Source organism: Eleginops maclovinus, chromosome 5 (assembly GCF_036324505.1).
Source record: "Eleginops maclovinus isolate JMC-PN-2008 ecotype Puerto Natales chromosome 5, JC_Emac_rtc_rv5, whole genome shotgun sequence".
In the NCBI taxonomy this organism is placed as follows: domain Eukaryota; kingdom Metazoa; phylum Chordata; class Actinopteri; order Perciformes; family Eleginopidae; genus Eleginops; species Eleginops maclovinus.
The window spans coordinates 5135838-5630744 of NC_086353.1; the positions used below are offsets into that span (position 1 = coordinate 5135838).

At 41.2% G+C, this 494907-nt stretch overlaps 18 protein-coding genes across 41 annotated transcripts; 7 read left to right on the forward strand and 11 right to left on the reverse strand.

Annotated features, from left to right (window-relative positions):
- Nucleotides 1–27824: 27824 nt before the first annotated feature.
- LOC134865235 (zinc finger protein basonuclin-2-like) lies at nt 27825–40966 on the reverse strand. Its single transcript, XM_063884713.1, has 2 exons — nt 40035–40966; nt 27825–33356 (listed from the first exon to the last, which is right to left on the reverse strand). Exons 1-2 carry the CDS (start codon nt 40964–40966, stop codon nt 32537–32539), a joined length of 1752 nt encoding a protein of 583 aa, XP_063740783.1. The 3' UTR covers nt 27825–32536.
- A 50-nt stretch (nt 40967–41016) lies between these two features.
- On the reverse strand, nt 41017–188338 carry bnc2 (basonuclin zinc finger protein 2). Its single transcript, XM_063884712.1, has 5 exons — nt 187792–188338; nt 118512–118866; nt 71713–71815; nt 69914–70149; nt 41017–42419 (listed from the first exon to the last, which is right to left on the reverse strand). The coding sequence occupies exons 2-5, from the start codon at nt 118614–118616 to the stop codon at nt 41022–41024; spliced, it is 1842 nt and encodes a 613-aa protein (XP_063740782.1). The 5' UTR covers nt 118617–118866; nt 187792–188338; the 3' UTR covers nt 41017–41021.
- Nucleotides 188339–196903: 8565 nt separating this feature from the next.
- On the forward strand, nt 196904–282010 carry cntln (centlein, centrosomal protein). Of its 5 annotated transcripts, none has more exons than XM_063882996.1 (27): nt 196904–197228; nt 197446–197533; nt 200541–200629; nt 202694–202778; nt 206046–206183; nt 207063–207233; nt 208945–209078; nt 209907–210069; nt 211150–211440; nt 219091–219228; nt 223611–223730; nt 226489–226610; nt 230960–231076; nt 238395–238495; nt 242152–242249; nt 243154–243683; nt 246852–246933; nt 248578–248653; nt 248986–249254; nt 253731–253946; nt 255599–255696; nt 258412–258538; nt 258748–258885; nt 260017–260202; nt 265544–265741; nt 270129–270203; nt 281138–282010. In XM_063882996.1, exons 2-27 carry the CDS (start codon nt 197453–197455, stop codon nt 281246–281248), a joined length of 3954 nt encoding a protein of 1317 aa, XP_063739066.1. In that variant the 5' UTR covers nt 196904–197228; nt 197446–197452; the 3' UTR covers nt 281249–282010. The 5 variants fall into 5 exon arrangements, with proteins under 5 accessions (XP_063739066.1, XP_063739065.1, XP_063739069.1 ...); XM_063882995.1 differs by having other exon boundaries at nt 196904–197214; XM_063882999.1 differs by lacking the exon at nt 265544–265741 and having other exon boundaries at nt 196904–197214.
- Nucleotides 282011–290763: 8753 nt separating this feature from the next.
- On the forward strand, nt 290764–329645 carry sh3gl2a (SH3 domain containing GRB2 like 2a, endophilin A1). Of its 3 annotated transcripts, XM_063884699.1 has the most exons (13): nt 290764–291005; nt 320352–320420; nt 321158–321230; nt 322029–322172; nt 322450–322583; nt 322668–322826; nt 324126–324229; nt 324328–324443; nt 325223–325237; nt 325390–325401; nt 325835–325846; nt 326970–326981; nt 327083–329645. In XM_063884699.1, the coding sequence occupies exons 1-13, from the start codon at nt 290961–290963 to the stop codon at nt 327277–327279; spliced, it is 1092 nt and encodes a 363-aa protein (XP_063740769.1). In that variant the 5' UTR covers nt 290764–290960; the 3' UTR covers nt 327280–329645. The 3 variants fall into 3 exon arrangements, 2 of the variants coding, with proteins under 2 accessions (XP_063740769.1, XP_063740768.1); XR_010165913.1 differs by having other exon boundaries at nt 325390–326981; XM_063884698.1 differs by lacking the exons at nt 325223–325237; nt 325390–325401; nt 325835–325846; nt 326970–326981.
- A 20819-nt stretch (nt 329646–350464) lies between these two features.
- Nucleotides 350465–353896, forward strand: foxe1 (forkhead box E1). Its single transcript, XM_063884564.1, has one exon. It carries the CDS (start codon nt 350805–350807, stop codon nt 351903–351905), a length of 1101 nt encoding a protein of 366 aa, XP_063740634.1. The 5' UTR covers nt 350465–350804; the 3' UTR covers nt 351906–353896.
- Nucleotides 353897–353900: 4 nt separating this feature from the next.
- Nucleotides 353901–375099, reverse strand: spag5 (sperm associated antigen 5). Of its 2 annotated transcripts, none has more exons than XM_063884562.1 (25): nt 375056–375099; nt 364570–364628; nt 363994–364119; nt 362560–363909; nt 362249–362441; nt 361956–362078; nt 361726–361818; nt 361508–361642; nt 360987–361106; nt 360807–360899; nt 360400–360534; nt 360026–360119; nt 359772–359919; nt 359564–359614; nt 358967–359141; nt 358394–358527; nt 357309–357477; nt 356889–357030; nt 356041–356275; nt 355329–355461; nt 355137–355217; nt 354558–354707; nt 354395–354469; nt 354200–354280; nt 353901–354094 (listed from the first exon to the last, which is right to left on the reverse strand). In XM_063884562.1, the coding sequence occupies exons 5-25, from the start codon at nt 362375–362377 to the stop codon at nt 354023–354025; spliced, it is 2568 nt and encodes an 855-aa protein (XP_063740632.1). In that variant the 5' UTR covers nt 362378–362441; nt 362560–363909; nt 363994–364119; nt 364570–364628; nt 375056–375099; the 3' UTR covers nt 353901–354022. The 2 variants fall into 2 exon arrangements, with proteins under 2 accessions (XP_063740632.1, XP_063740631.1); XM_063884561.1 differs by lacking the exon at nt 375056–375099 and adding an exon at nt 364990–365104.
- On the reverse strand, nt 366943–369514 carry LOC134864235 (uncharacterized). The gene is made up of 3 exons (XM_063883058.1): nt 369211–369514; nt 368805–368979; nt 366943–368550 (listed from the first exon to the last, which is right to left on the reverse strand). The coding sequence occupies exons 1-3, from the start codon at nt 369413–369415 to the stop codon at nt 367587–367589; spliced, it is 1344 nt and encodes a 447-aa protein (XP_063739128.1). The 5' UTR covers nt 369416–369514; the 3' UTR covers nt 366943–367586.
- On the forward strand, nt 371515–373734 carry LOC134864280 (piggyBac transposable element-derived protein 4-like). The gene is made up of 2 exons (XM_063883128.1): nt 371515–373485; nt 373561–373734. Exon 1 carries the CDS (start codon nt 371551–371553, stop codon nt 373321–373323), a length of 1773 nt encoding a protein of 590 aa, XP_063739198.1. The 5' UTR covers nt 371515–371550; the 3' UTR covers nt 373324–373485; nt 373561–373734.
- A 684-nt stretch (nt 375100–375783) lies between the features above and the next one.
- On the reverse strand, nt 375784–379581 carry trmo (tRNA methyltransferase O). 2 transcript variants are annotated; one of them, XM_063884287.1, is made up of 6 exons: nt 379385–379581; nt 379018–379169; nt 378163–378337; nt 377734–377891; nt 376972–377514; nt 375784–376184 (listed from the first exon to the last, which is right to left on the reverse strand). In XM_063884287.1, exons 1-6 carry the CDS (start codon nt 379471–379473, stop codon nt 375958–375960), a joined length of 1344 nt encoding a protein of 447 aa, XP_063740357.1. In that variant the 5' UTR covers nt 379474–379581; the 3' UTR covers nt 375784–375957. The 2 variants fall into 2 exon arrangements, with proteins under 2 accessions (XP_063740357.1, XP_063740358.1); XM_063884288.1 differs by lacking the exon at nt 375784–376184 and adding an exon at nt 376232–376521.
- An 802-nt stretch (nt 379582–380383) lies between these two features.
- hemgn (hemogen) lies at nt 380384–382869 on the reverse strand. 2 transcript variants are annotated; one of them, XM_063884290.1, is made up of 4 exons: nt 382413–382869; nt 381992–382070; nt 380954–381525; nt 380384–380829 (listed from the first exon to the last, which is right to left on the reverse strand). In XM_063884290.1, the coding sequence occupies exons 1-4, from the start codon at nt 382474–382476 to the stop codon at nt 380729–380731; spliced, it is 816 nt and encodes a 271-aa protein (XP_063740360.1). In that variant the 5' UTR covers nt 382477–382869; the 3' UTR covers nt 380384–380728. The 2 variants fall into 2 exon arrangements, with proteins under 2 accessions (XP_063740360.1, XP_063740359.1); XM_063884289.1 differs by having other exon boundaries at nt 381980–382070; nt 382413–382860.
- Nucleotides 382870–384588: 1719 nt separating this feature from the next.
- anp32b (acidic (leucine-rich) nuclear phosphoprotein 32 family, member B) lies at nt 384589–391102 on the forward strand. Of its 3 annotated transcripts, none has more exons than XM_063883734.1 (7): nt 384589–384842; nt 387126–387275; nt 387367–387489; nt 388177–388369; nt 389002–389126; nt 389230–389299; nt 390405–391102. In XM_063883734.1, exons 1-7 carry the CDS (start codon nt 384789–384791, stop codon nt 390485–390487), a joined length of 798 nt encoding a protein of 265 aa, XP_063739804.1. In that variant the 5' UTR covers nt 384589–384788; the 3' UTR covers nt 390488–391102. The 3 variants fall into 3 exon arrangements, with proteins under 3 accessions (XP_063739804.1, XP_063739806.1, XP_063739807.1); XM_063883736.1 differs by having other exon boundaries at nt 390408–391102; XM_063883737.1 differs by having other exon boundaries at nt 390411–391102.
- A 3821-nt stretch (nt 391103–394923) lies between these two features.
- coro2aa (coronin 2Aa) lies at nt 394924–426624 on the reverse strand. The gene is given in 13 exon segments (XM_063884238.1): nt 394924–396288; nt 397722–397963; nt 398560–398650; nt 398771–398883; nt 400125–400221; nt 400308–400412; nt 401630–401746; nt 402284–402463; nt 403045–403194; nt 404105–404193; nt 404196–404220; nt 406467–406667; nt 426364–426624. Coding segments are annotated over 13 exon segments (1566 nt in total). The 5' UTR covers nt 426379–426624; the 3' UTR covers nt 394924–396147.
- Nucleotides 426625–429822: 3198 nt separating this feature from the next.
- Nucleotides 429823–446008, reverse strand: uso1 (USO1 vesicle transport factor). 6 transcript variants are annotated; one of them, XM_063884067.1, is made up of 27 exons: nt 445793–446008; nt 444312–444398; nt 443184–443248; nt 442960–443036; nt 442719–442730; nt 442377–442430; nt 441158–441258; nt 440956–441058; nt 440757–440812; nt 440304–440424; nt 440006–440184; nt 439756–439896; nt 439196–439284; nt 438961–439115; nt 438315–438520; nt 438141–438161; nt 435578–435688; nt 435203–435321; nt 434673–434854; nt 434451–434572; nt 434204–434342; nt 433178–433335; nt 432150–432206; nt 431867–431965; nt 431670–431774; nt 431271–431486; nt 429823–430679 (listed from the first exon to the last, which is right to left on the reverse strand). In XM_063884067.1, the coding sequence occupies exons 1-27, from the start codon at nt 445856–445858 to the stop codon at nt 430602–430604; spliced, it is 2919 nt and encodes a 972-aa protein (XP_063740137.1). In that variant the 5' UTR covers nt 445859–446008; the 3' UTR covers nt 429823–430601. The 6 variants fall into 6 exon arrangements, with proteins under 6 accessions (XP_063740137.1, XP_063740138.1, XP_063740140.1 ...); XM_063884068.1 differs by lacking the exon at nt 442719–442730; XM_063884070.1 differs by lacking the exon at nt 442377–442430.
- A 2735-nt stretch (nt 446009–448743) lies between these two features.
- LOC134864341 (uncharacterized) lies at nt 448744–449978 on the forward strand. Its single transcript, XM_063883234.1, has 3 exons — nt 448744–448839; nt 449341–449406; nt 449498–449978. The coding sequence occupies exons 1-3, from the start codon at nt 448782–448784 to the stop codon at nt 449911–449913; spliced, it is 540 nt and encodes a 179-aa protein (XP_063739304.1). The 5' UTR covers nt 448744–448781; the 3' UTR covers nt 449914–449978.
- A 711-nt stretch (nt 449979–450689) lies between these two features.
- g3bp2a (G3BP stress granule assembly factor 2a) lies at nt 450690–460171 on the reverse strand. 8 transcript variants are annotated; one of them, XM_063883228.1, is made up of 13 exons: nt 459960–460171; nt 458040–458158; nt 457881–457962; nt 457393–457566; nt 456991–457081; nt 456771–456876; nt 456458–456638; nt 456063–456164; nt 455564–455666; nt 455404–455463; nt 455111–455242; nt 454613–454731; nt 450690–453773 (listed from the first exon to the last, which is right to left on the reverse strand). In XM_063883228.1, the coding sequence occupies exons 2-13, from the start codon at nt 458132–458134 to the stop codon at nt 453492–453494; spliced, it is 1527 nt and encodes a 508-aa protein (XP_063739298.1). In that variant the 5' UTR covers nt 458135–458158; nt 459960–460171; the 3' UTR covers nt 450690–453491. The 8 variants fall into 8 exon arrangements, with proteins under 8 accessions (XP_063739298.1, XP_063739296.1, XP_063739297.1 ...); XM_063883226.1 differs by having other exon boundaries at nt 454604–454731; XM_063883227.1 differs by having other exon boundaries at nt 455111–455245.
- A 1985-nt stretch (nt 460172–462156) lies between these two features.
- On the forward strand, nt 462157–470860 carry pkd2 (polycystic kidney disease 2). Its single transcript, XM_063884764.1, is given in 16 exon segments — nt 462157–463113; nt 464092–464205; nt 464878–465011; nt 465207–465457; nt 465560–465784; nt 465891–466119; nt 466632–466802; nt 467452–467633; nt 467719–467839; nt 467926–468024; nt 468584–468705; nt 468822–468939; nt 469037–469148; nt 469151–469199; nt 469589–469736; nt 469977–470860. Coding segments are annotated over 16 exon segments (2688 nt in total). The 5' UTR covers nt 462157–462689; the 3' UTR covers nt 470166–470860.
- A 1017-nt stretch (nt 470861–471877) lies between these two features.
- Nucleotides 471878–482848, reverse strand: abcg2d (ATP binding cassette subfamily G member 2 (JR blood group)). Its single transcript, XM_063884177.1, has 15 exons — nt 482623–482848; nt 481778–481837; nt 481583–481697; nt 480721–480873; nt 480235–480392; nt 479518–479669; nt 478966–479061; nt 478323–478573; nt 476092–476174; nt 474487–474576; nt 474279–474400; nt 473969–474123; nt 473580–473669; nt 473138–473244; nt 471878–472586 (listed from the first exon to the last, which is right to left on the reverse strand). Exons 1-15 carry the CDS (start codon nt 482832–482834, stop codon nt 472439–472441), a joined length of 1992 nt encoding a protein of 663 aa, XP_063740247.1. The 5' UTR covers nt 482835–482848; the 3' UTR covers nt 471878–472438.
- Nucleotides 482849–485730: 2882 nt separating this feature from the next.
- ppm1kb (protein phosphatase, Mg2+/Mn2+ dependent 1Kb) lies at nt 485731–493376 on the reverse strand. The gene is given in 8 exon segments (XM_063883879.1): nt 485731–487961; nt 488600–488635; nt 488637–488735; nt 488856–489000; nt 489513–489678; nt 491542–491642; nt 491756–492271; nt 493240–493376. Coding segments are annotated over 7 exon segments (1143 nt in total). The 5' UTR covers nt 492220–492271; nt 493240–493376; the 3' UTR covers nt 485731–487829.
- Nucleotides 493377–494907: the final 1531 nt, after the last annotated feature.

Here is a 494907-nt window from a genome sequence, read left to right on the forward strand (position 1 = left end):
TTGACTTTGGCATGGCTTTGGAGTATTTCATTCCAAAGACAGTCCAAGTTAATGCACAACACATAAACTTTATTTTTTTGTTAATTTCATCTTGCTTCATAGGGCATATCAGTTACCTCTGCTCATTTTAGAGTAACAACATCATTTGTTTTGCAGATTGTTATGTTGGATTGGCTTTTTAACTGTATGTGCTGTAGCAGTCTCACCACCTTATCATAAAGCTGGCTGCCATTTTTATATCTTCTGAACTCCTAAGCTTTGCACCTTACCCTCTATGTGAGTTTAAGTTTCTTGTTTTTCAGTGGAGCGCCTTGCCATGCCATCTAATTCCCTCCAGTTGGGTCACATTATGAAAATGTGTTCATGATCCCTTTCCAATGCAGTGACCTCATTACCTGTAAAGACTTGTAGTAGATGTGTGAGCACATTAGAGCTGTTTAGTGGTGCAGGGGCAAGAAGGTTCAATGCCTCGTTTTGGTACCAGCTGTGGGCACTCCAGGAGTCCCGAGAACCACGCAAACAGCCCCAATGCTTCTCTGCATATAGGATCAGTCCAAGGTTCATAATGAAACACATACATGTGGGGAGTGACACGTATAATCCTACTCTAATCTTTTCAGACGTTTTAACAAGGCTGACAAGTCACATAAAATCAAAGGAACCTGACTATAAAACTGCACATAATAGTTAGCACAGCCTTGGTAAAGGAAAAAAGGAAAGAAATCACGTTGTTACTGAAAACACAACTGTCTGCCAAACTACCACTTTCTTTTGTTTTACAATAGTTTTCAAATAAAACAAGGCCGCCTTTCACAGGCGAGGGAGGGCAAGGGCTTTGTAAACCACTCTCTCCCTCCCCTTCCCTCTTTCAATAAAGGCCCTGTGCCTAGCATACCTGCAATGTTTGATTCCTTGTAATTGAAACAAGGCGAGAGAAGGTCCTTGCCAGCACATGGCCTCACCATTTAAGGTAATGTTTGCGCTGCTAAAGCGGCTAATGAATCCAAGTCTTGGGAGCTGGCACTGTGACTCCGCTCACCAGGCCCTGAAAGCGCCTCAGGATGCTGTCCCCTTCCCTTGCACACAGCTGTGAAAAGTTTAAAAAGCCCGACCCCATAACATGAAACGGTGAGGGCGAATACAACTACAATTAAAAAGGGGGAAAAAATATTACTTTGGCATCCTGAGGTCATTATCCGCAGTTTATTGCCATTTGTACAGTGCTTTTATTTTGCTTTATATGAGGGGAATTGGCCTTTAATTGCAGCGTTTGCTTGTTTTTCCTTGCAGTGTTTTTAATTTCTGAATGCTTGTATGCGTCAGGGGAAAAAGCCGGTGTACCTTCGATGACCCCATGAGTTTACCCCAAAGAATAAATCGTCCCATCTTAAACCCTCTGCTCCGGGGATTCTCTACAAAGCTCATTGTGAGTCAAGAGTAGACAATAAGTTTCTTCAAATGTTATCATCATAATTGGTTCTTATATCATTGGGACGGACTAATCGTTGGACTCTCTGACTCTAGTTAAGTGCAGCAGACAGTGTAAGTTGTAATTTCCTATATTAACATCATGAGAAAGGAGGATATGGTTCAAGGGGTCACACAAGAATATTTGAGTTGTGTGTGGTTTATTTGCATACACTATGGAGAATGTTTGGAATTCCACACATTTCTTTAACGTGATAACGTCCAATATGAGCACTGCTTCATTTTAAACACAACATATTTCCTCCAGCTTTACTGTGACAAAGGGTAACACAACACAGACCCGCTCCACACTGGCCCAAACCACAGTACAACAATTACATCTGTCCTAGGAATTAAGAACACATTGGAGACCACAAGCCATAAATACGTTACAGAGGAAAGACTACATTTCAGCTATGCTACCTTTCCTGTGTGACTCGCTCTATTGAGCCTTTTGAGAGAGGGGCTTAATCCACTAACTAGACCAGAGAGCACCCTAACTGGCCTAATCCAGCGGCTCTCTGGGGCTCTCCAGGTACTGATTGACTGATTGGTGGAGATGGATGCTATCTGGTGTAGTGCAGCTCCGTTGGGCATTTAAACAACATTAACGTTGGTGGATAGGCAGGCAGAGGGAGAGCATTATGAACTATGAATGATGGTCTCCTGACAAATCAGTATGTGTCATGACAAATGCACATTTTATGATACTCTCCAGTTGCTTCTGTCAGCTGGGATGACAAATGTGGCTACTCTTTGTTTTGTCCATGAGGAATGTGTTTGTTTGTTTGTTTGTTTGGATGTGCAGGGGGTGATGCATGAATGTTGTTCAAGGTAAATTTGGTAAATGTAATGGTGTTGATCTTTTTTAATCACAAATAATATATATTTTTGACAGTTATACATGTGTTTAAATCATACATGTATGCCTCCTCATCTCTTCTGGTTTCCAAAGGGTTGCACTATTCTATAAAGATATGTGTTAAAGCAAACTAAATGATGGTTTTAAATGATCTATCATGACCATACTATATCGAATCATGCAGTATGCAGATGATGTAGTATTTAATAGACACAATTGTTTTTAAGTCAAGCTTCTTGTCATCTAAATCTACACTGACTTTTTAAAATAAATATTTTTGGTGACTGATCAAAGATGTTCAACATTTTGTCATTATCTTTACCCGCTGAAGCTCGAGGAAAGACACTACATCAGTGTTTTTGAGCACTAAGAACCCTTTTCCCGTCGATATGTCACACAGGTACTCGCAGCATTAAACAAATCCAAGATGGGTGGGATTATATCCAAGAATTCCTCCCTCCAAGGTTTCAGCTCCTTGTAAAATATGTCTATATCCTGTGCTCGGAACTCATTAGAAGAGTGTGTACCCACCGGAGTGTGTGAGCCCTCGCAGAGCTCAAATCTGAGGAGCACCGCTGATGTAATTAGAGATCGGTTCACATAGCACATTATATTGGCCTTTCCTTTGTGCGCAAAGCAGCAAAAGCAACTTAATCTGACAATAAAATCCAAGTCATTTTTCTCCCATTTTTTTTGACTGTATTGAAACAACAATTTAGATAATAAAAAGGAACACGCACCATAATTGAGCAAAGCAATATTGGACCCCTAATTAAATTTCACCCCTCCCCTTTCATAACTAAATGATAATCATCACAAATATTCACATGCCCATTTGCTAATAGATATGTTGAAGTTATTAAAGTAATCAGCAGCAAAGGAAATCCATTCAGAATTGATTGTGGAATATGCTGATTGAGGCACGGTATTATTTGGAGGTTGGGTCCAGTGTGGGAGTGATCATTAAGAGATCCTTCAAATGAATGGGAATTATCCTTATTCTGAAGAGGGGGCTTACAGGCTTCTTACTGAAACAGACCTTAATTAAGAGCTCTGATGTTATTATCAAGCAATAGCACACAGGCTCTGCTACACGAGGACCTCTCTAACACAAGTTACAGTAATACAAGAATAGAGTCTGGGCTTTAGTGGTTTGAACAAAGGAACAATTTCACAAAAACTTGAAACCTCAAGTGCAAGCTGTCCTTCACATTCCCTGTGTACACTGAGGTTGAAATGCCTTTCATTTTATTAGCATGCAACCCTTTTTCTTTTGTCTTGATCGGAGTGGAAAATCTATGCTGATTAGCCCGGTAATATGATTATGTGCATTTGGAATTGATGTTTACTCTTAAAGCAGTCGATGCCACTTAGGTATGAAACCATGCATTCCTTCACACTAAATCGCATTAATACCTAATCATGCAGAATGAGGCAGAAATTCGAATGGTGACAAACTCAGTTTAAATAAATTACAATTTGACTTTCCAATTTGTTTTGAAACAATTTGAAACTAGGTGGATATTTTTTAAATAATGAGACCCTATGAAACCTGCATTTAAAAAATAGGGAAATATGATTTTTAGTGTATCTTTCTCTTTTATTAATAACATATTTGATTAAATGTGTTTGTCATTTAAATTCCAGCAAACCTAACCCTTGTTATTTTAGATAGTGACCTTTATATTGAAAAAAAAGCACAATTTGCAAATATGTAAAGAACATACATTTAATAATATAACCTCCTAATGATTACATGTCAGAATCAACCCATTAGAAGTCTGAAACAATCTTTTCAACACATTTAAAATCTCTGTTAAATCAGAGAGAAAACACAGTTCCTAACCGTGGAAGCAACAGCACATCTTTTGTGTCTGTGCCTCGTTTTTAGTTCTTACTGTACGAACCCTCGGAGAGCACCGGAGAAATGGATACAACATCATTTCAGACCTTTCTGCTTTGCATTACAGCACCAACAAGCACACATGCCTTTTACAAATTCACAGGAAGTCCAGACGAGTAAAATACTCAGGAACGGAGAAAAAAAAGCAAGGGTAGGCATAGAGTCCAGTATAATGAGATCTGTTATTCTGGCCCATTTTATACCCACCTAATCACACGCTCAAATAGATTCTGTGAAACCCCATCTCCCTTTGAAGACACTCCCACCACTCATGTGATCTGATTAGTATTTTACATGAGATACCAGCCCAGGCCAATTATGAGAGCTGACCACAATGTTCCAGTCATTTGATGGGGTGGAGATTCAGTGAGGTGGAATCATAATTTAGGGCAGTTAAAGACAGACCGCTGGATCAGTGACTCCCATAATGCACTGTAAAAAGGGTGGCCCAATTAGTGCCTGCCCAGGAGCGAGTTGAGTCCAACCTGGCTTTGAGTACGGCAGCAATTAGTCGCCAAATCCTATACGGGAGTTTCCTAATCTTTCATAGCCCTTCAGAACTTTGTCATGTTGTAATTTTACAAGATGACTGTTACTAATTGCACATAGAGAAATAGTGTGGAAAATGTCCTTGTCTTTTAATGTAACAGTAAATACATGGTCATGTTTACAACGTCCTTGTTGGCTATTAAAGGATCACATTATCCAAGATAAAGTGTGCCTGGATCTTTATATGTCACAGTATTTGATATCTTATCTGTGAGAGATACTTAACATCTTAAGAGTCGTTATTATGAATAGAAAAAGGAATGCAGATTATGAAGTTGAGTAGTTTTCTCTGTGGGGAGGAGAGTCAGAGATAGTGGGTCCAGAAGAGGGTGCCATAGATCAGAATCCAAGCACACTCTGCCTTTCCCTTTTCCTTCTTTTCTATAAGCTGTCTCTTAACACACACAGATCTGATCGAGTGGAGTAGCACGCTCCTAGGTAGCTGCCTATTATTTTGCAGAGTTCATAACTGTCAGCTCCTAATTCAGTACAGTAGAGCAGTGTTAATTATCATCCAGCAAGGCTGCTGGAAGGGAGGCAGGGGACCACAAAAATAAGAGCTATTCGGGAAATAAGAAAAATGTATTTTAGCTGTGAGGGAAGTAATTATGCTTTTATCCTCAACAATATTTTTTCCTTTTCTCATTCTCTCCTCTGCGTCTCTCTCTCGGTCTCTCTTTCTCCAAACCAGTGTGCGTACCCTCCCGCAGGACCTAGGTGAGGAGTTATTTCTGCATCTGGCTTGAGGTTCCACCAGGCTTTTACATAATCAAATCAATATTGCTATGATTCACCCTCTGGCAACGACTGCCTCGTGCAAGTTTCACTGGTGATGTTTGGCAGCTTACGAGATAAAAAAAGACAGAGTGAGAGGAAAAAAAAACCTTAGTTAAAAATCTCTGGGCTATTGATTTCTTGCCTTGTTGGTCCTCTCACTACCACCCTGCTTCTCAGCGCCCTGTTTTCTTTTTGCCTCCCTTTGTTGTGTCCACCGTGTTCCAGATTTTTCTGTCAGGTAAATAAGAAGTTGTCCGACAGAGAGGTGGGGCTCCAGGGCTGAGGAGGGGCCCGAGGTGTGGCGAGGTGTTTCTGTCAGAAAAGAGCGGCAAACCCACTGTGATCCAGCTTGATAGGTTGACGGGCTATAGACAGGAGCTGCACACCAAACGGATTCTTCAATAAAAGCAAATATGACAGCCAAATGTTGAGTAGAGAAGAAAAAAAAACACACCCACCAATATCTAAAAACACAAAGACAAAGCCCTTGGAAATACTACAGTGAAAGGCACCAGTGTTTCACTCGTTATCGAACTCGGGAGGCTAAAAAGAGTTGCAGAATGCTAGATATATCATTACAAAGCGCTCGAACGACATGATGAAAAGGAACAGAATCCATGTAATGCTCCCTAAAATCAGCAGCGAGCATCAGAGACATACAAATCCACAGTAGAAACAATACACAAAAAAAGTGTGATTAAGTTTTCAGTGTATCCTCACAAGCACAAAAACAGAGCTCATCAAAGCCAGCATCTGAGTGCTGAAACCCAGATAAAGTGTGTTATGGTTTAGGAGAGAGTAGCGAGCACATATCCTCCAAGATGATTCTCCTTTTTTTTTCACCCTCTTCTATCTTCATAAATCCTGCCCAAATATGACTTATTTAAAGGGTCGTTGAGAGCTTGAAGCCCCGTCAGCCTTTTCATCTTAATACACTTGTGCTGTCTGGACAAGTTCAGCGCGGCCGTTAGTTGCCGCACCAGAGCATAAATCCTTCCTCTTTGTCACTTTGATCAGCCTCCCTTCCTTTCCTCAAGTGTCCATGAGGAATGTGATAGGGTGGGGGACAGCGGGCGGAGCGGGAGCACGGGGTGAGGTGACAGGAGGCTAGAACTGGAGGGATGTGTGTGTGTGTGTGTGTGTGGGGGTGTATATAGCACATATCGCATCGCATTGATTCGGTCCATTTGGTGGACTGAACATGAACCCAATAATCAGATCTTGCTTAAGCACGCGCTTCCTCAGTAATTGACTCTCGCATATTGATTAAGATGTTGATGTGTCCCAGTCCTGCTCCTGTGCTAATGCAACTGAGAATGAGCCTGAACCCCCCCCCCCCCACCCCCCACTTGCAACACTGACACACGACACACACACGCGTACATGCATGAACAAGCTCACACACACACAAGCACACGCAGCCGGAACAAGGCTGTCATTGGGCTCAGTTTAATAGATAAAGCTGTCATGCCGATGCTGCAGCGTCTCACAGGGCCAGCAGACCAAATTAGCCAGTCAATAATTTATGTAGAATAAGCAAAGAGAAAGAAACACAGACAGAAGAAAGTGAAAAACACTGGGTGGGAGTGGCAGCGACATAGACATTATTGGTTTTGCTTTACAAAGGTCAGTCACTTAGTCCTGGTTTATTTTTTAATTCTTTCCCGCCATCCATAAGGAGCTTGTTAATATGTACACATCTTCCCGTAAATATTGGATATTTAAGAGGCAAACTTGACATATTGATTTGTTTACTGAAACTGTGCATGTGCGGCTCATGCGTTGTGGGATTTGACAACAGTCAAATGAACAGGTTCATGAGGAAAAAAGAAAAGAAGAAAATATGAATTAAAGTCAAAACCCCTTCCCCCAACTATAGCCTTAGTCCTTTTTATAATAACTTTAGGTGGTCATTATATCTCATATGTATTGTCGATTATGTCTGCTGAAGTGGTTTTATAGTATTTCCCTTTATTATAGATATTAAGTATTTGGTCAATGTTGTGCTTTAGCAGCATTGATATATTTAAGTAACTATGTAGTCCTTCTCTTAATCTAAACTCTGTGGAAATCACAACATATGTATTCTTTACATTTGCCCACATTTACTGTTTATAAAGGCCCTTATATGTGCCACCTCTGATCCTGCTTATTGTGATACAGTATGTTGTGTTAATGATTTGCACTTCAAGTGTATGCGCACTAGAGAAATTGCATCCAAAGGTTAAACTAATGCCCTAAGATATTCCACCTCTGAAACACTTACTCTGTGTAGTGTTGCATCACATAACTTCTTTCACATTTTAGCCACCACTATTGCTTCAATTAACACCCTCTTATTTTCACTGTACTTCACACACTGATAATCAACCTCGTCCATTGTCTCACCTTTCTACAAATTGTATACAATCTGATAGATGTAAATATCTGCATACTGTGATGGATAGTACCTAGTATAGTGGTTTTAGTTGTTTCATAAAACAAGTCCTCGAAATTGTGTATTTGTGTAAATTATTTCACCTTTTATTTGGAAGCATAGAACAAATAATATTTGTATTTCTCTACATAATGCAGTGATTTCTTTGCATCTCACGTTCCACAAACAATATTTGGACATAAACTTTACATCCATATGTCAGACACATTTCATTCACGTGTTCTTTCGATACACACCTTGAGATATTGCAGTACATTTATTGTTAAAGCATAAAATAAACATGGCTTACTTTCATTTCACGTAGCATTCACAGAGAATAACACATTTTTTATTTATATTAGCTGTTATGTTAATTTGTTGTCTTTTTTCAACATCAAATTTAACCGATCTTTATTTTTTATATATATACAGTTAGGCATTAACCACAGACTATTATGTACGACATTTAATATGAATGTAAAACAGTTTGACTCTTTCGCTCATACAGTAAAGCTCCTTCCTTGCAGATAAGTGAATACATTACCCTCGCTCTGACATAGTTTATACAAATATTCCATGTTGATGCTCTTTAGATTTTACATATCTCCCATATGGCTATTTTGATGAGCTCTTGAATGACAGTACTGTAGTATCTGTTTTTACATTGTGCTATTAGACAACTTGGATGATACACACACACACACACACACACACACACACACACACACACACACACACACACACACACACACACACACACACACACACACACACACACACACACACACACACACACACACACACACACACACACACACACACACACACACACACACACACACACACACACTTACCAGTACAGTTACTCAGACTTAACTATTCAACAATGCAGGGTTACAGTGGCAAACCGTGCGAGTACTCCTGTTTGATATTAACCCTTATCTTGTTGGGACTTCAAGTCCCATGACAAGAAAAAATGTTGCCAAGGAACTGGTAGAAAAGATCATTGTGTGTTTGTGTCTTTTGAAAAGCACAATGCAAGTGTGTATTTGTGTGTGTGTGTGCGTGTGTGTGTGTGTGGCCTTCAGGCCTCTCCTAGCCTGCTCCTGCCCCAATGGGAGGGCTGCCTGTAGCGAGGTGAACCATCACTCTGAACCACCCACCCCCTCCCTTCTCTCTCCCTTACTCCTCCATGTCTCCCAGGACTGGACCGACACCTCTCCGCTGGCCAGAGGGAAGACCAGCGCCTCTCCTGGGCCTCCTTCCATGTCTCCAATCAGCCTGCGCTGCCATGGCCCTAGGGCTGCTGCAATGTGATAATCTCTGCCTTTTGCGTTATGCATTGCCCGGATGAATTCATCTTGTGACCACCTGGCACTCGCTTTTAGGAAACCTAGTGTTGTTTTTGCAGCAGAGGCTGGGGCGAACGCTGTGAGGGACGGTTTTCTGACTGTCAGAAAGACCCTCTCCTCCTCCCTCCCCCTTCTCTTCATCTCTCCTCCTCCAACATCGGCAGAATGTTTTAACCTCTCAGAAGACCCTGGCGTATCTGCTGTTGTGGTGGCAGGAGTGGGATTCTTCACCTCAGCAGGACCTGTGTGGGAAAAAGCCCTGCTTGGTATTTAAAAACGGAAGGGCTTTTTGCTGTAAGACAAATTGAAACGCAGGAGGCTAGAGAGGAATGTGGCTGTCAGAGTCAACAGCTGCTAGTTTTTCGCTGTGAATAATCATGGAGGTTGACCCATGGAAGCTGAGGATTGTGTAACACATATTTCTCAAAATTAAAGGTCAATGCAAACATATGGCGAAGCTTTTGCCCCATAACTTTTGACTTTCTTCAAAGCTGCTTTTGTGACCTCAATTAAATTATGGAAATAGAAACTTGAGGCAGACAGAAGCACTGTTGTGTTTCAGTGTCGGGTTTTTATAATACAGGTTCAATCGAAGTAATGAATTAATAGATGCATTTTTCATAAACCTTCAGCAAAAATGTGCGCCCCAATGCTAAAGAGTCCAAATTTGAATACGGTCTCACATGTACTCTATGCAGTCACACTGCACTTGAAATAGCTTGTGGCTCAAAACATTAGAATTTCATATTTTTCTTCTTGGTTGCTTCTGTGTGTGCATGCGAAAGAGAAAAAGAGAGGGAGTGTGAGCAAGAGAGCAATAGAGTGTCCATGTCCCTGGCATCACACCAAATCTATAATTTACACTTTTACATAATTGGACTTTGCCTTTGCTGCTTATTGATTGTGCATCCTCGTCTCATTTTCTCCAAGTGACAGAGCAGCATGTGTAAATATTTTAATAAACCATTCGGGGGAAAAAAATGCTTCACCAAGACATGTACCATATTTGAGAAGCAGAGACACAATGAGAGACCGCCAGGTGATGGCACACACACTGCAGACCTCAGCCATATGTCAGTGCTTTTGATTTCACACTCATTTAATCATTTCTATTGAGCCAGGCCAGCACACTAAACAGACACACGCTTCACACCACTGTGACCGTGAACAGGACATTTTTTTAAACCCACAGAAATGTAATTTTTTTCACATGAGGAAAATAATCAAATGAGGGTTCGCCTTGTTTATTATGCCTCATTATGTTGTGCTGTAAGTGGATATGATAAATTGTGCTATATACCAGACGTGCCTGCCAGGAAAATCTGATAAGAGAAATATTTACCCCCTTAGAGTTCTGCCAGTAAACCACCAATGATGAATGAGCAAAGGGCAGAATGCAGCTTTAATTTGCCAGACACGCAATTTTTGGCAAAGAAAATATAATTAAATATCCCTTTTCTGTAAATGTCCAGACACATTTGAAATGGTTGATATTTGTAATTTCTTTCTCTAGAATGTTGCCTTATTTGCTTTTTTTTAAACAACCGACAACATTACGGACAAATGTCTTAAATTGTACATTTAATGGACAGTTACTTTAAATAAAATGAATGTGTGTTATGAGCATGAGGTTTAGTGGCCTCTGCAGCAAAACCTGTTTTCTTTGTTGTTAAAAACATTTGACATGCTGTCCATGAAAAGTTGCTAGAGATTTTAAATAGTGTTGAAGTCCCTAGTTTTGTAGTCTCAGCACTAAGTCATCTCAGACTCAGACAACTACGATACATCTTTGGGCCAAAGTTCCAGGATGAAATATTAATCAGAGAGAAGTAGCTTGCCAGGCTGCTGTCACTCTCCTCTCATCCACAGGACTCTGGACTTGTTAGCCAGGTAGCTACAGGCCGGGCCCCGTGGCTCAAACTGTATGAGGAGTTGCTGAGTGGGCAGGTGTCTTTGTGTGAAACTTCTCTCTTGTTTTCCTGGACTAACTGTTTGTATTGCTCTGCCTCTGATCATGAAGGGTAACCTTAATCGTGGTGGGTGAAGCCAATCTTTGTGAGCTGTCATTAAAACGGCCCCCACGGGCATGGTAGTGTGGTAGTAATCTTACACTCAGGGCTATTGAAGTCGCCATCTCTTTTTTTTCTTCTCTTTTCAACAAGCTGGCCTCCATACTCTCCCATCTTAATCCTCGTCTGATTGAACATGACAGCGCTGTAACTAAAGTTGAAAGGGGTCTGAGAATACATTCTGCTGTTGTGACTTTTCTTTGGAAGTAGCATCAGCTACTTTTCAGGAGGCTTTAGGAACCAAAATGTGCTGAAATCCTTAATGTTGAAAATCCCTTCTTCTCTCCTGCGTGTTATGCAGAAATAGACACGTATAAGTGTATCAAACAGAACAACAAAGGCCACCATATTGTGCGTGTTTTTGTTGAATTAAGAAGCTTCTATTTTCCTTGTGGTGGTGGGGAAAACAAAAGTAAAAGCTTCACACCAAACTGCGATGGACTTGGGGCAATTATTCTTAATTGGGTCCGATTGGTTCCCTTTCAGCTTGTCCGATCACTTCCCAGGTGAGAGTGACTTGGCTGGGAGTCAGGACTGGAGTGATGCCATTGCTCCTGGCACCTGGTGAACTTTCACTGAGCACTGGCTCGCATGGTTTCTCCTTAACCAACACCCAGACTCACTGTGACTACCGCCTTTAAGCTGCCTGGTTCACAGTTACAGCTGCGTACCCTTGGAAAGGACCGGGTTGAATAAGGACTAGAAATTACAGGAAAATGTAAAAGAAAAACAGTTTGATAAGAGATCTATGACATTGATCATTTACTTTGGTTAACGTATACATTTCCAATCATTGAATATGGTAAGAATGTACCCTATCTGTGTATTAGATCAGAATAGTGCTTTCCAAGTGTGCTGCTGACTTCTAGCAATCGCCCACTATATTGTGTGTTCTCATTTAGGGTCTTCCTCCTGCTCCTCGATGCTGCTGCAGACTAATAAGCTTGTCCTGTAATCACGTTAGCCGCCCTGTCGGCCCCAGCCAAGGGACCTAATTGGGACAGAGCCTTGGACAAAGTGAAAATTAATAACTTTTGTCAAGCTCCTGGCGCATTGTCTTATGAAGCAGCGCAGGTCAATTAGAAAGCGTGATACGATAAGGTCCAAGCAGCAGAGGAGAGCTGACTCAATTAGGACAGGGACTGGACTGGTGAGCCCGCAGTCAGAGAGAGATTTCATCCCTAAACTGCAGGTTAATGTGCTGCAGAAATAGACCGTTAGTTGCATTTAAATGTCTTTTGTAAGTTAAGGGGACATGGCATCATACAGATCCACTGGAAACATTTCCCCCCTCCAAATGAGATGTAATGGTTTTAAACAGCTACCTTAGTCAGTGTGTCTGCTTGGACGTGTGTGTGAGTGTGTGTTTGTAGGGAGCTTGTGGAGCTGTCACTTAGATAGACTGTTCCCATGCAAGCAGTACAAGCCCCCGAAGCTCGTATCAGTGATGCGCATCAAAGGAATTGTGTGAAAGCCTTTATAGTTATAATAGATAGGCGCACGGCAAACTGGAAAACTCTTGATGTTTTCCCATTCCCTTTTTTTATTTCTCCCTCTTGAAAATGATGAGTGGGACCAACGCCAGGAAGATTATCAGCGGCCGGGATTACTGGAATCACCAACTTCCTTTTACGTTTTACACCTCCATCTTTGAGGCTTTGTTTGTCGCTGAGCTTTATTACGTATTCCACCCCCGATAGAAACACTTCAAACTTGATCTGATCATGCATGCTGTCTCTCCCTCCTTCCTCCCCCTACATGTGCTAATGATTCAGAGTATCCCAGGACTGCCACAACACTTGTAATTTAATTATCAGCTTTACTTTGTGTCAATAGTGTCTCTGCAAAACACAACCGCCGCAGCAGCAGCCAAGAAAAAAAGGCCTGCAGATAGTTTTTTTTTTCTTCGGGAAAGGAAGAGCGTACTTATCTTTTATTCAACATATTGTCCCTGTGTTTCCTCTCATCGCACTACCTGCCTCCCTTGATGCTTCCTTTTGTTTAGATACCGATCTTAGCCTGTCCAGATTCTGCTCTGAATGTGGAACAATCTACTTCTGCATTGTCGTGTTGCAGAGATATTATGGGATAAAGATTTATTATGGATGACAGTATCTGGACCCACATCTTCATTATATGCATGACCAAACCAGTTTTACTAATTAAAAAACAGTTTCATTAAGGCAGTGTTTCTTTCATTCTTTGACACTTCTATTTGAAGGAAGTGGAGTATAATCAGTAAGCACCGAAGCAGATATTCTGTTGGATTATTTTAAAGTTCAACTCCATTACTAAAAACTCATGAGGCATTTAATCTACTAAAATCCTCCAAGCAAACACGCAAACAGAGGTGAAGTGTGAATGGCGAGGCCAAGTGGCAGCAATTTAATTTAGCCCATGATTAAGGGTTTTCATTTTAATGTGCAATTAGGAGGTGAAACCACTTTCTGCAGAATTACCTGAATTGAACTGAACTGTTCTGAATTGTTAATTGACCTGAATTCAAATTATTGCATGATATTTTATTCTGAGCAGTAAATGGTGATAAGGTGCAAATGCTTGACAAAACCACGAGTATGTTGTTCAGAAGTCACGATGCTTGAGGCTCCGCTGCTGCTCCTACTCCAGCACCATGAAACCGATCAAATAACCAGTACATGGTCAAATAATGTGATACTGTACGCATCACGCTGTAACATGAGGCCGATGTCTCATTCTGTACTTTGCGAGTGTCCCAATTCAATCTGGGGCTTCATCTGTGTGTAACCTAGTAAGCAGTCCCTCCTGCCACCACATTATTGTTCTCTCCCATCACCGTTCCTTCTCGTGGAAGTCTCAACTCCCCTCCATACAGGTAATGCAGACAAATGGGGCTTTAATGCTATTCACAGTCCCATCCTACATTCCCTCGCTTTGTCATCAGTTTGCCTCCTATTTAAACGCATTTCTCGACCTTAAGCAGCACTTTATTGTGGCGTGTTATTTTGTCCAATTAGATTAAATAGACAGTAACTAGGAATCCATTTGAACCTGATCCTTGCTCAGGCTTCTTCAGCCAACTCCATTAACTGTCATTCTTGTCCAGAAGGCCTCCTGTGCAATGGCCAAATGTGTAAGTTGATGCATCGTCAATATCCATGGCGAGAGAATTGCACAGTCTTTAAAAAGTAAAACCTTATATTTTACGTCTTTGCTCTGAGGCAGAAGATTGAATTAGCAACAGCGCAGGCCCCTGCTCTAATATGTTTAAACACTGATGAGACGCAACTCTAGACTCCCCTGAATGGGACCACGGCACTCTCACTCTCTGTGTCTCAGCATAAAGTGGTCTCATCCATGAAGTTATGAGCGTAGACACCGGTGCTAGTTTACCCACATTAGAGGCTCCTTATCAGGGCTTTTGAGACCCATCCCCATCTCAAATCTCTATCATGAAATACTCCTCTCCTATGGAGTGGTCTCCCTGGTGGAGTTTTTAGAGGGGGGCATCAGGAGCTCGGCTCTGTGAATCCCCGCGGTGAGCACTCTTTGGGCTTATTCCACGGATCTCCTCCTGCTGTCTGCTGGGACTCTCTCTTGATGCTGTGGAGCAAGAGGACACGAATGCCCTGAGCAGCCTCTCAGATTTATTGAAACTTCATGTCCTGTCCCGTTAGCTCATTTGTCAGGAGACCTAATTTACACTGGCCCTTAAGACTAATTGCAAAATTTGCGAAAAAATGCTGATGTCGTTGGAACTGAGGAAGCTTTTTTTGCCCCTCCCTCAGTGTCCCTTGCCATGCATTCGCTAATGCGTTTCATCTGTAGAGCATAAAATAGACAGTGTTTCTTTCCTGTGTGTGTGTGTATGTGTGTGTGTTTGAGGGAGAGTGCAAAGAGAGGCAGCGGCAGGGTATGTGAGAGAGAAAACGCTCCAAGATAAAACCCTGATGGGACTACTAACAAACAGGAAATCGTGACAAAAACACAAACATTATTTACTGTTTAATCCAATTCTGGGAGACCAATTCCCTCCCATCTTCCCTATCAAGTCATCAAGGCCAGAAACAAACCCCAAGACACAGGGCCACATGGCACTGTCTATTCTTGGCAACCAGCAGACACCACATGACAATTAACAGTACAATTATCCCAGCCACTGGGTAGCTCTATGTGCAGATGGCAATTGCTCCTAATGAGATGACTTCTATAAAGCAGAATATATGCATATGAAATATAGAGGGATCTGTATTAAACTGCTGTGATACACAGGTTTTTGCATTGAATTCACTTTTTCTCAAGTACTTTGCAGCTGCATCCATACAGACCCCGACTGCATGAAGTTTTATGGAAATGTCTTAATCATAGGAGGGCAGATTCCTGAGGTTTCTGCAAATGTTCCCCATAAATTCATAATGATTCAGATGGTAAAAAAATCCGAGGAGGGTCTGTTGTTAAAGACAGATCATGGTTTCACTCTGACCATTAGATTGCATTTCATTTAAACATCTTCCAACAATAATATTTATAACTTTAAGAGGGTGTGAAGTATTTTGGATGGCAGAGCTGTGGTGTGCCGGAGATTTCGATGTTCGCTGCAGATGTAGATGCACAGCACATGCTGCTTGATTTGAGGGATAATATGCAACCACATGACTCAATCAGGAGATCTCCTCCCTTCATCAAGGTTCTGACACATTCAGCATGCTTTGTGGCCTGTTTCGCATGCAAGTATTTAGAAACTGACAGATTCTTGTCATGGAGAACAAGTTTTCAGGAAATCTCCTCTGCATGTGTGCGCAATTTTGAAAGTGGTACCGTGTAACATTTTGACTTGAGGGTTTCCAGTAATTATTATTTTTTCATCTGTCATCTATTCCTTGTTTTCCTTGAATAGTCATGAATACTGTACTGGAAAACATGTTGCGTTAATACAGAAGAAACACCCCTCCCTTCTCTTCTCCTAACATGTTTTGATAAAGCTGTTTTGGCACAGTATTTCAGCAGCAACACACATGCAGAGGCAGAGAAAAAACACTGCATAGGGGGGAGTTTGAAGGGTAGAGCAATTATCTGATTACGAAAAACATTATATGTCAAAAAGAACAACAACATGTAATTGGCTCTGTGTGTTGGAGCTGCAGAAGGCCAGATGTAGAAACGTGTGCATGCTTGTCAATGTAATGGCTAACAGCTTGACCACATAGTCCATAAGGCGTGCACCAGGAGGGCTTGAGCAGCAATAAAATCCGATGCTAGCATTTGTTAGTACTAGACACTCTGATTTGATTGGTAAAATTCACACTATAATGGGCTTATAAAGGATTTCTTGGGCCCAGAACAATGAGCTGGAGGGGTAGAGCAGTGCCAGGTCATGGACACCCAGCGATTCACAACATCCCCCCCTTCTGGGCATGCTTAGTTTCCTCCATATCCACCAGTTACCCTCTGCAGCTCTGTTTAAAAGCCAGTCGGGATGTTCCAAAGGTATTTAATAGTAGTGCTGGTGGAGGTGGTAGGGGGGATTTCTGGACCTCCCACACTCAGGTTCAACCAAAGAGCCATGGCTTTCTGTTTCGCTCCACCCCATCTCTGCCTGTCTTTTTTCTCTCTCTGACCATATGTGTAAAAAAATCTCTATAACCAGAGGCACCTTTCTGCTGCACCTTGCCCATTTGCTCCCCTCTCTGGTGAAGACAACACAGAGGGATAGAAAGCCCACACATAGGGAACACATTTACCCAGGCAAAGGGCCAGAGCATTGCATTCCCATGGACCTGCTAGGGGGAAGAACTGCAGAGCACATCTTACACATAAATACTCAGAATTGGATGTGGCACATCCTCTCTATTTTTTCTTTATCTTTTTTCTCCTCCCCATTTCTCATGTCTCATCCCCTTCAGTCAAATCAGCCTTCCATGTTTTGACTGGCCGTGTTGGCCACGGTGGCCAAGACAGGAGTAAAACAAAAACAGGGATTGGCTTTGGGGTCATTTGATTTTGATTTGTATCGTATCAGGAATTCAGAGTTACACTTACGCCTGTTGTTCAAAGAAAAACAGCCAGCTTTGCCTCATTACTCAGATATTTGTGGATGGGGAGGAGAGCATGTTCACAACTCCCTCTGTGAAACCATGTGTGCTGTCTGTATTTGTTTTTCTATATTTGAATATATGTCTGTCCAACTGTCAGTGTGACTTAGAGGCTGATGGGCTTGTTTTAGTTTTAAGTATGTGAATGTGAACAGGCCTTGTTTCCTCCTGAGCCCAGTGTGTGTAGCCACTTCTCCAGTTCCCCTTTGTGATACCGATCACTGTCTTTAAAACATGTAACTGGCACTCTCCATCAGCACCTTGCATCGGCACCTTGTTTGTTGTGGCTGTCGGTCCTCTTCCTGCAAAACCAAATAGCCAATAGGACCAATAAAGTTGACCTTGTAGCTAGTGCTGTTTTGGGAAAATGTCTATTTATGTAAAAGCAATTTAGTGTATAGCGTTTATGTGATTTCAGTGTTCATTTCTTTCTCCTCCCAAGTGGTGGTGATGGTGGCAGTGGTGGGATTATGGAGTGGGTGTTTGCTCCCTTTCAACAGTCTCTCCACATGGCCTCCTGCCTCCTTTGTCTTTTTATAGCCTCCTTCTGGGAGACGCTTCACTCTCCCCGAATGCAACACAAGCCAAAACACCTCTCAGTTCCTTCGCCAGAGCCTGTTACCCAGGGAATACTGCTATTCCTCCCCTACTTTTCTACACACACCTTCTCTCATATCTCGACCCTCCCCCCTCCAGTCCCTCTCTCCTCAGTCTGGCCTGGACACAGATTTTTGTTTTTGGAGCACGAGGGTGAGATGTGAGTCATAGCGTTACACTTGAAGCGTCGGGTTTCGAGTATGACAAGCCTAACCTTATGTGTTCATGAATTATTACAGTCACCTTTCAGTCACAATCGTTTCATCACTTTGATTTTGCTGCGGAAAGAGTGCGGATCATTCTTTGCACTATGAAATCAGTCGGACAACTTTGCTGATCTAATGTGAAGGTATGCTGAGCTGTATGTGCTGTATACTGAAAAGTGATGTAGTGTTGTCAGCTCTGCATCGTCTCTGGTCTGCATTGCATCTCCAAAATCCCATTGTGACTGTAAGCATTATATAAAATGTAGGTCTAAAGGCCTTTTTCATGTTACCTTCCAGCTGTATTGCAATCGCAGTGGAGTTCATTGCTTCCCATCAATAGTACAGTACCCCACCTCACGATTCTACATTGATTTCATACTGTCCAGGCAGACTGGTTGTTTTCATTACAAAACAATAAGAGAGTCTTGCAGAGACTTGGGATTGGTAATCCATCCCAGTTAATAATTTGCAGTCTTTATTTTTTCCCCTTGCATTACAAACAGAGCTAGAACAACGAATGGTCAAAGCAACACATTGACTGATATTATCTCATTGCAGAGAAATCTGTTTGTTGGCCAATAACTATAAAATTCCAGTGAAAATATGCCAAGCATTTTATAAAGAGTGTAACATTAAAAGTGGCTTTATTTTTCATTTTTTAAATATACTTATTTGTTTGTATTTTTGTCTCAATTCTTAAAATAAGTCAAACCTTAATACATGGCTATCAGTTTCGGCCTCAAACATCTAATTGTTTTAATTGTTTGTAAAGCACTTTTAATTTCCTTGTGTTGAAAGGTGCTTTATAAATAATCTTGCCTTGCCTAATATTAGTCCAGCTGAATTAAAAAGGCTACTAACCATCTCTAAAACTTAGTGTGTTTATACTCCAACACAGACAGTTCTCACGAAGGGCCTTATTGCAACTGTATAATAATTAATAAATCATAATTCTGTGTTTAATTTGGATTGCTTTGTACTTAATTAACTTAACACTAGCTCATTTACTGAACAGCAAAATGAATGGAAACAAGCTGCCCAGTTGCTGAGTGAAAAGGCTCCAGCCCACTGGACCCTGCGCAGTATGAGCAGAAATAAAACATGGATGGAAAAGTAGAAAATTACTCAAAAAGTTTGATGTGCTTTTGGAAGTGTGTTGTAATAAAACGTGTTCTTAGTTAATGAGCCGTCACCGACCAAAACGCCTCTGTGGCGTCCGGACTGCAAGTGTTTGAGGTGTTCCTCTTTGTTTTCCACACAGGCCGTATTGACCGCATAAGCCATTACTTAGTTTTGGTATTCCATGTGTCCACAGTTTAGATAACTTATTGCCCCCTTCCTGACTGCTTTGCACACCCAGCCCATTCTTAATCGGCCCTGGTCTTTTTCCTGTGTCTGTCCCTCACCACACCCTCCCTGCACCCCTGTGTGGCATCAGACATACAGGCGTGCCACTGCCCTGACACGGTCGTTTGTCTTCTGACCGCCGTGGCATATGGAGAGGGCTGGCACTGCACAGATGTCCACTAAGTGCTGATGAAGGGAGTGAGGAATGGATGGGCTGGGGCTAAGAGGTGCTGCTGGAGCCTGGTACAGCTCTGCCCTGATGCTCTTATTAACTTTACTGTACTGAAGAGGGAGGCAATGAGGCTATTCAATAAACTATGTGTTTCCAGATATCTAGGAACTTGAGTGAGCATGTGTTTGCCTTTGCTCTCTACCGCTGTGTGTCTGTATCCATCTACCACTATCTATAAAGTGTGTGTACAGGCTAGTGGGTGCTGCCTGCTGGAGCTGGTGTACTGAGGAGAAGGAGGGTGTGGATTAAAGCCGAAGGTAGAGCAGAGAGAGCCTGAAAAGAATAATTTGCAGCTTAAGGGCAATAGCTTCAAAGTCATGAATCCTCATGGGTGAGCAAGCCAGGCTCTGAACCTGTCAATGGTAACTTACTCCTCGGATAGCACGCCAAAGACTTCAATAATGACATCACCCAGGCATGGGGGGTAGTGGGTAGGAGCCGGGGTAGGGGTAAGGTAGAGCTGAGAGACGGGCCAGCTTTCAGGGGTGCGAGTGCGGCCCTTTCGGAGTGCTTTGGAGTCCCGCTTGACGAGGGATTTGCAGCTGCCTGATACCGGCCATGTTGTTCTCTGCACCGATTGGCCACAGGAGCCACCAGGGCGGCTTATCAGATTTATTGAGGCTTAGCGGTTGACGTTCAGAGTGTGTATGTGTGATGAAGTGTGTGTGAAGGGAGAATCGGGTGAATAGGGAAAGGGTCATCCCTCTAACAATCCACTCGTCCCAGTTAATTTAGACTGCACCCTGGGGTCTGACTGTGAAGAGGCAAGACTTTGCACCACCTCTCACTGGACTCCTTCAGCCTGAGCCCTGCAAAGCACTTTTCCACCTTTCTTCTCCCTTTTGATAATTCTGTTGTGGTCATAGTCGTGAGGTGAAATTAAATTTGACAGAGCTGTAGTTGTCTGTCTCCCCATGTAGACCTACTGTATTTTATACTGCATCAAATTCTGTACTGCCTAATACCACAGTCTGTCTGCATCCAATTGGTAAGTGTACCACAAACTAATAGGATGTGGATATGTTACCTTGAGTCGTGGTGTTCTTGGAGAAGTAGTTGCGCACCGCAGTCTTGTCTCTGTCAGATTTCCCAAGCTTAGGTTTCAGACACACACTTCAAAGTCCGTCTAATGAGTGGAAAAACATTGCCGGCTCCTGCACGACATTAAAGAGTGCCATTTCTTTTTTTTGTGTGTGTGTGTGTGTGTTGTTGCTGAGTTATTTTTCACAAGCTTTCCCTTCCAAATGTTAGCAACTCATTTTCACCTCCAGCACAAACAAACAGTAAAGTATCACCCATTGTAGCCAATATCAAAGGCAGCATTTGTTAGCAATAAAATGCTGGTTTGAAATCTCTCCAACACAGATTTTTGTGCTCAAACACTTGCCAACATTTTTTATGCCATAAAAATCAAAAAGGGAAGGGATGGCTGGGAGAAAGAAAGCAGTATATAAGGCATGTAAGGGGAACTTCCAGACAAACTACACGTAACGTACTTCAGTTTTATTTAATTGCTCAATTGGAAAGGCTTTGTTCTTGCTGCTGTCATCTTTTCGTTTCTTTCCCGTTTTGATCGGCACATTGTTGTTTGGAGAACTTGGCCCCTATTAAAAGCATATCGAATTTGGGACGTGCTTTCCAGCCTCCGTAACAGATATGGAGAATCGATAAGAGCATTACAAGGCTGTGACAGAATGGCCCCCACCCCCGCTGCTCTCATGTCTAAAAGGATGGCCGTGTGACAATGGCTCTCGCTCCTGAGATCCTATCCGGGACAGATCACATTATCTGTGGCATAAACGGTCATTAACCCTTTGGTGACACTGTGCGCACGGAGCAAAGTGACTCGAGAGAACGTTTGATTAAAACTTTAAACAGTTCCAGTCGGTGCATGTTTAAACTAACATCTGGATGCACTGCGAGTGTTGTGTTTCTGTTACAAGCTATTTTGACAGCAAGTTTCTGGCCTCATCAGTATCTGTTTCTCCACGGTCTCAGTCGCCCGGGCCACATTTAGCTCCCTCAGCATCAGTACCAATTCCATTTAGGGGTAAAAATGTAAAAACTCTCCCTTGACTCATTCCCAGGTGGTGTTTGTGAGGGAAAGAGAGTAATAGTTCAGAGAAACATGAAGAGAGGAGGCGAGGATAAAAAATGAGCAGTGGGGTTTGTTCAGGTTCAAGATGCATTGTGTCTGTTGGCAGCTTGTTGGGCCAACATTGTTTGACGTTCTACCTAGTGCGTTTGTGAGCCTTTGAGGGCTTTATGGCTCGGTGTGACTCTGCCGCCAATAGGTTCCAGATGCCGCCGGTGTGGGAACCGGGGAGTGGAGCGAGAGGGGAGACAGGGAAGAACCATAACCAGGTGTGACCCATTGCAATCTGGGATGTTCTCCACGGATATTCAGACTAATACGCATGTGTGCACTCGTGTTGAAGAAAAAGCGGGATGCAATGTGTTCTCAATTTGACACCGGACAGACAGGTAGACAGACGTGTGGACACACACAAACACTTATAGTTTTATACACAATCTTTTTTTGGGAACTTCGTATTTCTTTACTCCTGCAAGTAGACTGTGCACCCTCCTTCTTGCCAAGGCACGTAGTTCATGGTTTAAGTCGCGTTGTTCAGCACATTTGCTGCTGGCAACGGTGAGGTCCAACATATGGCAGCACTCTGCGCTTCAAACCCAGCGTTGGGGCTCCGAAACAGAACCTGCCAGCTCCACAGTGGCCCACTGTAAGGGAAAATTGTCAGCAGGACCATTTAAAGTCCCAAACCACAAGTACTGATAAATGTCTGCATTTCTCTCTGTAATTACCTACAATCCAGTGTCCCTTTTCCGAGGAAAAACAACAGTTTAGAACAGAAACAAAGCTTAACTGTTTAAAAAAATGCTCCAAACACTGGCTAAATTAAGTGTCTGCTGTGTGTGATTAAGAAAGGGACTGAACAAAGATGGGGGTGGGAAGAGGTGGGGCTGAGTTCAGCCAATGTGTTTTTTATTTGAGAAAAAGGTAAAGATTACCAGAGGGGAAATTTGCATTGGCATTAAATCTATATCACTGTGGTCATGACATATAGACCTCAAATGAAAAAAAAATGGATGAAAGGGATCAAAAAAGGGACAGATGAAGTAGCTTCTCATTATCCTAACATGTCATACTGACAGAATGACTGTACGTTTTTTTATAAGTACTGTATGTGAAATGTTGTTGAGCATCAAGTCAAGCATGTCCCTAAAACATTAAATACCACCGCATTAAACAACAATATTTCACTACATGGAAAAGGCTTCTGCATCACTTCCTCATCTTTGCCTTATGTGTGTAAGCTTAGTTTATTTCTAAATGTAGAAAGGTTTCAGGGATTTTTCAATGCTTCTTACTACACACTCTGGGTCTGATTAAAATAAAATGTTTGCCTTTTTTATTTTTGTTCTCAAAATGTTAAAGCATATTAAACGTGCCATAATTAAACAGATTAGAGAAAAATGATCAACCTTTAGGTCATTAATTTCTTAAAGCTGCAGTAGGCTATTGAAGGACAAACTTGTCCTGTAAAAGGTTTTTTACAGCAAAATATTACCTGCTACTGTTCTCCAGGGCTGCTACTGTTGTCGATAATCCCTTCCTCTTCAATCCATCATCTGCAAAATAAACACAGCCCACCCCCACCTGTGTCTGGCTGAGAGGGGTGAGGGCCCGTTAACCTGCGCCCACAGGCCACCGGCTCGGGCTGCCGATTCCCCGCCTCTCTGTTTAGATTATTTCCACGGAGGCGGGTGACTCTCTTGTGTCACTGATAAGAGTGCAGTAGGGTGGTGGCAAGAGGGTCAAACCACAAGGGGAATAGAAACTCAGGAAAACAGCGAAATCTTTATCCCCTACAAAAAGTAGTTTTCCCCCAAACTTCTTCACCATGGCGCAAGGCTATTACACTGATAGAAATTCTTCTCCCTCCTCGACAGTCTGGCCCTGAGTACGCGAGGGGCCAGAGTCTTAGCCACATCTCAAGCTAATTTACAAAGATCCCGAATTATTCTCTTATCTTGGGCTTTAAAGGTTGTAAGGTTGATTAACAAGGCTCTGTCCTGTTTATCAGTTTGGGGCTTGGTGTGGAAAATAGCCTGCGATAAGTGCACAGACCATTAAACATTCTATTTCCCCTAATATTTGTCGGCAACCATCTGCTTAACTGATCTCCCTTCACTTTAATTAAAAGGGATTCCCGTCTTGTTGGGGTCATTATGTGCTGGCGGACGCCAGGAGAGGGGTTTGTGATGAGTTCAGCGTTCCCTCTGTCCCTGGGTTGCCAGAGGGCTTTTTTCATCCTCCCTTCCAGCCTCTTCTGAGTTAACCCCTTCCTGTCCTGCTGCACTTCCACCTTGTTTAGCAGCGGGTGAAGCAAACTAAAGAGTTAGTGAGTCCAACAATTTCTAAAAGGGATGCAGTGTTTGCTGGTGCAAACTTTTCTCTTCACTAGGGCAGTGTGTAGATATTCACACTATCTCCCCCAACTCCGGGGCATGAGACTCTAGCTGTAATGGTTTGATTTGCCCAACACTAGTTGGATCGATGCGGCTGTTTACAGTTTCTCCCTCTCTCATCCCTTTTGTCTTTTTTCTAATTTAGTGTTCCCAAACCATGGACAGGGGTCTGAGTCTGTCTGCTGTGCTTGCATCTTCGCCCTCCTCCCCACTCTCCATCACTGTCCATTGATGTTTTTCCCCTCTCTTTCTTTCCTCCTCTTCCCTTCTCCTTCCTTGGTTGGTCTTGGAAAAAGAGCTGCATGCCTCCACACTTCTGGACAAGACTGATGGCTCGTCAATAGCATTAGCCAGCATTGCAGGCCTCACTGGTGTAGAACCAAATCAATATGGCCCAGTAAAAAGTCTTATATGTGTATGCGGTCCATCCCGGCCAAGGCTCATGTTACCACAGATGAGTTTGTATAAGAATTCAGAAGTGACCATCTATTTTATTCCATTTAATCCCACATTTCCTCAGCAATGCACTAACATTTATAAGTGCTGCTGCTTAGGGTCAACCATCTCTTTTAGTATAATTACGTATTCCACCCTTAAAAAGTTGAATGCCTCTGTTCATTGTTACAATAAATGTGGATATTTAAATTTAGAAGCTCGAGGATAAAGTTCTGAAATATAAAATCTTTCTGCTCTTTCCCCCTAAATTTTGGTCATTTACCTTCTAATTATAGTGTGCAATTACAATCAATTTGTCCTCAATGAAAATTGATTTTTGCTTTTAGTGTAGTGCCGCTGGTGGATAGTGTATAGTTATATTTGTGTGAGTCAGAAACATTATTTTTGGACACAGATTTCACATGTGGGAAGCACAAATCCAAACTCAAGAATTTTCGTCTATAGCTTTCCTACAGACTTATTTTTGAGTTTCTAAATGACCCTCAATATTCACCAACCTGCTTTCACAGACGATTTTGAAATTGAATCACCTACTGATCTTCCTCAGCCTTGAAGGAAATTCACACTGGTGAATATTGCACAGTGTTGCAATTCTGTGGTCATTTTTCACATGGCCTTCACTGACCGATATCTGCTATTGATATGGCTTATAAGTATTTCAGAAGGTGAAGTGTTGCTTAATAAAACGCCCAACCATATAAGTGTTACATCTTTGAAAAGCCCATCCCTGCTTACCTGGCAGCTCCTGTTCTTCCTTTCTGCAGCCTTTTTGTTCCGCAGTTCCATAAAAATCACAAAGACAATGTGTGTTAAGCAGCAGACTGATCCATTATATTATATAATATTGTTTTTAATGTTTTATAAATATTTCCCGAAAGACCTGACTTGAACAGTTTATTCAAACTATTTGGAAAAGTCAAAAATGGTTGATAGATTTTTAACTAGCGGTGTCATGCCAAATAGGTTTCAGTCTTCAGATACCGCACCTAAAACAGATAGCGAGCCTTAGCCAACATCTGTAGATACTGTCTTTTGCTCTGCTTGCTCAGACAAAAACAGCAGTCATTTTGCACACTAACAGTGATTCTGTGGTTTACAGAGGTATAGGGCTGCATGCTTTGTCTGTGTCATAGTGTTAACTCTGTGACTTTACGGTATTGATTGTTATTCAGCCAGATATTGCAGGACATTTGCGTATGGTCTCTGCTGTGAACATGGTTCCTTCTGACTGCAATGTCTTGAAAAAACATCCAAGTCTGCTAAACTGCAGATTGTTCAGGACATGCCTGTGCAACCGAAACGCTTTGCAGTCACTTTTGACTTACTTTTGAATTCTTCGGAATAAACCTCGGCTAGTCGCTTACATTTCACGGCTACTTGTGGCTGACAGCCATGTCCTTTTCATGTGTCCTATACTGTACTTGACCATAAATGTGAAGGTGAATGTGAGGTAGTGATTTGTCTTCTTTCCAGGCTCTGGTCTGCACAGGTTTACACTGCTTTAATAATAGTTTAATAATAATTTCTGTGATTTAATTATAAGACAACCATATTTAACTCTGGGAAATTTGAATTCAATTTTGCTAGTTGCGTCGGAAACCTATTTCTGAAACATAACATTCAAACTCAATTGTTGACGGCTGTGGACTCCTCTATGAACTGAAGGTCAGACAGATGGACTGATGCCCTGTCAACCTCTTCAACTGTGCACCCCCACCCGAGTACCCCCCTTTCCAGTTTAGACACAACAAAGCTCTTGCTGTCTGTCTGTTTGTGGGTCTGTCTGTATTCTCCTGCAGCTTAGCCCTGCTTCTGAAAGGTCAGCCGAGGGCCAGTGTGTTTGTCAGGCCAATCGATGACCTGCCACCGTCAGAAACACACTCGGTTTTGTAGCGGGGGTGGGGGGGTGGGTTCAGCCTGGTGGCGGACAGCGCCCCTCCAACTCCCCAGTGGGAGGTCGTCACCAAGGAAGGAAGTGTGTTTGTGTGTGTGTTTAAGACGGTTGAGGATATCAGTGAAAAGTGGGGGGAGTATCTTTTACTAACCCTGCATATAATCAATACCATCCAGCGCTATTATTCTGAACTCTTGTGTGTGTACGTGTGTGTGCTGTGCAGTTATCAACAATGACAGGGGATCAAGGAACTGGTGTGTGACAAAGAGGAATGGTGTCTAATTCAAGGTCAATAAGGCCTGTGTCACTCCTTCACTTTCTCCGAGGGGAGGGGTGGGGGGCATTATGTTCCTGTTGGTTACCAGAGCAAACATGACATCCCTGCTGGAGCTCATATCAATTTGTAATTTGACCCCCAGTAACAGCAAATGATGTCAGCACGGGTCGCTTTTTCAAAATGACCCTGCATTTGTCTGTTGTCGTTGTCAGTTCCTGTCTTCAGTGTCAGGGTGTTGTTTTGTTAAGCAGTTTTTTTGTTCTGCATTTATTCATACATTTTAATTTTATTCATCATGTGGAGCGTAAACAAAAATATTGATTTGCTAGTGCTCAAAGCTTTCATAGGAGGAATAAAAACAAGCGGTTTTATTTCTGGTTTATGTGTATCGAGTGCTTTTATTTAAATTATACTAAACAGTTAAGCCAGACATTTTCTATACATTCTTCCCTGACACATAGTTCCTTTACAAGGGCATTTAATTTAATTTCAGCCTATGATCAGACAAAGGTACTGCATGTCCTTTGTCTCCCTCCTCCAGTGTGACCATCTTACTAATTTGCTAAGACCAGCAGCACCTTCTCCTCATGCCAGTACATCTTTTAATAACTCTATTAATCTAATCGTCCACTAATTGGTCAAGATAGCCTTTTCCCCAGTGATTTTTATCATGGAACAATTAAGAGCCCCGTAAAACCTGCTGAAATCACAGTGTCTTGTTAAAGTGGCTTGATTGACACATGGTCTCGGTGCGCAGCACTTTTCATTCTACATTATAGAAAAGGTTATTGTTATTATAAGCTACTTTAATACAATTAAGAATAACAGAATTTGTAGGAAATCGCTATGACAACTTGCCAGTGACTGATAAATCTTTAATATAAAAATTGTACAAGAATTCTGATACAAATTACAAGAGGTATTTGGACAAAATATGAATAAAATTCCATTTACATCCCAAAACCCTTATGCATTTTATGCAAAAACCATAGACAGTTATGATACAGAAACAAATACAAGAAAGGCAAAAAAAGAAAGAAAAGAAAGAAACAAGTCTTTTTAAAAAGAGGAGCATTTTTCTCCTCCTGCAAATGGGAAACACCTGTTTAGGTAACATACAGTATTCATGAGGCTTCCAAATCACCATTTTGACACCAAAGTGACGCAAGCTCCGTTCGTTGTTTGCAGTGCGACGATGTAGCCATGCAACGCTGCCGAGTGCCCGTGCCAGAACACAGGCTTTTTAAAGAAACAAATGCATTCGATACAGAAAAAAAAAAAAAATCTAAATTCACCAGCTCTTCAAACTCATTTATATTTAAGACTGTAAAATATAATTGGCAAATGGAAAACATCATATGAATTAATTCTTGACATTTCACAAGTTCCAGTTCAAATTAACGAGGGTATTTTCTCTAGAACATAACACATGAGACTGAAGCATCTGTACAAAGATGTGTGTATTTCTATCTGCATATACTTTGATGATGTCCTATCAAACATTTTAATCCCACTTTGTTCCTTGAGCTACATTAACTGGTCCCCTCTCATCCACTATGTGAAGTGAACAAAACGGACAGTGATTAACAGGTCAGCCGTTTGCCATGCCCTTCTCCCCGTGTGCTATGTAGAATTACAGAATAATTGATGCCTGACGCTCCTCTAATCAAATATTAAAGATTCACTCCAGTGGTTGCAGCCAACGAGGCGCTGTAAGTGACGTGTTCCTGCGGATCCACAGCCCGGTCACTAGGTAGCAGAAACCACCTGGGCCCATGTGGTTGGGGAAGTAAAAAAGGGAGACAAAGATTGGATTGGGGGGCCTTTCTCAGAGGAGAGGGGGAAATTGGTGGTCATTTCTCAGAGGAGAGGAAAGTGTAGGGGGAGAAGGGTGGAGATGTGAGGGGTGGCGATCGCTCTCCAGCAGGCAATCTAGAAGAAGCTGGCGATGACTCCCAGGGAGTCCTGGCCCCGCTGCTCTTTCCTCTCCTTCTACCCTGCCTTGTTAAGTGACTGCCGCAAGGCTACTGCAAGACCACTCTCTAAGCCCAATCCCCTCACGCCATCTCTCCAGTCTGTCTCCCTGGCGAAGCTGGACAGTGGTTTGTTTTTCAGCTCTAAATTTTGCTGGCATCCCCATCACCACGCAGGACTCAGAAGGAGCCCGTAGGAGGTGGGAGAAGGGTGTTTTTGAGGGAATATTTTGCCTTTATTGCCTGGCACACACAAGTACATAGACAGAGGTCATGCACTGTGGCTGCTGCTTGAGAAATAGACTGCAAGGAACAGTGTAGTGGAAAAAAACAAGTGTGAGAACGTGTTTTTGTCAGATCAAGACAGTGAGGTTATTTGGGCAGAGCACATTTATCTTAAGTTTACCTTTGTTGGGTTTGTATAGATCAAATTATTCTACAAAGTTAAAATCAATCTGTGAGCTTACTGACATTTTTCTAAATTAAACGGTTAACTCATTCGGTAAAATGTCTCAACTATTAGCTGTTGGAAATGTAAAATGAAATAATAATAAGCGCTTTGGATTTTCCATGCCTGACTGCTAACCCCCATCATTCTCCATAATGGAATATTAGCTTTCTCTGTAGTGGCAGCAGCTATAATGTTAATGCTCGATGGAGAGTTTAATTTCCTGTGGTGAGAACACACTCTATATTTCTCTGACCCTGTCTCCTCCATCACTAGAGGTTAACAAGTCATCTAGTTCTTGTCATCTTTCTGGCCTGTAAGTAGGAAGCATATGTGTGTATGCGCTACTCTCCTCTGTGTGCATGTGTGTGTGTGTTTTACTCTGGTTGTGTGTTAGAGAGACAGCTGTCAGCAGGGGTCCTCGAATAGCACTTTTTTTATTTCTGCCAGAGCGAGGGCCGGGGGGATTGAATGAGTGAATGAGGCAGCAAGCGCCTCAGTGAAATCCACTCCTGGGAAAAGGCAGGGGTTCCTGTACTCAATTTTCCCTTCACTTGGGATAAACAGGCAATTACCCATCCCTTTTTCCTATGCCATGGCCGTCCGGTGAACTTAAGCATACACTATTAGTGTGTGTCCCTGTAGGACCTGCTCTGTGGGGTGTGGAGGTGGTAACTGAGTGGCGGGTTGAAGAAATGGGTAAGGCGGTTTTTAAATGACTGCGCTCTGACAGACAAAGAGGGGGGGAAAAAAGAATGAGAGAGAAAGAAATTGAATTAAATTATCAGCGACCCTGAATAAGAATAAGCACACATAGAAAGTGTATAGATGAATTGAATCCAACTTAATTGAATGGGTCAAATTGAATTGTTCAGAGCACACAGTCTTTTCCCTTCTTTTTCTCTTTCTGTCAGTGTCACAGTCTTGTCAGCAACCTTGGAGTCTGGCAGTGTAACGAAGTGACAAGTGAGTTATTAGACAGAAGAAGCTGGAATGGCAGGGACGCCTCCAGGTAACGGAGAAGCAGCACATTTTTAATGATCGTTGCTGTCATCCTTTTCCTCCCTAGTCAGCCTTCCACCTCCGCAACCTTTCCATCAGCCTCAGCGCTCTGTCTCCCTCTCTTTATCTCTGAGAAGAGAGGACTGGAAACTGCATGTGTCATATAGGTGGAGTCTTAAAAAAAAAGCATGAAATATCTCACCAGAATGGGTCATGTCTATATTGTAAAAATGGCTTAAGTATGAAACAAGTGGAACTCAACACTGTTATGGATGTAAGGTGAATACTGTACAGCACACCGTATAACACTGCATATTTTCCCCTCTGTGTGTAGCACCAGTCAAGTAAGAGAAGATCTCCTTGTATAGTAACACATGGCATCGCTAATACACTGATAAACAAACTGAGGAATAGTCTCTATTTTTTGTCTTTTTACAAAAAATATTCTTTAAACCAACAAAAAAAACCTCCATGAGGATACATGACCCACCAATAAATACCCCTTCCCTCGGCTACTTTGCCCAGTCACTGGAAAAAATTTGTACCGTAAGACAGTCATGGACATGTTAAAAATGGCAACATTTTTCATAGAGTACATTTGTAGCCGACACTAAGCAATGGAAACCGATACCGAAAATATCACAGCAAAAGATTTTAAGACTCAAGTGCATCATATTAATCCAATGGGGCATGATTTAAGTACACACTCTCACACTGAAAGAGCTTTTCTGAAGCAAACACTTTTGTTTTGGTCACAGTTGAATGACTATTTTCATCTTTTTTCTTCAAATCTATGGGACAGTCATAATAGTCTTTTGTAAAAACCAACGTGAGTTCTTGCATTGATAACTTTTTTGAGTCACAATAATGTCATGCTTTATACACAGTTACACCTCTGGAGTAATTATTGTGACCATTACTGACATCCATACACACATTGAACAGAGAGGAGAGACTTTATCAGTATTTAACTTTGTGTTTGTGGATCAGCAGTTTATATTCATTCACGCTTTGATTTGACTTGAGGCAAGGTATTTCGGAGACGCTCTGAATTAGTTTTTTTTTTTAGCAATGGGGATAGATTTTGTTCAAGGAGACAAGTTGTTTCTGTTGTGAAACTGTGTTTGAGCACGTGCAAAAAGAAACTGGCATAATAACGTTAAATGTATTATTTACCTTGGCACTGTAGCCATCAATGACCCCGAACAACACCTAAACTCACCATTGCAAAAGTCCTCATTATAATAATATTACACATCCCCTTGTATAGATGCAAAGTGCAAAAACTGAATTGGTATACTAAAGCTCATAAACATAACAGACAAAATAGAAAAACAAAATAAAACAATAGAAATACAGAGAATGATATCAGTGTAGGAGCCAAAAAAAGCATGCCGGCAACCTCTGAATATCTAACAAGTAGATAAAACAAGTCACATGATATTCTTTTTTTCCTAGGACTCAGATAAAAACGTGTCGTTGAAGCTAACATAAATGAGTCAAGCTAGTAAGATGCTACCTCTTTCTTGCCTAAAGCTGGAAGTATTGTACTGGACTGTAACATAAAACCATAACGAGAGAGAAAAAAGAAGCAAACAACCATCAACACAACTCTTTTACACCAAAAGCCTCTTGGGACATTATTTACAAATGAAGCTGTCATGCTTTTGTAAGGGGGTTCATTTAAAAGCTATCATTACACAAATACAACAAGAAGATTTTCTTTTTTTTCAATACTATCATTTCTGCAGGCAAAGTCACAAATAAGAGTTTGAATAGATTCTTTGGAGACAGACAAAAAAGTAGGCTGGAGTCTCAAATGAAAGATGGAGGGGCTTATGAAAAAAACACAAGTGGAGTTTTGTTATAAAGCAAACTCCATGCGCGAGAGCGTCATCCTGTTCTTCCAAAGAAGGAAAAGTCAAAGGTCACAATAATAAACTGTATTTAGAGTCGATGAATTTTTATAGAGGGACATAGAAATGTCTTTCAATGACTTACAGAGGACGGGCAGGAGGCATACAGGCATTTAGCCTGTATTTGATGGCCCTGGGCTGGGAATAAGAGCTAATTTGAGGAGGAATAAGGATGAGGAATGAAGGGGGGAGTGGGCCGACTGACAGCGGGGTCAAGTAGCAATTCATTATTTAGTCTGTTATCGTGGAGAAGGGCATGTTTTTATGGAGGTTGGGGTTCTGAGAGTGTCGGTTACGGCTGCGCACGGAGCTGAACACCATGTTGCAACCGGGGATTTTGCACTTATGCATCTCGCGCAGGTGCACAGTCTTGTAGTGCACACGCAGGGTTCCTTTGTTGCTGTACATTTTATGGCAGATGTTGCAGAGGATCCCACCGCTGCCACTGTTGCTGCCCCCGTTGGACGAAAAGAGGAATGGTGAGGAAGGTTCCAACCCCTCACTTTGTCCTTCTCCTCTTAGTTCTCCAGTCTCGTCCAGATGCCTTCCTTCAGCCCGCCCCTCGGCATGCTGGGAGAAGTCCTCACCCTCACTGTTGCCCTCCTCCTCATCCTCTACCCCCTCCTCCTCCTCCAGGTCATCCAATAGGATGCCTTCATCGCTGCCCTCGTCTGACTCGTGTGAGGAGTGGACACTGCTGCTGGACTGAACGCTGGATGTGGTGCTCAGGTCCAACACCATGTAGTCGTCTGGCTGGCCCCGGGAGAAGCCGTTGGTGTGGTGGTTTTTAAGGTTATGGTTGAGAGTGTGGTGGGGATACTCGCTGCTCATCAGGGAACGGGCATTGTGGTGCAGGCCAGTGGGCCGAAGGCTGCCGCCTCCGATGCCCATCCCGGCATACGGGTCCATGCCCATGTGATGCCCGGCGTAGATCTTGGCCAGAAACTCGGCGCGCAGGTCCTTGGGAAGTGGCGGGAGTTGGGGGTCCAGGACAATGTCGTCCAGCTCTTTGGTCAGCAGTTTGCGGTGCAGGTTGATGTTGGAGCTGTGCCTGTGGGAAGACAGTCATAGTTGTAAATCAGATGCATCTGATAGGGAATGTAAATAACCTCTCAAACAGCCACAGTGTTGAAACACATGTATTTGCGCTTATATAACAATTTACTAATCATATCGTCAACTGATCGTGTATGAAATGTTAACACGCTACAAATATTCTAATATTTAGGGACCATTTGTAGTTAATATTACTTCCAGTCCAGGCACAGACAGTCACGCAGAAACTCATCCTGCAGCTCTCCTGAGGAAAAAGCTCAGAGAGCGAGCGAGAGCATCCTGCTAGTGTTTACCACTGTCAGCATGTCTGCACTGCACAGCCCTCAAATCCAATAGACTCTGACTCAATTAAATACTCCACCATATTGAATGGGAGTTTATCAATTGATTCGAGCTGTGGTAATGTGATAATCGAGGGGAACTGGATAGCATATTAGCACTAGGCCCTGACAGCATTATCGCATTCGTTCCCTATTGGAGGTGGCTTAATCGAGCACCTCAATGAACATGTCTTTATGTAGCCTTGGATTTAATTAAGATGGGCATTTTTTCCCATACACAAGGCGAACTGTATCACACAGTGTGCTACAGCTGATGAAAGAAACCAAGTAACAAGTGCCATGCTTTAAGCCAAGATACAATTAGTTATGATTTCAGTTAGCAAACAAAAGCCATGCTACAGGATGCAAGGTGAAAAATGAAATTGAAAGCTTTTACGCTCCAATTTCACAGCTGCCAAGACGAACTAAGAAAACAGGGACCCACTGCACACATGTCACAATAAAACTGCATAACACAGAATGGAAACGTAATTTCCGGCGTCAGGTATGACACACAGAAAACACTCAGTGCCTTTTACTGTGAGGGGTTTCCATGCAGGGAGGGCACGTGTAAAAAAACATAAAACAAAAAAAAGTAAAGAAAAGGTTTATCCTAAGCAGGACGGGCAAAAATGGAGTCACAATGGATAGTAGAGCTTACCAGCAGTGGCAGGGTTGATGCAGTCAAAAAGGGTCCCTTTCCTTTAATTATTTACTTCCCTATCCGACATTGTCCTGCAAGAGGTAAAAATACATTCATTTGAGGGACCCTTTTCTGTGAACCAGGCAACCAGGAGCCCGTCCACTCAAGCATCGTCAGCATTGAGGAGAGAGAGCGTGGCAAATCGATTGGCCGTGGCTGTCACTGCATGTGTGTGTGCTTTTGTCTGTTTGTGTGTGTACGTGTGAAAAACAGAAATTTACTACATCCATATAGCTGGACTTCGATCAAAAAGACTATATAAATCCTTTGTTCTTTTTTATCCTTTGATAGTGCAGTTGCACCCATATGGTGTTAGCTTATGGCCAAAATATGGGAGTCATGATTCAAAGTTTGTGGCGCTGTATCCCTGTCTAGTCCAACACATGTGTGGACGCTTGGCTGTGAGAGGTCAGAGTGCTTTAAAGCAGTCTGAAAGATGCTGCAATCAGTGATCAGTGTTTAAGGAAAGGCGCACAAATTCTGCGGTGATAACAAGGAGGTGTTGACGTGAAGTGGGGCCGCAGATTTGCTCAGTTAATACTGAAGCTCATGGATGCTGTTGATGATGCTCAGGTAGGCAGGTCCTTTGCAACATGTCTCCATCTCTATCACAACACCTTCTCACTGCTAATAAGCTCTAAGTTAAACCATGGCTATCTCAGTTTTAGATATTAATGTCAAACATGCTAATTATCATGCAGTAAGTAGTCTACAGTAGTCATTTTAAATACTCAGAAATGCACACCACATTGTTAGAATTGTACAGTATCCAAATGACAAATATTCACATTTACTACAATCTTTTGGACAGATATATGAAAAGAAAAGAAATGGAAGAAAAAGGCACTTTATGATATACAATTTGTAACCATTTGGAAATGATGTAATCTCAAGAGAGAGAGAGAGTGGAGTTTATGATCATTTGCATAAAGATGGTTATTAACTTCAGAGTTGGCAATGCCTCCATGCCCTAAATAATCAAAATAAGTCAGCTAAATCCACACACAGTGGGCATAATGCACTTATCCCTTCATTTATCAGATTTAGACTTTCTGCCCCATTTCCCACACCCCTCCGCCTCCATCACTCCACTTCAGTACGCTCTATCTTTCCTCCCCCAAACCCAACTCCTTAGTGCCCCCCCCTTTCCTCCATCTCTGCTTCCCTGTTGGCCAGTAATGTGGCTGGCAAACCAATTTGACAGTCTCATCTTTGCCCAAAAGATGGGGGAGGCCTCCAGAGAGCCCATTTTTGACTGTGCAGAGGAGGTTAGAGCGAGAGTGTGCCTGTCCCAGCCGGCGTTAATCATCTTTAGGTTCATCTGATGGCCCTTGCCCTTGTTTTTGTGTCAGTGTGTGTGTGTGTGTGTGTGTGTTTGTGTGTGTGTTTGTGTGTGTGTGTGTGTGTGTGTGTGTGTGTGTGTGTGTGTGTGTGTTGTGTATTGGACCTGTAATGTGTAAATGAGATGGAAGGCTGAGCGGTGTTAAACTGACATTCTTTGTCTTTCCTGTCATTTGGGTGGTGTTATGAGGTTTTAGGTGTGAGTGGGAGGACCAGAGTTGAGGAACATTTATCACTCTCTGTCACTACTGTAACTGCTTTGCTTCAGTCTGTACAACACCCTATGCTTCACACAATGGTTTGAGGACTCACAAATAAAGAGTACTTGTACATTAAATATGCATTAATAATCATGAAAAACATTTTCATGTACTAGAATTAAATTGATGACAGCATGCTTGTATGAGCATCTTTATGTATTTTTTTATATCTAAGAATAAAAAAAATCCTCTTTAAAAAAAAACACAAGGAAACTTTTTTCTCTTGTTTTAATCAGCAGATATTTTGATCTGGGGTGAGTGGCTTTTGCTAACATATTCTCTCTATGAGCAGCATGCCCTTTGTTTATAAGAGACAAACAGAGAGCTAATTGTGAAGCAGCGGAGCCGCGACCACATGCCGTGAGGGGACCGAGGGAGAGGGAGGGAGACAGAGAGAGGAAGGAGAGGGGAGGAAAGAGACTCTCCAACATAATTAACCTTCACTCTCTCCGTTTGCAGTGGCCCATGCAGGGACCATGGGCTGCGCGCTGCTGCACCACGGGAATGTGGAAGAGGGAGGACACCTACTTTCTCTGGCGAACTAAGAGCAAGGTAAAATCTTAGTAGGTCAAAAAAGGAAGCAGGATGGGCTGATAAAAACGAAATAAGTAAGGCGAGCCTTGTCAACGGTTTAAAAAATATGATTAACGAAGCCAATAATGGTGATGATTACTGGTACGCGCGTCCAGCCGTTAATCATGCTGCTTCTTCACTTCTGCCGACGCTGCTCGCTCCCTACAATAAATATGCAATCATTTACCTCCGTGCAGCAGGCGGCCTGGAGAAAACACCCCACTGTAAAACCACACATACACACACACTCCGATGTTGGCCTCTGTTTTACTCTCAAAAACACACACATTACATGCCTGCTCAAGGGCACACTAAATTATCCTTTCCCGCATTCCTGAGTACAGTATGCATGTGCACTAATGTTTGTGTGTGAAATTGTTCAGTCTTATTAATAGGGCAGGGATCCAAAGTGAACAAACACTAGTGATACTTTCCTCCGTGGCAGCACATTTACAGCGTGTCCTACTCTGACAATGTCATTGGTTGTTTTTCTTAGAAGATCAAATGACCTCCCCTCCTTTTTCTTTCTTCCTTTGATACTGGAGCTTTTGATGCCTGTGTCTGATGGTGTGTTTATGTGCCTTTGGCTTTTCACTCGGTCAATGGACTAATCAGATGTGCAGAGGTACTTGGACTTTTCTTTAGCTGGATGTCAACAGCTGTGTTTCTGGGGGTGTTATGAAGGCAGGGCTGCATATTATGATTCACTTTAGCGTACATATCATTCAGCTGCAAAGACACAAGATCTCTGGTTTACTTTCCTCATATAAAAAAAATGATGTGACTATTTCCCTAATGTTTTTTAAAACGTAACCTCAGTATTATGGATTTTGGTTTTGAACCGCAATCTAATCAGGTTAAAGAATTTAGTCAGATTTTACTTAAATTAATGAGGAATAAACATCTTAAACATGCTTTTATGCAAATATTGATGTTTATGCAATCTTAATTTGCTCTGAGAAAATTCTGTTTTGATATATAATTAATTATACTCCCCCTTTAATGCCACCATTACACTCTTACACTATGTCATTAGAGGATTATCCAGGGACCAATTTTGATGAGAGCCCAGTTTGTGTATTTACTCGTCAAAGCCCCAGGATTCCTCTCGCTATGTAATTCCGCTTCTTTCTGTTGTTGCTGCTCCCTGTTTGAACCAGCAGCAAAGTAATTTGTCCCATATGCTATGAGGAATTTATCCCTCACAGAAAATGTATGAAAACAATAGTGTGCTTAGGGCTCACCTACCCAGAGCAATACTGTACAGCCCCGGGCTCAAAGGCACATTATTCTCACAGTAGCAATTGTCCCTCCTTTCTACAAAGTTATCTCTATCAGCCATATGTTCTGCCACTTTATGAGTCGGAGTTTTATTTACATGATTGAATTATGGAGTCAAATTGTCACACACACATCAGGGGCTGACACTGGAAGAGAGCGAGCATAGAAAGAGGTGTTTTCTCTCAGCTGCATTGGAGGGTAATAATACACCTCCAACCCCTCCTTTCCCCTTCTTCTTCTCTAGCTATTATTATATTTACTACTTTTGTTGCCTCATTTATTTCAGTCTAATTTCCCTTTGCCATTGTTTGTTCCTGACTAAATTGCATAACTGACAAAAACACGTGAGCAGTGGGATTATAACGGTCTAATTAACAGTATCCACCTTGGCACTAATAACAACCTGCACAATATCTGCTGATTAACAAATGTCATTTTTCAAACTGTTAAAGTTACCTATAAATATTCTCTGGATCGCTCTTCTTGCTATTTAATAGTTCAGATAAGGCACTTAATTGTATATATCTAGCAAGTGTTTTACAGCATTAAGCACCAGTGGTGGAGTAATTACAAAGAGATAAGGTGTAAAGAAGAGCTACTCTCTGTTATCTGTTTGTACATGTGTGTGTTTGGATCTGTGTGTGTGGACGTATATGTTACACAGCAGGCCTTAGGCTTTCTCTTTCCCTAAAGCCTTGTCAAATGAGGGGAGCTAACACAATCTCCGGTGGCACCACTCAGAGGCAATGCTTTTTATAATAATACTTCCTGTAATATTGCTGCTGTCGGCACAGCTGCGTCAGGTGAGCAGCAGGGTTCACCTTCTCCAAAGCTAACTTGTCTCCCCCCCGTTCCCCTCCCTCATCCATTTAACTAGAGTCCAAGAATCACCTGCTCTATTTCCATGCTGCTAATGAACAAACAGTTGTAGGAACAGATGCCACTAACACAACAAAATAATTAAAAAACTCAGAAACCAAGTATCGAGTTTGGGTGTAGGGAGGTAGCAATGGGAGGAAGAGATGATGAGGGGCAAGAAAACACTGAGCAGAATTATAAATCTCCCTCTGGAAAGATTTGTTCCCCAATTGGAATCATGCAGTATATTCCCCTTATTTTAAAGGCAGTTGTATTAGTCACAGAAGTTAAATCCTTTTTTAAAAAAAAGTTCCGTTAAATAACAAAATGAGTAAGGTTGTTATGTAGAATGGCTGAGTTCTATTAAAAAAATAGAGTGGGAGCATGAGAGGTGTTGCGGTTGTTAGACGTGCTTTCAGAGAGAATTTAAAATCAACGTCCCTGCTTGTTGTTTACACGACTGGCAAGGAAATATGATTTTCTGTCACTTAAATATGAATACACACCCAGCTGTTATTTGGATATCTATTTCTCTGTTAACAGTAGTTTTAAAATGATATTATTAATAAAGGATTAGAAAAGGTCTGCCCATTAAACATGTGCTTGCCCAGGGCACTAGCAAGGGTTGTGTTCCTCCAGCATATGTGATGGCATCAACCTGCTGCCACTGCTGCTACAGTATGTATATTCTTCAGAGTGAGTGTGTGGGACTGATATGTGCTAACAAGCCCAGGTGAGTATGGCTAGCCTCACCTCCTAATGTGCTAATACATGCAGTGGTTTGACAAACCGCTGTCTATGTTAATATATGCGCCTTCACCTTCCTGTCACAAGGTGAGGTAGAGAGGGCAGGTAAACAACACACTGCAGCTGCAGGGTCGATGTGTACAGCCTAGTCCTTGTATATGCGTATGTATGTGTGTGTGTAGGTGTGTTTGTTTCTCATCCTGACACCCTACTCTACTGAATCTAACTTGTCAAAGAGCAGATGCCCCTGATCACATTTTTTCGTGTTAAATTAGCTAACAGATGTTAAGTGATATTCTATCTGGGTTAAAGTTGTAGGTTAATGAAGTAGTGCAGCTAAATCTTGTTTTATGAAATGGAAATGAATATCTGTCACGAAAATGCTGATGTGTATTGAACTATGTTTTATCTTGTCTTTTATAAAAAAACACTATGTAGTTACAAAATAAACCAAGTACATTCCTTGGATTTATGTAGTGCCTTAAATTAAATAATAATCGATGATGAATTGTGAATTAAGGATTTCTATTGAACCTACCTGGAACTGTCACAATTACATTGCATTCAAATTACCAAGTGCTAGCACTAACCTGTCTCGGCTCCGCCGTGAAGGGAAAGCAGCGTTGCAGCCAGCCACAGTGCACACATGCATCTCTTTGAGGTGCACATTCTTGTAGTGAAGTTTCATGCTGTAGGAACTCTTGAAGCTCTTCTTACACACATAGCAGATCTTGGGGTCAGGACTTGAGCATGGGTCTCCCTCTGGTGATTGAGAAGAAGGGAATTTGGGTGGGCTGGCACCGTAGCCCATCGAAGAGATGAAGCTCTCATGCAGAGCAGCCATGCTTGCAGCAGCAGCAGCTGCTGCCATACCTCCGTTATAGAGGCCGTACTGGCCCATGCAGAACATGTCGTATGTAGGATCATTGAGTTCTTCCTTGATCCTGATAGGGGGCTGAGGAGGTGAGGAATGACCCTTGCTTTCCATTTCCTTTCTCAATTGGGCTTCCTCGCTGCCCTCATTGTCGTGATCCTTCTCCAGACACCTTCCACCCCTGCTTTGTTTTTGCTGGTCCTCCACATCTATCAGCTCATCACGATAGAACATTTTAGAATCAGAGGTTTCAGATTCGTTCTCAAAGTCTCTTTCATGGTCTTGGTCCTCGGAGGTGAAGCTGCCCATACAACGAAGCTCGCCAGAGCCCTGAAGATCATTTCCACCCCTGCTGTCACTACCTGTACCTTCCCGGCATTCATCTTCACTCTGTCTCATCATGCCTCTCAGAGCTAGGCCGGGGCTCATCTCATCTTGGGAAGGAGATTGTTGCCCACTACCACCACTGTGGTTCCCATTACCACTACCACTGTTATTGTTGCTGTTACAGTTACCATTCATTTTGACATTGTTGTGAAGAAGGGATGAATGATGGTGGTGATTATGGTGGATGTCATCGTCATCATCATCTTTATCATCGTATTCATCCGCCACATCAATGACTTCTTTCTCAATCTTTACTGGCATGCTCGATTTACGAGGCTTCTTTTTGGGTGTTGGGTCACTGCTACTAGTGTTGAGGTCAGTGATTGGCATTGTGTGTATTAAAGCGATGGGACATTGGTCCTGCATCTGACATATGAATATTATTGTGTGAAGCTGCTGCTGCAGCAACAGCCAGGAGATGCTGTTGTTGGTCCATCAGAGTGGTACTGTTGATTGTTGAAGGTAAGATTGGGCTGGTCGGCAGCGACACTGGAGGACTGACAAGGTCCGCAGGGGAAAGTAGTGTGCGATAGAATGGGGGCACTGGCTGGACAGGCTGAACTGACTTCATGGAAGGGAAGACCAGTGGGCTCTGCAGGGGTGACTGAAGCATAGTGTCTACTGGTGGAGTAGTGAAACCCAGTGGTGGCCTCCCAGGGCTGGTAAGTGAGAAGCCACCATGTTTGGTGCTTGAGATGACAGGTGTACCAGTGGTCGAGCGGATGAGGTCCTTGTCACGGTTGTTACGCAGCATGGGCATGTGCAGCCGTGGATTGGGATTGGCACTGTGTCTGTTGCGGCTGCGTAGGGAGCTGAAGACCATATTGCATCCTTCAATGGTGCAACGGTGTTTGATCTTCAGGTGTACAGCATTATAATGTATCTTTAGTGTGCCTTTGTCATAAAAGGTCTTGCCACAAGAATTGCAACAGACACGTCCCTTGCGTGAGGTGGATCCCATGCGCCGCATGCGATGCATCTTGGAGGAAAAGGAGCCATGGGTGATGGATTTTGACTGCTCGTCCTTTATGAAGCGGTGGTGGACCTGGTGGTCATTCAAACTGTTGGTTTGCTGAGAGTGATTTTGGGACTGCTGTTGGCCATGCTGCTGCTGTTGGAGCTGTGTCTGCTGTTGTTGAGCATGATGCGTGGAAGGGGTCGGTGAGATGGGTGATGCCCTGTTACTGGGCTCTGTCTTGGGTTCAATGTTGTTAATGCCTCCAAGGGCTCCACGGCTAGGGCTCTGGCCTGAGCGGAAGGGTGAAAGGGAAACTTCTGACTCACTGGTCTCCACCTGTTCTCCTTGGTTTGGCAAACTCGGCTCCCGGAGCCGGAGCGCGGACTGCTCCATAGGCAGGCCATTAGGGGGCAAGCCGAGCATGGGAGCAGAGACTGGGTTGATGTATTGGAAGGGCAGGAGAAAGGCTAAGCTGTTAGGGATATTCTCAAAATGGTGAATGCTTGATGGGCTACTGCTTTCCAGTTGTGTAATGATCCCCGGACTGCGGGATCTGTTGTTGCTTTCAATGAACGTCCTAATACCGGAGTCTGTCTTGGAGGAGGGAACTGTAACTGCCTGACCTTCCTTCTCCTGAATGGCCATCAGCTCTACAATGGATTTGGTTTCACCAAAGCGCAGAAACTGCTGCAGGGTGATGATCTCCTCTTCTCGGGACATGATAGACCAGCGGTCCAGCACCTTGCCTGCAGCATCCTAGATGCCCCAGAAGAGACAAGAGAGAAGACAAAAATACAAACCATTATTGATTGTGCATAATCAGTGTGGTCAAAGGAGAAGATGGAGCAGGGGTTAGTTTGTAAGGGCGAGCTTTTCTGCTCATGAAATTCAGAGGCTCCTAAAGCAACCAGTATTTTGCAGAGCTTTGTCGAACATCATTTATTTTTCCTTCAAATCTACCCTGTGAATGTGATCATAAATTACACAGCAAAGACAGCAGGCAACAGTTTAATTGAGTCTAAAGCAAACAAATGAAAGGCACTGAGGTTCTGTGATTAGCAGGTCTCTGCGCCTGCTAACGTTGTGGGGATGTTAAGCTGTGAGACTGTCAAACACAGCTTTGTAAAAGATGTGAACTCTTGCTGGGACTCCCTCTGTACACAAACTGTTCCTAGGGATATTTACAAAATTGTGTGAGCAAGAAAAGAAAAGGCAAAAATAATAGTATAATTAATGCAAGCCACTAATCACACCTTTTGTTGGCATTCATTTTTCTCAGTGTGTTCTCAGTGTCTAAGGCAATGACATGCTTGAGGGAAGATGGGACTTCTACACTAACTAACAGGAAATGACTTTTGACATTCATAGAGAAAATGTTGATTGTGATAAAACTACAGAGTTTCAGTCTATGAATGATTGAGCCAGTTCTTTATCCTGTTTGTATGAACCCACACCTCTTCCTGTTCTACCTTTTATGACAGAACATTAAAAACTGATCTCTTACAGGACCTGCTGTTGTTTTATAAGATGGTATAATACAAGTGTTAGTGCGGAAGATCGAGGCAATGGGACATTGTGTAAATACTTCATACAGAGGTTCCTGTGGGATAAGGCGCAAGTGATATCAAGGGAATAACGCAAGCGATGACAATTAGTCACAGTGAAATGGTAACATATCAAATGTGCTCCTGGCTACTGGCATCTATAAAAGATAAATGGCAACCCTGGTGAGTAAAAAGCTGTAAAAACCAACATCACAAAAGCACAAAGGGCCTGTAAAGAAAAATCAGAAGATAAATGTTTAAAGAGAGGCAGCGAAAGAGAGATACTATGGGAGAGACACAGAGGAAGAAGAGCAGAAAAAACAGAGAAAATGAAAGTGTGAGTGGTTTCATATCATGCCCTCAGATATGCTGGAGAAATAGATTCTTCTGAGATGAAACATCAATAGTCACTGGGGTATTTGTTGTTAAATATACATTAAAAAACATTTTACACTTTCATTCTGTGTGTGCTCTGGAGTTTTTTTGCCTGGAGGTATGACTTTAAATTCTAGCCTGGGCACCATTATTTCATACTGCATGGCCATCTGGGCATTAGTACTTCCATTTGATTTAATTGAAACAAAAAAATGAAAGCAGCTTTTCTTAAGAAATTGTAGTTCTTAGATGTGGAGCAGTCTTTAAATATTTAATAATGACAAAAAAAGATTACTTTGTGAATGTTGCACATGTAAATACACTCAAGTAGTCTAAAATTACAGCTCTGAGAAGAAGCATGAACAATTCTGAACTAATGTAATTGTTTAATCTTAATTTGTGCCTTTTATGTAATAAGCAATACAGAGCAATAGAGCTTACTTGTGTTTGGGATTATTGGTAGGCCACATTTAAGTAAATTAAAGCCATTTAAAGAAATCTTAATATCAATTTCTTAACTACCTCACTAAATTGTAATTGAGATTGAAATCATTTTCATATTAACCAAATAAAAGGAAGTGGTTTAATGATATTTCCATTATGAATTATAAAGATTTGTGCAAACTGAGGTTTAATAATATTTTTTGTTGTTTCTTTTTCCACATCCTCAAGATTGTTTGACCAATGTCATTCTCTAAACACATGTTGTTAACTGGCCCCGTCTCAATCAATTACTATTTTAAACGGCGTTCAGACATTTATTTCATCCTCTAGTCCTACGCTGTGCCTCCACTTCCCCACTCATGAAGTCCAACTAAATCCAAAACACAGTGACACAGGCCAAACTGCATGCCATTAGTGTTAGGTAGGGCCAGCCAGCTGTCAGAACAGGTCAGAAGTTCTGCTATGCACCAGACTCTCTCCGAGGGGAGGCTATCCGAGCACTCGTTGTTCACTGGTCAATTGAGTTTTAAAGGCCAGTCAACAAAAGTTTGGGGCGGGCTCGAGCTTGGAGCACAGAGTCAACAAAAATTAAAAAATACTCCACAGATGTGAATGGACCACTTCTATAAAAGTTCAGTCCATTTAAAAACACCCGCAGTTTCTTTAACCCATGCAGTACTTAGTATATAGCACTGTATTTAGAAAGATATCACTTTCTTTGCACATTTTGCAAGTTAACAAGTATTTACAGCATGTGTTGACACACTTTTGCAGACAAACACCCTGTAGTCCTTACTACAGTAGATCTCACAACTCCGCTCCCCTGCATTAGCCTTGTGATGCTGTGAGAGAAACAAATATGCCATTAGAAGCACTTTTACAAGTAGGCACTCATCTTCCAATTAGCTTAATGTGGCCCTCTTTCCCTTATATTTTCCAGGCGTGCCCCACCTCTTCTTGTACACTCCCTTCAGTAAAATCTCATTAATCCACCCCTCCCCCGTCTCCCCCAGTGCTATGACATATTAGTCTGTCATTATGCATCGCAGAGTCCTTTAAACAATACAGCTAAACCTCTGTTTGCCAGGTTAATGACTATTAGCCAATAATTACAGCAGAGAGACGATGGAGTACCCACTTTATCTGGTAGACAGCCTGCTGCTGTTAGTTTATTTTATCTTCCTGCATCCATGTCTCTCAGAATTAATCTAGCAAGGGCTGTATTTATTCATTTCTCTGCCGCTGCTATGCATTCTTAATTCATGGTCGTCTGTAACAGTGCTGCTGGATGTTGTGAAGTGGGTGTGTAGTGGGGTATCCACCTTGCAAATTGCTGACAATGAGGATGAGCAAATGATGGCCTTGTCATGGGCCAGGGCACCACTGTCAGTTAAAACAAATCAGGCAATTATGCAATTAGAAGGTTATGTGCTAGGCTGTATTAAGAGCCGGGGTGTGCAGCGTTGTTAGGTTGCTTGGTGTGCATTAGGGATTAACAGCTTAACATGTATATGCTTTTCACTAATCATCACCTATCATACTCAATGACTGAGTGTATTTAGAAAGCAGTAGAGAGAGATGCCGTTCTTGGCACTTAAAAAAAGGAAAATGTGGGCTATAAATACATCTTACTGACCTGTGACTATACAGTAGATCAAGTGAGATATCTAACCTTAATAGAGCATGTGTGATATGATGTCTCTGATATTTACGTATTCATGGTAACTGTTGAGACACTGGTTCGACATCAACACGGGGGCACCTGAACCGTCATAAGACAATATCACTTGCAATACATAGATCAGTTCTCACAATGGCAAAGTGAACCATGGGAACCACATTGATTCACCAATCACCTTTCAGAGAATGCGATCTCCACCAAGCCTCGAGGGAATCCCCATTGATCCCCAGTCCTGCTTTCAGATCCAGTTCCTTAAAAAAACTGCTCTATCCCTGTGTTCGCCACTTCAAGGGGAGGTTAAGCACAAGTTCCTTGTGATCTGAGAAGGTCTTGAACCTTGGTGCTTCCTTTTCCATATTCTGTTTCTCTCCCCACCCCACGTTGGGCTTTATGAATAATGCAGAGCATCTAGTGGCGAGGGGTGCCATGGGGGATGGGTTCACGCAAAGCCCACTGCCTGGAGCCATCACATCAGAGGGCAACAGCTCCCAAGACACAGGCTGCTCCCCCATTGGCTCCCCAGCGGAGGGTCAGAGGTCATGTGTGAACAACTAGCTCTACTTCTTCCCCTGTGATGGACCACAGGGAAATCAGTGGCTACGTCCAGATGTGGGTGGAGGACATTTGTAAGAATCATAGAGGTTGAAATTTACACTTTGATCACAGTAAATTCCTCCTTTATGCTCTGCACATCAAAAGCATTTGTTTCTTTTAGATGTGACCTTAGAGGCTTTATGTTTACTGTGGAAACATTGACTTATATGGTATATGTATAGCAAGATGAACATTCACTGTTCATTGGCTGACGTACAAGAAGATTTTAATATATAATTAACATATCAGCCTATCATCAAAGGAAGCCATCATTTAATAAACGTAGCCTGTATTAAAAATAAAAAAACATCTTTGTTAACTTCCTGTACTCTCTCTTAAAAACTTTTGAGAGTTTATTGTAACGAATAGCAGACTAATGTCATCTTAAATATCTTCAGGTGGCCTTGATCGCTTTCTGAATGTCATCTGCTTTTAATATCTTAAAATTTGCAGTTACAATTTGGTCGTAAATGAGATACATCAGATCACAGCTAGACAGCAACCACTCCACAAACTCGTATTGACAAGGCAAAGGACTTTGTCTTGGTCAATATTATGCTCATTACTGCCAGAAAGGAGAGTTTCCTGGGCTCTGGTGTGAGTAAATGTGAAGAGGCCACAGGGTTTATTTCATCGTGCCAGACACTGATCAACCAACAGCTAGATATCCTGTCCCTCTCTACCTGATTTAACTCATGGCTCTGGTTAAAATTTCATGACTATGTGTTAGTTGTTGCTAAGGGCACAGTAATCGACTGGAGTGAGATTTATATTGCAGTTTCAGACTGTGAGGATCAGGAGGGGGATTGGGAGGGTTATGACTTTACAAAGGGTGAGTCACAATCTGGCACATCCCTGGTTCCAGGTGGGCTTTGGTAAACAGTTTCCGTTTCTTTTTCCCACTGACTTGTCTTTTTTCATTATCTCTTTCTGAAAACAAACCCGTCATTTGAAAAAAAAATGAAAGCTCTTCTAACCTCTGATTCATCCAACCCCCCTGACCTCAACCGCCATCATCACAACCCCTTTTTTGTTTTAAAGCTGTCCCTCGGCATCTTTAAAAAGTGAAGAGGACAGTCCTTTGGCCATAGCCCAGCAGAAGTGCAGATGGGGCGGCACATGGAAGCCATTTCAGGCTTCGGTTCGCTTGCAGAGCAAAGTTGGCTGTTCTCTGAGTTTGGAACCTCTGAAGGGCCGCCTCACAGCTCTCACATGTGAGCAGCGTCTGGGTCTGGCCTGATGTATTGATTCCCTGTCTCTTTTCTCAAAGCATACACAATATCGTTGGCTGGCCTCACCCAACTGTGCTAAGGAACCGTGGCCGTGGTCAATGTGTAAAACTCAGCGGACCCAGCACTGAGCTGGAGGGGATGCCTCAGAGCAGAGGGGTGGGGTGATAGCAGCAGTGAGGGAACGCCTGATGGTTCACATTAATTGAGGATGATTCGTGTGATCTGCTGGATCTGGATGCAGCAGCCAGGTCTGTCGTGGGCCTGTGAGACAGATGTGGGGGCCGCTGTGCCCCCTCCAGGGCCAATGGAGAGCAGTGAGGCGGCTGAGAAACGGTCTGCCTGTCCAGTGTGTGTCTGTGTGTTGGAAGAGATATGAAGGGGGTGTAGCTGACAACCTGCTTTTCCTTCTCTCTTATATCACATCTCCTTTGTCTCGATTACTATTCTGGCAGGACGACGGTACAGAGAGGGTGCATTAACATATGCTCACAATTTGCTCTTTGGCAACATATAGGCACATGTTTGTACTGTGTCTTAATGTATAAGTCATTTCTCTTCCTCTTTTGTGTAACACCCGCCCCTTATCACATTATAGGCTAGTAATGGGTAGCAAAACACAGTGTGGGTAAGTGACCGCGCTTTAAGAATGTGAAACTTAAAACCAGATAAAAGCATAACCATGGATTTATTGCTATACATAAGGGGGGTCTCAGCTCATAAAACATATATGTGACACATTGTTTCTGACTTTAATGTCTAAAATAATTGCAACACCAAATAAAAAAAGAAAATAAACATTTTTAGTTTACTACCTGGAACACAGCATTGATCTCCCCACAGTCAAAGTAATCCACACATCATTTTCACATCACTGTGTAAAAGGAAATAGATGTGAATGCATAATGGATTGTACCTCCCAAGTCATTTTGTTTTGGTCTGGCGGGGAACAGATAGAGGTGTCTGTAACACGCAGACACACTGCATTAGGGGAGCTTTTCAGTTTCTCCTGTGCTTTTGCTATGGAGCGTGCAGGAAGAAAGAGAATAAGCTAATGGACTCTTTACTTAATGTGATCAGAGCCATTATTGACATGCTGCCAGGAAGATGCAAGACCATTAACTCAAGCCTCTCTCTCTCTCTGGTACCTTCCCTCCACCCCGCTACTTTCCCGACAGTATTTCACTGCCAGCCTCCCTCACATATACAGAGGAAGGGCCACTAGGGGGTCTGGGTGCCCCAAAGGAGTCTGTGTCTGTCATGTTAACTAGGAATCTGTGTTACAGACTGTTTGGCAAATTGGCAAAACAATGTGTTGGTCAGGAATCGGTAATTGTAAATCATTCATTATGTGTTATGTTAGCTCAGAAATAACAGGAAGATATCAGTGACTGTTGCTCTAGGGCTCCAAGTGTTATGCAGTGTGTCTTGATGGTGCTGTTGGCTCAGCAGCCTACCATGCAAATTCAACATCTTTGGTTTTATATCAGCCTTTTTTTTCTCCGTTACAAGCCGTCACTTTCATGTTTCTTGTTACTTTAAAGCAGAACCTGCTCTTAGCATTTAAATGTATGTAGTTAAGCTAGTGACATGTTAAAAAAAAAATATTTGGTTTGTTATGTACAGAGGCATGTACAGACTCAAGAGAAAAATATAAATATAAATTGCTGTCTGCTGATTTAGTAAGAGTAAAAAGACATATAATCATTATTTGTTGTAGCTTAATTAAATATTATGCACATTTTCAGAGTGTTTTAAATAAAGGTTTTTCAAAGTGTATTTCTGAACTGTACGGGCATTTTTACTAAAAGTGAAATAGTGCCAAATTACAAACCCTGTTTTTAAACTTCCTCACTGGAATTGTAGCCTCGCATATAAGTTGGCTTATTCATCTTGGGTGGAGGGGGGGCTGCCCGCGTGGCTACAGTGTAATTTACACTACCCCAACCTGTGCCAGAATACATCTCTCCGTGTGGCCCAGGGGCTCACATCGCCAGCGGCCCGGAGGATGTTCGTGTTTATGTGTGATAGTGTGTGTGTGTGATAGTCTAGTGTGTGTGCTATAGTGTATGTGTGTGTGTCTGCGATCATGTGGGTACAACAGGAAGTGGTGCTCGAGTCTCTCGGGGTTCCAGGTCCCTGGGCCTGTCTACTGTCATAAGTTCCATAATGGTGATTACTTACTGCAAAAATAAACACCATTACCATCTGGTGCTCCCTTTTCGTACTGTAACTTATACAGCCAGAAAAGCTCTAGACCATCAAAACACACAGAATCGAGAACAATAACAGAAAGAAAATCTGCATTGTAAAATTTGAATTCCTTTATTCGAGTCTCCCTCTTCATGTTTGGGAGCATTGGCTGCATATAAGAAATCCCTTGCGTTTTGAGAATGGAATCAGTCATTTTTAAAACATAGTCGGTGAAAAAAGGAACTTTTGATCTTTATGAGGGAGCAGATAGTGAAGAACAAAAGGTTTACAGGAACGCATGGTGAGAAAGTTTGGATGATGGGGGTCATTCAAGACCGTTGAGGCCCTGCAGAGCCAGCAGATGTTTGATCCATCCACAGCACATCTGGTCCTCAACACACTCAATCCATTTCACTCCACTTCTCCTTTTTAGACTTTCATTGTTCCTCACGGTCCACTAAACCCTGCATTCCCCCTTACGGTCCACAAATATTAATTCACGATCATTTATACTGGCCACTTATTAGTAATTAACATCATTTTAGCATATAGGGATGTTTTCGCATGTGATTCGTAATTTCTTCTCTTTTTTTATGTATAACTTATCAAACATCTGTATTTTATCCCTTCTTCAAGTGGGTTATAAACAGCAAGAAACTCCTAACCCAGTGGCACTAGTCAGGGGAATGAAAGCTGTCATTCTCATTGTAGTGGGCCCTGGGAGGGTCATACGGTGCTTAACAGTTTCATTGTTTCTTTTATTGTTGGAAACACAGAGGGGTGTGTACTGCACAGGTTTCTGAATTCTAGAGTGCGACGTGACGAGAGGACTGTCAACTCCCTGTAACTCTCCATGCAACTTCCTTTAATAAATGTCAACTCTGTGACCCAGCGGCAAATCCCTGGCAGGCTGGGTGGCCGCGTCAGCAGGCCGGTGGGCCGCACAATGTCTGCGCCTGGCCTCGGTGACATGGGGGAAGTGGTGCGCACCGTTGTTCTGTTTGTTCAGAGAAGGGATGTAGGGCCACCTGGAGGCTCAGGTCCAGGATCAGCAGACATAAACATAACCTGCGTGTGTGTCTTACAGACAGATCGCATGTTTGTGTTTTGTACAATAGTGGTGATAGAAAAATGAAATGGTTTAATTGCAAATTGAATGTGTTTGTGTGGCACTAATACTACTGTACGCTTGTCCTGTGTCTTCCATGTGAAATGCAATCTTCCTGTGTTTGGGTCTGGCCTGGTCTGGTAGTGCTGTGCAGTGCAATCCTATTGATCCCTATAGCCTTGTGGTCTGCAGGGTTCCTGTCAGTAAACCCGATGAGCCGGAGCACCTTCCATCCCCCCACACCCTCTCTCTGGCCCCCGTAGCACTACAAGCTAAACAGCCATCACAGAAACTCAATACAGGCAGACCGGGCCCTCGTCATCAGCTCGCTACAGGGCCCTACAACGTCCCACGAGGCTCCGGCTAAGTCAATTTAGTGTCAGTGTAGCATCTCACCCGTAGAGCTGTTGCCAACCTAATATGTCGCACTAATATGTCTCTCCATATGAATTACAAGGCTGTGAGAGGAACCCAGATGCAATAAGTATGGATTAGCTAATGTTCAGGTTCTGTCTGAGTCTTGTTGGGAGCTAACGATAGTAATAGCCTTTAACAGGGTGTCTGGCTGTGGGTTGGAGGTGAGACGGGGGCATACAGGCTTCTGGGATTTCTAAGGAGCTCTGGGAAATAAACTTCCTACTCTGCCGCAGAAGAAAAGGGGAAGGGGTGGAAGAGATAGCATTGAACGAATGATTAGTGGAGATGGAAAATGTGCGATGGGTTAGTAATGCTATTTTCCTGACTATTGATCAACCTGGAGGGCTTGAGATGTATGGGTTAAAGGTCTTGATGCCCTTACCTTGTCTGCTGTTTGTCTGTGTGTTAACCCATTGATTTGTATTGTACTCATATAGTTGCCCTGTGTGTAGGCCAAAGCGCCTGACAGAGGAAGTGTGGGATGTTAGCAGAGCTTGGAAAGAGAAGAAAACAAAAAGGTGGGAGAAGAGGTGAGCGTGTGGTCAGACGGGGGCGTAATTAGGAACCTTGTTACTGCTAAACTCTATATATTGATCGGGGATAATTCACACGCACCATATCTTCCCCTTAGCCAATGTGCTTAGGTGCTTTAAAAATTCATGTTGCATTATAACTCTTGTAGAATGCTACCCAATGCCCATTTACACGTACCTGATTTGAATCACTTTTAAGAATCCTGTATTCCCCTGTTCTTATGCCTGAGCGAGATAGCATGGAAAACTAGTTTGATTGATAGTTAATAATTGGGAATGCTGGGAAATGTCTTTTCCAATTAATTATCCTGTCTGCATTGTTGTTTTTTAAAGGAACTTAATTTTCCTTTTTATAAAAAATGTGAAAATAAGTGCACCAGAGTTTTTGTACAATAACATTTTTGGAATGGGGTCTTGGCATGTAGTTGACATACTGTCTGATTGAAATGTATGTTTTTTTCCCCAAATGCTAGACCTTACCAAAAAGATATATTATATGCTTTAGATGTAATGGTTGCGAATTCAGTAATATTATTATTATTTTAAAATAGAAACTGCTGCCTTTTCTAACCACACAATGTGCAAAGTAAGTATTTGTAAACACTCATAGACAGACAAGAAAGCACAAATATATATTTTTCTTGTAAATGAACACACTTCTACACACACACACACACAGCAGGTATACTTGCCATTGGCAATCCCTGCAGGCAGATGTGGAGTGTGTGCCAATGGGCTGCCGAGTGAGTAGGCCAGTGTACCCCTAGCTCAGTGCTGGGCACTACGCTGAGGTAGGTGTGTGTGTGTGTGTGTGTGTGTGTGTGTGTGTGTGTGTGTGTACTGCAGGGGGAGGTCAGTGAAACAGCAGAGGGACTGTGTAATCCTCTGACATGCCTGTGGAAAAATACAAGGATCCCTCTGACAGTGGCTGAACTAAATGCTCAGAGGACCAGTTAGTGTGTCTGCAGGTTCATGCGGACTGACTGGCTACATGGAGATACAAACACACACCACACACACAAGTCATGCGCTGACACATGTCTAGACACAATTAAGATGAATTGCTTTGTTCCTAGTCAGTCTCCTCAGTGAGGTTTCTGGCTTGGTGACACTAATTCTTAGAAGGCTATGTCACTGGCAAGACTGTAATAAAGCCATGTAAGGTGCAGTCCTCTACCCAAATGGATAGCTGTATTGCTTTAGGCCCTACTCATAAAGCAACACACAGAAACACATGAACACACACACATGCTCAGGCCAGCACATTAACACAAACACAAGTTAAGTTTTGCTGTTGGAATGCATGAGGACAGGCGAAGAGTTTTGGCTCTGCCATCTCTATATTTTGCATAATTACATCTTACATTTCCTTAAGTCTGAAGGGATGTTGAATCCTAAACCGTGATGGGAACCGGGTCTGTTTGTCATTAGATTTTGGCAGAGTAACCTGCTGCCACATGTGAGAGGTAGCAGTAGAAAATATTGTGTGTGTATGTCTGTGCATTTGTGTGTAAATGTCTTCATCTCTGCAGTATGTGGCCTCTTGAGAAGGAAAAAAACAGGGCATATAAAAGGACATTAAGCATATGAATTAGCCACGGGTCTAATGTGAGCTCTGTGAAACAATAAGCAACCAAACAATAGTAGACATTTCATCTTCTTATTGTCTAATCGCCCATCTGACTGCCTGTGTATTTCCCCTCTTAACCCTTGAGATACTCGCTAATGGCCCTCACAATGGAATTATTTACTACCCATGGCAGGGGGGCAAATGGGTCAAACTGTGTGTGCGTGCCTGTGTTTGTGAGTGTGTGCACTTGTGCCCCTTGTAGTCAGAGTGAATGAAAGGGAATGATGGAGTCATTGAAGCACGCAATGACTGAGAGAAGAGGAGAAAGGAGAGGGGGACTGAAGGAGGAGGAGTGGTGCTTGCTAAAGTGAAAAATCATGCCATGGTGTAGAGGGGCCCGGTTTTGTCCACTGGGAGAAGTGACTACATTTACGCTGGCACTCAAGTGCTCTTAAATACTCTTTTTCAGCTCTCCATCTCCTCCCCTGCCTCCCTCTATCTATACCCCCACTCTCTTCGTCCCTCTCTTTCTTTATCCCCCAGTTCTCCCTAGGTCCAGTCCAGGTACAAATGGCTATTTGCTGTACAACTCCCAAAACATGTTTGCGCTTGTCCCTAACAGCATGTAAAACAAAAAAAAGCAAATGGGTTCTTTCTTCATTCACAATTTGCTCCCCAGAATACAAAATCCTCCTGAATAAAGATGTCAAAGTGCTGTTAGAAATGTCTGCGCTGGAAGATGTCGCACAGCTTCTCCGTCAATAGGCTTTAATTCGTCATGGATTTGTGAACATTCATTGTGTGAGTCTTTGTGTGTGTGTGTTTTTGTGCGTGCGTGCGTACGTGTGTGTTTGTGTGTATGAAGCGATTTAACTTGGCAATCAGTTAATCTACAACCTAAGCGTCTCATCACAAGAGATCAATCCTCATTCAAATATAAAGGAATTACATTAATTTTACAGTTTTTGGTCCTATTTAAATACCTCATTAGGAACTGTTATTTCTATATCTGCAATATAATAGTAGTACCCTGTATTGTAAGTGACTGACAAGGTGGAGAAAAAAACTGAAATGATCAATTCACAGTTTCATCTCCACTGTTCAGCCCTTATTGTGTCATGTTGAGACAAAACGCTCACTTCTTGAATTAGCGCGGCTAAATCAAGAGGTGCGTACTACGGAGATGAAGGCTGTCTGTGTAAAAGGAATCAACAGTGCTGCTAACCGTCACCTGCTGGGGTTAACCCTGCGGTTGCCAACACATTCACAATGCAGATGAAACACAAAAGCAGACGAGCCTTTCTCACACCTCCAGTTACAGAAGCCTGGCTGTCAGCTGCGCAGAAGCGTGTGTGTGTGTTTGTACAATAGTGCATGCACCATAGACATATTTCCCCCCTCTAATTAGCACAAGGGAGTCCTGGGGGCAATCAGAGACGAGGTTAATGAGAGGGGGGGGAAAGAGTGGAAGAGACGAGGTAGGGGTGCGGTAAGTAACGCGCACCATGCTGCACTGGTGCTACAATATAATACACCCGTCTTATCACGCTGTCACCCTGAAGGGGCATCATCCTCACGGCGCCCACATTGATGTTTGGGCCTGTGACACATCACATGTGTGTGTGTGCACGAAAGCGGCGGAGTGAGAGTTCCTCTCTGTGCGCCCTGATGATCCTTTCACCCATCCTTGTCTCATATTATCTCTCCCTTCACGTCTCTTTCTCTCTGGAAGGCCCAGATGTGACAGCATGTTTCCCATATCAGAGAGAATTGGTACACTGGGAGGAAAAAAAAAGTGAGCAAGACAGCGTTGCCACAGTGGTCTTGGCATCTGTCTGTTCTCAATTGGCGTGCGGCGGTGCTGCTGGGAGAAAAGCAAAGACTAGCAGATGTCATTGCCCAGGCAGCATTAGTGCCGACTCGTACAGTGAGGCAGTATCACTGAGACAATCATCCTCTCAGAGGCATTGTTTTCAGTGTATGAGGTTTTAAAAAATATAAATAAAATGGATTAGATGTTTTTAAAACATCCACTAGTTGTATTGTTCTTTTGTCCGATTGTGGCATAGATTACAGCTCCGTCTTCCACAAACTCCTGCAACACATGCTCTCCACATGGAAACACGAACTGTGGCATATTGTTTAAAAGACGGATCAATTTGTAATATTATTTTAGTTTATTTATTCAATGCTGTCTTTGTTTCTGTGCACCGGAGTTTGATTCCAAATGAACAGTTAGCATCCCTGTGGAAATACAGCATTATAGCCATTTTTTTCAAAGGGATTATTTTGTTGGACTGCAGTTTATTTAAAAGTCAAAACAAAGACAGACAACACCCGGAGCCAAAGGGTTTTACAATACCCAACAACTAGGGGATGTTTTGATGTGTGTGTTAGCTACACTGCCACCAGTGCGCCCAAGAAAACACATGTTTTTTAACTTGTTAGTTTTTTTACTCGGGTTATTAAAACATAGTATTAGATACAGGCTTCCTTTTGTCACACAGTCTTTAAAATTAAACTAAGGTTATTTAGAACTTTCTTTTTATAAATCATGCCTGATGATATCAAATGATCTGTCTTTTTTCTCAAGAGTAGAGTGGATTTAACTTCAAAATTGCAAATCCAATCATCAAATAGGTGAATCATTAAACCACAATTGATCTTTGTCTACAGCCTCTCCCTGCAGTCACAAAATGTCTTCAACTGCTAAATTGCTGTGGTAGCCAATTGTCTTTCCTCATTGTGTGCTTTCAGTATTATATTCCAGTCTCTCGGTCTTGGTACAGGCTCCCCTGTCTCTCTCTCTGTGTCTTTGTGACCTACTGTTGAGTGGAGACTGAATGGTGGCTCATGTGGCTGTCACTCCAAACATGATGTGATGGGGAAGAGGGACAGAGAAAAGAGGTTGCTGCATTATTAAAAAGAGTGCTGCCATTAGAGACATTTATACAGTAGAATGACCCGATCAAACTCTAGCACAGATACACACATGCCACTGTGCACACAGATGCACACACACACTCAGCCTCAATACTGTGGCTTAATAGCCTTTGCTATAATAAACATTTTTCCAGGAAGAAAGGAAAGGATTGTAGTTAATGTTGCTCATTTTATTTACGTATTGTTTTTTCAGGTTTTGCTGATTACATTGTTAGACTTGCTTTACAGCTCCCCCTTCATTTTATACGGTCTTATCCCTGCCAAAACAGGACTTGAGTGTCACATTAATTCAAACTAAATATTGCTTAAAGATTAAAGGCTACAGATGTACTTCATATGTTTTGTCTGTCACTATTTCATGTTACACAAGTAATTTTCTCCCACGTCTCTGCGCACAGCTACCTCCTCCCGGTTTTGTCTCTTGGCGTGTTTTTTTATCTCTCACCCGTTAACAATAATGCTCGGGGCGAGCACAGATGTATGAAGTAACAGGTACGCTAAGAGTAGAAAAGATCAGCGGAAAAAGATAGAAGATGAGAGAAAGGGAAACAGACGGGTAACGCTGCTCACAAGCATCACTTGTCAATTTACAGCCGTTGCTCCCTGAACCGCACCGTATAAATTTCCAGCGTGACATCCGTTTCTACTGCTTCCAAGCCGACTGAGGCTCCGTCCCACCAGATCTCCTCCCCAGACACATACTTGGAAACCTTAAGTACAGACATTGTGCCAGATGTAGTCTGCCTTTACTTTTTATTTATCATTTTTTTCAGGTTTTGAAATTTAAACTTTTTTTCCCCTGTATTGGAATCACTATGACGGGATGGGGATAGATGGGGTAATGTCTCTGAGGAGTGCTGCTTCACTGTATTTGATGTGGCCGCTGCCATGCACACAGAACACATATGTGAGCGCACATTACCTCACACACATGCATACAGGCACACACAGGCGTGTATGACAGTAAATCATGTGTGTGATGTGTGAGTGGGTTTAGGAAGAAGAGACTGGCCAAAGAGCACCAGGGGATCCAACAGATAAAAAGACAGAGAAGGAGAGAGGAGCTTGGCACTGCTCATCTTTGAGTGATGGCAGTTCTTCAGGGTTGAGACATGGCCTCCCTTTAATCTCTTTATCCTCAGACATGAAAATGGAAGAAAAAGCCAGAGAGGAGGGTGGCTGAATGGACCGAAGCAGAAAACTTTGCTGGGTCTTGTGCCAGATTGATTTTTACTTTAAATCGCTTTTATTTTAAGGAAGACAATAAAACTCACCTACCTGCTAACACGCACACAGTGGATGGCAAAAACAGACGTGATGAGTTGTGACTCACAACAGACCTGACTTTTGTCTTGACTGGTTTAGTGCCAGCATATGAGTTCTTCATTGCTTTTTTTGACTCGTAACAAGTCTATCTGACCCCATCTTAGAATAACACCCTTATCAAAATGGATAATGACTCGTCCTCATTTCTCAAACTCATCTGAAACAAGGTGTAGGCCTACTAGCCAAGAAAGGAATCTGCAAAGAAAACACATCCTAGGAGGAGTATGATCTGATGTGCTTGCACTAATACACAATTGCGTTATGAGTGCAACACCTGTTTCGACTTAAAAAGTAGAGGCCAGTAGCGAGATTAGCGAAACATGCCCATAAAGGGAGAAGGTGGCTCGGTCTAAGCTCTGATAACAACACACTCTGTCCTCAATTCTTTCAAAGGGCTGAAGGAGCTGATGCGGTCATAATGCTTTGGAATTCACTCCACTGCTGCTTCACTGCCAGAGAAAAGTGCCTGAAACCGACTATTTATAGCCTTCAAATCATACTGTGTTGAAAAGAGATTGATTTTGTGTACAATATGAACCTTAAAATATTAATAAATGGCAAGTTGAGTCATAGATGTCGCTCCTGGCAAACTTTTACTACAGTTTGTGCTCCTGCCTCAAGGTTTTTAAAGCCAGTAAATAGGTAATGAGATTTCACCTCACTCAACAGGCAAAACATATATTTTCTATATATAACACTATGGGAATTTCGGTGAGTAGTTACAAAGCTTTGGGACATGTTTTCTGCTCAGACCTGGGAATCTGGGAAATCAATCGAATCCGGAGAAATTCCTTTCCTGAGGGAAACTGGGTGTGCAGCGCAGTAGTACTAAGGAGACTTGATCTAGGTCTGATCCCAGGAATTTTAGCACAGTAATTAGGTTTGTCAGCTTGGCAAAATGGGAAAACGCTTTGTACCGTGTCACCTCAATGGGCTGGATTTGTGTCAGGGATCAAGATGGAGACAGCACACCCCATACCTAAGTAGGCCCGCACTGCCTAACAAAGGTGTGATTCCATGCTTAATGTGAGACACTGGCAGCTGGCAGAGTCATTGTCAAACTGTCAAGGCCCTTTGGCACATTTTTCGGCGACTTGCTGTGATTACACTGTCAGATCCCTTCTTAGCTGTGACGGCTAGTGGCAAGACGTTGACAGGAAGTCAGAGAGCAGTTCAACACCTAGCAGCGGCTAGTGCTGCAACACTGGCGAATGGTGGTGACGCACAGAACTCCAAGCTGCTGCTCCCCTTTGTAACTGGCTCTACATAAACACAAACGCACACGCACACAGCCACGCGACTGTGGTCTCGCAGTAATAGCTTTGTACCTCTTGGGGCCATGCGCTGACCGTTCCTGCTCTTATCTTTGTTTATGTGCAGGCTAGATCATCGTGTACAACTGTGTGTGAGTGCCTGAGCACAAACCCTTGCAACAAGGTTGTTTAAAGTGCACATGTGAGTCAGAGTGTGTGTGTGTGTGTGTGTGTGTGTGTGTGTGTGTGTGTGTGTGTGTGTGTGTGTGTGTGTGTGTGTGTGTGTGTGTGTGTGTGTGTGTGTGTGTGTGTGTGTGTGTGTGTGTGTGTGTGTGTGTGTGTGTGTGTGTGTGTGTGTGTGTGTGTGTGTGTGTGTGTGTGTGTGTGTGTGTGTGTGTGTGTGAGTGAGAGGGAGGTGATAAGGCTGTGCCTGGCACTAAAGCGCCAGCTGGCAATGAGCCTTAGATCCTGAAGATGAGAGCGCAAGACTCGGCTGAGTGTGAGTGTACACACATGCGCACAAACAGTGTAAACCAGAGGTTAGGTGGAGATAACACAGAGGAGTGCATGCCACTAGTACTTACTGGTGCATGTGCCTACGCCTGAATGTGTGTGTTTGCGTTTGTGTGTGCTGGCCTGCATGTATGTGTCTCTGTTCACTGAGCTCAGTCACCTGTAGCAGTGTATTGATCTTCCTTCTTCAGAAGGCCCTGTTGTCTTTGTGGATTACCGCCTTTGCCTTCCAACACACACAACTACACACACACACACACACACACAGAAACTTTCAAGGTAGAATGTAGAGGCTACAACTTAACTCTTCGTCTTCTCCAACAGAAAAGTCCCACACTAGAAAAGTCTCAGAAATGCCACTGGCAGGCTGAGCGCTGAGTGCTGGGAACTGATGTATCACCAAGTGTTAAAGCATCATTTCTGGTGACCCTATATCATATCCTGTCTGCGCCTGCGGCACTCAGCCCGCAGAGAGCCGTGTGCCAGTGACAGCACGGCTTGCTTGGTGGTCCCAGCACTCAGCCACTTACCCATTTAATAAGACAGTCTTTAAGAGGACGGAGCCAAGCATATGCATGGCGCTGCTAGAGATTTTTATTTTTTCCCCCACTTTTACAAGAGCCCTTTTTGTAGGAGGCCCAGGGGCTGGCATTCACTGTGTGTGTGTGTGTGTGTGTGTGTGTGTGTGTGTGTGTGTGTGTGTGTGTGTGTGTGTGTGTGTGTGTGTGTGTGTGTGTGTGTGTGTGTGTGTGTGTGTGTGTGTGTGTGTGTGTGTGTGTGTGTGTGTGTGTGTGTGTGTGTGTGTGTGTGTGTGTCTTAGTTTGGTATCCATTTATTACTACTATTAGTCCCCTTTTCTTTCTCTCTCCCTCTCCCTCTTCCTCACCTTAGTGAAATTCTAATAAACAATCAGGGTAGCACCATGCTGAGATGCCCTATAATGGGCTCCTAATTATCCACTCCAAACACAGAGAGCGGCTGCTTCACGCCTCGTTTTCTGCACTCATCTGCGCAAAACTGAATGAATTGATTCCATTTGCTCGCCACTTAATGCACTGATTGTTTATTGGCATGGCTGGGGATAACAAACAAACAAACAAACAAACAAAAACTGTCTAAGCCTGCAAATGCATGCATATACAAATCCCTGTTAAAACAGGCTGACCTACGACGGGATTCAACTGACTTTGAAGTTGCTTTAGATCCTTCACGGTGAGGCTTCCCCTCCTCCTCCGTCCACCTCTCCTCTCCTGTTGGAGGTGAAGTGAACCCAGACCAATTGGTAGAGGAGAGGCAGTTTCTTTAGACCAGAGAGAGAGAAGGAGGATGTGTGGAGGGCAGGGGTAGTCATCACCTTCCCCGCTCACCTGCATGACATCCTGCTTAATAAAGCTGGTCATGCACAACACGTCAAAAAGAGAGAGAAGCTGGATAGCACTACAAGAGATGTAGCTTTAAAACAAGCTACGAGATTCGATTTATATTCTGGAGTCTAAAATGGGACGCTCCTTTATTTTTCAGCAACCATCCCACATGATTTTGTATTCTGCAGTGAACGTCCACAAGTGTCTCTGCACCGCTCTTAGTTCACGGTGAGGTCAGTCAACCTTTTAACCACCACCACACACCATGGAGGTACAGTACCACCTCTGTCCATTTTGCCAAGACGCCACAGTATCACGTAGAAACACAGGAAGACAAACACAGCTGGAGCAGTTGGTGAAAAACGAGACGGTGACAGACGCGGTGTAAAAGAACAACCCCAGCAGTCGCCAGTGTGTGGTTCACCAGCATGTGTGTGTGTGTGTGTTTGTATATATGGATGTGTGTGAGGTCCTTCAGTGTGTGTCACGCTCTTTTCCCTCCACCAGTCTGCCGAGCTCATTTCCTCCACAGGCTGCCTCCCTGCTACTTTATGAGTGAGAGCTTCTTACAGCTCTCACCTCAGGACACTCTTCAGTGTCTAAATGTTTCCATTTGTGGGGGAAGTGACACACATTCGCTCACGCCGCAGGGCACCTACCCATAACTAACCATCTTGCAAACAAGCAGTGGTGAATCATGAATGTGATTGGTTAAAATTTGCACTCTCTGTGTGTGTTTGTGTATTGGTTGGTGTATGTTTGAGCCTGAACAGCGAGAGTATGTGTGAGTGTAGGGCGCAGTTTTGGCTGGTATTTAGAGTCTACTTATACTTTCAACTGCTATATTAAGCATCTGTCATAATGTGGGGAGGCTTATATCATTAATCGTCTTGAGCTGTTCATTATTTGCACCAGGTTTCCTGTGTTGCTTTTTGTTTGAAACATTCATTTATTTCCTGTCTATAAGTAGTGACCTCTGACATTAACCGCAGTCCCAAATCACCGCTTATACTACACCAGTGATTTCCACCGAACAATTCCGTGTGACAATCGATTGCAGGAGTAGGATCTCTGGTGCCGATCGATACGGTGGGGTTCTGCTACACAAACTAGCGCTCCACGAGATCAACACCTTCCCACACTATCATTAGTGTCGCTGACCTTGAAGTAAAATTCAATTTCCCCGTGCGGCAACAAACCCCCGTAGCCCCCTGAAAAGCCACTTCAGAATTCAGAAACCATTTCCGCCTTCCAGCGCAGGCGAGACAGGATATTATAACTTATGAAAAGGGATATACGGAGCGAGGGACGCTGACAGAAAGAGAGGGATAATGTTTGAGGAGGTAATTATAACATGGCCCTCTTTGAAAAGAAAAGGGGGCAGAGCCTGGCAGAGGTAAATAAAAATTCCGGCTAAGCAGGCTGGCAGTTTCCCAGTTTCAATTAGGGTGCGTTGTTGGCTATGAGAGCCTCCCACAGGGGGGCTTCAGCTGCATAAGGGAGGCAGAGAGGACCTGTTGAGGGAATTCTCCTGAGGCTTTGACACTGGGTAAAAAGAGAAAGGCAAATGTGCAGTGAGAGAACCGGAGATCCCACTACACTGATCTGCGTAGAGCATATCACATGGAGTAGGCTCAGAGGCGGGAGGAACAGGGTGTTCAGAAGGGATGAGGAGGAACAGAGCACCCCATTAACACAGGGGGAATATTCCTTTTTATTCTAATTATGACATGCCAGCGGAGGTTAAGGGGGGAGAATAAAAGCACTGGTGGCCCCTTTTCCTCACTTACATTCGAGACACCAGGAGGTGGACATAGACTGTTGGTTTTCTCAGATATAGATTGAAAGGGAATAAGGTTGTGTGTGTGGTGGGGGCCATGGGAAGAGATGCAGCCAGTGAATCAAACCAGCATCTCGGATAAAGCTGTAGGATTGGCTGCGAGGCTTTGAAGTCAGCCTTATCATGGGGATTTGAGGGGAAAATGGGTAAGAAGGTGGCGCTTATACACTGTGTGTGTGTATGTAGCGTAGTGGAGTGGAGTTTGATCAAACCCCTACTGGGATCCCATGGGGGCCCCTAGACCTGACCATGTATGTTAAACATATCATTTTCACTTCCCATGTTTGCGCTGCACAGTGTGCAAAATCCCCAATCAGATTTTATTAGAGCACCGCTTGCACACACACACACACGCTTTGCATTCCCATACGTTTTCATATAGAATATTCATGAATTTTAATTTTTTTTACCAGATATGGGGTCCCCCACTCTAAGTTTAAATAACATTTTGAAATATACATGTGGCCACCAAGCATGTAATGGATGCATTAAAGGGATTTCAAAATGTGATGTAATTACTTAAGTGTCTCTCGAGGAGAAATTGACATGTGTATTGACTCTTTATCATGGCCTGTGATGCAGCATCTGTGATCTAGGCTGCAGTATATCGACTGGTATAAAACACGTGGTATAAAAAATAAATACCTCTCTTATAAGAAATCAGGAAAAATAATATTTGTAATAATGTTTGTCTTACACTGTGTGTGTGTGTGTGTGTGTGTGTGTGTGTGTGTGTGCACGGTTTGTAAAAATGTGATACTTCAAATGTATGATGCAGGCTTTGGCACTGGTGTGACTTTGATACAACAATGTAAAGATAAACAGCACAGCGCTGTAGTTCATAACAGCTAAGACCAGTGCGCACAGTACTGAGGACAGGAAGGACAGGTGACAGAGGAGATGGCAGTAGATGTATTAGACAAGTCAAGCTTTGAGAGGATGAAGACGACCAAACAGAACCGAAAATGTAAAGAAGCGACTGATATTTTAAACTACATTTTTGTTAAAATAGCAAAAGACAGATGTGAATGCATGAACACAAAGGGATGATCATGCACTTACATACGGTTCACACATCTGTCCTGTCCCTGCAGGTCTGATATTATCTAAAAAGCTTGACAGCTATTTGACCAAAAAAAGGATCAAGTCAGCAAAACCTCCCCTCAGGCCACTGTGCATATAAAAAAAACCACAGAAAACCACTGCACCTCTGCTTATCAGAAGGAATGCACCTCAAAATACATTTCAGCTCATCTAGATTCAGAGAAATGAAAAGATAGACCCTAAAATAATAATTTGACATACTCTCTTTGGGAGTAATTTTCCTCTCAAACTTGATAACACGTGAAATGATGGTATAAATAGTCAAACTGAACTGGTTTCATACCAATATTTATCACTATTTTTTAAGTCAATGTTAAACACGCTAGCTTGTGAGGCCTTGTAGAATCCATGGTTAAATTCAGACCTCCTTCCAAATCCAATATAAGAGGAATTATTTCCCAAATTCCTGCATACAATGTAACCTGCTCATAACCTTGCTTCTCCAGCTTGAATTCATTTGAGGCTCGGGTGCAGGATTCAAAAGCGAGGGACTGAGGATTTGGCTCGGGCCGGACTTTGTGTAAGGAGCTGGCTCTGAGCTTTGCAAGCTGTGAGAAAAAGTGACAGAGAAGAGGATTTCACCTCCTGCAAACATGACAGGATTTTCAGATTGTTCACTAATGATACGACGCATGCTAGATTCATTCTTGCTGATTAAGCTGTTTTATTTTTTTAATATGAATTTGTTATCAAATGTTTTTAATGCCTTGCTGATAATACTCCGCTACCCCTCTCCTACTGATCCACTAATCTGAAAGCACATTCTTTATCTCTGGCTTACTTAGAAGGGAGCGATTGAGAATAGCAAGGGAGAAGACACCCTTAAGAGCACAAGGCAGGACAAGTGTGTGTGAGTGTCTGTGTGTGCAGTGGAGGGGAGGGAGGGAGGGAGGGGGGGGGGGGTTAGTATCACCTTGATTCAGTACACCGGCCCTCTTTGATGTGCTTGGAGCCCAGCACGGCCAGCACAGAGCCAACCGTAAGCCTTCCAGCCAAAATTGAGCCTGACCTCCCCACCAAATCATAACCATATGAACGTAAGAATTTCCACCTTAGGAGAATGCTTTCTCCCCCGTCCGTCTCCCAGGGTGAGGCATTAAGTAGTGATAACAGAAAACAGGTTCTGAGAGAAGGGGAGGTGATGGAGGGTGGAGAGGAGGACAGGAGGAAAACAGGGGTTACAAGTGTGCCGTATGGAGGAGATTGGAGAAGGGGATTGTGTCCAAAAAATGTTGTTGCACGGAGCTTGACTACCTAAAATGGAAGTTTCTCAGGCGAGGATCAAGAGATATGGTGCCCTTCACAGTTGACAGAGTGAGAGACAGAAAATGGAGAGGGGAGAAAAAAAAAGACAGAAATGTGACTAACTCAATAAATACCTTTCTAAACCACTATAGAGAAGCCGGTTGGTACCTTCACTACGGCCTCAGGACCCACCTGCAACTGGAAATGGTTTCCTGTCTTACACAAATGCTGTTGCACCCTAATCCATGTAATTACATCTCATATTCCACATGTGTAAGTACACATGTACAACATTACAGTCACACGTTTTTCTTTAATAAGAGCACAGCCCCCCTGCGGCCGTCCAAAACTACCTCCAATGTTCATGCTTGTTAGAGATATACAATATATCCAGCCAAATAAGTAGATAAGTAAACAGCATTGTGAGGAGCTTATGTTACTGCATTAATAACTTTAAACACACCCTCATGCCCAGGCATCTGCCACTGAAACAAAGCCTATTCTAGACAACGAGTTTGTGGCTGTGTGTGTGTGCCGATTGTTGCTTTCCTCCGAGTGTGTGTGCAATTAGGGTTAAGACTGTTTATGTGTGTGTGTGTGTGTGTGTGTGTGTGTGTGTGTGTGTGTGTGTGTGTGTGTGTGTGTGTGTGTGTGTGTGTGTGTGTGTGTGTGTGTGTGTGTGTGTGTGTGTGTGTGTGTGTGTGTGTGTGTGTGTGTGTGTGTGTGTGTGTGTGTGTGTGTGGTTGCATGGCGGTGGTGGGGGTTGTTAGCGGTTCCATCTGGGTCTCCTGGAAGCCGTGTGGAGTCAGGAAAACCACATCTCATAAAAGTGGAGGCAGCCCAATGTTCTACAAGGACAGAACATTACTGAGAATGTCGCTCAGGAAAACCCTGGGCTTTAGTCCATATGTCGGCTGCAAAGGCGTGTGTGTGTGTGTGTCTCTGTCTCTTTCCACTCCCTCTCTCTACTTATTTTTCACTTGGTAAGGGATAAGAAAGAGGAAGGTAAAAGAGACAGTGTTTGGAGTGTGGGAGACGGGAGGCTGAGGCAAAGAAGGGAGCCAGTACTGATAGCAATTCCATCTGTCTGTATCGAACACAGGAGCGAGCAGTGACAGGCCATGGGACGGGCGGAGGTAGGGGGAGGGGGGGGGGGGGGGGGGGGGCATCTGGTGCACATTGGCTTTGGGTTTGTCTGGAAACAACCATTGGAGAGGAGAGAGGGATGAGCACATGGGAGGGAGGGAGGGAGAAAAGGATGAAGGGCCGAGGAGAGGAGGGGGAGGTGAAAGTCATGCTAAAGTGAAGGGCTAGGAATTGTGGCAATGAATAAGTGTGTCTGTGGTTTTCACAAAATGCCTTGGATTGAACTTTCATAACTGGTGAAAGAGCAGAGGAATAAAGACGGGTAAACGGTAGAAGGAAATATCACACTCATAACTTTCTGTCATTGGTTTCAGGTGGTAACATCATAGCTGATTTAGGACACACAGGACTATTTTAAATCTGTAGATAATTGTACTTATTAATTCTCTTAAGCCTTAAAACAAAGGCTGTTTTACTTCTTTCTTAAAAATTATGTAATTTCAACAAATATATGCTACTTCTTGCTCCTGTTCCTTTTTGGTTTTGGTACGATATATGTACATATTGAATATATTTGAATTGATTTTTTATATAGTAATACTATAGCAGCTGACTGTGCTGGTGAACGAGAGAGTTAAAGCTATAAGACTGAAGGTCAGGCTTAAAAACAAATACAATCATTCATTTGAATGGTTATTGATGTCATGTATAATTCCTCTTCTTTACAATCAAAATTCCAACCACTTGATGAGCCATCTCGCTTTTAATAAAATCGATTCATTTCTGCAGTTTAAGGAGCCTATTATAAAGAAAAATTGCAGAGTGTACGCACACTTAGTCACACCTCTAAGGTGAGTTTACTCTTGTCACGCCGGTAATGGCAGAGAGGACGGAAGAGGTCATAGTGGATCTTGGATGTCGACATAAATGAATTCTTCCCTCGCTATGGTGACACATTTCTAGTTTTAAAATATTCCTGAAGAAACCAGATAAGTGGTAATAATGACGGTAGCACCCTGAATGCAGTGGGGCTAATGAGGGAGGTAAACGTGAGCATAAGCAGGGTGGGGATGAGAATACATTGATGATTCTGTGATAAATCATCAAAACTTCAGTGACAGTTCCAGACTTTTGTTGCGTCAATGTATACGTAAATTATTGCGGCCGCGTTTGCTGAGGAAAAGCAGCTAAGCGTTCCCTCATGTCATCCTTAATATCCCCGACCTTAGTCAGAAGCACTTACAGAAACCAACCTCCTCATATGTCTAAAATCTCACGGAACACGACTGAAAAGTTTGTGAGCAGTTTTGTAATAGGATAGGGAGTTATGTATTTGGATCAGAAGGGGCCAGATACATTGCATTTCCCTCACTAAATGAAAACACTAACAATACAAACGTGTCATTATGGGGGTGTGATACATGCTTTCTAACCTGTTAGCTGTTTAGCTTCCTCAATAAATAGAGAGGGAATGTTTTGGTCTAAAGACAGAATGTCAAACAGTGTCTGTGTTTTTCCTCTCTGTGATTGGTTGAAAATACAAGTGTGTGTGTTTTCCTTCTTCCTGCAACCGCATACATTCAGGTGGTCAGGCATCAGAGGAGCTGCAGCTATACTCTGTCAGCTCAATGTCCTGAGTTCTCTGGCGCATCACTGACACCCATACGCACCGACACCCAGAAAACCTAATGCACCAAACACACACACAGCTTTTCTTTACTCAATCTAAACAATGACATACTAGTCGAGAAAAATTAGGTGGTATATTAATGTAGTGGAGAAAAATGTGAGCCAAAACCGTCAAACACAATGTGAAATGTGTCATATGAAGGCTTAACTAGATTATAATTCATAAAAAGCCTGTGTTTTTGTTGTAGAATTATAAAGATTTAAAGCATATCTCATTAAAATAGAAAGGAACCTGTGGTCTTAACACTTAAAATTCTAAATCAGTACGAGCGAGCGATTGACTGCCATCACGGAAGAGTAATTCAACCCCGAATAAAGCTTCACCAGTATCAAAAAGACATAAGACAACTTATTATCTACCGTCTGCAATGCTGTTCTCATTTCATCTCTCATTTAGCACGGCGTGGTGTTGGGAACAAACCCCTGACACAAAGCGTTGCCCGGAGGCTCCGGGAAGATGATTGAATTTCATAGCTACTTACAGGCTAATAGGTCCGTACAATGACTGCTTACTGTCCTTAAGTGACTGGCTGCTTCTCGCCGGGCACGGCCCCTTTGAAGCCCTTCTGAGGAGATCTAGAGGATTTAGGCAGTAGCGTGACATGAGGCTGAGCAGTTGAGCAACGGTGCTCCCACCAGCTGACTATTAGAGCCAGCTGATACAAACACAGACGCTGCGACTATGAGAACCACAGTTACTCAATGCAAGGCATTCTCATACTGCACATTTGGAGCCTTTAGTTACTTTCCCTCAGGGAGAATATTGAAATTAAATGCTGATAATATACAATATGTTCTGTACATTTGGAGCTTGTCTGTGTTTCATATTATTATACTTTAAGAGTATGTTTGGTTTTGGACTGTTAAAAAAAAAAAGTTATTGGAAGATGAGTTATAAGAAAAGCTGGGGCCTTTTTCATTTAAATGTAATACACCAACCAATAAACCATTAATCAGTTAAGCTAACAAATACAAAACTGATTTATTGGTATTGGAAATAATATTTTGTTACAATTATGAAAAAATGACTACAATTTGTTGGAATACAGCAAACTATTTATTTCAGAATTAAAAACATAATATATTAACTATATCAAAACAATTTATTAAAGTAGGTTTTTTGAGAGTATTACACCATATTATAATAAAATAAATATAAGAAGTTCAAATTAAATGTGAAATAAAAATATTAACTGAATTATTATGAATATTGTAAATTATATTAGTATTTTAGTTTAGATTTTGAGCTCTTTATATTTTTAATACGTATTTGTTATTAATCTTTAAAATCTTAAATTCTAACTCTAAACTGCATACAGTATTTTATTTTTTTAAATGTAGTTTAAAATAACAGTTTAAGTATTTATTAAATAAGTGTTTTTAATACTTAAAAAAAAAAAAATACTGGATCTATGAGCACCATGCACGCATGAAGCAGCTTCTCCTCACCATGCTGTTCCACTTCCACTGCCATATACGCATACAGATAAGCACATGTGCACACACACTGACACTCACACACATATTTATATATATATATATATATACACACTCGCACATACACACTAACCACATGCACATGTTCTCTTGCTCTTAACTAATTCATTCAGGAACACTTCGGTTTGGGTTTCAACACCGAAACCTCGGTACCTTTGATTGAGAAACGTGTCTGACTGCAATTATATGGGGGGGGGGGAATGGAGGGAAGGATGGATGGAGAGAGGAAACGCACTACAGTGGTTTTATAGTTTGCTGGCGTGACATTTTTCTCAGTTTTTTTTTTTTTTTTATCCCTTTCCTTTTTCCAGCGGAGGGACATAGTGTTGACAGGGCAGGAAAAGGGGGCAGACTGAAGTAGAAGTAACGGCAGGAAGAGTGTAAAGAAAATGGATGTGCAATGGGACTGAAGTGGCCAAGATTGTCACTATTGTGCTTGTGATCAATAACTCTCAAAATAATTGCAACGCTGGAGAGATTTGTAGATAGATTTGGTGAAAAAGAAATAGAAGTGATCACTGTGAACATTATCCCCACTTTCAAAAATCACAGAAGATTGCAGGGAAATCTAAAGGCACAAGAAGGGACACAGTCGTGATAGCAGAGAGTAAGTACCGCTAATATGTGATCTTGACATTTAAGCTAACTCTGTATGATGCTGTACATGTGTTGGGCTCTGTAGCATGCATGTTGGTCACTGACCTGCAGTATGTAGCCCCTGACGTAGTCTCGGAGGGTCCAGCCCAGGCCGTGCAGGATGTGCAGCACCTCTTCCTGCTTCAGCACGGAGAAGAGGCGGTCGAGCAGGATCTTGAGCCTGACCGGTACGGCCTGGGTGCCGTACAGCATCAGGCTGCTGATGTCGAACACCACGTTGGACTGTACGATCTCCACCTGGGTCGGGTGGTACAGATGCTGGGTGCTGAGCTTGTCCAGAGCTGTGTGAATCACCAGGTGACAAGGGGAGGAAGAAAATAAAAATACACACAGACAGGCCCGGTTAATGACTGTTATATTTCCTTCTCATCTCAAATCTTCCTTAGGAGGCTACCGCGCGGTCAGCACTAGCTGATAAGAACATATCAATAAGATAAAAGCATTGACATTGTTGTATTTATCTCCAACTCTTTCTATTTAATCTAATCTGTTGCTCTTTAAAATGTACGCCGCCCTCACATCTCCTTTTTGTATTTGCCTTTTCTGTCTCCCACTCAAACCAACCTTCATATATCCAGCCTGTTTTGTCTCAATCTAACACTTTCAGTTTTTGCTGCACTGACATTTTTCTTGCATTACTTCTTTTATCTTGTAAATTTATACCTAGTTAGGCTTGTGCTATGGACTATCATGTTGGTGGGGGCATTGTGAAGTTCAAAGGTCATCAGCCAAAGAAGAACATGCTATTTCCTGTATTTATTTGTATTCAACAAATCCACTGAAGAAGAGAAAACATATTAAATTAGCTGCCCTGCTTTTTTTCAACGCAAACTGATACTATGTGATAAATATATACTTAATATATACTATTTTCTCTGCAGGGTCTGTTCGGCTGCACACACAGACAAAAAACTTCAGCAATAGCAGTAACCTGTATGTTGCCTGAGGGGCGAAACTCGGGGCAGAAGAGTCGTATGGTTGTGAGTACAAGTGTTTTGTCATTGCTCTCGCTTCTCTGGCTGTCTGCGCGACACCTGGACAAATCTCTTTCTTCCCCTCCATCTCAATCCTTCTCTCTTCCCTTACCTCATACCTCCCTCTCTCCCTCCCCCCTTTCCCCTGCCTGTCTGGGCGACACCTGGTTGGGTCTCTCTCTGATCCTGGGACGGCTTTTTCCTGCTGACGAGCGCTTTGCCTGACAACACAGCGCAGCCAGACACGAACATAATAAAAAATGAAGAACTACTTGTCAGAGTCCCTGCCAATGCCGACATGAAATGAAAAGTGGGGGAGAGGAGAGATGGGCGCCTGACAGTTCAGAGGGAGAGATTAAAAAACAGTCAATGGGGTCCTGTGCGATCGCTGAAGGGCCCATGGCTCGCTCTTGTGCGGACGCAAGCCAAACAGGTGTTTTCTTTTTTCTTTTTTCCTCTCCTTATTCTCTTTGTACTTTTGCACCTCTTCTCCCTTTTTCCTAAATCTGCCTGAAAAACTCATGAGGTGTGGTCTCTTGCTTCTATATTAGTCTTGTGGTTTTTGCCCCTTTTTTATATTCATCAAAATTGCAAAAACAAGACTTTGAAAGCAGCCATAATATACAGAAGCAAAATCAAAACGAAAAGTATCTTCTTTTATTGAAAATGTATGAAAACACTTGGATTTTAGTGCACTGAAAAGCTGAAACACTGTTGTATATTTCTCTACACAGTGGAGAGTACTGATATGCAGCTCTCTTCTCACAACAGCAAAAGGAGGTAGTTATATGAGCATCAGTATCTAAATTAATATGTGTTTAAACCATTTTCCGATACACTCACCAGCACCCTAAAAAGGAAATCACTCACCGTGAGCTACCCAGCCGTGTTTGCACTGGTCACATGTGCGTAGGTGAATCTTCCCCGGCTGGAAACACTCGCATGTGCAGTTCACCAGTGTGCAGCGAATGGCCTGCAGAGACACAGGAGGGAAAAAAGACACAAACACGTCAATCACTGGCTGGAGTAGAGAGGAGAGGTGATCAAGCAAGGACTGAGAAAGAGCAGTTATCATAGCAGACATAAAAAAAATGTTCAGATGTTTCAGTAAAAAGAGACGATTGGCTTGTTTCAGCCACTGCCACAAAATTAACTCAGCCACCAAATTTCCAAATAACTTTCAAATGTGTGAATCTGCCCCCCTTACTGTAATTTCCCTGAGTTCATGAAAACCATCCAAGGACTTCCTTTCCTAAAAAACCCAGAAATCAAACTTGTTTTGACTGAGGCTCCATTACTCAACACTAAAGCTGCACTTAGTCTGACCCCGGAAAGCTTTTAGTAGTAAGAGGTTAAGTCTCCAGACTTTGAAGGGGGCAACTCGGTACAGTACAAAGCGTCATCTGCCTCGGCCTTCATAAAGGGCTGTTTAAAAACCTACAAAAATCCAGGTACATTTGGCAGGGAGGTCATTTGATCCCGTAGGATGTTTCACATTTCTTAAACAATAAAGAGATGTTACAGCAGGGGAGGAAATGTATGATATACACACAAATCCTCACAGATGAAAACAGCTCTATCACTCAAATGAGTGCAGCAGCTGCAAGTCGTACGTCAATGACTTGGAGAAAAAAGATGGGGAAAAAAAAGGATTACAAACATGAATCTTGATTGGCAGCACTTCAGTTTATCAGTCATGACTTTACATTATCAAGATGAATTGATGGATAAAGATAGTTTACATTTAAATATCACTTATGCATTTCTACACCCTAAACTGCATGGATCTACAGCCTTTGGTGCAGAAAACTTGCATATGGGAGGTAAAAGAAATATAGACATTTCACTCTTAAATCACGCTTATCTTTTCTTTAAATCAAATATTGTATTTATTTAGCTTTGACATGAAGTGTAAGTGAGTTGGCTGCTGATGTTAGAATAAAAAGTTAATAGCATGGTATAATAAACAGCAATTCCACACGATAATAATAATTTATTTTACGTTGGGCACATACGCTGTTGAGTCAGTGCCGAATGCCTGAAGGGTTGTAAAGAAAAGAAAATATTTCAGGAATTTGGGAGGAAATTGGCTGTAGTGTACAAAGTGACTGCTGTGAGAAGCTGCCTATTTATTTTGACAGGAAAACCCTAATGATCTAGTACCGAGGAAACTTGTCAGGTTTTATCTCCAGAGATACATGTGGGTCTGTCAGAGACGGACGGAAACACCATTGTCCTCACACCGAAGCACTACTTATCAAAGCATGAAACTTTATGAATTTACAGTCCTCACATTGTCTTGCTGTAAATCTTATAAGGCAGCGGTGTGACAATAATGTGACACAGACATGCACATACAGGGTCGTAGGTTGGAGTCCATGTCTGGGCTCCGCGTCACTATGTCAGATCAGCACTTTAAGATAGAAAAAGATCAGCCTTTTCGTCACACAGCTGATGTCGATGCACGATCCTTGAGGACAGAAAATGTGTGCTCTTTACTTAGGTGCACCAGTATTGACTTGAGTGCTCCTTCTGTGTTTAACAGCAGGAAATAACATTACCTAGTCTGTGGATTAGACCAATATCCTGTAACTCAGGATATAAAACTAAGCTTAATCTACTAAGGGACCACAAAATCTAACACAATCCCCCCCTTGCTCGCCCTAAAGTGTCGTAAACCAGATTAGTAACCAGAGGTGTCAAAGTGAACACAGGCTTATCGGGATTAAACGCAAAATTACACCACTTCTTACCCTGTCACTTCGCTGTTTCACACTGGAAAGTCAGGAGAAGGAGATTATTTGCACCATTTTTAAGCTCTCCAGGTGCGGGCACGGCAATCCTCACCGTGTGTGAGGATTACACGCCATGTGTCAGTCGGAGTGTACATACATTATGCCCTGAGCTTACGTTCCTATCCCGAGCAACGTGCAACGAGAGAGTGCAGCGTTCCCCTCAAGGACAAGTATTCAGCGGACATGGCTGTCAATGTACATTCATTGACTGTTGATGGGGTCAACTCTGGGACCTTTCAGATACAGGATAGACCCAGAAAGCTGATTTATAATGCTGTTCTTCACTTTCACATGCAGCATTCTACTATAGGTCGTTGCAATGTTGGGACAAGGCATACACATGTCACCAGATCTTTAATTATTAACTTGAATTGTAAGAAAACTGTTGTGGTAACTCTCTCCAAGAATGTAAACTTTTAATCATGTTTTTCAGTTGATTGATAGAAAATTCTGAAGAATTATATAAATTGTGCAGTCAGTACCAATGCACAAATTTCACTGATCCCAGTTTCTTGAATGTGGATATTCACCATTGGACAGTCAACATTTTGGATTATAAAAACGTAGGAAATTTGCGAATGATAGTGTCTGTTTGCTTTTTATACACTTTATAGAGAAGATACAGTACCTTTTATTGTGCATATAGTCAACACATACATTGGTAATTGGAATAATTTGATTTGCATCTTGTGGCACACTTCTTGGCCACTTTTGTCAATGTCTTTGTCGTTACCTCGTGATCCCTTGGCAGATGTTTTTGCCACAGCAGCTTTTCCCTTTTTATAAGAAAAGATTTAGCAAACTCTATTATTCAGTACCCAAATTTAGCACAGTGTTGTCACACAAAACAACACTTTACTAATTATCTCCCCGTGCGGCAACGCTGAGAGCAGCAGACGGAAATAAACAATTGGAAATATCAAATGCACCTCTGCTGTTTACGAGCTGGGGCCTGACAGCTGACAAGATAGTTAAGGGGCGTCTAATACGGCAATTAGAGCGTGCCACTGTCTGCGGGGCTGCTGCTGTGACAAGGCGCCCTCTAATCACTGACTTATTACGCTGGCTAGCAGCACCTCTCATATCTGGCCCATTAAGCAGACAGCAGCATTAAGAAGCATTAAAGCAGCAAGCCCCCCTCAACTGAAGAGGCACTGATGGGGAAAAAAGGAAAGGGAGACGATTTACTGTGCCTGTTATTTCTCAGGATTCATTGTTCCAAATTCACGTGTGAGAAGAGTAACACGAGGTGTTTGTGATATGACGGCATCAACATTGATCCTACGCAATAGGATGAAAGATTACAGACTGATTACAGAGATTTTTAAAAAGAGGCAACTGACGGATGTGTCAAGGATGGCCGTCAAAGGCAACATCATGGAGGATGTGAAGTTGTGTGTGGCTTGTCAGAGGAAACAAGAATATTATAACTTCTTCACATCACACACCGAAGAGCTCTGCTTCTGTGGCCACTATGTATCTGTGCTGCATTTTTGGCCGACGTTTAACCTGTGTATGGCCTGGGTTGGGTCAGGGACAAGCTTGGGCCCGGATCCCAGCGCTACACTCGCACATATTTGTCACAGCAGGCGGGGGAGGAGGCTGTGTTATCTGAGGCCCGGCCAGATACACAGCATTAGTCACTGTGCTAACGTCTCGCCAGGGTTTCCTCTTTGGCTCGCAACGAAAGAGGACGACGGTGAGGAAAAGCACATGAGGGGTGTGTGTGAGCGATTGTGTGTGAGACTTTGTAGATCATTTGAGCAGCTAGGAACTGAAAGCTGCTAGCAAGTGAACAAGAAAATCCCGCAATGCTGTAGCTATTACACACAGACCACAGTCGACACTCTCACACAGCTGCCGTATTACCGCTACGGTCAACAACTTAACCTCGCTGCGTTCAGAGAGCATCGTTTTCGGCCCTTATCTGGCTCAAGAGTGTGTGTCTCACTGCTGGGTTTTGTTTAGCTGGAGACTTGATGTTTCATGGATGTTTTGCTTGGCTCGCAGTCCCTGTCCCAGCCCAATTGTATAAACACTAACAGGCAGCAATGGCCAGCATCAGACTGGGGAGGACTCTCAATTAAAAGACTGTTAGTGGGACAGATGGACTGAAGAACTGTAGGAAAGAAGAGCAGAAGAACAAGATGGATTCAGCCTGGACTCTTGTAGTCTGGTCACAAGAGGATTTTCAACAGGCTGGGAGAGACGGGAAACATGGCTTGGAATATGCAAACGAGTCCAATCCTTAACCAAGCAGCACATGTAGAGGTCAACAAAGACACAGCTTTAGCCATTACAAGGCATATGGAGTCATATTACTGATGAAGAAAACAAACTAAAATCCTGTGCAACTGTTTTACTACATTGTCATATTTTAAGGTTGACACATGCCACGGAAAACACCACTGAAACACCACCAGAACATGTCATCCTCTCTGTTTCCTCCCTTGACAGAGTACAATGGAAAGCAAACACGGACAGCTGCTGGATGCTGCTCGGGTATTGTTCCTCCTACTTTAATTGAAACCTTTACCATGTTCAACACACAGCCACAGACCACATTTCTTGTTTGGTGAGTTAAGCAAAGCCGAGATTTAAATGAAAACCGTGTGTGTGTGTGTGTGTGTGTGTGTGTGTGTGTGTGTGTGTGTGTGTGTGTGTGTGTGTGTGTGTGTGTGTGTGTGTGTGTGTGTGTGTGTGTGTGTGTGTGTGTGTGTGTGTGTGTGTGTGTGTGTGTGTGTGTGTGTGTGTGTGTGTGTGTGTGTGTGTGTGTGTGTGTGTGTGTGTGTGTACGCACGCTTCGGCTTTGCAGCAGCAGCTTCAGATTTAGATTTGTCTCTGCTTAGGGTCACTGTAAAACACTGGGAGCATCTTGTCCTCTCTTCCACCCACAAGATATTATCTCATCCATGAGTTAGCTGCTGAAATGCTGTCAATTTCCTGCCAGAAATGTGCAGCCAACGTGTGTAGGAAAAGAGGCACAGCAGCTTTGCGTGTCATAAAACGAGGCTCTGGCTCCGTCGGAGAGATCAGGACTTCACAATGTCCATATTGGAAACAGGTGACAAATAAAACACGCCGAATGAAGAAAGTCTTTGTAGTCAGACACAGCACTCCACAAAATACAGGGGAGCAAATACCTCATGCCAAGGCTAATTTTTGCTTGTTTGATTTTGTCCATTGGATTTTATTTGAAACAGAGTTTTCTTTGCCTTACAAAGTGCTACAAAATAAACAGCGATTAATCATTTGTGCATTGACATCAGCGTAAAACTGTGATACTGCGCATGGGGAAACTCTTGTTTACAGGAAAGACGGGAGGCTTTGCTCTGAAATCCCCACAGTGTAAGGCCCGTCCTCCATGTCACTTCTGGTTTTGAGCCCAGCGGCTTGCAGTCGCAGAGCCAGAGGTCCCTGTCCTTTGTGCAGCTGTGCGTCTGGGCTTTGACACGGGGCAGAGCGACCAGAGCTATGCTAATGGGAACCAAATGGGGCGTGAGTCCCCGGTGGATTACAGAAGGAGAAGAGAAGCATGTGTTTTCATGTATTCATGCAGAGACCTGGGACCCCTCTCTTTTCTCCCTTTCTTCCTTCTCCATTCTTTAAGTCAAACAAATAGAAGCAGCTATGTCTGTTGTTTGCACGCACCCTTTACTAAAGCTCTTTTTGAATTGGCAGATTTTGACATGAGTGAGTGTGTCTCACATCTGATCAAATGTATACAAGAAGTTATTACAGTGTTTGTATTTAGCGCTTATTAAAGGCACGTTAGTAACTCATTGCGATCTACTTACAGAGTAGACTAATGTTCCAAAGTGCCAAATTTGAAATTAATTTGGAAATTAAGTGAGCAAGGTAAATAAACTTTAACCAATGAATGGGGAACAATAAAGTGAACACACATTTCAGATGTTTGGCAGTGCCTCTCAGTCTCGTTGCACTTCACCTGCTGTTACTGCACAAATATTTTGTCTTGATGGAGTCATGTTATGTCCTGCTGACCCAAAGAATGAGGGGTTATACTTCAGAGCCAATGTGGCAGAAGTGACCGAAAATATAAATCTTGTTCCAATGTAATCAGGTTTCTGCTGAGAGATAAAGTCAAAGACATTCAAAATGTTTTCCCCTAACTTCTTGTGAACACATGCAAATTACGGTGCAGCCTTCAACTAATGATTACATTTCAATACAGCCGTCATTGATAAGAATCACTAATCAGGAACACACGTTCATAACTGGACAAACTAAACAACTGAACAGTGAGTGATGATTTCGGTCATCCTTCGTCGTTCCAGATGGCGTCCAGTTCCAACTCTGACCACAGGTCCAGTTCTGGCTTTTTTTTATGTTCGTCAGCTGTCAGAGGTGACTCACGCTCTGCACTCCTTCACACACACACACACACACACACACACACACACACACACACACACACACACACACACACACACACACACACACACACACACACACACACACACACACACACACACACACACACAGAAACACCCATGTTATTACTCCACAATCCCAATAAGCACAATTTCTGCATCCAACATTCCTGCGTCTTCTTTGTGGTTTGACACAGTCACAGAAAGTAAATCTCCCCCATCACAAGCACCGCCCCGAAACATTTGAAATTGGAACAATGACGAAACTCTCAGCCAGACTCACTCGCATGATAGATAGCCCTGCGTGTACTTCAGGACAGTCATGCTTGTTTATGAAGTGGACGGAAAAAGGACCCAGCTGGCTTTGATATTGTGAAACAGTGAGAGTGAGAGAGAGAATCATATCTGGACCAGAAACACAAGCCTGTGATCTGGCTATCATATGCCATGCTCTCAGTGAGCACAGCCTGTGTAGGTGGAGCGCTGTACCACACTGCTAACACTGGACTGCACTGTCAGTTCAAATACCCGAGCATCAAGGGAGCAGCAGTTCCTCCCATCTTTTGTGTAGACAGCAGGTCCAGGCACAGGCCCACAGTCCAGGCCCCTGGCCCCCTCTCAGCTCTCCTCAAAGCTTTTCCCCAGCCAGAGATCAAACCATCTGCCCAGTGACAGACTCCGGGGTCCACTGACACAAGGCCAGGTTCAAAGAAGGGTGCTAGGGGAGTCAGGGAGGGGATGCAGGGAGAGAAAGAAAGAGAACGAAGGGAAAGATGGTGAGCAAAAAAAAAGGAAGAGAAGTGAGGTAGCAAGGGAGCAGTGGGGTGAGTTTGAGGGGGGGGTATTAGGGCAAGCTGGTGTATCGGGAAGGTGGGGAAGAGCCATTGCGGCAAAGGTGGAGGAGGCAGAGGAAAGCTAATGAGTGGAGGTTGAGAAAATGCTGGGCATATGATATCAGGCTACTAAAGTTTCTCGTTTATGACGTTTAAATATGCATTTAACTGCATATGCTAAAATACGGTGTTGGTGAAACAATTTAAACCTAAAAGCTAAGTTAAAGATGCTCAACGTTTACAGTTAGTTTACGAGAGACACTGTATACACTTGTATAAATGGATTGCTTTAACCACATTTGTTTTTGAAGATGGCTGGCCCAAGAAAAATCACTTTTAAGAGAAATCAATAATCCAAATTAACACCTTATTTTGTGCAGTTGGATTTTCTGCTTTAGAAATAAAATAAAAACACTGCAAGTTGTGAAGTGTTGTTGAGAGCCACACTTCCTTATCACTGGCCATTGTTTGGCATCAAAGGAAGCAAATGAAAGAGCCTGTTGTCTTCAATGCGTAATAGATCTGCTCTGACCTTCGGCCTATCAGAGGGAGCGACTTCAGCCAGATAAGGACAACTCCCTGTCAGACCTGACACCTGCACTCGATGCCCAACTGATCCTCCCCACCGAATGCGAATATCAACGTGAAGGCCAGCGCTGTAACAACACTGACCTGACCACACGGTTCAACCAGACACATGTTTGCGAGCGGAGAAAAGAGGAAGGATAGTGAAAGGGGACAGAAGAAAAGTGGGAGGATTTGTGGAGGGGTGGGTTGGGGAGAGAAGATGACAAGCATCGTCTGCTCTTTACTCCCCTCCCCGTGTCCACCCTAACACAAACAGAAAGTATTAGTCAGAGCCCAGACATATTGCCGACCCCATTCTGCGAGGGGACATCTCCATGGCGATTATTGGTTGGCGTGGGCGACAGTACACACACTCACACACGCATGCGGTGCGGGCTTGAAAACAGCGTGACGACAGGAGACAAGCGCTGCTGAGACTCCCCCAAATTGACATTTAGTCATCACACTAGTCTACAGGGTGGGACTCTACCTCCTGAACTAGCGCCCACACACTCTCCCACATTCCCTTTCATACACACACACAGACACACACAGACTCAGTGAATTCCCCTACTCAAACTAGCTCGCAGCCAGAGAAATCTTGGAAGAGTTCCTAGATGCAATCTTGCCAATAGCTCTTTATTTTCTTTGACCATTTTTAATGTAAAAACTGCCGCACTAATTGTGTGTAAGCAATCGTCAAATTATGTCTATGTGTTTTTTCAAGTAAACCGAACACTACTGTAGACAGGTTGGCTAGTTTTCAAGACACACGACCAGGCAATAATATTTGTTTCTTTCCTCAGAGTTTTGTTCAAACAGTGTGTCAGCACCGTGGTTTACTTGTAAACACCTGAGCCTGCACACACAACAGCTGCAGAAATACAAAACTATTTATAAACTATGCTGAACCAGGGAAAAATGCTGAATGCAGATTATTTGCGACCAAGTGCGATCCACTAACATTTTAAAATATCACAAAAAAAGTGTCAGAGCAACAAGAAATCAATGCCCAGATTGTTGTTATTTACAGATTTGGGTAATCATTTACCTCAGCCAGCATAGTGAGAAGACTGCTCCTGCTTCAGTTTTGTAGTTCCCGCTTTAGATACATCACTCCAAGAAAGAAATGGCCACTTTTATTAGTATGTTCAGTCTCAAATGACACAAGAAAAGAGGACTCAAACAGAGATACAGACAGAGAGGGGAGGGGGAGGAAGAGAGAGTGTTTAACCAATGGCTTCATTACTGCAGTGACAAGTGTGTCACTCCCAAAGCCACACAATGAGAAGTGAGGAGTGTCTTTGGACAACTTTATCTCGTGTGTGTGTGTGTGTGTGTGTGTGTGTGTGTGTGTGTGTGTGTGTGTGTGTGTGTGTGTGTGTGTGTGTGTGTGTGTGTGTGTGTGTGTGTGTGTGTGTGTGTGTGTGTGTGTGTGTGTGTGTGTGTGTGTGTGTGTGTGTGTGTGTGTGTGTGTGTGTGTGTGTGTGTGTGTGTGTGTGTCAGCAAGAGAGGGAGGGAGACGGCAAACCAAAGAAAAGTCCATCTGGCTGTCTTAGTCTTTATCTGTCTTACAAAGTTCATAGATATAGGGGCTGAAGTGGCGGCTAGACGCTGTTGCAGAGTCACAGGTCACAAAGAAGACACACAGCAGCTCCAATAGGAGGTGGGAGAAAAGAAAGAAAGAAAGAAACTCTCAACTGCGTGACGAAAGCAGCGCCAAGCCGTGGTGATTGCCATTCTGCAATCGACCTGACCAAATTGCAAACTCCCTCTCAGGACCCTCTAAGTCCGCTTCATTTGGCTAAAGCCGGAGTCCTTATTTCTGCAATTATAAAGCTATTGACTAATTCGACATATGTTAGCGTGTCTTCCAGTGCGTGAGTGCTGGTGTGCCGTTGACTCATTAACTTTGACAAATTGTGACAGACTTTTTTATTGCCACCCAATCATGAGAAACAAGACTGTGGCAGAGGAGTTAATGAGTGGCATGTTTCTCTCTCTCCCCCCCCCCCCACCTCCTCACTCTCTCCAACCCTTCTACTTAGATTCCTACACCCCCAAATCCCCCTCACCCCTCCATATTTATAATTTTACCACATCCTAACAATAACACTCAGCACAAAACACGCGGGCCCGGCCTAATGAATCTCATGCCTTTACCACGGTAAAATGGCCTGTAAGTATTACCAGCTGCGACACTCTCCTTCTTTCTCTCCCTCCTTGGCAGTGGCATTGAGCTTGGGAGCGCAGGGGTGGGTGGGTGGGTGTTAGGGGATTCAGGGAGAGGGGCAGGCAGACACATCTGAGTGCAGCTGGACCAGGGAGAGAGAGGTGGGGGATGAGGGGGAGAAAGACCGCAAGCCTCGGTGTTTCCAGCTGCCTTTCTCAGGGGCTCGGTTTTCTCTCCCTCCTCTTGGTTTTTCGCAAGGCCCTTCTGGTCCCAGCTTACTTGAAAAATCACAAACACACACACACACACACACACACACACACACACACACACACACACACACACACACATCACATGCACGCACGCCCTGATCCACCTCCCCTCGATCCCTCACTTTCGGCCATCTTTGTTTGGACAGGGCTCAGGAGTTCCAGAAAAGCTCTCTCAGATGTGCTGAAGTAAGGGAAAAACAAAACAAACTGGCCCTTACACACACACACACACACACACACACACACACACACACACACACACACACACACACACACACACACACACACACACACACACACACACACACACACACACACACTCAAAATCTATGTGAATGCGCAGACACCAACAAGTACTTTGCGCTGACACATAACACTGCGTAGGAAGAAAAGTTCACACACACTCCCACACAACACACACACACACACACACACACACACAAACACACAAAAACACACACATACATGAACAATTTCATGTGTGAGAGCCAAAATACCAGCTTCAACCGGAGAACAAATTTGCAAAGACACGAAAAAAAAAGTGGCATACATTTTTCTCCATGGAGGTACGCAGTCTACTGTTGAATCCATGCATTATTTTACTGTGTGTGTGTGTGTGTGTGTGTGTGTGTGTGTGTGTGTGTGTGTGTGTGTGTGTGTGTGTGTGTGTGTGTGTGTGTGTGTGTGTGTGTGTGTGTGTGTGTGTGTGTGTGTGTGTGTGTGTGTGTGTGTGTGTGTGTGTGTGTGTGTGTGTGTGTGTGTGTGTGTGTGTCCCAATCCAGGATCACAGCACCGGGGCAGGCCTGAAGCATACCTCGACATGTGTTACCTCTTTGTAATATTGACTTTGTTATAGCTATACGAGTGGGAGAGTCGAGCCAAGAGCCCGGGCCATGCAGTAGTGGGGCCCCTGAGTTCGCTGGAAAACAAATACCCGAACGAGCCGTGAAAATAGAAAACACAGCACCACAATAGCAATGTATAAAAACAGATTCAAGTAAACTATAAAACGCCCCCCACTCCTGGCTTTGACCTTTTACATTTTCACTCTCTAAATTAGGAATATTATTTGTCTGATTTCATTTGTGCAGCGTGTTGCTTACAAAGCTGTGGGATTTGGCAATTGAGCGCGTCTTGGCCTGGCTTCTCGTCTCAGCATGTGTACTGGACCAACTGTAGAAGTCGAAAATCCTCTTTCTCTAAAGCCTCGACTCACTATAATTTCCTTTTATTACCAAAGTGGTTCTCAGCTCATGCAAACATGCTGTCAATAAGTCAAAATCTCTCTGGAACATGATATTTATTTAATAGGTACAAAAATAAATCTCTACCTTTCTAGTGAAAAATAATGAAGATTAGGTTAAAAAACCCTAAGATTTCCAACGACACAATACAACCGAGATAAAGGAAATTCACATATGCTGTTTATTCCATTGCTGTGCAGAAATAACAGATTGATTATCATTTTCCTGTTCCTGCGAGTGTGAATCCCATCTTGACTCTTTCCCCCAGTGATGACTTTGCTTATACATTTGAATAATGAAGGCAAGTCATTTGAATATTCCCTCTGTATTAAAAATGATGTTTTTACACGATGCAGCAATATTAGCCATGTTAATTGGGCTCTTTGGACTTTCCAAATAGAAAGGCTAAATTAATTACTTATGTCGACAAAATGTCAGACACGCCGATCTAATAACTACAACTGTTTCCGACAGTGTGTTTTTTTTGTCTTTGTGCATGTGTGTGTGATTGTGTGATTGTGAACACACTTGAAAATACTGAGCGCCCACTAGCCTGAGTTAGATCTAATGAACGAGATGGGAACAAAATGCTTTGACATCCTCTCCATGTTTCATGGGGGGCCCCTGAGAGCCCTTCTCCAATATTCATCCCCTCTTCTCATACTAATCAGCCACTACAGTATCGACTGTTTGTGCTTGCAAAGTCACTCGTGTGTCTGCGCTGTGCAAACACAAACACATTTGCTTTAAGACGTGCCAATCCACCCTCCATTTTGAAATTAAACTTGTAAGAGAAAGTGAAGGATTTGCAGGATGGTGTGTGTGTGTGTGTGTGTGTGTGTGTGTGTGTGTGTGTGTGTGTGTGTGTGTGTGTGTGTGTGTGTGTGTGTGTGTGTGTGTGTGTGTGTGTGTGTGTGTGTGTGTGTGTGTGTGTGTGTGTGTGTGTGTGTGTGTGTGTGTGTGTGTGTGTGTGTGTGTGTGTGTGTGTGTGTGAGAGAAAAATGTGTGATGTGTTCATTAATGTGAAACCACCACCATCATCGGGGGGCTTTGAAGTTCCACTTTTTTTTTGTTGCTTTTGGCTGTTTTTCTTGAAGAAAAACTGTATCAGCGCATTTTCCTCAAGTACGAATAAACATTAGGGTTTAAGAGGGGGGACATTACGAGTATCTGAGAATGTGAAATGATCAGAGGGTGTGTGTGTGCGTGCGTGTGCGGGTGCGCACGCAACACACGTGCGAGCGTGCAGCGACGAGAGCTAACAGCGAGGCCTGCTGATGCTATGTTTCAGACGACCCCTTGAAGTGGAAATGAGCTTCCTCGGTCTTATAACTACGGTAGTCCGTTCTCACAAAGTCAGCAAACTCTGCCACCCTTCCGAAGAAGTGCAGACAGCTCCCCTTCCTCCACCCCCCGCCCAGCCCTGTGGTCAGCATACTGATACTGGATGAATTCACCATCAAGACCTAATGGATTCAGGTCCACCTTAGTTCACCTGCTTTTGTTCTATCAGGATGAAAGAAGTTGAGCTTCAGTGCCTTCAGTTGTTTTGTCCTTTTTTTTAATGTTAATAATAGTAAATATAAGCCAGAGTCTCAATCAAATATGGCAGTACTCAAATTGATGTCTTGAAAAATATATATTTATCCAACCAACAGTGAAAAAATACCCTTCAGATCCGACAATATTTTAGAGAGTGTTTTACAGTGTTTTACAGCTTGTATTGAATTTGATAAATTAGCTACATTGTCGTGGAATAATTTTCTGACAATTGACTAATTAAAATGAACTAATTGCGGTGTTTTATTATATATAATCCAGGTCATTAAAACTTGTTTTATTATTTTATTGTTCATGATGCTTTTTGTTTCATGAACATTGGGATGTCTGATAGTATTTTTAGGTCCCGGTTAAATTTTTACATTTTTTATATATCTTTGTTTGATATCAAGATTTTTATTATTACTTTTAGTATAATGCTGTGTGTATGCATGCATCCGATGTAGAGTGCATGCAAGCACGCTGCTGTTTGAACCTGTGCGAGCACCTGAGGGTCCATCCCCAGCCGTCCTCGGAGCGGGGAGCGACAGCTGTACGGTGATGCTGTAGCGATAGGCATCATCGGCTTGCTAGAGACTAATTGGTCCACAGCGCTCCTCTGAGTGGCCTCGCTAATTAATTAGAAAGTCAGTGGAGCTGAAATTTTTAATCAGGACACCAGGCTCTCAGCGAGCAGGAAAAAAAGACACATCACCCCATCAGTCCATGTAATCCACCTGACACTGATCTCCCATGTTGTCATGTGAAATGTGTTGTGTGTTTAGGTATTCACATGATCTGGCCAGGGAATAAGAGATACATGTATTAAAAGGCTTCTTGGAGAATTTTAATCCTGAAAATTTCAGAAACTCTGCATGTCCTACTACAGTATGCATGGAAGCATATTGGGTGTGGACCCAAGAGAACGATATAAAAGTTGTCTTACCCTCTGTGTGTTTGTGTAGCACATGTACATATCGTGATGTAAATTATTCACTAACTTTTTAGTGGCAATATACAGTTAATGTACTGTAGCATAGGGGACAAAATGTAACTGCTAATAAGGGTGTAATTGTGTGTCTTTCTTTACAGATGATTGAACCGTGACAATCTCCATTTTTTTCCTTTCCCCCTTTTTTTGCTTTTTTCTAATTCCCTCTGCACTGTGAAAGCACAATATTATTCTTCCTTCCTCCCCCTATCTTTACTTAACTAATTAAAAGCAGTCACTCAACACTTTCCACCATACTGTAAAATAACTGTGGAAATCACAAGCTTGTAAAAAAAAAAAAAATCCCCTGGTTTTGTATTTCATCCAAAAAGGGAAAAGATGAATCTCAGAAACAGTTTGGGGGCACATTCTTGTCCTGAAGCTGCACAATGCACACCGCAATGATTTGTGGTAAAGAGTCAGAGTCTGGAAGGAATCAGCCAGAGACCAAAAGACAAGAGGCGTGCTAAAACGAAACCTACGCCGGTAGGCCACTTCACACACAAGACAAGGCAAACAACATGTGTTCATCATCGCACTACTGGGATGACAAACTACCCCCACCGACTACAGTTACAGAGACAGGAAAGAGTATTGACATGAAACAGGAAATTCTCCTCTTACTCATAGATAACAGCTCTTCTGTGGAAGAGTGAATCTGGAGGGTTAAAATTCCCAGAAAACGTTTTCGGGAACACACACACTTTTACCTCTCGTGGTGACATTAGCTTTGTTCGGTGTCCTGATCTTTGTGACCGTCTTGGCTTGACTCGCTGCTAATCAGCCAGACGCTCTTATCAGCCTGTTGCTTTGGCCAAAGTAAACACACGCCGCCTTTTTATTGCTTTGTTTTCACAGGTCATTAGGGGAAGGAGAGAAGACGCATAGATTAGTTTTCCAGACCAGTGGATTATTGTTGTGTTATGACTATCATCATTAAGTTTCATTAAGCCTGTGGTTGTTCTTGTTTCCAGAAAATGAAGACGTTGCAGGAAAAGGAGAGTTGGTCAGGGCAGATGACACGCCACACTCCCCTGGAAGGTGAGGTAAGTCAGAAAACACTGCAGTGTATTTGTGTGTGTGTGATGCCTGTTTGAAGTGAGTTGGTTCCACAGTTTCAAAACTGAACTGTTACCCTAATAGAAAATGAATTCAAAAAAATGTCTCCGGCCCTGTAAATCTTATTTTATGGGTGATGCTAAAACGCTAAGCTTCTGTCCTATAACCCTCATTCATTTGATGTGCATTAAAGAGAACATAATGAAGCAGCGTCAGTCTTTAGCCAGCTTGTGCTCTGGAGCTACACATATGCTCCCAAAGCAAGGAGGAACTGGCTCTGTCGCCAGACTAATTAGCATGTGTTAGCTAGTTAGTGAGAGGGCGGCCCTCTGTGATGTGAACTGAAGTGGAGTAAAATGCCGGGGCAAGGACTGTACTAATGGCCCACTTCCTCCCCACAGGGACCCTCCCTGCAGCTCCGCACGTGTTGGCATCAGTGCAGCCCCGGGCGCCCACGGGGCCGCCACTGCGCCAGGGCCAGAGGTGGGCACACAGGAAGACGCCTGGTTCGGCTGGCATCACTTTCATGCAGCACTGAGCTCTCTGGGTGTAATGCTCTGCAATGTAACAGCAGGTGACAATGACACCCACTACCACACATAGACACGGGCAAACAAAGACTGACGTGAAGGCTAACAGATTCATCAGCCTATGAAATAGTTCAGACAGCCGGGGGGCCGCGGCGCTAGCTAGCTGCCTGGCATTGGCAGATGCATTATTTACAGGAGGAGCTGGAGCATTAGCGAGCTCTTTGGCACTCGGTTAGCAGGCGTAGGTGGCAAGCACCGACAGCAAGCGGGTGTATCTCTGTCAGTGTGAGTAAACAAACCGTGGGGACATGGTGTGACAGAGCGAACGGCGTGGCACACAAGACACACACATGCAAACTCATCAGGGAGCCCAAGGAGAACGGGAGGAAAGAGGAGGGGTGGGTGGCATCCATATTTATAGGGCCTTTCTAGCATTTGTCCCCAGGCCAAATGCTGTGACTACACTCAGCTAATGTCAGAACAGCACTTAACCAGGCATTTCCAGTATGTCATGGGCAGTGGGGAATACGTGGGATAGATACAAGACCAGGGCGAAAAAAAACACAGACAAACAAGGATGGAAATGAAAAGGGATGCAGCTGTGTTGTGTGCTGAGATGATTTCAGTTTGTTTTTGAACACCATCTTTTTTTTATTATTTATTTTCCTCGCTCTCTATTCTTTAAAATATCCTGCCTCTAAAGAGGTAATTATCTATAACTACCTTAACCTTTTGCTTCCTTTTAATTTTGAGTTTTGCAGGCAGGATTTTTTTCTAACTCTTATGTGGAAGTTGCTGTGTAAGTACACTTGCATTTGCACCCAACGCTATTTTTAAATGCTGCTGAGAACACGCTAAATCCGAGGTTGAAACAAGCACAATGAAGCCCTCTCTGAGCAAAGCACAGAGATAAAAATACTAGCCATTATAACGTCAATATGTCTAACCTTGATGCTCCCTCGTTTCATCATACCTGTTGACACCAGTGTTGACGTCCTGCTGGATTTATGAGAGGTATGAGTGACATGTCGGCTCTTGGCATGTTATTACTCACAAACTCGTCTGGAATGTAAGGAATGGCCTGCTTCACTTTGGTCACCTGTCCCCAAGTTATCATGTGTCAAGCTGGGCATTCGCTTGGCATTATGCCCTTTGGCACCGAGGGAGGCTCAGGATCCCACAGGCCTCACTGGCAAGTTCCTTTACACCACAGACATAAACGGCTTGATACCCCCAAAGAGAGTTGACTAAGAGGTTAAAGTAGCTCCTTTTAGCCCAATCTGTCTTTACCTCCAGTAATCGTTTTGTGTAGAGAGATCCATGATGCATCCACTGAGAGCAGGGGCTAATTGTGGAGACATTTATTCATTTGTTTGTTGCCAGTTGTCCCACTATATTTTTTAGGGAGGGGCAATAAAGTCCAATGTTTGTGTTTTTAAATGGTCACAGCACTTGTGGTGTTGTGGTAAAAACCACAAGGATCCTTTTTCTGCTCCCAAAGGAAGCTGACAATCAACAAAGATTGAGATGTTAAGAACTGACCGAGTCACATTTAACACTTAACTGACCAGATGGCATTAAAAGAATCAAGAATATACTTTTTTTGACTGAAATGTTTATTAGTAAGGCTTCAATTTGAATGTATGTTACTATTTAATACACTCCTACAAAAGCATGAAGTTGTACTTTTAAGAAATTGTGTTTCAGGGCAAGGGGAGGTGAATATCGACAACAGACAGAGAAAGTAAAAAAAAGGGGGATGAAACAGATTCTGTGTGTGTGTGTGTGTGTGTGTGTGCAGACCAAAGGAGAGTATATGCTGTTAATCTTGATCAAAGGTTCTTTCTGTCTTTCGGTGAGTAAAGATAATACTGCCAAAGCCCTTGGATTTAACACTGAGATGATGAAAGCATGTGTAATTAGCAATTAGATTTGACCAAATTAAGGCAGAAATCTGCATCAAGGCAACTGAACAGTATTGTGGCAAAAGGTGTGCTTAGGGTGTGTTTGCCCCTTGAAGACATGTTGAAATAAGAGGATTGTGAGCAAACGCAGTTGGGAGGAAGATGAGGAAGGTTGCTGTTCTTATCTCTGAATGAAACAACTATTTGTCTAATGACACCTTTTCTACGGCTTATTTTTTAATCACACCCATTTCCCTTTTTCTGCTTTCTACATAAACACTGCGACCACTCCATCGTCAAGGCTTTAGCCACTAGGTGAACAGAGTACTGTGTTTCCCTGGCTTGGCAATTGAGGTGAGAGAGCCACTTAAACCCTCCTTGCACACATATTATTAGCATTACCATATCTGGGCCTAGCTGCAGCTGAGGGGAATAATCTGTGTCAGGAGAGTGTAAAATTAGAACCAAAACCAACACTGCTCTTTAAATCCACTTCCCAAAGTCCCCACTTCCTTACTTATAGCCGAGCTTACAATGTCAAACACTAATAAGCCAGCTAATTCAATTAGGACTCCACTTCTTTGAGGTTTCCCGAAAAAAGAGACTTTGTGAACAGCTTCCCCTCACAACTCCACACAGAACTCTTCATCATGAAGAAGTGGCCTTTATTCAGAAGCTCCAGCGTACAAGAGAGGGAACTTGCTGCAGAGCTTGTTAGCAAAACACCCTGATCTGAGGCGAGAGATGTGTGACTAAAGCTGGCTCTCTTTAAGTGTCTGTCACCCTGATCCAACCCGAGGAGAGCTCTTTGTAGGCTGTGTTTTCTCCGTCTGTCTCTCTGCGCTGCGGAGCGACTGGGGATGAGCACCGCCGTGTTGCTGCAGGTGACAGGGAGCCCTTTTTGTTGTCAAATCCTGATGGAGCTTCCACATGAAAAACACTTCACTTGAGCTGCTGCTGCCTTCCTTCTCTTCCTTCCTCTCTGTAGACGTCAAAGGCTACAACCGCAGCAGTGATACAGAGGCAGAAGGAGTCAATCTCTTACTCCTCCCCCCCCCCCCCCCCCTCTTTGTCAGGCTTTTTCTCATACTGTTTCCTCCCTTCCCTTCCCTCTCATCTCTTCTATCCTTTTCTGACCAGCCTTTTCTTTTCTCTGCTCTTCTAACCCACCCCTCCCCTCACTGGCTTATAGATCTGAGTTGGGTCTCAGGAGGAAAATACAAGTCAAGCCATTGTCATTTCAAACAGCGTGATAACCAGACACTGGGCTGCCCACTGACAGCTCAGGGGAACTGGCCCGGGCTTTGACTGTTAGCTCCTCTCTCTGTCTCTCTTGCTTCCTGCTTTTTTTTTCAGAAATCTCTCTCTCCATTTCCTTTCCTTTTCTTCCTCACCTCCTCTCTCTTCTTCTTCTTCTTCTTCTTCCTCCTCCTCCCCCCACAGGAGGCTCAGTAGCACATTGTTGTTTGTTGCTTGCCGCTGCTGTGTCTTGCATCTGCTGCTCTCTCCTCTCTGTGCCGTGGGGGGCCGGTGGGAATAGTTGTCTTAGTGTGTGTACCAAGGTCAATGCTCTCCACATGACAGTTCTCTGGCTCTCGACAAGGCGGGAAATCAATACTTTCGGACTTGTGGCGCTGCCCTCGGTGTAACAACAACACTGCCCAGCTCAGAGCGCGGCTCAGGCACCTGACACATCCCCAGCCGCACCCCCCACTCAGGCCCTCGACAGGGAGCCCCTTCCACTCTTATTCTGACCCCTTTACCACCAAGGCCCTCTGTTTTACTTTACTACACCCTTTCTCTTTATGGCCTTGCTGTATATCACAGTCTCAGTTTTTTAAATCATGCACAACATGTTTCTATAATGCCTCTGTTTGTTCTGATTGTATCTGATTTTACTGTGTGTGTGTCCTGGGGAGGGCAAAGTGTGATCCATGCAGAGATCAGAAAGTAGTTCAGAGAGGAGATGCTAAATGAGAGACATGTTAAGTACAGACTGACTGTGACAGATCTACAGATTTTGTACACGGGTGGAAGGCAGTATGGGTATTTGGCCAAACCAAAAGAAAAGACGGGTGGGTTCATCAGGCTTATTCCTGCTGCCTCTGTTTTCAAGGCAAGTATAAAATGCTTCACCACTCCAGTCTTAAAAATGTATAAGTACAGTCTTCAGGACAGGTAAAAACTGCAAAACTTTTAAAATCTGAAATTCAAGAAGAGTCCATCAATCCAGACGCAAGCCCTCTTCCTCTTTCCTCGGATCAACAGGTGTTTTGTTGACTCTCTGTGCCATACACACAATCTGTGCAACCTCTCCATTCAGTTAAGCGAATGAATGAAGTGCATCTAAAGAGTTTGTGATCGGGGGCCTATAATCTGTAACATAAAATGTGTGTATCGCTCGGTCACAACACACACAAAGCGGAGCCATGGGCGACATTTTCTAACATGGTACTAAAGCCTAACATGTCTCCTTATGCTTTTTCACTGCCAGATAGATGCCCAGAGAAGAAGAGAAAGCACTGGCAGTGAGCCCCACACCAATTGTTATGCTTCTCTCTTGGCCTGCCTCTAATGACAAGCGAGAGTGTGTGTAAGGCCAATTACAGCTCCCGTCCTTCAGCAATCAAACCCAGTAAAACTCCCGCTCTCAGCCCCTGTGGAGAGGACTCACCATCGACCGGAGCCCTCCCCCTATGTCCCTCCGAAGGGACACATACAGGCACACACTCTGCGCACTTTGTGTGTGCAACCGGACGTCCATCAACGGGTCCATCTCCCCTCATCCCCCGGCTTGCTCCCTGGATTCAGCTAGACTAAGGAAAATGCATCAAATAAAACAGCCACTTTAATGAATTAGATATTGAGCTGTTCATTAAAAAAAATCTAATTCCCTGAAGTCAGCAGTGGATACACAGTACCAGAGTGTAACCTGGGGATAGTGCGACTTGTTAAGAGGAGTCATAAAACACAGGGATCTGATGACTATACTGAAATCTGCGCCAGAAACGTCTAGTGTTCAGGAATCCGGTGGCGTGTGTTTGAGGATAAACAATGTTTTTTTTCTGCAGTCAAGACGATATTCTTCTTCTTCTACATCCCTCTCTTTTATCACGTCTTATACAAATAGATTTAGTACTTTTATCTTCTGGTGGCTAGAGTTTAAACAAATGAAGTTTATTACATCAAAAACAGAAAGGACTGTGATTGTGATCGCTACTCATGGATAAAAACAAAAGGGATGGGTGACTTCACAGCTATACGTTTAAAAAGAAAAATCCTTGGCAAGCGTGAAAGTATACATCTGTGCAGCCACATACCTGTTTTTATTGGCTTAGAGGCCAGGTAGTACTTAAACATCTTAGAATATTGCTGACTACTTGTGTTTCTACATGAACTCAAAGGACCAAGGTCACCAAACCAGAGTGCATTGCTTTCTGATAAAGAAAGATATCACATTTAAATGTATAGGTTGGTAGTCTATGAAATATCAGTCATGCTGAATTTATTGATAGAGGTGGAAACAAAAGGATGTTTCTTTATCCAGTGTTTTTTTTATCTCAAGCCTCCGTCAGCCTTTCCCCCGTCAGATGGAGAGATTTAGAGGAAGCTGTCCTCACTCTCTCCTCCTCCATCTCTGCCTCTGCCTGGATGAATGCGATCCAAATGGCCACATCTCCCCACTGTTTTTTCACAGTGACAGCCTTTCTCATGAATTAAAAGAGGAACACATTGATTTTCCCATTGCTTAAATTTGCAACTTAATCCCCCAGATATGTCTAGAATGTAGTGCTCTGTCAATAGACGTCACCGACGCTCACTGGAGGGAAAAGGATGACAAAGGACAAGACAAAGGATAGGCAGAGAGGTTGGCTTAGTGGTGTGGTTTCTGGCTGTGGCTTCCAACTGTACATTATGCCATTAAAAAAAAAATGTATGTGCGCTATTAACACCGACTCAGATGAATTACCACAAACATAACACATCATCTTACTGAGCCTCCAGGAGACTAAGAAAAAAGGCCCAACCCAGCGACCTTGCAGTTACTTTGGTAATACTCCACATCATCATGTTTATATGGCTAATAAACCAATCACCAGTGTACATCTGTAGAGTGTAACCAGCTCTCCAGCATGGCCTTTCAGCGATCGAATGTCATTATATAACAGAAAGCCAACACAATGGAAATAAGTTGTCTGGGACTGAGATGGAAAAAGCACACTTGTCCCCTCTGAATGGGGGGTTTGAGGAAGTAACGGGATATCACAACCTCTCCCCAGGAGCAAACAAGGCAGAGAGCTCATGCCCTAATTCACAATAAGCGCTGTAATGTTCTCGTCTGACTCCTAATGTAGCCTATAAATCTCTGGTACTCTGCTCTACATCAGTGTAATACTTGTTATTAATAGCATGATTTGTACATCGAGTGCAGAGCAGCCTGTAGGCCGAGCATTGCTTTTTATCTCAACATGTACAAGAACATTGAGAAATGTTAGGAATAGGGAATTCTAGGAAGGCATCTGACAGTTTTCTGAGGAATAACTGGACACTATAGAGCACAGGGTGACCCTTGCAGATTTCAAACTCCTACACATCGTCTCTGGTTGTAAACCCTATCCCATAAGCCTCTGGGGTGGTATGGCTCCTCGCCAGTAACTGTGCTGTTGTTGGCAATGGATTTCCTTTGTGGCCTCAGTACTTGTGTAGGCCATAACATGATACACACAAAGGCCATCAAGAGTACACCAGTGTGTGCAATCTGCAATACGCGCACATGTACGGTCAGCACATTGTGCATGCACATCGACACACGTAATTATGCAAAAAAAATCGCTATTCTCACCACTCATCCAGAGAAGACCCGCAGCCTCGTAGGAAACAAGGAGGGGAAAAAAGCACAATGTATCCTTGACAGGGTTCATCTGTTTCCAGTTTGGTGCAGATGCTCAGGTTTTATTGCAGCAGTCTAGTATTTCATGGCAGATTTAGCCAGTGGTTTGGTTTTCTACTCGCTGCAGCTCTAATGATGGCACATCTCTTGTAAATTGTGGCACACCAGTTTGTTGCTTGATTCCACCAACTTTTGTCGGAAAAATTTGTACACAGTTAATGCTCCTCATACTGTGGTGACAAAAAACCCCGTATTGTTTGATATATCTGCTCCTACAGTGGAGAGCATGGAGTTAATGCGCATGTAGTGATTGGACGAGATAATTGAGATGTTTGTTGTAAAAAGTGTTTGAGCAGAGCTGCTGCTGAGGCTGGAACTTGATATAAAAAGGACCACATTTAATGTTCTCCTCATGCAGTGGTGAGCTCATAATGTGTTTTCATCCCTGTGGTCCTCATGTCAACACTACCTTTAACCAACATACAAAGTTTTTAGCAAAAAAACGAAACACACGGTTAAAGAGTTGTGGTATAAACCAAACAAATCTGTTCCTAATTTGAATTGATAGAGTTTTAACTGTGAAAGTTATTGTCACTTATTTTCTTCATCTGTTTTTACAATGACTGTATATGATGACTTGTGTTGTTATTAGATTTGTAATACTGTCCCATATTACAATAAATCTGATTGATATATAAATTACTTTATTTAGTTTCTCTGATGCAAAAAAATTAATACTTAACAAAAATGGTAAAATAAAAATAAAATCCAAAACGTACTTTCTGCATCATGTCAGCTCCCACATTTCCCCCCCTCTCTGTATGTCAATGCCAGTAGCGCGCACAGGCGAGGACTCTCCGTCTTGAGACAGAAGTGTAGTGTTGAGTGTCTCTTAACTGGCTCGTTTAGTCCTGATGGCTTAAATGATTTCATCACTATTAATGACAGGGACCGTAGCTCCCCGCGACGCGTTGCCAGATGCTCGGGGACCGCTGAGCTTCCCGTGCTCATCCACTCACACCCAGCCGCCTCTCCTCATCCCTCCTTCTGTGCAGTCTAATGATTGTCCTCTACATGCCCCCTACCATCCCATTCTTCCTTTTTCCTCGGCCGCTGTGGCCTCCTATGGATAGTAAAACATGGTGTAGACACACAGTGTTGGCACTCGTGTTGTTTTGGTGCCGGGTCAGTGTGCTGCAAGGCGGCAACACTGCTAACAAGTCATCCAACCCAGCAAGTAATTGTCGTGAATATCTAGAGCAGGAATTGATAAAGCTCAAAAAAATTTCCAAGAACACACACATACACACTCTCTTTCCCTTTCTTTGGGCTATCAGGCGAGCCAACAAATCAGCTATCAGCCCAGTTCCCGAGCCACCGCGGGGGTTAGAGGTCAGATAAAGAAGGTCAGCTGGCACCGGGCCAGACTGCCCTCGGAGGTCTTTCTTCCAAATGGAATCAAAAGCCTTTTGATGGCTGCAAGCTATCGCCACACCGAGACCCTGCATTCATTAGTTTCCTCACATAATTGGTGAGTTAATTTTTGGACAAATGCATGGCCTTGCCTCGATGCTTTGATGTGATTTTCATTCATTTGGATAATGACCATAAAGGTCTATCTTTTTCTCGCTTTCCCTGTCTCCTGTCTTGTTGAACTCCTCTGTTCTAGCTGAGTAATGACATTTTAATTTTAAGTGTTAGTCTGTCCATGTGTGCATGTGCGTGCAGGGAAACTGTGGCTGTTGTGAAAGCAAAAAAGCATTTGTCTTTCCTGGAACTGTAACAAATACGCTCGGTAAGGGTTACATACGCACAAATTGCTCAATCCTAAATAAATGAGCCTCCAGAACTAAAATAAAAAAGGCCTCCTGCACAGTATAAGAATTAATTCACAAAGTGTACAGTTTGTGAACTGGAGCACATTTTGGTTAAATTAGTAATCGCTCCTTCAACATGTGTTTTCACTACGTACATTGCAGGTACAGTTTCCTCTTGCTTTTGGCCTTTGCAGATTTAATACAGTAACTGATTACTACTTTTAAGACCTGCCAAATGTCATGCACTGCTTTATGAAGGTAAATGATGTAGGTAAAATGTAATCAGTCCCTACATTTAATAAAGGAACATTAATACCAGTTTAATAGGACTTATTGTAGCAGGTTGTCGCTGTGTGGTCGCATAAGACTCTTTTGCTGCGAGGCTGGCATACCAGATAGAATGAAAATGTGTGTGTGCTGTCTTGGATACAACCAAGTGTGTTTGTGTGTGAGTCCATACATGTGTGTGTGTATGCAGTATTAATTTCCCAGAGCCTAAACCTTCATTGATTCAGTTTCTCTTGTCTTCCCAAGAAACAGGGAGAGGATTATGCTTTTAAAATGAGCTTTCTCATTGCAGATATTAGGTCATTAATTTCACAGGCTTACATATGAAAATATTGACTCTTCCCAGACACCCCACTATATCCTCTGTTCCAGCCGCAGCCTTGCATAAATAAATCTTTCAAGTATGCAACATTGATACGCCATCGATTTATTCGTTTGAGGGGCTAATAAATAAGCAAATGTATTGAATTATAGTTTAATAACTAAAATTCTTGATTGATTTGTATGGGAAGATGTGAGCCTTTAATGTGCCTTATATCAGAAAAACCCACTCTAAGAAACAATAACTGTGAAAACTCAAAACTTAGATATCTGGATTTTGAAGCGTCTTCGTACATCTGTCTTTTGAACTGTAATTTCACTTTAAGAAAAAAAACACTTTTCCTTCTGAGTTACCCTGAAATGAATGTATGACGCAGATATTCTATGAAGCCATGCTGACTTGTCAGTCCCATAAATGTATTAACCTTTTGATTCACTGCATAGTCAGAGTAGACCCTGAGGACCCATCTACACTAAAATGATCCAAGTCACACACACAGTCAGGCAAACAGTCTTAGAACAAGACATCCGATGGGAGCGGGTGGGAGATGGGTGCAGCTTTATGTCCCTTCATAGCGGACGAGGGATGGGCAGGCTTCAGGGAAACAAAAGAGCGGGAGAGAATGAGAGTGCAAAGGTTGTCACAGACTAGTCACAGCACAGGAGGAGGGGAAGGGGAGAGGTGGAGGGGAGGGGACGTTCCAAACTCTCACATCTGTTATTCGTTTGTCCCGAGCTGGGAAGAAAATAGCAGGAAGCGTTCTGGTGGTGGCGGAAGATGAAAAGACAAGAAGATTGAATAAAAAAACATGTGTCGCACATGCACTGCGGCTGATTGGAAGTGTCCCATGGATTATCCCCGGGAGGCGCTGCCAGCTTTGAAAACACACGGCAGCCAAATGCGTACACACACATTAGCAACAAGAAGAGTCCCCTCACTCATAAAGCAGCTTGGCACACACACCCTTCCTCTCTCTACACAGTGTCGGATCTACGCCTGTGGCCTTGATACACCGGTGTCTAACCAAACCTCCCAGTTTTGTCTTGGCCATCATTACAGTTACCGCTGCTTCAGCTCCCATTACACGGCCGACATGAACTCACATCTGGGTTTCTGTGCTAAAACACGCTTAACCCAAAAAGCAAAAGCTTGTATCATTTGTCAGGCTAAGTGGCATGCTTTTCCTATGTTCATTACAAACACACCAGGTGTGTTCAACAGACGCAAAAATAGAAACAGATGCAACAGTCATCGAAAACGCGACATGACAATGCCAAGTGGCAGCCATTAAAAGCTCGTCACCCGCCCACACGGTGGGACCTCCCATCGCTAACGAGCTGAATGTGGCGGGACACAGACAGGTAGAGTGATGCCTCCACAATTATGCAAAGTGCACGAGTCTGCATAAGTACGCACATGCTTGTGTGTGTGTGCACTTTTAAGAGAGTGCGTGTGTGCCGTGCCACTTAGGGCCCATCCCACAGCTCATTAACAGTAATAAGTGACTGCCGCCACTTCTTTTTTTGTCAGTGGGGATGCTAGCGAATCAATAGGGTCATTTCACATCATAACGGCTTACCAGAGCACATTATGGCACTTGTTCATGGCTGGGAATGGCTGCCATTAGTGGCATAGCCAGATTAGATAAGGGCTGGATGGGTGAAGGGTGGGAGTGGGGGGGGGGCAGATGGAGAGAGAATTAAAGAGGAGGAAGGAGGGAGGTGGATCAATATATGGATAGTTATGGAGATAACATCACAATAGGGTGTCTGGGAAAGATAGCATTTTACAGACTCCAGATTTATTTTTATTTTTTTCCTTGTGGGAATGAAGTAAAGGTGTGTGTGTGTGTGTGTGTGTGTGTGTGTGTGTGTGTGTGTGTGTGTGTGTGTGTGTGTGTGTGTGTGTGTGTGTGTGTGTGTGTGTGTGTGTGTGTGTGTGTGTGTGTGTGTGTGTGTGTGTGTGTGTGTGTGTGTGTGTGTGTGTGTGTGTGTGTGTGTGTGTGTGTGTGTGAAGAAGTAGAAGCTGTGTGTGTGCTCAAGCCTTGATGTCTATAAGTACTTGTCTATGAATGAGTCCATTGAGTGTGTGTGTGTGTGTGTGTGTACAAATTTGAGTGTGTTATGAGAGAGTATGAATTACAGCCATCTACTCGCAAATCGGCAACTCGCTCAGTGTGTGTGTGTTTGTGTGTCTGTGGGGCGTGGAGGTGTGTTAGTGCATGCTTTACTTTGGCATATGCGTGTGCAATCCTGTTTAATTACAGATCAGGCTTTGAGGCAGAGGCAAACAGTGCTATAATTACAGGAAACACCTTCTTTAATATTTTATGGAAATCTACCCTGTGTGTGTGTAAGTTGCACGTATTTATTCAGCATGAGGCAGAAGAGGAACATCAGGAGAGAGAGAGATATGTATGTGAGGAGCTTGTTCTAAAAGACCTGTGCTTCTTGTGCCCTTCCTGTCATCGCTCCTTTACTCTTCACAGTCTCTCATTTCAGATTTGTGTTTTCAAATGGTTTGCTAAACGCCCCCTTTTCCCTACTTTTGAATTGCTTGCCTCTCAAATATTTATACTCCCTTTTACAGGGCCAAGAGACAGCGGTGAAGAAAGAGGAAAGAGACTTGGAGCTATCTATTAAAGATGAGCAACATTTTAAATGCATAAAGAGGGATGATGAACACACATGCTGAGGGACGGCAAGGTGTAAGCCATGGCTTAATGCTTAATAACATTCTATGAAACATGTTTACTTTTTGATTTACTACAGGGAAAGGTCTGAAGGAGAAAAAAAAGGTCAGTTGGGAATAATAGAACAAAACAACGTTGCAGAACTACTGTTTTCTTTATGCATATCTTAAATTAGTTCTGCATTTATTTTACTACAAAACCTAAACTCGGCTGTCCTTAATATATTCCAAAATAACATATTGTGAATAAGCAGCACCGAGGGAAAACAACAGCTGGAAGCATGTATATCACGACCACGAGAACATCACAATATCATGTCATCGAGTGGATGCTAATTTATTTATTTGTGTTTTATTTATTTTCCTGAGGAGGGCCGGGCAGAGGCCAAACCGAACACATGTTCCTTCTTAGCCCGCAGTGACACAATTGCACAAACACACATTCACACACACAATGGCAATATGCTAACACTCAACACTAAGCTTGTGCCCCCTACAGTGCCTGACATGCTGGGGGAGTGGGAGCGGGCCTTGCTGGTAGCATGCTTTACTACTCTTTGATATGCACCAGTCATTAAATATGGATGGCGAGCAATCATTACAGGCATCGGAATTAATCTAATTAGCCCAGCGCACTAGGCCTCTCTGGTAGGGGGGGGTGGAGTGGGGGGGGCATTCTGCAAACAGAGCCACCCGGCCGCAAATTCAGTATAAGCAGAGAGGGCGAGGACGCTACGGGGGCCGTGGTAAAGGGGGGGATAATCCGCCTTGACTTATTAATACGCGCAAACAAGATTTAGCTCCTCAAAGCAAACAAACGAAGCAAGTGCTAAGAGGAACGCTGGGCGAAAAAAGGGAGGGAGCAACAGAGAGCGACATGGAGAGAGAGTGCAACATCGAGGGAGAGCAAGGGGAGATAAATAATTTAAGCATGCATGGACTGTATGGAGAGCTGCAGCTACCAGTGGTAAGAGTGGACTAAGGGCCAGAGAAATGTGTGCAATTCGGTCCATAGTGAACGTTTTGTACACACATTTTTTTTTTTTGTAGAGATCTTGTAGTACTTCAAGCCTCTTTAGGGAGAAGTCACAACATAGATCATAATCTGCTGACTAGTAATTTCCTCCAAACACCACCAACATACAAATGCACATTGCTCCCTAGCTTAAATATATCACTATAAGGGTCATTGTGGACAGACATGAGTCCTTTATTGACTCTATAGCCGATGGAGTGCTTAGCCCACAACACTTCTTGACCCCTGTCACGGTTAATGACTGCTGCAAGGCGGTATGGGTAATCGGCACTAAGGGGTGGATAGCAGTTCTTCTTTTTTTACCTATAGGCCAATGACAGCCAAGATGCATCCACACTACCAATAATAAACATATACTTTATATTTTTACAACCTGTGGGATCTCAAACCAATTTTTTGTTTGCTTGAGAACGTTCTTAGCCGGTATTCAGACCAAAAATAGCACAGTGTTAAAAATAAAAGCAGGGCAGGCTGTGTTGGTGTGGACATGTTGCTATGGGTACTGGTGAGAATATTAAATAGATATACAAGGAGTGTAGTTTGACTCTTCTCAATGACTTGAGTCCTATCTGCTGTTGCTAAAATTGAAGATACTTGATTGACCAAATTGCATTTGTGGGTCCGAACACAAAAAATATTTAGTTGTCTGCACTGCTGACATTGGCTTTCCGCTAACCTACGTAATTTTTATTCCGAACATTTTCCTATTGGGTAGTTTGCAAAGTAAAATCTGTCAACGTTAGTTCTCAGTCATTAGTCCCCTGGACACAAGGCAGAGGTGGCAGCGGTGGCTACGTGTTCGCTCTCGACACAGTGCCAAACTCTTCTCTCTCAGTGGGTTTGTTGGCCATTCTTTCATCCCCGTTTCTCTAATGCTAGCAGACGGTCATTACCATCTCTTTGATAGTCGGGGTCCCAGCTGTGTTCATTGGTCTAATACCCCTCAACCTCTGTTCCAGTGTGCCCCTCCCTCCTTTTTTCCTCCATCCCATCCCTGCGTTACTGCCTCACACAGTCAGACTGGAGGTGCATCTGAATAAAACCCACAGGAGAGAAGTAGGAAGGGAAGACAAGAGAAAAGAAGAGAGAGGGAGAGCTAATACCAAATCTCAGATGACCAAAACCCAACGAAAGTCTATCAAAAGCCAGCTCAGCAAACACAACAGCCATACTGATGAGGAGGGAGCAGAGCAGGGAGAGACCGGGGTGAGGACTAAAGCTTAGTTCACACATCACTTCAGGGAAAACTGTCAAAGCCGCTGCAGTAGGAGTCATTATCTTTACAATATCTTCATCCATATCTACAAAATCAAATATTCTACATCAGCCACTAGCACTGGTAATGGCTTACATGTTTTAGCTTTCAAACCTGCATTTAAGGAAAGTTGTATTTAATTAAAAAATATTTTTACCTGCTAACAAAGTGGGAGAATGGGATACAAATACACCTTTATATCCTGATCCTAAATTCATAATATGCCAGTAATAAGTCATGTATGATAGTTTTAAATTAACCTTACTAATATACATTTTTATGAATGATACAACACCTCAATGGCAGTTGTGCGCTTGTCTTCTAACCAAGATAAACAAACCATTTAGGAGACATAAAAAGACTTAAACAGGAGATAAAGACAGAGGGAGAGATGCACATCTATCTGTTTATGTATAACAGATCATATCAAAGAGCGGTAGAGTGTAGTATATTTTTCAAAATGAAATCTGTTTTTGCTGTTGTCATTATCTATAGCACAATTGAGAGAGAAATAAGAGATCTGTAAGTGAACTGTAACTGTAGGTGCCATGCGGAAAGACATAGGCAGAAAGAAAAAAAAAAGAGAGACAATTTCCCCAGCACCTCAACTCGCACGAAGGACATAATAGCACTGAGAGCAAAACGACTCAATGAAAAAGGAAAAGTGTATTTCTTGGAATCCACTTACACTCAAATTACAGTGACATTCTTGGCAGGGCTTGCAGGACAAATACATACGATGTACTGTAGCGAAAAGAACCTCTGGGACACTTATCAGGACACGAAAGACCAAACTATTAACATGCAAAAAGGGAGAAATCACAGGAAGGAATCAAATCAACCAAAGAAAAGGAAAAAAAAACATGTTTTCTTGGCAGCATTTAAATCCAACTTCTTCTATTTCTTTTTTCCTCTCCCTCCTACCCTCCGTCACCAGGTTAAGTTACAGACATGAGGCGAAGGAATGAGGGAGGCAGAGTGGTAACATACGGTACCATGAGGAGCGAGACGCCGGCTCTCCCTGACATGGCGTGCACCGAGCAAGAACCCCTCCCTGGCCTCGACACACACACTCACGGTATTTGGACAGCGCATGTCCTGTACATATACAGAACTATCTGCCAAATGCAAGCAGATGATATGATTGTGTTCTCCTAGACACACACACACACACACACACACACACACACACACACACACACACACACACACACACACACACACACACACACACACACACACACACACACACACACACAAGCAGTCCTTGCTTCACACCCCCCACCCTTGCTTCACTTCCTCCCTCCCTCTGCGGCTCACTCTGCATGTGTCCTGTCATATCTCCTTCAGCCCATAATTGTCCCAACTTATGGTGCTTCTTCCAGCAAGCCACAGTTTAGGAGAAGTGAAATCCTTCTAAGTGACTGTCACAATGCATCAGCCTCAAGCGAGGGACGCACAGCCGCTCCCCCCCCTCCCCCCTTCTCTTCCTCCCTACAGTCCCCTGGCTCTGTCCCCCGTTCACTATCCCTCACTTTAAGTGTTTTTCTTGCTGAGATGCTCCACTTGTGCTTTCACTCCGTTTCTCTCCGTCGCTCCGTCTCTTTTCTTTTTTTTCATGCAGTCACCCGGCCAACACACTCCACTTCCTCCCCCTTTCAATCTCCCTTTCTCCCTGTCCCCTCTCTGCGTTTAACCTGAAGGGAGAGCTGTATTCACAACATCACACCAGCATTACACCCTGCCAGTGAACTGTTCTCCGCTCAATCCTTGTTCTCCCGACTGCACTGCCCAGGAGAAGCAGATGTTGTGATTGCTTCTACTTTCCGTTTCCTTTGAAGGGACGGTCACTCCTTGACACACTTTCACACGAAGAAACACACACACACACACACACACACACACACACACACACACACACACACACACACACACACACTCCAAGAGAGGAACTAAAAGAGATGAGCGTGTGTTCGGTGGACAGCCAGCGTGACCTTTGTCGTGACCCTGGCATGTCACAACCCTGTGATGCATGTGTCACTTCTTCTCTGCCTCTGACCTTGTTGCTCACGTCTCAGAGCAGACACACACACCCTTGTTTCTCTTGTTGCGCCTCGCTACACACAAAAAACAACAACTGATCTTCCTGTCAACTAACTATATTTCCTACACCAAGTTCGTTTTTTACTAACTCTATGGCTGCAGCCAATATATTTCATTTATCCATTAATGATTGCCTTAATTGAAAAACTTGTCAAATGTCTTGTTTATTACAACGAATCGAAAACCAAAAGTCACACTGTGAGACTTTGTTCTTTTCTTCTTAGTAAAACACTTAATCAATCCCTCATCAATATATAGTAGTTGGCTATTTATTTTTTACTTTGTAGTTTTGCTCAAATATGCAGAGAATAGACCCCATTAAATATATAAATTAAGATTAAAATAGAACAAAACTGCCATATGTCACTCTGACAAGGGGGCCTAACTAAATCAAGCAAACACAAGAAAAGCAAAACAGCGATGCGGTATGAACTAGCGAGCCGATATTTGCTTATTTTGGGCCAAAATGATGTATGTATGCGTGCACCAGTGTGGTTGTATGTGTGTTTAGGTGCTTTTTCCTCTTAGGTGTTTTTTCTATTTGACCAGTCAGGGCCGGGATCGGTGCTTTATTGAGCATATTACTGGACCTGTGGACAGATCAGTTGCACATCAACCTTTCATCGACCAATCATGTGCAGCAAGGGGAGGGACCTGGGAGGTCTGGCAGGGACAGACACTCGGCAGGGGAGTCGGGTGGTCACTCACTCATCACTTGGATGCAGTCCGGCACTCAGTGTATACAGTGTGTGTGTGTGTGTGTGTGTGTGTGTGTGTGTGTGTGTGTGTGTGTGTGTGTGTGTGTGCGTGTGCGTGTGTGTGTGTGCGTTTGCTCGTGCGCTGGCGTGAGACAAGAGACAAGAAAAGGGGTCAGTCACTGGTCAACAGATGGTAACTGTTTGGGCTGGACCACAGCAAGCAAGAAAGAGGGGGACAGTCTCTATACTCTCCTTCCTCCCTCTTTTCCTCACTCACAAACCATGAGACTGAGGGGTGATAATGGAGCAGACACTAACAAATCTGCACCTCTTGGCGAGGGGCCTTGACTCGGACTCAGAAAGCCAGACAGTCTGTCCAACTCATAAGCCCAAGTACAACACACCGCTACACACTCAGCAGACAGAGGGACCAGGGACCCTAGTACGCTGCTCACTTTCCAGAAGCACTCCGTTTTTTTGTTAAATGACATTTACACCGGTTGAATTCACTGCGGTTAGCTTGTAGATGTATTGGCTATTGCTTCACACTACAGGAGTCGGGTGGGTTTTAAATACAGCGAGCTGAGTAGGACCTTGTCACTGTGTGTGGCCTTACAATGTGCAGGCTACTGCTGCTCTGGATATTAGTTCTCCTGTATGTCTGGCTATTAAATACCGATCCCCAGCCACACACACACTCACACCACTTCCCTTCCAGTCTCCAAGTCAGGGACATAACAGTTTTGGCTGGTAGTATTGTGTGGGCCACAAGAAGGAGAGAAAAACCAACTGTTCTTTTAGGTGAAACCTTCCAGCTGGAGATGGAAAAGTGGGGAAAGTAGGAACAGGCATTTGCCAGGACAGCCGAGGAGACCAAAAACTGCTTCAAGGATCAGTTGTGACCGAGCAGAATGTGTGTTGTCGGGTAAAAGAGTGAGTCAATCATAAAGAGAAGGGAGACAAGAACAAAATGAAGCAGAAAGAGAAGACAATCAGCCTTGGAGCGAGTAGAGGGAAGCAACAATAAGGGAGGGAAAGAGTGTGAAGAGAAGAAGTTCCAAGAGGGAAATTGTAAAATACAGAAAAAAGGAAAGAAAGTAGAGGAGCGCGAGCAGCTGGACTTCTTCTGCTAATTCAGCACTTTAACAAATCAATGCCACTTGAGGAGTACAATCCGCACCCTGAGCTCAGCGAGACGCATCAGTGAGAGGCGTGTTTCCGTGTGTGTCTGTGTCTGTGTGTGTGTGCCTGGAGGGTTGATCATGTTGGTGTGGGGTCATCCACAGTAGTCCACATTAAGGTCCAGTAATGTGTTAATTTATAACTCTATCACCCCAGACGCCTGCATTATCCATCTGTGTCACATACTAGGCCTACTATATCTATCATCCAGCGGGGGAAAAATGGCCAGTCCAGAGAGATTAAGCCACCAGTCGCACAATTTCTCCTTTTTCTCTCTCTTTCTTTTCCCTTCAGCCTTATCTATTGCATCCCTCCACACCCCTCTCGCTTTATCCTCATCTCCCCAGGTCAGGGTGATCAATTAGGGTTTGACAGACTTCTCAGTCCTGCCTGACCACGGGAGCTCCAGAGCCCTGCAGACATCACTATCTACCCAGAGACGAAGCACTTATCCTGGGCTTTAACACCCTCTCCGTCCCCTGGCCCTGGAGGCCTGTATGGGTAGCTGTTAGGATATCAGTGATCAGAGATTGAATTACACTTCACCGTAACCTTTGTGAACTCAAAACCTGTCATCGCTTACAGAAGATAGACGAAGCAGATTGTGATAATAAAGAAAACGTAAATTTGGCTGACAGAAATTGGCACCATTTAAAAGACCCTTGACGCAAATAAGTCAGTGACACATAACCCAGTCCATCATAACACGGCAGGAGCTGTGATTTTACAGGTTTCCCCCAACTCTTCTGGACAATAATGCGGATATTTCCATAAGATGTTATGTAGCAGGGAAGTATACTTTTTTCCTGTTGAAGCAATGTATTGCAGTTTTCAAAACATGGAAACAACACAGAGTATGCGTGTGTGTTTGTGTGTGTATGGGCGTGTGTGAGTGCACGTATGTCAGTTTGTGTTTGTGCGGGTGGCTCATGCTCTCTTTGTCAGTAGCAGCAGGCACTAATAACACACAGGGGGAAATGATCAATACTAACCCTCTCTATTCAATTTCACAACATCGCTACTATCACCGGACACACAAACAAACACACGGCACACATGTTGACGTAAAACACACCGGCGTGAATGTAAAACAAAGAGCCTTTGAATAACAGATGTAGCCAGAGGGCTGGCTAAAGCAGGAGGATTGGCTTTGGTGTGAATTTGAGCGATGCATTAATATTTATTTTGTTAGAAATACTCCCTTCTGTCCTAGGAGAGAGGTAGTGGACATGAGATACAGAGGCTGGAGGATGGGTGTGTGTTCCACCTTTAAAGAGTGCAACAGTCATCACGAGAGGAGAAAGGGAATCTGCCCATTAAGACTAAGTGGATGTCTATTAGATCATGGAGGTAAGGAGGTGGGCATTTACCATCAGTCCGACTCACAAACAGCCTCGTCTACCCCTGCATGCCAACGGCTAATGCAGAGCCATGGCGTTGACATCATTTAAAGTTTCTCATAAAGTTAACACAGGTTTTTTTCTGTTTAAATAAGTGGCCTGCTAAAGGAAATGTACTCATTCTCTATTTAAAAGTATTTACTGTGCGAGTGGCTGCCACGGACATCACCTCTGCGAAAATGAAGGCAATTAAAAGACTATCAAAGTCACCACCCAGTCCTATGAGATCAAACAAACCCTGTGCCCTCTCTCTGCTTCTCTCCCTGCCTGTCCCCTTTGCTCTCCCCCCTCTGCCCCTTCCTCCCCAGTGTAAAACCCCCCATTCTTATCACTGCGGTACAGTTAATCCTCACTCTCTCCTCCTCCTCCTACCATCGCGGCGTCCCTCAGGGGGTACGCGAGAGGCTAAAAGGAGGGAGCACATTTGCCACTTGCCTGCGACACATAATACGGAGCAGGCAATCAACTTTGGCTTGACATGTATTTGCTCATCTCTGGGACACACACACACACACACGCACACAAACACACGCACCCCCCCCACCACCACCAACACCACTGCTGGGAAATTGAAGGGTGAGGGTGGGGGTTGGAGGGATGGGGAGGGGGAGCCTAAATTAACACTTGACATTCAATACGGTCAGGTCCTTAATTGGCCGGGGCCTTCCTGAGAAGGCAATTTTCTATTCCCCAAACTGCCCCCGCACTGCGCCATGTGCCAGTGTCATCTGTGTATGTGTGTGTGTGTGTGTGTGTGTGTGTGTGTGTGTGTGTGTGTGTGTGTGTGTGTGTTCGTGTGTGTGTGTGTGTGTGGAAAAAAGAAATTGCTTCTGTGTGTAAGTATGTGCCAGAGAAAAAACTGAGACAATGAGTGTATGCATATATCTGCGTGTGGCTGTGTGTGTGTGTGTGTTTGAGCCGGGGCCCTGTCCTGAGAGAGGCCCTCTGGTCCCTTCCCTCTCTCTAATGAGGCTGGATGAATTAGCGCTACGTGACATGATTTGAACAGCGGTGCCCCCCCCCCCCCCTTCCTCCCTCCTCTTTGTCCTTCTCCCCTCCTCATCCCCTGCTCTTTTTTCCCCTTAAAGCAGTGACAGGCATCTGGTGGCCGAAAAAATGCCAGGAGCAACCCCGCGGCTCTCGCCTTTTGTGCGTGCTGCTGCTGCTTTATACCATGCATACACACACAAACACACCTAGAGGTTGCACACACACACACACACACACACACAATGAAACACTTTCCTCCCGTTCCGTTTCCACTCACGCACATGCAGACTCACTTGCACTTCCCTGCGGATCCAGTTACAGTTGATGTTATTACAGCTTTCAACCTGAGAGGTATTAGGCTTCCTTTAACAGATCTGACAGCATTTACAACACAGGCAAGTCGACGCCTCTAATCGCCTCTGTGACTTCAGCCTATTACCAATTGATCTCAAAGAGAGCCTCCTCCTCACCTTCTGACTGATGCACAAGCTGCCGGCTCCTCTTCCTCTTCTTTGACATAATGCGCTATCTTTCTCTGCTGCTTCATCCAGTAAACCTGACTGCTCTTTAACTGCTCTCATATCACCTTTTTACTGCGTTGAATCTCACCGCTGTTTGCTTGTGATACATGTATTATTTATGTTATTGAGTTATATTTGGTAACCCATTGATTGGGCTCAAAGGATCACCTTTGCCCCCAAGAGGCCCCGATTTAGCCACGATCAAGATGCTAAAATTATCAGCCTTATTGTTGTGCTGTAAATCTGGGTTAAAAATCCCTCGTTGCTATGCTTTACAAATCTAAACTGATCAACAAGCTGGAAAGTAATGGCCTGGATAAAGGAAACAAAAGCTCCAGATTTATTTTTTGTTTTGTATTTGGAGGAAACATATCAAATGGATTAAATGCCATGAAATATTAAATGGCAGTCAGAGTCACACACATCATGCAGCGAACAGTGCTCCAACAAAGCACTTATCGCTGAGTGCGTTTCCCGACAATGGAAGAAGCAGCTCAGGCCATTTACAGGGAAAACATCAACATAGAGGAAGCAAGTTTGTGTGTGTGGGCATGTGTCTGCATGCATGTGTGTGTAAACAACACAAAATACATATTTCAACACACGCTGGAAAAAAGCACTTTTTCCTTTACAAGAATTCTCACTTTGTCCCGCTCTGAAAGGCTAAGGTCGTCACTTCAATTGCACAATGAATGTCACAAGAGGTGGACGGCCAACAATGCGTGGTGCCGGAGGTCACGCATGGTGGCCTTCCACCACTGACTGGTTGCCACGGATACAGGGTCAGACCAATTGATGTGTACCACAGTAGGCTAATTAGATCATTTGTGACATAATTGACAATATAGATTGTTAGAAAGTGACGCTCAATATGTGATCTGCTCTTATGCAGAGGTTTAATTTAAACAGCCGTATTAACAGGTAAACTCAGTGACAACACACAATGCCTCTCCCATTTAGCCCACACACACTGTGGTATTTCATTGCACTTTGTATACACACACACAACACACACTGGCAAAAACAAAAAGCCACCCAGAGTCTCAGTTTGCCAGAAAAACACGAGCTGTGGGATGCCAAGGCAGCTGCATTTAACAGTGGCCATTAAATGTTATTAATCCAACAGCGCAAACATCTTTACAAAGTCAGCAGAGAGCGCAAACAAACGCTTACACATGTTGCTTTAACACTTTGCTCACAACAAAAAGTAGCTAATGAGTTCAGACTTTTTTCAGGGGTTAAATGACAACATAGTTAGGAAGCAATTTACACATAAAGAAGTGAAAAGGGAGACAGGATAGGAGTGTGTGAATGCAGGTATCTACGCCTGTGTGTGTGTGTGTGTGTGTGTGTGTGTGTGTGTGTGTGTGTGTGTGTGTGTGTGTGTGTGTGTGTGTGTGTGTGTGTGTGTGTGTGTGTGTGTGTGTGTGTGTGTGTGTGTGTGTGTGTGTGTGTGTGTGTGTGTGTGTGTGTGTGTGTGTGTGTGTGTGTGTGTTGGCTACAAGCCTACCACAGCCTGTACCACTAGCCTCCCTTCTCCAAAACCTCCCTAAAATCCTCCCTGGGCCTCTAGCAATCAAATCTCCACGGTGAGCTGGAGTCAGAACAAAAAAGAGCGGGGAGATAGACGCAGAGTACAACATCAGAGCGAAAAAAGACTGTGAGGAAGAAATGAAACAGAAGAATCGGGGGGGAAAAAAACCCTCTCTACTCCCCGCCCTCACACACACATAAGCCACTGAGTTCATTGTATGCATTAAGAGATGTAACATATTATTTCTCGCAGTTTCCCTCACTTCACATGTGAACTCTAGACATGAAATCACTGTTACCTGTCGGAAAACCATTTTCTTTGCACAACAGCTTTGGTAATTTGCCAGCACATCGAAAATGGCTTCAAAGACACTCACCGACACACACACTCAAAAGTACATGTCGGATTAGCCGGGGGAAAGGGATGGAGTCAACTGTGAGCCCTGAAGAAAATTACCATAATTATCCATAACCATAAATAAGCCTGATGATGATGATGATGGTTTTAACAATAATAATAGCAATTCACCCTGAGTACTTTTTCAAATAACAGTGACAGCATTAGCCACACCGCCAACCGAAAAATTAAAGGCTCGGTGCCTTGAGAGCTCTTCTTCGCTGCCACTGCTGATGGGGCAAATTGGCAGCAGAGCGAGCAGACAGGGGTCCTTAAGACGGATGTAAAAATAGTAGGCTGTCGATTTGCCCGTTGCTCTGGCTTGGCTCCAAGGAAAACAAAAAAACAGGAGTTGAGGAATAACAGGAAAAGGGAGAAGCCGAGGTGAAAGTATGCCCTAGTTCCTGTCACTTAACACAGGTCACACCTAATGTCACCTTCCTCTGGATACAGGACGGGGGGAACGGCCTCCCACAACAATGTCTCTGCCATATGCTCACGTCTTAAAATACTGCAGTAGAATATATAGGTTTCCTCTGACTCTTTTTTCACTAAAGTCAATAACGTCTGATGATCCTCTCCGCCGGTGGCGATCTCTGGGTCACCAAAGCCAACATGAGCCCCTCCCAGCTCTCAACACCCCCGTGACCCGTGGTACTGCCACATCACACTCACACACACAGACAGACACACACACACACACACACACACACACACACACACACACACACACACACACACACACACACACACACACACACACACACACACACACACACACACACACACACAGAATACACAATTATACTTCAACCCTTCCATAACTGCCTGGACCTTGGTGACAGCTGCTGCATTCCTGCCGTGTCAGTCTGTGTGTGTGTGTGTGTGTGTGTGTGTGTGTGTGTGTGTGTGTGTGTGTGTGTGTGTGTGTGTGAGTGAGAGAGAGAGTGTGTGTGTGTTGCTGCCCTGGCCCTGTGCTTATGTCCCCCTCATTAGCCACTGGCGGGGTGGTGACATCCTGAGCGACTGGCCCTTCAAACACACACTTCCTCTTCACACCGGCGACTTCTCCCCACAGCAGGAAACGACCCAAAGACAAATAACCAAGAGCCGTCTTTTGAAATAAAATGTACGGAGTGGAAAAAGTGCCTCAACAGCCATAGGAAGAAACCAATATTATATTATGAATACAAAAAAAAATGAATCAAGTAAAATGCAACCAATTAATCTGCAAATGTGCAAAAATATGAAAAGAAAACTTATACTTATCCATAAAAGGACTATGCAATTTTCCTATTTTTAATATTATACATCATTTTTCTCAGTGCAGTTAGTGTCTGATCAGCTTCCACATGCACGGCTAAGTTTTAAACCCTATATTAAACTGCTACACTTAGCACTGTATTCATTTAAAACAAATCCTACCAACACAACAGCTTAAAATACCCCATGAATCTTCTTGATGTTACATGTTAAGATTTCTATTCAGATTATCGCTACGTTATTGATTTTTTTTGTTAAAAGCACCTCGCATAATAACAGTAAATAAAGAACAACAAGCAAATAAATATTGTATTTTTCTCCGTTTACATGCACATGCCCACACATGACTAAAATAAGACTCTGAGAAAGACTCAGCTATAGTAGATTTCTCCAGTCATTCCTCTGATAACAGCAGAGCAGATGTCTTTGCATTGCTATCGTTCCTCACACACTCGCACACACAAAACGCACAGCCCGTTGCCCTGCCAGATATATGATAAAGAAAGCCTTTTGACTTCCATGATAGTGTGTCTACGTTCTGTATCCTTCCCATTATTCAGGCATTCACCATGGCGGTGAGGCGGCTGTCTCCTCAGGAAAAACAGGAAACAGCTGACATAGAACCCGTGAGTGATGCTCACATGATGCTTATTGATCGCCGGTTGCCCCGGGTCTCGCACACAGAGTCCGGGTCGCTGCTCACCCATAACACTGGTCCTGCAGGGCATTACTGCATGGCTACAGAGGTTACTCTATGACCTGGGATACACATGTTCATGGCCATCTGCGGGTCAAATTTGTTGGTAATTTGGAAAAAATCATGCATGTTTTATAAAGATATAAAATAGATTAGAAATGTTGAGTCGTATTGACGCATTTCCTGCAGGATCATACAATGAAATACTTCACAAAACCAAACAAAGAGTAAGGAATTTTGTCGGAAATATTCCACAGCGGACACTGTAGTTATGTGCCGTAAATGCAACAGCAAAATGTTAAATAAATGGCACCACGCTGAAATAAATGAATTTTATAAAGTATCTTCAGATTTGAATGAATATAAAAGGAAATGCTTGGTGAAAAAACTGATTCAAGAAACGTTTTTGAAATAAGTTAAAAGTAAAAATGTTGCGGACGTCATATCTCCCTGGTTGGTGCCTGGGTAAATATAGAAGGGACCACAGCATGAATGGGACCTTGTACATCCTCCTACTCCATCAAACTAGATGGCTTCTAATAGGACACACACTCACACAAACACACACATACAGTAAATATACAAGTAGCTGCAGCCACCTTCCCACTCAATCTCACTCTTCCATTTCTGGGCTCTCTCTTGCAGAAATAATGCTGCCTTCAGGAAACACTCACATCATCATCCTCCTTGCATATGCACAAAGACAGAGAGAGATGCCCGCAGACTGAATGCCACATTGGCCTTTTCTCAGCCCTGCTTATGTTATCTGGACCCTCTGAAAAGGCCAGTAGCGGTAGTTGCATTAAACAAAGACAGAACCAAACTTTACAGTAAAGGACAGGTGAATTTGGTTGGATATGAAGAAGTAGCTTTAAAGCTTCCCCAATTAGGCTGATTGAGAGAATCCCAGTCACTTCCTCTTTTGGTGGAAACATTGTGCTCCTTCTGACACGTCTGTCCTTGTGTGTTATTATAAGCAATAATCGTAACGCCCAAAGTGGTCCTTTGTTGCAAAGGTCCGATCTCAAGAGTCCATTTTATTCACATGGTAGCTGGAGAATAAAACAGTCTGGTTTGGCATGTGGTCGACCGACTGGTGGCTGAGATAGATATAGACGAGAAGAAGAGGGGGTGAGGTGTGGGAAAGAGGAAGGGAACCGAGGGAGAGAAGAAGTAGAAGCAGTGAGAGACAGAGACGTAGTAGAAGAAGAAGAAAAAGCAAAAGTAGTAATGGGGGAAGTGGTGCGTGTCTTTTCTGCAAATCTCCTCTTTCACCTCTGCTCTCCTCCAGTTCTCCAGCCAAGGCCAGCCAAGAGACACTTCACCTCGCACCCACACACACATGGAGCCACACTCAACACATAGAAACACACACTCAGAGGGAGAGGACACACACCTGCATAACTGCACATGCTCTCTCTCTCTCTCTCTCTCTCTCTCTCTCTCTCTCTCTCTCTCTCTCTCTCTCTCTCTCTCTCACACAACTGGCATATGAGTATTTAGCCACCCACTCAGAAAAATAAATGGCTAAATCACAGACACAAATGCCTTAACGCACGCAGGCATGTAAACTTCAGTGTCAGAGCACACACACACTCATGTACACATTCACACATGTCACCAGATACATGAACATATAGGCATCCATATGCTCTATGTGCAACGACCCATCAAAGACAGACATGGAAATAATAACAGTTGAGTTTAACGACACACACACACTCACTGACTGTGGATAATTTTACACATATGCATCAAATCACTGCTTCCCAGTCCCACACAATGGCAAGAAGCAATGCATATGCACCACATATGCAACATCCAACATGCCTGTACCCCACAGTGTAAAACACACACACACACAAGCACACACAAGCACACACACACACTACTGTAAGTGTATCAGTGTGTTAATAGGCAGATTAGCGCGTTCTGTGATCCGCACTAAGGAGGATAATATCAACCTCATTTCTTTAGTCAGACAAAACAAAGCAACGCATGTTTTTGCACTAATACGTCTGTCATCATGTCCTGAGAGCTAACTGCAGTCAGAGGTTTAACACACAAAGACAGGATTGTAAATGCTGCAATGCACGATCCAAAAAATTGTTATATGTGAAAATCAGCCATTGATTGTAATCAAAACAAAAGCTTAAATGCAAAACAAGAAATGAAAACACGGGAATATTAGAGAAAGACGGCAAAAGAAAAAGCTGAGGCCAGACTTTAGAAAAACCAGAATTAAAGCAAAAAAAATTATGATCAACAATTGAATTCTTCAATAAAAAACATGGTTTATGAACCATTTGCCACAAAAAAAAATAGTAGGAAGAAAAATAACAATAAAATCCATAAGTGTATTTTGCATAACAATAATTTAAAGCTTGTTTTGCTTAAAGTTTTTTGTATCTTTCATTTACAAATGTATGATATAAGGGAAAGGAAAATAATGCAGGCTTGTGTGTCAGGTTTTGATATCAAAATTCAAAAAAGAAATCTAGAAATGAGCAAAATGCTTTTGAATCGAAATATTTTATTTTAAGAAAATCTTTATATTATTATTATTATTATTATTATTATTATTATTATTATTATTATTATCATTATTATTATCTAAAACTCTACCTTCACTTATATTTTTGCACACTGTAAACCCTGGTATGTATATTAAAGTGTCCGTGTAAGATGGAGCACTCAGCAGACAGAAGCTGTTTGCCACTGTACCTCTTCCAGGTCTCGGCCCATAGTCGACATGTCGCACTTCAAAGGAAGCCGCGGTAACAGCACCCTTGTAAAAAGCAAAGAGGGGCTCTTTTATAGATATTTGTTAGATTAAAATCATACCCTTTTTTTTCTCTCTTTCTCTCGGTTCTCTGCTGTGAGTCTGGGTGGCAGCAGTAGATCCTCATGTGGAGGTTAAGGCACATTTTTACGAGTTGTTCCCACGTTGCTCTGACTTGAAGCGCAGAAGGAAATAATAATTAAATAAAAACGACGCGGCCTACGGCTGCTGCATTGTGCAGGAATTATCCCTGATGAACCAATTAGGCTCGTCGTATCACTTAACTCCGGGCTTTTTAACTTGCAAGGGTCGATATTCATAGCCTCGCATGTACAGCAGCGGGTCAATTAAGGCTCCAAATATTATCACTCCGTAATGCCTGGGAAATAATTCAACTCCTAATTAATGTTTGTATTTTTTCCCCCATAAAAACAATTATGAAAGTTCCCTCTTGCAGTCTTTTGTTAAACCGATTTCTGAACATTAGGAAGCTGAGAAAATAGGCAGTATTTATCGAATCCATTCCATTGATTTCATTTAAATTGCATGCTGCTCGTGTTGTTTCCTGTTGACACATTTGCGTGCATTATGAAGGTTGTGAATCTCCTGCTATGTGGTTTGGGGGGGAAATCAGGTTTCTTCAAAGATTAAAAGCCTATTAAGGCCTGTTTTGAAAGTTGTAAATTATTCGCCTGCACTCGTGCCTTAATCGCCACTGTTGTTTATTTCGTTAGTTTAGAGAAAAATGCAATAATAAAAAGCAATTGCATGTAGATTTTAGGTTATCAATGTGCAATCTAAACACCCCAAACTCAATGAAAGATAATAAAACATATTTAATACACCTTTAAATTTGATCAGTTCTCCAATTTGTAATGGCATCCCCTCTAGTCAAAATATTATGGGGAAATGTTTCATAGTCTTTAAAACATTTATGTATAATTGAAAATGCATTCATGTATGAATAGCAAAGTTATTTACAATTACAGGCGAATTATAAAATACATGAAATCGTATTGACTTCAGGAATAAACAAAAACGAAATCCATAAATATCGAGGTGTCGTTCGTTTTCAAATTGACATTTTGTTAAGTAATTTTCTTTACGCTGGAGGAGACAGGTGCTGCTTTTTTTTTTAGCTTGATAGCATTATAAAACACAGCTAAAAAAAAACAAGAAACCAAGATAAAATCTTTTGATTTATAATCTGAAAATGTAAATCTTTGCTTAACTTTTTTTTTGTTTCATCGGTCACTGATGTTTATGTATCGAGATGATCAGACACCAGCTTTGCATGAGTTTATCGATGTCAGTTTAAATGACAAAACAGAATTGATGTGAAAGTGATATTTTTAAATCCTAGCCTTTGTATGTGATTTAAAAGGATTTTCCAAATGTTCGTCCTGGTAATGCCCTGCTCGTTTGTCGTAAACGCAGTGCGCAGGGCTGTGTTGCGTCTCCATCGATCAGATGGAAATATAATTTGGCCTAACAACGATGAAATACCGCATCCCTCGTGTCACCTTGTTGATCTTTAAGGGAGAGAGTGGAGATTTTGAAACACGAGCCTATAACGCATTTCTCTCCACTAACACCCCAGGGTGCGCCAGCCTCGGCAAACACAAAGTCATTATCGCTTAGATTCCAAGAAGGCGAGTCTGTCAAGGAACAGGCTTCCTTCGGAGAATTTATGTCATGCCTACTAAACATGGGAAGATGTCTTCTAAGTGGTGCAAGGATGGATAAATAACAGCGAGTCCCACAGCTGATTATATTGAAACAACGGTGCGCATTTGTAAAAAGGATTGGGGATGCAAACGTGGGGTCCCAGCTGATGCTGAGCGCAGGGGCCCATGATCCACCTGCTTCATACGGGAGAGGAAGAGAGAAGAGGCTCTTCCAAATCACTTATCAATACTTTGGATGATCACTTCTTTAGGAAAATGTAGGAAAACAAGCTTGCAAAAAAAATGTATGATTTTGCATACAAAGTGAGGAATGCAAACGTTTTATAAGTGTACTCTTTAAGAGAGATTAGGCTGCGTGAAATGCAAGAAAAATAAGCTTTATTTCATTAAGAAACAGACACCATATCGGGGAAATGTTTCTAGAAATGTGATCGCCTATTCCATAACTCTGGGATGTTATAGTCTCAACACATCAGTTTTGCTTTCTCGATTACACCTCTGGGATTAAAAAAAAAAAAAAAAAAAAAACGTAAACTGTACCGGCTGTAAATACCGTCAAGGTGACAGAATAAGTTTCTCATCATTTCCAACACCGATCCGGGGCTGTTGCGCAAGAGCCGCTGTGGCTTGAGCGTGTAACAGCACGTGCAAGGTACGGAGGTCCCGCTATGATTAACTGCAACATAACCACCATCCTCTATCTTTACTGTCTCCCCCTCACAAACGTGCGCGCGAATGGACGCGCGCGCGCGCACACACACACACACACACACACACACACACACACACACACACACACACACACACTTATGCACAGACTCTTACTCCTCTTCCCTTTTCCTTACCCGCCACAAAACACCGCGTCTCTTAAAAATAACTCTCTAACTTCGGGGCTGATTGAAAGAATATAAAAAGCTATTAAACTACAGAGGAATTCAGTGTAACATCCATGATAACAGGCGAGGCATGTCTGGAGGAAATGTGGACTTTGCTCAGCCGGTGCAGGCTATCCGTTATCATCATTGCTTTTCCAGCCGAGCCTGTGTTCGTGCACGGCTCCTCTGCTGTTCTGTAACCGCGCAAGGGGCTTCCTGCCCCGGCCACATGAAGTCAATTAGCCGGTCCCAGAGGGGGGCCCCTTCCCGAGCCTTTATCGGCACTGGGGTTACCAAAACACTGCTATTGCTTTGCTTTTAAACTCCACACCGCTCATGGACCAATTACGGACACCTAAGCATGTATGTAACGAGTCCAGACATAGAATAATCCATCAAACGGTGAAATTAACGAATTCTCTGATATTGTGCAATTTTCGCATCAAAATGTGTGTTTTTACAAATACACAAAATATTATATTTTTTGTCGTTTTATGGGGTAAAAAAATTACTCAGGCATTGAATAACTAAAATCAAAAGGAACACACACACACAGAGGCTGCATGAATGAACACTCAGACATGGTGTGTGTAGAACAACAACATAATGATACACAACATAAAATCTGATATATTCCAAAAGTGGGAATAAAGAGGCAACAATTATATTATACTACATGTTCTTGATTTGAAATATTAAAAACCAAACATTGCCCACAACCACCCACCTACCCCTTACACACACCGTCTGACACACATACACACACTCTCTTTTTCACACTCTCAGACTAAAGAGGTAGTGGAATCAAAACAGCAAAAGTTTCAACATAAACCACAAGTAGAAATACAAAAGTGTTGTACTTGAATAATATAGACTGGGAATATTTAGAAAGAGAAAGAGGGAAGATGCAGGAGAGGATGAAGGGTGAGGCTGACGTACCTGCTGGGACATTCTGTAGAGGAGGTTGCTGTCAGTGCTCTGCTGCTGCCATGTCCCCATGAAGCCCGGCTGCTCAGCACTAGGCGGTCTGGTGCTGAACTGCATGGAGCTTTCGCCTGCTCCCTCAGCGCTGCTGCTAACGATGCTAATGCCACCCAGACCACTTGTGCTGCTGCTGCCTGCTGCTGGTGCTGCTACTGTTGCTACTGGAGGGGATGCTCGTGCAAATGCCAGTTGTGCCTTCTGGTCCGTTAGCCTTAGCTGGAGGCGGCCTGGGCGGCTCCGGGTCTGTGCTGGGCTCTTGTGGGACCGTGTCGCACTCACTGCCTCTCACATCCAACTCTGCCTCCTTGGACTTAGACAGAGAGAGGAAGAGACAGAGAGGGAGGGAGGGATGTGGGAGTGTGAAGGAGGAGAGAAGGGAAAAAAAAGTCAGTGAAGGTGGGTTCTTTCGGGGTCGTGTTGCCTTTTTTTCCGTCTCTCACTGGTCCTGCTTCTCAGGGAGGATAACAGTGAGAGGGGAGTAGATGTGTGTGTGTGTTAAGATTCTTGGCAGCTCTGGGGGCTGAGAAGTGTGTGTGGAGTTAATTCTTCAGAAGAAAGAAAGAAAGAAAAAGAGGGCAGTGAATTTCCTCGGGGGGGGCTCGTCTTGGACAGGGCAAGACCAGCGGTACACAGGAGGTGAGGAAGGATGGAGGTGAGGAGGGGGGCCGATGAGAATGAGCTAGAATGGTTAAAAATAAAAAAAGAGGGGGGTATGGGAATAAAGCGAGGAGGTGTGCATGATGCTGCTTCCCGTGGCCTCAGATTTTGCTTTAATCCATCTGTCACTAATTTTGTACTTGGACATGGACTCAACACAAACACACACATTGACATCCATTTACTTGCATCCACACATTCAGATGTCTCTCTAATATTGAAGAAATTCCCAAAAGTAAGAAAAAGTTGAACAACCCTGGAGCTGCACACTCAACACTGAACACATCCACACATAAGGATAAAAAACAAGTCTTTCATCCAGCCTAAGTAATCTATTTAATAAATATTTTTTTCTGAATATAATATAATTAAATGTAAAATGTGTCCTACATTGTTAACCAAAAACAGCAGACAAACAAATGTAAATAAAACACTTTCACACAAAATCTTTCTAAAAAATGTTTTTAAAAAAGTAAATGAAATACAAAAAAGTCCCATTGAAATTTTAAAGCAATAAAGCCAATAAAATGCATGAATGTCTCTTACCATCAATTCTTTGCCTGTCCCAGCAAAGTGAAGATGAGGTGTGGGAGTAAGCCACCAGCTATCCAGCTCTCCCTGCCTCCCGTTTCTCTCTCTCTCCCTTTCTCTCTCCCTAAGCTACTCTCTCTCTCTCTCTCTCTGAGGTTGTGTCCCTCTCTCGACGTCCGTTACCGTGCCGCCTGTCCTTGCTCTTTCCCTCTCTCCCTGCTTCTCTCTCTCTCTCTCTCTTTCTCTCTCTCTGACTCCTCTGTACTCCGCTGCAGCCGCTGAGGAACTGAGAGCCTCTCTGTATGTGTGTGCAAGAGCCAGAGCATGTAAGAGCAAGGGAGTGTGTGTGTGTGTGTGTGTGTGTGTGTGTGTGTGTGTGTGTGTGTGTGTGTGTGTGTGTTTGTGTGTCGAGGCCAGTGCAAGCTCAACTGAGTCAACTGTGCTGCTCCACTCTGAGATGCTCAATGACATCGCGCTGCACGCTTCCTCACTCGCACATACACACACCCCTCCTCTGCTAAAGGGGAGGGAGAGGTGGGGGCAAAGCGCCATCGCAGAGCAGGGGAAGGTGGGGGGGAGCGATGTCCCCCTGCCTTATTACCATTTGCGCTGCGAGCGGGCGGCACGTCTCAGAGCAACTTTCAATCCTCCTGAGGGACCATCCCACCACACACACACACACACACGGTACTAAGCTAAAGAGCCTTTTACCTTCAAGAAAAAATATCTTGAAAACAAGCATTAGTGTCTCAGATGGTTATCAAGTATTTGCTCTTTGTTGGAAGATTAGAAAAATGCCGCTTTTTATACGCCACAGAAAGGTTTTTAATCAGAGCTGAAAATGACTCTATTTGTAGGGCAGCAATAAAAAATAAACAAGCAAGAAGAAAAAAAAACAACTATCAATAGACGTGTTATATCTCTAAAAATCTGGTGCCTTTGTTTGATTTTCTCCCACTCTAATGAAAGACTAATGGAACGCAGGCAATCTGCCACCAGCATGCATACTAACACACACACTCACAGGCACACACACAAACACACACACACACACACGGCGTAAACCCCCCCGCGGAGGCTCTCAGATTTTAATTAAGAAAAAAATGAGGAAGAGGTTCCATTTTAGCCAAATTGGTCCCCACAGCAGCAAAGGTAAGGGAATAAAATGAGGGATGGAGGAGTAAAGGGAGGCAGACGTGGAGAAAAAGACACACAGGAGGATAAAACTGAAGAAAAAAAGAGGAAGCAGATCTATTCTTCCTTTGACAGAGCATAGGACACGTCTCAAACAATGAAGACATCCCCCCCACCACCTCCTCCTTTCCTTCTCCTTTCCTTCCCTTTAAACTCCCATCTCCTCTTCTGCAGCCCAGTCTTTTCACCCCACCATCATTAGAGAAATGACAGACCAGGTGCCTGAGTCCACAGCGAGAGGGAGATGTCACTGTGATCTCTCCCCCGCCAAGGAACAAAAGAGAAAGGGACAGAGAGAGAACTTCTCTCCCCGGCAACATTAAATGGCTCCTGATATACAAAGTTTCTTCAAATTTTGTGTTAAATAGCTGCAGACGGGCGCTTGGTCTCCTGTTAAAAGCCTTTTATGCGATGTACTAATGGCAGTATACTGTTAACCTCTGCTGAGATTATGACATCTGTCCTTACGAGAGATTTCTGCCTGCAGAGGGAAAGGTACAGTGTGTCTTACCACTTTGAAAATGTGCAATTGTGTCTTTTGTCTCAAGCTCAATTTACATCTTCACTCCTTTCTCTCTCCCTGCCCACCTCTTATACCTTTGCTTTGTCTCCTGTGATGTGTTTCTCTACTTCTTAGTCCCTCGCACTGTCTTTTTTTTTCTATTTTTCTCTTCATTCATCCTTTTTATAGTGGCCTGCGTTTTGTCAGAAGCAGCCTTGTTGTAAAAGGTGTACTGTGTCACCTCCTGTCCACACGCACTGCTCTTAACAACTTTATGAAAAGGTAATGCACGAGGCTTATGCAAATTATGTTAAGTGACAATTTAGCAGCCGAGGTTCCTTTTTGCTTTCCCGCTTGCGCCTCTTCTCCTCTTCTCGCCCTCTCTAACTCCCTCCCTCTCGTCTGTAAATGTGCGAGTCCATGGGTTTTTTAGAGTGGCACTCAGTTTTTCAAGTCAAGCTGGTGGCTCAGCTTCTGACCTGGCTGGTTAATGGCTGTTATTTGTGGGAGGGAGGAGTGGACTCTGCCAATATTGCTCACTCTACCTCTTTTTCTTCCCCTTCCCTTCCTCCCCCCACCCCTTGCCTCTGCTGATGGTAATGGCCGTGATGACAGAGGAAACGAGAAAGACACCCAGAAATAAAAAATCAGAGATTTAAGAGGGAAACAAGGATGAAGGAGGAAATGGAAAGATTAAAAAAAATTCAGAGGAAGCAGGAAGAGGGTAGGAAAAAGGGATGCAGGAGATTCGCAGGCTTCTTTATTAAAACTATTATTGTGCAGGACTTGAGAATTCCCCCCGGGGCAGGGGTCCATGTCGAAGCCCATATAATTAACTAGAGGCTCAGCTACGGATCAATTACCAGACAAGCAAGTGATAGCCGAATCAATGGAAGATCATCAGGCTCGTTATCAGTGTTGCAACTCATTAGAGGAAAAGTGAGGTAGAGAAAGAGGGAAAGAAAAAAGGGGGGGGGGGAGTGAGGGTGGTTGGGTGAGGCGGGAGGGCAGGTCAGGGTTGGTGTCAGAGCGTTAGCCCAAAAAGCTGGTGTGTGTGTGTGTGTGTGTGTGTGTGGTGTGTGTGTGTGTGTGTGTGTGTGTGTGTGTGTGTGTGTGTGTGTGTGTGTGTGTGTGTGTGTGTGTGTGTGTGTGTGTGTGATGCCTTGTAGTTCTGCTCAGCAGCCACTGACCGGTGACAGTCCTGTATGACAGAGTGCAGGCCGCCCTGTAGCAACAGCCACTGAGCCTTGTATGGATCAATACCAGTGTGTGTGTGAGGTTAAAGCTCTGCCATGGCATCCTTATTCCCCAGCGACACACACAATCCTACAATCCCAGCCGTCAGAGGGGTATTGTCAAGATTGAAGAGCTACAGAGCAAAGCCTACATTTCTGAATGCTGGAATATGATACTATAAATGTATAAGTGACTCCCCATCACTGATATTCTAATGGAGGATGTCATTAGTCTATGCTTGTGCAGTGAATTAAAATATCAAAAGAGAACTAATTTAATTATGAGTCATTTGATGTTATTCTTATAAACACACACGTGTCCAAAGAAATCTTTTTAATAAGGGCCAGGACAGCAAGCTTGTTTTTCAATCAAATATCATACAGTACAGTCAGGTCTGCGTGCTGTATTACCAAACAGCTTATCCTCTGCATGTATAATTATTTGAACTTTGATTTTTAACGGATATACCATTTGGAGTATGATAATGTAATATATACACTTTTTGGGAATTGATTTTTAATACACTTCAAGTTAAGAATAGGAGCTGTAATCAGAACGGATCTAAAAGAGATTCAAAAGAGCTTGAGAGAGCCTGACATGCTATAGAGCATGTCAGGTAACACTGAAGAAAAGAAATAAAAACTGTGGAAAAGTGAGACTGAATTATTCTCTTCCTCACGTTGCACTTTGTTTCTTGAGCTACAAATGTGTTTCAGAATGCACCCTTCATCACTAAGCCCACATTATTTCCCCATCAAACCTTTCAGCACTGTCTGTTTGTTTCCCAAACATTGACATCTAATGGGTCAAATAGCCCAGAAATTGGGTGCGACATCACTGTTGTTAGACCGGTCTCAAGAGAACCAATTCTCCTTTCCACACACTCTGTCCCTTCTTAAATCTAGAGAGACAAAGTGCCTTGCTTTCATTTCCTATGCAAAGTGAGACACTCAATGCAAACAACATAGAGGATGGAACTGATACAGAATACCTGAAAAAAATGTCATGATTAAAATGCTTGTCATCTGCTTTTTTTTGTTTGTATTTTTTTGGGGGGCTGGTGGGGGTCATTTTTCAGGAAATAAAATCCCAACAGAGCAAAACACAACTCAAATTGGCCATTCACACACTAAAAGGAAGGACAGAATCAGAGGGCAAATGGAAAGCAAAGTGGAACAACATAATTTGTGCAGAGATGGTGATTATGTGCCACAGAAACAAATTATTAAGGCCAGTAGAAAAGGTCGTTGAGAAGGATGCTTCTCGAACGCAGCGAGAGAACACTGGTTCACTTCGGGTTTCTGTGAGAAACATCTAGAGTTCATCGTGTGCATGTGACAAGGAATGGCGTGTCGATCAGATGGCACAGGGATAGAACTGTCACTGTTCTGCTACCACTAAAGGGCCACAAGACATCATATGACACACACGGGAACAGCCCTCCACTTGTGATAACGGCAGAGACGGAGGCAGGGAGAAAGACACAGAGAGGGCACCCAAAGGTCTGAGAGCAACGTTAGAGAGCCACATGATTGTCTGTGTCACTGATCACTGCAATCTGGCCTACACTAATAAGTGCACCTTTGTGAAAAGTCGAGGAAAAGAAATAACAGTGGAGTGTCTTCTTCTAGTCTTGAGTTATTTACGATTTTGAACTGTATTTGCGGTCACAAGGGTTAATGGCTGAGAGCACACACTGCTAATGCCGATCCCTGACCTAATGACACGTTATGTATAAAGTGCTCCATGTGTTAATTCTATTTTCCTTAGAAGGGAAGACTCCACTCAAGAGGTCAGGAGAAAGAAACAACAATTGTATTTAAGCCCACAACAGACAATGATACACATGTGTAGCCACACATACACACACATAACACACACACAAGCAGACAGACTCACTCGTATCCCATACACATCTGCACCTCTGACCCTGCAGGCACCGAGCGGACCAGACCATTGTTCTTCTCATCAAATTACAGCTGTTGGCCTCCCTTACTTTACCTTTCCTGCACTAACCCCCCCCCCCCCACACACACACACACACACACACACACATATTTTAGTTGGCTATCACACTAACACAACAGGCTCTTTGTCACCCCAAATTAAAACACTAATGTGCCTCTTTGTTAATTTTATTTTTGCTGAAGTTAAGCTTCAGAGCAAACAATGACATCAACAATATATTTTGAACTCCTTTGAGTGTCTTTTAATATTGCATATTGCCCTAAAGCATACATGGACTCCTCAAACTGATATGACCTACGACAACTTTGAGCACTACCCTGATTTTCCTACCAGATTTTGCAGCTAAACTTTGACTGAATTCAATTTGACCCAATATACATTTGCTTTCCTGATGTGATTCTGGCATGCATAGGTGTTGGAGACACTTTCACTGCACAGAGGAATGAAGGAACAGTTTATTTGTGCTTCTCTAAAATGCTGGATTTCTGTAACTGGACTCTCTGATCCCACCAGGACTTGAGTTGAACATATCGGACAAATATCAGAGAAAAGAACATTTACATGAGATTGTTTACGTTGTGTTGTAGCATCCTTGTCAGCTGCTTTCTAAGAGCTCACACAACGTTATCCTGTGGATCGACAGCAACGGTGTGGGGCACATCAGGGAAAATGTTACTTATGAGCTGATAGGTGTAGGAATATTTTATGGGAAGATGAAGACTTGCAGGAGTGTATTTCGGGGCGCTCTTAACCCATCCCTCTGCTTTTCCTCCCTCTTATTTCCTCCTTTAACTCCAACGTCATCCACGCTCACACTTGGATAATTCTCTTCTAATCATCTCTTGCTCTTCTCCTCCACCACCCTCATTTACTTCCCTCATGTCTCCCTCCCCTTCCACTCTCTCTCTTCTCACCTCATCAGACAGGCCTCCACCTCACCCCTTCACTGCCTCCATCCCCTCGCTCCTGTCCTCTCTCACTGACCCGTGCTCCCCCCCAGTCACAGGGCGTTGTGTCTCTACCTGCCAGGCTCCCTGACAGCCCCACGTCCCGCCCTCACCCCCTGAGAGGAGACCGCTTGCCCATCCGGAACGCTGCTGTGGCAACCCTGCCAGCGCCCCCATTGTACAGCCTGCCTCCACCTCCTCCACGCAGCCCAGCACTGATAGTTTGACTAAGTCGTTCTCTTTGCTAACTTCCCCATCTCTCTGTCTCTCATTATTCTGTTTTAACTCTTCGTCTGTCATGCCCCTCAGATTTCTTTCCCCCTCTTGACCTCACTAATACATCTTTACCTCTTTGAGCTTTCTGCTCCCTTTGACACTCACTGAAACACTTGCTGCTCTCGCTGACGCCCAGATAAAAGATCGTGTATTCATTGTGTTTTTACGATGACGTTCAACTGTTTGCTGGAGGAATTACGGTTGTTGTGGTGGGACGAAATACTGACGGCAACTGCAGAACCAGAACAAATACCTACAGTAGTAGATACAACTTTGGTGGAAATTAAAGTGCTATATTTGTGGAAAGTTACCTGACTGGCTGCAGAGAGTGCTGCATTGTGGGTAGTTTTCAGGTTAAATGATACTAGACTAACAAAAATATTCAAATGGTTGATGTGTCTTTTACAGTTAGTCATCCTTATTATGTTGCCAAGTTCAACTTACATAAGTTTCTGATGGCCAAACCTCTAAACTTGCTCAATATATGACACACTGCTTTTTATGTAACTTAATTTTAGTTTTCCCCTAGTGGAACATTTTTAATGTCAAACAACTTGTCATTTTCCACTTGAACAACATTTACTCACATTGTTAACGGTTATTGTAAACAGGATAGCATTAGGTTTCTTTTGTATTTGCTGTGTTTCTGTAGTTCCTAGGAGACAGGCTTCAGTTGGCTTGTGCAACTTGATGTCTTGGAAGTGAATTTATGACACTGAAAACTAGGGACTGAACCGGGACCAAATAATATATTAAGTAGCCAAGAATTACTGGTGTCATGTCCTTTAATGATGAGCTAAAAAAGAATGTCTGAAAAAGGCTAGCAGGCAAAACATTATTCTGCTCACTTTCAAGAGTGTGTTGGTTAGACAGGTTCCTCAAAAGTGGGATTTACGTTTGGTTTATGGAATTATTTCATGGTTTACTTTTACGAGAGACACAGCCTCAAGGATGAGCACTCTTTTCTCTCTAAGACAAGCCTTTTTCCCAAACCAGATGTTGGAAAATGGGGAGTCATCTTGTGGCTAGAGTCATCTTATGTTTGGTCCAATACGGCATGGGAAATTACTAATTTCTGTTAAATTTAGACAAAAATCCAACGAAGCAGGGATTTATCTGTCTAATATGTGAGTCTGGGTATGACTGTGTGCCGAGAGAGGTCAACACCAACCAGCTGTGCATCTGCTAAGTGGTGAGGTAGTTAAGTAATGAGAATCAAACGTTCATCTTTGTGAGTAACAGGGAAGTCCTAGACTGCTTTTGCTATAAAAAAAATTCAAATCAATGAGCTCACAAAAGTTTGTACCATCTGAATCCTTCCCAAAAACAAATGCTGAGCCTTGATAGAAGTAGGAACCAAAAAACATGTGGGTTACATTAGCCAGGGGAGCCTTTTATTTATGGCACACACATGACAAGGAGCATAACCGCTAACAACACGACAAACACACAAATACTTGTGACTCACCCCCGCCAAACAAAACTCCCAAATGAATGTCACACAAATCATCCTGTGGTAGTTAAACCAATTAGCAGACAGGCAACAAAGTTTTTGTTTGGGTGTTCACTTGCGAGGAACGATCATTTTAATGACAAATAGGAATGTCCAATCCCCACTCCCAGAACATCCTCTTTCTCTTAATCCTTTTCCAGCTGTGTGTATGAAAGAAGTATAGTAGGAGCAGCTTTAAAAGTGATATATCTTTCTTTCTTTTTAAACATTGTTACATGCACAAAACAACCAGTACATAACAAAGTCGTTTTAACTTTGCTTTGAGAGGTTGTAAGTGTAATGCCCATTGCGATGCCCTCCCTTCTTGAAAAGCTCTTGAATACTACCAACAGCCCAGGCAAAACCCAGCTGAGTGAATGCAAAAAGCAGGAAAAAATATGAAGAAACGATTATTATTCCACCATCAGGTTTCAATTACAAGGAAGAGAGGGGGGGTTAAGTGAACATCAAGTCATATTAAAGTATATAGGAGGCCACTGGCATTGAGGGACTTTGTTGAAAGCTCTGGTGTATTAACACACATTCTTACACGTGGCCAAGTTACATTATTTGATTATTACAACCATGGCCACAGGTTTGGCGTGTAGGCTTTGAGTTCCCGCTCTCGCCTTAGAACCACTTCCACCCAGAACAAAAACCTATTAGTCTAAAAACCGTGATGAGAGAGAGAGAAAAAAGAAATGTCTACATCTGGCATGCACTGAGGCCAGAAACCCAGCTGTGTGTGTGTTTGTGTGTGAAGCATGGGTGTTTATTCCATTGTGCGTGTCTGCATTTCTTTAATACAGAGGACACGTAAGGCAGATTTAATGACAGAACGGATGTGAGGTTTTGTGTAATGAACCTTCATCATGGACATTTAGATTCAAAAAAGTGGCTGCTGTTCATTACCTTGCTATCACTCATAAATCACCTCATGCTCCTTTAATTCTTGTCTGTTTCTGAGCATTTATGTTCACCCTGCTGTCTGCCTCCCTTTCTCCCGCAGTCAATCTTTCTCACTTTGTCCTTACACCCCACCACACCGGATTCTGTCACCTGTCTCTGCTCGTTCTATCACTCCCTGAGAGGCAGAGGGGATGGCCCACGCATTCCCAGAGGCAAGACATAAAGGGCTGTGAATGGAAGGATGGATGGCGAGGGGGACGAAACCAACGACTAAATTATTAAGTGACACTTCGCTTCACTTTGAGACACACAGACACTCGAAAGGCAAGCGGGTAAACGCATTAGAACAGTTAACCCCCTGAATGCACCCGACAACTCGACTACACGCTAATTCACGTCAAAATCATCAAACCAGGCCCGGGGCTCTTAAAATTTTTACGCTACCGCTTGAAGGGACGTCGTGGAGCCTGGGAGGCTTTCTGCGAGTGAGTGGCCTTGTCATCGCAGCCATTGCTGCCAATAAATAAGTAAGTATGGGAGTGGAGTGGCTAAGCTGCTTTGCCACAGAGTTGACAGCACCTATCCAGCTTGTGGGCCCATGTGAACATCAGCGAGGAGTTATTCTCACCTTTGTATGTGTGTGTGAGTCCTTTCCAAACATCTGACAAGCTCCAGGGGGGCATTGCTCTTGCCACCATCTCCTTAGCTAGAATGTGCCAAAGTGGGGCTTCATTCACTTAAGTTCCACCTGGCCTTGATTTCCTGAAGACCAGGCTGGAGCACACTGGGACAGCTCGGCTCTAATTTGGTACATACGGAGACAGGAGGATGGGCCATTTGGCCACCATGGACCCAGTTCTATGTTTAGGTCTAATGGGGAGAGGAGCCCAGCAACTCACTGCTTAGTTTGTCGGCTACCATCCAATTGGATACAAGACATTGGCCATTGAACAAACAAAACATTTTTTATCTCTAATTGCCAGTTCACTATAAAAATCATAAAACCAACTTGAAAAGTATCTAGTTGTGCAGGCAGTTTCATTTTTATCCTCAAGTTTTGGAGGGTTTTTTCTGTCTTTAACCAAGTATAATAGAAAAGTTGAATAGAATTTAGTCTGACACAAAAGACCGCTCTCCAAAGTTTTTCCAAGCAACTATTTATAAATTCAAAAGTAGCTCCAAAAAGCCATTGTTATTATTTATTGGAGAAGTGATGTATGAATAGAAAGCTTTAATAAATAAAACCAAAACTCTCTGCATTGCATAACACCAGAAGAATTGTCTTTCGTTTTTATTCCGTAGTGAGTGAATCTATTCTATAGTGGCCCTATTCCGCTCAAGGTTCATAATTGTATTTTTTTCGTCTACCTGTGACATGTTTATATACTTTAATGTTCAAAAAGGTTTAATTTTTCTCATACTGCCTGTGCTGCAGCAACTCTTTTCACCCTCCGTCTGAAACCAGAGCCCAGTCTGCTCTGATTGGTTAGCTGGCCGTCACTGTTGTGAATGGTCAACCGCTTAGAGGGGTTCTACCTTTTAGCCTTTCACATACAATGTGTAGGAGTGCTAGCCAATAGAAGTGTAAGTGTTACATGTTACATAGTGATGTCACTATGTTATTGAAGTAAACAAAGGAATACTATTTCAGGCAGTAAGGGAGCTTGTGTGAGAGGAACTCACATTTCAACATCTTTGAAACTATCACCAGCAGACAGCGTGAACTATCAGGTAAAGCTGACCCCAAAGCAAAATGAAATCCCACAGTGCTTCTTAAGAAAATGCGAAGAGTGTTTGTGGGTCCATAAATGTGCTCACGGTTTGGAAGTATCTGTTTCAGTGTGTGTAGGTGTTTGTGTGCCCATGTGTCTGTCTGCGGGTATGCTCATTGTAAAGCCTGCTAATTGCAGTTGAGACTCCTTTAATTAACACAAAGAAAGGTCTCCGGGGTATGTATGGGCACTGTGAGTGTGTCACGAGTTTATATCTAGCCAACCTGTGGGACACAACAGCCTAATCAGAGCCTTTTAAGTTCTGCCATGCTTACACTGGAGGATTAACTGAAGACACACTTTAGTCGTGGAAAATGAGACAACCAAGGATCACGTTGGTCTGGCTGACAAAACAAGCAAGGCATGAATAAAAAATAATACCCACAAACGTTCCTCTAAAACTAACACTTTGAACCAAGTACACAATAACACTGACAACACGAGGTGCTGTATTTTAGCGTTGGAGTGGCTTTATCTAGCTTGGGAACCTTGCTCAACTGTAAACAAAATGGTTTCCCCGCTGTTGTTGTTTGCAGATTGATGGTTTGTGTATGGCAAAAGGCACCACTAGAGAGATAACACGGGATATGCCTCAATCTTCTCTCTTCCCTTTGTCCACCCACCTCTAGCTTCATCTGCTCACTCGTTTCTCCCTTTCTCTTTAAAGATAACTTCCTCTCTTTTTATTATTCCTGCCAATTTGGACAGGAGCCCCGGTCAAAGACAGATTACACTAAGTCGCATATCAAACCTAATCAATCTTCAGCCCCTGGAAGGCATCACTCTCCCAATGAATAATTACAGCAATCCAGTTATGAGCTGCCAGTGCCAAAATGTTGCCACCACCATCTTTTAGGATGCTGGACTGATCAACCAGTGAACTTTAAAGGGGAGGAACTTTGTGAGTGTGTGTGGCCCAAGGACAGAAAAGTGCAGAGGAAACAGATATCCAGTCATGTCTAGTGCCACTGTTTTGCCACTGAGAATGAACGTAGTTATATTTGAACAGATCATACAAACCTAAACAGCTTCCTTTAACCATAAAAGACAATAAATTCACCTTGAATAAAACACGGTCTCCTTTCATGCAGTACATTTAGAGCTAATTCCTCTTAACACCAGCTTGGCCAGACAACAATAGAACAATTTGAAATGATAGAACAGCACAATTGACTTTCTTCTCTCTTAGACTTGTCTCTTTTCTGTAATTTGTTTCTCCTCTTTGTCTTATTTTTCTATTAATTAAGTTTGTTTTTTCTCCTTTACCATGAGAAAGTATTACCTATGTTTGTTGTAGTTACTTTTCTTTTGCAAATACTTTTATAAAAGAAAAAGGTATTAAAATATGATACAGTCATTTTAACAACATTGTTTTTTTGATTGCTCCAGTAGGTGACCTTCTGACATTCTTATTTCTTAACTCTTTTTCATTGGTTTCACTTTTATACCCTTTTACAAAATGTTGAACACACAATGTCATAGAAAAACCTTAAAACTCTTTTGGATTAACTCTATTAAACAAAAGTAAAAGGAATGTATTCACAGCTAGTAAAAATTCCTGGCATTATTACCAATCTCTGAAACACCTTTGTGAAACTCCTTTTCACAAATCTTTAATCACTCCTCACCCAGCTATAAAAGATCCCATCTCTGTTTTCTGAGTTTGGGTGAACTTTTTTTTATTGGTTCTTTAGTGAAGAAAAAAGCAATGAGTACAAAAGCTGTATATCAATAATGAATGATTCCCAGTGTGTTGAGGTTTGGTGATTAACTGCTGTAGGTCTGTCATTTCAACACGGTTCATGGACTCGGAAAGAGCCTAGAATTAAATTAAAGGAAGAACACTTTTGACTTTTAACACAGCAACTTAAAAGATGTAAAAAAGAAATGCAGGTATAAAGAAATAATATATTGATTGGACTGCAAGTTGTATTGCTTGATATTAGAAAATCTTATATTTGCATTTTTGTAATAGTTTTAATAGGTCCTTTTGGCTTCCCGTTAAAGGGACTCTATTATTATTATGGTCATTTTTAGGATCATATTTGTATTTTGTGCCTCTACTTTGACATTTTGCTGTGCTTTGATGTTCATAAAGGTCTTTATGTGTCTCATACTGCCTGTGCTGCTGCACCTCTTTTCACACTCTGTCTGAAACCAGAGCCCAGTCTGCTCTAATTGGTTAGCTGGTTGGCTCTGTTGAGATTGGTGAACCGCTTAAAGATGTCCCGCCCCTTTGCCCATCATGTAGAATGTGTTTCGGAGCGCTAACTAACAGAACAGTGAGTGTTACCTAGTGATATCACTATGTTCTGAAAGTAAATAAAGGAGTCCAATGGAGGCACTTCATGGCAGGGAGGGGGGAGCGTTTGGGAGAGAAACAGAAGATGTTATCCTTAGCAGACCATTTACATGCACAAAAAACATATAACACACTAAAAGAAAAGGGAAAACCCCAACAGGGCCCCTTCAAGATCTGTGTGAACATTTTTTATAAATGTACGTATGGATTAACAAATATGTTCAAGAAAATGTGAAAAAGTGTAAATACGAGTTGCACCTGGGTATGCAGAGGCTGGAGAGCTTATGTGTGAGGAGAATGAGAGTGTTCAGGAGTGTGTTTTGATCCAGGATTTAGTCTGGCAGGGTTGCTGTAGTCAAACTAAGGCCAAACTCAATTTGGCTTCCATATGTGTTTCCTACAGATCCGTCTTACAATAGAGGAAATGTGCTACGCCACCCTCTGCTGCTAACACACACACACACACACACACACACACACACACACACACACACACACACACACACACACACACACACACACACACACACACACACACACACAAACAAGACAAAGATGATTTAAAGAGAGAGGTAGGGGTGTGGTGTGAAGGGAGAGAGGAAATACTTTTTTTTTTAATGGTAGACAGAGGAATGAATGATGAATTAACGAGTCCTCCTATCGGTGCCGCCAACAGCGGGGAGAAAATGCTCCAGTCGTTCACTACCAGTCATTCAGCCGCTGATATGTGATGTATGAAAGTGTGTGAGTGTCAGACAAGATGAGGGGCTTTCGTCAAAAAGCATGTTGAGTGGAAACACGAGGGAGGGAAGCCACTGTGTTGTGCATGAGAGGAAATGGTGGAGACTGAAGGGAGGAAAAGGGGGAGAGGAGTGAGTGCGTAACTGCAGGGCAGCTGTATTGAGCGGAGGAGGGTGTCATTTAGAAAGTGGCTGGCTCAGCAATGGCCATTAGTAGCGCTGTGACACAGTGGACCGTCAAGCAAACAGACAGACAGGCGGAAGAATCAGCACGGATGTGGGCAGACAGGCACGCAGGAGGACAGATGCACAGGGTAGCAGGTTCAAATTAACTACTGATTGCTTTCATTATGGATTAAAGTGTCAATAACTTTCGATATTACTATTTACAATTAATCCATTTACCAGTGAATCTAAGAAAGCATTCAAAAAAGCTCATTACAATTTCCCAGAGGCCAAAGTACAAATGTCTTGCCCTGTCTCAAAAAGTCTAAAACTAATCCCATTTATAGTGATATAAAAATCAAGCAAATCCTGACATTTGAAAAGCTAAAAATGGGAGGTTTTATTTAAAACAAAAATGTATTTTGAAAAAAGAAGATTTATTGTCTGTATTTTTTTTAACTAAAATGGCAGGTTTACAGGTTTAAAAACATAACAGATTATTACAAAATATATATTTTCAAGGAAATATATATTAAATAAAATATAAATATTATTATTATTATATTAAAAGAGTATATAGTACACATTTTCATCACACTCATTGTAACATTGACAGACTCACATGGACAGTATAAACAACATCACCGCTGCAGTCTTTTCTATTTTACACATTCTTCTTGCTTATCAAAACCCTGGCGTCTGTATTACCCACCATTCAAACCACACTGATTTGAGTATGGTATGCTAGTAGTGGCTCATGTAGCCTCAAGCCTCATGCAGCAATAACTGGAACTGAACTCCACATTTCTTCAGATTTCTTTTCATTCTTCAGACTTGTATTCTTCAGATCAACCCATGTTTATCGGACAGAATTTACTTTGCACAGCTCCTTCTAGAGCCACAAAAGGCTTTATACAAATGATTTTACTTAGTATTATTACTCCCTTTATGAGTAGCATTTCCACTTTTAAATAAAACACAATAGATTATCAGAGCTCCAAACAGTAACTCTATTGAAAGTCAGACCTTGAACATACTGGGAGGATAGTAATATTCATACCATACTTAGTTATCTGATATTTTAAGCCAAGGAAGCCTCTTATAACATTATGGTGAAAGACTACATACCTAATACTGGAATTATACAGCCGCTCCGAAAACCACCAACTATCCAGCGCCACACCACAAATAACTATGTTTTTAGACAAAATTGAGTGAAATAGAAGCGAGTATGAAGAGAGATGGAGAGACATAACGAAAAAATACTCAAACCCATGAAATTCCTTAGACAGCCGATCTCGCAGTGAAGGCTAAACACTCCAGAGTCTGGGTGTTGGCAGACACAAAACACCGCCACAGCATGAAACCTGAGGCTTCTCAGCAAACCAATCGCAACCTCTGGTAGGACTTGAATCACCAATCACAACTCGGAGCGCAACTTAAAGCACCAATCATAACCAGGATAACACAGCATAACGATAAGTGCTGCTGATAAGATAAGATAAGCTGTCTTTCTCTTAACTGGTAATTATGTGTATCTAAAATGTGACGGATTATTTATCATCAAACGTGCCTTGTTCGTGACTCTTGACCTGCAGTGTGTTATAAATAACAGACACACTCCAGCTCTCCACTTTTGTCCAGCAATGTCACTAAATCACTCTTAAGGTGAAACGCTACAATCAAGCTTTATTTATTTGCCTGAAAGACGATCTGAGCCTTCACTTCACTTTCCCACCGGTGTGTCCAGCTGCCTACTGCCAAAAGACATTTTCCTGGGGACAGTGTGGTCCTACTGGAGCGGCAAGAATTCTCAAACAGAGGGGGCAAACCAAGGTTACTGAGAAGGAGGGCCCAGGCACGCTCCCAAACGAGGCAGGCGGCGACGCAGCCAGCACAATCTGGGGTCCTTCTGCTGACTGGCCACGCTAGGACTCATGGCAAGGGAATGCAAGCTCATGTCACGGGCCAAGTTTGGAGTAGTGTGGAGTGAGAGACAAACGGTTTAAAGAGAACAGGGTGAGCACATGAGAGCGCTCGCTACGCTGTGTGTGTGTGTGTGTGTGTGTGTGTGTGTGTGTGTGTGTGTGTGTGTGTGTGTGTGTTTAAAAACCTTGACAAGTAAACTCTGGCTGCCATCACTCGTCACTTCTTTGTGTTGGAATACCGCCGTGCCACACCCCGCGGTATTCCCGTTCAGGCCAAGTCTTCTCCCATTCCAATGAGGAGACATTAAGGGAAGAATAATCACTTTGGACGCAAGCTGCCAATTTAGTCTGAACTTATTTATCTCATTTAGAGTCCATTTGGAGGGATATACACATGGCAAATACGCACTTCTCAGTTCCCACAGACAGAGGAAGTGAGACCGCTGGCAGGCCCGCCGATATTCCTCCGTTGAGCTTTTCTTTACTGTAACAAGAGAGGGGGTGACAACGCTTTGCCAAATCCTGACAACTGCAATCCTATCACTGCTGGCTGCCAGTTAATCTGTGGGTTTTCTTTCGCTGGATGCTTTACCACTAATTCAATTTCTTCTGGTGATTCAAGCATTAAATTCTGAATTAGGATGTCCAGAAAAAGCAAGCTCACCTTTACAACAAAGTTGGCCACCGTAGCAGCTCGCCTCCACCCAAACCACATGATGCAGGGACCCCCCAAAACTCATATCCTACAAGGCTCTGGCTGTGCATACTAACTATCCAGCGCAGCACCCAAAGGGGGTACAGTAATGCAACTGGAGATGGCCCCTCTGTTCACAAGAGCATGCACACATGTAACACACATACACATTAGGTTAGGTCTAATTAGCGCTGGTATTTTCAGGGCTTGTTTGCGCAAATTGGAAATGTGTGATGTGAATTAAAATATGGCCGTGGTTTTTGTTCCCAATAAAAAATAGAAAGGGGTTTCACCTTGCCCCTTTGTTGAGGCTCATACGAAAGTAATTTAGTCTGGAGAGAGAAAGAGGAGAGAGGTAGAGAAGGATAGAGGTAGTAAAAAAGACAGAGGGAGAAATGGAGAGACAGAAAGAGAAAGGGCGAGAAGGGGAGGGAGGTACATTCCGCTTGGCCCAGAGTGAGAGGCTCTGTGGGTGTCTGAGGGCCCGCGCTGCCAGTAATTGCTTCCATATAGGACCCGTCCACGGTCACACACATAAACGCTTAAGCCGGCACACACAGTTCAACATGTAAAAGCAGAAAATGATCGGTAAAAATCCCCGGATCAAAAAAATGACCCATCATGAAAGTACATGAAATATTGGTATTTATTAAACCACCAATTAAAAAAAATGTTTTAACAAAATGTGACCACAGAGCTATTGCATAAAAGTTATTTTAGGTTAAGACTTGATTTACACTTCAGAAGATCACTAAGATTGCTCTCCCAGCGACGTAAGAAAATGTATTCCGAAGATAAAAAAATGATGTAATTTAACCTCTGACAATCACAGATACAGTATATACACAATCTTGAGTGATGATGGTCTGAACTCTATATAGGTTGTAAGAGTATTGATCTCAAAGTGTGTTTTTGACTGTTCCATGAGGAGCAAAGAAGGTAAAAGCAGATTTGCAGAACATATAACATTTGTCTGATCTTGCTTTACATCCTTGGCTATATGCTTTTAATTGTAGAAATAAGCTAATAATAGGCCTTGATAAATGGGGCTGTTCCTTTAGGATATCCTTTAATACCAGTTTTGGTTTACTTTTTAAAATTGCTTACATATTAATCCCTTTTTTATTTTTGATCAGATACAAATCTTATAGTAGATATAAAATTTAACAGCGCTTACAGAATAGACGCAATCTGAAGAAAACATAACCCCAGCCCAACACTGATGCTCTTATCTTCGCCCCGTCTCTCCTCGTATCAAGTCTCCTCTGCCAGTCTTGAATTCTGTCTATCAAAAATCTGTCTGTCCAAGCGCTTATCTTTCTTCTGTTGCTTACATACGCTATTGCCAGGCAAAAATGTACCTCAACAGCTGTAGATATGGTTATTTTCTGTATATCTCAAATATTAAATACTTAATCAATTACAGATAAGTTAATAAAGCAAATTAAAAGCAGTATTCAAATCCATGTCCATGTATTAGATATATTCTCAGCCATTGTAAGAAATAAAAATACAATAAACATTTATAATAATACAATTTAAAAATAGAGAGGTACTCAAAGATACTTCAAAAAAGTTAAAAATGACAAAACATATTTTAAATGACACAATTGAAATAAGCCTAAAGCAAATTGGCCTAAAGCAGCACAATAGCTTAGGTGGATCTTGTCTTAGATATATATTTCAGTACATAGACTGTGTAGGCTCCAGTTTGATGTATTTACAGTGAGTATTACACACACTCTTTCTGTGTAACACATGCACCCCCACAGGCACGCACACTCATGTTTAATAGGAGTGGGTCTGAAAGGGTGCAACAATAGTCATCCTCTGTTCCGTTGGCAAAAGGAAACAGTATTAGGCATATGTAACCAGATGTGGTTGTAGATACATATTAGACTGACATGCACTACCTCTCATGTCGACAACAAAGAAAAAAGATGTCTTTTCCCTATTTCTCCATACATATCATAATCCTCTTTCACCATTTCATTTACAAACAGATTCTGAATGAGGGAGACAGAAAGTCAGTAAAAGAAAGAAGAAGAAGGACATAAAATAAAATAATAGTTTTAAAGGACGGTTGAGAAGAAAGGAGCAGGTAAGAAGAGAGGGGAATATTCTAAAATCTGAGTCATTTAAAGAGGAAATCAGTTGTGCCACTTTAACCAGTTACAGTCACTTTACCAGGTGCAATAGCTCATAGAGCAAAAGAGCCAACTACATAAAAATGAATCTAACTTTACTGGGTTCCACTGGAGTTTAAATAGCAGATGGACTGTGTGTGTGTGTGTGCGTGTGTGTGTGTGTGTGTGTGTGTGTGTGTGTGTGTGTGAGCGTGTTTGAGGTTCAAAGCGTTAATGTGACTAAGACCATTTGGGAGTGTTAGCATGGCAAGTTGAGCAGGTGTGGGCTAAGTTTTCAGCCACTAAAATGAATGAAGTCACCAAGCCTGCCTCACACATACACACACACACACACACACACACACACACACACACACACACACACACACACACACACACACACATATACATGGTTCCCACCTGAGCAGTAATTTTAAATGACTGTGAGCCTGTGTGACTGAATCGGCGGGGCTCTCAAATCAAAGGCATGTGGGGTTAGTTGAATATTTCCAATGAAGTGGCAGAACACAAGTGTTCATGTATGTATGCTATGTGTGTGTGTGTGTGTGTGTGTGTGTGTGTGTGTGTGTGTGTGTGTGTGTGTGTGTGTGTGTGTGTGTGTGTGTGTGTGTGTGTGTGTGTGTGTGTGTGTGTTTAAATTACAAGACAGAAAGACTTGACTGCCCTCTCCTGACTTGATCCCATCTTTAAGAAAGCTCAGATGTGACATAATGTTTCATTATCTGAGCATAAACATTAAACATTACAGCAGGTTTGATACGGAAAATAAGTATCCTTCCAATCATCCCTCTGCCACCACACACACGCCGTACACTGCAGCCTCAATGAAGAGGACCCATAGGGAAACCTGCGGTAGATTGGTGAGCATTTTGAGTATGGTATTGAGCATATACTGGTTGTGTGGGGGTGTGTGTGTCCTGGAGGAGTGGCTGTCACTGTATCAGTTGCCACAGTAGATAAGGCAGTGTACCGCAGTGGTGCTGGTAATGATGCTGGGACCACTGAGACAAGTATAGAGGAGGTGTCTCTGCTTCTTTTTGCTGATATCATCACATCACACTTTTTTTACACACAACAAATTCCTCACACACACCCGCAAAAGAGCTTGTGTGCCGGCAAAAGTGGCAACTCTTCATTTCTTGAATGCTTTTCTTTTTTTTGTTTATTGTCGTGTTGTTTGAGTCATCTGCTCTTAAGCTTTTTCTACCAGAAAAATATCAATTTACAAACAAGCACACATATTTTGTTATGTAAAGAACTGTGCTAGTTTCAAAAATAAGAAATACTTCAGACAATTCAGACCTTCTATCAAATATTTCTTAAAGAAAAAAAGCTGAAGTGTGAGAAAATAACCCCCATGATTTCATCAAGGTTTTCTTGGCTTTGTCTCGTGACTTAGAATACATGAAACATAAAGCCTGTTGCAATATAAAAATATACCACCTTGACTTAAACTAAGGACTCAAAGTGACAATCCCCCAACTTCATTAAAAGGGCCCTGTTATGCCTTTTGGTGTTGTTCCTTTCCTGTAGTGTGCATGTTTTGGTGCATGTAAAGGATCTGCAAAGGCTAAAATCCCAATGTTCCCTCCAGACATCACTATGTAACACTTGTATTGGCTAGCACTCCAAAACATTGTACGAGATAAGCTAACATCTCAAAGCAGTTGACCAATCACAACCCAGCCGGCCAGCTAACCTATCAGGTTCAATGCCTCACTTAGTGGAAAAGTCAAGACAAGTTTAATTGAATTAGACTGCTGTTTGAAAGATATATTTTGATGTAGCAAGTATAAACTATATGTATATAAGGGTAAAACAACCACACAGTTAATTATTTCAATGAATCTAAGTGAATATCAATAGATTTTCTCCTCTAGCAGCAGAGATGATTATGTGGAAATATTTACAGATAATGATTGCCTGGTGAGAGAAAATTGGGAGACCACACCGACTTTATTGACAAAGATTTTTCCTTTTCCCCACTAATAAAACATAGAGCAGGCATCAGATGTCAGCTCTTTATTTCTGATAGCTGTTATTTAGGTGCCCTAGTTGGCTGGACTTCAGTGTTTGGCAGTCATGAACACCTCAAAGGAATCAAATAAAAAAAATGTGGTTCAAAACCTGCACGCAAGAAAAGCTTTTATTTGAGCTGTTTGTAGTGCAACCTGAAAACAAAAGAAAAAAGATTAAATGAAAAGATAAAAAATGAATATACAACAAGACTTAGAGCTAAGGACACAAACAACTTGAGTTTTTAATTTTAATAATGCATTCTCCACCAGAGGTTATCATTTTTTGCTTTTGTCAAAGTCACAGAGTCACACAGGGGATGTGGTAAGAGGTTAGAAAATCCTAAAACAAAAACCCTCCACTGTCCTATACCTCACCCTAAAACCACTGGTGTTTCCGTGTGTAGTGTTAGAGAAGTTTGTGGTTCAAAGGGTCATGATCCAGCAGGCACCAGGCTGGAGAGGACATCAGAACACACTTAATCTAAACAGCATTTCCTACCATTACTGCATAAAGCTAGCCAAAACCACACAGTTTCTACACACACACACACACACACACACACACACACACAGTCACTAGCTCTGTGTGTGTGCTGTATATACTTGTTGTGTATGTGGTTGTGAAGATGGCTCGGTCAACCTCAATCAAGGGGAGAACGACAAGAAAACAAGCACAAGCTCAACTAAACAAGAAGGAAGGAGAGGAGGGATGCACAGAGGAGAGACAGAACCCAAACAAACTATAAGATTGATATAAATTAGGATCAATGCGGTGGGGAGGTCTTTAGTGTATGTGACATGACCAAACACACAAATGGAACACTTTTTCCTCTCAGGTCATGCATAGTCCTAGCTAGAGGCCGCCAACAAAGCCTAAACAGTGGGATTAGCTGAACACAACACTGACGCTTTGGCCTGTTTCTGCATGAGGCAGAGGGAAGGCACTGTAAACTGTTTACAGGGAACGTAGGGCCTCTGCTCAGTGTGTGTGTGTGTGTGTGTGTGTGTGTGTGTGTGTGTGTGTGTGTGTGTGTGTGTGTGTGTGTGTGTGTGTGTGTGTGTGTGTGTGACTCCTCTCTGATTGAGGCAGGATCAACAAAAATATAGTGGCATGTGTCCATATATAAATATACATTCTGCCTACAATTAGCAGGCCAGACACTGATGTGCACTACAAATGTATTTAACACACACACACACACACACACACACACACACACACACACACACACACACACACACACACACACACACACACACACACACACACACACACACACACACACACACACACACTACCCCTACTTGTTCATAGTCATAGTCATGGCCAGATTATCCCGTTACGGGGCCCCTGAGGCAAATAGTAGCTACTGGGCCCCAATAATCCCTGGTACCTCCCACTCTCAACTCAATACAGGAACACAACCTGGCCCCAGGTGTGTTGTGTTTATTAAAGACAAAAAGGATTTTCAAAAGTGATTTCTTAAAACAAGACACACAAGGACAAGATAGTCCCTCTAGAGAAGATAGCAGATAAAGCATGAGCAAACACAAGGTGCCTTTTATATCAGCTGATATTGGGCTTTTGTGATGCATAATTAAAACATTTCCCAATAATCAAATGACCACAAACCAGCACTTCTTAGTTTTTACTTTGAGGGCCCCAAGGGTTCTGGGGCCCTAAGGCAGGTGCCCAATTTGGCAGGTTTAGTAATCCAGCTCTTGTTTAGAGCTTGTCACTTGACTGGATCAGTCTGTCAAGATGGGTACATGTCACACACCCTGTTCTAGGGTTGTGGCGATTGGGATTAATTATAGGCTGCTTTAAGCACAAATAATAAACAAACACCTTACTTTATTCACCATACCTTTCTTGACAAATGAAGAGAAGTAGTTTAGTAATGTGCACATATTTGGTGTACTGGGTTGGGTTGTTTGATAATGGACTCTCATGCCCTTGCTCTTCTCCCTTCCTATATTCCCTGTCACCTCTCTCTTGTTGACATCAAATAGGGGATATAATGTTCCTATCCTTTTGAAAAAGTATAAATGTGATATTGAATTAGGTTTTCTTGAAGTACTTTTTAAGTCGTGTTTCTACTGTGTCTTTGTTCAGTGAAACACTGATTCATTGCCATGCAGATATTCTTAAATACACATGTGGCAAACACAAAGATATACTGGATGTGACATTTCACCTCTCTGTGCCTTCAGCAATCAAGTCTCTGTGGGAGGATAAAATGCTCATACTATATCTTCTTCCATCCTTCGCTCAGTGGTACAAATATAGACAAACAAAACTGTCCAAAATCTTCCAGAGAAAAATAACTGTTTTAAGTGTGCCTCACATATTGCTAAATGTTTGATGCTGCCTTTGTGCCTCGCAGCAAACGTAGCAGGCAAATCCATGTCACTGCAGCATTTGTTTCTTCTCTTTTTTAAGAAGAAAAACTGTTTGTTGGGCCACATTTGCTTCTTGGTATGAAAGCTTTTTCAGGTTCAGGAAGCTGGGGGGAAAAAAAACACTGCTGAACAGAACAAAAGAGGAAGCAGGGAGATTTGAGTCAGGCCTGCTAGTCGAACAGTTTCTGACTCATCTCAGTAAAATGACCCCTAGTGTTCCTTAGTGCTCAAAATAAGAGTGACAGCTACATGCTAAAACAATTAGCCCTCTGCTGTAACAGGCTAAGCAGCAGCTTGTACAGTAGAAACAAGTAGAGAAAGCTGACGAATATTGAACAAATATATTCTGTGTGAGTGTTTGTGTGAGTGAGTGTGTGACAAAGTGCCTTCCTTAGAGAGAGAGGCTATGATTGTACAGACAGAGTGGCTGTGTGTGATAATGGTTTCCATTAACCTGGGCTGAGTTGGAGGACCTGCGAGACTCTCCGTTCATCTCTCTCACTCTCATCCACACACACACACACGCACACACACACACACACACACACACACACACACACACACACACATCACATAAATATATAAGGACAATTATAGTGACACAAGCTGCTCAAAAAGTAGGTTTTTGATTGTGTGGTGGCGGGCAAAAGGGTCAGAACCTTATCAAGAAGCTTAACGAGTCCCCAAAACATTTAGCATAGCCTAACCATTAGGTGAACATTTGCGCTATCTGAAGAGTAGACCTGAGAAACGTGGCCGTACACACATTGAGAGCCTCCAACTTTATACATCAATACATCTTGCAGCCAAGAGAGTAAAGGAGAGGGTGAGGAGAGAGCATCGTAAATGCAGCGGAGGGCAGGGAAGAGACTCAGGCAGCTAAAAACACCATTCTTTTCAGAGTCCCATCTTTACCTGTACTCTCTTTTAGAGTACTTTTTCTAAAGCACAATGCTTCCCAGAGATGCTTTGACTAGAACTACGATGTGGACATGTACGGCAGTGGCTCCAGCTAAAGCATGTCACGTAGTGGTGAATAGGAAAAGAGGAGGTAGTGTTGCAATTATTGCCGAGAAGCCATTAAGGGCCAGGGGTGGCTTCTTTAGACTATCACAGCAGCTGACTAATGGACAACCTTGTTTCCTTGCTTGCTCACATCCTGGATTTATCTCTTCCAGCTCTCAAGAATTCAATATACTGAGCAGAGTTTTTTACAAAGCGAAAACATGGTTTTATTCCTTTAATGGCCTGTGTGTGTATGTACAGTGGGGAGAACAAGTATTTGATACACTTTCGATTTTGCAGGTTTTCCAACTTACAAAGCATGTAGAAGTCTTTAGTTTTATCATAAGTACACTTCAACTGTGAGTGACGGAATCTAAAACTAAAATCCAGAAAATCACATTGTATGTGTTTTAAGTAATTAATTGGCATTTTTTTGCATGACATAAGTATTTGATACATCAGAAAAACAGAACTTAATATTTGGTACAGAAACCTTTGTTTGCAATTACAGAGAGCAGACGTTTCCTGTAGTTCTTGACCAGGTCCTGCCGTGTAGTTCTGGGCTGATCCCTCACCTTCCTCATGATCATTGATGCCCCACGAGGTGAGATCTTGCATGGAGCCCCAGACCGAGGGAGATTGACCGCCATCTTGAACTTCTTCCATTTTCTAATAATTGCGCCAACAGTTGTTGCCTTCTCACCAAGCTGCTTGCCTATTGTAGCCTATCCCAGCCTTGTGCAGGTCTACAATTGTATCCCTGATATCTTACACAGCTCTCTGGTCTTGGCCATTGTGGAGAGGTTGGAGTGTGTTTGATTGAGTGTTTGGACAGGTCTCTTTTATACAGGTAACAAGTTCAAACAGGTGCAATTAATACAAGTAATGAGTGGGGAACAGGAGGGCTTCTTAAAGAAAAACTAACAGGTCTGTGAGAGCCGGAATTCTTACTGGTTGGTAGGTGATCAAATACTTATGAAATGCAATAAAATGCAAATTAATTATTTAAAAGTCATACAATGTGATTTTCTGGATTTCTGTTTTCCAATCCGTCTCTCACAGTTGAAAGGTACCTATGATAAACATTACAGACCTCTACATGCTTTGTAAGTGGGAAAACCTGCAAAATCGGCAGTGTATCAAATACTTGTTCTTCCCACTGTATATGTGTGTGAATGTATATGTGTGTGGGTACAGTTGTCGCCTCCATCTAGTGCAGGTTTGGCCTCAGGGCAATGAGTCCCCAATGCCAGCCCCATTCTTTATTTCCTGCTTCACTTCTACATACAAGACATTTACTGTATTGCATGAAGTTTGATAGTTAACATGTACATGAGTAATAAAGAACAATGTCAGCTTTACACGAGAGGCAGGGCTAACACCACGGGGCAGATGCCAAACCGTGATTACAGTGTTTTGTGTACACAGTAAAGTCATTTTGGAGGGAAATCTGTTTATATAAGTCTATAAGAAAGTAAATTAAGAATTAAAAACATCCACAAATAAGAACCAATTCGTGGACATCTTTTGAACTTTGAAATGGAATTGAATTAGAAATGTATTTGGGCTATTCTTAAAAAAAATACTATCAACGGCAGGACAAAATACTGGATCTTTGTGCTTTATCCTTTTAGTGTAAAAGTATTCAACATGTATATTTACTTGCACCCCACTATTTGTACCTGACATGTTTAAGTGAATTCCTTAGCCTTTAATTAACTTTCAGACAAGGTCCACAGTAAACTGTGATGCAAAGGGGGCATGGGGGCCTCCTCTTTACCCGAGTGATAATGGTTGCAATCAATTACATTTTGCCGTGTCTACATCAAACTAATCCCATAATCATCATGTGTATACTCCACAGATATGCATATTTTTCATTAGTTTCTCGTGATGCCTTTATGAAATTCAACATTTTTTATGGGGTCAGTTTTTACAGCTACAGGTCTACTTGCAATGAAGAACGACACTCTTCTTTTGCCATATATGTTGGAAAGAGGGCGATGAAGCATGCAGCTTCATCTCCTCCTCACTCCGCTGACCTGCTGTTTTTGGATGAAGATGTGGACAGAGGATGTGTGGGGATAGGTGGTCTTGAGGAGGTTCAGTGATGTAGAACTGAGAGAGAAGTTTTAATTGTCTTTAGATTTTTCATATATCTCAGAAAGCGGCGTGTGTTCGTAGCAGTACTAAAATGTCTCCCGCTCGAATGCCAGAGGGTGTCAGCTGGGAAACCGTGCACTCGTCTGCAAAACTTTGTATTCGCTATATTCGGTGTAGTTCCAGGGATGCCAGATTAAACTTTGCGCCCAAAGATAATGAAACTTTTTGTCATCCTTAGTTTTGCTTTATGCGAATGTATTATATCTTTACCTATTGTATTGTACTTACACAGTGATATTCAGCTTATGCACAACCCCATGTAAACACAAATACACTCACACACATTCACATGCCTGTGCATGCACACACACACTGGTGAATGGTGTGTGTTGAAGTGACACAGCAGCATAGCATTTCATTGCACTGGGTGTCTGCTGTTTGCCCTGGGCAGTGCTGTTGGCACAATCTAACATCACAGACATAAATAAAGTGGCGGTGAAAAGAAAGAAAGGAGAAATAGAAGAAGGGATTTAGAGAGAGAGAGACTTTATGCTCTGAATTAAACATGCTCTGAGATGAATGTGGATATGTCCTTCAGTCAACATGCATTTGGCACGTTTAGTCATGCTAAGACTAGCATGTATCATGAGTAGAAAGGTGGTGGTGGGCTGTGAGACCGTATCACGTGTCTCATGGTAGAATAAAAACAGAAAAAAGACACTTACCTTTGTAATGAAGAGACAGCGTCAGGAGCACATGGGAAAAAGAGAAAACAAAGACGTTAGACTTGTATTCTCGGACACGTCCAATTAGTTTATTTTGATATTAAGAAAAATGTTCTCCAGCCAGTGAGCATCGTTTTTTTACAGCTTAACAGTACACTCAACTACATTTTCTGAAAACATCGTAGGCAAGATACAGATGCAGTAACATCATTTTGATTTATATTTGATCAGCGCTGTGTAGTTTGAGAGTTTGAACACTTTTTAAGAGATAATGGACACTGCGTTTTTCACAGATAATACAACCAATCATGCACTATTCTGAGGAGATAGTGACAGTATCGACCAATGTGTCTCAAACTGATTTTTGATAAAGCCAAGTGTAGCTTTAAAGCACAAACCAGACAGACTATTCCTTTCCAGAAGGAAGTGTGTGTTTGCAGAGTGTTTGTGAGGCTCTGTGGCCATCGAAGGGTTAACCTGGAGGTACATATTTGGGAGACAACCTCGCTTCAGATGAGCTGTGCGGCTGGTCTTGTGGCGGTAATGGGAAAATTGCAATGAGAGGAAGGACACACGCAATTAGAATCTGGCAAGTCGGCCGGCAGTGGGTGGCAGGAGGCGGGGAGGGAGACGCAGCAGGAGCGAAGGAAAGGGAGAGGGGGGACGAGGAGGCAGAGCCCACTGGACAAAAAGTGATTTAGTTGAAAGCTGGCTTTTTGTGCACTGGGTAAACAGCGCTGGGACCTTGTCCTTGCCCGCCTCGGTGACAGCAGCCCAGATGTCAATCAAATTAGCGCCCATTTACTGCTGATTTGCCCGTGTCATTCACAATATCCCCTTTCCGCCTCTGATGGGGTGGCACAGAGAGGAGGAAGTGATAGGGGAAGAGAAAAGGGGGTGAGGAAGGGAGAGTCACTTTATTGAAGTCTTTTTCCGTGAATGTCATCTGCCCACTTATCGCGCATTCCAGTGGGACGGAGTGAAGGAGGAGAGGAGGAAGAGAGGAGATCCTTTGTTCCATGGAGTGGCTCACTAGCACATGCAAATAGGGCGGCAGCGTCGGGGGAGCGGCTGGCGCGGGTTTTAATGGAGTTGGGGCAAACTCATTTTACAGCAGAGCCACAGAAGAGGTGGATAATAATATCACTTTGTGTGTGTGTGTGTGTGTGTGTGTGTGTGTGTGTGTGTGTGTGTGTGTGTGTGTGTGTGTGTGTGTGTGTGTGTGTGTGTGTGTGTGTGTGTGTGTGTGTGTGTGTGTGTCAGCGGGATGGTGTTTATAAGACATTGTGCAGACAGAATACGTGAACTTAAAAAGTGCCGTCTGCAATCTGACTTACACTGACCGTACACTAACTCAAAGCATCAGCAGCCTTAAAAAATGCTTCATAGTTCTTCATTTTCACTTCATATGCAATTGTGCTTCCTAGTGGTGCTGTTTATATACCCTGGCAAACTGCTTAGAGACACCAAACACTGACAAAAAAAAAAGAAAGGGGTGAGGAAGAAGGACTGAAAAGGGGGGGAGGAGAAAAGTGTGTCCTGATTGATGCCGTTTGATTCAATTTCCAGCGTGTGGAGACATTTCAGGGCCCCGGGGGCCTTTGTGTCTTCACAGGAGCAAGGGAGGCGAAGATGGTGATAGGCTGGGCAAAGAGGGGGGGTGTGTGTGGTGCTCACTAATTTGAAATGTGCCTTTCAACGATGAAGGGAGCTGATGTTCAACTTATACTCCAAATCTCTGCTAAAAGACACACCTAATTGGCTTGAAAAGGAGACAGAGAGCAAGACGGCAGAGAGTTTAGAGGGAAAAAGCTTATCTTCAAGCATTTGCTGCAGACCAACCACAAACCCACACACAAACACACACACATATACTGCATCTGAAGAACATCACACATACAGTAGAAGCGGAAGTGTTTGCTGTCATCTTCTTTGATGGCTCTCACTTTTTCATTGATCGTGAAATGTAACCCTCTATGACATTTACACGTGGTGGAAATTTCCAAATAGTGCGTTCATTAAAGCTGAACTCCACTGTGTAGTTTGCACACAACCCCTGATCTTAGACACATAAGTACTATATATGGAAATGAAATGAAAGTGTCATTAACGTTACATGGCCACCGCTTGATGAGCAGTGAGGAAAAAGTGACATTCAGTTGTCAGGTGCCAACAAGAGACAGAAAAATGCATATGGAGGCTTGTATGCTGGCATGTACACACACACACACCTACACACGTACACACACACACACACACCCTGGAGGGTTGGGCCTGTCACTGCTCCGTCACTGACTCCCTCCATGTAATGCCGGTCCTGTCACGACAAGACAGGAGCAGAATGAAGTGGATCACCTACAGGCACCACACCTCGCCTGGTCTCCCTCTTGCTGCCTGCTGATCTGGCTGAGCACAGACAAGGCAATGTCACCCTACAGTTCACATCAAACATGTGGAGCTATCTGACTGAACAGGACTGAGGACTGCAAATTAGGTCCCGGAGCAAAGATTTTAGAAAGTTTGAGAAACCAGACAGAGGCAGAGGGAAAGAGGTAATCACTGTCTCTGTACTGGTAAATTACCTGAGTTGATTTCCGTCCAATCTGTCTCTCAGTCTCTAGAGGGGAGGAGACATGTGTGTGGGGGGTGACATTTCCCATAATACACTATCTCCTTGCCCTATTTCCCAAAGGTACACGCACACACACACATGCGTACACATACAATTTTTCAGTTAAAGAGGACATATAATGCTCATTTTCAGGTTCAGATTAGTATTTTTTTCCTCTACTGTGACATGTTTACGTGCTTTAATGTTAAAAAAGCTCTTTATTTTTCTTATATATATAAGAAAAATAAAGAGCTGACAGGGGGGAGTGTGTGGCAGAGAAACTGCCTATATAACACACTATAGTAAATAGTTAAAAGCCTAATAGGGCCCCTTCAATACCAGGCATTCTACATCACATACAAAAAAACACACTCTTCTTTTGCACATGACATCATCCATGGCCTACGCTTCACCATCATCAACCCCCACATTTCCTTAATGCATTATTAGGAAGGCTTGAATTAGCACCCATGTGCTTTTAGTTTGTTTGTTTGATTGCTGCTTCGCTTCAGCAATGGCTGCATCAGGCCTTCAGTGAGGAGCAAGACGAAGAGAAAGTGAGACAAAGCAGGAGAGGAAAAGAAAGACAAAGAGAAAGAAGAAAGAAAGATAGAGAGAGAGAGAGAGAGAGAGAGAGAGAGAGAGAGAGAGAGAGAGAGAGAGAGAGAGAGAGAGAAAGAAAGGAATAAGGAGAGATGAAGTCAAGGAGGAAGAAGAAGAAAGTTAATGTCAGGATGTGCCCCATAATGACTAGTATAAGCTCTAGTGGGAGCTTCCTCTCGCGCCAGTTCCAGAGAGGGTAGCTTGATTGGGGATAATTGGCTAGCCTTCACTAGCGGTTAGCATCCAGGCGTGGAGACAGGGGAGGGCACAGGGGCTTGGCACAGACCAACTCACACAGTTACACTCAATATACACAAACACACACACATTTGCAAACACAAATTCATGTGCAGATACACACAGAGGGTAGACCAAGGGACCAGGATGTCAAGCAGGGTTGAGTAACAAAAGATTATGCCCAAAAAATGTGTCCAACAGCTCTACTGCAACTTTGAGACACAAAACTAAATGTAACATCCTAATGTATAACTACGAAAACATTTAAAATATATTAAGTTAGGTTACTTGCACACTGCAAAGTTTAACAAACTGATCACATTAGATATTTGTGCTCAGTCCTGCAGAGCACAGCAGACATTTAATAGTTGTGCAAAGTTGCATTTCTGTGATGGCCCTCTCTGTCTCCTATTAATCACAGTCTAAAAGCAAAGCTATAGGCGGCTGAGAGGGGAAGGAGCGCTCGTAAAACAACACACACTCCCTGTAGCTACAACGGCACGCACACACTTTCCTTTCAAAGAGATAACTTTGCAGAGCCACCCGCTCCCCCGGCTGTCTGTTGTGCCAACAGCGGTTCCATCATAGCTTCTGTGCCCTCCGGCTCTGGTGGCTGAACGTGCCACATGTTGACAGCAGCCAGCCAGTGACTCAAAGACACACAGCAGTCCACACTCAAGTGCAATTAGAGGGCTGTCTTTAAGAGAGGCGATAAAACACTGGAACTGTCTGAGACCCGGGAATAATATCCCTATTAAATTTAATACAGGTATACGACTTCTCGCATATTTTCACATTGTCATCCTCATAATCCAGCCTCTAGCTTTTAACATCTGACTATCTTTAGGTAGGGCTGCAATGCATTACAATAGAGTGATTGTGCTTAGATTTGAGGAAATATATGTTTCCAATTTTTTCAAGATTTTCCTACACAGCTTTCTCAAATAACATTGCTGTAATCGACTTCATTTTTCATAAATGGTGGCACAATGTAATGCAACACTTGTAAAATATTTGATTTGTTTTGAATTATTTATTGTGAGTCGATTTGTTACTTTAAAACGTTTTCATTCTGTTATTTGTTTTTCTTACTTTCCATATTCTACAGTGGCAAACGCGTAATATTGAGACATGGACTGCTTGTATATTTTTTTTAAAACTGAGTAGATAGAGTTACCTAAGTCACCTTAACCCAAATGAAGTGAGTCTGAAGAATTTTGCAAAGACAACCGAAACTGATATTCAGGGACCGTTCTGTTGATGTTGTGTCAAATTTAATTAACAGTTGCACTTAATAACTTATAAACATCAGACAACGTTAAGATGAATGTTTTTTTGTTAACATGAATGTATTTTAGGGAGCTGTTTTATTTGGACCACTGTTAAGATAACTAGTAACTATTTGTGTGTTAAACTCTTCTAAGACTTCTGACAATAACGCAGGTCAGCGATAGGTAAAGCTCCACCTCTGTCTTTGCACAACATCTCATTGTCTGCAAGCTGTTGTAACTACACACATCACTTCTGCTGCAATCAGTAAAGTTCACAGAGAGCTTCCTCTCTACTGCCTCACACACACACACACACACACACACACACACACACACACACACATGCACACACACACACACACACACACACACACACACAACCACACACAGCCTGACTGAATGCCTTAATGAATTAACGAGGGTCTGCCTGCAGCCACAGCCTTCTCCTCAAGAGCTTCAAGGAGCTGGACAGAATGTGAGGCTGGAGTGGAGAGGGGACTCAGGGGCTGCTTTGAATGGCAGGAAATCCCTGAGATGTTTTCTGTACTCTCTGCCACAACCTAAGGCCCTGCTAAGGTGGTGAAGGGAAACTGTGTTTGTGACACACGCACAATACCGCTTTCTTCTTCCTTTCTTTCCTACTTTGTTGCTTTCCTCTTTCACTTTGCTCTCTCTCTCACACTCGCATACACAAACATACATAAACAAGTCTTACACAAACCCTCTTTCTGCAGCCAGATGTCCCGGGAGAGGGAGGCCAGCATGCCCTTTCACTTACACACACACACACACACACACACACACACACACACACACACACACACACACACACACACACACACACACACACACACACACACACACACACACACACACACACACAGATTGGAGTGTCAGTGGGTAGGGGAGGGTCCCTGTGCAGGAATGCGGGGATGATAAGTTGTGGAGGTGTCAGGGGAGAGACCCATGCTGTTACAGCCAGACACCTAAAAACACTCCACCCAGCCCTCCTGTCTCAGTCTTCCTTTTTTCATTTTCTCAGTTTTCGTTTTTTTTGTTGGTAAATGTTCTGCTTTTACAATTTATGTTTGAATTCACCTCCTCTATCTCTGTTCCAGACCACTAGACTTAATCCTTGAGTCTGTTTTATTCTTTTCCAAAAGATCATTTCACTTTTTATCAGTTCCTCCCTGTTTACTCTTCACTGTTCAAATTCCTTGGCTCAGTGTCATATCACAGGCTTGCCAGATGTATGAAATATTCTGGGCAAGACGGATTTGACTGATGTTTAAGGTTCAGGTTGTATCTTCAATAAAACTGTATCTTATTTGCAAATATAGCATTCTTTACACAGGATTATTTGGGATTTCTAAATTAACAGTGGTTGTTTGGTTGCGGATAGATCATTCACAAACCAATCATCCACTAGCTACCGTTGCTACGCCTTTTAAGTATCGTGTTGGATGAAGGCTAATAAATTCTCAGTGTTTTTTTTAATGTTTTTCCCATTATCGACAGAGTATACAAAATCAAGCTACCTAATTCAACCCATTCATAATCAATTTGCAAATAAAAACGGCTGGCTAGCAAACAAATGACCCTCATTTTAGCTCTATAAGTCTCCAACTCATGTTTTATTGTTTCCAGCTGACCCGTTTTAAACAAGCATCTTGTAAAAGGGGTTTTAAATACGCTCAATGGATACATGATACGATGTACCATAGAGCTACATGTCCCACTCAAAAGTCTAGCATCCACTTGATGATCCATGTAGAAGGTATTTTTTCTCTTTAAACGTTACAAGAAAAAAGGCTTTTAAGGTGAAGGCTAAGCATTAGTTTTATTTAGCATAATCTTCCCGGAGAAGGATCCCAACAGGCTCTGTTCTTTTTTATTCCTGTATTTCAGTAACTATTTTCAATACACAGATCTGATGCCTTAAATCTGTATCTTTAGGTGCGGCGCTGTCCATAGTACTGAAACAGGTTATCGATTGACATACAGACAGACGGAACAAGTTGCAATTTCTTAACTTGTTGCTTCTTTTTGCTATAATTACATTTTACTCATTGTGAGAAAAAAAGAAAGAAAGAAAGACTGACTCCAGAGTAGAAAGCTGTATACGCATCTCCCTCTGCTAATTTCGAGAGATTATTATGGATTTTCGGATAAATAAATGTAAACTAATAAGGCTTTGTTTGTAATGACAGTGTTGTTGGGCTCCTGATAAGTTTATCAGCCAGAACTTGGCATCGTCCAGGCACTGTGGATTTCGTTCCTTGGCCTTTCTTTCTCCACCCGACCCACCAGAACAGCACCCTCTCTGTGCTCCGGGACTTCCTGATTTACAAATTAAGCACTGTTGGCAAGCTAACACTATCTCGGGTGACATTGACTGGAGTGTAAATCCAATAAAGAACAGGACCAAACTGCTAGCGTTTCTCTAAACTTTGATACCATCCAGAACAAGCTTTGCTTGTTTGCAACGCTTGGTAACTGCTTTAGGAAGTAAGAAAGCTAGCCGTACATGCTAACAGTTGTAGCTTACTGTACGCAGAACAAACAGTCTGAACCCTTCCTCACACGTTTGTTTTGTTGTGATTCCAACCTGCAAATGCCTTCAATGACAAATAATGCACTTACTGGTACCCCATGCAAACCGCTTCAACATGCAGAGCCTAGCTAAGCTGTGATTGGACACATTTTAGGGGAGGTTTTGAGCAAGTGGACCGCGACTTTCTACATGTAATATACTATACTTTTTCAGCACATTTTTTGGTATCTGCGTAAGATCTATCCCCAAACCTCTCTGAATGAAACTTTCTTTTTCTTTCCATGTTCCCTCCCTTCCTCAGCCATGATCGCACATAGCGACCAGGTCATGGTGACCTGCTGATTCTGCATAGACCACTGCCGCAACAGATTCACACAAACACACACTCATAGTCACACACACACACACACTCACCCACAGAGGAAGAAAAACAATAAAACCATCACTCTAAATAGGTTTGAGTGGTTCAGTGACTTAAGAGGAGTTGTCCTTTATCAGTAGCCACAGAGGCCTCTCAGAGGTGTCTTTAAAAAAGAATTTGACCAATTTCATCTTCGGCTTCATGGGGAACAATAATTACTGATCCTCTTTCCCACCATTAACAGTTTATCAGACCACGCAGGCTGCCGCTTTCTGCACAGTTTGAATTTAAGATGTTTTGGGAAATTACTTGCTGGATTATGCAAGGTAATTGAAGACACTTTATCAAATTATTATTTTTTTTAAAGAAACATGGGGAGTTTTATTTTTTCAAATCTTGTAGTTTGATAAATATATTTATTTTAGCAGATAATCAATTAATTTCTTCCAAATACAAAATTATCTCTGGTTCCTTGACTCCAGTCTGGCCATGGATGTCATACTGTCTCCCTTTGTTTCCTGTCACTTATACTGTCTGCTATTCAATAAAAGAGGAACGCCTTTAAAAACTATGATAAAATATGGTTATCAAGTCAAGTAAAAATAGGTAATATGAGAAGACAATGCATTGCCCCTGCAGGCAGGAGCAACAAAGTTCCATCACCTCCCCCTCCCACTCCAAATTGCACTTGCCCTTAATGATTACTTCTATAAATATAGCAGCACAGCTTTTTACTCCCCTTGTTACCCTCTGTTTTTTTCATGGCTCCTGAATACTAAAACCCTACTCCTCCCAGGACTTAGTACCCACGAAAGACTGGTTTGCTTCTTATTTATTTACCAGTCATTCCGTGTTGCGGAATTTTGCTTATATTCTGTTTTTTCCTCTTGTGTTTTTTTTAATGCATGATGCTGGGTGAAGAAAGCGGCTGGCAGTAGCATAGAGGCTGACTCATGCCAATAAAGACTATTGAATGAAAGCAGATGTTAGAACTTTCCCTGGCAATTAAGCATCGGCTAAGTGCTGAGAAGTCTTGTGAAGATTAGGGAAACTGCGCTGTTTGTTCCCAGGCTGCAATGATATCACCTGGTGTTTGAAGTCGGTCTCATGGCTAATGACAGTGAGGGAAAGCATAACGTTGTGTTTGTGTGTGTGCATTTGAAAATGATTTTTTTTTAACGTAAATATGCGTGTGTGTAAATTTAAAGGTAGGTTCTGCACCTGAACCTGTATCAGGTCTTGGGAGGCCGAGGGGAGTGCAAGTTAGCATTAGCGTTATTGACTGAGAGGTGATGTGTTGAGACCTGCATCCCTATTAGGCCGTGCACCTTCCTGGCTAGCCTGCCGCCTCACCCCACCCTGCCGCTGTAGACGGGGGGAGTGTTTGAGCTTGTTCTCTGTAGCAGGACAAGGTGTACAGGGCGGGATGGTGACTTAGAGAGGCTTCCCTTTCTCTTTCAATTTCGAGAGGAAGCAGCTATCAGAAAGGACAAAGTGCTTAAACACATGCGGAGACATTAATGGACGGACGCCCAGCAGTTGTGGTAAATTCCATTGAGGCTGAGTATGGTTTTTAGCACACTTTTTACACACACAGACGCACAATGAGAGGGTACAGCTTTTTTATGGGCTGTCAACAAAACATGTAATAACAGTGCTGGGGCCGTGCAGTGGCTGGAGCATCCCTTTTAGCCCATCACAACTCAAGTGGCTGGAAGAGGAGTTAAGGCGGAGACGGGGAGACGGGCGGACGTGAGGTAATTGTCCGAACCAGGTAGAGTGGTTTCCAAATGGGAGGACGAGAGACACGGGTGAACAAGCAGGAGGATGGATGGACGGGCTTATCGTCACGACGACAGGCGCTCCATTCCATCGCCATGGTCACCTCTTCACAGTCGTCAGCGAGGATCAGTGCAGCCCCATTGAACACGTCACCGGGAAATGAGTGGGTTGGCCCGGACGACTGTCAACAATGGGAGTTTGGATGGAGTGACAGGAGGCCAAGGCTCAAGAGTGTGCAAAAAAAACAGGGGACTGCTGTGAATAAGAAGTAGTGAAGGGCACAGCTATGGAAGAAGAAAGCAATTGTGCCACACAAACTCCTCCCAGTTGTCATGAAAATTCCAAATGCAAGCTTAAATGAATATATTTTCGAGATTGTGGTTACACAAACCAAAAGCCTCAAAAGGGTTCAAAAGACAAACCTGCTTTTAATCTTTAGGCCATATCCTGGATAATTTGCTTATCATTTCATACACTCTTTATAGCTTTAGACTGCCTTTCAGGGTGTGGTGAACACGGCAACGCGATCATAAGAGGAAAACATTGATCGATATTTTAGTGGCTGCCTCAGGACGTCTGATAGATGCCTCTCTCCTCACTCTTGACCGTAACCGTGCAATTACGCACACACACATGCTTCCTGTGTCCGTCCATAAATCACGGCGCTCACAAGACAAAGAATGTGACACAGAAAGCAGGCAGGGAGGAGCAGCTCAGAGAAAAGTCCTGTGAACTGGGCATGATCACTGCCAAAGAGCCTGAGGAGGAGAGGGTGAGGCGGAGGTGGCGGGGGGGAGATTGAGATAGTGGATAAGACTGACAGGGATGAAATACCGCCTCCCTCCTGTTCTCCCACAAACATACGTAAAGATTGTGCAGTGCAGGACACATCTGAGGCCCGTGTCCTTGTCTTTCTTGCACTCCCTCCCTCTTCACCTCCCTCTTGAGGGGGCGCTGGGGAACATTCCTGGGCTCCAGCTCCAGCTCCTCCACTCTGGGCATTAATCCCCTACAGCTGTGCCCCTTACTCCCTGACTCCCTCCCTCCTGCCTCTTGCCTCCCCCCCAACCCCGGTCCTTTCTTACCCCAGCTGGTTCTCTTAATACATTTTTCACAAGCTAGTCACAAGAGACACATGTAAAGCAGACCAGTTCAGTCATTCTACAGTCAGCGAAGGACACACACATCGCCTTGGTGACATACACTCATGTGCATACACAAATATATACACATAAAAACCATGCACCGCACCCGTCCTATTTTATGCTGCTTAGGTCTGCTAGAACCCTGCGTCTCACACACACACACACACACACACACACACACACACACACACACACAGCTGCAGACGTACCCAGAGAATCCCCCCTGGCTGTGCCCCGCAAGCCTCTGCTGTGAGACGAGGCTGAGGGCCCGAGGCCGCAGCATCACACACCAGGACCTTAGGATAGCCCAACATGACTTCTCTACCTTCCTTTGAGACAGACTTCGGCTCCCTCCATATTTAACACTGAGACACAGGAGAGGCTCAGGGAATAATGTACAGGGGGGGGGGCCTGGGAGACAGATAAATTATGGAATACATGTCAGATAAAGATATACGGTACTATAGATATAATGAGGTCATGGTGAAACTTTTTTTTGTCAATTTGAATCATTTGATCAGTTTCTTTAAATCCTGCGAGGTTGATGCTTTCTGCTAGCTCTCTGAAGATGAGGAAATCTGATTTATCAGTAATTCAGCTGGCAAACATAGTGATATTGCTAACTGGTATTTAACCAACTAGCACCACGTTAATTGTTAGGATAACAAAAGCCGCCCTGCTGCTCTTTGGCTGAGCTCACGGTCTGACCCCACAATGACTCCATGGAGGGCCATATAACAAAACATCACTTTATGTTTATGGTTTATGTGTCTGTGCATATGGCCATAAAGATATATGGATGTTTAAGTTGTGTGTCTCATTGTGTGACTGCATTAAATGAATTTCTAAAATCAACGTGACCAGACCACACTGAGGAATGTGGTGCGGAAGTATTGGCCCCCCCACTAACTCTCTGACAGACAGGAGCGGAGTTAATAAGCCATGTCTCAGGAGGGGCTGCTCTGTGTGTGTGTGTGTGTGTGTGTGTGTGTGTGTGTGTGTGTGTGTGTGTGTGTGTGTGTCTCAGGATGCAGGGGCTCACAGGAGCACAGGAGTAAATTAAAACACACTTTAATAAAGTGACCAGAGGCTAGGCCTGTAGGCCTCCTCCTTCAACACACACATACACACTCACGCACACACAAAGACAGACACACACTCCTCTGGGACAGGATGGAGAGGTATCCTGGTGAATGGAATGTGGACAGACGGGGGGGACAGTGGCAAAACAGTCCACCGAAGAGAAGAGTACAGAGGGAGGGGGGGAGAGGTCAGGAGCAGCAGCCTTATAGTGTTTCGAGCCCCTCCAGTCAGGCCAGGTGTCTCCCAACCAAATAAACCACTTCAGTACATAGCTGCACCTCCCACTGGCTTCTGAAGCCATCCTGTACACCAAACTCCAGCTTTACTCCTCATTGTTTCAAATAATAAGGAGAACAGGATTATATTGCGTGAAAAGGCAAAGAGTAGGTTTTATGACAAAAGTTTAATTCTTTAGACACACAGCAAAATCCAAACACCTGACTGAACTCTGACAAAGGCGTTTACTCAAAAATGGTCAGTCTCGTAAATAATAACAGACAGAAACTTTTAGATGTGCATGGAGGAAAGACAAGAATCTCCCAAATGAATTGAACTGAAAAATCTAAATTGTGTTTTTCCATTGGTAAGGATTTGACTGCCACTTTGTTGCACTGCTGTCTTGTGTTATAGCTAAATGTCACCCACTCAAGAATAAGTGCCACCAGCTGTTATAATCACAATCCAATCATGGAAATGCCCATTGATAAGCATTAATTTGGACAAATCTCTGGAATTCTGGTTACATTTTGCATTACGTTTTAATGCAAAACAAATGTGTTGTATCTTTCAGCCTTTAGATAAGGGAATCCCGCTGTTTCAGCTCCAAGTTATCCAGAAATCAATCAAATATCCCAACGTTAACAATGCGTATGTAGTACAGCCCAACAAAATGTGTTATTGCTTTTATTATGGCCTGGTGTTGTTTTCTTGTGTTGCTTTGGATGGGCAGTAAAGATCCTCAGTCATGTTGATAGTTGTGGAGAAGTTGGGATGGAACAAATGGAGGTAACTTCTCCATTTTATTATTTTTGCTTCTTAGAGCATCAGTGACTTTTTACTGACATGGTGGTGAGAAGAGAAGTTATGCTTTAAGCAATGACTGAATTGTCATTTTGCAGTGAACTATCCCTTCAAGTACACAAATCAACTGTGACCCCGGTGTACGATGGAAACAGTGTTCCTGTGGTTAGGCATTGTCTGCTCCTTAATAATCTCATTTTTGGTATATGAACAAAATACCTCCCACACACTGATCCCATCGCAGCTCCAGTACATTCAAATGGACCGTTTCCTACATGCACACACACACACACACACACAGACACACACACATACACACTGGGCTGTAGCCAAGTGCTGGGGACTTCCATTATGATTGCTGCCAAGTATTCCTAACTTATTCCAGCGAAGACTTGAAATATAGAGATTCTTTTACACACACACACACACACACACACACACACACACACACACACACACACACACACACACACACACACACACACACATGTACGCACTTGCACCACTGCCACCTCCATGAAAAACCCCCTCCAGCCAACAAATCACTTTCTGCTGATCTAACAAATAAATGTCGCCAGGCGGGGATACGAGGCGACTCATCTCCCATGTAGTTTTCATCTATTCAAATGAAGTGGGTCTTAATTCTAGCTGCTTTGCATTTGACTGTGGGGCGTCACAGCATGCGATGAGTAATCGCCTTTGATTGCAGCAACTCGCCTCAGTCTGCTCAGGGCCGAGACTCTATCTTGTTATCTATCTATCTACGGTAGTCGTTTTTTATAATGATGGGTCCTTGTTTTCGAAGAGTTACATTAATGCAGGGATCGGTTATCTAGCTAATTAAGCTAACATAATCTACTTGAGTTGGTTGAAAACACTGTCTGACTTATTGAATTTTGCCATTAATTGTATAATGATGATCTTGGTCTTGAAAATGGACTTGGTGGCTACAAAGGCTACGTGATATTCAGACTAATGGTACCATATCATTGTATCGACAGCCTATTCTTCCGTGACAATGGGAATTGTTTTGGGGATAACAGGCTTTCAGTCCAATGGGACTTTTTTGGACTATTCTGACTTCAGAGTAGTAAGCCTTCGGAGCATTGAGGAGTCTTGAACAGTGCATGTCCAAGCCTGAAAGACAGCTAGAGGTGCTAGTTGTGAATTGGGCATTTCATTTGTAATAATATTTGATATGTTTGCACTTCTTCCATGGAGTTCACAAGTAGGTAGCAAGTTGGGCTGCTAGGTGTATGCATCTCAAATAGAGCAGATAAACATACACTGCCTTTAAATGAGTTAGAAACCAAACTTGGCTGACCTGTCGTGCCTAGTTATGCCTTCTGATCAAATAACCAATTTCTGGGAAGGTGTTCAATAAACAGTTACTTTGATTTGAGAGAGAAATATCATAACCAATGGAAATGAGGGCCTTGAATATAATGCTCAAGTTGCAGTAAGTAGAATCGATCCTTCAACATCTTTCCTCTCCTGTGCACAGGCCCACTGAAAGCCATTCTTAATCTTACACAAGGAGAGGTGAGGGCCAAGCATCAGGCCCCTCTCTCCCCAGGTGAGGGGGCCGCAGGGTGGGCCACATGTGAGGGAAAGCTCGGTCTGTGGAGCTGTGAAGGTTGACACAGTGTCCCCACCCTGAGTCCGGCGGGTGTTTATGAACAGTGGGCCTGTTTTGGAAGAGTGTCCACACCACAGCTGTTGAACAGTTCAAGGCGGGGAGTCCTTCTGGGCAGGGGGACTGGGCGGTAATGAAAATTCCCCAGGAGAGAGGCGAGGGGAATTCTGCGCAGTTATTTGTTATGGGAAAAAGGAGAAGACAGGGACAGGCGGGGGGAGAGGCAGCGATGTCAGAGGAGGGGAAGCTGTGAGAGGAGGCGACTGAGTGTGTATAACAGTGTGTGTTTTTATGTGTGGCTACTCAGGTGGTCAAGGGGTTCCTCCCAATATAAATGAAATAGAGAAGGAAGGGAAGGGTAGAAAGAGTTAAGGACAACAGTGTGTGTCAACAGTCGTTTAATCTCACGTAGAACATTCGAAATGGCAAAGGGAGTCACATTAAAACAAATATCCTCCCAACACACATATTTTGAACTTTAGTTCTGTTTTCCTTTGCCTCAAGATAGGCACTTAGCAATGCTCTCATTCCTATTCTACTAGTTCTAGTGTTTTGTCCCCATCCTCTGTGCGTTTTTATTTGCACACATGCACACCCATGAGTATGAGCTCCTGTTTATAATGAGAGGGTTCCCTACTGTGTATATATTCAAATGGTACTTGGCAACACACATCATCGTCATTCCTTCAGAGTCCAAACACCCTCACCACCCGCTCGCTCTAAACGTACACAGACCACAGTTAAAACTGCTCACACACACACACTCAGAGACACACACAGCGTCTCTGCCCTTGAGTCCCTGCTATACTTTCAAATTGAGGCAAAGTGAGAAAAGAGAGCCCACTCCCTCCAAAGTGTTCCAAAGACTACTTATCAGCCCAATGTGTTTCTACTTTTCTAATCTGCATCATTTATTATGGGCAAAACCAGAAAAGGGAACACAGCCACGGTCAATATTATGTCTTGGCCCTGTGACTATTGCTGAAAAGAAACATGGTATCCTGAATCCACATGTACGCACACTCTGTTTGCTCCAAAAGGCCCCTTACCAGAAAAACCTTGTGTCTCCTAAGAATAATATGGTTGTTATGGGAAAATAGCTACAATGCAGTCATTATAACTCAACATAAAATATAATTGTGTAGGCCTTCACAGAGACTTACAAGAGATGATAAAGAATATACTGTGGAACAAATTAGACTGAATGACTTCTCCCTCTGTTTTTCTCTCTATCTCAAACACACACACACACACACACACACACACACACACACACACACACACACACACACACACACACACACACACACACACACACACACACACACACACACACACACACACATAATTCACTGGAAATGAAAGGGACTAGGGACCTAGAGATGCCTGGAAGGTTCCTGGAGGCCCAAATGACAGGGTGTACACTCAAACACACACTCACACACAAGGACACTTCGCCTGGGGATAACCCTGATAAACCAGGAAAAAGAGGGAAACAAAGACAGAATCACTGTTTAATTCTATGTATATGTATATGAGGAACACATTGTGTCCTTGATATATGTACTGAAAATGCATGTGTGGCTTTGTGTGTGTGTGTGTGTGTGTGTTTGTGTGTGTGTGTGTGTGTGTCTGTGTGTGTTGTTCAGCTTGTGTATGTAAGATAGTGCTGTTTAAGGGGCCTGGGGTCTCTGAAGGATTAATGGTGGCAGGCCAGGCAGGGTAATCAGGACAGCGGATAAGTCCTGGTCATCCAGGCGTTGAGCTGAATAAACATGAGAGCCTGGTGATATCTCCTACACATTCACACACGCACACAGACACATACTCACACACACAAATAATCCCACACGTGCACACACGTCAACCGGATCTAGAAGGAGCCAGACTTGTTCCAGAGGATGATGCCAATCAGGAGACTATGTCGCGTGCGCTCACACACACATACGTAAAAATGCAAACGCACTCACAATATTCTCCCTTATTGCCTTCCTTTGAAAGTGCTCCCTCGGGTCATTGAGTGTAGCATGTTCCTGTGTGCCATTAGGCCTCTGATAAGTCCTCGCCATGTGTAGACAGGGCAGCATAAAACATGCTTCCACTAGAGGAGAGCCATTATGTGTCGCTCTCTGAGCTAAAACTTGTGCTTCATATTACACAAAGTATTCAACGCTCCTGTATGGAGGATATGTGGAATCATTATCATTGATTAAATATGTTTTTACACTACTAGGGCAACTGTTTCTGCGAGGGAGTGTGGTTGTCTTCAACCAGAAGGTTGATGGTTCAATCCCAGCCAGTGCAGTCTACATGTTGATGTATCCTTGGGCAAGACACTTAACCCTGAGTTGGTATCGATGGCCAACGGTGAATGTATGTGTGTGAATGTTAGATTCCCTAGGGCAAGTGGTAATGCTCTGTATGAATGAGGTGTGAACGGGTGAATGACTCGTAGTATGTAAAGCGCTTTGAGGGGTCGAAAAGGCTGGATAAAGCGCTGTTGGGTCCATTTACCATTTATCAGAATTGTTTCAACCCGCTAACATTTTGTATCTTATAATTTTAGACAGTGAGGCCCGACCTTAGTTTATGAGGTGCAAATTGTGTTTTTGTGGATTTAGAAAGTCGGGCATATATGAAACAAGTGCTTTCCTTTAAAAACGCTTTAGTAGGCTGTTTGTAGTCATTAGAGTAATCAAGAGAATTCCTCGGGTTTACTGTAGAGAGTAAATGGCTCTTTTTACCACATGCAATATAAGATAAAATAACTTGCACACTTTGTACAGTTGAAAAACAAGCTGGGGACTATATGAGAATGGCTGTGCTTGTTGTGGCTGCACGCCAACAGTAGGTATGCAGCCCAATGGACACCATCTGCATGAACACATTTTTTTTTAAAAAGCTAGCATTTCAAGTGTGTGCCTGCGTGTGTGTCTGTGTGTGTGCATGTGCAGAGTCGGAAACCAGGAGCAAATGCTTCACGCCAAATCGGGGGGACGAGGTGGGAGAGCAGGACATTCCTGCGAGATGACAAGCCATCACAGTCATACACCAGTACAGGAATGTTGGGAAAACAGACAGGGTGGGTGGGTGGGATGCAGGGTGGGAGGATGAGTGAGCAAGGAGGGAAAGAGACTTGGGATGAGGAAAGAGTGTCACTTCATTAGACCAGTAGTCATGGGTTTCCACAGAGCAGCCGAGGAGCTGCTGTAATTAGTTTGTCCTCAGTGAAAAGAGAAAACATGGAACAGGCACAGAGATTGGGATACAGATAGAGAAAAAGAGAAGAAGGGGATGAGAGAGAGCCTGACTTTTGCCCCCCAATCCCCATCATTGCTTTGCCCGCCCCCTCAGCCCACCCCTGCTGGTGGTTAACTCCAATTTCTGTCATGCAACAGGAAAACCACTGGAGGGGTGAACGAAAGAGGGAAAAATGGATGAAAACAAATCCCTGCGAGTGCGTGTCTTTGTGTGTTTTTGTGCGCTTCTCGTGAGTGTATGAAAGTTAGAGGTGGGCTTCCCATACCGACGACAAAGGGCCCTGAAATGAGCGGGAGGAATGTGCCTGGTGGCAGCATTTGGATATATATATACGTAGAGGCAAAGACTGAGAGGGAAAAAGAGTGTGAACACTGGTGAATATGCGCTCCAGATGTGTCGGCCTGTCACGGTGCAAGTAAACACCCTCGCTGATGGACAGCTCGGGACTGGATGGCCTCACCGTCTTCCCCCCAGGGAGAGAGCTGGAGAAGCAAGGAAGAGAGTGGAGGGAGAATAAGGGGGGACGGGAGCGAAAGGAGGAGGAGGAGGAATTGGGGGGTGAAGGAGGAGAGGGCTCTGTGCCGAGGGACCCAGGCCAAGAGCAAGTCACCCTGAGGACCCGTGTAGCCTGGCAGGCTGGATACAGCGGAGACAGAGAGAGACGGGAGAAAGAGGAAACGAGTAAGGGAGAAAGAAAAAAAAAGAAGGGGGAAGAGGAAGAAAAAAGTACATGGGAGAGAACGAGAGGGAGGACTGGGCCTGATTGTTCCCCTCCTGTCCCTCCTCCATGTGGCCTCCAAGGGGGCTCCTGCAGCCTCAGCGAATTTCCGTCTGGCACAGACCTGCGAGCTCCTGGGAGCAAACTGAAATATGAACTGCAAGAAGGGAGGATGGGAGGAGGAGAGACGGAGAGAAAGGAAAGGAAAGAGAGGGAGAGACAGACAGGGGTCTGAGAAGAGTGAGGGGTTGTGGTGGTCCGTCTCCTGATCTCCTCACATAAGTACACATAATCTCTTCCATTGAGTCTCTGACAGATTTAAAGGGTTGCTTCCCCTAAATTACCCAAAAATATAAACACATTTTCTCACTAACCTATCACGATATGCAGCTATGCAGATAGCTGAGGTTTTGTTTGCTCCGGATTGTAAGATTTGAGATTTGTATTCCAATACAAAGTAAGTGAACTGAATCTTTGAGCGGTGCTTGAACCACTGAAAAATGACTCTGAAACAATTTGTATTTCTAGGCAAAGGAAGATAACACACATCAGTAGTTTTAATAGGACTCTGCTAATAAGGAGATCCAGATCAGTGTCTTCCAATATTGAGATGGCGCATATATCTGAAAACTAAACCAAATAGTTAATGATTAATGACTTTATTTTATTTCTTGGGTTTCTTAATTCTTGTCAATGTGTTTTTAATGTTGGCCTGAAAGCTACATTAATATTAGAAACGTATAACACTACATAAATGGCTAGATATTAACAGAGGTAAATGAAAAATGTGTTTTTGTGATTTGAGAAAAGTGTAATTTGAGCTAAGTTTAGAAAAAAACACGTTCTTCGACACACACAAAACAGCCACATGTTTAGAAGCCACATGTTCACCTTGAGCGGGTTTACCTTCACTTTCACACTCTTATGAAACTTGTACTGGGTAGTATTATTCCAACTGCTCTGCTGTTATTTTAGCTGCACCGGACAGGAGCGCTCCAGCGGAGTGTGTGAGAGAGAGCGCATGATTGGGTAGCTGCCTATGCTGCGGCCAGGTGACCATTGCTGGCCTGAGAGGGCACCCCTCTAGTGCATGATGGGTCGCAGAGCAGTCACCTAACCATGAGTATGTCAAGCATCGGGGGAAAAAGGGAAATAGCTGCAGCACAGGTTTGTCACGAATCCCTATTTTTGTATGATTAGCAGTTAAGCAGAATCGTCTTCTCAAATGCTATAATCTAATAATAATTGATGACATATTCATAAGGTAATTGAGAGCAACACTTTGAAATTTGACAGTGTTATAAGCAGTGAAACATGATAAGAACCCTGTCTGTAATCATGCACTCCAAATGCGATATGTCTTGTAATCATGCACTGACTCTGTGATACGGGGCACATCTAATACACCTTTACCGAGGTGTTCCAAAATCACATTAGTCGATCTTCTAAATGTGAGGGGCTCCTGAGTACCAGATGCATTTGAGTCCCGTCAAGTGCAATGGAGCCGCTATCAGAAAGCGGCGCTGATGACACTACTGCATTAAGCAGCTGTCCACTCCTATGATCATTAGTACGATATGGATGCAGCGGAGCAATGAACAGGATGCTGGGATTGCTACAGAGACAGGTTTCCAGCGGGGGCGAAGGCAGGGAGATGAGTCTAAACAACATCAAGTCACCGCAACCCCCCGAGACAGGGTCAAAAAATGTATACGCACAAACAAACATAAAGATTGAATTCCCCTAACGTGTTTCTGTAATAATCAAATCTTATTTCACTCAGCTTCCGCAATTTCAGGCCCACATGACAGCATCAGGGGAAAGAGGCCTTTTGGTTCAAATCTGTTTTTAATATAGAAAAAAATGTTTCCTTCCCTCTCACTTTTCTGCAACTACCTTTAAAGCATTTTTCAAGAGGAAAAGGTATCGAACATATTTGTGGGAACAGTGTGTAACCTTTAGGCCTGTAAGTGGGCTGCAGTTGACTGACATTGGAGGGCCATTGTCGCTACGAGGTGTGATAACACATGTGCTGCTGACCAGACCATGCCAAATTCAAGATGTATTTTTCTCACATCCTGTTACGTTGGTTCTGGACTGATATTAAACCAATTTTTGGATTTGTTCCCCTAACTAGCGCCATCTGTCATAAAGGATACTGATTTATTAGCAATAATGTTTTACACAAATAACATGCAAGCATGAAGAGAAAAAAAGAGGAATCTTTTTCACTGTATGATATACAGCAGCATTTCTGATCTTTATTCTGTCTCTGTAAAAGACAAAGTTGTTCTAGTTTGCTCTAATCTAATATTTTTCTTCATTTTGTAAGAGGCAAAAAGGCACATTTTACTTTGCTCTGATAGGACATGCTAATGTTACACCCTCCTGGTTAGCAAGGTTAGCCGAGGCAGCCTTGAGGACCAGACCTGTTCTGAAAACTCGGCCGTGAAACATGAATTCCACGAAGCTTTAAAAAAACACACACACCTCTGAAAATATCTGCACAGCAGATTAAGGGGAGCATATTTCATCTACCAAAACTATTTAAAGATTGAATGAGTGCGTTGGCCTTTAGCATTTATGAAATTCTAACTCAGAGATGTAACCTTGCTCTATGAATTTCCCTACTATCTGGCAAATGAGGTGCAATTGTGCTAAGATAGCGTCTAATTACCTTAATTATGAGTTTCAAGCGAGGGATTAACAGATACAAATCAGAGGTGGGTGAAGATTACAACAGAGTAAAGCAGCTCTTTTTTCTATTTCCATGGAAGTCTCTGCCACTCGCAATGAGCTACATGACCTAGAGCCATGGTCAGAGATGATGAAAAAGGTTAATTAAAAAATAAAGCAAAGAAAAGCCGGAGGAAAAGATGTATGTATATATTGAAACTCAGCCCATATCTATTTAATTTCAAACAGCATATGGTTGGTATTCTGTCTGAGCTGTATATGCTACTGCGAATGAGGAGGGTCTGCTTTGTTTTCCCACTGTGCGACGCAAAGTCACATAGGAGGTAATTAGATGTGACGTGGATACAGACCACCACATATACTCTGAAAAACACACCCCAACATTTATGCACGGCCATATAGTCCCCGGTGCAAAATGTATGACTCCTACTATGTGTGTGTTTGTGTGTGTTTACTGAGCTATGGATGGGTTGCCCCTCAGAGCCATGGGTTGAGTGAATATTCTTAGCACGTTGGGACAGTCCACAACACAGTACGTCCCTGTAGACCCCTGCCCTGCCTGCCTGTACCCTCTGATTTGGACAGAGGGCAATCAAGCAGACCCAGTAAACAATACACAGCGAGGCCATGGAAAACCACAATAGCTCCTCAATGTATTCCTCACATATCACCAGGGACACCACTGTTTGTCCAATCACCGTGGAGTCGGAGAGAAGCAGTATGGGGGGACTATTAAAATGATCAAGAATGCTGGTTAATAGCCACTGGAAGATAGGCAGGGGAAGATGACATGCTGTACAGAGCTTCTTGGGGAACACCCATCAGAGTGATGACCCATAGGAAAGATATATATAGTGGAGTGTCAATAGCTGCTTTTCAAAGGCATGTTTTCTTGTTTATTTTATCCTGCAAATGCCTCTGGAGATCTCAGTTCATTCTAAGTCAGGCGAGAGCAGAGAGGGCGTCTGAGGCCCTTCATGTGGCTGTCCTTCAGAGGGGAAACTCCCAAACTCTTTTAGGACATCACACAGTGAACCTGTCGGTACAAATGATGAGGGAGAAGCAAAACATATTTTCTTTGTGACAAATGTGCCTTACATCTTTATTTACCTCCTTACTTTCAATATACAGAAGTTAAAAAGCCATAAAATGTTGTGGTCACAGCAGTCTGCTGTGTTTTTCCTCCTCCTGGGTTTGCCACTCCCCCTGTCGGTCTCACTTCACACCTGGCCGTCATCTGCAATCATGCTCACCTGGTCGTCATCTCCAATCAACTCCCCTTCATAAACCCTTGGATTCCCTGCTGTCGGTGCCAGATCGTACTTCGCTCTACAGTGGTAATGATACGTACCCGGCTCCAGTTTACCTTGTTTACCTTGTTACCTTGTTACCTCGCTACCGAACTCTCGTCTCTTGTTGCCTTTGACCACAACCTAACTCTGTTTCCCTCTGCCTGCAGTTATCCGGATCACGCACTCCAGCTCGCCTGCCTCACCCTCCCCCCGGTTTCCGCGTCCTCTACCTGCTCCTCCACCTCACTCAATAAACCCCCTTGCATCAATTCAACACCGTCTCTTGTCTGCTCTTGGGTTCAGAATCGTTATCATAACAGAACGATCTGGCCAAGATGGACCCAGCGGACATGGACAGCATCCGCGGAGCTCTCGCCGCCCAAGGCACTCAGGTTGCTGAGCACAGCCAAGCCCTCCGGGAAGCTATGGAAGCCGTTAAGAATCTCGCTACCCGAGTCACTCAGATGGGTGCGCAATTGGACTTACTAGCCCCCCTTACCACAGCGCCTCCACCGTCAGCTTCACCTCCGCCGGCCCCCACTCTCCCAACACACCTGCCACGAGCTCGTGAGCCTCTCATTCCTGCGCCTGAGCGCTACGCTGGGGACATGGGTATGTGCAGAGCCTTTTTGATCCAGTGTTCACTAGTTTTCAGTCAGCAGCCCCTCACCTATCCCACTGAAAAGGCTAAGATCGCCTACATTATGGGGTCACTTAAGGGTAACGCATTAGAGTGGGCTTCAGCATTATGGGACAGTGATTCCCCAGTCAACGATAATTTTGAGCTTTTTGTAGCCGAAATGAGGAAGGTTTTTGATCATCCAGTAGAGGGAGGGGACGCCGCCAAGCGGCTTATTTCCCTTCGTCAGAGCTCCCGCAGTGTAGCTGAGTTCTCCGTCGAGTTCCGGACCCATGCAGCCAGGTCGGGCTGGAACGACAGGTCACTATGTGGGCTTTTTCTTTCCGCTCTCAGCGAGTCAATTAAGGATGAGCTGGCTACTAGGGAGGAGTCTAACACTCTCGATGAACTGATCTCCCTTTCCATCCGGCTGGATAATCGTCTACGCGAGCGGCGTAGGGAGAGGACAGGCAGTTCCGTACCCCCGGCACTCGCTGCTTCCTATTCTCCTCACTTCCCGAGAGCTGCTCTCTCTGCCCCCGTGACACATGCAGTCACTGAAGAGGAGCCCATGCAGCTGGGGCGCACTCGTCTTACCCAAGCGGAGCGGCTTCATCGGATCAAGACCGGAGTGTGTCTGTACTGTGCGCTGCCCGGGCATCTCATCTCCACCTGTCCGTCACGACCAAAAGACAGGGCTCGGCAGTGAGACTCGGGGCCCTGCTGAGCCACGCCCCCTCCGTCCCCGTTCCTCACTATGCACGCTCACCGCTGGATGCCACTCTGCTGTCCCTCGGTCATCCCTTTCCGGTATCGGCCCTTGTGGATTCGGGAGCGGATGAGAACTTCATCGACGCCGGCTTCGCGTCTCAGGTTGGCATTCAGTTGGAACAATTACCCTCTCCATTAAACGCTAATGCCTTAGATGGCCGCCACCTGGCCCTTGTTACTCACTGTACTAAGCCCCTGGAGTTAATTGTTTCTGGTAATCACCACGAGATGCTTCAGTTTCACGTCATCCGGTCTCCCCTTATTCCCCTGGTTCTGGGCCACCCCTGGCTCAAGCGGCACAATCCCCAATTTGACTGGTCTTCTGGCAAGGTGGTGAGTTGGAGCACCTTTTGTCACTCCACCTGCTTACAGTCTGCCCTGTTTCCAACAGAGGGAGGTGTCCCCTTGCCCCAGGACACCCCCGACCTCTCCTTGGTCCCCCCCATCTATCATGACCTGGGAGAGGTGTTTAGTAAGTGTCGTGCACTCACCCTGCCTCCCCATCGCCCCTATGACTGTGCCATTGATCTCCTCCCCGGCGCCCCTTTGCCCAGTAGTCGCCTGTATAACTTGTCCCGTCCTGAGAGGGAGGCCATGGAGAAGTATATTAAGGATTCTCTTTCGGCTGGCCTCATGAGACCCTCCTCTTCTCCTGTTGGTGCAGGATTTTTTTTTGTTGCCAAGAAGGACAAGTCTCTTCGTCCATGTATTGATTTCAGGGGACTCAATAACATTACAGTCAAAAACAAGTATGCCTTGCCCCTCATCAGTTCCGCATTTGAGCCGCTGCAGGGTGCTACAGTCTTCTCCAAGTTGGATCTACGCAATGCCTACCACCTGGTGCGTATCCGGGAGGGCGATGAGTGGAAGACTGCTTTTAACACCCCCCTCGGCCACTTTGAGTACCTGGTCATGCCCTTCGGCCTCACTAACGCCCCTGCCGTGTTCCAGAACCTGGTAAACGATGTCCTCCGGGATTTTCTCAACCGCTCAGTTTTTGTCTATTTAGACGACATCCTTATATTCTCTCGCAACCAGGAGGAACACTTCCAGCATGTCAGGCAAGTTCTTCAGCGGCTGTTGGAGAACAAATTATATGTGAAGGCCGAGAAGTGTGAGTTCAGTGTCACCTCTGTATCCTTCCTTGGGTTCATCATTGAGAGCGGGCAAGTGAGGACCTGTCCCGAGAAGGTCAGTGCAGTGACAGACTGGCCCATTCCCGATTCCCGCAAGAAACTGCAGCAGTTCCTGGGATTTGCCAATTTCTACCGGAGGTTCATCCGTGATTACAGTAGGGTTGCAGCACCTCTCACCCGTCTCACCTCTCCTGCCCGCCCATTTGCCTGGACGCCTGAGGCGGAGACTGCCTTCTCTGGTCTTAAAAGACTTTTCTCGTCTGCCCCCATTCTTATCCAACCTGACCCCTCCAGGCAGTTCATCGTGGAGGTCGATGCGTCTGACACGGGGGTGGGGGCGGTCCTGTCCCAGCGCTCAGCTTCTGATGAGAAGATTCACCCCTGCGCCTTTTTCTCTCGCCGGCTGGTACCTGCTGAACGTAACTATGATGTTGGTAACCGCGAGCTGCTGGCTGTGAAACTGGCATTGGAGGAATGGCGGCACTGGCTTGAGGGGGCAGAACAGCCGTTCGTGGTTTGGACCGACCACAAGAATTTGTCATACATCCAGACAGCTAAGCGCTTGAATTCCCGCCAAGCCCGGTGGTCCCTGTTTTTTGGGCGGTTTAATTTCTCCCTCACCTACCGTCCCGGATCCCGTAACGTCAAACCTGACGCCCTCTCCCGTCAGTTTAACACTATGAACACACCGGCCTCCCCTGACACTATCCTCTCTCCTTCCTGCCTCAAGGTTGCTGCTGTCACCTGGGAGATAGAGTCCCTCATCCGGAAGGCCCAAGTCACCGAACCAGATCCGGGCAACGGCCCTCCTAACCGTTTCTTTGTCCCCAGTTCGGTTCGCTCTCAAGTTCTGGTGTGGGGCCACACATCGCGCTTTGCCTGTCACCCTGGCGTGGGCCGCACCCTGTCCCTCCTGAAGAGGCACTTTTGGTGGCCAGCGATGGACGCTGACACCCGGGCATTCGTGCTTGCCTGCACGGTGTGTGCTCGGGCCAAGTCCTCCCATCAACCTCCTGCTGGTCTGTTACGCCCTCTCCCTATTCCTGGTCGGCCCTGGTCCCACATTGGCCTGGATTTTGTGACTGGTCTTCCCCCCTCTAAGGGCCACACTGTAATACTCACCGTTGTGGACAGATTTTCGAAGGCGGTTCACTTCATTGCGCTTCCTAAGCTCCCCACTGCCACAGAGACTGCCCAGCTGCTTGTGCAGCATGTCGTTCGCCTCCACGGGATTCCCGCTGACCTCGTCTCCGACCGTGGTCCCCAGTTCGTTTCCCAAGTGTGGAAGGCCTTCTGCCGAGCGCTGGGGGCCTCTGTCAGCCTGTCATCAGGGTACCAGCCGCAGACTAATGGGCAGGCTGAGAGAGCCAATCAGGACCTCGGAACCGCGCTGCGTTGTGTGGCTGCGCGCAACCCCTCGGCTTGGAGTGACCATCTCTCTTGGATCGAGTATGCCCACAATTCCATGTCCTGTGCTGCCACCGGCATGTCCCCGTTCGAATGCTCCCTGGGATACCAGCCACCCTTGTTTCCTGCTCAGGAGGATTACATCTCCGTCCCCTCGGTCCAGCACCATCTCCGCCGTTGTCGCAGGACGTGGAGGGACGCACGCACCGCTCTGCTGCGCTCCGCAGAGCAGAACCGGCGCATTGCTGATCGCCACCGGGCTCCCGCTCCTGCCTATCGGGTGGGTCAACAGGTGTGGTTGTCCTCTAGGGATCTCCCCTTACGAACTGGCTCCAAGAAGTTAACCCCTCGTTTTGTTGGCCCTTTCCCTATTATTTCCGTCATCAATCCCTCAGCGGTCACACTCAAGCTGCCTCCAGCCATGCACGTCCACCCCACCTTCCATGTCTCTCGTTTAAAGCCAGTCTCCACCAGTCCCCTCTCCCCCCCGGACGTTCCCCCCCCACCTCCCCGTTTGACTGACAACCACCCAGATTACACCGTCCGGCAGTTGCTGGACATTCGTCGTCGGGGCAGGGGGTATCAGTACCTCGTGGATTGGGAGGGTTATGGGCCAGAGGAAAGGAGCTGGGTTTCGCGGGGCCTCATCCTCGACCCCTCCCTCATCCGGGATTTTCATCGGGCTCACCCAGAGAGGCCTAGGCCGCCTGGAGGCGTCCATTGAGGGGAGGGTACTGTTGTGGTCACAGCAGTCTGCTGTGTTTTTCCTCCTCCTGGGTTTGCCACTCCCCCTGTCGGTCTCACTTCACACCTGGCCGTCATCTGCAATCATGCTCACCTGGTCGTCATCTCCAATCAACTCCCCTTCATAAACCCTTGGATTCCCTGCTGTCGGTGCCAGATCGTACTTCGCTCTACAGTGGTAATGATACGTACCCGGCTCCAGTTTACCTTGTTTACCTTGTTACCTTGTTACCTCGCTACCGAACTCTCGTCTCTTGTTGCCTTTGACCACAACCTAACTCTGTTTCCCTCTGCCTGCAGTTATCCGGATCACGCACTCCAGCTCGCCTGCCTCACCCTCCCCCCGGTTTCCGCGTCCTCTACCTGCTCCTCCACCTCACTCAATAAACCCCCTTGCATCAATTCAACACCGTCTCTTGTCTGCTCTTGGGTTCAGAATCGTTATCATAACATAAAAAGGGAGGCATTTACAGGTGAAAGCAACAAATTCTGCCCCCTAAAAAGCAGAACAGGTTGACCATCAGCACTCTTCAAAAACAACCATTCTGCCACCCTTCTGTGATATTAGAAACCCTGGTTTATGGTCATGATATGGTTTCTCAACGGCTTTCTAAATCGTTTTTCTCATTTAAGCTTTCCATTGTCATTGTTAAAAGAAACAATGTTGACTGCTGTAATTATTGTAATTTTGTGTGTCATATTCAGACGCTTTAAGTCACTAGGAGTGGTAGCAGCCAGGGTGTTTAATCCCCACCATTAAGGTCATCAGATTGGAGGCCAATTTAAAAATAATGTTTGAAATCATTCCACAAATGACAGCAGCTTCTTGTTTAAGGGTGATTGTCACTTGTGGATGGCAGACAAATGAACAGACCTGATGCATGGATAACAAATTCACAATTATGAGCGAAACATTTTAGACTTAAAAAAAAGTTCTGTTGGACACGTGCCAGGTGCTTTCATAGTAAACTTCCCTGAATAAATATTGGTTACATTTACTGAGATGTTTTATGTGTGCAATCAACTCACATATCCTGTAACTCTTTAGTTGAGGAAAAAAATGATGTGAGAATTAAAAATGTTGATTATAAACTATAAGAGAAAGATGTTTTGTTTTGTTTTACATCAAACTGTATTTCTTTGTGTTACTTCAAACCTTCAAAAAGTTAGGAGTCTGCAAAACTTTCCTGCAATAGCCTCTGATTCTTTTTGTATTGTTCCACTGTACGAGACTAGGTGTGGTAAGGACTGAAAAGAATCTTGAGTGTCATCTCCAGACAGAAGTAGAGGAAAGAGTGTTCCTCTCACATTACCTACTGCTACATTGGCAAATGATTAGGCTGCTGAAAACATCTCATTATCAGTATTTATGAGGGAGTGCGCCAGCCGGAGTAATGACAGCTTTACTCCAAAGTGGCACTCTCTCTTTTTCCCCTCTCTTTCTCTATGTGCACACACACACTCTCTCCCCTCCCACTTTCTCGTTCTCACACACACACACTGTTTATCTGCAGGCCGACAGGAGAGATATAAATCACGCAGATATAGATAGATACGCATACTGTAAACGTTATCTTTCTGTAGTACATTAATGCATTCGTCTCTCTAACTCTTACCCTGACTGCATGTAGAGACAATATTAAAGAGACCTTTTATATCCTGCCCCCTCTCTGATAGCCCGTGTGTTACTATAATGTATGTCAATCTGTGTCAGAGCTCTGTGTTACGAGCAGAGCCCTTTTTGGCAGACCTCATTCTTTAACAACATTTGTATCATTAAAACTTGGGTTTTGTTGCTGGTAGTTAAAGAAAGTTCAGAACGAGGTGAAGACTGAAAGTTGAGGTAAATAATAGTATTTTTATTCCCATAAATTACATTTCAACACTTTCTACAAGATTATTGTATCTATTCATGCAGTAGGAGGAGAAAAATCAGGAGTACTCAAGCTGTTCAATGAAAGATATTCAAAAGCATCACTGCATCAAATTCAAGAGTTACTTACCTGTATATCATTTAGATTTTAGCTTTGATTTCCTTATCCTTGTGTGAATCTGTACTGCCCTGCTTTGCTCTCAATCTTTTGCTGCTTAAACTCCTGAATTTCCTTACAGGAGTTAATAAAGATCCATCTTATGTTAGCTTATGTTATTTAAAGAAAAGTGTCTGCTGATCTTCTTACAAACTTTCTTTAGCGCAGACAATACATTTTGCAAGTTTGAGTCACAGTGCACTGTTCGATGCTAGCAATCAACACTTATGATTTGTTACCTGGAAAATGTGTGATTTTTAGGACTATAAATAAAGTTTACATAATTTGACTTCCTCTACATTGAAACAACTTTCATAGTTAGTGTTACTTTTTACAGACAACTGAACACGAATACAATATTTGTTACAGCTCATAAACACACTTCTATACTCAGAATATGAATACAATAACTATGTTAAACATGCAAAGTGATCTTCTAAAATAAAAATGAATGAACCGTGAGAAAGCCTGCAATATTTAATCAGTTACATTGGCATTAAAAATCAGCACTTTATTCAGGAGAATGTTGGTTTTAAAGATTTACATAATTTTAAAGCTGATTTTGGGGTGTGAAACACTTAGGAACAGATACAGAGATAGGAAAATGTAAGATACTTCAACTGGCTCGGTGTGAACTTGGATTAACATCCTCCTGAAGAACAGTCAGCATGTCAACTCTTTTGTTCGAGGTTTTGGGTTTTATTTTTAGCAAAATTGTTGAAAATCCGGTTCCAGTCACAGATACAAACTATTTTTGTACTAATCATTTTTTTCATCTGTAGACCCAACCCGAGAGACTGAGGAGATTTCTTATTAGTTTGGATCCTGTTGCCTGAGGGCCGAGGAAGCGATGAGATATTCGACCAAACGCAGAAACCCAATAAGGGGCCATCGATTAGGAAAGGCTGAGCACCATATTGGACACAATGGTGGCTACAAAGAAATTAAAAAGCTGCAACAAATAAATGAAAGAAATCAAAACTGGGGCACCTTAAATCTCTTTGTCTCTTTGGCACAAGTTGAGCGCCTGTTTGTTTGATTATGATTTGGATTCTCTGGATCAGAAGTCACAATAGTAAACTTGCTTGGACCATGAAAGACTGAAAACAAGATGTGTTGCTAACATTCCCGAGCTAGGCTAACTAGCTTAGTTTGCTAGCTTCCACTATTCAAGGAATTCTCAAGTAGAATAAGCCCAAATGTTAAGTGTTGGGAGTGTGTTGCCAGTGATCTAAAACCAACACTGTGTATGAATGTTGAAAAAGGGACAGAGGCTATACCAAGCTTTGACCTGCTCAAGTCAGTAGCGCACTGCTAAAGATAAAAGCATCTCGTAGCAATGCCATCTCTAAAAATGTTCTGCTGCATTTGGAAATGCTTACCAGGAGGCTTGAGGTCTGAACAAAAATATGTCCCAAACAGGTTTTTATTATCTGAACTTCAGTTAACCTTTTGTTGACTACATTATTAACATGATGTCTTTAATGACTCTATTATTCTAAAGTAGAGACAATCGTAAAACAACTTCACAGCTACCTCGTACAAAGTGGCAAAGCTTTCTGAATATTGTCTATATTTAACTTTGACAAGAGAGAATGAGCATGTTTGTGTTGTAAATACTAAGTGTGCAGGGGCTATAATATGAATTGGCTGCAACTGGATACATGTGACTAGGGGGCAAATGGATCTAATGGTAGTCTTAATGCTGGCCTTGAATAATGAGGCCTTTGTCTAATAAAACTGGAAAGCCTCCAAATACCTATAGGGACCTCGGCTAGTTAGAGCAATAACAGTCTATCAAAAGAGAAAGCAAAGTGATTACTTAGAGGGTAATAAATACAAGGTCCATGCTGGGGAGGGACTGGGGCTAGAGAGAGAAAGGTAGAGGGAAAGAGGGAGAGCGATGGAGGCAGGGACAAAGAGAGACAAAAAACTGAAAGAAAAAAGCGAATCAACTAAACTCAATATCTGTTCTTATTGCTGTAGCAAAATATTGGTCCAATGTAATATATATATCCAACCTAAACAAAGCAAAGTATGGAATAAAACCTCAGGTGGGTAAATACATTTGCTTATCTTTTAGACTGAACTAATTAACATTGTACATTTTTAAAGATCGACAACACCAAGATAGATGATACAAAATAAAGGCAAAAAAAGTTGTGCAAAAAGGACCTTGATACAGGTGACACAAAATAAATAAAAAGAGAATGAGAATTAAAACTTCTGAACTGACAAAGGCTTTGAATTATTCTGGATGCTTTGGAAATTATTTCACACCACATTTTGTAATTACTTTGCCAAATAGTTTAAAATTCAGTTGAAATATGCTGCACGAAAGGACCTCCAAACAAAGCACACAATCAAAGCCACCGTGTGCATTTCTATGGATGCCAAGGGCAATCATTTTGTTGAGAAGGAACAAGGATTTCTCAGGAAATATTGTCCCTTATTCAGAAGGACAAAAATAAGTCTTGAATGTCAACATTGTTGGGATTTTGAAGAACAGTTGTAAAACCAATCAAGTTGACTTTGATTGGTTGAACAGATAAAGCCCATGGATAACCCTGGATTTAAAACTTTAACAATTTTGCGAACATACAGGAACATGCACACACAAACACAAAAAATACTTTTCACTGTCTTCCCAATTCCCAGCATGTCTTAAATTGTAGTAGTGCTGACCACAATGAACGGCTTTAAGGCCAGACAACTGGACACAATAACACCACCATCAATTACAGCCCTGAGAGGAAAGAGGGAGTCCAATCAGAGAATTAGAGATGTGGGGCAGACAGGGGGATCGACAGCTTCCAGCCGGAGGGAGAGGCTGGAAAAGGGGATGACAGAGAGGACAGAAGAGAGACAGACTGCTGGTCACCAGTCTAACTAAGTGACGGGATGAGGATAATAAAGAGTCAGTCACACAGAGCGAGCGACGGCCTCAGAGGGGGAGGGATAGAACAAGGGGGTCGGAACAGAGGGGTGACAGAAGTGAGAGATGGACTTCATCAAGACTGCTGCCTGATGGTCAGGGTGAAGACCGTTGCTATGTTTCTGGCACTTTGTCTTTAGGGCAGGGAAAGTGTGTGTGTGTGTGCGCGCGCGCCCCTGGTTCAATCTGCAATGACTGGTGAGCGATTCATTGCCCCCCACCAGAGTGACCAATGCCTTTCCACTCCAGGCCTTGATCCATTTCAGCTAATGTATTACTGGAGGAGCATCACTGTCTGCTGTCTGCTGACTGGGCTGCTGCACAGCCGGAGAGTTACCAGAGAGGCAGCGCAGCCTTCATCAGAGCAGAGTACAGTGGAAAAACCTGATGAATTTATGTTATTCCAGCCCCATTACCAATCTATTATTTTCATATGCAACTCATTTTCAACAACAAATACAATTTGTAAGAAATGTACAATGAGGCCCAGTTTGTATTTTCTCAGTGATGAGGAAATGTTGTTACTTAACATATCTGGCAAGTGACAAAATTCTTGCTATTGAAGCCAAAATATTGCAATATAATCCCCTTGAGTACAGCAATATTACACTTAGATAAGAGAAAGCTCATGGTTTTGGTTAATACAGAAAAATTTACTTAAATCATTTTGGGTAATATTCTCTCCTTCTCAAACTCACTTCACTCAACTCCATTAAGTGCAACAATAGAACACAACCACAATTCATCATCATCTGTGAGCAGTTAGCAAAGCTCTGTTCAATATGTGTATTACTATATTGAAACTATGACATCACATCCTGTGCTGTGACTGATTGCAGAGGAGTTTGGTTAAATGCACGGCTAACATAACTGTACCGCGTCTGCTATCAGGACTTGAGGCTTAGTTGGCATCATTTTTACTAAGTGTCCAAAGTTTAGACTTTTTCCAAAATGTACAGTGTTGACTTTTGCCTTTCCAAACTCTCTAAATGAAATATATTGTCTAAAGTACGTATACCGTTTTTTGCTAAACTCCCCTCACTTTTTTTCCTGTGTAAATGACAGTAACTGTATACTGTCGGTTGCCCTTAAAGGTCAAGACAATTTATTAGATTTATTAGAAGTATCAAACATTACAACCAACAGGACTGCTATCTATAAAGTTAAATTATTGAATTTGTTAAACAGGCAAAAGGAAATTTCTAGCTTTTTTATTTTATGGCTTCTCAATAAATATTGTTGCCCCTCTAAATATGTAATTCATCAAATAATCTGGGAATAATCCCTTTATCTTTATTCAAATTGCAAAGGAGCAAATTATTCTTGATAACAATTTGTAGCTTAACACACACACACACGCACACGCACACGCACACACACACACACACACACACACACACACACACACACACACACACACACACACACACACACTTATAACAGAGGTCATAAAATGTATAGTTTCTGTGTGTGTGTGTGTGTGTGTGTGTGTGTGTGTGTGTGTGTGTGTGTGTGTGTGTGTGTGTGTGTGTGTGTGTGTGTGTGTGTGTGTGTGTGTGTGTGTGTGTGTGTGTGTGTGGAAGTAGAGAGAGTAGATGAAGAGACAGACAGAGGAGGAAGACAGAAGACAGGAGGGAGAAGAAGGGAGAGCTGCTCTGTCCTTCCTCAGAGACCAGACTGCCCCTCCTGGCTGCCCATTAAAAACAAAATTCCTCCACAAACTGTTTGTGTTTTCAGTGTAACTCCTTCAGGGTGCTGCTGGCCACAGCACAAGATAGTCACGCTTGTCCTCTCTCCTCTGTCTCTCTCTTTCCTGTCGTGACTTACATTCCCTTCCTTGTTCTGCCTGAAACCTGTCTACTGTCAACATGTGGCACATGTCCTTGACAATTCAAAAGGATCCTTCACCATAGGAGTTATGCGTCACCCATGCACCCCCTTTTCCTCTCTTTTTCCCTATTCTTCCCCATCCTGGATCCTCTCTTTCACTCTCCCTCTCTTAATATTGAGTTGCCGGGGTAAAGGAGGGCCAGAGGAATCTAATAACTGTGACAGTGGGGCTTTTTTGGCATTGTTCCTGAAGCTGTGCAGACACACACAGGGCTGTCTGCTGGCTCTAATGAAAGGTTAAATGAATAGGACAAAGTGACAGGAGGTACAATAAAGAAACAAGTAGGAGGAGAGAATGTGTGTGCAAGCATGTGTCCATGTCTCTGTGTGAGAGTTTCAGCCTCTTAGCTCAGGGAACAACGAGGACAGCCCCTCCACAGCGCCAAAATATTCAAAACAGATTGGTCTGCTACAGAGTGTGTGTTTGTGTCATGTACAAAGTTTGGAAATGTCTTCAGATCTTGTACTTAAGTGAAAGTAGATGTTTTTATCATAATAATTTATGCATTTAAGTGTTATCATAGCTGGTAAATGTGCATTTGCACATGTGTAACTAAAGTCTTTTTTAAGGTTTATTATATTTGACATTATTATTCCAAATCTGCAAAGTAACTAGTGGTATTAAATAAATGAAGTGCAGTAAAAGTACATGATTTACCTCTGAATTGTAGTGGGGTACAATCACAAAGTAGCAAAAATTGAAATACTCAAGTAAAGTCTCCTGTGATTTTACTTAAGTATAGTACTTGATTAAATCTACTCAGTTACTTTACAAAGCTGCTCATGTATGTGTGTGTTTGAGTGTGTATGTGACTCACCCGCCAGGACACAGATGCTGAGGAAGAATTCTAGCATGGGGTTCTTTGATAAATGGTAAGGTCACTAGCAGAGGGTAGGGGTGGAGGCTGGATAGGGAGGGGAGAGTGGGTGCACTGGGGGAGGAGGCAGAGGGAGTGACGAGGGGGGACGCATGTCTCGTCTTGTGCCTCTCTCTGCCTGTGCCTTGGTGGAATGCGGAGTCACATGAAAGAGGCCCTCTTACTCTCCCTGAGACTCGTCTCTTGTGTCTGTCTCAAAAGCGCCACTGTCCCCCTTCTGACACACTACCTGTCAGCAGATTTCCCCCCAGCTCCAAAAACACACAGCCGCAGATGCATGTGAAAACTCACATACACAATCATATGCACACAGGCACACACACACACACACACACACACACACACACACACACACACACACACACACACACACACACACACACACACACACACACACACACACACACACACACACACACACACACACACACACAAGTACAGATGTTCCCTTCACAAGTTTAGGTTTCCCTCAAACAGGAAAAGTGAACTTAGGCCCAAACAAACACACTAAGTCCCCTCATCCTCAAACTGCTTAATTACTATGATTATCACTGTAAATAGTAAGTTTGTCTCCAACAATCACAGGTTCAGACTTCTAATGTCATCCAGCTTTGTGGTGATGAATTGCAAGGCACGATAGATTCCTCATAATCAACTGAATATCCCCTTGAAATACTAATGTAGATCGAGACAGTCATAGTGATGTCACGGACAGGTTTAACATGTGGCATCAGACTGGTGGAGGAGGTTTCTATTTGACAGCAGCAAATCAGTTATAAAGAGTTAATCCATGTGTTCCTGCCAAACCACATGGTCAAGACCCGCTGGAAACACTATGAATCTAGATGCTAACTACCCTGAGGCGTCGGTAGACGTTGTGTAAAGGACATTGTCTACATAGCTGTTACTGTTTAAAATGCTTACGTCTGGACTCTCAGTTAGTGTATAAGGTTTGATATTTCTTTAGATCTGACACTAGGCTAGACAGCATCCTCCATCCATGCTTTACAAAACAGTTGGGAAGAAAAGAAATATGTTATGATGTGACACAAGTATGATTAACGTTCAGGCACAAACACAACTTGATCAGGGCTAACGGAAAGATGATGGCTTGGTTTTAAGTAAATACTTAGTCAGGTTGGAAAAACATTGTGGTTTGGGTTAAATAACTACTTCTTTAGAGGTGGGGGAGCTTTATCGGATCAAGGAACGAAGAAACGCGGTCTCGGTAAATATTGACTGTCGGTAGGAAACGGGACACAGTCCTCATGTGTTGGTACCACATACCAAAAATTGTCCTTCAATTTCCTTCTTTACTTCAATCAAGCTGCAGAACTTTACAGAACATATAATCATGAAAGCAAATTCCACTGTTCATGACAACTGTATGGGGTTCATTTGTTAAACTCAGTTGTTGAAATTTTATTTAACAAATTATGAAGTTATTGAAGTTATGCACTTCTCAGACACTACGTTCGTGTTTTAAACGGTCTATGCTTCTGACGGACAATAGTCATAATTCATATCCACTAAAGAGCTTTGTCCATTGAACATCATTTTGGAGTATTATTTAAAATGAGTAATGCATTGAAAGTGTTCACAGCGTAGTTGAATGCATACACAATTTACTGACATCATTCACAGATCTTTTTAAAATGAATATACAGTCACTGACACAAGGATAAAGAGACCAAACTCTGCTTCAAGACTGGGTAATAAAGGCTACATTATACACTCACAGCCCACAACGTCAGAAGTGTGCCTGAAACATTATAAATATATTCAGATAAAAATCATTGTCTCTGTGAAAGTACATCTTTGAAAGCCAAGGTGAGCCGAGCTCCCTCTTGATCCAGCATAGATGGGAATTATATAGCTTATTACATGGACAAACAAATGGACGGATGGACGACTGAGAAATGGTGTTGAATTGCCTCCAATGAAAGTGTGTCTGTATTGTGACACACTATCATAGGATTGTCCCCACGCTCACTTCCTTAACCCTGACTGTATTTTATACCAAAGAGAGTGAAGCCAGCTCTCTAATCTTAGCCAAAGATAATTTAAGGCCACTAAAATTAGACTTAAAGTATTAATGGATGACTAGAACAAAGAAAAAACTGGTAAATATGAGGCTACTGTCTGTAGTTATGTCAACCAATTTGTTCAGTGACAAAAAAAAGTAACACACCGTCATCCTCGGGACAGACCAAAGTTTCCCCGGAAGAGAGGTGGACGACTAAGTTTCAAACAGATGCAGAAGTGGTCTTGAACAATAGTGAAAGTCCGGATCTGTCATCTAAAAAGCAGCCTGCCTCCCCTGTGCTCAGGCTGACGTCATTGCCACCAATGCAATCACCGGCAGCCAGGAAGGGTAGCATTGCATCAAGAAGCATGTCAACAGTTGAACACAGGTAATCATCTCACTTGTATTGCTTTTTCTGTTACTAAAACATGTGTAAACTTGGATTTGATGGACATTTCTGCTACCTGTAGTGAGTTGAGAAGTTTTTGGGCTTATCCTGATTGGCTGAGCTATTACATGCCATTTCAGCGCCCTCCCCCCGAGTATAATGTACAAGCCCAAAAGCCCTGCTAACAACTATAGGAAACAGAATGACATGTTTTCCTATCAAACAGGTATTCTGTCCCTTTTAACACTAATTGAAAGCTCACCATTAAACAGAACTTTGATGTAAGGTGAAAAAATAATCAGGAAATGTATTTGGTCCTTTCTTTGGACAGGTTCTAAAGAAGAGAAATCGGGACTTAGATCCCAAGGAATAATTTCAAAGTCTACTCAGGTAAAATAACATTGTCAGGCACAGTTACTAGCAAAGAACTACACACTCAGGGCAATAATTCCAAAGTCAACATGCTACGTCTCAGTCCTCAGGAATTTTTCATGAGCCACCACTTATCTTGTCATATCAGATTCCTTCCACCAGCTTTTGGGGAGAGAAGAGAAGAGACACCTTTAGGGCAAATTATTCTCTTTTAATCAAATCACTCTGTATGGCCTGAGGATATCTTTCCATGCCTTTTGAATCACTGAAGCATGGGGCACTGATGCACACACCCATGAAAAAAGCACACAAACAAAATCCACGTAAACACTGTGTATTGTAACAGCAGCAGTTAGGTGTCTTTTTATCTGGAAGCAAGAAATGAGACTCAACAGGAAAATAAAAAATACAAGAAGAAAGCAAGGAACAAAGTGGTGTCTGGAGTTACCATCACAAGTGAAATCCCAGATTTTCTCACTCACTGTTCATGGAACAAAATCGAACAACTTTATTCTGGAGTGCAGTCAGTGCAGGAGGGAGCTATAAAATATAAATTATACCACATAACCCTATACCTCCCAACTGAGGCATTTGGTTACAACTATACTCCTGTTCGTTACACAAGTCCAGCGTCTCTGGTATTTCTATAGCGTCGACATGAATTATATTCCTGCCGAGCTGCAGAACGTATGGATTACAAGTGAAATGTAATTTCCCTGCCGATCGGACAGTTGCCACCCAGTGACACTGAAGTGTTTATTTTACACAGTTGCCGGTAATTAGTTCTGGACATAATCAATTAAGGCCAACCCAAATTACAGCTGAAAATTTAAGAATCATGACCGTGTCTGGGAAGAGTGAAAAATGCAGCGGAGGGTGTATTTCTAGAGGCAGAGCTGTGCAATATGCGTTCTATCATTTCTCACTTTAAACAAATAAAGAGCGAGGGAGTGTGTGGCTTCTGCACACACTGGGTGAGTTCACGTAATAAGACGTAAGTTTCCCTTATTCCTTCCTTAAGGAATACGATAGTGTTTGGATTAGCATGTGAAATGAAGCCCGTAGAAAAAAAATTATACAAAAAATGTAACACATGTAAGTACACGTATCAGTTTACAGTTTGAACACAGCTTGTAGCACGGAGCATGATTTTAATCCTCTTTTTCTTTTGCCATTACCGAGAGTGTTCTAATTTCCCACTACAGAGAAAATACTTTCATTTTGGGGGTTCAAAAAAACTATACAGATATTAACATGTGTCATAGTACAAGACTAGGCACATGTTAACCCACTCTCTAAATTTCATTATGTATTTGGAGGACGCTGCAGAGTTTTCTTTAGTGTAAGTGTGTGAAGATTTAGTTTCTTACTTTGTTTGCTGAGGTACAAAAAATGTACTATATGTATATTGTTTTAAATCAAGTATGTCTCACACTGTGCTCTTTATTAAATTAGGACTCCTGCCATCCAATTTGTGTGAACATTTCCCAGTGTCTCTGTTTAGGTCGCTGCAGCCTGCAGCTTGGGTTATCGTGTCTTGTTCAAAGATTTTCATCTCAAGCCACCACTAGGCATCTGACCCCACTCCCCCTCTCAAAATATTGCCTTTTCTGTCACTGCCAAGACACACTATTGGTCACTCAAGAGATTATTGGGACTGAGGACAGATGGAGAGGAGCAGAGGCTTTTTGGTGCAGCATAAACGTTTCTTTGATGTTGTTGAGGCTGAATATCTAAACCCGTTAGCATGAGTGAAAGTACATCTCTCCTTTCATCTAAAATAAATGTTTGTTTGTTTTTTCTTCCTGCGCTAACACATATTTCCTTTCACCAGCGCGTCGCTGGAGTTAAGCTCTTCACATTAGAGCCTTCTCAAGACTAAAATTGCACAGAAAATGGGTCTGAACCAGAAGGTCAAGTAGAAATGAATCACTACAATATGGAAATGAACAAGTGAACACAAAATAAAAACAAGAGCAGAACATGGGGTCATCAGTAGAGCCTTTATACACTTAGCACCCATTCTTTTCAAATAAAGAGGCAGGGTTTAAGAAAATCTTGTTCAATGTGGAGGATGGAGTGGAGGAAGAAGAGGAGGGCAGAGTTGTGGATGTGAGTAGTAATCAGAGGAAGCCAGCAGGGGGGACAGGGAGGGTTGGAGGGGTCAGAGCAGAGCACCACTAAGCAGCCTTTCTCTTCATTAGCAGACTCTCTAAGGGGGGCGTCACAGGCCTACCTGTCCAGCAGATTATTGAACCGACTAACCAGTGTCTCCCACACCGCACACACACACACACTCTCACACACTCTCTGATTCCCACAGACCCAGAGGAATCACGACCTAGCTGTTGCCTCGCTGACAACTTTAACTTTTTCTTTAACCTCACGAAGCAGTGCTGTAGGCTGAGTCTAGTCAGTGCATAACGAGGACATTTACCTCGACATTTTCTCCATTATTTTATGTTTTGCTTTCCAACCTTTTTCTGCTGTTATTTTATGTATTTTCCTGCAACACGCCTGCACTTATTCTCTGCCAACAAGAGAGTAATAAGTGTTTAATCATCCGACGTACAAGAAAAACAGAAACACACATAAAAAGGAATACCAGGATTTTTGTTTGTGTGACTTGTGCGGTAAAAAAGGAAATTTGAGTTGCACCGATCCCTGACTGGCCTGGCAGGGAGAAAGCAGCACGGAGATAAAAGTAATGAAATGACACTCCAGGAATGTAAATTGGCATTCTTCAGTGTAGTAGCAGCACCAGCTTAGGCTCATGAAACATCCCTGACACACACTCAAGACCAGGCCAAAATACTGTGCTAGACATTAATCTCACACACATCTCACTGATGAAAGTGTGTAGGTACTTTTCTGCTGCTTTTAAGTGGGGCCATTCATCTCAATCTCTCTCTCACTGTTTTTTCTTTTTCTGCCCCTCTCCCTCCGTCTTCCCTGTCTCCTGAAGCTTTCAGATATGTCCACAATGAAATTTCTTACCCTGACATGAAATGCCTCGGTGTGCTTCTGCTTGTGTTTCACTGTCACACGTTGACCAAAAGAGTTTTCCTTGAGAGGTACAGTAGCACAGGGCCTCAAATCCAATTTGTTTAATAAAGAATTGTCAGATTATAGTGTTGTTAACCCCCAAAAACAGCATCGCACAATGCAACAATTTATTTACCTGAAGCTTTTCTTTGCAATCTAACACAGGCAAACTTGTCTGTTTTTGTATGAGACCCACTCCGATCAGGACTTTAAAAAATCATTAAAACTGTTTCAGAAAAATACGAAAAGGAGGAATCCTGTAGAAAGGTGAAGCAGGATTTGCAGCAAATGGATTTTAGGCCTAAAAAAAAATAACTTGAGAAATGTTGCTCCCAGCAATGAAATGAAGTCTGTTCACTTTTATTTAAGTAAACACACAACACATTTTTATCATCCCTGTTTATGTGTGCTATCTGAAGACACTGCACTAAATTACCTTGATACATAGCATTCAGTGGTTTGCATGCGTCTGTAAATGTGAAGGCCAGAATCTACAGGTAGCATAGAGTTGCTTACTACATAAATATAAACAATTATTTACTCTGTATCTGGAGTTAACGATGTGCCCCCTAACGTCAAGTAAACGTTTTTAATTGTCATTTGGGGAGCAGCGAATTGAGTAATGCTTTCGAGGCGTGACGAAAACTATAAAACTATATTAAGTAAAGTAATAGTTTAATAACACGGTTCAGAAAAATAAGATTTTAGGTCTTATTTTCTAATATGCTCACACATATTACTTTTGTAAGACACATGGAAGAGAAAGAAAAAGATCCCAACCAGCAGAAGAAATATTTTTCTTTGAAAGCAGACATATTAAGAAATTCAATGATGAGTCATAAGAATCAGAAACAAGAGGGAAATAAAGATATCTGGAAAACGTTTTATCTGATCGGTTCAGTTCAAATGACAGATCAGCACATAAGTTTTTAAAAAGTTACTCAATTATAAAAGTGGTGTGTTAGGACCTAATGAATTGAGTAAGCACGAGCAGGAAAATATTATTTACCATTGCTGCATGTTGTATCTGAAAGACCCCGGGGCTCCTGGCACTTTTCAAACTTGGCGTCCTCAAAAAGTCTGATTTCGCCCTCAAGTGGGGAACTTTCTCCTCTTCAATCCTGCGCGCAGTGTGAGATGATTCAACGTCGGTGTTTCTTTCACAGACGTATCATAGCCGTTAATGTCAGTTTTTAGTATACAACAGTCACTCTTTTTATACCGAGAACCACTGTGTCCGGGCTCCTTCTCTGAGAAAAACGCGCGTCAAGACGTTTGGAAACGCTTCGGTCTCACGGAGAGGAACGCAGGACCACGACAGTCTGTCCCCTCTTCTTTTCCCCAAACCGTAAACCGAAGAAGTGAAGGAAACAGAAAGGATCGCTGACAACCAGAAGCGGTCTTGTAACTGCTTGTCCTACCTTAAGAAAAACGCTTAAAAAACGCCTTCATACACTCCCCCGATGGTTTCCTTCTGCAGAGTCAGCGCAGAGCTGCGGACCGTCCGGGCTGAGAGAAGGTGCTGTGGATTCAGACCTGAGTTTCACACGCCTTGTGCGACTGTAACCCGAGTGACTGTCGGTCCAAAGAGTGTTTGTGCCCAATGAGCTGATATACGGTGATGTCTCAGGAGGAAGTGTCAACGCCAAAAACGTGTCAACAATTCTCAGCCTCAAGATAGGAAATCGGCAAAGAGATGCGCATTTACAGCCCGTGGAAACACTTGAAAAGCAGCAAGAAATCTGTGAAATATCCCTGTGTGTATTGTGTTCAGATGTAGTGTGATTAAAATAACAATTGTTATATAATATTGTAAGAAAATGCATCCAAATAGCAAATAAAAAACAAAAAATAAACCTAAAGCAATTTAATTTCCTGCCATCTTTTAAAAGCGGTATTACAGCAACTTAGGGGGAACAAGCTGCATTTCTCTTGCATAAACCAAACTTTCACTTTTTTCACTTTCCCTACCCTCAGGGGTAGCTGCAGTAGCCTACACGCACTCCTCATGCACACGTGTTTTCAGCAGTTGGAAATGGTTTATGGTTTGTGTGTGTACTGCAGGGATGTGACACTGATTTCCAAACTTGTGTCCCTCATTTCCCTCAGAAGTGAGTGTGCTCATTAAAGATTAATTGTGTGCTTGTTTATGTGAGGATTTGCTCAACATTTGACTGAGACATCTCAAGAGTGAATAGTTGAAGGAGTGTGTGGTTATGTGTGTGTTTGAAGATAGAGCTGAGCAGAAAGAGAGACATGCAGCTCCTCAGAGTGACTGCCTGCCTCAGACTGGCTCCTCCACTAGGCTCAGAGAGGCAGCAGAATCCCAGTCAAGCGTCTGCAAGCCCCACTTGCATGTTTGGTCAAGGGGTAAATAATAGATCAGGGATTAGGCTTGTGTAGAATTCATTCCAGGGTAACAAGCTCCTGGGGTCCCAGGATATGCATATTCATTCCTTGGCCAAGGCCATGGGAGAGCAAGGACCATATGCCCGTTTGTCAGATGGCTTACATTGCTAATTACATGAGATATTACATAGTTATGTGAGCAACACAACAAGAAGCCTTTAAAAGGTTTTCCATAAGAAAAAAAACCCAGAGGTGATTATATCATTTTTGTCGACTTCAAATGCTTTGATGCTGCTTTAATTTCACTCAGTAAAGTGTTTTCTGTTCAGCTGGGTTGATTAAACATATAGACACCGGGGGCTGTGGATGAGTAATGTGACACAAACTGATCATCAAAGCAAAACATGATCTTTATTCCTTTGCTGTAAGCATCTTGCTAAGCTATCAGATGAAAAATCGATGTTACAATGCACACAAGATGTGCGATAGCAAAGTTATGATAGTGGGTGTATGGGTAGCCATACTTTACTTTCAGCTTCAAGCTGTTTCTTTAGTTCATTATTGTTTGAACAATTGTGCCTCTGTATTGCTAGGTGGGCTGCATGAGCTGGGTCAAACATTCTTTTATCTTCATGTTGTTAAAAGGTCATTTTGAGATGTTCGTATGTTGTGAAAAATTATGAATCTAAACTCAGTCACATAAAACTCCCATAAATTACATTTACAGTATGCTTTACAACAACAAATACATGTAGAACAATTGTTTTTTTTAAATCTAATGAGTAATTGAATGAGGAAATATTTTTAATGAACACATTCTACAGTAAGTCCTTAATTGTCTATACACATCTTTTTCCGACAACTTTCACTCCTCAAAGTCAATATGTGTTCATAGCAACTCAATTGATGTTAATGTTCTTATGTTTAGGTCCCCTTTTAAGTTACATTAGGTTATGATTACGTACAGATCCTGGTCTTGAAACAGCAAAAGACAACACAAAGTTGAAACATTAGACCTGGTAAATTGTTATCATTCAACCAAAACCATGATGTTAACCTATACCTTTATCTTTATGCACACTATACACCGCACGTCAACCTTTATATGAGATTCCTGCTGAGGGGAAATCAAGCACTTCCTTAAACAAAATAAATACTACTAAAATTAAGTACTTCCTTAAACAAAATAAATACTACTAAACATTACATTACATTTCATTGAACAGGTAGCAAACATATTCGCCCAAAGATTTAGAACATATAGATGTTATTACTGGGGGTTAAAAGGGCCTGTTCTGAAACTTCAAAACATGCCTGCAGTAATCCATTAAACTTAAACATCCTTGAAGAGTAACATGTTAAAATGCATTTTAGGATTATAGCACACACAAAATCATAACAAGCTCCCGGTTAACTTACCAAATGTTCAATAAAACTAATCAGGCTTTCTACAGTTTTTTTAAGTGGAGCATTGCACATACTACAACCAATAATTGGGTGATATTTGCTTATTGGCAATATTCTAATGCAGTCAATAAAAAAGAAGCAATACATTTCAGTACAAAAAAAGTCAAACGTAATTCATTTACAATATTATCTCATGTTAGCTGCTGTATCAATCATTCACTTTTGCCACTCGATTCAGATTTAATTTTATGCTATTTTTTTCTTCTTTTTAACATCCATAATGACAGTGATTGTGCTTTCAATACGCAGCCTGTTTAGTCCATCAGCGATAGAAACATTAGCACCATCACAGTTTGTCAAAACACACAGGCACGTTTTTTTTAATAATCTGTAATATATCACAAACCTTACATATTGGTGTCCCATGTATGTAAAAAAACAAACCAACATTCCATAAACAAACTCAAATGTTAGTGTTCAAATGTGTAGCAACCCAATAAAAAAGTACCAGATGGGCTCTACAGTATACCATTAAAGTAGACACTGACATTAATGTATACGGTTTAAGAACCAGTAAAGGCATCTTGATAGGGAAGGAGAGTACATGTTTATTTGTCCCTGTGACAGGATCCCACTGTTCACTAATCATCCAGAGGGACTGCATGGTAATGAGCTATTGAACCTGCTACTGGAGTGTTCCACCTCCTGGGAAGGCCATCAGTTGCTGCGTTGCATTCACGGATCCATCAAATCCACCGAGGTCCTCCTGTTCATTAAGTTCCAGTCACTACCAAAGCATGTACAAAGGTCAGTTTAACCATTCCCTAGATCCGTTGAGCCTTTTCAAAGAACTGGATCATAGTGTAATTTCTCTTTGCAAATCAGGAAGCAGTTGATGGCTCTAATGGTGTTTCTTGAATAGCACTACCACTGATGTGTAATAGCTGAGACCAGCACCTATGGTAACTTGATAATGTCTCTTTGATAAGTTATGTTTAACCATCAGTTCATGTCAAAATTATTTTCATGGCCAAAAATCAGATTTCCTCTAGAAGTTTTAATGTAAAACTAGATACAATATCTTAATTTCTTCCTTTAAACTCTCCTATCTCATAGGGTGGGAAGCACAGGTGTTAGAAGTAAGACCAATACTTTTCTCATTTAATAGATGTTTTCCAACTGGACAACATTTACTCAGGGCGATCAATGTCCCATGTCCTTGGTGTCCTCTCTCGTACACAAGGGAAATATGAACTTAAATACAACCTCACTACCTTAATTTACCCTTTCACCAAGCAAAGGACAAGCTCTCTGGTAAAAGCCCAAGGGAAATAGCCTGACTTCTCGTTCCCACACATCCTGGGGGGCTAACTGGGGCTAGGATGGCACAGTAGTTGGGTGAGTCATGAGTGAGCATGGCCCTGAGGTTCATGGCACTGTGGATACACACAAACACATGCATATGTGTGCTGCATTAGGCGGGTCTTGTGTGGATCAATTCCTTCTTTATGACGACTCTTGTCTGTTGAGGATAGGACCAGAAGGTTATCAGATGGGAGTCAAACAGAGGTCTATGTCATCTAAGCGGGGTTAGTGTAAGGACATGAATAATGGGGCTTGTACACACAGCATGTGGGGGGGCTTTGCAAGATCGGCGACATCACATGCATACAGAAATTCACATGATGGCAAAGACAGAGTTTAAGGTTTGTGATGAAGGACGGTTTTTAACTAGAAATGTCTGATTTAGGTGCTCAGCTATTGTATGTCTAAAGGCTGAATAGAGGGAAGAGAAGTGGTAATCAATTTCTCTGTCCTGGGGTTTTGTCCAATGTCTCACAGGATTCAGCATCAGGACAGCTCATGCTTGAGGTCAAGAGTGGCTGATGATTCTCCCACGGACGCCAGCGCGAGATATGATATTCCTCCTCAGGGCATCACTTGAATAGAAATCTGTGCAAACAAGCTCCAAAATGTCAGCGATTGGACATGAAATTAGTGAATATTTGATTTTTCATGGCCCTTTTCAAAAAGGCAACCAGTGGGATAACAGCTTTTTATGATCTATTGTTAGTCAACAAGAAAACCTGAGACACTCAACCTAATAGAGCCATCAGCCGTGCTACAAAGTGGCTGTATTCAAAGACTATATTGGAACCCACATGTTGGAGCCTGTCTCATTTCCATGCAGCGGGGGTGATGTTCTACTAAACACTGTGCACGTTTGACATCCCAAATGGCATTTGTACAATCAATGTTCCTTTAAAGCGGGGGACTTGTGGCTCTTTAGTATCTATTGTCATCTCCAGCAGTTCTCAGGTTCTTTCCTCCCTCAGCATCAAAGCTCGGCCACATTAATGCAGACAATATCCCCACTTACCTGAGGCGGCAGGCGGAGACTGTGCTTTCACAATTCTCCATGGAGTGTCATATTTTTCCTCGGGATGTGCCTCTCTTCCTTCCTCTGTCAGCACTGGCACACCAGGGCTTGTCATTTGGTTCTTGAATTTTTCATGCAGGTGCATTTGCATGATCACAGTTCTGTGTCACTTCTTCCCCTTGTAGACTAAATGCTGCCTAGCACATGAACTTCCCAGTGACTCCGCTGAGGCAGAACAGAAGTGAGACAAGCATGGTTATTGGGATTGTCAGTGCAAGAGCTGTCTTGTTCCAAGGGGTGGCTCTTCACATTTGAACAGTTGGGCAATTAGACACAGGAGGCCCACAAAGACAACTTCAAACAGCGGTCGATTTACATTTGCAGCGATACACCTGAGTCAGTCATATTCTGTGGCATCTACTAAAGTAGTTAAACCATGCTGTGCAATTGTAGTGACAACATATGTCATTTAGTTGGGTAGGGCACATAGGAAAAACAACTATGTAATCTATTTAATGTAGCTGCATATAGTGTTGCACATAAACCAGTGTTTAAGGTGAAATTCATTTTGATAATAAAGAGCAGTCTGTTTCTATCGTTTCATTGAGTTTAACCACCTCATCATCTCTTTCTTAACACAACACAGGTCGTGACAGTGACTTAAGCTATGATTCATTTCAACATATATAAATGTTCAGTTATTTCATTTATGAGTATGAATGCTGGAGGAGTTTCAGTGACAAACCCACAGGTCCCATGAATGCTTTCCTTTCCTTTAGAGGGACTGTTACACTAATGGGTTATCAAAAAACAAATTTTAAATGTAGTCTTTGCTGGATATTGTTAACATGTATTATTTGTATGCCCTTTATTCAGCAACTAATAATCACCAAGTTAGGACATTTACACATACTATTTCTTTTTATACATTCATATTTGTTGTGAGCTATGAAGGAAGATGTCAATACTGTAATATGTGTAATAATCCAATGTATTTGGCTGAACCCATTTTTAATAATTTACATTTAGTTGTGGACATTTTGGGAACTTGAAGAAGCTTATGGTGTGAGTTTGTAGAGATTTTGATCTCAATGACAATTATTTACAGTCTGTTTGCCCAAGTAGTATAATCCTGCCACAAGACGCAGTTTTAATGGATAAATAGACAAAATAAATGTAGAGACTCAAATCACACTCCATATAACCTTTTTTTGTTGTTTAAAGTTTAAAAAATAAACAGATTCATGTATCCATCTTATCACCATTTCGATGAATAACTGATATCAGATAATGATTTTGAGGTTGAGGAGAATGTGTGAAAATGTTTTTTTTACCTTCTTTTTGAGAAAGGAAGCACATCATTGGTGATATGACAGGGTGCCTGGCAGAGATCTGTCTTTTATGTGCCCCTAAATGCTCTCAGATCTGAATTAATCTGTCATTAGTGGGACAGACAACAAACACTTGAATGGGAGATACAGATTCACACATAGGAAAGAGCACATCAGGCCCTGTCAAAACATGGTGGAACATGCCTTAGTAGAACATGTAAGCAACTGGATCTGTCTGGGGCCAAATTATACACATTTGATAATGAAAGAGGGGATAGGTAAAAACTGATCTCTTTGAATTACCAGCTTCCCTACAGAGAATTGTGTTAATTTGACTTTCTATAGACTAAGGTGAAACGGCAGAGACCAAATTCAAAACAAAACCCTGTTGCAAACATACAGTATGATAGACATTTATTATGACGAGGGAAAGAAAGAGGGGCTTATTCATAGATACCATGTGTCAGTTTGTGTGTCTGAACAAGAAACAGGGGGCAGGCAGATGTTGCACATTATATACCAGTCTACTGCCTCTAAAATTGTTCCGCAAATGAGGATCTTAATGAGAGGCATTGTTCATGGGTCAAGGAACAGCCTAATCATGCTAAGTCAATTGCATCTTTTCTCTATCTGTGTGTGTGTTCATGTGTGTGTGAGGCAGGCAGCAGATGAACCAACATTTGTCGGACTGAAGAGCAGTGCCAGTCCTCATATTTCTTCATTTTCCTCTCTCACCCTGTGCTCCAAATCTGGCTGGACACTTAAGTACATTAGCCACACAATATGGAGTTGTCTTGTCCAACCAGCAAAACAGATGTCAAACACGTGTCGTTGTTCATTATCCCTTGCTTCCATCCAGTTCTCTTAGCTCCCACTAAGGAGTCAGAGATTTCAAATGTTTTAGCATAACCCTTTTGCCAAACAACTGATAATTAAAAACATAGCAAATATCAACAGGGACAGTATAAGTGTGTCTATTAAAAGAAAAACAACACTTTAAACATAAACTGCCACATAAAGATCAATATCATATCTCAATGTCATTTCTCTTTGCGTCATTTGTGTGGCTGTTGAGCTATGATAACAGCAGAGATTTATAGGCTTGTAAAGCAGCCCTAGCAGACTCAGGGGAACCCTCATTCTAGTGTGTGTGCGGTTATGTGTGTGTCTATATTAGCATAAAAGCTGCACAACATTTCTCTAACACCAATAGGTTGCCATTTGTATTAATGTCTGTAATTTTGACAAATTGGAATATTTCTCTGGTGTTAAAAAAGTATTTATTCCACCTTTGATTTTCAATTACACTGCTGTTATTTCTAGCCTTTGTATGAATTGAATACGGACTTGACATGCAAAGTCACCTCATTTCGAAGTATTGTGTGCTCAACCATGCCCATAAGACTAATTGAATAACTCAAAGGTCTATTTATTTTATTAGTTACGTTCATTTTTTTTTTATTGCTTACATATTTACGTTTTAAAGAAAAAACTGTGAAGTATTGATTTATTATTTGTCATAAAATATCGATTACAAATAATTTAAATCCTTTACAAAATGTTGTTATTTTAATGTGGTCTAATAATTATATTTGGAGGGGACTTGATGTTCATTGGCCTTTTTCAGAGGGATACTATTGGATCCAAAGAGTGCTCTGCACAATATCATGCCAAAGCTAACCATATCAATTATTTAATATTTTAAATAAACCGTAATGTGGTTTGTGACATGTCAGAAGATATTTTCTCTGATACTTTGTTAATTTGATTTTCATTTCAAATGATACGTATTTAAATAAGGTGGGTTTAATATTGTATAAAGCTTATTAACATGACTGAAAAACTTGAATCTGTAAGTGGTTCAGGTCGGAAAAGAAAACAAATGACCATGATAATCATTGCACACACTGTAGCATATTCTCCAGCCACAGCATTAGATTATTAATAATTCTTTTACATATACTTTTTTTGAACATTTTCTTTTTCATAATTTAGAGCCAATAGATATGACCCATGGCAGTGTGGTCTTGATCTTAATCACAGCTCAGAGTTGGTCTTGGTCAGCTAAAATCTACTGCTGATGAAAGCCCAGTGGGAGGCATGGGCGGATTCAAGGAGTCACCACCAGGGCAATGTTATATGAAGTTCTCTTTTCACATTAAATGAAATCCTGATCATTAGTCACAAACACAATAATCCACATTAGTATAATGTAGCCTATACTCTATATCACGTTCAATTCAATTCATATATTCAATATTAATGCTGCAAACTGGGGTCTCTGAACACACAGAGTATATCCCCATCATTCAGTCAACTGTAAGCTTACTTGTGATTTTTTATATTCATAAAGTATATTCTATATTAGGTCAGATATGGTAGATGATTATTGTTGAAACAAGTAGGCTAATAATAGGCTAATTCCGTCTTTATTTCAGTGTCCTTATAAAAAGAAAAACAAATTAGGGTGTGTGAAAGTGTCACCATTTCCACAATTACCTTGTACAATTCCTCATTGTTTTAAGTACTACTTCAGCTTCTAGGACCTGCTTTTGGAAATCAGTCAATCTGCCGTGTGTCAATCGTAGCCGTCGTAAAATGACGTGATCACGATGACGCAGGTGACAAACGGAAAACAGCGGGCTTGTTTGAAAGCAGGAAAGAGTTTTGGTCGTTATTGACAACGGTGTAATGATTTACTGATAACGTTTGTTTGGTTGTTGGAGAAAAAGCAACAACTTGTACTTTTAATGGATAATACAACTCTCTCGTTGAAGCAGGCAGTGACGTCCTTCTGATTTAACGCGGAAGACTGTCAACGGCAAACAAGGAAATGAAAATATGAATGTTTGTGATGTGGCTAACGTTAGCAAACAGCTACAGCAGCACTTTATTCTTTTAGCTTAGAGCTTTAAATCTTCTGCTGCAGTGTTTATATCCGCGTGTAAGGGAGCTATCGAAACGGGTAAGAGACCAACGGTTTGTACTCTTTCATAATGTTGTTAAGTCTCATTCTGCGACTGAGCTAAACTCTTAATGTTAAAGTTAACCAACGTAAGCTAACGTCAGATAAAGAGTACATCCTATTTGTTATCTCCGGTGAAGGGGCTTGGTAACATCCCTGTAACTGTATAATCTACTGTCACAAATGTCCAGTCCAAACTGACCTCATTTGTTATTTTGCTTCCCTTTTTAGTTCCAAAATGTCCACCAAAGACAACTCTCGCATCTTCGTTTTGGAGGAGCAAGTGAACAGTTTATCAGATGAGTTAATGCAATGCCAGGTATGTACAGTTGATACGTGTGTTCTGTTAAGAGGTAGTTGCACACACTGCCAGATGTGGTATTCTTATTTAATAGCACAATATCATAAAATTGCTATAAAAAGTGAACTGAATACATGTTTTATAATCAGCAAATTTCTAGTCATGTTGACATTTTTTCACTCAGTGAATACTTTTTCATGAACTGTTATTTTCCCATATTTGTGCTTTGCATGAACCCAATGATGCAATGACTGATATGCATTGCTTTAACAAGTGTAAAAAAAATATGATGTTGATATATTCATATGAGACTGCAGTCTCGACAAACATTTGTAGTTTATTTTGTCTGACTATATGAACAACTTGCTACGACCTCTTGCTTATACTGCATGCTTTGTGTATTCTTCATTAGAACTAGAAAAATGTCCACCCACTTTTTTATATTCCCAACTATGTCTTCTCTTGATTACCATTATATGCATTTTCAATAGATTAGGAACAATGATTCACCTAAAATGCATACAAAATGTGTCATTGTTTAACATCATTAAAAATAAAAGTATTTCTGTTTCTCCTCCACTCATTTTAAGAACTAATGCTTATAGTGTTAAGATTAAGAATAGCAGCTGAGCCTCTTCTTGTATCAGGGAGTTAGGCTAGGTATTATTTAAAGATTTGTATAAAACATATATTTTTTGTTTTGTTAGCCGCAAACATGTCTGTTAATTACCTGACCATACCTGAGCCAACAATGAGCAGAAAATATCTGCTTCCAAGGTACATTTGAAAAAGAAATGACCTACAATAGCCCTTTTTTATTTTAGTACATACCACCAAAGACACAGAAAAGGCTTGTGAGCATGCAGAGAAGCTTTCATCTTCACTCTGTGAGTGAGGATGAGGGAGGGTGTCCTTGCATATTCACCACCAGGTGGTGCCTAATAACATGGGAGAACTTAGCCCAGCATTTCTCACTTTGCATATTCACAGTACATTTCTATACAGGTAGGGAGACAGATGTGGGGTTTAGCAGATTATGTGTTACATTTTCTGTTTCTATTAGACCTGACACATGTGGCAGGAACATTTGTTGTGTTGCTTTTTGGCTGTAACCACATGTCTGCCTGTTACCTTTTATTTTCCTGTGATATACAGTTTCACGTTTGAAGTTAACTTTTTAGAGTTAACTTAGATATGAGAGAGACCTTCTTATACAAGGTATAATTTCCAACTTGTATAGCGGTGTAAATCGAGACTTGCACCTTACATTAACCACAACACTCTATTAATATGCTTCTAATCGCCATATGGCATATGCATATTTTAAGGATAACCATATAAACATGCATTTTTTTCTTGCTATACGATTTCTAAGGTGTTTACAGTGTTTGGACAAGCAGGTGTATTGTATAATGAGAGCAGTTTGCTCACCTAACAACAAATAAAGAAGCACAACTGCTGTCCTTAGCATATTTAGTTATAGCCCTTTTTGACGGATAAAAAACACCTTTACATTATAAAAAAATGTGACAAAAAGAACTACATTATCATACATCTAATTTACAGTTATACTTGTCTTGAGACTGTTCCTGCTGCTCTACATTGAATGTCGAAGCCATCATGGTGGTCTTGTCTTGAGCAGAACATCAGTGATTCTGTCTATCTAATAGAGACCTTTAGCTGTGCAGAGTATCATTTAAATAGTGCCATTTGAATACCACTGATGTCTTAAGTCTCTGGCAAGATGTTCTTCAGGACAGCCATTAACTACAAAGACTCTCCTCTGTCGGCCAGCAAATGATCCTACTAGACCATGCTAATTGTATTAATATGTGGCTGAATTCCAGATGCTTTCATTGGTATGGTTAGCCCATGGTGTTTCAGTGTCTAGATTCAAAATGAATAATTCAGCCACCATCAAACGCACATTCAATGCATCTTTAAGTACACATATGGTGGAGGAGGGATCTTGATGAGGGTCCTGACTGAACACTTGTCTGTGGAGCGGCTAATGGCAGCCAAAGGCCAGGCAAAGGGAGACCACCTCTTTCTATTCATCCACACTGCTTATTTAATTTAATTTGTTAGCTGCGTGGCATTGCAGCGCTGATTTGGTGAGATCTCCATCCTCCTTCATCCTGCTCCCAATCTGTATACACACTCACATACATACAGAAACTTTACAGTCCTTCCACTTATGTGTTCAGCTCATGGTCTTATCAAGGTCTGCTTCTGCCATTTTAGTAAATAATTGATAAGACACTTTTGAGAAGGGGGTTAAGATTCATGTACTAATTGGAGACCAGTAGATTCCAGTGGGAGGGATGACTTTTATCTTATGATGATGTGAACATAATTTATCAGATAATTTTATATTAAGTCGATTTGGTATAATTCTGTCTTTTAATGTCAGAAAATGTACTTTTTAGATGTCCCTCATTAAATGTAATGTAGCTTAAAAATGTTTGAAAAAGCAGCGAGACAATTTGAATTGGAAATGTGTCAGGGGCTGGCTGGGATTCTCTACTTGAAGATGACTCTCTCTGTCATCAGTTTTGAGTTTCTTTGGGGCTAGTTACTTTGGAGCTGTAGTGGAAAACATATCCAGAGCGCAATTGATTAATAAAGAAAATGCGAGCTCGACTGCTGTGTTTTGATTTGGATCCCAGCCCTCCCCAGTCATAAATAGTGCATAATGACAAGTGTCAATGCTGCCTCCCCTTGAGTCGAAGGTCACATCTCAGCGAGGAAAATTCTTGTTAAGAGCGGCTCGTGATTAGAGAGGGCAGGACGGATCAGAAACTATTTTGTACAAGATATTTAAATTATTGATTGGCTACCCCTTCTGTCGTATGCTAATGTCACTGAGAATCCTATTTATTTTTTTGTTTTTCAGTGAGAAAAAGCCGGGATGTGCCATGGCTTTCCTCAAGACCAATTTGCATTTTGAGACAAATGTATCAAAAGCAATTTATCTCAATTAAGAATAACAGCTGTTGACTCGCTGAATCCTTTATTTTCACAGGCAGACAAGGAGTTTGTGTGGTCCCTATGGAAACGCCTGCAAGTGGCAAATCCAGACTTGACCCAGGCTGTCAGTTTGGTGGTTGAGCGGTGAGTAGATTTATCTTTCAAATTGCTACCTGAGAGGCTCAATAGCTGAAAATTCCTTTATCTCACAAGTGAAAAGAAATATGTGTGAAAGTCGTTCAAGGGGTGTTTAAGGCACCTCGGCCATTCTGCCGGGGTTACGACCAAATCTGGTGCAGATGCTGATTTAAGCCTTCTTATCCCCGGTCTAGCAGTTCAACCATGGAAACCCTTTTAATGAAAACACTCCTCCTACACTGCACCCATTCTAGACCGTTGAAACACTCCTGCCAAATACTTGTCTTTATCGGATAAATTGTGAGATTGAATATGACCTCTTCTGTGGCGTGGCTAAGCTACACCAAACACAGTGGCATGGGAACTTTGAGAAGGGCTCAGGCCTGTTCCCAGTTGATAGCAGTTGGATAAAATAAATGTATTCCTCCCTATTATGAAAACAAATACTTACTGGTATCTTCTTCTCGACAAACATATGTTTAAAATAATGAAGATGCTTTAATATTACTAATAATAATTCATTATCCACCACAGTTTTAAGCCACTGGCTAAACCTAGTTATAAAAACGGCCCGAAACTACAATGTGTGATCTTTGTATTTTGTTTCTTTTGCATATTATGCACACAACACCATTTTGGAAATAAAAAACGTTCCCTTTTATAATAATGCAGAAGCGTCCAATCAAAAGATGCTAAACGTTGTCTCAATAAATTGTTCTTGATTTTAACAAGGTTTTGGTGAACTAAAACATGTTTAGATTTCCATTAACGTAACTCTTATTAGTATTAAACGAATGGTTTGCAGGAAGATAAATAATCACATCTAATTGTGTAAGCATCCACACATCGTTATTCTGACAACTGATCCACTGCCTCCTGCGTGTGCCGTTTGCGAAACCAATCTCCTGCACTAAGAGTTCTAATTCAGTGACTCATTCTTTGTAGCCACTGCCCAGTTTAACTTGGACCTAGTTTTTACCAACTCCTGCCTTCCGGGGATCCCTCAGAATGATATCTTCTCTATCAGGGGTGCATATCATGTACATTTTGAGGTCTGTCAGTTGTTAGCAGACCGTTAATAGGGGTAAAGCACAGTGCAGCAGCGAGTAGAGAGAACCTGTGCCTCTCATTCGTTCTCCACACCCTCTTCACTTCCTTTACAGCCCCATAGGAAACCCTTCAAAGTATGTGGGTCCGCCGGGACTCGTGGGGGAACATGCACCCAGAGAGCCTATGTGTATTGTATCACCTGATGCGCAGGAGGATATTGACATGGTAATTGTGTCGACTCCAGTCAAGCGCTGGTGCCCGCTGGGAACTGCCATTCAGCCTCCCCTCCCCTTCCTGTGAGGATCTTGTAGAGTGATTGGTTGGTTGCTCAGGACATGGCGAACACAGCCCAATATACAAGGAGATGTAGCTAGGCCAGCCTGCGTTCCAGCTCCTACCGGGACACCAGATACGTATTTCAGTGTCTACCAGGGGAGAGGGCTGATCAGAAGAGGCGAAGAGACGAGAGAAAAAGCCCCGCTGATGGGAGGTGTAGAAGGAGCAGGTGATGAGCGGAGGGAATGGGTGGCCCCTAGTGGCCTAAAGCAGTTGAAACAAACAGGTCCCACATTGATGCCTTGTTTTTGTCTCGCTTAAAGTTCATTATGATAAAAGAGGTGCTAGGTGGCAAGAGAGAAAAGTTTAGAGTTTGGTGAAGTAGCAGGATCATACAGCAGCTCACCTTTTATAAGTGATTCTCCTTTTCAATGTCATGTAAAGAGGTATTCTTTGTTTGGCACGGACAGCAGATGCTCAAAGAATTATAAATTGATATTGAAAGGACATTTACAGCTGTTACAAAGTTCAGCTTGTACACTTAAAGTGGGAAAGAACATCTGAACACATGTAGTATGGTAGTGTGAAGGCATACTGTCTACTGTACATGCACTGTGATATAAAGTAAAGGCCTGTTAAGTGTTAACCTTCCAGGATAGACATATAAACCAACAGCCTCAGGTCACTCCCTTTTAGATCTCTATGGACACACACCTATTTTCTTTACTTTTCTCTTTCCTGTAGTGAGAAGTACAAAGCTGAGATCAAGGACAGGAAGGTGTTGGAGATCCTTCAGACCAAAGACTACAAGATCCAGGACCTGGAGCAGGTACAGTACTTCTGTATAACCAACTGCAACCTTCTGTGTTCAGCAAATGTCTGTTAGATATTAGTAATGATGGAGATATTTCAACATGCTGTGAAATATTTACTTGAGCAAGGCGTATAGTTGTAAGCATTGGGATGTTTCTGCAAAAAGTACAAGTTTTTTATCAGATTATATTCATATATAATCTTCTTTTGACTGACCATATTTACAAATCTAAAAATATGTGTTTGGGCAACGATCAGCTCCATTGAAGCTACTGGATGTAAAATGATTTCCTCAGCACTTTGTCCAAAAGTTCACATTAATGGTATTTCCCATTCATTTCTTCAAACCACATCTCCAGACAAAACCACAGAATTTCTAGTCATAACATTATTTATTGGACATTTTAATAACAGTAATTTATTTTTATTTCTTTGCTGGTGTATGTCTTTCCCTGAAACACTTTTAGTGACCTTAGTGTTTATCCTCTGCTTGCATAAATGTCCAATGAAGTGAAAATGCATATATATAACAAATAAGATCCGCCTCAAACTCTCCCTCTCTCTCTTACCTGCTTTCTTCTTGCACCGCCCTTTGAGTAATATTTCTTGATGGTATGATGGCTGACAATAATGACATCACTAATGTAATTTACTCCAGATCATCATCCCTCCACTGAAGCATCTGTCAGTCTCCTTCATTAGCATCCCTCATCCAGAATCGTGTTCGTTCCTAATGAGACCGAGGCTGTAATGGAGTCATCAGCTTGCCAGTGTTTTTTTTACATTACCCTCCTCGGCCATCTTAACTCCATCCAGTCGATACAGTAGCTATAGTATCAACTCATCAGAGCACAAGGTATAGGATTACATCTAACTTTATTTCAGTAGAATATTCGGGCCTTTAGTTTGAGGGTAGTAAAACTGTCAGCCAACATATTGACATTCTCTCACAGATTCTCACAAATAATACAAAAATAAAGAAACTGATTCAAATGTGATGTCACATGTAAATATCTGCTTTGTTTCATTAAACAGGAACAAGTTCTAAGAGCAAACAATGGTCGTTAAATAATAGCTTATGCATTATCACCCATGATAGAAATCTCTCCAGCTTTATTCATACAGCCTCTGTACAGGATACCATAGAGGATCCTACAAAAACCAGGCTGCTATAGCACATAAGAGAACAAACTCACCGTACAAAACGATTCCTTCAAGATAATAAGAAGACAGCATAACATATAAAACACTCATCAATATGTTAGAATGGCATCTTTACACTGTGTCTACTGTGTTGTTTTGTTGAAGTTGCTTTCATTTCAGTCGTAATAATTCATAAGCCATCAGGTTTTAAGCCACTGGTTTGTGCAATTATATAAAGGGCTGGTAAGTTAAAGTGCCCCTTTTCATTTAGGCCTGCTATTGCATATTAAGCAAAAGAAAATGAATTATTTTGTATTTAAAATGCCACTTTAGAAATGACCCTTTCCCTTTAAAAATGAAAAACAATCTCTCTGAAGTCTGCTTGATTTTAACGAGACGGTGGTGAACAGAAATCTATATTGATCTGCATGAATGTGTCTGTAAGTATTAAACTAATAACTGGCAGGAAAATCACTTACCACGGCTAATTGCACAAGTATCTAGACATTCTTTGACTTTTCCTGACAACTTTACCACCGCCTTCAGCGTCTACAATTTTTGAACAGACTTCCTGCACTAAGAGCTTATTATTATTTATTGAATTTATTACTTTTAGTCCAAAATAAACCCATTTACTTCTAGTCAGCTGATTTGATGAATTCCAATGTAGCTTTCACAGAAAAGCCAATCAATTATTACAATAATTCTCCCTTTTTCATTCTTGCATGCTTCTTGTTTCCGTGCGTTTCAGACGTTTCTTGTTCTCCTCTAATGAAACGTACAGGCTATTTGAGAACCCATTAATAGCACCGGGCTCCGTGCTGTGTCATTCGGCCCTCTGATAGCCATCATCTCCTCTGCTGTCTCGACCCAAACAGTGATTAATTGGTTTTTCCTCTTTTTTTTTGGGGAGAAGTGATGGTCCACTGAGTCCACACAGGATCTTACTCTCCTCTTAATGTCTCCACTTTCCAACTTTGATGACGTTTTTTCTTCTTCCACCTCTTTCTCTCCATTCTTCTCCTTTCCAGTTTTGTAACATAATTAGCTTTCATTTTTGAACTGCACTGGGAATTTTCAAATGCTAATCTTTCTGTCCTAGACCTCTTAACTTGGCGGACCCCCCCCTATTTTTTTCCCTCCTCTATCAATTGAGCACTACTGGGGTTCAAATTGTTCTCGCCTACCTCATTATCAACGTTTGAATTTATTTTCTGCTCTCCAGTATAAATCTCTATTAAAGCCCCTCTGTTCTTAGCCCGGCGAGCTAGGAGTAGCGAGGAACACTAAATCCGCTATCTGGATATATCTGAGTGATTTCCCTCAACATGGCAATTAATTGCATCCCAGAGCACAGTGTTACTTGAGAGGAGGGTGTACCCGCACAAGGCTGTGGATTATCAGCCAATGCCAAACCCCGGCTGACTCGCTGTTAAGAGGCCAGCCTCCTACTACTAACGCCACAAAGGCTGCCAAAAAACATGAGGTCAACATCCCCGCATCAAAAGTGGCTGGTCATTAAAATCATTGAACAATTTCTTCTGGCCTCTGGTTTGATCAACCCTGTAAATGATTAAATTGGTCATCATGGAGCTTCATGATATTTCCCGACGCACAGTAACGTCTTAATATTGTGAGGTAGCTTTCCAGTTAAAGCTGTTCATACAAAATGTTAATTATTCATTGCATTAATCAGACCACTGTTTTTTCAAATAAAAAAGCCAAGATAATTAGTGATTCCTGGTTCTTAAATGTGAACATGTGTGGCTTTCCCTTGTATAACAATATGGTGAACTGGATATGTTTAGGTTTGTTATTGTTAAAACAAAAAAAGGCATTTACTGACATGACCTTGACACATAAGACAATTCTAATGGGCAGCTTTCATAATGTTCTGATGCTTAACATATTCAAAGATTTAAAGCAGAATTGACAGAAAATGTTTATAAAAAATGAATATTTATGACGCAACACATTTCACGTTATATCATACTGTTTGATATCATTTTGGGCGATCAGGATGGAATGTTTGCCATTTATATTCTATTTGGTTCTAGCTGTTTTTGCTCAAAGTTTTCAAACACCATATTGTAACTCAGGGCTCTTCTTTTTCCTTTCTCTCTGTCGCTGTCTGCCACAGAGAGTGACAGGGCAGCAGCGGGAGATTAACAACTTCTCACAGAGGAGGACGGAGACGGTGGACGAGGAGAGTTCCCTAATGAAGAAGGAGCTGACAGCTCTGCGTGAACAACTGGTCAATAACACTCAGGAACTTAAGGCAGGTGGAACAAATGCTCTGTGGCAGTCTGGGCCTTAAGAGTCAAAAAGTCTCTTTTCTGTGCGACACTGAACACGACAAGTCCCCCTGGGCTCTATCCACAGGCATTAGAGTCTTTTAGAGGAGGAAGGGGATTGCTCAGCCCTCTTGAACACAGTCTTTGTGTCTCTCCTCCTGCTTTTCGCCCTCGCCATATCTCACCCTTTCTTGCTTTGAGCTTTCTTTCTTACTCTGACAACAGAGAATACTTAACTACTGGGTGTGTGTGCGAGAGATAGAGGGAGAGAGGGTAGCAGGTTGTTAACAGATAAATACTTAATGACTGCTTCAGTGGGGGAAAGTGAAGAAGAGTGCATGTGATGGTGTGGCTTCTCCCTAATTATGCTTGGTTGGGACCTGGCTATGATTAATTGATAAAGGAATGATCCTTACACATTCATTGTGAGGTCTCGTGGCGAGAGATTGTCGGGGACAGCATCAAAGGAGACCTGGGGTTGAGTCTAATGGGTCCTGCAGAAACCGGCATTCTCATTAGGAGCCTCTCATTAAAGCAGACACAAGGGCCCCTGTACCTGCAGGAGCCCAGCTCTTGCGGCACGGCTCGGCCAACAGCAGCCAACATCTGGACGCATTGGCTCAGTCATACGGCAGCAGTGACCTTGGCCAATCAGAGGCCCATGCAGGGGGCTCCCACAGCAAAAGGCGCTCCACTGTTTACATATTCATCTCAGCCCGACCCCATGGGCCGCTCCTCTTTTTGTACTTCTCTATCTTTCTTTTCATTTTTGATTCACTACTTTTTCTTTTCCATCTTCCATTGTTTATTTGGCACTCATGACCCCCCACTCTGGTCCTTACACACACACCTCTCTTATTCAGGAAATGAAGATGGAGTGTAGGAGGAAAGAGGAGGAGGAGCGGCAGGTGGTGAAGGCTCAAGAGGAGGAGAAAGAGGGATTAACCTCCCGCTGGGTCGCCCTGCGAGCTGACCTGGAGGAGAAAGTGAGGCAGGCCAACACCCAGAGGGATGCCGCCCAGGACAGAGTCAAGGTACGGACACGGGGACCATACACACACACACACACACACACACACACACACACACACACACACACACACACACACACACACACACACACACACACACACACACACAAAGTTATACAGGAAGGGCTCCGTCCTCTCGCTTTCCCTTTCTTCTGCACACCTTGAACTCTCTGATCCCTCATACCCTTTCCTCCTCAGCATGTGAATATAAAAATAACTCTGTTGAAAAGCACACAATTTAAATATGCAAAGACCATATTCAAAGGAATGAAAAATTATGATTCAACATGGGGAGACCTGTCTTCGTTGGTTGGGTTAAAAAATGAATTGAGCTGACCAGAACTGAAAGGAACTTCTTGGAAGTCGTTGAGTCTGTGGTAGTTGGAGGACTTTATTCCTTTCAAAATGCAAGCAGTGCCTTTCCTACAGTCATTGGTATTATTCAATACTGCTCTTCTCTGTGGACATACAGTCATCAGACAGTGACAGCAGGGTTTCTTTTCAACAATTAACCAATACATCAAAGTCCAGTTCTCATTTCAAACCGGAATCAGCTGCTAGAGTCCCAGGACATGAGCGCCTCCCTCTCTTCGCTTCTCCCCATTGACTAATTGTTATGATACACAGCGCTACGCTAGTCAAACGGAGTAAGACAGGAAGTCCTGAATAAGTCAGGGCAGCAGAGTAATTACACTTGGACAGGATGGAGCCCGGCAACTAGTCTATGCACATCCATCACAGCCTGAGACACTCCACCTGTTCCTCGTTTTTTTTGTATCATACTTCATTTGAGGGATGGAGATGGGGTGCACGGTGGATACATCTCACCAATTTGTTTTACATAACAAAGATTTGTCCAGGAATTTATCATTTAATCCAGGGCATGCATAGATCAAATACAGCTGGACAAAATAGCCCTAAAGCTGATACATATTTACTTTTTAAAATAGGTTAGTTTACCTATTTTAAAACTTAAGGATTTAGCTGCTTGACAATTATGCAATCATGATCATTAAAATGTAATCATTGTCAGTTTTCCTGCAATGGGTTATTTTAATGTATTTTCGGGCATACTGTCCTCCCATATGTACACATTCCTTACACACTCAAGTGTTAGTACGCCATCTTTCCCTCGTCCTTTTTGTTGTAATTGCCAAAGACTAATTATTTCTGCATATGGTTGATTCCGGCCGTGTGAATTTCTTTTTAATTACATTTAATCTGTCAGGTGTTGAGGACCTTTTTGTGTTAGATGCTCTAATGGTTTCTTCTTATGAGGAAAAAGCTGTCACTAACACCTTGTCTGCACCTGCAGCAAAGCGAGCAGCAGCTGCAGTCCTCCGCTTCTGCTCAGCCACACTGAAGCTTTGTGCTTACAAGTGTTTTGACAGTGCTCACAGCCCAATGCACATTCAATATAGTTACGTGTGTAAGTTTGAATAATCAGATTTGACTAAAAAGATGCTTTAAGTTGCTGATGGAAGACAAAAGTGGGACATAAATGAGAGTTGTTCCATCAGAATGATTGAAAAATATGTTTTAAATCCAACATTTACGCTTTATCACAATACAACAAGTTATTTGATTTAACTAAAGGGTAAGCTACCTCACTAGTCTGTGTTAACATGGCCTAATCTTCAATCCACTGCAAACACATGCTATGGGCTCTGTTCCTGAAGTAGAAATTAACTGTCTGGACTTTTTTCTACCCCAGAAGTTGGAGGATCAGCTTCACAGTGCCTGGCAGGAGTTATCCAACCTACAGAGCCACAGCAGCAGTCTAACAGTTCAGCTTTCCTCCAAAGAGAAGGAGGTGGCAGCAAAAGAGGGGCAACTCAATCAAGTTCGGTGAGCCCTTCCAACTTAAGCGCTGCTCAATGCAGCTCAGTGTCTGTTTTCTATGTTTTTTGGGGGTCACTTCATTAGCTTCAATAAGAATACATCCGTCCCATCCAGGCGTTTCTTTACCTCTGTTACTGTGACCAGTAGCATTTAGTACATTGCTCGCTACGCTGTGAGGCTTGGGGGTGACACAGATTTCTTCCACTCTGGTTCATCTAAAGCCACTTGATAAGCCCTGCATAGTGGATGTGCTTTAAAAGAAGGAGGAAAGGGAAACAGGGCAGGCTTTGGCTAAGCTTTAGTCGATATGATAAAAAAAAACGGTGAGAACCGTAGGAGCCTTAGTGGTAATCTCAACCTTTTTTAACTACTTTTCTGTTTTAATACCAGAGGCACTCCGACGTGTCAGTCACATCAGGAGAACACACCCTTCTTTAGGTTTCTGCCAGGTAGACAGCGGTATTCCTATAAGTTACCAGACTTAAATGCTGATATTGATGCTCTGAAGAAATTGAAACTTTGTATGTAAATGTGTGTGTAATCTGTTGACATAATACATTAAAACAATTAAAGTCAACGTTTCAATTTGGTCAGTGTATGTTGAGGGAATGAAAGAAACAAACTTCCCCAGGTTTATCCTAAAATTGGAAATTCATTTTTTATGTGGTAGATTTTTTTTTGTGATGACATCTACACATTTAACTTAATCACAAAGTCTTAGAAAATAAATTATATTTGTCTGACTTTTCCTGACTTGAACATGTAATTTCAGTCTTATTATATTGTTTACTTTAACAGTCACATCAAATTTAGTGTGCGTGTGTGTGTGTGTAGTTGTGAGTTTGCAGAGGTGCAGACTCTGTACAGACAGAGCACGCAGCACGCAGCGGAGCAGAGCCATCTGATCAAGCAACTGGAAGGACTGAACCTGGACACTCAGAGAGTCCTGAGGAACCAGGAAGAGGCACACACTGCTGACACCACATCCTATCAGAAGGTACACACACACACACACACACACACACACACACACACACACACAGACCAAGCCTCAAAACTCATCATTATTATAACCACTTTGTTGCACGCGCTGCGGTGATTTATGCCAGGCTAGCTGTAACCTACAATTATTTGACTCTTGCCAAAAAAAGGACTTTTCTTACCGTATCACATTACTGTCAATCCGTTCTCGGGGTCCGCCGTCTGATGACTGTCCCACTGTGCCTTACACAGGGAAGGGATACTAGATATTTAGGGCAATTATGAGTCATATAACGTCAATTTTGAGGAACATTTATCTGACGTCATACTATCTTCTTTTCCTCTCCTTTTTTCCCTCCAATGTTCCTTTTTGTCCCGACTTCAATTATCTCAGTATATGTCTTTTCCATTTCTGTGGAAACATCTCCATATGAAATAGGCTGCACAATGAATCCCATAGAAATCTCAAACTCACTTTACTGGCTCCTAAAAATGTACATGATCGAATGCAATACCAATGTTTAAATTGCATGCGTCTCTGATAGAAAACCTCCCTGAATGTTGTGGCTTCAGCACAGAGTAGCAGAGTAATAAACAACGGAGAACAGACATGAAAAGTCGATGCAAGTCTTTCAAATCTTATTTTGACACAACAATTTGATTATTATCAGTAGTAAAGGCACATCATGAAAATATAGGCTGGGCTTGAATTTCGTTCATATTTTGCTTTAGGAGATGGACAAGTTTTATTTCGCTGATTATGTTTGTAATTTGGCAGGAATGTAGAAGAACATGGAAGTGAGAACAGTGTTTATTGAATGGGTTAGGGCAATATAAATATTCATCCCATAAATTCAATAATTATTTATGATTAATAACTGTGATTTTAATATCGATCACATAAACTGTTATTATGATTTTGCCATCATTTTGCAGTTCTAAAATAAAATGTATGACAGGTTTCATGTTATGATTTGTCTCGTCTTCCTCCATTTGACAACTTATCTCTGGTTGACATGACCCAGTCGCTTGCCTCTTCACCTCCCCTCCCGCCATGCTTTCTAACCCTGTTTGTCCTGTTTGTGTTTGTTGACAGCTGTACAAGGAGTTGAGTCAGTGCTACCAGGCCCTCATCTCTAGTGAGGCCAACCTCCGTCAGAGTCACCAGCAGCTCAGCGGCCTGCTGGATGAGAAGGACCAACACATCCTGCGGCTCCAGGCCCAGATCCAGCAGCATGAGCTGGAACACACACAGCTGGAGCAACAAAATCAACAACTACAGCAACAACAGCAACAACAACAACAACAACAACAGCAACAACAGCAACAACAGCAACAGGCTCAACACTCACCCCTTTACTCACCAAACAGACAGACTAACTTGAAGGTAAGCACACTTTTCCCTCCCACAGATGTCTTTTTAAAGTTTATCAAGTGCATCACAACTCCAGTCTGTTCTATGATTCCTACTTAGCTGCAGAAGTTTTTTAACTTAGATATTTACATACAGCTCCGGAAAAAATTAAGAGACCACTCCAAATGTCTCTTAAATCTGTATTTCTACGTGTATGGCAGCCAGTCCAGTGTCTGTTGAATTCCAATACAGAGAAAAATGTTCAGTAGTTTAGAGACTACAATAAAATATAATTTAGCTCAAAGACATACCTATAAATAATAAAACAAAATGATAATGCTGAAGTGGTCCTTTAATTTTTTACGTGGCTGTATATGCATATGTGTGGGTATGGACAACCAAATATAATTCCTCATGATTCCCTGAGTTATAAACCTATGTTGGTTTAAATAATAAACTCAGTATATATTATGCTCCTCTCAATCATCTGTCTCGAGCGCGTCTAGTTGTCTTCAGGTGCAGAGACAGCGATGTGGATGTAGATTAGAAGGTACAGTAATGACTGACAAGCCCCTGCATGGCCCGTGGTTGTGGTCTTTAACTGAGAATCATTCTGTAAATATCGCTCTACTTCACCCTTGATCTAACCATCTCTCTAAGCACCAGCCTCTTTCATGTCAGCTATCTGATCTTCTCCATCGCTCTGTCCTGAGCGCACATGCCCTCTCTGACTTACTTCATCTATCTCCTTTCCATCCTCCCACCCAAGAACCTGGAAGTCCTTTTAACACTCGCGTCAGACAGCAGAGACGGATAAGAGATAGAGAGAGGTGATTTAATTTGAGCCCAGTTATGTTTTTTTGAAGATGATGTTGGAGTTCTACATCTGTCAGTCAGCGGGGGTTTGGCTCAAGCTCACTACCTTTGAACTGTCACCCCAAGGCAATATAGGTTTGGGTATAAAGTGAATGCTGCAGCCACTTTTTAAGTGGGCTTTAACAGCTCCTAATGATATGGTGATAGGTGTTTCATGGACCACACAGTGTCAAAGACTGGAATATTAACAAGCAGCTTCTGTATATCTTCAGCCACTTATTCCATCAACATTGTCGGGCCCTGAACTTGTTATAATGCGTTTCTCAATCTGTTCCGCAGTATGACTCTCACTAAACAACTCCATAGCCGATGAAGATGATATTTTTCGAGTAATTCCTCTGCCTCTACAGACTGTAATTGTTTAATTTGATTGGTTGATATTTTTCTGACAGGGCTGCCCCCAGAATGGAAGTTAAAAGATATCAGCTCAAATGTTAAGTGAGTTACAATCGCCCTGTCTCACTTAACCCTGTTAATCTAACCAGCGGTAAAATATAAACGGATCATTTAGCCGGTAATTAAATACAGTACTGCAGTGTTCCCGCAGTAATTAATACTACATTTAGAGAAGATGCAGTTAGTGTGTAATGCGGTGTGGTGCATGCATGTGTGCATACATTCATGTATATATATGCGTGTGTTTGACTTTATCAAGCTAAAAAAGCACTCTGCCCCGTTCCTCTATCTCACCCCGGTCAAAATGGAACAACGCCTCACAGGGCAGAGACGTAATTACAAAAAGACCGTGTATATAATAACCTATGCAAAGAATTCATATGAACTTTTGTTTACGGAACACATGTAGCTGCTGTCTGGCTGATTTGTTTCTTTAACTTTCTTACCTACTGACATCAAAGTGAACACAAGGTATCCCAAGGTATAGCGCTCAGTCAGGAGGGCTTTCTGTTTCCCACTCTGTAATTTCACTGACAGGTTGTGAGTATGTGTGTACGCCTGTGTCTGCGTGGGCGCATGTTTGACTAAAGGTGTGTGTATCCGAGCACATAATCACAAATTCTGTAACAACTTCCTCCCGAACACCTGTTAAATTCTAATGCTCAGGTTGTTAAGGCAGATTTGATTTTAGTTTTAAATGTTTTGGTGGAAGTTACCGTTGGAGGTGATCAAAGTGCTGATCGCAACGGGAGCACAGGGGGGGGATGCAGCGCTCATTTGAATATGGACCAGAGCGACTGCTTTGAACACCCCTCCCGCAGTGGGTTTTGGGGGGAGCGGAATAAAAAAGGAGGGTGAGTGAGAGGAATAACACCCATTGTGTGTTATACTTCCATGCTGTGCAGACTGACTGTCTGCCTCTCCTGTCTTCAGTCAAGTTAACTCTTTGCAGGAAGCGCAAGAAGGCTCAACAAAGACTTAAACATGAACAACGTGTAGACCTGGACTCTGCTACCTCCTATATACATTAACCTGCAGGGTCAGCACTGGAGTAAAAATAATAATCCAAAGCAGAAGTGTCAGCTTCACTACCGCTGTTGAAATACTGATATTGATAATAACCATGTTATAAAAAAGGAAATATGGTATCATGTTTTAATTACACATACGATAGTGATAGTGTTGTGCAGTTACGGTTACAGACTTAATTAATATTAATTTGGCAAACAAACTTAAGATGAATTGGACTTAATGCATTCTAATTATTCATTTTGAAATAAGTTATAGTTAATAATATTATAATTCTTAACTGATTCTTCTGAAAAAAATTTTGCTGTGAAAATCTGATATCAAGTGCCCTAAGCTCACCATAGCAACAGATAACATTTATTGTATCTAGCTCTTAACTAATGATCATTTTTAATGTCAATTAATCGCTTGATTTAAAACTTTGATACCTTTTTATGTTAAAGTATTACAAAAAAAAGAAGAAGCAATTTGTCATATTGAAACATCTGGAAGCCAAGAGCGCTAATTTATATAATGTAATGAAAAATGAATCCTCAAAATGTTTGTCGTTCAGTAAACATATCCACTTTTTATTTATTTATTTGCAATACTTTGTTTTCAGAAGTGTGCTGTATTGTGTGTGTGTGTGTGTGTGTGTGTGTGTGTGTGTGTGTGTGTGTGTGTGTGTGTGTGTGTGTGTGTGTGTGCGTGTGTTAATGGAAACAGTGGGATGTCTCCATAAAGTCAGACTGCAGATGGCCCCCTGCCCTGATCTCCTAGCTGTAGGGCCTGGCCGATCATCATGCACCTGGGTGACCCCCACGCACAACACCATGCAGTCTGAGCAAACTGCCAGGTTGGAGAGGTTTGGGTTGCCAGGTTGGGTGGTCACCATCACAATCTAGAGTCAAGAAAGAGAGTCCTCATTAGTGGACAGAAAAATAGCAAAAGTGAACATTTAATCATTAGCAAGTATCTCCCTGCATGATGGTATTTATAGATGTTTGGCTATTGTCAGGTCTGTGCGGTGATTAAAGACCAACATTAGAATCCATAGCAGACCCCGGGCTTTCTGGAACCTCCAGCACAGTAAATGAGTGGTAAGGTGTTAATTGTGTGGGCAGTCATTCAAAGCACTGCTTAACCTCTCATCAGCATTGGAAAGGGAAAATGAGGCATGTTCCATCACTCCAGAAAAGTTTCATATGATATGAGAAACAAGGCCCTGTGTATTTTAAACGTTTACTGAAACTTTTTTTCATGTACAATAACAATGTGGACATATCTCAAAAAGCACAGGTGTAAATATCACGATGAAAACTGCGTCAGTTTCAGGGTCCTGGTATTATTCAGGCTGGCTGTCGCACTGGGACCGCTGAAAAGAACAGAACGGTCATTAATATTATTAGTAACACCTGTGCTATTAATGCTATGACAGGTTTTATCACTATTAAATACACTAATTATCGTAGATATGACCTCATTACCCCCACTTTTCCTTCGGCTTTCTATGTCGAACGGAGGAATCGCGCACCTTCTGCACATCCATGTTTCTGCACTAATGTTTTCACCATCAAATGTTACCAGCACAAGTCCCTTATATGAGTTTATAAACTGAACCTAAAGCACGGACACATTTCCCAAGGTGGCTTCCTTCTCTATAAACTGAAAGAAGCCTGAATGATGCATTTCTCATAGCTTGATGAGATGTTTATTAACATCTGCTTCTGGCTTGTTATTTATGTTAGCCAATGTTAATGCTTTTAGATGTATAATTAAAGTGCTAGTTGCACACACACATCTGCACGTAAATACACCCACCATTTTGCGGGGTCACATTTGGCTTAGGTGAGGCGTTTCCTTTGATCATCTTCATCATTAATGGCAACCAACAAGTGAATGCTACAAAGAAATACATTTTCAAATCAACAGAAGGGAGGCAGCCAGAGGGGTCTTTATGTGTTAGTATACAGAGAAGCACAGTACAGAGTAAGGAGGTTACTTCTCTGGCGATGTTTCAATAAAATGTGATGGAGAGCTTGTAAAACTCAGATATTTTTTTTATTGTCTTTCACACGGGTCTTGTTTTGACTCTGGCTGCTCCTCAGTTTTTTGCCTTCTGGAACGGCACTCCTTTAGCTCAACTGTCAGGACCTCCCTAGGAGTGTGTTAAAAATGTTGTGCAACCTGCTGCTTGTATTAACATACGTGTTCTCTCTTAAGACCCATCACTCATCCTTTTCATATAAAAACATTGTGCAAAGGTTATAAATTCAACTCGAGAATTATACTCTGATCAATGTTTCATGACTTCTAATGCTATTTGTGTCGTCCGCTCATCTTGTGTATGCTGAGTGCGTTATCAGTGTTATCAGGGGTTGTCAACATGAGTTTGTGTATGAGGGTGTGTTTGGAGCCTGGGCCATGTCCAGGTCCAGAGACATACTAATGACATGGACTCCAGTGGTGTGTTTTACCAGCTCAACTGCTCTCATTAGATGAGAACCTCTGTGTAGCGCAGCTCGCCTCATTAATGAAGCGCAGCCATGTGCCTCTGCAGATACCCTCCCTCGCTCAGGCACTCGGGTCAAACAGACTGTGTGGGAGGACTGTACACACACCTTCCATCCTACCCACTGTAAAGTCCCTGTTAACACACATCCATATTTGCACACGCACACATTCTCTGAAGAATCACCATATTGAATACCAAGTGCACCTGGCCTGGTGGTGGGGGGGAGCACCTTGTGAAGCCTATCCAATCACAAACAGTGTCTCTCCACAGATGTGTGTATTCATGGAGTCGTGTGTATTCATGGAGTCGTATGTGTGTGTGTGTGTGTGTGTGTGTGTATGTGTGTGTGTTTCCTTCTGTCTGTGTGTGGCGGGCCCCTCCTGATTATAGCTGCTCCATAATTAACAGTGATCAGATTTGTTTTGTGGCATAAATGGTGCATGTGTAGAACATTAGGCCTGGCAAGTCTCATTTCACATTCAGCTCAAGGGCTCGGCAGCAGACGGGTCACGAGCTTCAGGGAGCACGATCACCAGCCTCCCTCCATATGGTCCTGCCTGCCGCATCCTCAGCAGCGAGGGCCGCCGGTGCCAGACAAGTTCCCCCAAGAACCTAATCGTGTTCAGTAATTACCAAGACCGGCTTTTCTTTTTTTCCCCCCTCCCTCCCTCAGCCTCCCCACAATCTCTTGCTCTTTTTTCCACTGCACCTGCACACCATCTTCTCCTCTTTAAATCTTATTCCATTGCTTTCAGTAAGCTGAAATATGTTTCCCTTTTGCATCTTTACTGTCTTTCCTTGTTTTGTTGCTGGATAAAAACCAGGACGGGGATGAGAGGGATTGTGAGAGGCAAAAAACTCCGACACTCCCGCATCAGTTAATTTCTAAATTGCTTTATGTGGCTGATGCCGAAAAACCCGGTCCGTCCTCCTGACTGCCTGGAAATTATAAATAATTGTAACAGATGCGCCAATATGGCCGGCCTCCAATAAACGAGGCCCCAGATAATTTGACCAACCCCCTTTGACAGGCCAATTTAATAAAACATGAACAAAATCTTCCTCACTAATAATTTATCATCCCCTCTCTTCCCCTTTGGTTAAAGTTGATTACCCTGGCAGTTAACAAGGTCACGCCCAGATGCCAGGTTTCTGATAATGCAATCAGGACTCTTTGGGAAAAAGGTGATGACATCCTGTGCGCTTCTCCTCGCTACCTGGCCTCCCGGTGAATTTCAGTTGTGAATGGCTCTATTTGTCAAAAGGCTTTGATTTGATGTGTTCAGTAGATGTGTTGTTGGGAGCAGCAGGTGAGGCTGTTTCTTTATTGTTTCGTGCCTTTTTATCAAGAACTTAAAAAAGGAAAGGTGAGAATGTATACAGGAAGGTGATGTGGGTGAGCAAGTGTTAACTTCAAGATAAAGGTGCCAACACAGCTTATAGAAAGTGTATATGCCCCTTGACAGTGTACAGCCCTGGGAAAATGAAGAGACCACTTCAGCATTATCATTTTCTCTTTTATTATTTATAGGTATGTCTTTGAGTTAATGTTTTTATTGTATTCTATATAAACTGCTTTTTTCTCTGTGTTGGAATTCAACAGACACTGGAATGACTGCCATACATGTAGAGATACAGATTTAAGAAGGAGGGGACTCTTCATTTTTTCCGGGGCTGTGTGTGTCTCGTAGAATGTGTCCTGTCCATTAAAGTCATGGTACTGTTCACAGATCAGGATAAAAGGCTGCTTGAACTGTTCATGCTAGCATGAGCAAAAGTGTAAATATACAGCTCCGGAAAAATTAAGAGACAACTCCAAATGTTTTATTAAATCTGTATGTCTACATGTATGGCAGCCAATCCAGTGTCTGTTGAATTTCATAATAATAAAAAAAGGGAAAATGATAATGCTGAAGTGGTCTCTTATTTTTTTCCGCGGCTATAGATTGTCACATTTAGTGTGAGTGCATAACTACTCCTGCGCGGTGGGCCCTCTTTATCCTGGTCCCCCTTCAGTTTTGGTAGTCCCCGCTGTGTGCTGACGTCGGCAGATGCTGCTAGACACCTGCGTATAGACCCTGATAAATTGACTGGCTATGATAGCATTCACAAAGCTGGAGGTGGGAAATAGATGTCCCACTGACACATCTGGGTATTGACGTTGGTATATGAAAGTGTCATGTGGACATTCAGTCTTTTAAACTGCTGGTGGTTTTCTGCATTTTCCTGAATTTGGTTTCAACTGTTTAATCAAAGGTAGAAATGTGGTCTCCTTGGTCGCCCACCATTCGAAGAAGACTGTGAAGCATGTCTTTAATCCAAACATCAGCACAGAACACACGTTGCATCATGGTCCATCAAAACGATTGTCGAGGCACAAACTAAAATATTTTACTTTATTAACTTTTAATTTAACTGCCTCATTTTCCATTATTATATGCTCAAAAAAGTTACTGAATGCCTTCACATATCGTTTTTCAGCAGCCATAAAAACAGTTAGACGGTGAATATTGGCTATGAATAAGTTTGAATATATTATTATATAATGTGTATTCAGCGTTGTGGTTAAGAAGAAACAACAGCATTTTTTTTCAAACTAATAAAAGAAAAAAAGATGAATTACTTTTTTTTCTCTACATGAGAAACAATGTCCATTTTCGATTATGACACATGTTGAACATATTTAAAACAATCCAAGCATAAAGTCACTCTTTATCATACACACAAACACTCACATGAGCAAATTAACGCATATTGATTGGTAACCAAGCAAACCAATTCATCTCAACTCTGGATTTGCATTTGTTTTGGTCTATTTTCTGTTGATTTGTTGAACCGGTCTGTTTTTCTTAATTAAAAACTCAAACGAACATGCTCTGTTGTTGCAGGCAGTGCTGTCGGAGCAGGCTGATGCTGCAGCTCAGATGTCGAGCCATAACTCTGACCAGGCCCATCGAGGCTCAGATCCCAGGCCAGAGGATAAGACCCTGCATCGGAGATCCAGCAGTTCCGTCAGAGGACAGCAGGTAGGTTTTGCACCCAGTACTGCCAATTATGTCAGAGATAGCACGTGGGTGAGCAGCTTCCAGGCCCCCACTACCACCACCGCTTTGCACAGATTAGATCAAAGCCATACAGAAGAGATATGAAGGAAATGGTCTGTTGAGAATCATGTGATTTATCAGACTCTGCTTCTGCGAACCTTTGTCCTAAACTCCTCAACACACACACACACACACACACACACACACACACACACACACACACACACACTCACACACACACACACGCCCATCCTACTGTGAGCGGGCAGGCGTGTGCTACTGGTTTCACGCATGCCTTGGGCTCAGGCACTGGCTAATTTACCGCTTCAACAGTACATTACGAACAAGAAAGAAGCTTTTGATCTTCTCAGTATTCAACTCATAAGTTTGGCAGGACATGTTTCTAGATGGCCTCACTTTAGAGCTGGCCTGGAGACACATTGTTTGATTTACACGGCTGTCCTCATTAAAGCTTTATTGGAGGTGCTTCGGTTCAGGCAGTTTATACATGTGATGTAGTTATACTGCGCAAAATAAATAAACAGTATTGACATGATTTGAAGTGCTTCCATTTTCGGGGTTCTTTGTGATGTTAGCCCGAAGACATGCAAACACACACACACACACACACACACACACATACACAATCTGTCTGTTTTGATGCACCTATTATTAATTGTTTTGGATTTGGATTTTGGAGTGAGATTTATGCATATCAAAACATGAATCAATATTGTGATTCCTTTAACATTCCTTTAACGATTCCTTTAAGTCACAAACGTGTGCATGTGTTACCCCAATAAAACTGTAGTTATTCTTGCCCACACACACACACACACACACACACACACACACACACCAGTGGCATGCATACATTTACAAATGGATTGTAAAACCTGCCGTTCATGTTCATAAGAACAGATGCTTGGCCGTATAGAGAAAGGGTCAGCAGGGATTGAATCAACATTGCTTATCTATCTATATCCTGCTCTCATGGAACCCTGAACTAAAACATTAATTTGTTCAATATTTGTTTGAATCAATATTTGTTATTTTATTCAGTAATTCATTTTTTTTACAATACCATTTCAAATGAAAAATAGATAAGTATTGACAAAGGAAAAGCCTTAAATTAAATAACTTCTAATAAAAGTTAATTCATGTTTAAGATCTGATTTTTAGATTCAGTTTTCACAGTTCAGGTTCATTTTCATTCTGAACACTTTTCTTTATTCCCTGAGCGATGATTACGAAGCAGCTATTCTTCTAAGGCTGCTTCAGAAGGATGGACTAACACTCTTTATTTCAGCAGCCACCGGCTACAGACAATACCTGACGCTCCCTCTACACAGTCGGAAGACTTGTTAAACCTTAGTTCAATAGCTTTAGGTTTATAAACAGCATGTCAACTCCAGGAATCCTTTTCCACCTTTAACATTATAAAAAAAGTACGCATTTTGAGTAGTTATTGGTTGGGTAACATCCGAATATGTGGATGCTCCTAAGAGACCGTAAACCTGTTATGGTTCATTACCCTCCATTTAAACAATAATACCAGTCTGCAAGGTCAAAAGCTGATGGAATGAGCCTTCTGTGCAGCCCACTGCTACCTACGTACCTAAAGTGAATGTGATTATTGGCCGAGGTGACGAGCAGCTAACAGTGGTACATGCCTGGCAGTTTGCTACATAGAGCAATTGTTAAAACATCAGTGATTAATAAAAGTTACAGTCATGGTTATTTCGTACTTTCAAAACCATCTGGAGTTGTGCCGCATAAAAATAGTTTGTACATTTTGTAACAAATCATTCCACTTAATTTCAGTGGTCCACTAAGAGCATGACTTTAATGGAACCTATGCAGTTCTCTTCTTGGATAACCGCATATTGTCCCCCAATATTCCTCTTTCTTTATTGAAGTGACAGTGTTGAAAGGGGGTGACACGTGGCAAATGGTCCCATGCCAATCTGGGTCCTCCGCCCGGAACCGAGCTCCAGTAAATGGACTGCTAGCTTTACCAAGTGAGCTATCTGGCAGCCAGCTTCGTGCTCCTTTTAAGAGATTGTGGAGAATATCAACTTTGTGTTTATGTATGTTTTTACACCTCGATGTCTGTCTCTATGTATGTATGCATGTGTCCTCGACTGGTCATAAACATTCCTCTTGCTCGTATAAGCTGAAAAAGTTCAGCTTTTAGAGCTCCAGACGCACATGACGCTTTTGCACTCATAAAGCAGCCCATTGATGACAGTGACCCCTCTCTCTGGGGGAAGGAGAGAGAGGGTTGACGAGAGAGGCAGCAGATGAAATGTTTCTTCTTTGCTCCTCAGCCAGTGACACTGACCCCTCAGGAGGAGCTTTACTGTTGCTTGCATAGATACTCTGTTTGGATTTGGGCCTCTCTCCTCATTTCCCTCATACTGTAAGCCCCCCCTCCTTCCATTTGGGTTGCACTCTCGTGTTTGCAGAGCCATTACAGGGTGCAATGCACAGGTCAGGTCATGGCCGCCAAGCAGCTGCCGAGCGGAGGTAGAGAGCGGGCACATCTTTCTTTTTTTCAGCCTGTTATCTTTCAGGCCTGTCTTGTGGAACATTAACAACAATGTCACAACACAGAGCTTCCCACACAAACAGAGAGCGTTCATGTGTCGAGTGAACGTGCAGCAGACAGACTGGACCTCAGAGAACGTCTGCGGAAAAATCTCAGGCATTTGTCAAAAGCCCACAACAGTTTCTTGATGGAATATTCAGCTCCTTTTAGTTTGTACTTTATATCCAGTCGTCTTTACTACTACTAGTTTAGAGCTCTCACTTTATTTGGATTCCCCTTTTGGCCTCTCAGTGTTCCCCATGCACATACAGGCTAAGCCAGTTGGCCTGCCACTCATCAGGAATATGCAGATCAATCTGCTAATTAGTTGCGTAGAGTCATTAAGGCTGAGCTAGAACACATGGTTGGCACCCAGGAAGGCCTGATAGCAGAGCCGGGCACACCGGGTCACTGCAGTCAACTGTAGCTCCAGGGCACATTCCCAAACACTCTTGTTTTATTCATTTCTGTCAAATGCAAATTAGTCAACACATTTATTAAAAGGGATTAAAGGAGATTAAACATTTTGCTAAACAAGTGACATAAATGTGAACTAAGTATAGCTATAACCCTTTATTTAGATAATATCCTCACCAATTTTGGCCGGGATTTTTAATGCAATTATGTCCTTAATCGTTTTCATTGGGACAGGGTTTGCCTCTTCCTTGATAAAAAATAAAAGATACATAGGAGACGTGATTCAGGAGACATTGGTGACATGTATTGTACATACAACATTGTTGACTGTCTTCTTTCATCTTAAACAACTTGATTTAAATCCTTACAGATTGTTTGACTGCACAAAAAATGTAATGTTCTCTTACTCTATTGAGAGAGAGTTCAAGTTATATCATATCAGATGCATACTTTATTGCTTTATTGTCATTAAAACATGTTTAAATGAAGGCTGTATTATTAAAATGGACTTGCCGTTTCTACCAAATTGTCTTTTATAACTTTAAAAGACAATTCAGCAGCCATTGGAACACATTTTTCCCGGGGTGGGGGCTTATTGATCCACCATCCTATCATAACCCCTCCTCATTCTTCCACCACTCCAGCCCAAGGACTGTTGTACGTTTAGTGGCATTGCATATTTTATCCTGCCATCTGGTCAGCCCTGCCTGGCACCGCGGGGGGGCCGCCTCTCCTCCCATATTCATATTCCACTAGCATATTGTTCCCACTGCTTTTCTCCAGCTTATTTCTACAGAACAGGCTGGATAGCAAACCGCAGCCCCCACCCCACACCCCCAAACGGCGGCTCTTCCAGTTGTCCTATCAAGTGTAACCTGGAGGCCCCTAGTAGAGCAATTAGAGCGGCCTCCCTGCCCACCTCTTGTAATGAAGCCCAGCACATTCTGGAATCTATAGCCCCTTTAGTCTCCCCTAATGGGACATCATTATTGTCAAAGAAACAATGTAAATGGAAATGAACATACTCATTAGCCCGTCGCAGGGAGAAACCTTTGCCGCTCTCAGCTTGCAACTCCCACTTCCAAACACACACACAGAACCTCCTCCCTCCAGCTTCTGTGGACTACTGCTCCAGCCAGCTTGCTGTATTCCTCTGGTAGCGTGTTTGTTTGTGTGTACCGAGACAATGCGCATGTTTTACTCAAGGTGAGAGGGGAGTGGAATGAGCATGGATGATTCCATTATTGGCATTCACTCAGTGTTTTCTGCAGATGTTAATTGTTGCATGGCTCTGTGCCTGTAAGTGAAGTGTGTTCGAGTGCTCACCCCAGCGCTTCTTTGCCTATACCTATCCCAGGGTGCACCAGTGCAGCGATCCAGGTCTCTGTCCCCAGCCAGCAGTGTGGAGTTGGGAAGTGGGAGGAGGAGAGGGGCTGAACAGAGGGTTCAAGACCTTGAGGAGCTGCTGCAGTTGAAGGTAACTAGCTTGGAGAGATGAATACTCATAATATCTTTTCCTTTTCTCTCATCAGCAGTAATGAGTGTATCCTTAACTCTTCTTCAAAGTCTTTCTAATAGTATGTATTTTGTTTCCTGCAGCCTACAATTATCATTTTCGTGCCTCAGATGTGTCACAATCCCATTCCCCCCACATTCCAGTGACTTTGAGCTACCGAAACGTATTGTTTGCTGAATCGGGCACATCCAATGACATAGTGGTGTCCAGACAGGCACAGTGGAGCTGCTTGTTGCACCGGCCCTCCGCTATCTCACATATGATTGCTGCTATCAGCTGCTGGGCTGTTCAAAGGTGTGCAGCACGGTCTCCAAAGGGTTCAATTGCACTACCGCTGCCACTGCCTCCTCCATGACCTTCTCTTATATTGTCTTTCACACACAATTCGTATGTGTCCTCACACAAGCAGAGCGTGCGTGGGCAGCGAAGCAGCAGGAGAGGAGCACAAGTGGATGAAGCACTTTTTTTTCCACCTTAAACGAATCAGCTTTATTGGTCCTTTAACCTTCACATGCTCTATGACGTCTCTCTCACATTATTCTTTATCCCCGCGTTCAAATGAAATGCAAGGGAAATACACTCAATGTTCTCCCTAGTGTTCTTTATTGTCTCACTTTCTCGTATTTTATGTCGACGAGTATATTTTCCACTGCAACAATCCTATTTGAATTTGACTTCACCCTGGAAATGTGCTCCTTGTTGCCTTTCGTTCTCCTTCCCATCTTTCAGGCTGACCAGTGAGTGAGTGAGTGATTATGCAGAGGTCACCTCCCTTTGAACACAATCCCAGGAACACATTAGGCATCATTTTCCTGTCAGATCTGGAGTGTCTGAATTACATCACTGGCAGACACCTAGTCAGACGGTAATGCTCAGTGTGGATTCAGACCACACGCATGACTGTCTTAGTTAATGGTGCCATTTACGTGTCTGCCAGTTGAGGGGCATTTAGCAAAGGTATGCACAGGAAGTCTGTCCAACACAAGCGGCCACATTAATGAAAGCATAAGTTCAGAGCGTGATTTAGTGCGTTTGTCCTTTGCTTTGATCTGGCATTGAGCAAAATGACCTCTATCCGCTACTATCTGCGACTACAGTACATCACTCAGTCCAGTTCCTGGTTCTCCGGTTGATCCTTTCGAATTCTTTCCAAAAGACTGCCTTTCAAATTGGGTACACCAGCCTGTAGCATTGACATTTTGACCTCAGCGTCTAACAGCAGCACACAAACAAACAATTCTCATAATAATGGCTTCTTTTTTTCTCTTCCGCACACTTTCAAGTAAACAGTAGCTGTTGCTGTAATTATTTTTCAGCTTGAGAACGTCCACAGATGTGTATGCTGGCTGAGTAAGGGGGTGTATTGATCTGTGGGCAAGGGTCTGTGGCCTGATGACCAGAACTGGGCTGCCCAGGGGAAGCGCTGTAAGGAGCCTGGGAAGCCATGATGTGGCTAATGCCCTGCCACTTGCTCCATCCTGCCCCCCCTCCACTCCTCCATCAGTCAGCTTCGACTCTTCTGTGTCCTCCCCCAGCTCCTTGTTCCACCCGTTAAGACTGCCCTGGTGTGGCCCCTTTCATTAGAGCCTTGTTTTTGAGAGGTTGGGGGCAGCTTGAAGGGGCCGAGGATGTCTTGCAGATGTCCTCTGTGAATAATTCGCACCAGGAAAAGTCCATACTTGTCACATTGTGTGTGTGTGTGTGTGTGTGTGTGTGTGTGTGTGTGTGTGTGTGTGTGTGTGTGTGTGTGTGTGTGTGTGTGTGTGTGTGTGTGTGTGTGTGTGTGTGTGTGTGTGTGTGTGTGTGTGTGTGTGTGTGTGTCCGTCCAGTGGATGTTTGTGTGCTCTCTCTGTTCTCTTTGTCCTTGTTAATAATAACAGGGCTGAGGGCTCGCATTTCCCTCTCTGCAGGGCAGCCGTGTCATATCAGCAGTAAACAAGCTCCTTCCCTTCAGAAAGCGCTCGACAACTCTCCCCAGCCCTGGCCTCTCAAGCAGAAAGCTGTCCTGCACTCTTCCTTTCACTTTCTCTTTCGCCTCCTCTCTCTCTTTCTTCCCTTTCTAATTTCTCTCTTCTCCCTCTTCCTTTTCCTGCTTTTTTCATTCCCTCTGCCTTTGCTCTCTCTTTCCACCTCTGTTTGTCCTGCCTTTTGAAAGTGTTTTCTCCATCGCCCTCGCCGTTAAGGTCAGTGTGATGGGGGGGGGGGGGTGCCCCTGACAAGAAAAATCTATATGTTGCTTCCCTTACTCCTTCTTTAAAGCCGGAGCCCAATCTTGCAGGGTTTTAATAGCTGTCAACAACAGTGTCAGCAACAACCCCCCCCCCCCCATGCACAACCCATGCTGGTTATCCGTTAGTAACTCCAGTGAGTGAGTTTGGAGTGTGTGTCTGCTCGGTGTTCTGTGGCCTCATTGACTCGTGGTGTAAGTCCCTTAATGATGTCTCAGTTGCCCGGTGAGAGTGGAAGCACTTGTCGGGTGGGAAAGGTGAGTAGAGAAAAGAACCTGCTGCTTACTGTCAGGCCAAGGTGTTTCAGCTGTACGCCAGTTTAAATATGTAGAGGGTGAGGGGGCTTTTCTCAGCTTCCCTGCCACACTGCTGTGCCGGTGTAAATGAGGCCGATTCCACATTACAGTGCATGTATGTTCCAGTTGACATGTACAACTTTTGCTGAGGAAAAATTATTATTATAAAATAATTCCTGTCACTGTGCCTTCCAGATGGGGGAGAATGAAGAGCTGAGGAAGGCTCACGATAAGCGCCGTGAACGCCTGTGTGTGATTCAGACCAACTACAGGACAGTCAGAGACCAGCTGAAAGAGACGGATAAATCCAAGGGCTTGTAAGTACTCTGTTGGATGTTCGGCTAAAATCTGATTTAAATAATGTGACAAAATGATCATGGTAATCTGTGCCTTATGCTGTGGTTCGGCCTGACGCCCACCATACAGTTTTTTTATTTGCGGCATCCACTTGGATCCAGCTTCAATTTCTTTTTATATATATACACGTTGTCTTTTCTAACATTTATACAGATATTTAGAGAGATTTTTATGTTCACATACTTCTTTTTGTATTAGTATTAGTAGATTTCTGAATTGCCCGTACTGAGAGCTGATTTGTTGCTCTGTTGGTTTCTTTTTTTGTTTCCCCCTTTAATTTCGGGGTTCCTTTAGAGTTTTTCCTTGTATGCCGTGGGGGTTGAAGGACAGAGTGTGTTGTATGCTGTACAAACTGTAAAGCCACCTGAAAATGTGTAGTAATCAATCAATCAATCAATCAATCAGTAAATCAAAGTATATTTATATAGCCCAATATCACAAGTTTTACATTTGTCTCAGTGGACTTTACAATTTGTTTGTAATATGAATACGAATACGACACCGTCTGTCCTTGGACCCTCACATCGTACAAGGAAACACTTCCTATGAAACCCCAGAGTTAAAGGGAGAAAAATGGCAGAAACGTTGGGAAGAGCAACAGAGGAGGGATCCCTCTCCCAGGACGGACAGACGTGCAATAGATGTTGTGTTTAAATTAAGAGATAATAATTGATATTGGGCTTTAAAAAATCAAATGTGATTGATTGATTGATAATCTCACACAAAGCACAGGACATATCGGAGCACGTAGAGCAGTATATGTGTAAATCCCCTCTGCATACACAAAGTAACTTGGATAACTTCCAGCTCCTCCCAGCAGCAGGCAGAGACGTTTCTAAGCACATAACTCACCTTGCCTTATGTTGAATGCCCTTGTGAAATGCTTCAACCCTCCGAAACTACTCAAAAATAGTCTTAGGGACTCATTGCTCTCCACATGTTGTCTGACAAGACCTGAGCGCTGGATTTGGTAAAGTGGGAGGAATACCTTCCTTTGCCTTTGAGAAGCTCTGAGGTTTTAAGCCCAGTCAATTTGGGACGTTTTGTGGCAAAGTCTGTGTGCGCTTCTGCGTCTCTTCTCCCTCAGCGTTCATTAGGATGTGAGAGCCAGAGGCTGGAGGTGTCGGGTCCTGGGGGGTGCAAGGTGTTTGAGAAGGCCTGTGGAGGGAAGGGGAGGAGGGGAGAGGTCCATTTCCTGCCTCAACCTGTTATCTTCACCAGGAACCACAGGATCTTTACACAAAGCGGAAAATGTGCTGGAAACTGTCATTAATATAAGAGTCTTTCCTCTCCGTTGTCTCCACCAGTCTGTTTCTGCCTCTGTTTGTTTTCTCAGCATTAGCGAGTCAATTTGAAAAACGTAACTAAAGATGCATATGTTTGGTGGCCGCACGGGAGCTAAGTGTTGACCCCGTCAGCTGTTTTCTCTCCGGGTTAATTAAAGAAAACAGCGGTGCAATGTGAGCCCGTGTGAAAGTGAAGTGAGTGAGGGTGCGTGTTCAGCGCCGGGCTCCACTCGGCTCATGTCAGCTCAGCGCGGCTCAACAGCATGTGTCTCAGACAGTGGGAACAAAGACGGAGAGATGTAGAGAGAGAAAACTCTCAGAGTCTACACCGAAATGTGCTTCTGTTCCACGTTTTTTGCAGGTTATCAAAGAAATGCTTTATGCATTGAAATAAATGTTTGGTCAAAGAAAAAAGTGTTTGTTAATGTGATAAGAAATGGGGAGAAAACAACCAAGACCTACAAATCCAGTGTGGTGTCAGTTTGAGTGTATTTGTATCTGATTACTGATTTGACATAAAATTGATGCAATAGGCAGCTTTGCCCTTTTCAGTCAGAGCCCTCCATGGCACCAGCCAGTCACTCAATGTTATGATCCTGGCATTCATTTGGCATTAAGCCCCATCCTTAAATAGCTGTTACACCCACTGGGGTAATGCCAACCTGAATGAGAGACAATAGAAAATGACTTAAATACTCCCATTAGTGCTGGGAAATCAGGGCCCTAACAAGTCAGTGGGGATAGGCGTCGAGTCTCATTGCATTTCCAGCTTGTTAGGGATTTCCCTGTAGCTTCCATGCTGGGTTGTTGCCTTTTTGGAAAGATGCGGGGGGTCGTTTTTGTTCCTCTTTTGTGTGCAGGACCAAAAGATAAGGCTACGATGTGCCTCCCCCTTACCTGCCACACACTTATGACTGAGTCCTGGATCTGTTAGCTTAACACTCAGGACATTAGAATATAACACAATAAAAACAAAGACACTTGCTATTGAAGTAAAAAAATGATGTACAAAATTTAAGAGATGGATGGCCTTGATAAGTGCTTTTGAGAAAATCTTACCAGATTTTTATATTTACAGGATTCAGGATTTCATACTCTCTTTCACACAAAGTAAACACACTTGGCAATGTCCTACTGGACATTTGGACCACCATGACATCCTTAAAAGAGTCAAAGGTTAAAAAATGTTCCTACTATGAACAATCACACACACAATTATATAAAAAAAAAACTATTGATTACATTATTATTAAAGAATACCTCCACACCTGAACCTTCAAATACTTCTGTTTATATTCAAAAATATATTGGTCTTGGACTTGATTTAATCTTCAAGATGTCCCTCCAGATATCAATCTTTAACTCTTATTAGCAGGATATACATTTTAAAATGAAATAATTGGTTGATGTAAATCAGCTGCTGAATGACCTCACCAATATAAGAAACCAGTCCCAGCCACGATAAAGCTGTCAGCCAATCGCAGAGCAGACGTAGGGTCCATTGACTCATTAACATGCAGGTGGTGCGCAGTTAGCCAGTCCCAGTGAAACCACCCTGCCATTCACCATTACCACGATATTTTCCCAAAATGGCATGGAGAAGAAGGGGAAAAAGCCAACTTCTTATTTATATTAGAGGAGGGAAAAAGTTTTTTAATCAGACTGGGGATGATGAGGATGAGCAAATAAAATTAAAGGTTATTAAAGCATCCGTACTCTGATCAAAGTTGCGCCCATAAACAGATTCCCCCTGAATCAGAGCAATTAGCCGCAGCAGCGTGGAAAAGTTCTCTCCATTTCCTCCTGCTTAATAATGGAAACTAGGATTCCATCGGGGAGGAAGCACTGAGGCCTGAAGAAGATCGCTCTCTCATGGCTTCTTGTTCAACGGCTTTTAGGCCCACTGTAAACAAATTAAAACGCTTAAAAAACCTTTACCGTGACTTAATAATGCTTCATACACCTTTCAAGAGCAGTTGATACATTAAAAATCACAGAGAGAGAATTGAAACAGAGCTGTTGGTAAAATATCTACTTTTACAGCTCTAGGCTGTCTTAAGATGGCTCAGGGTGAATACACTGTGAGTAAAAGTGTATCAATCTCTGTGACTACACAGCAAGATGATCTGTTAAGTAGGTTTTCACTCTGGGAAACTAACCCAAAACCCACAGACATATACACTCATGAACACACACTACCAAGAAGTTCAAGGGCTCTAAATTGCTCACAGGGGCATTAGCGGTATTAAATGAAAACATTTACTGTTCCTCAGTAGCCTCCAACTCCAGGGCACCAGGGTTTAAGTAGTATTAGCGTAGCCTGGCTGTGTCTACACTGCCAATAATGACCACGGGAAAAGAGCCCTTTGCAATAGTAGTGACCCCCACAAGCCATTTTCAAACCTTTACCTTATTGATTGAGTTAAACTCCAGTGTGTGTGTTTGTGGGTGACAATAATGGTATTCTGTGGATTTTTCTAATTGGAATTGAATGCGTCATGCTAAGACTGATTAACAATCTGGGTGTGAACAGGGATGCGGTGGAGACCAGTAGGGACACTTTGTGTGTGTGTTGAAGGGGAAGTTCAATGCAGGGGGCAGCCACTGAGCACGAAGTGTCATTAAGTATTCATAAGTGAGGTGTAGACATTTGAATGACCTCGTTTGCGAGTGTGTGTTTTTTCGCCATTATTTACATTTGCATGGCACACAGGGAGCGGTCTGACGCCCGGCCACACGGGCAGTGCCCTGGGCTTTAACAAACATGCATACGTGTGAACATGATTTGCCACCGAAATGTCAGAGTCAAGGCCTCTCATTTGAATACTGCTAAAGATGGCTGAATAACTAAAGCAGAATGAGACTAAGGGGCCTCAAGACCCCTTGTGAATTGACCAGAGGTAGCAAGATGATATACAGCGCCAACAATCTTCCCTTGTTACTATGTTTGCTTTACATGTGTGTGTGCTATAAGTGTTCAATTTACATGTATGCTTTTGCTTGCCTCTACATTTTGTCTCCAGGCCAGGCGGAAGGACACAGCGTGCAGAACCGTGGCAGCTCAGACACGAGAACAGTGACGCAGTGTGGAATGAGCTGGCCTACTTAAAAAACCTGAACAGGAAACTCTCCACTGAGAAGTAAGTCGCCTGCTGTCAAAGTTTCCCGGCTGAAACCGAGACAATAACAGCACCTGAGCATTGGTTTTATAACCGTCTTCCTCTCTCTTACTCTGTCCCTTCTTGTTTTCTGGGTGTTAACATTTAGAGTGCCCTTCCCAACTTCACAGCATCCACCTAGCCCTCCACATCATTACCAGCCAGCAGGGGCCAAAGCAAGATCATTAGACTCTGCGCTCATTTGTAAAATTGGCTGCCCAAAAAATTCACACATAAAAGTGCAGGAAGAAAAATCACATTATCAGAATCCCTGGCTGTGTCTTTGTGAAATAATTGCATTTTTAATGGAACATTTATGCCAAACTGTGATCCTGTTGCGAAACGAGTGTCAATAAGATACTTCATATACTCAGTAATTTAGTAGTAATCTGTGGTAGTGTTATAAGCTCTAATGTTGACCTAGTAGTGATTAAATGTATACCCATGAGTAGCAGAATATTCAGGGCTGGGGCTGATGGTGAGATGTAATCTGTGTGTGTATGTTTGAGTAACGTAGCGTACACACAGTTCCGTTGCGTTGACGCTTGCCGGTGGGCGTGTCTGGCGTTTGGGGTTAACGCGACCAACAACCAATCACATTAGTCTCCCGCCCCAGACACACATACACGCGATTTGTTTGTTTAGTGCTTGTGCTGGCATATTTGCAGACGCGGATTTGATTGGCTGCCGCTTCCGTCAACGCTTCAAAAGTTGAACTTTTCTCAACTTTCACCGCGAGCAACGCAGCCAAAGCGAAGCAACGGAATCACAATGCAGTTCGGCAACGCTTGACGTCACCCCATTCAAAGTGAATGGGAAGGTGCGTCAACGCAACGGACGTGTGTGGACGGGCCGTAAGAGAGTAACACATGTCTCTGTAAACCATTAATAACTTACTCAGAAGGCTTCTGTGTCACTTTTTGACATGATATTGTTTTTGTAGTCCTAACATATGCTTGCTGGACCCTCTCTCTGACCCAGAATGTGGTGTTTTACTCAGAGTAAAGTGGTGCTTTTCATTTAAATTCTTTCTTTGTTCCTTAGTTTTCCCTTCTCTCTTCCTCCCCTCTCGTCTTTGTCTTTCAGTCTGTGTCTGGCTGTAGTATAACCAGTGTCTTGTTTGATCTAAAGAAGCCCCAATGTAACAAACGCTGACCCTTTATGCTGCTACACAAAGCTTGGCCTAAAGCCACAGTCTTCCTCTCCCCTATCTCCCCTAGCCTTCACCTCTCCTCACCTCTTCGCTCCTCTTTCCTACGCCTCTGTACCCTCCTCTACCCCTCTTCCTACTTGTCTTCCCAGTTGCCTCCCTCCGGCCCTCTGTGATGCTGCAGTAGGCAGAGGCCAGAATTCTGGTACTTGCCCCCCCCCTACGCCCCCCTCTTCTGCTTTCCCCTCTGCACACCCCCCTGCCCTGTCCTCCTAATCCCAGCTGAGCTCATTATGATATAGCCCGGCTGCCTCTCTCCGAGCCGGAGCTGTCCGAGCTAATTACAGGCTAGCAGCCCTGGTGCCGCCGCTGCTGCCTGTTAAGGGATGTCCATCCGTCTGCCTGCCCGGCCACGACTACAGCCGAGCAGAGTTGAGCACTGAAAAGTCTTGGGTTTGGGCAGGGGGGCGGGGGTGGGCAGACTACAGTGAACACGTAGGGTCTTTGGAAGTGACCTGTGAAGGAAACCACGAGGGATGGAGAGCGGCTGGCCTCTTTCCTGACAGTGTAACTGGCCTGTCCTTGGGGGTTAATGTTGATCCCCTTCATGTTCCCCTGACCACCTCATCTCCTCCATTCCCACCCCCAGGGCCCCTCCTTACCCGGGTGGCTGGTGCAAACTAAACTTGGCAAGGGGCATTACACTCGTACTTTAGGAAGAAATCTCCATTCCAGGGCAGCCATCTGCACTCCGCTCAGTGTTCAACTAAGCAAAAGCAAACTTCCCATCCCTATTCCACTCCTTTCTTTTCACCTGTTGTTGGAGGAAGTAGATAAACAGATACATTTATGGGACTATAGACAAAGCCAGCATAACCACACAGCTCACTTCCCTGCAATGCAAAGTTCTGTTAAGAAACACCTGAAAAGGCAACGTTGGTCCATCAGCAGTTGCTGCTTGTTGTTTTGTTGACTGCATTAATGTTTGTGCTTGTGAAGGTTATGCTAGATAAGTGTTAGCAATGATCCACGAATGGGTAATTAACTCCTGGAAGCTGAAGAATTTAGGGCCAAATAAAGGCCTGTTATTAAGCTTTAAATGCCATGTGGCGAGTCTCTGTTTAATCTCGTCCGCTGCCTTATTGTCATGATAGTGTGCACAGATGCTCCCTATCACCTCCGCCAAATTAAGCATTTCTAAAACACTGTCTTGAGGCCCAAATGACCGTTTCCCAGAATGAATATTGCGAGGATAAGTCCTGCACAGTGGGTCCCCGCAGTGTTAAAAGAAGGTTATGAAGCCCAGCCCCCCCCCCCTCCTCTATCTCTCTTATCTGTGCACTTGGAAAAGAGGTTGAGCAAGAAGGAGAACAGGTTCTGGTTGTCTGCTCTGTCGGCTGATTTACTGGCTCCTTCATTTCTGATGAATTAAGGACGCAGTAAGCATCAAAGTGATTTTTATTGACAATATTTTTTGAGGAAATTATAGAAAACCATTAGCAGGAGCCTTTCTTGTGTCATGTTTTCTGATGATTGGCCGATACAGATTGGCTGATATGCACATTATATGGTCATGGAATTCACTTCTTACAGTGGTTGCACGGTACGCCTACAGTAACTTAGGTGCTTATGACTCCGTATTGCTTCTTATTGTATCTGATTTGCCCTGAAAAGCTGTGGTTCGGGGGGCTGTATTGTTGACCATGCACCTCTCATGGCAAACAAAGTGTTTCTTGGATACATTGCACGTCTTAAACTATTGACTTTTGACCGTCAAAGAACGCTCACTTTGGCATCACCCTCGCCATAAATGCATTTTTTTGACAAAACCATAATCAATATTTCTCTGTTTTCAATAACTGGAATGCTTTAGGGTTGTGATGTCGACTGAAAAACAAACAATGAATACAGATACAGACAGAACCTCCCCATGTCACGGCAAGTGTGTCCAAAAGCTTTTGGAAACCAGAACCTTACATTTATCTGTGATTTTTCACCATCTTATTGTACTGTACCTCAGGCCTTAAAGTGGCATATTTGTTCCTTTGCTGCTTCAGTTTACTGAGCATTTAACTTCTACTCAATGCAACCATCAAGCTGTTGACAAGAATTTTACTTATGGCAAACTATGATGTCTATTAGAAATGGAATACCCCGGTTGGATCTACTGTAAAACACTTTGTGTATTAATGAAGCCTCTCCCTTATACAGTCAAGTAATTGTTTACTGTCATAATAAGAAATCAAAACCCATTTCTAAACATTTATTCTGTTTACGAAATCTCCCAGAACAAATACACTAGTTGACACCATGGATGATATTTGATAGCTTTGTCCTTGTAGTTGTGGTGGATGGCTGGAAAGCAAATACGGGCAGGGTGGGCTAGAAGATTTGCAGTGGGATCTTTTTATCTGCCTCATTATGCATCTGTCTGCGGCACTCCGTGTCCATGCTTGTTAATTGTTGTTAAAGGTCTGTTGGTAAAAAGAGGCTGGGATTATTTAGGCACCATAAACAGAATAAACACATGCAGTGCGCCCTCAGACTTAAGATGCTATACTCAAACAACATCAAAGCATAAATTAGCCAGCGATTACTGGGGAAAAAGCCTTTGAGATCATTTGCACTGCAGCGGCAGTGGAAGCTCCTCTGCAGAGAATGACCATTATGGACGTGAACCTTCCCAATAAGCCACGCTGACACTAATTAAGTTTAATAAAGTTTACCCCGATGTTCCTCTTTTTCTTATCGTTTCATCTTGATTTGCCAAAAGGTATTAGAAGTAATGAGAGTCTTTTGCCCCCCGGACCAAGGCTTATTTGGAGGAGGGACACATTTACTCACACAAACACAAACACACATACACACACACACACACACACACACACACACACACACAAACACACACACACACACACACACACACACAAACAGAATGTTTTATGCATGTTTTTAAATCACACCACTAAGGTTTTTCCTTCATTAATTATTTGGTAAATTAATTATTTTGTTAAAAAAAATCTTGCGACGCATATAGTAATTATGATGCAAGCTTCAGTGCGCCATCAAGACTAAGAGAGTGCAATAAAAAGATTAGAGGACAAAGAACACAGTTATTTCAAAGAACAAATCCTCAGAAAAACAGTAGGGAATGTACTGTGCTTATCTCCTCATATTTAAATAGTCATTGACCCTCAGATGTGGTATTTACTTGCTCACATTTACAAATTCTATTGTGAAATAAATACACACAAAATTATGAGGGTTTTTTTTCATGTTAGGATACCTAGCAGCATCAACAAGCCTGTTGAACAGGGAATATTGTGGACATCCTAGGTTGTTTCCACCAGTGGCTCCTTAATCCCCACTCTCACACGTGGCCTGTGGCTGGAAAACCTAACAGTTAAAGACTCACTGCAGCTTCTGCCGCTGCATAGCCCGGAGCTGAAGCACTGAGACACACAAACTCCACCAGTCACCATTTTTGCTGACAGCAGTGGCTTATCCACCCAAACGCCCTCCATGAATGAACAGCCCTCTAGCCTGACTCTAACCATAGGGGAATCCCCCCCCCACACCCAAAAGAACAAGAGTCTTTCCCCAGCGATGAAAATGCCAGAGGTTTTTTCGCCCTCTCACCCTATTCCCTGCCGCTCCAGTGTAGTTTTATGCGCAGAGCAAAAAATCCAAGAGGAGGCTGGCATGTGCAAGCACAATGGCTGCAGATGATGTTGTGTTGTACACCCTTGTGGATGGAGGCTGGCAGTTTATGCTCTAAGCTGTGTTCTAAGGTGCAACAGGGGTAGAGACGAGATCAAATGACATGGAGCGCATAGCTCAGGGCTGAAGTCCTAGCGCTGCACGAGAGAGAAGATGTTTTCAAAAACGGGTCCAGAAGAGCGGCGTGAGACGCAGACCACATCATTACCAAACATAACACCGGTATGGTGCCTTTACTTTACAGCTAAGAAACCTCTTTTGTTTTATTCCTACTGATTGTTATTCATCCTGAGGTGAAGCAGCAAGATGAGAGGCCAGCTAGATTGATATAATTTATCATTATTTTTAATCTGTTTATCAAATGATTCACATAAGGGAGCAAAGTATGAGGACATAAGGAAGGATTGGGGAAAAAACAACATTCAAGGAAGCTGTGTTGCCTAAGGAAAATATAAAAGACTGTATACACCAAAGAAGCATTTTGTGTTGCATCTGTTGAATTTGTCTTCACATCCCAAGAGCAATTCATAAAGGTCTACCTAACTGACTGAGTACCTGTGTGCATCATATTGCATCGGACCAGAGTCTTCAACAAGTCTATTCTCAATGCTAACATGCTAATGTACTGCTGGAAATACCAACAATAGCCGTGTACGTTGTTTACGTCCAACACGATAAATGTTGGTGTTTTCTTACAGTGCATGAGACATGATAGTTGGATATGGTTAGCAATGAGAATACGACAAAATCTGCTCCTCTAACTATGATCTCTCGTTGAGTTGTCCAGCAGTAGTTAGGCTCTGCTTCAAGTGGCCTGTGAGCTTACTCTTCTTGGTTTCTCTGAAGTCGCCTACCCCAGCTTTAAGCATTGTAGTCCATTTATTTGTACTTGCACTAAATAACATCGGTAAATATTGAAGATAAGTCTCCAAATGTATATTAATGCTCTTGTTCCATCCCTGTCTATGTTAATCCTGTATGTATGGCAGACTGGTGCACACACTGCAACAACTGAGTGTTACTGAATGAGGATGCAATAGTCTTCCATCTCCAGAGTGTTATGATGTGAAACTGGAGGCCCCCGGCCAATGAACTCTATCTGCAATCCAATCCCTTCTCCATCCAAGAAAGTATGCTTATCCTTCAACAAAATTGAATGTTTTGCATATGAACTTTGGTTTTGCGTCAATACCATCAGCATCCGAAAAGGCATAAAGGAGAAACATGAGATGAAATAGGCTCTTTCGCATACTGCATATTTCAGCTCATTTGTCCCATTAACAGCCTGGACACATAAGGCTGTGCCGGTGCCTCATCGACTTGAGTTCATTTATGGAGGAAAATCTATAGAGGAGCGACACATATCCATCTGCCTCTTCACCCTCCCTCAGTGAGAGTCATTTGTGTACTTATTTAAGCTGCGGTCAGCCATTAGACCAGGCCTCCACTGGACTGTGTGGGCTAAAAAGCTAATTACTTTTCTTCCCTGTGCTATGGCGATAACTTTTCCCAAGTCATTGTCTTGGCACATGTATGGAAAAATATTTTGGTTGATCTAGCAGAATTAGATTGGTGGAAACAGGTGTCTAGTTTGAGTTAATTGCCATTATGCTAATCATAGTTCACCATAGCCACGAATGCCACTACTACTCCTCAAACACTTCCCAGTGTATTGTTTGGCTGCACTACTGCATGCCTTAAGAAGTCAGTCAGAAGGAAGACCTGCTACTGTAATGAGGTTAACTGAGGGAAGAATGCCACCATAAGCAGGAGCTTGTTTCCAGTGTTTCTCTCTGACTCTGTGGAGCAGAGGGGAGGGAAATTAGGTGTGTGTTTCAGGTGTGGTTGTCTCAGCGGGCTTGTGTGTATCCTCAGCAGATTTCAGTTGGGGTCCTAATAATAACTTGAAAGTGCAAAGTCTCGCGCATGGCTCCACATAATTAGCCTTTAGCAGGAATCAAGCTAATTGCACAGAGGTAATTGGGCACACTTTCTAGTCTGTTTGTCTGTTTTGAGACACACACACACACGCTCACACACACACACACACACACACACACACACACACACACACACACACACACACACACACACACACAGACAAACTCACACTGTACTTTCTTACCTTGGCGTTTCATGTTGCTTGTCACTTTGATTTCCAGATAAATTAAAAAAGCATTTTAATTAGTTGATTTCTTAACAATGTCATATTTCTCCTGAAGTTTCTGCAGTAATGGAGCCCAAAGTGGAATACTGTATAATATTATAGTGATATTTGTGGAGATCTAAAAAAAAAAAGATGCTCTTTGTACAATAGTTGATAGTGGCTTCATATTTATCCATTTCTTATTGAGTTTTGCCTTTCATATGTGTGGAAAAATAGATTTGACTTCAGGGGTGTGTAAAGTGAAGTTCATTGTATGTCTGCAGGGCCGGTGTGGAAGAGGAGCTGGACATGCTGCGAGTGCAGGCTGCGATGGACCGGGCCACGGTGAAGGAGCTCCACATGTGTCTTGCTGACGAACACCAAGGTGGACCCTTTTATTGTTTATATTTGTCATCATATGTTTTTCAGGGAATTAACCCAGAATCTAAACAAAACACCATGACATTTTTTCATTCTTACCTTTTTCCCCTTTTTTTCATTTCTATTGATGTCGAAATATTTTACATAAATAATTTTTTTTACAATTACTCATGCATTAAAGGTCCCCTATTATGCAAAATGCAGTTTTTGCTGTCTTTTATACATAAATATGTGTCCCCGTTGTGTAATGAGACTCACAAAGTGTCAGAAAATACAACCCTCTCTCTTTTCCTCCTTACCCACATCTCTAAAAACTGGGGTACAACGAAGCTGATCCAGATGTGCTGCCGATATGACGTCAAAACCGAAATGTGGGTTGGCTTTACATTGAACTCCTGGCAACGTCCCCCCCACGTGACACGTCCCAACCTATCGTCCGCAATATACAGTCGCGAGCTGAATCCCCTCCGCATCACCTCTGTTTCTCTGTGCAGGATGTCTGCAGGAGGGACTTAGAGTTGTTGTATATATAATACATGTCACTGTTCTAGTGGTAAACACTGAGAAGTGTTTCAGAAATAATGCTTGATGTGGTTTGGAAATTAATATTGCATTTAATCAGAGCAGCTTTTAGCTGAGTTTCTCCGTTATAAACTTCTCTCTTCAGACAGAGAGATCAGGCGCTCCAAAGGGGCGTGGCCAGCTTCAGCTCATTTGCATGAAAGCAACAGTCACACAATCAGCACTTTGGAAAACGGGGCTGAAACAGAGGGATAGCAGACATGCTAAAATCAATGATCTGTTTGGTATTTTGAGCAAAACACGTCAGAGACATGTTTTTTTATATATTTGAGACCTATAATATATGCCATAAAAGAGCATAATAGGAGACCTTTAATCTACTGTATTGTTCATAACAATCCCAAGGTTGCCACTGGTATGACCTGTGACTGGAGAAACTACGCATGCTTAACATGACAGCACCTCCACACTATCCTTCTACCTCTGGGCCATGTGTGTTAGAGAGCAGAATTAATAAGACAACTCCCGGTGGAATTAATACGACAACTCAATTAAGACTTGATCAACTCCTTGCAAATTGGTTGAGAGATAAAGTAGTGTTCATCTTGTCTGCATATATCATTCCCAATGTTAAAAAGGCACATCGCTTTTAATCCAATCTACAACCTTTTGTCAGATGCTGACCACCGCAACCGCTGCTCTTAATTAACTGGTTCAATAACAGATCTGTCCAACATCACTTTCATTTCCTCACAACCCATGATGGTGTCTGTTTGAGATGCAAGCATGTGATTTAAAGGATGCCACTAATTAAAATAGTGGATCCTCCCCTATTGACAGTCTGGCCAGGAATACTAGGGATGAGCTCTTTAGAAAGGACATAGTTTTACATCATGTCAGGCGACCAATCACTGAATATAAATGTTACCCAGTAGCCTGACCACATGCTTTCACTCAGGTGATAATAAGTACAATTAAGACTATTATCAGAAAAAAAATACAAAAGCCATGTCAAATGTTTTACACTATTTCTCTTTCTCTGTTTTTACAAACAATTTTAATTACAACCACTGTTAAAGTTGTATTCTTCCTGTAGTTGTTACATATTTAGAACATTTAGGAAAGCCTTTTAGGTTTCTTCGAACTGTGCCTTTTTTCTGATTCATTGTTTTAAAAAAAATATAACTCTAAAATGATTTACCAATAAGGAAAGAAAAATATAGAGATGAAATGTCTGTTACTATGTCATGGAGGCACTGCTTCTAATATTTGTATTCCTTATATATAGTTTAAGACCCATTTTTAAAAATGGGTCTTATTTCTCCTATTTTTTACTTAAATTAGCATGAATAATCTTGTCTAACATTTGGAATATTTACATCTGGACGTATTCTATATGTTGACAGTCAAAAAAAAGTTAACTCAAAGTTATTAAGACAAAATCTTGAATGGCCAGAGCATTAGCTTCTGGAGAACCTCTGTGACCCGTTAAGAGGGATGGAGGGTTGAAAGGCTCACTCAGGGATCACGCTAACGAAAGGCAGCAGATGAAAGGAGCAGGGCCTTTGTGCGGCAGCCCATGAAGAGACGTGGGAGGGACGTTAATGTATGCTGCAGTGCCAGGACATCCTCCAACTGTGGGTGACTAGGGAGCCACCACGTCTTCTTATCAAGGTAGTGCTGAGGTGCCAACTCCCAAGTCGCCAGCGCTGGAGCCGGATAATTGTCTCCCGGCCTGGTTATGTACCCAGAGAACACGGCAGCCCTCCTGTCCTATTTGGTGCTCTGTCTGATTGAATGTGACACGCTGGGAAGACAAAAGAGCCGGCTAATTCAAAGTAACAAAGTTCCCTGGGCAAAGCGTCAAATGCAAAGCAAGGGAGCAGCAGCTCCTCATAACCTAACCCTCACTCTTCTTACCTTCCCTGCTAGGGCCTCTTTTCCATTTCACTCAGAAAAGATCAACTGACCTGAAAAGTCAAGGTCCTGAATATATTTAATGTTTCCAGCTTCATTGTGCTAATCATTTTGGTTGTCCTGTCATAAATGTTTAACAGGAGATAATGAAAGATAGAACGTTTATATTGTTTTTCCATTTTTCATACATGCTGGCCAGTTTCCTTGGACGAAACTGGCCAGCATGGGAGACCGTGTTTTCGCCTCCCCCAGTCTGTGGAATCAACTTCCAGAAGACTTAAGGACCTCTGCACCCCTCTCAGTTTTTAAGAAACGCCTCAAAACCCACCTGTTCCTCACGGCATTTTACTTTTTATTTTGTTATTTATCTTTTTATGCTCTTAACCTTTTTTCTTTTATCTTATTAAAATTCAGCTCCACTAGTTTGATTTATTTATATATGTATTAAATATGTTCCTTAGATAACTTTTTATTTCATTTTGTTTTTTTTGTTTTTTTCTCCATCATAGCATTTTGAAGTGTGCTATAGAAATAAAATGTATTATTATTATTATATAGGTGAGCCTAGAGGATAAAGCTAATTGTGCAGGTTTTTAGTGTATGACACACAGTGACACAGCCTATTGAATATGAATGTGTGCATCAAATCCCAAAGCACTTTGACTCCTGCGTGCACTCTGTTGTTATCATAAAGACTAAATCATATGTTTGCCAAGACCACTATTGAAGTTCTCAGAATAAAGCAGCCTGTAAGTCTGCGGAGATTAGCTGTCCGCTGGGGAAACACAGTGGACTACAAAGCAGTGCAGCCCGGGGCTCGGTGTTCACCAGGGATTCAAGTACTTCTCCGCGTTTGTTTAAGATCCCCAGAGAGGAGCACATAGCAAGTACCAGTGTGTGCATTTGAACACTGTTTTCCTATTTCCACGTGGACTACTAAATAAAAAAATCGTTCTGTTAATCAAGAGGAAAAAAGGCTATTTGATGAGATTTATGAAACAGAAAGTGGGTTAGAGCCGTGTGAAAAGTCCCCATGAAAATAGCATCAGTGATTTCCTTCAGATTGATTGACAAAAGAAGAAATTAGAAACTGGACCTTGGGAAAGAAATTAGACCTCGGTAATGCTAATTGATTTAATGTACCCTCTTTATTATCGTTCTATTGATTGAGCAGAGTTTGACATGTAATGTCACAATAACGAGCATTGTTCCCCTTTCCAGAATTGCTTCACAAAGTGGTGGAGGAGCGCCAGGTCAAAAGCAGCACTCCGAAAAAGCTTTCTGTTTCTTCACAGCGAATGGAACAGTCGTTTAAAAAGGTACAGCACTATGCCATCACTAAGTGTTCTTTGTCATTGCCAATAAAAGAAACCCGACAGAGCCATAAGTACTCACAAAGGGAAGGATTCAAAAGTGTTCTCACTCTTTGGAGAATTGGTCATGTAGTCCTTTCCAAGTCAAGTGTCAGCTGGAATGCCGTTTTCTCACAGTTGTACAAATAACAAACAATAACTGCTGAAGGAGAGGAGGAGATGTACCCTGTACTACAGTAGGTAATCCCAGAAAAGAGTCACTTAAAATATGGAATCTGAGCTCTTAGTAGGTTGCACAAGATTCTGCACGCATGCTTTTAAACCCCTGCATGCATGAGTTTATATGATGCCCCCCTTCTGCCTTCATGGCAGTGAATCATCAAGAGTGGGGATAGCCCTTTAATTTTGTTTGAAAGGTACCAGGCTTCACCAGCGGGCAAAGTGAAACCAAATAAAAGGGAGAAATTGCCTGGAGGCACAAACCCAGCAGGCATGCACTGTTCTCTTAAACTGTCTGCACCGAAGATCTGACAAATAGGCTAAGTGCTCTGGGTTGATGAGGGCGATCAGGGTAAGGGGTTTGCCAGTCAGATGTCCATAGTCTTGCAAGACCGGGAGGGGAAGTTGCTCCCCCCATAAACTCAACATTAATGCATGAGCACGTACACTTTTTTGGAAATGTCTGGAGAGAAAAACAGTATGTGAATGCTACCATACACAGGTCAAATATTATACAAATACTCACTGTTACAGGCGAACAGGCTGAACTCTGACATGCCATGTTGTTGTTTTCACTAGATGTACAAGAGCAGCATGATCTGAAGTTTGAGTATTTATTGTAAATGCGACAGATATTCAGGGGATAAAACTATATTGTACCACTGATGCCCCACATCTCTGATTCCTTCAGATTGAACAGCTGGAGCGTAGGATGGTGTCCCTGGAGGAGGACACGGAGAGGTTGAAGGAAGAGAAGGAGCAGCTTCTTGAGGCCAACGAAGACTTGGCGCACAACTGCCGCGGACTCCAAGCCTCCCTGGACCATCACCGAACCCAGGAAGCTGTCCGTGAAGAGGCCGCCCATGCCCAGGCCCTGGCCCAGGGGGAGAAGCATCGCAGCGAGATCACAGCTTTACAAGGCCGTCTGGCCGCCTCTCAAAAAGACGTTACCAAGCTCCATCATCAGCTGCTGAAGCTGAGGCAGGAGCTGGGGATCCTCAGAGCGGCCAGGGACTTCTACAGGAACCGCGCAGCAGCACCAGCACGGGCAGGCGGGACGGCTAGCAACATTAGCGGCAAGGTCAAACTCAAAACAAGCAGGCTCAGAGGCCCGCTACCCCCGCGCCGCCACCCAACACTCAGCCCCAATCAAGCCATCAGCTGGCAAGGCCGCAGCCCGAGTCCCACTAAAGACGAGTGGGAGGACTTGAGCGTAGAGAGGTAATGATACACACACATACACACACACACACACACACACACACACACACACACACACAGATACTCTTATTCTCACAGCCTCCCTCCCTTATTATTTTTAGGTGGTAGGTGTGGAGCGGGTGGGCTGGCTGGCTGAATTGTAAGGGGGGGGCATCCACGCAGCATCAAGGGGACAACGTGCATATGCAAAGCGTAAGCAAATGGGTGATTGAATTTCATCTTCTGTCTAGTTGGTATTCAGGAGCCAAAAGAAGAATGCGAGCAAGAATGATAGAGAGAAGGAGAGTGGGGGGGGGGGAAACTACTGTCAGATCCTTTGAAATATCCTGGGACGCCTTGCTTGGAGCTTATTGACTGAAATTTGCATGCAAAATTAGCCACCTCTCCACACAAAGTTGAACCGGTGCCAGGAAAGCCCAGGGATAAGGGCCCTGCTGCAGCCTCGGTGCCTTCCAGTGATGCCACTTTCATGCACTAGTCACGCTACCCTCAAATTGACAGTTTGGCAGTTTGATTTAATTTACTGGTCCTTTGCATATTTGCTAACCCCCCTTTGACAGCGCTAAGGATCCCCCTGCAAGAACCAGCCCCCCCCCTGCACACAGCCGTACTGATTCTAACCCCACCCTGTGTGTAGTCATGTTGCTTATCTCGTGGCATGTCAATTCACAAATGTGTATGTGCTACTCTTGCTTTCTCCAGCCACCCCTGTAAACCCCTCCCAACACACACACACACACACACACACACACACACACTATCCATCTCTCCCACCTTCCTCTTTCCTCTCCTTAATTTAGTTAGATACATTTTGAATGACCCTACTCGGCTCAGTACCAGATGTCTACAAGCTGTTTAACACCCTCTAAATTAGGAACCATCGACAGTAATTATTTCATGTATGTTTTATGCAAAAAAGCCACTGAGCCAACATTTATTGAGTGATGGTCGGAATGATTTGATTTCAAACACTCAGAGCTATCACTGATATTTATTTCCCTTCACTTCTCTCTCTCTGTATGCCTCTCTCTATCCACTTTCTCTGACTAACTCCCCGTCTTTTCACCAACTAATTCATCAGGCTGTAATCCAGCCCAGCTCAATCCACATGAGGCCGTTTAACAGGGACTGGGTGCAGCTCTGCCCTGCTTTCCTAATGCCTCTCCATGTGGCTAATAAGCAGCCGTCTAATATACGCTCTACCTGAGAGGAGGATCTAAGTGGATTTGTGAAGAAGGGTTCTAAACTGAGATGTTGTCTTATTTAAGGCACCTGTCAGCTGATTTGTTACTGTAAAGCCTCCTGCGCCTCGTACCTCGCAGCGGTCTTCTCCTGCAATATGTCTGGTAGGCGCTTCCTGAAATATAGTATTTCAGCCTGAGGACGTTTGGCCTAAATAGTGCCAAATAAAGATGTCAGTCTCGTTAAAGATACTGACATGCCTTTGTTTATTCCGCTCCTCTTTATCGCTGCCTCTGGCTCCCACTCTCAAGTTTTGAGGTGCTGGAGGCCGCTGACCATTTTAAACGGATCAGCAGTTTTGTTAGTGACAGAATGAGAGCAAGGGGGCATGAAGGGTATCATAGTCAATGGTTCTGATGGTAAAAACCTGAAGTATGTGTTGACATGTTGCATATTGTCTTAATCAATGCGGGAAATAAACTTCTTTACAAATGAAAGATATTATTACTGTTTCTTTTTTTAAAGAACAGTTTTTTGAGCCGTTTGAGCTTTATGTAGACTAAGGCACTAAAAATGGAGAGAAAGAGATGTGTATGAAATGCAACAAAGGTCATAAAGCTGTAATCAAACTTGGGACGTTGCAATCCTAATGCCCTGTAATGCAGGTCACAAAATTGTGAATCGATTAACAGTCTGTGAAGATACAAAATAGATATCTTTCCCACACTGCTAGTTGAAAAAGTTGTTCTCCCATTAGTGATCAACTGGCTAGAGATGTGGTATCTGTAGGGGCATATGATTCACTTTTTTATACTACCTTTGTGTCCTAATGGAAGTATCTTACATAATATCTCATCATTTGACCATTTTATCCATGTTCACACCCGTAAATGCCCAAACATGTAAGTAAACAACAACACACAACCCCTCTGCATTATCTCCATAACATGCTAGCACAGCGTCTTTAGAGTGTTGTTGGTATTAACACATCCAGGAGAAAACTTTGATAGCCTTTAGGTACGTTAACTGATACTCTTGTTGACTTCCTGACATCCTGACTTTAGTATTTGTCCATTTGAGTCTACATGCGTTTCATAATTAGAATAATTATATTCATATATTTATATTGAAGTGATTTTGTACTCACTCCTGAAACCTGTTTAGCCGTCTATCCAGCATAAGGCAGGTAGCATTTTTCATCAAATTCATGTAACCCCCGCCTTACTGATGATTAGAGATCCTCAGCAAGTCCCTGTGCCCCTTCCAGACCGGGTTTAATGCTCACTAGCCCCCCAGCCCTGTCATGTTCCAGTTACATCCCCTCTCTGTGGTCTTTACCTCCGCTGCTTCTCCGAGGCCCCACCTTAATAAACCCGCCAGCGTAAATGTCACTGGCTTCCACCTTCACGTCAAAGGTCACTGTCAATAAACCTGTGTGTGTGTGTGTGTGTGTGTGTGTGTGTGTGTGTGTGTGTGTGTGTGTGTGTGTGTGTGTGTGTGTGTGTGTGTGTGTGTGTGTGTGTGTGTGTGTGTGTGTGTGTGTGTGTGTGTGTGTGTGTGTGTGTGTGTGTGTGTGTGTGTGTGTGTGTGTGTGTGGAAGCCCTTACCGTGTGTCCATCAGATGCAACTTAGCTTGGCTCCGCTCAGCCGTGCCTCTCACACACGTCTGTCACACACAGAAGGCTAATGAAGGCCACAGCCGCTCTCATACATGTTGATGCATTCAGCATCAGCAGCACACACTGCAGCTCTTCACTTCATTTACACCCACATTTACACTTCCAGCTCAGAAATTGGATGAGACATTGATTTTCTGTTGGAAGTCTGGGGGGGGGGGAGGGGGCCAAATGCACATATTTTTGCTTGATGTCAACTAAATCAACCATAAAAGGTAAATTGGATTTTTGTCCATTGGTGGTACTTTCAGAGACAGGGTTGTGGGTTCGACTTCTGGTGGGTGATATTCTTCCCTGCTTTTCTCTACAGTGACAGTGGGGACGAGTACGTGGGCAATCTCAACGGGCTGACCTTGAGGACAACTCTGAACAGACAACACAGTGACAGGAAGGTTGGTCTGCGCTCATCCTTAAAAAAAATACAGAACAGATGTCAGATTTTAACACTATTCTATTTAGTTTATTCCCCTTGTCTACTTCAGCAAGAGTGAGATTCTGGTGGGATTTATGTTGAATAGCTCTAGAGTACAGTCAGGTTTTCAGGTTCAAGTTGAGTTGGACTTGTTTGAATCGTGCTATTATTCCAGTTGGGGAAGACTATCATAACAACTCTTTCTGTTCAGTTATTGAAGTATCATTTGTATCACTATAGTATGACATTCAAACGTCTTAATCCTTATTGTAGAATTCTATCTTTAAAGGTTGGTTCAATGTCAAATTCAGCAAACTCAGAGTCAATTCTTCCTTCGTTTTTATGAAGAAATATGTCAAGGCTCCTTACCAAGCAAAATTGCCAGCAGGATTGCCATTAATTTCACACAGAATACCCCTTGTCCTCAGTTATTAACTGTTACATAACCAAAGCAATGTTTTCTTTTGTCCTTAGCATTTACAGATTTAATCTGACAGAATGATTGTTAAAGATGTAGAAAAAGGAAAAGGACAGAGTATTTTTTAATTCCCGTTTTTTTCATTACAGTTGACATCTTATCAACTGTAATGAACAGAGGATTTTTACCATGAAAGGATTATATTGACATTATCGGGGTTTATGTGATAAGTCAGCATTTGGATAATAATGAGAGTTCCTGTATCTCCACTCCCAAGACTCTTGCATTCTCCATCACTGTTCCCTGTGTGTGTGTCGGTGCTTCTCACTTCCTCCCCACACCATTAAAATCAATAAGCCTGGACCCTTGCACTTGTCCATATCAAACCACTTCAGAAGGACATGGCAGCTCCAAACCCCAGAGAGATATGAAGAGAGGAAAGTCAGGGACCTTTAAAGTTATCCTGTCTCCCTCTCCTTCTGTTTTCCGAGAGGAGGCTGAGCTAGGTAGAAGGTGGAGATGAAGAGCGGCTTGTTGTTGAACATGTAGCCAGGGAGCTGTCAGGACCCTTCCTCTCAGATCCCCTTTAAGTTTCCCCGCTCCAGATCCGCTAAATGTGCCCATCTACTCCTCCCTGGCTCATCGCCATGACAGCCCTGGCCCCTCACGACGTGCTATGTCACAAACCAAAGGGTTCACCCCCCCCCCCCACCCTTTCCTCCCTGCAAGGCACCGTGTGATCAAACCTGGCACTGATCAAATCCTACCTGACCCCATATACAAAGGAAACAGGCAGAGAAGAAGGGGGGGGGGCCTTCTTTGATGTCACTACAAACAATGGTGCAGTTGGGAGTTGTCACACACACACACACAGACACACAGACACACACACACACACACTTATGAGTGCAAATGACTACACACACGTCATACTGTAAGAGTGAATCAGGGCTTTCCGACAGTGATTGAACAAAGGCTGTATTTGCAAGCGTCTGTCAGGAGTAATATCCTGGCGGAGGGGCACTCGCGCTGAAGTCAGTTGAACGCGCTCAGGTGAATTATTAAAGTGCGGGGTGATTTGTCTTGTCGCGTTTAAGCGAGCACACCCTGTGATCATGGTGTCATTATGAGCTGCGTTTCAGGAAGCACAACATGTCACCCGGTTGTGTTACACTTACCAGCTGCTCTTCATCTCTGTGCTCTCAGTCCTACAGGTGTTCAGTGAGCTCACACGCAGCCGTGGCAACATCCAGCAGAAAGCAACCCGATGTTCTGGCCCAAGGTAGAATCACTCTTCCTTTTTTTCACACCCATGCTAAACTACAAAAATCTAATCGACTATTAACTGAAGCAGGAAGAACACTCGATGTATGTACATGCTGTCGATCGGAAACAAGTTTTCAGGAAGTTTAACAAGCTTTGTTTTGAGGTGTTTTTTCTTCTTCAGAACCCGTATGATGTATAAATGGAAAATGTTAATCATTGGAGTTGTTAAATATATCACAGCTTTCACTTTTACATAAGCCTGTTAACTCCCACCAGTAGCTTCTAAATAGGGATTTGTTCGGTGCACTTGTCAACTCTGAGGTGCCTGCGTGTTCTTCCTCCTGTTAGACGATGAGCAGCATGAGCCCTGGGATCGAGAGACGAGGGGAGAGAAACGGAGGTGGAGGAGGAAGAGGATGCTAATGAAGAGCCAGCAGTGCTCCTCCTCTTCTCTGCAGCAGCGCGTGGAGTCCCTACAGCGTCACATTGACATACTGCGAAGTGCCAGGAAAGACGCTGTGCTCTCAGCCAAAGAGCTGCGCAGGGCCAATGAGAAGATCACGGCGCAACTCGACTCTCTTTCTGAGAAGCTCTGCAGCAGTAAACAGCTCACACAGGTAACTTAGGGAATAAACAAGGAAATCAGTAAACGGGAAGGCCAGTTTTAAGTAAAATGTTCCTATTTTTCCGTCTTTTTGTGGTTCTTTTGTATTTGCTGGGGGCTGAGAGTGCAGCAGTAGCAGGTCCTTTGCCCTTATCATGCTTAGTAAGTGTGGCTGACAGAACTACCCTCGCCTTTGGAGGTCAGCGATACGGAGCATCAGCGAGGAGGAAAATCTCCATCCCTCTCTCTATGTTTTCTTGCTCTGACTCTGCTGTTGTCTTGTCTTACTGAATGTTTCAACAAGTCAGTTCTGCACAACAATCTGTGTCACCAGCATTACTTAAATTTGTGCACCTGTGTTCGCACACACACACTTTGTTTTTCCTAGAGTCCACTGTCACACAGCCATTTACTTATTTAGTACCTGCCTCCAGATAGGAAACTCTTGACTTGGTGTGGACTATAAATAAAACACCAAATACTTCGGCCCTAAACAGTACCTCTCCTGCAAGGGCCTCCTTGTCCACACTGACATATGTACACACACATATGTACACACACATATGCACACACACATATGCACACACACATATGCACACACACAAATACACATGAACACCTAGACAGATACAGTCGTTAACCGGACAGGCAGGAGACTTCTTTTGGTCAATTCAGACACAGCAGCAGCCAGCAAGGGCTCACCGGACAGCTGATTGGAAGTGTCCACACATTATGTGTGTGTGTCTGTGTATTTTGAGTAGCAGAGTACAGATGCAGTACACTGGACTGGTACACACAGGTCAGCCCTCATAGTGCTGCTACCTAGAAAGTGGCCCTTGTGCTCCCACCCAGGCATCTGATTGCCGAGGCCCAACGAGACCTTAGACTCAGACACAGCAGTAAAGGCACCATGTACGCACGCACACACACACACACACACACACACATACACACACACACACATACACATACACATACAACACACACACACACACACACACACACACACACACACACACACACACACACACACACACACTCCTGCTTGAATGAGTAGAGGGGGAATTGTTGTCTTCCTGTTTGTTTCCTCTTCCCTACTGCAGTATTAATGCCACTCCACCACAGAAAGTTGGAGCCGACTGACTGGCCGAAGCCATTTCTTGTTGCCCTCTCTGGAAAGGGCAAGAGGTGATGGACTTTGGGCTTGTTCCAGCCGGTCCTTGCCAACTTTCTGACTAAAACTCTCGGCTTGTAATTGGCTTAGGACAGGCTCCACAGGGGCCATCATGTGAGAAGTAGCATGGCAGTTTCTTGGAAACTTGTTTGTGTTGCTGTGTCTCCCTGACCCCAGCCATTCTGTCCTCCCCTTATTCGGTCTTATAGTCTTATATCCTTATTCCTTTTTGGTTCTCTCTCTTTCCAATCGGCTTCTTTTTTATTTCCCTTCCCTCTGTGGTGTTCATATGAGTTTACATTTCGAGTTTCTAACTATGTGAATAACTGCTTTAGCATAACATTATTAAAACTTGTTTTGTTTTTTGCTCTAAAACCTTTAAGATAGAATGAATAGACCTGCAGTGGAGTTATGGGATGTTCCTTGTCATGCTGCACTCAGCTCTCTAGTCCCAGCCTGCGGGGGACACCCTTACAGCATGGTGACACTTTCATCCTTCTGTCACCACCACGGCATCCTGACAGATGTCTTAATCAGCAGCAGAGTGTAATCTGCAGTGGGGAAATGTCTGGTTGCTTCTCTTGCCGAGCACTCGATATTTAAGGAACATCCCTATTTATTACAACCTGGGTTGGTTGTGATGACATTTCTGAGATCTGGGAGCATATCAATGATACTGCAACAAAGTTAAATCAGTAATGATCCCTCTTCGCACAGGAAACAGGAACTCAAAACTACAGCCCGTACTGTTGGTCCCTGTTGAAACAGAAAGGCAATCTGTGACGATAATGGTAGTTTTAATAAATGACCTTCATTAATAAAAAAAAACTTTCTGTTAAGGTTTGTTAATTTAAGTGTTGTCTTCGGACCAGTCATGTTTCTCGTCCTTGTCCTTCATTTTGTTTCCATATTCCCAGATCTCCACAATTAAGCTCCGATCAAAAAATATAGCTTTATTCCTAGGTCTAAATGTTCAAATGTTAAATTCCTTCTTTTATCCCCAGAGGAAAAATTCAGGTTAACATTACAGAAGGAACTAATGACAAAAAACTACACAAATACACCTCAAGTTGTAATAAATGGGAATTATCCCTTAAGGTGGCATAAGACGCTTAAAAAACTCAGGTGACAGGTGGAGCATGCCGTCCTATCTCTACCAAGTTTAGCTCCTGTGCTAGTCATGCGTATCATCCCAATACAGGATCATTTGGCTGCTGGGATTATCTGCCTGCCTCAGTCATTATTTCCCCCATTTACTTCACTTTCCAGTGTGCTGTGACATCGCCTCGCACATTTACCAGCCTTATCTCTTTACGTGTGGAGTGTCCTGCCCTCCTCTGGCATGTAAGGGGCCGGGATTATCACAGGATTAGAGTGCATGAGACACAACCGACTGAACTCTAAAAGCTCCACACATTATTCAAATGTGTATAATATGCACAACAAACAACATGGCCAACAGAAAAAATACAAAGTAAAGTGTACAGTACATTGCACAAGATTTAAATCACAATTTTGACCAGCAATTATAAAACAAGATCATCTAATAGAGAAAAAACGATTATTACGCCTGATTCTATTTTCTTTAGCAAAGATGCTCTCAGTTCATCCTGTGTTCAAGCGCAGCTATTTCCTAGAGAACGGTGTGGTTTCGCAACTACAAACGGTTCTGTTTTGGCACGAATGATTAGATAGTGTACTAAAGCACAAACTAGTCTACAAGGACAGAAAGTTCTTCATAGTCTTGACCTCTTCAGTTTTTCTATTTAGCGAAACAGACTGAGTTTACCTTTTAAAAGGACTAAATTGGGCTCAGTCCCTACAGGGTGGGCAGGTTCAAATCCAGCCTGCAGTCTCTTTACGCATAGCCCTATAATGCACTGTTTCAAATGCTAAACTGTCCCAAAAATATATTTTTATAATAACAAACAAATCTTTCCATATTCATGATGTTTCCAAAGCACACAAGTATTTGTATTAAATATTTGAGATCTCAATATTGACCAGAATAATCAAATTGAGATATTTACCATAATCAAATAGCCCTAACAGTATATTTATGGATATATCAGCACCCTCTGTCTCCTTATTAATCCCGGATAGAGTATCACTTGGAACAGCCGCAGTGAGGGCGCCTCTCAGATGGGAGAGGTGTCCTTTCTTCCAGCCTAATGGACACCAGTATATCAGTCCATGTTAGTGTCGTCTCTCACCATGGCTGAAAATGGCCTGTGAAATCAAAGCCTGTCTTACAGGAAGTGTCATCAATGCCACTCTTAATTCCTGCACCACTGCAGCCCCGCTTGGCTTTCTCCGCTCCTCTCTTATCACGCCTACATCTCTCTCCATCCCAGCGTCCCCGGGGATATGGCATGTGCGTCTTCAACAGAGCAGAGGAAACCTAAAACAAGACGGATTCTATTAAAAGGTGTCAGCCAGCAACCAGATATCAATAACCTCCATGTATGCAGAGCAGAGAGCAAACCCCTGGGACTCTGTGGTTTCACTTGGGTGTGTGTGTGTGTGTGTGTGTCTCCGTGTGTGTTCCAGTATTTGCCCCATGTGTGCAGCATACATCTTCATGTATCAAATCTCCTATTTGTGCCATTAAGCATTCTTGATGTTTGAAATGATACCAGGTCAGCTAATTGTGGCGGTATTGAACCAAACTTACAGAGACGTGTTTCTGCCTCGTATTTTCTTAATAAGCAATGAAATACGTGTTTTTTTTGTTTCAACGTTGACATGTGGTTAAAAGTGTAATAACTGATACACTGTACATTGTACATGATCAGATAGGACCATTATCGTTCATCACCACGAAACCCAACCTCTCACCAAATGCTATACTCCCTCCATCCCACAGTGCTCTCTTGTTCTGGAGGACGGCTTTATTATGCAGTGAGAATTAGCCCCTATTGAGCAAGCTACAGCATCATCTGTCTCCTCATTAGCATAAAACAGGTTTATCCCAGGCTACATATTAAAGCACAGTGTGTCCTGTGGCATTCAGTATTTACAACATATGTTTGCTTTGTCTCTGCATCTATAATATTAATGTAATGTGAATTTAAAAATGAAGAAATCTTTAAGTGAAATGATTTCTTCTTATAACAGGCAAAGAAAGCTGGGAATAATTTGAAAACTTGTGAAGTGAACGTCAGTTTACATGTCTCCTATTACTTTTTGCTGTAAGTTGTCATACTTTAACAGCAAATGAGATTTTCTCTGTTTTAATAGAAAAGACAACACTTTTTTAGTTGAAAACTCATTAGCAGAAGCCTCGAACCACTAATTCTGTCTGTCTGTCTGTAGAGGCTGACCTCTGACCTGGCTGGTAAGGAGCAGCAGAAGAAGGTTCTGGAGATGGAGCTGGAGCAGTGGAGGCAGATCACATTACCCCAGCACACCGTACCAGCCGCCCCTGTTAACTCAGAGTGCTGCTGCCGGGGCAGGACCATGCCCTATCCGGCTAATCCGGCCCCTCAGGTCCTGGAGGCTGAGGTCAAACAACTTCAAGCCAGACTTAAGGTTAGTGGTTATTTTACCAGAAGAACTCTGGGGTTAATGAAGGGCCCTCATGCTTTGTCTTAATGTGCACGCCTTATGAGATAAATCTCTTAATAGGATGATGGTATTAAGGATTGTGTTCATTTCCAATTTTGTGCACCATGAAGCTTGAGAGGATCATACCATGAAAAACAAGGAAATTGGCAAATTTTCAGATTATTAATGCTGTTTCTATTTATTTTTTTAAAAAGCTTGAGAAATCCTTTATTCCTATTTTTCTGAACTGGCCGGAATAAAGAACAAAAAAATTTAGTTGCATTTTTCACATTTCAGTTTGAATTTCCTGTTTTTTGCGACTTGCTTATTATGCAGTATCAACCAGTCTACAATTCAAGAAAAAGTATTTCCCTGTTTTCATCAAACATCGGTATTCTGAGTTACTTTAACATCTCACTGGTTTTTGATGTCCTTGAGGAGTTTGGAAAGTCTGAAAGAAACTCTGTCAAGGTTTGACTTCCAAATCATATAGCATTAAAATATATATACATATATATATATATATGTGTATATATATATATATATATATATATATATATATATATATATATATATATATATATATATATATATATATATATATGTATGTATATATATATATATACATATATGTATATATATATATATATATATGTATGTATATATATATATATATATGTATGTATATATATGTATGTATATATATATATATATGTATGTATGTATATATATGTATGTATATATATATATATATGTATGTATATATATATATATACATATATATATATATATGTATATATATATATATTGCCTTTCCATTTACGCTCAACATCACCTGAAATCGCATGTGATTTCGACATGAATTAGCATTTCTTATCATTTGATCTTATTAAGAAGCACCTGTCAGAAAGATGAGAAATGGGGAATAACAGTAGAGACGTGCCCTACATCATAGGGAATGAGCAGTGAGTGGTACCACCGTATTATCACCCTCTCCGTAGCCAGCTCATCAGTGTCACCGAGCAGATTGCTGCTGTCGTTACACACAGCTGAGGAAGTCATGTCAGGTGACAGCAAGAGGGAGAGGCGAGGGATGCACTGTGGGGGTGCGCGCACTGAGCGAGCGCATTGTCAGAAGCTTGCGCTGCTACAGTTCCCACCAGAGACACGGGGCCCTTTAAACCAAAGTGAACATGCACGTTCAAATATCCGTCAGTCGAGGATCAGAAGTCAAGCTGTCGTCATGAGCTGTGTCTTAATGTCACGATGCAGAGGTAGAACATTTTAAACAATAAGATATAAAATGTTTTATTCTTTTTATATATTTGTATTTATAATATAAACTCAAATTTTGATTCTTGAATGTTTTGTATATCTCCCATAAATTCCATAGTATAGGTCTTTCCATTGTTATTTTTTCCTTTTACACCCCTTATCATATCCACTTTGAAAAATACTGCCTTCCTCTTAACCTCTTTTAGCACCTTCCACCCCCCCCACCCCCGCTGTAACTATAATGAGGGAGCATGCTGTGCCTGACCTGTCATCAGCCGTGTCGTGAAAACCTCCCCTCACCCCCTATCACACACATTCAAACACATTAACCAACACACACACTGTATTTGCCCTCCCCCCAGAGTGCAAGTGCGGAGGTCACAAGGCAGGTGGCAGCTAACAAAGCCCTGCGAGGCCAACTCCAGGAGACGGAGGACAAGCTCCGCCAGCTGCGGGACAAGTTAGTTTCACACCTTCTCTTCATTAGTGTTCATCTTTCTTTGTGCTGCTTTCTTTCAGTTGCACTGCGGAACAGGTCTTACTTCCCTTTTATTCTTCCTGTACCCTCCCTCTGTCTTTGTCTCTCCGTCTCCCTGTGCCTCTGCCTGCGTGGTGCGCAATCTCTGCAGCTCCCATCCGTAGTGTTTGATTCCACCATGTGGCAGCACTCTGTCTGCTGCACTCAACTTAAGCATGCTTCTCCTCTGCCTGAATCATTTGTGAAATTATGCATGTTTTCATGAGCGGGTGAATAAAAATGACTGAAGGAATTAGTGTGTATGCACATGTGTGCGTGTGGGTGTCTTGTGTGTCATGTAGTGTGGTGCTGCTTATGTGGGTAGCTGATGCGGAGTGCTGATCAAAGCAGTGTATTGATTGTTTGTGTGCCGCAGGAGGGACCATTTTGGCCCATGACACAGAAACCCACACAGCATCGCTCTGGCCTGTGGGCCACAAGCCCTAATGAGTTACACGGTTCACCTCCTGAAGCACCCGCTGCATTACACAGTCAGGATATATAGCTGTAAACAATTCACTCAGGGAAACTGTCAAGATTTGAGCAGCGTTGAGAAAGCCGCATATATTCATTCTGCATTAGGATCTTAGAGCGAAAGGAAGGTACAAAGACGAACTTGGTTTTCCTCCCTCATGTTCTCTTTGTCTCATATGCTGTGTCCTCTGACTGCCATCCTCAATAATGCATCCAGGGCCTGTGTACAATCACAGCGGGTACGTGTTTGTGTGTGACCAAAGCGCAGCGGATCACAGACAGACAGAGTGAACATCCCTCTGCTGAGTTTCCACGACAGCCTCAGCCTCTCCTCTGGCTCTTGTCACACACTCAGTGGCGCACGCACACACATGTAACTCGCCATCTCTTCTTGCCTACCTCTCCGTTTGCCTCCATGGAGGGACCCCTTCTCAGAATGAAAGACATGTCTAGACATCTCTGAAATATACATCTCAGCACACACACAGGGAGCAAGGCTGCTTCGCCTTAAAGAAGAGAAGGGGGGAAAAAAGAAATGAATTTCAAAGTATACCGGCATGTCCTCAGTCAATATCCGGCACTATGGCCCTGCCTTATTTATGAAGCTGCCTCTTTCATCTTCAGCCCTGTTGTCTATCAGCCACATGAAACGTCCACCCGCACTTAACAACATACACAGAAATGTGCGCTCCCCTCTCTCTTACTCTCACACACTTCAGACCACTGACTGTTATTATTACAATACACGCATGTTTGATGAACAATATTGCCAACAAGCGCAGAACAAAGGGAACAAACGTTAGTGTGATTGGGATATAGTTCCAGGCTCCCTTTCTCTCTTTCCACTAACACTCATAAATAGAGATCACACGCTCCAGCAGAAGCTCAATACATCCCTCATTCTTTTTTATCCTCTATTCTTTTTGGGGTGCAGAAGAAGAGAACATCTAAAATAAATGTTGTGGATCTAATTGCCATTAGCATTGGGGCGGCTCTTATTGCTGCGCTCCGTCTTTAAGTCAACAGCAGACAGTCTTCTGAAAGGTTCAATATGGGTTTTCTCATTAATGGCCAAATCCATGGGGTAACCAGCCAGCGCTACTTCCCCCCAAAGACCCCAGGCTAGACTCCTCTCTCATTTAATTTAATGTCACTCCAATAGGACAACCTCACATTTATTTAGCCAGTCCACCCTGAGGCATTTATCCACCTAGGGAGACAGGGACATTTACTTACACGAAAGAATTTGCTCCAGCATTTCGTCATCTGTTTATTCAAAACACACAAGCCATGATGCGTGTGGGAGATGAGAGATCCACTACTTCTTTTGAAAAAAAAAAAACTGGCATAACCCATATTAATTAACTGCATCCTTATGATCTTTATTCTATTTGTTCCAAATCCCCAAGGTATAGGCAACCATGAAAAATGGCTGGTATTTGCCTTTTATGAAAACAGAATTAAACATACTAACACAGCGAGCCCATTTAAAACACGGCCTCGCTGTAATGCGGCTGAGCTGAATGCTAGAATATTAAACACGTCAATACAGCAGGTTATCGAAATAGGAAGTGACACATGCCGCATGTTTGCAATCGTTATGACATGAATAGCGCAACGATACAGAGACCTCGCTTCTCTTTAGGGAAGTATTCAGCGCGGTACAGCACACAAACAAACAATATTCTTTAAAGCGTATTCCCTCCATAATCAGTCTTTTCCAAGCGAAGTCCCCCAGCTGACACGTTTTTATGTGACTTGTGTAATGCCGAGCTGAAAATAATAAACATTTAAATACTTGATTACAGTTTTCAAGTAGTGTCACTGCTGATTCTAAATGCCGTTTGTCAAAAAGGACTCCCCAGTCACACTTAGTGCGGCATTCCCCGCCAGAGCACTTGTTCTAATATATGCCAGTTAGAATTATATATGCATCCTTATTTCCCCCCCTCCTCCCCTTACCCAAACAGCATGCCAGTGTATTTAGTTGTCATAATGAGCTGTCATGCCTGATGCACTGCATGGGGACACTGTGCCTGCCAGCTCTGTGTGTCTGTGTGTGTGTTTGTTCTGCTGCGTACATACTGTGCCGCATGTCATTTTCATACATGTTTACAATGTGCACTTATTCATACTTCATACAATATTTTGTGTGGTTGTTTTATTGTTAATTTGTGTTTTCAGTGCGAACCACACAGAGCGAGATGTGAGCATGAAAAGGCAGCTAGTGGAGGACCTGAAGACAAGACTGAAGTTCCTGCAGGAGGTGGAGAAAAGTTACCGTGGACAGGTGGAGGATCTAGAGAAAAAGGTCACTAAAATACATACAATCTGACATGATAATTATATCATCCAGTTAGCTTGATCCTACTTGGAAGAATGACAAAGAAAATGTAGTATGTGTCCTGAAGTAAACAAATCTTCCAGTTAAATTATTCATATGATGTTTGCTTCATTGATTTAAATGAAAAACAGGTATATATGACTCAAATACCACCATCACAACACTTCTCTGTACAGGTGAAGACTTTATCAGAGGAGGCCAGCAACAGGAAGGCCCTGGTTGATTCCCTCAAGAGGAGACTGAGTGTTGCAACCACAGAGAAAAGCCAGTACGATGCGTCTTGTAAAAAACTAAAGGAGGAGCTGGAAAAGAAGGTAGGAAAAATCTTTAGGAAAGTTTAAAATGTTTTAATTTGAGTTTTAAATCACTTTTGCCAAAGCATTGTCCATTACCATGATATACTTCACATAAGGGAGAAAATTGTCATCATTTAACATCGCAGTGTCTTATTGGTAGAAAGAAACGTTTCAGGGTAAGGGAAAAGTAACTTCCATCCATGAATCTTTACACCTCAGCTGTTTAGGTTTAGTGCCTTGCAGGGAAACCCCTTTGGACTGTTTAATGTTTATTGTTATACAACCTACAATCAGAAGATTAAGTGAGCATTGTAAAGTTTAAGGTGAGGTAAATACTCTTGATGCACATGACTGTTAAGAATCTATTGTTGGGACGGAAGCGTCTTCAAAACGTCATGATGGCATTATGAGAAATGAAACAATCCTTGTAAAGTTGTTGCGGCCTATACGTTGTACTCAGCCCCTTTTATTCCCAACTTCCCCAGATAACTACACTATATAGACACAAATACAATCTGGTATTTGGGGGTTGTTTTGTGGGGTTGGCCTAGGCCCTTATTTCCAGAGAAGGAGATTCTTAATGCTTCATCTTACGAAGTCATTGTGGAGAGTCCAAGCTTCCAACTTTGTGGAAACAGTTCGGGGAAGGCCCTTTCCTGTTCCAGCATGACTGTGAACGAAGCAAGCTCCATAAAGGCGAGGCTGGGTGAGTTTGGTGTGGAAGAACTTGACTGGCCCACACAGAGCCCTGACCTCCACCCCATTGGACAACTTTGGGATGAACTACAATGGAGATTGCAAGCCAGGCCCTCTCGTCCAACATCAGTGTCTGACCTCACAAATGCTGGAAGAATGGGCAGAAATTCCCACAGACACACTCCAAAATCTTGTAGAAAGCCTTCCCAGAAGAGTGGAAGCTGTTACAGCTGCAAATGGGGGACCAACTTCACATTAATGCCTAAGAATTTGGCATTTGGGTGTAACGTGTAGTTGTCCCAATACCTGTGTCCTTATAGTGTACCACTATAAGTCTGCAATGTCAGAAGTTTTTCAGATTCTACAATTGCCACAAGTTTATCACTGACATGTACTTTTCTAAAGACTGTTAGCGTTCGGCTGACCTGTTGTGCCTGCTGCTTTTCTTTACAGGAGCAGCGCATGCATGCCTTGCAGGCTCGTGTGGGCGCGAGCGAGCAGGCTTTGGCCTCGCTGGAACAGACCGCCACTGAGCAAATGAAGGGGTTGACCCAGCAGAGCTCCCATGCCTTGGACAGGCTTCAGAGGCAGCTAGGCCAGGCCCACTCCCATCTGGAGCAGCTTCACACTTTCATCAAGGTACTGTACTAAAGAGGCAAAGGATCAAAGTGCAGGGACATCATCTTAAAGCAGTACTGTGCAGGTTCTTCACCTATGAATTGTAGGGCTTTTGCGTGGGCTTATCCCTGCCTACATTAGATGCATTGTTAATTGGGCCTTGTCACCCCTGTTCATGAAAAAAGAGGCTGATGCAAAGCAGAATGTCACCTCCCTGAGTAGATATGTAAAGCAAAGATCACAACCATATACACAGCACCCGCTCTTGGGTCTGTGCAATTCCAGAGTCACCCATGTTGTTTGTAAAGTTCAAGGTTGTTGCTGTAAGAGATCAACGAGTAAACGCATGTGGTGTTGCAAATGATGCAACCATTGTACCAGGCGAGAGGAAACCTCGAGGCCAATCTCTCAATTCAACTGTCAATCCACATTTAAGCCCTGCGAGGTTTAGGTAGTGATCAAAAGAAGAAGAGCTGCTCATTTCATTACCAGATGGATATTCAGAAAGAGTGGGATTGTTCATCCTTCTTTGAATGGAACATGGTTCAGGCTTCTGATCAGGACGTCCGCTTTATGCCCCCCTATGGAGGTACTTTGGTAATGTCCAACTGGGAGAAAACCTAGACCCAGAACACTGGAGGGATTACACACCCCACTCAGGATATGACTAAAGGGGAAGACGTCAGCAACTTTCTCAGCCTGCATCCAACACATTGTGTTTCCCTATATGTGTCAGAATATAGGAGTGAATTTACCATTCCTCAAATACATAAGGAGACACAGGCCACCACAGAGATAAACACCGTGTACCCAATGGGGAATCGGCACCATTGTCTTTGTGTAGGCCTAATCCATCACCTTGTGTGTGTGTGGGTGTGTGTGTGTGTGTGTGTCTGGCAGACACTGATAAAGACTGTCTATCAACTCTGTTCAGCTGACACCTGTCTATCAAAGGGGGGAATGGCTTGGCAGGGATAGATAGGGATGGCAGAGTATTTGCACACACACATAAATCAAGTGGCAGATCATGGACACAGCTTAGTGGCAATTCTATATTTGTCCTTATAATCCAGAATATCCTCTCCTTGTATGGCTGTCTTGCATCTGAGAATAATTGGAGGTGGATCGGATGTGTTTTACTATAACTTGATTCCACATCTCAACCTTTAGCCTCCCTTTTTCACACATAAGCATTTATTAAGTGAAGAAGGTACACAAGTAAACAACTAAATATAGGTCTGCATTACATTTGAAAGTCTATAGAAATGCATGGAAATACAGTTCACGCTCCTATAACTCCTCTCCTCCATTCCCATAACCCAAGGCTGGCGGGGCCATTGTGTTGTTGTTGAGGATTCACATCATTGTTTGCCTCCCCCCGGCTCCTGTGATTCCCTATAAGAACACCGAGCCCTTTGATTGGACTGCCTGACGTCCGGAGGAGATTTACTCTTGTCATGTATTGATCAGGACCGGAGGGCTGCGCATCTGTGTGTGTCTGTGTGCGAGTGTGTGTGCATAGATGTGTCCGGGTGTGTCTTTATGAGCTTTTTTGTTCTTTGTGCCTTTATGTGCTGTGTGTATGTGTGTGTGGAGTTTTTTTTTATTGTGTGCCAGCAAACCCTTTTGGCCCCTGTACACGCCCCGGGCTGTAAGCACTGCTGTTGAACTGCTAAACAGTGGCCCTGCATGTAGTGACTACTCCACAATACACACACATACACACACACACACACTGAAGGTAGTTATCTCACAAAGAATATTTTGGCTTGTCATCCCTGCTGAAAAGTATACTATTGTTCAGAGTTTGGGAAATGTCCTTTTTTTCGGGGGGAAATAAAAGTAGGTGTTAGGCAATTTGAGAAAATCAAATACCCCAAATGTTTTTACATAACCTGGATTTATTGATGATGCAACAGTATATTTCAGGTTGATTTTTATGCTTTCACAAAATACTTTACACAATGAATGTTCTGTAAATAATCATCTGTAAGTTGGATATAATGACTGATCAAGTTACGGCAGATAATAAAGCAGTCTTGTAAGAAAAACCATGATCAACACAAAATCCAAAACCTGATGTTTCTAATCTCAAGGATATTGATATCATTGATGTAAAGCAGGGGTGTCAACTTTTTTCACCGAGGGCCACATACAGAAAAATATACGGAGAGCTGGGCCACTTATAGAGGTGAATATCGCCTCATAAGTTAAGTTATAAGTTAGCAAAACAAATCAAATGTAGGTGAATAATGCGTGTTACTTGAAAATGCTTTCAGAAAAAAACAGCCTATATCCCTTCTCTCTTTAGGGGTTCATTTATTTTTGTTGGCAGCTCATTCCTTAAAACAGAAGCCTCAGATTGCTTATATTAAGAGTAAATATGAAAGTTCAATTTCAAGCTTGTTATAGAAATAAGTTATTGTTTTTTTTATCAACTACGATTTGTTCGAAAATGTACATTTAAATGACTGAATTTATTTGAAAATTGGGCTCATTAACACATGCATACTGTGTCATATATTTTACATATATATTTGAGAATTACAATATAAGACAAGCAAAAGTTTAATTTGTGGGCCATATTGCGTTATACTTTTAGAATTTGCAGAGGGCCGATTCAAAATGGCTCCCGGGCCGTAGTTTGGACACCGCTGTTGAGAAGCAACATCTTTATAAAAAAGAAAATGGATATTACAACAATGATGTAACATCACATCAACCTGTGATTAATCTACAGTATCTTCCTTTACTATTTACAGTATACCTTGCTTGCATAATTAACCGTCTTACTCATCTCAGGGTATACGCAGCTGCTGTTTGTTCTTGCCTCGCTTCAGTGGTTGTGTAATCTCACAAAATGAAGGCATTTTCTTTCCTGCGCTGGGCTCTTTATGTTTTTGAATGGCCCTTTGTGTCCTCATGTGTGTGAAGAGGTTCAGAGGTAGCTGGTTATTAAAGAGGATATCTTTTTGCTGCTCATTTGATCCCCATCTCTCTGCCCTAATCCTCGTCCTGTCTAAATTGCTCCTCTGGCAATTGTGATTGTGGTACTAGTCAGAGCTCTCAACAAACACACACAGGCACAACACCGTGTGTAGGCTTGCATATCCCCCTCCCACCCTTTGTCTCTCCCAGCGCTGAGAATGAGTGATAAATTCTCCCCTTAATCTCTTTCTGGATTCTTCCACATGCAGGGTTTAGGTCAATTGAATGTAACCCCTGACTAGTGACAGTGAATATCTATTAGGCTGTAAATAAAAGAATAGGATCTCTGACTGTGAGTTAATGAGCTGTGTATTCCTTAAGGGTAAACTCAGCCCTCAGATCACCAAAAACAGCTTAATCTGCCTCCCTTCATTAGGAGGGGGAAGATGATTATGATTTTTGATTGTCCTCTTTAATCAGAACTATTCTGCTTATTTCAGATCTACATGGAAGTAGTAGGTCACTTATGGGCTGGTGTTGAAATGGAATTGAGCCCATTTCCTTTTAATTATTCGAAAGAGCAAATCAAAAAGCTGGGTCTGTATTCATTAAGCTTCTTAGTAGGTATGTTATCTCAGAATTCCCCCTTAAAGTTAGAACTAGTTCCTGGTTTATAGTTTGGTTGCATGCCAGCAATTGAAGATAGTTTAGCCATTTTCCCTACGTAAATATCTAATATACCTAAATTAAATATACTTAAATATACCGAAGGGATAATTGTAACTGTTATATGAAGTAACTGCACGAGTAGACCTGTGTCTTTATACATTTTGTGGGCTACATTGGAAGTAAGGCTTACAATTTATTCAACAAAGGTGTTAATTATTATAATATTATTCAAAATCACACCATGTCTTAATAGAGACTACATTCTCTAATAAGGCCTGTAAATGTAACATCCCATACTTATTTTCACTAATATTAGTATTTGTATTTCTCTTTTTTTCTATTGATCAACCAATTGCATCTCTTTAAAAGAATGTGTCACACCTAGAAAAGGTTCCCAATATCCTGTATTTGCCCATTGAATTTTCCTGAATGACTCCTAAGCTAGGACTTATTGATAGACGTTTTTAGACTAAGGAGCTTTCTGTGAATATTTTCAGAGAGATTGTGAATACAACCCCTGGACTTGCTTCAAGACAACTCACACGTGTTGTAACAGTTAAGTGTTACAGTTCATACATTAGGACTGGGATCCAGAGCAAAAAAACTGTATTTGCTCTGAGTCAATACAATCCTGTTTCCTTTCATTATTTTAATCTGTAAGGGATTTGTACAACATGATCCTGTTGGTTTCCTAAACGTCTACTCTGAATGTGTGAATGTCGGTGCTCTGCTTGTGTGTGTGATGTTGCTAATAGACAAAGAGCAGCACTCCAGTTGCGAGCCTCCGAACACTCCTTCACTTCTCTCCTGTGAGAACCACCACTTGCTTTGTGAAGTGCACCTGGTCCACCTGTGTGGAATGAACAGAGGAGTCGAGATGTTTGCCGCAATTCAACCGTGTTCACGTGTGATTACCCTTCTTACTCTCATTTGTTTGTGTTCTATATGCCTACCCACACTGTACTTTTTGCTTGCTTAGCAAGATTGTGTTCCTGTCCAAAAGCAACTTGTTTTTGTTGTGTTGTTGTTGTGTACAGCCAGTTCTCCTGTCTCTAGCTTTCCCTCATCTGACCATCTATTCCAAGGTCAGCTTTTCAGCAGGCTTACAAGGGAATGATACAGAAGATTATTGCCTCGATCAATAAGCTCAAAATGAAGCAAAGGGGAGTTTACTTTATTGACTTTCTCGTGTGCAGTGGCAGTTTTAACATTTAATTGTTTCTCTGTATTTAGAGCAAACTCCCATTTAGTGCCGGACCACTGTGCCTTCCCAGGCCTTCCTCTTCTCGCTTGCCATTCACTCGGGCACCATTTGAAACAGCCCCTCATATCTTAATTATTAACTGTGTTATGCTGCCCTGTTGCACTGAGAGACATTCAGAAAGCAAATAAATAAATGAATGGCTGTATTTTCAGTAGCTCCCTGTCTTTCTCCCTCTGATGCATGATTCTCTGTCTGTGGAGATTTTAGCAAAACTTGGGGTACGTTTGGTATCAAAGCTGTGTTCCCTCAGCTTTCAATCGACAGGGCCTCAGGTCCACATTCCTACAAGGGAGCGTGAGGCGAAACCGAAGAGAATCTGAGTGTGTCAAACTCAATATTCCTCCATAATGTACTAGGCCTCTCTGGCGCATGCTTGATCAATTTCATTTATTCATCTGTGAGGCAGAGCTATCCCTCTTGTTTTTCTATATCCATTTCATCATCCTCTTCTTTTTTTTATTCCTTCTTCTTCTTCTTCTTCTCCTCCTCCTCCTCCTCCAGGCTCTGGCCAGTGAAATACTTTTAGACGTTCAAGAGGTCAAGCAGCAGTTGATGAAGAGGAGGAGGTCGAGGCAGGCCAGCGCTGTGGCAGCAAAGGGCGGCCTCTCAGCCAAGTCTATGATCAAAGCCAAATCCATCGCTGCCTCCATCCTCAATATGTCAGAGAACGATCTCGCAGACATAATGGACACTGACCAGGTAAGGCCAAGGGACAGTGGGTTAACATTCCACATAAACGCTGACTTTAGGATCCATATCAAGTTAAAATTATGCCCAGAGCATTAAACATACCTATAATAGATTTTCAGTGCTGTGAAATGGATAAACATCCTTAAGTTTACAGGGGGTCTGCTCAGTGATTGCACCAGAGTACTAAGGAAGACATTATATCATCACAATCAATATGTAGCTTTGGGTTTCTGCTTTCTTATTTGAGACTAAATGAGCTGCTACAGTAACACTGGCCTATCCTCTTGGAAAAAATGCTTAAGATTGCCGTTGGTGTACAGAGGAAAAGGCAGATCCCTTCAGTTATTAGTTTAATTTGCCTGTATCTGACAAGTGTTTAGCCTTCCTTAAAATCTGTACTTCTATCTGACCTTCCTATTAATGAGAAGGTAGATTCTGGCAAGTAAGCAAGGTTGAACACCAAGTATAGGTGGACCAAACAGCATGGCCTGTCACTAATAAGTTTGGAAGTTGCAATAGAGAAGGATGGCGTTTCATCTTTAAAGCCTTCTCTAAAACTTTGACACCTGCAGCACCTGTCAACTTAATATCAAATGTAATATGGTCGAGTTGAGTGAGTACACCTCTTTTCTTCTGGCTGAGAGCAGTCATTGAACTGAAAATCTTTGCTATTGACTGTCGGCCGCTTGCTAAAGTCAGAATTTCACAATCTTTCCAACTTGGAGAGTCCTTTGTCTATCATTTATCATACCCTGCTATGTCATCAATTAGCAATTCCATGTTACAATCAACCTCCCATCCCCAAGGACTTCCTCCCATCTATCACCAGATGAGAGAGGGCTCTCCAGGCACTTACTCACACTTGAAACCAATTTTAGCCCTTTGCAGCCCAGCTCCACCCAGGAGATGACAGGGAACGCTTTCTCACTGTAAGAGAAGTCATCTCATCAGAGCCCGAAACCTCCGAGTGTAAAACACTCACTTGTTTTCTCTGTCGTATTAAAGGTGGTTAATGGCGTGCTGCTTGGTGCCCTGTTGATCCTCTGGTGTCAATTGTAAATTCAAACACCACAGCACTATTAAAACCCTCCAGAGAATTGTAAATGTTGTGTGTCACAGAGAGGTAAACAGAATCAGAATACCTTTATTCGTCCCACAGAGGGGAAGTGTACATTGTTTACACAGCGTACAAGTGAAGATAGAGACAATAAAAAGAAGTAAAATAAAACTATTACATAAAAGGGCATGCACAAAAAAAGTTTAGGTGTGAGTATTGGTTAATTGGTATTAAATAAATTAAATGTCTTAAAAAGATTGCAGGATGCATCCGTACAGGTGTGTGTTTATGTGAAATCTTACTTCATTTTTGTTTTGTAATTTAAACTGCTGCTGGACTCACTAAAATACTGTATCTGAACCGGAAGTGTGTGTCTACAGCTATCCTACAGCCTGAACTAAACTACACTCAGCGAGCACACAAGGCTTAATTAGTTTTTAGATAAAAAATCGATATATCATAGTCTAAAGCTGACCATTATCTGAACTGAGAATGGTTTAAGAGCTGCAAAAATAGCTTTTCCCAGTTTTGATTTCACATTTAACTGAATATGTTTGGGTTTCGGATATTGGACAAAACAAGAAATTAAAAGAAATGACCTCCTTTTTTAAAACATTTTATTGAGTAATTGAGAAAAACATGAAGAGATCATTCAATTATTAAACTATTGTTTCTAGCCCCTGCTGGTTTGTGACACATTGTTCACACAATGTTTAAACCTATTTAAAAGTTTGGCACAAGGTCGCTTTCAGAATTGTGATTTATTTTTCTCCTCCCTTTTTAAACACATTTTCTTACGGCGCTTTTGCACAACCTTTGAAGAAAGATTGCATGTTTGTCTTCGGACTTGAGGACGAGGCATGAGGTTATCTAAATGTCCCTGCAGTCTTCAACGGGTCCAACTCATAGCAATTGTATTCATTTATTCACTTGAAATGTGCGATGCCAGTGTGCTGAGAGAGAGCTCAGGGCTCGATGGGACTGCTTTTACTTTCCTGTTTTACTTTTAAATGAGAATTCTCCATTGCCAACAAACAACTTTTCTTTAGTTTGGCAAATGTCTCTCGCCAACATTATTTGCAGATGTTTTTAACATTGTGTTGCAACCGTTCTTGGTTTTAAAATCAATGCAGTTGTAAATTTCAGGCATACCAAATTTCTAAATAAATGTTTCCTGTTTGTAGTTATATTTTAGGAGAATTTTGGGAACAGATAACCTTAATGTTATTACAACCCTCAGCATATTGTCTGTCCTCCAGAGCATCAGTCTAGGTTTGTTGATTTGTCCTTGTAAGAAATGAGACATTTTGCTTGCGGTGTTTCACTCAACAGAAATGCTGCTGTGACAAGGCTGTTTGTGCAGCTGGTTCTGCAGTTAAAGACAGCATAGCAACAAACATGTTTTCCGCTTTGTTACATTGGATGGGGAATTGGTTGTTGTTGTTGTTTTTTGAAGTTTTTATTTCAATTCATCAATTGACTTCTCAAAGTCATACCGAAGCGTACCCCCTCACACACCAGCACATACTGTATACAAACACAGATCAATATGATGTATGTCCATAGGTGCAAAGGAGGCATCTTTGTGTGTTCAAACACAACCCCTCCACACATGCTCACACACACATGTATCCCGCTGTACAGTGTTATTTGCCTCTGTCCATTCCATAGCGTGCAGCAGAGGACCGGAGAGGGCCGGCCGCTCCAGGCTCCCCCGGCAACTTGTTGTGGAGTTAATGATCCAGATGTAATAAGGCTGTAATTGCCGGGCCAGTTTGTTTTGCACCTAATGTTTGATGGAGGGTCAGTGCTTTGTTATATATCTACCAAGGGTGGGCAAGCACACTCACGCACATGCATTCTTTCACACGCCGTGCTCGCCCCTGCGGGAGGATTGAAGGCACCCTCTTTTTCTCTCCCTCTCGCTAATATAACCACACACTCCCCTCCCCCGGTCTCTTCCTACTGCTCAGTTACTTTCAGCATCAGGCACAATTAGGCATACACTGGAATTAGCCTAGATCAACTGCTATCACAATGGATCACACATAAAGGGTAGCAGGAAGCTGGGGAACACTAGCAAGAAATGCACGCTTAATATAAATGTCATCCCTCCAGACTCTACCTGTTTCTATGGGTAATAACCAATGCCAAAATCTTAACAGCCCCAGTCCGTTTACTGAGTATCTTTTTGATTTGTCTTGATATTTATCCAGAGGAAAAGGCACTCTGCTTTGTTATAGTACAACAAATGAAAAACAAAGATGAATCGATAAAGGAAGACTATTGATTATCAAATAAGCTATTTAAAATATATAAACAGAAGGATTTTACATTTGAGTTTTTTTGGTTATGAATTGTATTAATTTGGGGATTTTATGCAACTCTATGCCGTGTTGGCCATTGAAATGTTTCTGTTTGGAATGGCCTCCGGTGTTACTGCTTGCCGCTTTCACACTCAACAATGCACCTCCTTTGATCTTGAGCATTGCACCCACCCAGTCGATTGGATGAGCAGGTTGTCGAGAAAATTACTAATAAATATGTTCTTTAGATCTCAGGTGTCTCTGTTTTTCAATGTACTGTAGTGGGCTCTGGTAACTTTGGAGTGAGCTGCAGAAAACAAGCTGTACCCAACATGCCATTCAGTGTGTATGAGTTAAGAGGGGTCCCCTCTGAAAACACATTACAGTATCATAAATCAAACATATTACAGGTAAAGATAAATCAGCCCACTCAATGGAAGAAAACAGACAGTGACCCCTCTTGTGGCATTAGACAGCCTTTGCTGCTTCAGGTCTGCCAGTCTGCTAGCACAGGGACTTTTAAATTCAGCCACACACACATTTTTCTTCCCCTCCTGCTCTCCCCGCGTCCCTGTGAGGCGGTACAAGGCTCGTCACATCATTTGGAGCAGCAACACCTGGGGTTTGAAGTGAAGAGGTAACGCATTAGTGCTGAGGTGTACAGGGCCATGCAGTCGCTCTCCTCTCTGTTCATTAGCAGTAACAAGGCTACCACTCTGTTAGGTCTTTTTACATGAGGAGCATGCAAACGTATACTGGCATAACTTGCCACTGAGTCTCCAGAGAGCTTCCTCAAGGTCCTGGCTGCTGTAATGCTACAATTCTGCTCTCAAGCAGGAGCTCGCGGAGGCCAATCCAAAGGAACAGCGGCAGGTTCTCTCTCTAGAAACATCCAATACCTCTAGTCTGATTCACTTCCCATTTTATCCGTGAACATAATTCTTAAATTCCTAGGATTAATTGCAGATATTAGTATATAATATCAGCTAAATTTCTGTCCCTAATATGTTTGTATTTGCTGTTGTGCTTGCAGGCGGCAGGGGCCCATTCAGAGGGTGCAGGAGACCAGGAGTGGCTGAACCACCTCAACCTCCTCCTCCGGCAGAAGGTCAGTCACAAATCTCCAATAGTGATCACACAAGTTACTTATTCCTGCACAAGCACAAGATTTCAGCGTCTTCCGTAATTATAAAAATGTATTCAAACTTTGAGGTGCAGGTTTTATAACAAACTGTAATGTCAATGTTTATAAGTTAAACTTAAATCAACAATGCATTCTCAACACTAAAATTAAGAAGTTTGATGGTTATGTTTGCAGTTTAGGGTCAATTTTTTGGCAAATAAATGTTAGTATATTGTTTGTATTTCTGATGATAAGTTAATCATTTTGTCTAATAAGTTTGGATTTTTTTATAATGGTTTAATATTTTGTTCACTTATATATACTTATATATATACTTATATATACTTATATTTTAACCTAACATTGCAGATGTGCTCCTTTTCGGTCTTCAGTGTAGAAAAAATTGGGCACTAATTTGACCAAAAACAATAAATGGATGATGTATTCCCCCCCCCCATGTGTCCCACTCCTGGCTCAAAAAAACAAAACAATGATGCAAAAGATAACACAAAGAAAAGCAACTGCATCCTCAGTCCGTGTGTGTGTGTGTGTGCTTGCGTGTGTGTGCAGCCACTCATCTGTGAGTGGAGTGCTCTGCTGGAGCTTTACTCGAGTGCTGTCAACGTCTGCTCGCTGTGATATGTGTATGATTGAGAATGTCGACTGTGTGTGTGTGTGTGTGTGTGTGTGTGTGTGTGTGTGTGTGTGTGTGTGTGTGTCTTGTCAGCGGCTGCCGCAGGCACTCATGCGTCGCCTCCGCACCACGACACACACCAGACACTGTTCACTTGTTCCCCAGATCTTCTTCTGACCTTTCCACCTTACTCTCCCCCTCCCACACTCACACACACATACACACACACACACACACACACACACACACACACACACACACACACACACACACACACACACACACACACTCACTCCTGAATCCATGTTTTTCCCTTCTAACTGGACAGCTCTCCGTCCCTATTCTCTGTCTCTCTCTGCCATCCTCCACTGTCCTGCATTCCTCTCCCTCCCTCCCTCACTCCCTCCCTCTCTCTCTGGCTCAGACCCCGAGGCAGCTTGTTAGTGGGGAACTAAATATTGATTTGGCGGGCCTGTCGATGCCGGAGAATGAGCTAGTGTCCACCAGAGACCTCGGCAACGGCAGCCTGCTATCGACGTTTTCCGTGGGCAGAACAGGGGGGGGGGCAGTGGAGGAGCTGGTGTGGGGAGAGGAGGAGGAGGAGAGTGGAGTATGACAAGGCTGAGACTCGCCCCTAGGTCTCAGCGGGGACCGCTGGGACCTCCGCAGTCATCCACCCTCACTGCAAACAGACTTTTTCTATCCCCTTTCAAGTCCATCTCTTTCTGTTTTTTGTTCATTTATTTATTTCTAATTTTCCCTCTTCCCTGTATCTCGTCTGGTTTTTGAAAGCGTATTCTCCTATCAAGGGGACACTGCACTTTATCTATGCATGTGCCTCTTTATTTCTGTCTTTTTCTAAGGGAAAAGGGAAGGGTCTATTAAGACGTTTTAAGTGCCTGTCTGTTGGTTAATTAAGGCAGATCTCCTAATTTGACATTTTGAGGAGTGCTATGCTACTGTGCCTTTACTAAACTTGTCACTGAGAAGTGAGCTTTTTCCCAGTCAGTGAGTACACTCTCACACTGTACCCTCTTTGCCTCTCTACTTTCTGTCATAGCCTATGAAAGGCTCACCAAGCAGAACATCTGTGAAGTGAAATGGCCTGGCCTGTCACCCAGCCTGTGACACTAATAACACACTCCCCTAATAGTGATATGATCTTACCCCCGAGCTGCACCCACACACACTTTCTTTGGATAAAAAGACAGAAATAGACCCGGGGAAAGATGAGAGAGAGATCCATGTTCCTAACTGGCTGGCTGTCACTGAAAGAGGATGAGGATGTGTCCATCTGTGTGTGTATGTCTGGGTGGGTGTAGGTATGCGTGTGTGCGTGTGCACTCTCAGGACAGCCTCATCTTGTCACTGTCAGGGCCTAATGGAGCTGCCACTGGGACAGCACTTTATTATCTCAGTGGCCCTGTCAATAGCAAACCCATCACTCACTGTGTGTGTGTGTGTGTGTGTGTGTGTGTGTGTGTGTGTGTGTGTGTGTGTGTGTGTGTGTGTGTGTGTGTGTGTGTGTGTGTGTGTGTGTGTGTGTGTGTGTGTGTGTGTGTGTGTGTGTGTGTGTGTGTGTGTGTGTGCTGATGTGAAGGGCTTAAGAGTTGTGTGTGTGTGTGTGTGTGTGTGTGTGTGGAGGGGGGGGCTATTGTTCGCCACCGCTGTCATGCACTGCCACATGTCAACGTAACTAGAAAAAGAGACACATGGTCCGACACTGTGTTGCAGACACACGCAGCGTGAGTGCGTTGAGTTACTGCTCCCTTCCTGTCGAAAAAGTGGCAATGATTTCCGGAGCCCCCTCACCGCTGCCCCTCATGTCCACTCAAAACCAAATGAAACATTGCATTCATTTCCTCGTCTCTCACCTCCACCGGTGAGTTAATGAAATCAAACCCTACGCCTCTCGATGGAGAGCCACCATAAGCGGCGCTCCATAGCCAGGATCGGGGGACGGTGCTATCTAATAATCATGAGCAGGCCAGGGGGTGTGCTGTACGGCTCCACCCCAGCCCACCATGAATAAGGCCAGCAGAGAAGATGGAGTGTCCATGTGGGCCATGGGGTCCAGGCACCGGCCCGGGGAAGCATTGATTTAATTGCCTTTGGTTTATTTGTGGAGTCCTAATTATTGACTGGAGGTAGAATTTAATGGGCCGAGTCTTTATGAAGACAGGGAAATGACTGGCTTCTGCTGCTGGCCAATAATGAACAGGAGGAGCGTGTGCATGTGAGCGTGTGCACGTGCGTACAAACACACACGTTCCCTCCAGATCATTTTTCAGACTCATTTTGTACACACGCGTACCTATCTCCAAGCCTCATGACAGCATAATAACATTTAAAAAGTCATTGACTGTTGATTTCTTTATGAGCGGACAGTGGTTTGGTTTACTGGTATGGGGCGGCGCTGTGGGCCTGCTAATATTTACTTCACAATCACACCCGGGGGAGACGTACAAGCATCACTTCTTATCAGCCTCCAAACTATAACAAGCAGGTGAACATTACATTAAGACAGTAGTAGAGACAGGCCGGGGCAATCAGGACTGGACCTGATATAAAACATCAGAGGCGTTTATGGATGGACCACAGGGCTGAAATTTTTCCTGCAATTTCAAACTCTTATTGAACTTCAGGGAGGGGTTTTTGCTGCTTATTGCTACGATGTTAATGGGATCATTTATCTAAAGTTAAATAACAGACCTTATTCATGTCACTTCTTGTCAAAGCCGCCATATTAGTATCTCCATAGGGCATTACATCATTAAACCTCGGCATTAAACATATCAAAGGCTCCATTTCTTACAGCGCTAATGCAGCGGGAAACTTTTCCATTGTTGTCGGCGCTTTGAGGGTGAGGGGTATTGTGTTGTGTTGTGTGGCTCATTATGCCTCTGTAATGACAAGGAACAGCTCTGAGTCCCACACTTCCCTCTGAAGGAAAGTGACTCTAATTAAGCCTCATTTAATGATTGAGCTAATTAAATCAGCCACTGTTTTTCTGTAGCTGTAAGTGTGTTTGTGTGTGTGTGGAGGGGACTCGAACCGAGCCTTTGTACTGTAAATATGTCACTGAAATCGTGGTGGGGACGAGGAGGGGGGGATCATAATGGGACTAATCCAAAATTCAAATTGCATTTCACATAAATAGAAACAGCAGATGCAGCTTCTTGGTGCTGAACTTTAGTCATTAAGCTGTTGGTGAGATTACTCAAAGATGCAATCTACAATATATCCAACGGCACATTTCACGAGGTCAGTACAATATGAGGCTGTTTTGTGGATTTAAAGAGGCCCTAATATACTTTGGGGGTTTTTCCCTCTCCTGTAGTATGTTGTAGAGGTTTCTGTGCATGTAAATGGTCTGCAAAGGCTCAAATCCTAAACTTTCCTCCACACACCACCTCTGCTTGAAATGCTGCGATTGTAGTGCTTTTTCTGTGACATAGTGACATCACTATGTAACACTCACAGTTCTATTGGCTAGCACTCCAACACATTGTACGGGATAGGCTAAGGGGCGGGACAGCTCTAAGCGGTCGACCAATCACAACAGAGCCGGCCAGCTAACCAATCAGAGCAGACTGGGCTCTGGTTTCAGACAGAGGGTGAAAAGAGGTGCAGCACAGGAGGTATGAGAAAAATAAAGAGCTTTTTGAACATTAAAGTACAGTATATAAACATTTCACAGCAGAGGCATGAAATACAAATACAAACGTGAAGATGAGCATAATAGGGTGTCTTCAAGGAACTGCCAGTCTGATTGTTTCCAAGGATTTTCCTTTAGAGCACATTAACTGTGCTTTAAATTCTCTCGTGTCAGTAAGCAAACATTAAGAGGCAACGATTGTCAACACCTTCTCGTTTAGTTTGTGACAGTTTGCTGCAGGATCAGCCACTTTTGTTGATTGTAACAGCTTCCCAGTACATTACCTCGCCCAATGAGCCTTCCTTTTAATCACTGCTGTGCTCCTGATTGTGGAGTTCTACCTAAAGGTTGCATATGTTTTGTATGGATATCACCTTTCTATTTTTATACCCCATGGTGCCTGAATCACCTCATTTTCACACCTAATGAGTAGGAATCTGAAACAAAGACCCCGTGCTTTCCTGTGTTTAATCTAAGGTGTATTTAGGTCAGATCCCTAACAAATGCATGTTGCACACTGAAATGATGTTTCCAAACAACGTATCAAGAAAAGGAGAGATTTTTAATTACAGTATTTGTGGCCCCAAGTGTCCAATTCCCTTTCATATCAGTCTCTAGTGACCCAAAGGGGAGAAAAGAGAGGGATCCGCTCGGCTGCAGGGGAAGGTAATTACGCAGGAGAGGGAGAGAATAGGCTTGTCGGTGCGCTAGTGATTTTCTCACCTGAGCCCCTCTTTGCAAATGTGACATATTCATTATCGGAGATAATCAAATGCAAGACTTTTTAGTAGGGTGCCTTTGTGCTTGGGCTTTTTTTTTTACACCTATTCATCATGCTGTTGTTGTTGTTATTCCCCCGTTTGATAAATTTGATTTTCAAACAAAAGTGAGAAGATCAAAGATCAAAGAGCTGTTTTTTCCCTCTGTGATAAAACTACTTCTCCCTTACCTTGAAAAGTGGCCTAGATTAAAGACGGCTCACCAGCCAGGGACAAAGATTTAAAGTAGGAATCCTTCACAACTGAGAAAACTCTCCTGTCAGAGCAGTCAGAGCCTAAAACATAAGCTTGTTATTACATTTAGCAGCAGTGCGCAGTCTTCATTCATACAGTAAAATGATATACAATAGTACAAGTGTAGGGAATGATGTTCTTACAGGTAGACACTCCAGTAGGACTCAAGTGTCTCATTTAAAGTTGATAAATTGTTGTTAAATAAAAGAGCAACACCCGCTAATCATACACCACTGTTTGGCGGTAAACTAATATTGACAAAGAACACTCGGTAGAAGCAGGAGGGCAGGTAAACATGTGGAGGCTGTACCCCGTATATCTCTTTCAGGCTCCCTGATCCCCCCTCCCTCTTCATTCTGACTCTGATATCATTTAGAGATCCAGCAGCCTGACACAATCTTTACAACTCCTCACAAATTTGGCCCTTGAAAATAATTGCTCTAACCCGTTCCAAGGGAGAAGACAAAAGAGCTGGAATGATCGATCTTTTAAGGAAAAAAAAGTTGATGTGTGTAACGCCACTACCAGACACTGGTCACTAGAGTGCTGCAACTTTGAGCTGCTCGTCGCCTTGAGGTGCGCCCCAGGCTGTAGAGGAGCAGTGTCATTTAATTGGCTCATAAAAACACCTTTTGCTTGCAGCTCTTGTTCTCGTCTTCACACACACGCACACACTCTAGCACACACACTTGTCAGTGTCAGTGGCTTTGCATGTCAGTTCACCTCTGAAACATGTTCATGAAATCACACCTAGACAAAAGGTCTGCTCTGCAGGGCCTGTTGAATAGTAATGGATGCGAGTTAGCAGGGCTTAATGCTACAGTAGCTTTTTTAGTGTTGCCATAGGGGACAGGGCCTCTTGCAAAACAGCGGTCACGTTGCTCAGCGCTGGTGCTGGCTAGCTCTGCCAAAGGGGACAGGGGCCCGGCTAAATCAACTGTAGCATAACATTAGTGCCAGATCCTAACACTGCCTGAAGCAGCCCAGGGGATCCAGCAGAGCAGCTGCATCACGGCTCACCTCCAACCATCCTGCAGGGTACCGGTCCCTAGCAACTGTGGCACTTAGATGAAAGGAAAAGATAGTCCAGCTTGTCCCCTCCGTGAGCTGTGTGTGTGTGTGTCTGAGAGCTTTAACCAGAATCTGCTGATGCACACACAATAGGGGAAGGAATCTGAATCAAAGGCAATAGAATCACATTTCAACCAAGAGACTAAAAACGTATTTCACTGAACTTGGGAAATAATGAATGTATTCTTATTGGTTACACAGTTTTTGATTACGCCTTAAGGATCAAGAGGGGAACCCCATGGTTTAGAGGTTAAGACAGCAAGCATGCGATAACTAAGGAAGTAACAATATCAGGTATCGGGCCAACACTGACTCAAATAGCTGGTTCAGGTATCTGTGACAAAGAGGCCAATCTGTTCTATTATTTCCATGTTTATATACTATTTAAATAACACACTGAAATGTAAATATACTGTAAAGTATGACTAAATTGTTGCTGCATTTAAAATGTATTTCCTGCTTGTTTTGAAGATTCATTATCCGATTTGCTGGTGGAGGAATTATTTATGTAATAATAAATAGCAATTTTCCAGGTGTGTTTATATATTTCTGTCCGACTGTGTGTCTTCGGACAGACGTTGTCACTGCAATTACTTGTTACTATGGAGGATGAAGTCACAAAACTTTACAGATGTGTAATTGAGGGGGCACTGCAGGTAGGTCTTTACGCCCCTGGCCTACTGTGGTCAAGTCTGACACAAACTAAAATGCTTCCTATTGATTGATTGACACTCGGTGTCGGCAGGTACCCAAAGATACCACTGAAGGTATTAAAGACAATCTAGTTTCTTTCCCAGTTTTATTCTCTGTTTCAGACTTACAGTTCCCTCATGTTAGGTTTATCTAGAACATGTTTACCTGTTAGTGTTGTTTACACATATTCCCTTATCGGTACTTTTAATGATCCAGTCTCCCTCTTTACTGTCCCACAGAGCCTTGTGTTGTGGCTGTGTCTCTATTTTAGTGGGGTTGTTTGCATAGTTAGTGGCTCTAAGTGCAATTAGCTGATTGGGAAAGTGTGTGTGTGTGTGTGTGTGTGTGTGTGTGTGTGTGTGTGTGTGTGTGTGTGTGTGTGTGTGTGTGTGTGTGTGTGTGTGTGTGTGTGTGTGTGTGTGTGTGTGTGTGTGTGTGTGTGTGTGTGTGTGTGTGTGTGTGTGTGTGTGTGTGTGTGTGAACTCTCCCCCGAGGGCAGAGGGAGATGTCTCAGCAGTTACTTCAGTGTAGTGGTTCTCTGAGGAATAGCGCTGTGTGTTTGATGCATCCAGTGCTGTTGGAACTGACTCCCCACTGCACACAAGCTCAAGTGCACACACACACACTTTCCACACTTGGGAGTATGTTACCTTTAATGAAGAGGAGAGATGTGTCAAGGGGCAGTAGGACTGTGTGCTCTTTTCTACGTGAGTTTTTGAGGTTCTCACACTTCAAAAGTATTGGAAATCGAAAGAGTGATAGCTTTTAAATGTCTTTGAAACATATCAACTGCCGATATAATAATACTATGTGTAGTGAGTTTGTGCTAATCATTTGAAAGCAACACAAAACCTTGTATTCCCTAATACTCAAAAAGCACTTTATTTTTCTCATACTGCCTCTTTTCACCCTCTGCCTGAAACCAGAGCCCAGTGTGCTCTGATTGGTTAGCTGGCTGGCTCTATCCTGATTGGTGAACTGTTAGAGATGTCCCACCCCTTAGCCTATCACGTACAATGTGTCGGAGCACTAGCCAATCGAAGCGCAAATGTTTTATGTATGGAAGTTTTGGTCTCTCTCTTAGGTTTGAGTTTCTTTAAATATTACAACAAATGTCCATTATAGAAATTAAAATAAATTCTAAGAAGTAAATTCAATGTTGAAATGGCTTACCAAAATATTGAAATAAATAATAATAGAACGTGTACCGTTGGACCGTTTCTCTGCTGCTCTGGTTCTTGGTCAACAGGTTTGCTTGGATCCAGGTAGCCCACCTCGGGACTACAGTAACAAACTGTCTCTCATCCCCAACATCGCCACCTTTTAGTGTAGCTAGTAACTCTATCCCACATGGGAGGGGTTATTTCTAATTATCTGCTGCAGTACAAATTCTACTTTATTGTTTCTGATTATGTGCTATACTTGTTTTACATGCTGCTGCAATGAAAAAAATAAAGTATATCTTATCTTATTATCTTATTTTATTTTATTTGACAAAAAACTGCCAGAAATGACCCGCATCTAAATCACGATCTCTTAATATCACTATGTGTACATGCAACATGTATGTAAAATTATAATATATGTATTTAAAGAGCAAGGTTGGCGTTTTTGCAAATCCCTTGAATTTTCCGAGTTTGCATTTAAACAATAAAAATATACATGTTTGTCGATAGTGAAATATTTGTGGGTTGTCTTCTGTTGGTTAGAAATATTAGAGTCTAGTTAAAACTTCTATAGTTACAGACTCGTGTTTTCTCAGTGAGTGGTTCGATGTCTTGTGTTTTCATATTCTCTTTTAAGAGATACAAATGATTTTTTTATGATGTTGAAGTCATTTCCAGCTTGGCCAGTCCACATCTCCTCTCATGCCATGTGACTTAGAAATTTGCTCAGGGAATGAATTTGTTTCCCTCACTTTAAAAGGGTGCTTGTGAAAGGCTGCACATCACTTGAAGTGAATATTTATGGGTGATACAGTATGAATGCCTGCCTTTGATCAGACGGCCTAATGACCACAACATCCTTGTGTCGATTGAGAGGAAAAACTAAATTAGCCAGAAGTCTGAGGAGAAGCTTGCTCACCACTTTCTCTTCTCTTTTCCATCCGTTCCACGAGGACAACCAAGTAAACACATGTTGTTCTTTCATACCCAACCTCTGTAACCCAGTATGATTAAATGGACATCAATTATCATCCAGTTTTTTCCCAGCATAAACGCTGTCCAGTAAAAACACAAGTGTCCCCTGCGATGCTCGAGATGTTTTAATTATGCCTTGAGGCAAGTCTGCTGAAAGTGATCAACTTATCCCTTTGGGTAAAGTGTAGTGTGTCTTCAGCCCAGTGAAGAAAATACATATTTTGCTTAAAGGAAAGTTTCTGTCACAAAAAACAACTCACTTGCCCACATGTGCAGAGTTTCTGGATGCTGTAATTATTCCTTCTGTTCATATTGGCCAAAATTAGATTCTTAAGGCCTTATAATGCTAATTTACAGGTTCACATTAGTATTTTCCCCTCTACTGTAACATGTTTACATGCTTTTATGTTAAAAAAGCTCTTTAAATTTCGCATACCTCCTGTGCTGCAGCACCTCTTTACACCCTCTGTCTGAGCACCAGAGCCCAGTCTGCTCTGACTGGTTAAGTGGCCGGCTCTGTTATGATTGGTGAACCGCTTAGAGATGTCCCGCCCCATAGCCTATCACGTACCATGTGTTGGAGTGCTAGCCAATAGAAGCGCAGGTTTTACATATTCGTGTCACTATGTTATTAAGTAAACAAAGGAGTCCAATGGAGGCTAGCAGGCAGGGGGTGGGAGAGAAACTTTGGGATTTTAGCCTTTAAAGACCATTTACTTGCACAATAACCTTTACAACATACTACAGGAAAGAGAAAATCCCAAAGAGCATAATATGACCTCTCTAATATCAGTTACAAATCCACAGATCAATACAAAGTGAGTTTAAAAAGTAACCAAAGGTTTTATGTGCTTCGTTAAACTGAGTGGCTTTAACTATTTCAGTACAAAATGACCACATTCTATTCCCTACTGAGTCTGTGTCTGCTGAGCTGCATTGAAGAGCGAGGAAATGTTCCACTTATATTAAACTAATTTAGCAGATGCCCCTTTGATCAGTCTGAATATTGAAGCCTTAGTTTTGACCTAATGAAACATTTTTGCACAGAAAAAACTATTGTTGATTTTGTCCTGTATCTCTTACATTAAAATATCATTAGTATGTTTGACACGCGCATAATGCTGCATAAAAACCACATAATAAAAAAAATAAGAAGTGCATCAGCAGAAGTCATAAGCTACAGGCTGTTACAAGCAAAAATGGGGAAGGCTTAGCTAACGTAATTTAGAAAAAATAAAACAACATGAAACACAGAAATCAGTGGAACCATCCAATCAAAGGGGGAAGTACATGAGTAAATCTTATGTACATGTAAGCACTACATGTAAGTGTTGCCAAGACAGACTGGAAGAATGTGAACCTACATTATGCTTTAATACTTAGGAAACCTATTACAGCTTGGAATCCCAGATATAAAGGGGAAATGTGGGGCACGGTGTTGAGACGTCTGCTGTGTGGCCTGTTTTGTGAATTACTTTGTCAAAACACTCAACAGGGCAGTCCCTCAAAAGTTTCACAAGTCCTCAGGCCCTCTCTGAGGTTCTGTTGTTTCTCCAAACAGCTCACACGCCCTGTGAGAAGCTGCCAGGTGTCAAAAATCTGACTCTTTTTTTTTCAAAAGTGGTTGCATTTGTGTGTTTTCCTCATTTTCTCTAACCCCTTCTACCGCCGCCCCCTCACCCTTCTTCTATCCTTCCCCTCCCCTGCAGATCCCCTCTGCCGGCCAGCTAATGGAGGCTGTGCGCGTGAAGATGAAGGAGAGGAAAGTGCTGACAGAAGAGCTGGCCACGTTCGCAACACCAGTCAGCGAAAAAGCCTGACTCCCTGGGCTGAGGCTGGGAAAACTGTCATCCTCTTCTTTTCCTCCCTCCCTTCTTCTCTCCCTCCCCGGTTCCTGCTCAGTGGGAGCCAGGCTGAGCCAAGCTGAGCCGGGGCAGCAGAACCAATATTTGTGAGAAAAGCGCTGTCGACTCACTCTGGGCCACTGGCTCAACGCAGCAGCCCGGCTTTTGTAAATGAGCCCTCGACATCTGTGTTAGCGCTCAGTGCACTACGTCTATCAGACAGGGCCCTTTAGCGCCAAGCTCATTTACAGAGCAGCCACTCTAACGCAGACCTGGGGTGAGAAGGCAAATGCTTACGCTAATGTTTAAGTTAGACTTTTTTATATTTTTCTTGCTTGCTTTTACCTCTCCCCCTAATTTATTTGGCACCTGAAGGACCTTAGGGTGCAGGGACTTGACCTAGCAATGCAAAGTCGACACTTTGAGAAAGTCAAGATTGCAGCAAGGAGCAGAAAATTCACGTTAAGAAGTTCAATCCATTTTTATCAGACCTGATGCTACACTGATGAAGATCCAGAGATTGAAGCCTGCTGGATTTTATCAGACAAATGCACTGCAATTATTTATTTCTGAAGGAAATGTCTCATGTAGTGGATGTTTTAAAAATGTTACAGCTTCTACTTTGTAAGAATTTATTCTGTTGATAATTTATTTGGTAATTATGTTAAATATCAATGGTTTTGTTCTGAAAAACTCCCCTTAACGTCTGAATAAAAATCCATTCCAGTTTTTTGTATATTTTCTGCTTGAAAAATGTGTCAGTTTCATTGTCTTATTCCTAAATGATCTCCTGTATTTTTCCAGCTTTTCAAAGGACTGTCAGTCAATGTGCGATGGTGGCTGAGGATGCTCTATGGACCACAGGGTTCTCCCACCTCTCTGATGATTGACAGCTGACTGTTGGCATGGTTCCTGTCTGAACAGCTGACCCCTGCTGTTGACATCATTAGCAAGGGTCCACACTAGCACACACACACTGCACAGCACAGGGGTGTATGAGAGGAGTGGTTACATCCTTGACATAACTACCTTCATCCCCTTTTATCTGTTTCCCTTTTCCTCTTATTATTCATTTTGAATATTAAACCGTGATCCTGGTCTCCTCTGTCCTTGAGTTGGCATGCTACACAAGAGACCACACACTCCTCCCTTTAAGTCATCCTTTTTTTTTACTCCTTTTTATACCTCTCCTAGCTTTTGTTTTCCTCTTCATGGCCCTCCTCCTCTCTTATTATGTATAATTAACAATGGTGTGAAGACTCCTCCGTTCAGGAATTAAAAAGAAATAATTCCACTTTTTAATCCCCCCTCCCTCCTCAAATATATGCTAATGATGTCGTTTTCCTTTATCTTTTTATAATAAAGGATTAGGCCAGGACTGTCTCTAGCTGCAACTCGGGGACCAATTTAGCTGGGATCCAGGAGAGACAAACCCTTGTGGTTAATTACCATTCATTAACATAGTTTGCATCTTTTCTTCCTCTCTAATACCCAGGAGCCAGCTATTGTCAATATTTGTCCCATATAAATTTCTGCAGTTTTTTTCCCAGTCCCTGTCCTCCAGGGTAATGCAGCTAATGACAAACATTAATAACTCAGAGGAATCCGGTGGCGCGGTGGGTATAGAAGAGCAAAGCATCGCTGCCACGCAAATTATCCCGGAGCCCCCTCCCGCTGATGTCTGACTGCGTCTCTTTCTCCCTCTTCCTTTTAGCGTGTAATGCATAGTCAACATGTTTGCTCGCCGAGCCCCGGCCTCGGCTGACACACTCCTGCTATTTCTGTGACATATTCAAATGCGGGCCCCCTCAGCCTGGTACTCCCTTGGGTTTAATTAACCTGGCCTTGCCTCTGACGCTCCCTCAGTGAAGACGTTAAAACGATCTTGAAAACACCCTTCAAACAACCCCCCCTCCTCCTCCAACACACACAGTGTCTTCCACTAGGCGCTGTATGTGATTCATCTCGGTGTTTCTGTGTAGGAATGGCGTGCCGTACCCCTCTTTTCTTCTCTTTCCCTCTCTCCTTGTCTTCCACCCTTCTTTTTCCTCGTACAGCTCTCATTAACAGAGGTTTCCTGTGGGGATTACTTTGATCAGTAGTTCCAAATGCAAAGTTTTCCTCCCTTCTTCTTTTATTCATTCCAACACAATCAACTCATTGTCATTTTTTTTCCTCTATCTTTATTTCTCTTTCTCACCCTGACTCTTTTTTTTAATACAACTTTTTGGTTTATTTATTTCCAAGGACTCCTGCAGGACATCTTTCCTGAGGGTAGAGGAGGTCAGGGTCACGGGTTGACTTTGGGGTCGATCGATGATTTGTATGTGTGCGTTTGTTTTGTGAGTGTGTGTGTTTCCCAAGGCTTCTCTGTGGTACTTTAAAGTTCCTTCAGTCTGGTGTGAGTGCGTGCCACTTGGGTGGGAAGACCGCTAGCCCACAATACAAAGAAGAGTCAAAGCACAAACTGAGAATTTCTCCAGCCTCTAACTGATGCACAATTAGTCCTTGCAGATCTCGTCAAACAGCTGTGGAGAGAGCAGAAAACAGCCTCTGGTGATTTCCCTTACTTCACTGACACAGTTTCACACACCGGCTACTGCTGCCAATACACCAGCCTTCTTTGATTTCACACGCAGACATTTGGCACCGTCTTAAAAAAAAAAAAGAGGTACTTGTGACATACCGCCAAATATGTTTTTGACAAATGTATAATGCAACATGTTTTCATTGTGTGTGTCTTTCATGTTGGATCCACAGGGAGGAGGTTCACAAACAAAAGGTAGATTCTGTTTACAGAGTGTATGACAAAAAACACAACATGTCTCTGATTGATGTTTGGAATTTTAGTCAAGAGCCTAATTATTATTAACTTTTAGATCATAGTTACAACTCCACAATACATCCATGTATAATTAGCTGTTTCATTAGATGAGATGCCACCTGAAAAAGAAAAAAGGAATCACACTCTCCTGGTGCACATATGCTATGTATACAACCTCATTGATCTTCACTTGAACAAGTCCCTTATCCTCCTCTACAGCACTCCAGACATGAAACGGCAGCAGATTATGGGTGGATGCGGCCCGCCGTGGGAAGCTAGGGAGCAGATAAAAAGGCCAGCCACTCAGGGGACTAAAGCTATGTTTTGATGCTGTGTGATAAAGCAGAGGCATAGGGCAAGAGGAAGGGGAAAGTTACAGAATCTATCTTTATATATATAAATATATCTCTTCTCTTTTTGGACTCCGCTCCCCTTACTCTCACCTCTTTGTCTTGTCCGTCGTAACCAAGCTGTTCCTGCACTTTTCTTGTTCTTTGACACTTTCTCCGTCCCAGCGGACTGTCCTAAGCCTTGCTCATGGCCGCCGTCTCTCTAAAGCCATGGCCTGAGCTCCTGGGGAGAAGAAACGAGAGAAAGACAGAACGAGGGAAGGGTTGATCTGGTCTCTAATCCAGCTTCTCTAACAGCGTAGGAGGGAAGCTGCAGTCCTCGACATCACCTCAGAGAGTAGCGACTCTTTGAATGCCACTACATAAACCCTCTGGTGTCCTCATGGCTAATCTGGGATGTTGTCTCAAACAGTGTATAAAATGTGGCTCCTAATATCACTGATCACTCAAACTGTCATGCTTGGGAGCACTGTGCGGTTATGTGAGATGTTATGCTTCCACGAGCCAAGCTTTTGAGGGATTTGTTATGCTTTGAGTCTCCAAGTTCATCAATTGGCACACTATCCATAGATCCACTTCGTTTTGTGCATTCAGAACAAAAACAAACAGCCCAAACAGTATCAGTCTTTATTCTTCGTGGTTGTTATAAAATAGGCAGCCATCCTTTGTTTTCTGCTCCGGCATTTAAAATAACACCTTAGTCTGCGGTGTATAGCTCCTCAAAGCACCTCTCCACCTTGACTAACTTTTCCAAGCGCTCATTAGCGGACTGGCTGAAGTTTGGAGGGTATGAAGCGGGCTGGCAGATTACCCCCTGTAAAGTAGCACACCTCAGGTAATAACACTAATGAATTCAAGCACCCCACCCCCTCTCACCCACCCCGTATTCCTTTCTCCTTTTCCCTTTACTTACTTTCTTCCACAGTGGCGGGTAGGTGCAAGAAGTGCCAAACAACAAAGAAGTGTTTGTTTGCATAATATTAGCGCTGCACGCTCGCACACAGTGGCGGGGGCCTGACTGCAGGACTGACTAGAGGCTTCCCATGAACACAGGTGGAGCAGGGCGAGCATCACTGGGACCAATTAGACCAGAGCACAGGTACATTAACATGTTTGAGTGGAGCGGGATGGCGTGGAGATCGGCAAGCCTTTACCAAACACACAAACACATGACCGAGGCCTGGTGTGTGTTAGTTGTTTGTCTCCAGTGACGCGGCTGCCATATGTATGACAAATGACCCCTTGCTCTGCTGTCACTGCCCACCCTGTCTCCTCCATCTGCACCCACACACACCTTTTCCCCCCTTATGCAGCCAAATGCAGCTTTTTTGTCAAGGTTTTTTTCCGAGGCTTTATTTAATGTTTTATAGACAAATATGAATAACAATTAAACAAACAGCTGAGTTTAAGAGATGGGGCTTATGAACATTGAAACTGATCATCTTAGTAATCCTTTATTGTTTAAATATTTAACCATTAAAGCTTTGCTGAGATGATCTCTAACAAAATGGGGCCAAATGAAATGGTCTGTATAGTCTGAGTCTGCCCTGTGGTCTCTTCCAAACTGCATGACCCTAGAAAAGTGTCCAAGAGAGGATCCTGATCAGACGTTCGAAACACCAAAAGGGGATATCTCTACATTTTCTAGGTGTAGTTTTAGGAGGGACTTATACAGTACAATGAGTCTGATACATAGGGGTACCGTCAAGGCAGCAAAGGCAAAGTACTGCTCTGGATGAGGGAAGCAGCAAAACACATTTTAACCACCAAAAAAGTTAATATTAGTTATATATATATACTGTATATATATATTATTTTCTCAGCTTTACCTTGCCATCTGAAGCCGTTACATATACATGAAAAGGACTAGCAGTTTAACCTCAAGCTTCTTCTGGGTGGTTTTTGACCTCACCCTTTTCTTATAAGCTTGATCATCCTGCAAAGGAAACTTTGTCCTCCGATCTCATACTTGAGGTCACTGCCTAGAGCTCATCAAAAGTTCTGATTGACTGGCTGTTGGAAGGAACAATTTGTGTAGAAAAACTTAGCCGGCGTATGCTCTGTGCACAAAATGGATCTGTGTCATGGATTACATGCCTTTTAAATGTCATGCAGAGATCACGATCAGTGCTTATTGAGAGTCAGATTTACTGGTAATGTGCCTGTCTATTAAAAAGATGCATTTTGAAAAAATGTAAGGATGGGTTTAAGCCATTATTGAGATGTCTCACTGCTCAATACAATAATATTACGTATGATAATTACAGACTCAACCATCTCCTTACTTTTACATGGATAAAAGTTGTGTCATGGGAGTTGGTCCATCCATTCCGTATATCTGTCTGTACTGGGAGATTAATCCTATTGTTTTTACATTTGCTATTTTGGCTATCAAAGATCATGAAACAACACAATTATCCAGATATAACATTTATCGTGCAACTTTTCATTTCAAAAATCATCCTCTCCTTTTGTGTTGTGTAATATTTTGCTGTGTTATCACCAGTTATAAATATACAACTGAGGTTTATGATTGAATTGTACTGGAGCACTATGTTTTCATAGTTACTGTAATGTTTCTGATTTTTTAAAAGTGGTGCATTTAATGAATATACAAACATTTCTCCAAAATCATTTTTATAAAAGTATTCCTGATTATGATTTTCGAGATATTGCTAGGATATCTTTCAACTATAAAGTGAGGAATATTCATCTCAGCTAATATTGAAAATATCTAGAAAACGCTTTAAAGTATGCATTATCTTTAAATGGCAGCAGACATTGCTCTCAAACAAGGAGTGTTTCCGTAAAATCCTCCTGTTCCAACTTCCAACTGAGTCAGAGATGATGACAGAAGAAGAGAACAGTAGTCAATGTAATAAAGTTAATGGCAACAAATCTCATATTTCACTTGAGATAAGCCTCCATCTGTCTCTACGTACAGGTGAGATTTATCGCCTCATGAGGTGAGACAAATGGACGCTCAGCTCAGGCCACACAGATCACTGAGCCGTGGGACCAGACACTCTATCAGAGCTGCCCACCAAGGCCAGCAAGCAGGAAAACTGAGCAAAGAGCTGCACTCAGGTCACTGTCAGCCGCCCTGATGTATCACTCTTACTTCCTCTGTAAGCCGATAAGCGTTGGTCAGACATCCAGATGTTTGGAGTTTAGGGTGTTCCTAAATTATCTTTAATGAGACACCCTCTATAGATTTCTCAGTGGACCTGGTCTGATCTGATAGTCTGATAGTTTCAGCCCTGTTACACACATACAGTATGCATCATTATTGCTGCATCATTTCCTACCACTAGGTGGAGGCAGAGCATGGTAGATTGTGACAGACATGACAAGTATTGTTATGCTCTTTGTAAAAACTGTATAACATAAAAAAAACAAGTATTTAAAAGCTTCTCATATAAAATACCATAAAAACGTTGCTTTTTTGACATCCTCAGTTTTATAAACGTTTTAACCCAAAAAGTAATTTGGTTTTGTGATCAACGTTGCCTAAACTGGAAGTGTGCATTGGTAATTATAAAACTATATATATGATTTAATTAATAAATGTTCTATTCATTTTCAGATAACGATTTGACATTGAATAAAAAAAGCACTTTTGTTTCTTTCTTGGTATAATAGATAGATAAAACAAATCGATGGATGGATGGATGGATAGATCATTCCTTATTCCTTCCACACGATGGCGCCACTTACACACTAAATGTTTCTCCTGATTTTTTTTACAAGCACTTCATTCAATAATCCTCTTTAGTGGAATTTGATCATTGAACAAGTGCAGGATTACACCCATTTAAAACAAACGTGAAAAAAAGATAATGCAGCAGTTAAGCTACAGTGATGCTAATTTATGCACGAGAGGAACTCAGTATTCCCAGCAGACAAATACATTTACAAAGGTTTGCATTTGTGTTTGACTGTTGATATCAAGCACACACACACACCTCTTGTACTGTTTGGATTGCACCAACGCAGTTGATACACTTTTGTGTCGTGTTTACACCCAATCTGTAGTCCAATGGTGAGTAAAACACCTCCCACAGATGCACACTGCAAACATTACACCACTTAATGGACTACTTACTGAGATCAAAAGACAAGCAGCCTTTGAACGCTTGACAAACATAGAAAGGGAAAATGTGAAGGTATTAAATATCAGTTCACAGTATATCCTTATGTCCATGGTTTATTTCCAACAAGGAAGCACTTCGAATATTTAACAAACATGTTTTTAGCCTTAAATATAGCCACATAATTTAGGATTTCATCGCCCATTTCCTGATTTTCACTGAGTCCTTGTTAAAGCTGTAACTGTAGCCACATGGGAGCGTCTTTGACTGTCTGCCCAAGTCTTCCTTCTACAATCGTGCAGCCATCTGGCGTCGAGAGGCTCGGCTGATAAATGTGTGCAGGTGATTTCGCTTAGATTTAGCTTTAATTCAGGCCCACAACTCGCCTTAGTGCTGCAGGCTTTCAATGTAATCAGACATAGGATATGTTGGTGATTTAACTGAATTGGGTTGTGAGTGACCGAAAAAGCAGAATCGATTAATTCTAGCTGAAGTATAACATGTATGTATAACCGCAGAAAGGTGAATATGTTGTATAACACTTTAAAACCTGCATCCAGTAATATCTGTCCAAACACACCTTGTTGATGTGGGGGGAAAAATCAGGTTTCTGTCCTTTGCATGCAACATACAGTATCATAAAGTTGCATGTAGTGTGCCATTATGCACCAGTAGGCATTATCTTGGTTGACTGTTTGCTGGCAATAATAGGAGAGGCATAATTTCATAATCATTGAGTTGATTAACTCATTCCCACACACAGTTAGATGTAAAAGGTGGATCACTCTTTGTTTTCGACATGCAGCAAAAATATCAACACAAGGTGCATTATTTATCAAGTGATAAGGACATTTGGAAATGAGAGCATCTACAACCATCATAACTGGGCATCTCTTAAGCAAGACATATTCAAAAGCTGCAGAAAATCTTTTACCTTTTCCAGGGTCCAGAATGAACTTGTAATGTCAACCTAAATTCACTTAATAACAATGTATGTCAGTAAAGTTCCTCTCGTGTTTTCTACATTGTTCTGAAGAAACAGAGGGATGAAAAAAGCAACCTGAATATGTGTTATGTTATTCTCATTTGACCAAACTGCTGTAGTCCTTTCAGCTTTCTTAGAGTTTGATTGCATTGGTTCATGTCTCAGGGCTTTTGTTTTTCCTAACACAGTGTGTAAATATTTCAGTTTTGAAATCAGCATTTTTGCACCTGGACCCACGGTGTGTTCATATTTTATTATATTTTGCCAAGTAGAGTCAATTTTCTGATGCAATGGGAGGAAAGTTAGTTATTCAGAGTGTAAAGGTATGTCTGTCTCTCTGTTGATGGGCGCTGTCCAGGGTGCTTAAGAGGTGGGAGCTGCTGCAGGTTCCTCTTTAAAACACACTGAGTTTCATTAGAGAGACAAGTACCGAAACCAGTTATATATCCAACGTGTTTGTGTTTTTGATTCCCTCTTTCATTATTTCTCTTCAAGGTGATGGTAGCCCAGATATGACAAAAATCAATCATGATGCAATAGGTTACATTTTAGTCTGTTAACAAAAAATGCACCAACCTTCGTATTAGGGTTAGGTTCTGTGTATTGTCTCTGCATCATTCATCCTACTTTAAAAGTTTTACACTGATGTTTTGCAACTTACTAAAGTAATAAATCTGAATAGGCTACTTTGTTTCATTCACGGGTGAGTACTCGGATGTAAAAGTACTTTGGTCTAAAAATACTACATTCCAAGTTAAAATCCTCAATTCAGAATCTTAAAGGTAAAAATACAGAAATGTTGCCAGCTAAATTTACTTAAACTATTAAAAGTAAAAGTACCCAGTATGCTCTTTTAAATGTATTATTGCAAATAATATGTTTCTCTTTGTATTGCTTATAAAAAGATACAATACAAAAGAGCATATATATATTTACTCCATTACATTTCGGAAGCAAATATTGTAGCATAAAAAAGGTTGAAGTACAGATATGACAAAGTAGTACTTAAGTACAGTACTTGAGTTAACGTAGCCTACGTAGTTATATTCCAACTGGTGACAATACACCAATGATTTATTTTAAATGTGAGTCGCTTTCACCCAATCTGTTTTCGTCCTTGTAGTAAACGATGTTACCTTAGCAATATCTCAGCCTCCCTCACAGTCCCAGCCGTGGTGAGCAGGAGCGGCCGCTTTAAGAAGAGCTGCTCCGACGTCAGCTCCCTCGTGGACATGTGGATCCGACATCCAATAGCCTGATCCGGGTTTTACTCATCCCCCTTTCCTCACAGGAGATCCCTCTGCTGAAGCACCGCGTAGACAGGGGTTAGCCACGGCTGTAAGATCATCACCAGATACAAGTAGGACCGAGATTTCCTCCTTTTACGCATCTGCAGCATCCAGTTCATATTCCCAGCTAGAACCACCGTGTAGCAACCATGTCTGTAGCGGGGCTGAAGAAGCAATTCCACAAAGCCACTCAGGTAAGAGGCATCATCTGATCTCCATGTTTGTGGTGTCACGTTGTTGGGGAGCAGTGGAGTGGCATTTGGAAGGTGGAACTTGGTTATAAATGGACACATCGTGCTGCCCTCATGTATCAATCCGCTGCAGCTGAGCTCCATCTGCTCGCTCTAAATCTCATACTCATCGCTGTCCTACTGCTGAAATGTACTGTACTGAAAAGATGGTGCAGCGTTGCAGCAGTAGAATAATTTATTACTCGTGTTTTCCACTGCAGCAGAAAAACGTTGCTGTTTTTTTAAGGTGTTTTTTTTTATTTTATGCATTACTGGAAAACACGACGATTATTCAAAGGCATGTATCTGTGTGTCCGCCTGGGAGGCAGGTGGCACGACACGGTGGTGATGGGGACGTCAGATCCTCCCGGTACCCTTCAGATGACATTCCGCACAGAAAACAGAGGCACCAGAGCTGCAGCTCATGGCAGACATTCACACTTGTACTGCGCAGGTTGTTGCCCTAAATGAAGCACGGTTTTAAATCAGTGTTTCTTTCAGCCAACCAACAGTGGGAACTCCGACGCGCACGACGATGTTATGCAATCGTTAAGTGCTCCTTGGCGGAAATCCGCTCCTACCAGCAGCGGCACGCCATGACCTCAGCGCCCTCTAAACACATATATCTTCTACTGCTGGATATCAGTGGTGAATTCAATCACGTCTTTCCTTTCCAATGCTGTATCATTTGTTATTTTTGGATCTAATGCATGAGAAGATATACACTTCTCTCTCCTCTCCTTGTTCTTGAGTCCACCAATGTCCAATTGGCCTTGCTAACAGTTCCCAGTTTGCACCTCAACTCATAATTACAGGCAATCGTCACTGAAATGGGATTAGTGTCTAAAATCTGACATTGTGTGGAAGGTCAGCGTGTGTGTATATTTAATCTATTAGTAACAAGTTGGACCTGCATAACTGAGACTAAGCTGGCAGTTTGTGAGGACAGGAAGTGATTACACATTAAACAGCTGGGACGCAATATGCTGATACAATGGAGTCTTATATTGTATTTTTAGGTCATTTATGCTGCCATTAGTTATTTATATCATCATTTATGTCTCACTGACATTTGAGATGCTGGCTGAAAAGATAAAAGCCATAAATAGGAGTGTTGCTATTCCTGAAAAGCAGCTATTGCAGATTTCAAATAAACTGAGTGTTACATCCTCTTTAAAAATCTAATTAAAGTCAAAAATAACTGCTAACGCTGGAGTTTTGCTGTTAACAGAGTTCTCAGTTTTGATCAGGAGCTCATTTGTTCAAATTGGAAGTAGACAGCAGCCCACACAGGGTATTAGATGACTGCACAGATTGTGTTAATTCTGCGTGATGAGTCTATTGTCACCTATTAGCAGAGCCTCTCTCCCTGCAGATGTTTCTCTACAGCCTCAAATGCTTCTGTGTGTGTGTGTGTGTGTGTGTGTGTGTGTGTGTGTGTGTGTGTGTGTGTGTGTGTGTGTGTGTGTGTGTGTGTGTGTGTGTGTGTGTGTGTGTGTGTGTGTGTGTGTGTGTGTGTGTGTGTGTGTGTGTGTGTGTGTGTGGCGAGGGTGCATGAGAGCATTTTTATCTGTAAATATGCATAAAGTTATTTAGCTCTGTGAGCATGCATGAAGACGCTTGGCTGAGAGCGTAAATATGCAGTGAATACATCTGAATTTGTAGATTTTCACAGTCTTCATTACTCAGTTTTACTCCCAATGCGATTTTAGGCAGCTTCAGGCGCAGAGTCAGTGGTCTCTGTGGTCCCCTTCCATCTGTTCATCTGCATCTCTCACACACACAGACACACACTCACTGTCATCCTCCCCAGACTCCCAGTGGCAGAAGGCTCCTATCACCCCGCTGTTCCTGTAATCCAGGCCCAGACTCACCCGGGCAGTGACCACGCAATCTGGCTACTTACACACACATCCTGCAAACAGACCACAGGCGTACCCCCACCCAAACACTTGCAGAGGGCGTCACAGAGATTAAGGATGAGGCCGACGATTTAAAACAAACCAGACAACAGAATAGTAGAATGGTGACCAGCACTAAAGCAATAGCAAGGTTTTCCTGTAAACATGCATAGAGGATTTGTTGATGAGAATTAGATAAGAAGATCGATGCCAGAACATATTATTAAATAATAAGCTACTGCAGGTAGCCAGGTATTTTAGCCTAGCATAGACTGATAACAGGAGAAAGAGCCTGGCTGTCTCCAAAGTTGTCAAAATTCAATGTTGGGGGAATTATGTGCTGGACGATATCTTGGTGGCGATCAGTATCCTTGAGTGCCGCTTGTTGTGACTGGTCCCACCCAAGTAAAAGCACAGCACATAATCCTCCGTAATGCTGCTGTTGGTAACTTTTACACATTTTCTCTAAAATCGGAGATAAAACATGTTAATCAGTGAGCTTTAGAGAAGCTGGTCATAGTATTATCTACCTTCCAGCCGAGCCAGGCGAGCAATATGTTTAAAATCATCATTTTATATTTTATTTCTTGTAGCAATTTCAATATGTCATGATATGTTGAACTAAAAACTGAATGGAAAAGATAACAACAAAATGATGCTATTTACAGCTAATCCAACAAATTGAATACACAACAAATCTGTTCTCCATAAAATTGATACACAGTCATTACAAATATTACAAATGTTGGCTTAAAGCAGTCTTTCTCCTTGATTTTCTGGTGCACCTTCAATGGTCAAACCCATTTATCAGTAGTAAAGCTACTGTACCTTGCTACGAAAAGCAAACTCTCTCTCTCTCATTTAAATTGTCTGACGGTATATAAAGCGGAGCCATATGGACAGTAGAGGACAGGGCTTGTTAGGCTAATATCTGTGATTACATAAAATCTCAACTTAAAACACTCCCATGAATAAATGGAGCTAACTGTTATATGTAGATGGGAGCAGCTTGCAAGTCCTAAAATGCTGCATTGACCCTAAAGACCCATGTGTCACTAATTGCTAATTAGATGTGCAGTTTTGTCTGACATTAGGTGCGCAGCATCTGCTCCGCGGAAGATGGGAAACCCTCATTCCTGTGCTTAGAGTCTTTCTTTATTGCAGACTGTGTGCACTTTGCAGAGACAAACAGCCCATAAAAAGCAGAATGCCGGGGAGTCACTGAAGTTTATGAGATTAGCACACATGCTCTCACAGCCTCATCTTCACCTTCTCACGTACATCACTGAGTAATTTATTTCACACAACAACAATCACACTTTTCTCCCACAGAAGACTCTCTCTCTCTCTCTCTCTCGTATTCGCTCTCACCCAAGGACATGCAGGCTTATAGTGGTGCATTAATAACGGGGGCCATTTTAAAGAAAGAAGGGGGAGCATGGAGCATGAAGGGTAAAACCCAGCAGGCCCGCTATAAATTACCTCTTAGTAAATGATTTATTTATTTATCCAGCAATCCACTCTCACTGTGGTGGACTATGCCTCTGTATACACTGTAAGAGATGCCTTTACACAATTCCTACTTTGAAAATAGAAAAATAATAAACAAAAAAGACCCCTTTTATGGCGTGCATTATTGTAAGCCAACCCTCAGAGTTCCTGTCAGGTGTATTTTTAAAGGTGGAGATTGCTCGTTGTTGCGTCACAACTCAACTTCACCTCAGAGTCAAATGAGTCATGCTTTGAGCAGATGCTACTTTCATCATGGCTCTGTTCCCATGGAGAGAGTCATATGCGTGTGTATGCGTGTGAACATGCTAATGTGATGATGCTTTTTTATTTGGGGCTGTGACATTCACTACTAATGGTTGATAGAAAGAGTGAACTGCACGATGCATCTCGAGCAGTTCTGCTTGATGTTTTATTTTCATCTACCCCGGTTTAAATGCTGTTTTCATATCTCTCTTGAAGGCTGCAGAGAGTCCTTTTATCTAAATGGAGTGAGTGTGGTCTAACAGCAGGAAGAGGAAAAATGTGTTCATTAAATAGAATCTGCAGGAGAGAAAGAGGGGAGATGAAGAGCTTCAGAAAGTGTGCCAGAGTGAGAGAGGAAAAATCTTGGGGGGGGCGGGTCTTGTAGTTTTCCCGGATAAAATGGTTGCTTTGCATCTTCTCTATGTCAGAAAAGAGGATAGCTAGTTTCCTTACAGGTTTGGCATCCTCTGCGTCATCAAACTTCATGTTTAAATCCTCTGAGTCAAAAGGCATTTCTTTGTTTTTCTGCATAGTTACTAGACCTTTCATCTGTAAAAATGTTATGCTACTTTTTCCTCAGAGCTTCACTTTGAGTCCCACCTGCTTCTCAGATAATAATATATAAGAGAAAGCATAAGACAAGAGGACATTTTAGAGAAAATTGTTTCCCAAATGTAATGTTTACCGTGTATTCAGCTGTATTCTTGGCTGCAGATCAACATCATATGGGCTACTTACAGTCCAATAACATTAATGTACCACATAATAGTACCTGTGCTTGAGTAAATCATCAGTAACACCAAATGTTGGTGAAAGTATATTCATTTCTTTCTAAACTGAGTTAAAAAAAAAAACAACACGGTCAATTAACTGGCACAAGAACTTAGAAATAACTTTTGAAATGAAAGCACTCAAATATTTACAGATTGTAGAGACACGTCCAAGGTGAACTGCAGGTACCAATGTCTCCTGTTATGATTTAGAAAATAATCTCGCCTGCGGTTTTGACATGACACAAAACACCTTTGATGGATCGCTGAATAGGCGCAGTGTGAAGTGTTGTCACCCATGTTCTGTATGAAAACAAAAAGACCTGCCAAGATGCAGGGGCTCATGTATCAATCCGTCTGTGTAATACTGGTTGTTAAGAAACTGATCGTACATTTGGATGTGGTATCATGTATTTCTTAGAGTGCAGTAATCCGTTATTTCGCAGTCAGCCCTCGTTCGGCTAGAGGATTCCCAGTGTGTGGGCTGAATACTAATGTGAGGTCTACACATCTTACCCTCATTGTGTTGTGTGTGACGTTATGATGTGGCAACTGTAAAACCTCTAGTCTTAGTTGGTAGATTAACGGAAAATAATTAAGTCATTTCATTGTCCATTTAAATTCTTTATGAGTGAGTGCGCAAACACACAGGAGTTTCTGGGTTTGATTTCCTCTGAAAAGGTACGCAATGCGAAAGCGGGAATATAAGTACACACATGTACACCCCGTGAATGCCAATGGACAGCAGAGGGGTCTTTGGATGTGACTGACGCCTGCAGGGCTTTAGGGCAGCAGATTGTGAGTGGGTGACTCATCCAGCCTGGATCCTCACTCGGGCCTACTGCACTGCAGCGTAAAACAGATCCAGCTGGGAGATAACAGATGGGGTGGGAGGGGCGAAGAGAGTGGAGCTAGGAAAAAGAGATAAGAGAAGAGAAGAAAGGGGGATAGAGGAGAAGATAGAGAGCGGCCTTGAGCAGGTACAGTAGGAAGTGGCAAAGAGATAAAGGGGAAATCAAGCCAAGAGATTCCTGAAGGGAGAGCAGGAGGGAGGATAAGACGAGTCAAACAGGAGGCAGTGGGGAGAGCGCTCAATCTGTGAGGAGTTACTTTCCTAAAAGGCTTTAGGAGAAACCACATTTTGATAGGTTTAATTACCAGTTCATTTTATATTCCACTAAAGAAAGCTTTCAAACTATTTTTTCGAAATAATGGAAACATTTCTGATCAAAATTTGCAGAAGCTCAAGGTGACGTGCTTTGTCCGAACAGCAATTCAAACCCTAGTTACCACAATGTATTACAAAGCAAGCAAATTCTTGCTTTTTATAGAAGCTAGAACTAGAAAGTGTTTGGCTAAATATATTTTATAGCTGAAAATGTCTTGAAATGAAATTACTTTTCAGTGTGAAAATTCGTTTTGGATTGCTTTTTTTATTTCGTTTTTTTACCAATCAGTAAATCAAAAAATCATGCTGCACTTATTCTAAGAAATAACCCCCATCTTTTGCCATAGTGTTTTAATTATTCATCACAAAGAGTCATATTCATGTAGGTCACAGGAATCATGGAGTAGTAGTGGAAGTTACGGATACATTTCCACACCGTGTTGATCTCTTCGATAATTACGCATAGCAACCAGTTTTGATGGTGGAATATAATCCCTGACAAGTAAAGGTAATGTTTGATACCCCTTTTAAAGTTAACAAAATATTATAAATCCAAGACGCTGAAAGAAAAAGTTATAATGACCAATGCGTCTGCCTCTTCAGCACCACGGACAGCGCCATGGACTTATTATAACACCTCAGTCAGGTTACTGATACTTCAGAGCCAAAGGATATTACGTGCGCTAATCCAGTCGGATAAAAGGTCATGAGTCAGGCAGACTAGACTAACACATTCAACTAAACAACCTCCCTGCCCCTGCTCTCTCTTTAATGCTCGAGGCTGGAGAGGGATGATGACATTGTTAGCATGCATTTAGGTCCTTTTGCGATCATGAGTCACCTGCTGATCATGTCGTTGAATTAGCATAATTGCTGCCTCAATGTACGTATCACTTTAATGCTACAGCTGGCCAGGATGGGACACTACCACTACTAATACTACAGCTCACTAGTTAAGTAACAATTTTGGTTATATTAATCTCAATGTTAGGCAGTATCTTGCATAAAAGTTAACTGTGCTACCCACTCTTCTCCCTCCCCGACCTCTACACCCTCGCTCACTGCCTCTCTATGTATGTCGCACAATACAGCCTGCAGTAAAACTACATTTTGGCGTTGGATGTAAATCGTGAGATTCAGATTTGTGACTCCGGGGGATTCTTGGCTACGGAAGTATAGGTTGTTTGAGTCAGAAGATGCACACTCATTGTTGAAATGATCTTTTAAAGTTACATGCAGCATTTTCTTAAGAACTCACCCATCAGCTGAGTCACTGCATCCCTCTGCGTGGATGTTCTTATTACTTCTTTTTGCTCTGTGTTTCTTGGCATAATAAATAGCTTTCAGGCCCCACATGGGTATGTAAACCTCGGACAATAAGCACGGTGTGGCTCCAGTTGTGTTTCCTAAGTCGTCAAATTGTGTGTATACAAAGTGAAGGATAACAGGTTGATAAATCGCTGTGTATTTTATGTCTGTCCCTCTCTTTTGCTGTGTGCTGAGTGGCAGCTGTGTGCTTTGAGTCATGTGTCAGTTTTTCCAAAGGGTGCCCCCAACACACACACACACACACACACACACACACACACACACACACACACACACACACACACACACACACACACACACAAATCAGAAAACCTTTATTTGTCCTGCAGCAGGAACTTTCACAGAATTACAAAGGCAAAGATATTGTGCAGATAAAAAGGCAGGAGGAAAATGTTTATATAAGTTTGGACTCCTATATTAGATTAAGGAAAGCACACAATATTAAAAAACACAAATAAGCTAGAAAGAAATATGTGCAATATTGAAGGACCCCGTTAAGAAAACATATTGTAAATGAATAAATTGTATTGTTAAAGAAATGGTTAATTGTAAATGACTGTATATTGCACAATAGCCTTTGTATTGCAGAACAGGATTTTATTTTCTTGTATCCTGCAGGATGAAGCATACATTCAAAAGCCGGCAGCTTCTCACAGGTTGTGCGGAGGTGTGTTTTTTGATAAACAATCCAAAAATAAACCTTGTTATTCTCTCTCTGTCTTTTTGTTCGTTGAGAGGACGGGCATACTCTGAATGCCGTGTGTTTACAAACAGCTCTCGACATCGCTGCCTGCTGTACCTTTAAGAACTGAATGCACTCCTCACAGTCAACCCAGAGCCTCCAGTGTTGGCTAAGCGTGGATCAGCAATGCAGCAAAAGAGATGCTGCACTGGATCCAATCCAGCAGCACGCTGTCCCTGCTGCCATGTACCTCCATCCTTTCATCTTGATTATTTCCTTCCCTCACAGTGCTTATTTTATTTTTCAATTTTGCTTGTCATATAACTCCCAGCTTAAAAAATGTTTTTACCTGCCTCAGTAGAGCTCTGTTTTGAAGGCTCTTTATCAGGCCCCTTCTGTGCTTTGCTTTGGCTCAATAAGCAGGCATACATTTCAGCTGGCGCTCTGAAAAGTGCAAGCAGTTTATTTTCTCAGATATTTGATCCCATCTCCTGCAGGCTGCTCCCTTCCTGAAGTTTACCAACAGGGAAGTCTTTCACCGTTCCTCAGCAGCAGTTTTTATACTCTAGTGTAAATTTAAAATGTGTCCTCTATCGCCTCACTTCACAACAAATGTTCTCGTTAATTTACTGGATGGCTCATAACTCTTTTAGAGAGCTTTTCAACAACGACCTGTTTTGTCTGTTGGCTCTTCTCCATGTGATTAACATGACTCTGCATTTTCTCTAGCTGCTTTCCTGAGTTGTTGCCAGAAACAAAACAGAAAGTCTGACATACTATATATTTAATAACAGAATTAGGAATCCTTTAGTCATGTCACACAAATGGAAAGTACAGACCAATGATCAAAATGCATTATGAAAAGGAAGTGAACATAAAAAGTAACAGGGCAGCAGCAAGTGCCATCATTGATACAGGTGAAATTAGTACCTTTTTTTAGACGCTTTTTATGTTGTCACTTTTAAATTCTATGTATTCTTTAAAATGATTGTATAAAAGAAGGTTAACATTCGCAGTAGCTTTGAAAAAACGGTCAGTGGTATCTCTCCTGACAGAAGCGCACATGCAGTATCCGGAGGGATGAAGCTGGACGGTCTGACGTCAGCTGAGGTTAATGACAGACGGACACGTCCTATTCTTAGCTTCTTGGTTAGATGCTGTCGGCATGTTTAAATAAGGGCACTTGTGAGCTAAACTCATTAAATGCAGTAGTTAGAAGTAACTGCATTTCGTCAGTACTGTACTTAAGTACTAATTTTAGCTGTCAGTCGCATCTGTAAACAATGCTAAAGGAGAAACATTAGAGGCAGTTAGAAAAGCTGCAGACCTGCTTATTATCCTTCATGTAAAATATGATTGCACACCTCGTTGTATTGGAAGCTGATTAGGAGAGGACTCAATGTCAACTTAGTTTACAAAGATAAAAGGTCAATAAAAAAGTGTGTCGACCATGATTTTTGTTTAAAATGTATGCGACTAGATGAACTCAGATGACTGCAAACAACAAACGTATGTATTTTCTGTGGAACCATAAGAGGGGTGTGAAGGTGGAAGGACTACCTGTCCTTATTTATTTAATTTGTATCTGTATATTTGTATTGATCTGTGAAGGTGACTGGGAAACGTAATAAATAGTTGGTCACAAAACATTTGAGATATTTGTAATAAATTTGAATATTTTAACATTTCTGCTACTTTATTCTTTGACTCCACATCTTAGAGGTGAATAATATACTTTACACTCCATTTATTCAATACCTTTTAGTTACTTTGCAGATTCACATAATGAAATGACAAAACGTATATATTTAGTTATAACTGGAGTAGTAAATTCCCGAGCTCCCCCAGTAATATATGTATTCAATGAGATTTACTGATACCAGTTGCAACACATTAATGCTTCAGTAGTTATAGTGTGTGCCAATGTGCACAACCAGTACTTTGGTACCCTAAGTTTATTTACATATATACCCCTTTTTCACATTCCTTAAGTACAATTTTAAATGCAGGACTTGTACTATACTGTGGTATTTCTACTTTCACTGAGGACAACATCTGACATTTACTACTTTTTCCACCACTTGAACCGTTTACAATGTGTCAGAGAAGAAAGATGTGCTGGGTGAGAAGCGTTGGTGTCCTGCAGAGTCAATCATTTTTATTTTGACAGTTTCGGTCGCTTGAGGTTGTTGGTTTGTCTGCAGGAAGCGATGTGTTGTTCATCACTGTCCCTGGTTTCTTTCTTCTCTTCTCCACTCCCTTATTTTCTCCTCCTCCTCCCGCTGCTGCTCTCAGCATCAGTATTCAGGCCATGGTTAATGTTTTATTCAGGACTGGCATATTTTTTATTCTGGGCATCAACCACTGCAGGAGAGGCTGTCGATGCTTGGGTGTGGAAAAGGGACATTTTCAGGACTTGTTGCCCAATCGATCCTAACTAATGAAGAACATAATAATAGGTACATATCATTTCTGAATATTTCCCTTTAACACACAATATAGTCCAGTATTACACAAGAAAATATTACCTTTAGGTTATTTGCTATATGTTTTTCTACATAAATGATGTGTCTCCAGAGTAATTGTATTTGCCTTTATGTATGAAAATAGCTGGAAACATTGATAAGACTAAATTAAACCAGCTCCACACACACACACACACACACTTCCACTCAAGGGACATTGAGGTCACATTATTATTACCTAAATCCATAACCGAGAAGCATCCACGTCCACTCTCCTGAAAACCCATTCAGTGTTGGTTAATGGCTTCGGTGTTACTGCCGACGTGTTGAGGATTTAATGAAGGGCAATGCAGATATGGATGTTTATATTTCCCCAGAGACCTTGTGAAATACTGTCTGTGACGGGTAATGCTTTTACTCAAGGGGTTAAAGGTCATCATCCGTCAAGAGGTCATAAACCAAGCGACACAAGCCAGTCACGATGACAGTCAAAATGATAGATGACAGCTGCTATATTTGAATACCTTTCGGATGGATTTCAAGGGCATTTTTAAAACGAATTATTTTAGTCTTACATGCTTAACAAAGATGGTGGTCAAACATTATTCCTGTTTGAATTCAGCATGGCTCCATTTTTACTGTTACAATGCTAACAGTAGCTTTTAGCTTAGAGCCCCACGGTTCCTGAGGACTACATCACGAGTCGTTGTGTCTCGTTTCTGAATATCTAGACATGAAATACTTCTAATATTTATATCTACAGTTTAATCCACACCATTTTTGAATATGGTAGAGGCTGTACTTTGGTCAACTTATAGGACAGAAATTTAAATTTGGACGCAATGATGGCATCAGGTAAAATGTTAAGGGATCACCGAAGTTCAAAAAGACTTCGGATATTTCGTATTAATTATTTTCCCCTGCTGATGGTGACACTAGATACAAAGGCAGGAGTTCACCAAAGTAAGTGGGATTCATCATCTGAGATCCATTTTCTGTATATTTGCATAAAATCATTTTTCATTATCAAATCTATTCAATAATTTTTGAGATATTTCAATCTGGACTAAAGCGGCTGCACGGCCTATGAGCAACAGCGCTAGCTTAAAGAAGCTAAATGGAATGACACAGCATTGAACTTTAGAATGTGGCAGATTCATTTACTCCGTTGCAATGAATAAAATAGGACTTTTGGACAGGAAATGTGTGGAAGAGAAAGAAGGGAATATGATGGAATGAGGGGATAAAGGGCAGCAGAGAGCAGGAAGAGATGAGAGGAGGATGTTGGGAACAAAAGAGGAGAAGAGGCTTTGCGTTCAGGCAGCTGCAGCATCATGCACTCAGCCTTATGCCTAATTTGGCTCATCAGAGGCGAGTAATGAGGGCTGAGATGAAACAGAATGAGCCTAGTTGTATTCAAATATCGTGTAGAGCATAAATCCAGCAGGTTTTGTGGAGGAACGTGTATTTTTGGTTCTTGTATGAACTATGTGAGTTGATCTAGCAACGGACAGCTAGTTTATACACACACACACACACACACACACACACAGACACAGCATCCTCCCACCAACTGCAGAGCTGAGACTGAATGGCTTGTCAGGGATTATACTCAGATTAATCAGAGCACAGTGACTTTGCATCATGTTGGAGCTGTGTGAGTCAGAAGCAGAGCGCTGCAGCGGTTATCTGTGAAACATGGTGCATGTGCTGCCGAATGTACCATGTGATGCGGTCAGAGAGTCACGACTCCTTCTTGGTGTTTTCTTTTTATCATAGTGGCATTTTAGTGGGTTTGTCCTGGCAATTTGATCGCTTTAAAATGAATAACATTCAAAAGGGTTTAAAGAGGCCCTTATTAAGCTCATTTTCAGGTTCATGTTAGTATTTTCTGTCTCTACTGGGACACGCTATAATGTTCAAAAAGCTCTTTATTGTTCTCATACTGCCTGTGTTGCAGCGCCTCTTTTCACCCTCTGTCTGAAACCAGAGCCCAATCTGTTCTGATTGGTTAGCTTGGCCGACTGTTGTGATTGGTCAACCGCTTAGAAATGTCCCGCCTATCATGTACAATGTGTCGGAGCACCAGCTTTCTGCAGCATAAGTGCAACTGTCACTATGTTACAGAAATAAACAAAGCAGTCCTATCGAGGCGTATCAGACAGGAGGGGGAGTGTGTGTGAGAGAAACTCCCTCTGGAGGGAACTTTCGGATTTAAGCCTTTGCAGACCATTTACATGCACACAAACCTGTATAACACACTACTAGAAAGGGAAAACCAAAAAGCATAATAGGGCCCCTTTAATGACGATCATGTGAAGAGGCCGATACAGCTCATAAGCTTCGACTTTAAGTGTTGCATGATTACCACTATCATGAGTAATTGCGATAATATAATTGTTTACCATGCAGCTGATTAATCAGTAATTTAATCATGCTGGTGCTTTGTGTCAACAAGCCTTTTCATCATCTTCCAGACTTATCAAAAGTGTCACAGGCTCAGGGGAAGCCACGTTATTTTGGTGCCGTTCAGACTGAATACGACAAAACACCACCAACAGACTGAGCTGTGGATTAGACACCAGGAATTAAATGCAAATGAATATTTTTTAATTATACGGTCTTCAGTATACCTGCATGAAGGTGTTTGTTTACAGCCAAGTATTCAGGTGTAAGGGGAGTAAATAAATGAGTTTCAGGCACTCACATATATTTAGGGAAGTGTTCAAATACTGAATGCACTAATTGTTTCTGTCACCTAGTGATCACACAAAGATTTTTTTTACCGCTTTTAACAAACTCATTATGTTCCTACAAATGATGCTTTTGCAAAAATATAATGTTAAGAACTGCAATGATTTTTTAATGATAACAAATATAATCCATTAGTGGTTAAAGTAGCCTATTTGAATGTTTTTAGCATCTCCGCTTTTCTGTCTAATATGATGAAATTATTATAATCAACTAATTATTCGAGTTTGAAATGGCATAACAAAGACTTGACCTTGGATTGTGAGAAACTGGGATGGACATTATTTTTCAAATTGTTCTCACATTTTACAGACAAAATGGATAACTTTCAGCAGAGAAAAAAACAACAAAAATTGTCATTAGTTGCAGCACGAATTTGCATAACTATATTAAAAAAAAGGCAAGATTTAACAAAAAATGTGCATTATTAAGACATGATTTATAACGCACTTCAAAAGAGTTGCAACCATGAGAGGCTGGTGTTTAAACAGATAATAAATGATAATAAAACAACACTTAGTTGTGATAATATATCAAATATTTCTTCATAATATAAACAATGGTTTGTGGTTTAAAAAAAACAAGAAGTTTACATTATTTAAAACCGTGTTCTTGTTATTTTCTAGGTTTGTTTAATGTGATGAGATCAGCCATTGTTATGCCATGTATCAGCCATATTGTTTCCTTTTTGACAAAAAAGCTTTCAGAAGAGTTCCTTAAAACAGAGCTTTTCATATAAAAAGAGCCAAAAAGCAGATGTAAGCCTGTACACAGGAAATGCAAAAACCAAACACAGGCTGTACAAAAATCCATAAATAATTGAGCCTCACCTACTTTGTTCGGGCTCAAACACAGACAGCCGTTTTTTTATGTACTTAATTTCCCGAAGCACTGCTGCCCAGCTACACCCAGGCACCACTTTATAGCTTCAAAGCTGATTTAACTCCTGCGTTCATGAAGGTTTTTATGAATAAGTTTTAATTCAACTGTATCAAAGGGATCCTTCTGGAGGCTGCTGTGATGTGATATTGTATTTCGTTATACTGACCGGTATATTATGCAATTTTTTATTATGTGTCCACTTTGTTTACAACAGTACACTTACATTCTGATCATGGCTTTTATGCACTGAAGTACATGCATTAATAATATACGAGGTCACAAGGTGAGAGGTTAATTGATCCCTCAGAGAAAATCAATCAAACCATTATCTTTATTTTTTAATTAACTGATCTTTGTGGACCTCTATTTAACCTCTATTTTGTGCTGCAGATTTTTAAACATTTTCTTGGGCTGCAAGTAATAATTTAAAATGTCCATTAACCTGCTGATTATGTCCTCATTAATAGTGTTGGGTTTTTTAAAGGTTTTTGGGGCAACAAATGCCTTTATTGCAGAGACAGATTTGAAGGGGGGAGACAGAGGGGATGAAACCAGGCAAATGGTCCCAGGCTGGATTTGATCCCAGGTCCTCTGCTTGGGGACATGGGCTGCCAGCTCTACCAATTGTGCATTATAACATCCATAATGAAAGATGACTTCTATTAGTTGCTTATTTTCTTCTGAGCAGGATTCCAAAACAAGAAATATTCAGCTTACTAATAAAACATGTCAAAAAAAAGCTTCAAATCTGAATATATTTGAGAAGCTCGGATCAGTGAATATTAGGCCTTTTTGCTTAAAAATAACAAACATCTGACTCATCAATCAATCAACGAATGATTTCAGCTCCTAATAGTGTATTTGAACATGTCTTTTTAAAATATTTGTGATGAATGTAAAGGTCCAGCAGTGACCCTCATCATTCTTGGTATCATCATATGTTCGGTATGAGAGAGCCCTCCTTCTTTATGGATCGGAAATCTCATCAAAGGAGAGCGCCGCTGAATGAAGAGAGTCAATATCAAATATGCAGGACGTCGCTCTGCTGAGGCTTTTCAATCTTCCTCCTTTTTTAAATGGGTCATGCTGGTCTCTTGATGTATTATATTATTGTTTATTTTTTGGGAGCAATTGCTGCAGTGTGATTGAAAGTCTGTGTTCGTGTTTGGAGGGTAAAACACTACCAGCGTTATTTTGCTGTTTTATTGATTCTTGTCTAAAAGCACGGCTGCCTGCAGGATCCATTGTTCTGCTGCCAGTTGTTTAGCCTCAGGATAACAGTGGAAGACATTCATCTTCATCAACAATGATAATAGATCTTCTTTCATGCTAGGCGCCATTTGTCCACTGAAAAGATGTGTTGCGTTCAGGGAGCGTCGGTGTCTCCTGCGCTCACAGACCACAGGAACAGTCTGTACCCTCCCTGTGCATTTTGACACCATGTTGTTTTTCCGTTAGTGTAAACACCGTTTCTGTGCAGGCATGTAGAGGCAGCATTTAAACAGCCCGACTTTATCTTCTTCACTTGTTATCTTGCTGATGCTCCAGATCTAGTCTACCTACAATATTAATGTGTTCACTGTCTGTTTATTATTTATACACACATTTATGCCACATTTTAAGTTATGAGCCCTGGATTTTTGCTTTACTGCACCTTAACATGGCCATGCAATTGAATTATACAAAAGAACAAACCACAACAAGCTACATTTCCTTACATGAATCTGCATTTTTCTGCTTCATTTTAAAGTCTAATGTCTAAATGATGACATTATGCACAGAATACCATCCAGTAATGTGCAATATAATATGCAAAAAATGTATAGATTCCCAAAAGACGGTAATGCAGATACACTATGTAGATTAATATTATGATCTCTTAGATCTACATATTACAAAATGGGACTGCTATCAATGATCATTTTTATTATGGAATAATCCTATATCTGATGCCGATCTTCAATCTCTTAAATCCAAGCTGACCTGAAGATATTTATTTTACAATATAATCTGGCAAAACAAATCATGCGATTTAAGAAGCTGAAAGGACTTTTTGTAACTTTGGCGTGAAAATATAAATGTTATCTTGATAAACTAGTTGACTTGGTTTCAGCGTCACAAAACAGTTAACACCTCATCACGTAAAATGTGGATCCATTGCTTTTCAAAGTTATTTTTCTCTTTCTGTGTATATTTTCTAGCTATCCACCCATTTCCCTCACCTTTATGTCTCACATGCCTAACTTTTCTTCCTTTTACCTTCCACAGTTATGTGTCATGTAAACATTTTTGCCTTAGTCCCCCTTAATTGAACATTTTTCATTTTATTAGGACTTAACAACTCAATCACAACTCAAGCCTCTGCATCCCTACTATACCTTTAGCATTGCAACTGCATGCATTCAGATGTATGAAAGGTCTAGTTATGTAAGTGTCACTGGACTGAGTGTCCATTATTGACCTTGGTAACAGCAGTTTGAGAATGTAATCTTAACTCAAGGTCCATTTGAATAGCTTTTAGAGCGTTCTACATGTTTCATGATGAAGGCAGTGAGATGTGGTTGAAACCTCCAGAAAAAGTGTGCCCTAAGTTTTTGTATTATTCACAAATCACTCACTGCAGTATTGTCTCCGTTATTCAATTGAAATGGAGTTAATGAGATGTATAACTCCATCTCTCGAGTTTCACATGTTTTCGTTTGGCTTTATTATTGATTACTGGCCATCTGCTGTGTGGGAGGAATTCTTTTCTGGCATTGACTGATGAAGTGCAGCTACAGTACATGCTTGTGTTATGTGATGATTTTCCTTTGTATTTATGTTCTAGCCTTGCTCGCCCTGTTCTGTGTGACTGAATGAGTGTGTGTGATACAGAGCAGTTTATGTAAAAGGTCAAACGCATTGCAAGGAGGACAAAGCCGCGAAGGTCTAACTGCAGGGAGGGACATGGCAGCAACTCTTCCAGAGACTCCAGAGACTGAAATTATACCAAAAAAAACCCACTGTGGCTTCAACTCAAGGAAGCAGCCGGCTTATAAAATGGCCGCTGTGTCCCTTTCACCTTCTAATCTGAGTTTTAACCATTTATTATCATCTCTTATATGTTACTGTTCTCAGTGTAAACCAGCATTAAAGAAGAATAACCTGGATAGTGATGTACTAAAATACATACAATCTAATCCTACTTAATCAATTAGTATGAATGATTAGGATAGGATTTTGAAGAGCAGTGTATTTTATTCATAATCACTTCACCTGCTCTGTTAATATTAAAAACTCGCCTTTGTATTGACCTGAAGCCTGTTTAAAGGGGCCCTATCATGCTTTTGGGGGCTTTCCCTTTCCTGTAGTGTGTTATATAGGTTTATGTGCATATACATGGTCTGCAAAGGCTACAATCCCAAAGGTCCCTTCAGAGGGAGTTTCTCTCCCACACACTCCCCCCCCTCCCCCCCTGCCTGAAATATGAAATGTGAAAATGTCACAGTAGAGGCACAAAATACAAATATGAAAATGAGCATAATATGTCCTCTTTAATGTTAGTTTGTAATGACTATAAACTGATAGTACAGAACTATGGCCCGACAGCTGGACTATAATCTTTAAGTGGTGGATGGTTTAAAGACACACACTATACAGGCAGCAGTTTCAGCTTTAATAACTATCATCAATACTGCTTTCCATCCTTCATTATTCTAGACAACCCCATCATTACACCCACACAGGTGTGGCTCCTGACTCTGATGGGTAAACATTAAGATAATGGTACGATCAACGCTGCATAAATATAAAATGGCTCCCTTTTCTGGATGTGCTTGAAAAAACAAAACAATTCCTGCACAAGCCTCAAAGCTCGTCATTATTTCTTCTGAGATACACTTTGTGTTTGATATGGAAATGGGAGAGTAGCAGTTGACTCTCTGTGCTTCTGCAGTGTGTTGTCTAAGTGTTGGAGTGAATAGTGAGTCGAGGTAAAGTATCATTTATAAAAACCATTGTCTCAGGGTCGTGCTCCTCTCTCTGTCTGCTGGTGATGAATGAAAATGGGATACTTTGGCTTGAATTAATGATAATGTTTTATTTGTTTTATATTTATGCTAATAGCTGATATGTTGTGCAAATACTCATTATCTTTTAATGATTTCCTTTTGATGCCAGAAAATGTCACGTCCCTTCTCCATTGTCTCTAGGAAAAAGCCTCTGAAGCTGCTTTAATAGCCCTTGTTTAATTATCCTTTATTTTTAGGCTTCATTGACTTAGCACAAATACTTTTATTGATTTGTATCTATATATACAGTATGGTGTGTCCTGCCTCACGTTCAGTCAAACCTGGTTCTGCCCAGTACAAACTTACCTGGGTATTATTACTTTCTTGAGTCTTGTGTTTATTCATGTAGCCTGGTTTCAGTTTTCTCAGTCGCCTCATAGTATATCTTAGATCTGTTGTATATATCTGTTGTTGTGCCAGTTGGAGAAACCATAAATAACCATAAAGGAAGCGTGATTAAGTATTTGGTCTTCAGCTGTCCTCGTAGCACGCTAGGTAGCATTTGTGATAAATTATAAGCATTGAGAAGTAGATGTTTTTAAACGACAGCTGAAGACATTTTTCTTTAGCGACATCCCCCTTTAAATGGTCTTTTAATCTCTATTATTATTAAAGCACTAGGACTGTAGACTGGACTGCCTAGGAGGAAACGTAATATCCCTCCACAACAAGCTACATGGACACAGTAATTACTCAGTTCTCCATTAATGTATATAAATCAAACCTAGATTGTCAGACTTTAGAACTATACACTGAATCTTAAAGGTGCCCTGTGGAGGTCTCTATTTAATAACACTCAATATTAGGATTGGCTCTAACACTTGCGTTTGTATGCAAACACAATGTTGAATAGATTTCAAGAGAGAGGAAGGACAAAGCATGAACCGAATAGGTAAGAAAGGCACAAAGTGGTGTAAAAATAACTGCAGGAGATAATCGAAAGACAGAATTGAACGCGGCGAGTTTTTCACACCTTCTCGTGGTTGCCAGGCAGAACTATAAGTGGTCTGTAGAAATGTGAGGGTGTGATCGTGGAGGAAATAATGAGCACTAGCAATGTACAGTTTATGGTAGAGGCAATTTTAGCACAACAGAAAAGACGCATCCGATGGATGAAGTATTATTTAATCTTATTACAGTCCTATTAAAGTGTTCTCTAGAAACCACACACACAGGTCTGTTCAGCTGCCCTGTAATTCATTTTAAACAAAGTCAGAAGATACATACACACACATAATACCGAATGTGTGTTGATGTGAATTCACAGTAAACAATTGTCTGATGCATGGCACGCTTGGGAGATCTCAGCCATCATTCATGTCGTGTGTGTGCTGTTACTCATCCATGTTTTTCATTTCACCATCGTCACGTATCCCAATGCTCACACACTCTGGCACACTTTCCTCTCACACACACTCTGTGCCAGCTGGTCCACCCTCCCCATCCTCATCCTCTCCCGTTTAACGAGCGGTACATGGATGGATTTTAGTGTGCACACATGTCCCCAGCTACAGACTCATCCCTGCAGTTACATAAGAGCCATGCAAAGGCTTACAAATCAGATTATAATAGCTGCAGGCCGCAAACTCAGAGAGGATAGAGGTCAGGGAAGCAACACGGAGAGCCAGAGGACTGATGTTGGCATAGGTCTGGGCAGGAGAGACGTTGGCACCTTGTACTGTCTGCACTCGACGCCTACCTGTCCTGCTGGTATTGAAATGTCAGGCACCAATTTAGGGTTACACTGCAGTTCCCTGTTAAACACTTGTTTCTCTGTGGGTTTGTACGACATCACAACCAGACATACAGTAACGGTGAAGTGTGTCCCCACTAATGCCGCCACAGGCCTTGATTTTCTGCTGGATTACTATCATCCTGAAAAAGCTGTACTTTGGAGCAGGATCCAGCCACCCCCACGTTGGCTCTGAACGCCAGGATTTAAGAATAACAAACGGATTTTCCTTGATTCCACAAGAGCACAGGTCCATCCTCAGGACAGCCTGTACTGTTTGCTTCTAAATAAAGGACTAATAATCATCCACTGTTCAATCCCTCTCATGCTATAGTATTTCTAGGTTTACAGTAGGTCAGATTTTGCTTGTGAATGAAGGTGTTGCTTCTTATTAAAGTCCAACCACAGTTCTGGTGCTTTAGTATGTTAAGGTATACAGAAGTCTGTATTCCAGTTAGGATGAATGTAGAGAGACATATTGTTGAGTCACAGTCCATCAGTGAATATAATCTGCGCAGTGCAGCATGAGGAACGTGACAATGAGAACAGCGAGGCCTTGAGGGTGTTTGGAGGTGAGGAGAGGAAAAAAAGGGAGTGATAAAGACACAAAGTGGAAAGAATAGAAGAGGAAATCTGAAAAAAGGAAACAAGTCAAAGATCTCCTGGGCATTGTTCTGCAATTCCTTTTGACTTTTAAGATTTGGCAGTTCCCCGCCAACTGACCCCAAGCCGTTCTGATGTACCGTTCTTTTCATCTCTTGCAAACAAAAAATGTGAAAATGACGATTTTGAAGGGAAGAAAAGGGTGAAATATAGACGTTTTAACTTTGTAAATGAGCAGGAGAAACATGTTAGGAGACGCCTCCACATTGGGGAGCAGGTAGGTGTTTCAAAGCTGTCAGGAGGAGTCAGATCTCTGTCATTGTCCAGCAGCAGGGGCTGTCCTCCTAATAGCAACACTAATCACTCTTGTCGTTTTTAATCTCCCTCTTCCACCCTGGGCGTATTTAAAGCAGGGGCCTCCATGTGCCCGGCCGGGATTAGACTAGTGAGCAGGGGAGGAGAAGGGAGGAGGGAGGAGGAGGGAGCAGCGCAGCACACTCCTTGCCTCACATTGGGAGCCATGTGACGGATGCTAATGTTCACAGCACAGTTAATAAACAGATTATTGAAGAGAGACTTTAACGTTATAACACTATGAGTAGAGACTAAGTTTGGATGCACCGCTGCATTCCTGCCTACACCATGAACATACAGTCACAAACTTAATGAGCACATGTTCTTTTTAAATCTTGTTATGAATCTCACTCCTTCTCTTGGCATTGTCCCACCTTGCATTGCATTTGAGGGCTAGGATTGGTTGGCCAGGTGTCCAAGTTCGCACGACACAAGTCACCTGATTCGTTCCTCGGTCCGACTGGACATCCTGGTCAACCTCAACCAGGAGGGATTTCCAATAAAAACAGTGGGATTCATAATTACGCTCTTCTGAAATACAGTATCGGCAGAATAATACACGCTGTTCCTTACATTATTTTAATAATCTTTTCACACATATAGACATGAATGAAACCGATGGAACTCCGGAGGCTCTCTGAATCAATATGCTGACTTTTTATCCTTTATTCCAGATTTCACTTTAACTTCTTTGGTTTATACGTCTTATTTTATCTTTGGATTGAACATTCTTACTTCTAATACAGTATATTTTTTCCATAAAACGGTGCAACTGTGACTAAAAAATATTTGCCACTGGGATTATTAAAGTATTTTGATTTTAATTTGAATTGTTAATTTAAAAAACAACATTTTTTAAAGTAAATAATGAGGGAATATATGCAAGAGTTACAATACCATACTGTCAATGGTTTGAATTTCATAATATCTTGTGCATAGGAATCTATGGTGTGAATATTTCTTACAAAGTCCAAAAATAAACCTCACATGTCCTGTGCTTTCCTCTGGATAAGGTTCATTAAAAGAGTGTAGAGGAAATGCTGGATATAATATTGTTGGTGACGTAAACAAACCAAGCACTACTGCTTTTCAGAGTTAAGAAATATTGGAGAGAAACTAAGTTAACCTTGGGATTGAGGAGTTTGTCTGTCCCTAGCGTCCTCCTTTTTAAAGACTAATCCACCAATGTTTTTCATAGCATGATTTAGAAAAACAAGTGTAGAAACATGAGAAGCAAGCCCACATCGTAACTCAGGCCTGTGTGTAGATATGATGCTCTAGTATTGATCATACTCTGTTCTGCAGTGAGAAGCGTAATCTAATCCTGTACTTCCTTTGAAAGCAGCGGCAGACGCTTTACGGGTCAGAGTGTGTCGGTTTTCTCCTCAGCCGTTTAATAGTATTAACTCAAGGTGTCTTGCAGGTGTAAAACCCTGCTCTCTCAACTCTCCGGTTTGAAAGCGGGGTTTCCTGTAGTCTGTGTGGGCTCCTTATACTGTTGGCCTGCAGGGGAATTTTCTCTGCTGATTAAACATAACAGAGTGGGATCCAATACCTGGTAATGGTTTGTTGTTCTGGGGACAGAAGGAGAAATTACAACATCTATCAGTGTTCGCTGAAGCCCTTAGAGTCCAAGGGTTTCAGCTAACACTGATAGATGAACAGATAGATAAGACACAAATCTATGTTGCTGAAAGACTGCTTTGCTCTGGACTCTAAGCCTTAGAGTCCAGAGCAAAGCAGTCTTTCAAAAACATAGATTTTTCTTCTTTTAAGGAACATCGAGCGAATACATTTATCGTTTTTTTGGGCCGTTTTCTAAGATTGATACCAATACACATGAGAGCTGATTCAATCTGCTTCACATCAAGAGTTAAAAATGATGCCACGTAGATGAGCATTTCTTAAATAATGATCAGAAATAAAACCTTTTTGTACCTCAAATTATTTGATTCAAATCTCCCTTATGTTCTCGCCCTCAGTCCCCTGGGGCTTCAGTTCTCAGTATTTCTTAGAATATCTTACATTTATATTTAAGTGTTGAGATTTAAATACACTGTGAATTGAGTCTAAGTTGAAATGAGCTGTAATATTATAGCCTTACTGATAAATGTGCTCGTATTTATGTTTTATGGATCAGTTCTTTTATCTGTTTTACAATCGCACTGCAGATTCATAATTGGACTGCAGATGGAAATCAATTTAGCTCAAATCTGGCATAAGTCATCTCTTCAAGATTAAAGAAGAAATAAAGAAAGTTATATCATGGTTGTTAGCTTCACCAATTCTTCTAAAACTTTCATGATCTCGGTACCAAAGCTTCAGAGATTATCTTGTTTGACCTCTGCCCTTATAATGTGGGTGAAAACTGTTATTGTACAGCATCCATGTGTAATAAATAGGGAAGGAGAGTAATCAATGTTGACGATTATTTCAGTTTCTATTAGCTAGAAATAGATCAGTCATGACTTGACAGAGACACCTAACAAACATGACCAGACAGAATCCGTCTCAGCAGTAAATGCACTTTAAGGTCGACCTTACATGACTCTGATTTGCAGCTTTGACACACCTTGTTTAGTCACCTGAGCCTCTGAATGCTGATGTTGTGTTTAAAGATCGTCGGTGAGAGCAGGTCGGGACACTCTGCTGTCTGGCCCATGTGATGATGCAAGAGACTTTGGGACAAACACACAGGGGAGGATGTGCAGCAGCCTCTGGCGAAATCCCTGGACTACCTCCTCTCCACATTTAGAGTACTTAATCTGGTCTGATTTGTTTTACGTGGAGGCCAGTTGGAGAGAAAATTTGAGAGTAAGGAGAGATATTTCATTCATCATATGAACTAGACTTAATGTAATTAGAGTTATATTACTTTTCTGTCTATGTGTTTGCTCACTCTTCCGCTTTAATCCAGAAATACCTCTGTTTCATTGAATGCATCACAATGATAATCTGTACAGACATTCATGGTCAGGTCAACTGTATCAACCTTTGTGGATTGCCATGGATTTTGGTTCAGGATTAATTGTAATAACCTCGTGAAGCGCCAAATGCCTGCAAATCCAATGACATTTCCTTTGATTAGCAAATGTTAACATGCTAACTTCAGATAGATAACATTGTTAACATATCATCAGCTGTACATCTAAATATTAACTTTGTTTTTGGGAGCATTTTAGTCCACTAGCATGGCTTTGTTTTGAGCTGCTTATCCCGCTGACTTAATTGGATTTGAGATTTCTTTTTTTCTTTCTTTTTTGCGAGTGCTTTTGGTTTCCTTCCTCCCTGCACATTGTCAAAGTTCCCCTCGAGTCAAAAAGGTTTTTCGCTTGTTGTCGCTTCACTTGGAATTTTGAGCTTTATTGTGCACAATGACGTACATCAAATGCAAAGTTTGACGAGAAAGGTTTTTTTAGGACAAAATTCTCTATGCTTACCTTAAATCTCAGTTCAAGACATGGATGAGCATGAAAGCAAGTCATCGTTTATTTTGCAGCATACACTACTTAGAATTCCTAGTTTTAACATACTGAGACTTTATTTTTAAGTGAAGTAGGAAACATTTTTTGTTGAGTAGTTTAACTTTTGAAATAAACGGATCGGAGGATGAAACCCTTTTTATTGTCACATACATGCACACAGCGGCGCACACAGTGAAATTGGTCCTCTGCATTTAACCCATCCTAGTGCTAGGAGCAGTGGGCAGCTACCGTGCAGCGCCCGGGGATTGGAGGTGTCCGGTGCCTTGCTCAAGGGCTCCACAGCAGGGCACAGGAGGTGAACTGGGACCTCTCCAAGTAGCAGTCCACTTTCCATATTTTCAAGTCTGTTTGGGGAGACCCTACGATTCCCAGTCCAAGCCCCTACTGACTGAGCCACTGCTGGACACTGTATGTTCAGATATTCTGGATTTTATAATGAGGGAGTAGATTTTTGGACAAGGTCTTTGACCCTTTCTGTGGAAAAACACATTGAGCACAAGTTATTATTCAAAGCAGAGTATGGTTTATTTTGTAAAAGATCTTGAGGGGATCTGTAAATGAAATCCTATTAGTATGCATTGGCTGTGGTTAGGAGTCGCACGGCTCCAGCTCTGCAGGGAAATCGTATCCCTGCATTGCCTCTTTGTCTAGAAGTCTCACGAATCAGCTGCATGTCCATTTATCAGCCTTCACTACTACGACTGCTCTGTGTGTGTGACGTAGCAGCCCTGTGACGTCCCAGTAATCTACGCAACTGCTGTTATTTCCTAGCAGCCGACTGCGCATTTTACTCATCCCATCAAGGTTCACTTCACACTGCCGCTACTGCCGTGCCGTTCACCTTGTTGTGTCCTTCCCCTGCAGGGAGGGAGAGAAATGGGAGGGCTGAGAGAGCGAGATGGGTGGAGAAATGAGGGACAGATAATCGGGACAAAAAAAGATCCGTAATGTGAAAAAGCACAGTGACGTTGCTGCTTTCCCAAAAAGGTTTAGATTGCTGATTTCTTGGCTGTTAGGCGAGATGTGTAACCCCGTGTGAGTCAAGGATCAATCATCAGTCCCGCTGTTATTGGCTGTGACATGCTATATAGTCCTTTAGTGTCTCCAAGGGTTTGGGTGTACGCTATCCTGGCATGCATCTCCCTTCATCACTGCCGTCTCCTAAGCTTGCAGCCAGGAAAGCACAACACTGGCTCTGTCTTTGCTCTCCACTTCGCTGGTGTCTGGGGGTTGAGCGTGCGTTGACAGCAGCCATGGGCAGCGGCATGCACAGCAGTGCTGTTCCACTTACAGCAAACAGACACCAACAGCCCATTTTTATTCATTCAGTTGCTCTCCCCCTGCCTGGCTATACCCATTTCCCCACAGGCACCTCTTGACTGAGTTGTTTTTCATCCATTTAGCTTAAGAAATAAGTGACTGACTCCCTCGACTCTCTGTCTCTAAGCTAAGGGATTCAGAGATGTGGTACACACAGGGTCAGGCACACCGATAAAATATGGCTGGATTCAGAGGTTTGAATACTGTGTGAGGTAAGTCTCCCTGCGTCACTCGTATTCCCATAGTCTGTTCTCAGAAATACTGCCATTAAGTCTCACATACTCCGAGAACCAGCACATTACATGTTTCTGCGACGGTGTGCCAGTGGATACGTATAACTCTCATTCACACATGTCTACTTCTAATTACCGAGTACCTACATTTTGATGCATGTAGGTGTTCATCAGGTAATTATCAAAAGTGCTTAACCGGCTGTTTCCTTTCCTAAAATAGCCCATGATTCATTCAGATGCAGGAATGTGAAGCTGTGTGAGGAACAATATGTGGTCTAGTTCAGTCGGAAAATGTCTGGCAACTGGTTCAGATTTTCTGCTCATTCTTCCATATTCCTCTTTCATGTGGTCGGTAGTGTCCAAGAGGAATTGTGTGTGTGGGGGGTAAAATATCTGATGATTTTTACTGCAGTTAAAATCAAATGAAATGTAATTCTTCAGCTCGTTGATAGAACATTTGAAACAGCCCCAGCTTCTTTAAAAAATAGTATTTATTGTATTTATTCATCGTATGTGATCATAAACTGAATATATTTTGGGTTCTGCACTGTTAGTTGAATAAAACTCACTCCATGGTTTATAACGTAGATCATTTTTCTCAATTTTCTTATTTTCTAAACCGAAAGATTCCAAGCTTCATTGACAACCTGTTTTAAGATGAATTGAGAACAGCATGATTGCTAGTTGTAGCCATGATTTATAAACAGAACAACCTGCTTTTAGTTTGTTTGTTTGTCAACACGATTACAGTCAAACTACAGGCCAATTTTTATTAAACTTTGATGACAGGGTGAGGCTTAGCAGCCACAGGAAGAACCCATGTTGTTGTAGATCCTGATTAAGGGGCGGATACACAATTAGTTTTTTCATTTTCTTTAACATGGAGAGATTTTGACACCAATATTCGTCCAGTTACAGCCATCAATTATTAGCTTTATGTCCTCCTCAGCTCTTTACCCTGTATAATTGTAATAGCTGTTATATAAATGTCAGTCGTTTGTACGTTTTTTTTGTGCATACTGTTTGTTCAACCTGGTGTGAAACATTAATCACCATCTTGGGTCAAAAGCATCAGACTAATTCTCTCTGTAAGGAAAAAAATAATTGCTAATATCCTCAAGCAGCACCAAAATAGGGACTGTGTCATTAGGCACAGCCATGACTCACTGCTACATGCTGTGGGAGAAAAATAATACTAATAAGGGCTGAAAAAAACCTCCGTCAACACATCACACATCAATGTGACATGTGTCTATCTAGAGGAGCAGTCTTTTCTGTACATTCACATCACGTATATGGAAGACACCAAGGGGTAATGCACATGTAACCGCAGTCACATGGTTTCCCAGGTGTCATATAGTTAAGTTTGTGATTAGATGGCTCGGATGAGCACCAGAAGTGTCACCACGCTCGTTGTGGCACAGATGCAGCTCACACGTGATGAACACGGACCATGTCACACATCTACGGTACGCTATGTTATTTTACAGCCAAGCATCTGACACGTACACCTCCGTATGTAACAACCCGTGTGTCTTTTTGGTCTGTGATCATCTAGTCTGACAGAAAAAGGGGAAACACACACACAAGACGGAGAAACACTGCACCTGATAATCCAGGTAGCTGTCTCCATGGCAACAAGCTCAAGGATGATTTGAAGACATTGTAGGGATGCGATGAAGCGACTGACAGGAAGTGTGGCTCGCTGCAGGACTCCAACTGTATCTGTGTGTATGTGTGTGTGTGTGTGTGTGTGTGTGTGTGTGTGTGTGTATGTGTGTGTGTGTGTGTGTGTGTGTGTGTATGGGTATGTGTGTGTGTGTGTGTTGGGGGGGGAGTGGGGGCGTTTGCATTGCTGTCAGAAAATTGAGCTGTTTCAAAGTGGGATAAGAAGACACTTTTGCTCGGATGACTCATAGAGCACCAAGCCTCAGAAAGTGTTACGCTGCATAAACTTGTGCAGCTTAGTCTTATAATATAACCCCCGCACTCATCTGCCACCAATCACCCTCTAACCCCGATATTCTTTTACTTGGGTAATCTTTCTCCGTATTTCAGAATGTTTTAAGAGTTTGAAATGAGAAGAAAATGACGTCAGAGGAAAAGAAGAAGGATATAAAAGCTGCACATTGGCATTTGTCATTGTTTCACTCGAGGAAAGACTTCACAATGACCTTAGCTTTCATGGATCCTTTAGTCACGCGTCGTGACATTCCCTGAAAGTTTTTTCCCTTCCTCCATCCCATCCTCTGAGGGGCTTGTCTGGCCTGGTTGTGTCAGATTGCTGGACCCTCAAGCCATCTGGTTACATCACAGACTGGCACTGTATGGTGGCAGAGCTGGAAATATAACGAGCCAACTCAGAGAGAGACGGGGGGGGAGGACAGGAGCCCACAGGAGTTATGTTTATAGATCTGCGCACGTGGACTTGTGCCATGTCTGAAGCTATAAGAGCCAGCGCTCTCAGCTTGTTGCTACCCATACTTCATCTCTTCCTCTCCGGTGCAGCAGTGATGGAGAATCTCTGCATTGCTGAGCCGGACACTGTCCTGCCTGAGCACAGAGCCAACACTGCCTGTCGAGTCTAGACTGAGATAGAGGGGTGTGTGTGTGTGTGTGTGTGTGTGTGTGTGTGTTTGTGTTTGCATACAAATATTTTGGTGCAAACATATGATAAACCAGCAGGCTCTGGGACAGTCTCATCCTGCAGGCCGTGAGACTGTTAAGGTCCTCAGCTCTGTAATGTCTTGGTATCCATTTGTTTACAGCACACAACACACTCCAGCACTTTTAGTTGCACCATTTTGGTATTTGTACTATTCAATTGTATCTTTTTTCTTTTATGTTTTAAGCATATTTTATGCTGCACTTTTGGAAAAGCCTGTAATTTAAGATGTTCATTGCCTGCGCTGTAGATGTGCATATGCTTAATGCCTTTGAATCTAGCTATAAAGACTTTATCTGAGGCTTCACAGGATGAATAAGAAGTGAAAGCTATGCAAACATTTCTATTTTTACTTTAATACTGAACCTTATATCTATCTTTTGAGTTTAGTCGTCTAAAAATAATTCAAATGCACCATTCTGGGAAAAATCTTCAATATTTGTCTAACCTGCCCAGAACACATTTCAACCAGAACACATTTTTAAGGGGCTTTATCTCTGCAGTAAATAAAAGTGTGGCAGTTCTATAGACACACACACACACCACATTCATGTCGGTTCAAACCTCCCTAAGATCATTAACGCTGATGTGGCACATGCGTAGTTATATCTGCGAGCCCCGGTGTTGTTGCAGTGAGAGGTGACGCTCACATGGCAGTATGATCATTAATGAAATGGTTTTCTGCTACATGAAACACGAGGTCAGGCTGATATTTGTGTATATGTTGTCTGACATTATCTTAGAGCCTGTGACCCTGATGCTGCAGACGGCTGATTCACACTGCACATGCTGACAGGGGAACCACTTTCCTGTGTCAAGTCACTTAGCATGTAATTTAATAAAGAGCAACATCTGACTAGTTAATTGTTATCTCATAGACCTGTGTGGCAGACTACAGTTCAGTGTGCGTACATAACACAATTATATAAGCCATTTCCATTTTAGCAGACACAGTCTAAGAAATGAATTGTACAATTTCCAATCAATGGGATTTTCTTGGATCCGTGGAGAATATTTGCAACATTTAAGATGAGGTTCTTTTGATGATACATTTGCATGTACTTTCAGATAACATATGATCTTCATTTCAGTATTGAGCATTCTGGAAATCGATTAAGCCAAGCTGATTAAGCTTTTCTAACGAACATGTTTTATCTGTTTTGCAGAAAGTGAGTGAGAAAGTTGGAGGGGCAGAAGGAACGAAGCTCGATGACGACTTCACTGACATGGAAAAGGCAAGTCTGAAATCTTTGATTATTCATTTTGTTTTGAAAGAAAGCCCACACATTATCTTGTTATTATTTACAAGCAAGATCTTGTGTGTTATACTTGCTGTCATGTTGGAAAACCGCTTCCAAGTTATTGGAAGATCAAATTCAAAGATCCCTCAGAAATATTTCTCAAGACAATTATAATAGATCTAAAAAAATGAATACACTGCACAAATGTTGTGGCTTTTAGTGGGGAGTCAACAGTGCAGGAGCGCTTGCATAAATAAATGTCCTAATCCCATTCTTCATGTTTTTTTCTTCAATTTCTTCGCTATGTTACCTCTATGCATACATGCACATTTGAGTACTTGTATTTGTCATGTCAGTGCATGTGTGTTTTTACGTCGGACTGTATGGTTTACACGTGATGCTACGTGTTTGTAGTGGTTGCTGTGTGCTGCAGAAAGAGAGGCTGAGTGTTTCAGAGCTGTTGGGAGCTCTCGAGTCTCGATGCACTAAACACGAACATCACAGGCAGCTCTCGCTCTGCGCGTCCCTCTCTCTCTCACTGCAGAACAAAACAACACGTCCTGTGATCTGGTGTTTGTCTCACTGTTACATGCACAGAGGAATTTATCTGTATTCTCCCACAATGCTTTCAGCCATTACCTGTTTGTGTTTCTCCCACCATCCTTTTACACAACTGTTATTGCTGCAGCTTGTGTCTGTCTCTACATGTTGTTCTACATTCTGGTTTACAGAAAATGGACACCACCGCTCGGGCAGTGCTGGACATCATTACTAAGACTACTGAGTATCTGCAGCCAAACCCAGGTGATGACAGACGGGATGACAATGTGTTTTATGGTTTCAGACTGTAGGCTATTCTCCCAAAAGTATTACTATAATAATCAATGAATATAAAAAAACATTCTAAAATATACCATATAGTTTAATTAAATCAAACACAAGACGAGATGTTTCTGGAACCGTGTGCTTCAGCTCAGCAGGTGTGATTTACAGATTGAACACATCATTCATTCTTATGCTTTGTGGTAATTTAACAGCGCAGCATGCAGCTATTTTGGGAAGAAAAAGGGAGCCTGAGGCAGTGGGAAAAGGCTGAGTCAGTCACAGTAAAGTAGAGGTGTCAAAGGAAATTGCAGCCTCTGTACACACAATTTAACAGCAGGACAAAGTTAGTTTTATATTAGCCACGAGAGTCTACATCAGGTTTAAGGTTTGATATAAAGCAGCTTGACTTCCGTTTAGAAGGAAACTAACAACAGTATTAAGAAGAGAAACAATTCACTTCCAAATCATCTATTTAGAATCAAGCCTTTTGACTTATTTGGCAAAGTCAGGCATTGTTTAAAAACATGACCTGAATTTCCTGTTTTTAACTTATTATTTATACACAGCTTGTGTCTTGCGTTTTATTTGCACTATTGTGTCTGTTGCCCTTTTTGTAATTCCTATTTCTTAATGTTTTAAGTATATTGTACGTCGCCCTGTTGCCCAGGACTTAAGAGGGATAAGGCTTTATGACATATGACAATAAAGCCTTTGAATCCTGTAACTTGAACTCTTTACCAAGGGTTGTTTGGTTTTATTAATGATTTGTCTTCACAGCCACCAGAGCCAAGATGAGCATGATGAACTCGATGTCCCGTATGCGGGGACAAGAGAAGGGTCCAGGCTACACGCAGACCGAAGCCATCCTGGGAGAGTCCATGCAGCGGTTTGGCAGGGAGCTCGGAGAGGAGTCCAACTTTGGTGAGCTGCAGCACATTAAAGCTCCTCACAGAGAGAATAACTCTCTTTGATTAGCTTCAGTAGAACAAAGTGGCCTCACTTTATTCCCTTAAGGACGCATAACAAAGTTATTAAATATGCATGAGCCTATTGTTCTGACTGGAGTGGCCTGAAGTTGTTATTTACTTCACCGGTGGTGGCATGAAAGAGAAATACCTGCTTAAAAATTGTCTCTGAGAGAGTGACAGTATTATTTATGTGTTTGGTTTCAGTGTCTAAAGGAGACTTTATTTTTCAGGCAATGCTCTCATTGAAGCTGGGGAAGCCATGCGTGAGCTTGGAGAGGTTAAGGATGCCCTGGACATGGAGGTCAAGCAGAACTTCATCGACCCGATGCAGAACCTCCACGAAAAAGATCTCAAGGAGATTCAGGTAGGGATGCAGAAACAAGCAGTTATCTAAGAAGTCTCTTAATCTGTGACTCATATTTATTTTCTTATTTTCCTCCATTTGCAGCATCACCTGAAGAAAATGGAGGGTCGTCGTCTGGACTTTGACTATAAGAAGAAGCGCCAGGGCAAAGTGACGGACGACGAACTCAAACAGGCACTCGAGAAGTTCGATGACTCCAAGGAGATCGCTGAGCAAAGCATGTTCAACCTGATTGAGAGCGATGTAAGAGGATTTCATCACTTGTCCCTTTCACCCCAGACATATGCTACTGTATTTTCAAGTTTGTTCTTAGTGTCTTGTCTAGTCTGTCAACTGTTTGATATACTGTCTACATTTTCTTTTGTTGCTGTGGTAGCATTTATTACCAATTTGTAAAATGACTACATTGGTTCCCTTGGCTTCGTTTACACACATAGAATTTACAAAGCAAGTCATTTTTTCTCCCTAAAACCATTAATTAATACAATTATTCCACTTCTGCTGATTCTACTTTAAGAGTAGTATCAGAAGATTTTTTAGTTGGTCCTAAGGGTGTACAACGAAATCTCACCACAGGAACCATGAGTAGGTGTTCTGGAGCTTTGTATCATATTACACAATCTTCCTCTGCAGATCAAGTTTTGTCCTGTTGTCATGGAATTGCAGATTTACTTTTTTCATAAGCATTTAAGGGTCTTCTCATCATCGCTAAAATACATTTACAATTCCACATCAACTCTGCAAATATCATCTACTGACAAAGTTGTTGATGCAACCAACTATTTCAGAACAGAACAGCTGCTCTTTGAGCTTACGGGGAGCTTTTGGTCCTACTGACGAGTTAACTGACAACTTCAGCCAGTATGTGTTTGTTACAGTCAATCAATCAATGACATGTTAATAAAAAACACAAAATGTGTCACAGTTTCTATAGAATATGACACCATCAGACAATGAAAAGCTCCTAAAAGAAAGCAGCAAAATGAAGGAAAGCTCAGGGCGAGTCACGCAATAGATGTCATGTTTACAGAGAATTCAACATAAAATAATCATTACCCACTCTCTTGCTATTCCAGTTAGTCCTGTGTGTTTTTGCAGTCAATAATCTAAGAACACAGTCTTTTTATTTATCTGAGTTTGAGGACATTTCAGTCCAGGGTTCAGAAACAATCGTTACATTACATTTTATTTAGCTGATGCTTTCATCCAAAGTGACTTCAACCATGAAGACACAAACTCAAAAGCAAGAATCCAGCAGGAACATTTCCTATCTATAAACCCAATCAGATTAAGTCAATTATACTGCAAAAGTTTACAGACAAATCCTTTGTAAGTGCTATGTGCAGAGGAGTTTCTATTTTTTAAAGGAAAAAGGCAGGGGAGTTTTCGGTCTGTGACAGACTGTGTGTAGACTCTGTGATGTCCTGATATCATGGGGATATCAGGACATGGAGAGCTCGTGGTGTGTTCCGTTATTTTCCTTTCAGGTGATGTGTGCCAGGTGTCATGGCTTCAGTGTGTAACAGTGCTCCTCTCTCACAGATCGAACAGGTGAGCCAGCTGGCTGCTCTGGTGCATGCTCAGGTGGAGTACCACAGCCGCGCTGCTGAGATCCTCACACAGCTCTCCAGCAAGATCGATGAACGGTTAGTACTCACACTTCCTGTGTCAGCTACACAGAGACACAATGCGGTTCATGGTTATCTTTATTATTAGTGGATTGATGGATTCTGTGTTTTTGCAGGATAAGGGATACTTCTGTCAAACCGAGGAAAGAGTTTGCTCCTAAACCACGGACGTCTCTGGACTTCTCCATCAGTGAGAACCACAATGGAGGCATCCACAATGCTCGCTCTCCAGGTGAGAACTAGAAGACATCACTCAGTCACGGTACTGTCTACAAACAGAGACTATGGATCTCATGAGTTGCTGTATCTACTGACATCAACAACAACAATTTGTACGTTTATTTTGTCTGTAAAGGATAGTCAATGGTCTAGTTTCAATTCGTCACCTTCATTCCTTAAACAACCTTTCTATGTTTTTAATTTGCACCATCAATTCTCAAACAAACAGAATGAACTCAACAGAATGATAGACATTATTTTGAAGGCTAAAACTAGTTCTTCTATAGGCTATTTACGTGATAGGCTAAGGGGCGGGACATCTCTAAGCTGTTGACCTATCACAACAGAGTCGGCCAGCTAACCAATCAGAGCAGATTGGGCTCTGGTTTCAGACAGAGGGTGAAAACAGGTGCTGCAGCACAGGCAGTATGAGAAAAATAAAGAGCTTTTTGAACATTAAGGCATGGAGACATGTCACAGTAGAGGCAAAAAATACAAATATGAAGCTAAACATGAGCACAATAGGGCCCCTATCTTAAAGTAGCCTTAAAGAAACATATAATTAGTTGTGTAAGAGGATACTAGTTAACTGCTCTCCAAATAAGGGATAAAATGAAAGGCAAATATTTGAGAATTTATGGTGATTTCTAATTGTATCTTTTTTCTCAGCTCTTTCCGTTCCCAACATTTCAGTTCATTCCTTTTGTGAACGTAATATCCATCAATCAAGGACTAATTAATGCACCTCTGCACTCTTGTCTTTTCCCTTTGTCATTTTGTTAAATCTCCCAGGGGCGAGGTCTCCAGGTGAGCCAGGTCAAACTTATCTGTCAACACGTTTTCTGTCTGTCTGCTCATACATTTTATTTGTTTCATTTACACTTGAAACTCAATATTTCTTCTACTGCCTATTTCCCCCTGCCTCCCTCTTGTGTTGTTTCCTCTTCCCTTTTTTTCAGCAATATCTCCAGGTGAGCCAAAAGTGAATCCCTGGAGAGATACAACAATATCTCCTCCGTCACTTCGTCATTTTTTTGTGTCCATCTCTCATTGTTACTTATGGTACAAATTAACAGCAGAAAAACAAATGCCGTCCGCTCGCTGCACAAAGAGTGCTCGACCTACAGAAACAATGAAAAGCTTTACCAGCGGACGAGCATTTGCTGTTTCTGTTTTGTTCTCTTGTCAGTTGTTCTGATCCGTCTTACCCTCCTGTTTCTTTGTCAGTCCGCCTTCTCTGCCAAGTCATCGTCAAACGTGTTTTTCTTCTTGTTTTGTTTATTGACCTTTTCATTTCTCCGCCTGTTGTACTTACCCATCATTTCATCACTTACCCTTCAAAACAAATAAACGTAAAGCTTCTGCACTTTTTTTCACCTATGCTTTCTTCTTTACCCTTTGCAGCAAGATCTCCAGGTGAGCAAAGGGGGACTTCGAAAGGGATGCAAAATCTCACTCTCCACTCTTTTTGTTATCCTTCCTTAAATTGACTTTTGTGGAAGTGTATTTTTGTCTGCATTTCTGTTGGCAGCGCAGCTCGTTTGCAATGCTGTTTCTGTCTAACGCCTGGTTTCTCTTTTGACCCTTTTTTCAATCAAATTGTTAATCTTTCTTTTATTTTTAAAGGAATAGCACAGCATTTTGGGATGTGTGAATTGTATTTTTAAACATGGTTTGGTACAGATCAAACAATCAAAATGTAACGTGTTAATTAGTGAGACTTAGAGGTGCTGAAGGAAGTCCCTCCAACGCATTGTACTTAAGCTTTGTTGAGAACCGTTGAAGTAGCTGTTTGCCACAAGGGGCAATAGAGTCTATCGGCACTTAAACACAAGTGATATCAAGTGATAACACTGAAAATACAGATGTAGACTCTGTGAGTTCACCCATAGGTTTCTGAAAAGCCGTAGTGAAGTTGAAAGTGGGCATCTCCGGCCGTCGCCATCTTTGTGATGGTGCCTTTGTGTAACTCCCAGACACAATCTAAAATTGGGCATCAAGTATGACATTGAGACAGCGCAGGCAGCAAGTTATTGGTGACCTGAGGCGGCACCCAGCTGTAAGTCATAGCTGAAGCGCTGATTATAAGGCATACATTTAAGACCTAATGAGATGAAAAAATTCCCTATGTGTAGATTTCATAAAGGGAAAAGTTAGTTATAGAGATCAAAACTGTTTTCATACCATGCTTAAACATGTTTTATCTGCTGTAAAGTTGGCCATTTAACATGGAGGTCTGTCAGAAATAGCTCCCATTAGGAGACATTTGTGTAACTGCAGTTTTTGGCACTTTCACATTGGTCCTAGAAATAGGACGAGGCTGAAGATTAGTCGACTGGTTGGTTGGCTATATGTCTTGTTAATTGTCAGATCTCCATTTAAAAGTGCAAATCCTTAAATGCTTAAAGGCATATTTCAGAAAATGTAGAACTATTCCTTTAAAAATTGGACGCCTCTTTGATATATTCCGGTCACTGATAGTCATGTTCTCCTTTGCTTTGTCTCCTCCTCTTCTTCCTCTTCCCTTTCCCTCTTTCAGCCAGGTCTCCAGGTGAGCCCTTCTAATCATTTTATCTCTGATCTGCATGCAGCACTGTATCTCTTGCCTCTAGCCTCTGATCTTACTTTTCTTTTTCTTCTCCTTATCTCCAGCCCCGATGGACCAGCCCTGCTGTCGTGCACTGTACGATTTTGACCCAGAGAACCAAGGTGAGCTAGGCTTCAAGGAAGGCGATATCATCACCCTGACCAATAAGATCGATGACAACTGGTACGAGGGGATGCTGCACGGCAACTCCGGCTTCTTCCCCATCAACTATGTGGATATCCTGGTGCCGCTGCCCAACTAAGATTCCACTGCTACCAGCTGTATCTGTAACGATGGCGAAACAGATCCTTGATCTCCAGTCCTCCCCTCTCTAAGTATTCCGGGTAACCTTTTCCCCTTAACATTCCTACCAACAACCTGTACTCCACCTAAAGGAGTCAAAACAGCAACAACACAAAAAACGAACGAAGATTGGCGAAGTATTAAAGCAAGTATGCACCAATTGAGCGTAAAAACTTGAAGTAAGGAAACATCTGCGTGTATGTTGTTGCTTCCCCCCCCCCCCCCCCCGTATCCCAGGAGGTGCGTTCAGGCTCCCGGAGTCGTTTTATCCATTTCTGTCCCGGCTTTTGTCTCGGTTTGAGTTGGCTGTCAGTCCATCATGATTTCCAGAGCAGCGTTACAAAATCACAATTTTCTGTCATTCACTGTACTTTGTGGAAACCTCTTCAGTAGATAGATACTTTTCTCTCACATACTAGAAAAAAAAAAAAAGGGTCCACGTGCTTCATGTTTGTTAGAGACTTTAGGTCAAGCATGGTTTCAAGTGTTTAACGTTTTATCTTACGAACAAATATGTTGAACTCATTTTGTTTTGTTTCTGGTAGTCCTCTTTTTAATGGTAGTTGTCTCTCGGCATCCATATGATGTCCTCCATATTAACCATACAGAGTTTTGACAAAGGTTGTAGACTACATTCATCTAGCTGATAACTAACAACCAAGATTACCTATTGTATTTTTATTTTTGAAAATATTAACATGTGCACGTAATTGGTTATATGTGATTTAGATACCAAAGTTACCTGCAAAAAGCCAGAGTCAACGCCAATGTTAGCTTCAGGATTCCCAGACAGCGAGATGTCGGTGAATCTGTTCGACGCCGCATGGTGAAGCTTCGCAATCTCTAGTTCTTTGGTATTTTTATCAGGAGAGAAAGCTGTTTTCTTGAGTATGTGACATTACCTATCTGAGCCAGTGATTAGTGGAGTGATGACATGATTTGCAAAAACACAAGTTGTGAAGTTTAAACAGTTTGAAGTGATGTAAGAAAACCATGGTGCATAAGTTTCAAATCCTCCAACATGTATTTTATCAGCAGCTTGTGTGAAAAATGGTCGGTGTATTGTGATATAATAATTTATAGGACTTAACTGCTCGTTGGGGTAACTGTTTCTTCTGCAGCTGAAGACGTAGCTCTTTTTACTGCATCCCTACTACTCCCGATAGTAATCTGTAGATTAGCAGTTTATGAGCCAATGATTAGGACTAAACTAGACAGGAGTGCACAAATGTCTGAACGGAATGAGAAGTCATTTCTTTTTCTCTTGGTGGAAATTTTGTATTAATTGGTATGATGAAACTTACACTAAAAACCTCCTTTCTGCAACTGAATAACGACTGACATGTTAGATCTCTGAAAAACTGCAGGATTATATACATCGTGTTTCCCCTCACCGGCTTTACGGGTGTATGCAGTATTGTGTGGGATTTTCTCTCCCTTTCTTTAAGATAATCTAAAACACTCAGTTATTACAGTACATGTTATAGTCAGCTGAGCAGATAGGTGCTGTTGTGCACACATTATCCCCTGGGATTTATTTCCTGCAATATCTACAATGTATTAACCCTTCTGCAAAATAATCTGTGCTGCAGTAAACACTATTTTCTCACCCATCTTGTACTAATGTAGTGCGTGTGCTTCGGGGGAGGGGTTTGGTGAATGTTATGCACAGGGACGGGGTTTCAGAGGACCTCTAAAGCTGAGGTGTTTAAGATATACTGTTTCTGACAGTGTTCCACACTAAAACAAACATGGATGTCTCTTTAAACATTATATTCAGTAGGATTACAATAAACGATGCAAAACCAACTAAAACCCATATTAAGTGTTTTGTTTTTTTAAGGGAAGCACAACAGACAGTTTATTTGTTGGCAGGGGAAGAATAACAGTTTAAAGGTCATGTATTTATTTATTTATTTTGTAAAAGGCGAAACATTCCTTCCTTCTTTTTCTCTTTCACTTTTTTTTAACAATCGTGTGTATCTTTGCCCTCAATGAGGACTGTACAGCTTTTCTGTGTTTTGTTTTCACCTTGTGTGTATAGTCGCGCATCTACAGTAACGTATCTTATTTTTGTAACTGTGACAAAAGTATACACATACAGTATAGATGTATATATACAGTATATTATCCAAAAGCAATGTGAAAGGAGGGATTCTCTGTGCTGCACATGATTGTCTTCGGATTGTTTTTGGTTTTCTTTGTTGGTTTTCTGTTTTGTTTTATTTTATTCTTGCACTGGATTCTAAGACTGTATGCTTGATGTAAAGAAAACAATGTGATAAGTCAATGTAATTTATTCAAATAAATACAAAGAAATGGTTATTGCACCGATCCCTTTCTGTTCACACACCTCTAGATTTTAGCAGAAATCTGTTATGAAAATTACTGATAATTTAACTTATTGCTAAATGTAAAAATAATTTGATTACCATCTATTTTACGTCATCCCTTTCTCTAGCTGTTGTTTTCTCAATATGGAGAACACACAGCAGGGACTTGCTCAGCATGCAGAGGAAGAAGAAGATGCATTATTCATTGTTCTGGTGGATTCTTTCATGTACTCTTGCAAGAATCCACACAGCATAAAAAAATAGGTCAGGTAAGAAAACCTCCTTAGTACCTCAGACGTACCACGTCATATTAATCCTGTTAGTGCAACATTATCAAAGTCAAGTGAAAGGCTCCAAAAGATATCAGACGTACACATGCTGGGATACACATTGCAAACGTTGGAAATGTTCTGTACAAATACAGAATTATAATAGGTAATAGTCTGAAGTGAAAGAAAATACATTGTTAAGACTCTGTAAGAAAAATCACAGTAGAGTTTGGTGTGAAAAAGTAAGATGTAAAAAACATCACATACAAAATGTTGCAGTATACAATAGTATGTCACTAAAAATGTAATAAAGGGAGATCCTATTACAATCTGTCATAGCAAATCATTTATTTCATATAAAGTCACAGTATTGGATGTTATGATTGTCATTAAAGAACTATAGTATATTATCTTAAAACATTGTGTATTATGTCATAAAAAATGGTCATATTAGTATACTTAATTACAAAAACGTTGCATAATATATCTTAAAAAAACTATTGTAAAATGTCTAATAATGGAGTCATACTATACATGTACTAAAAATGTCAAAATATAAAACAAAAAAAGCACTAAAGTCCTCTTAAGGGAGGAGCGTCCTTCTTGTCCTGGGTAGTATAATAATTCTGCATTGATTTGTAGTCATAACATCACCTGATATGGAAATAGTAAAACGAATTAAGAAGTTTTCAACTCAAAAACTTTGGATTTTTGAAGAAAATGTTCATATAAAATAGAAAGCGGATTAAAATCCAATTGTAAGAGGTGTGTCGTGCTCGTCCAGCGTAGTATCAGGCCTACAATGCTGCATTAACTTGGAGTCACTGCGTCACATGACATTGAAGCTTTTGAGACCTTTAAATTAAAAACATCTGAATTTCAAAAACACGAATTATATAAAATTGAAAAAGTCCCAAAATCCCAATATGTGTCTCATTTTTAAAGGGTAGTAATAATATATGGTTTGGATTTGTAGTCACTGGGTCACATAGAAAACTGTTGAAATACAACTTTTCAACGAAAGAATGTTACATGTTTCAACTACAATCCAATAAAGGTCTGCCATCAAATCTTATGAAATGTTTTGTTAAATCAACATCAGTAAGACGTGCCACATAATGAGAAAGTGTATTAATAAGTACCCGTGCACACGGAGGTGGTAAACATAATATTGGTTTTATGTCAGTTGAATATCCAACCCTAAACTAACTTCCCATGGTGTTTTCCAAAAGACATTTGTTGGTGCAGAGCCATATTAAAAAACTGTGATAGTAAAATATATTCTGCCTCTCTTCAATCTGACAGGAGGATGATAGATTATGACTATGTGACAGATAAGATCAGACATAGTGACACCTTTTGATCCCTACCCGTTTTTGTCATTGTGACTACACCTTTTTAACCCCTGCTCTTCCCTGAAACAAACACACACACACACATACACACACACACAGAGAGAGAGAGAGAGAGAGAGAGAGAGAGAGAGAGAGAGAGAGAGAGAGAGAGAGAGAGAGAGAGAGAGAGAGAGAGAGAGAGAGAGAGAGAGAGGGGTCTGCTGTGACATCGTGCAGTGGTGTCAGCTCCGTCTTTTGAACAGCATCAGAGCGTGTCGCTGTGACAGTCACACACCCAGTGGCAGATCGCTCTACTGATAACTGCAAATATGGACACAGCCTGCACTTTTTCGGACATGTTGCAGCTTAGACAAGTCCACAAACACTTATTCCAACCACAAGATACAGTGACAGCTTTTATCGTATGTGTACAGGTGAATATTGTGGATCTAGGGCGTCTCCTTTTTAATGTTAAGACTGAAACAGTGCCAGCTCTCTGCAGGAGACCCACTCACCCTGCTGCTGCGTGAAACAGAAACTAGAAGTAAAGCGCCCTCTGGTGGTCAGACATATGTAGTTGTCAGTGTGGAGCTTTTATGGGAAACTTGTCTTGTTTTGCAGGGTAACACACTGATAATAAGTGGTTACAAGCTTTTTCTGTTACGTACTTATTCAGTATGACTTATCTTATAAATGTATCTGTGTTCTGTCACGGGAAATGCTAAAAATATTACCATGAAATGTCAACAAATCCTAAGCAATTCGATGTACAATAATATGATAATACTTGCATCACAGCTGCTCTATTGCAACAACTCAATAAGGACTTTATTTAAGATACAAGGAAACAGACATTTAACACAACATCACAATCACTGAAGAGGGAGGAACAGGTAAAACAAAAACTATAAGGAATTTCTAATACATAACATCAGAGATCTAAGAAATCACACATTTTACATTTATTATTATAATAATGATAATAATAATAATAATAATACATTTACATGTATTATTATTATTATTATTATTAATAATAATGATAATAATAATAATAATGATAATAATAAACTGTTGTGCTCTTGTGCTTTCCCATAACAACAGAACACCACTAAAATGCACAGAGAAAAAAAGTATATAAAAAACAGCAACAAACATTAAACATTAATAAACCCCTCCTCAATTACCTTTGTGTAAAAGCAACTATACTTGTGATCTGTATTACAATTAAACATCCTTCCTATATATCTCCCTACTTCTTTACCATCTCAATCATCTCCAACTAAAACAAACTTACATGCATCCCACGCACTGCCTCTAAAATACCTCCCTTCCCAAACCCAGTCCATCAGATATGAACTTCATAGCCATCACTAACTGAGTATTAACAAATGACACCAACACGCTTCAGCTGGATTATTGATTTTTCAAATGTCTTAACCATAGACTGTATATTTAAAGGTCTTAACCTGGTGTTTACACTACCCACAATGCAACTCAACCAGCATCAGTTTGGTTGGAGCATCGTGTCTGTTATGCAAGTTGAAGCTAATGTAGAAAGTCTCTTCACTTGAGGCAATTTGTCAGACTCACACAGCTACCTCTGGAGCATAGCTATTTATACAACTAAATAAATGTTTCAAAATGTTATCTATCCTGGAGGATGCAGTCATTTGACAGGCTGTGTCGATGTGTAGAATGGGTGTAATAACAGTGTTATATTGGTGTTGTGTGGGTGTAATATGGGTAAAATGACAGTGTCATTTGGGTGTTATAACAGTGTGGCTTTGGTGTGACGTTGGTTTTAAAACGGTGTAATACGGGTGTAATAATGGAGTGATGTGGGTGTAATAGGAGTATATTAAGATAAGATAAGATATACTGTATTGATCCGAAATAAGGAAATGTTTTCGTTATAGCAGCATGTAAAACAGGGCATTGAACATCATTTGAAAAATCAGTAGAGTAGAGTGGAAAATAAACAAATAGAAAATAGAAACATCTCAAAATATAAGTTAAAGCAGGAGTAAAAATTATACAAGTTACAGTTAAAAATCTGTTACTATCTGACAAATAAAATACTATTGAAAGGCCAAATTACAGCCAACACAATATAAAAGTATCATATTATTTACATTAAGTAAGCAAGGATTGACATATTAAATGAGATACATATTGAATTAAATGTCAAATGTAGGCCTACAGTGTGGAGTATTAATGTGTAATATGAGTGTGATAACATGGCAATATGCGTGTCATAAAGAGAGAAACAAATCTGAAATATGTTTATGTGAATGCCCATTTAAGGGTACAACTACAAGTAATAAATCATCAGATTATTTTGATATGATAATACTTAATTCTCAGATCAAGTCACTATCACCTATCACTCTCTCTGTATCGACTAATGTTATTAGGTTTGTCTCAACAGTAATGAAATAAAAGAGCCCTTCTGTGCTGCCTTTCCTTAAATAGTCTGTCAACGAGATGAAAAAGAAACTCAAAACCACAACACTGGTGGTCACAGCGCGCAGGGAAAATCCATGACAAAACACATTGATTACACACACAAACACACACTCCTCTCTCCCAAGTAATGTATATAATGGGATTTCGAACACATGCCCACACACAAACACTGTAGGTCTGAAGATGGGGTTGAGGCAGAGGGGGGAGGGGGGGTGGTGGACAAGACAAGCAATCCAGTAAAAAGCATTCCTCAGACCCTCTCTCCTGGTGGGTGGCCTGCTTGGACGACACAGAAGCTCGTTTTCCCAAAAAAAAAACCTCACAGCCATTGTGTCTGCCCCCGTGTTTCTGTGTTCCAGCCACTGAGTCACTTACTGCTGAACATCTCTAATCCTTTTGTGTTTAAAGGCCACGCAATCCTTACCCACTAAAACATATAGTAGTTGAACAGATGGTTATCAGCTGCTAGCAGTGGTGGAAGGAGTACTCAGATCTTTAGTACGCTGCAGTGAAGAAATACTCTGTTACAAGGGAAATATGGTAATGAGGTAAAAGTGTGAGCAGAAAATTAGTAACATATCTAAAAATACTTAAAATTCAATGTGGCCATTTTTGAAAGAATATCAATTTTACCTCTGTGTATAAAAACAATTTTACCTCTGTGTATAAAAACAGGATGAAATAAAAACCATAATAATAAAATAGTGCAAAAAAAAGCCATTCTGAGCCATAACGAGTACTTCTACTCTTGGGTATATAGCAAATAATTCTCTTCATGTTATTCTAAAATGGGTAATTGTGCAGAATGAGTACTTTGTACTTTACTTTGAAGCTAATACTTTTGTAGTTTTACTTATATAACATAACCACAGTTTTTACTTTCACTCAATCAAAGGATCTGAGTACTTCTTCCAACACTGCATTCTACTACTGGTTGCTCGAAGGTATTTCTAAATAAATATAATTCAGTGTTTTCAATCGGAGGAGCTATTTTTAAGTTAAGAAGGTCCTTCATTTGTAAACCTCTCCACACTGTACGCCTGTCTGCAGGAGCTGTGTTCAACGTTTCATTTAGTTTGCGTGTAAGGAGGAGCGATGCCGCACACTCAGCCTCCCAGCTAGCCAGCCATGGCAAGCTTAAACTGGCAGGCTAGTCACCCACTCCATCATTTTTGACACTTGAATCAGCAGCAGCTCGTAACGCATGAATGGCAGTCTGCATCGGTTTTTCTGGCCAACCCCAAACCACAGAAGACCGCATGACAACCACACCAGTTACAGACATGTCCCACATATTCACTGACGAGAGAACAATAAATATCACACTCAGGTCAGTCCCACTGTGTTAAAACCTGTTATACTAGTTACTCACACATCTAACATATGATGTATGTTCTGTACACTATTGTATGTTTTCTTGAAAAGCAGTTGGAGAAATAAAACACTTAGAAATGTCCCCAAAATATACATAGTAAAACAAAGTCTCAGTTTCAAAACATATCAAATACACACAGTTCTCTGTTTACTTGGTACAACATGGTAAATTCACTAATGGTGCAATAAACCTTCTTTGATTACAATTATAATGTTGAGGTTTTGGTTAGAGAGCAGGTCATTTATATTGACTGTGATTTTTAATGCTGTAGTTTGTAGCAGAGGCTGTTTTCTGAAACTATGCCAGGTAACACGAGAGGTTTGCGTATTCAACAGTGTTTTCAATACAGTCATTTTAGTTCATATAAAAACATAAGTGATAAAAACCTCATCTTGTAATTTAAATGCATCAAAAATAAATCCTCGTTAGCAGAGGCACCCTCGTTAAATAAAATGTAGACCATAAACCACACTGTCCAAGAACCGAAGACAGAGTTAGATAATCATTTCCCGTCATCTCTTTATGACCAGCAGTAAGCCATGAAATATTAAGTAGGTCTTCAGTAATTGTACATGTAGTCATGTTTTACCACTGTCTTTTTACTTCAGTGGCAGATGTCATATTTTCACACATGTAATAAAACGTTGGCTTTAGGACTTCTCAAAGGCACATTTTAAATAGTATAAAGATTCAAAAGCAAAAAGTACAATAAGACACACATTTTAAACAATGTACAGTACTCTATTTAACATTTTTGACTTCTATTCCACTACCTTTCAGTTATTTACTCACTTCCGACAGCTATCGCACAAAGGAATAAGTTGTAGCAGTGTCACACTGAGGCCTATTCATTCATTTATTTATTAGTGTTTTTAAAAAAATGTTAGATCTGACGGAGCAGGGTGTGCTATTATTATTATAGATTTGTCTGTGTTGATTTTAGAATGTGTGTCAGGATGGATCCCTTGTTTTGTTATCTGCACCCTAAATCTACCAACGGGTACCAATAAATAACCTGAACCTGTACTGAACTACATTTATTCGTCAGCTATAGTTACGAGTTACAAAATAGGATATTTCATGCAAGACCTTAAGTATAATAATTGTTGTAGATTAAGATACATTCAATGTAGATTCACCTTCCATATCGCACACCCATCTATCACTAACGCTGACTGACTCTATGTTGGCCGTCCAGTTTTCTTTAATACAATATATGTTTCTATTTTTTTGTTATAACTTTATTATGTTGTGGTTTCTGTTTGATGTCGCCTAAGAGTAGAGTTAAAAAAAAAGAAAAACTCAAGCTCAACTAAATACGAAAGCTAATTCACTTACACTGATGCATCTGCATTAAATTCAATAATACAATAACAATATTATAACACTGATAGGAGCCATTTCTTTGGCATTCATGTATACTTTCTTAACAGTTTGATAATAGTTAGATACTATAACGTGTTTTAAATTGCAATATTTTCAAGGTATGCCTTTAAATTGTAATTAAAAAACGTTTATGTTATTGCTTCTTTAACTTAAATACAATATTTGAGTACTTCCTTCACTGCTTTCTACGCTTATGTCTTCCTCTTTCACACACTAAACAATACATCACCTGAGAAAATGTAAAATAATAGGTGTATGAAGTGGAAATAAAGAGACAGCAATGTCAGATTTTAGAAAATACAACCACAAAAAGATGTAACACACACACACACACACATACACACAGTCACCTACAGACACTCTGAGGAGCAGCTGTTGGTGGGAGTGTGCCAGTGTGTGTCATTACATGTTTTCCTGTGGCGTTCGTACATAGTTTCTCTATTCAGCAGGAAAGCCCAGCTCTCAACACCAGACAGAGGCAGCTAATACCCCTGTCTGTCAGGGCCGCTCAAAGAGCAAGTGATTGGAGATGACAAACGAGGCAGTAAGACAGGTCCGGCAGCTATACGGCTGCAGAGAGGGAGAGGGAGCAGGGGGGGTCTGAAAGGAGTGTGTAAGTGCCAACAGGGAGGAGGTATTTCAAGTGTGTGTGTGTTCTTGCATATGTCTTAATCATACCGTGAGGGTCTCTGGGGGTCTGACGCCATGCTCGTCCGTCAGTCTGAATGAGAGAAAAAGTTTGCTTCCGGGTCGGGATTCAATTCCAACACCAGCTCGGTCCCCCATGAGGGTCTCTGTCACTCAGGCTTACACACCTGGAATCTGAAAGAGGAAGAAAAATGTTGTGTGTGTGTGTGTGTGTGTGTGTGTGTGTGTGTGTGTGTGTGTGTGTGTGTGTGTGTGTGTGTGTGTGTGTGTGTGTGTGTGTGTGTGTGTGTGTGTGTGTGTGTGTGTGTGTGTGTGTGTGTGAAAATAAAGCCACCAAACCCTTAAAATATTCTGAGTAAAATGTGATAACCCCCCCAGTGTGTGTGTGGACTCACCTCTCCTCATAAGGCTTCATCTTGGGGAATGGTCCTCTTAGGAGGGATGTTGAATTAAAAAAGATTAGAGGCTCCATGAGGACACCAATTCACATTGGTCATTTCATTATCAGAAACAGAATTAAGCACCTTAATCACAGCGGGAAAATACAGTGCTACAGTAAAGGGGACAGTGCAGATAAAAACGCAAAACTAAATGTGGGATAAAATCAAAGAAGTTCACATCCATGGTAAAAATAAAAGCATTATGAAGTATGATTACATTTGAGTAGGCGAGGTAGCAGCCAGTTATATCAATAAACTGAGCAAAGTCTATTGCAAACGATGTTATTATTTGGATAGAGAAGGAGTTATCTTCATAGCCATGGCAAAGGTCAAATATTTGTGCTTTGGGAGCATCATGTTGATGATACACAGATTTTGGCAGATGTGAATGCATTTTCAACTGCAGCTGAGGTTAACTGTAAAAATATATATATTAATATTAGTTAAATGCAGAAGCATGATGTAATGTAACCACAGAAAATAAGGCCTTAAAGGTGAATAGTGATACCATTGTTTAGTTCAAGACATTTATATCTTCCCATTTTGGAGCTCTGGCGCAGTGGGATTGCGCTGATCTCTGAACAGGGAGAGCTGGTTCCAGCCCCACTGCAGCTAGCATGTTGTTGTGTCCCTGGGCAAGACACTTCACTCCAAGTCGCTCCTGTGGGGATTGTCCACAGTCTCGAATGTATGTAAGTCGCTTTTGACAAAAGCGTCAAACAAATGACATTCAATAACACACATCAAACCATCTATTCTCTATGTTTTATACCATACTTAACTAAGGTAAACATTCCATATGCTTATTTCCTTTTAATGAACCTTTACCTTAACCTTTTACCTTTAGCTTAGTTGCATTATGATTTCCAGGACACAAAAGGAACAATTTGTTACAAATGCTCCTGCATTCTCTTTGTGTCACTCAATGCAGCAGTACACAATGACGAACAATGAAGGAAAAATGATTTTGAAATGTCAAAGCAATTCCAAAGTGTAACAGTCGTGATTAATGCTTTGATGTCAATGACTACCACATTGTTCAGTGCATGAAAAAGTCTACAAGCGTGAGGAAAAAACAACCTGCAAACAGGATTATACTGCTGCTCTGTTGATCGGGGGGGAAGTTGATGATGGAGAATTGATTTTCTTATTTACACTCTACTATACCTCAGTTAAAAATTACATTATGCTAATTTATGCTTATACTCCACTACATGTTGTTCTTTTTACTCAATAGGTTTATTTCGCAGCTTTAGTTACTAGCTTTTTTGCAAATTTAGATTATAAATGTAAATAGAAATTAAAAAATACATTATTATATATAATCATAGGTTAAGCAACCCAGTAATGTATAAGTAATTAAAAAAACCTCACCTCTCCCAAATGTAACATTGAAGTGATGAACAGAATAAATAATCAATAATTATAACACACTTATTTAAATATATGGGGCTTAAACGGGCCTTATGGATAATAAGTACTTTTACTTTAGTACAACTTTGAATGCAGGATATTTACCTGTAACAGAGTATTTTCACACTGTAGTATTTCTAAGTAAATACTCTGATTTTGTGCCAGGACTGAACACATTAACTAAAGTGTAGCTTTATTCCTGGTCATCAATTTTCCACAGTGGTTTAGCCTGGGAAAGGTTTTAAAGTGTGAGCAAACAGTGAACCTGAGAGAAGGGCTTTCATGACAAATGGTGCCAGGCTAAGGGCCAGCTGCACAGCATGCAAAACACGACAATGGGAAAACATTTGGTGTGCAAATCCACCACTCCATTCAAATGGTGTCGCAAAGAAAAAGTTGTTACACAAACAAATCAATTAACCCGAGGGGAGGGGGAGAAATCAGGAGGAAGAAAAATGAAAAAAAAGTTGTCAGCTCAGATGTGCTTAAACATGGCAACATCCAAAGTTTAATTTAACGTTTAGTTCAGACTCATTTGATCCATGGCATTAAAGAGTGTGGGGATCTCCCTGCTTGGTGTTAAGGGGGAGGTTTCACAGAGGTGGTGGAACCCGTCCACTTCTGGATCTGCTCTCCTGCTTTAATCCCGGAGATAGTCACACCCATCACTCTGCCATTGTGCAGCTCAAACCTCTCCATGCTTGAAGGAGTCTGGGTCCTTGAGTTCTGCAAACTCAGCTCAAACCACACACACACACACACACACACACACACACACACACACACACACACACACACACACACACACACACACACACACACACACACACACACACACACACACACACACACATGCATACTGTATATGCGTGCAATGTTAATACCACACACATGCAATTAAAGGGGTTGACTTTTAGTATTTTGTGCATTTATTTAGTTGTTTATCTGCAGATTGAGGGCGGCAACCTGCATCCAGGTGTTAAACAGGCTTACTTTGTGTCTGACTCTGGTCCTGTCTTGATCAGTAAATTTAGACAAGTCTATTAATATCTGACAGAATCCAGAATAACTTGTCTATCAACAAAAAGCTTAACCCTGCTCAACAACAATGACATTTACAGATTAATGTTTGGGTTTCTTTAAACGGACAAACTAAATCCTGACTCAGGGATGCAACCCACCTTTGTGCCATCTTCTCTGCACACCTACGGTTTCTTTTTCCATCCTTCAGCTCTGGACTTAGTACTTTAATTTTAATATATTGATTGTAGGGATCTGGAAACAGAGAAAGACCCCTTCATTGTAATGGGGAGGAGGAAAAGACTCTTAGCTTTCAGATGATCAGACAGGAAAAGATTTAGCCAGATTACAGAAGATACATTACTTTATTTGGAGGTAAACCCAAAAGTTAACACACCTTTAACGCATTCGACTTCAGTTTTCTCCTCCAAATGAATGTGGATAAACTGGGGGTTTAATGAAAACCCTTCTGATCATCTGAATTCGAGCGATGTTCCAGATGTGATCATATAAATTAGTGAATAGAATGTTATTATCGCGCAATGGTTTCCAAATCGACAAAAATAATACTGATATCCCTCTCCATATATAACATGTTGATACAGTATTTCGGTTAATTGGCGACTGAATTGCGTGTAGAGTGAATTTTGTCTTCCTCTATGTGTTTGTCCCCAACACAATCTAAAATGAATGGGATTTTCTTATGGTTCGGCAGATGGACTTCTGATCGGGCGTTTAATCTCTGTCAATACAACGTTTCCCACAGACACACCACTGTATTTGTATGAACCTTTCAATGACCTCTCGTCTTCTTTCCTAGTTATTCTATTTATGAATTATCCGTCTGTTTATTATGTCAGTAAATACAAACCCCACCAGCATAGATGGGGAACAGACCATGACACCACCTGTGAAGGCTAAACAAAGAAAAAGAAAAGTATCTGCGCAGGGCCGACTTCCACCTGCACCTGCACAGAGAGAAATCCAGGTGAGTAGGTTTCTGATGAGGGAGATTATCATCATTGTTCCATGATATTTCCTATCCTCCCTCTCTCTGGCTTACTCACTCGCTCATAATGATTCCTCTACAGTTGACCCACCTTTGACCTGAGTTTGCACCTGAGTTCAGCTGCCTCTGCCAAGCGCAAACCCAGGGCACCTCAATCCAAAACCACAAAGACCTTTTGACATTTACCTTGCCAAACACAGGGACATAAATCCATATCGCATAGTGGGTATCAATTTCAAACAGTGATGTAAGACAATAAATGCCTCAGGGTGTCTTTGTGTGTTTCTAAAAATTTGTTTAATTTACAATTGGGAGGGGTTACATTGAAAAAACAATCAATTCCAGGTTTAATTACAGCAATTATACTGGTAGCCGGTCTTTAGAAGATTGTGTTTGAGTGCCTGCGCACAAGATTAGGCTTGCTTTGGCTTTTCCCCTTAAGTACAGATAATCCACATGTGTCAGTGATTGAGGAGGTACAAATCCCACTGTAATAGACACACAGGTGGCACTGCAAAGAAACAGCATACCTGTGTAGATTTCTCTCCCTCTCTCTCTGGCCAACTACCATGTAAAGATGAGTCAGAAGAGCAACCTCCCTCTGCACAACCTATATACAGGAATACGTGAGACTTACACCTAAAACAATGCCACCTCTTAGGATACTTACGAGAGTCCGGCTCTGCACCACATCCTGTTTGTGTGATAATGACCAAGTCTCTCCCTAGACTCGTGCTGCAGCCATTGCCAGCGCATGTGTGTTATCTCTCATTCGAACGGAAACAAGCTTTAATTATCCTATCACTAGATGAATCATCGGCAAATAAAAAATGAATATCTAATTATCTCTAATGAGTAATTAACATCCAACAAAGGCATCAAAAATATATATCTGCACCTTCAAGGAACCGAGGAAGGATCTTATCCAGCTCTGCCAACCACAAAACCTAATTGAGTACATAACAGATTAAACTCTCAAACACAACAAGGAGCACATTTAACAAAGTGGAGCGATCTGTGTGTGCGGTTTGATTATAAAGAAGAACAAATAAAAGGTTTTCTACAAATGGTTTGCTAATTTTCTCTTTATCGTGTGAAATATCAGATATACTAAATTTCCACCAGCCTCTGAAATTAAATAAATTCTCATTCTTTGGTTGAACTGATCTCAGCTCATATGCAGCTTGTGATCACGAGTCTTAGACAGTCCTCGCTTAGCTGCAAAAGTTAACAAGAACACTGACAGTGACATGAGCAGACATTGATGGTCCCTAGATAGTACATCATAATTACTAATGAAAGCCTGTTTGTGTTTTTGTTTGTTTTAAATGTAATGACATACAATTTGGTCCCCTGGATGAATCGCAATATCTTTATTGACTCCTTTTCATCCGGTCAAAATTTTAATTAGTCAAATATTTAACAGGTTGAGAGTATGACCACCTGCACAATTAATCACATTTCCATCTGCCTCAAATATACTTTTTCTAGTGCCAATTAGCCCATGTAAGCACGTAAACACGATAAACTATAGCATTGTCACTGTAAGCACGTTAGCATGCTGATATAAGTATGTTGCTTCTAAGTGCAGTCTCACAGAGGTGTTTGTGTTGCAGTTTTCTAATCATGCATTTCATTGTTACCTTTGCCAAGGAGTTGATGTTTTCGGTTGTTGCATGTTTTGTGTCCTTAAGTATAAATAAAAGTGTCCTTATAGTTTTGCATTTTGTGTTTACATCTGTGCTTGTTGTCTGGGAGAATAAAGGTATGTTGAAGTGTCAAAAACTAAACACTTAGAAAACAGTGTACTTTATGGTTTGTTTTTTCGACAAGGGCTTTTATAATAATTAACAACAACTACAGTTAATGATCATTTGTTTAATTACCAATCCTATAACATTCAACAAAATCAACAGGTACAACATCTTACAATAACAAACACGCGTTTCTCTTTCCACAATCTGCCAAGCTTAAAGAGACATGGCAGTTTGACTGCTGAGAAAACACGACACTGTGCTTAAGGAGATCGGTGGAAGCTGTTTGAATACCTGTATCTTCCTGCTTAGGAATCAGAGGATTTGAGCGGCGGTGAAAGCCTGTCAGCAGTGATACACACAAAAGCCTTTTTGTGCATCACTGAAATATTGCAATACCTTCGAATAAAGCAGCGATTATGATAAAAATGAGATGGAAGATTTAAAAAATGAACTGTCCATTATTGCTGCAATAATCCAGATACAGTTTTGGCAAGAAAAACCAAACATGGAGACCATGCAATGACTCAAGTTAAAACATGTACCTATTGATATCTTTGTCACGTTAGGGTGGGTGTTTACAAACTATTACGTTATATTCTTATCTATCAACATGTATTATAGTTTGAAGTGGGGAAATGTTTGTATCTTTTCACTTATTTCTGAAGATTCGGTGAAACGACATTACCAATGTCATGTCTGTGGGTTAAATATGAAGCTTCATTAGGTAGCTACTTAGCTTAGCTTAGCATATAGACTGAAAAGGGGGGAAAGAAACAGCAACCTGGCTGTGTCCAAAGGTTATAATCCCCTGACCAACACCTCTAAATTACATAAAACACGTTATACATTATATGTTTTTATTTTTTAACTGTATAATCTGCAGGTTGTGGCTTTACTTTGGGTTATGTGGAAGGCTATGCTAGGTGATGCCAAGCTAAGCTAAATTAAGCTAAGCCGACATTTGCTGTAGCTTTGAGTTTTTGTACTGTGATGAGAGTAGTGTCATCCACTCGTTTAACTTTCACTAAATGAGTAAATTAGCTTATTTCATAAATTAAAAACTGAAGTTTTCTTCAGCAAGGAGTCTATCATAACCTGTGTTAAGTTAAATTACTTTGTAGGCTGAATTGCGTGCCAATACTTGCCCACACACAGAAGGCGCTGCATCGCACAATTTAAGAGAGCAAAAGCTTTACTTCTTGGGAAACACTTTGCCAAAGTCACAAGCTGTGTTTGGTAACAACACATCTCCTCGACTATTCCCACCTCCACCCTCCTTACTGCCTCGCTCTCAGACAGCATACATGCAGAGAAATTAATCTTTGTTAATGAAGTAGAACAAAATAAGGAGGATGGTGCTCAATCTTAACGTGCAATCCTGTTGTGCAACTAAGGTTCTTTTCAGGTGCAGGCGCGGGTAAAACGCTCATGTGCAGTCGCCTCGGCCCTGTGCAGGCTGAGACATCTATGAGGTGTTGACACATGGATGCTAACAGAGCCCAACTGACAAAGATGCACTGACACTTGCAACCAGGCATGACTATAATTGTGAGCTCTGTTACAGTAGAGAGATACTGTCTCTATCAGGCAAGGGTGTGTCATTCTGTATGTGAGTCATACAAAGAAAACCTGATCCACAACTAAATATGAAGAGGGGTGTAAACGTGGACATTTTGATTATCTACTGATACATTAATAGACCAAATCTGTTAATCTATAAATAAAGTTTATTCTCATGGTCTTGGTGAAGATATATTGTCAGAGATACATTGTTTGATTTGACAAGTGCTATTTGGTTTGTCATTGGCTGACTCTGAGGTAGCATTTCAAATTTATATAACATGTTTTCTGTCTCTGATGGGTGTGGATTTCTGGCAGTGTTTTTGTTGCATTGTTTTTAAACTGTTTGGTTTATGGGACATATTGGGAGTTTATTCATGCAGGTTTTGCGGCCAATAGAAACCCAATGACTAAATTGTTTAAGCCTTAAAAGTATTTTTGGGTATGAAGGCGTAAAAATATATTTAATTGTTCCAGGGTAACCAGTAAATAAACACAGTGTTGTATTGCTATGCAGCGGCTAAGTAAAGGTTCATCTTTTTTTTAAATAGATTTTTCTTGTGTTTTTGACCTCAATTTGACAGCAGACAAAATAAGAATTAGATGACACAAAACTCATCAAATTGATTTGCATCATTCACATTGAGGCGCAAAATAAAGTAGAACTGCCTCACTTACTTTAATGGCATAAAAGCAAGGTCAGAAGCGTTTAGCCTTAAGGTCTGAACATGGCAAAAGCAAAAGTGTTAATGTTCCAAAATGCCAAACTCAAAAGCCAAAGGGAGATGAAATAATTGTTTGGAAAATATCTCTTGGAAAGCACTCACCGTATTGCAATTAGTTTGGCACTCAAAAGTACTACACAAGTAGTGGGAATATTGACAAAAAGGAGGTTCTTATCTTGTGACCTCTGCACACTTTGCCAATTAAGAAGAAAAATGAGTGTGAATGACAAATTGTCATGTTTGATTTATAGAGTTCGAATTATGTGAGGTCACTCAGGACTTAAAGGACTTGCTCGTTTTTGAGCTTGTCGTTTTTGAGCAAAAATACAGACACATTGAAGTGACAGCAGCATTGTAAACACAAATATTTTCTAAATCAACTCAAACTATCAGTCCATATTAGATCACTTCACTGCATACCTCTGTTGGATTATTAGATTCTCCATCTTTCCTCCAGGAACCCATTAATGGACAGTTTTACAGTTCCCATATTAAACCTATTACTTTTGGCTCCATTTTTGGGCCCTACCTAAGTCTAAGGTAAACATATGGCTTTCCTGTCACGTAATCCACTACTACTTTTACTAGGAAGACGCTAGTAGGGTTTCTTTTCATTGTAAACAGCTGTCTGTTATGCTAAAACGACACTACGAGAGTGACAACATGTAAAGTCTAGGCAAGCAGCTTAACAATAAACAGATTAAGGTGAAAGCTGTCACATTGTTTTAACTTTGTCATTTTATACGTTTTTGTAAAAGAATATTGATGACACCACTATACAGTTCATATGTTGTTGTTTATTTATTGTTGTGCATAAAATTGCTTTATCTGTCTTTCTTATTGTAAGCTTAAATCATTTCCATGGAGGGTTTCCCCCTTTTAAGAAATGTTGTTGTAAGAAGGTGCTTTTGGAATACGAGTCCACTGCTGTTTGTCTGGGTGTGTATGTTTGTGTTTGTGTGTGTGTGTGTGTGTGTGTGTGTGTGTGTGTGTGTGTGTGTGTGTGTGTGTGTGTGTGATGAAAGTGAGAGTTTCTTGTTTGCATTAGCAGCTGCAGGGGCTTGGTGAGGATGCAAAATCCTGACGGTTGACTTGCTCCAAACCTGGGCCAGTTTACATAACTGAAGCACTCCACTGCCCGGGGAGCCTGCCGTTAAATCAGTGTGTGTGTGTGTGTGTGTGTGTGTGTGTGTGTGTGCGGGGGGGGGTGTGGGGGGAGGTGTGAGAGAGAGAGAGAGAGAGAGAGAGAGAGAGAGAGAGAGAGAGAGAGAGAGAGAGAGTGTGTCTTTTGTATACATATTGATACGAGTAAAATTAACAAGTGGATATTTTGGATGTAGTTTAAGAATAGATATTAAGTACATGTATCTAATTTATCAAGTTGGCACAATAAAAGTGTGTCACCTGAAGGAACCTGAAAATTATTTTATTTAATTTATTTAATTAAGTATCACGTGAATCAGCAGCTGCTCTCATATTTATTTTAAAATCAGTTTCATTAAATTGATTAGCTACCTGGTCCTTTTTTTCATATACAGTATGGCTTTCAAAGATACTTGCTAGAATTTGTATCTGGACATGCTACATGTTCCTAAAAATCTTCCATTAACTTATATTACTATCTATTCTTTTACAATGCTGCCCATTTTCCGTTCAAGTCCTTAAGTGATCCCCAGCCTGTAAACATGCAGCCATGAAATGGTTAAAGTCAAGTGTTCAAATTCAAATGTCTAATTTGTTTGTCTTTGTTTGGAGAGAGCCGTTTCCCTGGCACTGCCAGATGTATATGTGAGACACAAAGTGAAGAGTGCTTAATTTGCCTTGGCTGCAGCCCTGCTCCTCTGCAGATGTCCCGGCCACAGCCGTTTATTTGTGTCTCCTCGCTGTGCCATGATGGACAGGTAGAGGCCTCTCATGACGGCATCAATGCATGGCTCCAGGGCCCTTGGCTGTGGAGGCCCTAACTAAACTCAGTGATGCCAAACCAAAGAACACTTGACTGGAAGACTCAGTTTTCTGCATGCAGAGTCTAAGTGAAAGTTCACAAAATCAGGGGAAAATAACTTTAACCTCAAGGTTGTAAAATCTATATTTTAGGAAGAATAACTGCATTTGATTATTAATTCATACCCAGAAATGTAGTGTGTGTTTGTTGACTGAAGCCACTGTAAATGTGGTGTACATCAATTTGTCTACTTGAGTCTTTGACATACTTTACTAATCAAAATGCTGATTTCTAGAGCACTTTTAGAGTGTAGCTATTTGCTATTCTGAGACATTTCCTGTTTGAATGTGTGTCGCCTCAGAGCTACAATAGCTTTTCATCAATATGTGATGTTAATGTTTGTACCTCTGTTTAATTAAGGCTGTAATATAATGTCATCTGCAAACAAAATATGTAAACACTATCACCTCATAAAGTTGACACAACAGATGTGTTAGCTTATTTACACCCTTTATCATTTAATCCATTGTTAATATAAACATTTGAGTTAAAGAAGCCTAAAGTAAAGGATAAAAAACATCAGAAAATGATTATACGATTTGTATTCATTGTTAATATCTTTTTTGAAAAGAGTAGAAGTTTCTTTGCTTTCTAAACAACAACTTTCCCTGTGACACAACACAAACCGTTTTGCATGAACTGAGAATCATCTAAGCCTCTGAAGCGCATCGACACGCCGAAAAACATTCTTAAACACAAATGTTGACACTAGAGTCACCTTTCAGCAGAATAAATCATACATTTAATCCATCAGTACGAACGGTAAGATAAAAGGCTCATGAACAAATATTAACAGTAAATGCCGTGCATGTGCCAGATGGTGATGCATGAGCAAACTATGACAGCTATGAGCCTGTTTGCTTCACTAACAACGAGTACCTGAGAAGTTACTCACCACTAATTGTCCATTGCCATAAAGCATAAGAAGCTGCTTTAAGGAAAGGGTGAGGTCCTCTGAATGTCTATCACACCCGTCAAAGCTGAATTGAAGACATTATACAACCAAACACATTATTATAGTCGTTTTAATGCAATGTTACCAGCATTTACATGGTGTCTTAAAACCACAAATGTACTGTTTAAAAGTGGTTAAGTCCCGGACCAAGTTTGTTTTGATTCTACTTGCAATACAAACACTTAATTCAAATTAAACATGCATGTTAAATATTGAATGTATTGCTGGATGCATCTTTTAACACATGAACTCTATCATATGTTGTACTGCCTGAAGTATATCTGAATTTCTGTGGGAAAATAAAGACGTGTAAACAAGGTCAACACCAGTTTTAGTTATTTTAATTCCAAGAGAGTCTATCATAGTAATTATATTAAAGCTGCAACTCACAAGTGTTTCCTTAATTATTTAAATTAATTTCTCAATCTCAATTATCTCGAAAATGTGAAAAACAACTATTTCAGATCCCCTTGCGACATCTTCAAATTGCTTGTTAAGCTTGGACTAGCAATCCTTATTAGTTTTGCTTTAAGAATGAAATATATCAAAATAGATTTGGCTAATTGGTTTATATAATAATGTTATAACCATTCATTTTCTAATAGGATAATTATGCTCTAAATGTTCACTATGAAAATTAATTAATCCACTATGATGCAGTAGCAGGTGTATGCACACACTTAAAAACAAACACACACACTATCAAACAAAAACACCATTGAACAGTAAACACATCTACAACCTTAGACAATCCCCAGTGTTTTCAGAGATACTAATAAACACATCGCTTGTCAACAATCAATCATTTGTGGTCTAATATATTTCAATATGTAAATCAAGCTCAAACAACAGATATTCGGCCTCTGTGCATCAAAAAGTAATTGCTGGGTTTAACAAACAAAATATCTACAACAACATTAGGATGTGTATCAATCTCAGACGACAAGTAACATCATCGAAATATAAACAGTGCAACCTTAGCTGGTATGTATTGGTTGTGTCTTATCCCAAATATAGATATCACATCAATCATTACACAATGATGTGACTGCACCTTTCTAATGTATATGTCCTTCATTATAAGATAAGTAAATTAATAATTACAATAATGAGAACAAAGTAATTAAGTCTTGCCAAAAACTGAGCGATTGGAGAGACCTTTAAGATATTTGAAATGTAAGATGTTATCTCCTACAGAGTGTAAATTACAATTGTCCTGCAACTAAAGTTTACTAACAGGTATGTGGACTCTCATGTTAATATGGTGTTGACCCATCATGTGCCACATTGTATAACACGGCGCTGCAGGTAGAGCTCACATAGGAGAGCCATGGGACTAGACCTTTCATCGCGCTGTTCGTCTGAACAAACCCACACTCCCGCTCTGACCCAGCCTGGTGATGAGCGGTGGGAGTGTGCTGCCGTGTTTTCCTCTGTTTGTTCAAAAGATTAAGCGGGACCCCAGACTTCATACCACCAGAGTTCTCAAACTTTAGGCATTGTCTCCAACACCGGTGGCGTTGAAATGTGGTACTGTTTAAAGCCTTAGAGCTTTCACAGATTAAACTATCCAAAAATGTGGTTGTTCATTTAAATTGAATAAATATACTGCAGGAATAGACAAATATAAACAAACTTCTATAAGATGGACTTTAAAACATGTCCAGCACATGTTATCACTAATCCCTTAGAGACATTCATAACCAAACCAAACTCAATGACCAATTCTCATGTGGAGAGTTGGTTATTTCCGTCTCTCAGGTTGCGTCCAGGATTTATGATGATAGCCTATATTTTGCATGCTGAAATCACAGGACGGCCTTTGTCTGGAAAACATTTACATCTCTTAACACAGCTGGCTCATCCAACCACTGGCTCAAAACAAACAAGGAAGCAGGATGTAAAAACAACATAAAGGTTAAGTTACCACTAAATAGGTCTTTTAGTGTTAAACGTCAAAACAACATGGATCATTTTGGACTTTTTAAAGTGAACTGAGGTCAGTTTCAAAGGGCTATTTGAATATCAAGAGGAACATAGTTGGACTTTACTGTTCTGCTCTTTGATAATGAAAAAGAGCCCTGCATAGATTAAGTCTGATAGTTACGATAGAGATAATGTAATAGAAGGTAAACGCTGAACATTATAGTATTTATTTTTTCATGACGACCCTTAAAACTTTAAAAACTATATCCTGATTAAGTAGATATTATTTTTGTTATTTCAGAATATTAAAGATTTATTGCAGCTGTATTTAGGAAAGGTCAAAACTCTAGAAATAGAATTTTTTACTAGAAAGAATGCAGACTTTGTCAAACGTGAACAATAGACCCTTATAAAGCTGAGGTATGTCAAGAGCATGTGATGCTTCAGGGGGTGTGGCCCCTCAGGTGCTCTGGGGAGGTATGCCCTTCAGGTAAAGCTGAGTGACTCATTCTCACACACACCTTAACCAACATGCATGGCACTCGTTCAGGGCAACTCTTTAATTGCAACTACAAACTGTGGGAATGAGAACAGCAATTATTGAAACAGGAGCTCTTTGAAGAAAGTGTATTACTTGCACTTGAAGATCTGCTGGATTTGGCCCGAAAGACCGTGAGTTGATTTAAACAAATGTGATCTTTCTAGCAGGATTGCGTGCAGGACTTAAGTCCTGTTTTGATGCCAAGGATTTAATCAAACAGGCGGAACTTCATCTAAACTGTGGAAGTACTAATACTGTGCAGCCTTTGCAGTAAGTTCACTTTAAGATCTGACTTTTAAGGGACATTTCTGAACTGTTCATGACAATGCCGGTGGTAAAAGTGGAGAAAGGCTCTCCAGCAGAAACACAATTGTCTGCGTCCAACACTCAGCAGCCGACAGAAGAGCAGCCCCGAGGCCGGAGGAGGAAGAGACCTCTGCAGCGAGGAAAGCCTCCTTACAGCTACATCGCACTCATTTCCATGGCCATAGCCAACTCTCCTGACCGCAAGCTGACTTTGGGGGGCATCTACAAATTCATCACAGAGCGCTTCCCATTCTACAGAGACAATTCAAAGAAATGGCAGAACTCCATCCGCCATAACTTGACTCTCAATGATTGCTTTATCAAGATCCCTCGAGAGCCGGGGCGGCCAGGGAAGGGCAACTACTGGGCCTTAGACCCGAACGCAGAGGACATGTTTGAGAGCGGCAGCTTCCTGAGGCGCAGGAAGAGGTTTAAGCGCTGTGACATGAGCACCTACACCTCATATGTCCATGAGACACCAGTTTTCTCTCCTGTGCAGATTGCCAGATCAGCCACATATACCAACTCTGTCTACAACAACATGACAGTGAGTCCGGCGTACGGGCAGCAGCTGCACTCTACCTATTATCCCTCTGCATCTCCTCCTGGGTTTGGTCCTGGCCAAACCCGCATGTTCAGCATCAACAACATCATAGGACACCAGACTCCAGCCAGCATGCTCGCAGGTCAAGGGCCAGAGGTGATGCAGCAGCCCTGTCGCAGCTTCAGTCCTGAGGGGCTGCCAAACGGGTCTAGTCCCTGCAGCCTGGGAGCAGCGGCTTATCAGAGTCAACCGTGTGGAGGAGCTGTATCATCACGCTCCTCTACGCACCCGGGGTTCACCTACCCCGTGCCAAATGGTCACCCACACCAACATACACACCAGGCTGTGTATACACAGGGCCACAGCCAGGGGTATGCAGCAACTGGACGCCTCCCCTCCTCAGCACACGGGTCTGTGGAGGCCGGGGACCATTACGGCAGGGTATCCCCCATTCAGCTGGGCTCTTTCTCGCAGTATAACAGTGCTGCAGGGCCTATTGCTAACACTGGGGGTTACCTGAGACACCCAACATATCCAGGGAATATGGACAGGTTTGTGTCTGCTATCTGAGCCACTAAAACCTTCAGTACTTCAGAGACTTGAGACGGCACCCAGTGAGCCAGACCTTAATGTGCACAATCGTGATGGTTTCTCTCTTTGTTAATGACCTTTGTTAAGGGGGCGAAATTGAAAAGACTGATTAACCGCCCCTGACAGAGCTGTGATTTATTACATTAACCCTACACCCCATTTTCCATATTGATGGTAATTGACTTTGAGATGCTATAAATGTGGATTTAGAGATTCAAGGACTCTTTGCAGCATGAGAGTGTAAAGTTGATCTAATGTCAAGTGTGGTTGAAAGCTTATTTTTATGTCAGGAATTGAATGTGCATGTTTAATATTTACAATAACGGTGAAACATGACAGATTTTGAAATATCAGTATAAATTATTTTGGCTTCATGGTCATTGGCTTTGCAATAAGTGACATGAAGAACGTCAGCTTTCGTACATTTGCATGTATTTTGCTGCCAAATGAAAATGCATATTAGGTTGCCTTTTTGGAAATAAACGAATGATATAGCACTTTGGCTCTTCAAGAATAAAATATGGATACTATGGATGTTTTATTGCTATTACAATTTCAGCAATTGTGCCTAAATATCACACCAGAATTATTTGTATATAATACCTAAGGGGGTGCATATGGTTTGACACATACTTAATTAATATTAGTTATATTTCTAATAGTAACACTTCAAGCTTAATATAGTACAAAATAACAAGGACAAACAGGTCCAGACATTTGCCTCTAGGAACAAAAAAACACACTCAAACATGTTTTGTTTTTTTCGGCTCGCGTGTGTTCCTCACCGTTTCAGCTCAGCTGGTTTGTAGTGTTGTCTGGAGCCACAGCGTTTCCAGGCAGCGTGACCGGGCCCCAATTATCGTGTCCAGACGTCAACGCTGCACTTACACAGCCAGACACAGTTAATCTACCACACAGATCCACTAATCAAGAAAATGAATTGACTTGTAACTCGATATTTCAGCCTGAAAAAGTTAAGTAGTTCTGAGGCCTTTATCTCAACAGGAGAAACCTCCCTAACACGAAGTCTGCATGTCGGACAAGATGGGACTCGCTAGGAAACGCTACATTATACTGAAGATATTTGATTTTCCTATCAGAAAAGAAGCTTTGTTGACAGACACAATGTTTTTTTATCCAACAAAGTATTCATTGTTAAAAGAGTCTTAATTTTTCTCGAGTGCCTGCAGAATGTTTATATCTATGTGGATCAACTAAGAATAGCAGTAATCAGCAAGTGTCAAATTTATCTTTCAAAAGAAAAATTGTAATCATGAACTCAAGATACAGGAAACGAGGGATATCCGCAACAGGCTTTATTTGATTAACACTCGCTTCTGATGTGGTCTAATGGTAGCCTAGAATAGCAGTAATTCGTTGATTTTCACATATTTCACCAAGTTGATATTTTAGATAAATAATATATACAAATGATAGGAAAAACAGAGGTTTTAACAAACTCTGGTCCAGCCCGCAATGGCAAACCACACTATCATCAACAATAAACAGAATGATAACATTTACTGTGGACTGTAACATCAAACGTGACAGAAGAGAAACATCTGCAATCTTTGTGAACCCTATCGATCCACATTTTGAATTAAATTCACTTGTAAATGAAAACACTAGTTGTATCATTTACCATTATTACGTTCAACCCATCATCTATGACCTTTCAATAAATACTGGGCTCAGATACTAAACTCATAACTGCTGTGGCTTACAAATACCTTAATTAAAACAAATCAAGGCGTACAGCAAATAGATATAACACATGGCAATTGAAGAGATGTGTCAAATGCATTGCCCAGCAAAACTACTTACAGCAAATTGTGCAAAATGTGTCTGTGTGTTTTTTTATGTTATCACATTTGCCGCCCACACAAAGTACAGTAGGCATACAATTTGAAACCCTTTTTAAATGTTGTCACTGCACTTGAAATAAATAAAAAATATCACAAAAAAGACAATCCGTCAGATTTAACACCTTTATTTTATGTCATTTATCACACTAAAAGTCTGAACAAATACAGCCAGGAGAAGCTGAAACAACATGTATATAAATACAATGAACAAGGGTTACAATAACAAACATGTCAGCCGATATAGTCAATGAGCTTTTGGAGTTGTTCACAATTCTTCACGAACACCGGCAAAGACTTCAAAGTCTGTGTGGAGAAATTAAAGCACTCTTTACTTCCAATACACACACAGAGATGCAGTATTTATTCATGGAAGAAAAAGACACAATCATTATGAAAAGCATCGCTCACCTCTCTGACTTTAGTGATCATTTTGTTCAACATCTGCAGCTCCTTTTCAATTTTCTGCTGGTTGGTCTGATGGATGAATTCCTGAAAGAGACATAACAACATGGTACATAATCACGCCTTATTACACATGATTCCTTTTGCTAGCTGACAAACAAATACGCTTTTATACAGTGAGTTATACAAGTCAATACTTACATGTCTTTTTGCTCTATCGCAGAGTTGAACTCTGCTCTTCTCCATTTCCTGAAGACTCAACTTCAGTCTCTCCACCTTCAGATAAAAAAGGGACCAATGTTACGAGGGCTAATAAACTATTATGTTTCTGGCAATTCACAAAGCATAAGTGACAGGATCATACCTCTCTCAACAATTGGATTTTTTCTTCCATTAGTTGTGCCGGGTTGGCTGATTGGCTACCAGCTTTTCCCAACTCTACCCGCAAGTATTGAGACTCCACCTGTGACTCCTGGAGAGAGCAACGAAGCTCGACCACCTGCTTCCGAAGTTCCTGTGAAAATAAACAAATGAAATTGTTAAATTCAAGAAACTGTATTCAGAGGTGGTTTTTAGCTAGTATCATTCAGGCTTTGGAGTCCCTGTGTGTGTGTGTGTGTGTGTGTGTGTGTGTGTGTGTGTGTGTGTGTGTGTGTGTGTGTGTGTGTGTGTGTGTGTGTGTGTGTGTGTGTGTGTCAGATTGTTGTTTTGGAGACACTGGTAACTGTAGCAGGGAGTACTTAAGAAGTCATTTTGATTAATCAAAAAATATATCATTCATAATATAAAAAGTGTTTGTATTTCCATTTTAAGACTTTGCCATCAAAACAGCATTGCAAGTGTGCAAAGAAAGCAAGGTCCAAGGAAAGGGGCCACGGTGCTGAAACTAATACCAGCATTTCTGTCACAGATAATCAATATACATAGGGATGATGTGCCTTACATTGCTCTCAATCTTGTGTTTATTGAGAATTTCCTGGGTCTCTAGAACTTCTGACATCAACATTTTCATAGTCTTCTCATCCTGTGAAAAAACATTTTCAGGTAAATTACAGTTTTTTTAAGAGGGCAGCGCACTTTAGCATCCCATTTTAAATGTTGTTAGTTATTACAGATAAAGAGCAGTAGTTATTACCTGAGCTTTCTGCTGCAGCGCCTGATTTCCTTTCTCACACAGGCTGTTCAGATGGCTGAGCTTAAGCTTCAGTGCAGATGCCTCAGCCTCATGTCTGTTGTTTGCAGACTGCTGCTCCACCTGCAGGCCAGAGCTGGAACAATGCATCAGATAATGTTGAAGAAAAAGATCTACATGCATGTACCCAATTGTTTGTTTATTTTCTAAAAATGGCAAGAATATGTTCAATCCGAAAGACAATTTGGAAACTCCACCCATACATTTCTAAAGGAAAGTGAATCCAGAAATCTTCATATTTATTACCACTATTACAACCTCTTCACTGTGTGAGGTTGACCACATGCCAAACCTCTGACAAAGATGCTAAATCTCAAAGAAGTGCAGACCTTTAATAAATCAATCGGTTGTTTCCAATTTGTCTTTCACATTTGGTTCAGTAGTTTTGATTGTTTGGTTCATTAATCAAACAATCAAATCCACTGAAACTTCATTTTCTATGGATGCAAAAAATGCCAAACATTTGTTGGATTCCGCAAGTAGATTTGATATTAAAAAAATAAAGATCAGGAAACTTGTGTTCAGCTTTGTTCCTTTACTAACAGAGCAGTGAACAAGGTATAGTTGCGGGCCTAAATGTATTGGTCATAATCTGCACATGATATGAAAAGGCCTTCTTGATCTCCTCAAAACACACACACTGTAAAGAGCTTACATGGTGCTGTGCAGCTCCTCCAGCTGAGCGTCTTTGCGCTGTTGCAGCAGCTTCACGTTGCTGATCAGCTCTGTGACGGTGCTGCCCAGGTCAGCCAGCAGCTCCGCTGCGTTGCTCTGATCCTCCTCGGGGTCAAACTCTGCTGCGTTACTTTGCTTTTTAGGGGTGACGGCATCAATGCGGGTGAAGGCACTCGTCTCACTGAACAAAGCTTCCCACGCAGGGTCGGCCGTGTCTGAAGAGAAAGTGAACTACAGTTTAGATTTCTGATTGCCTTGAGGAATTAGATGACATCTAAGACCTGATTAAACTGAGGTAGAGATGTAAGTGCGCAATTTCATTCAGTAATGTCTCTTAAAAGCTGCAAAGCAAAAACTGCTTCCAACTCATTCATAAAGTGAAAGATCTCAGATGTACTTTAGCTGTGGCGGTGCTTCATATCCATGGGGGAAATGGACAATTGCAAAAGCAGATAAGGTAGACAGGATAACTATAACAGAGTATTGAAGAAAGGCGATTTACAGCATGAGGACACATGTGTTTGTCACCTCACTTACTTTCTAAAATGAGAAATGGCTCAATGGCTCTCAATCATGAAGTGAATCGATATAGAACAAATGAACCATTATTTTGGTTCATAACTAAGATTTGTTCTCATGTTTTAATAGTCTTTGGTTTCTCGGATTCATCCATGTTTTCTTTTTGAGCTTTTCTCTTGTGGACCAGAGCACGGTTACCAAGATAAGAAATAATGTTTTAACATTAAAAGAACCAAACCTTTCTTGTAGAGTCATGAACAAAATTATCGCTTAACAATTATCCCCCAAAGACACAGTAAGCTACAGTACCCGATCCAGGAGGTGCCTCTGTTGTGCCGTCTTCCTCCTTCTCAGCAGCTAGTGCAACCATGATGCTGTCGACAAACGAGCAGGAGGGGTGACGACGCTCCACTCTGTCGACTTGTTGAGACACTTCATCCTTCTGTGGTTCCTGAAAAACAATGCAAGTCAACATGTTGTTCTCCGCAGTGACGCAGTCGATTTGATTGCAGCTCATTTTAGCCTTTTCCTTAACCCTGAAGTTTGACTTTACATGCGAGTAACAAAACTTGAACACAATTAATGGTACAATTTCGGGGCCACTAGAAATGCAGTTATAGCTTGACATGGTGTATCTGTCTACTGAAAATAAGCATGGGCTCAAGCTAAAGTGAGAGAAATCTGGCTGTTGTTCTGCTTTAGGTTGTGTTAGCAGTACCAATGCTTTACCTGGTCATTGAGAGCAGTATGTAGTTCATTGGTCAGTCCCCTCAGTGTGTGATGCAGCAAAGTGATTTCTGTGACTGCGTGGGCCAGTTTCTGTCCGAGCTCCAGCTGAGTGGCACCGGCTCTGGACTTTGTAGTTTCCAGCTCCTCATGCAAGCTCCTCTTCTCAGACCTGCATCACACAAACAGATTATAGAGAGAAATTCCTAGACAACTTTAAAAGAGATGAAGATTTTCTGAACGTTTAACATTACTGTATGCTCCGAGATGGACTGAAGACTTGTTTACCCAGACTTAAAATGTACTATTAAGCCATTATTTCCCTTGCTTAATATTTGCTTCTACCTTCATTTACTATTCATGAATTATAATTTCAGTTCTTATGAAGAAGCTAATGATAAGATATAACCTAATAAACGGTATAAAGCATATAATATGTGTTAAAGAAAAAAGCAACACTAATACAAGTTATTTTACATTTAGGGTCTGGGTCCCTGTTCTGAAGCTTATGATGGTTTATTGGAGTATGCCATTTCACATGTCTCCATTATGTTTTATTACTTAGCTGAAGTTTTAAACAGCTTGAATTCAATAGGATTAAGGTAATGGCTTGCAGGGGTTTATCTACCAAATGCAGATTTTCCCCTGTGAAATGTTAAAGTGGTGCCAGAAAATATTATTTCTGTTCATCAACAACTGTATAATTACTTCAAAAATATGAAAATCATGTCAAAAGTCTCGTCAGATGGCAGGGACAGCTTTGTTTTACGGAGCTCTGAATAAATAGGGGAGGGATGTCCGGTCAGTCTGCCTGATGAAGAGTGGCATGAAACTGTGATTTCTGAGTTAGATCGTTTCTTTTACTGTCCTTTTTTCTGTAGAGGAAGTAAAGAAACTGTATCTCTGGATTTATTTGTTGTTTTAGGTGCAATATATGACTCGGCAGCTTTAAGAAATGGATAAACTGTTATTTTCCGCTTCGCTCTGATGCATTATTTCCCCAGATAAGGGCGGGGCTGTAATCTGGGCCGGGCGTGACGTTAGCGCCTCGTACTATATATTTCTGTTTTTTATTTACTTAGACTTACTGAAGTTGACTAATTTCTTCTTTCATGTCTTCACACTGGATGTTCCTCTGCCGGAGAGCCTGCAGGTTGGTACTCAGAGTCCGTTCACTCTCAGCCATCTGCTCCCTCGCAAACTCATTCTCCATCTGTAAGAACTGAAACATACAGACAGGAAGAAGTTATAAAACAGAGGTCACATAGCATGATGGCACATTCTAGTTTGTTTTTAGAGCTTCTAATGAGGATTTCCAACTAAGCCGTCTGTCAGCATATTTTATGATCTGTGATTGATAGTGCCGTTACATTTCTGAACTACTGCCAAATTAATACAGGTGTGTGTGCCTTCCTTTGTGTGCAGCAACCAGGATGGCAAACAGATTTTGGCAGCAATAAAAATGTAGTAAATTAAAGGCTAAACAGAAAAAAAGATAAATAAATACGAACATGTCTTTAGCTTTGAAGCTTTAAACTAAAACGACTTCTTTGCCCTAAAATACTTATTTGTTGTTGAGCTACAGTCATCTCAGAGAATAAAAGCAAGAAAGATAAATGAAAGTAATGCAATTGTAAGTATTTTCTTCTCTGTAAACGTACCTCGTTCATCTCCCGCACCCCACTGAGCTGTGTGCAAACTTCCTGGAGCTGCTGGATCTGCACTCTCTGAGACTGTGAGAGGACCTGCAGCTGACCGAGCTGCTCCTCACTCTGAGCCAGAGCCTGGGATAACTCAAACACTCGCTGCTCTGACTGACCCAGTGACATCTCCAACCTGAACACAAGAAAAGAAAAAAACACGGGCAGTGGGCATTGGTTGGAGTATTTTACGAGAAATTCGTAGAGATATGGAGAATGTTTTCTTTCAGGGAAAAAGGTTTCTCACTCTTCTTTCTTGATTTGGCAAAAAAAAGTACATTTGTCTGTTGATAAGCTGCATATGTATACTGCAATGTGTCAGAAGCATCTAACCATACAGAATATATGAAAACAGAAAGGAATGTTCCTATGGTTACATTGAGAAATAAACAAAAAGAAGTTGTCACAAGGTTTTTACACTGGGTTTAAATAAAGATTAACTGAACATTTTCTTCATTTTTTCCTCAAAAATCATTATATCAAACTATCACCCATTCGAAAGTGAAAGTTGTTATGTCATTGCTAATGAGTAGGGAATAAATCCTTGTCACTACTCACTGGTTTGCTCTGTCTTCGGCTTGCTGGATGTCTTTCCACGACTCCTGCAACCTGAAACCACAACATATTTTACTTCAGCGATTTTTTTAATTGCTTTTTCCACATTCACACTTAAGGAAAATGTTCTAGTAGCAGCTCCAGTTCTCATTTCCTCTTATATTCCTGAGCACAAGCCATCAAATGATTGGTGTTGTTGTGAGAATCTTACTTTGTACTCTCTGCAGCAAGAGCCTGCTCCAGGAAGGTGTAGGAGGCCAAAGTGGAGGAAATTGTGGCAGACAGCTCCGTCACCTGCCTCTCCAGGAGACCACTCTCATCCTCTCTTGCTGTTAGCTTCTGACGCAGCACCCCCATTTCTGAAATTGAAGAGAAAGAAACGTCAAAAAAAGTCAAAAGTTGGTTAGGAAGAAGCAAAATTGACTATTTGAACATGTGTTTAAAAAAAACATAGCTTGTCTTTACCTGAGGTCAGAATCGTCACCTGGAGATTTAAATCACCAATCTGTTCTCCGGCAGTTTGGAGATTCATGTTTGCTTGGTTTAATTTATCTTCAATCTGTTGAGAACAATTTCATTAAAAATAATGATATTCTTGATTCACAGAAAATTAAGACATACCTTTTAAGACAAGTAGAAAATAGGTGCAGGACAGTAGATAGATAGAATCGGAGGATGAAACCCTCTTTATTAGTCACATACATGCACACAGCAGAGCACACACAGTGAAATAGTCCTCTGCATTTAACCCATCCTAGTACTAGGAGCAGTGGGCAGCTATCGTGCAGCGCCCGGGGAGACGATTAAAAGTCCTGGTATTAATTATTATGACTTCTTACCTGCTCTCGCTCTTCAACAGCTTGGTCTCTGGCAGAGAGATGCTCGTCCCGCTCTCTCAAAGCAGAACCTGCCTTCTCATTCAGCATCAGAAGGATCGGAGCTGATTTCTGCAGAAGGCCTCTGACTGTAGAGAGCTGGGAAAATATGACCATGGAAAAGCATCAGCATTATGAGCATTAATGCGGTCACCATTTAAACCTCACATAAGAGTTCTAAATGGTAGGATGGTAATATTGTGTTGTTTCTAAACTTAAACTGTAAGCACATTTCAGTAAATATGCTACATTTTTATTGGATTTTTTACAGCATAATATTGTGACTTGTGTAAATCAACATTCTGTGTGATGGTATTGCTACATCGACCGTTCTTATTTGGGTCGCATTTTAAAAGATGTATTAAACGTACTTCTTTCATCAAACTCGAATGCTCCTCCATGGTTGTGAACAAAACATCAGATGCAGAATCGAGCAATTCAGTGTAGGCCTTGTTTAATGCAACCTGCAACAGCACAGGAAAAAAAGAGAATTAAAATAACATGATGAAAAGATTGTAATAAAGCGTTTTGTTTCTGCCCCCTCTGTGTACCTGTTCTGGATAAGTCTGGTTCAGGGCAGCTAACAGTTCTTGCTGAGACCCCACCATCCTCTCCAGCTCGGATATTTCTGAGGCACAGTGAGTCCTCAGCTGCTCCATCGCACTGAAGGCCTGGAAACAAACAACCAGAGACACGGTTAATGAAATATCACTGCCAATAAAGATGTTGAAAAAGTGATTTGGAAGTTTAAAATATGGTAGAAGTACTTCTGATTCATAAAGCTTTAAGAGGCCTGTAATTTGTTTTTATTATATTCAGTTTCATGTGTCAGTTTTTTACTGACTTAATATCAGAACAGAAATGGTTTTAATATCATTTGTATCTTGTCTTTTCAAAAGGAAAGCCTAAAGTAGTCCTGGTTTATTGTAGACCTAATCAATACAATAACAAAATGAATTCCTGAAGCTGCAGAACAGCCACATGAACAAGTATTATAAAATTGATATTAGAGACCAAACATGCATTAACCTAGCTGAGTCAGTCACATAAATAATACATGTATGTCACTTACCGCCTCCTTGGCTGTGAAGGCCTCCTCCATCTGTGCCCTCATGTCCTCTCTTTGGTGAAGAGCATCTTTGACCTTCTGCATCATTTTTGTCTGCGTCATCTTTGTTTTCTCAAGTAGAGACTTCATCTGACCGTACTAAACAGTACAAGGAAAATTCACATCAACGAATGCATAGCCAAATGATTTAACACAGAGCGAGGCAAGAGGCGTTTACATACATGTGAAACGAGGCTCTGATGGTCCTCTCTGACAAAATCTCCAATTTGCTTCATGTTAGAGAGTGCAGCATCCGTGTCACCACTCAAAGAAGCCTGTTGGGACAAGTGCACAAGTCAATGTTATTAAAGAGCAAAATCAGGTGAGTCAATGCATTCTTTAACCAATAAAAAGAGCCTTTTACCCAAAAAGTTATTACAATTTTGCTCGACACTCATTGTTTATGTCTCACCATGGTGACCCGCATGTCCTGCATACACTGGGTGAGGTCCGGTAGAGAACTCCCGTCCAACTCCAACTGCAACTCACCAATCCTGTTCAGAGCCTCCAAATATAGGTCTCTGTACATTGTGGTCTGTATGAAACATAAAACAAAAAGTTGGTAAAAAAAAAAAGATTGTGGGTGAACTAAAACGAACTTCAGACAGCAGCATAGTCAAATAGTTCAAGCTACAACTAGTACAACTTCTAAATGCTATAAATATCTCACATTTGGCCCCTTAGATGTCTTAACGTGTCCCTTACCTGACTCAGTTCAGTGTGGTCCGTCTGCACTTGTTTCTCCCTGAGGTCTGAAGGTGCTGGGCCTGCAAAAGCACATCCATTTGATCTGGCTGCATCCAGCTGCTGCACAAGAGCCTCCACCATGATCATGCTTGACCTTAACCTCTGCTCCAGCTCTTGTCGTGTGAGACCCTCAAGGGTGCCTGGGGGGAGGCTGAGAGCATATCAACAGGGGGACAGTGAGAGGCAGGCAGAGAAAACACATTACTATGAATTATCTGTGTTATGATCAATAACTGTTGGCAACTAATCCAGATCCACTTAAGACTTACTTCCACAGGAGAGGGTCGGTCAGAGTGCAGGAATCAGCCACAGTGAAGATCCTTTTCCTCTCAAACTGGCCAGATGTATTGACGCTGTGGTCTAACCATTTAACAGGTTGTGCCCACACCGACACTGTGTGAATCTGCAGGAGTAGCTTTTGCCGATGGGACTGTGACAGCGTCAGGAGGGTCAGTGAGAGCAGAGAAGGCAGCAGGAACCATCTTCCCGGATGCTAAGAAAAGGAACTCCGCCATCTGCAGAAGCTGCTGCTGTAGGGGACCATCTGGAATCAGAGGGATTTCCACAGCTGGCTTCTCTACTTCAGACTGAGGCACAGCAGAAGGCTTTGCATCAATTCCCTTAACTGGCTCAGTGTCTGGTTCTGACTGGGGCTTGCAACCAAGCACTGTAGAGTTAAACAGAGGACACGGCATGGGGCTCTCCATGGGCTCTGTCCAAAACCCAGCGGGGTTGACGTTAAATGGAGAAACCAAGCTCTTTTCTCCCTCAAGAGCTGGATCCTCAGTCAACAATTGGTCTACATAGGGAACCTTAAAGGCCTTGAAAACAGCGAGAGAAGCTCTCCTAACAACAGGACTGAGCATCCCAAACTGAAAAGGCAATGTTCCTGAGCCACACTCTGACTGCACTCTGAAAATGTCAGGTATGTTTTTTGGCTGAGATTTTTCTGGTTCATTTCCAGATGAACCGAGAACACTGTCTTTTGCTTCACTGGATTTATTGAGTTTACTGCTGATGTGCACATGAGAGATGTGTTCCACATCCTCTCCCACAGGTGTAGGGCTCTCTGCAGAAATGGTCTCATCTTGTAGTCTGGTGAGATCAGCAACTTCCACCTCACCACCATCACAGACAAAGGATTTCCAAGTGACATCATTCTTTTCACAGCAGTCATCCTGAACAGCTCTGACATCTTGTGAAGCGCATCCATCATCCAAGTCTCCAGAGGTTAGATTAGCATTGGAAATTTCACAGGGACATGATGCTTCATTATCAACCAAGGAAGCATCTGTTACCTCAGGATTGTAATAGGCGTGATCGATGTGGTCACTGCATGACTGAACTGCTATACTGTCAGAGAGGATGGTATCTTCTGTTTCATGAATGTTTGTCATAGCCTGATCCTTGGGCAAAAGAATACTCTCTTCTGCACACACAAAGGAGCTTGCGAACTCAACCTCACCACCAGGACAGATGAAAGATTTAAATGTTACATCTCCAAGTCCACAAACTTTCTCAGTAATTGTTATGTCAGTAGTGGAAGCATTGATGTGAATTCCTTTTGTGGATGGAGAAGCTTGCAAGTGGGGCTCTGGGTCACAGAGAGGAACATCCTCCTGTTGATCAGAATGGATGAAAGTTAAGAAAAAAGTCACAGAGCAAAACTATAGCAGCATTCACAAATATAAGTATAACCCCACCTTTGTCAGTTTCAAAACATCAGCTTTGAACAGTGGTTTTGATTTGAGTCTGGACGATGGAGATGACAGATGCAATATTTCATTCTGCAGACTTCTCAGAGGGATACGCTCTCCACCTCTCAGAGACTAAAATTCAAGATTCAAAGTCAAAGAAGTCTTATGCACAGTAGATACAGTGTAGCATCTGAATAGGTTTTATTACCAAGTAGTACAAACATACAGAAAAAAAATATATGTAGCAGAATATGTATACTGTATTTAAAGTTGAGAGCTGTGCTGGTTTAAAAGAGGTAGTGTGGAGAAGAAATGTGCAACGTGCAGGATTTACAAATGTTATGATGTGATTTTAATGATGATTTAAGGTTTTACTAGGGTGGATAAAAGTTATGTCAATGGAAATCTTAAGTCCCAGGGTCCTCCAACAATGCAACATTATATATATATATAATGCATAAAACAGTAGAAATAAAAAGGTCAACGGAACTTCAACTGAGTATTATATATATTAGTTATAATAGCTTGTTCATATATGTTTTTATAACAAACAATAAGAACTGACCAAGAAAAAAGTCTTACCAAGCCTTCCCCACTGGAACTCTGCCTGGATGACATTGCACCGGAAGACTTATTTACAACTGCAAATGAAGACAAATGATTTTATATTAATACAGTTTGGTGGAAAAAGTCGGTTTCTTCATAACGTTAACACTAGTTAAGGAGCTAACGTTACTGACATAACGTGTGGAGCACAGACAGTTGCCCAGAAGTATCTTTATGTTTATGAGTTAATTTATAAACGTAAATACCACCGTACCAACATAATAGTAACTTTACTTGGAAGTATGACGTAAAGCTGAATTATCTCACAATTTGAACAAGGGCGTAACGTTAGCTAACGTATTTAACGTCAAATACCTCAAAGCGTCAGCAAACGAACATTTTTACGGCAACCAAACTATGGGCAACGACATACAAAATCAAGTTTAAGCACGTTACCTTTCACCTTTCACCAACAAAACGTTGCAAAAACTACGAGAATATGGTAAATAAACATTTAGAGTCGATCAGCGTCGATCAGAATCAACCGCGTTACGTTCAAAACACAAATGTCAGCTCTTCTATTGGTCCATCCTTCTTCTTCGGTGGTTTTCTGCTGCACGGCGCAGGCGTAACATGTACTGCCCCCAGCAGGGAGTTAATGTCACTACACTATACACATTGAAATTGACATCTTTCCCCTTTGTTGCTAGGAAATGTTTTTCTTTAGTTTGTCATAATTGCATCCTTTAATATAAAAAATATTCTTATCATTGCGTAGGTTTAAGTTGAATCTTAATATATATTTAAAAAAAGAATAATTTATATATTTGGTAAAATCATATAATCCTAATTATTATTATTTTGACAATGTTACCCCCAAAAAACTAAAAATGTAAGTAAGTCACTGATTCTTGAGATTCGGGACAAAACTACTTTTGAAAAGTAAAACAATTTTTTTTACATTACAGTCATTTTAATTGGATATCTTTATAAACACGGGTGTTATCTATCATGCCATGAAAAGGAACAGGTTTTTTATTGAACCACTTTTCATAAAAAAATACTTTTACTTACTTAGTAACTTGACAATTGTCAACTCCGTCTGACACATGAAAATATGTTTTTTTTTTAGTTTGATCAATTCAAAAACACTGAAACATCTTTAAGCATGTAGAACTGGTGTGCCTCAGCAAAGTTAAGTGATAAATTTACATTGCATAGACTTTTAATATTATTTTTCATTGTTTTGGAACAAGCCATTTCAAATGATCTTCATTTAGTTTACTCATTTTTTTATTTTAACCATATAAAATCAGTGGCTTTGCACAAACAACACACTAATGCATGTAGATCATTTGGAGTTTTAATATATGAACACACTCAATTGAACAAAAGCCAAAAGAATTTCTTTTAAAAAAGAAAAACCTTCATCTTACGGTGTTGACACACAACTGACGGTGTTGACACACAACTGACGGTGTTGACACACAACTGACGGTGTTGACAAACTAATGGAAAATTAAACTTATTAAAGATATTTCTCTACTTTTGACATGAAAAAGGTAGAGAGTATCAAGGGAAAGAATGTCAAGCTTAAGAACACCTGGTGACAGGATATTTAAGGCACACATGAAAAGGTCAAAATGTTCCTGGTCTCAAAAGAGAAAACAAATGTAGACCATCTGGAGGTCCTCTATAGGTGATCTATACAGTATTTTAACTAAACTGTATATCTAACTGAACTGAGGACACAATAAGCTGAGGACTAACTTAGAAAGCTATTTAATACTGTTAATTGTGTAAAAAGTGTAACAGGATCCATAATTCTCCCCATGTGTTTCCTGACTCATGAGGTTAGTGTTTCTGTAAATCTCAATTGGTTGAAATATCTGTTATAATCCAGCTATGCTCTAACACAGGGGTTCAGACAGATAAATCATCTTCTTTTTTCCAAAGGGCCTCAGGCAGGTAAGTTCTATTGCTTCAATTTCTCTCGACACATAAGTAAATAAATAATTGCATCTATTTTATCTTATTATATAATTGGTTGTCTAACCTGCAGGACTTGGGCATTGGACAAGAGGTGTTGAACATGTCTGTGCTCTATGAAATCCATAACATCAGGGGTTATGGCATAGAGTTCCCTAGTCCGACTTGCTTGGAGAGGACATGCTGTCCCTGTCAGTTTCAGAAGGACATCTTTCAGTGGACAGAAACAGACATCCCTTCTCCCATGTTTTGGGTGAAAATTGGCAGTAGGACCACAGGGATGTAAAAACTCGACTTTGATATCTTGGTGCTCTATATCTACATCAATGGACTTTCCTAACCACCAGTGATCATCATACACCACTGCAAGCCAATCTCCTGTCTCAATACTGTTGATAGTTATATCCACTATAGAGCTCCTGCGGTCACGTGACTTTTGGTTGGGAGCCACCATTTTGGCAGTCAACATGACCACCGGTGCCAGTGTTTTCTTACCGAGCGAGTATACTTCTCATTTTAATTCAAGTGAAATTCGGCTTTATAGTACAAAATTAGAGAGATTAAATATAAGCGACCCATATAATTCACCCGGTGTGCTTTTCAAGAGCATAACCTCCTGCTCTGAAGACGATGTACCCGACTTGCGCTACGCAGACATCCACAGCTATCTTGTAAGCTTTCCATCAGTGTACTCAGGAGACTCCCTCAGAGCGTACAAAAGCTTGGAGGCTTACAAATGGTGTCAGTCCGGCTTCGTAAACAACATTCAACTGTGGAGTCTTACATCCAAAAACTTCGGCATCATCACTGCAAGGGTAAGTATTAAATTATTCCAGTTTGATAGGCAGTGTCACGTTAGCATTGTTTGTTTATTAGCTTGGCTAGCTACGGAAGTGTCACGTTAGCATGTTTTTTAGCTTGGATAGCTACTGCAGTGCATCTGTAACTTGCTAGTTTGTATTTTTGATCGTACTCAACCAAAGTGGCTGGCGTTTTTTACCTTTATTTATCTGTTTTGGAATTTCATATAGGTTAATCACTCCCAAAGGCTTAATGAAAGTCAACTAAAGCCATGGGTGGTGGTGAGGAACGACGGTGTTGTGCTGGGAGCCCACTGCAACTGCACAGTGCTTTCCACGAGTAAATGCTGGAATTTTTAATTCAGCCTGACACCTTTCAACAGACTCTTTCACCAGAAACCCCCTGTCTGCCAAAACAACATCCCCTGGGAGAATATTAGGTAAAAAAGTACTGTGTTCTGTAATGAACTTATCACTGGTGCGACCTCCCCATCCAGTAGAAATGAAACAAATTGAACCTTGAGGGCAAATGGCAATTAAATATTTCATGGTGTGATGTGATTTGTATCTTGAGTAACACTGCGCACTGGGTCGCAATCTACTTGGTTTCTCTAGAAATATTTCAAAGCAATCAATGATACAAACAGTCTTCTCGTAGTCACCATTTCTAAATACATATGGAAGAGATGTTCTTAAAGATTCTCTTTCAGGCCACACCACTAGGCTTGGCACCAGTCTACAATACATCAAATTAACACAGTTTTTGAAGTGCCTGGAGACAGTAGTTGGGTCGATGCCAAAATAAAAACCCAAAAAGTCAAATGTTAAGTTCATTCGAAGCTTCATCAAAGTCAACATGTATTGTTGAAAACATGTTATTGATGATTTAACTTTGAGAAATGGAGCCAGATATTGAAAAATGGTCATGAGACATGCATAGGTTGCCAGCCCAGTGAGGACATTCACCTTTTTATCATTGTTATTTAAACTAATCTCTGTCAGGGTCTTCCTATTAATCTTTTCCCTTAACAACACATTTTCAGCCCTTAGAGCTTGGCATTCTTGCTCAAGACTCTGGATGCGGGTACAGCAGGTTTCAGAGGTGCATGGTGGTGTTACTGGTTCAGGCTGGACAGGATCATCGGCTGAGTCTTCCAACGGATCTGTGATGGGGGGCTCCTTCAAAGGCTCTGTGATATGGTCTTCTGGGGCTGCATCAGTTGATGTCCTGATGAAAACACAGAAGCAGCAAAATAAGCTTTCATGCATACAATACTGATGGCAGTTTGACATGTTTACATGTTTACAGTTTGACATGTTTAATGGAAATCATATGATATTAGCCTTCATTAAATGACTGGTGTGACGTTATTGTTTATAACCATATCACGGCAGTTAACTATTTGAAATAAAATAATCTGAATAACACACCGATCACAAGTAGACCCAACATGTAATCAGACAGGAGTTTGATCTACCCACCTTTGACGGATGGCTTCTGCAGATATCTTTGCCTGCTCTACTTTGTGCAGTTTAGCCTTCTGCCTTCTGTTAAAAACCTCCAGTCTCGTTTTATGTCTCCTCTTCTCTGGAGATGGAAGGTAATCGAAAATTGAGGGGATAAAATCCGGACTCAACGGATTATCACTCTTTCTCCCTACAAAATAAGAAGGAATATTTCAACACGGGTTTGTTTACCACTAGCTTGCTACAAGCTAACTTGCTAACTGGCTAGGCTGCGCCAGAGCCACACTTGTTGAGTTAAAAAGGGACATCACAGTGTCCGTTAGCTATAATAACTGGGTGCTACTTCTTAAATTAAACTAATTAAATTTAATTAAACTGACCAGAAACTTTTTGTAGCATTGTACTGTATTCCTTCACCCACCTGATATGAAGTGATCACTGCATAAGCGAAAGCCAACGGCCGGGGGGTCCCATCTTTCAGTCTTTTTCTGAAGGCTCCTGGCTCTTTTAATCGCTCCAATCCACTTCTCCCTCCTCTCCGCGTCTTTAGGAATGCGATAATACGATACACCTTTCTTTTTCCCACGCCTATTTGTGCAACCTGGTGCACAGCAGTTATCCACCATCCTTGACAGTCTGCCAGTGCCTGTCAATTTACTGCCGCGATGACTGCCAAAATGGCTGCCCCTGTCGTATCTCGTCACGTGACCAGCATATATGACATCATCTGCAGGAGCTCTATAACACCCTCTGGACCTTTCAATGGCTCCTCTTCCATTTCTTCCACCATATCCTCCATTTCATCTACCGAATCTCCTCCTTCTCCCATCTCTTTTTCCATCTCCTCCATCAACATGGTCAATGGACGTCTCTTCCTGGCCCTTGCATCAGTCTGTTGCTCCTCCGAGCAGTCTCGTACACAAAAGGTAGTTGGGGAAAAGCATTGGCAATCCAATGGCTCACTGCAAAAGCATGATAGCTGTCTATAGATAGATGCTATTTTGATGTGAGATTACCTGGTGTATTTGTCTTGTTGATGGAACCTGTTTCAGGTGTTGTGGAAGAAGTGTGTCATATGTCTCAGAGTTTCCTTCCAAAATATGATACAGTTGAACACCATTCAAACTGTTCGAGATCTTCTCAAAGAAATCTTTTTCATCCACAACATCATTTCCACGCAGAACCAAGGAGTCTGCAGTTCTTTTTTACAGTTCCCCCAATGCCGTCGGGGGCACCTTTTCCGTGGGATGTTGGGAAATAATTCCATGTGGTTCTGGTGAAGCCAAGAGTGGGTGGTACTTCAGAAAGGAGGTAAAAGTTTTTCTTATGCTTATACTGCTTACTGGGGCCATCTGACCAGAAGTGCACAGTAGTAACTGATGGACATTTAGTCCGTATATCTCGGAGGACAGGATCCATGTGAGTCCATATTGCTGCAGCATCTTGTCTCTTAGACTCTGAGACCGAGCAAAAGGCCACCTTTTCACCCCTGGTGTAATACATTCCAGTATGAAGAGTTAACTGAGGTAAGTTCTGGCCAAAATGGCAAGCCTGAATTTCAGAGGCATATTTACACTTCCATGATTCTGAAAAATCAACATGTAAAACAACTGTGCTCTCACTGCATGTTTTAATCAAATCTCTGTATGCTTTTGCCTGATTGTGAACCAGGCACACGTGTTGTTGTCTCACTTCTTAATTTCTCCTCATACAGATGAAGTAACTCTGAAAGACTCCCACTATGCATGTTCAGTTTCATGTTGAAGTGGATCCCACTGGCTGTTTGGTCTTGAACTCGCTCCCACTGCCGCCAGTGAACACTGATTCATTTCTGGAGCCAGAGCTGTATGCTTGGTTTTGCACCGTAAGCTATTGCGAAGAAGGCAGGCCTCATTTGCTGGAGAGCAACAAACTAAGTGAAAACTATCCTCCAGTTTGGTTGATTTTAGTACACCTGATGACCTTAGAACCTGAAGCATCAAGTCTGCATTTTCACGATGACGACACAGACAAGTACTTCTGTCAGATGCCTTCGGTGCTGTAACATAGTAGGGCCGCAGAGCACAGAAGGAGGAGTAACTCAGCTTCACGCTCGGGTTCTTCTTGAGAAAGTCACTATGGAGGTTCAGCATTGAGTCTGTTAAAATCATCCGTTGATGTTTCATCTTGTTCCTTGTGATGGTGTCTGTCTCATCAGTTGTCATGCGAGATGAGTTTACAATGAACTCCTTAACAGTATGGCTGATACGTTGGAGATATGTTGCCGCCTTCTTTGTTGTCTGTTTTTTGTCATTCATTAACTTGTAGCTAACACCAAACTGGCGAACCCTATGAAGAAGCCGATACTTCTTTAACCCTTGTATTATGTTAAGGGTCAATTTGACCCATTTCAGTTTTTGTGTTGACCAAAGTACTGGTTATCCTTTCTTTTTCTTGATGAAATTTGGTGACTTTTCATCATCTAGGGTCATGAACTGGTGTGTAAAATCTGGACACTCTGATGTGTAGTGGAATGTCTGTGCAGAGTTTGTATACAAAGATGATGTTGCGGGTCATTTTGACCCAGACCCTTTAATGTGGGTAAATAGCTGTTCAGATCCAAAATAAACATGTCTCTTTGATGTACTTTTTACTTTGATGTACAATTGTTTGTATTTTGATTGCCTCTGAGACCCAGAGCCAGGTGTGTGAAGAGAGGGAACTTTCTCACATTTGTCCTTGTCACTGTTCTCATGTCATCTTTTTGACAAACTCACCAAAAATGAGCTCCAGAAGGACGGCAGCTGAGGAGGCTTTATCACAGATTTTGAACTGGGATAGTGATGTAGAGGAAGATATTTCAGAACCAGAGGATCTTTCAGAGACAGAGGACAATGTTATTGCTGATCCAGATTGTCAATTTTCCTACGATGAGGAGGATTCAGAGGACGAGTCTGCCGTTGTTCCTCCAACAGATGAAAACCAAGGAATGCAGCAATCATCATCCACAGAGGGGACATGGGCATCTAAGGACGGTAATATAAAATGGTCAACATCACCACACCCAAGCCGAGGCAGACTGTCATCTTCCAATGTGATCAAAATGACTCCCGGTCCTACAAGATTTGCTGTCACACGAGTTGATGAGATTCAATCAGCATTTCAGCTCTTCATATCCTCACCAATAGAGAGGATTATACTGGAAATGACCAACTTGGAGGGGAGACGTGTGTTTCAAGAGAAATGGAAGCCACTGGATCAGACTGACTTGCATGCTTACATTGGAGTTCTGTTATTAGCTGGAGTGTACAGGTCAAAGGGAGAAGCAACTGCAAGTCTATGGAATGAAGAGAATGGAAGGCCAATCTTTCGTGCAACAATGTCTCTGGAGACATTCCACATGATATCTCGTGTGATCCGCTTTGACAACCACGACACCAGAGCTGGTCGACGTGAAAGAGACAAACTAGCTGCGATCAGAGATGTGTGGGATAAATGGGTTGAAATTTTACCTTTGTTGTACAATCCTGGTCCCCATGTTACTGTAGATGAGCGCCTTGTTCAATTCAGGGGGCGCTGTCCTTTCCGACAGTACATGCCCAACAAGCCCGCCAAGTATGGCATCAAAATATGGGCAGCCTGTGATGCAAAATCCAGCTATGCATGGAATATGCAAGTATACACTGGAAAGCTACCTGGAGGAACATCTGAGAAGAATCAGGGGATGCGTGTGGTGCTGGAAATGAGTGAAGGGCTGCAAGGTCATAACATCACATGTGACAACTTCTTTACATCCTACCGCCTTGGAGATGAACTTCAGAAGAGAAAGCTGACCATGTTGGGAACAGTCAGAAGAAATAAGCCAGAACTTCCCACTGAAATTCTGAAGATGCAGGGCAGACCTCTGCATTCCTCAATATTTGCTTTCACTGAGAAAGCAACAGTTGTTTCATACTGCCCAAAGAGAAACAAGAATGTTCTTGTAATGAGTGCAATGCACACAGATGCATCTCTGAGCACAAGAGAAGACATGAAGCCACAAATGATCCTGGATTATAACTCCACCAAAGGAGGAGTTGACAATCTGGACAAAGTCACAGCAACATACAGCTGCCAGCGCAAGACAGCCCGTTGGCCTTTGGTGATTTTCTACAACATTGTGGACGTGTCTGCTTACAATGCCTATGTCCTGTGGACTGCAATCAACCAGAAATGGAATGCCGGCAAATTGTACAGACGTCGGCTTTTCCTGGAAGATCTCGGCAAAGCACTTATCACTCCCAAGATCCAGACGCGAGCCAGGCCAGCTCGATCCCCAGCAGCTGCAGCTGTCATTGAAAAGGTCAAGCTCAGGTCACCCGACCAACCTGCAGCCTCACCCAACCCAACCTCACCCAACCAACATCCAGTGGACACAGGTGGAAAGAAAAGGAAAAGATGCCAGGTCTGTCCCTCCCGAGAGGACAGTAACACAAGTACCTCTTGTGTGAAATGCAAGAATTACATCTGCAGAAAGCACACAGTAACATTCTGTCCATCATGTGGAGAACATTGAAAATGTTGAAGAAAAATGTGGAGAACATTGAAAAGTTGAAGTTCGCTGGGATGAAGTTAAAGTTGAAGTCAAAGTTAAAAAGAAATGTGTTCATGAAGAGGGAAAAACGTAGCCCTTGTGCTTTCTTTGGTCAAGGAAGGAGGAAGGGAGGAAGGAAAGAAGGTAGGAAGGAAAGAATGGAGAAAGCAAGGAAGGAAGAGAAGAAGGAAGGAAGGAGGAAAGAATGAAGGAAGGAAGGAAGGGAGAAAAGAAGGGAATAGAGGAGGATGAACAGAGAGAAGGAAAACAGGATGAGAAGAAGGAAGGAGAGAGCATGGCAGGAGGAAAGAAGGAGGGAAGAATTATCATTTTGAGCCGGGAGGAGGACAAGAGGATTAGACTAAATAGTTCTTAAATATAGTGTTGGAATTAAAAATGTATTGTATGTCACTTTTCTAAATGTTTATGTAATCTAAAATAAAGTTGTTAGTGGTTTAACCTGTTTTCTTCACTGTTTTGAGTGCATTTACACAGTATGGGTCAAAATGACCCGCAACATAATCAATGTAATTTTTTTTCAACATAATACAAGGGTTAAAACCTTGCCTGATAATGCCAGTTGTGGGTGACCAGATTTAGCAATGGCACGTCTCCGTGCCACAGGCGTTGTTTTATTCATTTTCAGCTCTCGGCAGAGAACATTGTGGACAAGAAGAGATTTCCTAATGTTAGGGTTCCTAAGTTGGCTTCCTGCTACCATCCTGTCTGTTGCTGTTCGTGGAGAATCTACTATCAATTTATCACTTCGATTGTCATTTGATTTGTCAAGTTGAGCCTTTTTCTTTATCCGCCATTTCTGTTTTTTTTAGCCTGTTTCTCTCTTTTGTCAATTTCCCAATCTTTTCTTTCAATGCTTTCACCTCCCTCGAGTGCCGTTTTCTGGTTTTTCTCCTCTCCCTCATGGCTCCAACAGTATGCCTGCTGGTAGTTGGCTCCTCATTCTGCTCTGGACTATCTGGTGGGGTATCTATTTCCTGCATAGCTTTGGACCTCCTAGACTTTCTCTGTGCTTTCCTCCAATATTTTCTGCTATGACGCTTTTCTCTTGGTCCTAATTGTCCTACTTGTTTGACAGTTTTCTTTAGGACCCTCTCTTTCCACCTTTCTCTCTCCTTTTCTAAATTCTCCCTTCTGCTCTCTGGGTTGCTGTTTAACCTTTCTCTCCTTTTTCTCTGGTATTCTCTGTTTCTTTTCCTTTGATCTTCAACTGATAGTTTTTTTCTAGCCATGTTTGCCTACGGTACAGATAAAAGCATGCATTTTAGCAGCAAATTGGCATTTTAGATATTTTCAGTCAATTAACATGTAGTTATTAGATCATAATCAAGTTATGCAGTTATTTTGCATTACTTTAGTATAAGGATTATTTGAATAACTTGAGTATTTAGAGCACTTTTCAACTCTGTCAGCTTACATGTCAACACTGTCAGACAAAATATCTGAAGGAGTTGATGCCTGACGGAGTTGACGAAACTACATGTTTTTTCAATCTAATCATGTCTAGTACATGGTAGCCATTTTGATTTCCCTCAGTTGCCGACTGCCACTACAAACTAAACTAAAATACTAACTTCTATTTCAAAATTCTTGATTGAAATAATCCCTAGTTTGAAGACAGTGTTGACACATAAAAGCTGTGACCACAGGGATTTCAACTTGTTTTCTGAATATTTAACAAAAATGTTAAACTTACGAGACCATGTGGTGTATTGCTGCATCCATCAAGAGAAATAAGTCAAAAAGGGGGTCCTCAGGGTTATAGCTGACCAAGATATGCCTGATTTATTTCAAATTTGAAAAAAATCTGATGGAGTTGACATGAAGTGAGGACACTACTTTGAAAGGCTGTTGTTAATGGATAAAATAATGCAATGTTCACTTTAAGCATTTTGTGATCTCTTATTAAGCCATCCAGTTAACTTCAAATACATTTTTTAACACTTATTTTTGCAGTTTGATACTGTGACCTCTAACGGAGGACAGGATCATTTGCATGGACTTTCATTGTACAGTGCCGGTATTTTATGAATTATTATGAAATAATATAAATACATACAAAACTAAGTGTGTAAACACTCACAGATCTTTCATATCCAACGTTTAAAGCTTTTTTAAATGAAATAATTTATTGATTTTGAAGGAAAATTGCAACATTTAGACGGGAGACATGTTTTCTCCCTAATTTCAAGAATCAGTGAAGTAAATATATTCGACAGCTGCATGGATTAACATCTTCTACAAGCCTTGACAGAAAATAAACATGTTAATAATTTTCTAAACCGTAAAGATGTATGAGAGAAGTGGGCAGGCCTTTAATACTTGATAAGAAGAATTTAGTTAATAATCAATACAATCAATGAATGTGTAGATCACCGCTGTAGCTTCCTATCAGAAATATAAAGTACAAAAAAGGACAAAAACCTTTTTCAAAAATATTTTATTGAATCAACTATGTAACTGAATGTTTCCAGGCTTTTCATGTGTCTGATTTAAAGGTCTTACCACATACATATTTGTCAGTAGAGAAATGACCTGGAAATGTCTAAAGCGCTGTTTTGAGTCTTTCAAGCAACAAAGCTTTCATCATAGGGTTTTTCACACTGAGACAACTTTTTGCTCAAGAGGTCGGACCTGCAGCACCTCAGCAAAGCCTTGTCCGAACCAGCAGGTGATGTCAGCTGAGTCCAGGGTGAAGAAGAAGAGTCTGTCTCTGCAGCGTGTCCTTCTGTAGACGGACCGCGGGTCTGCAGAAAGAACGCCTCTGATGGCGGCAGCAGCCTCCTCTGTACTGCGAAGAAACTTGAACCTGGGTCTGTCGCTTTCTGAGTGTCCAGTTTAGCATTAAAGTGCACTCTGTTATTCTACAAATATTTGTTCATTCATTATTGTCAAAGATTATTAATGCAAGCTGTACATACTGTATATAGATATGTATACATGTAACTGTATATATTGGGTTTTCCTTGGGTTTTTTTCAGCTTTTGATGTCCTAGATTTTCACTTTATGTCTACTTCTTTCTTCCAGTGAATTGTTTTGTGGTAAAATACATTATGAACTATTTAAAGAGACAACATTTCTTGAAATTGTGAACATACTTTGCCAGTTAAGCTGATTCTGATTTTGAATGACATTCATATCCATTGATTTCCCAACAGCACCTTCTTGTGGACAGAAACACAAATTCATATTTTCTCTGGGTTCATTGATCAGTCTTGTGTTGATTAGTCTTAGTCCTAATCCATCTTTGTATTATTTATTCAAATACTGCTGGAAACCCAATATGTTTGGATTTTCATAATCCAAAAATCATTCCATTCAAAGATGCACTAGGGATTTTTATCATAACCACTCATCAATAATCCTTAAAATACCTTTTGTAACAATCTACTTTCATCAACACATACAACATTTACTTTATAATTATTTTAAAAAACGTCTCAATTAGCAAAGATGTTTAACCCTTAATGGATTATAAAGGATGATTATTAATATTGAAAGGAGAAGTTTCACCATTCAACTTCTACTAAGATTTTACATTGTCTTTTATTTGTGTATATATGTGCAAACAGGCTAAATTAAAAAAACAGGCTACAGAACATTTAGCTTACCTGACAGGTGTGTGGGAATGAAGTGGGCTAACTCTTCCTGAGCCTGAGGAGTGAAGCGCACCTGCAGACTGCTGACAGGAGGCTCTCTGATCCAGCCAGCGATGGTACTGTAGGCTTCCTCTCCATAGCAGGGGTGTTCCACCGTCGACTCTGGCGCTTCAGTTTTGGGAGAGTCTGAAACTTGATCCTCACTTGCACAACTCAGCTGGCAGAGTTCCCCTTGGGTCACATAAGCCCTGACCTCATCTAGCACATGGTGGATGTTTTTGTGAAGGGAAACCTGAGAACTGACTGACTGAGAGGAATCTCCAACAGGAATACCAGCTTCAGATCTATCTCGGGTGTGGAGACTTCCCAAGGCTTCGTCGTCATTTCTTTCACTTGTTAGGTCTGAATGAGCATCTGTTTTTTGGTCTGTGGTTGGATCACAATGCTCTTTGTCCAGCCTTGAGTCGGGGGAGTCGTAGTCTGGGATGTAAGGTTTGATATCAAGGACCGGGGTTCCAGCAATCATGTCAATTTCTGACAGATGTACGGTGTCACCTAGAATGTCAAAGTGGGAAAGCATTAGTTTCTATCAAGCTTCAGGTTTCGGTGGATTAATTTCACTGCAAGCGGGAAAAAAAGACATTATTCTATTCGTAAGTGTAGACTAGAATTAAGAATTTAAAATCATGATGGATTTACAGTCTGTTAAATCTGTTCATAGGGGCTCACAACTCATAAACACACAACTAGCACACCATTCGCAATTAAACTTACCGTCAATTTTATCAAGTCTAGCTAGAGTTAGGCCCAAGGCATTTGGTCGGTGGGGACTGCGTGTCGAGTACACCCCAACTTTCTGACCGTTCAGTCTGGGAGGCTTCACTTTGGCTTTGTAACTCAAGTGCCCATTTTTGTGAAAGAGAAAGATGATCCTGTATAGACATAAAGATGACTTGAGGAAAACAGTGGAACATAAAGTAGGTAGGCCTATGTGTGGCAGAGGCAGTTTTGTTGAAATGGGCAGAAGATAATTTGAAAAAGTGGAAAATCCTTGATCATCAAACACTCTACAAAACATTTCCAAGGGGCAAATTGGAGAGCAATACACTCACTATGGATAAGTACCTTATGCAACCCACTTAAAAACATTGAAACTCTCCATTTAAGTGTAAACTCACTCTGAACACAATGTAAGACACCTACCAGACATGGGAGTACTGCTCCAGGCCCACCAGAGCGTGCTCCGGGTTATTGAAGACGCTCTGTTGGATGCGTAGTTCGGCTCTTGAGGGGCCACAGATGGTGGGCTGTCTGGGTGTACCATTCTTTACAGAAAAACAGGAACTGATGTAACCAATAGGGACAGTCTGGATGTTTCCTAGACGGTTACACAGATAACAGCAATGTATCTTTTTATTACACAGATGCAGCTTTCTTTTCTTCTGTACTTGTAATAACTACATCCCTTTTGTACTTTGCCACTCGCCTTGTTTAATGTGTGGATGTGTTTCTACTGTCATTTTATAAACATATAAATGTTATTTCCCATGCATATATGTATTATATGCAATTCAGGGGCAACTTGCCTTCAACCTTTTTTAAAATATTTTTGGCAATAAGACCACTTTAAATATTGATATTTTTAAACTTGAACATTTATTTATATTTGCCCTCAAATGGCCAGTTTACTCATTGATTATTCCACAAAAAATGCAATAGATAAATTAATAGATAAGTAAGTAAAGCTTTATTTATTACACGTTTTAAAACATTGATTACATGTTTTTAAACATCACATTTTTATAAATATTATTATTTTTGCATTATTATAAATATTATTTGTATCATGAGTATTATAAGTAGAAGTATAACTATTTGTTACACTTTAAATCAGCACAACAAATAATAACTTTAGCAAAAATAAATGTTATATTGCATTATGTGATGTCATAATACAGAAGAAACACTGCAGATGTTTCTTCTGAAGAAACTCCAACAGAAAAAAATAGTGTTGTTATTTACATATCCATTGAGGGTGACTGTAGTACTGGTAGTTACCTTGCTCTAATGCATGTGGTGATGCTGCTGCTGAAGGCAGTGGTTGTGATGTCTGGTCTTTATCAGGCTCACTGAGTCCAATATTTGCCACAGCAGACTGAATGGATATCATGTGTTTACGATGAGCTCTAACTGCACTGTCCAACATCTGCCTGTTAAAGATGAGTACAAGTAAATACAATGTTTAAGCAAATAATGAAAATGTACATGTAAAAAAACACATAACGTTTTTAAAGGACAAGCCGCGGTGTATAATAATATGTCTAATGAGGTTGACAGAATAAACAATTATCAAAAAGTCTAAACTTAAGAAATATATAGTTACAGCTGTTATAAAGGTGAATGGTACAGTCCTATCTTCACATACCTCAAGTTCTTGATCTCTTTTCTCATCACTGTTATTTGCTGGTTCAGTTTATTAACGTGCTCACCGCAGCAGTCACACAGAGGACTCATCTTTTTAATATAAAGGGTGAAAAAAACAACAGTAATGATTGAGTTAGCTTCAAGCTAGGTGCTAAACAGCAACAAACCACACGCTGAAGAAACACGTGGTAGTCCCTCAATGCGGAAGCAAGATTGTGACTTCCTGTTGGCCAGCCAGCAGTGTTTAAGGAGAAAAGACACAACCCATCCGAACAGCTCAAAAACATTTGTGTTGTTTCGTTACATCCTGAATAATGCGTACTTTTATATGCATTAATGTTACACAATGTTGCAAAAGTCTTGGATAATATGCACTAGTTTAGCTGGCAATGCATTTTTTTATATCAGCAGAGGGCAGCAAGGAGTTATGACACAGTCACCATTTCAGTTTTTTCAGCAGCTTTATTTAAGAATCAGAACAAGGAACCAACCGTACTCTGTATATATAAAGTATAATATATAAAGTCCAAAAGTACAGTATAATAGACTATTTTTCATGGGAATTATATTTCTTAAACTAAATTTGAGAGAGAACTATTGTTCTGCAATAATATGACAGCGTGTTACCTTACAAACTTAGATTTCAATGTATTGCATGATATGTTATGTTACAATGTATTGTTTTAAATGAAGCCATTTGTAAATAATTCTCCCTTACCCTCTGTAATGTATGCTTCTTACTAGCTAAAATAATTATTGATGTTATACAAAAGAAGGTTGATCCTATGAAAACTAACCTAAATGCATCACTGTCTACTAAGAACCTGTAGAAAATCACCAGCAAATATATGGTCTAAACACCTTTTGTAGGATAGTTACATGAGATAAAAATGTATGAACTGAGTTCAACGAAATCTGTTCATTTATTATTGGTTATTTAGATATCACATGATAACTATATCACAAATAATTGCTAACTAACAGATAAACATGACCACGGTCAGATGTAAGAATGCACTTTATTTGGTGGAAAACAACTTTACAAAATTCTATCAAATAAATCTGTAATTCCAAAAACATCATTACCACCAGGGATTTATACCAAATCCTTCTTCTTTTTTTTAAAGCAGGCAAAATGTGTTGTTTATTGAATGCAAAAATACAAAATAGAATCCCTGAGCTTCGCAGTGAAGCAGAAACCAAAAATAAATATGCTCAATGTGTTTGAAACAGGATGGATGCACACTAACCAAAACAATACTCAAACACAAACTTTGACCGAAAATGATGTAGTCGGAGCAGAGGAAGTATCTGAAAAGTATGTCTTAGATAATTAAAATGCATTTCATGGGAAATATTTTTGTGGAGGAGGTGTCGAGGACAAGGTGGGAATTGAGAACATTTCGTTTTGTTCAGGGACGTTGATGGACACTGGCTCAATCAAATCTAAAAAAAACAACAGGATACAGAAAATATTAAGATGAAGCATAACCCCTTAAAAAAGCAATGTTTAACATTTAGTTTTTTACACCTCTCATTCTCATTGCAGTGTCCGTTTCTTCTTTATTACCTTCCTCAGCTATTTTGTCTTGAGATGAGTGGATGTCTGTCTCCTCATCTGGGCCCACGTCTTCAACATGGATCTGGTCAATGGCCTCCCTCACTTGTGACTCTTGTGCAGCTGGAAAGGGGTCTAGGATTATGACTGGTGCTGGGACTGGGACTGGAACAGCTTCTGGAACCGGAGTCAAATCTTGGACAGGGATTGGAGCCATATCAGGGATTTTAGAGGGAGCTGGAGCAGGAGGTGAAGGTGAAAAAAGAGCTGGAGTCGGGATAACTGGGGTTGGATGAGTCGGAGAAGGACCAAAGACAGGATTTTGGATGTCTCCAAACACTGGTAGAGGATCAGGGGGAGCAAAGCAAGATGAAGGTTGTGATTCCACAGCTAGAAGAGATCCTGGTGCTTGAACTTGGATGACCTCAGCCGGTTCAGGCACCACCACTACTGCAGGAGCTTCCTGAGGCCCTGTCGCCTCCTCCTGAATGATAGGTCTCTCCGGCGTGAGCTCACTCTTCTTGGGCCTCCCTCTCCTCTTTGTGCCACTCACAACCCTGGGTCTTTTCCTCTGGCTCTCCACCCTTTGAAAGTACAACAGTTGTAATTGACCTGAACAACAGCAGACATTGATACAGCTCTTTGTGATACTTTACAAAGCTAATAGTACAAAGTCCTTGACCTGGAACTGGGATGTCAATAGAAACACATGATCAACCTTTGGTTTCCTTTTGCCCCATATTCAATATAAAGCAGTGAAGTGATAAGCAGCTGCAGCGCTGATAAAGATTTAACCGCGCTTTGTAGAGTGTTCTATAAAGCAAATTTAGTTAAATAAGCCTTACTTGACATTAGTAACTGATACTACAATTTAGTCATGTCCTACTCTGCATGCAAACAATTATGTGCTGAATCCTCAAACTAGTATATATTGATATGTCTGCAATGCTAGATCTATGATGTGTAATCCAGGTGAATTTAGCTTTAAATATATTACATTGCATTGCACAACATTGGCTGTGGCGTTTATAAATTTACCCTAAAACCCACTGGTTAGTCTCTTTCTCTTCTGCTTCAGCTTTTCTTTTCCTCAGAAGATCCCTGTCCCGTAACCGGCGACGGATCCCACCTATAAAACAAAGAAACCATGCTAACAAAGAAAGTATGAAATAAAAAACAAACAGAGCAAACCAGGATATGTTGGTGACTGATGTATACAGTATATAAATGAGCGGTTGATAGACAATTAAATATTGGCAACTGACTGAACGATTTCCACACAAGGGTTAAAAATACATAACAATTCAACAAGTATCTCATTTGTTGTGGCAGCATTTTAGCTGTTCATTAAGTATCTTTCTGAGTTAACTAAAGACACCACACAGTTTGTAAATGAAGAACTGGTTTAATTAACTTTGTAGTGTGAAAAGACTTAGGAACTTTCGAAAGAGAAGTAAATATTAAAAGTTACCTTGTTCCTCATTCTGATTAATATTTTCTGACTCTTCTCTCTCTTGTTGCAATGTCTCCTCCATTCTCAGTCCTGCTATGAATTAATCCAACTCATTGAAGGCGGTAAAGCACAGAAATAAGACCGGATAACTTCTGACTGTTTTTTTTCCCACCCCTAAATGAATTATCTGGTTAACCATTACCATAGTGCTGGGAGAGTTCTTGCAGCTTTGGTCTTATCATATTTGTAAAGCTGGAGGAGTTGGCACAGCATTGACAGAGAAAAAGAAAATGACCAGATCAAGTTGTTTGAGGGCATTTAGGGATAAGCATCTGGTAAAGGGGGTAAACACTTTTTAAATGTGGGTTATGTAGTCTTAATAAAACTAGTAAACAGAATAGAAAAAAAGGACTCTTCTGTTATACATGCATGTTTCTGTACAACCCAGCCGATGAAACAAAAGCTGAAATGTATTTTTTGTAATGTTGAAATATTGACTGAATTTATATAGACAAATATTCAATATCTAAATTGCCTAATATTGTTTGTGCGCACAAACACAATAACTAAAACCCCATTAATAAACAAAGCTTTTGTATTCACGGTAAATCAGTATTTAGCTTTTACAGCCAACATATTATAAAGTAGTAGACTACTGTGTTGAAAAGCTGTCAGATAGTCTGAGACCAGTCAAGAAATCCTGTCTTTAACCAGAGCAGTGGCATACCCGTCTTATCTCACAGATGGAGAGCTGCTCGGTTAGGGGTGTGTTCTCAATCTTCTCACAGCACATTGAGCCCTGATGTGTGTGTTTGAGACACTCTGAGAAAGAAGCTGTCCAGCAGAGTAAATAACACTCAACTGCCAATTGCCTCCAGCACTGTAGGGGAAATATTGAGGGGGTCTAAGTTAAATTCACAAACACTTTCTATGGTAAGCGGACTGTATGTCAATCTCAATGTACCGCTTAGTATGGATGTACATTTGACAGCAGATGATATGAGAAAATATGCTCATTCACTTATTCTTTTCTAACTAACCTAGCAAGGCCATACAATGCCAAGTATGTTAATCTCTGGAACAACATGACTGGGATGAACAAACAGTCCCAACTTCAAACAAGAGCTAAAACACTCACTATCTTGAACATTGAGCAGCATATTCATTAAAAATTCTGATTTCCAGCTGACCAAAGATCAATATGGACTCCTTCAAAGAACGAACATTTGATTGAAATGACAGATTAGTATCAGCATTAGGCTATTGTACAGATCCATACTATTGCACAATGTAACTATTGTTTGAGGAAGGTAAAAGCAGTTATGGTGCCATCTTCTGGTGTATATATTCAACTACTTAACACAGATTTTTTTGAGAAGTTATATGTATGTATTACTTGCACTAGGGCTAAGACTATTTCCATATTGTGCCCTGAGCAGTGGGCACTACAGCTTTATAGCTTATTGATTTTTATTTTATTCATAAATCCATCAAAGTACAGAATATAGTTGTTATTTCATTTTTTTAAATTTGTATTTCTGCAAATCAACTACTTTTAGTCAGTAGACTTTTACTTGAGGGCTCTGGTGTCTCAGGAAGTACGGGGGGGGCGCTCTCCGTTTGCATATACAATGCTCTCTTTACTGCAAACCAAACACACCCCTCCTTTCGCAGAGTGTCGAAACGGTTAAAGGAATCATTTAAGAACAAAAAGTACAACACAACTTATCCATTATGCACTTTATTGATCAAAATAGTTACAAGGATAACACATTGTTAAACAATTACAATTATGAAATGGCCAGGCAACAGGTTTTAGCTCAATTAAAAGTTTCCTTATTTACACATCCAATCCAATCCACATCCAATGTGAAGCAACAACAATATACAGTTACATATATATTAAGTGGACATGTTTTCAAGCTTTGCAAACTTTAAGTGAAGTAGGTAAACAAAGTTGAACATTTGACCTACTTTGTCGACGTGTACTTGGTAAATGCTGCTATACGTATACTATATACATTTATTTAGATTTTTTTCGTTTAGCAAAAGTGACATTAAAGACAAAGGACTCGTGTGTTCTCTAAACGTAGTACATTACTTTCCTTGCAGAAATAAATTGCACCATAGCACTCTTTCGGGGCAGCGTCATGTTTTGTGACTGCAATGCCTTCATAGCAGCGATGGGCGTTTCTGGACGCAGATGGCGCTGTTGAGCATATATTTTGTTTCAGTCCCGTTTCCCTCCATGGTTTCTCCTCTCTCCGACTAACTTAGCGTTTGGCTCAGTTCATTATACAGTCCTATATTCTCCCTCCATTAGGGCATCTCTGCCTTTGGACTGAAGATCCCACCAAAACCCAAGAGAGAAAAGTTTCACTTTTATAGGGCACGATGGACATGAAAAAGAGGATCCACTTGGAGCTAAGAAACAGGACACCGTCTGATGTGAGTCGTGCTTTTTTAAAACCAACCCTTAGTTTTGTGGCTAGCCTTTTGCTAGCAGCTTGCTACTTTTTTTGCTTTGCGAGTGACCTGTGTGGCTAACGTAATGGTGACCACATGGGCTTTAGATTTTCTGTGTTTCTTGATCATAATAGGGCGGAAAACACTCAAGCTTAATCTTTTAAACAGTTCAGGATTGGGCGTGTAGAGGCAACAAGAGGAGAAAAGCTATATTCAATCGTTACTTTGAATCGGCGATTCCTCAGCTTGCTGGCATTATTGCAGTGGTTTAACCGTTTCGCAGCCTCCTTGGTGCACACACGATTCAGCTCGAACCCCCCTTTGTGACACTATTAGTAAACTTCTTTTTATGCTGATATATATGATGGAATATGCTTCCTGCGCGGCGTTTTGCATTCACATAGCGGTATATTTTACAGACCTTGGAAGCCATGTTTGCTGCTAGCATAACTGCTAAAAATGGGGCGCTTTGTAACACAAATGATCTTTACAACTCCACTATCGCGCAAAAACATCGGTTGTTTTTACATTTCAAAGGGCCGATCACGAGTTTTATGTCTTTACATTTCTGTAGAGTACGTTAATATCAAAAGGCCAGCAGATTCAGCAGCGACAACAAAAAAACAGTCACTTGATTCACGAGTCATCCATACCATGACCATTTAACGTGAAGCCAGTGTTACTATAACAACAGTTTATATGTATCACAAGTGTAACAAATAGCCAACTGTATCCCTTATTGTAAATCGTTAAAAGCCACGTTTAAGCAGATTCGTCCTTTTTTTTTTTTTTTTTTAAAGGTGTGTGTGCAGCCGCTTTTCTCAACAAAATAGCGTACACACTCTTATAACGGCTACTTTAATATCAGTGCATCTACTATTATAAATATTGCACACTTATTTAATAAAATATGTGCGCAGGAAACATAACTTAGTAATTGTGTTCCCGCCACATTAACCCCATTCGCTCCACTGGTCAAAGACAACACAAATAAATCAATCTGTAATCTTAAAACATCAGAACAACAACGACTTGCCCAGTAATTACTGTTACTATAAACTGGATGTTGTATTAAACTACACTGATCGATCTGTTGGCCATCGGCTTCACACACACCGAGCCACCCTGCTTGAATGACACGGAGATCCGGTGCACCGCGCTTGATGCGTGGGCAGCCAAAAACTCGACGGTCGGCGTTTCCTCCCGACTCATGCATGAAATAAAACTAATTTACCATCGAAAAATAACCTGAATAACGTTTAAGAAACTATAATTACTCTTTCTAAACAGCTTTTTTTGTGCCATTGAAAGTGTTCAGAGAACTGCATACTGTATCTCAGGAATCGCCATGTTGTCATTCTGTCGTCTTTGAAGCTCTGGGAGAAGGGAACTGTCTCCATCTTTGTTTTTACTAAATTTCCGTTCTCAATATATTTCCTTCGACATGAAAACGACGGTTTACCCCGTTACAAACTGCCCATTACGGTCGTTCGTTCGACGACAAAGAATATTCCACTTCCCAAATGAAAGATGGTTTATCGGAGAAAAAGAATCTTTACTAAGGGTGTATTCGCAATCCTTTCCGTCGCTGTTGGGTTGGCTAATGGCGGGCAGACAGAGTAGCTGCTCCTCTACCGCACCGCAGCGTTTAAAAGGGGCAATGGTTAGCTTGTAGCGAGCTAGCTTACTAAAAAATCATTGCATTTGTCATTAGTGACTGCTTCAGCATGCCATAAGAAGCTACTGCTTGACTCTTTGTCGTGAAAATCATTATGTTATCTGTCGTGCCAGGGTAAAGGAGACACACAAGTGTTTTTAGATGCAGACACAGGTTGTGTTTCGTTGTTTTTATTCGGGAAATACTGGTCTTTGACGTTTGACAACAACTTTTTTTTGGCTACGTTTTTTTCAACACTGAATTGCGCAACGACTGTTAGCATTAACTGACTCGAAGTAACTCCGCCTTTGGAGTTGTTTTTAAGTATTTTACAGCAGATACCTTTTTAATTACTTTACACAAAGCATGGACCACTTTGATAAACAACACCCCCTATTAAAAAACCTATTTTGTTGTTTTCAAGCTTGTTGTCACTGATTTTGTTAACAAAAAGTACATTGTTTTATTTCAGAATATATACTTAGTTAAATATTTTATATATCCAATATTTGACCATTTTTTTGTATAAGTTGTAAGTATAGTTTCATGAAATGCATAAAACAGCGTAGATTACTTTTTAAAACGTGATATACTTTTCTATATTTCAGGTACGAGAACTTGTCCTGGACAATTGTCGATCAGTTGAAGGAAAGATCGAAGGCCTCACAGCTGAGTTTGTCAACCTGGAGTTCCTCAGTTTGATAAATGTTGGCTTAATGTCTGTCTCCAACCTGCCTAAACTAGGAAAACTCAAAAAGGTAAAACTTAAAAGATCATCATCCCTACAAGTAAAAGCTGAATTATGATAAATTGTCTGCTCAAATAACATTTCCATATACCGTGTTTCAGCTGGAGTTGAGCGACAACAGAATCAGCGGAGGCCTTGATGTTTTAGCAGAGAAACTTCCCAACCTTACACATCTAAACCTGAGTGGCAACAAATTGAAAGACATCAGCACATTGGAACCATTGGTATGTCTTTTCTATATGTTGGAAGCCACACTCAGTCATAAAATATATCCATCTGCATGCATAAAGAATGTGTATACTCTAAGGTTGGTGCAAACATAGCACTTTTTGTTTCTTCATCTCATGTTATTGACAATTTCATTCAAATTAGACAAAGGCATTTGTACCAAACCCTGTCATGCACACAACTGTTTTATCATAAAGGTGTTGCTACTTTCTTTCATATGTAACTCCATTAATGCATTTGTATTTAATACCCAATTATACCAACTTAAAATATGGTTTCTTAAATTGAAATTCGTATAAGGAAATACATGTTTTTAAACATTGACGAAAAAAATCCAGTTAGGGCCAGACATCTATATCGTGATATAAGACTTGATACGGTCTTCGACTTTGGGTATTGTAATGATGCGTGTGTATTTCTCCCTGGTTTTAAAGGCTCTTCTAGCCTGAATATTATGTAAAACCATCCATAGTAAACACTAAAATACTTTACAATATCTCCATTAACATATTTTCCCTATCAAGCAGCCCTAACTAAGAGGAATATCCACTTTATATAATAGGTATTGCTAAATATACACTAGTTTGCTCTTTTCACAACACCATGTACCTCTAGTACCCTGAACTGAAAACCTGATACGCAGCAGTAACTCACCATATTACTATACTGCATTTGATTAACAGAAAAAGCTGGATAACCTGAAGAGTTTGGACCTGTTCAACTGTGAAGTGACAAACTTGAACGACTACAGAGAGAGTGTGTTCAAGCTGCTGCCACAACTCACCTATCTGGATGGGTATGATCTGGAGGACAGGGAAGCTTCCGACTCTGACGGAGAGGTGGACGGAGAAGGCGTAGACGATGATGATGATGAAGGTAAGAAGTTCTTCCAATATCTTAGATATGGCTCTGGTTTTCCTGTTGGAAGGAATTCCATAAGTCCACAATATTTGGAAAAATATGAATATGAGATCAACAACTGCTAAATATGCAATGAGAATACAGTTCAATATCAACATGGTTACCTGCAAGTTTCCCCACAAAGCTGTAAAGGGCATGAAATGCATTAATCTAAAAATGAGACCTTAATTAAAAAAATATATATATATATTTAATTCTTCTTTTAAGAGTCTTTTAAAATACTAAGATAAGGGAAGTGGGACTTTGTTTTTGTTTTGTTTTTTTTAAAGGTTGCATTGTAAAATCTACAAAATATTGGTAACATCTATTTAAATAAAATAAATCAAAATCTTGCATTAACATTGAGCAGATCTAATAAATGGAAACAATGCATGTAAAACTGGTCTTAAATATCATGTTGCATTAAAAAGTATTTCTTCTAACTTGCCTTAAGCTGTAGGAACCATGTGCCTGTCTCTGCACTTTGTTTAGATTTTCATTGCAACACAAAAGAATTACCTGTGTCTCTCAATTGAACTTTTGGACTTTGAGTAGAGCATAATTACACTTGGTTTGTTATTGACTGATTGTTTCCCTTTGCATTACAGAGGGAGAGGAGGAGGAAGATGAGGACGGAGAGGAGGAGGAGGAAGATGAGGAGGAGGATGAGGATGAAGACGAGGAGGAGGTAGAAGGAGAAGAGGATGATGATGAGGTCAGCGGAGAAGATGAGGTAATAAAAACAAAAACATCAAGACCAGATCCTTCGGTGGAAAATCTCTTGCAAGGGTTTGGATGCATCGTTTTGATTTTAACTCTTACAATTTTGTTTACAGGAGGAAGACTTTGTTCAAGGGGGAGAAGTGGATGATGAAGATGACGACGATGATGATGATGATGAAGACGGTATGTATCGTTTGCTTAATATGAGCGTCCCCCACCTTCACCTTTCGAAAATGTTTTCAACCCGATAGCTCCTTTTAAACATATTTCAACACAGTATACTTACTACCACTTAAAAATAGCACATGGCTGTCAATGTACAATGCAGACTGTGACCTTAATCCATTGATAAGCATTAAACAAAGTGACTGTACATACAGTTTACTAACTTAAAGGTATGTACAAATAAATGTACTATGACGTTTTTATAACCTTTGCTTTTAAAAAGTGTGTGCAAAATAATTATAGAATGGAGCATATTGCCTTTTAGCATATTGTGTTATTAAAGTTATCAAAGGGCAATAGGCAAATTAACTTAAACTGGTGCTGTCCAGTTATTCAAATAGGATGGCCTTGTCGAGACACGTTACTTAAGATTTTATTTGTAAATAAGCTGCAAACTTGAATTGAATAAATGTATGCATAGTATATTGAGTAAGGTGGTGTCATGGTGAACTGGATAAACAAAAACTTGATATGAGGGATAATATGACACCTGCTGGTGGTTCTGGTTAATGATGGCGCCTTATCAAGTGGTTTCTATAGTGATGATTACCACTTACTGACCACTCATTATACAACTCAAATAAGACGGTATACGTGGAGTAATTATTAAAACGTATGAGAAAGCTATTGGTAGAAGAAATAAAGCGTGTGAGTGAAAACATCAGAGGAGGGAGGGGCCAGTTAAATCTTTAAAAATGTCATTACTGAAGATAAATATCTGACACTGTTTATTTTCAGCTCCTAGTCATGCAACATTATATCATGTAGAGACAGCAAAACATGATAGTGACCATTCTTCAACACTGACCCCTCTCCATAAAGACCAACTAGAGGATGTCTTTGATAATGCTGAACGACTAAAGTTGTTGTTAAGAGTTAACACTTAATTATAAGATATGTAACACATTAAGACTTAGTCTCTGAAGATAGTAAAAACATGAATCCAGCTCTTGGACTTTAAAGGGATAAAAAGGAATATTAGTTCACTTTTTAGCTAATATTGAAGTTTTATGGTCTAGCCATCCATGACGCCAAATGACACTGATTTCCCCTCTGTCCCCAGAAGCAGAAGCCGCGAAAGGCGAGAAGAGAAAGCGGGACCCAGAAGATGAGGACGACGATGACGATGATGAAGACGACGATTAAGAGCTAAACTGAAAACGAGAGCCTACCGAGTTACCCTCCCTCCCCCACAAACCCGAACGTCCGCCGTCTTAAAACTCGCACCGCCTTTGTAATCCACGTCTGACCCCCAGCTCTGAGCTCTTTTTACGGGGCAAGACTGTACCGGACGGGTGGGCCGAGTGGAGCTGCCGCCCCCTTTTTTCTCCCCCTCCTCCCCCCATGGAACTGAGAGCCACCCAACACCCTCCACCTCACCCCCCCACAGCCCGAGGTTCTCAGGCAGCCCAGCACTCAGCATTCCACAATTTCACTGTTGCTCCCCCTTTATGTATTCCCGTGTGAGGACTTTGGGACTGGTATCTAGTTTTGGGTCTGTGCTTTTAATATTTTGTTGGTTGAATTATTTTTTGTTTGTTGGGTTTATTATTTCTCGATTTTTTTTTTTTTTTTGTGTCTTTTATTGTTTTATTTTTTTCTCTGTTCCTTATTTTTTCCCAATAAAATTATTGCTATAGCTGTGCAACCAGCGAGCCATGATTTTTAGTGTGGCCGCCTGTTGCACAAATCAAGGTTGTAGCTACATTTTTACTTTCTGTATGACAAAAAAACAACTTTGTAAATAAAATGTTAACATTTTGTGCTTTTCTCTCTTCCTGCCTCGATTTCCCCAAAATGAACGTTAAATAATGGCGGCCATAAATATTTTTCTTATATTTTCTTTCTTTTTAACAAGTTTTCTGCACTGTAGAAATGGGGACAGTCCACAGAAAAAAGGGCTTTTAAAGACCTGTTGTGATTTAAATATTTGAATAACAAAAGAAACAAAAAGCAACTTTTTTGATACCTTTTTTGAAAGTCTTTTCATGAAAAAATGCCACATGCGGGTTTTTTCTCCTGTCAATATATCCTAATTCTGTGTTATAATATACTAAATAAAATATATTTTGGCTTTGTACAGACAAAACAGGACATTTAAAAGGCATCAAATTGGACTTTTAGAAATAGAGATGGACATTTTTTAAACTGTTCTGTATTTTAATTGACCCAAAAATTGATTTATCTAGGAATTTAAGGGCAGTTTAAAGTTGATCCCTGTACAATTCCTCAATGCCTATTTGTATGTAGAAAGAGCTATTAGTAGCTACAAGTATTACTTTCCTCCACTTGCTATGAGTGGACCCTTTTGTAGTAAGTCCATGTAAGATAGGGACAGAATGTAGTCATCAATTGTGGGTAAAATGTTTTCTGATGTTCATCTCTATTTGAAACTGCAGAGGCCTTAGCCGGCTTTTCATATAACAGAAATATGGTATCAGTTTTCTTTTTTTGTTAATCAATTATTGAACTCTTCTCTTGTGACTCCTTGGAGCGTCGTGGTCCCCATGTTGGAAACCTGTAGTAGTTTACAGCTACTCATAATATGACGTGGGAATGTCAGTGTTTTAAGACAGGAGAGTTTTCCGAACAAGATTGTAGCTTTTAGTGTAAAACACATGTGACAAAGGCAGTCATTGTTCAATTTACAGAAACAGTAAAGAGATAGAAAGCAGTCATTTGTCTTATAAATGTTACAGGCTGCTGATCTTCTCCAGGCTGCTTCTTTTTAGAGCCTATTTTGTTAACTTTAGAAACAAGACAGGCAATCATGTACAGATGAATGATGTTTGCTGTCCACATGTTGCAGCCTCAGAGACTCCGCATAGTCAATAGTTAACCGAGGGAGCTACCGGACCTGCGAGCAGCGCTGCTGATTTTGTAACAGAAATAGCTTACTCTGCTCAAATATTAATGGGTCTGAGCCACTGAGTGAAATGCTTTTTACTTCAATTTATTGTTTTAGGTAGACAACAGACAAATGGTTTTTCCCAGAAATATTAAATTATACTTTATGTGATCAATATTGTTTTTCGAAACTATATTATAAGAAAGCATGTTTCCGTTTTTACTGTATACATTTAATAGACAATTGAAAGATATGAGAGTAACTGGATTAAATGCATAGACCAGACACAGTGAGGTCATATGAAGCCAGCAACAAACTTTGAATAAAATGTTTTTATTAAATCAGACAGTGAATGCCTCACTCGACTCTGCAGCCACATTATTGCCCCAGTCTAACACAGAGACTTTCAGAGTGTGCATGGTTTAATACCGAGAGCTCTCTGAAATGGATTGATATTGTTGTTCTCATTTGGCATCTCGAGATGTTTTTCTCAGGATTTGCTATTGGCCACATTAATAATAAAGCAAAAGAGTGACGATCCATCTATCACGAATTTAGTTCAGCGGCGCAATCAGCACTGTACCACAGCATTGTGATGATTCATTCATGAGATAACTTGGAGAAACAGCAGGAAAAATATTTTTTAAAAAGGTACACAATTTCATTTTCCACCCTTCACTGCTTTTCGTCAATAATTCATACTAATGTTTATTCATACTAACAAGTGGAAAATGAAGTCATACTCTAATGATCTTTTACTGACACATGGTGATACACCATACACATCAGGTATGGCTCTGTTGTGATTGGTCAATCGCTTACAGATGTCCCGCCCCTTAGCCTATCACTTACAATGTGTTGGAGTGCTAGGCAATTGAAGCATGCCTGTTACATTGTGATATATTTACTTTCTATGTTAGAAGTAAACAAAGGAGTCAAATCGAGGTGTTTCAAGCAGAGATGTGGGAGAGAAACTCCCTATGAAGGGATCTTTGAGTTTTTAGACTTTGAAGATCATTTACATGCACACAAATCCCATATAACACATTACAGGAAAGGGAAAACTCTGAAAGGCATAATATGGCCTCTAACTTCTTCAACCATTATATCGTTCATTATTTTGTATTGAATATTTTAAGGTTTCATAGTATGTGGTCTTACTACATGTTATGGAAATGGACCAGCATTAACTAAAGTGCATAACCAAGATTCTGCTGCTGACAGTTCAGTCACTACAAGATAGGTGAACAAATGTGTTTAAATATGGCAGCTCGTTTGTTCTTCAGCTAGATTTATTCGTGGTATAAACCGCATACAGCATTGAATTCACAGGCTGACCAATGATTGTCTTTTAAACGCAAGATTATAGCATAGATTGGCGTGGTACAACATGTCACTTTTAACAGTTGTGATGTGATCCAATAGCCAAATCAGCCCTTGAGCAATAACACCAGTGCATTGTGGGAATGTGTTGAGAGTTGTCCACCAGCAGCAGTGGGGGTTAGAGTTTACAATGGCCCCGGGCGTTGGTGCTCCTGGACAAAAGTCAGCCAGAGATGAAGCTGTGCTGGAACTGTCCATTCAGAGGTCAAAGAGGTCACAAATGTAGGGAGGCCAGTTTGTCTGTGTGTGTTACATTATAAAGAATGGGCCATGAAATGTAAGCCAAATCTAGAATATCATTATGGTGTTGTGCCTACATAAATACAGGCATGCATGATAATGTTATGCTGTATCTGAGTGATTATTTTAGTATCAACAGCTACAGTAAATCCTTTGTGTTTCCTAATAACTGCAAGAGCTTATGTTACATTTACATATATACACATATACATATATGTACATATATATATATACACATATACATATACATGTGTATATATATATATATATATATATACACATATACATATATGTACATATATATATATATACATATACATATACATGTGTATATATATATATATACACATGCATATATATATTAATTAACCTTTAACATGAAGAACAATGGATGTTTGAATTCTGAAAGCAGCAAATAAAGGAAACTGGTCCGACTGCACATTTGCAAATAGTGTGTACACCATTTAGAGGTTACCTGAAGAAAACACATTTAGATATGCCATTAGAGGGGACTTACTCTTGTGTGCATTTGTGTATGTTTGAGAGATTATCATATCTAAGCATTTAAAAGTATTGATGAGTTCCCTGTCACATGCAAGTAAAAGATTCATCCATTTTCTTCAATTATCATCATCCAGATTTAGATTTAACTGAGAGGGTTTCTGAAAAAACTGAAGCATCATGCTGTCAATCTTTCATCAACTCAACAAATTATAAATGAAATATGTGTACCTGTATTAGGATTCATCATCACTGTGGGCCTAACATTTAACTTGACAATTCATTATTGACATGGGAACAGCAGTTGAGCTGAATAATTATATATAATAATAATAATAATCTCCCTCAATATCCATTTACTTACACACTAAATATACTTTTTATTTTTTTATTTTTTACAGCTGCTAGCTTTACTAGAGTGAAGATGGATTTTGCTGGACATAATCAATAATTATTTAGTCAATAACTACTCATCCTGTTTAGGAGTAATTCATGTAAACAAAATCCTATAACTTTATCTCTTTTGAATTGTAATATCCGTGCATATCTCTTATCAGATACTGAGAAACCATATATGAATACAAAACTAAACAAAAACAAAAATAAAGAATTGACAAATAAAAACAATCTTAATTTAATGAAGCTGAGATGTTAAAGGAATTGCCACAATGATGTACAAGGTAAAAATCCCATTATCTTATATATTTATTTCCCGCCTTAACTTGTGCTATTATCAAAGCATTGCGATGCTCAGGTTTGACTATCCACTACAGTATTAGATACTCTTTCAGCTTAAACAGGAATAATAAACCCCAGTGATATGTTTCAGTTTTTTTCTTACAGAGGGCAATATAAGACGACCTATTTAGGAAAATACATTCAGAGCTGAAAGCTAGAGGAAAACAAACCCAGAAGAGGTGCAGGACTCCGGCTCTACGATGGCTTTGAATAGTTTTCCTCACAGTAATTTCCCCATCAGGAAAAATAAAAGCAGGGTTTCAGTCTTTTTAAAAACAGTTTGCATGCTGTATATTGCAAAATTACAATTGTGAATTCAACAACTCGATTTGATTGTATTTTCTCTTTGACTGTATTTTAAAAATAAATATAAAAATTAAGAACTGGTACATGGCATCAGTTACAGACATGGCTTACACAATAGCTGCTGTGAAACGGATTACTTATTCACCAATTTTCCAGTCATTCAAAAATAAAACATAAAAACAAATGCAGCTCAACGAAACACAGCGAGGAGTCTGATATCGGCATTCATTTAGATCGCTCCCATTCAAGCACACATACATTAAAACACCACAGCCATATCCACTTACAGTAGTTTAAATGTTGGAAGAAAAAGACAGTCACCAAGCATAGAAAATAAAATTCAGCGTTATCGCACAATCACACAGGATGTCTGCTCCTGGCCTGCAACAACTTTCATCTCACAGGTAGCCACATCATTCAGTCAAGTCAGGCACAGACATCCCTTATATTTTTCAGCTACAAACAGCATAGAAAAGCTACAAATGACAATAAACTTGCATAGCTGTGAAGCGTACAAAAGAAACAGGGTAAAAGTCAACAGGTGCAAAGAGTTGTACATTGTATTACAGCTGGGTGACCGTCACTGTCTGAGTGTGTGTGCATGAACAGAAAATATGTTCACCGTGTGAGGATCGGCCCGAAAGGAAACAGAGTAGAGGTGTAAATCCCCCCTGTGCAGTGAGTGATAAAGGACAGAGGTGCGGTGGTTTGAAGATGGGGTTAGTGCATTTGTACAGTAATGCATGTGTTCCACGAGGGGGTGAAAGTGACTCTGTGGGTGGGGCAAGTCTTAAAGTGAGCCCTGGTGAGGCTGGGAGTTTTTCATGTTCTTTATCTCCAGCTCCAGCTGTTTGACGCGCACGTCCCTCTGGTTAAGAAGCTCCCGCAACCGTCTGATTTCCTCCTGCTGCTTGTGGAACTTCATCCGCAGCTGTAGACAAAACACATGCACAATATATTGGAATATATCTACTTTTATATGGAGGACTAAAGCTGCCATTAAACAAATAATAATAGTATAAAGAAAGAAAAAATTAATTTTAGCCTTGATTTTCAAATAAATGTGCAGGTGTATTTGATAATAAATAAGGTCAAAGGTTAGTGACACCATCAAAGAATGAACCGTTTTTTAAATATGGGTAAATAAATACCAAAAATCTAAGAATAAATAAAGAAGAAAATGAATAAAGAAAGAACAAAAATAAATGTAAACAGAAGCATATACATTTGTTTATTAAAAAATAAATTGTGATTCAAATAAAGTAATTTGTCAAAAAAAAAAAAGTATTTAGTTTTATTAAATGTTATCTTCGTATATTTGTTTGGGGCTCATTTATTTATTATAATGGCAGCTTTAGTCCTCTATATATTTGGGTTTCTATTCATTTTGATTTAATCTTCAAACCGCTCAGCTGCCATAACCTGGATGATGTTGATATGGCAATGTAGGTCACTTTAAATTATTTCAGAAAACTCTAATATTTGAGGGTAAGGCTGATGATATCCTTAATATGTTGTATTGCAACACCTTTTGAAATGTTATGAACACCAAAAACAACTGCTTGTTAGTCCATCTCCCAATACTCCCCAAACCTGTCAGTGGCTCCCAGTGCCAAGCCATTGATTACTGTTGAAAAATATATGGTTTAAATGTAAGAGAAGGAAAATGGTTATTTCCTTAAACTGCTGGGTAGCAATCACACACGATTTAATACTGTAACAAAGCTATATCTGCTGTACATGTACTGTATATATTTGTGCGCTGAGGAATACGATTTTTCAGTTCAATCCCTAAGAAGGATTACTTGAATGTTGATTTTGACATTTTCATGGGATTTATTGTCAATAACAAAAATATAGAGCATCAGCAGCTTTTTGAGCAGCAGCTGGGACTTACTGGACTTTATTTAGACAAGGTTTTGCCTGTCAGGTCCACACAGAGACCAATGCACCCCTCTGATTGGTGGAACTTGTTTACGCAGCCTGACAGGACTCAGAAAACTACCCTGCCTCCTCTGCATGTTGTGTGGGGGAAATTGTATAATTGATACTTGAATTGATGATGATTTTGCTCATATTTTACTTACTGATACATCAAACTTAATTCAAAGTGATGTCTCTGTTTGATTCGTTTTTATTTTTATGTATTATTTGGTCTAACGTCCTGTCATATTTTATTCCATTTAAAAGTTGTGGGTAGATAACAGCTTTATCCCAGCCTCTGAATATAAATGTCAGGATTCAGGAGGATGCATTAACAAAAGGTTGGCCTTCGTTTCTCATTCTTCTGTTGGTCTTTTGCGAACTCAATTTTGCAAAAACAGCAGGATATAAATTCAAAAAATGACCAAAATCACTCCGTACCTCATTCTCTGTCCTGGGCGGGGAACAGAGTCCGATGTCTTCTCCGTTGCTGACGGGTGTCCGGCGCATCTCCTCCTCTGTGTTGCCGCTGTCCTCCTTTCCATCTTTGGTTTCCAGTTTGTCCTGAATGTACGGTCTGCTGTGAGATCGGCGCGTGTCCACTGCGTTTCCCATGCCCTTAATCATCTCCGAGTACGACACTGCTTCTTGACTTCCAGGTTTCATAGACATCAACACCGGGCCTGGAAGACACAGAGAGATGGAGGAGGAAGAGAGCTGAATGATGGTGAGAATAAAATGTAGAATATTTTCTAACAAATCACACCCAAAACTGATTAAACTACAGGAGAGTATAACAAGTAGCACCAATCTCCCTCACTTTGACCTATTCAAATATTACATTTGCTGATGTACTTTGCTTTAAATGTCAAAGTAAAGGATCTTATTACTTCTCCCACCACTTTCATGGAAGAACCATTATTAAAAAAAGGTACTGAAGGACTATAACAGTGGTAAAGTGACTCAAAAAAACTTTGCAATGCAACTTTGGCTAAGCAAACCTTACATATTGAAACAGTTACACATATTATATCATCACGGTTTTGTTTAGCTGTTACTTTATGTTTACACGTATTGGATGCACTTGCTATCTCAATACCAGAGAAATACTCTTGTCGTCACGTCGATCTCGTCTACCCCCGGCCCTACTTTTATTTTCTGATCTTTACTGGTATGTTTGGACCTTGATTACAATTAAGTTTGGAGCGGTTTACCACCACATCTGGAAATCACCCCTCGCCATCATACACAAATGTCACACACACACATTAAGTCTGACCTTTATCGATGCCGCTGAGCCACTCCTCTGCAGACAGAGCCGGCCTGTTACCAGCCGTCATTGGATAGATGTCTTCTTGGTATGACTCCGACTACAAACACATACACAGCACATTCAGATTAGCTCTCCGTATTCTATTAGTTCAAAATGGAGTGTTTATTTTATACATCTCCCTGGTGTTTTTGGTTTGTGCGAGTCGATGTGCTCTCACCCTACGGGGTACGATCATGGAGAGAGGCTCGATGAGACTCTTGGTTGTGACCAGTTTGTAGAACCTGAACACCTCACAGGAGCTCGTGTCCAGACCTCTTTTTGGCATCACACCTGAAGGAAGACACACAGACAGTTTTACTTTAAAAGCTGTCCTACTGAGCTTAAAAATATTCATAGTATCTCTTGTTATATTCAGTTGACAGTTATTAACTGAACACTAAAGTGGATGGATGAGATTTGGTACCAGGTTTTGAGAAAACCCAGATAAAACATAACTGCAAATAAAAGAACATTATACTGTAAATACATTATGGCTTAACACGAATAACTGTAATACTAATTTTGAAAACGCAAAAGGTTAAAAAGGCTGGTTTTCAAGTACACAAGAATGTTAGTATTGAGATGGAAATGTGAAATGTGGCAACGCAGGACCCACCCGGAGCCCAGGCTCCCTCGCCATGTGCAGAAAAGAAATTATAAGCTTTTCACACCCACTCAATTTAATAACAGTAACGACTTAATTAAGGACACGCACAATTAAAAAAGGTCTATAGCGATTTAATCCTTAGACCCTTATAATGAATCTGGCATGTGTTTCTTTAGGATTTATCACATTCTGACTGCTTTCAAGTTTGTAAAATTGTCATACGCACAACAATTACAGTTAAGCCTTCGTTGGGAATGAAAGTCTTAGATCTTTGGAACCCTTTAACAATGCTCTTTAAGTATGTTGTAAAAAGAATAAAGGCAAGTAGAAAAGGAAAGAAAGAGGTAGAGAATCTAAGACTTTAAACAAGTACAGGCAAAAACCACATTTGTAAAGCTTCAGTTAAACTACATTATTTTACCACAGAGATCCTGCATATAATCCTAATGTCTGAAATACAGAGTATGATATATATTACTCTAAGTCTGTGAAAAGTCTACATTGTGCTAGCTTTCTGCATATAAAACAGTGGGTTATATCTCCCCGTAAATTGATAGCAAAGAGCGGTTTCTGTTTAGTACAAACCCAACCATTTTCTTTCGTTACAAAATATCACTGTCTTGAGTTTAAAGATTAAACCTTGAGTGCGTCTTCATATCATTTTACCTGATCTCTGACTCCACCCTGATCAGCTGGTTTGGCTATTCAAATATCGACGGCTTATTTGCACAGCAGCTTTGCTTACAGGTGCAGAGAGTCAGGAGGCCCAGAAGGCATAGTTTCAAAAACAACCACATTTTACAATCTATGTATGGAAAATTAGACTTCTAACATACTGGGTTTAAAAATGTATATTACCCATGTGTGTGTGTGTGTGTGTGTGTGTGTGTGTGTGTGTGTGTGTGTTCATGTGTGTGTTTCTTACCCATTCCTTTCTGAGGTTGGTGTGAGCGGTACTCTGTTAGGTAGTGGATGTAGGGTTTTTCCGAGCTGATCTCATAGTACCTCATATTTCCGTCACCCTGACAGAGACAAGAGATGTCTTTATAACAATATTACTTCAATTATTTTGTGTATTTACACTTTGTAGTTGCTGTCAGAGACCAACCTTTCCAGCAAGGTAGAGCATGTGAGTGTCGGGGTCGTAGAAAGGAAAAAGGACTCCTGATGAACCATCCAGGTTCTCCTCCAACAAAGGCACAGACAAATCATCCTGAAAACAAAATTTAAAGATGAAGCACCAGTAACATGGACAACACTCCCTAATATCAAACGTTCATTTAAATCCACTTCTACATAAGAACACTCTACAGCGCTGTATTAAAAAGCCTGAGTGCTCAATCCCTAATCCATGCTTCAGCTTTAATCTTCCACCCACGATACACTCTCACACATCAAAACACAGAAACGTCCACACGTTTGTCCACTAGATGGCAGAGATGGGTTTGTGAGAGTGTTGTTTTAGGCATCAGATTAAAAGGACAGGATGAGAAGAACACTACATGTTTGTTCATCTACAAACTGAATATTTCATTCATGACACAGATGAACAAATTAGTTGTTGAATTACATTTTTCTATTAAGTTATGTCCACAATATTAAACTTTCCTCACCTCTTTGTATTAAAAGGTATAATATGTAACTTTGACGCTTTGAAATGCGTAAAAACAACTAGAACTTAGATATGCATTTTGTTCAGTGTACCCACATTATTCCAAATGTTTCCAACAGTTTTCCAACCTCTTAATTCGGCGACAGTTTGTTTCATGTGGTAACAAAATGTGGAAAAAACAATAAACCTTTTAAATATCTTTGTCATTTTTGCTTTATGGACGAAACTGTTAACCGAGGAATTTAGAAAGAAAATTGGCAAATTAAATTGATGATGTAAACATTTTCTTTTTCAAGTTTCGTGCAGACCAACCTCTTTGTGGTGGAAAAAAACCCTTTTCATATTATTATACATCTTTTGGCGATAAATAAGAGAACAGCAAACACATTCACTAACTAATGAATGTAAATAACCCTACAGTGACTGCAAATTTAACTTCGGGATATTCCGAAGAACTCTTTTTAGCACCAGAAGGTTGAAACATTAAGTAAGAAAGTAAAATAACTTGAAGCAACAATATCTATTTAATTCTTGAGAATGGGAACAGTATGTCTGACAAAATGATCTAAACTCAAAAGGTCCACTAAGTGTCAGATCATCATCGTCTGTGAATGGAGCTGGTTCAAGTGTCGCCACACGACCGGAGTGTTACAGTCCCCTGATGAGAAGTGATTGTCATCACATGGCATTAACTCCATATATTGACACCAGATCCAGCTGAAAAATGGCTAATTAAGATGTTGAAACGCCTCAAAGAAGCTCATACATCGATCTGAATTGAGATGATTATGTGAGAAAACACTTCCTGTGGCTCTGACCTGATCCCAAAGAGCAAACTGTCGGTCGTTCCAACGAGAAGTTCCCGATGTGAAGAGCATCTTCATGTTTCCCAGGAACAGCACCTTGCTGGCTTTGTGCGTCTTACAATTGGCTTCCTGCAAACACAACCTACATCAAACAACTCGTACTAAACATTTGGTATAAACAGGTTAACTTAAGTTATATTAAAAGTTATAGACTGATAATGACGTTTCAGAGAACAGAATTGTGATAGAGAGCGGACTGATGTGAGTGTGAGTCATTGGCTGGTGACCCGGAGTCTGAGGAGTTATGCTGTCGGCCTGATCGGGGCCAGAGGTGTGAGTTTTGGCTGTGTGGTGCTGGATGAGAACCTGAGCTGGGAAGCACAGAGGAGCAAGAAACTCACTCTTATGCAATATTAGTTGCTGGGAGGCGAATGTAAACAGGAATATATATACCCTTAATCCTCATTCTGCATTTGACCCATCCTAGTGTTAGGAGCATTCGGCTGCCATTATGTACGGCGCCGCGAAAGCTCAAGTTTCTGTACAGTAACATTACATAAGCTTCTACATACTGAAGTCACTCCGTCCAACATAAAAGCACTTTCAAATAGCAACAGAACTGTCTTCAAACTGGCAAACACACCACACACACATACAAAGCCTGACCTGCAGTAAGTTTCCTGAGCGTGGCTCTATCATTCGGACCTTCCTGTCCTTGCAGGTGGTGGCAAAGAGGCTGCCTTCCGTGTTGAAAGACAGAGAGAGGACAACGTCTGTGTGGTGGCTGATTGTCCGCACTGGGTTTTTGATCACCTGCTCTGGACAGTCCAGGTTCCAGATCATCACCTGCAGGTGAAAAACACAAGGGCTTGGCGTTTTTGAAGGACATTCACTTTTTGAAAATAGCAACTTTTATCCGGCTAAAGAGATGTATTTCCACAAAAAGAAATTCAAAAATATTTTCATTAATTTTACTGTAATAGTAGTACAACACTCCTATGTGTCCTGACTCAACTTCCTTAAAATGTTAAGAATAAGTAGTTTTACATGCAATCAGATTATTTAAAATCCTACTAGTGATTTTAGAGTTGACATAATTGCCATAAATTTGACTCAGTATTCTTCATTTAGACTTGAGACTTGTCAGATCTCTCTTCACAGCAATAAAGCAGTAATTACAAGAGTAAATGATGTGAAATGTTGTAGTTATGTAGTGCGTGAAAACCTATGCATAGCTTCAGGGGATTCCAGAGTCAGTGTCAGCAAACTTTTCCTTATCACGAACAGATGAAAATAACTGTGCTGATGGATCTGTGACCTGTTTGGCTGCATTGCTATACACAATTGCTTACAGTAAATGTCACAGTAGCTTTTTTCAGAGGTTTTTTTTTGGGCAGTGTTAGGTTTAGTTTTGTGTGTTGCATTACCTTGTAGTCATAGCCCGTACTGAAGAGGATGTTGTTAGCAGTCGGGTGCCACTCGATGAGGCCCACTCTGCGGCTGTGACCCTGGAGCTCCTTCCACGGTACTGTGAGGTTCTTCAGCACGCCATGAGGAGGGATTTCCCACACTTTTACCTGCGGACACACAACACAACTCATCAAGAGCTCAGGATACGATATTCTGTCGTAAATGTCACTATCCCAGTGCCCCTAAATTGCTAAGTCAATTCATTAATTAGCGTATAAATTGGCAACTTTGATTGATGCGCAAAAAGGTCATGGTTCCAGTTTCACAAATTTGCAGTTTTTCCTTCTAATTATTGAATAATCACTTTCAAATTTGTTACAAGCTCCTTTTCTCCTCTCTTTATTTCACTATCCCATCAATTCAATAGAAGCAAAAATAAAAATCTTTAAAAGGCAGTTCCATAGTGCTGTCCCTTAGCTAACAATTTGCTATGCCTCAACCGACTACAACAATAAAATGCAGGTTATGATTAGTAGTACTTGCATTTTGGTATCAGCACCTTTCATTTAGCAAAGGATTTGAATAATGTGTGTATTTTGAGTATGGTGTGATTCTTGTATATATATTTGTTTAGCATCTTGGTGTAATATTAAGCTGTCTTTGGCTCTTTCTGCTGTAACAATGCAAATTTCTCCTCTGTGGGACTATTACATGTATTCTGATCTGACTCTGATTCTGATACCTCTTCCCCACACAACAATAAACAATATTTGTACTCAACACCTCTAAATCTATGACAAATAGCCAATACAGGGTACACTGGATATGAGAAATAAATGACACACTTAAAAGAAAGAGTCTTAAACCCTGTTGACTCTCTTTTCTCTTTCTGTGTACATTGATTTCTTCAGATCCAAGTCATGGCTGAGGAATGTGAGGAATGACTTCTAGTACTACTTGAAGACTAAACAGCAAGGCAATAAAATCATTTCCATGCCGCTACACGCTCATAACGAAGGAAAATGATAACACAGCAGTGAACTATTTGTACTTTAATGGGTGTGTGCAAGTACAAACCGTGGTGTCCTCAGAACAGGAGGCGATGCAGTAGTCGTTGAATGGATTCCATTTGACGTCTAACACGTTGCCTCTGTGGCCCGATATCGGGGCTGGTGAGGATCCACTTTACCTGTCTGATACACAAACACACAAGAGAGATTAAAAAACTGAAATTTAAAAGCTAACAAATGTATACCATTGTGTTAGTCTGACATTGAGAAAAATGCTCTTTGTTTTATTGCAATAAATACCACTCTCATTTGTGTATGGTAATATCTTGCTATAGCCAGTTGAGCATTAAGACTAGACGCAGAGGGAAGTAGCTAGCTTAATAGCACATGTAAAGCTCAACAAGTACATTATACTGTATATTGTATTGTAATCTTTACAAAAAAGTCTTAGAACATGAGGTAACCGGTTGCAGCCAGATTACATCTTGGCCAGTGTCTGCTGGTTGCCTGGCCACTTTATGCTAACTACTCTAATCGCGCTAGCTCTGACTTTACTGTCCCCTGTTGTTGGACTCATCATAAACACAATAAAAGTACACAAATCTGGAGATATTGTCTTATTCATTGTAAAAACCTGGTTCCCAGATTAACCATAATGCAACTCAACCTCAAACAGGGAGATATGCTCAAACAAACTAGACTAAAATTACATCCTTGAGGTAAATTATCAAAATGTAGGCCTGAGACCCGTAACCTGACTGATCAAATGTAGAGTTCCCCTTTAATATAAAATATTAATTATGCAGCTTTAAAAGACAGATAGCAAGCTAGTTTCTAAATATCTTAACAGGACAAGCTGATGTTTTGCAGATGGGTACAAGCATCAAAGCTTACACGCAATCAAACTCTTCCATGACATTTACAGTATGGATTAAAACTACAGGTAGAGCTACACAAAATGTTTGAAACACGCTGGTATTTCATGATCCTGTTATAAGGGAAAAGTCAGATAGTTCTGTTGAATATTTTCTGCCTCAACAAGTCTGCTAATTATGCAGTTTGTACGAACAGAACCTTCCTACTGGCACACACTCAAACACACCTGCAGGCTAGATTACTGTGCAGGTAAGGTGTGTCTGCATGGCAATGATGTAACCACTACCACATGCACAAGTATGTAGAACATAGCAGTACTGTTCTTGTATTTATGCTTCAACTATTCTCTCCACAGAACGACTGTAGGCATACACACAAAGATGGGAGGTGAAGGGCGGTAGAGGGGGGGATGTTTCACCTCCTCGAGATGGTGAAAGAAGGGGAAGAGGGAGGTCAAATGATGAGTTATTTCATTCCTGAGCACGTATGCAATTCCTGCCCAAGCTAGGAGGATGGTGATAAGTCACTGAGACAATTTAAAAGTTGGCGTAAGACAGAGACAGGGAGCTTGATAAATCGCTGGAGACATACAGCAGGACTGTACATTTTAACAGCACACAATAAGGAAGTCTAGCAGAGGGATCACTGTTGTTACTGATAACACCGGTGGATGTGACAATATGCATAAATAACGTCATAGAGAGGGTTTGATTTATCATGTTTAAGGTGAAGTTGGTGGGGCAGATAAGACAGAATAATGAGGAGGAAAAAGAAGACCACATGCAATGTTTAGGTTAAAGTTAATCAGCTGCCGGGGGTTTCCTGGTATTTCTTTGGCTCCACTGCTGCTGTCCTATTTATAATCTGAAAGCAGATCTTTCTTTCTCAGGTGTGCTGTATGTGCACGGGCAAAGCGAAACGATGAAAGATGTTGAACACTCAGCAGATGAGAAGTTCTTCTTCCTTCCCAATGACAAAAAGTTACAATAAACTAGAAGAGAGAGCTAAGATAATAACTATGAAGAAATAAGTACCATAAGCCAATTTCATTCAAGTTGGGTCAGGTAAGTATTTAGGGGAATTTTGTAGGTAGGAATATTAAATACATTTTTGTTTGCAAAGCTATTTTTCTTTTCAACTTCTTATATAATGCAGTATAGCACAACACCGTCCATTACAACCTCAATAATAAATATTACCAACTTTCTCAATGAAAACTGAATTTTGTATAGCTTTGCAAAAGTACAATTCATGGCAGAGCTGTTGTCTTTGATTGTCTTAGATTGCACAGTTGTATCTTATAAAGTCAGCTGTTTTCCAACTAGAGAAATGTCCATCTATTGCACAACGTTTGACCTAATTTAATTGCTTAAATAAAAGTCTATATTTATTCTATTTCTTGCTTTTTTCTACCCCCATAGCAAAAACAAATTTCGCACTTCAGGGCACATATCTACAAAAACACATCACAGTATCCACTAGCAGCATCCTGAGTGCTACTTTAAAAAGCTGACATCAGTGAGTAAAAGCTGCCATGAGATAGAGATACTCACATGATGGACAGACAGGACCAGGAAGGCCCCTCCCCCGGCGCACTCGGTGATGACGGCCAGGAAACGTGGGTTGACGGCACAGAAGTTGTTGTCCTGGACACTGCGTGTGATTGGCACGCCATCATAGCAGCTCTCCTTGACGGCGGGCTTACCAAACACGTGGCGGAACTTGGAGCTGCGGTACTGAGGACGCCATGTCATCTGAGCGAGGAGGGAGGAGAGGAGGGAAGGGAGGTCAGTCAAGGAGAATCATCTCTCACAGTCCTAGTGCCAAAAACATGCTTTATTTGCACAAAAGGTAACCTTGCATTTAGGCATTTTCTGCAAACATCTAGGACTGAAGCACTTAAGAAGTCCAACAGAAAACATCTTTAATATTTTTTTGGCTTGTTATATGTTTTCTGTTGCTGTTTATTTGAGCTCTGCTGCAAGTTGAATTTCCCCTCATGGGACTATAAAGAACAACTGAACTGATGGTGATACGGCTTTTTATAGGCGGTGATACCGTTTCCCCTCCACAAGTAACAGTAGATGAGATCAATGTTGCAAAACATGAGCAGCCAAGGCAGAGAAGAATGCTTCCTCTTAAAAAAACACATATTAAAAAGGAAAGAATGTATGTTTTCTATAAGTATTTTGATTAGATTATGTGTTGAAAATGAGAATATCCATAGTTATTCATCATGAGTGTAATTATCTTGTGTTGTTGTCAGTTTTACTATGTTTTGGCAAGCAAATGACTTTTTATGTATGAAATACTTTGTTTGTTAATGCAATCAATTATAAAGCAGTACGTAAATGAGGAGTAAAGAAACTTGGAAGACTTTAAATACTGAGTCTCTTTTTAGCCAGTCTTTTTAAGCCAGTCGATGCATATGTCATTATTGTGAGAGATAAGTGGCTCTGGTCCGCTGGGACGAGGCCTGGCCAGCCGGCATGTCTGCTCTGCTACTCTGCCTGGCTCCCTGCCTGCTGCTGCGTGGTCATTACTTATGAATTACTGGATGAAGAGAAGGTTGATGAACAAGATCTTAACGCACAAAAATGGACCAAAACAGCAACCCAGAGAGAGCAAGTAGTACGGGAAATGGAAATAGGAAATATCAGGACAACAGGAGGAGCATCACAATATGCAGTTCTCTTATAAATCACATGTCCCCTCAAACCTGTCCTTGAGGCAATGACATCATTCTCCTTTTTATTATGTGGCAGCCCACTGGCCTTTATTATGAGTGACATCACAGTGAGTGAAGTAAAATGAATAACATTTGGTTGATGATGCAGGTGTGGCTACGAATGACAGGAAATCCAGTTTAAAACAAAAAAGTAAAGAAGGAGATCTCAGAGGAGCAGAGAGTAACAGGTTGGGATTGTGACTGCCCGTGTCTCAGTTTACACCTCCACCTCTCAACTTCTACCCCGAGGCCTCATGCTGTCACAGAGGAATGTTTCCCCACCTGAAGAGGAGCTTCATTTAACCTCTAAGGTGTTTCAGAGTCAGACTGCCTCTAAGACACCATCAGTCACATCCCTATAGTATGTGATCCCGTAAGAATTCACAAAGTAAACTTCTATGTATTTATCTCTAGGACAAAAAAAACAACAGTTTGGATTGCCTCACAACAACTATTCTCTTCATCTTTCAGTTAATAATATAAAAATTGTTGGATATAAAGAATAAATCTTCAAAATTGCTTGCGATGTCTGATCAACAGCAAATAAGTACAACGATAAAAGGCAAGAGAGGAATCAGACATGGCCTCAATGAGAGAAATGAACTGCTTTGAATCTCCACATTCAAACAGAAAATACTGGCTGCATCAACCAGTCAGTATGTAACATGCACATCTGGGTCGATATAATCAGCATTCATGTTCTGCTGAGGCTTACAATACCGGAGGCAAATGGCTTTCAGGGCAGAGAGCTGAGACATCTTGTTACATCTAAAGCAGGGTGTAATACGGTCGTAATGAGGCCGGTGGCAAGCCTCCTCTTAGCTGCATCTTCAGCAGGTACACAGCAGGGTGCATGGTGGGCGGCCTGTCTCCCAGAGCTGATGACGAAACACTATTCAGGCTATTTTTACACTGACTTCTTGCTGATCAAAACACATACAGGCACATTTAACAGACAGAACAAAAAGGGTTTCATTCACAAGCCTTCTTTGACAGGCTTTATGCTGGCAAAAAAAAAAAACAGTCCTATTTGTCAGAGGGAAGTGTGTTTTAGTCCGTGACTCAGAGCAGAAACCGCAATAAGGGGGCTGTAAAAGCAGTAAAAAAAAACGACTTTTAAAAAGATATACTGTACATCTGTTCTGCTCTGCCACAGCTCTTGGGAGGGTCTGTACTGGTCTACGGACGTGCAAAGCCTACATTTGCACCTATTCCTCACCTACAGGCTGTCTTTTAATCACCTCATAACTCATAAACGCGTACACCAGCAGCCACTCCTCTCTCTGGCGGGCTAAGGCTTGGCGCTGGAAGGGGGGGAGTTCAAAGTTTACCTTCTGGTGTCGAGATATCGGTAACTTAAGCAGCGTCAGGCCCTAAGCTATGAGCAGAGAGACAATTTGGACTCAATCTGATCTCTGCAGATGCTCATATTGGACTTTTTCCCATCTCAACAATGACAACCATCACAAAACCTGATCCAAAAGTATATAAAACCAAACATGCTCCAGCCCCGCCTCCCCGATCTGTAGATGTTATGTTTTGTAAACGCTCGGAGTGAAACACAAGACAAGGAATGTAGAGGTGTGAACACTTGCCACTTTGTTAACAGTATGTGTGTACTCACATTCACTGTGTGAGACACACTTCCCTTAGTTTAGACATTCAGATATCACACACAGATGACAGTTTTCAGTCTCTTTCCTGTAATAGGATAACAGCCACGCTGGTAAACCAATAGCTGCTTCATTTTCTATAGAGCACACATGTGAGTGACTGAAATGAGAATAAAGGCCATGTCAGAGTTTCAGTTTGAAGTGTGTCACTCTGTTTACCTAGAGAATATTTTAGCATTGTCAATTCATGAAAAACTAATTACATGGTTATTCAGATATCAACACGCATGATCATAAAAATCATATCTTAGTTTCTGTTTCGTCAAAAGCATGAAAGTGCATAAGTCCAACATGCTTTAGTGTAATGATTATATTTATAATGTTTTAAAGGTCTTTTTGATTGCACATTCAGATGTCCAGATTAGCTCACAATAGTCCTTTGTTCTTTGAGACAGTTTAACAGCTGTGATTTAATGTTTAACGTGTAAAGGAGTCTGCGGGACAGGGTGAGGATCAGATGAATAATAAACCCAATCGACCTGCTGTGTCATTTTCAGATTTCATTTTCAAAATATTAACAGAAGTTTGGTAGCATCACATTGTGTTTTGTTTGCCTCCGTCAATATTAAGGGCTCCCCTCAAAGTTGATTACTAGACTAAAAGACTGGTAGAGAAAAAGTGGCTCTTTTGCACGGTTTTATGTGGAGCAACTCGGTTTAACACATCTGTGAATAAATCAAAGAAAAAGGTTGGTCATATGATTGTTAGTTGACTATGAATTCCTTTAGTTGAGGACAGCCCTAGTCAGTATGAAAGCGAAGTAAGGCACAATAGTATATTTTTTCTCTCAGCCTCTTTCAAGGAAGGAAATAACTCTATTAAAATATGTTGGCAGTCCAGTGGAACTGTGGCTAATGTGAGGACCAGGTTTGGCAAGAAAGTAGTCCATTTTGAGTTGATTATAAGGTGTTATGGACTGAACATACACCCTGGTTTTTGGCCATCATTTCTATTAGTTAGAATCAATGCACTAATAATGGCCAGTCAAGGGGGAGCAGAGAGAAGCTCTGTTAACGTTGAGTGGTATTTATGAGTGACATCAAAATCCAAATTTGACTTTTTCCTCTTTCAAATACATAACCTGGAAGTTTGTTTAAAACATGTATAATCACCCAATTACATGTGACAAGTCTGGCTTTTTTCAACATTTCCAGATCTCATGTGGTCAGTGTACTGTTGTTATTATAGATCGAAATAACCACCAAAACTATGAAAACTCTAAAAGGGTACTCGACGAGGGCAGACCTCCGCCAAGAACATTTCCATAAGTGAAAAATAATGCATGTGTCCGCCCAGCGATTCCGCTCCGCTCCAAAATGCTATGACATCTTTCTTGACCCATACCACACCCTTTTAACAAGATTCATTAAAACCGCTTTAAAATAATTTTTCCATTATCCAGAGAGAAAACTGAGAATCAAACCAATAGACAGAACCAACAGAAATAACATCTCTGGCAGAGGAAACTGAAAGGATCCTTAACTGATGTTTCCATTAGTACATTGAATCTTAATAAAGGGCTGGTATCACATCCACTAAGCTATAGGAGTTTATTTGGTCTACATTAACGAGACTAGACACCACTTAAGAACATCCATCCATCCAAAAGTCAGAGACATTAGAAGGTGTGTACCAATTCAATATAATACTAAACCATACTTTTTTATTGTTAACCGTCAACATAAATCTCCAATTTAATTCATGTGTTAAATGAAGAACCTTACAAAAGATTTATACAAGGAAATAACTGATCACAGACAAAAAGCCTAACACATGCCAAGCGTTCAATGGCAACTATTTAGCACTAGCTGCTTTACGCACACAGTTTGTTTTGAGGTTTGAGCTCAGAGCTACTCTTCCTCAGCTGTGACGAGCAGCTCTACATGCTCATAGGTTTATAACCCACTGATGCTAGCAACAGGATACAAGGCTTAATGAAGAGACCTCGAACAGACTGAGATTCAAAACCACAAGGAACATATTCCCTATGAATGATAGTGTTTCACAGGGTGGATTCCACCATAAATACCCATCTGTGGCGGTGGACTGTACTAAGACTGTGGATGAAGAGGATGATGATGTCATTTTCACTGTTGTGGAACGGCTTCAGTTTCATAATGGCATTTTCTTTCCATCAAAAAATAGAAAATACTTCCATGCTTAAGGAAGCAAATGAGCGGCTACTTGGCCAAGTTTGAGCAAATGGATAATTAAACTAAAAAAAGGAGTGCAAGTCAAGCCTGCTGTCAAATAAATCTGTGCTGTGCAGGGAAACAGAGGAACGTTTTTAAAAATAGTTTTGCAAATATGCACAGATTTAAGGCAAAGTGCTGATTTGAAGATTTTTCTTTCATCTTGTTCAAGCCTGTCTTCATGCACATGCACACTGACTTTGAATCCTCAAGGGAAAAAGTGAGCTCACACACACAGACACACAGACACACACAGACACACACAGACACACACACACACACACACACACACACACACACACACACACACACACACACACACACACACACACACACACACACACACACACACATACACACACAAGAACAGTCAGATATTTCTGGACAGTTCTATTAAGAGTAAAAGATAAAGATTTTATAGACAAATCCACTAGAGAAGGACATGAAATAAATTAGCAGAGAGACAGCCAAGAGCAGACAGAAAAGAGTGTGATTAAGAAAGAGAGAGTGTGAGAAAGTCAGCTGGGAGTTCAGCGGCACTCACCCTGTCGAGGGAGTCGACACCGGCACAAGACGGAGCAGAGGGTCCTTAAATGAAAAGTTACGTCTCAGTTGCAAACCACAAAAAATATCCCCCCAAAAAATCACTTGTCTTCAAGCACGTGGACACTGCATCTCTTTGTAAACACACACAGACATATGCATACACACACACACACACGCACACACACACACTACAATACACACACACAAATCTATATTACTGTCCAAGTCCTAACCAAGCTTTGATGTGCACACAGACAGTCAGAGGAGACCGAGGGTGTGTGCGTGCAGCATGAAGCCGAGTGCGTGTGTGAACAAGCAGGAGTGGAGAGTGCAGGAGTGTGTGTGTGTGTGTGTGTGTGTGTGTGTGTGTACACTCCCTGAGAGGGAGGTGACTACAAGGAGAGAGAGAGAGAGAGAGCAAGAGAGAGCGAGAGAGAGAGAGAGAGGGTAATCACACTCCCTCTCCCCGAGGTCCGCTCCCTCTTGTCACTCCTCCACAGTGTTTGCTCAATCACTATTTCTTGCTCTATCTTTTAAGGAGGAGAAGGAAAAGAAAGAGGAACACGCTCTTCTTCACCCTTGTTGCTCAAAACTAAAATACCTTACTTAGCAGATGTCTTTCTTTCCCACATCTGTAGCTCAACAACACTGATACATTTCTATTCCTAAAAGTCTGGAGTAAGATGATAACAAAAGTATTAAGATTCAATTCATTTAATTAAATTTACTGTTCAGGTCTATACAACCATTGATAATACATCCTCTTACCGCCTTCTGTTATTTACAATCATAGCACACCAAAGTTATTTCTATAACTAAAACAAATGCATCTGGTCCGCTGCCCAGCACACTGGTTCGACTCTCCAGCCCGTGGTAGATTCAGGCAACATCATTTCCTCGATTTCCCCTTTCAACACTGTATAAATGCTCTCTCTGGCCCAAAAATGATCTTTAAAAAAGAATTAAGAAAAGAAAGAAATACATCTAAATGAGTTCTAGAACTGAAATCATGAATGAAAATCAATTAACAACACAAATAAACAGTTTACATTCTTTTATTGTGAATATTTATTTCCCCAAATATAAAAAAGGAGGTGCTCTGCAGGGAATTCATTCACTGGAAAACTGGGCATCCTGGCCTATATAGGTTTAAAGGGGTATTGTATATAATTGCAAATAGACCTCCAACAAACATCTATTTTCATTTTCAAGCAAGTAGTTTCTGGGTTAACTGTACCTGCTTTTAGATTTGAAAATCCTGACTCGTGTAACTTTTTATTCCTAAGTAGCACTGTGTACGAGTGGAGGCCAGATGTTCTAATACACCAAACTAATATTCCCCTTAATGTTATAATCCCTGGCAGTCCGTCTCAAACAGTCTGTCCTCTGTGAAGTGTGATCAAATGCTCCTCAGACCTTCAAGTTTTTCAAAATAAAAAAAGGCTGCAACATGCAGTCCAAATTGAATTGGCCGGATTGTTTGGCATATCGCCAAGCTGCTACAAAACCCCTTCAGCCTCTCACATGGCTTCGGCTGGACAGTGGTAGTGATCAAACTTTAGCAATACGTAACAGCACTTTAGCACCAGAGGCTAATAGAAACCAACAGGTCGATAAGAGGACACGCTGAAAAAAACCGGCCCTTCACGCGGTCAAACGAGGGCGTTGCCAACGGGCTGATCAATCGCCGTTAACGCATAAACTGACCTGCTTGCACGCCAGTTTATGGTATTCAGATCAACGTCAGTAATTATGCCATGGTTAGATTATAGTAGTTAGTAGGTTGTGGATATTTCCGGTTATACTTATATCCCATATTGTTGTGTTTTTGTCAGTTTTATCCTTAAATTATAGTCTTTTCATTTCCAGTTCACACAGGGCACCCATGACAAAGATACTGAACCGCTCTCATTTGACCTTTATCTTTAAATAAAATGTTGAATCACTTATTAAATAGGAAGGACTGTTAGGGTGTGGCTCAATCAGACTTTGATTTGGATTAGAAAAATAGTATTCTAGTAGAGAAATGTTGAATGATTGTTACTGCTGTGTCATGCATGAGCCAGCATTTATTGCTGTAGCTGGCTGGGTTGGATCTAATTTTAGCTGCTTTATAGACGGCTGGAGTACTTTAATGCTTGGGAATGCACTATTTGTAAGATGATGTTTTCCCATGTAAAATCAACATGTGTGTTGTAGCTCAGGATTGTACCTAGGTGCTCAGGGAAATTTACCTAAAACCAGACACACCCGCCTACACACTGCTGATAAGCGCTGGCCACAAACACATCTCCCCCCAAATACACAACAAAGTCCAATGGTCACACACTGTCTCTGAGATAAGAAACAGGTTGCACTGTGAAAGATGTGCAAAGCAGTTGCATCATGCAGGAGTTTGACTTAACAATCTCTTGAAGAATAACATTTGATACACACATCACTCTTAACATTTATGGAAATATGTTACACTGAAACAGATACTGAATCACAGCGATCACAGGTTCAAACCCCGGTAAACTTTAGGAGAAGTTCAATTGCCAAAATCAAAAGCTGCATCACGCAGATTTCATGCCTAAAACAAGGTCATTTTGCATGTTTATTCCCGTTTATAAGGAATGATTTTGAGACCAATTATACTTGTTATTACAATCCATGCAACATTTCCAAAAGCTTCATACACATCCCACGATTCACCCTATCTTTGTTGCATGTGGATAAAACTTGGTGTGTATGTTGCTTTCATAATGATGGATGTCTCTACTGAGTTGAATCAGTTGTGTTTAAAGAACATTTGAGTTATGGCCAATTCTCTGCATGTACAATTCGCAAACCTTTTTTTTTTTTTTTTACCAACCTAGCCCAAAACAAAGAAAATCCAAATAAATCCAAATATAGCTCCATCCCACAAGGTGCTAACAGAATTGGTGTTGATAAGATTACAAAACAAGTAACCGACCCAACATGGAACAAACCATGCTTTTATATGTACTATTAATGCCTTCATCACTGCTCCAAAGAAGTGTCAAAGATATGCAGCAGACAGACAGACAGACAGACAGACAGACAGACAGACAGACAGACAGACAGACAGACAGTGAAGTGATCAGCCAATGTCACCATGTAGTCTTTCCTCTTATCAAAGCAAACACACAGCTTTGATTTATTAACAGAGTGCAAGGCTCTACTTGTATATCCTCTCATTTAGCTCTTGGCTCTGGATTAAACCCTAGTGTTTTCTAGTGTGTGTGTTTTGTGGTTATTATCAATAAGGACAGGGCACGACTCCTGAAAGCTTGTGATTCTTTCCAAAGAGCCGGGACCACAAAGGCTCGCTCTCTAATGACAGATCACACACTGGAGGACTAATAGCTGGCTGCTGTGAGAAAATAGGCCAAAGCCTTTGACACTACAGAGAGACAATGACCTTCGCTTCCTCACTTTGTCATTCCTGATTAGCCGTCTGACTCTGTTTTGACTGTAAAACACCTGGTTTCAGTGCCAAGTGCAATCCTGCGTTTCAATTTGGGGCCCAAACTACAGGAGGGAGGATTAGGCTTTCTGTACTGGAGCTGAGGGTTTTTATATTTGGGCTTTAAATGCTCAAGTGTTATCACCAACTGAACAAATAGTGCAATCTGAGTCAAGTATATACCTACTGAACAGGAACAGGTGCAGTCAATAATTGAATTAGTCATACAGTATGGACCTTTTGACGTCCACTGTACACAAAAAACTCCATTAAAGACAGATCAATTTACAACTGTCATTCAGAGAGTAAATACATGTCTAAAGGAAGAGTTACGGCAACACCTTCTTCAAAATACAACCCTTCTGCATCATTTTATAAAGAGCTACTATTCAATTACTGAGCATATGAGAACATAAAGGTCATGCTTTTTCAATTCATCTCCATTTGCATGCTTTTTTTATCATCTGGTTTTTCAGTTTTATTGTGCAAATGAGGTGCCACACCTGCCAGACACGAAAGATACTGTTTCTACAAGTCGTAACACAGAGAAACATTTTAAAAGGCTGCAACTCAGCAATTATTTAGATTACACATCTGCAAACATTTGGGACATCTTGCAAGGTGCACAATATCTGTTCACGGGAAAAACATATAAACACCTCGCAAAGTGATCAAAACAGCTTCACACTACGTTGCAGCTGGTAATTAAGAAACGTGGAAGAAGTTAAGTTCTTGGTCATGTTATATCAATAAACAAATAAATGCACCCCGTTCTGTTATTAGTTCTCTAGAATGGAGAGAAAAAGGAGAGAAAGTACAACAAAAACATTGGAATTATTGAATATTCAGATCATTTTGGGCATTTAATTCACTGGAGTTGCCTAAATTACATGCATAATATCATCAGCAAAATGTTTAATATTCAAATCACTTGAACATTCATCAATCCAAATCCAAATGTATTAATATTAAAATAGACAATACAATGCTTTCCCTAGAAATGCAGGAAAAGACTGAAATGTGCAGTAAGTGTACTACCAAACCTACACATATGAGAACAAGCTTGCATAAAGAACCAGAGAAATAAAATGAAGATACACCATGAATAATCAAGTTTCAGATCTTTTCTGCCCATGTGCCTCAACAGATAAAAGGTGTAACTAAAGAACAGATGCAATCTCTGAGTTTCACCTTTGAAAGTCCAAGATTGTTTCCAGGCACTGCATCGAAAGAGGTCATCAGAACGATGAGCCACACACAGTGCAGTGCCGTCAGGTCAGAAATTTGATGACGGAGATGTTGAAAAGGTAATAGCTATCAGGAAGTGATGCGGGAATCAAAAAATAGTCATAATGAAACTATTTTGCTTATGTCGAAGGTTTCAGATAAAGAGTAAAGTACATCGTGTGATAGTGATCTCACTTCAGGTTAGCGTAAATGAAACATGACTCACATGTTAGCGTGCCCGTGCAGTGCACCTCATTCTTTCATGTGATTCACACATATCACAGCTGTTCCTATTCAGTGATATCACCACCTCACTCACCTGCTTACATCAACTTTGGCAGCAAAAGGCGGTTTGTACAGCCAATAAATCCTGAATCAACATCAGAGAAACACTTGAGAAAAATGCACTATTACTCGCCATTAAAGATCAAGACTCACCACCACGCGTTCAAATCTGTTATATGTTTGAGAATTTATGTGAACTTTGATGATGGTAGACATAAAGAATGTTAATATATCAGACAAACACTTTAACGTCTGGCATCAGGGAGCACAATTACAACCAAACATTGGCTGGCTTTGATGAGCTGGAAATGAAATCAATTCCTTTATTGGCTTACGGTAAGAGCATCCAGACTTGATACGAGCTGGATGGAGGTTGCAGTGCAAACATATAAATTACAGACAGAGCGAACTCCAAATACAGTTAAACCTCAGACAACAACAAAAGGGAAGTAGTAAGTGCTTCCCTTTTGGTGATTTGTTTGCCAGATGAATAAAAATACACCTTATTTAAGAACTTTCCCATCTTGTTGTAAAAAGGTATGCGAGCAAAGGGCTACACCTGCATTTAACAACTACAATTCAGATGTAAAAGCGTTCTAGGAAATGGTAACCTATCATCAAGAACAAGATTATGTAAAATGGATTAATACATTGTTTAAATATGAGGATCACAATTGATTGAAGGATTTAACCCTGAAGAGATTGAAGAGTCTATTGTTGTTCCTTGTGAAGATACCGATGTGTACTTTGGCCATAAACAACATCATAATGAGGCCACCTAAATCAATTTTCACTCCCGAAATAAAGTAGTAAAAAAGGTAAAGGACTGCAATTGGACAACATTAAATGTGTCCATGTATCTTCATTCGACAGAAAAGGGAAACAAAAAACAGAAAAGGAAGCCCATACATTTTTTTTCAAATCTCCACTGTATGTGTTGCTGTCCTATTTAGGAACTCTGGGCCAATTAAAATGTAAGTCTCCCCCACATCATATGAGCTAATTATAATCATGGATTATGTCACATCAGAGGCAGGAGTGTGTTTCAGGTCGTGGCCTCCAGAGGGTTTCCGTTATCTAGTATTAATTACAACTAAGCCAAGCCACTCTGCAGACAGCCAATGGCTTGTGCAGCAAAGGTTCCTGACACACTTAAAAATACTCATTGTCAAAGGCAAGAAGGAGGAGGAAGAGGGGGGGGGGAATGTGAGGTTTGATGTTCTAAAATTAGCTCTAGATGCACTGTTTAATATGGTAAATAGATTCATTTTATTGCAGAATGTACTACTTGCAATACATATTAAATGACAAAATGGGCTGGAGCATTATCAATTATTCAGCAAAGGCAATGAGGTTTCACACAGGGATCCTTAAATTAATAGTGTCAGTGAACTGAGCAGCCAAGGCCACAACCCAACCATAGTGACCGTAGTCAAGGTGAGTTTTACTTTCTGTAACTCGAGGGGATTAGCTCGCCTTTATATAGACACAGCCTCTCAATATAAACAATACACAGACGGCGTGCTGTAAACGCCCCTCTATCAGGCTGAGGGAGGCCGCCGCTAATAAGATCACATTAACACACATTAACGTGTTGTGATACTGAGCTAACAGAACGTGCAGCTAGCCGACTTAGCTAATGCCAAGGAGTATACCGTCTATATGAATATGTGGATGGGTGTTAAATAACGACATTTAAAAGTTGTCTCAAAACTAGTATTTGCACTTAAATTGCCTTTTTATTAAAAACATGATCGGATTCTGAAGCTTACAGTCATGCTAGCAACTCAAGTCAGGCTTAGCTAAATGCTAACAAGCATGCTAATGCACAATGACAATGCTAACATGCTGATGTTAAGCATGTATGATGTTTACAATATTCAGCAGTGTGTTTTGAAGTTAGCAATAACACTCTTTGGAGATATTTTGCTTAAATTCCATTAGTGTTAAAAATATTTGTATACAGTCTACATTGGTAGGTCTACATGCAAGCTAACTTATTTTTCAAATCGACTTACAATAACTTTTAGCACCAAAAATACAATACTTACAATTACAATTAATATTATCAATGGACTAGGTTTCTAAAAAGTAGGAACCATGACAAAATGATACTTCATGTTATTTGATCAAATCTGATACATTTTCCAACTATACTATAAGGATCTGGCACACTGCTCTCATTGAGTCAAGTAAATAAATGTACACAGCTGCCTTGTCAGGGAGCAAACATACATTTGCTCCGACAGCATTTTTCATGAGGTGCAACCATTAAGGCTACTTTAGCTCACTGGAATCAATATGGTGAACACACACACATGCACACAGACACATCAGTGTAAGAGGCCATGTACTTTTCCTCATGAATAATGAATCAGACTCTGCTGATCCATCTGCTTCACGATAAAGACCCTCTGACTCTAAAAACAATTACATGAGCACTCACACTGAAACAGTGCTGCCTGAATAAATACATCCTGTAGCTGCTGATGTACGTCAACAGAAGAGTGAAAAATCCATATAAACATTGATGAAATAAAAGCTGGCGGATCCAACCTTGGGGTCGCAGGGAGGATATGAGGGGTCAAGAACATTTCTCTTATGCTATTTTCTTGAGACATGTTGGATAGTTTTGCCTATTTAGGCCTATTAAACATGTTGATAAGGCTGAAACTAACATATTGTCAGGTCAGAAATCTAATTGTGCAAGTTGACAGCTCGATAATGATTACAAAAAGTATATATTATTCACACTAAACTCCAATGTAAAGTTAATACATTATAGGTAGACACAGTGGCCACAGATCATTAATGGTTAAGGCTCAGATTATAGACCCTTTGGTTCACTGTGTGTCCAAATGAAGCGCAAAGTGTTCCTCTTTCCTCACACTGTCTCCTCCCTGCAGCCTGAAAACTTATCCAAAGGCACGGTGAGCTCGGCATTGCAGAAATCCACTGACTCTCTCGCTCTCTTTTTTATTTTTTTATGTAATCCCGTCCCTGTTTGCCCCACGTGGGAGCAGATAATCCTCAAACAGGCCGACAGCTGTCATGTCAGAAACGTGCAGGACAACCTGCCACGAGTGATCTGAGTGACAGTGATGCAACAGTAAAGAGATGAGTGGAAACACAAATAGGTCTTTTCAAGCTTTTGTTTAAGAAGACATTATGCTTTTGCAGTGTAAATGACCCAGCGCTGCAGGGACAATGAACCGCAGGAGCTGGTTGAGTTAAGGGATGCTGGTGGTCTCTGTGTGACAATCACTGAGAAAGGTTATTCAGTCACGTGCACACTCTGCGGTTACATAAGAGCATTTTAGGATTTCCTAAACCATTGTCACGAAGAGTACAGTAATCATCCTTAACATAAACCAGCAGCAGATTTTTCCCTGAAGCCGGAGCACTCAATTATTGCAGATTTGTTTGAATCAGGTTAGTTGCAACCTTGAGTGCAGCTAGTGAAAATGAAAAAACCTTCATCTAACATCCTTGCTGTCCTTTCACAGTAGATTACAAAGTGTCAGATGATCAATACTTTAATAAATCCAAACATCCGCCCTTCTTGATGAAGTGTTGATGGGGATGCAAATCAAAATTGTGTGTTGATTTAAAATTAAAATAAGGATAAAGAAAGAAAGCAGACAAAACATCGACACCAAACTATTTTGATAATTGATAAAGCACGGAGTCAATTTTCAAACGGGTCAAGAGTTTCTCTTTGCTGTTAATGAAAAAGTGCAAACTCAATAATATGACTCGTAACCTGTCGATCAGAGAAAAGACGAAAGATGTCCCTTAAACTGTGGTTAATGTCAATGAGCATATTTCTACATTTTGTAGACGATTAATCCCAACAGTACTTGGCAGAATAAAGCAGTATAATTATAAATATTACTCTCTATTTGCATCTTTAACCGTAAAGCATAATTCAAACTGTTCAGTTTTAATTGCTTCCATTAGTTCGAGCACTAGTTTGTTAGTAAGCTAATGTTGGTACGAGTCTGTTTTGTGAACTATTTTGTTCTTTCGAACTACATTTGGGCTCTACTATTATCCCGTTACTTTGCTAGATTGGATGCTGATCAACAAAGATTACATAATGTGAATTTAATAACATGATTGCATTTTAAAATATACTCTATATTGAAAAGATGATTCCTATTTAGGTCTGATTTATTTGAACAAAAGAAGGTGAATAAATCAGAATATTTCTACATGGTATAATATATATAAGAATCTCAAAGAGATGCAGTGTAAATCCTGCCTCTTCAGGTTCATTGACAGTTTGAGATGAGTAGGAACAAACAACATGAAGAGGCAGGCCTTCATTAGGTTCAGTGAGGAGTAACCACATGGGGAGTGGAGGTAGGGGCTGAGACTTGAGGCCCCTGGGGGCTTTGTTCTGGAGGTAAAGTCATGTATGAGGCATCAGGTTCTCCACCATCAACACCACATCTAGGCTCACCGTGAGGTTTGACTCTGACAGTGAAGCAACAAAGGAGGTGACCTCATTCTCCTACAGGCTACTTTTTACTTGTTAGGAAATCAGTGATTTAAAACAGCATACAGGAACATAGGAAAACATGACACACGCTAGGGTTGGGTATCTGTTCCTTTAAAAAAGGGATTGACGGAAATAACACAGAACCAAGTCATATTGAAACAACAATACGAACAATACCTGCATTTAAACTGTATACTATATATTATTATGGCTGGTAATTATGCTGCACATTATCTCCATAGGAGTTCATCTCAATGCGATTCTATTAAAAGCAAATTCATTTTTATATTTTATAATGAATAAGGACAATGTTGAAGTGTTTGGGACTGGATGAAAAGACACTAAATCAGTAGATATCACTCTCGAGAGACCATTGAAATTAAGATGGCAATAAGATAAATCGCAGAGTAGATATTTCAGTATAGAAGCTTTGGATCAGCCACCCTTTGTTTGAGCTGTGCTGCTACCTGGGCCAAAAATGTCAAATACTCTCTGGTTTCATCGACTCAAAGGTGAATTATTTAGATAAATACTAAAGACTAGAAAGATGATGATTTGTCACAGAGCTACAAATTGATCATAAAGCTACAGGAGATCATCATATTGTGTTGCATTTAGCATCTGTACACACAGAGCAGTCTGACCTGGTTACATAATGACTGATTTAATTGGTTTCACACCTCAGTGTGGAGAAACAGCTAATGATTCATACAAAAAATATATTCGACACATGCTGCGAACACTGATGGAGAGCTGCATGTATGCTTTCTATCAGGAACAGTTTGAATTCTCATCAGCTAATTGACATCAAAAACCATAAAAGGAAAATTAATATTTTAGTTCTGGATACATTTGCTTATTATTTTAAAGATGTTTAAGTTTACATTTGTACTGCACACTTGAGTTATTGAACCCCATAATAATTTCTTCTGAGTGTTTGTTAACAGTTCAAATCTCTAACATCCCATATTTAAATAAGATCATGTGATATCATAACTCCGGATCAGCTACTTAATAACCCTGGATATAAGTGCTGTCATGAAAACACAGCAAATAGGTTAATTTGAAAACCTAGAACAAACATTTTTATGGCATATCTGATTATTAAATGACTTAAACAATTAATCAATTCTTACAATTTACAGAAAATAGATTTTTCTGTCGATTTCATTCTGTAAGAACAACCCGTCCTGATCATGTCCTTTCTACAATATAACACACTACACCTGCTGTTCAGAGTTCAAACAACAGAGTATATATGTCAACAGTCTTCTGAAGTTATTAAGGCACTGTTTGTCTAGAATACAGGTTATAGCTTCTGTGTTTTATGACCAGTTTATTGCACAACAGCAGCATGGTAGAGGCCAAAACGACCCGCAAGCTGCAAGGGCATGTTTGCTCAAAAGAACACCTTTAATTCACAGCAGTAAATAAAAAAGGGAGGACTTTGATACCTGTAACTGTTTGCTTACCATCTCAGGAACCTGAACTCTTTGACATGGGTACGGTGAGATGTAGTTCAAAACAAACAATAAATATCTTAATAGAAATGCAATAGAGCCTCTGAGCTTTTACACAGCATTCTGCAAAAGTCAAAGGTTGGACACAAGTTGGAGAATTTCAGGTATGTTAACAGATTATGCGATAACATGCCAGAGATAAACACACAGCAGCAGCAGCAGCAGTTTTCCTTGGAGAGAAAATTAAATTAAATTAAAGCGAGTACTGTGACTTCAAATATAACAACTCCTCATTAAAACATGTGTATGAGGCTGTGTTGTTTCGACCCAGTTTAAAGCCCGGGTGAGGTTTATTCTTGGCTACAGGGGTTTTGAGTTTCACACAAGTTGCAAACTCATTAGTCTAATGAACGTTTTGGCAGGAGTTTGCCATTAGGTAGATGACAGGAGGCCTAAAATCAATCTAGAGCTGGCATGACAACTCTTCACTCCTAATGAGTCATGTTGTCACACTTAAAACTCAGCATGATCCTGCTTCTCAGAGACTGAAACACCAGTCAGGTTTCTAAATGAGGAGCGAGCGATTACAACATGCAGGTGTGTTTTGTGCGGCCCACACATTTGCATCACACCACATACCAACATGCATTTCATTGTAGTCCAAGTTAAATTATCCAACATGTCTGCACAAGTGTTACTGATCTCACTGTTAAAGAACTGCAGCACACTTCGAGGTGTGTTTTCTGTACTGTACTTACTGTTAACACTGACATCTCTTCACACATTTATAAGTAAACCAGCATTTTTATGGGTTAAAAATGGCTCAAAGTGGGATGTAATGGACCTCACAAGGAAAATGCAGTTATAATGTCATGAAATGTATACTGTAGTTAACAGATATCACACTCCCTTTTATCAGAAACCCGTAAATGTTAGTGAGCATCTCCTGCCACACACAATAATGATGTTGAATCTTGTTTGTTCAATACATTAACAAACAGCGAAAGTAAAATAGGGATGTGTTGGTTTGGTTGGAGATGAAAGGCTAAACATCTCCACATGGACATGAGAGTGGTATTGATCCTCTAAGCGAATAAGTGCATTTCCCAGAATGAGAATTCCTTAACGTACAGAACTAACAGCAAAGCCAAAAACAATGACTATCATTTATTAGTGGTATTTAACAATAAGTAAAATGACTTTGAATCCTCCCAACTGACCAGAAAATCTCTCGATTGAACTAGGCTAGCTGTTTCCACCTGTGTCCAGTCTTTATGCTAAACTAAGCTAACCACCTACAGCACTGTACTTAACACACAGACATGAGGAGAGTGATATCATTCACCTCAAATAACTCTAAGAAAGAAAGAAAATGAAATGCATGTCCCAAAATGGTGAGAATTTCCCCTAAATATCTCAATAGGAGTCCCTCCACAGTTGCAGTTTGAGCTACTTTTAAAAAGAGAGTATTTTCTTAAATTAATTCATGATATACAAGCAAAAGATCACCTGTATAATCTCAGAAATGTAATATAAGAAACGTATTTTGTAAGCTGTCGAGCTTGCTTGAATTGAATATGGCCATAAAACATTCAAGCTGAATTCATGACATACCAAAAGGTTACTTTTCAAGTTCAAAATGAGGGCCTGCCGCTGTGTATACGATGCCACACTAAGAGCCTGTTGACACATAACCCTAAATTTCACCCACTGTTTCACTTTCCACATGTGGTGACCATTATACTCGGGTCATTAAACACAGAGCTCTCAAACTGATTTTTCTTTTGTCTTAAGTTTGTTTACATCCACCCAGACAAAAGTGGGCAAAAACAAAGGATCCAAACCATCTGTTGAGCTGTTGGACGGACAGGGTAGAGCCACTCGCAGAGACAGATAATAGATTTCACTTGTAACTAATGAGGTGTTGTGGATATGAAAATGACCCTCACTGAAGGAGTACAGCGCATGATATTGATATGTTGATGAGACATTTGGATCAGAGATGATTATTTTGACCTCTTCAGATTGTTTTGTCAAACCAATCATTTTAAACCAAGAGATATAACATTTGCATTATAACATGAAAAAACTCCATTGCTTTCCTAAAGAATGAATCCAATATTACTCTCCTGAGTTTTGCACTGAATAATACATGATGTTTTTAAGCACAACATATTATTATAATGAAGTGCCAGTAGATTTACGAACATGGCAAAAGTTTTTTGTCAATCAATATTTTTATAAACGTCATCATCTAACCCTTAAAACTATTAACAGACGGCCATTCGCACAAGACAAGATTAAGAATTGATTTATTTAGAGCAAAAATGAATGATAGATATTAATCTGGATTAATCTTCAAATTAATCCAGATTAATCACAATATGTTATCGTTTTTTTGTCCAAATAATGGTCAAAAACCTCAAGTATAGAAAATTCTCACATTTGAAAAGTTGAATCAAGTATTTCTGATTGATAAAGTAATTGGGATTTATTTCCATGAAATTATGAATTCATTTACTGAGTCAACTTTTCTTTAACGTGCTAGATATAAATCTAAAAGTCGTTAATCTAGGTTTTTACAGATTGCTTTAAACAATCACTAAAAATAATTTGATTCCGCGGTTTATAAAGTGAGATATGGGGAAGCTTCAGACATCATATAAAGTCAACAATAGGTTGTTTTTATCAATGTGAATGAATCTATTTTTTTTAATTAAAATCAGCGATTAACCGTCTCAGTCACTTCCAACAGCTACTAGGTGAACATGTGTCTTTTATGGCTGTAAACTGATTGTATTTGGATTGTTTTTTAAAGTGAAAGAAACAGTAGCCTTATACAGTAAGTATTTTCCAGTGATCTGACATTTTACACCCGAAACAAATGATTGAATAACCCTTCTTTGTGTTCAACACTGACCATACATATTTTAAGTTGTGAAATTGAGGAAAAGTGAATTCAGAAAAGTAATGAATCAGTTTCACTTGCACAGGTGTGCCTTTTTGCATCAGCTCATAAAACAACATACTGTTTGTAGTCTGCTTTTTTCAACGTGTGCAAGTTATACGACAACTAAAGAAGCTCATTGGTCTGAATAACCTTGATAATAAAGACATGCATTTTAACCTAAATACTGCCACAAAACTATCCTGAAACACCTTCACACACACATGAAACCTGAGTGTGTGTTCCCTGCCGGGTACAGGAGGCTGTGCAGCCGCATGGCAGAGCTGCACGCTGCGAGAGAGAAGCTGGAATAAAGCCGTCGGAGTGTCAGCAGCCCAACCCGGTAACACTGTCACTGCACCGAAACATGACAGGATACAACCGACCCGCTGCAGGACTTCAACCTGAAGTAAACTCACCTTTGAGACGGTCATATGGTGCAGCAGGCGTCGGCAGGTGGTGGTGGTTTCCCAGGAGGAGCCGGTGAGGTGCAGCGGTGGAGACGAGTTGCTTTATAATAATAATCGTGGTGGTTTTTGCATGGCGGTCATTTAAAAGTCATGATGCATGAGGCTCGACCTTGAAAGTCATTCAAATTTAAATATTTTTTAAAAAAGAAGCTCAGAAACAGACAGAGCATGTCCCTGCAGATCACGCCGCACAGTCACCGTGAAAAAAGAAAACAAGAGCCGGGGGGGAGGAGGGGTCAGATATGGAGGATGAGGAGAGATGGGAGGACAGGATGCACGGGAGAGGAGGAGGGAGGGAGGGAGGGAGGGAGGGGCATCCAGGATGATTACAACAACCATACTGTAGGCTGCCATAGAACAAGTGCATATACAGTACAGACTGATTTCCTAAATACAATAAAAGCTAAACTTGATTGTATTTGCAATATTCGTATATAAAAAAAAACCCATCACTGATGTTTTAGCATTATTATTATTATTATTATCATTAGTATACTTTTTTTCTCAGAATCATTGTATTTTATTTAAGGTTATACATTTGATCGATTTCATATAATTTATTATATTTATTTATCAGACCATTTCTATCGACTATTTTTTTTAAATCATTATCTTGTTGTTATTTTCCATTAATTTGTCTTTATTCATGTAGACATGTTTTGTGTTTATTCTATTTAAACATAATTACTTTTTTATTTATGCTATTAGTTTTATTATTGTTATTATTATTATTGTTGTGGCTTTTCTTTGCACCTTTAGAGCTAAATTATGTCGTTTTTTCATTCAGAACAAAACCAAAGAAATTTCAACCACAAACTGCTACACTTTCTGAACATTGGAATTACCCAGGGGTATTTAATTTCTAGTCAGTGGTATTTACAACTCTATCTGACCTACTTGATTTCAAAGTGCCACATTGTGTAAAGCTGCTCCTATTGAATGAAACCTCCTTTAAGATCTTTCATTTCATCAGATGCTTCGTGTTGGTCTGACAGCAGAATCATGTTAGCACTTTGTTGGCAATTGACCTGCACTTTTCTCTGCACACATACATAGAATATATTTAACAATACAGACTCCAAAATGTATATATGCCCACTTAATTCTTAATCATTTGTTATTCTAATTGTTTGTTTTAAAACTGTTACTTAACTGTATATCTTTTCTTTATTTGTCCTTGTGTGAATCTGTACTGTTTTCTTTCTCAATCTGTTGCTGCATGATTCCTGAATATCCCCACGCGGATTAATAAAGGGACATCTTATCTTATCTTAATCACATTATTTTATCTCCAGGAATAATTGGCCATGATTTTAGCATATATAAAGATGTCAGTATCAAGAATGCAAATTAAAAAACCTGGAGCACAGGAGACTGATGAGCAGCAGTGGTGTGTGGACTAGTGTGGGAACTGTATGTGTGGACTAGTGTGTGAACTCAACTGTATACGTGAAAGCAACGTGGTTTTCAGACAGGCCAGTATTGCCTTAAGGCCCTGGAGTGTTCACTGCAGGATACATAACATAGTAGAGTATTTGCATATATTCAAATCGTTTTCTGTGTGCGGGTGGGAAAAAGCTTTCAGATGAGAAACTGGACACTAAAAATGTTGTTACGTGCTTAAATAATGTGCATTGAAGACCAAACTAACAGACTTTTTCAAATGTCAAATGAGTTGTCAGGGAGCTTTAAGGCAATTGTAGCACCAGTTTGTTTGAATCCATCTTGCATTCCTCCTATGATATGTCAAAGGAGCCCAGTAGGTCATTTTGTGAGTGATGTCTTTATCTGACGCTGTTTGTCGCCCCCTAGTGTTGAATCACTGCCGTCGCAGGAGGATCCATGGCAGCAGAGGGACAGCTCCTTGTATAATTTCACTCATTATATTATAAAGAAAACATTATAATAAGACACGGATCCAGATGGTATGTGACAATAACATACACGATACGATAACACTGTTTATTATATAGACATGTAGAGTACAGTATTCAGGACCATTCGTGTGTAGTTTTTGTTTTGTTTATGTGTCTATTTTATCTTCTTTTTGGGATTTATATGTCATTTTTCACCCCTTTCTTGTCCATAGTTTCTTTTTTTTGTTTGAACTGCTCTGTCTCTTCGTGGTCTTTTAAAATGTCTTTTCAGTTGATTTACATCTCTTCATTGTTGTTTGCATCTCTTTATGGTCCCTACGAGAAATATTAGCAGGTACCTTAGACAGAGGCTCCAGCCTGTGGCCCCCCCTTATATCACAAGACCTGCTCAGTAAACATATGGCTCCTCTGCATCTGTCTGTCCTGTGCAACAAGTTTATAGAGAACAGCAGTGCACTTGTCTGAGCCTCAGGTGCTGTGTTCACCTCAGAAAATGTTATCTACAGACGCTTCCTCATTACTGCTGTGTCACACATTCTCCGAGCAAGAAAAACCTCAGCGTCATGTTTGTGATCTTAGAAAGTGTTTTGCATGTCAAATAGATTTGGACACGGCTACAGGTGAATAATACATACAATGATATCATTTAAAGTAAAAAAATAAGGTCCACATTTTTTCAAACTGCTGTGCTTCGCCACCTGGACAGGGCTGCAGGAAGGAGATGTTTCTCAACAGGAGAAGATTTCAGACTACCTCTAAGTGTGGCTTACCTGAACCAGGTGTGAATTATGTAATCTTTCCCGTAGTCCTGCAGGGGCTCGGAGGTTGTATAGTTGAACTGCTCTGATGAGTTTTCTTGGCTTCTGAAGAGCAAAGGTCTTCATGAACTTGTGGGTTTGCTTATGCAGTATTCACATTAACAAAAATACATTTCTCAGAGGAGCTTTTTTTAATGAAAAATGTGATGCGGAATCTATATTTTCTAAAAGCCCTCTTTAAAGTTGAGTTGGGTTGAGATATTTTAAATAATATTTCATTTGAATAGCATGCAATCACATAGCAGTGCAGTTTCAACCTGAATTGTTTTATTTACCCCACGTTTCCAAATTGTCCAAAAGGCGTCAATATTATAGTAAGAGCATGTTATTTCTTGCATAAATACTGAAATGAAAGGATGGAAAGCATTTTGTCCATGTTGCAACTGTTTCTTCCCTTTATTCCAACATAAATCACTTGCTCATTTTTAGATTTAGATATTTCCTGTTTCTACGTACAATCTGTTGAGTGTGTTTCTTTAACAATTTCAAAATATTGTCTCGTTTTATTTATAAGAACAATGAAAAAAAAGGTTTTTATAATAACCAAAGAATATAATCTTCTGTTGGGGATCTTTGACAGACATCACATAATGTGTTGGATAGCAAGAACAGCACAATACCAGAAAGATATTAAAGCATGGGTATCTTATTTGTTTTAGTTTAATGCCTTTTTATAGACAAATAATTCCTAAAAGACAAACACAAAAGCCTCATTGTGGATTTAGTAAAATTTAATTATCTACAATTATCCCTCCATTCAGACATACAGACCGATAGACTCTTTATTCATTTCAATGTGGCTCATAAACTTACACAATATAATACAGAAGCTGGATGCCAGTACTGGACAAAAAGTTTCAAAAATATCTCCTTTTTTTGTCTTGACATGTTTTCCGTCAGTGTTTTGCAGCATATTGTAGAGCAGGTTGGTTCTGTCGTCAAAGGGAAATGGACAAAATGAAATATAGTAGAACTGGTGGGAGTGAAGATAAATTGAGGGAGCAGCACAGTGACACGCTGCGGGTGAGCCTTAGACTGTAGGAGCATCATGTTAATGATAAAATGAGAATAATATTTAACCTCTTTACAGTTGCATCACTGCTACAATTTAAATCCTTCTTTCTGAATTTTACTCGTGACGTGAATCAATAATTACTTAGCGTTTTTTTTCTTGTGATTACAAACTATATGAAAACACATTACAATAAACACAAGACTGGTAAAATCCAGCACAAGCTGACGGTAAAAGTAGCAGAGATGAATGCACTGAAATCTTGTTGCTGTCATTGAAAACTGAACCAATGGAAAAATAACTAACGTGTGACGTGACAGGAAAGATGAAGATAGCATGGCAGCTGGAGGGAGAAACTGCTTCAATATATTAGTCCTATTCTTCAGTTCCTCAGGTGTGTTTCGGCACAGTTTCTTTTCTCGCCTGGTAACAGACAAACATTCCTGTCTCTCCGTTTTCTTTTCTTTCAGTGTTTTCCCTCTAGTCCTCGTCTTCATCCTCATCTTCTTCATCCTCGTCTGTTTGGTCCCTGGTGTCTAGATCGTCTTCATCGTCCACCTGTGGGGACAGAGTCACACTCTAACTATAGCAAACACACACGTCACAGCTGAGTAGAGAGGAGGACACACCTCAGATAAGTGGGTCAGCTGGGAGCAGACCTTACAGATCATAAATATATATATATATAAAATAAATGAGTAAATATAAAGGACATTGGGTCACGCAAAGACGTTTGCACTGTCTGGAAAAAAGGTTATTTTGAGCTTCTGCAGCCAACCTACATTTACTATGAAGATTTGCAGGAAGTGGCAACAACATCTATTTATAGCAGCTGACCTGCTAATTGAAGACTGACACAGAAGTTATAATAATTTGGAGGAGATTGTGGATGTAAAATGAGGGTAAAAAGAGCTAGAAGTGTACACTGTGAGGTAAGCAGCAGTATGTGCGTCATTTTCATTTGGCTTGGTCTGATGACTTTCTTATGTCAGGTTCTTTTGAGTCAATATTTTTTACTTGTGAATATTACCTGGTTCTCTAGGAAACCTTCAAACTGATCAAGTTAAGAGAGACGCTCCACAGCAGTAGAGCCTTATAGATTTGAAACCTGATGATTAAAGATGATTAAATATCACACTGATGGTGTACCGTTTCTCCCAGGGCTTTGAGTCTCTGTTTGAGGCCGCTGATCTTCTGGTCCTGGTCTGCCAGCAGCATCAGGAGGTCGTCCTGCTCCTTCTTCGACTCCTGCACCTCCGTCTGCAGTTTGGCCTTCTCTGTCTGCAGGATGGCCACCGTGCTGGTGGCTGTGGCCAGTTGCTGCTCCAGCTCCGCCCGGCTCTCCAACAAGCTCTTTGACTCCTCCTGAACCCGGGGAGAGGAAGAAGAGGACAGAAGAGGAAGAGGGGAAAGAAATAGTGAAGGTGATGAGAAATGACCAATAAATACAAACAATGGGAACCTGACTCTGAAGAAAAAAAGCAGTTAAGTGGCAGAAGCAAAGTGATGCTTCAGAGTCACATTTTGTTGAACAGTTTTTCTACACACCTTGAGTCTCTCTGTCTCGCTCGTCTGTGCTGCGAGTCTACTCTCCACTTCCGCCATCTTGGCAGCGTCTAATGAGCCGTCACTGCTGGAGACTGCCTCTGAGGACTAAGAGGAACCAGAGAGAGGTAAATACATTTAGTATCTGTCAATAATAATGTGATAGGTGGCACAAAATGACATATTCCCATGACATTTACCACAGCTTCAGCTTTTCGGAGCAGCTCTTGTCTCTCTGTCTTCATCTGGTCGATTTCTACTGACTGGGACTGGACCTGACTCCTCAGAGCCTCCAGCTCCTGCAACACACACAGTCAAACCCTTTAAAATACATCTAACTGGATTAATGGAAAATATGAAAAATGCTTAAGATTAAGTGTTAAGTCTGGTTGTATCAAAGAGGAAAGGAATCCATAAACATTTAAAAAGGGAGAAAATATTTGGTTTGTTTTCAAGAGGAAGTGTATCAGTGATGAATCTCACCTTGAGCAGTTCTGTGTTGTCTGAGGCTGCTGCTGAACCTTCTGCTGTCTCCGACTGCTGCAGTCACATCCAGAGAAAACACAGGAAACACGAATGACACACTTTCCTTCTGTTACATGATTTAGGCAAAACCCCAAATGTGGAATAATACTCAAAAATAATTGTGATACTATTATTATACCTAAATGTCTTTTGAAAAAAATCTCAATAATTAAATAAATGTGCAGTTTAATATAATGTTTATGTGACACCAACAAGACACGTCCCCTTATTAACATATGGATTAAGAAATACAGAAATATTTCAGAAAGTTATTATTGGGTTTTTTCTTTTCATTTGAAATTAACCTGCACATGCATTTGATTATAGGGGCTTTTATTTCTAAATTTAGAATACATTTCAAGTCACAACGTTTTTTGTATTAATGAATTCATTTTAAATGGCAGCTTTGTCCCAGAGCCAAAGGCGACACATAAAACGTGAAACATGTTTTTAATGCAATCAAATCATCCCATCTAACGAAACACTACTTGGAAATGTTGAACTTTTTGGCTTGAAAATGATATTGAATGATGAATGGATAACTCAAATAAATGCCTGAGCATGGACACATCGACCAATACAGCTCTCATACAGTCAGCGTTCCCCAGGGTTTCTACTTGTTGTTTTAAGGAGTTTTGGTTAGCCTGAAATCTGCAGTTGTTTTCTTTTATTGTAATGTTGTCTGGCTGTTACCACGACACTGAAGGTGTGGTTTGAAGTCATCTGTTATTCTACGTGTACCTGATGATTATGTGTTATGCCCAGAGGAAACAAGAAACACTTTGTGTAATAAAGTCAATTGTATTTGTGATGACTAGTAATGCAGTTTGTCTGACAATAAATCAAATCCTGGAACTGATCACACGCTCCCCAGCGAGTCACACGGTTGTGTCTGGACGAGTGTGTGTTTTTTTCCTGCAGCACTCCTCCACCTCCACTTAGAGCTTACACAAACAAACACACACTTTGCGTAGACAGCTACTAACCAGGGTGTTGATGAGTGCGTCTTTGTCACCGAGCTGTGTCTGCAGGAGTGTGTGCTGCTGCCGGAGCTCCTCCACCTCCTCCCTGAGCTGTGTGAGCTCCTCCGTCTGCAGCCCGTTCACCTGAGAGTCAGCCTGGCTGTTTGACTGGTTGTCCTTACCTGGGGTTACAAACACACAGTTAAAATGCAGGAAAGTGAGATGAATGTTGATTTTAGCATCGATTTTGTTCATAAACACACACAACACAAAGTCAGGTGCTGTAGATACTATACCCGGATCGACACTGGCTTCTTCAGGTCGATGCTGATTTCTATACTCATTATTTCTCTTTATATAATCAGCCTCGACGAATCAGTGTGGCTCTAGTTAGCCCTGACAGAATAATTATGTTATTAACTTATCGTAGTAATAATTATTTTAGTGCACAACAGCATTTTTCTGTTGTATTTATACCCTGTTGAGTTTTGGTTTACATCCAGTACATCACCAATGAGTGTGTAAAAGATGCCAGGATAAACAGCATGGTTTATCAAACGGATGGGTGGGGATTGGACAGAAAATTGCACTTTTTTGGTAACATAGACAAGAGATTCCTATTTATTTATTCACTGTTTCGGTTTAGGGGTTTTATTTTAGCAATGATTATTTGAAAAGGATATTTAATATTAAAATATAAATAAAACATTCATCTTTTAGTGAGTTGTTTTCCATTTTCCTTTGAAACTTCTGATTGTGCGTGTTACAGTTGTTGGCAGGTGCACACTGTTGTGAATAGATCTTGAGATGTCTCTGCATATCACTGTTGCCACATATCTCAGCAATCAAGCCGTAAAATGTTATGATCAACATGGACGGTGGCCAAAAATATTGAAGCAAGAACGTGCATTACACGGAAATGTAGTTGAAGACCTTTTTCTTTTGCCAAACTCCCTTTCAGATAGAAATACAAATATCTATTGTTTGCAGAGCACTTTTACCCAGCGGACTGAAACACCCGCTACCCGTCAACCAATGAGGTGAACCCACCTAGTTTGAGCTTGAGGATGTTGTACTGGTCTTTGTGCTGCTGGATCTGGGACAGCTGCTGTGTGACCGTCGTCTGCATCTGTTCGCTCTGAGCCGTCATGGTCGCTACCTGCTCCTTCAGCTCCTGGATCTGAGCGTCCTGAGGGTCACACAATCAGAATCAAACCGTCAACAGGGGAGTACATTACATATAGGTAACATCAAATCCCAAATGAACCCAAGCATGGAAAATAGGTCTAACGTTTACCTGTTCTCGGATCAGCTCTTTGTACTGCGTTACGATGTTGTCATGTTGTTCTAAAGTCTTCTTCACCTCCTCTTCCTTCTTCTCATCCTCGCTGGATTTGTGAACCGCTTTGGTGATCACACCTGTTTAGAGTAGCGGGATACATAGTTGGTTAAAAAACTACTTTCAACTCTGCGACGACAAATGACGAACACCGGCTGTGGAGAAGTGACTCTGACTGACCCTCCAGCTCTTTCACCAGCTTGGTGAACTCGTGGTCGAACAGCATCTGCTCCGGAGACGGGAACACAGGCTGTGGTTTCTGGGCCGCCCGCGAGTACAGCTCATGTTTGGTGATGAAGCCGAGCTTCTCTACAAAGTTTTCCTTTCCAATCCTCTTCTCGATGAGCTGCTTCAGCTTCTCTCTGAGGAAACAACATGGCAGGGCTTAAAGAGGATACAGCTTGTTATGGTTTCAACAGATTCAATACCTCTAAACTTTGTATAACTTTGGCATCAGTACATAGAATCAATTCTAGAAAAGACTTGATTACTTATCCATATAATATTTGTCTAAGTGAGTAACTTTAACAGTGTTAGCACATTCAAAAGAGTCTCAGTCTACCTCTGTATATAAAGAACACATCACAACATATTTCAGCCAAAAATATCCACAATATGGAGTACAACTGGAAGAGAACTATGGTTCTACTGCAGATCATGTGACTGTATTTAGGGGAGCTATTTTAAGTGTGTGTGAAAAGTGCACTCACTTGGTGTAGTTTTCCAGCGAGTTGTCGTTGTAAAAGATGCAGATGCCGAGCAGCAGCGCACACAGGCCCTGCACCAGCCTCTCATCCTCTCCCAAGTTCTCTGAGATCTGTGCCGTCAGCTGCAGGAGTCAGAGTCAAGGATCCACACGGGTCACACTCAAACATAACACAATACTATTTAATGAGTAACCTTCAATCTGAGTAAGAAGATTCAACTGAATTCCTCAAAAGTTATTATTTAAATTGAGTCAATCTGAAATGAATCCCTATTAGTATCAAAGGAACAGTTTATGAATTACTTTATAAACTGTGACTCAATACAGACATGTTTTCTAATGAAATGTGTTGACGGTTCGCAGGCTGCTTCAAGGATACAAAAGGAACGTTCTCCTGGTTGTGTAGGAAGTGAGTGACAGCGATGGGACAGTTGTTGATCCAGGTACACAGCAGCATGAGGAGGCCCACCCGGGTCTGCACCTTACTGCCCTGTAGAGAGATAACAACAATAACATTAAAATAAACGTCAACATGTTCTTTTAGAATGATTGTAGAACTACTGATGAGAGTCTGAATATGTTATCTTCTGGAGATATTAAAACACTCAGTAATGACGAACAGAAGTGACGTACATAAGGGGAAACGATTATAATTCCACTTTCAGCGAGTGATAATCTGCAGCAGGAATCTAACAACATAATTGCCAAAGCGATTGATAAAACATGACAAAAAGGATTTTAAAAAAGGCAACAAAGGCTGTGATTATGAGTTGGTGTAAAAACAAACAAGCATTAACTTTGTTGGCACAAGCCTTAATGAGGGACATTGTCTTTCCATCCAGGCATGGTAAAGACAGATTAATCCTCAACAAAACAGGGAGATGGTCAGGTAAACCCATTAATGTCCTTCAAGGAAGCCATTAAATCACATAAACCGTTAGTAGTTATTAAAGTTATCGCAAACAAAAGACGAGGACACAAAATACATACAATATATTCAAACTACATTGGATTTCCTGTATTAGGAGATGTACTGTTGGGCCTAAAAACCCTAATTTTCACCTCCATCCAATCACATATTCCAAAAGTACACAATTCATTTGTGGTTTCCAATTTAGTTGTGTGAGCGACCAATGCCTGGCAATGTCAGTACAATGACTGAAAGTGCCAGGTTGTTGCTGTACAGGTTGTTGCTGTATCTCCAACTATCTGCACATGCAAAGCAAAACCCAGAGAGTGTTCTTTTCAAAAACAAAAAGGGAAGCGTAATAAAAAAAATTGATCATGAATTTCTAAGAAAACAACGGGAATGTGGCTCAGATCTGCAACAGATACTAGACGGGATTTTCTCTTTTCTTGTTAACAAAAGGGGTCAGGTTTTATACAGGGAAATAATGCAGAATAATGTGTCAATCAGCTGCGCAAAAAGGGGAAAAAAAAGGGATGATTTAAATGGATTCAAAAATGATGAAAATCCATCCACAGTGCAGACTGCAGACACAGAAATGATCTGTAATCGCTATACTTTAGGTTAGGCTGCAAACAAGCTGGTGCATTAACACGTAATGCACATCATGCTTAAGAAGAGCAGATCTTTTTCTGAAAGTGAAATGAGATCCGAGCAATGACAGAGGGGGAGAAAAACGTATCAGCATTACAAACTATAAAGATGTACAAAATCACCTTTTCAGATTTAGTCTCCAAATGTGATGCAATGCAAAAATAAAGAGGAAAACAAAAAGACAGGAACATGACCACAAGCATTTATTGAAAAACATTTTCCTCCACAAAGAAAGTAAACACGGCGCTTCTGTGAGGGTTTGTGCGGGAGACTGTGGTTAAAACAACCTCTTATAACCAACTAAAAGTCAAGGTGGGAAAACTAAAGACACATCCACCTCTGCTGTTTGCTTTCAACATAAAGGAGCAGGACTTCAGTGCTCCTCCCCCTTACCCAATCTCATTCTTGGGAGTCATTATGACAAATAGATGACCGTAGAGCTTCATGTTAGGTCAGCTCCTTCCTTAATGCACGTCTCCTGATGCCACCATAATCTAATACCGCTCGAGTGCCTGCACTTACTCAGACTCATTCCCCATTAAGAAGAGAGATTTCAAAAGGCTATTTTCATCCTTAGTGGGTTTGCAAAGACCTTTTTGCCAATTGTCGTATGGCATGCTCCACAACCGTACATGAAGCCTTGGTGCTGGCTTCTCCTTATCTCTTATGGCTGAACAATGTAAGTAAGGTGGGTGTCCGAGGGTGGGCGACTTTTGAAGTCCCCTCACTTGAGACATAACTAGCATAAACAGAAAGAGAAGAAGAATTGGCATCTCCATGGGATGCATGAAGAGAGTAATGCGAGCTGAGAAACTCCAAGGAAAAAACCGTGAGGGCTGAGTACATATGGGCGAATAATTTCAACCTTCATTTTCCAGCCATGAATATATGTTTTACCACCTGAATCCACAGGGGATATTAAAGTAATCATTGTAACTATAACATTTTCTGGAACCTACATTTGCAAGCAGGTACATGTAAAAAAAGGAACCCAACAAACAAGAGAGAAGAGCTCTCACGCCACAAAGATGCTGCAGCAAACTTCCTGAACACACAGATAAGGGTTTGCAAACAAACAAGTCACAGCTCAGGGTTAGGAGGACAAACCCACAAAAACAAAAGTAGCTGTTTGAGGATCCATATGTGTACTTCCCCACTAGTGCACACAATGAGAGCAACTAGTGTGCCACCCTGATGAGGAAGAACGGGATCGAAGCCACAGGTTAGGAGTGAAAGAGGGGTAGTAGAGAGTTAAAGGGAAGCAAGATCCCCAAACAAGTGGCCCAACAAGACCACTACTACAGATGCCAGGCCAAAATAAGCAGCTTAAGTGCCGCCCAAACACTCACAAAACACACACACACACACACACGTTACTTACCCGCCGGGCGATCTTATCTCCCTGCAAAACCACATAACGTGACACCGTTCTATTCACTGTTGTTGACACTTCAGTATTAACCATTGACTGTAAACCTAATTTGCCCCTAAATCCTCCCTATCCCAACACACAGGTGACCTTCTTCATTCCTGCAGCCCAGTGTTCTCTTCCTACCTGTGAGAGGATGTTGGTGCACTGCTGCAGCAGGGAGACGGGGGGTTTCCCCAGGCTGGTGGCCAGCTGGACCCTCAGCAGCTGCTCTTTCTGGGTGAGGTTATCCTGCAAGGCGTGAGCCAGGGCCACAGAGGCACACCAGTTGGAGAGAGAGTCTGCTGAGAACAGGCCCCCGCACAGCAGCTGGCCCGCTGAGATGGAATTGGCTGAGGGAGAAATGTGAGCCATTCAATAATAATAAATATTTAACATTATCCATTCATTTCTAGATGTGCATTTTGAAGATAATAGTGTACGACAACAACTGCTCAAAACTCAAAATTACACATTTATTGCACCTCAAGTACGTTTTCTTTTTGTTGCTATCCATATGTGAAATGTGTTTCCTACATCCACAAATTCTTCAATTTATAGTATCATAGCATATTTCTTTCAGATGTTTTGAGCTATTATGTATATATAAACAGCCTGTCAGTGTTGGACATGGTTTAAATCCAAAGAATAAGTACTAAAAAAAAGACTGCTTTAAGACTTTGCACTCTTGAAAGATGTAAAAAAGTACCAAAGTACTGTTGGTACAAGGGAAATGTACGATGTTTTGTCAGGAGAAATTGAACTTCTACATTTAATACGGAGTTAAACTGACCATCAATGGTGGAGGGCAGCAGCGTAGCCACAATCTCCCCCTGTCCTTTCTGGTTCTTGTACAGGAAACACTGGAAACAGTAGAGGACCGCACAGCGAAGCACAAACGGTTGTCTCTCATTCACCATGGACATGAGCAGCACCACGATGGCTGGTCTATAGACAGATGAAGAAGAGGTATGTTCAGTTTACTGTTCAAATTAATGTAGTGTGTTGGCTCATTGGTTGTTTCTTACCTCGGTGGGTTTGAAGGAGCGTTGACAGATGCAAAGTAATCCTGGTTGACCTGTGAGCCCCGGATGACCTCTGACACAGTGTTGATGGTCTGAAAGAAATCAGCCCGATCAGTATGGAGGACTAAAGCTGTCTTTATAACATGTTAAAACAAAGAAAACTAAAATGAACTCAAATGAATAAATGTGCAGGTTCATTTAAAAAGTGGTGAGCACTAGCCTTTATTAAAAAAGATAAATCAACACATAAGGGAATTAATAGTGGGTTCATAAATAAGGAACAAAATAAATGGAAACAAAACAATAAATATGAAAATGTATTTAACAAGAAAATCAAAGAATACAAAAGGATTTTTAATTATTTTATTTTGGTGTGTATTTATTTGTTTCCAAAAAGGTACCTGCATATGTATTTAATAACTGAAGCTTTATTTAAGCATTTCCTTCATTTATTTATGTATTAATATTAGAAGATTGTAATTGAATGTTGTATGAAAAGGGGCAATCCTTCTGAGTTAACAGCTGTTCTTCTGGGTTTACTGGGTATTACTTTCTGTAATTACCTCAGTGAGGATATCAGCAGGCACCCCTGTGGCCATGAGGATGGTGCACAGCTGCTGCAGCAGGCCGCACTGGTACATGGACTTCTGACAGCTGGCTGAAGCTCCAGGGGAGTTCACCGGAGACACCATGACCCGCACCAACTGGGAACAAAACATTGTGCAAGATTATAGAAAACGACGTCCCGTTGTTCTGCTCGTTTACTTTGTGAAATGGTTGAAGCAACGTGTCAACAGGACTGCTCTGTGTTACCTGCAGCATGAGGTGGAGGTTGGTGACTTTCTGTGCAGACCAGCCAGAGTTATCATCCCCGACCTCAAACCAGGGCTTCATCCTCTGGATGTACGAGCCCTCCTTGAAGAAGTTCTGGTTGGAGCTGTTGTTCTTCAGCAGGTTGAGCAGCAGCAGCAAGCAGTCCTCCACCACAATACCTGCAGGCAGAGAAGGATGTGCATCAGGATATAACTTGATAATCATACACTTTTATTACAAGAAACTGGATTTTTAGCCAAACATTTTTCAACATTTTCATATTTCTAAATCCATTTACCTCCATCGCTGCTGCCCTCTTCTGTGATGATGTCTAGAAGACGCTCAAATGCACTTTCAAATGCCACGATTTTCTGAATGGCAGCATTGCTTTTGGTCAGCTGTTGAAGCAATAGAAGGCCCTGTTGGAAGAAATACAAGTTGTAAAAAAAGTGTACACACAATTACAGACTCACTGTACAACAGGAAAAATCAGGATCTACAGTTTCAAACCCGAGTTCCTCATGTAAGAATGCAAGTGGTAAAAGAAGTGTTTTGCTGGTTTGTATTGTAATTTGTATTACATGTGAAGAAATTAATTATTTCTATGGTCATCTGTTTGGTATTTTGATAGGCTTCAAAGTCCAGATGAGATGGCTGTGTTCTTGCACTCCAGAGCTAAATTAAGTCTAAACATGGCAGCAGTTTCATAAATGTTTTATAACTAAATGTTTGCTTAAACAGAAATACTTACATCATTACGGATCACTTCTCTAGAGTCTGCCAATAAGTCCATCAATCTGGAAACACCTGCGAATGAATGAATCAAAAAGTATGATTTAATACTGGTTAAATCAAGTTACAGATGCTCTCAGCAAAGGGATAGAGAAATGTTGATATACAACTGAGGGTGAGTTGCCCCCTGACATCTCATGTGGAGAGGAGACACTCACCCATGGGGCTGACCAGAATAATCCCCTGGACCTGGACCCCCTGGTTCTTCAGGAGAGCGGTCAAAAGCTTCACCCCGGGCCAACGAACGTGAAAGTCAAACTCCTATGAAATAAAAAACATCGATGCATAAATATCTCAGGCTGTGTTTAGACAAATATAAAACCAAAGACTTTCGCCACTTGAGTAGAAGCTGCTCAGTACCTCCAACAGACTGAGGATCAGAGTGATGTGTTCGGGGTCCTGAATGAACTGCTCTGTGAACTGAGCACCGAGGTCATCAGACTGCTTCTGCATGGCCTCATCTGTGAAGGAAAAGGAAAGCTAAATAAGTAACGTCTCCAATAAGCACTACAGCAGGAGTGCAGTGAGGGGACCATCTGGTTTGTTCAGAACTATCAGCCTGAGTTCGAAAGCTTAATCAGATCTTCCCAAAAGGACTTTATCACTGGTGGTTTACTGCTAATGGATTATGACTTTACAAGGAATATGTAAAGCCATGCTCAGGGTGATAGTCGTGAACAGGCTTTCGGGGAAACAAAAATGGAGGACAAACAGATGAGGGACAGCTGAGTGGGAGGGTGAATAGGGTGAGCTCAGTAGGGTTACTGTGTATATACAGGATTAAACATTTAACGTGGGACGACAGAGATCTTTTTTAGTGAAACAACATGGTGAGAAACTCCACTGCACTCAGAGTAAGTGTATACTCACCCAGTGCTCTGGACATACCTTAAAAATGTATTTTAAAGCTTAAAAAGGGTCTGCACAATATATCTTTGTTTTGAGTGTTCATATCTCTGTCTCTACGTTTTCTGCTTCCATCCAAAAACAATTTTGTGACCTAGAGAAATTATATTTAAAGGTTGCAGTAATCAATGATTATATAAAAAATGGATCAGCAGTTTTTAGTAGATGTACATTCTTACTTTTCCTGGTGATATAAATGTATTCCCAGCGCTGCTAGACTGTCCCGTTAATACAGGTACGCCCCTCCCTTTGAGGCTGGATTACACAAGTCGGAAACAATCTGTACAGCCAACGCTGAACCTAATTTTTCATATAGTATAACGCTAATAATGGTGGTGTATCCTTAAGCAACTGTGCAGAAATACTGGATTCAAACATATTTAATCGATATGGGTAATAAATACAATTGAATAAAAGCATTGAATGTTGATTTTGTATTTGAATCAATGTAGTGAACGAAGCTTTGAACTTCTCGCTGCAGCGCTAGAAAGAAAGGGGCAACCAGAGATGACATGTAAACAGACAGAGGTTTGGGGGGGGTGATTAGTGAAGCACTCGTGTTACCACCCAAAACACCTCCACTCACTTTTCCAGTTTCAACCCATTCCAGTGCGGTTAGTTAGATAGCAGCTTTATTAAGACTACATTTGCAAAGCATTTCTTCAGTACTGACCAGGCATGGAAACATTCTTATGCTTCCCTGAGGCAGGGATAGAGGTTACTGCGTCTGAGAGGGCGGGGGGGAAGAGGAAGTTTTAAAGCCTCACCCAAAAGCCAGCGTTCATTTCAACCGCGCTGAAGAATCAGCGGACTGATTCTTGTGAAGATATGGCACGTCAACAATCAAAAACACAGCCGTGAATTTCATCAGCGATTACAATCTGTGTACTGCAGCAGGGGTAAACAATAGGTGCTCTTTTCCAAAACCCAAACAAAAACAATGAATGATTTTGAAGTGCTGCTGTTGGTTAGGGGTGGGGGGGGGGGCATCATGCACAGTTAAAAAGATGTTTACCTTCGGATTCATCTGTAGGGTTAAACATGGAAGAGAAAAGAGAGAATCTTTACACAAAGCATTCATCATCAGTGAACAGAGGAGGGAAATGCAAATTAACAGATGTCCAGTTCATGAACAGACTGAACTAATTTACACATGCAAAAAATAACAGCTCAGTCACCGGCTACTGTAGTCACACAATTAGGAAGAATTATCTTCAATGACGATCATTTCTGATAAGTGACGAAGGGTTGAATACCTTGCTCTTCCTCTTCATCATTGCAGATGAGGTTGTAGAGTGTGTCCAAAGCATAGCCAAGGATTTCAGAGTCAGACCTGTTCAGTTTACAGGAACAAGCAGAGTATTAACAAAACACAGGTCACATAATTCACGCACACGCACACACACACACACACACACACACACACACACACACACACACACACACACACACACACACACACACACGCACACACACACACCTATCAGTTTGCAGAATGTTAATCAGGTGTTCCATCGCCTGTGTGCCAACTTCCATGCGATATTTCTGCAAAAGATAAAAGGGAAGGCAAGATCAATTTTAAGGTGATTTACAGCCGTAGAACAACAAAGCAGGTAAAAGTAGTCTACATCAGATATAATATATAAAGCAATGTAAAGACAGATTAAATACAATTTTGAGAGTGAAATAAAACCAAAAGCAGGACATTGGAAAAATAGAAAAGGTGACTTAAAATGATTTGCAGCAGCGGATAAGAAATGGTTTTGGTCCTACAGTGAATCTTAGTGTTTTATGAATTATCATTAATAATACTCAATTAAATCAATGTTGACAGGGCAGACCAACAATTAAAAGGAATTGTAATCTATGTTGATAAAGAAATGGAAAAATAATTAACCTTGAATTGTATTTCTTATAAAATACAGGAAGTCAACAACTCCATGTCGGTGTTTTTGACCAGCACTGATACCACTGAGAGATAATGTGCAACCCTATGCCTCCTAGACCTCTCATGCATGCCTGATAAACTCATTACTCATGGTTGATGTGGCAGACCGTATCAAAACTTTCCATGAACAGAACTGAGAGGCAGCTTTGAGGGGATTCAGCAGAGTTTGACAAATCATCCATGCAATGTGACAGAAGAGAATACACATTTACAAATATCATCATTCAATTCATGACATTAATACAGGGCAAAGTGGATTTAATTACACTTCCATTTCCAACAACTACTGCTGTATTTTTAAAAAAAGGAAGTGTGCTAAACATCTTGTGAGACACATCACTAATGTGGCTTCACTGAAAGCCTATCATATTCTCAGCGAGTATATGTTATCAATTCAGATGCAAAATAAGCAATTCAAATAATACAGCACAGCAATAAATCCAATATTTAAGAAGGTAATAATAGTGTGTTTTAAATGAAATGTTGTTTTTTATATATATGGAGGAATTGTGTTCTTGTAAATTCTTCTCCGAAATTATATCAATGATAGAAAGACTAAAAGTGTAAAACACTCTCAGTAAAACCCAACACAATTCAGCAGAACCATTACCTCCAAGGTAACATTTATTGCAGGACTAGATTAACTGCGCCCGGTTTTACCTTAGAGAGGGACTTGAGGGCCCGGACAGCATCTCTGCGGTCTTCTAGTAGAGTCGATGAGGCTACCCGATCACACAACTTCTGGATCTGTAAATAAAGAAATCAGTACTTATTTTCCAGTTCTCAGCCTAGAGAAGATATTATTATGTATATAATGTAGGGATGATGGGGCATAATTTGCACATCAGTGGACATGATGTTTTCCTATACTTCAGAAGCATGTGGTTCAACGTAGCTTAAAAATGTGGTGGTTGTTTTTTGTTTGAGGGGGTCATGAGATTTAAAGAACTGCTTTCCCCTTATCTTTGTAAAATATTGGAAAAGAAAACATGTGTTAATTGTTTAACATTGTCCCAAGTAGCAAACATTTTCAACGATAACAGATGCCACCTTGTTACAGTTTTAGGAGATAAACCAGTTGTAAACATGAATCTAGATAACAGAATTACTTTATTGTAAAATAAACTGCAATACCATAATAAAGTTTAACACATATATATAATTTATTTCAGGGCATTGGAAATAGAATCTCTTTGGATGCTGAGCAACACAAGCGCCTTGAGGAGTCACCTTGGACCTTGGATGGTGATGAGAAAGGCCACTTTTTATAGGCTAAGTAATTGAGGATTCTGTAATCAGATCAATTGATAATGAAAGTTATATTCACTGCAGACATGAAGAGGAGACCAAGCGGTAGAGGGGGTTTGTATGTGCTACTAATTGCCTTGATATGTTCCCAGGGCGACACACTGCAGGCAGGATCTTTCAAAGGGTATTAGCATTTCATCAATGCATGTTTCTCTGGGTCAAATATTAAAATCACCCAGCAGCAGATGCAGTCTACTGATGATGTGCTAATTGAAACCTACGCCCTCAAATTTGGCATTATCTGTATCTATTCCTTTCTTTAAACATTCATATCAACACAGTGGCTGAACACGTTGTTATAATTCCAAATGAGTTTTAAAAGCCCATACTGCTTCATTCGTTTGCAATTTGAAGTGCAAATATAACCAATCACTAAGAATGTTAGTTTATATCAAAAACAGCACACTGGGATCCTAGGTATGATTACTATATCATTTTAATTGTAAACATAGTTAGCTCGTGTATTCTTGGATGTATTTTGAATATAAAGATATAGTACACAGCCGATACTCCTTATAGTCATTATTGTCCATTCATTACAGCTACACGTAGAGAAACCAGCAGACATGTCAAACAGCCTGCTGTTAACTGACAGGTATGCTACGTTAGCTTCTTAGCTTTATAACTAGCTCGTTGTTTAGATTTTGGAAGGCCCCAGTCGCTTAACATGTATTTATGGGTGTTATTGTAGGTAAATAAATTCACCCTAAGTGTATTAACACGAGTTAAAATGCTGAGGTGTGTGGTGTCAGTATGTCTGGTACCCTGTGGTGGTAATGTTAGCTAGCCTCAGTTAGCCTCTGTTAGCTCCAGTTATCCGGGGTGTTTCCTACCGTCTCGGCTCCGGAGGGCTGCGGCCCGGCGGCCTGCCCCCCCATCACTCCTCTGAAGAAGTTCATCTCTCGGTGCCGTATTCAAAGCGTCTCTCCTTCGGATAACTCCCCCAGACTCCCCCTTCAATGGTCCGTGTAAACACGATGGGAATAGAAAATGCAAAAGGTACACAATGATGATTTTCTACAGTGTGCAGATCGACCCCGGAACACAAGTGAGAAACTGCGCATGCGCGAAGACGTGGCGATACGTGGCTGATCAGCAGAGTTCAGTTAGTTCTCATCCTCAATCTCTTTTCTCATCTACTTCCATTCATTCTTTTCCTGTTCCTATTTTTTTCATTCTCTTTCAGTCCACGATTATCACTTTCTCTTACTTTTTCTCCCTTATATACAAAATACAGACACTATGATTCTTCCTCTCATTGTAAAAATTTCTTTATAATTGACTTAACTTAAGTACTATCTGCACAATACTTCAAACCAATGTTTATGAAACATAATGTTACTGTTGCTTCTCAAGTCAGCAGGTAATCTTCCATTATAAAAGAGCGTACTTTTTCTGTCCTCTCGAACAGACCGTGACTTTTTTCCATTTTTATTCAAACTTACATGGTATTTGTTGTGAGGTATGGGTTGTTTGGCTCAGTGAGTGACTGATGTAAAGTTGACCTTTTCAAGGAATGCTGATCTGATGATAAATGAAGCTTGCTGCTCGAATACTGCATCTCTGGGATTACTGTATTTGGCTTTGGAGTTAAATTCTCAGGTAAAGCTCGACTCCCTAAATTTGACCTTTCACTTTTAATGTTGCTTACTCACAGGACATACATGTTGGCATTGTTCTGTCGAACAGTAACCCTGAATAATTGGATCAAGTCGAAACTCATTACAGTAATATGGGGACCAGGATTGTACAACAAAGGTAAATTTCAACCCATTTATCCCACACATCTCTGATCGAGCTAGTTTGTCTCTTCACTCAGATCCAGCTCTGGTTGTGCGGTTGTCAAAGCGGATCACACGAGATATCATGTGGAATGTCTCCAGAGACATTGTTGCACGAAAGATTGGCCTTCCATTCTCTTCATTCCATAGACTTGCAGTTGCTTCTCCCTTTGACCTGTACACTCCAGCTAATAACAGAACTCCAATGTAAGCATGCAAGTCAGTCTGATCCAGTGGCTTCCATTTCTCTTGAAACACACGTCTCCCCTCCAAGTTGGTCATTTCCAGTATAATCCTCTCTATTGGTGAGGATATGAAGAGCTGAAATGCTGATTGAATCTCATCAACTCGTGTGACAGCAAATCTTGTAGGACCGGGAGTCATTTTGATCACATTGGAAGATGACAGTCTGCCTCGGCTTGGGTGTGGTGATGTTGACCATTTTATATTACCGTCCTTAGATGCCCATGTCCCCTCTGTGGATGATGATTGCTGCATTCCTTGGTTTTCATCTGTTGGAGGAACAACGGCAGACTCGTCCTCTGAATCCTCCTCATCGTAGGAAAATTGACAATCTGGATCAGCAATAACATTGTCCTCTGTCTCTGAAAGATCCTCTGGTTCTGAAATATCTTCCTCTACATCACTATCCCAGTTCAAAATCTGGGATAAAGCCTCCTCAGCTGCCGTCCTTCTGGAGCTCATTTTTGGTGAGTTTGTCAAAGAGATGACATGAGAACAGTGACAAGGACAAGTGTGAGAAAGTTCCCTCTCTTCACACACCTGGCTCTGGGTCTCAGAAGCAATCAAAATACAAACAATTGTACATCCAAGTAAAAAGTACATCAAAGAGACATGTTTATTTTGGATTTGAACGGCTATTTACCCACATTAAAGGGTCTGGGTCAAAATGACCCGCAACATCATCTTTGTATACAAACTCTGCACAGACATTCCACTACACATCAAAGTGTCCAGATTTTACACATCAGTTCATGACCTTAGATGATGAAAAGTCACCAAATTTCATCAAGAAAAAGAAAGGATAACCAGTACTTTGGTCAACACAAAAACTGAAATGGGTCAAATTGACCCTTAACATAATACAAGGGTTAAAGGGCAAGATAACAAACACTGAGTGTAATATAATTGATAAAATAATTAATAAATATAATTAATAAATAAATATATGTAGGCATAAAAGTCTATAATTTTCGGTTTTACCCTTATTCAAGATTCAAAAATCCAAAGGCTTCATTGCTATGCTTTGTTGTCATATACACAGTATCTACAGTGTCACAATGGAAATCTTAAGTCCCAGGCTCCTCTAACAATGCAACATAAATATATATAAGATGATAAACAAATGCAAAAGAAACAACGAAAATAGTGCAAGAAGAAACTGAGTAAAAAATGAAATGCAACATGAAGTTGAGCAAACTTAATACAGGTCAACTGAACTACATAAAATACACAAAGCTACATTTTGCAGAGAAGGTTGTAAGTGACCAACTAAATGCAGGAGTCTATATATAAGTAATATAGATAAGATAAACAAGAACAGAATGTACATCTAAATACTGTACATAGCAGAATAAATACAGCTTGTTGTAGTTATAAATATATTTTGCGTAAAGTCTATGTTTTAACCCTGAAAGAGAAAATGGCAAATTCATTTGACGTATGTATCATACAATAGATACAATATCTATTGTACAATACATACGTACAATAGATATTCACTGTGCTTTTGAGCATGTTCCTATTTTTTGTATTCACTTTCAGTGCCAACGATTAGCGACAGTTTCTCAGTTAACATTGTTTCTCAACACTTATAATAACAATAATACAGACACTATGATTCACATTCACTCAGTAATTAAAGTAATTAAGATTCTGATTGTATAAATGATAATTACAGTACAGAGTGTGACACAATACCTGAGTCATAAAACAAATGCATTAGAAAAACAAATAATGTCTCACCCCTCGTTATAAAAAGGCCTCTCAGAGGGTCTGCAGGAAATACTTCCCATCAACCATGGAACTGATAAAAGCAGCTGTGACTCTTCTTCTGTGCTCCCTGATACACAACACAGGTAAGACTTTTTTATACATCATTCTTTAATTCAAACTTACATGGTATATAAGTTTGAGCTGTAACACTGAGGTTGTTTCCTCAGATAGAGGATCTATGTAAAAGATTGTACAGCTTTTCTAGGCCGATTTGTGAATTTCTGATTGATTTATAAAATTGACTTTACTTGACTCGAATACTCATCTCTGGGGATTTTTACTGTATTTAGGTTTGGAGTATAAATTCTCAGTTTTTGTAAGTAGACTCCAGACCTCCAACTAAATATATTGTACCTTTTTACATTTAATTCTAGCTTTAATCTTTTTTAAACAGCATGCATGAAATGTATGTATTATTTTGTGAACAGTTAACCTAGTAAATTAATTGCTGAGGTCATCGAAATAATTAAGATTTATATATTTAATTTTTATTTGGTATTAGACTCATGAAATCACTATTATTAAAATCCTGGCAATTGCCCTTTAGTTAGCAATACTATGAAATACTGAAATCTCTCCTCAAGGATCTGTTCCTGTTTGGGATGGACTCGCCAACTATCGACAAGGAGCTACACTAAATGACCAACAAGGTACGACATAAATTCTCGGCACTTTGATTTCAGCTCCTGTAGTGAATGTGATTGACTTGATTTCTAATGATCATATTTTTGTTTGTAAAAGATGTTATGTCTACTCTGCAAAGAAATGAAGACCCTCCATGTGAGTTAATTGGGGAGCCTTTGAACCCAGCACCTCCACCTCCAAAGTCTGTCAATGAACCAAAACAGGAGCCCCGTCCTCCTCCACCTAATATCTTCTACCAGCACATGCTGCCTTATTACGTCCTCCAGTATCCGGGCAGAAGAGGGTCTTATGCGTATGGTCAACATGCCACTTACCCCAAGTATATTCAAGCGGGAGGTCAGCTTCTTCCACACTCAGGTTATGGTGGGTCTGGCTACCTCCCGGTTTCTCAATATCGACCCCTCCCAGCGGTCCCTCAAAGCAATCCAAAAGGAGATCAGAGACCTCCCCCCCCGGCTCAGAGGGTTCAATCTTCATCCAGTGAATCTTCATCCAATAGTGACGGTGACTGAGCAGGTGCTGCTGGATGAGACAGCTACAAGTATACCGATTGTAAATTATTAACTGAATTGACACAAATTCATGCAGTTGTTTATTTTTAGTTGTACATTTAATAAAGTTAATAGACAAAAGTTTGCTTCTATGTTTACTTGCTTGTCTTATGAAAGTGAAACCCATAACCGTATTATATAATCAATGAACACTATTGGCTTGGATGTAGCAAAAGAGAACAACAAAGACCTACCAAAGAAACAGAGTGAACTTTGCTGAAACCAATACAAAATGATAACCTCTCAGTCATCACTAATGTCCCAAAAGTGTGGCAGTGTCTCCCGAGTTCTTAGTATGAGTAAAGCTACAAAAGCATGGAAAACACAAAGCCAACTTTTTTCTTTTCTGCCTGATAACATCTTTATTTCAAACTCTACAGCCCTGGTTTGTAACATGGGACTTGGAGTTTTAAATATGGTTTTAAAACTCCAAACCAAGATGATATCCAGTCTTTAGAAAGTCTAAAACGTAATTAAAGGGCCGAGTGTAAATCCGTACGGTGCTCATTTAGTTACAAAAACTAACTGTTATACTTACAAATCAAAACCAGGTAACAATCAGAGCTTGCCCCTAATGTTAAGTATTGAAGTTAAAAACAGATGATCTCATATGTTTTTCTGCACTACAGGAAGGAATAATCATAATACATAATCTTATCAGTTTTGTTCAAAAATAAACAGCAGCTTGTTATCTCAATTAGCTCCAGTGCAGGAACCTGTAAACATGACAAACGGTGTGAGTGGTGCTGATATCAGTAGTTTATTGTATGTTAAGTCCAACACATTCAAAATTGAAAGGGAAAAAAGAAAAAGATTCTCCACCTGCAACACTTTTGTACTAGCGACAAGTAAAGGGTAAACACAGTACAAATTAAGATGGCAGCCACCTGTTTACCACACCTGCTAAAGCCAAGAAGGTACTTCTATTTCCATTCAAAAAAGGACTGGAATGATTCACAATGAGGATCCGCTCTACTGCATTTTCAACCTCAGGAAAATTAATTTACAGCCATTTTCGCTTTTGAGGATCCTTAAAAAGATTGGAAAAGGGTACTTTGTTGAAAACCTCAGTGAAAAAGAAGAACTATCCTCAGATATTTTACCACCACTTTGATGTAAAAAAAAAGCACAAATTGGTGTGAAAGCATGATGGCTCTTCTTCGTCACCCTCTTCATTGACCATTGCTGTAAAAAGTAGGATTGCAGTCAAGTGCTAAAGTTAAGCCATTACCTGACAAATAAACATTTGGGGCAGAGGCACCCATGAGAAACACTCAAGGATCAAAGAGCAACGTTTTCTGTAATATTAGGTCAAAGACTGATGGTAAGAAATTAAGAAATCTCTATTGAAAACTAATCTTACATCTGAAAATATTGAATTTCAACTACAAAGGGAGAATAGCCGAGTATTACTGTGTAAAATTACATAAAATATGCCATGTCTGTACATCTAGTTTTAACTGAGAGCAAATATTCTTTCGTGTAATTGTTTTTTACTGCCAGATGAGAAATTTGGAGAGTCTGTATTCAAAATGAGAGATTGTCCCAGAAGTGTTGTAAATAGTGCAATACCGCCAGACAAGGAAGACCTCTTTCGTATATTTGTCCAGAAAAATGCTACATCGATCACTTCCCATTTCAGTGCAAGATAACAAAATAAAAAAACTTCAACTTGTCCAGCTGAAACCAAAAGGTTTTCCCTCCCTACCAAGTGGTACAAAGAAAACACACTAAAGGACAAGAGGGAGAAGACAAAGGTGGCGTTTAGATCAGACTTGCCTCGAATGGAAGAAAGAAATTATTAAAAATAAGCAGCGCATATGAAAATACAAATGCACTAACAGCTAGAAAAGTGAGCATTATTTGCTAGTCTGTAGGTGGGCAGTCCACCTGCACGGATCATTGAAAGCTAGTTGCTGAGGAAAGCAGAAGTAAGGAGCGACATAATCTGAACTGGATTCACGTTTTCCAAATCGCAGGCCATAGTTTACTGAAACCATGGATGTGTAGAGCTATGACTTCTTAAACTTAGGAACAAGCATTTTACTGCCACCATCTTTAATGTACCTTATTTTCAGGGGGGGGGGGGGGGGGTTGTTCTTCCGATGCACCTTTTAACCATTTAACATCAAACAGAACTGGATGAACCTAATGTCTCTACAAAACCCAGAACAGACACAATACAAAACAAATGTACAAAAAACTCACAGCAGATCATCTTCGGCAGTAAAACAGTATGGAAAAATGAAATACGCACCAGAAAAAGAAACCCAAAACTTGTGAATACTGCAATTTTTCCCATACATTCCCAAAAGTAAATACTTCAAAATGAGCAGCTCCATAATAGGAGGCAGAAAGCCTCGAACCGCTTTAGTAAGACTGGAAAAGGTGAAATAGAAGGCACCATTCATGCTTTTATCAAGTCGTGAGAGAAATGAGAAATATATACAGAAAACAAAACATACAGTAAACTATGATTTTAGCTGTACATTTATTCTGTTACTCCGCACTTAAGCGAGGGATGGAAGGTGGCATCCGTCTAGTTTTGTGGTCTAGCTGGCAGGGAAAAAACCATGAAGAAAACACAAACTTGGAATCAAAATAAAAAACAGAGCGAGCCGCCATCATTCCCACCACTCTTCTATTGTTCTTCATTTCTTGTCCCCCCACTTATTTGGTGAATGTCCAGGATTTAAGCTTTTTTTTTTTTATTATTTTCATTCGATTTATAAATGAGGAAAAATATAATGCAGATTTGCTTGTCATCTTGTCCATCCAGCAGTAATTGAAGTGTAGTTTTGGGTCAAAAATGTGAAAAGTACATTGGTCACAGCGGACAGGCTGCGAGCGAGGCCTGCCCCGGAAAGTCTTGTCGCTTTGAGACAAAACAGGTCTCTCCAGCTGCGTTCCGAGCATGGATGTCTATATAATACGACAAAAAGTACCCATTAGTGCATATTGATGAGTGCATTATGCAATTTTTAAGCAGTGGTCTCTCAAAAGGAAAAGTAAAAGGCAAACTTTTCCGCTGGAACTGCACAAATTCTGCATCTCACTCTTTTCCAACAGTAACGGGCAGAAAACTACCATATAAAATGTGCAATAGAGGGATTTCATGAAGCAGCGCCTCAGTTAAGTCAAGGCATATAATCTCTTTTCCAAATGATGGGCTGTATTATCGTAGTTAAAAGTCTCATCAGTCCCTCCTAATGTGGCAGATTACTCCTGGTTGGTTCGCCTTTTCTTTCACAAATTTACAAATTAAAGTTTGTGAATTCTTGAGATACCCGAAAAGGACGCCCAGCTCACAACTAATAAGCCAAAAAGATTTGTTTGCTTATTTTGTTTTGTCTATTTCACAAACAAAAGGTTGACAGGCTGTGTCACATTCCAAAGCAAAAGAGGGAACAAAAAATAATAAAAAATAAAACAAAAACCAAATATATACGTTTATACATGAAGATTTCTTTTTCTTTAACGAGAGAACGGTTGAAGATGAAGAACACGGTACTACTTCCACACTGCGGGTGGTGCTCTTCTCAGCGGCGCTGGGTGGTGAAGCGGCCCTCGCCCTGGCCCCCGGAGCCTCTTCCGGTGCCCATGCCAGGTTTGGGGGCCATGCCGCCTCTGGGTGGTGGTCCCCTCCCGTCGCGCTCTCGCATCATCCCACTTCCCACGATGCCTCTTGAACCTCCGGGGCCCCGGTCGCTGCGCCTCATGTCCCGACGCTCGTCTCCTCCGCCACGAGTTTCTCTTTCGCGCACCGCCCTCGTCTTTTTCTCCTCCACATTCAGACGCACCTCACCCCGGAACATTATCGGCTGCAGGGGGACAAGCACGGTCAGTACCGGAGAAACAAGCACTGAATATTTCCCCCCCAATCAATTTCAGAACCCACGCCATTCACTGGTTTGCACACACAAGTTTGTCAATCTGTCCCGGACCCAGCTGTGTCACTCTGGGTTGACCTGACAAGTTCTGTGTCCCTGCCAGTGAAAGTATTTAATATCTAAGGCTGTGTTCAGACTGAATTTAGCCCTAGTTAAAAAATGCAGTCCCATCAGTCATTTATATTTAGTTGGCAGATGAGGTTGAGATTTTGGAAAACATTTAAGACATTAAATTGTTCTTGTCTTTCTTTGGTTTACCTCTTTTTACCAACAAAGACTATATCAAAGACCTAGGTTTTTATGGGAAGTTATTGGCTTTTCCAGTTTTGAAAAGTGAGAGCCGCTTTTTGCTCTAAGACAGTCTGCGTACAAAGATGGAACACGGTAAATAAGACCAGTGAGTTTCCACCGGTATTGCTACAGTGATCGTAAAGCAGAATCAAACTCTGTCTCGGTGATTGATGAGCCTGCGAACTGCACTTCTTACTTCATGTTTGATCTCAGCTGCAGCAACATGTCGAACCAGCTGCCTGTTTTTTTCTTTCCAACTCACAGGTGAACACTGAACACAGCCTTGTACATTTGTTCACCAGTTTGATTTGTTACAGAAATAACAGAAAACAAGAATTATGGATTCATTTGAGTCGAGGTGTTTCCTAGGTGTTTTTCCCAAACCGCGTGCCATTATAGTTTAGTTGTGTGTCACCAAGCCACCACCAGATGAATGAAAGTGGGTAATGAAATTAAATTTGGATACATGCCCCTTCTACCTTGGCCCCCAGGATTCTTTGGACAGGATCAGAGTCGTCAAAGACCACAAATCCAAAGTTGGGAAGCTTCCCACCGACTCCCTTGGTGTTTATCCGCAGCTCCACAACATTTCCGTATGCTGCAAGAAAAGAAAGAAAAGAGGACTTTAATTCACATTATTTTTACATGTCATGTCATTTGTACTAGCAAACACAGGGCAGCACATGTTGAGAAACGATAGTGATATTGACAACAGTTTAGGATTGATTATTTTGCATCATTATTCTCACTGAAATATATATTAAATGGATCATGGTGTGAGAGGAACTGTACCAAACAGATGTGCTTTGTCAAGACTGTAAAATACTACTCGTAGGCTCTATAGCTCCACAATGCTTAAATTCAGAAAATGGTCATTTTCCACATATTTAGCCTTTAATAAATTGTCCTTCCTGTGATTATCAATTGTGGTTCCCTAGACAACAGTGTGGTTTTTGGTTTTTTTTCGGGGAACATACTCATGAAGAAGTCTTTGAGTTCGCTCTCGTCAATGTCATGTGGGAGGTTGCCAACAAAGAGCTGGTGACTGTCAGGGTAACGGACAATTCGCCTGTTTTCCATGTCGCCAGATTCAGAGTCTCCCCGGCTACCTGCTGGACAAATCAAACACATCAGCTAACATGCATAATCTGCATCAAAATGAAAGTAAATCCCATAATCAGGAAAGTGAAACCCATACCCCGTGTAAGATAACATTGACTGAATAAAGTCCCAAAGAAAAATCAAGAAACATGTGACTGAAAGGGTTTACCTTTGTTAACAAAACTCAAGTGTGGTTTCCCTGTTTGTGACTCCGAAGATGCAACACCATCTAACAGTGAGAGAGACGTGCTTGAGAACAAACCAAAAGAACTACTTAAAAAAAGAAGAAGTGATAAGCCCCTTTTCTGTGTGAAGGGTGTTGGCATTACCAGGCCTGGGACCCCGCGGGGGGAACGATGGTCTGTCACGTGTCCGCTGGTCTCTCGGCCGGATAGGTGCGGTCTGTGTCTCCATCTTTGCTTCAACCCTGGGCTGTGTGGGGGAGGGGAGTCACACAAAAAAAAGACTAAATCAACCAGAAATCCCTTTCATACTTTATTTTAGATCTAGAGAGATGGATCGGGTCACCCTGCCTGAGCTGGTTATGCGTTCTAGTCTTAAGTGACTTTGCTGCTATTGTACATGCTTTTGAGTAATTATAGTTAAGCATATAACTCCTGAGGACATTTTTATCCCCCTAATTTGTTTTGCATAATGGTCTCAAATATACAGGTTTAAAGGTGGAATCTGTGTACATGGAATTTCTTTTATGTAATGCCTTTTTTAATTGCACAAAAATGCATCCATGCAGACTCTAGTTTAGTGCTACGCCCTCTCATGTGCTCCGATAGTTCCTTTTATTAGAAAGAAATCATGAGAGATGGTTACCTGCGAGCTTGGGCCTTTAACAACATGGGGGGACAATCCAGAGGATGTGACTGTGCCGCTTGGTGGCAGGTTTTTACTGGTCACAGACGCCCACGAGAAAGCCTGTGAAGCAGTAATGCATTGTTAACAACAATTATCAATCGTGACCATACTTTAAACTTTGGTGGGTGGGTATGTTAATGCCTTCATTGAAATCTCTGTTGGAGTTGACGACAAGCTTTTGAAAAATGATTTTGGTAGTTGTTGGATATGCTGTCTCATTGGTGTTACTTTCATAAAGAAAAGATCAAATTGTTTAATACTTTATTTTCAAGGGCAGGAGGGAATGCCCATGTGTGTGTGAGAGAAAAAGAAACACATGTTGCTCTACCCACATAGAGATACATCGGGCTCACCTTGGGAGGCTCCTGTGTGTTTGGTGGAGACTCCACAGGGGCTGGTGATGGTGCTTTCTCCTCCATCTCTTCCAAAACCTTCTCATCGACTACAGGCTTTACTTCCTCTACCTTGGGCTCGGGTTCAGGCTCTGGCTCGGGCTCTGGAGCTGGCTCCTCCATTGGCTCCTCTACTCCATTACTACAGAGCACAACATATAGTCACCTTCACCAGTAAAATGAGTATACAAAGCTAAATGTTTCATGGATTTTTTTAAGGGGAAAAATTTGAAATATATATCTTTTTGAAATATTTGCCGAAGTTCTGACATACGTGACGGGGTGGGGTTCGTAGTAGGTGGTGCTGTTGGGGCTTTCTTGAAGTGGCTCAGGGGATGGCTGCCTCTCCTCTGGCTCCTCTTCAACTTCCTCCTCTGATTCTAAGTGAGAGAAAGCAAAACCATTTGGAAATTAGTGGCCTCATGATAAACCATGAACAAAAAATGTAATTAAAAAACAAAAACAGTTCTGTGTGATATTTGTAAACATCTTACCTTCATCAAGCTCAGCTTCAGAGTCTCCAAAAACCTCATCCTCGTAACGGAAGATGTCATTGTGGACGTAGAACTTGTTGGCCACTGAACCCTAGAGTGAGAATTTCAAAATCATTTTCTTTAGACTGAACCAATGACATTATTTTTGCCAGACTGTCAAACCAGATTTTAGAAGTATTTTATTTTTGTGACTAATTTCAGTAACTGATCTCCAACTAAAAACTTGAGCTAATGATGCACTGATGGTGAAAAGCTGGTCTGTCTGATATTGGATTTTTACACACATGGCATGATGGTGTTACATTACCCTTGCAATACATCTTAGGAAATTATCATTTTTAAATTCTCACTCAGCCCTAAATAATGTATGACAACAGTACTGAGAAGCAGATGAGAACTCACCTCTGGCGCAAGCACGAAAGTTTGCATGAACTTCCTCATGGGCTGACCATTGTTGGACAGTTCTCCGAGGACTTGCACCACCACGCCATCGCTCAGTGTAGCATGAGCATCCACGTGCCTGATCTTTGTGTGGCACTCACTGAACTGCAGGGACATGACCTTCTTGTGGATTTCCTAAGAGTTGCAGAGACAAATTGACAAAAAGACAAATGAATGAAGGCAAAAGGAGGACACATCTGTAAAAAAATCAACATTGTCTTAGTTAGCAATGTTCTGAGGTCAGTCAGTGCGTTGTTTACATTCACTTTCATTATTCAGCACAACCTTGAGAGCAAGTTCTGACACATCTTTACACCTAACTCCATTTGGAGTGCCATTATCTATATTTAAAAAACACTTATTGTATCACTTTTATAAGTAAATCTATACAATACACCTACTACACATTATTTTAACTGTAATCTTCATTACTTGGCCAAAGAACTTACCGCTTGACCGTACACTGCTTCTGCCAGCTTCCCATTTGGGTCAAGTCCTCCATGAACATAGGAAGAATTCCTCCCATAAAACCTAATGGCAGATAAACAGTTAAACAGCAATGCAAACGCCTACAGAGTTGATGTCTTTCAACATATTTTGGTAATTACCTGTGCAGGAAGTCTGGTGCCTTATTTAACAGTGTGTAATACTGCCTCACAAATTCCCGCCCTACAAGCAGGGGACTTGGCTTCTCCATCACCATTTCTTTGGTAAACAATATTAAGTGCTGAAACAGAAAGTACACAAGGGATCAATATTATACCGCCCTATAGAAACTTAAACACACACTTACACCTGGTTGGCATTTTATAAAAGAGGCACATTATTTCAAGAAAAAGGAAAATAATACAGTGCTGTTAGAAACCCTAACTTTGAAAAAGGTTATTTAATTATCTAGCATTTGTTCAAGAGATTGTTGTTTCAAAAATGTCCCAGGTTGGGATAAATAAAGTACTTCTGAAGAGGTGTGGACTGTACTTTATGGTCATTTTGCAGGCTGTAGTGTATGTTGCTGGTGAATTGAATTGCATTATGTCATCCATCTGCACTTTTTCTAAACCAGTTGGAACAACTCAGCTTTATAAAAGGTTGGATTTGCTTCAGAGCCTAAGTTTAGGACTGCACTTGTTTTAGTTGGACGCACCAAACGAATTGACAACATGGACATACAGCTTTTGACTTCAGGCCATTTTAAGGAAGTTCATATTAGTACTCGTGCACGTTTGCTGATAAACAACATCGAGGTGTGAGGACACAGAACGACGTACGAGAGGTGTTTCACGTCTCCTTTTTACAGAACATGGTTCTTTGTCCTATTAGGCCCACGGTTCATTCGACCCACATCAATCACATTTAGCAGACGCAAGACAGCTGACTGTTTAGCTAGCTGGCTGGCTAACACAACTGCTAACACACAACTGCGCCATCACGTTCATCCAATGAGACAAAGAGGGAAACTGGCTGTATACGGAACGAAGAAGACAAATGCAGGTGTTCAAGTTTGGGAACGGAGAACGAATCCAATTTGACTACAATTAAATCCTACATATAAAAAGTATCTATCATAGGTGTTACACACATGCGTGCTGCCCTTTGTAGACTAGTGGCATACTGTACGAGTTGGGCCTTTTCATGTCTATGCTAACAACTATTTCTCGCATTTGTCGCATTTTCCTCAGCCCTGATTCATAATGTGCATCCCCGTCGTAAACATCATGTGCGTACACTGACAGCCAGACAAACGACAGCTACAGTGAAATATCCGAATGAATATATAATCTGAACTACCGGCCTCTTGGCTGTAATCTTGAAATGCTAACGCTAACCCGGCACACAGAACAGCAACGGCAAGCTTGCGACATGCTAGTTAGCTTGTCAGCATTAGCACAAGCTAACTTGTGGCGTCGTCGTTTTTCCTTCATCCGGCTGTCACTTTGCCGGAGCACCACATTACTACAAACACATGGGTATTGTCGGTTTACCAAGAAAAGTTCCCAACTGTCAATATGTTACTTCGATGACACTATCACACACACACACACAAATCGGAAGCTAATTGCAAGAGAGGGAAAACCATGAAGCCTTCATAACGATGAGGTGATGATAGCCATTGTGGTGCACCGAAAAAGCATGTCAATGTTATGCCAATGAGGCCATAATTGACAAAAAACGACATACTCATATTTTATTGCATCAAGTACAGTAAAACCCATATGTAATTCAGAGTTACTCAAAGTTTTAAATAAATTACCCTACACTCAACACTGAACCATTACCAAGTTAAGGGCTAATGCTAGCTCAAAGAAAACAAAGGAAGGCATATTTGACTAATTTAACTGATGCTCATAATGTTTTGACCAAATACATAATTTGAGCTATATGTACAGTACCGACAACCCTAGTTGACAACTTTAAGTGATTACTACCGGTCTGGCGAGCAGTCGTAGTTTTGACCAGACAATGCAGCTAACATTAGCTGGTAGTCTGTCAGCGGTCTCATAGCATAGCTTGGAGGATGGTTTACTCACCTTATGAAAGACCTATCTATGTAGACAGAATTATTGGTAATAAATATTTAGGAGTGACCAGTAGTACACTGTTCTGGAATATCCCAGGTGTGTATAATGAGATTCCCCCTCGCTTCACTAACTAACAGTTTATGATCTCTGCTGTACCAGAGATTGAAGATTTAAAGTGATAGGTTCTATTTATTGTTTTACCCCTGCAATCTGGGGCAGGGAACCCCCATCACAAAGAATCAGCCAATGGACTGTTTACACTAGGCAACATCAATTATGACGTCAAACAAATAACCCCGCCTCTAAAACTTTGTAACGCTGTCCTCAAAAAACACTTGACTCCCCTGCAGTAGGCTATTGATCATAATTGACATTCGTGGGTTTTTTTTGTGTAGTACGCCAAGTAGTAGTAGTTGTTTTACTTATTGATTTTGTCCTATTTAAATTATTTACAAGAAGAATGTACATACACAAATAAAATTACAAAAGGGCATTACATTTAAGGGAACTTTGCACTTACGTCCAGTTTTGGATCTAACTGATCACAACATTTCAAAACATGTTCGGTTGTAAACAGTTGGCTGGTTGGTTTGTAATAATCCCGTTCATTTCCAATGTAAAGCTGTAGCTCGCTTCTGTAACATGACCATTGGATAAATTATTTATGATTTAAATGATTGAAGTAAATCAGAATACTAGCCTTTTATTGCTTGGAAATTTGTATTTGTATTGTATTTGTATTTTTCATAATTTTTATTTATAGTCCCTCTGTGGGACTTTTCAAAGTAAAAGCTCAAGTAATGACTGTTTAAGTATAATGTTAAACATCTAAGGATCATTTAAACTTTTTTCCTCAATGCTGTGAAACAGTAATACAGGGTATAGATTTAGTAAAATACACTAATCTGGTTTTGAGTTGAACAGTATCAAAATATAGATGCAAAGATTGGTACAGTGTGAAATAATGAAAAGCTGTACCAAACTAAAGAGAATAGGATCTCATTAATGTTCATTGCAGCTGCAGAGACTTGTTAGAGTGAATGTCAGACATAAGACACAGTTAATCATAAAGCAAAACATGACTTTTCTTGATCAAACTTCCCCTCAAAACATGCAAAAAATAATTATGACTCATTAATGGGATCAGCTTTAAGTCTAAAAACGTATACAATGACAATAAATAATCTCAAATGTATCACCTACAACAATTATCAGTCTTCTATAACATACAGCCAGTCACAGTGGGGGGTCAGCTATGAAGCATCAGCTGCTGCCCTATTGCTTTGTTTGATGTGCAAAACATTTGTGACAAACAAGAATTGTGCTTTGATAGATAAAACATTTAACAACTTTGAGGCATACTTCCTGATGTTTTTAGTTTTACAAGTCTGGATGTTTAGTGCCATCAAGTGGTCAAACAAGTTTTGTGTCTGATACTCTGGGTCAACAGGACAATTCATGCTTCAGTTTGGTAACAAAGTAAAGCATAATCACCACTTCCATGATATACAAACAATTATGTTTTATATAATATTCTAAGTCAGATTATGTATTTGTTTCACAGATAAAAATGAAGAGTCCAGTTATGGGGAAAAACTTGTTTCTATACAAGGTTATCCTTGACAGCACTTTAAATAACTTGGTCTAAAGGCACTTTACAATAAGAGGGTATGTTAATAGAAATCTAACATATCCTCTAATTGTGAAACTGCTTCATTAAAATGTATTTTTACAGGTGCTTGTGACAGTCCCATGCTTTGTTGCTTTATTCTTGATTTGATGGAACAAAATTGACACCGTGAACACCGAGCTAACTACGAATGTGTGGTTTTATATCCCAAACTCATGTTCAACCTTTTAAGGACTCTCGCTAAGTTTTTTAAATCAGAGTTTTAATTTTCAAAACTTTTACGGCAAAAAGCATCAATCTGTGTCAATGAGCTGTAAATGCAGTGTTGGCATGGTAACCGGTGACCCAAACATACAAACATATCTTGTGTAACACTAACGTCTTTATCATCTAACTACAGCACTTAGCTTTTTTAAACCAAATCGAAGGCTAATTTGTGGTCAAAGTGTTGAAAACAAAATATAAATGGAGTAAAAGCATATGTCATACAATAAAAAACGTTTTCTACAGAGGTGCTTTCCATCCTTTTCTGCGACGCCATGACTTCTAATGTAATCTGAGTCCCGGACAAATGGGAATGAGTTTTTTTAGGGGAACAGTTCAGGAACAAGATGGCTGTCCTGGGGCAAGAAAAGTGTCTTTCTTCTTCCACATAAACACGGCATCTTAATGCAGCCACCAGTGTCATGTAAATAGCTTATTAGGCAACGACTTTTAATAGCTTATTAGTGAACAACTTTAAACGCATTAAAGGCATCGCTGTATTAAGGAGGACATCGTTTTCTGAGACGGAATTGAAGATCGGAAAGTTTTCTTAACGGTTTGTTGAGAGTGAAAACGTAACTTACTACATTAACTATATACGGAGCATGATACCCTGATTAAAACTTCTTGATATTGATTTTTTAAACACCGTGTAACTTTAATGTAGTTATTTAGGGAGTTATTGGACTAACTTTCTTGTCAGAATTGTTGTTTTTAGGCGTTTTTAGATGGTACGGTTACCCGAAATGCTTTAGCCGTTATAACATTTTAGGGGTTTTTGCTTGCGTCACTTTATATTTTGCAGATGCCCCACACTAGATAAAAAACAAATAGCTAACTGGACCATGAGTTCATCCAGAGTCAGACCACAGCAGCTGCCGCAGAGCCAGACTGGCAAGTTGCCGCACAAAGTAGACTCAGGCGAGGGGATAGAGATGGAGAACATCCAGCATCAAGACCTCGGTCTCGGGGGAGTCGTAGGCACCCCGTCCCCGCCGTCCAGACAAGCCTGGAGCCGTGACAACCCGGGGTTTGAGCCCGAAGAGGAGATCATGGAAGCCGACTGGCCTCCAGCGAGTCCCGGGAGAAGGTCGGTATCCACGGCCTCCAGCAGCAGCTGCAGCAGCGGCCTGGGCAGCTTCCCCGGGGCGGGCAGCAGCACCCACATCCCCCGAGGAGGACTTTACCCGACCCCGACTGTGGATGCCAGGCAGCAGGACAGGCATCTCCAACGCAGCTGTTTGAAGCAGATACTGCAAAAGATCAGAAGTAAGTCACTTATCTTTTTTTCAGAGGTGGAAGAAGTACTCAGATATTGTACATAAGTAAAAGTACCAGAGTGTAGGAATACTCTGTTACAAGTAAAAGTCCTGCAATCTGTTGTTTCTTAAGAAAAGTATTGGCATTTACATATACTTAAAGTACTCATTATGCAGATTGACCCATTTCATTATAATATATTTGATATGGTTTGATTATAATTATTGATGCATAAGAGTGTCATCAAAGCTGGTAAAGGTGCACAGTTTTAATTACTTTGTGTACTGCAGGGTAGTTTATATTTCGCATCATAAATCCCAGTCTGCAAAGTAACTGAAGATATTTAAAACACGTGGAGAAAAAGTACACAATTTACCTCTAATTTGTAGTTACACTTCAGCAATTATCTAGCCACAGATTAGTAACACCATGATAATGTTTACATACACCATTGATCAGGGCTGTGACGTTTTCAAGCTTTTTTCATTGTACCATAGGACATCAAACTGAGGTATTTCAGTGATTTTTTTGTCATAATTTCCCCCTCTAAAACATAAACAGGATATATGGACTTAGAAGTGTCACCTTCCCCACTAATGTTATCAATGCCCCTATGGTAGACACCTACTAAAGTTTCAATGCTAACAAAAATAATTATTTTTAGAAAAGCACTCAAAATCCAGGTTATAAAGTGCTCCAAACAAAGCAAAAAAGGTATATTAATAAAGAGACATTTAGAATCTAGTGAAAAAACTAACAAGTCAAGCATGTCCATACAGTTACTCAAGAAGCGATTATAATATGTCTTTGCTCTAAACGATAATATTTTTGGGAACCACTATTGTAGGGATTGTATTTCAGCTCTTTCTAATTCAACAGCTTAGTCTAATGGGGAAACATACAGGTATTTTTAGTTCATTATTTATGTAATAATATCTATTGTACATTTACTGACTGCCAGTTGAATTGCTGTTTTTTTCTTTGCAGTTCTGTGGGGTACAGAGCTGATGGAGGACAGTGACAGCACTCGAGAGAGGTACCTCAGGAACGTACTGCGGGAGATGGTCACATATATCGCATTCCTCATCACTGTTTGTATCTGTAAGTAAACACTGAAGAATACTGAAATGATAGTTGATCCAGGTGACTCATACTAAGCACCTCAAATGTGACACAACATTCGCAGGCCTTGGCACTTTTCTTGTAGCTGAAAAGTTATTTTCCAAGCTCACAGTGTATGCTTAATGGTTTTGGCAGCTGAAAAATGGAATATGCCAGACTACAAAGTGGGCTACAGCTACTGCACAAATTTGATGGCCAAATTTTCTGATGGTAAAAAGATCATAGGAATTCCACATTTAAAATGCATATGATGCAAAAACAATTCACTACTCTCTTTTCGCTGCAGTGAAATGTGCCAAACTGTGGTTTAAGGGTGGATCAGAAAAAAAAGACTGGATTGAGGGATATTCTGCCAGGCAGACCTCGACTATTATAAGCAGTTTCCAGAACTGGTGCCTGAAAACTGAACACTGAATGCTACTAGGAAAAGTAGTGGGTAGTGAAACAAAATTAAGTTTAACCCCATACTGACTTTCTGTTATTTTCATCAATTCTTTGCAATGTCGAACTACATTTAAAGAGCACACGCACACCAACAACATTCACTACTTGTGATTCTACACTTGCATGACTGCGTTTTACCAACAGCTTGTTATGTAACTAGTGCTAATAGGAATATCAATTGTAATGGTTATATTTTCTGCTCTGTAGTGACTTATGGGATGGTGAGCGCCAATATGTACTACTATACCAAGGTCATGTCTCAACTGTTCCTGGACACACCGCTGTCTGCAGGGGACCCTTCCTCTTTTAGAAGCCTCTCAACCATGGATGATTTCTGGAAGGTAAAACGCAAATTTCATTCATGTTCAGCTCCGTAAGCTAACAGTAAGAGTACTGTAAAAAGGTGACCATACCAATGATTGCAGGCGTGTTGGCTGGTAAACAAAGACCCATTTTACAATCAAAATAAATAACCTACAGGGCTTTCCATTTCCAGCCTGTCCTGTGTCATAAACTTGACTGTCCTACCCTTACAGTTCACAGAGGGGCCTTTCCTCAAAGGCATGTACTGGGAGGTGTGGTACAACAACAAGAGCCTGCCAGAGAATCAGAGTCTCATCTACTACGAGAACCTGCTCCTCGGGGTGCCACGGCTTCGACAGGTTAAAGTCCGCAACGAGTCCTGCTCCGTCCACGAAGATCTGAGAGGCGAGGTTCAGGACTGCTACAACATGTACACCCCATCCAACGAGGACACGACCTCTTTTGGCCCCAAGAATGGAACTGCGTAAGTCAATGCTTTTGATGTCATGGGTCTGATTACCAGTTCTAATGGGACTGAAGCTGTATTAACAAATGTCTACAACCTCTTCTTTCTTTTGTCTCTTAGATGGGTGTATACAGCACAGAATGAGATGAATGGCAGTGGTTATTGGGGCCAGATATCTAAATATGGAGCTGGAGGATACTACCAAGACCTGTCTCGTACAAGAGAGGAGTCAGCAACCCAACTGCAGTTCCTCAAAGACCATCTGTGGCTGGACAGAGGAACCAGAGCCGTGTTTCTCGACTTCTCCGTCTACAACGGGAACATTAACCTCTTCTGCATCGCCAGGTGAGAATCATAACAGAAAACTGTTATATGTGCATATTTAGATTGATCTCCATACTATACAGTACCATTGTATGAACACTAATAGTACATCTAATGTATATTTCAGGTTGTTGGTGGAGTTCCCTGCTACTGGTGGTGTGGTGACCTCCTGGCAGTTCCAGACCGTGCGTCTGATACGATACGTGTCCAGCTGGGACTACTTTGTGGGTCTGTGTGAGGTGGCTTTCTGTATATTCATCCTCTACTACGTGGTGGAGGAAGTGCTGGAGATCCACATCCACCGCCTGCATTACTTTAAGAACCTGTGGAACTGTCTGGATGTCCTCATTGTCGTGGTGTGTATAGAAGTTGTATTGGTGGATTATTAAATCTATAACATCATGCAACTATTTCGCATTGAAATGTATGAAAACAACAAGACCTGGATCCCCGTGAAGTTCACCTCGTAGATCGGGCACCCATAGATTTAGGCTAAATACTTTAGTGCATTTCGTCCCTTTTCTCCCTCTTTACTGTCTGTCTGTTATCCAATTTTCATCCATACTTTTACAATACACTCGTTAGATTCTGTCTTTAATTACACATTTAAAGCTTATTAAGGATTTAAGTCATCGGACGTGTGGATCTTAGGTTATTAGAGTACTATAACCAAGTTGGTTTGCTTCTGAGAGGAGACCTCAGGTGGATAATTTTGCTCCTGGTTAAAACATGCCCGAATGAACAATGAAATTATCTTAACCAGGAGAAGCTGATGCAGAAAATTACATATTGTCGTTCAAGGTAAATGTCCATTGAATTTAAAGGAGATTGACTGAGTTTTTTCTTTCTCTGTGTGCTCTTCTTTCAGTTGAGTGTTGCCGCCATTATCATGAACATAACCAGAACAGCCATGGTGGGCGACAATCTGAAAGGCCTGCTGGAGAATCACTCGGCTCACCCCAGCTTTGAGCCTCTGGCCAACCTGCAGGTCCAGTTCAACAACGTGGCTGCAGTCATTGTCTTCTTCTCCTGGGTCAAGGTAGAAATCCTTAACTTTGAGCCATAATTACTCCAGAGACAGAACAGTGCAGAGGTTTCCATAGTTTTTCAGCTGAGGACTCATTAGGAGGAAGGAATAACTACACGATGGGAATAATTGGACGTAGCCTATTTTCTACACTTCAGTTGTCTTAGTACTGTAAAAGAACAAGAGAAATGTATTAGACATAAAGAATATAAGACCCAAAATAAAATACGATTAGGATTATCATCACAGAGTACAAATTGCAACTGCCATCAATTAAAACTGCAAGTAACAAAGAATCAAAGGCAAATCAAAAGAGAAAATGCTATTTTAAAAGTGTTTATCAGAGCACATACATTAAGTGTGAATTGTTTTACTTTTAGTGCACAAATAGGTAAATAAAACACAGATTTTGATCATGGTATTTCAAATAGTAAAATTTGTTAGATATATACGTGATGTATGGACTAATTTAGATGTAAACATTAAAATATAATTGGTGATCCAGTGAACGTTTGTAAAGACAACCTAAAAAGATATTTAATAAATGAATGAACACGAACACGTTAAATAGACCCCACTTTGAGACTCAGTGCCATAGTGGAAACATAAAAACCCAAATACTGTAAGGTCAACTAATGCTAATATTTTCTCATCCTCTCAGCTTTTTAAGTTCATCAACTTCAACAAGACGATGAGCCAGCTGTCGGGGACCATGTCCCGCTGTGCCAAGGACCTGGTGGGCTTTGCCATCATGTTCTTCATCATCTTCCTGGCGTACGCTCAGCTCGCATACCTGGTGTTTGGAACACAAGTCGACGATTTCAGCACTTTCCAGGCCAGCATGTATGTCTTTCAAAGCACAGTCTGCACATGTAGCAGTACCTCTCATGTTTCCTGATGATTAAATACGTTGTTTCTGTTTTTGTAGATTTACTCAGTTCCGCATCATCCTGAGAGACTTTGAGTTCTCAGAAATAGAGGAGTCCAACCCAGTGCTCGGACCCATCTACTTCACAACTTTTGTCTTCTTCATTGTCTTTATTCTAATGGTGAGTAGAGTGAGCTGCTGTTGTTTACATACCGTACTCCCCCTCACTAACACAATAACACCTTTCCTCATTCTTTCTCGCCACAGAACATGTTCCTGGCCATCATCAACGACACATACTCTGAGGTGAAGGCCGACATGTCCCAGCAGAGGTCTGAGATGGAAATGACGGATCTCATTAAGAAGGTATTGGGTTACGTGGATCATTCATTTTGTCCGGTCAGATTAAATCCATTAAATCAACAGAAGCTACCAGGGCAATAAGATCCAGAAGCCACTCCAAATATTGCAATTGTTGGGGTCTGGTTGTATCTTCTTACAGATACAGATATTGGAAAAAATATATTAGAAAAGATATTAGAAAAATAAAGATTATTAGAAAATGTCAGGCTTTTCACTTTTTCACGTTTCTATGCGAGTCAAAGTCTTAATATGAATTGAAGCAATATATTAAATAAAAGTTATATAATAAAACTAAAACTGAAGTAAGATTACAGCACTTCTTTGTTTTAGTATTTAACCAATCACCTTTTTTCAGTTCATATATATCTATAGTTTTTACTCCTTATGTTCGTAAAAGTTTTATTTTACATATCTCTGATGAGAGAGCCTTCAGCTTGATAAACAGGGACAGCAGTTAGCCTCTGGTCCTGGGAACATGTTTAATAGTTTACTTTTGCAGAAGTGTAGTTTGTGTATTACCTTTAAACTCTAAATGATTCGTATATGTATTGTTCTCCCTTAGGGTTGTAACAAAGCTTTGATGAAGTTGAGACTGAAGAAGACGGCAGTAGATGACATCTCTGACAGTTTGCGGCAGGCCGGGGGAAAACTCAACTTCGATGAACTTCGCCAGGATCTGAAAGGGTGAAAAAAAACTGCTAAAAACTCTTGTGATATAATTCCAATGTTTGATTTAGGTTTTTACCCTCACATTTATATGCTACATCTTCTGAGTGTCCTTCTATTTATATTTTTCTCAGGAAGGGCCACACAGACGCAGAGATTCAAGCCATCTTTGCCAAGTACGATCACGATGGCGACCAGGAGCTGACGGAGAACGAACACCAGCAGATGAGAGACGACCTGGAAAAAGAGAGAGTGAGTGGCGATACAGAAACACAAAACACACCCTGAATGCACGTGTTAGCTTACGTTAGGCCTGCAGATGTTCAGTGTGTGTCTGCTCGCTCGCCAGGAGGACTTGGATCTGGAACGCAATTCGCTAACGAGAGCCACCAGTGGGCGGAGCTTCCCTCGTACTCAGGACGACTCGGAGGAAGACGATGACGAGGACAGCGGCCACAGCTCCCGCGTCGCGGCAGCAGCTCCGGGGGCGTCTCCTACGAGGAGTTTCAAGTGTATGGAGTTTTTGTTATCATTGTCGTACTGTCACTTAGATGCATTCGAATCTACAAATACATGGGTAATGGTAAGTAAAAATAATCACAGTGCTAAAGCAGTGCATTATTACAATAAAGAGTGTGATATTTCTATTTATAAATATACAAAGCTTTAATATGCAAGGTTAGATCACCTTACATAGTGGTTATTTATTTTCAACCATAGGAAGCCCTTAATGCCGACATAGTGGATAGTTAAATGAAAGGTGACTGTTCACTGAAGTTTACTGATTAATAATAAAAATGTATGGCAATCTCCTACATACAAAATGTATTCAAGTTTTTCATACTAATCAGAATGACTGACTGCAGTAGTAAGACATGTTAATCACGGCTGTGTTCCTCAGGCTGGTGAGGCGTGTGGACCGGATGGAGCACTCGATCGGCAGCATAGTGTCAAAGATAGATGCCGTGATCGTGAAGCTGGAAACAATGGAGTGCGCTAAACTCAAGCACAGAGACGTGCTGGGCCGACTGCTGGACGGAGTCATGGAGGTTAGAGCTGTGGAGACATTCTGTGTGTCTGACACAAATCAGAATCAAAAATGATATTCAGATTTATGAATTATGCTTCCATAATAAAGATGGAGGCTGGAGAGAAATGGAAATCCTGTCCTGCATCTTACTTATGTGCAGATTTACAGTAACCAGATTACACATTGCTTGCTGTAAGATATCCTGCCTCCGGCAGTTTCTTGTGTGATGTAAACAAACTGTGATCTGTGTCTGTGTCAGGACGAGCGTCTGGGAACGGACACAGACAGGCTGGTGAGTGAGGAGCTGGAGCGCTACGAGTCTGACGACATGGTCTCTCAGGTCAGCCACGCTCAGCCCGCCACACCCATCGGCCCCCGACCCCGCCCCCACTCCTCACTGTCAACCGACGGCCTCGACACCAGCACCACGGTGAGCGGCCATGTGTGAGGATCCCAATGGAAGGAAGAAAAACTCTCCTCTGGAAATTCCCCTGCAGCGGTACAAGCAACCAAGATTTTTTCTCACATTGGAGGGGACAAAATAAAAGGCCTCAAATACTTAAATGCACTGAAAGTGAGTGGGGTCCTCCTGTGAGACATCAAAGAGTATTCACTAAAGCTAATATTAAGTATTACCTTAACAGGAAGAAGAAGGGAAACATGTGAATGAGGTTAAATAGTGAAGGATTTACAGAACAGTGTTACATTGCAGTAAATATTATTCACCAGCCTGCCAGCATACTCAGATGTACTCAGAATACGCAGCGTATGATTTTAGTATCACATGAGAAATATGCTCACCTGCTTTTGATTGCTGTATCCACACATCTTGGCATTTACACAAATACCAAAAAGGCATTTCTGTTAATCGTGCTAATTACTTTTTCATCGTTTTAATACACAGTAGGTACAAGTGTGGCGCGTTCTGTCATATTTACTCATCGTACATCGATTAAGCTTCAAATTGTATAGCTTATCATTTTATGATACATATTGTAACTTAAACAAACTTCGATTTGGAGTGCATTTAGTGTTCATGGGAAACCCATGCATTTATTATTGTTTTTCTCTGTGCCTTACTTTTTTTTACAATCTATTTCTTTTTTAATCTATTATAATGCCAATAAAGTGTTATTAAAATAATGGATACTGTTTTATTTTTCAGACTTTCTAAGGTTGTAGATCTCCAATGATTTTACTGTAATAATAGAATAGAATAATTTAGGTAAAATACAAAAGAAATGTGCATGAGTCTATAAAAAAAGCATTTGATTGTATTGTATTGTACACTTAATATGGGGTATTTAAACATATATTTTAGTATTTAAAAGAAACACTAAAATATATATGTTATTACTATACTTTATAATTATAATAAAAAGTGCTTTACAGAGTAGGACAAGATACAAAAAAAGAGTGAGGAACATAATTAAAAGCAAGTTATAAACAAACAGAAAGAGTTATAACACGACACCACTAAAATTACCCCAAATTAAAAGCCAAATAAAAATGGTACACTACTGAAAAAAGTGACGTCCAAACACTGCACTAAAAAACCCCACAAAGACCAGTGTTATTGAAAATGTTTATACATGTTTTCAAAAAGCTGATAATATAAATGTATATATACTTTATACACTGCCTGGGAAAAAAAAGGTCACACACTCTAATATTCGTTGGACTGCCTTTAGCTTTGATTACGGCACGCATTCGCTGTGGCATCGTTTCCACAAGCTTCTGCAACGTCACAACATTTATTTCTGTCTTGCATTAATTATTTATTTTTATCTTGTATTGATGACGGGAGATTCAAGCACTGCGTAAAGTCTTCTCCAGCACATCCCAAAGATTCTCACTCGGGTTCAGGTCTGGACTCTGTGGTGGCCAATCCATGTGTGAAAATGAAGTCTCATGTTCCCTGAACCACTCTTTCACCATTTGAGCCTGATGGATCCAGGCATTGTGATCTTGGAACATGCCCGTGCCATCAGGGAAGAAAAGATCCATTGATGGAATAACCTGGTCATTCAGTATATTCAGGTAGTCAGCTGAACTCATCCTTTGGGCACTTAACGTTGCTGAACCTAGACCAGACCAACTGCAGCAACCCCAGATCATAGCACTGCCCCCACAGGCTTGTGACCTTTTTTTGGGCCGGGCAGTATATATATATATATATAAATTGAAAAACAGAAAGGTTTAACACACACTATATATATGATATAATTGTATACTATCTACAATTACACATTATCAGTCATTAGTTAGAATCAAGGTCATTTGGATATTGTGCAAAAGCTAAATATCCAAAAGTTACAAAAGTACAGGAGAATATCTGATTCTGAATAATGTGTAAATATTCATAAATAAAAAATACATCCAAAATATATTCATGTAACTGACATTGCATTGGGAACAACCAACGTGAAGACTTTGCATATTGACGTCTTGTGTAAAGATTTAACAAAGGAGACACTAAGTAGAATACGTTAAACTGTAATAGAGCCAGGCTGTTTCCTCCTGCTTCCAGGTTTATGCTAAGCTAAGCTAACTGCCCCCTCACTTAGCACACAAACATGAGAGTAGTTCCTCTCATCTCATCTAAAAAAAGTTGTTGTATTATTCCTATAATGGTGATATTTTTGGGGAATAATTACTGGCCTGGTCCCATGGAAGACACAAATAAAAAATGCATAATTTGCTGGATTTAAATAATCACATTTAAGTGAATTTCTTGATGTAGCGGAGTTTCAGATAGGCGATGATGAAGAAAGTGAACGTCATGACGGTCAGAGCCACGTGATTCTCCCACAGTCCCCTTGTGGTGTACTCTATTCCCAGGTAATCCAGGTACTGCTCCCCTGTACATCTGGAATAACAATCCCAATGTGTCAATTAAAAATTAAATATCAAATATTTGAGATAGTATAGTTACATGTAATACAGAAGCCCTGAGAGGCAAGTGAGATAAAACATATGAGACACAAGTAATTAAACATTACTCTCATGTCTTAATAATTGTCTTAATTATCATGGTTTATAATCTGCGTTTAGGGAAATCATGAATGCTTTTAAGTCCCATTAAAATATGGGGAAGTGATGCACTTTGGCCTCTTGTGGATGAAAGGAGCTTTATAGCACCAAACTTTGTAAAAAATGTAACTACCAAAACTTTCAATTAGGAAAACGTACAAATATACTGGACAATTTAGTTTCCTCTTACCTGTTTTTAAGTCATTTAAAAAAGTTGAATTTCTCTCACTTGCTTCTCAGGTCTTCTGTGCATGAATGATTGTAACGCCAACTCTATTTGTGCAGAATAGCAACTTGTAACATGTGCTCTGGTGGTCTAATTCAACTGGAATATGTCATACTCACACTAAGGCCTACCAAGTCACACACACATGCAGGTGTACTCACATCAGGCCGACCGCGCTCACACTGCAGTTTGTCTCTGCAGCCGACGTGTTTCTGATCGCAGCCTCGTCACAGAACTTCAAACCCACAAACTCGTTGATCTTCAAAGCCTGGACATGGACGGTAGAGTCAATGAATGCAGAGCAGAATAAAGTGAACAGGGTGAATCAGACTGTAAACTAAAACTGGATGCTGATCTGTGTGATCCATTTTAACTCGGTTGACTCAAGTTGCTTGTTTAAGGGCGGGGCTCAAACTATCCTAAGAGAGGACTTACTAACCTTACAGCCAGGGACGGTTTGAGCTGATTAAAATTAGGAATTAGACATTGCAAACATTTGGGATAATGTCAGTACACAGCTCAACAACATATATAAGATAGGTAGTCGTTTAAGGACATTTGAAGGCAGAAATATTACAAATCATTCCTTTATTTGTGACTTACTGCGAGGCCGTAGCGAGGAATGCTGAAGTACTTCAACCAGGCCAGCCAGTCCATGATGCTCGGGAGGTTCACCAGCAGACCTGAGAAAATCTACAACACGACACACACGTTTTCCATTTTGAAACACAGCAGGAAAAGCTCAGTCACTGTGACTCAATGTTAAAGAAAATGCCCACTCATGCACATTCATACAGAGGCTGAGGCTGCCATACAAGATGCCACCTGCTCAGGGAAGCCGACACTCACTCACATCCACACACCGTTGGTCATGCCATGGACTAATAACATTAATTGGGTCCGCACACATCTGAGTCTTAATTACAGGTATTAGTGTCCTCTGTGCATATTTTGGCCTGAATTCATGTATTCATCCGTGTGGTGTCTCTCACCATCATGAAGACGAAGGTGATGGTCATGAAGATGTTGGCGAGGGCGACGACGCTCTGGTCCGCTGAGATGGCCATCGTCATCGCCGTGGCCGTGTACGCCACCAGAGTCACCGTCAGCGTGAAGACCAGGAACTCTGCGGCGGATGATTTGAGACCTGAGTGGAAACACAAATGACCTAAATAATGAATGAGATCACATCAAAAAAGAAGGAGCTAAATGTTGAGGATGTTGCTTTTTTTATCAGATTCTATTTGTGATAAATGCCTTAGTTTGTCTGGGGGAGAAGTACTTTTTTAATTTCAGTCTTACCAATCAAAAAGTAGACGATGCAGCTGAAGATAACCGAGGTGACGGTGCGCAGAGTGATGTCTGACAGGATCTTGGACAGGAAGTAGACGGATACCCTGTAGTAGCCACTGATGTACTCATGACTGTAACAAGAAAACACAAACATAAAATAAAGTTTTAGCTTTTATTACTCAATCCCAATGTATGTTGAGTCATCCACACAACGTACACGAACAGTTTCCTCTCGGTGATGAAGAGCTCCGCTGCAGACACAGTGCTGAAACACTGGTTGGTAGTGATGAAGAAGAGGGCGCCCATCCTGCAACAACAATAACAAACACCAGGCTTTATTTCAGTATTTCTTTTCCACATTTCCGAAGAAAAAAAGAGGAAACACATCACTTGCTAAAATGATGAGTAATGAGAATGTGCCCAAAAAAAGATATCATATAACCATGTGAATAAAAAAAAGGTCCAATAAAAAATAAAAATAATAATAATGAAAATAAATCAATAAAAAAAGATGTATATATATTAATGATAATAATAATAATAATAATAATAATAATAATAATAATAATAATAATAATAATAATAATAATAATAATAATAATATAGCAAATGGGGAAAGGGCACACCCTAATAAGTTACTAATAGAAAAATAACAAGCAAGATCAAATTTGAAACCTCAAAGCTGAAAATAGTACAAAATGAGTGTATATATATATAAATATATATATATACACTCATTTTTAAAATAAAGATTATTTGATATTAAAAGATATATATATATAATGTTATATAAAATGAAGAAGTAAAATGCCAGGATGTAGACTCAGAGCGTCTGATACAAATTAAAATAACTTTGCAGATTACACTGAGTAAAGAAAAGAGTTGACTGAAGGCAGTGTTGGATAAAGAGCAGTGTAACAGCTTATCGTAGATGTGGTGTGGTCCATATGTACATACAGCCGGGACTTAAAAGGTGACTGACTCCACTATAGACCAGTGAGCAGGAGGGAGGCGAGAATAACGTTTAAGCCGCATACACCGCTGTCTGCCATACTGCCTATGCATTGACCATGAATATAATGACATTAAGGCTTTATATTCCACTGAACCGTGCACGGGGAAAAAGAGGGAGACCATTGAGATTTGTGATGTGCTTCACTGGGCCTGTGAGTACCAGGTTGTGCCCAATAAAACACGGTAAGAGGATTAGCCTGCTCGACTTTTCACACTTCTTTATGGAAAGCAGGGGCCTGACTCAACAACCTGAACAATGATTAGGAAACATCAATAACTACACACTATATAACCATACAATATCCCCAAAATAATCATAATACTATATGTGTGTGCTCAACATAAAAGCCATACAGGATTTAACCAGGCAAATAGTTTGAACAGATAATTCAGGCCAGGTGATGTGAGTACCATCGGGTAAACATGTGAGAAGTTATAATTACTATTGGGAACGTTTCTGTAATGCAGCTTTTACAAAAGTTCTATATTTCTGGTTAACCCATTGCTATTGCTACCTAACTGTTGAAGTAGGATGACCGGGTTATTCTTGATCGTTTTTATTTATTGTTTTATCTATTATTATAGAATTACTGAAGTCATGGGTCCAATTTCTGTACAAAGTAATGTCTTAATGGCTGAAATCTAAGTGTATTAATCAGAAAATACTGAATCAGCGTTTAAAATATCAAACTACTGTCTCTCGCTAGCTGTGTCTGTCTTTGTAGAGGAAATATACGAGATGGATGTTGGGGTGTTAAAGCAGGGTTTCTGTGCAAATGTGCAGTGTGTATTTCAGCGAGTCTCTCACCTGTTCTGGATACCGCTTTGATCGTCTTTGACTCGAAAGAAAATGGCTCCAACGATGAGGGCGAGGAAAATGTTGACTCCCAGCTGCACAGAGAAAAACACGAGAGATTTGAATACAAGCACCAACAACCATCTTAGAGTCCTGTTTTTAAAAAGAATTGCACATTTTAGCCAATAAAGGGAATCCGGTATTCTTCCAGGCTGGCCTAAAAGGGGACGTTGGAGTAGTTTTTGAGATATGATTATTCTTATTTCTCTAAATGATCCATTCAATAAAATCCCCACTTTATTTTAACAGCTTTTTTGCACAGGAAAAAAAAGTGCATTATTGTGAGTTTAAGCATGTCCAGGACACCTGTAACATTTTGAGTTCATTCCATGTGTTGGATAATGACGATAATGAAAGATATAAGTTGTCTTCCTCTAAGCACTTTGAAAAAAGATAGATATATTTGTGCTTACATACTTTTATAACCGAATGACAAAGTGCTGGACCACTGCCTGGTGACCATGGGGGAACTGAGTTGATCAAAGGTGCCTTTCCTTATCCTTCTGAGCAATCAGGAAATAATCCCCCCAGTTTGTCTAATATCAGACCGTCATGAATTACATTTGCAGAAGGGTAATAAAACTTAAGCAGCGTCCCCTTCTACAGAGAAGAAAAATGTTTGCGGGGATCCGGGGTCAAGTGGTGGGGGGAAGATGACAGAAAAGAGTGAGAAAAGTGAAAGCGACACAAGTTTTAATCCTAACAATTTACAGATTATGACGGGAGTAAAGCGGTTCCCAGGGTGAGGGGATAAGCTAATAGGGTTGAGCCTGTTTCACCTCATTCCCCGCAGCCCCTCATGTGAAAGCGGGGCGGTGGAGTGATAGGTCATGACGCCATCATGTGATGAGTCCCGGACCGGGGCCAGGGGGCTTTGTCCAGATATGATATCAGTTCAGATCCCGGCCCAAAGAGGCAGAGCGGGGTCACAGCAGTCACCCAAGCCGATTACGGCGCCCACGCCACCTAGAGCCCCTCTTGTGGGATTATTTTGACTTATTTAGGGCCAATTAGCTGTTAATAATTCTTAAAGTGAGGAGACTTCTGACGGCATTTCGCCGCCATGGGGTGACTAATGAGAGCATTAAGTCCTGACCTCTGCTAAGTGCTGTCTACGCATCCTGCTCACCATCACCTCTGCACGGACTCTGATTATCGCTCGGCTCTTTGGAGGGTTTAAACACAGCAAAAGCGATAGTGGCACAACCTTAAACCTTTAACCTTACAACAGAAATGAGAGACAATAATTAGATATTTATCCTTCATAGCTGTAGCCTTGAAGTTTGGACCTGAGATGAACTAAAAATTACAAAATGAGAACTTAATGTTTAAAGAAACAATGCTTTTAGTTGTTTTTGCTGTTATTTCCTCGTCCTCCATCTCCCCCCTTTTGTATGCATATGTGAATGAGATTGCGGGGTAATGGGGTTTTTGGTTGTTTCAATATTTGTATTAGAAAATCACAGTATTTGACATGTTTGCTATCTGTGCAAAAAGTAATAAAAAGATTTGTCAAAAAAACAAACAATGCTGTGCAGTGCATACTCCATGCCTTCATGAGCATGACTTAATAAACTTGTAACTGGGATAACCTTTTCTAAATACTACACATTTATCTGCTTCCACCAGAACATGTGCTGTGGCCTTTCTAACATTTTTGATTTGTTTTATTTTAATGCTATTTTACATTGGAATTATACTTTGTCTGTAAATATGAGTGCGGGTTTATTTGTCTGTAGAGGTTTGTATGTATTTTCGTATTAGAAGAGAATATATAGTAATACATATTTCAAAAATATATCTCATACAACATCAAGAGGCATAAAGAAAAAATGGAATTTTTTAAATATGCACTGATTCCCTTTTTGGTGTAATAAATGGAAAGGTCAACTGTAAGTCAGTAACTTAGCTAAGCATAAACAGTAGAAATAGGGGGTAGCAGCTAGTTTGGATCTGTCAAAAGGGAACAAAACAATGCTATCAAAAGTTGGAACTGAAGCAGAAACCATTATACAGGTGAGAAAAGTGTCGTTTATTCAAACTGTAAACTTTGTATATTTATTTTAAGTCTTTTGTATGTAATACTTCCAATTAACCAGTGTTATAGAAACAACAAGTGGCTCTAATTTCATTAATGTCATTTTTTATCATGGATCATGAATTTTAAAAAAGGTCCTGTTTACCTGGGCTACAGACGTTTGTGGGTTCAGCATGAGGTTCTGGAAGGTTCTCCTGAGAACCCATCGCAGCTGGTGGAAGAAGGAGCTGTTGTAGGTGATGGTGCGGGACTTTGAACAAGAGATGCACTTCTTCTCCTGCTCGATGAGCTCCAGCTCCGCTCTGGTGTCGCTGCAGTAGCTGCTGTTCCTGAACTCTTCCACCAGACGCTCCTCGATGCTCTGCCGCGAGCCGCTCTGCTCCTCAAACTCCAAATCTGTACGTAGGTGAACGGGGAGGGAAGTGACAGGTTTTAATATGTGAAATACTTCACTTCAACCGACCAATAATCCCATAAAGCACAAATCCAATTCATCCAAAAGTGGACTTTTAAAGGGATTTCTTAGGCTGCGATTACTGTGGTGGCACACTATAAAGGAAACGTTCTCTTCACAAATGTAAGGTAACACAAGGAGAGCAATTAATAAAGTGGTTCATTATATTCATAAAATGACTTTCGAACCTCTTTGCAATTATTCACACTAACTTGGGATAGTTCAATACATTTTTATTCAAGTTAATGTTTACAAATGTCTCCTATTGTAAAAACAGAAAAGTGTTGCTCTTCTCAAAAGTAGAATGCATGCAGGGATTTATAAATGGCATTACCTTCAGAGCCGTGCACCTTGGTCATAGCCGTGGAGTCTCCGTTAATAACGTCCAGAAAGAAGTCGGCTGGGTTGTTGTGGGGCTCACAGGGAAAACCTGAGACACAGTCACAATAATCAATATTTAATAATAACTCATATCATATAGTGTGTCGAGCATAGGAGATAATACTAGTCTATTCAACAAGAACCATGCAAAATACAAGGACACAATATGATTTATGCCAGATCCAGCTCCTCTCCATTTGCAGCCACTGGGCAGGTACACACAACTTCAACAGACACTGTAAATTAAACAAATTACAAAGTCTTCATCACACTTACAATAACAAAGCCAGGTCTTAGCACAGATCTACATATAAGTAACCAGCAAACATATCCGTACCAGCATAAAACGACCTCCTTTGAGAGACTTACTTACACTTGCTGACGTGATGACCAATGTTTTTCCAAGAAGTTTCTTTTTGTATTGATTTCATTTATGGCCACATATTAGAATAAAGATGCAGACCATCTACATTAATCCTGGTTTATATATTTTGCACAAACTCACCAATGTTGGCGAAGTAGTCCAAAGCGTTTGGCGCCGGTCCGTGGTAAACCATTTTACCTCCGACCAGCAGAGTGAGAGAGTCGAACAGTCTGTAGATGGAGTACCGCGGCTGGTGGATCGACATGATGATGGTTCTTCCATGACTGGCCATTCTGAAAAAGACACATAGTGAAAGAATGTATACATAGTATAAACAATAACGATGACTTTTGATAGCAAACTCAAATGTGATACTACGAAAATAAGGCTCAGACCTGCCTTTATATGTCTTCTTTATTTATTTATATTCAATTAACACTTAAGAAATAGCATATGTTCCATGCTTCACATTTTTTACCCAATATTAAAAAATTGAATCTACATAAAATAAACTCAAATAAATAGATTACATTTTTGTACTTATTGGAAGCATGCTCCATAAAATACATTGATTTTATATTAGTATTCCACTTAGTTGTACTGCCAATGTTGACATGCTCTGAATTGTATTGAATGTCATTTTAATCTAATCTTGTGTGTAAAATGCAATCCCTGTTATCAAGGGAAATCTTACATACTGTATGTCAGGTTGAACCCAAGGAAAATGAAATATATTCTGTATAACGTGTTATTAATTACAGTTTATTGGATGCAGGTTGGATACGAGTTTTGGGGATATAGAAAAAGGCACTGAATATAATCCTTTATAAAATCTGTAGCTTGGCAGAGAAGCGTCACCTCTTCAGAAGCAGCAGGACGGAGTTGGCGGTGCTGGCGTCCAGTCCGGTGGTCGGCTCGTCCAGAAAGAGAACCGACGGGTCAATGATCAGCTCCATGCCGATGTTGGTCCTCTTCCTCTCCCCTCCCGAGATCCCCCTCGTCATCTGTGTGCCGACCTGGAGTTTTTGGAAGATTCAGATTTATACTTTTATTTTTTAAAGGCTTCACCTTACCAGCTGTCACATTAAAGTGATGGATAAATTAATTCAACTATACTTATAACTCAATAACGTTGTTAATAATCATTATTCTTAAATGGGCCGTAGTGTGGAACTTCTTTGTCCTTTAATTATATATTGATGCTATCACATTTGTACAAAATTACCTTTACTCAAGTACAATTTTGAGGACTTTCTCTTGTAAAGGTGGAATCCTTTACACTGTTGTATTTCTACTTCCACTTTAGGAAAAAATACGAGTACCACTAATTGTGTGTGTCTTTACCTTGAAGTCGGCCACCTTGCTGAGGCCGAGCTCTGTGATGAGGTGATTGACTCGAGCCTCTTTCTCACTCTGCAGGACGGAGCTGGGCAGACGCAGCGCTGCAGAGAAGCGCAGATTCTCCCTGACCGTCAGCGTGCCCATCACCACGTCCTCCTGAGGGGGCAACGGTCAGAGACAGAGGAAGAGCATTTGTATGTAGTTTACATTTAGACCTGTACTGTAGAGATGTGAGGACTTAACAGAGTTTGGAAACTAATAACGTTATACATTGAGTATACTCAATACTACTATATTAACAAGGGTTTAATCGACCAACTCTTTGCTAGGGCAGAACTACTGTTATTAATTTACTCTCTAATGCTCTTATTGGTGTGGTTTTTTGGAGATCTTATCCATCATGATAAAAGTCATAACAAGATTATTTTAGTCAATATTGATTTCACAGCTTTTTGAAATATCATGTATTTACTGAATTTTAATTTAAAAAAATGATTCTCTTTAACTTTAAATATAATTCAAATAAAAACAACATTTTTTGTTGACTCTTTGACATCAGAAATATCATGCATTTAATTAAAAAAACTATGGATTTGTATTGTAGTGAAAACAATATTTAAAATTGTTGATAATCGTTGGAAGACAAATCATAATCGACTATCAAATTAGATTTATTGCACAGCCAGTGTTAAAGCTCTACAGAAATAATTGTACAGTTGGTAAACAAAGTATTTAGTATCTGAATAGTGGGACATCTGTCTCAAACCAGAGCAAAAATCAGTTACATCAATAATGTGGACAACACTCAGTACCAAAGGGATTCAGTTTCTGCAGGTTTACATGAATAGAATGATTCAACATGTACCTGAACCACATATCCGGAGAGGCATTTGAAGTTTGGAGGCTGTGGTGCTCTGTCGATGAGGACTTCTCCTGAGAGACCTGAGGGGTCCTTCCTCGCAGCCAGAATATCCAAGAATCTTTAAACAAAGACTTGATAAATATGTAAAAAACAATGCAATCTTTATCATTTTCCCTCGGAGATCAGTGGGATACTCACGATGATTTTCCACTCCCAGTAGGTCCAAGAATAGCGTTGAGTCCAGGTCTCATTATCCCACTGCAGCACAAAAACACAAACCAATTTAGCAGGGTAAATTAATGCAAAGGTAATGACTGGGACATATCTAAAGTAGTTTAAAAAGGTATAATATCATATTTTCACTTCTGTACATCAGTGTTTGAGATCCAAATGTGAGGAGTGTGAGACAAAGTGGATTAATGGGATTTTCTGCCGTTATTTTTGTCACAGCACTTCCTCCCTCCTTCATCCGAAACGGAATTGAGCTAGTTGAAGGAATTTACATTTGTTACGGATATCATTAGCATTGTTCGAAAGAAAAAAAACAATAGGGGGTTTAAAATTGTGAAAGTAAATCCCTTGACTTCAGAGGGAACAGTTACACAATAGCAGAAAAGAGTCAGTGATATAAAATGGAATTAAAATGAATAAAATCACGTGAGCGACTTTAATTCGTTTCCCTGGCAGACTGCTCTTCAGTGCATCAGAGAGATTATATGCAAGAAACCATGCTTAATATCATATAATTAACACGGAGGCAGGAACAAATTTGTGTGAAATGATTCATTCTTCCATGGGAAACGTCAGGTGTGTTTAATAGCATCAGAAAGAAAATAATAAAAGAGTTTATTCACTGTTGTTCCACTTTGAACAAGGACATGATGAGCCAAAACTAAAGAAATACTGTAAAAAATCAAATCCTCTTGAAAGTAAACCTCAAAATTGTTCCCTCAGTAGAGGCTTAAATGATTCTACCCTTCTATCTTCCACAGCTGATATAACAGACAAACAGAAGAATAACGTGTGCGGTATTTAGGACTGACTTGAGGTCCAGCAGTATTTCCCTGTGGCTGGTTTTCCTCCTGCAGACGAAGCCGCTCTGCAGTTGCACTCTGTACTGGACGTTGTGGAAGCTGACGGTGGAGCCACGCTTGGGGCTCTGCTCCACGCCGGGGACGACCTTTGACCCGGCCGTCCCGTTAATGCCGATGTCTTCTATCATGGCGATGTTGATGTGATTGGCTCTCTCCATCATCCTGGGACAGTGATCTGAGAGAGATCTATATTTTACTGAAGTAAAAAGTGTGTGAATCTCAGGGTGTCATGCAATCTTTATACCACTGTTTGTACGGCTGCTCTTTAAGCAGACATGAACTACGCATCATTACTCAAAATAACCTTTATGCATCACTAGGAAAATTGTTTGGTTTTTTAATTTAGTTATTATAACATTGGCTGTTTTAATGCATATGGCATACATTTTGGAGAAAAAAAATGTCATTGTTCTTCATAAAAATCCTACTTATTTCTACAGATAAATGATCGCTTGATTGTAGATTAAACTGCCCGGCAACAGTAAATTATTTTAATTTGTTTTATAATTATACATCAGTTATATCAATCCAAAAACATAACAAATGTAATAATAATAGTAAAACTGACAGGGACCATTTTTCTGCAGAATGAGTTAAACTTTAATACCGTTAATCAAATTAGAGCTCAAAATATTATTTGATTTGTCGATGAATAATAAATTGTCATGGTTCTGCAGAATGAGTACTTTTTCTTTTGATACTTTCAAGTAATTTGTTTTAGTACATAATCTTACTTAAGATTTTGAATGCTGGACTTTCAGTATTTTCAGTATGGTGTAAGTACTTTTACTTAAATACAAGCTCTAATTACTTCTCACCACTGCACAGATCACATCACTCTGTGTGAAAATCCTGTGCAGCACATATTCTCCCACTACTTCATTTTAATAAATGTAGTTTTTAGATTTTATAACTCTAAAAAGGACTTAAAACATATATTTTATAATAAATAAATCATGTTTCGCATAAAGTGATCACCTGCTCTACGATGTTTTTAATTAAAGTAAGAGAGAAGAGTTTGCTTGTGACTTACCGGCTGCTGCTGTGGATCCTGCTGCAGCTTCAGAGCGCTGCTGCAGACTGACGGAGCAGAGGGAGTGGGGGGCTGACATCCTGACAGAGGGGACAGGTGCCTCCACTCAGCTGGGACCCCTCCATGTTAACCCTTTATCCACCACACAGAGAGAGGAGAGGGACTTAACAGAGACAAACGGTCCTCCAGTGGTGTAACTTTTAGAATTGCAGCGACAATAGGGCAAGTTCTTTCTCTGTCTTATTTATACTGTGTGAAAAAAGAAGAGTTTGAAGGTCTAACAAAGTGTTTGTATTGTATAAAGTCTAATAGAAAAGTTGAAAATCCATTCAGAAGGAAATGTTGTACTTTTTACTGCACTGCATTTCTCTGATTCATCTCATTACTTTACAAATAGACATGTTCACGTAATTTTTTTGGGGGGGGGAGTTTGAAAATATGATGTAGTGTAAGAGTAGTAAACTACCCAACTGTTCATACAAAGTAAATATTGTTGCCGTTTAAACTGCTGGTTGGACAAAACAACACCTAAAGGCATCACTTTTATCTCTCAGTTACTCTTTTTTATTACGTTTTACCCCTTCCAGGACACCCTGTCCGCACTGTGCAGCTCCTTCAGTGACAGACTGCTGCACCCGCGGTGTCTCACGGAGAGATACCGCGGGTCCTTCCTTCCCACAACTGTCAGACTTTACAACCAGCATGGACCCTGGTAGACCCCTCATACATACAAAAAAATAAATAAGACTAAACTGACTACAATTTATGTGCAATATTTAAACATAAATATGCCATTATCAATAACTGTGCACTATTTACCTGGCTGCTATGTCTCCTTTAGGATGTGTATTTTGTAAATTGTGTGTTTTTCTTTATCTTCATATTTTTTTGCATATTTTCTTTTGTAAATCTGTCTTTGGCTCTGTTGCTGCTGTAGCAAATCTTAATTTCCCCTCTGTGGGATGAATAAAGGGATTCTGATTCAACAGATAACCTGTTATCATTGAATCACTTAAAAAAACACAAGGCTAAAAACAAACAAATAAGCAGATTAATAAATCAAAATGAAAGGATGTATTTGTACTGACTGACCTCAATTGACTACAACAGTAAAATCTGAGGAACAATACTCTGATATATATATATTAATATAATATTATCATTCCTGAAGGACATTTTCTGAATTGAGTACTTCCATTAAAAATGCTGATTAAACAAACATACTTAAGTATTATTGTACTTACCTTACTTTAAGTAACAGCTTTAAACCTTCAAAATGCAGGACTTGGTGGTATGATCATTAATGCACCTGTAATATCGATCCCAACAAATCTATACATTACATTTCATTTGTCCGACAAGTGCAGGTATATTCACTTCAAACAAGTCATGCCATTGGAAGGGCTGGTGAATTAGTTAAAAGGCCTAAGCTAAGTAGGTTTCGATGATAACATGTTTACTAAGTAAGGTTCTGAATGTATGACTTGTAGAGGAGTATTTAACTGTAGTGCTTTTACTCACGTTAAGGATCCGAATAATTCTCCCACCGCTGGATTATATCGTCAGGCTGCATTCACCAGTAAAAACATTTCTGGCTATCAAAGTGACAATCATTGAACATGTCTTTTACACTCTGAGAATAAATAGACATGAAGGAAAATGTGCGGACCTTTACGTTACACAATATGTTGACTTTGAAATATCACAAATTCAACACATTTGAACTTAATGGAGGAATAAAGCTGCCATTAAAAGAAATATACAAACAATAAAATTACTATAAAATATAAATAATTAAAGAAAAATATTTAAAAAATAAGTCTTGGTCATCAAAATAAAGACACAGGTTAAAAGGAAAATATAATATCTATAAATAAAAACAAAAAGGTATTTATTTTAAAACTTGAGATGACTTAAATATGTCACTTAAGACTTTATTTATTTTAAAATTAAGCCTTCACATTTATTAAATAGTTGGGAATTCTCCAAATGACAAACAGAAGATTTAAAGACAGAAAACATCATTTGTTAATGTTTAGTTTTTAATCGTTTGTGTCACAAGCCATTCGGACCAGAAAAACAGTACTAACAGAGCTTTGTTGGAAAAGTGACGTTTAGGTCCCAGATACAACGATTGTATTTGAAAGGCAGTGAAACCAAACACAGAAAACAACAGATGAGGTTTGTACGGAGGACGTGTGAATTATAAAGACAGTTTCAGGAGGAGAAAAATATATTTACACAACATCTAAAGCTGGTGTTTGAGGACAAAAACTGAAGGTAACAAATGTCACAGGTGAGACGATGATGAGTGTTGTGTTTGAATACATTTAACAACAGAACTAAAGACCAACAGTGAACAGAACAGTCGATCTCTGCTTTACCCTGGACATTTATCCACTCACATCAGCCAGGACAACCTAACTATAGCTTAAAAACTCCTGAACCCAGCAGGGTGCCAGTGATACTTCTCAGTTGAATTCAAGCGAACATTCACATAGTCGAACATGGCTCTTAGCTGAACATCTCTTTAGTGTTGCATTAAGTGTGCTTTTTCGCTCTCTGAGTGACACATAACTGAGGAATTAATGATTGTTAACAAGTTACAACCCAAAAAGATGATGTCGCTTTACACAAACATGCATGAAGCAAAGGTCCTGCGTTTGTGAAGTATTCTGATATGACGAGTTATGAGAACTACCAGTTTTCCAGATGTACATAAATAGAATTATTTACAAAACATAAACTGTACATTTCTGTACCTTGAACACGTCTTAGTGTCCTTAAAATACCGTTTCTTAATCAATACAAATATTAACACTTATACAAGCTTACAAGAATATCTTATATGCGCCACGGAAATGCTGTTCATATAAATAGCATTAAGCAACTCCATTCACAAACTAGATCACAGAACATTCAGGGTTCATTTCTCTCAGAACGATTGTGCAATTAGAGAACATTTAAGAATGGACCAATCAAGACCTACCCTGTCATTTTGGTCATGATGCTTTTTGTCCAGTTGCTTCAGAAGTTGTGACGTTTCTATGTACATTTAAGTAGATTGTGTATTCTTAGAAAAGGGCTGATTTAATTCAGATCAATTGACAAATAAATTAGGGATGTACGATATAAAATCAGTCCATAAATGATCCCCCAATGACAGGAAATGTGGCAGTTTGCACCTTTAAAATGTGTGTTTGAGGTCGGCCAATAAACAGAGGGGAGAAGTGCAGAACGCTGACGAGAGGAAACGGAAATTGGGACTAAAGAGATAAACATGTTGTTGCCGCTTTGGACGGCACTCAGTGGAAGACAACAGATCTGATAGATGTGGTCAGGTCGGAGGTTTGGATTATTAAATGATCAATGTTTTACTCACTACATCGCAGCCTTTCTTATCCTCAGGTGTGTAGATTATGAACCTTTTTTTTATAGATAAAACCACAAATGTGGAAATATTGGTTGTGTTATTTGCATTGGCCGTGGGAAGCAGGTATTTATCCGTTATTGATAAACGATCCATATCATGCATCCCTAAAATGCAGTTCCATTATTGCATTTTATCACATCAGCATGTAGTGTGAACCTTCACACTGAGAAACGGAAAGACCGCAGGCTCTGAAACAGCTGATGAAATCCAGAAGCACTTTTTGTTGTTGTTAAAATAGCTAATAATCCACGTTAAATTAACTGTGAAAATAAAAAGTGCAAACTTGGGCATTACAGTGAAAAATATTTAAAAGACAGACAGGACAGCAGTCTTAAAATCTCAGGTGATTGGGAGCAGGCGAAATAAATACAGGTGGTGGCTGTCATCGTGAATCCTGTCTGCCAGTCAAACTCTTCTCAGCTTGCAGCACCTATAAGGTCATTGGTCTGCAGAAGATAAAACATTTGCTAAAGAGGACGTTTCTCATTTAGTGCAGTTCATGAATTTACCAGCTCTTAGGTCACGGAGGCTCATAAACATCATGCTCCTCTAAATAATATGAAGTTACCCTTATGTAGACATTTTTGGGGCAAACCACACTTTTTATGATGTTTCCAAAAGGGCACTGTTGTTGGATTGTATTGCACACATTATTCAAGTCCACAGACCCCAACCTGTTTGTCCGGCTGACTACGCCCAGCGCCCGCTGGACACAACGCTCCTGCTGAAGGAGAAACTTGGGTCCGAGCTCTTGTGCCTCCCCCAGGCTCCGAAAGGCACCACGATGACTGTGCTGTTGTCCTCTGAGCCATACTGCAGGGACTGTGAGAGAAGAGGACCATCATATTAGACAAAAGTCTGCTTACTAGTATTTGCAACATACTTTCATTGGAGTTTTGGAACAATTGTCTTAGACCAAAGACGACCTCCAGCAGGTCCATAATGCATGGACCGTCACTGACATGTTTTACTGTAATCATTAGGGTGAAGCTACACAAGTGCATGACCTGCACGATGCATTAAACTCACTCCTGCAAAACCTTGTGTCTGCCCCGATCACCAGATATGCAGTATTGGTTTCAGAAATGTATGGGGCCAAAAGTGTGAGACACTGTACAGCTAATAAAACAACTTTTCCTCCAATTTGTTCTCAACGCAAACGCTCTCTCTCTCTCTCTGTTGCTCATCCACACACTCGCTAAGCACACATTACGCTACTCTTGTACCAACCAACCTACCAACCAAATTTGGGATGGGAAATGATAGAGGGACAGATTTTACTTGGGGCAGCTGCCCACTCTGTGAGTGCAGCTTCATCTTTCAAGGATCGAAGATCATGAGAATAATACATACGAGGGTCTGTACATTTATAACATGGGTTGTTGAGTCTCTGTTCACCAAATTTTGCAAACGTGGTTTTGTTTCACTCCGTGTGTTTAGGCCATGTATGAACGTCTTACCTGGTCAGATATTCTCTGAGCGGCTTCCTTGGGGTCAGTGGCATTGGTTGATTACGTTGCAGATCTCCTGACTGTTCATGATGAAGTTAACGCCGTCTGTAGTCAGTGCCAGGAAAGCGTCGTGGGAGTGGTGCAACTGGAGGACAGAACAAGCAATATTTAGAAAGATTCCTAACCAAAGGATATAATAGCCAAATCAGTAAAATATCATTTAGTGCAATGTTTTTTTTTCAAATTCCTCTTTTAATAAACCTACCGTCATCCTTTTGGTTTCAGGCTCAGCAATGACCCCGGTGTTCTTCAGGTCAAAGTCTCCGATGCTGCGCGTCATGGCCAACCTGCCGTTAACATTCGACTGTCCCAGACTATTCCAGGTGATAAAACCTCCACTTTTCTTTATCCTAGAGGCAGAGGAAGAGAGACACACATCATTTGAGTGCATCTGACAGACATGTAGTTCAAAAATAAACAGATGCTTTTCATTAATCAGCTACATCTCTATTAGCACTTATAACACCCGAGAAAGGTAAACAAAAAGAACAGATATGTTGGGTTTCACTGAAAGGGAGTATACAGAGTTCAACAATTAACAAGGATTAAGAACAGTAGAAAGCCTAAATACTTAATATTGGGTTAATTAAGTATGAGAGTTTAGTACCTCCGTCTAAATACTAGTTTTTCTCACAGATACAAGTTTATTTACTCCCATTTTGGGATAAATTCTAACAAGAAGTTTTCTTAAAAGCCCTGCACACAGTGATTTTTGTTTAAACTGGCTGATTGACATCTGTTCTGGTTTAAATTGATAGTTGCTTGGAAATTATGTGAGGTAATAATAAGTTTGATACTCCTATCCCGCTGATAAACTTCCCCTGAAGTGATAACCGCTGCAGTGCTGATAACCTCTTCTCACCTCTCTTTCTCGTCCTTCCTCTCAGGAGTGTGGTCGACAGTGAGTTTAACGGCCTTGCCCTTGCGGCACAGCATGGCGCGGCTGTCACCCACACTGCCCACCACCAGCTCGATGCCGTCCCTCAGCAGGGCCACAGTTGCAGTGGTGCCTGCATTCATCCCGGGTACTACAGAGACAAGAAAGGGAACATTAGAGGTGGAGCGTGCCATGAAAAAAGGGTAAACACAAAAAAGTCACCGTTCACATTGGTCACAACAATCACATGGTGTATCTCACACTCACATCCACACATTTAAACATGAACACATGGGTGGGGAGTCGTATAGAGGGCTTGAGATTTCACAGTAAACAAAAGAGGGGGCAGTCACACATGCAGGTCGAACTGTTTCAGCACAGAGTTCAGGTCCACAGCTAACTCTACAGCAGAGCTTTTGCTAAAATTATGAAAATATTATGATCTATATGTACACAATAAAGATCCTTTCCTTTATACTTTCTGACAGGTGTGGTTTTGTATGCTTTTATTTAGAGTACTGATATCGAATATAATAACTTGGTCATTTGTAATAATTATTTTTGAAGCAGGCAAACGGTAAGATGTGACTTATGTCTTATAAGTGAAATGCATCTTAAAAGCAACACGTTTACAGCCAACGATATGTGATCACTACACCTAAATTTGAGTTTCCTAAGTTATTACAAATGAGAATGAAGCACATTAAATGTCATGACGTAGATGTTTCTGCATTAGACCTTTTTCTCTCCAAATGGAAAAATGGGATCACTAGCTATAGACACTTGATAGCAATTTGATATTTTGTTTAAGCTTATATATGCATTTTAAACATGCTGCCTCACATGGACCAGACATGTCATTGACAACATACAGTACACCTCATACAACTTGTCAAACTGAAGCATTGTCTCACAAGAAGCTTTGCATACACTTGGTGAGAGAAGAAAAGGAAGAGAGAGAGCGGAGTGAGAGAAAGATAGGGAACCTTCCAGTAGTCCAGGATTTAGGACCCGCTGGACTCTCCTTCAATATCTAGCCTCTCGCCATCCACATTGGTGCCAAGGGCCTCCAGCTCTTAGCTGGGTCAGCAGCTGCCGTAGATAACATGCACACACACACAGGCATATTGGGACATTTCACACAGCGTGGCCGGTGTTTGGCCACATTACACGTATACTAGCTTTAAGAAAACATAACCGTAAGCAGATATAATGCTATTTGAGAAAATGTAAGCTGATTTCAAAGTTTCTATATGACAAGGCCAAACCACATAATCATTTAGAAAATATTTAGCTTTGAGTGATGCTTAATGTAGCCCATTAACTTCACTACCTGTGCTAAACAGTATACTTTGCAGATTGACAGATAGGGGACAAATGTAAGGAAAAACAACATTGAGTGTCTTTGTTGAGTGTTTAGCAACCAGAGGACTTTAAAAAAAAATTCAGGGTTTGTTGGAGAAGATATTAAACTAAATACCGAGACCTTTAATAAAAGATGTATTCTTACTGAAAGGATCTTTTATAAGATATCCGCTTGTTTACTGTTTCTGGTGATAGTGGAACACACTAACATAAATCCAGAATATAACACAGGCTTTAGCTGGGCTGATTTCTGGTGACGGTGAAGATCCTATGATCTGCATCATTATAAAAAAACATTCAGCTATCCATCGCATTACACAGGTACTAAGGTTTTTCCTTTAATTTGTTCCCTTCTGTATGTGTAGATGAATAGTGAAGCACTGAGGTTTGCTGTACTTGTAGTTGGTTTATTGTTCATATGTTATTCAGTAACTTTGAGTTTAATGACAGACCTCTAACCAGAGAGCTTGGGTAATGTCAGTTGGGTATCCAAGGCTTCAAAGCCTAAGTAGGATAAATAAGTTAGGTTTGAGGAGAAAAGAAAAAAGTGTCATAACATAAATACCACGGTGTGTATATATATATATATATATATATATATACACACACACACAGTATAACTATGTACATGTAACATGAAGGAACCTACCGTTTGGAGAGAAGTGGAAGTGCCTGGCAAGAGCTTTGTCTATTTCAAGGAAGGCCTTCGTTAAAACTACTTCCAGATCGGCCTCCTCTGCCACAAGGTCCCTGAAACAACAACAAAAGATTGATGATCAGAATATCGGCTATAGCGGGTATGCCTTTGCAATCATGTGACAACAGCTGGTACGTGATAACAGCATATTTGATGATTCCCCTACTTGATATATTTCTCCATGTATTTTTCACAAAAGTCCGCCGCTTCTGGCCCGCCGTGCCCATCAAACACAGCAAAGTAGAGGATGCTGTCAGTCATTTGGGAGACCTGGTAACGGTCTTCATTCTCCTTGCGTTGCCCGATGAGCGAGGCACAGCCTACCTTTGATAAACTGACTTTGGGAATAGGCTTGCCATAGCGAATGCTGGAAGGCAGCAGAATGGGCTCATCGATACGATTGTCCCAGATACCGAATGAATCCCAAGTAGTTGGGGTGCCACTGCCGTCTGCATCAAAGCGTGTGTTGCTGTACCGTTTTCCTGAAGGGGTGTAAAGCTGTCTCTGGGTGAAGTGGAGATGGCTGTCCTGCTGGAATGGTAGTGGGAGTAGGCCCCTCTGTAAAATACCACTACGTCCCACTTGAGGACCACTGCACCTTGCCAGGCGTACGAGACAGGCTGCTGACATCACCCTGACAGCACAAACACTGGAGAAGCACTGGATGCAGAGAAAGAGGGATCTGCTATCCAAACAACAGAGAAGAGATCTGTTAGTTATATTAGATATGAAACTTTTTAAACATTAGAAATGACTGTGCTGTTTTTCCATCTTCACATTAACAAAGATTCTCAAAATACTGCAGCTTTTGCCATTAGCTTATTCAAGGACTCCAGTAGATCAATGGCTGTTAGCTGATTTCTGCCATTACACACAGTCAAGAAAACAATCTCCATTACTAATAGCAGAGTATCAGCTGCAATTGAATGTCATTGTTTCAAAACTTTCAAATCTCACCCCAAATAATCCTATAACTCATTGTGTTGGTCTTCAGGATGGAAATTAAGAACCTTGTGTCTGACAACCTCGTAAATCCTTTATTCCACCTTATTTATTTAGTACCTTAAGATACTTTCATAATTGAATAATGATGGGGAAAAATAATCACCACATAAACAACACATTCTCAAGTTACCCTGCAGGATGCAAAGTAAAAATACATTTGACCCCTCTTGGCAGCTTTGGTAAACACATAATCAAAACGTATGATATATGATTCTGAAATAGGCCAACTTGCATAATGAGTACTATGCTAATACTTTTGAACTTTTACTTTGGTAATATTTGCAATGCAATACTTTTACTTGAAACAAAGTATTCAACTCTTCAATGTCGTAAAGCTGTTCGCGCTGACAATACACCCGATAACATAAACACAAGGAACACTTGGGTGTGCCTCTATTTTAGTATTTATATTATTAATAATAATCATAAATAATATTTACTAATTGCAGTTATGCTACAGCAACGGACAAACGTTAAAGTTAGTAGGTTTGGGCGCGTTAGCAATAACTAGCTAACTAGCTGCATAACGATAGCTATATTTGGCTGACTAGCTACTAGCTAGCTAGTCGACTAGCATTGGCTACAAGTTCGCATTTGTCTAACATCCCCTTGACCTTTCAATGATGTGTTGACTAAGAAACATACCTTCGGTGTTTTAGAGGTATTAAAATGCTGTAGTCCTCTGCTGGTTTCTTGAAAAGAACACGCTAGTAATTGAATCAATACCACCGTCCACAGTGTTTTGGATCTTCAATGTTATCAAACACGGCCTCAGATGTGACCGCGCCAATCAGAAGGCTGAACACGTATACGCCCACATCGACGCCCCACAGTGAAGATGATTGGTCAATAAGATGATGAATGACAGCTGTATGCACCAATCAGTGTCCAGGGACTGCCACAGCCAGAAGCACGTCTTTTTCTGATGTTAAACTTATTTAGTCATTTCAGGCGTATAGGTTTAGCACATATTAAATGTACCTTATATCACCCAAGGATAGTTTTGTATTTACTTGCAATATGATCTAAAAGAGTAGTTTGATATAAACCACTCTTTCCTTTCTCTTTTTCACGTTGCTGTATTTACTGACTAATTGTATTTAATAACTTTACATACAGTACAATGTATATCAAACGTTTGTTTTCAAATGGAAGCTGAAAATATAAGATATTCAGGATAACTGTGACCTATTTCAGTTGAACAGTAAAAGGCAAACACTTCCTGGAAGCCAATGTGTGTATATCAGAAGGCAGTTACTGGTGTCTATGCTTTTAAAGTACCTCAACTATATTACGCTGTTAAAAAAAATGTCTTTCTGGAACTACCTCTCCAGTGGTGTGCAGTGCCCTTTACAGAGAGATGCTGATGCCCTGTGAAGCCTGTGCATGATTTAGTTTTCTATTTTCTTTTTCCTGAGTACTATGTAAAAAGTGATGCTCTCTGCAGAACATATGACTCTATTCAGTTGATATTATTTTAAGTTAAACCATCTGTTTAGAATGTGGTATAGTAGATATCACACATTACTCTTCAGATGATGTTCAAGTGTGAAAGAATAAGCAAGTATACATATGCATATTGGTATATCAATAAGTGTTAAGTTTAAGTACTGCAATATCAGATTGTATTCAATAGAATATATGTATGAGACCAGTTAATCAACTTATAATCCCCATTTGCTGCTCTGAAATGTACTGGCATTCTTTTTGTTTTGCATAGCATTAAGGCTTCATTCCAAACTGCATTCTTATTCTTTTTACTTTCATCATCAAGTGCAGCCAGCAGCCCTTACAAAGTTGTCACTGTGAATTCAATTGGGACTACTTTGTCCTTACATGGCGTGTTGAACTTTGTTCCAATTCACGATATATATGCTGTGCAAATATTTGTAAGTCGAAAAGCTGGCTTACACAATGCAATGAGAGTAAAGGTCACAATATTATGTTCCCTAATGAATTCAGTGTGTTAGCAGTGCTCTAAAAGTGCAGACTTTCATGGGTACTTTCAACCTTTAAAGAAACCCGATTGTCTTGCTATTTTTATTTTGTGATGCAGCACTGGGTAGCATTGACATCCCACCCCTCGAACAAATGGAAATTGTTGTTTTGATGCTGCTACCATTTTCTGAATATTTTTACCACATAGACCTACAGCAGTTTCTGCTTTTACAGCTGTTAAAATTGTGATCCTCTCTGCTATATGGGATATGATTATACATATCAGCTATCAAAATGATTCAACCTTACTAAATAACATGGTTCCATCCATTCACAACCTCAAAAAATGCACATTCATCATATATTTAGCTATTA

What these genes read in the sequence shown, in the direction of transcription:
- LOC134865235 (XM_063884713.1), bottom strand. Translation starts at nt 40,966, where the DNA reads ATGCCAGTAAAGATTGAGAAAGAAGTCATTGATGTGGCGGATGAATAC. An exon ending in TCACGGCGGAGCCGAGACAG is followed by an intron (nt 33,357 to 40,034) that starts GTTAGTGCTAGC and finishes GTCTTCCCACAG; the next exon opens with GCACAGCTCCAACATCAACC.
- bnc2 (XM_063884712.1), bottom strand. Translation starts at nt 118,616, where the DNA reads ATGCAGTTCAGCACCAGACCGCCTAGTGCTGAGCAGCCGGGCTTCATG. An exon ending in TCTACAGAATGTCCCAGCAG is followed by an intron (nt 71,816 to 118,511) that starts GTACGTCAGCCT and finishes GTGTCTCTGCAG; the next exon opens with GCCATTCGCTGCACACTGGT. An exon ending in ACACGGCTGGGTAGCTCACG is followed by an intron (nt 70,150 to 71,712) that starts GTGAGTGATTTC and finishes TGATTCACACAG; the next exon opens with CTCTGGACAAGCTCAGCACC.
- cntln (XM_063882996.1), top strand. Translation starts at nt 197,453, where the DNA reads ATGTCCACCAAAGACAACTCTCGCATCTTCGTTTTGGAGGAGCAAGTG. An exon ending in ATGAGTTAATGCAATGCCAG is followed by an intron (nt 197,534 to 200,540) that starts GTATGTACAGTT and finishes TTATTTTCACAG; the next exon opens with GCAGACAAGGAGTTTGTGTG. An exon ending in ATAACACTCAGGAACTTAAG is followed by an intron (nt 206,184 to 207,062) that starts GCAGGTGGAACA and finishes TCTCTTATTCAG; the next exon opens with GAAATGAAGATGGAGTGTAG.
- sh3gl2a (XM_063884699.1), top strand. Translation starts at nt 290,961, where the DNA reads ATGTCTGTAGCGGGGCTGAAGAAGCAATTCCACAAAGCCACTCAG. An exon ending in TCAACCTGATTGAGAGCGAT is followed by an intron (nt 322,827 to 324,125) that starts GTAAGAGGATTT and finishes CCTCTCTCACAG; the next exon opens with ATCGAACAGGTGAGCCAGCT. An exon ending in TCCAGCAAGATCGATGAACG is followed by an intron (nt 324,230 to 324,327) that starts GTTAGTACTCAC and finishes GTGTTTTTGCAG; the next exon opens with GATAAGGGATACTTCTGTCA.
- foxe1 (XM_063884564.1), top strand. Translation starts at nt 350,805, where the DNA reads ATGACAATGCCGGTGGTAAAAGTGGAGAAAGGCTCTCCAGCAGAAACA.
- spag5 (XM_063884562.1), bottom strand. Translation starts at nt 362,377, where the DNA reads ATGATCATGGTGGAGGCTCTTGTGCAGCAGCTGGATGCAGCCAGATCA. An exon ending in ATCAGAGCCTCGTTTCACAT is followed by an intron (nt 361,643 to 361,725) that starts GTATGTAAACGC and finishes TGTACTGTTTAG; the next exon opens with TACGGTCAGATGAAGTCTCT. An exon ending in GAAGAAATTAGTCAACTTCA is followed by an intron (nt 357,478 to 358,393) that starts GTAAGTCTAAGT and finishes TGTGTGATGCAG; the next exon opens with GTCTGAGAAGAGGAGCTTGC.
- LOC134864235 (XM_063883058.1), bottom strand. Translation starts at nt 369,415, where the DNA reads ATGGTGGATAACTGCTGTGCACCAGGTTGCACAAATAGGCGTGGGAAA. An exon ending in CAGTGATCACTTCATATCAG is followed by an intron (nt 368,980 to 369,210) that starts GTGGGTGAAGGA and finishes CTTATTTTGTAG; the next exon opens with GGAGAAAGAGTGATAATCCG. An exon ending in GCAGAAGCCATCCGTCAAAG is followed by an intron (nt 368,551 to 368,804) that starts GTGGGTAGATCA and finishes TGTTTTCATCAG; the next exon opens with GACATCAACTGATGCAGCCC.
- LOC134864280 (XM_063883128.1), top strand. Translation starts at nt 371,551, where the DNA reads ATGAGCTCCAGAAGGACGGCAGCTGAGGAGGCTTTATCACAGATTTTG.
- trmo (XM_063884287.1), bottom strand. Translation starts at nt 379,473, where the DNA reads ATGAGTCCTCTGTGTGACTGCTGCGGTGAGCACGTTAATAAACTGAAC. An exon ending in AAAGAGATCAAGAACTTGAG is followed by an intron (nt 379,170 to 379,384) that starts GTATGTGAAGAT and finishes CATCTTTAACAG; the next exon opens with GCAGATGTTGGACAGTGCAG. An exon ending in CATTCCCACACACCTGTCAG is followed by an intron (nt 376,185 to 376,971) that starts GTAAGCTAAATG and finishes CTGGACACTCAG; the next exon opens with AAAGCGACAGACCCAGGTTC.
- hemgn (XM_063884289.1), bottom strand. Translation starts at nt 382,476, where the DNA reads ATGGAGGAGACATTGCAACAAGAGAGAGAAGAGTCAGAAAATATTAAT. An exon ending in TAATCAGAATGAGGAACAAG is followed by an intron (nt 382,071 to 382,412) that starts GTAACTTTTAAT and finishes TTTGTTTTATAG; the next exon opens with GTGGGATCCGTCGCCGGTTA. An exon ending in AGACAAAATAGCTGAGGAAG is followed by an intron (nt 380,830 to 380,953) that starts GTAATAAAGAAG and finishes TGTTTTTTTTAG; the next exon opens with ATTTGATTGAGCCAGTGTCC.
- anp32b (XM_063883734.1), top strand. Translation starts at nt 384,789, where the DNA reads ATGGACATGAAAAAGAGGATCCACTTGGAGCTAAGAAACAGGACACCG. An exon ending in AACTAGGAAAACTCAAAAAG is followed by an intron (nt 387,276 to 387,366) that starts GTAAAACTTAAA and finishes ACCGTGTTTCAG; the next exon opens with CTGGAGTTGAGCGACAACAG. An exon ending in AGACGATGATGATGATGAAG is followed by an intron (nt 388,370 to 389,001) that starts GTAAGAAGTTCT and finishes TTTGCATTACAG; the next exon opens with AGGGAGAGGAGGAGGAAGAT.
- uso1 (XM_063884067.1), bottom strand. Translation starts at nt 445,858, where the DNA reads ATGAACTTCTTCAGAGGAGTGATGGGGGGGCAGGCCGCCGGGCCGCAG. An exon ending in CTGCTGATATCCTCACTGAG is followed by an intron (nt 439,285 to 439,755) that starts GTAATTACAGAA and finishes GATTTCTTTCAG; the next exon opens with ACCATCAACACTGTGTCAGA. An exon ending in TCGCTGGAAAACTACACCAA is followed by an intron (nt 434,855 to 435,202) that starts GTGAGTGCACTT and finishes TTGTTTCCTCAG; the next exon opens with AGAGAAGCTGAAGCAGCTCA.
- LOC134864341 (XM_063883234.1), top strand. Translation starts at nt 448,782, where the DNA reads ATGGAACTGATAAAAGCAGCTGTGACTCTTCTTCTGTGCTCCCTGATA. An exon ending in CTCCCTGATACACAACACAG is followed by an intron (nt 448,840 to 449,340) that starts GTAAGACTTTTT and finishes TCTCTCCTCAAG; the next exon opens with GATCTGTTCCTGTTTGGGAT. An exon ending in TACACTAAATGACCAACAAG is followed by an intron (nt 449,407 to 449,497) that starts GTACGACATAAA and finishes TGTTTGTAAAAG; the next exon opens with ATGTTATGTCTACTCTGCAA.
- g3bp2a (XM_063883225.1), bottom strand. Translation starts at nt 458,134, where the DNA reads ATGGTGATGGAGAAGCCAAGTCCCCTGCTTGTAGGGCGGGAATTTGTG. An exon ending in TGAAGCTGAGCTTGATGAAG is followed by an intron (nt 456,877 to 456,990) that starts GTAAGATGTTTA and finishes TCTCTCACTTAG; the next exon opens with AATCAGAGGAGGAAGTTGAA. An exon ending in CCCGCGGGGTCCCAGGCCTG is followed by an intron (nt 455,464 to 455,563) that starts GTAATGCCAACA and finishes TCTCACTGTTAG; the next exon opens with ATGGTGTTGCATCTTCGGAG.
- abcg2d (XM_063884177.1), bottom strand. Translation starts at nt 482,834, where the DNA reads ATGATGGAGAGAGCCAATCACATCAACATCGCCATGATAGAAGACATC. An exon ending in GAAATACTGCTGGACCTCAA is followed by an intron (nt 481,838 to 482,622) that starts GTCAGTCCTAAA and finishes TTTGTGCTGCAG; the next exon opens with TGGGATAATGAGACCTGGAC. An exon ending in TCTCCGGATATGTGGTTCAG is followed by an intron (nt 480,874 to 481,582) that starts GTACATGTTGAA and finishes TTGCCCCCTCAG; the next exon opens with GAGGACGTGGTGATGGGCAC.